Here is a 514,845-nt window from a genome sequence, read left to right on the forward strand (position 1 = left end):
TTCTTCGATGAAAATTCCGAAATTTTATGTACATTTTTTCTCTTGCCAATTCTAGGGAAAAAAATCGCAAGAAAATTTTGAGAGCAGGATTTCTTTCCTCTTTCCAAATTCTATCTAAATCACTAATTCAAAAATTATTTACATCAAATGAGAACGGCGTTTGAGCATTTTTCTCACAAATTTATCTTTTATACAAATGTTCATATCTCTCTAACTAGGGAACTACCCCAACCCTCCGCCTCCGATTTCTCTGCAATTGAGATATGTTATAGTTCATAAAAAAATAAAAGACCCGTATTTTTTTTATCGGCAGAAAAAGCTATCTAAGAGATGAATCCCACCCCCAAAAGCATTTTTATAGCAATATCTTTAGTTGTAATGAATATTTTTTTATGAAACAAAAAAACACAAGATACTTATAAAAAAAGTAACAGACACACATCAATTTGGTCCCCAGGGGTTGCAACACCTACGTTTTATAGAGGAAAAACTGTATTTTAAAGTGTATTTTTACCTTACAAAATCAAAAAATTATGTTAAAAAAATTTAAAAAATGTTATTCTACTAGAAAATGATAAAACAAAATTAACGTGTTGCGGGGTTTTCCTGTTATCTATTATTTCAAGGGTGAACTACCCCTTAATGTTATTAATACAATATAAGCAGTTGTTAATCGCAGATTATGCTGGTTATTTCATGTTCTATGGCGCTCAAAAAAGCCAAACACATGTATACTTTTGTTCTGCCGAAAAAACTATTTAGAGTGTGAAAGCTACCCCCAAAAGTTACACCTCAATACCATTTTATAGCGAAATTTTCGTATTTTATGCACAGGTTTAGACGGAAAAAACTCTAAATAATTCTTTTAAAAAATTTCACCTAAATATATGGATTTCGTTCTCAGGAGTTGCAACCTCCTAATTCGCCTGAAAGAAAAGCTATGTTTTCAAATATTTTCTTGCAAAATTTTTTCAAAAGAAATGAAGTTTATGAAATACCGTTTAAAGTCGAACAGAAAAGTATACAGTATCCGTCACCAGAGGCTGCTACCCTTTTATTGGAGAGTGAACAGAGCATTCATTTGTGTCTGATCCCCTACCACTCCGAACCCAATTTCCTTAAACCTCGAGCAAGTTACCCTGCCACGCTGTAACCCCAAACTCATAACCCCAATTTTCTCAACCCTCGAGCTGGTTACCGTGCCATACTGTGACCCGTAACTCCTACATCCCAGTTTCATCAACCCTCGAGCTGGTGACCATGCCACGCTGTAACCCCGAACTCCTGCATTCCAATTTCGTCAACTCTCGTGCTGGTTACCCTGCCCTTTCCAATTATCTAGTCCGGAATCCGATTCCCTGTTATTCATAATCTCAATTTCGACATATTTGTAATATCTCTGAAGAAAAGGACATAGGCGAAATGATTGTAGAAGATAACGTTAAATTTATATTATATTTTCGTTATATTAATTCATTTATTTCATCTGATATTGAGATTACATTTTTTGAATATAAAAATCAACCCTCGAGCTGGTTACCCTGCCACGCTGGTACCCCGAACTCCTACACCTCAATTTCATCAACCCTCGAGCTGGTTACCCTGCCACGCTGTAACCCCAAACTCCGGCATTCCAATTTTCTGAAATCCGGAACCCAGCTCCCTGTCATTCATAATCCCGATTTCGAAATATTTATAGGATCTTCAAATAAAAGGACATATACACATTTCTTGTAGAAGATAACGTTTAATTAATTACGTATATTTATGTATAGGTAGGAAATAGCAAACGCAACTACGAAATCATGCGAATTTTTGAAGTACGAAATAGCTACGGGGAATTTCATTTTTAAATCATTATGTTCAATAAACATTACTACCATCTCTGAGGAAATTCGATTATTATGTTATTACGAAAAAATTCATTAGACAAACTGATTTTACCATAATAATAGGTATATGTACGTATTTCGCGAGGCGGTTTTAGCAAATATAAAAATACTGACATAAGATAATGTTACTCTTCTTTTCCACCTTAAACACACTCGAGTATGTGCGTGGCAAAACAAAATCAAACTGTGGCATGACGTGGAAACCACAATCAACGAATGCGGTTCATGTGGTTCAAATAGCAAGATTGGAACTACAACTGTTTATTTCCTTGATAGAAATCGCAATCGTTGACGTATGTGATAAGCCAAGATGTAACAGTGGAGGAACCCCGGGCACCTTGATTTGATATCGGTTTGTGTGGTGCCAACTTCAAAATATGTTTTGTTCACTTACAGTATATATAAGCATATTCGATCAGCATACTTCTGTAAATTAGTAATAGAACTTTGCTTTACATCTACGTTTTTGAATATCAAAATTGTGTTATAATGGCAATTGAAATTCATAACGTCATTCAAAAATTACTGAAAACATTCCACATAAGTGCGGTTGTAGAAAGCATACCTATATTAAACGATGCAGAGAAGCAGCTACACAATTATTTTGAAGATATATTGAGAAAAAGCATTGAAACGAATTCAGGTAATGAATGTGAGACAAGTGAGAACTTATGTTTCCTGGATGATGATTTTGATATTAATCCAGAAGTAATTGACGATCAATTTGAAAAAATACATGGTGTAGACTATGCCGAGGTACATACTAGTACGGTAACAAATACGGTACTCGACGATGAATATAAAAGAAAAGCTAAGGTAAGAAAAAGAAACTGTCTTTAAGTTCCATTCAGAGTAAATGTAAACAAGTTTCGTCAGAACGTCAGTTGAGAACAGCAAATTTTGACAGGCGGGACCAAAAGAGAGAATCTGTTTAAAGTTTCAGAATATACTTTACAACAACTTAAAGATGCTTTAGATCGGAAGTTAACAGTGCATGATTTAGATCTTAAAAGATGGGCTTTACAAAAAAAGTATGATTTAGATATGCCTTGGTTTAAAGCTTCACCCAATCGGATATTACTATTCAAAAAAAAGCATAAAATTGTATCGCGTAAAATAACTAAATATGTGACTAAAGTATCTGTTGAAAATGAGGCTAGTTTAAAGTTAGATTGTTAAAATTTTATCAACCTCATAAAAATAGAATTATCAACCAAAAGTGCAAGTAACATATATAATTCCGATCAAAGTGGATTCAATTTAGAAATGCATACTGGCAGAACATTGAGCGAAAAAGGTAAGAAGACAGTCGAATCAGTAGTACAATCAGTATCATCGACTACGCATAGTTATACGATTCAACCGACAATATCTAAAACATATTTAGAATATACACAATATCTAGACAATATTTAGAAGGTACATTGCTATCACCCCTTTTTATGATATTAAAAGAAATAAACGGAGAGTTTAGACCCATTGTTTCAAAAAAACTATTTAATGCACCTAGTATATTTTTGCGAGCAAGTGCATCAGGAAAGCTGTCGAGTTAATTACTTCAAACATGGTTGCAACATGTATTTTTTCCTAACTGTGGGAAAACAGCAGTTTTATTACTAGACTCACAGAGTGGATAGTGTGAACGAACTGTAACAGAAGTGACACCAGCAGATACAAATTTTCGATTGATGACAATTCCTAAGGATACGACAGGCAAAATTCAACCACTGGAATTAATAACATATTAATAATAAATTGTATTAATAACATTAAGGGGTAGTTCACCCTTGAAATAATAGATAATAGGAAAACCCCGAAACACGTTAATTTTGTTTTATCATTTTTTAGTAGAATAACATTTTTTTAATTTTTTTAACATAATTTTTTGATTTTGTAAGGTAAAAATACACTTAAAAATACAGTTTTTCCTCTATAAAACGTAGGTGTTGCAACCCCTGGGGACCAAATTGATGTGTGTCTGTTACTTTTTTTATAAGTATCTTGTGTTTTTTTGTTTCATAAAAAAATATTCATTACAACTAAAGATATTGCTATAAAACTGCTTTTGGGGGTGGGTTTCATCTCTTAGATAGCTTTTTCCACCGATAAAAAAAAATACCGGTCTTTTATTTTTTTATGAACTATAACATATCTTAATTGCAGAGAAATCAGAGGCGGAGGGTTGGGGTGGTTCCCTAGTAAGTCCAAACCATACGAAAATGTACACATAAAAGAAAATGTTCCATTTTCGATGTAGAATACTGTGAAATTTTCTTAGATTTTTTTCTGAGAAAAAAAAACTTTTTCACCTTTTTTCTATAGTTGAAGAAAATAAATTATGTGTATATTACAACGGTAGTCTATTCGATTAATCGATCCGTTCACGATTCGGTAACACTCTCGATGCTAGAGTGAACGGCTAAGAGAGAGAGGGCGCGCGAGAGTTTAAGTTTCAATTTAGTCTCATCTGTTACTTGAGAGTGCACCGCCAAATTAATTTCACTGTATTTCGTCATTTTGCAAATAAAAAGTTATTTTCTGAGATATTCGAAACGTGCGTAACTGATAGCGAGGAAGAAGAATTACAGCAGCAGCAACTAAAGTAGCAGCAAATCAACAGCAGATTAATACCGAGGTGAACCGGCGTAGCCTTACTGAGGAAGAAACCGTTGGCAGAAAAGAATTTCTTCAACAATTACGGCCGATCACCGTAATTGCACAGTAGGGTAGGTGGACCTCCCTTTTTATGCGCGACAAAATACTAGCGAGAGTATTTTGTCTATCGCGACTGTTATTTTGTATTCGCACCGAGCGTTAATTTTCGCGACAAAGTTTTGAATTCTCTCTCTCTCTCTCACTTCCCGTATTATTGTTAATCATTGTAAAATCCTATTCGCGTGCGTTAGTCTTTTGGCCCGTCAAAGACTGTAATTTGTTAGAGATAAACGTTATTAATTTTATTCGCCGCATTACGTCATTCCGTTTCCTATTAGTTTAACGAATCTATTACAGATTAAATTTTAAACCGATTTTATCTAGGGGATTAGTTGGAAAAAATATGAGCTCAATCACACCTAAGATAGATCGAATATCACAAGTCAGTTGACTTAAGGTGAGTTCAACTCTGATGGAAAGAAGACATTGAAACGAAAGTATCAAACGGAAAGGCAAATACACGTATACTCATACGTGTTTAACGGAGCGGCTAGCTCTGCATCGTTGGAGTTTGTGCTTTAATAAATTCCTATTGTACTAGCTAATCCATCCCATTACATGGCGCCTAACTAGTATTAAGAACCGTTTAGTGCGAATAGGATTACCTTCGACGCACGAGAGAGAAAGACGATTGCGCAAGCGCGTAGGAAGGTTTGAGTGGGTGTTAGTTTAGAGCTGGACAAGGATGGAAGTGTCATCCAGCAGGCGACTAGGCTAGGAAAATTGTTGGTGGGTGAGTACAGCGTCTCAGATTTCGAAGAGATCACGCGCAGTAAAGAGGTGGCGGGGCGCAAGAGGCGCACCCGACTAGCGTGGTTCGATACAATCTGCTACGAGTTGGAAAATCTCAGCACAGAAGAGCACAGCGACTATCCTATGAGACTCATCAACAGGGAGGGAATAACCTTGACAAATATGTGAAAGACATTCTCCTGCCTGAATGAGGACTCGGAGGTCGTAGCCAGCCGCCAAGAAGAGGATGACATCATCCAGAGGGTACTTCACACCCAGGATCAGGAGGAGAAGGAGAAGAGACGGAGCAACCCGGATCTAAGGTCTCATGAATCCTGGATCCGGAATGAGCCCCAAGGAGAATTATCCTTGAGCGAAGCCTTCCGGGAAATAGAGTACCTGAAGGAGGGAGTCGACCGTAACTGCAAGCTGGTTTGTCGGATCCTAGAGACCTTTCAGACTCTCCAGGGCATACAGGTGTGTGCGAAGCCAGAGGCGCAGGACATACGTAAAAAAATACGAGAGCTGGAGAACGGAATGCATGAAATGGCCGATGCAGCCCGTTCTTGCCAACGTGACTCGATTCAACCACACCCCAGACGCAATGTGAAATTCCAGGACACATTCACCTGCCACGATGATTCTGAGATTCCAGGAAGCACACCGGCTCCTCCAAGACCCGTTCCCAGGAGAAGAGATGTCACTCCACCGAAAGCCTTCTAAAGAAGAGGAAGTGAAGAGGAACCTGAGGAGTATGGGAGATCCGCACCAGTTCGATAGAGAAGTCGGAGCAGATCGTGCGGCACCGGTCCTCATTTATCCTCAGGGCTCTCCACAACCCGAGATGATGGAAAAATTGTCCGCGGATAGAAATTGGGGTTGCGGGTAGTAGGGTACAGAGCGTGGAAACGTTTCTGTCATTTTTAGAAGACCTGCGCGTGGGCAGGTACAGGTACGAAGTACTTTGTTCCATATCAGAGATCGTCGAAGGTAATGCAAGGACCTGGTACGACAATAACAAGCACCAGTGGCTCAATTACCCTGAATTCGTCGCCGACGCCCGAGAATGGTTCGGCTCCAGTAGGCAACAGCAACAAAGGCTGTTGCAGGAAGCGCAGAATCGATTTCAGGGCGAAGGCGAATTGGTGATGGATTACGTGACCAACTTGGTGGCTGTTGTCAATAGATTGGAACCACCAATACCCTTCGAGAGGTTATTAGACCTGCTCCATGCAAACCTCCTTCTGAACATGCAGATTCAGCTGCGTCGGAGTGAGTTGATGTCAATACACGAAATTAATAGGAGGGCGACCGAAGCACAAAACACTATATCTTACGGTTGGCATCCACACGTATTCACGGACCTCAACTCGACGATCTTCCCTCAGCACGCATACCAGCCGAGCAAAAGAACGGCTGTTAATAAATCTCAAACCGCTGCAGTAGCCAGCGAAGGAAAGTCGCCGGTAAAGAAGGAAGGAGATCCGCAGCGCGAACAGGGCGTGAAGATTGCCCAGATTGCAACAAGGGAAACGGGAAGGAGAGTGAAGAGAAGAGCTCATCTTCGCTGCTCGAGTGACTTAGAACTCTTGCCGCAGGTCGTCGTCTGGAAAGAGCAAGTTGTCGGCGACCCAGGGATGCAACAGGTCTTAAGAGGGCATCATGAGGGTCCGGGACCTAGCAGTACAAAGGAGCAGAAGGCGACCGAGCCCGATGCCAGCCCTCGGCAGAGTAGGGGGGTGGTCATCCTGGTAGGACCAGGTGGCCACATAGAAGTTGTGGAGGAGGGAAAAGTCTCGATTAGTATGAGGGTCAAGCAACCCAAAGACCTGAAAGGTTCGGGCCCCTCCACACAAAAATGTCCCCTGCCGAAGGAGTCCACGAATATGAGATAGCCCATTGTGGTAGCAGTAGCGGAAGGGAAAAAGCCGCTGAAGAGCGCGATGAATGGAGGAAATGATGTGACTCGCGGATACGACCCAGAGGATGAGACCAGATGGTGGTTGCGGGTAGATATAGGTGACTTTAATATTAGAGCACTCTATGATACCGGCGCTCCTTTTCCATTTTCCATTCTTCCGAAAACCAATCAATAGTTGCTGGAAATTGTCTCATGATATCACAAGCGTGTATTAATGCTTGCAACGGAACAAGGGGAGGAGAAAAATAAAGTATAAGTAGTTGTATATCTTTTTCCGGCCTCGACCGCCACCAGCGGCGCAGTCAGCCGATGTATGCAGCTTTTATTTTTAGTTGGGCGCCAGCTACTGTGTCCTTGCGTTAGGAGGGCAGGTAGCGCTGTAGCATCGGCTGTCGGGGGGCCTGGTCGCTGTGGTTGTCGGGTGGTTTCCCCGCTGTATCCTTCCTCGTCGTCCTCGTACGTCGACCTCGCGCAATCACCTACAGGAGATGAAAGAGAAAAGGGAGCGCGAAGTCCTAGACGGAGTCGTTCGAGAGAATATCAAACGGAGAACAGGGGACAACGGGTGATTTTTAGCCACCCACGGCTGCGGCTCGACGGCTAGTCGGTGATACTCGGGGCACGAGGCTCTTGTCTCAGAAGCGGGTACATCGGAGTGGCGTCTCAGGAGGCTTCGTTGACGGTCCAATAGGTAGGAGAGGCTCTCGATCGTCGGCTGGTTACGTGGCTCGCGATAGCGATTGTCGAAAGGGCAATTAATTCATATAAACGCGTTCATACAACTATTGTCCACCCAAGTCAAAGTCGCGTCGTGGTGCGCCACCCGCGCCCCTACTAGATTACATTAGGTAGACCATTATGAGAGATTGATCGTGGGTTGACTCGAGGATCTTTGAATTGATTTAATAAACTCGAATCCTTATTAATTCATTGTTATTATTGACTTCGCTTGTTTGACTACCTCATCCGCCGTAGCTTTCGCGGTCGGTCCCGAGATTAACGAACGCGTTTATATGAATCAATTGCCCTTTCGACAATCTCTATCGCGAGCCACGCAACCAGCCGACGATCGGGAGCTTCTCCTACCTCTTGGACCGTCAACGAGGCGTCTTCAGACGTCACTCCGATGTACCCGTAGTAGTAGGGGCTAAGGGGATCCTGAGTCACTTACCATGCGATTTTTCGATGCCTACTCTACCGACGATCGGTAACGTTATAAATCCTCATATTGGTGATCTATGAGCTGCTTTATCGACCGATGTATATCGACCTGCTTCACGGGAATCGTTTGCGACCGACTGTGTACCGACGTGCAGATCCCATGGGCCCCGCCGGCAATTACCGACTCTTGTATCGACGTGCAGATTCCATGCCCCTCGCCGGCAGTTACCGACTCTTGTATTATCGACGTGCATGCCCTTGTCCCTATGCCCCATGCCGCATGCCCCTTGTTCCATGCCAAAATAAAAAAAAATTTTTGCTTTATGCTGATTGATTGTGATTGAGTAGAAAGTATAGGTGGGAGTTTCATGATCTCAGTCAAAATGAATGAAAAATATGTAGGTCTGTGTAAGTATAAAAGCATTTTTATTATCAATTTCAATTCTCTATATAAATTCAATCAAACATCCACCGAGAGATTTTAATTTTATATCCCGATCTGCCACTTCTTTCTTAAAGTTCTCATATGAAGATTCGTTCTGGACGAGAAGTTCGTTGACTTTATTGGGAAGAAAACTATCAAATGATGCATCTAATTGTAGAACGATCTTCACACCATATTTAGTGTTTACTTTTTTCATGCCGGTGATAGCGTAGAGAATATTTTGCTCCAAATCTTTAAATTTTTTTGTGGGTAATGTTCCGTTGTCACATGATGTATTGGTGTGCGTGTGATAGAGTGAGTGTTGGGCGGCGCCACTTTCGCGCAGAGCTCCCCGCGTTTTTTGTTCGGCAAGAAAAAACTTGACTATGGGACAGTACAGATCGATCTGTGATCCAGCGTTTATCGTAAGTAAAAAAAGGGGTCATATCGTATTGATTTATCAGCAAATCAATACATTATCTATCTTATGGGTGTCTGCATCGTATTCACAGACAAAACTATCTTTTGGTCTCCTCATCGCCAAAAAATAAATCATAAATCTAATTTCTTTGTGCGACTCGTCAGTGCGCAAGGTATGTGTGCAGTGGCGAGCTTTTGATACGTTGTTTAGTGAATTACCGTTTGTAAGTGCGTGATCCTTTGTGCTACTTCAATTATTGTATCGTTTAATAAATGGGTTTTTTATGCCGGTCATGGCTTTTTTTTCCATAAGTGTTAGTTTATTTATTTTTCTTGCAACTTAAATCAAAAAATCAAACAGATCACAATAAAATCCAAATAATTATAAAATAAAAACAAACCATATAAATCAATAATTCAGTAATTAATATTGCTAACATACCATATAAGGTATGTTAGATTGATGCGAAACAAAACAGGTAAAAAGCTTGGAGTTTTTGCAACTAGATTGATAGCGTCCATGGTGTTGGATCTGTGAACCGATCAAAGGAAGAGAAAATGTAAGTTATATGTATTACAAAAATAACGTATTGAATATTTAAGTATTGTAGTTATAAAGTCAAAGTTTTTACATACATATTCTTTTTAATATTGAATGAATATAATTATGCTTGATACTACACACGATGTAGAAAACTGAATGAATGCTCACCTTATCAATGCTGCGTATATAACCTTATCCCTACTCCTAGTTCACGGTGTCATATCCTTCCTCTTCATTCTGTAAAGATAATCTATCCATCACATCAAAATACATTTCATCGTCACTATTGGATGCTAAAGTCACTGAAGTACTTTCTGATGTATAATATTCTTCATCAATATAAGCATCATCGTCGTCGTCGTCAGAAATGTTACTCTGCGATGACAAGATTTGTTTTTTTTCATCATCAGTGTCTGACGGCATATGTTGTAAATGAAAAGAAGATTTTAGCCATCTTTTAAGTGCCATCACATTTTCAAGTGCACAATTTTCTGACCAACCAGGTTGATGATAAGAACAGACAACGGGTCTTCGAAATCCTGGTTTGTGTAAAGAAGGACAACCCATTTCCTCTAAATCGAATACGTGAGCCACGTATCACGAGAGCCACTCTACCTTCTGCCGTTCCTTAACATAGATTCTAACTGAATCATCGCCAGAAGCTGAACGACCTAAGTTCTCTATAATTTGAGGATGTTGATCGTACGGTATATTGCTTGCATTCCAATCGATTCCATGGAAGTTTTGCATGAGCCAGGAGTTCTCTCTTTTCGAATGACTGGGAAGATCTTCCCAAGGACATGGTGGTGAAAAAATAAAATGAGATGGTGTCAAATGGTCATTGTTGAGATTGATGACTGCAAGCTCTTTGAACACAGGTTCATTATTTAACTTGAAAGCTTGTACGTCAACGACAATTTCCATAGCGAATCTACAATGAAATAGTGAAAAAAATTAGTCTTTTTTTATGAAATTGCAAGAGTGGTCAGCCTCCGTGCGCCATGGGCTGGTCTCTGCTAATTTTTCTGGGTTCTTTCTCGGTAGAGAAAGCCGGCGCTGACTTTCACAGGCCGAAGTTCGCGCTGGTTGGGGAAGGTTGATACAAAGAAACGGACACTCTAATTCAATGATATTACATACGGCGATCTCATTTATTGACGCCTTTTCACAAATATCGCTACAAGATTAACTTCGCCGCGACGAGCGCGCTCGCTCAGCCCTTCCACGACAAGCACATAAAATCGAAATGCGCAAATGTCCGTAATCGAGCGAGAGCTGGCGCGAGAGAGATAAACTGGCTTAGGATCCACCGGATGTCGACGGACCGTCGACAGAGAGGCGACGCCGGCGAAAGCGTAGGCCCGCTGGTAACCGCGCCCTGGCGATGGCTGGGACTGCTGCAGGAGAGGCCGCAGCACGGCCTTTGCCCCGGGGACGGCGAATGGTCGCTGCTCTCCAGGCAAATGGCAGTCGTACTTCCGGCCGTCGTTCCTCGATACCTATCCCTTCCACTACCTACGTTATACGGTTTAGCTGGTCTATCAGCAGCTTGATGCGATAACGTCACATCAGCCCCGCTTTCACCTAACTGTCGCGTCGATTCCGATTCGTCAGCCCCAGTCAAAGCAGCCATCCGAGCATCCACGCCTTCCGCCTCAACATCCATAGCTACCGGTGCCTCCTGCGTCGCAAGTACCGACTCTAGCGAACTCGCCATGATCGGTAGCTCTGCGGCAGGTAGAGCACGCTGCGTTTCTCGCTGCGGCTCCTCTCGCGCCTCCCCAAATTCGACCTGAACCGTTCTATTGTCTTGTGCTATCAGAGCAGCACCTGCAAACGACGGCTCGTTGTCATTGAAGTTCGGCGTTTTCCGGTTCTTACGGCGTCTTCTCGACGTTCCATATCTAGCCGCGTCTTCCTCTTCTCGAAGTTCTCTTAGGTATTCCGGTGGAACTCCATCCGTACTCGCGCGCCACGTCGCGCTTACCGGCGGCAACCTACGAGGTCGCGGACGCTCCGATGCAGATGATGGATCCGGTGCGCTAAAACGCAAAGGACGCTCCGGCAGCAGATCCTCTGGCCTAATCAATTCATTCACGATTGGGCCAAACCTTCCAATCAATTTCTGCCTTCGCTCCGGAGTCCGCACACCCCGACGAAGCTCAGCTATCAACAACGGTGAGACAGCCCTGCTGATGTCCCACTCGTCCGACAAGCTTGCCCACGAAGTGGATGGTTGTACCTCCACCGGCAGCCAACTCCCAGTAGGCTCAGCCATCGCCACCTGATTCTCGAATCCGCATCTCGGTGATGGTTTTACGACGCCCACCGGCAAATCGTGTGGCTATTCGGCGACCCTTGCCCTCGCTTCAGCGGCCGCAGCAGTAGCGGCAACCACCGCGCTCCGACCAAATGGGCGAGTCGCAACACGAAGCGTACCTCGCTCCGTGCGCCTCTCAAATGGTCTCGCTACCGCTACCTCTAAGGCCCTGTCCGCGATTACTTCGCCTTCGGCGCCCCCCTCGGGAACAGAACCAGCGTTCTCGCCTTGGCTCTGCCCCGTAGCCGCGCCCACATCAACAAGGTCACCCGTGCCCCGCGGTACGATAGGCAGCTCCAACGCCGATTGCCCCTGCTGGCCTTCCTCCACCACTCCTGGCATCTCGGCATACTCGCCAGAGAAGCCTGGCGTTTCCTCCAGCATAACTATTTCTCCTGTAATAAACCATGCATGTATTAGCCTTGCTACCTCATCTAACATCCAGTCCGCTGACCAGATAATCACGGTTCTGTCTCCTCCTAACTCGTCCGAAAAAATAAAAGAAATAAAATAAACAATACAAACATCACACTCACACAAACATCACACAACAAACAAATCACTCTCGGCTGTTACCTTTCCTCGTACCTCGAGGAGGCACGTATCTTTTAAGCTCAGGTACATGAGCCATTGGTACCTGCTTGTTGTTATTCGTGGTTAGCATATAAATTCCCGGAGAAACCACTCGCAAAATCTTACACGGACCGGTATATCGCGGATCCAGTTTTGCGTTTTTCCCCGCACTCGCGCTTGACAGAGTGTGTGTTCGCCTCAAGACTAGATCACCGACCGAAAACTCTACGTCTCGACGTTTTCTATCATAATGTTTCTTCTGACGGTTTTGTGCTTCTTCGATATGTCTAATCACAAGATCGCGTAACGCATCAAGTCTCGCCATACGCTCGCTCCAATCCTCGATCGACAAGCGGATGATCGGCGTTCGCGTTTCTACCTCACGACGCAGGCTTTTAGCCTGCTGCGGTTCGCGGCCAAAATTCAAGAACGCCGGCGAGACCTTTATGCTCGCCTGTATCGTCGTATTCAGCGCCTGCCTGAATTCATGCAAATACTTATCCCAATTCCTGTGATCCTGATCGACGAACATCGCCACCATCAGCTTCAGCGTCTTAATCGCTCGCTCGGCGAAATTCACCTGCTGATGGTACGGCGGACAAAGTACGTGCTCAATCTTGTACTCGTCTAGCGTTGCTCGAAACTCATTCCCATAGAAATTCTTACCATTGTCCGTGACAATATACCCCGGTATCTCCCATCGATACAAAATAAGCTCTTCAAGAGCCTGCGCGAGAGCCTTCCCCGTAGCTGACACCAGAGGTTTAAACTCCACGTATTTCGTGAACAAGTCCTGAAACACGACTAAGTATCTGAACCTATTCTTACTCCTCGGAAGTTCAATCACGTCTGCCGCTATCACCAACCACGGCTGCTCAACTACGCGCTTGCTCATGAGGCCCATCGGAAATTGTTGTTCTATTTTATACCGTTGGCATTTCTCGCACGATTGCACGAATTCCGTGATGTCATAGTACATTCCAGGCCATGAATACTCCCTCGCGACTCTATCGTAGGTCTTATCCCTTCCGAAATGTCCTGCCGAGGGCTCGCAGTGTGCGTCTCGCATCACTCGATCTCGGTGTTCTATCGGTACCACCAAGCGCCAACACTGCTCACGGTTTGTAACCGGATCAAGTAACCTATCAGACGAGAATCTATACAGCATTCCGTCCTCCACTCGCCAATTCCGAAATTTATCCGGTCTCGCAAGCACGTCCTTCATGCACTGCAAGTATTCAGGGTCCTTGATCGTCGCGAAAGCTGCTATTTCCTCGCCGTCCTCATACGCGCGCGATAACGCGTCCGGCGTATGATGCAGGCGACCTTTCCTGTACACGATTTCAAAATCGTACTATTGGAGTTCTAGAACCCACCGCGCCAACCGACCTGTAGGTTCCTTCTTATTGCGTAGCCAAGTAAGTGCCGTATGATCCGTGACTACCACGAAATGCACTCCCTCGATGTAAGGACGGAACTTTTTAATCCCCATTATCACAGCTGCGCATTCCAACTCCGACACAGTATAATTACGCTCGTGCACATTCAACATTCTACTCGCGTAGCATATAGGATGTTCAAACCCATCCTCATCCTTCTGAATTAAACACGCACCTACCGCATACGACGATGCGTTAAATAATAATAAAATTCTATTTTCTTTAAATTCTAATTTCTCATTAAATAAGCATATTAAGCTGTTTTTCAAGCCTAATTTCAAAATGTTCCATGCGCATACTACTTTGACCAAAATAATTGTTAGTGGGCTTATTTTGTTCGATGAAGCAAACCTTACAAAAGTTACTTAAAATTTTTCATCGAAACCCATCTCCAATTGAAATAAGTCATAAAATCTGAATTTAATCTGAAAAATTAGTAAAAAATCAACATTTATCTCACATTTCATGGCTTATTTCAGTTGGAGATGGGTTTCGATGAAAAATTTTAAGTTTTAAGTAACTTTTGTGAGGCTTGCTTCATTGAACAAAATAAGCCCACAAACAACTATTTTGATAAAAATAGTATGCGCATGGAACATTCTCAATGAAAAAAGATATAGTCAAACTAATATATATATAACTCAGGACAGAAATATATTAATAGGTTGCATTTGGTCTCAAAAGACTTGTATTATGAAATAAAATCAGTGATCAAAATTTGAGAATTCTACATGAAGGACTTCAATTTCTATCCTTGAATAAGTGTCAGGCAAAAAATATGGGAATTATGACTAGAAACCCACCTTAAAAAATCAATGCAGAGTTTCTACGTAGAGACTGAAAATACTTGAAATATTACCTGGCAAATTATCTCCAATGTCCACAGAAATTCAACTTTGAGCTGTCAACGAAGAGTATAGATCGATACTTGAAACAAAACAACCACTCGTGCCCTAGGCTGTAGTAAAAGAAAAGAGATTCCAAAAAGGCTCCTGTGAACAGTTATACCTGCAGAAAACAACAATACATATTAGAGAGAATGTTTGAATATAAAAGTATATATTTATGCATGCTTGCAATTCAGCTATGCATCAAAATATAACTCAATTTATTTGATACTCTGAAAATCATATCACTATTAATAGTTAACATTTTACCTGCAATAGTATGAACAGAACTCCTTTCAATAACAACAGATCTTGAATACTCGATAAGAAAGCCTTTGCAAAATTCCCTACAGTTTCTTGTTGGTGGTTCAGAAGTTGGTGGTTCGAATGTCACTCTGGGCTCTGGACAGCGGCTAAAGTCTCTCTTGCATCACCATTCTCTGCACACAATAAAATTATATGTGAGACATAACTAGAATTTTGAAAAGATAAAGGTAATTTGACAACATTGGTTACATATACACAATTTCTACGTATGGAATCTTTATGTTTATGTATGTTTTATGTATACACTGAATTTTATCGCCAACAAATACAAAAATTATATTGTGAGAATTTCTGCACAAAAATTAATCTATTCCATTATTTTATAAATCTGTTGATTATGATAGTCTCAATATAATTAAAGTTGATTTTATGAAAAAGTATTAATAACATTTATGAAGGTTATGTTATTGACGTGTAGCATTTTGTAATAGTTGCCATTGCCTCGTCGAAAATAATTGTTGTAATATTAACGTTAGGCGTGTGTTGAGTAGTATAACATTATTAAAAAGAGTAATTATTAGAGAGTGAATTCGATCACATTATTAATGAATATTTTCGCGCGAAAATTCACAGGTCGTAAATAAGTTTCCTAATATATTTTTTACATACATTTAGTAAACTTTCGCAATTTTTATATACGTACGCTCGATTAATAATGCACTTAATAATTTACAATCACCACTGCAATGAAATTTACTTTTTATTTATCTCACCTATTCCAATAACCGGATAACCACATGTGCGACGCGTGTATAGTCATTTGCAGATGTGACGTCAAGAAGCAGAGATGCGCATGTGCGGAAAAGAAAAATATCAATGAATTTATAACGGAGACAACAAATATATTTTGGTAGATTAGTTTGTATGGTTTAATTAAATTGTAACATAAATTTTGTATTTTTTCCAATTTGTTTAAATGAAGAATTTTTATCTTTTTTGCAACTCATAACTTATAAAATTTTGGCGCCAAAAGTGCATTACACGACAAGTGTGTGTTCCCTTTGTTCAGGGAATCCATGCACCAAGTCCACTTCCTTTCCGACCTTTCCATTGTTCACATTCACGTGTCGCCGGTCGCACATCATTACACATCCAGAATGCCGGTACATTCTTATGGGTGAGTTTATTTTGTTTTTCCTGTACATACTTAAAAATTAGATCCCCAGCATATACGCGAACGTGTAACATAACAAATCCGTGTCTCCGATAATGTAAGTACGAATAATTTAAGCAATTTTGTCTAATGCTTATCAAAGGCAAAATCACAAACATAACCTCCGAAAAACAAATTTATGCTTTTGATTGAATTCTAGTTTTTAACGTAACGAATCTTTATTACAACAATTATTTTCGACGAGGCAATGGCAACTATTACAAAATGCTACACGTCAATAACATAACCTTCATAAATGTTATTAATACTTTTTCATAAAATCAACTTTAATTATATTGAGACTATCATAATCAACTGATTTATAAAATAATGGAATAGATTAATTTTTGTGCAGAAATTCTCACAATATAATTTTTGTATTTGTTGGCGATAAAATTCAGTGTATACATAAAACATACATAAACATAAAGATTCCATACGTAGAAATTGTGTATATGTAACCAATGTTGTCAAATTACCTTTATCTTTTCAAAATTCTAGTTATGTCTCACATATAATTTTATTGTGTGCAGAGAATGGTGATGCAAGAGAGACTTTAGCCGCTGTCCAGAGCCCAGAGTGACATTCGAACCACCAACTTCTGAACCACCAACAAGAAACTGTAGGGAATTTTGCAAAGGCTTTCTTATCGAGTATTCAAGATCTGTTGTTATTGAAAGGAGTTCTGTTCATACTATTGCAGGTAAAATGTTAACTATTAATAGTGATATGATTTTTAGAGTATCAAATAAATTGAGTTATATTTTGATGCATAGCTGAATTGCAAGCATGCATAAATATATACTTTTATATTCAAACATTCTCTCTAATATGTATTGTTGTTTTCTGCAGGTATAACTGTTGACAGGAGCCTTTTTGGAATCTCTTTTTTTTTACTACAGCCTAGGGCACGAGTGGCTGTTTTGTTTCAAGTATCGATCTATACTCTTCGTTGACAGCTCAAAGTTGAATTTCTGTGGACATTGGAGATAATTTGCCAGGTAATATTTCAAGTACTTTCAGTCTCTACGTAGAAACTCTGCATTGATTTTTTAAATCATAATTGATTTTTCCAATAGAGGTAAATACATCCTTTTGCCAAAAACATTATCAATGAGGCTGTTCGTGGAAATACTTTTGTAAAAAAATGTGATAAGTGTCATTTATAAAATTATATGAATTGATTTTAGAGTAAAATAAAAAAAGTCATGACAATTACAAAGAATATAGGAACAATTAAATTTTATAATATGTTAGAGAATCAAATAAATTGAGTTTTTTTTTAATGCGCAGATGAACTGCAAGCATGCATAATATATACTTTTATACTCAAACGTTCTCTCTAATATATTGTTGTTTTATACAGGCGTTGGTAGCAGATGACAAAACTTTGAAATCACTTTTTTGTACTACACCGTGGAACAGGAGTTGCTTTTCTGTTGTCAAGGAAGTAATTCATTTGGTAACATATTATTTATTACCAACGACATGTCATTTTCGCTGAATAATTTTCGAATCCCAAACTACTCATGGACAATGATTTAAAAAAAATAAAATACTTAATATCAAAGAAAATGACGGTTTCAAGTCAAAATAAATAGAGCCGCTTTGAATGACAATTTTAAAGAATATATGTGAAATTACAGATCTTTCTGCTGTACAATGGCACAATACAACTTGAAAAGGATTAATCCTAATGCTCCAATACCAAGAACTACGCGGTACAACCGTAGAAGACGTGGACATGAAGTTGATTCTGATTCAGATTCAGATTCAGATGATGAATATGCTCAGTGGAGGGCCGAAAGCGCGGTTAGTATAGAGCCTGTCGCGAATATGTGAAACAGCGTGAAGAAAAAAAATTAATTTTGTTTTATTTTAGGAAGTACAAAGAATTTTAGACGATAGCGACGTTAGTCCTGCCGAGGAATCAGCTCAAGATTCATCTAATACATCATCTGATGTCGACCACCCGCCTAACCAACAAGTAGATGACGTAAACGAAAGCTTTTACATAATTATTATGTTATTGTATTGTGTTATAATGTATTCATGGTTCCATTTCTTATGTTCAGGATTCACATTCCATGTCTGAAGCTGTTCAATCACCAGATGATGACAGAGTCTGGACAGATGAATCGTCAGGAGAGACAATACTTGAATTGGAGGTAGGCTGATTGATTCACTGGTAATATTAAGTTTGCAGTGAAATTCGAGAACAGGCGCTATGTCAAAGTGGCAAGCGAAAGATCATGCGTGTGACAGAGACGCTTGTTGAATAACGTTTTGCAAACAATGACGTTATTTTATGTAACCCATGAAGGCCCAAGTCAAAAGTGGATGAGAAAGCGCCAAACTAACTATGCCCGAGGTATTTTTTTCCACTTATGCTATGAATGGCATAGTAAGTTTGGCGCTATCTTATCCAGTTTTGGCTTGGGCCTCAATGGGTTAATCCAGGAAATCCAATTAATATTATGAATATAGTTTGAATAATATAGTTCGAACCAAAAATTTCTTAAATCAATACTATTGTTTATTGAGTTTTGTCTGAAACTTTGATTAAGAATAATGTACTTTTGAATAACGTAATTGTACAATTGTTAAACGTTGAATATATGTTCAAGGGAGCAAGAGTCGACTTGCATGATTTATTACTAAATCAATTAGACGATGATTATGCCAGCGAAGAAGATCTCTTCGATTATCAAGAAATAATAGATGACCCCCTCTTACAACAGAACGGTCCAGGAAACCGACTGCTTAACATATTAGCCGATGAAGCAGCTAACAATTTTGTGGACGCGCGAATTAATGTATCTAAAGTAGAAATTATGCTGTGTATATTGAAATTCGCGTTGAATTATAATTTACCACAAACGGCGATTGCTGATTTATTGAAAATGCAGAACTTGTTTAATGGTACATCTGATTTGCCGCAATCTCGATATCTAATAGATAAAATTTTCAATTGCAATAGTCATGTGAATTATTTTGCATTATGTCCTCGTTGTAAAATTTTTGTGAGAAGATTTGATCCCGAACTAGATCGTAATGCTTTCTATGGTCCTTGCAATTTACGATTTTCTCTGAAAAATCCGACGTATACAGAATTTTTTTGTTTTATCGACCCCGAATGGGAGATAGCTCATTATCTGGAAGATAATTGGTCTCATTATGAGTCTGTTGTTAGGGCTCGATCACGCGATTCCCAAGACATAAATGAATTTCACAATGGACTCGTTTCGAAAAAATTGCGACAGTGGTTACCTTTTCATAAAAAAGATCGATTTGCAACTGTTATATTCAATAGTGATGCTTCGCCGGTATTTGAAAGCTCTGCTTTTTCTGTAACGCCGATCCAAATAATGCTTATGGAGCTACCATTCAAAACGAGACACTTGAACCCCATTGTTTGCGGTTTCTATTTTGGAAAGTCTAAAATAGACATGAACGTCTTTTTTAGTCCGTTCGTGGAAAAAATGAATGTATTCGCTGATCGAGGGATATCTTGTAAAGTTAATGGTATTATTCATACTGTGTACGTATATGCAATATGCTTGTAAGAAACGCCGAAAGTAAGATCCTCAAACCGTATTCGAGAGGCGTAAGCGACAAAATTTGGGAAAAAGTAATAAAATTTGACCAGCGCGTGAAGGTTGTGAAGGGCGGGAGTTCGAGCGATCTCGGTGACGATAGCGTTAATGAACGAGTGCGAGCCACGTGTGACGCAGACGTGTCCCATCATATTCCTTTTAGGTTCTTCGAAGCCCTGCGTCGTAAGCCGTTCTCGAGTTCGTGCGCGGTTGTTTACAATTAATGAACCGGGATGTTGAATGTATGTGCCTCGTCTTTTTGCCGCTCCTTGTCCTGCTCATGGACGTGCGGGAGCGCTTGGAAGGCGTACTCGTGGCCGTGATGCCCCATCAGCTTTGAGGAGTTATCTACTGGAGGCTAAAGAATTGAGCAACAATCAGCGTTACGTAAGTTGCGTAAATACGGGAAGGGTAATTACATGTCACCCTAGACCGGCAGGCAAGCAGACAAGGGAGCGGATAAGCGAGAGTGAGGGCGAAAGATCGAATGGAGGGGCAAACGAAGAAACTCGCGTCCGGACTGAGCGTAGAAGGTTTCCGCGGTTGGTTTCGAAAATCTTTTGTTCGACAAGCGTGCTGCGACCCAAGCGACAACCATATGCGCGACGCATGAACCATTAGATAAGTAGGGTATTAAATAAGATATATAGCGCTGTAAAAGTTTGAGCGACATGTGTGACTGCTGGCAGGTCTTATCTTCGGTTAATTTCCCTAACGTTGCCTGCCGAAAACCTGTAGCGCCTCTAGCGGAAGGATTCCGCCGAGCGAGGCAGAGCAGAAAAGAACCAGCACTGTTGGTCCAGCCAGCAAGCGCGCAAGTCGCTCATTCTTGCTCTCGGGAGTTTAATAATTGTAAACTAAATAATAAAAAACTAAGAAAACTCATACGATTATTTCCTGCTCACCTCACCCTTATCAATGCTGTTGCGTCGATTCAGTAGCTCGCGCTCCAATGCAAGGAGTCACCTAATTTAATGGTTATTTTGGATGTACCCTGCTAAAAAAGTTCCATTCATTCCTATTCGGGATCATTCATATTCAATGGTAATCAATGAACTGAATGGTTCAATGTTCCGATGACGATTGAAACTGAATGATTTTCAATAATACTTCATGGTAAGCATAACTAATAGTAAAACTTACCATTAAATTTAATAGAATTCAATCTTTCTGAATAATACTTTGTATAGGAATGGTTTCAATGATAATCTATCCAATTGCATTGAATGAATATCAATCACAGTTCAATAAAATAATTAATCAATGATATTTTATTGTATATCTTTCTATGAATTTTAATAATTTTTCGATACAATAATTGTCCAATCATATTTTATTGAATCATATTATATGGATATTAATTTTTATCCAATTACACGGTTGGTCAATAATATTTTATAGAATGGTTTTCCATATATGCCAATATGAGCAAAAGCAATACTGTAACTTTAGCAATATTTCATTTAATAGTTTTTTTTTTAATCTTAATGATTGGTCAATATAAAAATAACCCAATCGCATTCAATGAGGTATAGTATTCTATAATTTCTTATGAAAGGCAAACAAAAAAATTTCAAATATTTTCAATGGAATATTTTTTAATGAAATCTAATGATTGGTAAATGCAAGTAAAACTCAATCGTATTCTATTGAGAAGTTGTTTGTATAGTTTTGAATAATCCTTCATTCTACAAACTTATCAAATATAATTTTATTCTATAATTTTTCATTAGATGATGAAAGAAAAAATTTCCATAATTGAATGATTTTTTATAAATTTGAATAGTTGTTCGATACTATAATTGAAGAATCGTATCTTATGCTTTGGATATTATAATTTTATATAGGTCATGAATGAAAAAACTCCGTATATGATTTGATTGAATAGACTTTTATCAATTTTAATAGTTTTTAAGTAAAAACATATTCGAATATAATTTTTAATGGGTATTCGATTTTTTTTCAATTGTAAATAAATGGTTTTTTATGTACATCAACAAATTACAAAAATTGACATGAACATTATTATTGGATTTCAAATGAATTGGGCATTTTGCATAAATATCTAGCATTTCTAACGTCTACCAAAATTATTTTGCAATCTATTTCACCAATGGGTTTGATGAGATCAATCTCGTTTTCGCTTTGAATTTTTCGGATATGACTCACTCCTTCAAATGGATATTCTGGAAATACGTTGTACATTTGTACAATAATGTATGAATCGTCGTCATGTTCGAGAATTTTTGTGATTCTAGCGTATTGTCCACTAGTAAGTCTAACGACAGTATCATCAGTTTTCTTCGCTCGATTGTATTCTTCACTGTGATATACAGTGCTTTTATAAATACACTTTTTGTAAACCATGCACCAATCCTTAATTATGCAATAACAAACCATTCATACTTATTCAATGGGATTAATTTCTGCTATTGCATAATATTGGATTAATGTGATTTTCACATTAAAAACTATCGAAAATTATTCAACGTCAGAAAAAAAGTTGATTCTGCGATAACAAACCATTAATCCCCATTCAATTAGATTGATATTTTCTACTGGATATTATTGAGTTGTTACGACTTTCGTATTCAAAACTATTGAAAATTATTCAACGATACGAGACTTGAATGTTGCAATAACAAACCATTGATATCAATTCAATCAAATTGATTATCGCATTCGAATGGTTTCAAATCTTCGATTTGACCACGAATTTTACCATTGAAATCGATTGGGTAACATACATGAGAAATTTCATTGAATCCTATTGAAAACCATTACTTTAATAGTATATTTTTCTATTGATAATGATTAATCTCGATTAGGAATCAATAGTAATCTATATTATTGGAACCAATAGTATTTAATATCTTGACATTTCTTGTTGGATGAGGAATCATATTCAATGGTCATTTGGAGTGTTCAGATCGAAGATTGAAAACCATTCAGAAATTCTTCAATGGTTTTCAATGGAACTTTTATAGCAGGGTAACTGGTGCTTACATCCAGGATATTACATTGCTGTAGGTAGAAGCGGTAGTGTGAAGTACGTAGTAATAAATGATGAAATACCTGATAGAACTGACGCGAGAACTCGAGAACATATGAGAGAAGCTGTTGAGTCTGGAACTACTGTATTCGGCGTTAATAATGAATCGATACTTGCACTTTTAACTTTTTACAATATTGTATTTGGATTTGTTCCTGATCCACTGCATTTCATTGATTTAGGAATTGCTAAACAAAATGTCAAATATTTTATAGATAGTAGACATCTACATTGTTCTTTGACTAATGCAGAAATTGAAGCGATAGACAATATTCTTCGAAGCTTTTTAGTTCCAACAAGCTTAGTTCGTAATTCTCGCTCTATTAGGGATCGTAAATTTTGGAAAGGAAGAGAATATCAGAATTGGCTTTTGTATTTCAGCACTGCTGTTCTTTTAACAATACCCCGGGTGCGAGTATACGTTATACATTGGTGTCATTTAATAAGAGCTTATTATATTCTACTGCAGGAAAATATTACAAGAGATGAATTACGTGAAGCACATCGCCTACTAACAATTTTTTTATCGTTGACTGAATTTTTTTATGGAAGATCTGCAATGACATTCAATATGCACCAACTCATTCATGTTGTACAAAGCGTTATAAACTTTGGTTCCTTGTATCATCATTCGGGGTATGGCTTTGAACATGGAAACGGATTAATTGTAAAACAGGTGCATGCTGCAAAAGGTGTTTTACACCAGCTGTGTAAAACACCAGCTGTGTAAAACACCTTTCGCATATTGGTATGCGTAAAAGCTTGTTACTTATGAAAAATTCCTTGACGCAAAGAGATCCGCATTCTAATGCACTTAGTTTCGTCCAATCCTTAGAAATAAATGAGTGTGCCAAAGTACGGAAAACGAACGTTGGAAGGTATTTCGGAGCACCTGCACGTCCAACAGATAACATGATTAGAGAATTTAATGTATCAGACTCTGCCGTAGTTTATTTCAAATTAGTAAAACATGAATGTACTTACCTGTCTTGCAGGAAAATGCGATTGCGATCCGATAATTCTTATGCAAAGACAACTGATAACAAATGTGTACACATTTATTATTTCATCATAGATACACTGTACAACACCGAATATACTGTATGTAAGAATATTGTAGTTGAAAATATTGCGGACGTTGAACCGTATGTGCCAAACTTTCAAATGAAAAGAATATTACTTGTAGAAGAAAACTTGCAAATTGTAAATACTAACACTATCGATAAAATCTGCGTTTACATGGATTGTGGTAATGACTCATATATTTGTCCAGTTCCCAATGTATACTCGTACTAAAAGTGTATTTATAAAAATATGTATGAATCATCAATTGTATAAATTTTATAGAAATTGTAAATAATCATAAAATACGTTCTTTTATAAATAACATTAATAAATCAAAGTGAAGTCATTGCACAGTGACATTCTTTTGTAATATAATGATCTCAATAAAACACAAATCGATATTTAACTTATTGATAATATTGTTAATTCTAATATAATTTATTTGTTGAAGGGGATACTTATAAGCTGTTTTCTTTGGTGTACATCATTAAAAATAATATCAATACCATGTGAAATAAAAAATTTGATTTTCTAAACTACGTCATTGATGGCCGTGAATATGGACAAGAAATGACGTCATTCTTTTGATGATAAAATGCAATAAAGAAAGTTTTATAAAATAACGTCATTTGCCTCACGAAAAATGTAGAATAGTTTTTTTAAATGACGTTATTCTCGAGGGCAAAGCAGTTAAAAAAAGGTTATTTAAAAATAACGTCATTATAAGGGACAAAGTGATTCAAAAAGGTTTTGAGAAAATGACGTCATCGTAGGCGACACAGCGATCCACAAAGATTTTAAGAAATGACGTCATTTTTAAAGAGAAAATCAGGAAAAAATATTTTTGAAAAATAACGTCAGAAATGTTCCAATTTCTGACATCAAATAACGTCATTTTGATGTCATCGAATGACGTCAGGAAATAACGTTATTATTTTCAACCGGGATGACAGTTTATTCAATGCTAGCCAAATGGATAGTTCGTTTAAGTAGAAGTTCATATTTCTTTCGACTTCATGCCATGTTTCGCCTTTCACGATAATTACCGTGTCAGCAAAAGCCAACACATTATCATTTAGTAGCAATTGTAACATATCATTAATGTAGATTATGAAAAATAAAGGTCCCAATATTGTACCTTGTGGTACGCCAATGTTGACGTGTTGATTTTGACTATATTCACCATTAATTTTAACTCTTTGTTTCCTATTACTTAGATAGCTTTTGATAAGTTCATACGCACTACCTCTAATTCCATATCTATAGAGTTTTTTGAGTAGAATTTTGTGGTCCACAGTGTCAAAAGCTTTCGCTAGATCCAAGAAAGTTGCTGCTATTGATTTACTTTTATCTAGTTGATTGTATATTGAGTTAGTTAGGTAGTATAGGGCATTTTTGGTGCTAAGACCTTTTCTAAAACCAAATTATTTATTAGAAAATAAATTATGTGTGTTGAAAAAACTTGTAATCCTGATTTGTATTAATTTTTCAAAAATCTTGGCGATATTTGATATTAAAGATATAGGTCTATAGTTTGTTGGTAGATACTTCTCTTTAGATTTGTGGATAGGAATAATTTCAGCACTTTTTAATTCGTCAGGCCATATTTCTTTTTGTAAGCATAAATTAAAGATATAGGTCAACGGATCACTTATATGGTTTATTATCATCTTTAGTATCTGAGTGTTGATGCCGTCAGATCCTCCGTTTTTGTTGCCCATTTTCCTTATTGTCTGTTGAACTTCTATTCTATTTGTTAAATGTAGAAAGATACTGTTGTTCATAGATGGTAGAGTAATGTTACTATTTATTGGTTGTCTAATATTATCACATATCTGTTTGCCTACTGTACTGAAAAATGTATTCATTTGTTCTGCAATGTCGTTTGAGTTTGTAATTTTATTATTACCTATTAATAGATGATTTATGTTATTGTTTTTTTTGGTTTTCTTCCCAATTTTGTTGTTGATTATTTTCCATAGTTTTCGTGGATTGTGTTGATTTGTTTTGATTTGATTTTTTTCATATTTTTCTTTAGCTAGATCTATGGTCTTTTTTAAAGTTTCTACATAGTTTTTATATTTTTCTCTTTTTGTTGCATTATTGGGATCTTTTTTCCAATTATTATAAAGTTTTTCTTTGTGTGCACATGATATCATTATTGCTTTAGTTATCCAATTACTCCTTGGGTTCATTTTATTCTTATTGTGTTTATTGTTTTTAAATGATGCCGTAATACATGTTTGAATTTTTTCTATTAATTTGTTCGTAGCTAGATTAGGGTCTTTTATAATTTGTATGTCAGTCCAAACAGTTCTTTTGGCTTTATTTTTTAGTTTAAAATAGTTTATTATTTTAAAATTTGTTTTTTGTGTACATTTATAATTATTCCTTAAACTCATCATTATGGAGTAGTGATCATTGAAGGGTACGTTGAGGACGTAAGTTTTATAGTTGACTTTACCTAGCCTAACATAGAAATTATCTATACATGTACCTTTGTTAATATCAATATTGGATGGTCTTGTTATGGTATGTAGTCCAGGGCAATATCCATTTTCTAGCAGTACTTGTAAAAAATCTTGATCTAGTATTTCTTCACTCAATATATCAAAATTAAAGTCTCCCATTAAAATATTGTTTTTATATTTTTTGTTTATTTTCAATAATTCTTTGAGATTCAATAGGAATTCAGATTTAGATAAATCATGAGATCTGTAAATAGCAGACAGCACCAAATTTTTGTTGTTTTCTAGTGTAATATTAGAGTTAATTATTTTTAATTTATCTATTTCAAGAACTTCTGTAATTTCGATGATTTCTTTTTTCATATACAAAACAACTCCATCTGATTTGTTTATTTTACTTTCATTGTAATATATTTTATAGTCTGGAATATGGAACATTTCATAATTGTCTAAATTCCATGTTTCTGTGCATACTATTATACATGGTTTTTTTTCGAGGTTCTTCAGAAATACTAGTAATTTATTGTAATTTTTTTTAAGACTTCTGATGTTTATACAAAGAATTATATTATTTTCTTTACATATATATTTGTTTAGATCATCAATATTATCTATTTTATGTTCATTTTCAAATATAATATCATATAAGCTGTTATCCATATTGTAATATTGCAGAAAACTATTTAGTATTCCTGGTTTTATTACCTGTTGGACTTGGAGTAGATAATGATGATAACGATAAACTGTAATTTATTCTCGGACGGTTATATATCTTGCGGCTGTTTGTTTCAAAGTTTATTCTACCAAAATATCTTTGATAAGTTGGTTGAATTGGATAATCTGTCATTTCAATATACCTTTTTATTTTCATTTTTAAAACTTCACACATTTCGCTGTCGATTGCACTATGGTTTACGTTGTAGTTTTTACTATATGTTTCATTGTGGAAAATGCAGTTTGGACATTGGAGTATGCTGCTACTACACATTTTTGCTTGGTGCTTGCCAGCACATTTATAACACGTTGGCTCTTTTTTTGCTTTTTCACACTTTCCGCCGCCGTGGCCAAAACCTGAGCAGTTGTAACACGGATATGTGTTGATGACGTCAAAGACTCTACAGTTTTGACATCCAATAAATAATTTGTTACTATTGATTTTTATATGTTTATATAGAATAGATGGAACTTCTATTATTGCAGTTACTGTTTTATTTTTTTCATTTGTAAATACATGATTTACTTTGCATTTTTCTTCGTATTGACTAAAATTTCCTGCATTAATATCAGTTTCTATATCTTTTACATTTGTTGTGGAAGCTTTAGAAATTCCTACTACTTTAACTATCGGTTTACGTATTTCTTCTTTTAGAACAGTAAGTGCCGGTAGTTTTTTTTGTAAAGTTTTTTCTAACACTGTGACATTTTCTTCGGTCATGCAGTTGATAATTATTGCGTCAGTATTTTTAACTTGTACACTTTTTGTTTGTATGTTTTTGTCACTTCGACTGTTGAGCTCGTCCTGTACGGACGTGTGATGAAACGCTCGTGAAAAATCTGAGAAATTCTAAGTTTATTCTAAGTTTATTCTAAGATTATTTTAAAACACATTTATTCTCGAAATTAAACAAAACGCAGCCAGTATGGCTGAAAATAACCAAATAGTGCAAAAAGAAAAAACAACCGAAGAAACAACAGTATGGAAAACAGTGCAAAACAAAAGATTAAGAAGTAGCCCAGAAGAAAATCGTTTATTCAAGAAAAGGCAAACTTATATTAAAGACTATTGGCTTGGTAATTCCAATGACACAGTTACACTGAACAACCAATTTGAAGTGCTGGAAGTAACGGAAAATAACAAAAACAATGAAAAAGAAAACGAAAACGTAAACACACCAACGTCATCACAGGTAGTCAGAAAACCAGCAAAATCACCGCCGATATTCGTAAGTGGCGTATTAAATATTAGTCCCCTAAAAGCCCTTTTAGATCAGGTTACAAAAAATGAATACACCCTAAAAGTATTGCCAAATAATGAAATTAAAATTCAAATAGAAAATCCGGAATTATTTACCCCTACAATAACTGAACTAGAGAGAAAAAACACCAACTTTTATACATTCCAAAAGAAAGAAAACAAACCATATAAAGCGGTACTTAAAAACATTCATCCGTCGGTTGATTTACAAGAACTTAAAAAAGAAATAGAATCGTATAACCACAGCGTAATTAGAATTTCGAACATTAAACACAGAATAACAAAGCAACCACTACCTATTTTTTTCGTTGAAATTAAAACCAATGTAAACAATAAAGAAATATATGAAATCAATAAATTAATGAACCAAATCATTAGCTTCGAGCCCCCGCGTAAAAAGCGAGACATTCTACAATGCATGCGATGCCAAGAATATGGCCATACGAAAAACTATTGCCATAGGTTGCCTGTTTGCGTGAAATGTGCGAAAAATCATTTCACGGCAGACTGCCCAATACATGCAAAAATAAAAGAAGTCAAATGCGCAAACTGTGGCGGAAATCATGTAGCTAGCTACAAAGGATGCAACGCAAGAAAAATTCTACAACAAAAATTGTTTCCGGCATTAAGACCAAAACAAATAGAAATAAACACGGAAAATATCATAAGACCAACCGTCTCATATGCACAAGCTGCACGAGGTAACATAAACACAGCGCAAGAAGAATCAAAACAAACACAGACACCACACACACCTCAACTAATAGAAAACCAAAACAATAACAGTCAACTTGAAAATATGATGACACAGTTGATGAATCGAATGGACACAATGCTAAATCTACTTACGACGCTCATAAACAAAATCAAATGAACACAGAAATAAAGATAGCAATTTGGAACGCTAACGGTTTAGCGCAAAGAAGTATAGAATTAAAACATTTTCTCATAGAAAATAACATAGATGTCATGTTAATATCTGAAACACATTTTACACATAAAAACTATCTTAAAATCCCACAGTACACACTATACAGCACAAATCATCCCGACGGCAAGGCATACGGAGGAACAGCTATAGTAATTAAAAATACAATAAATCATCATGAAGTAGAACCATACAAATACGACTACTTACAAGCAACAAATGTAGCAATTTCAGATAATACCGGCCAAATAGTTCTATCTGCATTATACTGCCCTCCAAGACACACAATAACAAAAGAAAAATATAAAAAATTCTTTGATAGCCTAAGAAATCGCTTCCTTGCTGGCAGAGACTATAATGCTAAACATACATGGTGGGGATCAAGGTCGCTAACTCCAAATCCTAAAGGAGCAATACTATACGCAGTGATGAAAAACGAAAACTTAACACCAATATCAACAGGCGAACCGACTTACTGGCCCTCTGACATAAATAAATTACCAGACCAAATAGATTTTGCAATTATAAAAGGCTTATGCCCTAAACATTTTACAGCTAAAACATGCCTTGATTTAACTTCTGATCATTCTCCAATTATTATTAAATTTAATTCAACAATTAAAACAACTTCAAAAAATATCCCACTGTATAATAAAAAAACAGACCGGAAACTTTACAGAGAAATAATAGATGAAAAACTTACATGTAATATACCACTAAAGACCAAGCAGGATATCGATATCGCGATTGAAAAACTAAATAAAAATATATATCAAGCTGCCAAAAATGCAACTCCTATAAACATATCAAAACAAAACATAAATCAAACTATTTCTAAAACAGTAATGGATAAAATTAAAGAAAAAAGAAAGCTAAGGAAAATATGGCAGCAAACTAAATTACAAGTACATAAAACGCAATATAATCGATCTATTAAAGAACTTAAAAAAATTTTATATGAAGAAAAAAATGAAAATATAAATAATTATCTTACTAACCTAACTGCAACTGACGCTACTGACTATTCACTCTGGAATGCAACTAAAAAAATTGATCAACCGCAAAAATTCTCACCTCCCATATTAAAAAATGATATGACCTGGGCTAGAACTAATATGGATAAAGCTAACACATTCGCTAAACACCTACCAAATGTATTTAATCCCTCCCAACGGAAAATAACAGAAGTAGAAGAACAAAACTTATTAAATAATATAAAAAATAACAATGATAATGAACAATTAAATAAAAATATTAAAGTAAAAGAAATAAATTTTATAATACGCAATTTAAAAAATAAAAAGAGCCCTGGTCATGATAATATTAATGCAAAACTACTGAAAGAACTACCCATAAAAGCCATAAGGTACATAACTATTGTAATAAATTCAATTTTTCGCTTAAGTTACTTCCCCACTGTATGGAAAATAGCAACAATGATACTCATCCCAAAACCAGGTAAACCGCCCCAAAACGTCGCGTCTTACAGGCCAATCAGCTTATTACCCACCTTATCTAAAATCTGTGAAAAAGTAATAAGTAAAAGATTAAACAAAATATTAACAGAACAAAATATAATACCTGAACATCAATTCGGTTTCCGTAACAATCACGCCACAATAGAACAAATAAACAGAGTCATTAATAAAATAAGAAAAACTTTTGAGAAGAATGAATACTGCAATGCTGTATTTCTTGATGTAGCGCAAGCATTTGATAAGGTATGGCACGAAGGACTTTTATATAAGCTTAATAAAATAGTACCAAAAAATCTCTATTCATTACTAAAATCATATTTAAACTTTAGAACTTTCAAGGTAAAAATTAATAATGAAATAACTGGATTATACCAAATAAAAGCCGGAGTTCCCCAAGGAAGCGTACTCGGTCCTATATTATATTTAATATATATACACGATTTGCCAATTGTAGATAACGTCAACATAGCAACATACGCAGACGACACAGCAATAATGATATCACATGCTAATGAAATAGAAGCTTCAAACAATATGCAAAAATACTTGGATATAGCACTAAAATGGTTCAATAACTGGAGGATTACAATAAATGAAACGAAGTCAATCCAAGTAACCTACACAAAAAAAAAGGAATATGCCCACCAGTATATATAAATAATAAACTGATCCCACAAGGAGACTCAGCAAAATATCTAGGAATGCACCTGGATCGAAGACTAACATGGAGAGACCACATATGGACAAAAAGAAAGCAATTAAATTTACAGACGAGAAAATACTACTGGTTACTCGCAAGGAAATCCAAACTATCAATAAAAAATAAACTATTAATTTACAAAGCAATAATTAAACCAGTATGGACGTACGGCATTCAATTGTGGGGCACTGCTACAAAATCAAACATAGATATAATAGAAAGATTCCAAAATAAAACATTACGATACATCACTGACGCACGATGATTTGTCACAAACGAATACATAAGGAAGGACGTAAACATAGTAACCGTACGAGAAGAAATAGAAGCATTCTGCAAAAAATATACAAATAGAATCTCGGTACATCCAAACCAACTCGCCAAGGAACTAATAAATACAACGCCAACAGTTTCAAGATTTAAAAAATATAAAACACCATTTTTAATGTAAATTAAGTAAATACGGTAATTAACGTACAGGTACTGAGCAACGGTGAAGTACCTTCATGTAATCATAACAAATTTATTGTAACCAATGTATGTATTGTTTAATAACATTTACTTATTGTCCTCGGACAGATTGTAATTTTTATTGGAAATAAAAAAAAAAAAAAAAAAAAAAATGTTTTTGTCTTTAATTAAGTAATGTGCTACTTGATTTTCTAAGTTTATGTTATCATTACTCTTTTTCTTTATTATTAATCTTGGTATTATTTTGGGCTTAGGTTTTGGTAGTGCAATTGTTTCAGTATATGTTTTTCTTATAATGTTAGTATTTGCATTATTATTTTGTTTTTCTTTAATTAGTAGTTCATTGAGCAATTCATTTTTTTCTTTTGTTTCTTTGTACAGTTCTTTCAATAGGTTATTTTCGGCTTTTAATTGTTGTAATTCATCCAGATCATTGATCTGTGTTACATCCATATGATTATCTTTTTCATTTAAAATTTGCTTTTCATTCACAAGCTCATTTAATATTTCCTGTTTTATTTGTTCTCTACTTACAAGTTTAAATTGTGTTATGAAAGCACTAGCTTGTTCACTTAAGTCCCCATATGGCAAGTTTGATGTTAGTGCAAAATTTGGATGCTCCTGGCATATTATGAATGAGCTGTTTATTAATTTGATTGCATTTCCTGCATTGATTTTTGCTACTATTTCACTTGTATGATAGAAATTTCCACATACTAAACACACAACTGCTCCTACTTTTGTATTTGGATGACACTTGAAATGCTTATGTAGCGATGATGCGTCAGGCGGTTGCACGTCCGCACCGCTCGACGGCGACATCGTGACGGAAATATGAAAGAAAAATTTGATAGTAGCAGGGAAGAGGAATATCTTTCTTACTTAGATGCTAATAATTTATATGGTTATGCAATGACGCAATATTAGCCACGAGATAATATTGAATGGGAAGAAAATTTTGTCAACATCAACTTTTTACAAGTTGCTGATGACGCTCAAACCGGTTATATTTTGGAAGTTGATTTAGATTATCCGCCATCAATTCATGATGGGCAGAATGGCAAGTCATTATAAGAGCACATAAAACCACCTGGTTCCAAGCATGAAAAATTATGTGCTACTCTCATGACTAAGAAAAATTATGTGATACATTATCGAGCTCTCAAGCAAGCTGTTAAACATGGACTCGAGCTTGTAAAAATTCATAGAGTATTGAAATTTGAGCAATCGGCGTGGCTAAAATCATACATCGACTTGAACAGTTCAATGAGAGCGAAAGCTCAAAATGAGTTTCAAAAAAGTCTTTTTAAACTCATGAATAATAGTTATAACGGGGTTTTGGCTAACCCGCCGTTATAATCGAGAGGATGGATTAATTGACAGCTCGGCTTAATAAGTTACTAATGCCACGAGGCTAGTACGCTGGTGCATGTGAGGCCAAGCCTTTCAACCAGCCACGATATCAAGCAGCCTCGTGGCCCGCGTAGAGCGTCGCAGGTAGCAGTGGCTGAAAAGCGCGAAAAGTAGTGACGAGCGCAGAGAATTCGCCAAGGATTGGGAGTGGGAGTCGGGCGCAAAGTCAAAGAAACGCAGAGAATACGAAGGATAAGAATAATTTATATAAATTATTAAAGAGAAAGCATACAGAGTAGTAAATCGGTAAAGAGAGAGAGAAGCGAGCAGGCAAGCGAGAGAGAGCTAATCGAGTCGGTACTTACAATGAGGCGTCAATGGCCAGGCCCTCCGTACGGTAAACGCTCGCTCGCTGAACAGCGTTCCCGGACGCCGGTTGCAGTGGTGACGAAATGTGGGCTACCTAGCGCTACGTCCTTGCACGCATACACCGTCGTGTCAAAGTGTCGCACCACTGCACGCACTCGCGAATAATCTAAGGCAATGCCGGGTCGGAAGTCCGAACCCGCAAAAAAGGCAAACTCTTTAGCGCTCGCTCAAACACGTGTCGCCCGTGTTACGTCCGCCAGTCAATTACCGCGGGAGGCGTCCCCACTCTTTCATCGCGCTTTTCGGCAGCGCGACCCCACGCATACACGCGTACACGCGGACGCGGCTCTCCCTGCTTATAGGCTCGTTAATAGACCTAGCGCGCTCTCTCTCTTACCTTATACTTCGGCGTCGCGGGCTGCTGCAGGCTGCTGTATAATATAATGTAAATCCAAATACAGTATAAGTATATAAATTATGTATATGCATGCGTGGGAAGAGAGAGACATAACGAATGAATTAAATTCGTTATATAGTATATATGGTAAAACTATGGAAAACGTTCGCAAACATGTTGATGTCAAACTTTTAACGAAGTGGGATGGTCGATAAGGTGTGGAAGCTTTTGTTTCAAAACCTAACTTTCACAGTAGATCAATTTTTGATGAAAACTTGACAGCGGTTCAGTTGCGTAAAATTCAAGTATACTTGAATAAACCCATTTATATTGGTCTTACAGTATTAGACGTATCCAAAACATTAATGTACAGCTTTCACTATGATTATATGAAAAAGATATATGGAAAAAATTGTAAACTCCTCTATATGGAGACTGATAGTTTTATACATTTGGTAAAGTGTCTGAATTTTTATGATGATATGAAAGCTAACATCAATTATTTTGACACTTCTGACTATCCTACTGAAAATGTATTCAATATGCCAAGAGTCAATAAGAAGGTTGTTGGATTAATGAAGGATGAGTGTAATGGAAATATACTAACAGAATTTATTGGCTTGAGGAGTAAAATATACTGTACTCGTGTAAATGGTTCAAAAAAAGTTAAAGGTGTGATGGCTTCTGTTGTCAAGAAAACTATTGACTTTGATCATTATTTGGACTGTTTACAAAATTTAAGTATTCATAAAAGAGAGCAATGTATGATCAGATCTAAATTGCACAATGTTGAAACTATTCGACAGAGAAAGATTGCATTGAGTCCTTATGATGATAAGAGACATCTAATTCCTAACAGTACTGATACATTTGCACATGGACATTACAAAATCGAGTAAGTTGTATATTTATATTTTTAAAACATAGAACAGATATATAATTAGACTCAATCAGTGTTATTTAATTTCAGAGAAAAACCATACAAGTCTGTACGTTTTCAAGAAAAAATTCAAATACATCAGATGGTTACGTGGGCATATGCACATCGAACTGCTCGACAAAGAGAATGGATGCAGATGGCTTGTGATCACGGTGGGAGGGAATGAAAAAGAAGTTTCGCTGCCATGCCGACGAAAACTGAATTAGTAGTTTCTTTCAAAATATAATTACATGTTAAAAAAACCTGGAATCAGAATCGTAGCTGATTGTCTACAAGTTATTTCGGTAATGTACTAAGAAAATTTTTTTTTCCTATTAAATAGCAATGGGCTCATGTTTTTATTTCCAATTATATTTTTTTCTTTTTCTATATTACTTTTAACACTGAATCTCAAATAAGCAACAAATAAAGTATGTAGTGGTAATGAAAAAAATTTTTTTTTAATTTCAAAGTAATTATTTTATTAATAAAGGCATTTATATAACAAACGAGTATAAATATATTAATGAAAACACATATTTTTCATGAATATGATATCACAACAAAAAATTAACATATTAAAAATAAATTGCAAATTTTTGTACAACAAAAACGTCTCATAAATCAGCAGGTCTCTAATTATTTACAAATGTCTAGAAGAAAATTCAACTACTGCTTTTTTCAATCTATTAATATATCAAGTACTATGCACATTATTAATTTTATACTTGTTCCAATACTTGAGAAATTCCCTATGGATCGATTCACCTGCTTGCTCTGACCACAATCCTAGGCCGCTATTAGAATCTAAGAACGCGAAACACTGTTCAAGATGTGCTGCGAGCACGTGAATTTTCAATATTTCTGATATTTCCGTCGCTAAAAAAGATTTTTGCAGTTCTCTAATCTGTAATCGTAAATTTTCTTGAAACTTGACATTACTCCTTTTGACTGAAAAGCAACTTTCAACTATTTTATTCATAGCCTTTAATGATGTAACAAACGGCACAAGTTTCAGTTTACCAACATCACCGCAAATTTCACGATCAAAAAGTTCATCCGACCGTTTTAACATTTTACGGCAAGCATTACCCTCAAAGACATCTCCATGGTAATTTTTTGAGATGAGATTTAATTTCATTGGCCAGATCAAAGCTTTTTCTTTTCCTCGAAGAGGCACCAATCCATTCCAAAATATGTGGTTAACAAAACCTTGTAAAAGATGTAACTCTGGAAGAATACATTTTTCTAACACATAAATTTCATCATTCTCTTCAAACAAAGGATTATTCACAGTACTATTACATTTTTTGGCCAGTTTTTTATTACTTCCTAAACAGTTTTTAAATAGTTCATAATCTTGTTTTAAGTCACCGTAAGTTTTCAATTTAAAATTTTTAGATTCATCATCCATTAATTCTTTGCGACATTTTAGATCATTTAGTTGTATAAAGCAAAACGGACAGGGGCTAGTTGCAGTAGCAGTCTGCATTCCATTTACAATAAGTGTCAATTTAAAGTCAGCAACAAACTTAAAAGAAATGTCGTTGATTTTAATCAGATCAAACAATATTTTCACGTTCTCGTAAGTTTCTTTTATATCGGGAACGATGCACAATATAATCAATTTTTTTACACTTGTCAACTTGAACTTGCAACTTGAATGCTCTTTAGTGTCAAGTTTTACTTTTTTACTGGGTGGTGCACCGTCATCATCATTTTGAGGAAAAATTGACAAACAAATTTTAAAGAATTTTTGACCTCCATCTGCCATAACTTTAAAACAAGGATAACCAATAATTTCTCGTTTCTTCATAACTTTCTTAACCATTTTTTCTGCGTTTATCCAGATAACAGACCTTCTTTCTTTGTTACTATTATCAGAAACATCAAAATTAAAAAATGCAATGTCGTAAAGGTAATCTAATTGATTTGCATTTTCCGATGCATGTTTGATGTAATGACTTGGGACAGATTGCCTCCCAGATTTCGACCTTAACATACTAGTTAATTTTTTCATATGATTTAAAGATACATTTGTTTTAGTTTGAAACTCGTCTAAACTTTCTTGAGAAAAAGAAACACCATTTTTAATTTGATTTGCGTCTTTAATATAAACTTTCTTTTTGCGACCACCTGTACTCATTTCAATGAAATTTACATTAGAATTTGATTTGTTTACTTTAGCGAGAATGGTAGTTGCAATTTGCTCTTGCTGATGTGAAGGTAAACTGTCGACTATGCTACTAATGTTTTTATGTCTTATGTCTCCATGAATATTACAGCGATGTTCCTTACCCTTACCTATTTTCGTAAAACAATTTTTGCATAGTTGGATAAACTCTTTTTTTTTTCATCACTGATTGCTTGCTCAATATTTGTAGTACACTTCACTCCATACAGCCCATTTGATTTGTCTATTTTTTTCGTTATAGAACGTTTTTCACCAACTTTAAGTTTTACATGCCCTCTGTATGTTACTATCTGGCAAATATAACACTCACATTTTATGTCTTGTATCGAATCACCTTTTGTTCTTATTAATTTAGGTAGCAGTATATCTTTGTAATTTAAAATCACCGGTAGCGGTCGTGAAGAGTCGCCATTATCATGTTCTGCTAGTATTTTACGGCACGTTACGCAAACACTTGATGGGAATTTCTGATCTGATAAATCGAAATTTGCGTAAACATAGTTTTTGATTAGTTTTTCACTTCCGATAGAAATACTATAATATTTCTTTTTGCCTACTACTATTTTTCTACCGCAGCACGCACACACTTTCTTTCGGTTTTCATCGTGAGTACAAGTAGCATTTGGCATGGTGATACATAATTGGTATTGTAACTGACAATGCTTTTACATGAAAAATGAAAGACAAACTGCCAAGAAGAAAATATAACGTATACTGATTCACAGACTGGCTTTGCGAGAAATTTTCACATATCAACACTCAAATTATTCCAGTACGTTTGTTTTGATTATGTATATTGTGCAAACGCTCTAAATTCTATGTATTTACTTTTTGTTTTGATTTAGAAAAATAGCCGCTTAATTTTTGATTGATTTTATAGAGAGAATTTTGCATTTAATAAACAGAGCCACCAATGAATGCATTCATTGTGTAAATATATTTTTTGTTATGTAATAATATAAATATTTTAAACTTGAACATGTTTTTACCATTATACTCCCATAAATATGTATTACTAATACATTATCGTTGCTCATTAGTGATTCAGTGTTAAAAGTAATATAGAAAAAGAAAAAAATATAATTGGAAATAAAAACATGAGCCCATTGCTATTTAATTGGAAAAAAAATTTTTCTTAGTACATTACCGAAATAACTTGTAGACAATCAGCTAGGATTCTGATTCCAGGTTTTTTAACATGTAATTATATTTTGAAAGAAACTACTAATTCAGTTTTCGTCGGCATGGCAGCGAAACTTTTTTTTTATTCCCTTCCACCGTGTGATAGAGAACATTTTAAAATGAGAATTCATCGTTTGAGTGAAATCATTACACCAATACTATTAGAGAAATGTAAGGAATTTGAAATAAAGAAACATGAAATATATATTTTATAATATTTTATTCATTTACTATTCACATATCATCTTTATGAACATAACTATTATGAGATTCATCAAATCCCAACCATTTAATATAATAATGATCGCCACGTTTTCTTACAACTTTTTCTATCAAATAAATATCTGGATATTTTGTCCTGAGTAATTCTTCTTCATAAAATCCGCCAGCAATAGGTTTATATTGATAATCTTTCAAACGGTAGGTGAATGAAACTGTTTTCATAACTCTATCAATTGTGAAAATTTCCGTTGACCATTTGGGTGTATAACCTTTCTCAAAAATCTGCTTACTTTTGCTGACTTGTACTTTATCACCAACTTTGAATTTTGCACGTTTTGTTAGAGGTCGATGTTTTTTCAAAGACAACTGATTCAATATATCTGGTACTTTGGCTGCAGTCACTTCACTGGGCTTCATTCCAATTGTTCGATGTTTAGAATTATTGTATTGTGAAACTAGATCATGTAGTATATCGAACCACTTATAATTACCATTTAGCGAGAACTTTTTCCACATCTTATTTTTTAGAGTTTTATTAAATCGTTCACAAATCGACGCTTTCAATTTACTGTATGTAGAGTATATATGGATGTTATGTTTGGTCATTAAACTTTTGAAATCTTTATTATAAAATTCACGACCTCTGTCGAGACATATCTTCTTTTGCACTCGTGCTTTCACAAATGTAGATTCCATAGCCTTTGCAACATCTTTTCCAGTTTTTTATTTGACTGCAACACACCAAGCATACTTAGAAAAGTTGTCAATAGCACACAAGATATTCTTATAACTTTTATTCTCTCGTTCATATGGTATCATTTCAACAAGATCGATTTGCTATGTCTCATCAATATCACGAATGTCAAATGATCTACGTAGATAATTACGACGAGCTGGCTTATAAAGCTCCTCGACGACTGTTTTACGTTTGTTCTCCATTTTTCTTCAGACGTCCAAAAAGATCAATGCTCATAGCGATAATGAGCTTGAAAGCTAACTAACACTACTAATATATTATTTCAACCTCTCTCAATTCTTCGATTATAGACTGAATTTCATTCACATGATTTTGATTACAGCTGATGTTTCAGCAATTAATAATCTAAGACGTTCTACAAGCTCATTGGGATCATCCCAATATACATAATCAATATGATTATCAAGTCGTGCAATTTTGTACGGTGACTTCAAAGAAAATCCTCGGCCAGATGATGAGTTAACTGGTGTCTCTTCAATCAACTTAGAAATAATATCTCTGAATTTATGACTTGTTTGATAACGTATATCCTCTTCAGGTTTATAATACTTTTTATGTGCATTCGTTTTCTTTATAATACGACCATAGGTGTCTAATTCATCTTCAGTTATAATGGAAGTATCAGGTTTTTTCTTGAACAATAGTTCAATTAATCCAGGACTTTTTTCATAAGTATCTCTCCCTATAACAAATTTATCACCTTCAAAATTCAATGGTCTATCACCTATCATAGAAGAACCATCTTTCCATTTACGTACTCCATATATCGTATCCAATGATGTTACTTGATTCCTTTGCAACGTTGATAAATACTTGTTAAGGGAATCACTTTCAGGTGTGTGAAATTCAATAATATCATCATTTTCCTGAAGTTCATAAGCATTCGATGCTTCATCCAATCCACCATCTTTATCTGATAACTTTTCTAAAGGTTTTTTTTCTTTTTCAAACAATTGTTCTACATCATAGCTAACTTTTTCATCGTCATCTTCTTTATCTTCTTTTTTAAGTTGCAACAGTTTTTTATTTTTCAATTTTTTCTGTTGAGTAAGTTTTGTTCCATCAACCAACTTTTCAAGTGGTTCAATCATAGGCTTGAAAGTTTCTTTAACAAATTTTTCAGTTTCTAATCTGTCTGACTTCAATAAATTATATTTCTGTTGTATTGCTTCACGAGCTTTTTCCACCTGACGAAGATCACCAATCTGTTGACTTAAATCAATCATGTTGTCTACTTGTAATCCAGTTGATCACTAGCAGTTTTATGTTGAGTTATTTGCATTTATAATAAACTTATCAAAACCTTTTCTAAATCTACCAGCATCTATTTTTCGATCTTTGTCTATCACAAGAAAGCAATAATTTTCTTTCCAACATGAAGAACCAAAATATCTTTGAAACTTTAATATGACATATCAGTATTTACATGATCATTATAGATGTGTCTTAAATTCATATCATCTTGTTGAAAAACTATTAAAAAATTCACGTTGTCTCTCACTAAATGTTTAGGTACTTGAGCATATGACTGACACAAGTAAAAACAATCAACGTTTCTATGTCTTCCCATACAGTAAAATGGTTTCACATTATCTTGTTTCTCACATGCAATATCATCAAAAATCATGATAGAGTTTGGTCGTGATTCCTCTGGTGATACAACAAGATCATGCTCGCTGAAAAGTAAGTATTCAACACCTTTGATGGGTTCAAGAAGTTGCTCAAGAAATTTATATTTCGGTTGGTTCAGCGACTTAGAATATATATAAATATTTTCAAACTTCAAACCATTGGCATGGGTTAAAAGAGATAGAAGCGCCTTTGTCTTTCCACAATTAGACGCACCACAACATACTGCACGTATGCTTTCTGGCAATAAATCTCCATGCTTTTTCGATTTCTTTTCATTTTTTTCTGTCAAAGAGTCAAAATTTATCACAGGAAGCTTCAGAGACTGCTCCTTGATATCCATTTTACATCAAACTCTGAATTAAAACTGATAAATTTTACTATAAAAGAGTTTATATATATAAGTTTTGTGCATTCATTATCAAACGCTCAAACAATACTCGTCCATGAGAGAAAAAAGAAGAGGAAAACGGGTAGAGGGCTAGTGAATAACTTGATAAATAACTTACCTTTTGAAGTTCATATACCTGGTTATCAGTATTGTGGACCTGGAACAAAGCTATATAAACGATTGGTTCGCGGAGACCCTGGCATTAATCCTTTAGACGCTGCATGTAAAAATCACGACATTGCCTACTCTAAAAATAAAGATATTCAAGCACGAAACGCTGCAGACAAAGTATTAGCTAATAAAGCTTGGCAACGTATACATAGTTCTGACGCTACTTTGGGTGAAAAAGCTGCAACATACGCTGTTACAAATATCATGAAAGCAAAATCAACCTTTGGAATGGGGCTCGGCAAGAAGCATCTCAAGAAAAGGAAGAAGATTTCGAAAAAACGTTCCAAGAAGAGAAAGACTTTAAGTATGAAAAGATTAATCAGTATGACAAAGAAATCCATAACTCCTAGTAATGACTCAAAAATTGTTATTAAACGCAGCACGTAAAAATATCAAAAGTGTTAGTGGAAAGAAAAATATAAATTTACCACGAATACTTCCTATCCCAAAAGTAAGAGGTTTTCTACCTGCACTCGTTCCGGTTTTCGCAGGTCTCAGCGCTCTTAGATCTTTAGCAGGTGGTGCAGCGGGGATAGCTCAGGCTGTTAACCGAGCGAGTTCTGCCAAAAAACAATTAGAAGAACAGAAGAGACACAGTCAACATGTTGAAGCTTTAGCTATTGGTAAAGGTCTATATTTGAGACCATATAAACAAGGTTTTGGTGTAGCCTTCAATTCAACAAGTAAAGTCAAGAACACTAAAAAAAAAACTTGAAGTAAAAATACCTCATCGTCCTCAAACAGAATGTGATATAAAGAAATATGCTCTCGAATTGCAAATTGCGAACTTTCACGGTGTTTTTATGAGGAACCCTCTGCCAACGCGTCCACGATTCAACGAGTGTGCTGTTGTAAATCTTGATGATAGTTCAGGACCTGGTACGCATTGGGTAACATATCGAAAAAGTGGCAAAAATGTTTATTAGTTTGATAGTTTTGGTGATTTAAAACCAACTCTAGATCTTATGAAATATTTCAAAGTTGATCAAATCAAATACAATTATAAAAAATATCAAAATTATAATACTTATACTTGTGGTCATTTATGTTTGAAATTTTTACGTGAGTTGCTAGAACATCATGACAATTACCATTTGTATAAATACTGAGAATTGTGAATAAATAATTCAGTTTTGAACGATCACTCAACATGGTTGAATCTGTGACGTGGTCTATGCGATATTATTAGCACTCCCGGGCTAGCTAATGTCGACAACAGTTAGCATCGCATCACACGTCGCAGGAGGAGTTCCGGTTAGCTCAGGTGTACGCAATCGCAGCGCTAGCGATTGCCCGCGGAGAGGCGTGCGTTCGTACTCCTGCTTAAACCTGTAATGTACATGCAATTGGAAAGGAGGCGGGCGCCCAATAAAAGACAGCCCGGAGTTGACTTCCGTATCCCTTTATTGAACCACTCTTCTTACAACGCCGAAGGCGCGCTTCAACCTTTCACAGCGGTTGTCGCCGATTTCGCTTCGGCTCGCCTCGCCTCGCCGATGTACAAACTAGCCGGCTCCGCCGAGCCGGCTCTCGCACAGCTATGTGCTCGTTTGGGAGAGAGAGAGAGAGAGAGTAAAGTACGGCAATGCTTACGCTTATACGGTGGACATCGCGGTCCTTTCCTCGATTTGCACTCGCTCGTCCGATATTTTACCTCCTCGATATGCGCTGCCAGGAGGGGCCTTCGCCGCGTGCGCTTGCTGGGCCGAGGGTGAAGCTGTCCGTTACGGTCGTTCGTCGTCAAGGCCGCGCGCGGTCGACGGGTCTTCAGCGCTACCGCAGGAGATGCGTCGCGTGCCACGAACGGAGCGAAAAAGCCTCGGGGCCTCGCTCGCGTGATATTCGGCGGCCGATATCGTCGCCGCTTCCCACTCCGTTTCTAGTTCGCGCTTCGTGGTTACCCGTGTATGCTTGATAACCGCAAGCGCGCTGCCTTCTCTTCGGTCCTATCTCTCTCTCTCTCTCTCTGTACAAGTCGCGAGTTCGTCAGCAGCTCGTGTGCGCGGCTCCTGACGCTTGTCTGTGGTGTCGATATGTGTGACGTCGTAAGCTATCGCTTGCCACGTTACAAATCATTAACCCTCAGTTTATCTGGTAGATCATCTATACTAGAAACATATTATTTTCCACCGATAGAACTGGGTAGAGATAAAACTTATGTTCTTGGTTTGGTAGAATTATTTACATTCAATTCGATAACAAATGTTGATGTTGGACACAATAAGTTCAAAGTTGGTGACATTGAAATTGAATTACCAACAGGCAGTTATGAAATTGGTGACATAGATAAATATTTGAAAGGTTATTTGAAGTCAACAGGGATAAAACTTGAAATAAAGTCCAACAACAAAACTTTATGCAGTGAAATAACTTGTAATGAACCAATCGATTTTCAATCAAATAACTCTATTGGACGTTTGTTAGGTTTCACCAAACGGTTGTTGCCTGTAGATATAAATAATGTCTCTGACATGCTTGTTGCCATTCTCAAAGTGAACGCGCTACGCGTCGAATGTAACATAACATATGGAGCATATGTCAATCAAAATAAGGAATATATCATTCACGAATTCTTTCCAGTTGTACCACCAGGATATAAAATCATTGAAGTTCCTAAACAGATCATATATTTGCCTGTAACTGTCAAAGTTATCGATCATTTACAGCTACGTCTAATTGATCAAGATGGAAATTTAATAAACTTTCGTGGTGAAACAATCACGATCCGTTTACACATAAAAAGAGTTTTATGATGGGAATAGTTTATAATCATAAAGTAGGCAACGGCTATATAACAACTCCATCATGCGCTCAGAAAGTCAGTCATCGACGGATAGCCAAAAGTCTAACACGTCGCAACATCCAGTTCCTGAAAAATCTCGGTCTGAACGTCGTCGGAAGCGCCGCAATAAAAAGAAGAAGAAACGTGAAAAATTTGAAAAACTAACTTGTATATTTGTGTGTTTTTGTCATCTCAAAGATGGAAGAAATACTTAGTGTGCAAGCGCCTGTCATTTTTGATGAATCCATAGCTCACTATGAAGTTCATGCACACCAACCTTATAATTCACAAAATTTCAATAATAGCGATGAAATTCGCATATTGATACAACATCAAGATTTATGTCTTTTACCATCAAAAAGTTCTCTACACATCGTTGGAAAAATAAGAAGACAAGATGGTACTATTGTTACTGAAACAAAGTTCGTCAATAATGCTATATGTCACCTATTCGAAGATATCCGATATGAAATTAATGCCATTGAGATAGACAAATGTAAAAATGTTGGACTAACAAGTACGATGAAAGGTTTGGTTTCATTGAATCAAAATCAAAGTCGATTTCTGGAGAATGCTGGCTCGCTTGATATTGAAGAAACTAAGAAGATAACTGACAACAATGGTAACTTTGATGTGTCAATACCTCTTTCAATGATTTTAGGATTTTCTGAAGACTATCACAAAATTGTTGTGAATGTAAAGCATGAACTTATTCTTACTCGATCAAGAGATAATTTAAACGCAGTCATGCAAGATACTGTCAAAATTGATAATGTTGATACATATGAGCCTCTTAAAATAGAACTTACAAGAATTGAATGGTTAATGCCGTATGTAATTATGTCTGATAGACGTAAAATACAATTGTTCAGTTTCATTCAGAAAGATGCACCTATTTCTATGAGTTTTCGGTCGTGGGAACTTTATGAGTATCCAGTATTACCACAAACATCAAAACATCTTTGGACTGTAAAAACATCCAATCAATTGGAAAAACCAAGATATATTGTGTTAGATTTTCAAACAAAACTCAAGTCTGATAAAACTAAAAATTCTAGCAGATTTGATTATTGTAATGTAACCAATGTTAAACTTTTTCTGAATTCTCAGCAATATCCATATAGAAATTTGAATCTTGATATAAGTAACAATCAATACTCTGTCTTATATGATATGTATGCTCAATTCCAATTGAACTATCACAATAGAGACTGTATGTTCAATCCACTTTTAGATCGAAAACAATTTATCACACATGCACCATTAATAGTGATAGATTGTTCAAAGCAAAATGAATCTTTGAAACAAGCTACTGTCGATGTACGTCTTAAGTTTAAAACCAAAAATGATGTGCCAGCGGAAACAGCTGCATATTGTTTGATTTTACACGATCGAATAGTTAAGTATAATCCTATAAGTGGTCATGTAACCAAACTTGTATAACTCGTATAATAGATATGTATACTTTTTCTGAATACGTGACTCTAATTGAAGAACTTGAGAAAAAAGCACTTGGATTGAGATATCTTGGTGTATATTTACTTGAATTTGTAAAACGATAAAGTTTTTATCAATGTAACAGAATATTGCATAAATAAAACCCAAGTCGAATAAATACTTCAGTCTTTTTCATTCATTTCAACGATGAGCATTGATGTGTTTGGACGCAAACTTGGTAGAGCTGACGAATTAAACTTGAAAAATTTACATGAGAATCTGTTAGTCGAACTAAAAAATATTAAAGATACTATATTAAAGTTAAAAGCTGAATTAAAAGAAATGAGTTTATTGATCGATATTCATCGAGAGGAACTTGATATAAAATTTCTAGGGGTACATTCAGACATTGACAAGTTGAAGCAAAGTCAGTTACCCCCACCATGATGTGCTTGCAGCTTGTATAAAGAAGCTTGGCTCATGAACCACACCTCATTCACTTTTTGCACCACAGCTCATTCACCTTCTGTAGCAGCACCAGCTCAATCATGACACAATTTATTGATTTCATTCAAGCTAAGGTATTAGCCAGCTTGAATACACATATTATTTCTATGTTTGATGGTACAGACCCTACGACTCAAAAAGAGATGGATTCCTTAGAATATTACTATGACGAAGGTGTAGAATTGATAACATATGCTTATTATTATGAATATTCAGAGAAAGATTGCAGAAAAATTGAATACTCCATAGCCTTGTTGAAAGCTCTTTGGTATATGAAAGATTACCAGAAGACAATTGGTCATGGAAATGTTTATATTCATGATTTTAAACTAGATGATATTCCAAGTGCTATTCAAAGTAGGTTAGCTACACAAACATTGACGAATATTCGTTATTCAATAAACAAGGTTTTTTTCAAATATGTGGCTGAATGTGTTCAAGCCACGGTATTTAATTTGGTCAAAACGGCATTTCTAAGGGAAGTAGACATTGTTTTTACAGCTGTGTATCAAGAACAAATTAGCAATCAATCTCCAAAAAAAATAAAAGTCAAGCTGTTCAAAGTGGAAACTATTCCTTTTTACTCGACTCAAACCTATCAGAAATGGTTTGAAGAAAAAGTACAAGAACCTCTGATGACTGTGATGGAAAAATTTGAACGTAACTATCCTTCTTACTCTTTCGAATTTATGACAAATGCAGTTGTCAGCTATTATAAGTAGCGCAGTTTGAGCATCATCAGATCATTCAGCACCAAACATTCAAATAATATGGACCGCTATCCAAACGTGAAGTACTCTCGTCTTCTGCAAATCAACAGTTCGACAACGAAAAGAAAAAAACAAATAATCATATGTACATGTATAATCATTGTAAGCATATAATCATCACGCTCGACCTCAATAATTGTTTAGTTGTTTATAATTTATGATAATAAATAGATTTTTTTTCATGTAAATTATATCTCTGTTTATTTAATAAACCTAACCTCGAAAGTTGATAATAAAAAACTTTTATACTTACACAGAGCTACACTTTCTACTCAATCATAATCAATCAGCATAAAGCAAACATTTTTTTTTTATTTTGGCATGGAACAAGGGGCATGGGGCATGGAGCATGGGGATGGAGGCATGCACGTCGATAATACAAGAGTCGGTAACTGCCAGCGGAGGGCATGGGATCTGCACGTCGATACAAGAGTCGGTAATTGCCGGCGGGGCGCATGGGATCTGCACGTCGGTACACAGTCGGTCGCAAACAATTCCCGTCAAGCAGGTCGATATACATCGGTCGATAAAGCAGCTCAGAGATCGCCAATGTGAGGATTTATAACGTTAACGATCGTCGGTAGAGTAGGCATCGAAAAATCGCATGGTAAGTGGCTCAGGATCCCCTTAGCCCCTACTACTACCCGTTTCTGAGACAAGATCCTCGTGCCGTCGGGCCGCAGCCGTGGGTGGCTAAAAATCACCCGTAGTCCCCTGTTCTCCGTTTGATATTCTCTCGAACGACTCCATCTAGGACTTCGCTCTCCCTTTTCTCTTTCATTTCCTGTAGGTGATTGCGCGAGGTCGACGTACGACGACGACGAGGAAGGACACAGCGGGGAAACCACCCGATAACCACAGCGACCAGGAAGGGACCCCTCCCCCCCCCCGACAGCCGATGCTACACCGCTACCTGCCCTCCTAACGCAAGGACACTGTAACTGGCGCCCAACTAAAAATAAAAGCTGCATATATAGGCTGACTGCGACTCTGGCGGCGGACGAGGTCGGAAAAAGATGGACTACTACTCATACTTTATTTTTCCTCTCCTCTTGTCCCGTCGCAAATGGCGTCCAACGTGGGGCCCACGCCATCGGAATAGTTAACGTCTAGTAGCTAGAGTAGTGCTCCCCGATCCGACCAAGTGGTGTACCACGACAGCGAGTCCGACGATAACTAGCGAAGCGAAAATTTGAAGAAAATTGGCGAATGCTGTGATATAACTTTATTATTGTATGTTTATTTGTTAATATATATTATATGTTTATTATTTGTTTAGTTTCAAAACTAGACCGAGTATTAAACCAGGAGACCACAGTGCTTGACGCATTAACAGTTTGGCGTAAGATGGCATCCAATACGAGTATAGGAATACCAACCTCAAGGACCGAAGAGGTAGTTACCCTTGGAGGACCAGAGGATCAGCCATGAAACAACATGAGGATGTGGGACACCTTAAGAAAGTCACACGCTGGACGAGAGATAGCAGTGACAATTAAGGAGATGACACTTGACAAGGTACACGGGGAGATGGAGAGACTTAGACTCCCTATAGCAGGGATACCTGATGTTGACCGCCTGAAATATCTGCGGTACCGACTGCGGGAGCAGCAGATAAAACCGGACCATCGGATTAAAGGGTCCTTACATCTCAGCACCTTTCCAGCATATTGCACTGTATTATGGCGCCCTGTGGAAATCAGTAGTGACGCTCAGACGCACCAATCGGAATCCACAGCAACAGAGGGACGAAGTCACCCAAGGCGCAAGCCTACCAAGACTACTGAGGAGAGTGATCGTGACCAGGATGCTCGACCAGAAGCGAAGGCGCACAAGGTTCATCCACTCTCTAAAATGTCTAGCCAAGTTAATCCACCCGACCTTGCTGACCGTAGTACTTCAGAGGACGTCACTGCTGATTCGACAGGAAGGTTACGACGATCTAACCGTACCCATCAAGCCTCAGCAATCACTGGAGCACGCAATAATAAGAAGGCCGACGCTGTCGTAGAACAGCCGGCTAGGAAGGGTAGAAACCTACGGAGGTTGCCGCCACTTGAGACAGCCACCAAGAGTGAGATGCACCTAGAACCTTAGAACCTCAGAGCGAACAGGAGCTATTCGCCGAGTTACTCGAACGAAGAAAGGTGTCGCTGAATAGTAAAGCAGACGAAGGGACTGATACTGGCGAGCAAGTCGTGAGGAAGAGTCAAAGGATTGGCCGAGACGAAGGGTCCTTTCGGAGAGCAGACCTGAACCGGTCCCTGCTTCAGTTGGAAGACGAAGACCGAATGGTACTACCAACTGAACCAGAAACTAACCGGAAGGATAATCTGATCGGTTATAACCGGGACAGACCTAGGACATTGTGTAATAGACAGCCGCGTCCTAATAAAGACCGACCCACCAGTTGGCTCCGCCAAGCGAAGACATCTGCCCATGTGAATGCCTCACGGGTTAGCGAATTGAGCCCGGAGTCATCGGATGATACGACAAGTGAGAGCGATAGGAGGATGTCCCCGCGTAAACCCTCTTCGAATCAGCCTAAGCGAAGACACTCTAAATATTCGAGCTCGGATCAACGTAGCGATAGACATAGTAATCGATCGCACACGACCGACTACAGATTCCCTTATCAACATATCAGATAGCCAACTAAATCGATTCGCTCCGTCAAGTACAAGTCGAAGCAAGTGAGCCCGAGTCCTATACGATCACATAGGAGCGACCGTGACTTATCGAAGCCTAGTGCATACCATGCACACGAGAGCCACAGTCGAAGACATAGGCATATGAGAGTTGATCAGCATTCAAGACGTTTCCATCGAAGTAGGGATTCGTCTTCAGATTCGGACAACAGCAGTGAGCGAGACAATCCAGCACGCCACCACAAACCAGCTAATGTCCATTCACATCACCGTCGCAGATATAACCGCGACCATTGGCAGGAATCCTAACGCTACGCATTCGAGACTAGTGAATCCGAGTATTCGAGCGACCTTCAGAGTAGCCGTGATCGACGGCGTCCGCACCGGCACAAGCATAACGAGGAATACGACTTAGCTAAACGCGATTTGAGAAATATAAGAATACTGGAAAGAGGAAGATTAAATACAATGGATCAGATGGCCCAAAAGAGTTCATTAGATAAGTTGAGGAAGTTAAGGCCCAGACCGGAATGACCAGCAGCGATTTACTGCACGTGATATCGTCCACATTCACCAAGGAAGTCGCATCCTGGTACCATAGCCTGGCCAAGGAAATTCACTGCTGGAAAGATTTAAAACGAGCCTTGTGAGACCACTATGGACGCAGACTGACTGATGATGATATTGAAGAGGAGCTGCGACGTCGATCACAAGCCCAAGACCAAAAGCCAAAGGCCAGGGAACGCGGGAAGGTCAAATAACCACGATACCCAAAGAGCCTCCTGACACACCAATGATGGCCCAGGTTATGTCATCAGTGAATCCACACCAGTATTTAGGATTACCACCAGTACCTTCGACAGCCTCCGCTCCGACTTCGAACGGTATGACGGATTCGAAACACCCTCAGCCGAATCAAGGGTATGAGTCTCAATGGTTACGACGCTCGATTCTACTCCTACGACCGCCTGTCAACTCTCAGCCGCCCCAGCCGGACCGCCAGCCCTATAGGCCTGATCAATGTAGAGCGTGCCCAGATGATCATGATTATAGAATATGCCCGAGAAGGAAATGTTATTTTTGCTATGAGCCTGGAGATACGAGGGTGGTCCGATAAGTACTTAGCCTCACCGCACGATGGCGCCACTCTCGCAAAAGAAATATTCTATCACGTAGTACAACCTTCTCGATAGTTACTATCAAGATTTCAGCCGGATCAGAGTTGTAGTATATTTTTGAGAGCGTGTGAAAGCAAGTGTGTCCGTTGATTTTTGAAAAATGGAAAAAGAGTAGTATCGGTCGGTGATTCGATTCTTGTTTTTGGAAAGGAAATCGCGCAGCGAAATCAAAAAGCGCTTGGATGCTGTGTATGATGACTCTTCTTCTTCGATGGCGACCGTCAAAAATTGGTTTAACGAGTTTCAACGTGGTCGCACGTCGATTTTTGAAGAGCCACGTCCAGGTGCTCCGAAAACGGCTACCATGGAGGATAACGTGACAAAAATTCACGATCTCGTATTGGCAGATCGACGATTGAAAATGCGCAAGATAGCTAAGATCGTAGGCATCTCAAAAGACCGCATGGGTCATGTCCTGCATGAAATTTTGGGCATGAGAAAGCTGTCGGCGCGATGGGTGCCTCGTTTGCTCACTCCGGACAACAATTGTAACCGTGAGACAACTTCAGAGCAATATCTCACGCTGTTTAAGCGCAATCCGAAGGAGTTTTTGCGTCGTTTCGTGACAGTCGACGAAACATGGATCCACTGGTATACACCAGAGATCAAGGAATAGTCGAAACAGTGGACTTTACCCGGCGAAAGTGCTCCGAAGAAGGCGAAAACTGCCCCATCGGCCGGAAAGGTGATTGCCACCGTTTTCTGGGATTCACAAGGTGTGATCTACATCGACTACCTGGAGAGGGGTAAAACGGTCACAGGGCTGTACTATGCCGAATTATTGGGCCGATTCGACGTCGAATTGCAGAAAAACGGCCCCATTTGCCGAAGAAAAAAGTGCTCTTCTACCATGACAACGCACCGGCTCACACCTCCGCCGTCGCCATGGCCAAATTAGTCGAATTAGGCTACGAACTGCTGCCTCATCCACCGTATTCTCCAGATTTAGCCCTGTGTGACTTCTTTTAATTTCCAAACTTGAAAAAGTCACTCGCCGGGCAGAAATTTGAGTCGAATGAGGAGGTAATCGCTGCCACGGAAGCCTACTTTTCAGATCTCGAGGACACGTATTTTTCAGACGGGTTAAAGAAGTTGGAGCATTGCTGGATCATGTGTATCGAACTAAAAGGAGACTATGTTGAAAAATAAAACGCTACTTTTCCAAAATTATCGTTTTTCTTTTGTAGGCTAAGTACTTATCGGACCACCCTCGTATGGCAGGACAGTGTCCGAATAGAGCTGCCCTTTTTCCGAAAGACCGACAGCAAGAGTTGAAAGGAATGTTCTGCCAAGTGTGTAAGCTACCAGAAGCGCCATTCGACTTCTGCAAGAACTGCACAACGCTTTTGAGAAGGATGCACAATGGAAGGCAGAGGATGAGAAAATAGAGAGTTGGCGCACTGGACGAGGCAAAGCGATAACAGACGTAGAACTTATGGACCAACCCGAAATCGAAACTCCTCAATTGACCCTGCAGACGAGATCTGAGGAGTCAGACATGCCCATCGACCGACCTCTCTGGACGGACGACGAACCTCTGAGCAAGCTACTGCTGACGCTCGAGACGCCTGACACTCTCATCCTGCAACTTCCTACCAAATGCATCCCGACCGACTCAAGGGTAGAGAACGCTACGTACCCACCCCTGAGTGAGAAGAAGCTGGAAAATCTGGACTTCATTGACCGGGCCGTGGAGATATCGGACCCTAGGCTGTTCAATGACCAGGTTTCCGGTGACCGACCTGCAAGAGAGCGAGTAATAAGCGTAGGCAAATACCCCTGGGAGTCAGGCCAGATGGATGTAGGCCCCAAGGGGAAAGATGAAGAAGAGCTTTCACCCGACCCTGAGGACAGCACAAATAACTAAGAGCTGGGGGCGACGAGCAAGTTAGCAAACTCCAGGGAGTCAGGTCAGATGGATGTAAACCCCAGGAATATGAAGCAACAGCGCACGATTATCATTAGCCCTGAGGAAAACTACGACAATTCAGGAAAACGGATGCCAGAGAGACCGATGGAAAGATTAAAACGGTGACCTTCGCTGATTCAGTGGACAGCAGAAATAACTCGGAGTCACACGCGAACTCTTAAGGGGAGGAGGGCACCCAGCTATGCGGGCCGGCCGACTGCTCAGGAAAGACTACATTATTCGTCGCCGGATTGACCGATCGATCAGACGAGTCCAGAACTGACCAAAATGGGGCTACAAATAAGCTAGGGACCCTTCAGGTAAAGAGCGCAGTTTGCGACAACCGTCTATTCATCCCTATCGCAATTGGTAAGATAGTATACGACGCCCTGATAGACTCAGGTGCGTCAGTATCTATCATTGGACCCACGATCACGACTCAGTACCGAGACCGAGTAATACCGCGTTTTAGTGAAGTACAAGGGGTGACCGGGGTAATTGAAAGAACAGAAGGAGAGCTACCACTCCAAGTAAGCTGTGATGGGCATACGGCGAGGCTTAACTTCAAAGCGATGACTAACCTGACCGGAACGCCAATCATACTAGGATTAGATTTCTTGACTGAATGGGACATGGTGTTACTATTCAAGGACTAGAAATGGGGAGGGCATGGGGGACGATGGCACTATTTGAGACCTCGTAAACCAAACGATGCTACAGCCTTCTCTGCGGAGCTCATAGAAATGACGACCGCCCAGACCGCAAGGCTGAATGAAGTAACAGAGAGGCTGTTCCCACCTGAGACTGACCAGTTAGGACGCACGCCTATAGTGAAACATTTGATCGACGTAGGGGACTCTAAGCCAGTTAGGCAAGGAGTACGCAGGATGTCACCACTGGTGCAGAAGATTGTCCGAGAAGAGATTAAGAGGATGTATGACCTAGGGATCATAAGACCGTCTAAGAGTGCCTGGAGGAGTGCACCTGTAATGATCCGAAAGCCTGACGGGACCTGGAGGTTCTGCATTGAATATCGAGATCTGAACAAGGTGACCCGCAAAGACGCGTACCCGCTTCCAAATATGGACTCAATATTGGACCGACTTAGACATACGCGATATATTAGTAAGATAGATCTACGACAAGCATACGAGGTGTGATCAAAAAATAAGGTGAATATTTATTTTTCTCAAAAAATATTTATTTATTCATCAATTTTTATTTTATCTCCTTCAAAGTAATCCCCCTCGGATATAATGCACTTGTGCCAACGCTTTTTCCAATCCTCAAAGCATTTCAAAAAATCATTTTTTGTGATCTTGTTTAGTTCATCCTTCGATGCCGTCTTTATCTCCTCAATCGTGGCAAAACGCCGTCCTTTCATGGGCCTCTTCAGTTTTGGGAACAAGAAGAAGTCACAGGGGGCCAGATCTGGGGAATACGATGCCTGTGGCATCGTTACTGTGTTGGTTTTAGCCAAAAATTCGCGCACAAGCAACGATGTGTGAGCAGGGGCGTTATCATGGTGCAAAAGCCAATTTTTATTTTTCCACAAATTCGGACATTTCTGGCGGATTTCTTCGCGCAAATTGCGCATAACTTGCAGGTGATATTCCTTATTTACTGTTCTACCCTGTGGCAAGAACTCATGATGCACCACGCCCCTGCAGTCAAAGAAAACTGTAAGCAAAACCTTTACATTTGATCGAACTTGGCGTGCTTTTTTTGGTCTTGGTGATCCAGAATGCCTCCACTGGCACGATTGAGTCTTAGTCTCGACGTCATAACCGTATACCCATGTTTCGTCACCTGTTATAACCCTGTTGAGTAAATCTGGATCATCGTTGACGTCATTCAGTAGCTCTTGGGCGATGCTGATGCGACGTTTCTTTTGGTCGAAATTGAGCAATTTCGGAACAAACTTCGCTGACACACGTCTCATGTCTAAAATACTCGTCAAAATTGATTGGCACGAACCAAATGAGATGCCAATATCATCAGCAATTTCTCTAATGGTAATTCGACGATTTCCCAACAGTATTTTCTTCACTTCTTCAACATTCTCATCAGTTGTTGATGTGCTGGGGCGTCCAGAACGAGGTTCGTCGTCGGTGTCTTCTCGGCCTTCTTGGAAGAGTTTATACCACTTGTAAACATTTTTTTGGCTTAAAGTAGACTCACCGTATGCCACTTTCAGCATTTCAAGTGTTTTGGAACATTTGATTCCATTTTTCACACAAAATTTAATGCAAACTCTTTGATCCATGTTTTTAGACAGCAGCAAATCGTGGAGCACGCAAAACACTTCTAACCTTGATGCCTCTCACAAACAAACCAAACATACTACAAAGCTGAAATTTGGAACGTATGTTCTAGACGAGTGTACCGACATAACCAAATAAAAAAGTCGAAGATCGAACGGACGTAGCCCGCCAAATTTCAAAATTCACCTTACCTCTTGATCACACTTCGTATATATATATATATATATATATATATATATATATATATATATATATTGTACTCAAAAGTGCTGTTTAATAATTAACATATTAGTTTCGTCAAATTTATCAATAAAATTTATAACGAAGGAGTTTTAAACGTGGACAAGAAGAAATGGCCTTGAAATGGGCCGATTACTGCTTGACAGTGGCAAAAAAAAAGCGCATGCGCGATTGCAAAGAAAAAAATTATTATTATCACCTTTAATATAACTTAAAAGATACCTACCTTATACTTACCTGCTGCTTCCGTTGAAAAAAATTAAATGGGGATGAATAAAACAAACGCAAGGTTACAGTTTATCAATAATTCTTTTTTTTGTTTGTTCATACGTGTAGCACTGAAAAGTGCTATTTTTTTTCATTATAAATTTATTATAAAATTTATTATAAATATTCTCACCAACCTCCAATTTTTAATCTAATGACCGATGCCCGGTCGGTGTTTGCAGAAAAAATAAAAAGTGAATTGATTCGTGACGTTAGGTCAGTGTATATTTCGATGGTGTGTATAGCCATAGCAACCATCAACGACGAGTTTTCCTGTGAGGAATTGGATCAACTGATGGACGAAATGTTCGTATTTTCATCGCCTAACACAACACCAAAATCTCCAGCAAAGGCAGATCCGGAGTTGCCGCAAACAATACCATCTGCGCAAATTAATATTTCGGAGGCGAGAACTATCAAGATACCACTGACACTTCTACCGTTAATAGTGTAAGTATTTATTTTCATTCTCTTTTACTTTCTCTTACTCTCTCTCTCTCACTCTCTTTTAATATATATATTGTGAGAGTAAACGTCTTGTTTACGCTATTGTCTCAATCCCGTAACTACCTACGAGGGCAGCACGTACCGGCCGGAAAAAACGAATAACGGAAACTCGGTACGAGACGGGACGGAACGCGCGCGAAGGTAAAAGAACCAATCGAGGATTAGCCATCCGAGTATAAGCAGTGAAAAGTCAGATCAGTTCGGATGCAGCTACAGATAATCAAGTGTGTGATAACAAATACTTAAGTAATTTCCGTGATAGTGGTCGTGCGCAATAGATCGAGGCAGCGCCATCGTAAACCAACCACGAGGTCGTGGGACTCTTCTACCTGTCGAAACGAATACTTGCTCCAGACAGAAAAACGGCGACCTGAGATACCAGAGGCGATACTGATTCATTTCCCCCTGATAGAGCGACCGGCTATTTAAGGTAAGCTGGCCAGCTTCACGTTTCGACTTCTGACAAACGACCGCGCTCAATTGCTATCTCCTCGTACCGGCAATTCTGTAAATATCGGTAGCGTGCATACGAAATAATATTGCGAACAAAGGATTGCAAGCGAACTAACAAGGCATGTTATTGTCGTGCTCGCCGTATAAACATAAACACGCGGGCCAAGCGTCTTGTAGAGTTAACGGAAGATAAACTCATGTTTGATCGAAACGATAATTTACTGTTGTCATTGTTATTAGTAGTAAGTTGGTTGGTTGATTTCTATCCCCTCCTGCTCTCCGGTTAGCAAAATAAGAATATTTCGATTTCGCCTCGTGCATCCCGGCACGACTGTGCATCGCACGAAATAAAGAAATAAAAACGGATAACTACCCCGTTACAATATATACGAGGTATGTTCAAAAAGTAAGGTGACTTTTCAAATTTCACGGGCAACGTACTTTCGATTATCGATTTTTTTGTTTTGTTATGTTGGTACACTCTTCCCGAACATCTGTACCAAGTTTCAAGTGTATAGCATTTTTTGTTTGGTTGTGAGAGGCGTAAAGGTTATAAGTGTTTTGCGTGCTCGGCGATTTTTTGCTATCGAAAAATATGGATCAAAGGATTTGCATCAAATTTTGTGTAAAAAATAAAATAAAGTGCTCCGAAACACTTGAAATGTTGACGGTGGCATACGGTGAAATTGTTCTGAGTAAAAAAAATGTTTACAAGTGGTACAAACTCTTCCAAGATGGCCGGGAAGATGCCAATGACGAGCCTCGCTCTGGACGCCCAAGCACGTCAACAACTCATGAAAATGTTTAAGCACTGAAGAACATTGTTCTCGAAAATCGTCGAATCACTATCAGAGAAGTTGCTGAGCATGTTGGTATATCGCTTGGCTCGTGCCATGAAATTTTTTCTAACGTTTTGAGCATGAGACGTGTGTCAGCGAAGTTTATTCCGAAATTGTTAAATTTTGACAAAAGAACCGTCGCATGAGCATCGCTCAAGAACTGTTGAATGACGTCAATGACGACCCAGATTTACTCAAAAGGGTCATAACTGGTGTCGAATCATGGGTATATGGTTATGATATCGAAACCAAAGTTCAATAGTCCCAATGGAAGAGCCCAGATGAACCAAGACCGAAAAAAGCACGCCAAGTTCGATCAAATGTCAAAGTTTTGCTCACTGTTTTCTTCGATTACCATGGCGTGGTGCATCAGGAGTTCTTACCATATGGACGTACGGTCAATAAACAGTATTATCTTGAAGTTATGCGCCTTTTGCGAGAAGCAATATAAAGAAAACGCCCAGAATTGTGGAAAAACAATTCATGGCTTTTACATCACGATAATGCCCGTGCTCACTCATCTTTGCTTGTGAGAGATTTTTTGGCCAAAAACAACACCACAATTATGCCTCAGCCACCATATTCACCGGATTTGGCCCCATGTGACTTTTTCTTGTTACCAAAACTAAAGAGACCTATGAAAGGACGGAGATTTGCAACGATTGATGAGATAAAGACTGCATCGCTGGAAGAGCTCAAGGTTATACCGAAAAGTGCTTATGAGAAGTGCTTTGAGGATCGGAAAAACCGCTGGCATAAGTGTATTGTATCTGAGAGGGATTACTTTGAAGGGGACAACATAAATATTCATAAATAAATAAATATTTTTTCTTAAAAATACAAAGTCACCTTACTTTTTGAACACACCTCATATATATAAAGACTCTGTTCTCTATATTAAAAATGAATGAAAATGCATGAAGAAGTAACCGTGTGTGTGCGTGTAGAGAGAGTATATACACTCTAAAATTTAATTTCTCTCTCTCTTGACAATTCTTATTTTGTTCTTTGTTTTCTATCGCATTCTTTTCACGCTACTTGACACCGCGGTTTCGTCGTTATCAGTATAGTGAAAGGTTACTTCGTGCACTCTCATTCTTTTTAATATAAAGAATTTAATTAATTAATTAATCCATTCATTAATACTATTACAGCATGCGTCGGTCACTACTCCAACCATTACCGGCGTCTCCATGCTCATCATCGACGGTGCATGTGCAAGTTATATATGTATATACATATATATGTGTATTAATTTTTAATATATATTGTTTTATTATATATTATATACGATATAGCAATATATTAAAAAATATGTATTAAATATATATTAAATATATAATTTTTAATATATTGTTAAATATATATATATATATAAATAATTTTTTTTTATACCATTTTTGTTACAGATGTGATGATGATAATGATGACGTGGAGATGGTGTGCGAGGTTTTCGTCACGCGTTCACCACGACCACCACAACGTGTGACACACATCGACCTGGTAATGCCTCCAACACCCGTGATAGATCTCGCGACACCTTAACCGCTCTTGGTGAATTTTTTGACCAAGAGTGGTTTTTCACCGGTCTTGGGCGACGACACCATGCCCGTCTGCGAGGGCTGGGACTGCGCATACTGCGCCGTTGGTCGCTGCAGTCGGCAGCCGCAGTGGGTGGAATCTCCACCAGAACGCGGGAGCAGGCGGCACGTCGATTGGACTGGACCCATCAGACATGTCGTGCGCCAGTTATTCCAATCGCCGTCGCCAACTCCCGAAAATATCCCTGCAGGACCATCCACATCGGAAATACTGCACGATCTCGTTATCACGGGGAAAAAGCGACTGACCCTCATAGGCGACGCAATCGACGGCGACCCGCGCTACACAATAGGAAAATTTTTCCCCGCGGATAACGACGACCACGACGATGATGATGACAATGACGATGACGACAACTGAGCGTAACTTAATATTTGTATTTATATTTTATAAATTTATATATTAACTGTTCTGTTGTATTTTTATATTTTTAGTTTACTATAATAATGATGTATATATATAGTAATAAATGATTAATAATAATATATCTTTTATTTCAGTTAACACACACACACACACACACACACACACACACATACACATGCAAAAATTATAATAGAATTATTATTAGTTAAATATATTAGCGCACCAAAATAAATTAATAATATATACACAATAAAAACTATCCGGAGTACTAGTGGCAGTGTCTCTAGCGGTAGAGCATCGACCTGTGGATCCAGAGGACGGGGGTTCGATCCCTCGATCCGTCCGTTCTTTTTTTTCTATAAAAATTTACCTTATTGCATCTAACAAAATTTAATGTGCACACACATACACACACACACACACACGATGAACGAAAAACATGTGAACGCACGGGCATCGGCTCAGAGAGCATATCAGCTCAGTAGGGGAGGGGATATAATGAACCGAAAGCGTGGAACATAGAACCGGGGCTCAGTAAAGGGGGGTGAGAGGGAGGGAGGTTAGTCGACAGTACCGAAAATAAAACACACGGTCAGCTCAGTAAGGGGGGGGGGTGATGAGTCAACAGTGCCGAACAGCATCAACTTAGTAGGGGGGGAGGGGTGAGTCGACAGTGCCAAAGCACATAAGAGGAGGGGAGGTGAGTTGACGTTGCTGACCTGAAGATACACGGGCACCAGCTCAGGGAAATCAGCTCAGTGAGCTTATACCCCCTGACTGATGCCTTCCTTTTTTACCTACTCAGGACTAATAAATTCCACACAAAACATAGTATCACCAATAAAAATTTTAGCTTAAAAGACGTTGTTAATGTCGTATCAAAATTCAACAGATTTAATATACCATTACACTTATTTATCGACGGTTGTCGCGAGGCACTTAACATATTTCAAACAATTAATGAAAGTGATCTCGCAAATTTAATTAAAAACAAACTAAGCCGTGACACTCAAAAGCGTACAAGGAAAAACGTTTGATAATGTAGAACAAATCATTAAATTTTTAGACCTGCTATTCAGATCAGCAAAATCGTGCAATCAATTAACAGGCGAATTAGCGTTCTCAAAACAAAAGCTTGATAAAAATATAGTCACATTTCCAAATAGAGTAAAAACAGTGACTGACGATTTCTTTGAAGCAGCAGTAAGGAAAAATCTAAACCATGCCGGATTTATAAATCAACTTGAAAAAGTAAAATTCATCATTCGCAGCTTATCAAGGTCATCAAGGCGCGTTTGGGGAAGCTAAAAATTTGGAATTAGCCACAACTAAAGCAATAAAAATTGAACGAGAATTCAGCGTACAGGAACCTGAAGAAATGACCGAAACAGTAAAAGCGCTATCCCAACCTAAAGTAGAACCAGTTCGATTAATGAATGCGGAAGATAGTAGCATCCGCCAAATTTGCAATAAACCAAAACACATAGCTAAAGACTGTTGGTGTCGGATACCGCAAATCAAAATCAAAATCAGACACAGGCAACTACGCAACAGCAACAGGAGCAGTCCAAACAACAGCCGTAAGCAGAGTCTCGCGCGATAGCTAACGCTAGCGCAAGTCCGCGCTCCAATCAACAGCCACAATCGGCCACCCAAAATCAAGTTAAAACAAGCATACAACTAACTTAAATTCACAAGAAAAATCGCATCAAGCAAATCCCTCGATTTGCAATTACTGTAAAGAATCGGGTTACTGGAAGAGTGATTTCGAAAAATGAAAACTTAGAAATCAAATGTTGCAACAGGCAGAAAAAGACAAGGATTCCCAGGCACATGACGCGACGCGGGAACCCCTGTAGGAATCATGTCTCAAACATTGCATGCACAAAAAATCATCCTTTTACACTTTAACAGTCAGTCACCCACAATACAGCTTGAAATGAATATGACAAAACAAAAATTTAGCTTGATCGTAGAAATCGGGACACAGTCTCGCTACTAAAAATTTCGAGCAAACCGGACGGTGTCCACATAGATACTATAAACAGATACGAATTATGAGGATCTATCAAGAAAGTATCGCGACACTAGGACAATTTTCACTAACATTTCACAACTTTGCACTACATTTTCAATTAGTACCGGAAAATTTTCCTAAATTAGAAGACGGTATAATAGGAAATGAATCATTAAGAAAGTACAAGATGCATATTGAATTACGCCAGGAATCTCATAAGAATTAACGAGCTGCTCTTGCCAATTCTAATCGAAACTAAATTCTGTCACATTGAAGCTATTCCCATAGCAAAAAAAAATAACCATGCACCCAGCAAGATACCTCTTGCAAACGAAGGGCAAGCACGGCCTAGCGATAATTCGTTGTATACGGTTGACGGCCCTATAGAGTAATTGCCGGGTCTAGCGCTCGAAACTTAGGGGACGAAAGCGTCTATACATGAAACCCATGTAAAAAAAATGGTCACGACGTCATAAAACAGAACGGCATACTGACTCCAAAAGAAAACACACCTCAGCTGTCTGAAAAAAAAATCCGAGAAACACGAAAAAATCAGAGCCTGGCAATCTGTACAAACTATCTGTTAACGATTTTTCCGAGAACTAAAAAAAAAATTAACGTTGTATCTGTAACTTCTGGCATGCGCATGCAAAATCTGGAAAATGAATCCGATTTACTCTACGCTTTAAACAAAGCATCAGAAATGATTAAAAATCCGGAAAATAAGAAAAATTAGAATCAGACTATCCGCTAAAACAAAAGTTAATTAATAATATCATAAATTGTTTAAACCATAAAAAATCTAAAATAGATAGTAATCGCTTATACTTTCTAGAAATACTAAGCAGATACCTCGATCCAATTAATAAATTGCAAAGTAACTTACAAAAAGCAAATATAGTTAGTAATGCTTTAAACGCATTATTAACAGCCCGCTCGATTATTAAGGGAAAAGTAGCCAGACCACGTCACATAATGCAGACCCTCCTTATTAATCCAAAAATTAATAATCGTAAACGAAAGAGTCAAACAGTTACTTCAATTGATTAAATTGGACCATATCGAACAAGATCAATGGACAAAGAAATCCAAACAGTTCACACAAATCGTTTTAAAAAATCATACATCAAAACAAGTAGTAATTAAAAATTATGTTTCAGATGAAAGCGGTAATTCTCAGCATCTTGTTGCAACAATACATCAAAATAGTTACTCCCTTCATAGTTTACAATAGTTATCAACGTTTTATTAACTTTACTAGCTTTTTTCTTGGAAACATTGCTGAATGCGATATTCCTAATCCTATAATCAATTCCACTATAACTGAAATATTACTCCTCCAACTTAATAATTTTGCAACTGTCACAGTTCGTTATTGCAAAATAGAGGTTAAACGCTCAGCCAAAACATGCGGCGCACTCTCTCACGAATGGGCCCCACCTTTTTCTGAAATAGGATACATCAAAGAAATAACGCGAGAAGAATGCATTAAAATGCACTCTTAGCGAGTAATGACAGTCGGAAATAATTCAACACAAAACTTAATGATTAATGAAATAACCGTATAAGCGGTAGAGTTAGCTGGATACGTTGCACCTGATGGCACGTGTACTAATGCGGGAAGTTTCTCCGACTCATACGGTACCTTCAAGCAATGTACACGTTACCGGCTACGTTAAAGTATCGCTTGAAGAAAGATTGAATAACACCTCTCCAATCACATTAATAAACATTCTTGACCAAATAGAGAATTGGGAGTTGATTGAGCTTTTCAACAAAATTGCTGTCAATGCAAGACAAAAATTTCAATAATTACCACTCTTCCAGCTCATACTAGCAAAATGCTGTTACCCAGAATCCTTTCAACCAGTCTACTAACTACTGTTATATGCCAAAATCAGCCAACTACGAAACCGTATAATAATCAACCTGGAATCGCCTTTAAAAAAGGACCTAACATACGAATTCTTCAAGACAAATGGAACATAATCACCGCTGTTGACGTCAACTCAGTACTTATGTCACATTACAACTTCACCCAAACACTTGAGAAAATATCCACAGCTTGCAAGACAATCAAGATAAATGATTTTATCAAAAATTCTATGTACACAACCTACGAGGAAACGAAAAAAACTTGAATATGTCAACGAAGCGATGAGTACCTCTCTCAATGCGTACGCTTTTGACACATCCAACGAGGGGTCGGATGCACTAGCATCACCAGGTAGCCTCTTACTCGAACATTCTGATAAAGCTCTTGAAGATCTTTAGTATATGCGCGAGAATAATTTAATCGAACACATGGGCGAGTATGACTTATCTTATATCACCGAAAATAATTTGCAATCAGAAACAAATCTGTTACTTTTTAGAAAAACTTGCGCAGAATTCATTAGAAATGCAATAAGCCCAGTATACAACTCTACACACATTAGCTTTATTTTAGCTGAAATCAACGACGTATTACATAAATTTATATACATATAAAATGAAGTACGTTAGCTCCTGTAAAATAAAAAATTTTCCTTCGATCTGCGATTTTTGCTGAGTGCACTAAAAATTATCAGAGCGATTACCAATTCAAAATTGTCAATACATATGTTAAAAATTAATATCATAACCCTACAATCAATTACAGAAGTTAACGTAGTTTATTTTCGTAAGAACATTATTGTCAAAGTAATTTTTTCCCTTGTCGCAAGCAGCAATACATATAGTTTCAAAATATATCCACTACCAGTAGTTCAATATCTTAACAAAACTAACCAAAAATTTATTAGAAATTTATATTATATTTATCGCTAAATATAAATTTATTATATAAATTTATGTTAAATTTATCGCTAAATTTATTAGACCACAAGGCGATTATTTGACTGCGACAGAGGGAGAAACTAGCCATGCCTTTGTTAGCGAGACTTTCGTTAGAAACGAGTGTAAACATATTTTTTCCTTTTATCTTTGCCCGCGCCCAACAATACTAAAATCAAACAATATTTCCTGCGAATTTAATCTATTAACATCACCGGAAAAATCAAATCTTGTATCTTGTCAACTTGAAGCAAGCACCGATACAGCCTACTATTTTATATCGACATTACAAAATAATATTTTATTATACTCTGTCGCGTTCAATACTTCTAGGTAAATTATAATGGCATAATACAGCCTGTGTTTTAAAGTGGCACCGGGATAATACATATTCCCCAGTAATACTAACTTAGAACGGACAATCATATTTATTTAGAGGCTAAGAAAAAATTAAAAACAGAAAATTTTGTGATTCCGAAAGTATCACTGTCACTAACAAATAAAATAATAATGAAAAACTTAAATGTTGCAAAAATAAGTAATAGTCAGAAAAAGTACGAACAACCGGACCGTGTGAAACTATTACACGCGTATTTAGCACTAGGAGTAACCATAATAATCATCATAGCATTCATAATAGCAGTCGGTTGCATACTTTGCGCATATAGAGTATGCAGTAACAACAGCTATAAGATCGAAAATATACCAATGCAAGAGTTAAATCTTCCCTTAAACTCTGTAATAATAATGATCTGCAAATCTGCACAACCGTTACTTGACGGAAAATATTTCATGCCGCCAACTCCGTACGATACTCCTAACTTCTCGACCATAGCCGTAAAAATAATCCCACTCCTAAAATCCAAAAGAAAAGAAACCCCATCTTCACTCTCCACTTTCTAAATTTGAAAAATAAAGGTCGAACAAATATACCTCCTGTCAGATATCATCTATCAGCACAATAAAACGCACCGCTACTACCGCACTCGGTCCACCACATAAACGAGCCAAAAGGACCTGGACACTGGAAGAAATCCGAGCCGTCCGGACATCAACACCCACGATGGACAGGCTAACGCTGCATTGGGAAAACCGGGAGGCACAAATCGCTATGAGGCATTCTGAAATCCCATAATTCGACGGCAAGAAAGACTGGAGTCACCACCAGCTTATGGAATACATATTTAGGGAAGCCCACCACGGCTACTTGCATCTACGGTTTCTGTTCGAAGAAACCTATGGTAGCAAGGGTTTCCGGCGAGCCCCGCACCATCATTGCTGCCTCTGCGGACCAGATACAGCGCACTGGCGAAGATATTTCAACTGTCGGAAACGCATAACAGCGGCACCTGTATACCGCCAACTAGCCATGGAGGCCGAGTGTGTAAGACCCGAACATTATATGGTCTTTGATGCTCCTTGCACCAAATGTGTGGGCTAGGAAGTTTTAGCTAGGTTTCAGCGGAACCTGCGAATTCACCACCTGGAGCTTCTATAATCCCTTCCTCACTCCTTTCTTACTTTTTTCTCATTCAATAGCACCCCTAATAAGTGATATGAACCCTAATAAAAAAAAACAATAAAACTATTATACACTCACGGATCCGTAGCGCTCGGAGAGCGCTAGTCCCTTTCTTTACTAGCAAAGGACTCCGAAGGGTGGGCATGTCACGTGGATGCTAAAAAAGGCACGTGACGGGCTATGATAACTGATCATGGATCGGTAATTTAACTTCCTATCATGCTAGTTGTCAACTCTTCCCGGGAAGATTTGTAAATCTATCTAGCGAGATAGATTAGACTAAGCGTGTTCTGCATATTAATCCAGCGAATATTATGTACCGCATATGAATTTGGCAAAAGAAAGGGAGGGACAAGTCAGCCTATGCTATAAAAAGGCTGGATTAGGATGCGAAATCATTCAGTAATTCAGTAGTATATTTCTATAGTAGTATAAATCAGTAGTACATTACCATTATTGTATTGTATTGTATTATTTTGAAGCTTCGCTACCCGGTCACTCAGAGCTGGAATTGTACTCTGCTAAGCATTATAAACTTGTCTTTTTCAAATAATAGCATATAACTAAGAGCAAACACCTGAGACCCATTCACAAAATCTCCTATAATATGGTTCGCTCAAGATAAGAAACTTAGTTATCTACCTACACGCTCAACCTAAAGGTCGTTATCCCTTTAACCAACCTCTGCTTATCTCCCGAATAAGATTCATCCTTTACCTACGCGACAGTATCTTAAACACTGTCTCGTCTAGCCATAACAAGGCATTCTTGCGCAAACCTTAACAATCACTACTAAAAATTCCCCTACTTAAAGTGAAAGCAGCCAGGATAATACTTCTCGATGACTGTGTGACAGAAAGTAAGAAGATCTCAATAACAACTAGATATATCATTCATCGAGCAATGAACACAGAGTTCAAATTAACACGATTCGTCACATCCATGCTCTGTTTGAAATTCTACTATTGTTTCATCTATCTGTGAAAAACCAGACAGCGGTGCAATAAAGACTCAGTCGAATGTCTAGGCTTCAGTAATATACACTAATGTGTAGTAACTAACTAATATGCACGATTTTCCCTATTAAAAGCTCTTTTTTTCTTGCTTTTTCAAATTCACGTAAAGCATGAATATTATTTTTTATTGAAAAATAAATGACTAATCTTTGTAGAAAATTTATTTAAGTTATTGAAATCTTCTTTCAATGTTCTGTGCAATAATATAGGTCTGAGATATCGATGATCAAAGACAAAATAATCCTTTTTGTCAGATTTTGTTTGGATAAAGAAATTTTTGTTTAGATAAAATTTTGTTTAGATAAAAAAGTTTTTGCCAACTCTATGGACCATAAAATAGAACCACTAAATTTTGGAACTATTTTATCTTGTGCATTCATTAGGTTGACCAAAGGACGTGAACTGAACATTTTTTTCACTCTAAGATTAAAAACTAGAGACTTCAAGCTTTAATTTACTTTTTTTAATTTTCATAAAATAATTTTTAACGAAAATAGTCATTTGAAAAATAACTAAACATTTGTATTTTTGTGATTTCTTAATTTTTTCTGCTAGTATAATTGAGTTATTGGTTTATTGTCTAAAGTTGATTTATTTTTATAAGAAAGAGGGAAGCTCTTATGAGTTGATTTCTGTAACGAGAGCAAGCAATGCGCTTGATTTCGTCGGTATTTTTCCCGTTCCCCCTCTCTCTCGGCAAGGCACGGTGACTAGCGTTAGGCGCATTTAAGAGTAAATTCTTTTTTAGTTTAAGTAGGCTAAGTCGGTTTGTCGTCATAGTGGTCACCTGCCGGGCGACACGTATATCAGTTAGATTAGTAAGCGCGATAAATGAGTTAATTTGTTCTTGTATTGTAATAGGTGTTAAGAACACCGCTGTGTTCATTAGGTTAAGGGTTTGTAAAAGCTGGTTATAAGTGTAATTATACGGTTGTTTCATTTGGACTATTTAAAGTTTAAATGTAATTTCTATTTGATTTTGTTTAGAATTAGATTTTGATTTGAATGCAATTTTGTGTGTAATTTTTAATTACTTTGATTTCTTTACCTTTCCCCCCTTCCTCGCCTTGATTGCGATGAGCGAGTGCGCCTCACTTGCCCACCTTTAAATTTGATAACGAACGTGCTTTCGTTACATTTCTTAGACAATCATGCAGGAAAGAAAAATAGCAAAGCTAACCACTGAATAACAAAATGTATCGTAGGAAGTGGCTGAACTTTATTTCACTGCTTACAATACTCGCGCTGCTAGGCACAATTGGATCAGAATCTTCTTATCTGCAGCGATGAGTGAATTTATACTAATAGTAGAAGTCCTTTTTACGCTCGATTACTCCGATAACACTGTTTTCACAATTTAATACAAATTTTGAACAAGCTTTAATGCGAAATCATGTACGTGAAGTGAAAAATTTATGATGTAGAAAATGAACTTGAAAATGCTGGATTTTATGATGTAAGTTTCTTGTCGAGGATAAGTCGCCTTATGAAATTATAAATAAATAAAATTAATTAAATGAATTGGACAAAATTTACAATAAAATTATATGAATTTTGTACACCGAAAAATCGCTTATGATACACGGAACATTATTCAAAATCAAGTTTGTCAATTTAACAAGTTAAATTTTAATATTAATTAAACAATGAATTCGTAAATTATTTCTTTTGCAAATATGAAATTAACCACCGGATAAAAATTGTTTTTAATAATTATACAAGTATGCACGGTTCGTTCGTTATCTCGTAACGCAATTTTAAATGTTTAAATAAATTAATTTTATGTATTCATAACATTGTTCAATAACCAGTTAGCAATATTTTGTCGAGCTCTTGCTTCTTTTTCTTAAGATGCCATTTTCGCTCTTTGATATTCAAATTCGCATTACATTTATTTATTGCAAAACTACTCCTAATTTACAATTGTAAATTAAATTTGGTTGAATATTAATTAATTAATACTTATAATAAATCTAGATGTGGAATCAGCGAATCAAAATTAATTGAAAAAATATGTTGATTTATTGAAAAAACATAAAGCTAGAAATTTTAAATAGTAAATAATAAATTTCGTATAGATGTGACGTCACGCTCCTTATATGGTACTGATTTTGATCAAAAATCCTAACCAATCTAAGCGTATATACAACGTAGCACTTTAGTTTTTACAGCACTTTTTCTCATTTGCAGGTGTGTGGCGGGTTACCGAATCGCAGGAAGAAACAAAAAAAATATATAAAACCTAACCATTGCAATATACTTTACATTCATTCATATTAACACCTACAGAAATATTATACTATGATGTCGTGATCAAGATAAGCTCATCTTACTAAAACACCCAGCAGAAAAGTAGGACGATTGACTTCATGTGCTAGCAGTTGTCGCCGTTGATCAAGTGATATGCTGCGTATGGAAACACTAACTAGGGAAGATTAACAAGAACTTTAATGAGATATTTGCGACATTCGAAGAACTAATCGCATTCCTCTAACACCGGTGCCATATTCTAAAATCAATGGAAATTCTCTATCTAATTCTGCTAAAAGTCAAAATAAATCAACAAATACTCAGGAGACAGATAATTGTACGAACTCATGACACAGCCATCAATATCAACAAACTCTGCATGAACTGCCGTGGCCAACAAAGACACGAAATATTCGAGACTAACTCCAATTAATACATAATCTTTCAATCGAACAACCGTTCTACAAAAGTCTTGAGCCTTGAAAACTTAAGCTGCCCGCAATATCAAGGACGACCTAGACTATTACGAAGCTTGTACGGCGTATTACTTCAAGAAACATTCAAAGGTTATCATTCAAAAGAATTTGGACTATTTAAATTATCAAGACTTGATATCACTACGGTAACCACTACAGCCGACATCAGCGATCACGAATCCTCATTATCCGACTCAGGCTTTTGCCTAACGTAATAATTGAGTTAGAAAATGGAAGCCTAAGAAAACAAAAGACTCCTGGATCCGTATTCATAAGCCACCATTGTAAACTAGAAACTCGCCAAAACATTGGGCGATCGGCGCGAGCAAATTCATACCAACAGCTTGGGCCCTCCCATTGATTTCCTCGAACTTCGGCTCACCTGTATCTATATAACAGATACAGTATCAAGTAACGCAAGATAAAAGTGTTCGGATTAAAATATATTGTTATCATTACATTGATATTTCTTTCCTCACTTAATGTCAAGAAGACCAAGTACGTTCTTGAGCTGGCAGATCTAAATTTTTTAATTCTTGCCGGTATCGATATTACCATCGATGCGAACGTACATTAATATGTTGTAATACTTAGCGTAATTCAATATGAGCATATTGCAACTCAAGAAACAATTTACGGTTAGATAATCAGAGAAAACTTACATAATCAATCAGAAATAATAGCACGCTCCACAGCTATTTATTTAATGACTAACTTTTCTAAGGAAAGCCCTTGTTTAGAATATTTAAACAGAATGATACATAAATTCTGAATCATTGAGGAAATCCCTATGATGATTAGATATTTAACCGCCGAGGGCACTCGTGAGGAACTGTCTGCATTAAAATTCTATCGCACCTCCAATGGTAAATACGTCATTCCCTTGCCTGTAAAACCTATCAGCGCCTCATTGCTTGTTGAAAGCGTTCCTTATGCGTAATCAGTTCTTACTTCTACGCATCGCCGTATACTTCGCGATCACAAATTTACGGTAGCTTATTGCATCTTCATGATGAAGTATCTTGAACTGGGATGTATGAGACGATTAACACCACCAAAAATTTAACAATTTTTAAACCCCCGCAGTCTACATATCGCATCATGGGATGTAGCAACGGGTTATAATGGTAGTAAACTGCGTGTAATTTTTAATATTTCTCGTCTCAAATCAAGTAGCTACAATCACAATGACATTCTTGTTGCTGATCCAAAGCTTTAGGATGAAATTTTAAGTGTTATTAATCGGTAGAGAACTCATTATATTGTCTTCTATACAGACATCCAAATGATGTACCGACATGAAAATGTATCAACAGATAGAAATACAATCTGACCAAGTTCACCTTTAGAGGATCGTTTACGCACTTTCAGCAACAGAACAGGAAAGTCATTACGCTGTGACACTGCACATGAACTCACTCAAGGCATTTCATGGCGGCTCGTGGCAAGCATAGATAACCCGGTGGACTTGGCTATCCGTGGACTTGATACTTTTCATCTAATCATAATGAAATTGGTGGAATGAGCCTACTTTGTCATTGAGTCCGCAGCACACGTACACACACACACACACATACATACATACACTAACAACAAAATCTAACCAAAAATTTGAAAACTTTTAAAGAAAAGGCCTAATAGTCTCTTATACTACTATGACAGATAAAACCACTTAGTAGCGATTTCCCCGTCGTCCCTAGCCTCTCACTGTTTGCGTGCGCTATCGTTAAGCCGGACATCGATGTAATTGTGTTAACGCATTACTAATATCCAATTGATATAAGTTGAGGTGAAGAATTAGCAGTTTAGGGACAATTAGAGCTGCACGGGTTCTGGCAGGCCGCGGCGGCGAAGAGATGCGCGGGAGGGGAGGAGAGAGAATATATAAGAGGCGAAGGATGAGAAACGGTGATTATTATACGTAAAAATTTGGCTCGAGGTGTCACCGAATGTAGCAGAGAGATATTGTACGTGAAGATTCGCCTCGAAGTATCACCCTTGGTAGCAGAGAGGAGGACTTTGGTGTGAAGTTGGTGTGCGCCGAAAATATGTACAGCAATCTCCGTTTTAGTTTTGTTGGCTTATGATTTGGTGAGCCAGATTATTTCCGGTCTCTGCACCACAACCATCGACGTTTGCTTCATCACCCCGACGCCGGAGCTCATTGGAAGGAAAGGTCTGGCTGCTGGGGCAACCGACACAGTGTGAGCTCTTTTCTGTCTCTCTCCTCTCTCTCTCTCCGCTCCTTAAAAATCAGTTTGAGTGCGCGCATGATATTCGTGGTGTCGTGGACTTCTGATAATAAGCTGCTCCGCGGTGTGCAGGATTGCCACTTCGTAATGGTTGAACACCTCTCCAGGAACACCGTTTCGCCCGTTTTTTTTTTATATACTTTATCTAAGACTCTCTCAAGCGTGAACGTCGCAATATGGATGTCCAGCAGGTTATTCAGTAGTTTAAGCATTTTGTCTTCCAAATTCCCTCCATAAATAATTAGTAAATAGAGTCGCGGGCAGATTTTATTGTAAAAATCCAACTCTTCCTCTAACTAAAATAACTATTCAGTAACGAAAATTTTATTGTTGCCAAATTATCAACCAAAACATCTTGTTTGAGTGAGGGGTGAGCAGCAAGTCAATAGTACGACGTAGTATTGTTGGGACGAGATTTAAAAACGTGTAATCAGATTGCATAGTAAAAAGAACGCGACGTATAAGTCTTACATATATTGCAATAAGTTTAATTCTCACATAATATGCCTAAGATTTGTCTTGAATTGGTTTCATTAATTGATGATCAAAAATCCTAATATAAAACTCTAATATTGACTAAAAACATATTTTCGACAAATACGCTTCTATGAGAAAAATTATCTGCAATATTTTTCACGGCATATTATAAATAAACTTTTTATTTATTTGTTTTTCTTGACTTGAACAAACATATTTTGAATAATTAATAAACAACATATTCCATCGCAAGTCACCTATGTGTTTTTATAAACCCTGATACACTTAAAACTAATGTTGGTAATAATGTGTTAAATACGATTTTTATCATCCATAACAATTTTGTTATTATTAATGAAAAACGATACAGTTTAGATAGTATTATTTTATTATGCATGTCGGACGATGAATCGTGGTGAGGATACAGCGATGTGCACGAGAGCGTGTCACCAGCTCAGCTAACTAGAAGAGCGCGACAGATTAGGCAGATAAGAAGCACATATTTAATAAGAGAGAAAATACAATAAGTGGCGCTCACCCCCGAATAATGATGCGTTATGTGTATTTCTATACATATTCTTATAACAATTTCCTTATGAACATGTATTCTATAATCACACTAACATTTTCACATATCCTAGGTATTTTTAAATTATTATTAATATTATTATTAATTATTATTAGATGTAAAATATTTTTAATAAAATTTAGGTAATGATCACTATTACTTACAGGTTCACCAAGGTTATATCCAGAATTCCAATATAGCTACATTGCGGGATTATTATCGATTTATTGCAACATTGTATAACCTGTCTATGATGAAAATCTTCACTCTTGAAAATGTTTTGAAATTCTTGCGTCAACGAGTTTTAACTATATCAGATTCATCAAAAAGTAAATTAAGCTATTCATCAAGAAATATTAAGATAGAAAAATACAGAAGAAAACCACTTGCCATAAATAAAAATCAATTAAAAACGCCAACAAAGTCATTATTGCAAAGTTTAAACTATTTTCATTCAAAATACCTACATAAACATTTTACACATAATGGAGACAAGATGCCAGTAGAAAATAAAAGGATCGAAGACTACAATAAAAATATATCAAAATACGTTCCTTTTAATTATCAGTGTCTATATTGCTCGTCATCAATTACTTCAGAATATAAAGAAGCCAGTCAAACAGATAACTTGAGAAACACGATTTTAGAAAATAGTCCTATTGATGTTTCATTATTTTATAAAAGTTTATTTTTTAAAAATTATAAGATATGAAAGATTGGAAACTCGTATGAATATTTTTTAAATAAAAAAAATGAATTTATAATCAACTACTTGAAAAAATTTATTCATACAAACTTTTGAACTATATAGTTGCAAAGAAATTATCTATTAACCACTTGCGCTACGACTAAATTTCACTGCTGTGATACTGTGTGCTACAATATAACAAGCGGTGAAGTGTCTCATTTACGCCGTTCTGCGATTACAAGTGCAATCCTTTAGGCGACGTGTATACCATGTTATTTTCATCTGTCGATGTGGTGTACACGTCACTCGCGGTTTTGAGACAAAAGCATCTCGACATGCTTTTTAAAATCTTTTTAGCGCAAGTGATTTATATCGATGACATGTTCAATTTTCTTGTCATGAGTTTTTTTCCGTTGCCGGAGAATACGACGACTTCTTTAGAGATCGGGGCCCGGAAGGCCAAGCTGCTTCGCGGGGGACGCGAAAGGTAACGTTTCGACACGCGCAAGAAGGAACAGGCAGGAATAGTCAACACAATAATCACTCACAAATTCGTTTAATACATATATTTATCTACACAGTCTAACAATTATAACCGGTAATTCGATATGACAACAATCGCGATCTAGCACTACCACAACCGCGAGTTCCTGCGGAAAATTACATGGAACCCGGCTGGCGCGACGGTTACGAGCTATTCTCCACGTTTCTTCACAGGCCTTCGAGCGAAATAACCGCTGAGCCTACCTATCCTCCGCGGGTTGCCGGCGACGCGATCTTACGAGAGAGAGAGAAAAACTTGACCTACCTTGAGAGAAAACTGCTCGATGTTCCTGGGTTGTACAAATGCTGGTAGCTCGTTCACTCTTTCTTGAAACACAGGTCTCGTGGCAAATAGTTGCACCACGTTGCACACGCGTCGCAGAATCAAATCTCGCTCGCTTTACAAAAACCACAGAAAAACCAAGTCATCAGACGTCGCGGACAAAGCGTGCTACGCTCACTCTTTGTCGCAATCTACTGCCGGGCTCTCCCCAGCAAAACCCTTGAGTAGCGGGCAATCGGCGGCACCTAACAATGCCAACCCCGTCGAAATCATACTCTTGGTTCTCTCTCTTTCTGTCACCGAGAAGGGAGAGACGTTGACGGAGCCAACGGTGCGAGCCGTGGCTCTCATCACCCCCCCCCCCCCCCCCCACCAAGGCTAACGATCGCAGTCGAACGAAGCCTGACCTACGTCTCGACAAGCTTCATCATACTAAGCCCACGACGACAATTAAACATGACAAAGAACTAGCAACAATTACGTTCAGCCAATCTCCGTCGCTCCCTACAATCTCCATTTCGCACGCTTCTTCAGGGCGCATCCGCCCGCGTCTCAAAAAAACGAAGCCGGAGTCTTCGGAGTTCGGCCACGGTCGATAACTTCCTCGCTTTCCTCTTCATTACCCGGACCGTAGTACGGTTTAAGGTCTTTGGCATGGAAGAGCTCGGGCAGGATATCCAGCTGATTGACTAGTCTGTACGTGTTGGAACCACAAACCTCTTCAATCAAGTACGGACCGGCATATTTCGGCGCCAATTTAGCTGAAATGCCTTGGGCAGCCGAAGAAAGAATCCTGTATCTCTTCCAAACCCAATCTTCGACCTTAAACTCGGGTTACCGTCTCTTCCGATCATAATAAGCCGCCTGACGCGCAGCTTCCTCCGTTGACTTAGAGTTGGCCCTCTCCCATAAATTAGGGAGCTTCTCCATACGAGGATCGTTTGAGAAGTCCGTGCAAAAATAAAAACTTCTTGATTTTTTTTAATAAATCTTTTTTATTTTTCAACATTTTAGGCTTTTAGGCTTATACACTTCATCCAACGCTGCTCTAGTTTGTTAATCCCTTCTAAATAATAGGATTTGTACAAGTCTGTAAAATAGGCATTCGTTTCTGCAATCACCTCCTCGTTTGAATAAAATCTTTTCTCCACCAGCCATTTTTTCATATTAGGGAACAAATAGTAGTCCGACGGAGCCAAGTCTGGAGAATAGGGGAGATGTAAAACGAGTTGGAACCCTATCTCCATCAGTTTTGCGGCCACAAATACTGAGGCGTGAGCTGGCGCATTGTCGTGGTGGAAGAGGACTTTTTTGTGGGCCAATCGTGGACGTTTCTCTAGCAACTCGATTTTCAAATGATCCAATAACGATGAATTATATTCGCCTGTAATGGTTTTACCCTTTTCCAGATAGTCCATCAAGATTATTCCTTGCGAATCCCAAAAGACAGTCGCCATAACCTTCCCGGCTGAAGGAATTGTCTTTGCCTTTTTCGGAGCAGATTCCCCCTTGCTAACCCATTGTTTAGACTGTTCTTTGGTCTCAGGAGTGTAGTGATGTATCCATCTTTCATCTACAGTGATGAAACGATGCGTAAAGTCTTGTGGATTTTGTTGAAACAGCTGCAAACCATTCTTGCAACACTTCACACTATCTCGTTTTTGGTCAATCGTGAGCAATCGCAGCACCCATCTAGCAGATAGCTTTTTCATGTCCAAATATTGGTGCAAAATATTATGTACCCGTTCGCTTGAGATGCTTACAGTACTAGCAATCTCACGCATCTTCACTCTTCTGTCAGTCATCACCATATCATAGATTTTATTAATGATTTCTGAAGTGGTAACCTCAACAGGCCGTCCAGAACGTTCAGCGTCTTTTGTGCTCATACGGAGTACTACTCCGAAAATTTTGAAACCACTTATAAACCAATCTAATCGAAGGTGCACAATCACCATAATGTTTATCAAACTTCTGTTTAATCTTCTGAGGTGTTTTGCCTTTGAAAAAGTAATGTTTAATCAATACACGAAATTCTTTTTCGTCCATTTCTTTATAACCACTCGATTTCTTTGATTGAAACGAATGTAAAACGCAAAGTAATTGGCCGATCTGGCTGAAATTTTGTGTGTGCTCTTCCAAGATATGCCACTAACTGAAAAGAAGCTTGATACTCACTAGTAGCGCCATCTCTCAGACTTTGCACGGACTTTTCAAACGACCCTCGTATGTTCAGCCCAATCTACCACAGCTTGACCGTCCGAACATTCAAAGGTCTGCTAACCTTGGGTTCTTCTAAACATCAAAGGAGGTACCGGCTGACGCCCAAACATGAGCATCGCAGGACTATACGAGGGTGGTCCGATAAGTATTTAGCCTACAAAAGAAAAACGATAATTTTGGAAAAGTGACGTTTTATTTTTCAACATAGTCTTCTTTTAGTTCGATACACTTGGCCCAGCGATGCTCCAACTTCTTTAACCCGTCTGAAAAATACGTTTCCTCGAGGTCTGAAAAGTAGGCTTCCATGGCAGCGATTACCTCCTCATTCGACTCAAATTTCTGCCCGGCGAGTGACTTTTTCAAGTTTGGAAATTAAAAGAAGTCACACGGGGCTAAATCTGGAGAATACGGTGGATGAGGCAGCAGTTCGTAGCCTAATTCGACTAATTTGGCCATGGCGACGGCGGAGGTGTGAGCCGGTGCGTTGTCATGGTGGAAGAGCACTTTTTTCTTCGGCAAATGGGGCCGTTTTTTCTGCAATTCGACGTCGAATCGGCCCAATAATTCGGCATAGTACAGCCCTGTGACCGTTTTACCCCTCTCCAGGTAGTCGATGTAGATCACACCTTGTGAATCCCAGAAAACGGTGGCAATCACCTTTCCGGCCGATGGGGCAGTCTTCGCCTTCTTCGGAGCACTTTCGCTGGATTCCTTCGGCAGAGAAGCTTTTTGTGTAGAGAGGCTTTCCCTGGAATTTTCCCCCTCCTCCACAACCTGTATGTGGCCATCTGGTCCTTCCAGAATGACCACCCCTCTATTCTGCCGAGGGCTGGCATGGGGTTCGATCGCCTTCTGCTCCAACGTACCACTAGGCTCTGGGTTCTCTTGATGCCCTTCCAGGACCTGTTTGGATCCCGGGGTCGCCGACAACTTGCTGTTTCCCATCGGCGACCCACAGCGAAAGGTCGAATCTACTGGAGGCGCGAAGATGACTTCTTCTCTTCGCTCTCCTTGCCGTTTCCCTTGTTGCAATCTGGGCAGAATTTACGACTAAATCCCAGTTTGCCACAAGCGAAACACTGGAGAGGCTTGGTGAAGTTGATCTTCCGCCTCTGTCCTTCTCGCCGCTCGCCAGGAGACCTGGGAGAAGGAGAATTTTTCCTTCCCCCTCGCCATCGGCTCTTACGCTGTTCTGGAGGGCTGCCTTGCTTTTCATTGGCCAACTTGTATAACATTCGCTCGATACCCTCAAGACGTTCCTCCATCTTCTTGTCAGAAGCAGAAGCTTGCGTAGCCGATACCGCTGCTTGTTCGGTAGGCCTCCTGACAGGGTTCTCCACGCCCTGTCTGCGCTGCAGATCTCTCTCCTTCTTTGCAAGCGCCTTCCCTTCGCTGGCCATTGCAGCGGTTTGTGATTTTTTTTGCTTGACTGATAGGCGTGCTGAGGGAAGATCGTCGAGTTGGGGTCGGCAAATATACGCGGACGACGACCGTAAGATAAGGTGTTCTGTATCTCGGTCGCCCTCCTGTTGAATTCGCGTATCATCTTCATCTCGTTCCGACGCAGCTGAATTTGGATGTTTGGAAGGAGGTTTACATGGAGTAGGTCTAATAACCTCTCCAAGGGCATTGGTGGTTCCAGTCTATTGACAAGAACCACCAGGTTGGACACGTAGTCTCGCACTAGTTCGTCCTCACCCTGGAACCGGTTCTGGGCTTCCTGCAACAGCCTTTGTTGCTGTTACGTACTATTGCCGAACCAATCCCGGGCGTCAGCGACGAATTCCGCATAACTGAGCCACTGGTACTTGTTGTTATCGTACCAGATCCTCGAATTACCTTCGAGGATCTCTAATACGGAACAAAGCACTTCGTCATCAGTTATCCCTGTGCCCACGCGCAGATCTTCCAACATTGAAAGAAACATATCTACGCTCTGTGCCCTACTGCCCGCCAACCTCAATTTCCATCCACGGACAATTTTTCCAAAATCTCGGGTTGTGGAGAGCCCTGAGGATAGTTGAGGACCGGTGCCAGATGATCCGCTTCGACTCCTCTGTCGAACAGGTGCGGATCACCCATACTCTTCCGGATCCTCTTCACCTTCTCTTCTTTAGAGGGCTTCCGGTGGGGTGAAGTCCTTTCTCCTGAATAGTGGTCTTGGAGGAGCCGGTGTGCTTCCCGGAATCCCAGAATCGTAATGATAGGTGAATGTTTCCTGAAAGTCTACATTACGTCTGGAGCGCGGTTGAATCGAGTCGCGCTGTGAAGAACGGGTGATGAAATGAATTTTAAGTGTGAGCGACTTTACGCATAATCCGCTTAATCCCCTAGATGTAATCGGATTAAAACCTAAGCTTTTTACAATTACTTAAGCTAATGGGAAAATTAAATGACCTAATCAACGAATAAATTCAACTGACTTTAATTAATAAAAAATCACTATTCTTTGTTAGGCCAAAAGACTAACGCACGCGAATAGGATTTTACAATAAATAATGTTCGGAGAGAGAGAGAGAGAGGGAAAATTCGAATTTTTACCGCGAACTAACGCTCGGCGCGAATACAAAAAAAATATCGCTATTATGATTGACGAAATACTAAATGTATTTTGTCACACGATAATGAAGGGAGGTGTACCCACCCTGCGGTGCAATTACGGTGATCAGCCGTAATTGTTGATGACAATGAATCAACTGCCGCTGCCCTCCTAATTATCAGCTGGGCTGCCTCGATCTGCCTCAATATAACTTTGATTCTGCTTCTGTACTGCTGCTATTAACTGTCACGGAAATGCCGTTGCACTCATGCACGTAATTGTCCCAAGGAAAACTTTATATTGGCGAAACAAAGTGCAAAACGCAAATCGGCGGTAAACTCGCGTGAACAGCTGAGGCGTAACTGCTTATTTAAATGATCGCGTTCCCCCTCTCTCTCTTAATAGTTCGAACTAACGCTTAAGAAGCAGAATCGCGAACGAGTCGATTAATTGAATCGACTACCGTTGCAATATTCGTATTGGTTATGGATGAGACACAAAATATCTAATTATTTCCAAACTAATGAATCTAGTGTCACGTCGATACGTGATGTACCACACAGGCATAAAACGTATACATAAAGATGTATGTCTTTATATGTACACGTATGTGTAATATGAAATCTTTTTGTATCTACTGTTGTAGAGTAACTTAGTCGATAGTATATTTGTGATTACCTATCATCGTTTCTGTATCCACTGTCGAATCTGTTATCGATATCGTAGAGTCCGATAGTATTGCCTCCGGTATACGTATTACCTGTCGCATATACCGACTCTGTAAACCGGCTCTAATCCATGTATCAATCAGGATTTGACGCAATAACTTTCAATAAATCAGTGTCGCAATTTAAGTCAAGGGAAGGATTTGGCAGCGCGGGTATAAAAAAAACTTGACGCCATTTTAAAGGTAATAGCAGAAGCTTTAAGTAACGTGAAGATAATATTGTTTGTACTAGAATTACGAGTAATTATTATTATATGTAATTATAATATAATTATAATATAATAATATAATTATAGTAACTACGTATGTTTATTATGCTTAAAAAATGAAAAAACAATTTGTTTCATACCTTAGTTTTAACTTTTTGTATTCTTTACCAATAAAGAAACAACTTTTATTTTTAAAGTTTTTTTATTTAATGCATAGCTATCGAGGTATGAGCTGATGAAAAAAACAATTTTTTTTATAAAAGAAGCTATATCTCTGTATAAAAAAATCAGTAATGAGTTCTGTCGCTCTATTTTGAAGATGAACATTCTATCTTTTAATTTTGTTTGGATTTTCAATGATCCGCTGATTTAGCAAATAAATAAATTTGTATATGGGTGTGATGTTCGTATCACTTATGAATAATAATTCGTACTCTCGTATCTAGTTGCGTTAATGAGTAAGAATTCGTTTCTAGTAAAATTACTCTAATTGTCAATAAAATAAATTGATAAATCAAATATATGCGAATATGAAAAATGTTTCAAGGAAAGTCAGACTATGCCCTAGTTTCTTATGGTGCGACTTGTCCCATAAGCAGAGCTAAAGTCTTCCTTGTAGAGGAAATAATTCAGCCCAAGTTTCTTATAGCGCGAGATGTTCGATAAGTCGAGCTTGTATTAGCCAAGTTTATTCAATCTTATGCGCTCTCTTTGCAAGGCTAGAAGTGAATCCCAGCCTGTGCAATAGTGGTCATATTTTCCCGCCTATTTTCCCAGGAGACTTCTTTTCGAGAAGTTTTCGAATCTTCGAGAAACATTCGCGAATTTTGAGAAATGAATTTTCTTAATTTACAAGTAAATAAACATCAATACTAAACTTTCAACACATGTGAAGTTTACAGAATTAGTTATTGGTTGATTTATTGTAATTTACAGTTATTACAAATAGTATTGTCAAAAGTTATTAACTAATAAAGTTAATTAATACAATATTACAATATATACAATAGAAAATTATTAAATTTTTACATAACTTTATCGTTTATTAATTTTAGAAGTAATTTCTAAAAAGTAATATTCAAATTAGTAAATAACATTTGAATTATAACAAATTTTCATATTTGTAACGGTTTTTTCTATAATCTGTAACGGGGTGTGAATTCCATTTTAATTGGGGAGCAGGATGAGACGGGAGTCAGTCAACGAACTTGCTACTTGTTAGAAATAGAACGGCGAAATTATGATCTGTATCACATGCGAATTAGTTTATTTACCTATTCTCTACAGTATACTTGGCTCGCGTGTTTATATTTACGAAGCGCGCGCGCGTCAATAACATGCCTCGCCGGAGCGATCGCAGATCTTTGTTCGCAGAGTTAGCACGTGCACGCTACTGATTCTTATCGAGTAAGAGGGATTAGCAATTAGCTTCGCGCAGTCGTGCGAAAAGTAAAACAAAGTCGCGATATAAAGCTGGGCAGCTTACCTTTGTATCGGTCGCACTGCTCAAAAGGGGGAAAGGAGACAAGTTCGTTATCGGTTCTTCGTAGGAAACAGTTCGCCCTCGATGGCGAAACTCTGCACCCACACTCACTCACACACACTCGCTACAACAGCGACGAAAACGGATATCTCGAACTCGGTGGTGACACTTCCCGAGAGATACTTCGTATCTCTCGGGAAAACTTCGGGGAAAACCCTGGCTACTCTTCACTGTGGCTGGATGCTCTAATAACTTATCCTCGACTAGTTCATTTATATTCGCGCGCGTTCCGTCCCGTCTCATACCGGGTTCCCTTTTTCTATTTTTCCCCAACCAGTAGGTGCTGCCCTCGCAGGCAGCCGCATGGTTAAGGCGATAGCGCTAACAAGACGTTTACCGTCACAAATCTTATAACGTAATTATTAGATTAATTATCTAAGATTTATAAATTACAAAGCTATCATTATTAAGTATAAAATTAACGCTTTCGTTCTTTATACAACTTATTGTTTAAATAAATTATTAATTATTTATTTATTAATAACTGTTATTATTAAGCTGTTATTAATCAAACCAATTCTGACTCATGTTCTTTAGTTATTCATTTTGAATATTGACTATTTACATTTTGCTAATAATTCATAGTTATAGTGTAATGAATAAATTAAGTATGCATATTAAAATTCATTATTATTTAATAATTAAATGCAATTCGTATTACTATATTCTGAATCTACGTACTAAAATCTATATAAGAAATACTTTGTTATATCAAAATTACATCTAATTAACATATTTATCTCAAATAACAAAAATCATTATATCTATGTCTATTACTTTGTGACGTCACGCTCCTTATTTGGTTAAGAAATTAAACTCTTATACTAAGACAATCGAATAATCGGTGAGGTGGCGCCTTTTAATGTGCTAATTTATGTAAATAGATAGATGCGTTTGATGGGTTGTGGTGATTCAGTGACATAATAAACTAGCTCATAGATAGGACCGTTACATGGGCAAAAGAGAATTTTTTTATATTCTGTAACGGGGTGGAAATCTGCTTTATTTCTTTGTTTCGCTCAACGCGCAATCGTACCGGAATGCGCGCGGCGAAATCAAAATATTCACGTTTGCTAACCGGAGAGTAGGAGGGAACGGGGTCGGTCAACTAACTTATTACTAATGATAACAATAAATTTCCGTTTCAATTAAACATGAGTTAGTTTATTTTCTCTGAACTCTACAAGACGCTTTTCCCGCGTGTTTATGTTTATACGGCGCGGGCGACAATAACATACATCGCTAGATCGCTTGCAGTTCTTTGTTCGCAATATTAATTCACATACACGCTACCGATTTTTACAGAATCGCCCTGTACGAGGGGATAGCAATTAAGCGCGGTCGTTTGTTGGAAATCGCGATGTAAAGCTGGCCAGCGTACCTTAGATACACGGTCGCACTATCAGGGGGGAACAAATCAGTATTGCCGCTTCCGGTATCTCAGGTTAGTGATGCGATTTTTCCTGTCGCCCTCGTGGTCGTCTATGATGGCGACGTTTCACACACACTCCAAATGGCAACAACCAAGGAAGTTTCGATGTCAACTATCAGCTGGTTTATTTCCGCACTTATTTGCTATTTGTGTTCGTATTTCACTCTCCTGCACTACTAGATGCTCGGATGGTTAATCCTCGACTGGTTCTTTCACCTTCGCGCGCGTTCCGTCCCATCTCGTACCGAGTTCCCGTTTTTCGTTTTCTCCGGCCGGTAGGTGCTGTTCTCGTAGACAGCCGCGTGATTGAGACCATAGCGCAAACAAGACGTTTACCGTCACAATTCACTTTTTTAAGCATAAAAAATTTAATTTTAGTATAAAAAAAATTATTTTCACGTTACTTAAAGCTCTTGTTATTACCTTTAAAATGGCGTCAAGTTTTTTATTCTACGACTCTTATTCGCTGAGATATAAAACTTTAAAAATTCGCAAATTTCGCCTCAGAGTGGGCAAAAGTACGTGCCGGACACTGCATGTGATAGCTAGAACGAGGATAGAAAGATAGCAATTTGCATGCGAAGAATAGTTGACAGCTTAAGTATATTCTTACCTTGGCTATTATTTGATAATAATTAGTCGTTGTAGGTCTCCGTTAAATAATTTGCGTGATACGTGATTGATTTAAAAAGTAGAGTTAAATAAATAGTGCCAGATATTCAGGTCACGCTTTTAATCGAAGTTAAAAATACAAATACATTTTATACTTAGGTGATCTCAGGTTTTTAATTGAGAAACGATACAATATTTAAACTGACAAAAGCTTAGGTTTATCGGAACGCAAAACGAGACAAGAGTCGAAAATCGAGTGCAGCGAGTGAACAGAAGAGCAAGAGAGCAAGTTCAGCGGCGAAAGGCTTCTTTTATCTTTTATTTTCTAAAACCACAAGATTTTGACTCCAAAATCTTAAAACATGATTATAACGCGTTTTTCATGATATCGAAAATTTTATTTTTACAAAGCTTCCTGTAGATAGATGAAATACGACCATAAAAATGGCATTCCTGTTAAAATAGTAGCTGAAGTTATGACAAATTTAAACAATTGGACCTTATCTTTGAACAGTTGTGCTTGAAATGTGGCCGCATAGACCAGAACTAACGGTGTTTCTGAGTTTACCAGGAATTGCTTGCAATTGCTTCTCTATATGAAAATCCTAATTTCTTTCAGCTTCTTAAATTTCCTAAATCTTTAATATTGTTACGTCGAGAACGAGTCAGGTTATTTAATAGCGGTAAAATTTGAATTTTTTTATGAAAGAGGAATTCCCCTTATTAAAGTAATAGTCATTTAATAGCTGACTTTATTCTCAGTGACGCACTTACCCCTTCTGGGTTTAACCCTTTATAGATTAGTTTTTATGTATTTTTTACTATAAAAGAGGACGCAAAGTGATGGTAGCACTCACTCTGTATTCGACTCTGTAAGACTGCGGATCTTCTGTAATTTGAACAATAAATATTTAAACTCTATTTCTATAATAATTTATTATGAACCAGTAAAGACTTATACCTAATTCTTATATCTACGTTACATCTCTGGCTTCTGACGTAAGAGTTTTTGAACCAGTCAAACTACAGGTAAAATTATTTAAATTGGCACTTTTCCAATCGGTGCTTTAGATACGTTGCGAACCTGCTCTCGTTTTAGTCTCGCATCCGTGGTAAAGCGCTTACGCGTTGACCGAAAAGAAACAGTCGCGTTTGAGGAACTCTTGTCAATTCGCGACCGTTGCGTGAGACGTTACAATTGAGGACCCCTCCGGGTATATTTTTTTAACGTGTGACGAGAGCAGGCCGTGCGCCGGCTTCTCGTGTGCCTTTCTCCCTCCTTCTCCACACGGCAAGGCCTGGTGGACAACATTGGGTGCATTAAAGTATGCGCCTAATACTCAGCCTTTTTGTTTTAGCGCCAAGGACGGGCCAGCGGAGCTGAGCGCAGAAAAAGTTCTGGAGCGTGGAGAGAGTGAGAAAGAGAGAGAGAGAGAGTGAGCATTAGGCCTATGCAGGGATAGGCAGACTCGCGACGCGTGACCGATAAGCGGCACGTCCTGTGCCGCCTAATTAATAGGTCAGGAAAAGATAGGAGCAAGCGCCGCAAGACGGTCAGCGCAAGAAAAAATGCGTGCGCGAGTCCAGTTCAGTTTGAGCAGAGAGTGCAGTTTTTGGGATAGCTGGAAGGAAGGCCAACTCTACGCGGCAACAGCTTTGTCCACGATTACGGCCAGCTCCTCTGGCAAGGAGAACCAACATCGCCTGCAGATATTGGGCCTACGAACACGACCGACGTCTCCTGCAGATTTTAGCCAGCAACTACAGCCAGCATAGTTTTGCAACAATCTGACCAGCAGCGACGACCGACACTTCCTGCAGCAGCGCTTCACTTGAGGTTCTCGACTTTGCGAGGAGCATTAAAAAAAAGGTCAAACCTTCTTTCTTTCTTTCTCTCTACACTCTCTCTCCGTTGATGTGACGACCGTTGCGCATTGAATAAGATAGCCAGGCATTCACGTGCCGGCTATCGAAAGGTTCACGCTCAGTTTAATCTGCAGTAGTGTTAGTTGCGACCGGCGAATTGTCAAGGCGCCCACGTACCGGGCAATTTATCCGGTATAGGTTCGCGTAATTCTTAAGTAAATTTGTAATAGGCTAAGTGTGCGATTAGTTATTAGTTAGGATGGACCGTGAAATATTCATTTGTGATTATCTTAAATCGTTTCTTTGTTCCATTTCGTAGGTAGTTGGTTAATAATTTATATTGTATCATGCGCGCGTATGTTTAGTGTAATATTTGTTGGTCATTAATACCCGTAAGTTTAATTTGATTTCTGTCTTTGTGTAATTTATTTATTGACCTCCCCTCTCTTTTCTCCCTCAAGTGCCGTGAGCGAAAGTGCCTCGCTTACCCCGCCAAAGAATTGGTGACAACGAGAAAGTTTTGTCATATGGCATCCCTTATAAGTCTGGCAATTGAGAGACAAAGGAGAAAAATGGCTGAGTAATAAATTTTAGAAATAACAGTTAACTGATTTTCTTTGTGAACTAAGGGCAAAGAGTGCGCGTAAAAGAATTTCGAGTTTTCGGTATTTTGAATTCTTTGTTAGTGGTTGCCAGTGACCTTTTTTAATAGCGGTGTCGGGTGACAGCCGTGCGTCATAGAGTAGCTTTGACGCTAGACGACTGCGTTCTTTTCTCGCTTTAGTTTTTTCTTTGTTTTACTAAACTGCCTATTCAAAAACTACGATAAGTAAATTTTGATACATTATAATTTCTTTCTATAGGCGTAAGCAAGGCGATTTCTTGCCGGCTTATAGCTTAGAAAGAAATTAGTCAGTAAGGTATCAGGTTACACGGTCCGGTCGAGACATGTTTAGCCCCTTTAAGCTCACGTCGTAGTTAATTTACGGATTTTCGTTTTTAGAAATAACAATGTCGCTAGCGTGTAGAGATAAAATAGTCATGCGCAGATTATTACGAGATGCGCATGCAAAAAAATTAAAATGCAAAATTGATTCCACAGAACCGGTTGTTCTATTGGAATTAATGCGCTATCGCGAACTTAGCTTGCACGGTGATCTTGAGGAGTTACGAACCCGGTATTTTCGATATATGCTGTTAAGAGAGCGACCAGATTTGCAGCCACCGTTACGCTCGGGGGATTTTGCGTCAGGCCGAATTCCGGAAAGGCTGTACGACGAACAGCAAGAAACAACGGTAAGCAGCGCGCGGAACGCGAACCTGGGCGATGAATTCGCGGTAGCTGCAGCGCCCTTGCTGGCTTAATTATCATGTGATCAAGAGCAGGCGACACAGGCAATAGCAGGTGTTGCCGCTTCTTGCTCCTTGAACAGATTCGGCCACCGGGCGAAAATGCAGTTGCGCTCGGTAATAACGACGTGTTACCAATGGCGGCTCGGTCGCCGTCGGACAACAGGACCGAACGCGCACGCGAACAAGTCGCGCCAAGGTGAGCGTAGCACTAGCGCGATAAGCCAGATTTGGAGGGCCCTCACAGCAGTACCGCGTTAGATAGGCAAGAAGTGCGATAAGGTTTTACAGACAGCGCGAATAAAGTATTTAGAGTTGAAAGAGAGGCGATGCACGGTAGAGCGGCTCAGGCCGAACAGCAGGCTTCATTGCCGCCTCAGGCCAAGCCGCTCGGCGACCGTGAGGCGCTAAACGTGCGAGCGGTTGCGACTGAGCCATTGGCCCACGCAAACGCACCAAACAATAGAGCGGATAGTACGTTCCTCTATGCCGATTCAAGTAGATTGGCAAGCACGAAATATCACGCGCCTAGAGTAAGTTCATGGGTTGAAGACTGGGAGCGCGAGGTACGGACAGCTACTAGAGGGTAAGCGCAAATACCAGCTCCATTAGGTGAAGGTTCGATTATTAGCGAGAAAAGCGTAATTAGCATAAGGCGACCTAAACAAAAGTAGGCGAGACAGCTAGAAAATATTAGTCGAAGCAACACAAGCTCGAGTTTATCGGATACTGATAGCTGCAACACTTATAAAGTTAAATTGCCGCGGAAAACTAGGCAAGTTAAAGCGGAAAAACCAAGCAAAGAGAGTGCTCCTCCAAGAATCAAGTATATAAATGGTATACCTGCGGATGGAGTAAGCGCACTCTATGCCTGGTCTCTCCGTTTTTCCGGTAAAGATAATACAAACGCACTAAGTTTTCTATCAGTGCTATTATGGCATCTCGGTTGAAGAGATGCTGATAGCAATAGGCACTGCATTCCGCGATAAGGCGCGTCCGTGGTACAAGGTTAATCGCGGTATGTGGAAGACGCTGAAAGACTTTCAAAAGAGTTTTTTTAGCGAATTCAGTCGGAGATTGAATAGAGAACAACTTTACGGTGAATTGCGTCAAAGGACACAGGGTGAGAACGAGAAATTTACGGACTATGTCGCGGCTTTTCAGACGATTTTGCGCCGTTTTGATCCACCCTTTTCGGTGAGACGCTAGTTAGCTATGATTGTAGAGGGTCTACATCCAAGATATAAGCGATATCTTGAAACTAAGATCTTTTCGGATCTAAATAGTTTAAAAGAAGCGGGTATGGCGCTCGAAGATAGCATGGCCGGTGGAAAAGGTGACAAAAGCCGCCGACGGCTAACGTAACACTAATTCCGGAATCTGCGTACGCAGAGACGAAGAAGTCACCCGGTAAGCAATAATCGGTCGAAACTATTGACGGCTTAAACGACGCGATTAACGAGGTCCTAACAGTCGAACCTCATAAAAAGAAAGCGCAGCAGCAAAACAAAAAACTAGGTAAAAAGGGAAGAAGCAGAACGGTGAAGTTGCCGTTGCTACTGCCGATAGGCAACAGCCACAGGCAATAAACCAGCCTGCGAACGAAGCCGCGCCTGCTCGTCAGAGTGCGCAGGGTTCGTTGGCCCCGGCTGAAGGTGTAGCCCTTAGTTTGGTCTCGTAGTAGCGCAATCAGGGAGGTAGCAACTCAAATAGGCCATTTACGGGGACTTGCTTCAATTGTAACGCGGTGGAACATAGGAGGGCGCAATGCCCGATAGCTCAGGTTAATCCGCTGGTAGTTTGTTATAAGTGCCAACAACCTGGGCATTATGCTAATAACTACCCAACGTGAAATTCAGAGCCAACATTATATTGTCAGGTTTGTGGGACAATCGGCTATGTGTTTAGAGAATGCCCTACCTGTAACCAGGTGAAGCAGAGAAACCTCAGCGCAGGAGCCGTCGACCGCTTGACGACTCCTGCCTGAAATAGATTGAGCGGGCCATTGAGGTAGAGAAAGTGCTTTGCTCAAAACGCAAAAACACTTCAGATAGAAGAAATAGAGTTGAGGTAAAAGAAGAAGAAGAAAACAAGGCAAAAACTGCCGGTTTTGCGCCTCCTCTTTTAGATAAGGTAATAGGGAATATCTGAAAGCAAAGACTAAGGTCAAGCGTGCAGTATTTGTAGAATACGGAGATCCGGAAAAGGTAGCAAGGAAACAGTAGAATTTAGAAATACGTTTAAGGGCGAGTTTTGTAGCTCGACATTGAAAAATTTTCGGGTGCAGAGTGACTCAAGCACAAGTTTCCCTAGTAAGATCAGTAAAGGATCTGAACAGGTAAATAAATGCGCCTCATTACACCAAGGTACAGAAACTTTTCAGAAAAGTCGAGAAGTTAATTCACGCAAAAGTCTGTCAGATAGGGATCTGCGAGATAAGGGCTGGATAGATTTTGTGCGATGTGTAGCTGGCCCGAAAAATGCTTAACGAGGTAAAAAGAATTACCATCGTTACGCATAAACGAGAGGGAGTTAGACTCGGTTATTTCGCCCATGGAGGGGCAGACTTCGGATAATGCCGTCACCTTAGAAAATTGTAAGGATTTGATTGTTAGTTGTGATAGTAAAGCGAGCTCAGGCGCTGCGTTCCTGTCGGAGCGGGCTACGACAAAGGTCGCGGTCGCGTGAAATAAAGGTGAACTTGCTGATCATGTGCTGAGTTGTCGTTCGGTCGTCGGTTCCGACGCACCTTCCGTTTTGGTGAGGGGAGATTCTGAGTGTAACTCAGAAAAACCTAATCAAGCGGTAAATGAATCAGATGCAGCGTTAGTCGCGGTAGTAAAGAATAGGTTCTTTATTAAGGTCGACATAGGTAGGGAGGTCTATACAGCGCTGCTAGATTCAGGTGCTCAGGTATCAGTTGTGGGACCGAATCTTGGCTTACATTTCAAGGACCGGTTAAAGCCGCCTACGATTTTTGTACAGAGTATCTCAGGCGAGAAGCTGCAAACGTGGGGCGACTTAAAGTTAAGTATTGAAATTGGCGGTAGGACGGATTGGTTGATTGCGACGGTAGTGTCTACACTTAAGCATGACTTGATTTTAGGAGCCGACTTTTGGATTACGAGGGATATAAACATTAGTTACGGTAATCGCGCTTGGCGGGCAGGCGACCAAGGCGATTGGTATCAGTTAGCAGAAAAAGGAAATAAATCGGTAGACGTTTCTGCGGAATGCGCAGGTTTAAGCAGCTACGAGGAGGCTCAACGAGAGACAATCTTGGCGCTCGTTCGCCGGATTGTCCCGGAGCCTGGTGAATCTCCGGCGGTCACAAAAGTTATCGAGCACGTCATAGATGTAGGTGATGCGCACCCGATAAAAGCGCCGTTGCGCCGAATGTCACCTCCTATATTAGCATTCACACAGGTAGAAACCATGCGGCTATGAAAGGCAAAAATAATTAGGCCATCGAATAGTCAGTGGAGTAGCGCGCTGGTAATAGTACGTAAACAAGACGGCGACTATAGGTTCTGCCTTGATTTTAGGCCGGTAAATAAGGTTACGAAAGTGGACGCGTATCCAATTCCTAGCATAGATCATATATTGGACAGGTTACGCGGAGCAGTTTACATGTCAAAAATAGATCTGCGAGCGGTGTTTTGGCAAATTGCGCTTTCAGAGAATAGCAAACAATATACGGCGTTCACGGTCCCAGGTCTTGGTTTATGGCAGTTTGAGCGAATGCCGTTCGGTTTGATAAATGTGTTGGCTACTTTTACGCGCCTTATGGTCGCAGTCTTCGGTCCAGACTATGAGCCGCTCTTTTTCTGGTATCTTGACGATCTGTTAATAGTTAGCGCAGATTTTGATAGCCACGTGGTTTGACTAGAGAAAGTTTTGAAGCGTTTAGTAAGCGTTGGCTTAGAAATCAACTTAGAGAAGTCCGATTTCTTCTCTACCGAGGTAACTTACTTAGGGTACAGATTAGATAGTGAGAGTCTGCGTCCGGACGATAACAAGGTGAAGCCGTTATTAGATTATTCTGCACCGAATAACGTAGCTCAATTACGCCGATTTCTAAGAATGGTAGGATGGTATGCGCGTTTTATCGAACACGAGAGTGAGATAAAGGCTCCGTTGACCAAACTCATCCGAAAATGACCAGCCATGGGAATGAAAAGAAGAGCAGCAAGTCGCATTTGAGAGGTTAAAGCGCGCATTAACAGAGACACCGATACTTGCGCGCCCTGACTTTGCGCGTCTCTTTTACTTGCACTGCGACGGCTCTTCTTTCGAGGTTGGCGCGTGTTTGGTACAGGTATTCGACGATGGCGATTATCCTATATGTTATGACAGTCGAATGCTAAATGTGCACGAGCGAAATTATACGGTTAGTCAAATCGAGTTTCTGGCTGTATTATTCGCGGTTAAAAAGTTTAGGCCGTATATAGAAAGTTCACACTTTGTCATCGTTACTGATCATAGTGCGCTCACTAGGATTCTTAAAACGCGAGCTCACAGGTCGTTTGGAGAGATGGGTATTAGAATTTCAGCAGTTAGATTGCGAAATAGTACACAGAAAGGGAGCGCTGCACCACGTGCCGGACGTACTTTTGCGAGAATTTGAGGACGAGCTCGAGGTTTGCGCATTTGATAAGATACAGGATGCTTGGTATCTACAACGCGTGAAAGACGTTCTTCAAAGACCGAAGTAATTCGATAATTGGAGAGTAGAGAATAACGTCCTGTATCGGTTCATGCGCGACCACCTGCTCGATCCGATAACTAATCGCGAGGAATGTTGGCGCATGGTGGTGCCGCTCGAGTACCGAGAAAGGGTGTTGAGAGACGCTCATTGCGAGCCATTCTCTGGACATTTCGGCCGTGAAAAGACTTACGATCGAATTGCTCGTGAGTATTACTGGCCAGAAGTATGGTACGATGTGAGGACGTTCGTAGATGAGTGCTCTCAATGTCAGAAGTACAAGGTAGTCCAGCAGGCGCCTCAAGGCCTAATAGGTAAAGGCGTAGTGGAAAGACCATGGGCCGTGGTAGCGACTGACGTGGTAGAGCTGCCCCGTAGCAAAAATAAGTTTAATTACCTTGTGATTTTTCAAGACTTATTTTCTAAGTGGGTCGAGTTAAAACCGCTACGTTCGGCGGACGGTTCTGCTCTTGTTGTCGCGCTTGAGGAGTTAATCCTGTTTAGGTGGCAAACTCCGGAATATATCGTTAGTGATAATGCGAAGGTATATAGGAGCAAAGTGTTTCAAGATAGGTTGCGAGAATATGGTATCGAACACGTATTTTGCCCTGCGTATCATCAACAAAGCGACCCGGTCGAGCGTGTAAATCGAACGCTAAAAACGATGATAGCGATGTTTGTAGATGCCGATCACAGGAGCTGGGATAGGTACTTGCATGAACTTCGTTATGCTATCAATACGGTGACTCAGGCTTCTACAAAGGTATCGCCGGCGTTTCTAAACGTTGGTAGGGATCCGCGTCCGGTAAAGAGTTTAAGGCGCGAGATCGAGGTAAAAGCCCCTATTGTTAATTTAGATACGAAGACGTGGGAAGATAGGCTATCACGTTTAAATGCGTTACGCGACTTGGTAGCTAGGCAGATTGATGAAGCTCAGGAAAAGCAAAAGAAACACTACGATAAGGGTAGGCGTCAGGTGCTTTTCAGGTAGGTGATTTGGTTTTGCTCAAAGTGCATACGCTTTCGAGCACAGTGGATGGCAAAAACGTGAAACTCGATCCGAAATTCGACGGACCGTTTGAAATTATTTCAGTGATTTCGCCCGAGATCTACGAGCTAGCGACAAACAGTAAGCATCGTACGGCTAGGGTACATGTCTCGGAAATTAAGTGATATATACCACCGCGTAAGGTAAATAATTAGTTTGCGAAATAGGACAGGTATAATAACTAAATTGTTTTGTTTTTTTTTTAAGGCACAAGAAGTTCATCGACGTCAAGTGATGATGGCTGAAATCGAGGAGTCGGGCCGCATTACTCAAGTCGCCGAGGCCCAAACACCTACAGGCGTCGTGACCGTACCGAAGAACTCGACGGCAGTTGCTAAGGCTATGGAGGTTGACCGGGCGTCGGAGTCTGCCGCCTTGCATTCGCGTTTAGGGCAGGCGGCCTTCTTTGACGCCGAGGTTGCCTCCTGTGTTTCACAGTTAGCACAGGCGTCGGTTGACGGGGGCAAGGATGGACAGGCGAAGGGGTTCCCTTTGCCGCCGCCTTTGCCTTCACCTCCGACGCCGTTCGTGAGTGACCAGCGAGGGGTCCGTTTGCTAACTGGAAATCGACGTGCGGGTTCGATAATTCGTCTGGCTGCGCCAACGCGTACATGAGACGAGGCGGTACGTCGTAGCGCAGCGTTTCGGCTCACGACGGTTTGCATACGCGAAGCGTCGGAGAAGTCGAGAGTTATCGCCGCGAAGGGGAGAATTGTCTTCCCGCAGGCGGACACGAGCCGCCAAGGCGAGAGATCACCGGGCTCTCGAGCTACCGCGAGGGCTTCTATAGGAAGGGAGAGCTGGAGTCCCACGATGCGAGGCGCTACCATTAGTATACTGGAGGTGGTGCTGAGCTCGAGCGATTCCGAGGATGAGGCGATGCCGGCTCAGGAGCTGCCTCGAGTGGCTCCACAGCTACACGTTCACCCTACTCTCCCTTTTAAGCCGCTCGCGCTACAGAGACTAGACCCCGCGTATCAATTCGTCCGCATGAGTGGATCCGCGTAATTTCTCCCAGCGGTGTATTCGGAGGACGAAAGGAGAAAGGAGGCTGAGATTCGTCAGAACGCGGGTAGGAGGAAGGGCTCAATGCGTTTCAACCTATCCGTGTGTAATTTTGAGAGGCCATCCTTTAGTCAGGCACCAACACTACCCAGGATGGCGGAGGGAACCTTTGTTGAGGCAACAGGCGCCCTCCAACCACCGGTTTCGTTAGCTGCCGACAAGGGGAGAGCCTCGGGAATTAGTGCAAGCACAGTTGCCGTGAAGACGGGAGAGGCAGTCACGAGGATGGAAGTTGTGGTGCCGCCGACCCCATGAAGAGTGGAGCCGGTTATGCCGGAGCCCTTAGGCCTGTACGACCTATCCCGACTCCTCAGGCAGCGAGCTCAGCCTCGTCCTCCGCGTCGCCGTGTTAGGTTGACGAAACCGGGCTTCGACAGGTAAGAGGTAGCTTCCTGCAAAATCTGGCTCCGTTCACTTGGAATGAGGAACTGGACGTGTCCTCGTTCCGCTGTTTCAATTGCAGAACGGGGTCACATCCCAGGTCGGCCTTCGATCTGAAGGCCTCCATCGAACATGAGCGAGCGCCGCTGAGCGACCGCAAGACGGTCAGCGCGACAAAAAATGCGTGCGTGAGTCCAGTCCAGTTTGAGCAGAGAGTGCAGTTTTTGGGATAGCTAGAAGGAAGGCCAACTCTACCGCCAACAGCTTTGTCCACGATTACGACCAGCCCCGCTTGCAAGGAGAACCAACATCGCCTGCAGATTTTGGCCAGCAACTACAGCCAGCATCGTTTGGCAACAATCTGACCAGCAGCGACGACCGGCACTTTCTGCAGCAGCGCTTCGCTTGAGGTTCTCGACGTTGCGAGGAGTATTAAAAAAAAAGGTCAAACCTTCTTTCTTTCTTTCTCTCTACATTCTCTCTCCGGTGATGCGACGACCGGTGCGCATTGAATAACATAGCAAGGCATTCATGTGCCGGCTATCTAGAGGTTTGCGCTTAATTTTAATTTGTATTGGTGGTAGTTGCGACCGGCGAATTGTTAAGGCGCTCACGTGCCGGGCAATTCACCCGGTACTGGTTTTTGGGTAATTTGTAAATAAGTTTGTAAGCAGGATAAGTACGTGATTAATAATTGTTTAGGTAGGAAAGACCGTGACACATTTATTCTCGATGATGCTAAGTAGTTTATTTTGTTCTATTTCTTCGTTAGTAAGTTAATTTTAGATATTATGCGCGCGTATGTTTAATGTGAATAGTTATTAATAATAATAGGTTGTAAGTTTGATTTGATTTCTGTTTATGTATAATTTATTTATTGATTTTCCCTCTCTTTCGTTCCTCAATTACCGTGAGCGAAAGTGCCTCACTTATCCCGCAAAAGAATTGGTGACAACGAGAGAATTTTGTTACAAACAAAAAGCAGAACTAGGCAAAAGTAAGTTTTTTTACAAACATGGCTACGATAGCCGATTTGAGAGGTAAACGAAATGAGGAAGTACTATTAGTTTGAAGAAACTGCATAGAAAAAGTAGATCCGAATTTTTATAACTAGTAGAAAACCAACATTACTAGAATGTATAAAATTTCTACACGCTCGTCAGGATTTAGATTTCGAAGTAGAGAGCAAAAAACAACAACTAGAAAAATTATTAAAAATTTTAGAACATCATGTAAATAGAATTAATAAGGAATTCATATCAAGATCCACTTTTACTACTTATTGTAGAAGAATTAACAAAACGCAATATAAGTCCGAAAGAAATTTTAGAAACAGTGAATCGTACTGATAAAGTAGTACAATTTGAAAATAAATTTGAACCAATAATTGAGTCAACCGCGGAAATAACGGAGACGAGTCAGGAAAATATTTCCAATCTTTGACAAAATCGACAATTGACAATGATAACGAAGACGAAATAAATAAAACAAGAAACGAAATTCCTGTTATGAATTATAAAAACGTTAAATTTTTAATACCAAATTTAATGAAAAAAGTCAAAACGAGAAAAGTAGTAATTCGGAATACTTTACACCAAAGTCAACATGCAGATCATTTGCCAGCACAAGACTGATTTATCATTCAACCCGTACAGTACAAAATTTTACAATTTGCCCTATGAGAAATGTAGGTTTGAAAGATATCGTAGATTTCATTCCTAAATACGATGGATACTGTATTCCGCTACATGATCTTCTAGACGGTTGTTGGGAAGCTTATAATGTTATTCCACCCGAAAATTAAGCGGATCTAGCAAAATTAGTTAAAATGAGAAAATACGGGGATGCATAAAAAAGTATGCTTGGAAAACATTTTGAGACAATTAGCGAGATTGAAATGTATTTAGAAAACCTTTTCGGATCAGACAAAACTTTCAATCAACTGTCGGATGAGCTGGCTATGCTCAAGCAAAAAGCCTCAAAAAATGTAGTAAAATTCTCAAACAAAGTTAAAACAGTAGCGTGAGAATTTGGAAGCGCAGCAGTGCGCCAAAAAAGATATAATGTTGGATTTTTAAATCAATTAAAAAAGGATAAAGTCAAGGTTTTCATCCACGGCTTACACTGGATGATGAAAGCGCAAATGTGACAGGCAAAAAATCTCGAAGAAGCAACAGCAAAAGCGGTAGAGATTTAACGCGATTTTGCAGCACATGAACCCAACGATCTTAACCAGACAGTAAAAGTACTTGCAGAAGTAACAAAAAAATTAGCAAACATTAAAAGTATAAAAGTAGTAAAAACAGATAACTGACAAGTATGTCAAATTTGTAAGTTGTCAAATCATATAGCAGATACTTGTTTTTACCGTAAAAATGACAGTACGAAATTTAGAAACTAAAGATTCAATAGTAACGAAGGTCAAAAGCAAATGAATAGTCAAAATACAGCCAATAAAGAAAGAATGAGCCAGCAAGTAGCTCTGCCCCAAGCAAATCAGAACTCTGCATCAATAAATCAATACCAGGGAAATTTTTATTTTTATGATCGCGGACCAGGAAATCCAAACAGACATCCAACTATTTGTAATTATTGCAGTATTAAAGGTCACTGGATAATTAGATGTAACAAAAAAATTTTTAATGAACAAAAAAAACAACAACAGGGAAACACTGGTGGTTTTCAGGTGACGGGCGCGACCGGGGAAACGACCAGCCAGATGGAGCGCCGAGCTTAAGTAAGAATACAAAGAAATTAGAAGTAACGAAAAAACTGGTGTTGTTAAACTTGAATAGTAAGTCACCAACTTTCATTTTAGAAGATAAAAATCAAAATATCAGTCTTTCTATCATGCTAGATACTGGTGCTGATCATCTCTACTGAAATGGTCTAAGAAACCAAACGAAGCATATCTGAATAAATTGAATATTTTAGAGTTGTAAAATTCACACCACGAAATTGTCAAGGCCAGAAAGGAATTTGGGTATACAGTCATACTATAAGTCGAAAATTAGAGAAATTAGTATCAAGGATTGCATGAGTAGATTGTTACGATAATACTGACGAGACTACCCTATTGGAAAGAGTTAATAAAGGTATCATGGTATTAAAAAAGAAGAATTTATACGAGGTCTTTCCGGAAAGTATCGGGCCTACCTTTATATTTTCGTGCTAGCGTTATTCTTTATCATCTGGTGGGTGGCATCCTTCAAAGTAATCCCCATTTGCTTGAATAACACGGTTCCATCGATGTTTCCACTTTTTAAAACAGTCCTGGAACTCACTTTTAGGGATAGCCTTAAGTACACTCGTCGCATTGTTTTTAACCGTTGTTTTGTCATCGAATCGGTGTCCTTTGAGTGGTTTTTTTAGTTTTGGAAACAGCCAAAAGTCATAAAGGGCTATGTCGAGACTGTATGGAGGTTGTCGAAGCAATGCGATATTGTGTTTGTTCAAAAACTGCTGCACAATATTGGATGAATGCGCTGGCGCATTATCGTGAAAAAATTAGACTTGCAAAGATTAAGTAAAAATATTATTACGACAAAAAAATCAATCCGAGAGAAATTAAGGTAAACGATTATGTTTGGCTTTAAAGTTTGTAACGAGGGCTGCGCCTTATTCGGCACTGACGTCACCAATTTATTAAGGGGAGAGGTAAGAGAGACACTTCCGCTCTTTAACAATCGGGGAACGAGAGGATAGGTCGAACGAATAAATAATTTTCCTTAATTAGAACATACAACTTAAATCTATTTAGACAAGCAAATACAAAATCGGTTATAATAAAGTTTACATCACGCGCACATGTACAGAATAACTTAAACTAACGCGGGAGGATGAATGGCCCGGCGACTAAATCGCCTTGACCATTTGCCTCCTTACAAAGGAAAGAATACGTCGAAACCTCTCTACCGCATTACGATGAGCATAGCCGGCAAGTGATCGCCTGGCTACCTATCGTTCCTACGCGGCCGCGTATCACTATGAGAGAGAGAGAAATACCGGGAGAGAGAGATAACCTGACCTTTGTCCTTGGCGATGAGCCGGCAACGGGGAGTTGACCTGGCCGCTGGCTGGACGTCTTCCTCAGCGTAGCCCGTGGTGAACCCCCTGGAAGTCATGCCGTGCACGATGGCGAGGGCGACACTGAGTGCCCTGCTGCAGGTATTGTCGCCACACGTTGCCTCGTCTCGCCCTGGTCTGGTCACTGCTGCACTTCTTTTTCTCTCTTTGCGCTGCTACTTCCAACTTCTCTCCTTAACTTTCTTCTGGGGACTCTCTCACGCGACTTGACGCATGGTCAGCGTTCGCGCTCTCGCCGGGCTCTCCCACCAAGCCCACTCATTAGGCGGCATACGACAAAAGCGCTAATTGGTCGCGCGTCACACGCCGGCCCAAACCTACATAGTGCGTGCATAGACGCGCACTCTAGCATGCTCGCTAACTCTCTCTCTCTGTCTCTCTCTGTCTCTCTCTGTCTCTCTCTGTCTCTCTCTACCTCATAGTCGCTGCGCTCTTGCTTCTTCGAGCGCTCTCAATCTTGCTCGGCAATCTTCGGCGGCTGGAAAAACATAAAGGCCAGTGGTTAGGCGCAATACATATATGCGCCCAACGCTGACCACGTCGCCATGCCGAGCGATAAGAGGGAGAGAGAGAGAAGAAGGGCAGACGAGGAGCAAGCGTACTGCTTACTCTCGTCACAAGTTGCCCCGAACCAAAAAAATTCGATGACCAATACTCTGGTCCACATCTCGTATCGGAAGTATGACCCAACAGAAATGTACGAATCGAGATCGGCAAACACCGCAGCAAAATAGTACTTACAAACCGTTTACGCATATCACATATAAGGCCAACCGAATAATCGTTTCGCAAAATTTAATAGATAGTCGCGTAAATTGTATGTTCTGATTAAGATCTATTAAGGAATAACTTAAATTTATTGTTTACAGATGATGAGTTTTCTAATTTGCCTACTGATCTTGCAACTTGTTATCAAGGCCTACATTGCTTATGATTCCGCGCCGAAGTTCGCAAATATTACAACTTTTTCTTTGGTACCCCACCAGAAATATTGTCTATTGTATATTTTTTAACGTATCTTACGTTAATTTTAACGTTCTCGAACGTACCTTTCGAACGTTCAACTTACACGTAAAATTTTTTCGAAAAGTTTCTGGCATTATTTGTGCTTGAAAATATTTATTTCTTAACATGCGTTCGCGCAACTTATCGGGCGGACGGCCGACGGCTGCGTGAGTCGGGTAGTGGGGGAAGCCACGTGATGATGTAGCTGCTTCGCGGTGTCGTCTGATAATTTGCGCGAACGCATGTTAATAAATCAATATTTTCAAGCACAAATAATGCCTGAAACTTTTCGAAAAAAATTTACGTGTTAGGTAGGGTGTAATGACAACTTGTGCAAGTAGGTGAAAAGTTACTATTTACATAATAAGTAACCTCTGCTTCCATTAAATTTGATTTGTTATGCAACGTGTTTTCAGTACGAGGTATTTTGTTGGGGGGGATTGTTCATTAGTGTTACTTTTGTACATTTTTGTGGGATTTTACGGAAGGAGATTGGTAATGGGTGAGGTCTTTCGGTGTTTAGCACCTGGTGGCTACTGCAATGTCTTGTAGTTACTTGTCAGTATCCTAAAAAAGAAAATAATGCAAAACAGTTGTTTTTTTTGTGTAATGTTCAGTGTTGTTATTTTCTAAAAGACTCCGATATGGGGCGGAACGAATTTCTTTTGATGCGATTGATGTCTATTAGATTTTTTTCTATTTGTACGGCGTGTAAGCGTGCGTCTTGTAATTTGTTGTAAAAAGTAAAAGGGCAAACGTAACGTCTGATTTCATGTTTGAGGCCCTTAATAAAAATATAAATAGCTAATTTTTCTCTCTGAGTTTCGTCTTCTGTAACTTCGAATAAAAACATTTGCGCGGCCTTTCCCATGACAATGTATTTTTGTAAATATGTATTTATTCTGTGTCCGAATTCTATTGCGGTTTCGTCTTGCATTTAGGACAAACTTAATTGCTCTAAAGATCATAAGGATGGCCAAAACAGCGGCACTCGCTGATCCGAATGTAATGAATCGACTCCATAGCGATTCCCACGTGGAATTCGCAATACAATTCAGAGTATCTTCGTCGAGTAGTTTAGCTATGGATATTCCCGGGACTAGATTGGATTTTCCAGCGAAACCGAGCGCGATTTGATTAAGGACCGCGTTCGGGTTCTGTAGGGAACATTATAAACGTACGAAGGTGTTCGATGTCGTTATATGTGTAAATTCCGCTTGTTGCCGTGTTTATGGGGCTATTATATTCCCAATTTTGCTTGGCCTGTGGTTTGATTATGTGTGGGGTTTCTTGACTAGTGACATCCGGAATAACTTTTACCCATGAGTCACCGTACTTATACATTACCGACATTTTAGTATCGCAAGCGGTTTTGGTTCCGTATTGTTTTATTATATGAGTAATTCCCTAGATTTTTGAAGATTCGAGCGTCGTAAAAATTAAAAAAAAAATTAATGGCACATCTACGAAACATGATTTTTCATATTATAATATAATTGCTGTATGAGTACCCTAAAAAATTCAGTGTATATGATTTTTTTTACATGTTATTTTAGAAAAACGAATAGGAACAAAAATTATTTTTTCAACTATACAAAATTAATTTACAAGTATGATTAACGAAAAAACTTTATTTATTAAATCAATTATTTTTTTAACAGTATAACAAAATATTTTATACATAAATATATTACAATCACAAACAAATGATCACAATTTTGGTCCAAATTTGAGTATACGCTAATTTTTTGTCGCAATAACTTTATTCTTCCTAGCCTTTTTCAATTTACTATCTGTTTTCGCACCTTTTTTTAATGTATTAACTTTTTTGGCTTGAACAACTTTTTTCGTTTTGCTTTTTGTTTTTTTGTTTGGTTTGTTTTTTGCAACAATAACTTTTTCTGTACGACTTGTTTGTTTTTTAACGCATAAATTCCATCCGTTTTCAATTAATAAATAATGCTTACATGGTGGATTTTTAATGCAGTGTAAACATGACAGATAATTGAGAAATAATTTTTCTGGCTCCTTTTTAGTCCACATAAGTTGGAAAATTTGAGTTGATTTAGGTGCTGCTTTGATATTCGGATTTACTAATTTATCAATTTTTTCCACGTCAGATAAATAAACAGAGAAAATTTCAATTTTACCATCAGGTACACGTTTGACTGCATCTATCATGTCATTAACTGATAATATATCAGTACCTGATAGCACGGCTTGGTCACAGATTCTTTTTACTGTACCTCCTGTTGCATCAGCCGAACTTTTGCCGTGTCCAGGAGTTGAAAAATTCCACGTCGCATGATGAAGGCCTAGTTTTTTACAATGGTATTGGAATAACTGAAAATTAGTCTTATTTTTGTATTGAGTCGATGGGCCATCGCTCTGAAAATGAATAGTATTTACTGATGGCAAAATCCTTTTTATTAATTCTAAAACTGGCTGTAAGTGAGCCCAAATTGCTGCTGCATCATGCCGCAAACATTCTGAGGTAGTACAAAAAGATTTACATTTTAGTTTACCATCCGCAACATCTGTATAATAGAAAACCCCAGTGTGTAGAGAAATTTGTTTTCTAGACGCCCCGAAATGGACTGCTTGAATTTCCTTACAGTATTTGCTGTTGTCGTTTTCAGAAAAGTCAATAATAATTTTGACTTCATTCCGTTTTAATCGCAAAGTGTTTTTTTCATGGAATGAAAATTGATGGTTAGTGTCATAGACATGTTTCAAAAATGATGAAGTTTGAGAATTTACTTCATTAATCAATTCAGACACCGTACACATTATTTTCTTTTTCAACGTCACAGTTACATTGAAAATTTTATTTTTCGCGCCAACTCTTGTTTCTTTCTCAGATACCCATTTATAATAGAACGTATCAACATCATCCTTACAATTACTAACTTTTTTATCTTTACATTTACTACATGCTCGATACATACAATCTTTATTTTTCACGTCACAAACAAGAGTCTTAATAAACTTCTGGACATTCTTATACGGCAATAGTTTCAAATAAGCTAATTTGTTTACCAGAAATTCAAAGTTTGCATGAGGTTTGCACAAACAAGTATCTCGAGATGAAAATTTTTTTTTCAAAATCCAAAATGGTCTGTATTTATAAAATAGAGATTTGGATATTTTGAAAGTTTCTTCACTTTTGTATTTTCTGTATAAATTAAACCATGAATCAGCTACATATCTTTTTCTCATAGTCACACCATTTTTCGTTATTGTTTCTCGTATACCTGGAGCTACAGAAGAATTTTCATCTTTTTCTAAAAAATTACAAACCGCACTTTCGACTTTTTTCCTAAACGCTTCTTGCTTCTTTCTTTGCCTAGCAGCCATGATTTCATCTGCGTCGATCATTTTTCTTTGATGATACTCACTAGCGATTGATTTCATATTTCCCATTAATTTATATTTTTTAACTATTTTTCCGGATACTAATCGAGCTAACGTGGATTTTTCTGATTGCGTTTTTGTTAACTTTTTATTGTTTTTTAACTGAGTTTCTAAGACTTCGCAATGTATTAACTGTTTCCTAACCGCTTCTGAACCTTTCATTTCAATTTTCTCAACGCGATCAATTATATCATGTTTTTTCAGTGTTCTGTGTTTAGCTAACAGTTTATAATATTTTGATTTGTATCGATTGGTTTGTTTACTTGTATGTTTACGCTGTGCAATTATCTTACGCTCTAATTTGGCATTTTGTCTGCGCAGTCGCGTTTCTCTCCTACGCGAAAACAAGAGAGCTCGTCTCAAACGAGTGACTGTCTTTGATTCTTTTTTTTCTGTCGAACTTCCTTTGTACAAGGCACATCAATACTATCTTCGTTGAGTAAACATTCATCTCGGCCGTCATTGAAACACTTATTAGTTTTACTTTTTTTAACAGGAACAATTTCATCGCACATAAAGTCACTTTCAACAGAAATAGACGAGTCATTCACACATGTTTGAAAATTAGAATTTACTTCTATGGTATTATCATCACTTGAATGTTTTCGCTTACGACGAACAACACTTTCACTAATTTTGCACTTTGCGTTCTATTTCGCAGGCCTTGTTGTGATTTGACTACAATTGTTTTCGACAATTACTTCCACTTTATCACAGGCAGTTTTTTGTTGACATTTAGGATCATTTATACTGGTGACTGAACTTACTAATTTTGTTTGATTAAAGATATGCAAACGTTGCTTTTCTTTTATTTTTTTTTCCTCTGCATTTTTTCTTTTCACAGCAATTTCTTCTCTTTTCAATCGTAATTTCTTGTCTTGAGCAGTTTCTTGCTCACTTTCAGTCTGATTTTGAGTCACTGTCATAACGGTATGCTATAATATAATATGAATCAATGAAACGTAAAATCTCGCTTTAGAATAGGCAAAAAATATTAACTTACTCATTTAGAAAATTACGGGTGTTATTCGTACAAAATACCGACAGTAACTGAAGACATAGATTCAAAATATGAGATTGATTTGCTGTGTTTACATTATACACGACCGGTATAATACGCAGCAACATAACTAGTTCATACGAACTTCTGTTATCAATTGCGTCAGATAAATATCAAAAATAATGGTTATTAGTTGTATACTATATATAAAGTTTCATTATCCACTGTGTACGCAATCAATTTCCATAGTTTTAAAAAATTGAGAAAATATAAATTTTTACTAAATTTATTGAATATCACTTTCTCAGAAGAAAAAATTATTTCTGACATAGCAATGCTATTTTTAATTAATATATACTAAAAGCTAACGTTCACAGTTATAATAAAATATTTATGTATATTTTTTTAGATGTGCCCTTTGTTTATGTGTTTTTTTGAAACCGTGTACGTTTGATCATATAGACTTTTCCATGATATATATATGTTATTTATTGAGGCACAGTATTTGGCAAATAAAATTTGCTATTGTTATTGCAGAAGCAACTTTTTCCATATTTTTAAAATTAATTACCATAAATGTTACTTTCATAAAATAGCTAAATAAAAAAAAATAAATTTATTGATAAACGTTAGTACCTGGAAAATTTCGGTCATATCTTTTTTTTGAAAATAGGCACATCGATCTAACCAATATAATATGAAAGTACAATCACTAAATAAGTTTCTATATGATTTTCAGGATATCAGAAACAAAGTTATTTTTTTTATTGCCTTAAGAATTACAATAATTCGAAAGAGTACCCTCAAAAATTGCAAAATTTTGTCCATATTTTCGTGGATTATGGCTTTTTATCATTGGTAACATGTACAAAACTTACAAACCTATGTTTGTGACCATATTTCAATGAAAATACATCATTACTTAAGACTCAAAATACTCAGGTTATAGCGCAAATCACTAGTACCAGCAATCTTAAAAAATGTGGGGAATTACTCATATGCGTGCGAGGTGTGATAAACATCGGAGTCTCACCGCGCGTGACCGGTAATTCTTGGTAGCACGTTTCGGGCTTTCTAGCTTTGACTTCTGCAGGTACGCATTTGATAATGTGTACTACTTCACCCGCCAGCATGGCCATGTATCCAGGTTCTCTCATCAAATAATATGCTAAAAGGTCCGGGGATAAAGTGGCAATATTTAATGTATTCGTAATAACTTTTCTTTCTAATTCGCATTGCTGTAGTAATACGTCATGGTATAATTGTTGCAAATGATTTTTGATATATTTTTCAACAAATAATATTTTTGAATTTACATAAGTGAAAAGATCTAGATCGTGCATATTTTTAACTCTGTTAGAAATGAAATGTTCACCGAGCCGATTTTCTAATATGAATAATCTCAGGTGGTCTGTTTTAATAATTTCAAAACCGCATTGTATCATTTTACCGAGGTCTTTGAAAGCAAAAGATATACCCTCAGAATCTAATACATAAAGTGGTCTTCGTTCATTGCCGATTTCTGTTACTTTAGTGACGGGTCCTGAATATAGATTAGTATACTTGCTGGCTTGGTACGCCTGAGACTCGGTTCTGCCCCAGAATGCGTATCCGAATATGCTATCAATGCAACGTTCTTCAGTAAATTGACAAGAAGTTCCGGACTCGAGTTTGATTTTATTTGTTTTCAGTGTTACAGAGTTAAATCTTTCTTCGAGTGATACTTTAACATAGCCGGTAACGTGTACATTGCTGAATGTGCCGTAAGGGTCGGAGAAACTTCCTGCGTTAGTGCAAGTGCCGTCTGGGGCAATGTATCCTGCCAATTCTATCGGGTGTACGGTTGTTTGATTTATCATTAAGTTTTGTACTAGATTATCGCCGATTGTCATTATTCGATAAGAGTGCATTTTAACGCATTCTTCTCGTGTTACTTCCTTAATATATTCTATTTCGGAAAAAGGGGGGGACCATTCGTGAGAGAGCGCGCCGCATGTCTTGGCTGATCGTTTGACCTCTATTTTGCAATAACGAACTCTTACAGTTGCAAAATTATTAAGTTGGAGGAGGGATATTTCAGTTACAGTAGAATTGATTATCGGATTAGGAATGTCGCATTCAGCAATATCTACAAGATAGAAGGTAGTGAAGTTAGTAAAACGTTGAAAACAATCATAGGCTATGAAAGGAGTGACTATTTTGAAGTATTGTTGAACAAAGACGCTGAGAATTACTGCTTTCATCTGAAACATAATTTTTCAATTACTACTTGTTTCGATGTACGATTTTTTAAACGATTGGCGTGGACCGTTCGAGTTTCTTTTTCGTTTATTTTTATTTTAATATTTTCTTTTTCTCCCACTTCCAGAACCAAGTAGGGACCGGCAAAGTGACTGCCTGTGAGTTTATGAGGCTTTGGGCCGCTTTTTAGAAAAACCCATTGACCGACTTTGAATTTGCTAGGATTTGTTTTTTTATCATATTGCATTTTGGTTTTTTCTTTATATGTTATTAATTTTTCTCTAGCTATTTCATGTATATTGTGTAACTGTTTAACCAAGTTTTCCACGTAGCCTTCGTAGGTAGGTAGTAAATCTTGCTCTAGCAAGGGCTCCGTGCTTGGTAGGCGTGGCTTGCGAGCGAACAGTAGTTCCCATGGTGAGAACTGGTGGCTGCTGTGCCAACTCGTATTATAATTAAATATAGCAAGTTCGACATACTCGTCCCAATTTTTGGTCTTGGAAGTGAACATTTTTAGATACTCAATTAAAGATAAATGAATTCGTTCAACATTGTTAGCCTGCGGGTGATAAGCCGTTGTAGTAATATGCTTAATTTTGAAGCGAGCTGCAATACGTTTCATTAGTTTTGAAGTGAAGTTAGTGCCTCTGTCACTTACTATGACGTTAGGTGCTCCAAAGGTACATATTAGTTTTTTAATAAGGTTATCAGCGACAGTAGTAGCTGTTTGGTCTGGCATGGGTGCCGCTATGACGTATTTGGTAAACGTGCACATGCAGGTAAGTAAGAAAGCGTTTGCCGTTTTGGTAGGCTCGAGTGGGCATACTACGTCTATGCTGACTTTAAAAAAGGAAACTGGTGGGGTATCGGTTATGATCATTTTTTGTTTGACATTATGCCTATTTAATTTTCTCAATTGGCATGGTAAGCATTTTTGAATGAACTCTTGCACATCTTCCTTCAGGTGTACCCAATAGTATTTATTCTTGATACGTTTGTAAGTTCTATTGCAACCGTTATGACCGCCTATAGCTGAACAGTGGGCCTCTTCGATTACTTGTTGACGATGCTCGATGGGGGCGAACACTATAAGTCCCTGACAAACTATAATCTTGACTTCAGAAGGTCCCAGTGTATTTTTTATCATTCGTAAAATTTCAAAGAAATCGACGAGCTTAACTTTTTTACTTTGGGCTATACTGACGGTTTTAATTTTATTTTCAGTTATATTTGTTACTAATTGCTTCAGTGCCTGGTATATATAATTTCTAATGTTTTCGGTGGTCTCTCTAGTTTCATGACGGATTGGGATAATAAAATGCATCTTGTTTCCTATTTTGATTGTAGTGGGAACGGCTAATTGCAATTTGTTCATTTGTGGCAGTTTATCATGTTTAAATAAACTGAGTGCATCTTCATCCAGGGGGGTACCAAATGTGTCAGTGAAGTACAAGTAATTGTCTCGCCTCATAAATAGTGCATCCCGACAATAGATAATGTTTTCATTGGGTAAAATCACGGGTCCGGTAGGGGAGTTGGCTGAGTCTTCAAGCATCACGTCTTTTAAAGAGGTCATTTCCTGTTTTGGTTGTGAGTCCTGTTTATTTTTTGAGTCTTGATTATGTGTATTATATTGTGTGCCAATTTTATTGCCTTCGGAGCAGTACGTGTTTTCAGTAACTGTAGGGTAATTTATATTCGTGTCAGTTTCCGTTACTGACGTGTCTACTTTCTGAGGAGGCGGATTCTTTTTCTGACGCGGCAGGAGGGACTTGACGGCTTCCAAGTATGTTGCACTTGGTTGTCGGCCCTTTGCGCATCGCGTGGTCATGGCGTGCGTATTTCCTGGCCTTTTTGTATTATCATCTAGTCGAGCTGTCAAGACCAGTGCTTCAACCGAATCTTGCCTAGTTGCTTGTAAATGCTTATTGAGTTGTTCGACTTCCTGTATAGGATTTCGAGAGAGCGCATCTACATTGACATTCAACGCTCCTTTTTTATATCTGACTTCGAAATTAAAATTTTGTAACAATAGTCGCTGATGAGTTGCTTGTGAATTTGGGTCACTTATTGAATATAGATGTACCATAGGTCTATGGTCAGTAATGATGATGAATTTTCGGCCGTACAGATAAGGTCTGAATTGCGAAATACTCCATACTATTGCTAATAGCTCGAGCTGGATAGCGGGGTAATTACTTTCAGCAGGTGTGAGGGTACGTGAAATGTATGCTACAGCGTGTTCTCGCTCTTGGTCGTCAAATTGGGAAAGCGACCCTGCGATTCCGAGTTTAGATGCGTCAGTGGTAAGAAAAAATGTTCTGTTGAAATCCGGGTATCTGAGCACCGGAGGTTCACATAATTTATCGCGTAGTGTTTCGAAAGCTTTTTACTGCTCTTTCGCCCAAACGAACGGCTGGCGTTTCTTTAATAGAATAGTTAGTGGTTTTGCGATCTTAGCAAAATTTTCTATAAATCGTCTATAGTATCCTGCCAGGCCGAGCCATTGTTTAACATTCTTTGGCGTGCGCGGGACCGGGAATTCTTTTACTGCGCGCAGTTTATCATTGCACGGGCGTAGTCCGTCTTTCGAGATTACATGACCGAGGTATTCGATTTCCGGGCGTAGAATTTTGCATTTCTTCGGATGAATGACCAGATTAGTTTCATGAAGGCGTTTCATTAACTCGATAATGCTCTCGCAGTGTTCGTCGAGTGTTTTAGAATGTACGCAAATATCATCGAAAAATGCTACTACATTTTTTAAATCTGATACTAGTACATTTATTAGTGACAGAAAAACTGGTGCGCTAGTTTTAAGTCCAAAGGAGGAGCGACAAAACTGATACAGGCCTGACTCGCATTGGAATGCCGTTTTATGCCTGTGTTCCTTTTTAATACTTATCTGATGATATGATGAATACATATCAAATGATGAAAATAGTTGCGCACCGGCCATTCGTTCAAATAAGTCGACAGGTAGAGGGACTGGGAAATTATAATCTGGGATAATTTTATTTAGCGCACGATAGTCAAATACGATGCGCGGCGGTTGCGGTTCGCCATCTTCCGTATTCTTCTTGGGCACGCAAAAGACTGGTGCGCAATATGCGCTAGTTGATTTTTCAATAATACCTCTTTCTAGCAATTCCTGCATTTGTTCATTTATAAATTTACTAATCTGCGGGGGGGTGTCTAAACTGTCGTAGTCTGATTGGTACTTCGGAGGTAGTATAGATCTCGTGTTCGATAATACTCGTGGCCCCGAGCTTGTCGCCCTTAACAAAAAATCTGTCGCTGTAATTTTCGACGATTTCTTCAATTTTTGTTCGTTGATTTTGTTTGATATGGTCCAATTTAATCAACTGAAGTAACTGTTTGACTCTTTCGTGACGATTATTCGTTTCTGTGTTAACAAGCAGTGCTGCGCAATGCGCTCTAGGTACTTTTTCCCTAACAATCGAGCGGGCCGTTAATAATGCATTTAATGCGTTACTAACTATATTTGGCTTTTGTAAGTTACTTTGTGATTTAATAATTGGATCAAGGTACCTATTTAGTATTTCGAGCAAGTATAAGCGATCGCTATTAATTTCAGATTCTTTATTATTTAGGCAACTAATAATAGTGCTAGTTAATTCTCGTATTGACGGGTAATCTGATTCTGATTTTTCTGATTTTTTAATCATTTCTGATGCTTTGTTTAAAGCGTAGAGTAAATCGGATTCGTTTTTCAGAGTTTGCATGCGCATGCCAGAAGTTACAGATACAGAGTTAATTTTCTCTGAGTTCTCGGAAAAGTAGTTAACAGACAGGTTGTACAGTTTGTCGGAATCTGATTTTTTTAGTGCTTCTCGGATTTTGTTTTCAGACAGCTGAGGTATATACTCTTTAGGAGTCAGTATGTCACCTTGTTTTATGGCCTCGTGACCATTTTTTTTACATGGGTTTTGTATACAGGTGCGTTCGTCCTCTGAGTTTCGACTGCTAGGTGCAGTAGCTTTCTAGTAGGGTCGTCGACCGAATGCAAGGAGTTATTGCCAGGCTGTGCCTGTCCTTCGTTTGCGAGAGGTATTTTGCTGGGTGCCTGGTTAATTTTTTTGTTACGGGAATAGCTCCAATGTAACAGGACTTACTTTCGGTGATAATTGGGAAAAACAAGTCATTAATTTTTAGGGGATTCTTGGCGTAATCAATATCAGCTCTGTATTTTTTTAATGACTCGCTTCCTATTACACCGTCTTCTAATATAGGAAAATTTTCCGGTACTAAGTGAAAATCTAGTACAAAGTTATGAAAGGTTAATGAAACTTTTCCTAATGTCGAGATACTTTCTTGTGAGATCCCCCGTAGTTCGTATCTGTCAAAGATATCTACGTGGACACCGTCTGGTTTGCTTAAAATTTTAAGTAGTGAGACTGCTGCCCGATTCGGTGTCTACGATGAAGCTAAATTTTTGTTTAGTTGTTTTTATTTCAAGTTGAATTGTTGGTGACTGACTGCCATAAATGTAAAAGGATGCTTTTTTGTGCGTGCGACGTTTGAGGCGCTGTATTTACAGGGGCTCCCGGGCAGCGCCAAGTGTCTGGGAACCCTTGTCTTTTTCCGCCTGTTGTAATTTTTGATTTCTGAGTTTTCGTTTTTCGCAATCACTCTTCCAGTGTCCAGTTTCTTTACAGTAATTGCAAATCGAGGAATTAATTTGTTCTAATTTTTCTTGCGAATTTAAATTGACTCGGGCGCTTGTTTTTACTTGATTTTGGGCGACCTAAAGTGGCTGATGGCTGGAGCGGGGATTAGTGTTATTGTTAGTTGCCGCGCGAGGCTCCGCCCACGGCTGCTGTTTGGGCTGCTGCCGTTGCTGTTGCGTAGTTGGCCGAGTTTGATTTTGATTCTGCGGTATCCGATACCAACAGTCTTTAGCTGTGTGTTTTGGTCTATTGCAAATTTGGCAGATGCTACTATCTTCCGCTTTCATTAATCGAACCGACTCTATTTTAGGTTGGATTAGCGCTTTTACTGTTTCGGTTATTTCCTCAGGTTCCTGTACGTTGAATTCTCGTTCAATTTCTATTGCTTTCGTTGTAGCTAATTCTAAATTTTCGGCTTCCCTCATACGTGCTTTGATGACCCAGTATAAACCGCGGATGAAGAATTTTACTTTGTCTTTTTCAAGTTGGTTTTTAAATCTAGCATAGTTTCGATTTTCCCTTATTGCTGCTTGAAAAAGTTCGTCAGCCACTGTTTTCACTCTATTAGAAAATGTGATTACATTTTCACCACGTTTTTGTTTTAAAGTTGCTAATTCGCCTGTTAATTGATTACAAGTTTTTGCTGATCCGAACAGTAGGTCTAAAAATTTAATCATTTGTTCTACATTATCAAACGTTTTTCCTTGCACGCTTTTAAGTGCTTCACCGCTTAGTTTAATTTTAATTAACTTGGCGAGATCATTTTCATTGATTGTCGAGACTATGCTGCGTGCCTCTCGACAACCGTCGATAAACAAGTGTAAGGGTATGTTAAATCCGTCGAACTTAGGTACGAAGTTAACAGCGTCTTTCAAACTAAAATTTTTTATTGGCGATACTATGTTTTGAGTGGAATTCATTAGTCCCGTTCTGAACGTCCCCGACGTATAATACATAGTAAATGGGCTGCTTCCAAAATTAGTTTTGTTTGTAGGGGTAAAGTGTCGAGTTGGAGTGAAATCAACTTTTTCCGATTTATTATGAGTCATTTCTGGTGATTTGGAAGCGGACGGTGTGTTAGTCATAGATACGTTTGTAGTGGGCGCGTTGTACGTGTCTGAATTTTCAATTGCTGTCTCGTAACCCGTTTGATTTTCGATGAGTTCAAGTAATGGAATTTCAGTTTTATCTAATTTTAATTTTTCAAAATTTATATCCGTAATAGCGTTAAGGAGGAATGCTGGATTTAAATTTTTACTAGTCATTTGAATGAGGATGTCAAATATTAAGTCATCTTTAAATAGAAAGTCTAATGGGCTTGTATCAATGTAGTCTTCTAAATTATATTTTAATCTTTGTAATTCTTCGACTCGGGTAATTTGCTTTGTTTCGGTGGGTGGAAATCTTTGATGCAGATATGTGAGACATTCTGTAAGCGTAGGCTCCCTGTTTGTTGTAAAGTTTGGTTCTATTTCGCTAATTTTTTTTGTTAGTATTTTGAGTGTGATTAGTTTTCGTTCGTAAGGTGTTTCGACCATTGTAATTTTGCGATAAGATCCTAATTACCAAGAAATGAGGGGCCCCTAATCGTTATGTCTGGGCGAGGAGATGTTACAGCCAGACGTAATAATATATTCAAGTATTGTCGCGTTGGTAAAGGTTGGATCTTAGTCAGGAGTTAAGCAGAGGTTGGTTAAAGGGATAGCGCCTTTATTATACGTAGGGCGTTTTAAGTAGATAACATAGTTTCTTACCTTATTAGGACTGGATTTCAGAAGAGGTTTTTTACGAACAGTCTCAGGTGTTTGCGCTTGATTTAAGGTTTATTGTTTAAAGATAATTATAATACTTAACAGAGTATAATCTCGGTTCTAAGTAGCCGGATAGTTAGACTTAAAAAATAACTTTGCGAAACTAACAAACTGCTGAATTGTCAACTGTGTACTGCGTACCGAGAGTGCGAATTCCAATCCAGCCTTTTTATACCGTAGGCTGATATGCCCCTTCCTGTGTTTTCGCCAATTTAATATGCGGTGAGTAATATGCGCGGAAATATTATGGAGACGTGCTTAGACTAATCTATCCCGCTAGATAGATTTACAAATCTTCCCGGGAGGGTTGGTACAATAGAAAACTAAATTACCGATACCCGGTTTGTTACCATAACTTATAATTCGTCACTTACTTTTTCTTTCGTATCGACGTGACAATAGGAACAAATTTTCATTTTCAACATGTAGGTCTCGAAAAATCCTAAAAAATGCCGTTTTTCGCGATGAAAAAAAGTTGACCGTAAGTGATTTTTGGCATTTTGCAACTAAGCGATTTTACATTTTGCATTACAGCGCCACCGCAAATGACAATAAAAATATGAAAATGAGAGAAATATCTTGCCATTGCTTTTGAGGTTCCATAGTTACTTTTTGAAATTCTAATTCAGTCTCTTAAAGTTCGCGGTCGAAATTACCACTTTGTTCCGGATACTAGGCTAATAAAATAAAATCGATGAAAGGCTCGTAGACGCCTCAATTATTAGCATGTGTGGTCCTCATGTTTAGCTGAAAACATGTTATATAAAAACAAAAAAAAAGGAAACTGTAAACGACAGTCGAACATCGCTTCGTCTCTCTCTCTCTCTTCCTCTCTCTTTATATCTATAAGGACGAAGAAGAAAACAAACGGGTGAGCGCGAGTACAATAAAAAAAAAATGGTCCCGAGGTCCCGTCGTTAGCCGTAAGACAGGGTCGGCGAGCCGCATCTGTTCCTCAGGTGTGCCACGTCGACGCTGATCGACCCCGTCAATAAATTGCCTCCTATTTCCTCTCGTTTTTTTTTGTCGGGTCATAAACCGCGTTTTAAAGTGAGGTCTCTTTGAACGGCAGATCTCACAAGTGCCAACTGCTCCGCCTCAACGGGGTGACGCGGTGAACACCCAGAAGGGTGGCCAAAAGGCGGCTCTGGCTAAATTTGAACGCGATCAACCCTGTTTTGACCCAACGACAGAGTTTTGAAAGATCTGACTTTGGGACGGAACGGGGTAAAAACAACCTTTCGAATGACGGATACCCACCAGCGTGAGCGGGTTGGACCGAAACGCAATGGGGAGACATACCTCGGTATGTCGAAGCGATGGACCTGTGAGTCGTGGGAGAAATCCCTTAATACAGGTACGCAGGGTGGGATGTATTTTGAACGCGAGCCCAGGAGGGTGGCTTAGTTGGTTGATCGTCTGAGGAATCTTCCTCTGGCTGTCCTGACTGAGTCTCTCCTCTGACATCCCAATTTGGGTTGGCCTCTGCGGGGTAGTGGTACCAGGTCAAGCAAATCTCGTAAGATTTGTATGCTGCGTGCTTCCGACGTAGTAGACATTGGGGCAACTAAAGTCCCGTCGCGCCCAAACCGAGGGTCAAGCCTTTAGTTCCGCTCTCCTTGAGCGTCGAACCTTGAAAAGATCGGTACTCCTTCCGAGGAGGTCGCCGCCTTAGATTAAAAAGGTTCCGACTCGCTGAGTCGCGCCAGGGATGTCGTAGCAAACTTGACTTCCGGATCTCCAATAATGTTTGAAAGCGAAGGAGTGAAAGACAGTGGGCTATGCCAACCTAATGGCGCCCAGAGAGATGGGTGGCAATGTCTTGATTACGCTATACCACCCACAAATCGGAAAAGTGTTGAAAACGCATACACTAGCTGTCGGGTCATAAAATAAACAGCTAGGGCCGGCACCGGCCGAAACTCTCTCTGCGTCGCCCAATAATTGAAAGAGCTGCGCATAAAAGCGCAACGCAAAGTCGCTACCACCGCCCTCAGACAAAAGAACTAGGCTCGTGCCTGATCAGGGCTGCCAAGTAACTCGGAACATACAAGTTCCTTGAGTAAAAAAAAAAAATAAAAAGGAAACGGAGGAGGGACTAAAACTTCTACTCTCCTCCAGAGAATAAGGCAGGCAGTGGGCCGCCCCCGATGTTGAGTCGTAAGACTCGTAAGAGGAGCGGGGTAGTAGACCGCGCGAAAAATGTAGTAGGGCTTTCCAGGCCTTTGGGCCGCCAGTGGGAGAAAAGCCGCAAGAGAGAGGAAAATTTGGGTGGTGGCCGGCCGGCGCTTTCCCACCGGTCCGAGCCCGAGGCGAGCTCAGATGCGCGCTAGCCTTCTTTAAGTTTGTATCCGATACTTGTTTCATTTGTTTTTGTATTGCGTTGTTGCTCAATAAACTGTAGTATTAATAATAATTTAGCATTGTGATAATTCCCACTTCCTTTATCCCGAACAATTTGGTGCCCCGGGTGAGGAAGTTCGAATAACAGTGGGAATAATACGTAGAGTGTTACTGCGGTGTTGCTTTGTGATAACCGACAACCTGACTTGTTCCACCAATGGCGCCGAAACGTCGCTCTGAGAGGCAGCAAGTTGCAGCTGGTGGAAAACGACCGAAAAAAGCCACGGAGAAGCCAGGGGCGCAGAAGAAATCTATACGCGGGGCAACGCGTACAAGGCGTGAGAAACAAGTATCACCAGCAGTCGAAGGAGAACAATTACTGCAGCAGTCAAGGCCAATAGATGTGAACGCCCTAACGATTGACCAACCTTTACCGAGCATCGTTCGACCGATCAATAACCAAAGCCGTCATCAACCGAACGAAGAAGAAGTAGAGGGGCCCAGGAGTGACGAATCCATCGACCAAGACAGCGAGGGTCAAGGTACAAGGACGCAAGCCCAAGCAATTGTTACACAGCGTACAACAACCGCCCGCCGATCAGTTGAAATCGGAAATGTAACCGTAGATGCGAACACGTCGATCGCTCAAGCGTTATTAGAAACATTGCGTACAGTCCGGGACGTTGCTGCTAGCGAAAGCGGATCGCGAATTAGGCGGGCGCCCATCGTTCCTAAAAGAATTGCCGGAATTTACCGGCGATCCCCTTGAGTGGGTACAATTCGAGAAACGTTTCTACGCCTCCACGCGAGATTTCGAGTACAGCGACAGTGATAACATGGCGCGCTTGCAAAAGACAGTAAGCGGGACAGCTAGACAACAAATTAAGACTTTGTTAGCCACCGGGACGCCAAGGGCAGTAATGAGTTCGCTCAAGCTGCAATTCGGAAACCCCGCCGCGATTGCCGAAAGAATCACGGCGGACTTAACGAATTTGCCGTCGATGAGAAAGGGACAGACGAACATCGTTCAGTTCGCGACGGGTTTAAATAACGCGTTGACCGCCTTCAAAGAGCTAGAAATGAACGAATACTTAACCGAAGCCACTTTATGGAAAACCGCGGTAGGTAAATTACCAAGCAATCTTCAAATGACTTTTGCCGATCATCTGGCTCTTGGTATAGGCGGTGAAACGAAGCTGGAAAAACTGTCTATCTTTTTATTACAAAAAGCGAACAACGCCGTGGAATCGGGAATTCCCGATCTAGCAGCAGCGTCAACAGACTATTCCAATATAAATAGTAATTGTAAGGAAAAAGATGTAACGAAGAGGCACGCGAAACGAACGGGACCAGCCATGTTCTGTGCGAACGCAGTCGAACCCGCGCAGCCAATAGAACGTAGCGACGAGCAACAAAAGCGAGACGATAAGTGCTCGCACTGCGGAAATCAAGGACACAAGCTACGCGACTGTTTCGACTTTAAGCAAGAGTCAACAAAAGATCGATGGGATATCGTAAAGAAACTTTGCGTATGTTTTAAGTGCCTTGGCGGAAAGCACACACGTTTCGACTGTAAATCAAATAGAAATTGCACTATATGTAAGCATGAGCATTGCTATACTATGACCGACGCGAAAGGGATAAAAAGAGAGGACGCGACGGAAGGAAACGTCAATCGAGGGCGCGCTCTGTAGACAGTCGACCACGAGACGACAGAGATCAACCGTCTAGCAATACACAATGACTAACACTGCGCGCGGGCCTTTTGAAAATTATTCCGATTCGGATAGAAGGGTCCCACAGGGCAGCCAAAACGTATGCGCTACTCGATGGAGGATCCACGATCATGGTCATAGACAAAAAGTTTGCGCATAGCTTAGGTTTACACGGAGAGCGAGTCGATATGACGGTACGCGGTCTTTGGAACGGCGAGAAGCATGCCAGATGCGAGAAGCTAGGCTTTATAATACGAGGTGATTTCGGTGAACAAAAAATTGAACACGCTTTATCCGTCCCCCAGTTAGATTTACCAGTGCAAACTCTATCGCGCGGTACTACAAGGCAAGTGAAAGAGCGCGTTGGTGTCGAGATAGAGCCTTACACAAATGCGAAGCCACTTTTTCTAATAGGACAGGATAATTGGCGCGTAATGCAATCGTCCGAATCGCAACCGATAGCTGATAGCGGTTTGGTTGTATCGCGAAACGCACTAGGTTGGACGTTACATGGCTACACAACAAATACTCAAAGCGAATCTCATACGTTAAACGTGCGCGCGACATGCTGCGTGAGCGATTGCGCGCATACCGTCGAGGAACAAGACCTCAAAAAATTAGACAGTCTAGTCCGACAGTACTTCGTCCTAGAAAACCTCGGTGTGTCGGATCCGGTCCCCGGAAGAAACCAAATGGATAGGGCATTAAAAATTTTGCAGGAGACAACGCGAAAGCTAGGAAACCGGTGGGAGACCGGGTTGCTATGGAAAAGCGATACGTTTCCAGATATGCAGAACACACATGCAACAGCGCTCAAGCGAATGTACTCTATGGAGAAACGATTAGACCGAGATCCAAACTTAGCAAAAAAGTATTATAAGGAGGTAAATAGATGGATTGACAACGGGTACGCAGTGAAAGTTAATAAAAGCGTGACAGCCCCTCCCCTTCGCGTTATCTTTCAATTTTTTGTGTTAAAAATCCAAATAAGCCGGATAAGGTTGGACCAGTTCACGACGCGGCGGAAAAGACCAATGGCGTAAGCTTGAATGACATGCTCAACACTGGCCCCGATTTACTAGAATCATTGCTAGGAGTTCTAACGCGTTTTAGACAACACCCATTCGCGGCGAAGGCTGATATAAGAGACATGTATCTGCGAATAGGGGTAATCGACAAAGATTCAGCCGCGCAAACCTTCTTGTGTCGGGGAGCCGATCGAACGCGTGAGCCTGACGAATGGGAGATGAAGTGTTTGATTTTTGGCTCAAAATCGTCTCCGTGTAGTGCGCTGTTCGTAAAAAACACCAACGCGCAACGTTACGAACGCGAGAAACCTCAGGCCGCGCGAAGCATAATCAGAAACAGCTATATGGATGATTATCTCGTTAGTAGCAATGACGTGAATAAAATGCGGCAGCTAGTCCGCGACGTAATTATGATTAACGGTGAAGCCAACTTTGAGATGCACGGGTGGGCATCAAATAACGCAAGCGCTATCGCATATGTACCAAAAGAAAATAGATTAGAGAATGAGAAAAAGGCTAAGCTATGTGACGAAGATGAACGCGTGCTCGGGTTATATTGTGACATGGAGTCTGACAGTCTACGCTTCAATGTTGGGTTGAGCAAAATAAAAGAGAGTATAGCACGAGGAGAGTCAAGACCGACAAAACGCGAATTATTAAGTACAGTGATGTCGGTTTACGATCCGTTAGGAATATTAGCACCATTTACACTTAACGCGAAACTAATAATCCAAGATATTTGGATAAGTGGAGTAAGTTGGGATTCGAAAATCCACGAAGAAGAATTTATAAAGTGGCTGATGTGGTTAAAACATTTGAAGCAAATGAAAGACTGTCGAATACCGCGTTCATTCATCCCGGTAGACGCCGATTACGCGAACACGCAGCTTCACGTTTTTTGCGACGCAAGCAAAGAGGCCTTTGCAGCCGTCGCGTACCTAAGAACGACAACACGCGACGGATCGGTCCACTTAGCACTTATCATGTCGAATGTTTGGCCACGATGTTGGCCAAAGAATTCGATATTAAAATAGATCAACGAGTATTTTGGTCAGATTCCACTACCGTGCTGCATTGGATAAGGACAAGGCCGCGAACGAAACAGATTTTCGTGGGAAATCGTTTAGGCGAGATAAACGCGGTTACGCGCGCGTCGGAATGGCGTTGGGTCCCAACAAGCCTAAATATTGCAGACGATAGCACGCGACAGTCAAGTAAAGCAATGCGATCAGATGATCGCTGGTTTACAGGCCCTGCCTTTCTTCGGGAGCCACCAACTTCGTGGCCGGCGTCAAAAGAAATGAGTGAAATAGAAAAGCAAGAGGCTGATAAACTAGAAGCACGAAAAGAATTTATAGGAACGCAGTTCATCGATAACTCAAACATGTGGGAAGTTAGCGTCAGACTTAGAGTTTTAGGGTGGAACAGAATCGTAAGAGTAGCCGTGCAAGTGAGAAACGTATTTAACACCTGGTATATAAAAACGCGAAACAAGAAAAATAAATCTATATTCTCAAAACAAGCAAATATCGCGGAAAACGAAACGACCGTACAAAAAACGATCATGGCTGAGAACTTTTGGTATCGGATAATTTAAAGCGCGTACCTTTCGAGCGAGCTTGAAGCTCTTAAGAAAGGACAAGATGTAGCTAAAGGGAGCAAATTAATTGGACTCAGACCATTCGTCGACGACCAAGGCCTAATTCGCGCGAGAGGACGCGTCACGCGTATATGGAACCGTCAAGAAAGAGCGACGTCACTAGGACTAGAAAAATTCGAAAATCAGCCCGTAATCCTGGACGCGAATCACTACGCCACTAAATTATTAATTGAGGCGTATCACAAACGTTATTTTCATGCGAATAATGAGACGGTAATCAATGAGATCCGACAAGAATTTTATATTATTGGACTGCGAGCGAGACTGAGATGGCTAAGTAAACGCTGCATCATTTGCAGATTAAGACGCGCTAAACCATCAAACCCGCCGATGGCCGACTTGCCTAAATGTCGTGTAGCTCTGGAACAAAAGCCCTTTTCACAATGCGGAATAGATTATTTTGGACCAATGTTCGTAAAAATTGGTCGGCGTAGAGAAAAGAGATGGGGCGTCTTATTTACGTGTTTGACAACGAGAGCAGTGCATCTCGAATTGGCCCACACACTGAGTGCAAATTCCGCGATTATGGCCTTACAAAGACTAGCGGCTAGACGAGGGTTTCCGCGCGCAATTTTCAGCGACAACGGAACCAATTTCACCAAAGCAAGTAAGGAGCTACGCGACGCTATAATTAATATAGATACAGACCGTCAACGACGATTTGCCGAAACAAAGCGATTTACGTGGAAATTCAATCCTCCCGACGCTCCACATATGGGGGGAGCGTGGGAAAGATTAGTTCGATCGGTAAAAACAGCGTTAGAACACGCGTTAAATGGTGAATCAGTTAGCGAGGAAGTATTGTTAACTTTATTAGCCGAAGTAGAACACATGGTTAATTCGAGACCGTTGACGCATGTGTCGGTAGATCCGTGCGACGAAGAGGCTTTGACGCCGAATCATTTTCTGATAGGCAGTTCGTCCGGACATCTGAAACTTACGCAAGATGAAGGCCAAGTCCTGAACCCGCGACGTACATTCGAGATCGTGCAAAATCGCGCGAAAGGATTCTGGCGGCGATGGCTACGAGAATACCTACCCACACTGTTACCTCGCAGAAAATGGCACCGATCGACACCTCCACTGAAAGTAGGAGACATTGTACTGGTAGTAGACTATCAAGCGCCGCGAAGCTCATGGAAAACGGGAAAAATTACTGAAGTGCATATAAATCGAGATGATGGCATCGTTAGATCAGCGGTCATTCGGATCGGAAAAACCTCTCTTACAAGACCGGTACACAAATTAATAAAAATATTCGGAACAGAAAGCGTAAAAAAGTGATTAACTTTTTTACGGGGGAGGATGTTCCGGATACTAGGCTAATAAAATAAAATCGATGAAAGGCTCGTAGACGCCTCAATTATTAGCATGTGTGGTCCTCATGTTTAGCTAAAAACATGTTAAATAAAAACAAAAAAAAGGGAAACTGTAAACGACAGTCGAACATCGCTTCGTCTCTCTCTCTTCCTCTCTCTTTATATCTATAAGGATGAAGAAGAAAACAAACGGGTGAGCGCGAGTACAATAAAAAAAAATGGTCCCGAGGTCCCGTCGTTAGCCGTAAGACAGGGTCGGCGAGCCGCATCTGTTTCTCAGGTGTGCCACGTCGACGCTGATCGACCCCGTCAATAAATTGCCTCCTATTTCCTCTTGTTTTTTTTTTTTTTTTTTTTTTTTTTTTTTTTTTTTTTTTTTTTTTTTGTCGGGTCATAAACCGCGTTTTAAAGTGAGATCTCTTTGAACGGCAGACCTCGCAAGTGCCAACTGCTCCGCCTCAACGGGGTGACGCGGTGAACACCCAGAAGGGTGGCCAAAAGGCGGCTCTGGCTAAACTTGAACGCGATGAACCCTGTTTTGTCCCAACGACAGAGTTTTGAAAGATCTGACTTTGGGACGGAACGGGGTAAAAACAACCTTTCGAATGACGGATACCCACCAGCGTGAGCGGGTTGGACCGAAACGCAATGGGGAGACATGCCCCGGCATGTCGAAGCGATGGACCTGTGAGTCGTGGGAGAAATCCCTTAATACAGGAACGCAGGGTGGGATGTATTTCGAACGCGAGCCCAGGAGGGGGGCTTAGTTGGTTGATCGTCTAAGAAATCTTCCTCTGGCTGTCCTGGCTGAGTCTCTCCTCTGACATCCCAATTTGGATTGGCCTCTGCGGGGTAGTGGTACCAGGTCAAGCAAATCTCGTAAGATTTGTATGCTGTGTGCTTCCAACGCAGTAGACGTTGGGGCAACTAGAGTCCCGTCGCGCCCAAACCGAGGGTCAAGTCTTTAGTTCCGCTCTCCTTGAGCGTCGAACCGTGAAAAGATCGGTACTCCTTCCGAGGAGGTCGCCGCCTTAGATTAAAAAGGTTCCGACTCGCTGAGTCGCGCCAGGGATGTCGTAGCAAACTTGACTTCCGGATCCCCAATATTTGAAAGCGAAGGGGTGAAAGACCCCAATATTTGAAAGCGAAGGGGTGGGCTATGCCAACTTATTGGCGCCCAGAGAGAGGGGTGGTCATGTCTCTGAAGACGCCATATCACCCTCAAATCGGAAAATTGTGAAACAACGCAAACACTAGCTGTCGGGTCATAAAATAAACAGCTAGGGCCGGCACCGGCCGAAACTCTCTCTGCGTCGCCCAATAATTGAAAGAGCTGCGCATAAAAGCGCAACGCAAAGTCGCTACCACCGCCCTCAAACAAAAGAACTAGGCTCGTGCCTGATCAGGGCTGCCAAGTAACTCGGAACATACAAGTTCCTTGAGTAAAAAAAAATAAAAAGAGAACGGAGGAGGGACTAAAACTTCTACTCTCCTCCAGAGAATAAGGCAGGCAGTGGGCCACCCCCGATTTTGAGTCGTAAGACTCGTAAGAGGAGCGGGGTAGTAGACCGCGCGAAAAATGTAGTAGGGCTTCCCAGGCCTTTAGGCCGCGAGTGGGAGAAAAGCCGCAAGAGAGAGGAAAATTTGGATGGTGGTCGGCCGGCGCTTTCCCTCCGGTCCGAGCCCGAGGCGAGCTCAGATGCGCGCTAGCCTTCTTTAAGTTTGTATCCGATACTTGTTTCATTTGTTTTTGTATTGCGTTGTTGCTCAATAAACTGTAATATTAATAATAATTTAGCATTGTGATAATTCCCACTTCCTTTATCCCGAACACACTTTTTTATTTGTTTATAAGCAGATTATTGACTAACTAAAAACGCTATCGATACTGCGTTTACGGCATTTCGTTGAAGACAAATTGGCTTTCAATGCAGTATTGTCGAATAATAATTATCTGGAAACATATCAAAATGCTAAACTAATTTCACACTTTTCCATTTTTCCAATTGTTTATGCAAAAATGCCTAACCAATAGAGAAAATTTAAGATTTTTAATCAGCCTATCCTTTTGTAAAATTTTCCGCAGAATTGGCGTTGTTATTTGTAGGGTTTCATAAATAGTTTTCAAATTATAAGCAAAAAACTAAAAGAAATTTTTATTTGGCAATAAATTGCAAATTGCAATACGTTTCAGTGCGTCTGGGAAGCCAAGACTTTTTTAACCATTATATTGACACGTTAATAAATCTCAATCCGCAAAACATTACTATTACAAAGATTGTTCTCAAGCCGTAAATTCTGCTCCTCATCTGACCGGACTAGTCGGGCTAAAGTGCAAGAGGTTGTAAGTTCAAACCCCGCTAAAGGAATTTCTTTTTTTTTTTTTTAATATTGATATTTTCCGGAGCAGGAGATATTTAAGACAATAATTCAACTGGAGAGAAGTTTTTGTACATTTATAATATAAGACTCAAACCCACCTGGGTTTTTTGAGAAATCTATGTGAAATCCACATGAATCCACATGAATCCACATAGATATCCAGGCTAATATCCATGTGGAAATCAAGCCTGGATTTCTAGCTGGATTTTTTTAATAAGGGCAAAGTGCCTTACTCAAAACTTTGTTTTATGTAAGAGGTAAGAATTAGAATATAAAAACACAATTTATCTTTTTAATTTACAGACTAACTAATAATAATAATGTAATGAATTGAAATCTTGAATATATGTGATTACGCATACCATTACAATTATAATTCTTTTTTTAAATAATTCGATTTCAAATCACATTTACCCCAACAAATAATTCAAATTTGGAATAACATATATTCATGCACTTTGACAAGTGTTCACTCAAATGTATATTTAATGAATAAAAAACTTTTCTTATAATGGGTGGTAATAAATATATACTTGAACATTAACTCACAGTATCCACAGCAATGCTTTCATTTTCATCAATCTCAAAGTCACCTAAAATTAAATTAAATAATGGGCAATTCTTGGCTATTTCAAACAGTTTAAAACTTCAAATCACCAATTTTGTTCAAAGTTGGTAGACTTGTTACCTATACAGAGGTCAACATCTGTGCAGAGTTTTAGATCAAAATATTGATAAGGGGCCGACTTATCAACTGTTGAAAAAATATTGGACTTTTTTTCATTAATTCGATTTCTCGGAGACTAATAAAGATATGGCATGATTCTTTTTTTAAAAGACACGGAAAGAGTTTCACTTTTAAAATGTAAATAATAAAATACCAAATCATTTATTTATGCCATTGTTATAAACAATTTTTTCAAAAAATCGACGATATCTCAAAAAACGATATTTTTTTTTTAATTTTTGCACCATTGTGTTTCTTGTCATTTTTTACACAAGAAAACGTTGAGAAAATCGAGTGCCCACAATTAGGATTAAGATAGCACTAAAATGAAATGAACCACGCGCTAGCCTCTCGGTCGCTCGGCCATCTGCTACTCGTGCGGTTCCAACGTTACTTGCTGCAATTGCCTTCTTTAAAGAATAAATAATTTCATATTCTAACAGTCTATATGTATTTATTTAAATAATATATAGATGTATTAATTAAGTAAGTAATGTAAATGAACTATTTTTTTATACAATCTGATATAATATTGAAATTAAACATTCGCTCTCTGCGTTTGAGCGGGCTTGAGACCGACGCATATTTAGGATGCGGCCGCATTAAAAATGTTTTTTTATCGGACCTACACCATAATATTCTTAATAAGTTGTTTACAAGTAATTTCACAAAAAAAACCCCTTTAAATTATGCGTCTCTTTTCAAATTCAGAAGAGTATGAAGTTTTTTTTACTTTAATTTCCGTTGTATTGTCATCACTAACTGGAATGAATGCATGCAGTGATTGTGTTCCTTGTATAGTAAGAGCATCTTTAAATTGACTATACATGCTACTTTCAAAAATTTCATATTCTTCTTGACTACAGTAAATAAACGTTATTTTAGGCATAGCTTGCTTCGCCCATTTGTAAAATTCTGCAGAATTACTTATGATTTTACCGAGCAAGCTTTCTCGTCGAGCTAATCTTTTTATACCTCCACCAATTCCATCACATGGACTTTTAACGTGATAACTTGCAAAAAAATGCCACTCTGCTCTAAATAGAATAAATGCCGTAATATCGAACTAAGTTTAGAAAATTCATTCTATTTTTATATTGGCTTCCGGCACCGTCACTAACATAAATAATTTTTTTTATAGTATTTTGAAATGTATTTTTGACGAATTCAATTAAATTTTTTTGGTATTTAGCATAAATTCTTTTTCGTAAGAAATTCAAAGACTTTTAAAGACTTCTAGAAGCTATTACAAATTGGTGTTTATATTTTCTACCATATATTTTTGCGTATACGTCATTCTCACGCCCGATTTAACGCACAGAGCAAATGTTTCATTCAATGTTGTTTCAGATTTATATTATATTACTTTATATTACGTTATATTAAGTAAATAAGTCATCAAAATTTAATTTAAATTTAATTACTTATTTAATTAATTAATTTATATATTATTTAAATAAATACATATAAACTGTTAGAATATGAAATTATTTATTCTTTAAAGAAGGCAATTGCAGCAAGCAACGTTGGAACAGCACGAGTAGCAGACGGCCGAGCGGCCGAGCGGCCGAGCGGCTAGCGCGTGGTTCGTTTCATTTTAGTGCTATCTTAATCCTAATAGCGGGCACTCGATTTTCTCAACGGTTTCTTGTGTAAAAAATGACAAGAAACACGATGGTGCAAAAATTAAAAAAAAAAAATATCGTTTTTTGAGATATCGTCGATTTTTTGAAAAAATTGTTTATAACAATGGCATAAATAAATGATTTGGTATTTTATTATTTACATTTTAAAAGTGAAACTCTTTCCGTGTCTTTTAAAAAAAGAATCATGTCCATATCTTTATTAGTCTCCGAGAAATCGAATTAATGAAAAAAAGTCCAATATTTTTTCAACAGTTGATAAGTCGGCCCCTTATCAATATTTTGATCTAAAACTCTGCACAGATGTTGACCTCTGTATAGATAACAAGTCTACCAACTTTGAACAAAATTCGTGATTTGAAGTTTTAAACTGTTTGAAATAGCCAAGAATTGCCCTAATAATGTTTACTAATAATTGTCGACAATCTTTGTATTGACTTGTGTTGAAAAACAATGTAAGCAGTACCGTTATCTGGGTTTGGTTGATCATTCTCATAACCACCTAATGAACGACTTGACGGTATATCAAAGCAATCTGGACTCGACTCTTCCATCGAACGTGTTGCTAAAAATATAAATACAATTTTGTAAATATGAGCTTTTGTTTATATTGATGTATGAGAATTATATTTTTTTACCGTGTACATTTTCATTTTCTGTTTCATTGGAGTCTTCATTATGTGAAAACGTCTGACGTAATCTCCTGAAGATACTGTCAGTTCCACTTTCAGAATTAGAATTTAATAAATAATCACTTTCGGTTGTCAAAATTGAGTTAAATCTCTGCATATCAGATGCTATGCTTTCATTGTTGCTATTATTCATTTCATCTGTCATGCTTTCAATTGTAAATATATGCCTACGAATGTTAAAATTATATTGATGCAGTTTTGTAATTTACCAAATATTTAATAACTTACAAGGGCAAGATTATAATTGAATGTGTGATCCAGAACTTCTATCGATTGATTTTTTTGTATTGAATATTCAGCATGATTTATTTATACATCAATAAAATGATGTATTATACAAATTCAATTATTTAATCATTTCGTAAGTTAGTTATTCAGTATTCACTCAAATAAATAACAATTTTACTACACAAAAAAACTGCTGGAAAAGTTCGTAATAGATATATTTTCTGCTTCAGTGTCGGGCTGTTTTTGCAGCTACTGAGATTGACAAGGATTAACAAATACTTTTTGAAATTCATAATAGCTGATATTTAAAGGAATTGTTCTTTTAATGTTCATCATAAAAATGAGTAAATTTTTTTTGTCGATAATTATAATTATCCATAATTGCCTTAATCAATTATTACGATAGATGATTTGAAGTTTACCGGTAGAATGACGCATGGCATACACTGACACACACATTCATTGTGGGTGAGCATGTATGTGAATGTGATCAGTATATTTCGATGTAACCACGCCAACCTCGTTTATCTTCAACTAGACAAAAGAAATCAGTCATTGTCTTTTACAAATTTTCGGCCATTATCGCCTGGCATTATGACATTTTACGCTAAAATCAAATACGTAGAAGATAGAACCCAACAAATAATTCCAGTAACAGATATTTTGGAATTCAAAGATAATCCAGATGAAGGCAGTAGCATTTTTGATAAAAATAATGTATATACAGTAATGTGGGCAGATGATAAAGGCGGAGATTCACTTCCACTGCCCATTCAAATATCTTCCATAAAATGTGAGTATGAATATGTAAATATTTTAAAAAATTTATGTAAAAAATCTGTTACCAGTATTTTTCAAATTGAATTTTTGAATTCATAATTATACGTATTTCTTATTTGCAGGGCTCAAAAATAATGAGGAATTAGAGAAATTCACTAAAAAAAGAGGAGTTTTCACAGTTCTTCACGATTCTGTGATTGAAAGTTATTTCAATTCTTAAAGTGTCGATGAAAATGAAGAGCGAGCAGAAAAAAACTATGACAAAAAAAATGCTCCCAATGTACCTATTAAAAAATGTACAAAGAAAGATAGAACTACTAATACAAATGTAAGTCATAAGTCATTTATTGCTATTAAATATATTTATATATATATATATGTTGATAGAACTTAATTAGCTGATAAATGCTTCCATGAACTGGCATAGTTTCTAAAAAGTCAAATTTGCCGTATTTTAACTTGTTTTATTATTCAGAATATCAATAACTCTATTAGACTATTTTAAATGTTTGACAATCTCCAATGCGGTTTCTTTATTATTGTTTGAAACATTTAAGTTGTCTCCTTTATATACCAAAAACTTCACTACTTTATGATGAATGGTCTTTTTGGCAACTGTTTTGTAGTCATTTTAAGATACTCTGATTTTATGTGTTTTTTTTTATTTTGCTTTCGAATAGTATCCCGATAAAGAATTGCTATTTGTTGAAAGCTTAGGTTTTCTTTTGTGAAATTTCATCAGGAATTCAATTGAACAGTCACGATTAAAAAAAAATTATGTCGTATACTGTCAAATCCTTGATTATTTATCATTTCTAGGGATACGCTAGACATGATATATATTTACAGAAATTTTTATGCATACTTTGATGAAAAAGGAACAACTTTTTCCTCCATGTTCCTATGAGCTAACGTATATGTAAAAGAAACTCTAAAAATTGAGATTTTGTCAAAATCTGAAAAAATCCAAAATGTTCTAGGGAGGATGAGAAATATTTTCATTCCAAACAAAAAATGATGTCATAATTGATATGCATGGAAATATCCATGATGCCCTGTTTTTCCTGATTAAAGATTCTGATGGATTTCCACATGGATATCCACTTGGCTTTGTGGTATCAAATCAATGTGGAAATCCATGTGTACTCGATATGGATTTCAATGTGGAACTACTAAAATTGCACTATTAGAAATTATTTAAGTTTATTAAGGGGACCAGAGGGTGTTAAAGCTGAAATTCAGAAAATCAGTATTGAAATCTTTGCAATTTTATAATAAAAGGTTAATTTGTGAGAGTTATTTGACCAAAAGTCACCGCAGACTTGAAGCAAAACTTTTTGGGTTTGAATGGATCTGGTGAAGGGCTTTTACTCTTCTTTTGTCTTATTACAGCCTAAGTAGAAGACATTTTGATAAAAAATTTCTTACCTCTGAACAAATTCAATTTTATGATTATTTCTAAATTTTATCAATTTTTTCAATAGTGATAAGTAAACTAAAAGCTTCTACTTCCATTTTTTTGAAATCTGGTCCACTCATTCTATTCCAGAAATGTTGTGCAATATTTGGCTAAAATCCCAAACCGATACCTACAAAACTCTGCTCTGGATCATGTGGTTACAATGTTAATTTTCTGAAAAATGAACAACGGATTACATTGAGATTAAAGTTTTGTAACACAAATATTCATTTTGCTTTTCTAAAACAAATTTATATCAATACATACCTCTTTTATTGTTAGTAAACTTTCAAAATCATGAAGTTCTTCAATATTTCTAGTTTTATATGCCATTACATCGAGTTTGCAATCTTCTTTGCACTATTTAATTTTTTTTTCACCTACTTTTCCTCATATCTGCTCTGCTCATTCCATGACATATATTGTAGAATATCTCTATCAAATTTCAATACAATCCGTTAAATACTCTCATCAGGATCATGCGGCAAAGGTGTTCTCAAACTCAAAATTCACTTATTCAACAAATTCACTTCAAAGTACTCAAACACTCGATTACATTTCTAATCGCTGGATCAGGATCTCACAAATATATATCGCACTGGCATCAAAATTTCTTGAAAAACATTGAATTTCATTAAACTTGTTCATCTTTTGATGACCTTGAGCATCCTGAATCCTCTTCATTTAATGGTATATGTTTTTCATGTACTATTCAATTTTTTTATCAATCACATTTCTAGTGGCACACCATATTCTATACATCTAACTGCATGACTTGTTATTTTCTTTAAAATTGTATACAACCAACCTGTAAACAGAAGACAAAAAATCCACAAAGCATCATGTTTTTACTTTCTTTGTGGTATAATTAAGTAGCAACTTATCTGATAGAACTCTGGCGCTGATGTACTCATTGGATATTAAGAAATAGATTGACTATTAACAGCCATAACAATATAAGCTATTAATTATCATCTCTTCACTGTTGCACTCCAAGACTAGCAGAAGACTAAGGATATCATATGGTGACAAGGTGTAGCCGCTGCGCAAGCGTAGCATAAGTGCGTGTATCAATTGATTACCGCCAAAGACACTCTTCGTTTAAAAATAATTACAATTTATTTTTAATGAATTATTGAAATCTAATTTGATTTGACACTTTTCCATGGTAGTTTGAAATCGATTTTAAGAAATAGTTGAATGAATAACTGCCTCTTATTATCAGTCTCAACTTCAAACATAATATCAAAGAATATAGCTTTCGCCAGACTAAGTCACCTACATAAAATACAACATGACGATGTTTTTTTATCGTATGCGAGCTTTTATTTCGCCTGAGCTTGCTCGATATGTCGTGCTACTAGGTCGCGCAAAGCATTTAACCGCTGCAATCTGTCTTGCCAAATTTCGGGATTGCCTTTTATTATCGGCGGGCGCTTCTCAACTTCTCGCCTCAAACTTTTGACCGGCCTCGGATTTCTGCCGAAATTCAAGAATGCAGGAGACACCTTAGTGGTGGACTGAGACGCAGTATTTATCGCGTGCCTAAATTCGTGTAAATATTGATCCCAATTGTTCAATTGTACATAATATTCTGATATTATGTACAAAGTTGTAAAATTGTATATAAAATCGGAATATTGTGTATAGTTTTTTCCGAATGTACATACCCTGGTAGAAATGTTGACGAATAATTCACGAATAATTCGCGAATTTTATAGTTTTCGCGAAAAATTCGGCGAAAAATTCACGAATTTCGGTCACGCTTTTAGCTACTAAATTCGCGAAAAATTCGTGAAAGTAAGAATACACTTGTAATAGATTTTTAGCTCTAAAATTTATTTAAATTACTTTTATAAATATTAAGAACAAATATAATCTACTATAGTTTATAAAAAACTAAATTTTTTTAATGAAGCATTAATTAGTTTGATGAAAAAAAAACTTTCTACGAGGACCATTTGCCAGAGTAGCTTATAACATTGTAAGTCCTTAATATCGTGAGATAATTTTTTTTCTTTACGTCCTTTAATTATTATTCTTGAAAAAAAATGATGTACATAAATAAAATTAGTAAATAATATTAATTTTTAATAGCCAAAAATTATTTACCAGCCATAAGCTTATAAAAATTAATTGAAATGGAAATTTGTCTTTCCTTGTCGCTTTTTGATGATTTTCTTACTGCAGTGTAAGTGAATTACAATAACAAACTTTGAGGTTATGTTCAATCATTATCTATCTTATTATTGTTTATTCGCAACTCGATCATCGTAATAGACTGGTAGGTGAGAATTCTGATTTTTGCTCGATAATTTGCCAGTGTGCGCATGCGCGAACGCTATATAATATAAAGTTCGCGAATTTCTCACGAATTTTTCGTCATTGTAGTACTCATTTTTAAATATTCATTTCGTGAATTATTCGCGTATCACGAATTCTTGACGAATTCTTCCCGTGAAATTTCTACCAGGGTAATATTCTTTACAATTGGATAAAATTATACATAACTTTCCGATTTTATGTACAATTTTACAACTTTCTACATGGTACATATCATAATATTGTGTACAATTGCACAAAATTACATATAATTTTCCGATTTTATGTACAATTTTACATCGTTGTACATAATATTAGAATATTATGTACATTTAAACAACTTTATATACAATATTTCGATATTGTGGACAATTTGACACCTTTGTACATAATACCGCCGTCCAATTGGGTAGAATCATTATTGTATACCGTACCATACAAAGTACCATACACAATTTTTTCACATGGGTCGGTACGTCTCTAGCAAAGAAGGACTCCTTTTCGATCTATCGTTACTCTTCGGCCGGGGCGTACTGGTATTCTGTCGCGCGGATGAACGCGCATTGATGAAAGTGGAGTTCAAATTCTCTGCAAAGAAAGACTTTCTTGCTATCGAATCACCGACAGAACGTCTCGAGTCGCAAAGTATGGGACTTGAAAGAGGTGGCTGCTCAGCAACAGCGGCTTGACGCTCTGCGAGCGGCACCCGTCTACCCTCAGCTTGAGCTTCAGTCGACTCATTTACAATTGACGCAGCTCTTCCCCCCTGCTGCACTCCAAGCGCAGCTTATTCTACGGGAATAACATTATTCGCGAGTTAATAATAAATAATAAAGTTTAATAATAACATTATTAAACTCCTAGACATTTGCTCACGCACTTCACGTCGCATAACTAAACTGGGCAAACGCGCAAAAGTGTTCCAGACCTGCCCTAAAACACTCGGGTCGGCCTCTCGACCTTCATAACGCACGCGAGGATACTCATCGCTACGAAAACATTAACTTCTGGTCGTGGCTACGGCAATCGCGGCAGCGGCCTCTGCGCCTGCGGCAAAGGCTGAATGGCATCGATAGGGACGTTGAGATATGACCTCCCCCCCCCCTTACCGGTGATCGCGGCTTGACGCGATTTACTGTAGCAGGAGCGACCTTGCGATTTAACGCAGGTTTCTCCGGACTCGCTGGCAAAAACTCGTCGCTTTCTTCATTGCTTGACTCGCTCTTGTCAGCCAACATTTCTATTTCTCGAGACTCCTCGCTCATTAGTTTTCTCGGCGGCAAAGGGATCACGCCGGAGAAAAAATCATCTACACTTAGGCGTACGAAAGAAAGAACACTGCTTTTATATTGAAAAACTAGATGACGTATATATTCTTAATTTTTAAATATTTCTTATTCTATATTCATTCTCATCCATCGATAATCTAATTCTACTTGAACATTATTAAATCTTAATGTAAAATGGACGATGCGAATCAAACGCATCGAACCACGCCGCGTGCCGCTTTCTGTGCGAGTGAACGCACCAGAAAGTACATCGACCACTTAAAAGAAAAGAAGGACTAAATGATTAACGGAATGATTTACGCGTGAGACAAAAGAAGCGAAAACCGCCGAAACAAAAGTTCGCCGTGAATATCGTGCGAATGAGCCGCACCAATATTCCGCCGGAACGCACGATAATTAGTCTGATGTTTGAGAGAGAGAGATAACGCTACTTGACCTGAGAGGAGACGAAGCCAGAACCTGCGATGATGGGTCGGCGATGCTGTGAGGCTGCAATTTAATGATGTAGGCTGCTGCGGCGTCGTTGACCTGGCGTGGTAGAGCTCTTTGCTTCTCTTTGCTCCTTAGGCTTTTTCTCTCTCTGTTGCTTGCTTCCGCCTTCTTGCCAGACACAACTGAACTCACTAACTAACTGCCGATAATGACGCCGCTGGAAAGTAAAAAAAGCTCCCCACCACGCGTCGTACCGCTAGCTACGCATGCATATGCGGACTAGGCCTAGCGCTACTCAAAATTTGTCTAAATTCTATCCCTCTCTCTCTCTTTTCTTCTCCTCTTCGCCGTGCTCTGCTCCCTTGTGCCAACGAGCCCTGCTCGAATTCTCGCGCGCGTTAAGCCGCTGCTGCGAGCATAGCTGCCAACCTTAAACAAAACAACACCGACACATTAGCCATATATACTGGCAAACATGCTCGATGCTGCTGCCGGGTAGAAGAGACGGTGGGAGAGAGAGACGGACAGAGCTGGCTACTCAATAGCCTATGCTCTCGTCACAAAATTTGAATATTTTATTGCAACCTACCTAATTCAATATCATCTATTTAATATATTTAATTTTAGATATCTGATCGCGATATTCAGAAGGAACTTCTTGCAAAAAAAACTGAAAAATTGATGGCAGGAAATACATTGTCGCTCGTCAACGAACAACCTTGTGATTCAAGTGAAAGCAGTCCGATATGTAACAAAATATCGACAATGACCGTTACCAAACAGATGGACAACAAGCTTAAAGCTGAAACAAGCATGCAAAAAAAGTTGATGACATTAGACATTAGACATTAGAAAAACAGAAAATTAGAAAATTATAATGAAGTTTTACAACAAAGATTAGAGACATACAAAATCCTTAATGAACGTTTGCAAATTCGATTGTTAATTTTCGAGAAAAATAGTGACGAATTCACTGATGAAGTTGAAAAAGGCAATGACGATGATGTGGAGGTGAGTAAATTTAATTTGCTGTATTAATATGTTTTGTAACGGGGTAGTCAGGCACCGAAGCAGTTTTATTGTCGGTTATGCTAATTTTAATTCAGCATACACCGACGCTTATCGCACCTCACACCAACTTAACTCACCGGACAATTTAACGCAAACACTTGCCGTCGCGGTATGTAAGGACTTACCGTCGCTTACATACCATGCACACCGCTTTTACAAGGAAAATTTCTGCGAATGTTAAAGCAATGGAAAAAAAAATTCGAATTGACGGTCCTATATCCGGGACGTGCCCTCAATGTGCGGAATCCTAGAAAGGTTTTTAGGATTTTGGGACTAATTGGTTCAGACGGCTAGAATAAAACACACCCGTTACTATTCGAACTCGAGACTTACTTAATGGATGTGTTTTTCTTAACTCGACTAAAAATATTTTATTCATATTCACATGGAAATCCATGTCAAATCCACGTGGATTTTCACGTGGATTTGCATGTTTTTTATTTTTCCGTGGTTAAAACTGTCCATGGATATACAGTTGGATTTCCACGTTTGTACACCAAAATCTATGCGGGTTTCCATGTGGATATCACGATTATTTCTTAGACGCATTACGTACTCTTACACGCCATCCCTTCAAGTTGTTGATTTAGCGATTTTATGGCAAATGATTGTGCTTAGTATCAAGAAGGGTTCTTGTATAATATTCATGTTTTTTAAATCTATTTAGAATGGTCAATGTTTTGGTTACTGATTCTTTTGAGTAATAATATTTACGTAATATTTTTGAACGTGGTTGACGGGGTTTTGTTGGTCTTGTTTAGAGTTAGAATTTGAGTCTACCCACGTTCATTTAGAGGTAGTAGGACGAGAAATATGTCATAGAGCTATTGTTAAAAAGAGGATTTTTGGCAATATTAAGAAAATCAAAAACGAGACTAGGCACCCTGGCGTACTTTTCAGGTATCACTTTTCAGTACTAGAGGAGTACTAGAAAAAATTTTCTAGGTAAAAAAAGCAAACCGTTTTTTGGAAAATTTGGAAAATTTTGATTTTAAAAAAAATCGCCATAATAGAAGAGCTATATTTCTGGTTCTAATCAACTAAATGCGACGTGCGAGTAAGCAAATAAAACCCCTTAAAAAGCCTGGTATTGGTTCCTCCAAATAATCAATTTCATCTTTATGTAACTTATCAGAAAGTTCTGTATTATTTTTCATAATAAAATTATTATTATAACCTATAGAAAACGAACATAAACATATTCATTGTTTTTTTTAAGAATCAAATGGAACTCATGTTTCGGACTTCTACACCCACGAATTCAGTTGACAGAAGAATCGTTGATGATAACGATCAAGTATCAAATGAACTTTCACCTTTGCATCCTCCTACGAAGTCTTTTTCTCCTGAACTTTTCCATGACAACGATCAGATCTATAGTTTAGAAAACAATAGTAGACAAGAATCAAATACGAAGAGTAAGCGAATACGTAATATACTTAGTCATGTATACAAGTCGGGATACTTTGGTGTCTGAATTTTTTTTGTTTAGAAAGTTGTTGCAACAACATGAACGGTTTTTACTTAATTTAAAATGACTCTCCTTAACCCCGGATCTCTGTAAAATATTTGTAAGTGACGGGATCCTACCGTAAGATATTTGTGGTTGAAGAGACGGAGATTATATGGTCGCAGGTTGCCGGATTTTCGGGTTTAAAAAAATTTGGGCGTAAGGATTTGGGATTGTTGAATCGCTGTTTGAGGGCTCGAGGTCTAAAAATTTGGGCTTCAAGGGTCGGCAGATAAAAGTCACGTAAGTCACATGTCCCAGGAGTTAAAATAACAGGGTTAAGGGTTGAGATGTTTAGCATTTAAGGAACAGGAGTTGTATGGCCGCAGATCAAAATAATCGGTTGTGAGAAAAATCAGGGTATGTGAGTTTGAGGTTATATGATCGCAGGTTATAGGGTTCGGGGGTTTAGAAAATTGAGGTGTGAGGATTTGGGTTTGTATTGACGCTGATTACAGGGCACAGGGGTTTTTATTTTGTTTTTTGTTTTCTTTTGTTTTTTTCAGTGGGAAAAAACAAGTAAATCTTTTGTTAAGACAATAGAAGCCTCCTATGCATCCGAGTGGGATGTGCGATGTGCATGACAACCGGAGGCACGTCTGTAGATTGTATGTCAGGTTAGCACAAGCCCAAACTGTCGAGTGACTAAACCTTTCCTCCCCCGATCTAGGCTTCGCAAGCGAATGCCTCGATCAAGGTCGGGACCCACTTTCGCCTACCCCGTACCGTGGAACTACGTTAGCATTACATTACCGTTGCGAGATCTAAACTCGTCAAGTTCGTATAAGTAGTATAGCAATGTATGTTCCAGCACACCTGCGGGGGGTCTGTAACCCTTTGACCCCACCGGGCTTAACCCTTTGGCCCCCCCTGGCTTAACCCTTTTATGTTAATAATAATTATTATTGTTAACAATTATTATTAACAATATTCGTGGGGGGTCCCTTAGTTTAACCCTTTGATTCCCTGGCCTCTATCCCTTCCATGTTAATTATTATTATTAATGTTAATAATTGTTTCTAATTTTTGAGGAAGGTTTCTAGGGCTCCTAGTCCCTAGGGCTCCTAGTCCCTAGGGACCCTATACCTAGTGCTTTCAGTCTAATTAAATTTAAATGTTTTTTTTTTTTTAAAGTTATAAATATATATATTATTAACAATTTACTTGCTACATTGAGAATGAAACGAATATAGAAAATAGCGACGATTTTTTTTTGAAAAAAATGAAAAGACAGACCGGAGAATCGAACCGGAGTTCTCTGGGTTGGCAGGCTAGCGTTCTACCACTAGAGCCAATGCCACATGTACCTTAGAGGATGCATATTGTGTATATGAGCTACACACGCATACATTTGGTATAGGGCCCGAGCGTGCGGAGGAGGAGGGGAGCGCATGCTGTCTATAGTTCTGGCCTGATGGGGATGCGCTACTATAGTAGTATTAAATGTATGCTCTCTCTCTAGCTCTGACTCAGCGTGGTCCACAGTGCGAGGAGGAGGGGAGCGCATGCTGTCTATAATTCTGGCCTGATGGGGTTGCGCTACTATAGTAGTAGTAAACGTGCGCTCTCTCTCTCTTTCTCTCTCTCTCTCTCTCTCTCTCTCCTACGCTCTAGCTAAGCGTGGACCATGGTGCGCGGAGGGGAGCGTATGCTGTCTATAGTCAACACGTGCTCTCTCCACGAAGGGAACTGTTTTCGTGAGAATGCTAGAGACTACGAATGCAGTCGCTCGACTGACACCTCCTTGAGATGTTCCTCCTAAACATCTCTGCTAGGAGAGAACCTTATTCCCATCCATTCACCCTTTCTTACAATCGTTATGATTATTTTACTATTTAAATAAGCACACATTTATTATTTATTTAATATTTATTATTTTTAATTATACATTGAATAATCTCATATATAAACAATGGTTAAGGAAAATCCCTCATGTAATTAAATTCGAAGGAAAATAAAATAGATTATAATATACATTGAATAGAGTACACTTTGTCTATAATCTTTATGTTCAGTGTCTGACAGCTATTTTTAAATATTCAGTTGAATTTTTATATGAATTATAGTCATCTGTAAATCTTTCGACTGTGTCGATCCCTTTTGATTTTGCTTGTTTTTGTCTTTCCATCATCCAATCGTGTATCTTTTGTGTATTTACTGCAGCACATACTATATTCTCTCGATTTTGACTATGATATATGCATGATGGTTTAAATTTAAGACTTAAATCTTCCAATCGCGGATCTCATTTCAGTTTCGATATCTAAAATATTTCTGTAATTAAAAAAAAAACTAATTAAATTCGAATTTAGAATTTTGTACTATTGTATATTATTTGAACCTACTTTTCAGGAATAATTTTTTTAAGCCATTGCTTCTTTTGTAATCCTTTCACATAAATATTTCTACAAATATGTAAATGACTACGAATAGTACAATTTAAAAAATTATATGGTAAAATACCATTTCTCCATAATATACCTATAAAATTGATTATATTAAATATTTCAAATAAAATCAATGTTAACGATAATAAAAATAAATACCATGATGATGTAATTCCAACCACTTATTAACACTTTGATATTCAATAGACAGTTTGAGCCAATGATATGGAGGTTTAAAAAGTAGTACTGTAGGTGAAGTATTAGAACATACTGGTAAATAGGTAAACTCCTTACAAATAAAAGTATTATTAAGACTCTGAAAGCCTTGAATATCTAAAATATAGTCCATCTTAGAGTATAAATCCCATCATTCTCTATGATATGTGAGCTGAATCGTATCTCAAAGCAATAATGACTATATTTTTATTCTGAAGATCTATATATAAACCCTTTAATACTAAATTAATAAGTTAGATGGTGCTACAGTCGGTTCACCCCCACTCTTTCGTTTGAGCTAACCCTTCCAAATACTGCCTACAGCGCCCACACTTTGTAGGCAGTGCCCTCAGTTTGCTGACAGCGCCCTCACTTAACCTTTAAAAGCAGCTTTGGCCTAGCAAAAGAGCGCAGTCTCTCGAGACAGCCTGCGAGCTAAGCTTGCCTTACCTTACGCCATTTGCAAGTAGTTCCTCAGTAGTTAGTTGAATCCTTATTGATTTGTTAAACAAATCAATATTCATTACCAACTGAGAACAAGTTCATTTTAGAGCTGTTCACTACCTTTTCCATCCTTTCATCATAATAATCCTTTATACAACTATAGACAAGTGACTGTACAAGACAATAAAACTAGATAACTAACAACATGACTTCTATCGCCTATTTTGAAGAAACAATTAAAAATTTATGGAAAGCTTATAACCATTCGAACGATTTAGATATAGACGATTGTATTAGATGGAGAAATCTAACAGTTAATGCTATAATTTCAATTAATGAATTTATGAAACGATCTGATTTAAGTAGAGCAATTCGACAAAGGTGTCAAACTTCAAGTTGGTGGAAGTATACAACCATTAACAGCTATTCAGGATGAAATTCTAGGAGATGGAGTTGTTTGGAGACCAATTCATTCAGCCTTTGAAAATCGAATTAGTACAGTCTGTATAGTTAATCAACATCATTTAGATATAAAAACATTTCTAGTTGCCGCAAATCAACTATTACAAATTAAAATACCTCAATTTCTTGCTATCCATAATAACTTAAAAATAAATACAGAAATGGCATTACAATTTATCATAAAGAAAAATCAAGAAGAAGATATTCAAATCAAGTATTTCAATACAGAAAATGTTTGCATTTATAAGACTACTGATCTTGATTGATGGTTTCAAAATAACGTTAAAGATATTATACTTAAACAAATCGAAAAATTTCAAGAAAGAGACTCAGGCTGGTCGTTAAAAACTACTGTCGGTCTCACTATTAATATAAATAAGTATAATCCATTTAAACCATGCTCGTATATACCATTACCGTCAAGCATAGATAATAAAAGAGCCTGTGTTAATGTAAAAAATGAAGACAATGAATGTTTTAAATGGGCTATACTTTCATGCCTTCATCCAGTTGCAAGAAATCCAAACAGAGTAATTAAGTACAAGCCCTATGAGAATGAACTGAATTTTGATGGTATAAGCTTCCCTGTAAAAATAAAAAGTATTCCTAAATTTGAAAAGTTGAATAATATAAGGGTAAATTTATATATACTACAAAAATATGGATCGAAATATGAAGTCTCACCATGCTATATAACGAAATTAAAACAAACTAAACATGTGAACTTACTCTTAATACAAAACGAATATATTGATGAAAATGAGACTAATAGACCACGAATATCAATAGATGATGAAAAATTTAAATTAGAAACTCACTACGTATGGATTAAAACTTTATCTGCTCTCCTTGTAGACAAGTTACTCAACATACTGAAAAAATTTATCTTTACGAACGTTGCCTTCATTATTTTACTAACAAGGAAAATTTGAAATCTCGTGAAGTTGACTGTTCCAAAATAAATAAGTGTCGGATTAATTTACCTGACGATGCTACTTTAGAATTTAAAAATTTTAAGCATAAAGAGGAAGTTCCATTTATTATATACGCTGATTTTGAATGTCTGTTAAAACCTATAGAAGATCCGAATAGAAATCTCAATGTTAAGACACATATTTTCCAAGAACATGAAGCCTATAGCATTGGATTATATGTAAAATGCCGTTATGATGATAGTAAGTCGATATATAAGTCATATAGAAAAAAATTGAATGAAGACGAATCACCAGCATTATGGTTTATAAAGCAATTAAAGTCCCTAGTGATTGAGTTAGAAAAGATATATAATAATGCAATAAAAATGGATTTATCATTTATTAATCAATAGACATTCAAAACGGCAAGAAGATGTCATATTTGCAACCAATATTTGCAAGATAACCAAAAACGAGTTCGTGATCATTGTCATTTAACAGGAAAATTTAGAGGTGCAGCTTACAATCATTGCAATTTGAATTATAAAAATGCTGCTTTCATACCAGTCGTATTTCATAACTTTACAGGCTATGACTCACATTTTATTATAACAGAAATTGCTACTAACTCAGAATTTGAAGGAAAGATCTCTGTTCTCGCTGAAAACAAGGAGCGATACATATTCTTCACAAAAGAAGTTGCAAACAGTCGAATTAGCTTTCGTTTCATTGATTCCTTTCGATTTATGCCTACATCTCTAGATAAATTAGCATATTATTTACCTCAGCTAGATATTGTACAGAGAGAATTTCAGAAAGATAATTACACTTTAGAACAGATTAATTTACTCAAAAGAGAAGGAGTTTTCCCATATGAATACATACAAAATTTAAATAGACTAACTGAGACAGAGTTACCATCTATTGACAAATTTCATAGTCTATTGACAGATAGTGATATTCCTACTGAAGAATATAAGCATGCTCAAAACGTATGGAATATTTTCGGTAGTATTTGGAAGAAAATAGATTTAGGAATGTATTCTGATCTCTATCTGAAAACTGATGTACTTTTACTAGCTGATATTTTTGAGAATTTTCGATCAACCTGTAAGAATGCATATGATCTCGATCCTGCTCATTATTACACTACTCCTGGATTAACATGGGACGCGATGTTAAAATATACAAATATGAAGCTTGAACTATTAACAGATATAGATATGGTTTTATTCATTCAAAAAGGTATTCGTGGAGGTATTAGTCAATGCTGCAATAGATTTTCAAAAGCAAACAATAAATATATGGGTGAAGAATTCAATAAGGATGAGCCAAACAAAATTTTAATGTATTATGACGTAAACAACCTTTATGGTTGGGCTATGACTCAATCACTACCATTTAATGGCTTCAAATGGGTTTCAAATGTGGATATGTCAAATTTTTTCAATATCTCTAATGATAGCGACGTAGGCTATATTTTAGAAGTAGATCTAGAGTATCCACAAGAGCTGCATGATGAACATAAAGACCTACCTCTTTGTCCTGAACATACTAAACCACCCGGATCAAAACAGAAAAAACTTTTGACAACGCTTTATGATAAAGAACGATACGTTATTCATTATAGAGCGTTAAAACAAGCTCTCAAATATGGACTAAAACTCAAAAAGATATATAGAGCGCTAGAATTCAAACAAAAACAAAGGCTGAAACCATATGTTGATTTAAATACTGAAAAAAGAAAGCAAGCTAAAAATGAGTTTGAAAAATTATTTTACAAGCTTATGATTAATGCAGTATATGGAAAAACAATGGAAGACGAAAGAAAACGAAAAGATGTCAAACTGATCAATCAATGGGGTGGTAGATATGGCGCTGAAGCTCGAATTGCCCAACCAAATTTCCACAATAGTTCCATCTTTCATGAAAATTTAGCTGCTATTCAATTATCGCGGACAACTATCAGTATTAAAAAACCTATATACATCGGTCTATGTGTATTAGATCTTTCAAAAACATTAGTCTATGACTTTCATTATGGTTACATGAAGAAACGTATTGGTGAAAAATGTAAATTACTTTATACTGATACTGACAGCCTCATTTATGAAATTCAAGATGTCGATATGTATGAGATCATGAAAGTAGACATTGATAAATTTGACACATCGGACTATCCTGCTGATAACACAGGTCTGCAAAATCAGAATTTTGATTGTTATAGAAAAGCCATAGGTCATTTCCGAAGTAATTTTTGGCGTAGAAAACGAATCCGGAGTCCAAATTGCTCCATCACGTCAGGATTTTGAGATATCCTAACCTAAAAATGCGAAAATAGTGGTTTTTTGCTATTTTTGAGGCTATGTAGCACCGCGGCATTCTCATTAATCAGAAAAAAACCAACGACAACTTAAAGTATAAGTCTGACACTTTCAAATACCGTTGAGTATGCTCAAATAGCTCATTTCTGCATCAAAATATTCCATCTTGAATTTTTCAAGTTTCATGAATTTAGTTGTTTACTTCGTTGGTAAACTCACATAGGTCTGGAGAAAAAGTGTTTGACTAATCGCCTTTCTTTTAAAAAATAAACAACTTAACCTCAGATAGGCTAACATGACTTAACCCTCAAGTATTTTATCCAAATACATCTTATGAATCCTCATAAACCACCCCTATAAACCCCCAAGCAAGCTAACCCACCTAATGCTGGGTAGAGCGAATTTCATCGACTGGTTTCCTTGAAAAAGTTGATACCACAATCACAAATAAAATGAGCAGACTCAATTCTGATGGATCGTATCTCCACATACCTTCACACACCCTCACTACCCCTATAAACCACCCCTACCAACCCCCAAGCAGACTAACCCACCTAACCCTGGGTAGAGTTCAATCAACATTTTCCATTTAAGCAAACTAAAATATCAATCATATGTAGACTAACACTGTTTAACGTCTTCATAAAGGGATGCAGGATTAACGTGAGTCCCCTCGCCTCTCACGAATCGGGGTGCTGGATTTACGTGAGTCCCCTCGCCTCTCACGAATCGGGGTGCTGGATTTACGTGAGTCCCCTCGCCTCTCACGAATCGGGGTGCTGGATTTACGTGAGTCCCCTCGTCTCTCACGAATCGGGGTGCTGGATTTACGTAAGTCTGGATTTACGGGGTGCTGGATTTACGTCAGAACTGGTATCTTAGATTTTTGTTGACTTTTTTGTTGCTTACGAATCGGAATCTTTGATTTTTGTGTGGCCTTTTGCTGATCGCTGTCGTCATCTTTGTGAAACCGTTTTTTCTTTTCTTCTAGTGTTCTTGTATTGGATCGTCTTTTGTGTTTGGCATTTGGCTCATCACGTTGAAGACACCAGCAATAGTCTGCCAACATAGATGGAGACCATTTTCCCTGATAGCAACGTTCCATTTCTTTTATATCTTGATGAAAACGTTCTCCTTGTTCTTCACTTTCATCACCTAAATTCCTTGGGAACCAGTTCAAATGAGAATGCAAAAAGTGTAATTTAATACTCATGTTGCAACCTAGTTTATTATAGTTAACTAGCATGTCTTTTACTAAATTTCCATAATCATTTTCTTTGTTATTTCCTAAAAATCCTTTAACAACTTTTTTGAAGCTGGTCCAAGCATTCTTTTCAACGGAGGTCATCACATTTTCAAATTCAATTGTTTTCATCAGTTGACGTATTTGGGGTCCAACAAAAATACCTTCTTTTATTTTTGCATCACTTAAACCGGGAAATGTGTGTACAAGATACTTAAAACAAGCACCATCTTTATCAAGAGCCTTCACGAATTGCTTCATGAGTCCTAGTTTAATATGAAGGGGGGGTAGTAAAATTTGTTTGCTATCAACTAAAGGTTTTTCAAGAACGTTTGGATCTCCAGCTTTAAGAGAGTTACGTCTAGGCCAACTGTTTTGGATATAATGCTGATCCTTATCTCTGCTATCCCATAAACAAATAAAGCACGGATATTTTGTATATCCTGATTGAAGTCTAAGTATCATCGATATGATTTTCAAATCCCCACAGATCTTCCATTTATGCTGTTTGTAATCAATTGCATTCAGGATAGTTTTTACATTATCATAAGATTCTTTCAAATATACGGAATGAGCAATAGGTATAGAAGCATATTTATTTGTGTTAGGCAACAAAACTGCTTTTAAACTCCTCTTAGATGAGTCAATAAATAATCTCCAATCTTCAGGATTATAAGTTAGTTTAAAGTTTTGCATTAAGCCTTCAATATTACTGCAATAGACGTAGTTATCGCCTTGAGAAAAAAATTCTATTAAAGATTTTTCTCGATGTCTATACCACGCAAAAGTTGTTCCAGAAGTTAAAAGATTTCTTTCCTTCAGTCGTGAACCAAGTAGCTCGGACTTATCTTTAGGTAAATCCAAATCTCTAACTAAATCATTTAGTGCAGCTTGATCAAAGAGAATAGGATCAGAGCCACAAAAATCTGCATCATATAAATCACTTTTATCGAGGATTTCATCATCTTTAACTTTTTGCTGTAAGAGAGGAGGAATCGGAGGTTTATCATGAGAATCATAAGAAATGGTTTTTGTTACACTCAAGACATTGGGGTATTCTATTTTATGTGCATTTTTACTGTTAAATCCAATAGTTTTAGTCAAGCAGAAATAACATTCATCATGATTAGATTGTTCTCGCCAAATCATAGGTGTTTTGAAAGGCATTGGTGTCGTCGTGCTCGTAGCATTATTCCAACGATTTAAAGATGCAACGCATGACTTACATGCAACATGTGGAGCCCACGGCTTATCTTGATGAGAAATTGGCATATTAAAGTAAGTTTCATATTGAGTTTTAATAGATTCATTGATACCTACTTTTTTGTTCTCAAACGTAAAACGGCCACAAATATAGCAAAATTGATCAGGGTCATTAGAACACTTACAAGATCCCATTGTGTAAATAAAGTAGCCGTTATAACGGCTGATTTGTGGACAAGCAACCAAATTATTACCAAAATTTATTAAATTACGATAGAAGTATATAGCTTCACAAGTTGTTAGCACCAGGTTAAGGTGACTCTATAAATAAAAATAAAAAAATAACAATATTGATTACAGTGTGACATCCGGGTCACTATCTCAGGTACGTCTGAGGTGGACGTAATCTCAGGCGCTCTATTTGGTTTGCGTGCGTACGCTTAAACCGGGACGAGCGATTGGAGAATTAGAGCTTTTCTACTTCGCGTTTCGCGTAAAAAGAGTGAAAAAATTAAACTGGACTACAAGCCTTCCATCAAACACCAGGGTCCAATGGAATCGGGACTTGGATGTGAAAATCCCAAACCTTGCCGGAATTATCACATAAAAAGTATTTTATTTTAGTTTAACGGCGCGACTGTCTTATTGAAAAAGTATCCCAATTCCTGCTGAAATACTTTTTCGAAGACCTATTTTTCACGAGTTTCGATCAGCTACTCTAACAAGAAGAGGAAAAGGAGAGATAGTGAATAAAATTTTGTTTCAACTTACTTTTCTTTTATTTAGTTAACTGGTACTGGAGAAGTCAATCTGGACCTGGCACTTGGTCAATGAGTTGCACTTAAAACCTTGTGTGGAGCGTGGGAGCGTGAGAGAGCGATTTTCGCTTGCGCATGCCCTTTTAAACCCTGGGGGTGGTTGGGAGGAAAATCCCTCTTTCAGTCCCTCGAAATTTGGGAAGAGTGGAAATGCCAGTGAATTGTAATTGGCCAACCGAGATTTTCCCTCCTTTTCTCTTTCGGATTTCGGGCCCTAATTGGTTCGGGGGCGTGGTGAGAATTGGGGGCGCGCGTTCAAGAGTTTGGGCCTTATCTCGCTAGATGACTCTCCAAGTACCATTTTTAGTACAGTTTCTCTTATAATTATTAAGTTATTTATTATATAAAATTATTACAATTAATTCTTAAAAATAACGCAAGTTCCTTATTATTTAATATATTTTACGCGAAAATCTGTTGATCCTACATGTTTACAATTGGTAACTTAATTAATTAACTCACTTCGTTGTTTAAATAAATTCGAACGAAAAAAGGGTATTATTTAATTGTGGACTGGAATAACTGATTTGCTAAAATTCGTTCAAGTAACTGTTTTCGACTATTTACCTCATTTTTCTAATTTGTAATTTTAAAACTTCGAGTTATTTTCAATGATTGCGCGGCAACTATATTTCTAATCAAAAAGTGTGTGGGAGGTTTCAAGAAGCTGCGAAATTTTCCTATCATGCTGTTATTTTCCCGATTCATTTATGTAAAATTAGTTATTAAGGTTTTTTTTTTATAGCAAAAGTTTTGACTTCTAAAAGTGGAAATCTTTTGGGTGAAATCGAGTAACAGGATGCAGGTGGAATTCCGCGGCTCCTTTACTCTTTATCTAAACCTACTCAAAAAACTTTATGATCGTGCGAGGTAAACATCGGAAAGCGCGCGATAAAGGGACGACTATTTTCACGTGTCCTCCAGCTGCTTCAGCTGAAGGCTCTCCTTCGCTAGTTTACCGAGTTAAAATTCAAGCTACACAAAAGTACATGAGGAAAAAAAAATTTATTTCTAATAAACGGCCCGACGTTACACCCCCCCACTTAAACGGTTACTTAAGGAGCGCAGCGAGGCAAAGTAATCGCTAATTAAGATGTGATTGTAGAGCATGGTAACCAAGATTTATTAACATTTACTGTCGAGAAAAGAAACTATTGTTAGTTTGGATTGAGGACACTGGATGTTCTTTTGGTACGTTGGCATCTCTTTCTTGAACCTGAACTGGTATGTAATGGGGTATCTGTATTGGCATAGGAACTCTACTTGGTTCTTCCTGGGATTTTTCATTTTCCTTCTGCGTTGAATGGCCTAAGTGGATAAGGAAAGTTGTGAGACTGTTCCATATGGCTCCAAAAAGTTGGTAGGACCACCCATAAATACTATGCAGAGCCATGCCGTTGATAAAGATTTCTATCACCTTTTTAATTATTTGAATAATAAAAAGGATAGCTATCACTCCTGCACTGAATGTTCCAAACGTCATGAATTTACCCCACATTCGGTTCCAAGTGGTATGAACTAAGCGTTCTAAAGTGTTCTCATTGAGCAATTTATTAATTACTCCTTCTTGATCTTTCATCGCATGACCTTTGATTTCTCGAGCAACATCATTGATGACAGCTGATTGTTCGAGAGGATACATGATTCGATTTAGAAGATCCTGCAGATCTTGTTCAGTATAAATACCACTTGTAGCGAGAGTTGGAATATCTTGATATTTCCAGGTCATTTGGGCAAAAGGCTTCAAAATCTCTGGTGTTCTGGCGTCTACAGGACGTGGCATGAATTTATACCAATTTTCGTTGACATAAAAGTGAGTGGACAGCAGAGCGTTACAATCCACTATTGTTCCTTGAGTCTTGAGAATATGTGTTTTGGGTGTCATAAATTTGGTGATATTGTTATGGACTACTTTTAATTCTTCATAACAGTTGGTCCCCGGCGAAATCTTTACGTCTACCGGGATACATTTGACGACGTGAACTACTTCGCCAGCCGTTACCGCCATATATCCAGGTCCTTTCATTAAATTGTATGCGAATTGATCAGGTGAATACGTGGCTATTGCTAAAGCATTTTTTAAAATTTCGCGTTCTTGTCTACAACGCTGTACAACTACATCTCTATACAAACTATTTATTTGATTTTTGATATAACGCTCGACGAATACAAATTTAGAATTAACGTACGCAAATATGTCTAAATTGCTTAATGATAATTTCTTTGCTACGGCAAAGGTCGAGACTCCTCTAGTGGTTTCAAAAATGAATAATTTTGGATGTTCTGTTTGAACTATTTCATATCCACAGATTTGTCTTTTTCCTTTGGCCATTAAGGCGAAGGTAATATCTTCTGTTATCAAGGAATATATACGGTTCTGGTGCTCGTCTATTATTTTGTTAGCTATGCCTTCATATAATATCCCGTAATGATTGAATTTACATATATCCCGTGGTATCTTTTTCCAGAAAGTATTACCTCCTTCCGGGTCTATACAGGTTTCTTCAGTTAATGTGCATTTGATACCTGAGCGTAGTCTTACTTGATCATTATTTAAGTCAACTGGTGCAGTATAGTCTTGCACGGTTATTTTTACTAAACCTTGAACTACAACATTCTCCCAGGTACCATATGCATCAGAATACACACCACCGTTGCAACTACCATCGATTTTTAAACTACCAGCTAGTGTTAAGGGTCGGATTATGGTTTGGTTAACTTTAATATCGCGTAGTACACGTATCTCATCGAAATATAATGTGCCGGTATTATACAAGTCTGAACAGCGTTTTTGGCTGATCTCGACCATATATTCGTGTATTCCATCTTTGACAGCCGAACTATGGGAGTGCATTCCACAATGATAAATGTGACGTTGTAGTTGTATCTTGCATTGTATCACGTGTACTTCCTCGAATTGGTTTAACTGTAATAACTGTATATGGATCTGAGTGCTATTAATTTTTCCGGGAGGTATATCGCATTCTTCTACGCCAAGCAAAGAAACAGTGGTAATGTTTAATGATCTCGCTCCGCAATCGTATCCTATGATGGCTTGGCCTTGATATGCAATGGTAGATAAGATTAATATGTAAAATCCAAATTTATTCATATCCATTTTCTGAAAAATAAATAATGTTAATTCTTATGTTAACTATTAATTGCTGGAACGGAAAACCAATGATTAATTCGGTATATTTATTTATACTTATTATTACTATCATTTTATTACTATTATTTTACTATTATTATTTTACTGGAAATGATATTGTTCATTTTATCTATGATTTATTTATAAAAAAAAATTTATTTATTTATTTTTTTTTATTTTTTTTGTGTTTTCTAGTTTTATGCCTCTCCTCCTTTTTATGAATTATTATTATTATTAATATACGATATTCTAAGCCTATTCGCGTGAACTACTTTGGTTCCTTTTTTCATTTGTATTTTGACATTGTTTTTCGGTAAAATTCCTATTATTTTAAAAGGGCCTGAATAATGATCTTCTAATTTACCGGGTTTTGGACCACTTTTCAAAAATACAAAATCTCCAAGCTTAAAATTTTTCGGATTAAGGTGTCTGTCATAATATTTCTTTGATTTTTCTTTTGATGCTATTAAATTGTCGTATGCCAACTTTTGAATTCCTGTTATTCGGGTGACTAACTCTGTAATGTATCCTTTATAAGTGGGCAATAAATCTCCTTCTTGTAATGGATAACTTGAGGGCAGTCTAGCTAATCTGCCAAAAACGACTTCATATGGAGTGTGTTTGGTACTCTCTTGAACACAAGTATTATAATTCAATATGGCTAAGTCTAACCATTCATCCCAATTGTTATCGCTATTGGTATATTGTTTCAGAAATTCTGCTAAAACATGATGGGAGCGTTCAAGCGAACCATTAGATTGTGGATGAAAAGCTGTGGTCTTTAACTTCTTAATCTTGAAACGTTTAGCTATACGACTCATCAAATTACTCAAGAAATTTCTTCCTTGATCAGTTAAAACGGATTTTGGACAACCAAATATACAAATGAATTTCTTTATGAATGCATCTGCGATCGTTGTGGATGAAGTGTCGACTAGAGGTACGGCTAGGCAAAACTTACTTAGTTGGTCTTGCATGGTTAAAATGTATTCATTGTTCTTCGGGGTTTTTTTCAAGGGTCCTACAATATCCATTGCTATTTTGTCAAAAGTAGCGGCACAGGTATCGGTGATTACCATAGGTTGTTTGGTCTGTAGGCGAGTTAATTTCTTTAACTGACACTCAAGGCATTGTTGTATTCGTCTTTGAATATCTTCCTTCAAATTCTCCCAATAAAAATTCTGTCGTATTCGATAAAATGTTTTAGAAACACCACGATGTCCTCCGACCGGAGATTGATGACATTCGTAAAATACTATATCACGTTTCTCTAAAGGCACATACTCAAGGCTATTCATACATATTAAAATCGTTATTCCTGTATTTCTGAAGACAGTATCCAATAAATTTACTACTTCTCCCCATTCTAGATTTCTTATCTCTTTACTTTTGGCGATACAAATTTCCGTTAGCTTTAGGCTAACCAACATATCTCTTAATACATTCAAAGTTGTAAGCATATTGTCTCTTAAATGACTCAACGACTCCGGGTGTTCTCCGCATATACAGAGTCCAAAGCGATAGTATTTTTTTCCTTTTCTTTCTTTCACAACTTCTCCTACATTAATAATCTGTTTACTTTCTATCTGATTGTTTTCGATCATCATTTTGGCGCCTTCGTCGCATGGTGCGCCATTACTATCAATAAAATAAACTACGCTGTCAGTACGCATATGGATTGAATCCTTGATCTTAACCAGTTTAGTGTGCCCAGTTGAAGATTCATCAAAGTCACTAAGAATCGATTCATCGTCAGATTGGTTAGAAGCATCGGCATGATCTGGTTCTTCTTCACTTGTCGAAGATAATTGTATCTTCTTTGGTCTGCCTCGAGGTTTTTTTGAATGGCTTTCCGGTGGTTGAAATGATTCGATTGGCGCTGGTTCTGTGTTTCCGGGAATTTGGAGTGGATTTTTGCGAGGCCTTCCTCGGGGTCGTTTCTCAGGACTTATCCTTTCGTTAACAGTCGGTGGGGTAGGTATAGCAGATGGTAAATTATCTAATCTTTGTTTTTGTCCTCGTGTCATTATATTTATCTCCGCTATTTCACGGCTTGTTTGTGGGAGTAAGTTTTTACAAGAGTTTTGATTGTCAATTCTAATATTCCGTATACGAAATGGGATAATCATATTTCCAAGGCGCATTGTTCTGGTGTTGAAATTTAGTGCCGCTTTACTCCTAATGAGATAATCAATTCCTAATAATCCTTCGGAATTTATAGGAAAGTCATTAGGTACTATGCAAAATTTATTTATTATGGAAAAGATTTCTATTTGTATGGTACCAAGTGTTTGATAGGTTTTCCCACTAATGTCTCGTAAGATAATTCGGTCGCTTTCATCTATCTTCTCTGTTTCAGTTACATATTGTTTCTTAATTATACTTTGTTCACATATTGTATTAATTGAGAGTTGTATCCGACATTCGAGATTACGAATGTATGAATCCACTAACAACAAATCATCTTTGACAATGTGTAAATCAATATTTCGCATTGCCCTAAATTCTGTTTCATTGTTTTTGCTATATACTGACTTAAGCGGTGTGACTATTCCTGAGTGTGTTAACTGTAATTTATCAAAATCTATTCTACTTCGTATTTCATATAAAAATTTGGAACCAAGGATTCCATGATACGGCAAATCATATTTATCTTCTACTGCATAAAATTCAAAAGTGCGTCCTAATATAGCCAATTCTGTATAGTGTGTTACTACGATATTATCTGAAAAAAGCCCTTGTAGTAATATTTCTTTATTCAGCTTAATTAATAATCCATTGGGTATAGAACTGATTTTGATTATATTTACACTGGAGATTGTATCGATAAGAAATTCGAATTCTTTATCGATCAGACTATTGGTGATGTTCACTACTAGATTTCCTAATTCAATTTCAGGTAAAAACTCTTGAAGAGTGGGCGCTTTTTCAATAACATTTACATCTGCTGGATTTCTTGAGAGTGCATCTGCTGCGGCATTAGATTTTCCTTTGGTGTAAATTATTTTATACTTAAATTGTGATAACCAAAATCGCCATTTTTGTACTCGCGTGTTTAAATCTGCTGTTTCAAACCAAACTAATGGCTGATGATCGGTAATAATTTGGATAGGCCGGTCATATACATAGGATTTGAAAGCTTTGACACTCTGTATGATCGCTAAGGCTTCCTTTTCATATACTTCATAGTTTAGCTCTGATCCACGCAGAACTCTAGAAAAATATGCAATAGGACGGTCGGATCCGATCGGGCCTTGGGATAATATTCCAGCGATAGCAGTGCCAGAGGCATCGGTACGTATGTTATACCCTTTGGACAAATCAGGGAATTGTAAAAGAGGTGCATTACATAACATCTCTTTCAATTCAATAAACGCCTTTTCGGCTTTCTCATTCCATTCGAACTTTATATCCTTTTGTAATAATTTAGTTAATGGTTTAGCTATCTTGGCAAAGTCTTTGATAAAGCGCCTATAGTACCCAGCTAGTCCTAAGAATTGGCGGACGATTTTAACGGTTTTTGGTCTTGGGAATTTTTGTACGGCTTCAACCTTCTTGGGATCTACTTCTAGACCATCCTCACTTATAAGGTGCCCTAAGTAGCTGACTTTTCGCATGAGGAATTTACATTTATTAATTTGTAACTTCAGTTTTGCTTCTCTTAACCGTTCGACTAGTAACTTAAACTTCCGATCGTGTTCTTCAATATTGTTAGCATAAATGACTATGTCATCTAGGTAAACAAACAAATCGAGGCCTTGTAGTCCGCGTAATAAAGTATCCATAAGCCGTTGGAAGGTTGCAGGTGCATTCTTTAAACCAAATGGCATGCGGACAAATTCGTAATGACCAAAAGGGGTACTAAACGCTGTTTTATGAGCGTCTTTTGGGTGCATCTTAATTTGATAGAATCCCATTGCGAGATCAAGCACGGAATAAAACTTAGCTCCTCCTACTTGGTCAAATATCTGTGTGATATTTGGAATAGGATAAGAATCTGCTACGGTTTTTTCGTTAAGCCCTCTCATGTCGAGTACCATTCTGCCGTTTGGATCTGTAGCTTTTGGAACTATCCATACAGGTATATTATACGGTGAATTAGATTCTTTAATGATACCAGCTTTCAATAATTTGTCAATATGATAATTAAGCTTATCTTTCATTGCATGTGGGAACTGGTATTGTTTACAATTCACGGGTATGTCATCAACAGTATGTATTTCATGCATTACTAATTCAGTACCTGGTAGTTTGTCTCCAGGCAAGTAAAAAACATCGGCGACTTTATTAACCAAGTCTATTACATATTCTTTTTCTGTGTTATCTAAATGACTCAATTCTAGATGATCTTCTATTTTTTTCTCAACATCGTTTGTTTCTTCTTCGATGTATAACTCAGCTATGTTAAAATCGACATCGTCAAATTCTTCAATGTTAAGGTCTTGAAAGATTTCACTCTGAGATATATTAAACACATGGCGTACTGCGAAACTAGGTACTTCCATAGGGATTAATTCCTGTAATAGTTTATCGAATTCTGCCTGTGTAAGTTTCTTGTCCAATGTTTCTATGATTAATGGCGCTAGGAAATTTTTAACTTCAAAAGTATTATCTTTGAAGTTTATTCTTGCTTTACTGTCTTCAAAAAATACGGCACCTAATATTCCAGCATGAATCATTTCAAAATTATCCTCGACTACATGGAAAATTGTATCCGTATCGAAAAGCTTAATTTCGGTTATTCCCAGAGTTAGTTGCATATTTCTACCTATTCCTTTTAGGTTAATGATGAGTGAATCGTCAATACTATTACCAGGTGGTAATAATCCTTTTTTAATCAAATTACATTCTGATCCTGTGTCTATTAAGAAATATTCCTTCGAGCCAGTGGGTGGATTCTTTACCTCGATTCTTGGAATAACTCGGTCTATTTTTGATTCATCTTTAACATTATACATGCAGCAAATACCAGTATAAACTAAATCTTTGATTTCTTTGAAATTTATTGTTCTATCTGGTAGGATAAACTGTCTGGTTTCGAAATCAAGAATTATTTTGTTGGATGACAGATAACTTGCTCCTATCACTATATCACAGGGAATTGGGAAATCATTCTCAACTATTAAAAATTCAGTTTCCCTTCCATACACATAGAGAGTAATTACTCCCATGGTTTGGAAACTTTCTAGACCAATACCTTTCAATGTGTGTCGCTTAGTCATGTCTACGTATTCTAAATATTGTTGTAATACTTCAATCTTCATAATATTAACTTCTGATCCGCTGTCTAACATTGTATCATATATAGTTCCAAAAAAACTGACACTTATTATGGGTACTTTGGCGGCAAATCGAGGTTGATTTTTTATGGGAATAGTCGAACATCCTCTGATTCTTCGCTGTTGTCTATCCGAGTCATATTCGTCCTCTGTGTCGGAATTACAGAGGACGGCTTGTCGTTTCCCTGGTTCTGACCATCGACCCATTTCTTCCTATAGCAATCAGCCATTATGTGCCCGCGTTTTTTACAAAAAAGGCATTCTATTTTGGATTTATCAAATCTATTAAAAGAAGGTTGACTAGCTAGAAATTGATTATTGTTAAAATTGGGAGTTTTTGTTTTACAGTCTTTTGCAGTATGTCCTCTGTTATTGCAAAGTTGACATACGATTTCGCTATTTACTTGTGTCCTTTCTATATCTCGACAACTTTGAGCACTGTGCCCCAAATTATTGCATAATTGGCATTTTATTTCATGTATAGCCTGTGTCCTAATTCTATTCCTACACTCTTTAGCAGCGTGTCCCATCTTTTTGCAAATTTGGCATTGTAATCTCGATTTACATTCGCGTGCATTATGTCCTTTTTTTCCGCATATTTGACAAGTTAGGTTATCTAACCTAATTTTAGCAAAGCAATTATTTGTATCGTGACCTGTTTTATTACAGAAATTACATAATTTTTGTTTGTTCACGAGCGTGTTGCAGTTTAAAGCTTCATGTCCGTGTTCTTCACAAATTTGGCATATTCTTACATTTTTCTTTGGTTGTAGATAATCTGAAGTGTAGTTAATTTTTCCTCTTAGATTTCTTTGTAATTCTAATTCTTTTTCTACTTTGATGGCTTCCTTTAAGGCATTAGTGGCAGTAATCCCTGGTGGGAGATTTATTTTTATTTCTGGCTTTAATCCTCGTTTAAAACATATAAATGCATTTTCTTCTAAAGCATTTTTCTCATCGATGTTTATAGAATCGGTATTGTCTTGTCTCTTTTTTGCATCTATTATCCTAGTGGTTAATAGGCGAATTCTATTAGCGTACGTTAAGACTTTTTCATTATCTTTCTGATATTCATTTCCTAATTCTCCTAATAATTGATTCATGGTTTGAGGTGGCGCGAAGATATCAGCTAAATGAGATATAAGTTCGTTAATGGTTTTAAAATTGATGCCAACCATTGTTGATCTGGCCTCGCCTTCTAGTTTACCTTTTATTAATTTTACTAGATCTTCTTCGCATTTTGAGGGCAGCATATTTAAAGCTTCCCTACAACCTTCTGTAAATGGTACCCATTGGTTAGGGTTTCCATTGAAGTTGGGTACAACGTTTAAGGCATCTTTCAATTGGATGGTTTGCTTCATGGTCCTTTGAATTTCTTGATCCATTTTATCCGATTTTGATTTTATGCCGTGATTTTCGCGTATGGACTTATTTAAAACCTCGTCGCTGATTTCTATAGTGACGTTGTCTAAATCTTCACTAGATCCTGATTGACTATTTGGAGCTGACCTCCCTATTAGCCCTTCCAATTCGTTATTTATTTTTAGACTATCGAATTCTTCGTTAAATTTTTTTAACTTATCTAGGTCAGGGTATAAGTTATCGCCTATGTTAGATTTTGGGTTTATGGTTCCTTTCTCGTCAGATTTCTCCTGTTGAAATTCGTCGGAATGCCTAAGCCGCCCAGAACCAATACCTACCGTCCAAGATGTAGACGGATTTCGGGCTTGGCTACGCGTCAATCGTTTATCACCCGGTTCTTTATTATTCATTAAGAGAGGAAAAAATATTTTATAATTTTATAGGGGAATAGAGAGAGAAAGAAAAAAAAAAATAACACCAATTTATTATTTTAACTAAAATATATTTTTTTAAAAAAAGACAAAATAAGTTATAAATTTTTTAAAATTGCTTTTATTTCTTTTTCTTTTAATTTTATTTTCTTTTCTAGCTCTTCTATTTCCTTCGCTCTATCTTCTTCCCTTTTTCTGTTTTCTTCTGTTTTCTTCCTTTCTTCTTTGTGTTGATTTATTTTTTTCAATATTTTTTTATCTGGAGCAAATAGTTTTTTATATAACCTGTTTGGGTCCCTTTTTCCACAATTTTGTTTATTAATTTGTTTCGGCTCTTGCAGACTCGGTGGGGTTATTACTTTCTTAGGGATAGGCCCTAATTTTTCGAACGTCTGCACGCAAAGCCTGCAGTAATACGGGTCGTTCCCGTGTTTGCAGCTGAATGGTTTGTTGTCGGCTAACAAGGTCTTTATCCGCAGGTCTAAGTCTCTTCTTTCCCTATTTATTTGAAACTGTTTTTTTCTTTCGGCCTCATAAATGTGTTTTGGTAGAGCGTCGGGATGTTTTTGGATCTCCCTCGCTAACCTTCTGCGTTGACACTTAGTCAATTTCTTTCTAATGGGCCGGTTTTCTGCGTTCACTAAAATTGAACAGGCAAAAGAAAGGGAAAAAAAAAAAATTATTAATTATCACGCTTAGTCAAAATACAAACGAAAAACTAACACTATCTTAAGTTTCCTTATTTTTTTCAGGTTTAACTAATAAGATTACTATGTTAAAAATATTTTAAATTAATTAATTAATAATATTATTTTATAATTTTAAATTTTCTAATTTTAAGGTTAACTTCGCGATTTTTGCGGTTAAAACTTTATTCGAAATTGCGGTTTTGGAGATTAATTTATCTTTAATTCCTGATCGCTTCCTAAGTTTTTTTATTTCCTTTTTTAAGGCTGTGTTAGATTCAATAAGGTTGACGCAGAGATGTCCTAAACTAGCTATCTGGTAAATTCTATTCTTATTTTCTAGCTCTAATTCCGTAACACGTGCACTTAAACTACGACCGTTCTGATTTATTTTCGCGATATCGTTACTATGATTATTTACCCGACTTATTACCGCGTCCTGACTTTCTCTAATTGTTGAAATATCTTCTACAACTTGGTCTACCGTTTCTATTAAATCGTACGAAACACCGCTAAATTCTACAAAGGGAGGCATAACAGGAGGCAGAAGAGAAAAGAAGAAAAAAAAAAAAGGTTAGATTTCACTAAAAAATTTTTTATTTTATTTAATACGTGATAATTTTCTCTAATTTTTCACTTTTGATTTATTTTATTAATTAAATCTTTGCAACTTCTCAATTTTTGCTACCTCGTTATTTTATTTCAAATTTGTTATATTTTTCAAATTCGTTACTTTATTTCGAATTTTTTTATATTTTTATCAAATTCGTTACTTTATTTAAAAAAAAAATTTTTTTTTTTTTTTTATATTTTTCAAATTCGTTAATTTATTTCGAATTTTTTTATATATTTATAAAATTCGTTATTTTATTTCAAAAATTTTTTTTTTATATTTTTCAAATTCGTTAATTTGTTTCGAATTTTTTATATATTTATCAAATTCGTTATTTTATTTCAAAAATTTTTTTTTTTTTTATATTTTTCAAATTCGTTAATTTATTTCGAATACTTTGTTTTTATTTCGAGCTCGTTGATTTTTTTTCAATTTCGTTAATTTGTATTAAATCCGTTACTTTTTCAAATCCGTAATTTTCTATACAAGAAAAAGAAGACAGGAAAGTATGAGGTTGTTAGTACCCTATAAAGCTCTTTTTCTCCAACTTATCCCTCCGGGGCCTCCAAAAATTTTATGTGACATCCGGGTCACTATCTCAGGTACGTCTGAGGTGGACGTAATCTCAGGCGCTCTATTTGGTTTGCGTGCGTACGCTTAAACCGGGACGAGCGATTGGAGAATTAGAGCTTTTCTACTTCGCGTTTCGCGTAAAAAGAGTGAAAAAATTAAACTGGACTACAAGCCTTCCATCAAACACCAGGGTCCAATGGAATCGGGACTTGGATGTGAAAATCCCAAACCTTGCCGGAATTATCACATAAAAAGTATTTTATTTTAGTTTAACGGCGCGACTGTCTTATTGAAAAAGTATCCCAATTCCTGCTGAAATACTTTTTCGAAGACCTATTTTTCACGAGTTTCGATCAGCTACTCTAACAAGAAGAGGAAAAGGAGAGATAGTGAATAAAATTTTGTTTCAACTTACTTTTCTTTTATTTAGTTAACTGGTACTGGAGAAGTCAATCTGGACCTGGCACTTGGTCAATGAGTTGCACTTAAAACCTTGTGTGGAGCGTGGGAGCGTGAGAGAGCGATTTTCGCTTGCGCATGCCCTTTTAAACCCTGGGGGTGGTTGGGAGGAAAATCCCTCTTTCAGTCCCTCGAAATTTGGGAAGAGTGGAAATGCCAGTGAATTGTAATTGGCCAACCGAGATTTTCCCTCCTTTTCTCTTTCGGATTTCGGGCCCTAATTGGTTCGGGGGCGTGGTGAGAATTGGGGGCGCGCGTTCAAGAGTTTGGGCCTTATCTCGCTAGATGACTCTCCAAGTACCATTTTTAGTACAGTTTCTCTTATAATTATTAAGTTATTTATTATATAAAATTATTACAATTAATTCTTAAAAATAACGCAAGTTCCTTATTATTTAATATATTTTACGCGAAAATCTGTTGATCCTACATGTTTACAATTGGTAACTTAATTAATTAACTCACTTCGTTGTTTAAATAAATTCGAACGAAAAAAGGGTACTATTTAATTGTGGACTGGAATAACTGATTTGCTAAAATTCGTTCAAGTAACTGTTTTCGACTATTTACCTCATTTTTCTAATTTGTAATTTTAAAACTTCGAGTTATTTTCAATGATTGCGCGGCAACTATATTTCTAATCAAAAAGTGTGTGGGAGGTTTCAAGAAGCTGCGAAATTTTCCTATCATGCTGTTATTTTCCCGATTCATTTATGTAAAATTAGTTATTAAGGTTTTTTTTTTATAGCAAAAGTTTTGACTTCTAAAAGTGGAAATCTTTTGGGTGAAATCGAGTAACAGGATGCAGGTGGAATTCCGCGGCTCCTTTACTCTTTATCTAAACCTACTCAAAAAACTTTATGATCGTGCGAGGTAAACATCGGAAAGCGCGCGATAAAGGGACGACTATTTTCACGTGTCCTCCAGCTGCTTCAGCTGAAGGCTCTCCTTCGCTAGTTTACCGAGTTAAAATTTAAGCTACACAAAAGTACATGAGGAAAAAAAAATTTATTTCTAATAAACGGCCCGACGTTACAACAGCATAAATTTTCTTTACTCATTTAAGAATTTAAGCTTGATAGGTATTATCAAAAAAGTTAGTTATAGCAGTTCACGTTGTAGTTTTTATAAAGGTTAAAATAAAGTACTTAACACTCGTCATTTACATTAATCATAAATTGTATGAACTTGAATACGAATTTTGTTTAATAATCCCATGAAAATACGGTTACGAAAGAATTTGGAAACGAAGATTTAGTAATGAAAATACAAAAGTTTACAGAAATACACAGACACATAAACTGAATAACAATATATCACTAATTTCACTAATTTAGGATACTCAAAGGTATTTTAGGATGTTGAACTTTGAGTCATTTTGGCTTTTAAAAACTTTTGAATAAAAAAAAAAGTCGATTCAAGATTTAAAACTAGAATCACGTCTTAAGTATAAATCTACAACTAGATAAACTGCAAAAATATCGGATTTGCTAAATAACAAAATTAGGTTTTTTTTCGAAAAAAAAAAATTTACCAACTTGTTTTACCTAGGGTAGGTGGGTTCACCTATTTGAGTATAGAAGTATAAGTATAGCAATTACAAGGGTTTTAAGGGTATGTGATAATGAAGTCTATAAAGCTTAAAATAGGGTAGTCCATCAGTGATGGAGAATTCGGTTTGCTTAAAGAAAAGTAGTTGGTGTACCCGGGGTTAGGTGGGCTAGTCTGTTTGATGTGCTAGGGTGGTTTATGAGGGTTCATAAGATGTATTTGGATAAAATACTTGAGGGTTAAGTCATGTTAGCCTATCTGAGGTTAAGTTGTTTATTTTTTAAAAGAAAGGCGATTAGTCAAACACTTTTTCTCCAGAACTATGTGAGTTTACCAACGAAGTAAACAACTAAATTCATGAAACTTGAAAAATTCAAGATGGAATATTTTGATGCAGAAATGAGCTATTTGAGCAAACTCAACGGTATTTGAAAGTGTCCGACTTATACTTTAAGGTGTCGTTGGTTTTTTTCTGATTAATGAGAATGCCGCGGTGCTACATAGCCTCAAAAATAGTAAAAAACCACTATTTTCGCATTTTTAGGTTAGGATATCTCAAAATCCTGACGTGATGGAGCAATTTGGACTCCGGATTCGTTTTCTACGCCAAAAATTACTTCGAAAATGACCTATGGCTTTTCCATAACAAAATCTTGCAGACCTGTGTAATCAGTTTGGAATGCCTCTAGCTAACAAAAAAGTTCTTGGTGTTATGAAGGATGAGTGGAATGCTGCTATTATGAGAGAGTATATTGGGTCACGAAGTAAACTATACAGTATCGAAATAATAAATAAGGAGCCCTTGAAAAGGCAAAAGGAGTGAAAAAACATACAGTAAAAAATACAATCACTCACTCAGATTATCGAAAATGTTTAAACGAAATGGAAATTATTAAACGTACCCAATGTAATATTCGATCTAAATTATATCAAGTAATAACAGAGAGTGAGAGAGAGAGAGAGAGAGAGAGAGAGAGAGAGAGAGAGAGAGAGAGAGAGAGGAAACGACAGCACTAAGCCCTTATGATGATAAACGCTGTATTTTTGATAATAATCCGGACACATTTCCATGAGGGCATTATAAAACTCTCGAAATTGCCGAAATAAAAGAAAAAGTTGGACAGCTACGAAGAAAGAGGTATAGAGAAGAAGACGAAGTGATAGAACAAAATAGTAATATGAAAAGATTCAGATTTGAAGAAAATAATTGTAGAGGGCAGCACTAGCGAAAGAATTCTAATCCTTCGACAGTTACTAGATGGCGCTGATGACTAGTAATGGAGAGGGAAAAACAATGGATATCTGAGTCTACAGAGTGGGAGAATGGTTTTAGATGAAGAATCATGAGAGAGAGGAGACTGAAAGAGAGGGAAGCGGCGACGGCGGCTTGAGCTTTAAGAGTGGGGATGCTACTTATAAAACTAAGAGCTCACTCTTGTTCGAAATAGTTGCTCGGCTCTCACTCAAGCAACAGTCTTACCTCTAATACGTCTTCCACTAACTATTGAAACAAGTAAGATATTTAAATAATTTTAGTTTATTAATACCTTAGTAATAAATAAATAAATAATTAATTCTTTGATTTGTTATTTTACAGAATGGATTTCTCAGCAACAAAATTTTCAAGACGACTTTCCTTCCTCGGAAGGCGATGTCCCAACTAACATCGAACACATTATATCAAGTTACTAAATAGTCTTTTTTCCTTTATTTAACTATCCTCTTATTTCCTTTTGTGGAGAGGTAAAAAAATAAGTTCTTAATGTAGCCCTTTCCAATGAATTTTATCTCAATGTGAAGGTGACTCATGAGCGATGATTCGAAAGGAAGTACCTCACAGGTGAGAGCGAAGGTTGGGGCTCTCACTATTCCTATAATTAACCTTAAGTTCCGATAGAGGGCAGTCATTCGAGTTCTAATATATTTATAAGAAGGATGCACAGATTGCTTTACCATCATTCAGTGAGAAGAAATAGCTATAGCAAGACTCTTGTGATTCATCATGGCGTCTATTAGAAGAAACAAGAAGAGCATTCGCGCTTCGAAGTATGTATGGTTCTCGGATAATATTCAAATTCATCATCTTCCTATTGAAGACAATGGCTCGAGGAAAGGAGTGTGGGAGCAGCTTGCGCGAGATCGAGAACGCTTCCAACGTCGTATTATGCAACTAAGTAGTATAATATCGCGAGCACTATTTAAAAAACGTATAATAAAGATGAATCATATTCTTGAACCTATACTAAAAAATCATTGTATAGTATATACACTTAACAAACTAAAAATCTAAGTGGAGGTGGAAGAAGCAGCAAGTGGAGGTGGAAGAAGTAGCAAGTGGAGGGAGGCGGTCGTGCCGGCTAGAAAAAAGTGTAGGTGGGGTAAAGGTCTTAAGAGAAAGAGAAGAGCTCGAAAAACGTCATTCTGTTAGAAGAATCATTACCAGTAGTATCCACTTCCTTCTCCACTATTCTCAAGTCTTCTATAGCAAGATGGACATAGAAATGTTAAATAAAATAGCTATGAAGCCCTTTGATCCACTACCGGAGAAAAATCATTATGAACTTGAAGAAAATCATTGTTATTTAGTAACAAACTTTAAGGAAGAAGATAACAATCGAATCATTCTCGAGCTCGATTGTGAATTCCAACTTATTTTACCAGATCGAATTTCAAGAGTCATCATGAAACATTATGATCTTTATATATTACTTTCAGATCATGTACAAAAATATTGTTTACAGATTGAATATCATAGCGCTGGTAGATTTCAATTTAATATTTAATGTAACAACAATGTATCTTTATTTCAATAAAGTATGTACAATAAATATATTATAAAATATATTGTGGAGAGGTAAATGAGCCACAGGTGTTTCTACTAAAGCAGGTTTCGACTTATTCTAATGGACTCACAAGTGATGGTGCTCAAATGGAAGTACCTCACAGGTGAGAGCGAAGGTTGGGGCTCTTACCATTAAAATAAAACAAAAATTATTTGTTATTATTATGATATTTATTTGAATAAAAGTTACTTTACATAAACGTCTTTATTCTTTCATACGTATAAAGTCTTATCTATCCATGAATTGCGCGAATTGTCGAATCCCAACCATTTAACGTATACTTGATTACCACGTTTCCTCAAAACGTTTTCAATAAGATATACATCAGGATACATAGCTTTCTGTAGTTCTTACTCGTAAAAACTTCCAACAATTGGATTGCCTTTATAATCTCTTAAATGATAAGTGATAGGCTTTGTCTTCGCAACTCGTTGAATAGTAAAAATCTCAGTAGACCAGTTAGGAGTGTATCCTGTTTCGAAAACGTGTTTAGACTTGCTCACACGTACTTTATCACCTACTTAAAATTTAGGGCTCTTAACGAAAAGACGTCGATCGTAAGAGAATCGTCTCAACACCTGCATTTAATTATCTTTAGTTACGTCTTTTGGCTTCATATCTATCGTACGATGTTTTCGATTATTGTAAGATTTCAATAAATCAGCTAGAATGTTGATCCATTTGTAATTTCCTTGAAGACTGAATTTTTTCCACATGACATTTTTTAGCGTGCGATTGAAACGTTCACAAATAGTTGCCTTAAGATTGCTATAGGTTGAATATAGATTTATTTTATACTTTGTCATTAGTCTTTGAAAATTTGAATTGTAGAATTCTTTGCCACAATCCACATGTAGATGTCTAGGAGTGCGTCCTTTTTTTAATATAGACTTCATTGCATAAGCAACATCTACACCAGTTTTTTGTTTCACAGGAACTGCCCAAGCGTACTTTGAAAATATATCAATGACAGTTAATAGATATCGAAAGCCTTTGTTCTCTCTCGAGTAGCCTTGCATCTCTACAAGATCAGCTTGCCATGTCTCATCTATTCCGCGTACATCAACTTTTCTACGGGGATAGTTTCGACGTGCTGGTTTATGTATCTCATCCACCACTCTTTGATGTTTCATTTTAAAGTTTTTTTTTAAAATGTCAAACGGTCCAATAGTTTTTTCTTTCTCTTTATGATTACTATTATTATCTTTTTCTAACTGAGTAATAACTACTCGATGCTCTACTAATTCTGATCTTATTGTATCCAATGATTTTGAGAGATCATTTATCATACTCGTAAGCGTAGTAACGTTAGCTTCACTAGTTTTTCGCAACGTTCGTAAGTTTACAGCATCGTTACTCTCCTGAGGATCGGCTATATAACAAATTCTTTTGTCATTCGCGTCGTATGGTCCGTATTCAGTGATATTATACCCTATACCAGGAGGACCTCTATTATCCTCCTTTTTTTTATTCAATATACGTCCAAACACATCAACACTTATTTTATTACTGAGTAATATTTAGGATTCTCTTAATATATATAGCCAGCTTCACGTAATTCTTCAATAATTGAATGAATTTCATTAACATGACTAGAATTACCGGCGGTTTGTTCGGCAATAAGCAATCTCAATCGATCAACGAGCTCGTTTGGATCATTCCAATATACATAATCAAATAACGTTCCTTTTCTAGCTATTTTATAGTTAGGAAAAAGACCTCTTCCATCAATAGTCGATTTTCGCTTCTTAGCGCTACTGCTCAAAGATAAATTTGGTCCAATATACTTTTTAAATTTATTTACATGTTTATTGCGATATTCTCCATTTGTTTCGTATCTCTTTCGATGAGCGTTAGTGATTTCGTGAATTTTTATATAATTTTCAATATCCAATGAACTGATTAATTTAGAATCAGGTTCTTTACGAAAGAGAAGTTCCATTAAACCAAGCGTCTTGCTGTATGCTTTATCATTCACAGTCACGTTATTGTTTTGGAAGGAAATTGGAGAATTGCCTATGACATATGTATTTTCATGTAAGCGAACACCAAATGTCTTGTCTAAATTACTTTTCTGCTGAGGTTCATGCAATAGTCGAACATAGTTTCCTATAATCGAATCATCCAATAGCTGTTGCCTCTGTTCTGTAGTTACATTTGAACTACTTTTGTTCAAATTTATAGCAGTTGTATCAAGTGATGATTCATCATGATCATCATCATTATCATCAATAGAAATAGCAGACTCAAATGTAGTATCAAGCGGTTGTAATGTAGAATTTAATTCATTAGCAGTACTATTGAAATATCTAGATTTGTAGGGAGTGTCAGTTGCTACTTCTGACTTGAAAACATTATCGAACTCGATTTTCTTTTTCTTTTTCGTTGGCTGTTCAGCAGTAGTAGCGTTACTTTTATCAGTAGTTGCCTCTACGAGTTTCTTCAATGGATCAACCATAGGTTTAAAAGTTTCATGCAATGTCTTTTCTAAATCAGCTTTACCACGTTTTATTAGTTGATACTTGCGTCTTATGGCATCACGAGCCATGGATAATTGCTCGAGCACCTTCTTTTCTCTTTCAAAGTCAGCCATGTTTACGCTTCTAATTTCTGAAGTTAAATAATCTTCATCCACTCACTCATCTATATTTATAGCAAAAGAATCAAATCCCTTTCTATATCGTCCATGATTTATTGGTCTGTCTCTGTCGATAACCAAAATCATGATTATCGTCTCTCCAACATTTTAAACAAATTGCTTTAAACTTCTCAAAAGACATATCTGAGTTAACATGATCATTGTAAATGTGCTTAATATTCACGCCATCTTGTCGAAACAAAACAAGTAAATTCACATTATCTCGAATGAGATGCTTCGGAATGCGAGCGTACGATTCACAGAGATAGAAACTATCTACTTTTTTATGTCTACCCATACAGAAGAATGCTCTTACGTTATCTTGCTTCTCAGTGGCTATATCGTCAAAAATCATGATAGAATTTGGTCGTGTTTTATCTGCTGAAACAACTGTTTCATGCTCGCTGAAAGCATGATACTCTATATCATTAATAGGCTCTAATAAATCTTTCAAAAATGTATATTTAGGCTGATTAAGGGATTTTGAGTAGACATATACGTTTTCAAATCTAAGACCATTAGGATGAGTGATTAATGTTAATAAACAATTAGTTTTTCCACAATTACTAGGTCCGCAGAAAACGGCACGGATACTATTAGGCAATAGTTCACCATGTCTTTTTTCTTGTTTTTCCGTCTCCACCACTCTATCGAAATTAATGACTTGTAGCTTAAGAGGTTGTTCTTGGAAATCCATGTTGTTTACTCATCATTGACACCTCAATGAATGAGTTGTTAGGTATAAAAAGTCTGCTTATATATCTTTTATTTCATTAACATGCTGTCTTTCAAAGAAGTATGATCACATACTATAAAAGAAAGACTGGTGGTGATCTAGTGAACGAGATTATAAATAACTTGCCTATTGAAGCTCACTTACCTGGATATCAGTATTGTGGTCCTGGTACAAAATTGAACAAACGATTGGCACGTGGAGATCCTGGTAAAAATCCACTAGACGTTGCTTGTAAAGAACACGATATTGCTTATGCGCAAAATCTGGAGGATATTACGACAAGAAATAAAGCTGACGAAATTCTAGCTAACAAAGCTTGGGAAAGAGTATAAGCTAAAGATAGCAGTTTTGGTGAGAAAGCAGCTGCCTTCACTGTAGCCAACATTATGAAAGTTAAAATTAAGCTTGGTATGGGTGTTGCTATGAAGAAAGGTAGTAAGAAACAAGATAGAGGATTTAAAAAACGTCAAGCACGAAAGAAATGTAGAAAAATCAAAAAGCTGTCAGTTACATTGAATAAAATTATTAAGACGGTCTCGAAAAGTAGTGTGCCTAACAATAGAGCTCTTGTAGTTATTCGTTCGGCTATAAAAGGAGCCAATGAAGCTGTGAAAAAGGCTGGCGGTAGAAGTAAAATAAATATACCCCGTATTTTACCTATTCCCAGTAAAGTTGGTGGAGCGATTCCTTTTTTAATTCCATTATTTGCTGCTTTAAGCGCCACTGGAGCTCTAGCTGGAGGAGCTGCTTCAATAGCAAAAGCCGTTAACAGTGCTAAGGCCGCTTAAAATCAATTGAACGAAGCTCATAGACATAATAAAACTATGGAAGCTATTGCTATTGGTAAAGGACTTTATTTGAAACCATATCGTAAAGGTTATGGTCTTCATTTGAAACCATATTCAAGTGGAAAAGGTTTAAAAAAAAAAGCTCGAAATAACTTTACCTAATCGAGCACTGACAGATCATGATATAAGAAAATATGCTAAAATACTAAAAATTGCAAATTTTCGAGGTGTTTTCATGCGTAATGCTCTGCCAGCTGATGGACCACGATATAAAGAGGCAGCTATTGTAAATTTAGATGATAAACGTGGACCAGGTACTCATTGGGTAGCATACAAAAAGAAAGGTGATGAGGTTATGTATTTTGATAGTTTTGGTAATCTACAACCACCTATAGATCTATTGCTTTATCTCAAAGTTAATAGAATCATGTATAATTATATTAGATATCAAGATTTTAATACATATAATTGCGGCCATCTTTGTCTCAAATTTCTTTTAAACAAACTATAGAAAAGACGACTAGTATATAAAATACTCATTCAAAGAATGACTATCATTTGACATGCATCTGTCATGGAGAATACACTGACATTGAGTCTCTCAGGAACATCATCCGTACTCGAAACATATTATTTTCCACCGATCGAATTGATACCAAACAAAAAATACGTTCTTGGTCTAGTTGAGCTATTAACATTTAATTCAATACCAAACATTGACGTTGGTTATAATAAGTTTTACATTGAAGGTCAAGAAGCTATCACTTTACCAACTGGTAGCTACGAAATAGAAGATATTGAAAGCTTTCTCCAAGAAGCATTAGCATCTAAAGGTATATCGTTTAGCCTGAAACCAAATAATAATACTTTACGTTGTGTCATTCAGTGCAGTCAAAAAATACATTTTGAACCAGAAGATTCTATTGGAACAATTTTAGGCTTCACTAGACGTACGCTCGTTGAAAACAAAACACATAGTTCTGACTTACCCGTCACTATTCTCAAAGTCAACGCTTTACGTGTAGAGTGTAATATTACTACAGGCTCTTACATAAACGATCGCAAAGTACATACTATATATGAATTTTTCCCTGCAGTCCCACCTGGATATAAGATTATAGAAGTTCCCTCTCAAGTCATTTACCTTCCAGTCGCTGTGAGGAGCATTGATCATTTTCAAATTCGTATAGTTGATCAAGACGGAAACCTAGTTAACTTTCGAGGAGAAGTCATCACAGTGCGAGTACATATAAAGACCATATCTTAGTAATGGGTATCATTTACAATATAAAGTCCGGTCGAGGCTATATTAAGAGACAAAAATGTCAATCAACAATCAGTCAACAGCGAGCTATCAGACCGCTCACACCTCAGAACTGTCAATTCCTAAAAAGCTTGATACTGAAAGTCGTCGAAAATCGTGGAAGAAAATATTGTGTATATTAGTGTGCTGTATAAAACAACAACAACAATATGGAGGGAATTCTAGACATTCATTCAGGTGTCGCTTTCGATGAGTCTAAAGCTCATTATGAAGTTCATACGCATCAGCCTTATTCATTATCATATTTCAATAATAGTGATTAAATCCATATAGCAATTCAACATCAAGATTTATCTCTGCTTCCATCACGCAGTATGATTCATATTTATGGTCGGTTGACCAAGCCGGACGGTACTACGCCAGTGGAGAACACTTTATTAGTCAACAACGCCCTCTGTCATTTGTTCGAGGAAATACGATATGAAATAAATGCTATTGAAATTGATAAAGTGAAAAATGTAGGCTTAACGAGCCTCATGAAAAATTGGCTTTCACTCAATCCATGTCAAAACTCTATTGCTGAAAATGCCGGATGGAATGGTGATAACAATGACGTTTTAATATGTAACGCTCAAGGTTTTTTTGATGTGACTATCCCTCTCAGTATGTTACTGGGCTTTGCTGAAGATTATCGGAAAATTGTAATCAATGTTAAGCATGAACTTATTCTCACAAGATCAAAAGATGATTTGAATGCTATTTTAAGTATTCCAGTAAGGAATCCTGATGCTTCAGAAAAATCAAAAATTACTTTAACTAAGGTTGAATGGTTGATGCCATATGTGATGGTCGTAGACAAAGAAAAAATCAAATTACTCAATCAGATTGGACGAGATCGTGCAATTACTATGAGTTATCGTACTTGGGAAATGTATGAGTATCCAAAATTACCTCGTACATCAAAGCATGTTTGGAATGTTAAGACTTCCAATCAATTGGAAAAGCCTCGCTTTGTTATTTTAGCTTTTCAAACTAAACGTAAAAGTTCAGCAAGTGTTAATTCTAGTAATTTTGATCATTGTAATATTAGTAATGTGAAGCTATTCCTCAATTCACAATGCTATCCGTATGGAAATCTCAATTTAAATATCAATCAAAATCAGTTTGCTGTTCTCTACGATATGTATACTAATTTTCAAAACGCTTACTATGGTAAAGAAAACGAGCCGTTACTCAATAAAAAGGATTTCATTAATAAAGTGCCGTTAATAGTTATAGACTGCTCCAAACAAAATGAAACATTAAAAAGCGCTCCAGTCGATGTTCGCCTAGAATTTGAAACTCGGACCGATTTTCCTGAAGATACTGTAGCCTACTGCTTAATATTACATGATCGTATTGTACAATATAATCCAATTAGTGGTGATGTTAAAAAATTAGTTTAAAATTAACAAGACATTATATGATCAATGTACACAATGCTTTTCAATAAAAAAAATAAAATTAAATATATATATATATTTATATATATATATATATATATACACACACACATATACACTATATATTGTTAGAATTTAATACAAACTACCTATAATCATAGAGAGAGAGAGAGAGAGAGAGAGAATAGCATCCACACTAAACGGCGTACGCGCCTAGCAAGCTAGAGACGCTACCCCCTCTCCGAGGGCCCAAACTTAGCCAGCATAAGCTTACTATGCTCCCTACTATAGAAGGAGAGAGACCATCATACAGCTTACTAAATACCCTACCAACTTCTACAGCATCCTACCTTACCAACCTATGTAGATGAATATTGGTGGGTGAGTGGGTGAGAGTAGGTAGGTGGGTGGAATAGGTGAATGAGGGTGGGGGCACTGGTAGATCCTAAGTAAATTAAAACATTATTAATTTTTTATTTTAGTTTAATTTATTACTTTTTTTATAAAATTAAAAATACAATTTTTTTTTTCTTTTTAATATTATTGTTTAATTTTTTTGGATCCGACGACCTTAGAGGGGCGAGTCGGCTTCCTGATGGTTGGTTGAACCGGAATCAAAATTACTTTCCGTCGAACACACTCAACGTTTTTTACCAACGGAATTTTTTTCTGTAAAAAAATTTTTTAATTATTATTTTTAATTTAAATTTATTAATTCTTTCTATAACGTAATTACTTACATTAGCGGTTAAATCGAGTGGTTTATCAATTTGGGTATCATCTCTTTGACAGCCTGCGGATGTTGCTGTCGATGAGGTTGCTGTTGACGTCGCTGGTGATGTTGTCCTCGACGTTGCTGTTGACGATGATAATGTCATCGACGCAGATGACGTTGACATCCTCGAAGATGACCCATTACCTTCATTCACCATGGCTGTTGTTGATGGTGCAGCAATGTTGTTTATGCTGGAAAGCCTTCGCTTAACTTTCGCAGCAAGTTCGTCTTGCTGCGCTTTAGCTAAGTCGGCTTTCCGTTTCCGCTCCAATCGAGCGGATTCTTTCTGCCTCCTCATAGCGTCCGCACGCTTATGTTGCTCTAGTTTTGCATTGGCGCGATCATTGACAATTTTGTCAATTTGATACGCGACTTGATGCGCCATCATTCTGGCCGCCATAGATTCCTTGATCCACTGAAAAGAGATAAGACAATTAAATATTAATAAAAAATATAAATTGTTATAATTTTATAATAATACTTACTTGTTGAACCATAGCTTTCATTTCTATGATTTGCAGTCCTTGAGGACTGCTCTCCTCCACAAATCGTTGCAACTGAAAATAAATGATAATAAATAAATAAATAAATAAATAAATAAATAAATAAATAAATAAATAAATAAATAAATAAATAAATAAATAAATAAATAAATAAATAAATATATGAGAAAAAAATACTTACAGTAATTAGTATTAAAATTAAGAGCCGATATAACGGCTCTTTTGCCACATTCTGCATGGTCGGAAGCTGGTAAGTGGTAAGCTGAAATTGAATAATAATATTATTAAAAAATTATAAAAGTTATTTTAATTATTTTTAAATTATTTAAAATTATACTTACAGTTTCTAAAAACTCACACGCTTTAACAATATTTTCCATTGTTGTTTTATTTTTTATTTATAAACTTTATAAAAAATATAAAATCGGAGCCGTACCGCGAGGGCTTGTATTGGAAGGGGAAGCTGGAGTCCCACAAAGCGAGGCGCCACCAACGGTATACTGGAGGTGGTGCTAAGCTCGAGCGACTCCGAGGATGAGGCGATGCCGGTGCAGGAGCTGCCTCGAGTGGCTCCACAACCACACGTCCATCCTAATCTCCCTTTCAAACCGCTCGCGTTATAGAGGCTAGACCCCGTGTACCATTTCGTCCGCAGGGGTGGGCCCGCGCAATTCTACCCAGCGGGGTATATGGAGGACGAGAGAAGGAAGGAGGCCGAGGCTCGCCAGAACGCTGGTAGGAGGAAGCGCACGATGCGTTTCAACCTATCCGCGTGTAATTTTGAGAGGCCATCCTCCGGTTCGACGCCAACTTTACCCGAAATGGCGGAGGGAGCCGTTGCTGAGGCAACAGGCGCCCTCCAGCCACCGGTTTCGTTGGCTGTTGGCAAAGGGAGAGCCTCGGGAGTTAGTGCGAGCACAGTCACCGAGAAGACGGGAGAGGCAGGCACAAGGATGGAAGTGGTGGTGCCGCCGACGAAGAGTGGAGCCGGTTGTGCTGGAGCGACCAACCCTTAGGCCGGTACGACCTGTCCCGACTCCTCAGGTAGCGAACCCGGCCTCGTCCTCTGCGTCGCCGTGTTAGGTCGACGAAACAGGGTTTCGGTTGATAAGAGGTAGCTTCCTGCAAAAACTGGCTCCGGTCCTCTGGGATGAGGAATTGGACGTGCCCTCGTTCCGCTGCTTCAATTGCAGAACGGGGTCACATCTCAGGTCGGCCTGCAGGAACCCGCCTCTCTCGCGTCCGGTCTGTAGAAACTGTGGGCGACTCGATGTCCACGTGCAAGACTGTCCGCGTTGCCGCGATGCCTTTATGGCAGACCAGGCGCGCGCACGATCGGTGGAGGAGGTAAGGGTTCGGGCTCACCCGGGCGAACCAGTAGAGCTCCCGGCGACGCAGCCAAAGACTGTGGAGCCGGAGCTCGAAGTTCCTAGGTCGGTGCCCGAGGTAGCCAGCCCTGAATCCTCCGTCGGGGAGCCCAAGGCGAAAAAGCCCAGGCACCGATGTGGCAAGCGTTTTCGCGCTAAGCTTGCGCGTAGGTCACAGGCGCTTGCTGCAGAGGGAGCCGGGACTGAAGTCGGTCCGGCTGAAAATACGGGGATGGAAGTCGCGCCGCGAACGGAGCAGGCGTCGGTCCCCACGGGTGAGCCGAGCGATCGGAGCGCCGAGGTGATTGGTTCCGAGGCGACTGAGGATGCCGGCCAAAGACTATCCGGGGCAAGTGCCTCGTTTCCTTCGGCGGAGGAGCTTCGAACGCTCAGACTCCGGTATTTGGAGTCGTTGGAGCGGCAGTAAATGGTAAGATTCTTGGTTTAATTGAATACTGAGTTAGTCGCGATCTTGGCGCAGTGAATTAGTCGGCTTGCTATGACGAAAGGTTAGGCATATCACTCGGATTAGACTATTGGGTTTGTTAGATTTTGCTCTTAGTTGATATGGTTGTTACCAACTTAGAATTAATTATGATTTAAACTAAGTCTAAAATATTATTATATAATTTAGCGTTTATCGTTGGTTGCCACTGCCGGTCGACAGGGAGAGAGAGAGGGAGAAACGGAGTCAGGCCGTTCGCGGGTGCGAACTTTGGCCTTGGAAGGGGGTGTGACGAGAGCAGGCCGTGTGCCCGTCTCTCGTCTGCGTTCTCCCTCCTCCACTCGGCAAGGCGTGTTGGCCAACGTTAGGCGCATTAAAGTATGCGCCTAACACTTGGTCTTTTTGTTTCAGCGCCAAGGACGGGCCAGTGCAGTTGAGCGCAAGAAAAAGTTGAAGAGCGCGGAGAGAGAGTGAGAAAGAGAGAGAGAGAGAGTATAAGGCCCATGCAGGCATTGGCAGGCGCGCAACGCGTGACCGATAAGTGGCGCGTCGCGTGCCGCCTAACTAATAGGTCAAGGTAGGGAGAGGAGCGAGCGCCGCTGAGCGGCTGCAAGACGAGCGCAAGAATTAGTGCGTGAGAGAGTCGAAGTCTAGTCCTACTAGAGTGAGGGAGTCGAAGCCCAGTCCTACTAGAGTGCAGAAGTCCAAGCCCAGCCCTGCTAGAGTACAGAGAGTGCAGTTTGGGATAGCTGGAAGATCAACCCTACCGGCAACGGCTTTGTCCGCGACTGTAGCCAACCCACCTGCTAGGAGAATCAACGTCACTTGCGGATACCTGGTCAGCGATAGCAGCCAGCAGCTACCAGCGATCTGACCAGCGACGACGCCCGGTACTGCCTGCGGCAGCGCATCGCTCAGGATTCTCGACGTTGCGAGGAACAGGAGATAAAAGGTCAAGCCTTCCTTTTCTTCTTTCTCTCTACACTCTCTCTCTCTCTGTTGATGCGATGACCGGTGCGCGTTGAAAGAGATAGCCTGGCACTCACGTGCCGGCTATCTGAAGGTTCGCGCTAAGTTTAATTTATAGTGATGTAAGTTGCGACCGGTGAATTGTCCAGGCACCCACGTGCCGGGCAATTTACCCGGTATTAGTTCGCGTAGTTTTTAAGTAAGTTTGTAATAGGTTAAGTACGCGATTAGGTATTAGGATGAAATGCGAAATGTTCATTTGTGATTATCTTAAGTAGTTTATTGTTCTATTTGTAGTTTGTTGGTCGGTAATTTAGATTATGTTATGCGCGCGTATGTTTAGTGTGAATAATTATTAATAATAATAGATTGTAAGTGAGATTTGATTTCTGTCTTTCTATAATTTATTTATCAACCTTTCCTCGTTCTTCTCCCTCAATTGCCTTGAGCGAAAGTGCCTCACTTACCCCGCAAAGAATTGGTAACAAAGGATAAAGTTTTGTTACAGTTTCATTAGGAATTTGTCGACAATTTGGGCATACGTGGTTTGATAAATCGGGTTTACCGTACTCACTAAAAGATAAAATACCAGAAATCGATCGAATATTATCAAAAATCCAAGTACCCAATCTAATAACACGATTGTCACGATCACTAACCGATAGGAAATACTGGAAGGCTCGTGAATGGAAGAACTGGTTGCTATACTACAGTTTGCCTATTCTGAAATTGATGATTAATTTTAAAAAGTACGAAGAACATTGGCAGTTACTTGTTGAAGCGATGCATATTTTGAAAATGCAATTAATAAGCAGAACAGACATTACAAAAGCTGACATATTATTAAAGAAATTTGTTGCAGATACCGCGAAACTCTACGGTCAAACCGCAATGATCTATAATATTCATCAGCTTCTACATTTGATAGATAGCATTATAAATTGGGGACCAATGCCGTTTCATAACGGCTATCCGTTTGAATCAGAAAATGGAAAAATTTTGAAAATGATCAAATCAGCTAATGGTGTTATAAATCAAATTTACCGTAAAATTAACTATAAAACTATTTCAATTATTTTAGAAAAACATATTTTAAAAAATAAGAAATATTCACCAGTAATTAAATTTATTTTTCGCTTGAATAATAAATATACTGAAAAATCACTTGAAATTAGATATAATAGATATTTTGGTGCTTCAGTTTATACTGACGACAATCGGATTAGCTCATTATCGCTTAACAGAAATTTCACGAAGTCATATGATAGGATGATCAAAGATAATTGTATTTTTGCTTCTTGCAAGGAAAAAGACTTGCTTTCAAATAATTCTTTTGCGCAATTAGAAAATGGAAATTTTGTAAAAATTATTGAGTTTGTAGTCGTTAAAGTGAACTGTAAAGAGTTTACGATATGTCATTATATAAATACGCAAGATACATTTGAAGAGTGCAAAAATATACGAAAAATTATAAACATTCAAACAGAAAAAAAGTTATTCCTACTAAAAATATATCAAAAATTTCAGTCTATGTTGATACACCTTTAGGTCAATATATATCTGCCGTACCAAATAACCTACGTTATTGATCTTTAAATTATCTAAATAACGTTGCTTTTACTTTAATATAAAATAGAATATTGTTACCTTTATAGCATGTAATCATGATCAAATATAATATTCTACAAATATTCTTTGTATGCATTGAAAACAATAATTGAAATTGTAAATAATGTTTTGACATTCCATGCGCAAAGATGTTATTTGTAAGATATAATTAAATATTTTATATTACTCGTTAGCGATGTATAAAGAATTTCATTTAAGGACTTAAATCACATAGCTCTAATTACTGTTTATAATGTATTTCAACGTTGCTGTAAAGTAATCACAATTTATGTCGACAATTGTACGTAAAATAAAGTAACCATAGAATGGTTAATCATAAATTATTGTTTTAACTATTTCGTTACGCATTGTTTTAATAATTATAATAAAAAAAACAAAATTTATAAATAATATTTTTTTTCTAAAATTTTGGTTAATCCGTGCAAAATTCCTACGGGTTTCACGCAAAATCCATATGAATTACATACAAGACTCTTGCGGAAGTTCAACGAGAACTGTACGGAAAACGTACGGTTTTTTTCGGACAATCACTGTACGGTAACCGCACGGTAATCGTACGGAAAACGTACGAAAAGGTACGAAAACCTCACGGGTGTTGTACGATTTCCATACGGAAATATGTACGGTTTCAGTGCAAATTCCGTATGATATTCGTACGTATATTTCTGGCGGGGTAGATATTGCAGCCTGCGAATTGCCACCACCAATCGTCAATTCTATGCTTATCGAAGTATCATTATTACAACTCAATGAATATTTTTCGGTGCGAGTGCGTTATTGCAAAATAGAAATAGATAGGGACGATAAGAGATGCGGCTATAATAATTATAATATGGAAGTTGGATTAGGAAGAATAAAATTTTTACGCGAAACATCAAGAGATGAATGCGGAAGAATGCATGTACACAGATCAATATCTATAGGAGATCGCCTCTTTCAATTCTTACTAGTGAATAATTCAGTAGTACACGCTACAACTTTCGCAGGATCAGCCGGTAGCACGGGTGGATGCAGTAACGCAGGCTATTATAATGACGTATATGGCGAATTTCAAGACGTTTTTGTGACAGGTTATGTTAAAATTTCGTTGAGGGAACACTGGGAAACTATATCGCTAGACGATATTAAAATCACATTATCAACAGGTACAGTTTGCAAATTCAGTGACGATAAATACGTAGATAACGTTCTCGGTTACGCTTTCTGGGACCCAATTCCCATGCATGAGTGTCAAGAAAACAAGTTCACAGAACTTTACACCGGATATGTATAAAAAGTTATGGAACAGTTTAGCGAAAGGCGACAACTATATGTGTTAGATACACAAGGAGTGTCCTTCGCATTTAAAGATCTAGGAGCATCACCTAAATGCGGGCTTGTCTTAACCAGAACAGAACATCTGAGAATTTTTATCCTTTTATACACAACAAATCAACTCCTCTAAAATAGCCAAAAAAATCAAAGAAAAAAGATCACTAAGAAACAGATATCAAATAACCAGATCAAGTCAAGATAAATCAAAACTCAACAAAGCAATCAAAGTCCTAAAGAAAATGCTACAAGAACAAAAAAATATCCAAATATAAAATTGTCTTAGAACACTGAGTTCAATGGAAGCAACAGACTACTCACTATGGAAAGTCACAAAACGACTTACTCGTAAAAGACTAACATCATATATACCGCCTATCAGGAAACCGGATGGTGACTGGGCGAGATCGGTCGAGGAAAAGGCTGAAACCTTCGCAAATCACTGTATTCCAGCCATATCAAAGAATATTTACCGAACGGGCAGAAAAAATTTTACTAGAAGAATCTGATGCACAAGATAGCACTCCGATCAAATCGATAAAAATGAAGGAAGTATTACTCATTATTAATAATATTAAACATAGATAAGCTCCCGGATTTGATAATATTACGGGAAAAATGATTAAAATGTTACCGAAAATTGCGATAAGACACATAACGATTGTTTTAATGCATGCTTACGTCTCTACTATTTTCTTTCCCAGTGGAAAGTAGCTGAAATAGTATGAATACCTAAACCTGGAAAACAACCAGAACTGGTGACGTCTTATAAACAAATCAGCCTTGTACCTTCACTATCAAAAATTTTTGAGAAACTGATAATAGCTAGAATCACTCCAACAATAGCAAACAGGAAATTTATCCCTGAGCATCAATTCGGATTCAGAAATAGTCACTCCACGATTGAGCAGGTTAACTGATTAGTGGCCATGGCTAGGAAGGCGATAGAGGACAGGAAGTACTGCATTGGAATATTTTTGGATGTCGCACAACCATTCGACAGAGTGTGGCACGAAGGACTGTTATGTAAGCTCAAGAGTTTTCTCCCTCTGTTCCACTATGAGCTACTTCAGTCATACCTACAAAATAGAACTTTTCAAGTCAAAATAAACAAGTGGGAGTCAAAAAGCCATCTAATAAAAGCAGAAGTACCACAAGGCAGTGTTCTTGGCCCAACGCTATACTCGTATTTAAAGTAAATCAGTTCACACCATATTCACTCTCCGTAAAAATACGTGCCCATCTATTACACTAAATGACAAATACATACCGCAAAAATACCATGTCAAATACTTAGGCATTCACTTGGATAGAAGGTTGACATGGAAACAACATATATTCACAATAAGAAAACAACTAGGATTAAAGTGGGGAAAAATGTACTGGCTTATTGGAGCAAAATCCGAGCTAACAATCGAAAACAAACTTTTGTTATACAAAGCAGTACTCAAGCCAGTCTGGACCTATGGCATCCGACTGTGGGAAGCCGCTTCGAACTCGAACATCGAAATACTGGAAAGGTATCAATCGAAAGTCCTACTCAGCATAACAAACGCGTCTTGGTTCGTGCCACACGAGATTATTCGAAAAGACTTACAAATTACAACAGTAAAGGAAGAAATAATCAATTTCTACAAAAAATACCACACTAGACTACAAAACCACTCAAACGAACTTATTAGCAAACTGCTCTCGGAAGAGATTACCAACACTAGACTTAAGAAACATAAACTGATGAACGACGAAATAGACTAAGTTAATCATGCAAAAATTGCAAACAAAAACAGCATACTCACTGGAGTGTTCTGTTATTTATATTGTGTATGTCGAGTAGTAGAAACATTTGCTTATTGTCTCATTATGTGAGACAGATTGTAAATTTACATGGAATTAATAAAAAAAAAAAAAAGAGTGGGGATCAGTGGCCAACAAGAATTATACAAACGCCCCTCCAAATTCTCCATCTGCTCCAAACATTGAACCACTTCGGACGCACCAGCATTGAAAGCGAAAGTAATCGAGTGTAATTTTAAACCCAACACACAGCAGGTAAAAATCAAATTAATACATACTAGACTCTCTCCCGTGTTACAGAAGCCTTGCATTCGATCAATTCCTCCAAGGAAAAAACGAGATCGTTCAGATAGAGACAAGTAAATAAATAAAAAAACAAAAAAAAAATTGGTATTAAAATTAGATTTGTCATCATGAATGATTCAGAAAAAATCCAAGTAATAGAAAATTTAATTTGTATAAAGGCAAAATTAATAAGTATGGCCCAAAGGAATAACGAATCAACTCATAAATTTGGAAAAAAAGCCATAAACTTATTAAAATCATACAAGATTGCAGACCATTTAGCTCAGTTACAATTAAACGAAGTAACAGACACTATAGAAAAAAGAGAACAATTAGCAACAATGTGTTTTGTTGAATACCTGAACAAAGGCATAAAAAGATATATGTGTCAATACAAATTTTATAGTTCATTACAGCAGGCAGTTGCGCACACTGAGCAAATTAACAACAATCTAAGTGAATTAGAAAATATTGCAAACATAACGGAATTAACAATTAATCAATATCAAAACATTTAAAGATCTTTTTTTTAATTGCATAATGTGTTTGATTCATCAGATAAAATTTGTAAAAGAGTAATATTTAAGAAAATTTGTAATAACGATAATGCATGATCTAAGCCAAGCATGGATTAACAATAGTGTATTTGACGTTAATGGTCCTATAATCTTGTATTAATAATATAATTTATTGAATAATAAGTGTAATCTATATCGAATTACAGTTTGAAGAACATGTGACGAGAGCAAGCGTTGCGCTTGTTCTCGCTGGAATTTTCCCAAGTTCCCCTCTCTCTCGGCAAGGCACGGTGACCAGCGTTAGGCGCATTTAAGAATGAAGACTCAGAAGGTTTTCCGAGTCGACCGGAGCTAGACGGTGGACGGCCAGCGGTCACAGAAGTGCAGCCGAGGATAGAGGGCCGAGAGGAAGCCGGCAGGAGTTGCCCAGCGACGACCGGCAACACCGTACGCAGGGCGCAGCCAGGACTCCCGCTCCAGCATCCAAGGTATAGTTTACAATTTAATTTCTCTCTCTCTTCATCGACGGCACTGCGCGTAAATTTTAATATTAGGTGGGTAGCAAGGCGTGCACATGCCGGCTACCTACCGTAATGACGGTCGGGTAATAAATCGCGCAAAGAGAAATCGTCCAAGCGATCCCTCGCCGGGCGACTTTCTCTTTTAGCTAAATAGCTAAAGTCGGTTTGTCGTCAAGGTGGTCATCTGCCGGGCGACTCGCGTTGCGTTTTCTATAGATTTGTAGGCGCGATTAGTTAGTTATGTTGTTCTTTTTGTAATAGGTGTTAAGAACGTCGTTGTATTGATTAGGTTAAGAGTATGTGTAATACGGCTTATCATAATGAGGTGTTAATGTGCGGTAATTGCGAAATTTAAGTGTAATATGACCTCGAATTGATTGAAATTATATTTGTTTAAGTGCGAATGTGTTTGTGTGTATAAATTTATTAACCATTTCATTTCTTTGCCTCTTCCCCCTTCCCGCCTCAATTGCTATAAGCGAGTGCACCTCACTTGCCCACCTTAAAAAATAGTTATCGAACGAACTTTCGTTACAAACACACAACAAATAAACAAACAAAATGAAAAAAGGAGCAATTTACAAGTATTTTCCTGTCGGATTTATGGTAGTCAGGGGCCGACAAGAAAACCCCGTCGTACATCTGATCGAAGACAATCCAGGGATTGAGTTTCATAAAATTGAACGTATAACCTTTGCTCATGAAAATTGGAGCTTACTAACAACCATTGACCTGCATTTTCACTTGGAACGAGGTGCTTACTAATCAAGTAACTAGTCTAAATTGCATTTTCGTACAAGATAATGTGTCCTATATAGAAGCAAGTTCGATTATACAGCATGTTAAAGATAATTTGAGAGATATTAAACGTGTCGACGACTCCCTGAATTGTTTTGTCAACAAGTTGCATGTTGAGAAAATTAGGCGGGGAGGAAAAGCTTTATCTTTTCAAAACAGTTACGCATTGAATAACACTAAAAAAGTTATAGAAAGAGTAATTAACATGCTTATAAACGATCTATCTTATGTTATGGGCGAAGAACCGAACACTTATTTCTTTGACAATGGCCTAAATGAACAAATTAAATCAGTAAACTTGAAAACTGACTACCTGAGAAGATGTGTGCAACTGTTAAAACAGAAACCGAACATAACAGACAAAAATCAGGCTGCTAATTTACACAAAGCAATTTTTACTCATCAAAGAAATACAACATGAAGGCAAAGAAATTATGCTATTAATAGTTGAAATGTTTAAATATAATAAATATTTATTAGCTATGCACACGTTACAAGCAGTAGTACATGAAATTGAAAAGACATCACTTTTAAAATCCATTATAAAACCTAATAGTATTAATACAGCAAATATTGCAGACATAGCACAGTTACATTTTATGATGTATGAAAAAGTGCTAATAGTAGACTACCTTTCATAAATGCGGAACAGTTTTTTGTGTATAAAATGATGTACTATATTTTCCAGTTTTTCAACAATCTGAGACAAATAATCAATCGATGCATACATTGAACCATAGAATGATTACATTGTTGTATGAGAAACTAATAACTCATATTTCTTTATGAGCGAAATGGCCTTTGAATCATGTAACATGGTAAAATATTATAGAATATGTAGTTTCTAATTAATAGAAAATACGAAAGCATCTTGTGAGTTCAACATGCTAATAAAGCCAAAAATCAAAACTTTATATAAATGTAATGTTAAATTGAGTCAAGATGAAGATTATTTTCTAATCAAAACTGCTAGCAGACATCTCTGGTTATTTTCTACGAGAGAATATGATTCACTAAAAATTAAATGCACAAATAAATTGATATCTATTCCGAAGCTTTTCTCTGGCATTATTGAACTCCCAAGGTCATGTAACATATGGGCCGACGGAAAAATTTATAGAGGTGCGACCGGCAATAAAGTAATAAAATAATAAAATAATCTAATTATTCCGCCTTTTCGACTAACCCTTTTAAATATAGACCAGCGGTTAGAGAGTACAACTAAATTGAGATAAAACCGATCAGTACCCTAACAACAAATGTAGAATAAAAAGTAGTGAGCTTGTCAACTTGAAACTTTATTTGTATCAGCATTGCAATCTTATGTTTAATTATAAGCTCTCTAATTATGTTAATTATATATCGCTATGTTAGCAAAAAACAAAGTAGAAGAATTGCACTAAATGAAACATATATACCAATGTCAAGATTAGATACAGGATTTAGTTACGATTTTACAAATATGTTACCAACTCTATTAGAATCAACCCAAAATGAAGAACTAAAGAAAGATTCGTCAGAACAATTAGGTATTGAAAGCTCAGATTCGATAAATACCAAAGAATAAATAAGTATATCTGTTGTTGAGGGAGTCAGCCGGCTAGTTGCAGTTTTAGCACTTACTCCCGTTACTACATAAGTAGTAACGGGATGAAATATTTGGTTTTTCGGAGGAATGTTATCCGTAGTATTAGGCCAGGTGTGGATAATAAAGTGTTCCTAGTGTGACTAGAGTAGGTAGTAAATTTGTAAATGTAAAATGATTGTAAAATGGTAATCATCCAGGATCATAAAAGTAAAAAGAGAGAAGTAGGGAATTAGAAAAAATCAGTATTAAAACGAATGAAGAAAGAGGAAATTGGTTAGTCTATAGAAAACAACAGAGCGAGCAATTGATTTAATTCAGTAAAAAATGTACGATCAGTGTGTTAGCATCAAACTGATAAGTGAAAGAGGATTTTGCCACGGTTTTCTTTTTAACGAAAAAGGTGTTGTGAAACGAGACCCTCTATGACTCTTTGAAACTAGTGAAAACTACTGTAGGACACCCGAACCATTCCATATTTATCGCTGGGAAGCTTGCCGCAGGTTGAACAAAACAGCAAGTGAATACGGATACAAAGTGCAAACCTTCCAGCCAACCAACACGTATGAATTAATCGGGGAAATACTATACAACAATTCATCAGAATTTCAAGAACTATGCAAAAAGAGGGTAACAAAGATAGCATACTCACTGCTAGGTCCAGCCACACCAGGACTCACAGTGGCACAACAACAAGCCAGAGGCAGACGTTTTACATTAAGAATCAATAATGAGATGTTTCAATATCCTGAATACTCCACTATACCAAAAGATAATTTATTCAGGAGCCAAAATTCGCTCCATTGACCGTCTCAAACAGTCAATGAAAGTACTGATATCTTTATTCGGCATCTGTTTAATATCGATTATGGTAGTCTTAATACAGATAACAGACTCACCTTTGGATATTGTGCAGTGTGCCAAGTACCGTTATTAGTAGTACGTGATTGTCCTTACTGCATGACGTTGCACTTAAGTAAACAGTATAAGGATGTATTGGTGCAAATTTTAGAGCGTCCCTTTGCGAAACATTGCAAGTCATGAGAAAATGATAACGAAAAATGCCGGTTCCACCAAGGAGGTAGTGAATTAATACAGGCGTGGAGTAGGCAATTACATGAGTTATATTCAGAGAACAGTAGTTATTGGGTAAATCTGTAGTGAATAAAAGTTTTTTTTGGTATCTTTATAAAAAAAAATAGTAATGAATAAATAAATCATTATTAGAGTGGATTTTTATTAAATACTGCAATTTCCCGGTAAGGCTCCTTCAAAAACAGTTGACAAACAATACGCTAAACTCGATACATGGTGCTCAAATAAATTAAGTAGTATTCAGCAGTAGGAAAGGAGTAAAAATAGAATTTTATGGCTAGATTAGTGATTAAGCTCCCGGTGTGAACGGTAAGACAGAATAAAAGGGACTTAGTTGTCAGTGAGACATCATCGTGTCAACTAGTCTTTTGTCGGTGTCTCTACAAGTTATAGTGCAACATGTTCGCGAGCAAAGTGTTAAAAAATTTGGAGTCTGCCTTTGGAGAAGGTCATGGATTTGTCATCACCAAAGAAGGAATTATAAGTGATCCATTGAATCTATTTAGTCACAGCCCGGAACCCTACAACAATGTGATTTTACCGGAAATGTATCGATGTGGAATCGTTATGTGGTTGAATAGTGAAGTGGTAAAGATGGGGCGACTATCCAGATCAGGTAACCTTACGATCAAGCCCAAGTCCTTAGTCAGATATGTTATGAAAACTGCGAGGACTATAGAAAGATATTGGGGACTTGCGCTTGCATGATGGGATACGACCTGCTCTTACCGTTAGCACCTGGAACTGATGTAACTAACGAACAGTTACAGATTATCATGAAAAGATGGGAATTAAGATATGAAAACGATCAACAACAGTATATAGAATATATTCGTTGACCACCTGAAGGGTGTAGTAGAATGGAGATGCAAATATGGATAGATTATTTGGTTGCATATTTCCATGGACAACGAATCGAACGCGGAAGAACATATGCAGAATTTGTCCATCTGCCTTATGGAGGTAGGGGTTTTGCAGATTTATTGATCTAATATAACTGTGTACAAGGCTCTCAATCTTTACCTGTGTCGCGTTTCTGTAAGCTATGTATTTTAAAATACTTAAGTCATGGACCGAAGGATATTTTTCTCATCTGTTGGAGCTGCTGATCGACTGCTCATCAGTATGCCCTTCAATCTGGAGAGAAATGCCGTATATGTAAACGCAGTAACATGGGAGAAGAAATTTTTTTGCGAAGACTAAACGTAGTGTGGAGAGGTAGTTTTTTGCCTTTCCAAAATTAGAGATTTTATGTTAAGTAATACTTCGAAGTGTTTCTCGTTTAAACATATATATATGCATAATCGCCTTATGTTTAGTACGTAGTGCTTCTTGTATCTTCGTTCTGTGTAAGGTATAAGTATAATTATGATATTTTGATGTATGAAATTCCAAATAGGCGGGTGACACTTCTGAGCGCCCTGCGTCGCTAGTTTTCAGGAGCGGGCGTGTTACGTCGAGAACGAGTCAGACTATTTAATAGCGGTAAAATTTGAATTTTTTTTATGAAAGAGGAATTCCCCTAATTAAAGTAATAGTCATTTAATAGCTGACTTTATTCTCAGTGACGCACTTACCCCTTCTGGGTTTAACCCTTTATAGATTAGTTTTTATGTATTTTGTACTATAAAAGAGGACGCAAAGTGATGGTAACACTCACTCTGTATTCGACTCTGTAAGACTGCGGATCTTTTGTAATTTAAACAATAAATATTTAAACTCTATTTCTATAATAATTTATTATAAACCAGTAAAGACTTATACCTAATTCTTATATCTACGTTACATCTCTGGCTTCTGATGTACGAGATTTTGGACCAGTCAAACTACAGGTAAAATTATTTAAATTGGCACGTTTCCAATCGGTGCTTTAGATACGTTGCCAACCTGCTCTCGTTTTAGTCTCGCATCCATGGTAAAGCGCTTACGCGTTGACCGAAAAGAGACAGTCGCATTTGAGGAACTCTTGTCAATTCGCGACCGTTGCGTGAGACGTAACAATATATCTAGATTTGACGTGTCTAATTACCATAGGTATGTTTTGAGATTTACATTCATACATGTTAAATCGCCCTAATACCCTCTCAATATATTTGCTATGTTGTAGTTCAATTATTTTGCTTTCTCTATATTTAGTGATTTGAACACTTAAATACTCTCTAAGTTTACCTAAGTTTTTGATCTTCAACATGTAACGGAGAATCGCGGCTCGGCCGTTGCTATCCGTCAGGCTCTCACCGATCCCCGTGCGCCTTGCGGAGCTGAGAGTGTGCGCTAGTTGAGCACATTTTAATCGTTGTCTTTCTTGCTTTCTTTCTCGAGGTGTGACGGCAGCGACGGTGATTGGAGGGAGCCGACAAGAAGATCGCAGTGAGAGAGAGAGAGAGACGTAAGATAGGAGAGCCAGCGAGTCGTCGGCAGATCTGCGCGCGCACCTCGCTGGCGAAGAAAGGAGAGATCGGCAGTAGCTGTTTGGTAGCTGGACAGACCGCCACGCGTACACCTTTTCGTCGTTTTTTTCGCCTTTTTCCAAGTGTTTGAGTTCCCGCGCCCTCGCCGAAGATTTTGTAGGATACGTGCCCGGTGCGCGGAGTGACAGTTTCTTTCTTGTGTGTGTTTTCCGCGAGTGTAGTGAGGCCGGCACCGGTGCACGTGGGCTACCGGCGAGGTGACGCGGGCGTGTGCGCGCGTGCGGCCATTTTGTGTGCTACGGTGAGTGCGATATTCTCGCCAATTCATCTCGGGGGACGAGATTCGGTACGATCTACACACACACACACGTTCGACGATCACCAGCTCACACATACACATACACTCAAAGCCCACAACTATGACACTACAGCAACAGGAATAACCATAACAACAACGAATACAACACTAGTATTAGTCACGGTAGTCACACAACAAATTAATAATAGTAACAACATGAACAAACAAAGTAACAACAGTAATACTAACAGCCCTAACAACGGAAACAACAACAGTAACAACATCAACAACAACATCGCCGAGTCCCAATCAACCGAGATTTAAGAGTACGAGAGAGATTATAAAAGGAATCCTTTGTTTGCTACAGAATTTTCTCCTCAACGAAGATAAGAGCGGACGGAGTGATACACGCAAGCTACGTGCGGCAAGGTCGGTGCATTGTTCTCTCTCTCTCTCTCTCTCTCTGTTCGAGGCGTCGAGTAAACATTACGCGGCTCGGCAGTTCTGCCGGCTGCGAGGTTACGCATTGAATTTGCTCGAACGATTTGTTTTTCTTAGTTTGTATGCAGATGTGTTCTTCTTTGTATATTTTCTCCTTGATCGGATAAAAAGCGGTTTGGTAAGCAGCACTGCAGCCGATCCACTGCGCGCTTATATTTGTATTTGATTGTAACAATAATATTTTGTTCTCTTATTATTTTGTATTTCTCTTATTATTTTGTATTTCATTTCTATTATTTTGTATTTCATTTCTTTTATTTTGTATTTCACTTATTTTAATAGATTCGTATATTTTGTGCGCGGATAAATTCAGTTACTTTGTTTCTTTCGTTGTTGTAATTAAAATTATTGTTATTTAGAATTTATCTATAATCTCTATACCCGAAGTCACTCCTGATCCCGTGTTAGATAATTCGTGTGCGATTAACGCGTGCGCTCGACGCGTTATTCAGTCGTGGGAACGACTCTTGCTTCCCGAATCCTCAATAAATAATTTGTTCGGGCAGTCACGAGCCACCTGCGGAAGGACGACTGCGATTCACCGTTACAAACACTAAACTTAACTGTTTCTTAGATTTATCAATTTTCTCTGCTAACTGCTAACTTTTAACTGCTAACAAAATATCGTCTAATATAGAATCAAAATAATTACTATATCCCATTTTTAATATGTGAATAAAGATGGTTCGTTTATGCACGAGTACACACGCTCGCTCACTTCAGCGCATGCGCACACAGCACGACACACATGCATACAAGTTAATTCAATAAATCTATTAATTATTTATCGTGACTTTGATAATGGGCGCTTTTGAGGCTTCTGACGCTTAAACGATTTTTCAGTTTTTAAATCTTGAAGAATTTATATAGATTTTATGAACAAATCTAAATTGCGCGCTAGATTTCAGCGCCAAAATCAATTATTCGGGTTTGTTATATTTTGTCGACGTCGCGCAAAAAATAAATATAATTAATTTATTGTCCAAGCGATGCCTCATCTAATGAAGTAAATGGTTTTTCCAGGTTCTTAATTTTTTTATTTTTGGGTGCTAACTTATAAGAGCTTTTACAGCGTGAACATTAGTTACAGTATGTGAAACCCCCCTTACCCTAGCCAGCAAAGTGTAATGGACAGTGAAAAAAAAAATACCATTCGAAATATCTCTAATTGAACCCTCCAAAAATGCTAATTATTTTAATTGAACCCCTTCAGTTGTCCCAAAAAAAATTAAAAACTATGATAATTTTTTCGTTTTTTGCAACTGCGATATCTTTAGTAATACTTAATATTTTTGCAAAGAAACAAGGCGAAAAAATTGAACCCTTGCTCGTTTTAATTGCACCCCTCTTACTCTTTCAAAATTATTAATATATATTGTAACAGGCTACCGCTTAGTCGCAAATCCTGGGTAATTGTGGTTATCAATACGGCCAAACGGTGCTCTGTTAGCTGTATGCTTCACGCACACTTACTCACCTCGTCCGGTGTACGCATGCGCCGTGTTCTCTCAGCTATCCAACTTGGGTGTGCGAATTTTCCACAAGGGGGCGCTGGTGCGCTAGCTTACTAGCGCTCCGTCGGCCACTGCAGGCAACTCGGTCGACGAACAGCTCCAGCTTTCGCGATCCGTGTTGGATTACCGGCGCGTTCAAATCAAATGTAAACAATAACAGCGACACCGGACAAAGGGAAGACGAAATAATAAGATCGTCTCTTATTGGTATCTAACTACTTTATTAGACGAAACTAATCCTGTACAAGGGACGGTTTGCCGAGAGTCTAAACGCACGCAATGTCGACACAATAATTTGAATGGGGAGAGAGAGAGTAGATTTCACGGACGTCGCGGGCTAATCGCTCGCGAATTGGATAATACTTGCAACGATTACCGAAAATCGTTCGACTCGCGCGAGGTTAATGAGCGGCTGAACGAGAGAGGCCGCGATCGATTCGCGAGAGAGAGAGGGCGCGTAGGGGCAATGACCGGGAGGGGAGCGTTCAACAAGTAGTATGACTGTGTTACTCAGTCCGCCTGTATCGTAGAGCTAACCCTTTTCCGAGCCGTTATCGCGTTTTCGTTTGGTGGTGTGAAGTTAGAGGCGAGGACAGTAGTGCGGTGTGCTGAGTGCAGCAACAGCAGCAACAGCAGCAGCAGTAACAGCGACAACAGCAACAGCCGCAATCGTAGCAGCAGCAACATCAGCAGTAATAACAGCGGAGTGCGGCGAGTGGCGGAGCAATAAGTTAGCGACGCGTATATCGGATACGGTTGGCCACCGTATCCTCATCGTTCTCGCGGTAGGTGCACCTTCCCTTTATTATTGTTGTAACCGTGCGATCCCGCGCAGCGTGCGCGAAGAAATTGTTTGTTGCACGCGAGCGGTTAGTTCGCGGCGATCGCGATTTTCTCTCTCTCCCATTTAGCGTGTGTTGTCATTCGCGCTAGCGTGCGCAAGTCTCTCGGCAAAACCCCCGTGTAATAGAATCGGTTAAATAAAGTGAACGATAGTCTTTACTTAATCTAGTCATCGTTATTTAGTCTTTCCTTTGTCCGGAGGTCGCGTCTGTTTACATTCGGTTCGAATTAGCCGGTAGTCTGTCACGGATCGCGCGGAGGTGATTAGAGGCGCCCTGCAAACCAAGTTTCCAGCAGCGGCCGCGCGAGCGCTACTAAGCAAGGGCGACAGCGCCGCCAAGCGGCGAGCTGGGGGAACCCAACTCGGAGTAGCGAGGAGACCCTGCGCAGGCGCACTCCAAGACAAGGTAGGTTGATGTGCTTCGAGCACATAGATAACTAGGCGTCGTTTAGTCATTATATAGGTACGTTCAAGAGATATTATAGACTAAACGGCAGCCTGTTACATACTATATATCGAAATGTTTCGCTGCATATTTTTGAAGTACAAGTATCGGGAACACCTTTTATCTGTATTAGAAGTTGCCTAGACATTCGAAACATTACTGAAATTAGGTTTGAAAAAAAATCCGAGTCCAAAAAGTGCATTTTTTTTTTATATTTGTTAAAAAATAATAGGTTAAACGTTATTTTTCGGAATTTTCGACACCGCTAATCGAAAGAGCGACCTCAAAAACATAAGTATATGTGCCTTGAGTTCAAAGTCCCTCGTTTATTTTAAAATGATGCGCGGTCAAAGTCAACGTTAAAATTTTGTGCGTTTGGGACTTAATGGGTTAATTTTATTGTATGTTCTTTCCAAACAACCCAATAACCCATCTATTTGGAAAGAACATACAATAAAATTAGATTGTTGTTTTTGACATATATTAATAATTTTAAAAAAGTAAGAGGGGTGCAATTAAAACGAGCAAGGGTTCAATTTTTTCGCCTTGTTTCTTTGCAAAAATATTAAGTATTACTAAAGATATCGCAGTTGCAAAAAACGAAAAAATTATCATAGTTTTTATTTTTTTGGGACAAATGAAGGGGTTCAATTAAAATAATTAGCATTTTTGGAGGGTTCAATTAGAGATATTTCGAATGGTATTTTTTTTTTTCACTGTCCATTACACTTTGCTGGCTGGGCTAAGGGGGGTGTATGTGAATATGCATACATAGTCACACACACACACGCGCGCGCGCGCGCAGAGTAACAATTTAAGTTTTTCTCTTTTTAATAAGAACACTTTTTGGACAATACAAAACTGCTTTCAAAAGTTGGAATTAGGTAATTTTATCTGTTGGTTTGTATGGTATGAATGATTTCAACGTAAATACTTATCAAAGCTTAGAAAATAAGTCTAGTCTGTTTTGGTTTGTTATAATTGAACGTCTATTTAAAAATTATACATTGTATAATTGATATATTTTTTTTAATTTCTAAAACCAGTGACATAGTGTAAATTATTTATTTTCGATCGTTATTAATATTAAAATTGATATTTATAATTAATCTATAAACATTTTTGAAAAATTGATTATTTAAAAAAATTTCTATAAATCTAATCAACTTTACAATAATTCAAATTTGCATTGAAAAGCTATTAAAATGTAACTATTATAAGTAACATTTGAAATATTCATTATTTTAAATATGTCTAAGAACAAGTATAAAATATATAAAAATCTAGTTATAATTGTTTGATGAAAAACTTGTAATCTTTTAGAAATGCTGATAATCAATTCAGTTCAATTATTAATATCAAACAATAAAAATAATATAATTATTAAAACGTCTATTATTCTAATAAGTAATAGATCAAGTATTACATTTTGTTAAATCTTGATATTTGTGATCAGATATGAATTAAAAATATTTAATAATCAGTAACTTTCATGATTCAATGTTAACAATTTCTATATATCAAACATCCTATTGCATTGAAATTATTTAAGTTCAATAAGTGTTGCCTGCTATTGTAGATAATCTTTTCTATATAGGAATGTCACCTTTACTCTTGTAATATAAATAAAGACTACTAGAACATTGTAATATTTGAACAGTATTTACAATATTTTCAAAATTTTCATGATATAATTTTTTAAATGCAAATTTGAAAAATTTTTTATATTATTAACATAGTTTTTTTCATTTGTATAAAAATTAAAGAAAACTGATACAAAAATAATAATGTCTAATTAATTGCTATTTCAAGTAAAAAGTAAGAAGGAAATGTAGGTTTTATAAAAAATTAATTTTATTACGTTATCTTTAGATTGTATTCCCTGTATATAGTTATCTAAATTATATTAAACTAGATATAACTTTAAAGTGAACATTCAAATTATATGATTCATGTTAATTTAAACATTTTTGGTTACATTTATTATATAAGAACATTTTGTTAAAAACATTTAATTGGAAATCAATTATTTGAAACTTTGAAAATAAGTTTCTTATGTGGGATCTGTAATGCAATAGTGCAAAAATTAGTATAGGTATCCATATACATTTTCAAGTTGATTATTTCAACAAAGATTTCCAATATTTGGCTTCATTTTACAAGACTTTTGATTGGATTATATCAAGAGTTTCCTGTAGATTCTCAAAAAAAAATAGTACATTTTCGAAGTTATATAAAATCGTATGTAGTAATTTATGTAAGGGTTATCATAGTAAATTGAGAACTATTATTGATTTAAAATTGTAGTCCATTGACTTTCACATCATGTCTGATGATGGGAATCCGAGATTTAGTAACATTGCATCTGTTGAACAATATGAACTTCTAGACAATATCTGAAAGTGTTAATGAGTTTGAAGTTCTGAATGTTCATGGTGAATAAAAATATGAACTTTTATAATAATCATTTAAATCAATATTTATTTGTTGGATATGGCATAAAATGTACATATTCGACAAAAAAACCAACCACTAGATCATGCAACCCTTATAAAGTATCCTTGAATATTCTGCCACTTCATCATATACTTCTCTCAAAGACGTATGCATACATCTGATTAAATTAATAGCTTATACAAAACCAATAACTAATAATAGCTTGAAAATGCCATTGGTGACTTAAAAAAAAGTTTAAAGAGATAGGAACTATCCTTAGCTACCCCTATTTTAATTTAATCATAGATATTTTGGCAAAAATTAAGTTTTTTGTTGTTGTTTCTTATTACACAAAAGGTCTTTCGTAAACAGTAAATTTAATTGTTGAGAATATTATTCGTAGTATGGAAAAAATTGTCAGGTGTCAGAATTAATAATTACCATCTCTAAGTTATTTTTTATATATAATGTTGCCCATAAATGCTAGGATATTATTTAATTGAAGCTGTGGAGTTTGTTACACAAAAATTATTAAAAAAAGTAGGAGGTTTGAATTGTTGATAATAGTATTAGTAACTGGTTAGAATAAATTTGAGTTGTCAAAATTAGTAACAACTACCCATATGCTAATTTTTTATTAGGGCGTTGCCCATAAGTATTTGGAACTGATAGCGTTGAAGTTGTCTAATTTATTATTACACATAAATTATTGAACGAGTAATAATTTATATTATTCTTGGCTTTTTAAGGAACTATTGGAATACGTTTGCGTGGTTAGAATTAATAATAACTATCCTTAAGCTAATTTTTTATTAGCGCGTTGCTCCTGTTTTGTAATTTATTAATTAATTCGAACAACTCAAAAAGTGGTTCCTTCTAAATTTAACAACAATACAAAGCACCGCTCGCTTCATAATTTTTTCATATAACAAATTAGACCGCTTATATTGCGGAAGCTCTTAACGCACAAAGGTAAGACGCTATATAAAAAATAACTTGATTTCGCTTTAATTAGCAAAATGTTTAGCAAATTATTAATATCAATGAGCAAGCCAAGTATGTGTCTGAAGTTCGCAACGTGAAATTGCAACGAAGAAAAAAGTTTCGAAAAATAATCATTAACGTTTGTTATCGATAATTATAACTGTATTAATATATAAAACCAAAATACAAAAATTTCAATGGAAAATAACCACCAATAACCACCTCTAAAAAATCATTCATATTTCGCTATATGGCAGTGTACTGTATAGGTAACCAGTACGTTGTGCTACAAGCTACTTACATATATTTTCTTATAGGAAACACAAAAATTATTGAAAATAGTTGTAATATGTGCCCTCAATATCTTTTTCCATCCCCAGAAACCAAAACATACCCCATATAGAGGGTACAAAATGCCAATATAGATTAAACAATGTTTTGCTATTTTTATTCGATTTAAACATAAAAAATATTGAAGAATGTGCTTAATTGAACCTACGTTGTCTTTGCCGACGCTCGGAAACGACTTCCCTTCTTACAGGAGTAGATAAGCAATGGATGTTTCAAGCCATTTCGTGGGGTGTCCAGGTGGCTTGAACCATATATAGGTGAATGTGCATGCGCGCGCGTGCTACGCACGCATCGTGGGTGGTCAGGGAGTGGACGGTGTTTCCCACTGACCCCCCGGAGTGCTTCTTTAATCTAGCCGTGAGCACACAGAGTATCCCCTCCCTATTAGTAAATAATTAAATAATAAATAAATGATATCGACATGAATCCTTGGAGAGGGGGCAGCTTCTCTATATAGCTTGGTAAACTATATGCTGGCTAGGCGTATACAATATACAGGGTGTCCCATTTTAAAGGAACCACCCCGAAATTTTCTACGGTTGGCGTTCTACAAAAAAATTGTTCGGACAAAAGTTGTTTGGGACAATGAGGGATACCTTTCCCAGAAATCGGATTTGACCTTGAGATTTATTTACAAGGTAATTTGAAGGTCAGTCATTTTCTAAATAGTAATCTATAATTTTGATCCCGGATTCGGAAAGAGCGAGAAATTCTACGTTTGGATAAGGTTTTATGTGTAGGGTGCGGTTACCCCCCCCCCCCTCCCGCATAAGGTCATTTAGGGGTCAAATTTATTATTTTCTCCATCTATACGAGGGTGGTCCGATCAATACTTAGCCTACAAAAGAAGAACGAAAATTTTGAAAAAGGGGCGTTTTATTTTTCAACATAGTCTACTTTTAGTTCGATACACTTGGCCCAGCGATGCTCCAACTTCTTTAACCTGTCTGAAAAATACGTTTCCTCGAAAGGTCTGAAAAGTAAGCTTCCGTGGCAGCGGTTACCTCCTCATTCGACTCAAATTTTTGCCCGGCGAGTGACTTTTTCAAGTTTGGAAACAAAAGGAAGTCGCACGGGGCTAAATTTGGATAATACGGTAGATGGGGCAGCAGTTCGTAGCCTAATTCGACCAATTTGGCCATGGCGACGTCGGAGGTATGAGCCGGTGCGTTGTCATGGTGGAAGAGCACTTTTTTCTTCACCAAATGGGGCCGTTTTTTCTGCAATTCGACGTCGAATCGGCCCAATAATTCGGCATAGTACAGCCCTGTGACCGTTTTGCCCCTCTCCAGGTAATCGATGTAGATCACACCTTGTGAATCCCAGAAAACGGTGGCCATCACCTTTCCGGCCGATGGGGCAGTCTTCGCCTTCCTCGGAGCATTTTCGTCGGGTAAAGTCCATTGTTTCGACTGTTCCTTGGTCTCTGGTATATACCAGTGGATCCATGTTTCGTCGACTGTCACGAAACGACGCAGAAACTCCTTCGGATTGCGCTTAAACAGCGTCAGATATTGCTCTGCAGTTGTCTCACGGTTGCGCTTGTTGTCCGGAGTGAGCAAACGCGGCACCCATCGCGCCGACAGCTTTCTCATGCCCAAAATTTCATGCAGGACATGACCCACGCGGTCTTTTGAGATGCCTACCATCTTAGCTATCTCGCGCACCTTCAATCGTCGATCTGCCAATACGAGATCGTGACTTTTTGTCACGTTATCCTCCGTAGTAGTCGTTTTCGGAGCACCTGGACGTGGCTCTTCAAAAATCGACGTGCGCCCACGTTGAAACTCGTTAAATCAATTTTTGACGGTCGCCATCGAAGGAGAAGAGTCACCGTACACAGAATCCAAGCGCTTTTTGATTTAGCTGCGCGATTTCCCATCCAAAAACAAGAATTAAATCACCGACCGATACTGCTCTTTTTCCATTTTTCAAAAATCAACGGACACACTTGCTTTCACATGCTCTCAAAAATAAACTACAACTCCGATCCGGCTAAAATCTTGACAGTAACCATCGAGAAGGTTGTACTACGTGATAGAATATTTCTTTTACGAGAGTGGCGCCATCGGGCGGTGAGGCTAAGTACTTATCGGACCACCCTCGTACACAGGAATGATCGGGCAAGGGTAAGATTAATTTTAATAACCCAAAAACTCAAATAACCCAATAAACCAACCCCAATAACCCCAATAACCAAATAACCAATTTCTTGGTCGACGTGTCTCTCTCTTCGTTCAATGATTCGGATTCTTACGTGGTTTGGATACCGAAGCCTCCCTGGGTAATTTTGACGGTGAAGGCCGATATCGTGCTGTAGCAAGATATTACCGTCTAGTTATTGGATTGGGGGGGCAAGTTATTATCAGCAAGTTGTTGGGTTATTACAATCAATCTTACCCTTGTCCGATCATTCCTGTGCATAGATGAAGAAAATAATAAATTTGACCCTGTTCCGGCCGGAATGAACGTCGCAAGGTCAGTTTTGGCCAAATTCATTTTGGCTCACTGCATAACAGGAGGTCGTGACGTCACTCGAAGAAGGTTTACACCGGTTTCACCTAAGGGTCAACGATTGTCCATTAACTTGTTTTCTGTTTTGCTTCCTGTTTTTGAATGAATTAATAACACTTTTGTTTTCTTTCTTTGTATTCTTATCTTTGCTGCCTGTTACAACTTGCTTGGTGACGTCAGCAAACAGGCTACTACGTTCTCTGCAGGCTTCAAGGGGGCAGCACTTCTCGGCGAGCATGATGGTGGAGTGGGAGACGGCGTCGAGGCGCCCACCAGAGTTGATGCCAGAGACAAGCGAGCTGGCGAGTCAGTTCTGTTCCTGCTCACCAGCGGATCAGTCATCTTCACTTCCGGCTCTCGCCAATACCTCGTGACACGGCGGTGACAGTGAGCTCTCGACGTGTTTATCACTGGGGTGTGCAACGCTTGCCCCCCCCCCCCTTCTCCCCCCTGAGATCTGGTCGAACAATCAGCGAACGCTCCAGCCATCGTTTCACAACGACGCTTCCGCCGACTGCTCCTGCTCATCTTCGTGACAGCCCTGGCGCTTGCTCACCCGATGTGACAGTGACTGTTCTGGTAGCTCGTGTCAAACATCGCTGTCGTCTCCGGATTGGAAGCCTCTCAGTCTGGGGTAGAGGTTGCGGTTGGCGTTTGCACCTAGGTGATTATTCCGAGGGAGACCTTCTGTCACCACCGTGCGGGCCCACGAGTTTGTAAAAACGTTCTCATTTATTTGATTATACTGTGCGGTGACTTATCTCTCCTTACTATGTAAACATAAAGGTGAATAAAATAGTTATCTGGAACAACGGTGATATTCCTCACATCAACGACCCTATCACCCCTCCATCAAACCGGCCCTTCTTAGCGAGCGTGATTTCCCTAGAAGAAGCCACTCGACTAAAATCATCTCGCGAACAGACCCCTAAATGACCTTATACCGGAGGAGGGGTTAACCGCACCCCACACATAATACTTTATTTGAACGTAGAATTTCTCGCTCTTTCTGAATCCAGGATCAAAATTATAAGTTTCTTTTAAAATGGGACACCCTGTATAGCGTGGATGCTGCTCTCTCTCTCTCTCTCTCTCTCTAACCAAGTGCTATAGTAGTCTCATTCGATTTCAGGAACCTTTCAACCCCGTAGTTAATTTTATTTGAATATTAGTAGAACTTATAGAATTTTCATTTAGTTATTACTTAATTGTTCAATTATAGATTAAATATAGATCAATCTGTTTATAATCTTTATTTTCAGTAGTCGACATAGCTATTTCAAAATATTTATAGGAATTTTGATATGTATTACTTTCAACTTCATCGATACCATCGAGTTCAGATTGCTTCTGTCTATCTTTAATCCATATAAATAATTTTTGTACATTGGTAACGGTTGCCGTTATGATATATATACAATATTTTTAATAGCAAGGGTAATTCTCGTAATGGTGTACATCTCATGTCGATTTCAAGATCCAAAATTTTTCTATAAAAGGAAAAAAAAGTTTCTAATTAATAATGATTTTAATTTTTGACATAAAATAATTTTTATACTTTTTAGTTGATATTTTTTGTAGCCATTGTTTCTTTTGCAATCCTTTTACATAAATATTGTTATCCAATTTTGATGATTGTCACGGCAAGTTTTACACGCTGCGGTAGCGATGGTCGAGTTATAAGGCGCGTGTGGGTACTTGCAGGAATCTAGGTGTCGAAGTCGGCAGTTATATAATAATACTTTTTATTATAAAGCGACAGAGCTCCAGAGAGATGTCTTTACAAGGCGAGATCGTGTACAGAACTGACTGCGCTTGTCCCTCTCGGGGGCTCACAAACTTAAGATAAGTCCCTACCACTTCCTTCAGAAATAAGTATATCCTGGGAACCGAGAGAGTCATATCGCTTAATTGTTTATTTAGGTTTGCAGCTGTCTATGTTCTATTTCATTTCTGGTCTATCATGTATTTACCGCGTACAGTTTGTTTGTTTCGGCCTATCTTATGTCTTCTACTTCAGTCGGCCCGCGTGTGCAACGAATACGCGTGTATGACATATGTTCTTAGCTACAGGAGATAACTATATTATTTTATTATTAGTTCGCATGACAATCCCTTCCTTAAGCTGATTCTTGTCCTCAAGAATCTCACAATATGTTCGCAACCTGTGGTGGCACTTTGTGCAACATAAAAGAGTTACAGACAATATCATTATTAATCGGATCGACAACAGCTTTAACGTTAGAGCAACGAGTGTAGGTAACTATATCTGAAGTGGATGCACGATTATGACAACAACAATGTCCTGTAAGACGTCTAAAAATATATCGTAAAAATACAGCTATGGCACTAAACAACCCTATCTTATAACTGATATAAATTGCTATAAGTGCGAGCGCAATGTATCCAGCGTAGTGCAGGTAATCTACGGCGGTAGCGATATAGGAGTGATGATGTTGTTCCCTTGATAATAATTCAAGCTCCTCCTCTATTTGTTTCAAATTTGACGCTTTAGTGTGTAAATTCTCTAAGTGATGCGTTTGTAAGGTTAATGTAGGAATCACGGATGAGGTATTTTGTGGAAGTGATGGAATGTCTATTTTTGGGTAGCTTTCAGTATGAGTACGTACGTCATGTGTGATTTCGAGTCTGTAATCAACATTATTAAGAAAACATCCGTCAGATAGTTGTACAACAGTTGGTTGCGCTATTTGCAAATCCTTTATATAAGAACGACAGAAGAGACTAAACTGCATCATAGCGGTAGGTAGTATGTAAAAGCTGTTGTTGTTTAATCTTTGTATGAGGGGTTGCGATAATGCAAAGTACTTTGGCGGGCATTTCGTTACATCGTCAAAGAGAAGTCTTTCACAATTATCTAGTGACTGTAGGCGTTTTGGAAAGAACTGAATTGGGCATAGTCTTCCTTGATCATTGCGTGAGCATGTGTTAACGTCATCAATAGTCGTGTATTTAGTGTTATCCTTTGATACGAGTATGTATTGCTGTGTTATATCGAACAATCCAAGTACGTTTAAGCGACTTTCAAAAGGTAGTGCTCGTAACTTTAAAATTTCATAAGGATCTGCATGTGCAATGGGGTATTTAGTAACTATTGTAAGTGCTGCTTTGGATATGTATGATGAAAATGTCATGGACTGTATAATAGAGAAATAATTATTTATGTGAGGTGGTAAAAGTATGTCGATATATACATTTTGTTCATATACTTCACGTAGACCTTATATAAGTGTTTCTGGCTTCATAAGTGCTGGTGACAATAAGCCGTTTCGAGCAATGTTTATAGCCGTAAATAGCTCTGTAATATAATTATCGTATTCTTCAATCGCTACGTCGATTTCTTCAAGTGATAGATGTATCATTGTGTTTGCCTGATAGTCTGTAAATACAGATTTCATTTTCCTACTCCAATTTAACAATTCCTGCTCGTTATTTTTGAATGTATGAAATTCTTTTGAAAATTCATGAAAAGTATCCTGCATAAATATTGTTTGATTTCTTACTGCTAGCAGGGCTTTCCCTGTATGGTTATATAGTTCGTCGATTTCTTGATTATAGTACTCTGCGTCATTTGCGTCCATTGTACCAAAAAGAAATTTGTTGACTGATCCGACAAAGTTAAATAAGCCTCTTTTTTTCTGTTTTTGGCTTCTACAGGGTGTGGCTGAAAAAGCGATAACTTCTGCGTTAGACTGCGTAATCGGCGTTTCTGGTGTGCAATGAAATTGTACACTTGTAGCCACTACACGTGGTAGTTATGAGATCTAAATGCTGTTCAATTTCTCTTCCGTTAAGTAGGAGTACAGTCAAGTTAATATGATTGACTATGGTCCAAGTATCTTCGTAAAGAAAAGCAGTGCCGAAATTCTGTCTTAGCAATGGTACAGATTGATGTGTTATACTGATTTTTCCTTGTACATTAATGAATATGTTGAGTAGCACTAAGAGTTCCCTCATCTGAAATAAAAACGTCAGGCAATGGCTTTAATTGATTGAAATGTCGTCTAAATAAAGCATTATTATATAATATCTGTGTGGTATTAGCATTTCGATTTATTATAAGTATTGTTCCCGGCCCTTGATATTCGTTTCCTAACTTGAACATCACTTGTTGCTGTAATTCTGGTTTGAATTTTAATGCTTATCGTGAGTCTACTAATTTTTTATTTCTCTGTTTATTTTTATCGATCTTTACTTTTGCGGTGATTTTATCTCGATTGGCTTTGTGGAATCTTCCTTCGATAATATCTCGTAGCAGAGGATCGGTTATCATTTCACGTGGTGCATGGGCATAAAAGAGTTCGTAAGGTGAAAATCCTGTGCTTGGGTGTATTGTATTGTTGTAGCTCATTACTGTAGGTATGTGTGATCGGTTGTTTTCTAGCGCTCGAGTAACTTTATTTTTGAGTGTGCCAATAACTCTCTCGCAAATTCCATTCGATTGAGGGTGTAGAGGCGTAACTGGATAGTGGTTTACTCCATATTGTTCTAATAGCTTTTGAAATGACTTTGAATGAAATGTTGAGCCGTTATCGGATATTATCTTTTTAGGTGTCCCCCATTCGCAGAATAGGTGTTTAAGGGCATCTGTAGTTTCATCGAAACTATGTAGAATTATGACCTTTACATATCTTGATAGTGCTTCGATTACAAATAAATATAAATATTTCTTTCGTTTGTTATTGGCGATAATGGTCTTGCCGTAGTTTTAGGTTGCTCACTAGCTATATCCGGGTCAGCTAGGGGAGCAGACTTGATAGTTTTGTTTGCATCAACTGGTTTTTCATAACGATGTTTCCTTTTTATGTAGAGCCGATTAATGCCGTTTGATGTTGCTACCATTCTTAGGTGACTGATCGAATTCTCAACTTCCTGTAGGGTAAAATCTTCACTAAATTCTAACGCTTTAGTCCCCTTTTCGGTCGACTCCTTCAATAACTTTGTTGCTGGCGTCGATTGCCATTTGTCCTTTCTGATAGTGAGAGCAGGGTAACTGTCTCGCGTCCATACAATGCTGCAAAGAGTTTCAGTGCAAAATGCTCGGCTAAGTGCGTCGGCGTTCGTATTTAATCTACCCTTTTTATATTCAACCATTGGCTGAAAGTCAGCTATTTTAAGGAGTAGTTTGAATATTCTCGATCCGATTTCGGGTGACTTTGTCTTGATTAGTCCGGCCAAAGTTGCATGGTCGGTTATGAGAATAAATGGCTTTCCATATAAAAAGTGTCTAAAATGCCTTATAGCCCAGACGGCTCCGAGCAATTCTTTCTCAGTGGTCGAATAGTTTTTCTCTGCGCTATTGAGTGCTCGTGATGTGTATGCACAAGGTAAATCTTTTCCCTTTTTGTAATCTCCTTGACTTAATATTGCTCCGAGTCCTTCGTTACTTGCATCGGTTGTGAGTATAAATAATTCTTCGAGGTTTGGGTAACGTAATATAGGCGCTGAGGTTAATTTTTCTTTCAATGTTTTGAAGGCTTCTTGGCATTCATGAGTAAATTCAAACTTTTGGTCTTTACACATGAGCTTATTTAAAGGTACGATTATTTTACCGTAGTTTTTGATGAATTTTCTATAATATCCGCATAGACCTAATAGCTGACGTACTTCCTTTTAATTAACGGGTTGTTTGTAGTTCCTTATACAGTCTATCTTACTTGGGTTCGGTAAAACTCCTTCTTTTGTAATTAAGTGTCCAAGGTATTCTAATTCTGCCTTTACGTATTCGCATTTATCTGGTTGTAGTTTTAATTTTGTTTTCCTCAGTCGTTGAGATAAAGTTTGTAAATTTTGCAGGTGCTCTTCAAATGTTTTTGAATATACTATGATATCGTCTAGATATACAAAGCATATTGTGCCAATCAATCCTTGCAATTTTAAGTTTATTATGTGCTGAAAGGTCGCGGGTGCATTTTTGAGTTTTGATTGGCATCTGTTTAAATTCCCAATGTCCTTTGTGGGTGCTGAATGCTGTTCGTTCGCGGTGCTCCGGTAATACAGGGACCTGATAAAAACCGCTAAAAAGGTCAAACGCGCTAAAGTATCTTGTTTCTCCTAATTGATCTAAAATTTCATCTATTGAGGGTAGCGGGTAGTTGTCGTGGAGTGTATATTCATTTAATTTCCGAAAGTCAATTACTACTTTATACTTCTGTACCCCTGAGGCATCCATTTCCTTAGGTACACACCATACGGGCGAAAGGAAGGGCGAATTTGACTTCACTATTACTCCTCTTTCTTCAAGGTCCGTTATTTGTTTATCAATTTCTTTATGCAATGCCATCGGGTGTCGATATAGTTTTGAACTGATAGGCTGAGCTGTAGTTAAATATATTCGATGATATACGTCATCGAGTGAAGGGGCGGCATCTCCTTCAAGTTGAAATATATCCGAGAAAGCTCTAACAAGTGTTAAGATAGCATTGGTTTGTTCTTGCGGCAGGTGTGAAACCCGTGTATTTTCAGTAATAAGTTTGTCCGTATCCTGCGTTGCATAGATATTACTTTCTTGAGAATAGAACTGTTGTAGAAGCGCTTTCCTCTGGTCGTTAGGAATGTTATTGTTTAATATTGAAATGTTTTCTTTGAATTGTTCTATGTGTAAGTCAGTGTATATATTGACTTGTTTCTCTGAATTATTTATGCAACTTAATTTCGCTTTTTCATCCATTACGTTATTAATTGCAGGCGTCACTATGTTTTTTTGATCTGTAATGATATAATCTCCGACCGGCTCATTAATTTTGACAGTAAGAATATTTACTCCAGGTTGAAGCGGTGTGAGTTCTCTATTAAACTTAAAACTTAATATGTTTTTGTGTTCGTCTTTGATTTCTATTATTTCGTCTGTAGTATTTATTATAGCCTGATAGTTTTTGAGCCAATCTCTGCCTAAAAGTCCGTCGGCGTCAAGCGGAAATGAGTCTGCAGCTACATTGTAAATAAAGTCCTTTCCGAAAGTTTTGAGTTTGCATTGGCCGTACATTGTATGTGGTCCATTCACTATTTGAATTGTTTTTCTCTCATGCATCAGCTGTTTAATGGGATTACAAGTTTTTTTATCCAGTACTGAGTCTTTGATTATTGAGAGGCCTGCTCCGGTGTCTACTAAAAATTTTAATATTCGTCTTCTTGTGCCTGTTGGCTTAAGCCATAGGTGCGAGTGTCGTCCATTTGAGGGATATATTGCGTCTGCATGTCGTTCCAAAAGCATTGTGGCGAGTCGTCCTCGGTCCATGAGGCGTTCTCTTCTTTCATCAAATGTTACTTGAGGCTGGTGTCGGAAAATTTTTGCCTTGTACATTTTTTAATCTATAACAATTAGATTTATCATGGCCATATACTCCACAGTGTGAGCACGTGGGCTTCGGAAGCCTATCTTGTTTCTCGAACGTAACCTTTGGAGGCGTTCTATCGCGAGTTTGGTAGCGGTCTGTTGACTGTTCTCGTGAGCTACTATGATGATTATCTTCCCTTTTATCACTATAATATCTTTCCCTTGGTGCTGAGTCGTATCTATCCTTGGAGTAGTGTTTATTTGGGCGCGCATACCTGTCTTTAGGCCGAAATTCTCTTTTCTCTCGCTCTTTTCTTTGATCGGCGTATTCGTACGTAGCATCGATACGATTTTTAGCGCGTAGCCTATCATCTTCATTTCTCCGTTGTTCTTCATACATGGCTTATTGATATGCTATAGGAAGAGTGTGCGGATTTTTTTGTTGGACGGCGAGTCGTAATCCCTCTGGGTATAATCCGCGTACGAATTTTTCTATCGCTTTGTTGGACTCATAAACGCGATGCATTTCTTTATAATCGCCATCTTCTCCGTCTATCGCAACTTGTATTCGCATGTTTATATTATTATAGCGATATACATAATTTTTTACAGGCTCACCGGATTTTTGCCTCATAGCATTTCTGATTTCAGACAGTTGATCGTATTCAAGCTCTAACTTACCAAAGTGTGTTTCTAAGCATTCTTTCAGTTGCATGGCAGTGGTTACCTGATGTCTTTCTACTACCTGCTGGGCTCTTCCTTTTAATTTTGATGCACAAACTTTCCTAATTAGTGCAGAAATTGCTGGATCAGAGTCTAATTGCCTACTTGTTCTTATAATTTGATCTATAAATGCAGATACGTCAGTTGATCCGTCGTACCCCCTTATTTCAGTCAACAATTCACGAATAAATTGATGATCTTCCCGTCGAAGCATTCCTGTGCAGACATGTAGTCGCGTGGACGTATCTTGCCCCGTAGAAATATTATTTGAAGGCAAAGGCGGCTCAGCTGCTGGATTTCCCTGCTGTCTCCGCGCTGCCGGTATTATTACTTCATCCTTCCGTATACTTTGCATAAGCTCGTTGAGTTGTTTCGATAGATTTTCAATTTGCACCTGCTGTCGTTCATTTTTTTCATGTTGTAACAAAAGCTCCTTCCTCAGCTGTGATTCTTTATCTGATTCGGTGATATCTTCGCTTGAGCTTATTTTTTTCGTGAATTTACTAAGAGCATCCATTTTTGAAGGTCGTAAGTAAATGTTTGAATGTCGCTGATTATCGTGTGAGTGGTTAGTTACGTCTGTTAAGGATTGTGTTCCGGAAGTTTTGTCAGAGTCTGTACTCTCGTTATCGCCAGTTCGATAGTTACAAAAAGTATCGCGACCTAGCATATAAGTCTAACCTATTTTTCAAGCGCAAGTGTAGTGATGTGAATGTACACGTGTGAAAGCTTATTAATTACGACTGCTTTTATGATTGAAAGGTAAATAACCTCACTGATACGACAGACAAAGTGGGGCCAACTTTCTCTGTAATATCTCAATCATAGACTTCAGTTTACAAAATATAACGCGGCGCAATAAGTTCTTTACTTTTTGTACTTATTAAAATTTATTTTTGCGTACATTGAGTCCTTTGGACCTCCCTGTTGGGCCGTAAAAACGGTAGCACTGAATATATCCGTGAGCACAACGTGCGCTGAAGTTGAGCTGCTCCCCTGGCAACTACGAGACTCCTGAATCAGCAACGATTTGTGCGTGTAGGCTGATGAACGATGTCGGCTGCTTCTCTGAGAACTGCTGCACCAATCAATATCAGCCGAGAATGTGCGTTCGGACTGTCCTCTTCTCTGGGAACTGAGTGATAATCCGGAGTCGAGCGATCTCTATGCTGCCTCTTGACTAAACGGTCCGATTATACTACTGGTAGTTTTTTTCTAACCGTTTTTTCTTTATTCCACCCTTGCTGCCACCAAATATCATCCAATTTTGATGATTGTCACGGCAAGTTTTACACGCTGCGGTAGCGATGGTCGAGTTATAAGGCGCGTGTGGGTACTTGCAGGAATCTAGGTGTCGAAGTCGGCAGTTATATAATAATACTTTTTATTATAAAGCGACAGAGCTCCAGAGAGATGTCTTTACAAGGCGAGATCGTGTACAGAACTGACTGCGCTTGTCCCTCTCGGGGGCTCACAAACTTAAGATAAGTCCCTACCACTTCCTTCAGAAATAAGTATATCCTGGGAACCGAGAGAGTCATATCGCTTAATTGTTTATTTAGGTTTGCAGCTGTCTATGTTCTATTTCATTTCTGGTCTATCATGTATTTACCGCGTACAGTTTGTTTGTTTCGGCCTATCTTATGTCTTCTACTTCAGTCGGCCCGCGTGTGCAACGAATACGCGTGTATGACATATGTTCTTAGCTACAGAAATTAACTATATTATTTTATTATTAGTTCGCATGATAATATTTCTAGAATTATGTAAATGATTCTTCAATACACATGGTAACATTTTATATGGTATAATGTGCGAGATCTCCATAATATACCATGATGAAACATTTCTAACAATTTATTCAAACATTATGACGTATGATAAGAGTAGAATGTTTAAGCCAATGATGCCGTGGTTCAAAAAAAAGCACAGTTGGAAAAGTATTTATATACAGGGTGTCCAAAAAGTTCCGGGACACCCCAGTAAGTCCTGAGATATAACTATTTCCGAGGAGATTAAGGTCATTCCTGTAGTAACATTGAACAAGGAATCCAGTAGTGACCTTGCTTTTGAATTTTAGGTCCAAAACGGTATTTTAAAATTTTTTTTCATGGCCTTGAGGAGGTCGATTTAGGGTCAAATACTTGAAAAACTGCCTAAAAGCGTTTTTTTAATTTTTAAGATATCGAAAAATGACCTCTACAAAATTTGTTCAGCACAGTAGGCCAATCAATAGAGACATTTTTGGGACATAAATAGTAGCAGCAAACCGACTTGAAAATCATTTTCCTCGGTATAAATATATATAAATGTACATGTTTCCCACCCTGATTTTCATTACCTGATTTTTAAACGATTGAAAAGTGCAAAAACGTGTTTTTCGCGTATAAAACCTACATTTTTAGAGTAAAGTATATGCTCCGATGGAGAAAGTTGTAGATAACTTAATTACCTTTGAAACGAGCCGTCGATCATGTTAATCGAACCATATCGAGTCGAGAAAAAGTTGAAAAACTGAAAAAGAGGCGAAAAAAGGGTAGTTTTTAAAAAATCGTCAAGCAGTAGATTTTGACGATTAAGAGCTTACATTCGGGAATTCAAAAGTTTATGTTAATATTTGATTATTACGCAAAATGGGTCCTATCGGATAATAAGCTTCTGATTTATAGAGCTGTTAAGATAGCTCCTTTTTTTCAAGCTAAATTGCAAAATTCACTCTTGCTCGGCTGATTTAGTTATGTGAAATTTAAAAACACCATTCGAAAGTTCAATTCTTCCTCTACAAATGTCCCATTCATACCTATGGTTTATTTTGAGTTGAAATAGGTGAAAAATTGAATCGAAGGTCGAGCGAAATCCGTCCGCGCACCAAATTAAGCGAGTGGTGGGGATGCTCGACAAGCCGAGAGGAGAAATATATATAGTAATATAAAAACGCAGCGCGCTCCGATTTATCTTTGAAATAGATTATTTATGCAACTATTGAAGCGATTTCAATATTTCTTTTTTTGTTTTCGGGGCATTATGACATTGGCTACTCGAATATGCTGGTACATTTATGATAAATGACATACTTTAATTTATATGACAACTTTTTTACGTATTATTGCAATTTCATGTGGATATTATCGACTAATGTTATATAATTTTATATAAATTAAATAATTATTTGAACAAATTCATTTGCATTATATATGTAATATATTTATTATACATTAATTAAGCGACATTATACCATAAATCAAGCAAAACTATACCATAAAGAATATTTATTTCGTTCAACATTAATTAAGCAATTACACCATAAGGAATATTTATTTCATTAAAAATAATTTGTGATTGTCATTGTATATTTTACTTTTGTTACATTTTATCTAGTAAAACGTGATAAAAGTTTGGAGATATTTTTGAAGATTATATTATAAATATTTGTTAACTTTAGTTCCTGAAAGTAACGGACATTTTTGAATCTGGCCATTCGGAGTTTTCCGGCGACAGGTAAGCAACAACGAATTCAGTTTGAAGGGACCATTCCTTGTGAACGGATGTACTTTAAGCTATACAAAATTTTCTATACACGAGAAAGACGTTTTTCTTAGTAGTTTCAGTTGTTTTCTTAATTTTTTTTATTATTTATTAATATTATCTTAATTATAGTTTATCTTAATAATTTTAATAATTTGTGCAAGTGACAATTGTTTATTGTGAATACAGATACGCAAAATCAAAGGTAAGTTACACGTACGCGCATACCGTGTAAAAATATATATGTAAACCAATATATAGGTACTCTTTATTATATTTTTTAACATCTATCTTTTATTATTAAAATGTACATTTATTGTTAAAATTATAATAATTTATATTTTAAAATATGTTGATACTGACGAAAACTAACGGTCATTCGCTTTCACTTTCACTTAATGAGCCTACGACGGCTCAGGTAGTTTGCGCTGCTAATTTGTAAGGGCTGGGGAGTCCTTTTATTATCGTTTAGGTCGTCTACCTGCGCTAGTAATAATTTCTTCTAATGAGATTATAAGTCAAAACTGTTGATTATAGCATTCGTATATTTGAATTTTAAATACATTTATGTATGTATCTTATTTTACAGATTTTGTTAATTAAGCAATTGTCATCTTGCAATGGCTTCTTTAAGGGACGATTTGGAAGAGATGCAGGTATCTACATCAGGACAATATGGCAGTAACGAAGACTCTGTTTGTGAAGGAGCAACAGATGAAGGGCCACATATTTGTTGTCTTTGCGATAAAAGTATCGACTCCAATCAATCTTGTAAAGTGAAAGAGCGAGGTATTGCAAACTTAATTAGTGTTAGCCATAGGAGAAAAGATAATAAACACCGTCAATTACAACACTTAAGCGAAATCGTTGTACATAAAGTTTGTCAAACGATGTATGTCCGGGAAACGAATATAAAATTAGCTATTAAAAATGCGTCAGAAAGGGTTACATTAAATCGGAAAAGAAAGCAAGAGGGTCGTGATTTTGAGTTTTTATCTAATTGTTTTATCTATTCGAAGATTGTCTACCGTTCAGAAAGTTCATCGCGTATTCTACAGCAAAATACAATTGATTCCATAATAGCACAGTTAGAATCATATCCCAAAAGTGACAGTAATTTGATCATATCATTGCGCGTATCAACCTTAAATGATAAAGATGACGAATATTATAAAAATTTTGAAGTTATATATCATCGTCAGTGTTTAAGTAAATTTTACAAGTACTACTGTGGGCAAAAAGTAAGGTGAATTTGTTTGTAAAATGAAAAATCTTTATTTATTCTTCTACATCAATGTCATCCCCTTCGAAGTAATCCCCTCCCGATAAAATACACTTATGCCAACGTTTTTTCCAATCCTCGAAACATGCCAAATAGTCCCTTTCCGGTATAGCCATCAGCGCCTTCTTCGATTCAGCTCTTATCTCCTCAATCGACTCGAAACGCGTTTCCCGGAGTGGTCTCTTGAGTTTTGGGAATAGCCAGAAGTCACACGGAGCCAAATCAGGCGAATACGGTGGTTGCGGAATGATATGCGTCGAATTTTTGGTGAAATGGTCACGAAGAACGAGTGCAGTGTGAGATGGTGCATTATCGTGATGCAAAAACCAAGAGTTGTTGGCCTATAATTCTGGTCTTTTTAGACGAATTGCTTCACGCAAACGACGCATAACGCTCAAATAATATTCCTTATTAACAGTTTGGCCGGGTAGAAGGAATTCATAGTGCACCACACCACGAAAATCGAAGAAAACTGTCATCATGACCTTGATTTTTGAACGACTTTGACGTGCTTTTTTCGGTCTGGCCTCGCCTTTAGCACGATATTCGCTTGATTGGTCGGTTGTTTCAGGGTCGTAAGCATAAATCCAAGTCTCATCTCCCGTAATCATGCATTTGAGCTTGTCCTGATAGTCAGAAAGCATTGTTTCACACACATCAACGCGGCGACTTTTTTGCAAGAAATTGAGCGTTTTCGGTACCAAACGAGATTTGACTTTTCGTAGGCCCAAATGGTCTTTCAAAATTGTTTTCACAGATCCTTCTGATATTCCGATCATATCAGTAAGGTCTCTAACAGTCAACCGACGATTTTCGAGCACTAATTCCTTCACTTTATTGACGTGTTGGTCATCTGTTGACGTCGATGGTCGTCCGGAGCGCTCCAAGTCATCAACACGTTCTCGACCCTCTTTGAAGTCTTTGTACCACTTATAAACATTTTTCTGCGACATGGTAGAATCACCAAAGGCCTTCTGCAACATCCTCAACGTTTCCGCAGCCGAAATTTCATTCCGCAAACAAAATTTGATGGCACTTCTTTGCTCAATTAAATCAGACATTGTAAAAATCGAAACATGCACTCTTGGTCGTTTGGTAAACACAAGCGTAAATATATTACTGATGATGACATTGACATGAAATTTGTCCCAGATGTCATTCGCAGTCCTACTAACTCAAGAAAAAAAGAACTAGCCCGAAATGTTAAGCCCGCGAAGTTTAAATTGAAAATTCACCTTACTTTTTGCCCACAGTAGTATAGCTCAACTAATATAAGGAGAAAACCAATTACTGATGATATGAGTAACTTACTGTCATCTATTATTAACTTCCTGTTAGAGAATAGCGAAGAATGTCAATTTTCGTTAAAATATATTTTAAATGAATTTAAAAACTTGCATGGGTCTATAGAATTGCCGAAGCTTTCTCGTATTGAGCAATATTTGAAAAGCCATTTTGGTGATGAAATAGTCATTTATTCTACTACCAACGATAGAATCATTTGCTTAACTGGGTCGTTAGGTGCATCTAACTCGGGAAATCTATATGACAATTATAAAAGTAACTCAAGAGAAGAAAAATTACGAATAATTGAAATGGCCGCGCATATTATTTTACAAGATATTCGAGCAATGAAAAACGACATTGATAGCTATAAATCACCTAGTAGTTTTTTCGATAACGTTAGTGAAGAAATTCCAGAAACGCTAAAAACATTTCTTAATATTTTAATTACAACTCATAAACGTACCGCAAAAAAAGATTCTTCCGACAAATTAAACAATAAAATTACTACATTGGGGCATATTTTGATGACTGCCGTTAGACCGCGGTCTTTTTTTTCTTCTATCTTACTCGGGCTTTCTTGCATGATCCATACACGATATGCTGCGAAAGGTATGATTGACTGTCTCCATAATTAAGGCTTCTGTGCTTCCTATCATGAAACTACTATATTCGAATCATCTATTGTTAATTGTCCGGAAACTCTAAATTTCATTTCTGATACTTATTTACAATTCGTCTATGACAACGCTGACCACAATACAGCAACGATTGATGGTAAAAATACTTTCCATTGTATGGGCGGTATAATGTGCGTTACTCCATCAGCATCGGTGTGTTCTAATAATATTATTCCTCGTTTGAAAAAACCTCTGTCGACTAATACAAATAGTTTTGGGATCATTCCAGTGACTGATTTTAAAAATAACAAGCCTTTTAAATTAAATAATATAACTGTTGACGATTTTTCATTCGACGATATTGATATAATCTCTAGAATTCAACCTCTTGATTTATTATGGTTTTATGGCAAGTTTACTGCTCCGAAAAGAATATCAAACTGGCATGGTTTCATGAATAATTATCATTTATTCAATAATGAATTTAGCACAACTAAAATTATTCCGTTGCCATTTATTAAGGCACCCCCAAGTGATCATCAAACAGTACTTACTTCTTTAATCGATGCTAGACGCAGGGTTGATATTAACAAGCAAATACATTGTATTGTAACTTTTGATTTACCTTTATTTATGAAAGGAATGGAAATCATTGCATCAATTGATCCTGATAATGATCCGTATAATCTATCGTCCGTTATTCTTCGTTTAGGCGGTTTCCATTTATTAATGTCTTTTCTCTCGGCTATCGGTTATTTAATGGGCGGAAGTGGTTTAAAAGAAGCGTTTAGTACAATTTATTCAGAATTATCTGCTGATAAGGCTCTTGCAGGACAAGTTTCTTCGAGAGCAATAAGAGGGCACATTTTAGCTCAAGCTGCACTTGCTACAATTATTTTAAAAAATATTGATTTCAATGAGAACGAAAAAATTTTTCTTACTAATACACTTTCAGAAGTAGGTGAAAATAATATTAATCATAAGCTTAATGATGAAATAATGAAAAAAGTTGTTGCTAAAGTCTTACAGTATATTCGCAATCTTAAAAATAATGGTCCAACTTGTAAACTTTGGATACAATACTTCGAACTTATTTGTTTAATAGAACAATTTATTGATGCCGAACGTTCTGGAAATTTTAAACTACATCTTGAAACTGTTCAATTAATGATTCCAATTTTTTACGCCTCAGGTCATCATTTGTATGCCAAAGCTAGTACGTTATATTTGCAATAAATGCGTAAACTCCCTAACGTTATGGATATAATAGAATATGATAAATTTTGCAATGAAGGCTTTTTTACAATTAGACGGTCAAATAGGTTTTGGTCAGGAATATGGTCAGATATGACAATTGAGCAAGTGTTGATGAGGGCTATAAAATGTATTGGAGGGTTGACGCACGGTCGCGGTTTAACAGATTCAGTTATAGGAAAATGGATTTTATCTAGGACAGCCGTGTTAGAAATTATTACGTCGATGGAACATTTTTGTAATGTGACATTTTCCACATCTGAACAACATGTTGACAATCGATTATGTAGAATTAACCGAGATGCAGAGGATTTATTGAAACTACAAAATTTTTTTGAATTATACAACCTGTTTCCCGATACCGATAAAATAGTTGGAATATTTTCTGGATATGTTGGCGATTTATCTTTAGTAAATTGCTTTGAAGCTTTTGAAATAGGAAATCAATTAGTTAAAAGTGCATCAAATCATAAGTTTTCGGAGTTGAAATATAAAAGAAGTAGTAGAGTTAAGAATTTGCAAGTAGTTCAGTCAAAAATCAAGAATATTGCCAATGAAGAAGTTCATATGTCGCCAGAGCTTATTTTTCAAAAATTAACATTAAACATAGAAACGCCAGATGATATAAAAGAATATAGTAGTAAATATGAATTGTCTTCCGTACCTTTAGCTTTGTTTGACGAAAATGGTCTGAGGAAAACGAAAAAATCTGCATTTTATTGTAACTTTGAAAGCGTACATGTTGTTGAACAGCCAGGAAAAACTACTCATATAGTTGATGGTGGCTTTTTCTTACATAAAGTTATATGGAATGTAGGCGAATCTATTGAAAATATATTGAAAATTTATATTTCGTATGCTAAAAAACATTATGAACCTAATAGTTATTTTGTATTTGATGGCTATCCAGACGACGAATCGACAACAAGAAAATCAGTTGAGCGTTCGCGTAGGAATTTACAAAATATTGGTCGGCAAATTGCTTTTGAAATGTGTACGAAAATAACTACCAATCAAAAGCAATTTTTCAGTAATAATAAAAATAAGTCAAAATTTATTCAATTGTTATGTAATATGCTCAATTTAAATAATTTTAGGACGCGAATTGCTGATGGTGACGCCGATCGTCTAATCATTGAAACTGCTCTCAATAATGCACGTGTCGATTCAAATAATACTACAATTATTGTCGGGCAAGATGTAGATTTATTAATTATTTTCTCACAGTTAGGTCAAAGTATTAGAAACATTTATTTTCGAAAAGACGGTAACGGTGCACAAATTAATCTATATTATAGCAGCAACAGTTTTAAATACGCGAATCTCCAGAATATTATATAATTTCTACATGCTTTTTGCGGATGCGATACTACGTCTGCTTTTTATAAGCAGGGGAAAAATAAATTATTAGAATCTTTTCAAGATAATCAGTTGCTTGATCTTGCTTCAGTATTTTATAAACACGATGCAAGTCATGAAGAAATAGCTTCAAATGCTTCGGAATTAATAATCGGGATGTACAGTAGTAAGGCCGAAAATACTTTGATAAAAAAATCTACTTCATTTACGCTTAGCGACCTTCGCTTTTTGCATTTTAGTAAAGCGAAATCAAAAACGAAATTCGCTTTTGAATCTTTGCCGCCAACTGTAGGAGCAGCAAAGCAGTGTTTTATCAAGTACAATGGTGGCTAGGAAATTACAATTTAAATGCAACGGATTGGGGATGGGAAATAGTTGATGGTACGTTATTACCAGTAGGGACAACAGATTCGCTTATCCCGAAAAAATTGCTTGAACAAATATCTTGTTCTTGCAGTAAGAAAGGTTGTGTTGATACTTCGTGTAGCTGTAAGAAAAATGGCTTGCGATGCACGAATCTCTGTGCACATTGCCAAGACGATACCTGCTTTAATTTAAAACGTATTGAAGATTGTAATCACTACGAGAACGAGAACGATACCGATACTGTTAACGCGGAAACTGAAAATTTAGATTTTAATTTATGTATAAATGAAAGCGAAAATGAGCTTATGACAAATGAAAATGTAGAATTATTATTATCGAAAAGACCAAAAATATAGTTTTACAGTTATAATATAAGCGCTGTATTTATAATCATTAACTATGTTATCTTAGTAATATATTTTTAGGCAAGCTGACAATTGTGCATATAATTATTATGTACAATAGCTATTGTACATCATAACATACGTAAACATTGATATATAAATATATATGTCATTTATCATAAATGTACCAGCATATTCGAGTAGCCAATGTCATAATGCTCCGAAAACAAAAAAAAAATATTAAAATCGCTTCAATAGTTGCATAAATAATCTATTTCAAAGATAAATCGGAGCGCGCTGCATTTTTATATTACTATAAATATTTCTCCTCTCGGCTTGTCGAGCATCCCCACCACTCGCTTAATTTGGTGCGCGGACGGATTTTGCTCGACCTTCGATTCAATTTTTCACCTATTTCAACTCAAAATAAACCATAGGATGAATGGGACATTTGTAGAGGAAGAATTGAACTTTCGAATGGTGTTTTTAAATTTCACATAACTAAATCAGCCGAGCAAGAGTGAATTTTGCAATTTAGCTTGAAAAAAAGGAGCTATCTTAACAGCTCTATAAATCAGAAGCTTATTATCCGATAGAACCCATTTTGCGTAATAATCAAATATTAACATAAACTTTTGAATTCCCGAATGCAAGCTCTTAATCGTCAAAATCTACTGCGTGACGATTTTTTAAAAACTACCCTTTTTTCGCCTCTTTTTCAGTTTTTCAACTTTTTCTCGACTCGATATGGTTCGATTAACATGATCGACGGCTCGTTTCAAAGGTAATTAAGTTATCTACAACTTTCTCCATTGGAGCATATACTTTACTCTAAAAATGTAGGTTTTATACGCGAAAAACACGTTTTTGCACTTTTCAATCGTTTAAAAATCAGGTAATGAAAATCAGGAGTGGGAAACATGTACATTTATATATATTTATACCGAGGAAAAAGATTTTCAAGTCGGTTTGCTGCTACTATTTATATCCCAAAAATGTCTCTATTGATTGGCCTACAGAGTGGGCCACTCAATGCACCAAAAACCTTTGACCTTTAACCTCATTTTGAAGGTCATTTCAAGGGCGAAGTGTTTTTTGTAATGGAAACCCTTCTTTTTGACCCCGGATTCGCACATAGCGCGAAATCCGACGTTTGGATAAGGTATTATGTTGAGTTTCGGTTGATCCACGACGTTCATCGCTAAGGTCATGTGAAATTTAGATCCAATATTCGCGAAACATTTACAAAATGTTTCGGGCTAATTTTATCAAATTCTACTGGGAGCATGTTACAGTGACCTTATCTTTGACTTTCAAGATCATTTTAAGGTTATTTTAAGGTCACCTTTGATTGTTTGAATAATAAAGTAACGGGTTATCCAAACCGAAAGTCAATTTGTTTTAAATGAGGAGCAAGCAGAGACATAGGTACAGTTTTTTTGCCGGATAAGTTTTTTCCACTCACTGTGTTTTGAATGTTTCTTTCTGATTTCGCGCTATGTGCGAATCCGGGGTCAAAAATAGGGGTTTTCATTAAAAAAACACTTCGACCTTGAAATGACCTTCAAAATGAGGTTAAACGTCAAAGGTTTTTGGTGCATTGGGTGACCCACTCTGTTCTGAACAAATTTTGTAGAGGTCATTTTTCGATATCTTAAAAATTAAAAAAAACGCATTTAGGCAGTTTTTCAAGCATTTGACCTTATATCGATCTTCTCAAGGCTAAGAAAAAAAATTTTAAAATACCGTTTTGGACGTAAAATTTCCCGCTCATTCTATTGCCGTTGTCAAAAATAGGGGTTCTCATTTGAAAAAAAGTTGACCTTGAAATGACCTTGAAGGTCAAGCCCAAGGTCAAAACCAAGGTCACCACTGGATTCTTCGTTCAAAGTTACTACAGGAATGACCTTAATCTCCTCGGAAATAGTTATATCTCAGGACTTACTGGGGTGTCCCGGAACTTTTTGGACACCCTGTATAAAAGTAAATAGGCAAGTTCTTTACATACAAAAGACTCATTTGAGCCTTGAAAGCCTCGAATGTCTAATACGTAATCCATTTAAAAAGATGAAGAAGTTAATGTGAACTCTACGAGATACCAAAGCCGTTATGAGAGTACGTGCATGTGTTTGTTCAATATAAAGCCCATACCTCACCATTCGAAAGTAGAGGGCGTCATAGTCATCATAGCCTTCCGCCTCGAGTTATATAGTATGATTATAGGTAGTTTCTATTAAATTCCAACAATGGATATATTTTATTTCTTTTTCTTAAAAAACATTGTGTACATTCATTACATAATGTCTTGTTAATTTTAAACTAATTTTTTGACATCACTACTAAAGGAGTTATATTGTACAATACGATCGTATAATATTAAGCAGTAAGCCGCAGTATCTACCGGAAAATCGGTCCAAGCTTCAAATTTTAGGCGAACATCGACTGGTGCGCTTTTTAATGTTTAATTTTGTTTGGAGCAGTCTATTACTATTAAATGTACTTTATTAATGAAATCTTATTTATTGAGTAACGGCTCGTATTCTTTATAATAGTAGGCGTTTTGAAAATTAGTATACATATAGTAGAGAACAGCATACTGATTTTGATTGATGTTGAAATTGAGATTACCATATGGATAGCATGGTGAATTGTAAAAAGGATCACATTACTAATATTACAATGATCAAAATTACTAGAATTAACACTCGCTGAATTTTTACGTTTAGTTTGAAAAGCTAAAATAATCCAAACATGCTTTGATGTACGAGGTAATTTTGGATACTCATACATTTCCAATAAGTACGATAAATTGTATTTGCACGATCTTGTCCAATCTCATTGAGTAATTTGATCTTTTCTTTGTCCGCAACATCAAATAGAATATCAAAAATTCAACCTTAGTTAAAGTAATTTTTGATTTTTCTGAAGCAGTAGGATTCCCTATTGGAATGCTTAAAATAGTATTCAAATCATCTCTTGATCTTGTGAGAATAAGTTTATGCTTAACATTGACTACAATTTTCCGATAATCTTCAGCAAAGCACAGTATACTGAGAGGGATAGTCACATCAAAATAACCTAGAGCATTACATATCAAAACTTCGTTATCATTATTCCAACCGGCATTTTCAGCGATAGAGCTTTGACAAAGATTGAGTGAAAGCCAATTTTTCATGAGGCTCGTTAAGTCGACATTTTTCACTTTATCAATTTCAATAGCATTTATTTCATATCGTGTTTCCTCGAACAAATGATAGAGGGCATTGGTAACTAATAGTGTGTAGGGTATGCGATGTTTCATCTCTCTCTTTAGAGGAGTAGGGATAGCGAGCGCCGCTACGGCGAGCGAGAGAACGTTTCTGTATTTATTCATCGATCGTCTTATGTTAGTGTTAAGACCTGTATCATAGATAATAAACGTAGTTATTCTCAAACGGACATCCATTCATTCTCTGGAACACATTATATACATATGTAGGAAGTAGGCCTGCCATCGAATCTACTCCACAAGTGTTTTCCACTGGCGTAGTACCGTCCGGCTTGGTTAACCTACCACAAATATGAATCATACTGCGCGATGGAAGCAGAGATAAATCTTGATGTGGAATTGCTATATGGATTTCATCGCTATTATTGAAATATGATAATGGATAAGGCTGATACGCATAAACTTCATAATGAACTATAGACTCATCGAAAGCGACACCTGAATGAATTTCTAGAATTCCGCCCATTTTGTTGTTGCATACAACAGACTAATATGTACAATTTTTTCTTCTACGATTTTCGACGACTTTTAGTCTCAAGCTTTTTAGGAACTGAATGTTCTAAGGTGTGAGCGATCTGATAGCTCGCTGTTGACTGGTCGTTGATTGACATTTTTGGCTTTTAATAGAACGTCGACCGATCTTTATGTTGTAAATGATACCCATTACTGTATGGCTTTTATAATTACTCGCAGTGTGATGACTTCTCCTTGAAAGTTAACTAGGTTTCCGTCTTGATCATTTATACAAATTTAAAAAATGATCAATGCTCCTCATAGTGACTGAAAGGTAAATGACGTGAGAGGGTTCTTCTATAATCTTATATTCAGGTGGCACTGATAGGAATAATTCATGTACAGTATGTACTCTACGATCGTTTATGTAAAAGCCTGTAGTAATATTACACTCTACACGTAAAGCGTTGACTTTGAGTATAGTGACGGATAAGTCAGAACTATGCGTTTCGTTTTCAACGAGCGTGCATTTAGTGAAGCCTAAAATTGATCCAATAGAATCTTCTGGTTCAAAATGTATTTTTTAACTGCACTGAATGACACTACGTAAAGTATTATTATTTGGTTCCAGACTAAACGATATACCTTTGGGTGCTAATGCTTCTTTGAAAAAGCTTTCAATATCTTCTATTTCATAGCTACCAGTCGGAAAAGTGATAGCTTCTTGACCTTCAATGTAAAATTTATCAGAACCAACGTCAATGTTTGGTATTGAATTTAATGTTAATAGCTCAACTAGACCAAGAACGTATTTTTTGTTTGGTGTTAGTTCGATCGGTGGAAAATAATGTGTTTCGAGTACGGATGATGTTCTGAGAGACTAAATGTCAGCGTATTCTCCATGAAAGATTCGTATTAAATGACAGTCATTCTTTGAATGAGTATTTTTTATACTAGTCCTCTCTTTTATAATTTGTTCAAAAGAAATTTGACACAAAGATGATCGCAATAGTACGTATTAAAATTTTGATATCTACGCAGCTGTTTCAGGTTTGTCGGAACCGGATAATTGATTATCGGAAGTATTCGGTCGGGATCGGGGCGAAAGCCCTCGCAATCCAAGCGATAGCCCAGATACGTAACCTCAGTGCAGAAGAAATCCGATTTTTTCAGATTAACCTCCAACACCGACTAAACAACTGAGCACGCACTCCAACCATCTTATGTGGCTCTCAAAGTCCACGCTCACGACCAACAGATAATCGAGATACCAAAATACATTAGGCTCGTATTCCGGACCGAACAACGCCTCATAAACGTCGCAGGTGCGTTAACCAGCCTGAACGCCATCCTTTCAAATTCCCATAAGCCCAGGACCTGGCACTGCAAAAGCAGTATACTGCTTACTCTCTTTCCAAAGTGGTATTTGCCAAAATGCCGCCCGCAGATCGATCTTCGACAAATAAGCCGCACCGCGTAATTTATCCAAGATCGAGTCAATGCTTGGCATCGGATATACATCTACCTTAGTTACTTTGTTCACGGACCTGAAATCCAAACAAAAGCGATAACTACCGTCCGATTTCCTAACGACGACTGGTGCGCTGCAATTGGCTCTCCGACGGCCTAATGATCCCGGCTCTCCACATTCGCATCGTTTTTTCTTGCGCGAACCTCAAAATCGGGGATGACATTCGTCTCATCGGCGTCTTTATCGGCCGCACGGCTGGAGATTCTCTTTGCGCAGGGACGATCCGGCGGACTAACGCTATGATTCGCTCTCGCTGAGACTGGTCATAGGTCGTTAAACCAGCGCACTCCGTGAACACGTCGACCACGCACTCATCGGAACCCGCGAGAGGAACCCATTCACCACGATCACCCGCTCGCAACTGACGATTCTTATAATCGATGTTAAGGCACCACTTCTTTCAAAAACCTACTCCGCGAATGATATCGTGATCCAGCCAAGACACTACGGTTACTATCAGTTTCTCGCATCTATCGCCCACATCAAAGACCAATTTCAGGTCGCCACTCATGCTAGGTTTCTCTCCCGAGATCCCTTTCACGAAAATCCGCGACGGTTGCAGTCGTGATTTAAACCTATCTCCTATTACAGGGCCTACTACTGACACCTGCGCTCCGGAGTCAAGCAACGTCTTGTACGTGACACCTGCAATGTCAACGTTGATGAAAAATCTATTTTCCACCATGGCTACATACGCCACGTGCGGGTCGTTTGGCAGTCCATATGGCAACTTCGCCGAGCTCGGCTCGGCCTCTCCTTTCCCCGAAACAAACGGCGCGCCCCCGACTAGGTTCGTCCCCTCTAACGAAATGTCGGCAACATCGGCAAGCCCCCCGTCCGTGTCCGAGGTAACAGCCACCGCCGAAGCCTGCCCCGCCGAGGGTGGAACGTACGACCTCGTCTCACCTTCTACGATGCGCGCCATGATCCCACGCGACGGTCCTCCCCCTGCGCTTTCATTTCGTGCCCCGCTCGCATCCACCGTTCGTTCGCCGTACCGCGCCGCAGGCTTGGCGATCATACCAACCGTAACGCTGCCCTTCTGCGTGAATCTCACAAAACCGCTCACCCTCTCACCCGCGACCACCACTTGATCTCGGCACATATTCACATCGGATGTCGAGCCATCCTGAAAACTACACTCTACACTTCGGAAAACTCGGAAAAGACTCTTTTTTATTAATTGCAGCTGGAGGTATCGATAGCAAATCCTCGACTGGTTCGTTTTCATTCGCGTGCGTTCCGTCGCGTCTCGTACCGAATTCCCTCAATACATTTTGTCCCCACCGGCAGGTGCTGCCCTTGCCAGCAGCCGCATGGTTGGGCTGTTAGCGCTAATACGACGTTTACCGTCACAGCCCCCTTCCAGTCCGGACCTATGGGGTCCTCGACGATAACATTATTAGCGCTGTTCCTTTTGAGGTGAGGAGGGGAAAGGATAATAAAAGGTCATATTCTCTGTGATATTTCATTTTTATTTTCGTCTGGGTGAGTGCGGCCCTGCCCACGGGGGCAGGGACATTTCACCCGGCAGGTCACCAGGATCTCTTCCGCCCTTCAACGTCCAATGGGGGGCGCCCACCCCAGCCTTTCTTGGACCAGGTCGGCGTGCTGCCGTACACGGGGGCAACAGTCCGTGCGTCACCCCGGGGTAGTGGCACACATTGCACCCCTCCCACTGAGCGCGGGAAAGGGTGCCACGAGGGAGGCCTCGCTCCCTGGAGGTCAGCGGCAACCCGTCCTGCCGGTTCGGGGCGAACCACAGCAGCCTTTCGACCGTGGATTCCTCACCCGTGAACCCCACCACAAAATTGATGTGGATGGGTCCCGTTGCTTGACCCCTGCTACCACTGGCCACGTCTACCACGAGGCTTCTTACCCCGTGCGTCCGCCGCTCTCGGTGAGTGGTGTCCTCCGACCTGGCCTCCGGGGACGATGGGCTGACTTCGTGAGTTGGAGGCTGGGAAGGAGAGGAGTTGGAGGGGGGGGGGCCTCTTCACGTACGACGCCCTGCACCGTCGAGGGGCGCAGTGATTCTTCGCCCGTAATCTCTTCGATGGTCACGGATGACGAGCTCGCGTGAGCTCGCATCCGTGATTGTTCATCCTTCTTCTTCTTTTTCCCCAGAAGGTGCAGGGCGGCGTGTACTACGCCTTCAACGGCGGGGCCCAAGTCTAGCCCAATGAGGACGGCCGCCGCCTGCTCAAATTGCTCGAGCGTGATCTGCATCCTGTAACAAGCCCACATATCAATATCCATAATCTTTTCCTCGGGTATCGAAGGCGGGCGCCTATTCGGCTGCCCAGGGCCTTCGTCGTCGGGGTTGAAGGTGGGGTCCTTGGCGTCAGTCTCCCAGGTCCTTCGTTCGTAGGGTCTCATGCATCCACGGTCGGTATTCTCGGTGGTCTACCCCTCTTCCTTTTCCCGACAATGGGATGGGAGATACGTGGATTCTGTCGATGCGGTGTAGTGTGTGTGGTTAATGCATTCTTGCGAGGTCTCCCTCTTGGGCGCTTCACCGCATTAGTTGAGGGGATGGTTACTGGGATCTTGTCGGAGAGATCGGAAGAGGCGTGACGAGGTGGGCTCGAAGTCGTCGCGTTATCATTCCGGAGTGTGTTGTCCGTAGTGTTGGCGCGCCCGTTTCCGCGTATCGTCGCATCGCTCGCAGTAGGCGGGACGCTCGTTGCCTTGGTTCCCTCGGTGGTAGAGATATCTTCGTCATCTCGTCGTTGGGTTCCATCTTCCGGTAAGTCTTCCTCCTGTCCATAGGGCTTGAGGTCCTTGGCGTGGATCAATTCCGTGACCTCTTCCTGCTGGTTGGCAAGGCGGTACGAGTTGACTCCGAGTACTTTCGTGACGATAAAGGGACCTATGAACTTTGGCGCTAAATTCGCTGAAATACCCTGCGTCGCACTGTACAGTACGCGATGCTTCTTCCATACCCAGTCCCCTTCCTTAAACCCGGGGGTCCTGTGCTTGGCGTTATAGTATCTCGCCTGCCTCAGGGACTCGTCCGAAGTGCTTTCGCGAGCTTGCTGAATAACGAAGCGGTTATTCTGCATATGCTCGTTCCATTGTCCGATTCGGAGCAAACTTTCCTCTCGAGCTACAAGCTAGTCCATTCGTCTCCGAAGGGTGTTCGGGGCTTCCGGTTGCCTGTCGTAGTTGAGCATGGCAGGGCTGGTTTCCGTGGAACTGTGGACAGCAGAGTTCAACGCGAACGCGAGTTCAGGTAACGCTCGGTCCCATTCCTTGTGATTCCCTCGCAGGTACGAGGTTATCATCGTCTTCAACGTTCGGTTAACCCTTTCCGTAGGGTTAACCTGCGGGGTATAGGTCGGGGTAAAAGTCCGTTTTATCCCTTGGTCTCTCAGGTACCCGTCTACCAGCTGGTTGCGGAACTCGGTGCCATTGTCGGATAGGAAGATCTTAGGCGCACCGAAGCGCAGGATTACACGTTCCCGGAGTTCCTTCGCGATCGTCTTGCCGTTGGCATTACGTATAGGTATGCACTCAACCCATCGTATGAATAAGTCGATGAATACCAACACGTATTCGTACCCTCGAGGGCTCCTCGCAAAAGGTCCGACTATCGTCCAAGGCCACTTGCCAAGGCGTGGACAACATCCGATCCTGCATGAGCCCGCGCGGCAGTCGTTGTTCTACCTTACACTGCTGACAAACCTGACACTTTTGGACGTAACCCTTGACGTCCGCGTACATCCCTGGCCAATAGTAGGACTGGGCGACACGGACGAAGGTCTTCTCGCGTCCCAAATGTTCCGCAGTCTCAAGGTCGTGGCTCTCGAACAGGACCGCCTTGCGGTCTTCCGGTGGCTCGACGAGCTTCCATGCCTCCTCGTACCCATCTTTGCCTTGGTAGTCACAGCTCGGCTTTTGGTGATACATGACTTTGCCAACTACTTTCCAATCCGGGTAGTCTACTGGATTGTCCTCGACACGTCTGAACTGTTCCGCGTACCAGGCTTTGTCACCTGGCTTCGGCTGGTCCAATGTACCAACCTCAGCCTTCGTGGGCTCAAAAGCGCGTGATAACGCGTCGGGCAATACGTTTTCTGCCCCTTTCGATACTCGATCTCGAAAGTATGGCCTTGTAGCTGTAAGGCCCATCGGGCTAGACGTCCAATCGGGTTCTTCAGGTTGTACAACCACTTCAGACTGTTACGGTCCGTTACCACCTTGAATCGGTACGCCTCTATGTGTGGGCGGAACTTCTGTATGGCCCATACGACCGCCAAGCACTCGCGCTCCGTGGCAGAGTAATTTTTCTCCGCTAGGTTAAGGACTCGGCTAGCGTACTCGATGATCCGGTCTCCGTCTCCTACTCTTTGAATCAGAACGGCACCGATTCCCGTAGCGCTAGCATCTGTCTCCAGCACATACTGTCCGTCGGGTTCCGGTAACCCGAGGCATGGTGCGGATATCATGAGTGCCTTAAGTTTAGCGAAGGCTTGTTCTTGGTCCGATCCCCACACATATTCGCTCTTTTTCCCCGTCAATTTCGTTAACGGTTGAGCGTGTGTGGTGAAGTCACTCAAGAATTGGCGGTACCATGAAGCAACCCCCAGGAAGATGCGCAGTTATCGCACGTTTCCTGGTCGTGGGTACTCCACGATAGAGCGTACCTTTTTCAGGGTCGGGCCTGATACCCTCGCGGTTAATCAACAAACCCAGGTATTTGGCCTCAGGCTTGCAGAAGACGCTCTTCTCTCGATTAATCGAGAGGCCAGCTCTACACAACCTATCTAACACGGTTTTAAGATGTTGTAGGTGATCTCCGAATTTGGACGATACTACGATAATATCGTCCAAGTAGGCGAAGGCGAAATCGCCAAGCTCGGGTCCGATCACGCTATCTATCAACCGTTGGAAGGTGGCGCCGGCGTACGAGAGACCGAATGGCATTCGCACGAACTGGAAATGTCCTAGTCCGGGCACGGTAAAGGCAGTGATAGGTCGAGATTCGGTCTTGAGTTGTATTTGGTGATACGCGCTATTGAGGTCGAGTGTGGAGATATAGCGCGCGTTTCGTAAGCGCCTCCTTATATCTTGCATAAACGGTAGGGGGTACGCATTTGGCTCGGTGACCTTATTGACCTTCCTGAAATCTATGCAAAATCGATACAAGCCATCCTTCTTGTGTATCATAACCACTGGGCTCGACCAGCCACTGTCCGCTGGCTCGATCACCCCTTGGTCTAACATCTCCCTTACCAGTCTATGCATTTCTTGCTCGACCTTATGTGATACCGGATAGTAGCGCTGTTTGATCGGTTTCGTATCACCGACCCGAATCTCGTGTTCAATGCCTGCCGTGCATCCCAAGCCCACGGGGGCCTGCGATAAGGCCTCTCCGATGGTCCTCTGCAATATCGCCTGTTGAGAGGCTGTCACCTCGGCTAGTCCGATCGTAGCTAATCTCGGACCAGCCTCTAAGCTAGCTACCTCTAGCTTCATCCTGGTTTGTGATTTCTTGAACAACAACGTATTATCGTCGGGGTCAAGTACCGCTCTAAACAGTCTAACAAAATTCACTCCTAGGATACATTTATCGACGAGGGTTGGGAGAATAGCTACCCTCGTCGGCATCGTCACGTTCCCCACGGTAAACGGCAACATAGCGTGACCAACGATCGTTAACTTACGACCATCTGGTAATTCTGCCGTACCCGCGTGGGTGGTATCTAACCCGATGCCTAGCACAGACGCTATCTGCAGAGCATTACTATCCATTGCTGTGGTGGAAGCTCCCGGATCATAGAGAGCCTGTATCTGGAAGTCTCCTATTTTCACCGGTAGCCACCAGCACGTCTCCTGTTCCGAGAAATATTGGGAAACAGAATCGTCGGCTTCACAGCCCTGCTCTTTGCACACCATAGCGCTAGCCACTGTGATTTCGCGTGGTAGAGTGACGTCACTTGTCGCTCGAACCACCTCGATTCGGACGATCGGAGTTTCCATGGGGTTTCCTTCAACGGTTTATCTGCCGTTACCCGCGCCCCCAAGGATGTGTGCGATCCATTCGCCACCACCTCGGCGGGTCCAGGGTCTTGGGCTTTACAAACGTGGATACCCTCTCTCTCCACGTTCACTCTACTGCTACGTTCATCATTGGCGTCACCAGGGGAGTTCTCGCTCGTCACTCAACACGCTCGCTACTGTCGGTGCTGACTGTGTTGGCGAAGGCCGCGAGATCTCGTTTACGGGGTTTAGTTTAGGGGACGAAGGAGTGGGGTCAACCCCACCTAACCACTCCTTTCCACGTTTCCCTTATTGCATTGGGGGGCAGTACTTCCTGCTGTACCCCAGTAATCCACACTCGATGCATTTGAGTGGCTTGGAGAAGTCTCTCTCCCGTCTTCGAGGAGCTTCCGGCTTCTTAGTTCGGTCCTCTGAGGTCAGGTTTTTCCCGGCGAAGTTAATCTTCATCCCTTCCGATATCTCCTTGAGGGATAGCAGCACTTGGCTCAGTATATCGGTGGGTGGAGCCTTCTTCTCGCCATCGATCGCCTCTAGGCTCGGAGTAGGTGTCGCCCCCGAGGGCGTCGGCGTGTAGACGACCTGATGCGTCACCTTCTCGAGCACTTTCTCCATACGGTCTAACCTGTCGCTGACCTCCGGTTTATCACTGGACATCGCTGCCACCTTGCTCTTACGGCCTTTACTTCCATCGGTGCGAGGGTGGTACGCTAACTCTGGGTACAGAGTTGACTGAGGGTCCGGTACCACCCGTTCTACCTTTCGCTGGTGTAAGCTGTTCTGTGCCGCCGTGGCCAGCGCGTTCAGGGTCCGTATGGAGTTCATTTGGGACCTCCGCACTTGACCTCGAATGTCCGGGAGAAGGTTGACGTGCAGCAGGTCCAATTGACAATCAGTCGTCATCTGGGGGTTTAGCCGCTTCATCAAGCCCATCATGTTAGCGATGTAAACATTCACTGGTTCGTCGGGGCCCTGATATCGGCTCTGAATCTTTCTCATTAGACGCTGTTGCTGCTGCACGCTGGTCCCAAACCACTCTCTTGCGTCCATCTCGAACTCAGTGTAAGAAAGCCATTCCTCCTTCATCGCCTCGTACCAGGTGAGGACGGGACCAACGAGCAGCTCCGATTCCGTTAGGAGCATCTCGCATTGCCCTCTCCTGAAAACTTCAGTTTCCAACCTCGGACAATGCGACCAACATCCCTTGTAGTCGACCAAGGGTTTGTTGTCTGCTGAGATGATCACGTGCTCGGCGGGTGTTTATCCACTTCGGCATTAACTCCACTGAGTTGATGCTGTCCACCCTCTCCGAAAGGGAGCGTCCGGCGGGGGGGTCCTGCCGGTGGCCCCCGTGGGCCTCTATCCGGGTCCAGCTGGAGTACTTTGAGGTAACCTGGTGTCGTAATGGTAAGTGAAGGTATCCTGGAATGCTACGCTCCTAAGCGTGTTCTCGTGTTGTCGCATTTCGCTGGAATTATTCGCATTGTCTTGCCGTACGTTTCTGTTTTCGGTATTTTCCAATGCGTTCATCCTGGCAGATAAATCGTCCAGTTGGCTTTTCACATTGCTGCAGTTGTTGTATATTTGGTCTAATATTTTCGTTAGACTCGACACATTCATTCTTAATGAGTCTAGCAGCTCGAGCTTCTTCTCATTCTCTCTGGACCGGAAAATGAGATCTTGAATCATCACAGCGAATGCCGGCGGGAGTTGGAATTGGCTACCATCATTAGCCGTTATCGTGATGTTTTTGTTACTGCTCGTACTCTCGCCGTCATCCAGTACGTTTGTAATGTTGATCGCTGTTTCTTGAATCCGCGATATCACTTCTGCACTCTGCATTAGCTGGGCTAGCGAGTGTTCTCCTTCTTGTTCGTATGCTGTGTGTTCCGCGCATAAGGATACTATTAGCTCCGAGCGTAGGGCTGCCCTTCTTGTCGGATTGCTGTACTGGTTCTCGACTTCCGCGAAATCTGCCGCAGAGTAGTCGCCTAACAACCAGGTTTGCAGTCGTCCAGCTCTCGAGAGCTTATTCCCGCTTGTCTTGAGCTTCAGGTGTTCGAGGAACTCGTTAATTTCCTCGTCTTGGAGCGTCAACACCCAGTCTTCTACCTCTTTTTGAGTGCGGTCCATTGTCATCTGTTAGTTGTGTTGTATTTACCGAAAGGCTCTTTGCTCTATAATGATCCTGCCTATTAGACGCACTAACTGTTTGTTAGCGCGGCTGTGTTTGTTAGTATCTAAAATATTATAACGAGCGTCTATGTGTGTAATCACCAATAACCGCAGCTAACAATATTTAAAAATTAAATTTACGTTAAGACAACACGATATCAAATAAAATTACCGATTTGAATTTCGTTTGTTTTAATGTTGCCGGTGTTAGTTTTCCCCGGGACAATGGGTACAATATTTATTTGCGGCAACTTTTAAAACTCATTGGTATTTACGCTTGGTTAAGAGTCATTCGATCGCACTCGCACGCGCTTACAGCGACTGTTTACAATTTATCGCGGCGGGCCTTCGCAAGCTAACTAACAAAGAGGCTATGTTTACTATATGGCTTTTAATACATAGTGTGCACCACAACACTTTGATTGCCACCTAAGTCGCTGGTTGACTGAGCGCAAGGTCAATGTTTAGAACCGGTGTTTTGATCAATCATAAACGCTGTAGGTTCTTTTACGTTGGGCGCCATGTAACGGGGTAGCTATCCGTTTATTCAATTTATGCGCGCATCGTATCGAAGAGCGCACGGGATTATCTACACGTTCAAATTCGAAAACTGGAGAGCAGGAGGGAACGGGTGTCAGTCAACCAACTACCTACTAACGTGAAATAAATACGTCGAAAATACTGTTAATATCACATACGGGATCATTTATTTTCTCTAAACTATACAATGTGTTAGGCCGGCGTGTTTATGTTTACAAGACGCGCGCACGACAACAACATGCAGTGTCGGATCGCTCGCCGCTCATTGTTCGCAGAACTATTACATGCGCATTTCTTTTCGAGTACGAGAGATTAATTATTAGCAATTCTGTCGCGATCGCGAAATTAAGCTGGCCAGCTTACCTTGTTATCAGTTGTACGGTAGCACGAAAGCAAAAACGCTCGTACCCTAGTTGCGGAAAAGTCAGTCTTTGTTGCGAGGTATCTCGCGTTTTCAGTTTCGCCCTCGATGGCGAAACTGCTCACTCACGCACACTAGCACGCACTCCGCTCCGTCAGGCTATGGCACAGCTTCTCTCTTTTCGTCTCTACACTCCGGAATACTCGGGAAAGACTCTTTTTTGTTAATTGCGGCTGGAGGTATCGATAGAAAATCCTCGACTGGTTCGTTTTCATTCGCGCGCGTACCTTCGCGTCTCGTACCGAATTCCCTCAATACATTTCGCCCCATCGGCAGGCGGTGCCCTTTCCGGCAGCCGCATGGTTGGGCTGTTAGCGCTAATACGACGTTTACCGTCACAATATACATATTTGGTAATTACAACTGTAAACGTACCTAAACATTTTGTTAAATCCTCAATGAACATTACTTAGTCAAAAAACACTAAGCAAGACTATTTCTGTATTTCTCAACCTGGTCTTCGAGATATTTCAACGATAAGATGTTTTTTCTATAACTCATTCATTTATCTCTGCTTTTTGTCGGTATTTTTATACCATAGCTAAAATATATCTGTAAAACATAAGTGAGCCTTATCCACTTAATTTCATATTGGTACGTCTTAAATGTTAGGTGTAATTTGTAGCTAACGTCCAAGACATAATAATTGGTTCCGAGTCTCCTGGATGAGAGTCAGATATCCTGTCAAACATTACAGTCGACAGCCGAAACGGGTAGAATCTCCTCCCCAGAGTAGAACTAGAAGACGCGTTATGGTCTTCAAATAAGTTGGATACTTTGAAGAGATGTACTTTGAGGATGGGTCAATAAGTCCTTAGAAAATACAAGAGATTGCGCTCAAAGCATCTCAACTTATGTTGCACCATAAGCGTTATTACTAAATAGAGTGCTGCCGAAGTTTCAGCTAGATCCATCGTGTAGTTCCGTTTTTATGGTCGATCAAAGTGAACAACTTTTGTTTCTTGTTAACAATAGAAAAAATTAAGTTCCAAGTGGTGACAAAACATTTCTATTTAAAAGGCCTTACACCGAAAGAAATCAAAGCTGAGTTAGATGCAATTTAAGGTGTATCAGCGCCTGTGTTTGCAACTGTTCACAGTTGGGTAAATGGATTTAAATGTGGCCGTACATCGACTGCAGATGAATATCGTTCAGATCGTCCTGTAGACGTGAGCATTCGGGAAATGATCAATAGAATTCACGACATGGTGTTAAGTGACCGAAGAATAAAATTGTCAGAAATAGTTGAGGCCACAGTGGTTTTAAAAGGTACAGTCATTTTGATTTTGCATAAGAAATTGGACATGAGGAAAATTTCGGTAAGATTGGTGCCGCGTTTGTTCTTAGCTCAGAACAGACGCAGTCGAGTGGTGGCCGCTAAGGCCCTCTTGGCGGGTATCTACCGTGATTCGGACAATTTTCTGCGTCGATTCATAACTGTACACAAAATGTGGATACACCACTATACTTCTGAGACGAAGGAACATTCAGAACAGTGGATTGCAAAAGATCAACCAGCTCCAAAGAAGGCGAAGACAGTGAAATTGGCCGGCAAGGTTATGGCCACTGTTTTTTGGGATGCACTTGAAATTATCTTCGTTAACTATTTAGAAAAAGGACAAACAATCACCGGAGAGTATTATGTGTTGTTGTTGGACAGGTTAAGCGAGAAAATAAAGGAAAAACATTCTCATTTCAACAACAAAAAATTCTGTTTCATCAAAACAGTGCACGAGTGCCACTTGCTTAGTTTCAATAGCTGAAATTAAGGAATTGAAGTTAGAATCAGTAGACCATACATCGTATTCACCAGATTTGGCCCCTAGTTACTTTTTTTATTCCAAAATCTAAAAAAGTAGCTTTCCGGACAACAATTCATCTCAAACAATGAGGTCATAACACAAACAAACGGCTATTTTGAGAAACTTCCAAACTTATTTTTTCTGATGGCTTAAAAAAACTTGAAGGACGGCTGGAAAAGTATATCAAGCTAAAAAGAGATTATGTTGAAAATAAAAAATAATTTAACCAAAAAAAAAATTATTTTCTATTTTTTTCTAAGGACTTATTGACCCACCCTCGTATACATTACTGCGCACACATTGACAACTAGTGATCTTCAACAAACGATGATGACGACGAAGTTTTTGTATAGTTTGGTATTTAGTTGTAATAAGTTTGTGTGTGCGTGTGTTTTTTTTTTTTTTTTTTTTTTTATTATAGAGGTTGAAGGTAAAATCCATAAGTTAAATGCGAACCGATGGACCTTAGCGGGTTGGCTATGAGGTGGGTCTAGGACGTGACCGCGTGAGCGTTCACCTTCCCAATCTCCCCACGTCCACCACCGCCGTGTGCTCTGTAGGCTAAAACCCTCTTTGTTCTAGGGCCCCTCCGTTCCGATTGACGGTGGGGCCGTAGTCCAAAGTCCTCTGTCGACTGATCCCTTTTTTTTTTTTTTAATCCCCCGCGGAACCGCCGCTAGGCATTACTTCACGGGGAAGGCATTAGCTGATTAGTTCTTCCTTCTTGTTATCCTTCCCTACGTCCTCCAATCGCTGTTAGTTGCTTGGAGGTTCAGGATAGGCTGCTGTTCCTTCCTCTATTATCATCTTCTTACTGCATCCGATCGTCTTCTTCTTTCGGCATCGTCCGGTCGTCTTCTTCTTGCTGCATCGTCCGGTCATCCTCTGGACAGGCTCGCCCTCGACACCCTACGTTCCTCTGCGTCGGGAAAGTGAGCCTGAGCTCAACCCGATTGCCTTCGCTGACCTGCTAGGGCAGGGGAGCATTTCTGGTGCCTTGTTATCCTATAGATAGTCTCGACTCCAGAGCCTACGTTCCCCTGCATCGGATGGAGGATACTGGACTCGACCCAATCACCTACGTTCCTCTGCATCAATGAGGGAAGCTAACTGTTCTAAAGTCTGGCGCCCTACACTCCTACTATTTCTCCTCTCTTTCTCTTCTTTCCGAAGTTGCGTTATCACCTCTTTAGCAAGGTCTGTTGTGGCGTTCCAAGCCTCCTGCGATGCAAGCATCTTCTGTGCGAGGTTGCATGGCATGATCGCCGCATCTATTGTGCTCTCAAGCTGTCGTCGTTGGTTTCCAAATCTAGGGCACGTGAAGAACACGTGCCGTGCGTCCTCCTCTATTCCATAACATCTTGGACATTCTGGTGAGTCCTCGTGCTTGTACTTGTATAAGTATTTGCGGAAGCATCCGTGTCCAGTGAGCATCTGTGTCAGGTAGTAGTTGAGATCCCCATGTTGGCGATTCACCCATTCCGCCAGATTTGGGATGAGCTCATGGGTCCACCTGCCCTTGCCCGAGCTATCCCACTGCGCTTGCCAGCACTGGAGGCTTTTCTGCCTTTCTCTCTTTCTGCAGTCATTTATATCTGCTACTCTACTGTTCCGGTGGCGGTATATCCTTCTTTGTTCCTCGGCCAAGATCTCGATAGGAAGCAGACCGGATATCACGTGCGCGGCGTCTCTGGAGACGGTCCTGAATCCACTCGCGACCCTCAGTGCCATTTGCCGACATACCGGGTATATTCGTCTCTGGCACTCTTGAAGCTGTAGTGCACTACCCCATATGACAATTCCATATGTCAGTATTGACATGACCACTGACGAAAGAGGAGCCCTTCGTCTGGGTTTTGGCCCGCCGAGGTTCGGCATGAGTCTGCTCAGTGCTCCTCCAACTGCTGATGCCTTTTTGCTAGTGTGTTCGACCTGATCCTTGAAGCAGAGTCGGGCGTCTATCATTACCCCAAGGTATCGGACGGATGGTTGCGATTTTATTTCGCAGCCACCTACTTGTAGCTTCAGCGTTTCGCGTTTTTTCCTACTGCTTATAAGTACAGCCTCTGTCTTGTGTTTTGCTATCTTCAGTCCTGAGTCGTCCATCCAGGGAGTGTATATGCTGAAAGTCTTCTTGAATAGGTTCTGGATGTCTTCTATGTACTTGCCTATGATCACGAGAGCAATATCGTCTGCAAATGCCGCAGTTGTTACCATTCTTGGTATTTTCAGGTTGAGGAGGCCATTGTACATAATGATCCATAACAGTGGTCCCAGAACTGCGCCTTGGGGCACTCCTCCACTGATCTTGTATTCCCTGGGCCCATTCTCCGTGTCATACTGCAGAATTCTGTCAGTGAAGTAGCTGACTATTAGTTTCTGCAAATATAGAGGGACTTTCATCCGTTCCAAGGCTTCCAGGATTTTGTCCCACTTTGCAGAATTGAAGGCATTCTTCATGTCAAGCGTCACTACTGCGCAGTAGTTTTTGTCGCCGTTCTTCCATCGTTCTCCAAAAATTGCATTTCTGGCAGTGTCAACTACTAATTTGATAGCGTCGACAGTTGACCTTCCTTTCCGGAATCCGAATTGCTTGTCGGAGAGGTGTGTTTCAGTTATCACCTCGATTCTCCTGTATATGATCGTTTCAAGGATCTTTCCCATCGAGTCAAGCATGCAGAGAGGACGGTAATCTGTTGGTTCGTCCGGTGGCTTTTTCCCTTTCAGAAGGAGGACAAGTCTCTGCAGCTTCCATTGAGTCGGAAAGTAGCTCTCTTGGATACACCTGTTGTACATGTGGAGGAACATGGCTGGCGCTATTTTTATCGCCTTTTTTAGGGCGATGTTCGGTATACTGTCTGGTCCGGGAGCCTTCTTGTTGCCTAGTCTGCCACTGGCCGATTTCAACTCCTGCAGGGTTATCGGTGGTGTGGGCTCTTCTGGGTTAGCGATGTCAGTCTCTAAAGGCGGTTGCTGCGGGAAGAGATTTGTCACGATCTTCTCCAGCAGTACCGGGCACATAGGTGAGGACAAGGGTTGTGGCTTCACCCTTTTCATCACAACCTTGTAGGGTCTTCCCCATGGGTCGTTTTCTACTTCTTCGCGCAGCTCTATCCAGGAGCGGGTTTTGCTGGCTCTGATTGCCTTAATCAGTAGTTGCCGTGCTTCCTTATGAGCTTCTTTGAGGTCTCTGTATTTTGGATTCTTTCTGGCTCGCGTGGCTTTTCTTCTTGCTCGGATGCTGTCCTGTCGTTTTGTGGCCACCTCGTCATTCCACCAGTATATGGGTGGGTGGTTATTATTATTGGGCTGCTTTCGTCTCATCGTAGCGTTGCATGCTGATACAACTCTGCGAATCACTTTTTCCGCTTCTTCATGTGCACAGTTGGCTTTAACAGGTCTGATATCTAGTGCTACTTCAAATAGCTTGGCGTCAAACTTGTCGGCGTTCCACCCTCTTATATGTGTCCTTCTGCTTGGACATCCCATTTTGTCTCTGCCAGCCATGACCGTCCAGCTTATGAGCCGATGATCGCTCAAGTTAAAGATGTCATACACTGTCCATTCGTTCCCTCCTTTTGCTAGGTTGAAGCTCACCCAGGTCAGGTCAACGATCGAGCTGCCGTTGTCTGTCTGAAACGTCGGAGTGGTTCCGGTGTTCAGTAGGACCATGTCTATGCAGGACATTGCTAACAGTAGCTCATTTCCTCTCGGATCTGTTTTTTTGCTGCCCCATTCGGTTGCCCACGAGTTGAAATCTCCCGCGATAACTGTGGGAGAGTGCTCCTTCACATCCTTGACGAGTCTGTCAAGCAATTCTGTGAATTCGCCAAAGTTGAGGCTGGGAGGAGCATACATGCTGTAGAAATGCACGTTTCCAAGCCTAGCCCTGACGAATCCTTTGTGCGTGTCGTCTGCGTGATCTTCAAATGTTCGGTTTCTGCAGGACCATATAGCAGCCTTGCCTGTGGCGTCGGTAATCCAGGCCACCGCGTTGGGTTTTCTATATGGATCGGCGATGATAGCCAAGTCTGTTCCCATATCCCTGACTGCTTGGGTCAGGAGGTCGTGCGTCGCCTCACAGTGGTTCATATTGTGCTGTATAATTCTCATTTTCGCTTCCTATTGTCCGATACTTTTGCTTTCTTTTTGTGGAACACGGTGCATTTGTAGCTCCCGGCTATGTGTTGATGGTCCTTATCCCTTTCAGCACATAGGGGGCAGAGCGGATCTTTTGTGCACTGAGCTATTTTGTGTCCTTCCAGTCCACATTTGAGACAAAGTTTTGATCTATCGGTTTGGCTCTGACATTCACCAGCAATGTGTCCCGAGTTCCAACACTTAAAACACTTTTTTGGTCTTATTACTTCCCTGATAGGGCAGTTAACTAAGCCGACTCTTATTTTGCTTCGTTCGCCCATGACTTTTTTGGCCACCTCGTCTGGTAGTTTGATCGAGGCAGCTTGAGTGCCCTTGTATAGCGGCCGCAGGCCTAGTATGGCATTTTCCGTTACCGTGAATTCATCGCCCGCTGCCTTCTGGAGCGCTTCTCTAATATCCTCTTTCGTGGTCGTCTCGTCGAGCTCTCTGATTGAGAGTTCAACCTCCTGAGACTTTCCGGTTACCACCGCCTCTGCGCCGAGTAAGCCGGCCACCTTGTTTTGGAGGGCTACCATCTTGTCGCCGTCTCGTCTATTCATGACCAGAAGGAGCTGGTTGTTGGTTGTTCTTCTAACTTTGTCAATGGTGTCTTGCAGCTCGTCTTCGTTTAGGCCGTTTTTGACCTTCTTCAAAATGTCAGCGTAAGATTTGTTTTCGCCGGCACTGATAAGGAGAGCCTTTGAAAGCGGTTTCTTCTTCCGATGTTTGGGTGGGTCCTTTCTCCTCTGTTCTTCCTGGTTAAGCATCCTTTCCTTAGCTTTGGCTTTCTTCCCTGTAACCTGCTTCCAGGCGGTTTTCTCTTGTGCCTGCGTAGGCTTTTCTCGGTGTTGTTGATTCGGCTCTCTTGCTGTTTTTGGAACCTTCAAGGTTTTCTTCACTGTTGATGGGTTCTTTGTTAGCCGACCTCCTACCGAGGTTGGTTGTTGGCTACTTCCTCCACCACCGTTGCTGGGTATTAGGCTTGTGGATGTCTGGGTCTCCTTGCCCACTGTCCCTGCTCTCGGAAATTGCAGTACGTTGTCATCAGCTGTGCACAGCGTCTTGTACAGTATTTTTATGCTCCTCACTTTGTCCTTGATGACCTTGTGGACATTATTCCTTTCTTTGACGAAGTCATGCAGCTCTTCGATCTTTTCACCCAGACGGTCTAGGTGCGCTTGTCTCTTAACTTTGCATTCTCTCCTCTGTTCGTCCATGAGGTCATCTACCTCCATGTTCTCATGACGACTCTTTGCTAGGGTATTTTTTGGGGTTCCAGCATCCCCGTCTCTACCCTTGTCACTTGTAGCACTTGATACCGACGCAGCCAAGTGTGCCGCGGCGTCGATATAGTTCTGGTAGCCGTTTGACGGCGACTGGAGGCCCGAACTATTACCCCCAGTGCCCTTAATGGTCGATTGGCCTCCCCCATATCCAGTATGGAGGCCTGCAGTGGCCATCGGGTCTAGGTCTTGATTACTACCCCGATCGGAACCACTAGGAGGACCTCCGCTGAGCGGATTACCTCCATGGGTATTCTTTTCCGTGGCTTGATCTCCCATTTTCGAGTTTTTTATCGGGGTTAACATCCCCTATCTGGTTTTGGTTCGCCCTGAATATTTGATTTTCCCAGTACCTTCTATATCTAGAGGGCTGTCCCCTATCCACCACCTGGGGAGGCGCCCAGTAGGGGTCCAGCAACCCCCTTGGGTGTGTGTATGTTTTTTTTTTTTTCCGAAGAGTTGGAGAATGCGTTACGCACCATAGTGAGCCATCGGGACTCACCGTGTGTGGGACTCTCCAGCCTGTAAAAGGACTGGCATACTCACTAAACTCCCAACTCTTATTTTACCTGTCCCCCACGGGAACCGCCGTGAGGCATTACTTCGCGAGGGACGGCATCGGCTGTAGCATCCCCTCCTAAGTCGGTGCATCTACCGCACATCTCGACACCTATCTAATTTCGATGGCTTCTGCTTTCTTCTTCATCGTCTTCTTCTTTCTTCCTCCTTCCTGATGAGATCCAGCCGATCGACGATGGTCGTTACGAGGGTCGTCACCGCATTCCATCCATCCTGGGACTCCAGGAGGCACGTGCCAACACCCTCAGGAGTCTGAGGTCCTTTCCACAGTGCCTGGAATCGACTCCGTTCATCCCCAAACCGAGGGCACTGAAGCAACACGTGTTCCACGTCCTCGTCTGCGCCAGGACAGGCCGGGCATTCCGGGCTATCTATCACCCTAATGCGGTGAAGGTAGCTGCGGAAGTTGCCATGGCCTGTCAGCGCCTGCGTTAGCTGGAAAGTGATAAAGCCATGGATTCTGCTCGTCCACTTTCTCACGTCTGAGATGATGCGATGGGTCCAGCGACCCTCCGTGGCTAGGTCCCATCTACCCTGCCACTTTATCATCGTCCTCTCTGTCCATCGTACGTCTCGTCGGTCTCCATCTGTACGCCATTCTCCACGGTATCTTTCAGCCCTATCGGCTGCTAGCAGGTCCACTGGTGGGATTCCTGCAACAACGGATAAGGCAATATCGGACACGGTTCGATAGGCACATGCAACTCTCAGCGCGACCACCCTACAGGCTCTCCGGCATGGGTCGCCATAGCTTTTGTGCTTGTGCAGAGCATCTGCCCAAATTGGAGCTCCGTATAAAATGATGGAACTCACCAACGACGCAAGAAGCAACCGACGCGGCTGCTTTGGTCCTCCTATATTGGGCATGATGCCCACTAGCGCCCGGGCGACGTTTACGGCTTTAGAGCCCGCATTCACCAAATGTTCCTTGATCGATATGCGCGCGTCCAGAGTAACACCTAGGTATTTTAAAGTGTCTACCGACCGTATTTGTCTTCCTTCTACCATGAAGGTGGCGTACCTCATTGCTTTTGTCCTAGAGATGAGCAACGCTTCCGTCTTCTCCGCTGCCAGATGTAAACCCTGGCTTCTCAACCAACCGGCTACGGCCTCGGTAGAAACATCTCCGAGATATTCTATCTCTTCGATGCTTTTCCCGACGATGACTAGCGCCACGTCGTCAGCAAAAGCCACCATCGAAACTCCCTCTGGCAGTTGCTGTCTCAGCAGTCCATCATACACGATGTTCCACAGTAGTGGCCCTAGGACCGAGCCCTGTGGCACGCCTCCTGAGATGTTGTAGGAGTGCATGCCCTCATCGGTGTTAAAGAACAGGGTCCGATCAGTCAGGTAGCTCGAGATGATCTTCCTCAAGTAGAGTGGCACCCTGAAACACTCTAGGGACATCATGATGTTGTCCCATCTTGCCGAGTTGAACGCATTTCGAATGTCCAAAGCGATGATCGCACACATACGCCTTGCGCTCCGGCCACTGTTGATGGCATTTATGGCAACGGCCACCACCCTGCCTATGGCATCTGTAGTTGAGCGACCCTTCCCAAAGCCGAACTGGTTGTCGGACAGATCACCTGCCCGCTGTATGGCCGCCTCCAGTCTGGCATAGATTACCCGCTCCAGGAGCTTTCCCACTATGTATAGCAGACACAGCGGTCGGTACGAGGATGGCTCCTCCGGAGGCTTATTTCCCTTAGGGAGAAGAACCAACCTCTGAGCCTTCCACTGTGGTGGGAAAAACCCTTCCGCCAGACAAGCGCTGAACGTGTGCCGAAATAAACTGGAGACGTTCAGCGCCGCGGTCTTAATGGCCAGCCCCGGGATTTCGTCTAGACCTGGCGCTTTTTGCACGGATATCCTAGAGGCCGCCTCTCTCAACTCGGCTTCGCTAAACTCTGGCAGCTCGGCTTTATCGCCTACCGCCATCAGCCTCAGTCCAGGGCCAGGTATCCGCTGTTCATGATTGGGGAACAAGTGCTGCACGATCCTGTCCAGCAGTAGTGGACAGGAAGGTGGAACCTGTCCCCTGGGCTTGATTCGGTGCATGACCGCCTTGTATGGTCTGCCTCACGGATCACGGTACACTTCTTCACAGAAGCTCTGCCAGCACCTTCTCTTGGCTGTTTTTATGGCGGATTTCAGCTCCTTTCGCTTACTCTCATAGGCCGCGGATAGCTGTTCGTGTCGCGGCCCGTTTCGAGTTCTCTGATGCAGCCTTCGGGTCTTCAGGCACTCACGCCTTATTTGGGCGATGTCCTCGTTCCACTAGTACACCGGTGGACGGCCACGAGAGTTGACTCGTGTGACCATGGAGGCATCGCAAGCCGCTGTTAGGGCTTTGGTGAGTACCTGAGCCCTTTCTTCCGACGTTCCGTCGACCATTGTCCCTTCTAAAGAATAGAGAAAGGTCTCTTGGTCGAAAGTTGTTGTTGCCCATCTCCTTTCTTTCTGTCGTGTAACCCCTCCTACTCTCCTGCCGGTCATCGTATGGAGCCGGTACACGATGGCATGATGGTCGCTGCCCGTGTAGCGATCGCCAACTTTCCAGTCGATCCCCACGCCCATTAATCTAGGATCAACGAAAGTAAGGTCGACTATTGACGATTTACCGGCCTTTGTATAGGTCGGAGTCGTCCCTGAGTTAGCGATTTCCAGCTCCAACGACGCAAAGGCCTCGAGGAGTGCCCGTCCGCGTGGGTTTGTTCTAGTGCTTCCCCACTCGGTTGCCCAGGCGTTGAAGTCACCTCCAATCACTACCGGGAGTTAGGAGGACCTGGCACTAGCTACAATGGCCTCCAGGGATCTCAGGAACTGCCCGTCGTCCTCGCTATCGGTTCTCCTAGGTGGAAGATAGCAACTATACACACGCATACCCGCTACCTCCACCCAGGTGAACGTTGGTACGGCGTCTACCATTTTTTTAGATATGTGGAGGTTTCCACATATCCAAATGGCCGCTTTCCCCGTCGCGTCCTTTACCCAGTTTGATTCACTGAGATCCCTGTACTCCTCGCTGACGATGACTATGTCGGCCTTCTCCTCCATGACCAGCTGCGACAGCAGGTTTTGGGCTACTTCGCAGTGGTTGAGGTTTATTTGGAGCACCTTAGCCATTGCTGGTTGGTGCTGCTACCTCCATGGCTACGCCTTTTATAGTGGCAGTGCAGTCCACTGCCTTATGTCCGTCCCGGCCACACCGAAAGCACTGCTTTGAGCGGTCAATCTCGCTCTCACAATGCCTTGCGATGTGTCCGGTTTCTTGGCACCTATAACACTTTGGTAGCCTTTCGCGTAATCGAACTCTGCAGTTGACCCAGCCGATTCTTAACTTCCCATTTCTTAGGAGCTTTTTTGCAGCTTCCGAAGGGAGCAAGATATTGGCCACCTGTGTCTCCCCGTATGCCTTCCTGAGTTTGATGCTACTAGTTGGCAGGCCAGAAAGACCGGTGACAGTGACGATGGTCTCCAGTACCTCATCTTCTGTAGTAGCCTCATCTACGTCCTTGATGATAAGGGTCTCCTTGTGAGTCAGCATCTGTACATCAGCTGAATCTTTCAGCATAGATGAGACTACCTTTTGCAGTGCAGGTGTCTCTTCCCCCTTCTGACCTAGCTCGAGGAGTAACTCGCCCACTCTAGTCTGCCTGATTTTCGTCACCCTTTCCCCGAGTGCTTTTAGTTCAGGCGCCGCTTTGACCTTTCGTAGGAGGTCAGCATACGACACGTCGCACAATGCCTTTATCTTAATGGCATCCGGCCGAGGTGCTTTAAGCCCAGCGCTAGCCTTAAGCTCATCTTCTCTGCACCTGCCTGCACGTTTCACTCCTACTGCTCGTTGCCCATCCTGTGGCTGGTTCTTCTTCTTCTGCTTCTTTCCGCTCTTTCTAACCACTGTAGTCCAGTCAGTGGTAAGAGCGTGAGTCGCTTGCTCCGAGGATGGAAGCGCGGCGCCAGGTGCCGTAGTTCGTACCTCCTTGCGCGCTTTTTTTGTCGAAACCTGCGCCAGTGTAGGCGGGGGTGTTCGCTCGCGCAACCTCTGGTTTCCAGGTCCAGGACGAAAGATTGGCGATGTCTGGCAAGCTTGGCATACGCTTGATACCAAGCTTTTTGTTCTGTCTCCCGCTGACTTCACCTTCAGATATTGGGCAAGGGCTCTATCGGAAGCCCTTGCCATCTCCTTCAGTTCCTTGTGAATATTGTTCTTGCCTAGAACAAATTTCACAAGATCACTGAGCTTTACCTTTAGCAGATTGAGAGCGTTCTCCTCCTCATCTGCTCCAAGGCCTTTTTGTCTTGACTGCTCTCTTGGTTCGTACATTTTGGCGTCCCCAGAATCCGCGCCAGCACCGGCCACCGAGGCTTTCACTCGATTGGAACCGATGGTAGGATTGGCCTCTTTCGAGGGATTACCTACCTGGGGTATATTGTTGGTAAATGTACTATCCATCGTTGGTTTATCTTCGGAGCTCCTACTCCTAGTCCGTAACCCTGGACAGGGTTTGTGTTTGGTCCGCGAGGGGTATTTTATTTCCCTCAAACCTTCCTACCATTGGCAAGCCAATAGTAAGCGAGCCTCCCTATCCGCCACCTGGGACGCGCCACGTCGGGGTTCACCTCCCCGTCCACTTAGACTACTAAGTAGGTCCATGGGTGTGTGTGTGTGTGTGTGTGTGTGTGTGTGTGTGTGTGTTTGTATCTGTAATATTATAAGTTACAGTTAATCTGTGATGAACTGTGAATCGTCACATACATCGCAAATTGAATTGCGAAATTTGTTTGTTCACTGTTGTCATAACAACAGGAGCTCTAATGCTGTCATTTGCAGTTTTGTTGCAAAAATGCTGTTGTAACAACATCAAGCCTTAAGACCAATTTTGTTTGCTTATTTTCTGTACTCTTGTTTTTACTTTTGCTTTTATTCTTGTTTCTGCAAACCAATCGTTCCAGATATGAATTAATATTTTACTTTTTAGGCAAAATACTATAAAATTTTGTCGCTCTTTAGCAATAATAGCAACAAATCATCTAACGTCAGACAACAAATTTAACTTCTGTATGCCAGTTCTAGACGAAGCAATAGAATGGGTAGCCGTCACCATTAATAAAAGAGAGGATCGCGAAGAATAGTATCGGGAAAGCGAATAAAGGAATATTCCTGACCTCTACCTGCCTAATAGACCAGTAACCGCCGATCAGGCCATTTCATTTGGAGTTTCTGCGGAATAAGGGATTATCGTGAGACGTTGATCCTTTATTAACCTTCTACAGAGAGGAACGTAACTAGGACTCTTTGAAGGAACTGTTCTATTACATGGTGAAGCACGTCTCTCACATCGCCAACCAATGGGATGACTGGTTGGTTTAACTGGTCGAGATGAGGATGGACGTCCAGACATGAGAAGACTGGAAAAAGTCCATCAAAACCTTGGATGCCTTTCCACACTACGAGGATCTGAAGAACTTTTTGAAGCATCGTTCGTGAGCTTTTCTAACCTCCAGTACGGTGGAAAACGGATTCAGTTGTACAAAATGTAACCGTAAAATCTCTGCCAAAATGAACCGGGTGTGCTTGGCGCAGTTCTCTAAAGGCGCCAGTCCGAGAGAATCCAAGAATAAACTCACTTGTTCACTATGTTCACGTTAGAATAAACACCCAATCTCATGATGTTCAAAATTTAACCTTCTTGATTCCGGCATGAATTCGTAGATTAATTGGAAAGAGCCTACGTATAGCGATCTTCTGAGACGAAGATTTGGACCTATTAAGATTCTCGTCACTGACTCGACTTATCCGTACTGTCGAGTATGTGTTATAATAGCCTGCTGGTTGCAAAATAGGAAACATTCGTCCAGATGCCAAGTTCCTGTTTGCTTCGAGCGCTTCAGAGGAGCTCCTTCCACATAGAAGTCCATTGCCTGTAACGTCAGCAACCATTGCCTGCCACGTCAAATATACGACGATGCCTAAATGCCATTAAATTAATACATTATTTAGAAAGATTAATAATGTAAAATTAATACATTACTTACAAAGTTGCTAATTGTAGGTTTTTCAGTTTTATTTATACGCAAATTTTTTGTTATGCTTGTGTTATATATTTGGTATTACGCTTTTATTCAAAATGTAATGTGGTTGTCTGTATCTTCAATAACACAGTATTTATTATCGGTGTGTAACCTATAAATACGAACTTAGTACTTACGAAAGATTAGTTATTTATTTTTTATTGTTCGAGATATGTACAATAGATTTTAAGGGTGACGATTTATACACATGAGGTCTGTCTCAAAATTATCTGACCAACCTCGATTTTTCGGCGCTTGATTTAATCTTCGTCATCCGGGAGTTGGCATCCTTCAAAGTAGTCTCCATTTGATTGAATAAAATGCTCATATCGATGTTTCTACTTATTGAAACACTCTTGAAAGTCAGACTTCGAAATACCTTCAGTGTATTCGTCGCATTAGTTTTAATAGTCTCTTTATCGTCGAATCGATGTCCTTTAAGCGGCATTTTCAAATGAGAAAATAGCCAAAAGTCGCAAGGAGCTATATTGGGACTGTATGAAAGCTGGCGAAACATGCGCATCACTGTGTTTCAATAAATACTGCTGCACAAGGTTTGATGAGTGCGCTTGAGCATTGTCGTAATGAACAAGCCAGTCACTGGTTTTCCAAAGTTGCAGTCGTTTTCTCTTGATTGCATCACACAATCTGTTCAAAACTCTTTATTCATTGTGTGGCCTGTAGGAGCATATTCATGATACACAACGCCCTTATAATCGAAAAAAATAATCAACCTTGACTTGATGTTGCTTGGACTTTGACAGGATTTTTTCGGTCAGGGTTCGGATGGAAGCTTTCACTGCGAAGATTATTGTTTTTTTTCTAACATTTCAATAGACTCCGCAAAACTTTTACCGAAATTAAAGCAAAGTTTTATGCAAATTCACTGTTCGGTTCGTTCTGCCATTTTTAGCAATAAACGAATAGCTGCGAACGCAATAAAGTCGTTGTAAACAATACACATTGCAGGGGAACTAAGGCGTCTCATCGATATTTCGGGCTACTGACGATAAGGTTAGGAGTTCCTCAAGATATTCGTAGCCTCCAGAGGTCGTCTGAGTCTCTCTGCGCAAAGATATGAACGTAGGTCAGATACTTTTGGGACAGATCTCGTATTTAATCTGTTCTCAAGTTGCGTGTTAGTCATTATTATATACTATTATTATTTTGATGGTAAACTTAATTGACCTCCACTATATTTACAAAGAAAAGATTAAACGTAAAGTATCTATTTTATCAAAGGAAATGCAAATGAATAAAATAACTTATTTAATCTTCTCCTTTCGTAATAGACTATTTTTTTTGCTATGTTATCTTTATTTTCTTATATACAATAAATTTTTTCTGTGGTATTGTTATTAAAGAAAAACGTTAGGTGTTTCTTGTTCTTTACGAATATTAAAGCACTACAAACTATTGTCAAACGAAAATATTATTTTTAATTTTAACGAAAACAACTATTCTTTGTGCTACTTAAAGACATCAGTAACTAAGATTCACACACATAGTGCCATATCAATCATATCATTGGAATTAAAATCCCTGAGATTACATTACATGCATTACAGAAAATTTGATTAATAATTCCTTTGTATGTGCTAGTTGAATACATTTTACAAACATTAGGATAGATACATTTGTTAGTCGATGAAAATGACATAAAATCATGTATCGAGACTATGAAAACTAAACTAAAATATTATAAGAACTATATAAACTAACTTCCATTTTTTAGCAAGCTGAAATTATACATTGTGGTTCTAATATATCAATCTTAAGAGAAGTAAATGGAGATGTCAAAAAGTAAAGTCACCTATTGCTTTTGTATGTTGTAAAATTGTCATCAGAACTATATATGAAATTCCTACTTTGAGGTAAATGTATCTGATAGAAGGGGATGAAAATCAATCATTACGGAAGACCTTTCATCACCTCAGCAAAATTTAATGATTCCATAAAAGAGACGTATAGTTAAACGTAAGTAAATGAATTTATTAAAAGTTATTTTTGAGAATTATTAACCTGAAGGTATATAAAATAATATATATTTTAATAATATAGTTGATTTGCAATTAACATAGTATGTAAATCATAAAAGTTAATTGTATGTTATTTTATGTTTTAATTCAAAGGTATAACATGTAAAATTTTTAATAATATTTACAAGATTTGCAATATTATTTAGCATGGAAATTTCTATATACACTCCCGCCCAATAATCTTTGCCCACCTGAGAACAAAACGACTATAACTTTGAAACTCCATATCTCGGCTGGAATGACACCTACAGCGCTCTGCGGGGGCTCATTTGAAAGGGTTTTTCGAGCACTTTTCAATAATGTATATTAAAATCATGCTCAGATATTTCCCTTGCAGATAGGACGGCGAATATCAAAACAAAAATTACGAAATTTTTGCTTTTTCTTTAACCGCTTGCCATTTCGAGAAAAAAAATCGAAGAAAAATTATAATCATAGCATTTTTTAGCTCTTTTTCTGCACTATCCAAAACACTCATTCAAAAATAATTTTCGTCTAAATTCAGCGATTATATGAGCATTTCATTCAAAAACAGCATCTATATTCATTGCTCTATATCTCGGAAAATTCGATTTGTAGAAAAAAATTTTCTGGGAAGAAAATGCTCTATTTTGTGAGTAGAATACGTGAACGAAATTTCATAATCATATGAAAACATTTTTTTTTCAGTCGTAATATCAAGTAGTCTAATTTTTTCAATATTTCACTTTGGAATAATAAAACAGTTCATTTATACTCGAAGCTATTCTATTAATTGTAGACAAATTTTAATTGTATGCAAATCTCGATCAACGAAAAATCTAAGTAGAAAAATTAATCTAATCTACCAAAACTGACATAACTAATGGTTAGTGAAAAAAATTTTTTTTTAATGTTGTTCTAATCTTCTAAAAAATTGTTTACCATAGTAACATATTATTGAAGTATGGCACCGAGAGATTTTAGTAAACGTTATCAAGTTATTGGATTTCACATTAATGGTAAAAGCAATCGTCAGATTGCTAGTATTCTCAATATTCCTCGTCGAACCGTAGACTACAGTATAAATAAATTTAAAAGTAGCGGCAGTGTTGAAGACAAGAAGCGCTCTGGTAGACCGCGGAAACGATTGCTTTTACCATTTATGTGAAATCCAATAACTTGATAACGTTTACTAAAATCTCTCGGTGCCATACTTCAATAATATGTTACTATAGTAAACAATTTTTTAGAAGATTAGAACAACATTAAAAAAAAATTTTTTTCACTAATCATTAGTTATGTCAGTTTTGGTAGATTAGATTAATTTTTCTACTTAGATTTTTCGTTGATCGAGATCTGCATACAATTAAAATTTGTCTACAATTAATAGAATAGCTTCGAGTATAAATGATCTGTTTTATTATTCCAAAGTGAAATATTGTGAAAAAATTAGACTACTTGATATTACGACTGAAAAAAAAATGTTTTCATATGATTATGAAATTTCGTTCACGTATTCTACTTACAAAATAGAGCATTTTCTTCCAAGAAAATTTTTTTCTACAATTCGAATTTTCCGAGATACAGAGCAATGAATATAGATGCTGTTTTTGAATGAAATGCTCATATAATCACTGAATTTAGACGAAAATTATTTTTGAATGAGTGTTTTGGATAGTGCAGAAAAAGAGCTAAAAAATGCTATGATTAGAATTTTTCTACGATTTTTTTTCTCGAAATGGCAAGCGGTTAAAGAAAAAGCAAAAATTTCGTAATTTTTGTTTTGATATTCGCCGTCCTATCTGCAAGGGAAATATCTGAGCATGATTTTAATATACACCATTGAAAAGTGCTCGAAAAACCCTTTCAAATGAGCCCCCGCAGAGCTCTGTAGGTGTATTTCCAGCTGAGATATGGAGTTTCAAAGTTATAGTCGTTTTGTTCTCAGGTGGGCAAAGATTATTGGGCGGGAGTGTATATTAATTAAGATATATGTATGTAGTATCTTTGAAGTTTTATATAGGATATAGTGAAGTCTTGTACTAATAGAGTTTATCGACAATTCAAAAGTTAATCAAGTTGGACATTATTGAACGGTAGAAAGTAATATTTAACTCAAAAATAAAATAATAATTAACTAAAATATTTAACTAAAAAAAGCGCAAACCCAAAAGCTACTGCAGAAGTAAATTCAATAGAGAGATTGTATTTAATGAGAGGGTAAGTAATATAAATTAATTATTGAACAAATAAAAAAATTTTTTTATATAAGTAATTGATGAATACAATGATTTCTTTCTATAATTTGTATAATTACGATCTGAAAATTTCAGGTTGAAGATGAAGATAGTAGATAATTCATACTTTGAGTTGGACGTAAAAATATTATATGGATATGTTACGTCTCGTGCATCAACTACGAATAGCTAATGAATGAGACGTTCCAATATGTTGACTAGTGGTTGGATATGTCTCACTTATAGTAAATGTATGTGGAAATGTAAATATGTATGTCTGATAATTGCATTACCTTGATAATCGTAGTTTTTAATTGTTGACAGAAATGCAGCAGGCTCTAACTGCTTGTAGAATTGTATAAATGTAGCAGGCTCTAACTGCTTGTTGAATTGTATAAATGTAACAGGCTCTAACTGCTTGTTGAATTGTATTGGATAGGTCGTTGAATAATACTGCACGATATTACTTTGTAACAGTCGCAAGTTTATTAAGTAAGGTAATCATCAATTGTCGGACCGGTGTGTACGGAGTTGAGTCTTACAGGTACTTATTGACTGACTGACGGACTACTGATCAACTGACTGAGTAATTTTGTTCATTCCTTTTTATATCTTTTATAGCTCTTTTCAGCTCAGTATTGCGATATGGTGTGACATTTTGTTTTTGCTGAATATAAATTTTTGCGTTTGGTGACTTTATTTAGGAGTGTCATTTATTTCGTGTTTTGTCAGCTTTTTGCTGACGTGCGAGTAGTTTAGCTGCTTTGAATTTCATGAATGAGCATTTGTTACAAAAAGGATGCGTCGTAAGACGCAACAGATACTTGGATCATTAAAGTTTTATACGTGTTCTATAGATTAAATAAAACAATTGATTTTGAATTTTTTTTAATTAGATTTTTAAATAGCATAATATAATATAAACTATTAAATATGTCGGAAAATTTATGTTTATTCGATTATAAAAATTAAATTGTACAGCTCATCTTACAAGAATCCCCCACCCCCACCTTCAACCAGACCTCATCAATTTTAATATTCTTTTGATATGTTATAGAATATATGTAAAGAGAGAATTGATTAAGTTAATAAATATAAATTATTGTGGTGAACCTACAACTCTGTTTACAAATTTATTATGCGAAGATTCGCGAAGCAAAGATTGTTTTGATCTGCTGTCTGCGCAGGTTGCGACGTTTGCGCGTAAGAGAACTTAGGATGGGAAAGAGATATTACCGGAATGAGATCATGTCAGCGAATTAATTAACATAAAATTTAATTTCTGATCCAATATTTAAAAAAAGAAATACAGAGAAAAAAACAAAAAAAAAGACAACAAACTCAACAACAACGTGCCCGGAATGGCAATCAGGCACGATGACGTCCTCGGAGAGGCGCTCAACTGTTGCGGACCAGCACGAATATTCACTCGTGCAACGGTAAACCTTTCCAACCACTTTCGAGGACCATAAGCCGCTTAACGGTAGCACTAATCCTTACCATTGAGCGTCAGATCATTTCGAAAGCATCAACGCTCGTGAAAGTCATATGCACACACGGTAATAAGGGAGAGAGATCATGCTGACTCCACTATGAGTATATTTTGCTGGTGTTGCTGCTACACGCCGGTTACCCCTGTATCCTGGTGTTGTTGCCGCACTCTACTGGTTTCATTGTCCAAAATGGTCCTTATTACTCCTGCTGTCCAGACGAGAGTGTCCTCTCGACTAACGCTCGCCCAGAATCCTCGCTCTCTCCTCTACCTCGCTATCCCAATCTCCCCTCGCGTATTTTCGCCTTAACGGCTCCTCTAAATACGCGCCGTTCCTCTCTCTCGTTTCCGCGAATCAGCATCTCAAACAAATAGATTGGGCTCGAGTAATACGCATATCCCCACACATATGCGTCCGGCTTGACGAAGGCGTGTACGCCAATTGCGAAAAGCAACTTTGCGGGGATGAATTCTGCTCAAAGCCCACCCTCAAAAATGAATTTTACAATTGTGACGGAAGATTTGGGGATTAAACCGCCAGCCAAAATCTCGCCCTCTAATGGTCGACGGCAACTCATTTTCCCGACTTATTATCAGGCGATAGACTGCTCTCCTTGGTGCAGCAGTCGTCAAGAATTGGAGTTGGAAAAACGCCAGATGATCTCACATAACGCCTACATCCGACTACAAGAGGGATTGAAGGTTTTGATGTTTAACGACCGGGTTGTCCTTTACAAATTGGTGCGGCTGTATCTTACTCCTGCTCGTGCGGATATTCGATGTTGGCCGGGCTAGATTTTGTGGACAACTCTATATTCCAAGGCCAGGTGTAAGCGGAATTTATCTTAAAACGAACAATTATTTCTGTTTTCAAATTTATGTTACAGCGAGTCTGTTTTATCGAGAATCTTAGATCTACCTAAGAATTTGCGAATATCATTGACTCGCGCGAGTACTCGAATCACTAACCAAGCGTGGTTTTCTAATCGCGGCTGGAAATTAAATAACAGTATGTACGAGAAAGGTACGCAACTTAGGTCAAAGAAAAGAGTCAATTAAATCTCATACACTTTATTAATTACCGATCTTACACTATTATTCTCTTGCGGATACAATGGAAGGTTAGCGCGGTGGATTTGCGTTTCGTCTTTCTCGGTGACGGATCCACGTGCTCTGATTTCCTACTTTGCGCCCAGACTTCTTGCGCTGTTTTCTCGAATATGAGTGAGCGAATTGGAAAATAGAAGGCAGTTTCTTTTAGCGCACGACTAGGGTATAATTCTTCGGTTGGTTACAGAGCTGCAAGAGACGGGCATCGTTCTTCTGTGATATTACATGTAGTGCAACACTTAAGCAAAGTCTTGTGATGCACAGTATAATACAATTTATCTCAAGTTATAATTGATATTTTACAAAGAAAAAAATTTCATTTCATTTCTTACGTAAATGCGGATAATAAGGGATGTAACCTAACCTTTATTTTTTCATGGAAAATTATACCTCTCTCGTACTTATGTTTCCTGAAAAAAAATTCAGAATTAATTAATTTTGATGATAATAAAAATTTTAAGTGAAATAACTATAGGATTTTCATCTTTTATATTTTATATAACCACTGCAACGATTACCGAAAATCGTTCGACTCGCGCGAGGTTAATGAGCGGCTGAACGAGAAGAGCCGCGATCGGTTCGCGAGAGAGAGAGGGCGCATGGGGGCAATGACCGGGAGGGGAGCGTTCAACAGGCAGTATGACTGTGTCACTCAGTCCGTCCGCATAGAGCTAACCCTTTTCCGAGCTGTTATCGCGTTTTCTTTTGGTGGTGCGAGGCTAGAGGTGAGAACTTTAGTGCGGCGTGCCGAGCGTAGCAATAGCAGCAGCAGCGGCAACAGCAACAACAGCAGTAGCAGCAACCGTAGCAGCAACAACAACAACAACAATAACAGCGGAGAGCGGCGAGTAGCGGAGCAACTAATTAGCGACGCGTGCTTCGGATACGGTTGGCCACCGTATCCTCAACTATCTCGCGGTAGGTGCACCTTCCCATTATTGTTGATAGCGTGCGATCCCGCGCAGCGCGCGCGAGGAAATTAATTGTTACGTGCGACCGGTTAGTTCGCGGTGATCGCGGTTTTCTCTCTCTCTCTTATACGGCGTGTATTGTCATTCGCGCAAGCGTGCGCAAGACTCTCGGCAGATCCCCGTGTATTTGATTTTGTTGAATAAATCAGTTAATCGTCATCGTTAAATCAAGTAGTCGTTATTTTGTCTTTCCTTTGTCCGGAGGTCGCAAGTGTTTGTTTTGATTTGAATAAGCCGGTAGCGTAGCACGGATCGCGTTGATACCGGTAGAAGGGAATCGTCAAACATAGTTTCCGGCGGCAGCCGGGCAAGCGCTACTAAGCAAGGACGACAACGCCGCCAAGCGGCGAGTTGGGGGAACCCAACTCGGAATAGTGAAGAGACTCTGCGCAGGCGCACTCCGAGACAAGGTAGGTTGATGTGCTTTGAGCACATAGATAACTAGGCGTCGTTTAGTAATTATATAGATACGTTCCAGAGGTATTATAGACTAAACGGCAGCCTGTTACACCACTAATAATGACAGTATGACCAAAACAAAGAGCTTATTTTACAAAATCAAAAAAATTAATTACAAAAAACTTAAATCCATTGCCTTCACATAAATTGGAGTAAAATCAATATAACAAATGATCCAAATCTATCGACAAATAAACTGATCGCAAAAATTAAATATTGTATTGATAAAGCAGAAAACAATAAAAATTCAAATAAAAACAGTAAAAATATGTTACCACGAAAAGAATGGATTACAAAAGGTATAATAAATTCTTGTAAATCTGAAGAAAAGTTATATAATATATGGAAAAATGATCCAATACATAACACAAAAAAATATAATTATAAAAACTATGTCAAAACGCTGGATAAGATAATAAAAAACGAAAAAGACAAATATAAAAAAGATCTTATTCAAACAGCTCAACAAAACCCAAAGAAACTATGGTCCATTACAAACAACAAATTATAAAGGAATACAAGAAAGGTAATAATATCGACTACATCATAAACAACAATAATGAAATTACAGAATCAAAGGCTACAGTAGATGAGATGAACAAATTCTTTTGTAACATAGTAACAAATCTAAGTAACACAATTACACCACCATAAAATAAAATATTATTTTGCCAGATAGCAACATAATAAGTATGTTTTAAATTACACCAGCATACATGAAATTCAACAAATAATATCCAAATTATAAATAAAAAATGGTGGAGTTGATGGCATTAATAACAAGGTAATAAAATTTATAACGAACTTTATATCAGAACTTATTACCAATATCATAAATAACAACATTGAAAAAGAAATATAGTCTAATGCACTGAAAGAAGACGAAATTATACCACTAGACAAATCTAAACAAATACACTTACCTAATAACTACAGACTAATTTCATTAATTTCTAACATAGCCAAGATATTTGAAAAAATCATACACAATAGATTATTACATTTTATAGAAAGTCTGATATTTACAAAACAATTTAAAATAGAAGCACCAAGCACACACTACATTTTATAACTATCATCATTTACAACAAACTTGACTCAAGTGATCCAATAGCAATTACCTTTTTTGATCTGGCCAAAGTTTTTGACACAGTAGACCATAAGATTTTTTTTATTTTTTTTTATTTTTAACGTCGCTCTATTTATGCTTCATCAGTGCTAATCAGCGACGGAGGCTTGCAATGTGTTTGAGAACAAAGCACATGAAACTTTTTTCAGTGGTGCTTGTATCAATCAGCAGGAACTGGGAATCGAACCCGGGCCTACCGGGTGCGAGTCCGTCGCCCTACCGACCGAGCCATTGCAGGCCTCACCATAAGATTTTATTAAACACTTATACAATTATGGAATAAGGAGCATACAACCTTATTAAAAGCTACCTTGATAATAGAAAACAAAGAGTAAAAGTTAACAATACCATAAGCAACCAAGAAACAGTAAAAATAGGAGTTCTGCAAGGATCAATTTCAGGACCACTACTTTTCATACTCTTTTTAAATGATCCATTACTAATAATGTCAGAAAACGTAATACTATCTTTCGCTGATGATACAGCTATTATCTCGACTGATAAGAGTTGGAATGAAATAGAAACAAATATGAATAAAACCTTAAAAGTAGTTAGAATCTGGCTAGAGTTAAATAAACTTTTATTAAATATAGATAAAACAGTTTATATAGAATTCGGTAATAATTATAAGAGCAAACCAACGAATCTTGAAATTGAAATTCTTGGCAATAAAATTAGTCTAGTAGATAGTACAAAATACCTAGAAGTTACTTTTGACAGCAACATGAAATGGGATCTACATTTACAAAATCTATACAAAAAAAAATATTTAACGTATATTTTCTACAAACTATCAAAAATCATGAATAACTATAATACAATATAAAGAAATCTTTCCACATTACAGAGAAACATGTGCAATTGGACTTACGCGCCCAGCATGACTCAACAATTTTGAAAGGCTTATATACAGAAGAAACAAGAATATGACCACGGGATATTACACAACGACAAAATAAATATTAAATAGAATTTGGTAATATAGAACCAATAAGTGCAATGAACAGTGATCTGCTTACTAAAGTAGTGCAATGCTACTTTAGCATAAGCGAACACGCCTAGAATATTCTTGTCAAGTTATATATATATTCCATGTAGTTTTAAGTTTTTAGTTTTAATTTTACACTAGACCAGCAAACAGGAAAGAAATTCTTCTGCTGGATTACATTTCATATGTAATGTATGTTTGCATATTATGTAATTTATTTATACTACTCTAGTAGATAAGCAATGTATGTGCTGGGACACAAAGATGCCGCTCGATGAAGGTGTCGCGGTATCGCGATACCACGACACCTCTCTGTGTTATCGCGATAAAGTGTGACCCCATGTTGAGCGTCTAAATGGTAATCGATGTACCTTTTACATTGAAGATGCATCGCTAATGCATAAGGGATACGTGTATGTCCTAGGACACAAAGAGGCCGCCCGATGAAGGTGTTGCATTTTGGCGATAATATGACACCCGTTTGTCCGCCAGTGGGCCCTTCGACAGAGTGCACCCCCACCTCCCACCCACAGAGGATGTTAAGATAGGACGCTGTAGAAGTTGGTAGGGTGTTTGGTAAGCTATATGATGGTCTCTCTCTCTCTCTCGCTCTCCTTCGACAGTAGGGCGCTTAGTAAACTTATGCTGGCTAAATGTGAGCCCTCGAAGAGGGGGTAGCGTCTCTAGCTTGGTAAACCAACAACGATTGCAAATCTTTATCTTTATGATTTTTAAAAGGATTACTACATCTATCGTTATGTAATTATTTTGTAGGTGACATTTATAACTTATTTATAGAAAGCATTAAACTTTAAACAAGGTGCTTTGAATAATAATTTCGTATTATAAGTTTATGAAGAAACTCCAAACATATATGTTTTAATTTTCAAAATTCAATTAAGAATTAGGTTTTACATGAGTTAACATAAGTTAAAACTTACATGTGATTGGGAATACGCCAGCTGTTGAACACGAAACGAAGTACTCGCATGATACTGTATATATCCGAATGGAATTCTTATGTATTCAACGTATGTTTTTAATGTATTCTTATTAAATTTGATGCATATAGGTTTGTAGGGTTGGGTTATTGTTTATGAGTTAAGATTTATGTTTAAAAAATTAAAAATGGTGGATTTAATATGGCGGATATAATATGGCTGATAAAAATATTGAAAATCAATCATGTGTTCAGAAATTAATTGTTTCCTTCGTATATTTCAGACTCAATTTTAAAAAATGAAACACGATATTGGATTCAGGAAATCAATCACTGGATTTATGATCAGGGACCACAAAAGCCCCCATTTACCGAATTCGATAAGAAACGGTCTATTTTTCAAAAATCTCTACATGTCACGTAGTTTTGGGCGCCATATTGGATTTTACCTGATACGGAAACATTTTTACCTAATGTTTTTGAAATTAGAGCTCAAGAGCTTTCATGTGGAATGTTTAAGAGCTCAATCAACTTCTGGTTTTATTATCAATGTAATAACCAAAAAAGTAGTCATGTGGTTTTGGTGGCTGTATTTAATCAGATGTAAATTTTCCGGGCCACTCCAATTTCAAAAGTGGACTTTAAGACCTTTTGATTGACCACCTATAGAAATTTGAGAACCTAAATGATTTTCAGCTTGTAGGGGATCATTCGTTGAGAAATAAAAACTCATATATATTTACAGTACGCAAAAAAAATGAAAGCTATACTTAGTTTCCCAATAATTACCATAGCTTTCTATTAAAGTATTTCTATTAAAGGTTTTTCCTAAACTAAACATGTTATCCTTACAGTACTTCTATTGTTCAACATTAATTTTAATAAATTGCATTTCTGTTTTGTACCAATGACAGTGAAAGCGTGGATTTCATCAATATAGCAAGCACAGTTAGGTAAAATAATTACTTTTAACTAACTTCTATTATAGCCAAGTTTGGAAAAAATTCTTATCATAGTCCTCGTACTTAAATTGTTTCATCGTTATCTCTCAGCCCCTTAAAATCATCGTGCGGAGTAAACAGTAACTCCTATTCTCTGAGAAGAAGAATGAGTTTTATTACTGGATGAACAATATTGTAAGTATTAGATGTTAATTGATGATTATCGACATAGGTCAAACTAATCAATCAGCTGGAATGACTTAATTGCACTGCCTATATACAGAACACACTAAGACTATACGCAATTAGCAAATTCACATATTTAGCGACATTAGCACTGCATGTGCCATCATGTTAAATAGTACACATATACGATATATTATACATATACATCATAGATCCTTACTTGACCATCTTTCAGCCAATCATGTTACGAATAAACTGACTTTACTCACCATGTCATCTCATTTCTTAAAAGGAACAGGCAGCAACATCACTTTGACTAGCAAACTGTTGAAAAAATTCAAGAGCTTACTTCAAGAGCTTCTTATCAATTATAAATCACTTTCAAATTCTCAGCACTCACATTATCAGGTACAATTCTGACTTCAACGATTTGTTTTGCATGCGTACATTCTCCTTCTTCAGATTGTGTTCCAATCTCTTTGGCTTCAACTTTGTATAGATGAAGTGGCTAAAATAATAGAGTAATTACTTCACTGTTATAACACTTACATTTCAGTTTATAATATAAGAAAACTTACAAACTGCTATTGTAAAGATGATATTTCCAGCTGGTGAACTCATGCATCAATCCTATAATCATTTACTCGATCACACTTTCTATTTTTGAAAAGACCACGCAAGATGCCTTGGGAAAAGTGGTTTCAGTTAATTTGACTGTATTTTTGATATGGTACGTGTTTTGGCATCCTAAACAAATGTCTCCATGGATATAAAGCCTAAAAACTCAATGGGTCCCAAGATAAGGCCCGCTGAAGTCAGTCTAACGGGATACTAGTTGTAATAGTTATTGGTTATGCTATTTTCTCTAATGGAGAACGGTTTCAGTTAGTATGGCCCAACTTTTGGTACATCATATCTCTCGGTAGCGTAAACTAATGCTGCAATATGCCAAAATGTCCAAAACTGAATAGGACTCAATATAAGACTGGAGACAGTACAACGCGACAACACACACTCGTACAGTAGGACGGGTAACCAGTTCCAATAGTACATGTAAGTCTCTTAATAAAATACCTTGAAGGCGTGTAGTTGTATATCCATAGATATACAGTGCCATGAAGATGTACTGGACCCCCGAGAGTTTGGTAGGTAGGGTTGGGTTGAACAACGTTAAGGTCATATCTACTTGCATAACAATTTTTACCGAGGAATCGAATGGTAACCTTCATTCTAATCTTGATAATGACCTTGACCATTATTTTAAGGTCGGTTGATAGGTTTTATGTATGTGGGTTTAACGTTTGAAGTTTATGGGTATCAAGTATGGGGGTATTGAAGTATATCGATTTTTCCAAACTTTTTTTAACTTTTACAATTTAGCCCTGGAACTCTGCGACCGCTCTTACTAATATAAATAATAATATGTTAAAATTCGAAAAATCTTTGTTACTTAAAAAAATAATTAAATAATTGGTACTAGAACTCAGAGACAAATGTAGTTCCTTATTATTCATTGGTTTAAACTTTTTTTGTTATCGTATTTTATTTATTCGCGTATTATCCGTTGACATGGTTCGCGTACAATACACCGCAATGGAGTATACCGATATGATATTGTGTTTTGGATGGGCGGAAGGTAATTGTGAAGAGGTAGCTCGGGAATACCATCGTCGTTTTGAGGGTATAAGACAAAATATGCCCACATCTAAAACTATTACGGCGATGGAATGGAGGTTATGCGAGATACGCAGCACGATCGTGCAAAATCCTGACGGTGGACGTGCAAGAGAGCTACACGATGCTCTTCACGATCCGCTAGTCGAAGCTTTTGACTGGGATGCAACCAACAGTTTGTCTAACGTTGCCCGTGAATTGCGAGACAATTTTGGCATGAGATGCACGTACAATACGGCACAGCGGATAATTAAAGATGATGGACAACATCCTTATCATTATAGGCGCATTCAAAAACTTTGTCAATAAAATCTTTCAGCTAGCTTTCAACGTTCCTTCACCGTAAATATTTGAGCAGGATTGTTCGGTAACAAAATAATTTGAGGTCAAACTCTAAATGGGGAAAATTGTTTACATTTCCTTTAAAATGATCTCCCGGGTTTCCTGAACGATCACTTGACGCAAGAGCAACAGAATAACGTGATCTTCATGCATGACGGAGCACTAGCACATTTTGCTGTAAATGTCCGAAATCATCTCGATTAGGTAAAGTTTTGTTTACACAACATTCACACACACACATGTAACACACCCATATAATACACGAACACACATACGCAATACACGTTCAGATACACACGCACGCGTAATACACACATACAATACACGCATAATCACGCACGCATCACATACCCAAGCAAGAATGCATGCACGTGCCTGTGGCAGATACGAATACTGTATATTTTATCTCACACACATAACTATCGCACGCTATTTGCATACATAACATGTAACCTGTGTATGTAATAAACATACTACCTAATTTATGAATTTCATAATTGGAACCATGGGAATTGGGTACAGTTATATACTGGACGCTGGATTAATCGCAATGATCCAATGAATGACCTGCAAAATACCCAAACGGTAATCCTTGCGATTTCTTTCTGTGGAGATCATCGAAGGAACAAATTTACCATGTGGAAGTACCTCAAAATATAAATGAATTACGTCAAACAATAGAGGATTTCGCAGACCATCTTGATCCAGAGATCAACACGAGACGTAAGGCGTAAAGTTACCTTGTATATTGAAGAGCATGACAGCCATTCTGAGCAATGTTTGGATGGTCCGATAGATGAGGGAAATGATAATGATGACGATGGCGATCACGATGACGAAGACATTGACGAAGTCAATAACGGCGATTCTGACTGGAAAATGAATGAGTAAATGTATACTCGTGGGTATGTTAGTCTGCGAGCCTGTGAAAAAGTGTGTGTGTATGTGTGTAAATAATTGTTCTGTGTTCATTTTTATTAATAAATGTTCGATATTTGTTATTATATTTAAATTTTATTTTTAATTTCCTGCACATTTTATTCTATTAATGCTCGGCCTCTCGTTCGGTTTGCATAACCTCCAGTTGTCTTCGGTATTTATCGAGTTCAATCCTTGCATCGTTGAGTGCTAACAGCGCTTCCTGGAGAGTAGCTTGTGGCAACGGGATATCGGTCACCGTAGGCGCAAGGACGGGTTCAGTCACCGTTCGCAACTCATCGGTCAGCGCACCCGAAGCATCTGTGACCGTCGGCGGCGTTGGCAAAACGTCCGCAATCACTACCCGGACATTGCTCCCTGAGCGCGAACCGTCGGCCGTCGAGTTGTCCCTTGAATCGACATGAGCAGTTTTAGTATTAGCGTGAGCAACAGTACCTGTATTTTTAGTAGGTCTTGTTTGTTCTTCCAGTCGATGTTCAGTAGGAGTAGCGGCGTCATTGTTAATAAGCACAACGTCAGCCATAGTAGCAATCTTGGCAGTGGTAATAGCAACTGCAGCAGCCTGTTCCTCCGCGGCAATTTGTGCTCTTGTCTTTGTCTGGAATGGTACATGTATTGGTGTGCGCGGCGTTTTTCCTGACATCTCGACAATCCCGGCTGAATCCCCAAAATGTTACACTCACACGCACACAAAATAATAATAATAACTTTGTTATAAAAAGAACGAGAACGTATTTATTTAAAATAACCACAAATACATGTTTTTTGTCTCAATACAAAAACACACACTGAGAAATAAACAACACTACTAAATCGCTTAGCAACATTTTCGTTCGAAATCAGAGGAGAATACATAACAATATAAAAAAATGCTATCGGAAATTCGGAAAATTGAAAATTAAGGAATGATAGGTGCCTTTGAGGAATCAAAATTGCTAAAAGGGTGGTTTAAAAAATCTTAAAAAATAAAGGAGTTGGACCATTTAACAGAGCTAGGAAAAAGAAAGAAAACAAGCGGTCGCAGAGTTCCAGGGCTCAATTCTAAGGGTTGAAAAAAGTCTTGGAAACATTGACATACTTCAATCCTGTAGTTGTGCTTATTAACACAGCCATTTTAGCACATTAGTATTGTTACTAGTATTGATTAGTATTAATACTACGTTAGATAAGAATAAAAAGAAAGTTAAGATAAATAACATTGTTTATATAAGAACTAACTAAGCTATTTTTTTCAGATTAATCATTATTTAAAAAATGTTTTACTTACATTAAATCTTGTAATTGTGCTTTTTAACACACCCTTATCAAGAATAAAGCGAGTTGTAATTTTAGTTAGTCATTTACAATTCACACCATAGAATTTATACATACGCCTGAATAGTAAGCGTGAATAAAGTATAGTATACTATACTTGTACTATTTCCATATTGCTAGTTAAATATGATATTCGTTAACAGCACTGCTCTTATATTTTTTCCATATTCCGTGCGCGAAGATTCGATTTACGCACGCTCAAGAAAACAAGCTCGTAAACTTCGTGATTGAAACGCATACATTTAATGTAAATACATTTATTAGCTTGTGCTAATTAATTTATTTTTATGCATTATTGTATTATTAAAACATCTTGATAAAAAAATAACAAAATATTTTAGAAATAAAAAATTTATGAACCATTTATTAAAAGTGTTTTTATATTCATTCGCAAATAACAAAACAGAAAAATATGATATTTTTCCAAATTATCTATGGATAGCATAGTTTGTATTACGCTATGTATCATAAGTTTTAAATACACTAGTATTTTCGAGTCACTTCAATTCATCGTCTTAATTCATCATTTGATGTCGAATAAATCAATTCAAGTAATTGTTGAATTACACAAAAATTGCAGTTAGCAAGCGAAATTCATAACGCGCATAATGTAGCTAAGCACCGTTTTCAGTTGTTTGCGGCGCGCGCATGTCAGCTTTCACGCTCCTCCGTGCTGACCAACCGCGTTCTATATATAAAGCGGGCCGCTGATTGGCTACTCTTTATAGTTGATTATTTCATTACCTAATTACCAAAAAAATATTTAAATAATTTGATCTTAAATGTTTCAGTAACGCCAGGTATAGTTTTTCAAAATTAGAAATACAATTTCTTAATAAAACATTATTATTATGTATTTAACATATATTACCGACTATTTGATTTCGCTGTTACTCGACTCCCGGCGACTATTGTCAAGAGTGCGTACTTTCTGTAAAAATAGTCTATATCAGTGATCATTATTTATTATATTTGCTTGGAACTTTAGAGGAATCTTCGTTGTTTGTAAAGGAATAAATGTTACTCTGAAAGTAATTTCAGTCTGCAACTTCTTCGTACACTTTTTGTCACCGAATGTATTAAAAGTGTATGATTTACTATTGTTTACTTGTAATTAAATAAACAAGTTTATTTATTTACAACTTATATGTTACATTACTTTACATCTCTTATATTACTATTTGTGTCTCGTATCCAGTTTGTGTAGTTGATTATGTATGTGTGTGTGTGTGTGTGTTGTTTTTTTTTTTTTTTTTTTTGAAGAGTTGGAGAATGTTTTATGCATGTAACGGCCTTCCGGCTCGTCCTGTGTGGGAATCCCTAAGCATGGTATACCCACTAAACTCCCATCTCTCTATGTCCTGCCTGTATCCCCCGCGGGAACCGCCGCTAGGCATTACTTCGTGGGGGGGCTTCTGCTATATTGGCCTTGTCTTCTTCATTACCTTTCGGCTGTGTATTTTTCTTCGATCTTCATCGTCTTCGGCTATGTTAGCCTCGTCTTCTTCTTACGGTTCTTCTCCAATACTTGCTTCCTCTCGTTTCATTACCTAGCCTAAACCTTTCCCTTATTTGAAGGCCTTTTATTCTTCCCTCTCCTTGAATTTCCTTTAACCTATACCTTTTCATTTCTTCTTTCAGCTCTTTCCACTCGTTTATGTATCTTGATTTTTCTAGCTTTTCTTCTAGTTCTTTTTCATCTTTTTTCTTCAGCTCATCTCTTATTTCTTCCCAAAACTCTTCCCTCATTTCATCTCCCTCTTCTCTCTCTCTGTAAATTTTACTTTTTTCCAGCCTTTCCTCTCTCTCCTCCTTCTTACCCTTTTTATCTTTTTTATTTCTTTCCCTTTTCTTTAGTTCTCTCCATGCTTCTTTTCTTATTGAGCCATCTATTTCTTCTCTTATTTTGTTTTCATACTTCATTGCTCTTTCTAATGCTGTTTCTTTCATTTCTTGTCTTCCTGTTTCCCATCGTATTAGGTAACGTGGCGTGTTTCTATCTAATCCTAAAACCCACTTTATGTATTTTAGTTGTAGTCTTTCTATTTCATCATATCTCTTCCATCCCCAGATTTCTGCTCCATACATAATCACGCTTTTCGCCAGAGCATCAAACAGGTTCATCCTTAGCTCCCAGTTTTCTCTAAATAGCTTTTCTCCTAGCCCCCATAACTTTCCGAGTCCCATATTTATTTTCCCTCCTACCTTCTTTATCTGCTTTTTGTTTCCGTTATTTCTGCTTATCACATATCCTAAGTAGTTGTACTCTTTCACCATCTCTATCTTCTCATCTTCCCATTCGAATTCTTCTTCCTTCCCCCTTCCTCCTCCTCTCCTGCATTTCATCATCTTTGATTTTCCTACATTTAACTCTAATCCCCTTTCTTCCAGGTATCTTTTTAATTTTTTCAGCATTACTTTCATTCCACTTTCACTCTTTGCCATCATCACTATATCATCTGCGTATCCTAATGTCCATATTTTCTTCCTTCCTATCACTACCCCTCCTTCCTGCACCTGCTTGATCTTCCCTTCCAGGTCGGCGAAGCAAGATTAAATAGCGTGGTGCTCAAAGGGCACCCTTGCCTTACGCCTTTGAAAGTCTCAAACTCCCCAATTATTTCTCCTCCAACTTTTACTTTACTCCCTGTTTTCTTGTATATTTCTTCTATTCTTTTCCTAATTTTTCTATTTATCCCTTTTTCTTTCATTGTTTCCCATATTTTGCTTCCTCTTTATTTTATCAAAAGCGGCCTTCATGTCTGCAAAGAATACGAACAGTTTTCCTCCTTTTTCCCTTATTTCCTTCCCTATTATTGTTTTTAATATAAATATCGCGTCCGTTGTTCCTCTTTTCTTCCTATCTGCGTATCAATTAGCGTTTCTTTAGCTTCTAGTTCTCTTTCCAGCTTTTTTCTCAGTATTTCCGCATATATTTTATATCCCGTGTCCATCAGCGTTATTCCTCTATAGTTTCCTACTTCTTCTTTCCTCCCTTTCTTATATATTGGTACTATTATTCCCTTTCTCCATTCTTCCGGATATCCTTCTCCGTTCCATATTCCATTTAAGCATTTTGTCATATCTTTTATCAAGCCTTCCGTGCCTTCCACCCAAGCTTCATTTGCTATACCATCTTCTCCTGTCGCCTTTTTCTTTTTCATTTTTCTTATTACCTCTTTTACTTCTCTTTCTTTGATTTCTTCACCTTCCTCTCCTTCGCTGTCTTCGGTTTCTTCCCCTTTACTTTCTTCCTGTTCTTTCTCTCCCAGTTGTTCCTTGAAGTGCTTTATCCATTCTTCTTTTCCTATATTTTCATCTAATCCAATTCTTTTCTTCCTATTGCTATTCACTTTATCCCAGAATTTTCTTCTCGTCTTATCTGTTCTTATTTCTTCTGCCAATCTTTTTCCTTCCTCTTCTTTTGCTTTTCTTATTTCCTCTCTGTATTCTCTCTTTGCTTCTAAATATTTGCTTCTGTCTCCTTCCCCCTTTCTTACCTTATTTAACTCTGCCATCACCCTATCCCTTTTTGTCTTACATTCTTTTGTCCACCAGCTTTTTTTTTATCTTTTTTTTTCCTTATCTTCTTTTTTACAACTGCGTTTTTCACTCTATTTTTTATATCTTTCCATTTATCTGTTGCCTCTATTGCATCTATCCATCTCTGATACTCCCTTATACCTTCTTCACTCCAGTCGTCTATCATTCTTTCTTCCTCTTCTTTTCTTTCTTCCGCTATTTTGTCTCCCAATTCCACCTCTATTGGTAAGTGGTCCGACTTTACCCTCTCCTTTATTTGAACCTTTTTTATCGCCTCATCACCTTCCTCGTTACCTACTACATAGTCTATCGTTGACATTCCTCTCGCTCCTATATATGTTATTTCTCCCTCTTCATCTCCTTCTTTTCTCCCATTCGTTATCACTAAGCCCATTTCTCCTAGCCATTTTATCATTTCTTCTCCCTCTGCGTTTAACACTTTATCCTTGGCCTTAATTTCTTCTAGTTTTTCTTCTGTCTCCCATTCCCTTCCTTCGGTTCCTGTTCTTGCGTTGAAGTCTCCTCCTATAATTATTGTTTTTCCTCTGTTCTCTTCTATCTCTTCACTTAGGTATTCATAGTTTTCCTTCTTCTCATGTTGCATATACACCGATGCTATCATGTATTCCTTCCTTCCGATCTTTATTTCTCCTACTATTACCTCACTTGTCCTTTCTTTCTTCCATTCAACCTTATTCATCCCTTTCCTCTCTCTTACCGCCATTATTCCTCCCCCTATTTCTCTCCCTCTTCTTCCTTCTCTTCTTGAATCTCTCCACTCTATACTGTACCCTTTCAGTTGTTTCTCCACACCAGTTCTTGCCCCTTGCCTCTTCACCCAGGTTTCCGTTAGACCTACTATGTCGAATTCCCTAACATATTCCCAGTCATCTTCCTCCATGTTCCTCACCCCCGCCACGTTCCAGAATAGTATTTTTACTGCCTTCCACCCCCCTCTCTCCCTTCTCTTCTCTCTCTATCCTTTATCCCTATTGCTTTCGAAACCCTTCCACCCCTTTTCCTACCATTTTTCCCTCTCTCTCGCTCCACCACCATTCTTCTTCCTCTGATTTCACCCCGTTATGCCACATCTTTACCTCTTTACCGTTACTTCTTATTTCTTTCGCTTTCCTTCTTACTTCCTCTCTTATCCTTCTCTGCTTCCACGTCCAGTCCTGATCTATGTATATCTTTTTCTGTGCCAAATTCTTTTTCTTCTTCATAATTCCTTCTTTTTGTTCCCATGACGCGCATCTAATTTGCCACATGTTTTTTCTTCTTTCTCTCCACTCATCTCTCTCCGTTGTTCCTCCTATTCTTCTCAGATTCACTATCTCTCCTTTCATTTCTAGTACCTCCCTTAACCAGACCTCTGCCTCCCCCTTCTTTTCCCATCTTAACTCCCCATCTTGGTCTGTCACTATTATATTGTTTATCCTACTTTCTCTATCCATTTTTTCTCTCATATGCTCTAATTCTTCCTTATTGCCTACTTCTGTACCTCTTTGCTTCTTGTTTTCTCCTTCTATGCTTTCTTTTAGTTTCACGCATTCCTCTTCCAACTGGTCCATCTTCTTTCCCCATTTTTCCTGCAGTTTCTTTTCTCTACGTTCTGCTTTTTCTCTTTCTTCTTTCATCTCTTTCTTTCTTTCTTCTCTCTCTCTCTCTTGTTCTTTCCTAACTTTTCCTATTTCCTTCTCCCACCTTTCTTCTCTTCTTTTCCCCTCTGCCTCCATTCTTTCCATTTTTCCCATTATTTCTTTAAACATTTCTGTCCATTCTTTCCTTTCCTCCTCCCATACCTCTCTTAATTCCCTTATGTCTGTCCGTATCTTTTCCATTATTTCTTCTGCACCACTACTTTTTCCCCCTTCTCTTATCGTGTTGTCCAGTCCTTCTCCCCCCTCCCCGTCCATCTCGCTTCCCTCGCTCTCACTCTTGCATCTCTTTGCCTCCCTCATTTCTCCTCTAATATTCTCCCTCAGCCCCTCCCCGCTCTCTCTCCCCCTCGCCACCTTTACTCTTTTCTTCTTTTCCTCCTCTGGGCCTTTTTTATCCAACCTTCCACCTTTATCTCTTAATTTTTCTGTTGTCACAAATCTTTCCATCCTATCTCGTACGCCTTAATTCGATTCTCTATACCTACCCGTGATCCCACCTTTATTCCCTGTCTTACCTTTTCTGTCTCTGCCTTTACTTCTTACCGCCCCTCCTCTCTGCTTGTCTTTCCCGCTTTCTGGTTTTCTCTCTTAACCTCAACTTTATTTTTTTCTTTATTCCTCTCTCTCTGCTTTTTCCTGCTCCTCTCCTGGCCTCTCTCTCTCCTCTCCACTTCTCCTCCACCTCCACGCTCTTTTCACCTCTATTTCTCTCCTCAAACACTTTTCCTCTTTGACTTTCTCGTCAAAACTCGCGCTCACATCCAAGACACGTCCACACTTCCCTCAAGTGAAATCTAACCTCCGTAATTAAATAAACAATTACCATTATTCTTTATTAACATTTTTTTAAGCTGAACACGTAAACTTGATGATTACACGCGGTTTAAAACAACATTAGAAAAATTCGGATGATATTTGATGAAGTTAGAGCGATCTATTTGAAACAAAAATATTGGAAATCACTTTCTAATTTTTATCTCTGAAACATGATATTACTAAAAAATTTTAAATGTAAAAAAGTTATCAATTTTCAGAACGAATGTGACGTCATTTTTTTTTACACAGATTTAAGAATTTCATAAATCGATTATCTATAACTTGCGTTTCGAAAAGGTCACACGGTAAGACTCTTCTTGCATCCAGCCCCTCAATTTCAGAAATGATGAGAATTACTTTGTTTTCTTTGCAAACGGAAGTTGACGTCGAATTTAAGGTAAGATTATGACAAATTAGATACTGTAAGAAGTACCTCGAAAATTTTTTCACTTTGATCAATCAATAACTGTTATGATAACTATTATTATAACAAACGAGTATAAGAAAAAAAAATTTTGTAAGCGCGTAGCTATCTGCAACGAAAAACCTGGCCATAAAGCTACCTTAAACAACAATGTCTTATTGATGCCAATATGAGGCGCAGATTTGAAATCGGGCTACCATGCCAGCAGAATAGTATCTGTCTAATCTCGTAATTTATATGAGGAGTATTCCATCGACACGTTAGCTGACGAGGAGCACTGGGATTTAGAGTTGACGCTTGTTGTGATCGCGTTTATAGCTGCCTCGCTTGTACGGGTATGGAACCTCCTTTCCACCCACTTTACTACCAAAGGTATTATTTAGAGTAGACCTGTCTCTTTTTCTCCGCCAACTATGCAGCAATACTGTAGGGCACGTGCTCTTACCACTATTGTCCGCTTGGTATACTGTACGCTTGGTGCTAGAATGTATATTCTTCACTGCTACTAAGGATAATTTATAACAGTTGCTTTGAGTAGTTTTCTTATATTTCTGCGCCAATAATTGATTTATCTACTCAGCATTACGAGAGGGGGTCAATAAGTCTTTACAAAATCCAAGAGATGGCGCTCGTCACGCTTAAATTATGATGTTTTTGGCTAGAAATACTAGTAACTAGATATCGTACAAAGTTTCAGCTCGATTCATTAAGTCGTTTTTTTGTGAGCGTTGGTTGAACAAAAAGTTATTGGTTTATTTGGAAAATGGAAAAAAACAGAGTTTCGAGCGGTGATAAAACATATTCATTTGAAAGGCTTGACACCAAAAGAAATCACAGTTGAGTTGAACGTCGTTAATGGCAAGTCTACCCCTGTGTTTAAGACTGTTTATAACTGGGTAAATGAATTTAAACGCGGCCGTACAACAACAAAAGATGAACTTCGTTCAGTACGCCCCGTAGAAGTGAGTACGCCCAAAATGGTCAACAAAATCCACGATATGGTGTTGAGTGATAAAAGATTAAAATTGCAAGAATTAGTTGAGGTCACAGGGGTATCAAAGGTTACAATCATTTCAATTTTGCATGAAAAATTGGGGATGAAAAAAATATCAGCAAGATGGGTGCCGCGTTTAATCACTGTTGAAAACAAACGAACCCTTGTAGTCACCTCTGAGGCTCTTTTTGCATGCATTACGACGTAATCCGGAAGACTTTTGGCGTCGACTCGGAACTGTAGACGAAACATGGGTACCCTACTACACTCCTGAACTCAATAACAGTCCAAGCAATGGATTACCACAGGAGAACCAGCCCCAAAGAAGACAAAGACAGTAAAGCCAGCTGGCAAGATTATGGCCACGATTTTCTGGGATGCGTATTGAATCATCTACATCGACTACTTGGAAAAGGGCCAGACGATCACTGGACAATATTATGCGTCATTATTAGGTTAGCTGAAAGAAAAAATCAGAGAAAAACGTCCTCACTGGAACAAAAAAGAATGCCTCTTTCTTCAAGACAAGTTCACACGTGTGCAGTATCGATGGCAAAAATTAACGATTTAAGCTTCGAATTAATTGACCATCCACCATATTCGCCTGATTTGGCTCTCAGAGATTTTTTTCTTATTTCCTAACCTCAAAAAATGACTTGCCGGGCAACGATTCACATCGAATGAAGAAGTCATCGCCGAAACAGATGCCTATTTTGAGGGTTTTCAGAAATCATATTTTTCTGATGGCTGAAAAAAACTGGAAGGCCGTTTAATAAAATTGTTCGACCTTAAAGGAGATTATGTTGAAAAATAAAAAAACAAAACATACGCAAAACTTTTTTTTTCTTCTTTTTGTAAAGACTTATTGACCCCCCTCGTACTAGACATAATTAAAACAATTCAAAACAATAATTTTTAAATTTTTGGGCGTTTTGAACGAGAAACGATTTTTTTTCAGCAAAACGTGTCCGAATATAGGCTAATATAGATGGCAAATATTTCAAGTGGGCAAAATTTTTATACGAACATGGTATTCATTAAAATTCAATAAAAAAAGAAAAGTAACATATTTTTTGGGCATTTAGGAGCTACGATTAATAAATTATTTTTTCTTTTCAAGCGACGTCTGTTAAAGGATCTTCTCTTCTTTAGTAGTACCCAGTGACGACTCCGTGCAATGAAAATGATGTGATGAACCTAATGAACAAAATGAATGAAAGAAACCTAACAATTATTATATTTATAATTATTTCAATAACGTCTGGGACCGTTGATTAGATAAAGACATTATCTTTTACCAGAAATATGAAAAATTACTCTAGCAATTCTGGTCATTAATGTTTCAAAAAATATAATTAAAATCAATTAATAGTACGCAACCCAACCCAACCTATCATCCAAGGGTATATATAGTGGTAGAAGTACACTCCCAGTCGTATTGTTCCATAGTCGGCCGAAAGAAAGACAGACAGCGATGGTTAATAAGAAACCCGCGACGAAAGACAGAAATTTCGCGAGAGCAGCATATTAACGCGGCTCGGAGGGTGGTTGGTAGAGGATGCGATACACGAAAGTTTCTGCAACTTTACTAGACTATAGTTTTTATTTAAAATATTGTTGCCGCACTAATTTTTGGCTAATAACAAATTATGAATACAGCTATATACGAGGCTGTAAATGTGAACGATAGGGGATGCGATACGTGAACCTTTTTTTGCGGGTACTCAAAAACAATGAGTTTCTTAAAAATCATCGTTATTTAAGTAATTTTTGGCTGATACAATGCTGAAAAAAATGTAAAATTATGTATATTATGGTACAAATGGATTTTTACAAGGATAGTGTTAAGGGTCAAAATACGTATAGCGATCTGTTTATATAGTATATATACTAATGTATATATTTTTTTATTTTGTTGATGATATTTCTTCAACTTTTTCGTTACTGTCCAAAGTTGTGTACTTCAAATTCATAAAACGTTTGTATTTCGACTCTACTTACACTCCCGGTCACCAACTTTTACACCCCCCCCCCCCCCCCCCCGCGGACAAAATTATTAAAATTTTAAAATTCTCTATTTTTGGTGCAAATTAACGTAGAGAGTCGGGCGGGGCACAGTGGGGATTGAAAACGGTCTTCACTAAATTTAACTTTCAAGGCGAACCATATGTGGAAATTCGATGAATTTTTTTTTAAATAACTATTGAATGATTCTGCAGAGATCTCTCGAACCCAAATATAGATATTGTTTTTTATCGTCTCTAACTGACTATGAAAGTAAATAAAAGCAGAAATTCGTGGCATAATTAATTTTTTTTTACGCTAAAACTAATAGTGATCGATCAAAATGTGGCTTAAAATCTCATCTTCTAACTTCATAGAATACGTGAAAATTTTTTTGACCCAAAATCTAACATGTATTTCTTTTAAAGGTCACTTGAAGGTCAATACTATTTTTTATGTCAAATTTGCGGCTCATTGGATTTCAAACATGCTAAATCACTAATTTAGAGTATAATGTATTCTTTTCTCAAAGTAACTGGAAGGTAGGTACTTTTTTCAATATCATTTGAAGGTCAATACTATTTGTTACGATTAAACGACTATTCTTCGAATTGGAAATATACGACATGACTAATTTGGTGTGCAGGAAATGATTTTCTTCAATGCAACAAACCCACAAACCCATTGTTGCATCATTTTTAGCACATTAATGTGACAAATTCTTTGATATTATAATATATATATATATATTGCAGGGAGTTGGTTTTAATGAGTAAATAAACTGTGTCTCGAAAAACATTCTTTTTATTTTTTATAAGCGCTTCACATAAATATAATATAATTACATAATATATTCCACTTACAATTTTGGTACAAAGTATATACAGATTTTTTAATATTGGTACTGAAACTGATAAACTTATTACGAAAAGTGTAAGTAATTAATATCGCTATTGATTTCTTAAATCATAGAACATCAATATGGAATGTTAAGGAGAAATAACTAGCTTATAAATACAATAATCGATTCGTATTTTTAATCAAATCTTTGAAAATGAAACGATACAAAAATCAACTTATCAAGTAGTAAAATACTACAATTAAACATTATTTAAAATAATAAATGTTGTAATTGTTAAACTATTGTAACAGTGACTCAGCTTCTGTTATGAGTTGCTTTGTTTTTTTTTAATATTTTTTCTTAAGTTAGATATAATTGGATCAGATGATATTAATAAGTGGTGTATTAAATCTTCATTTTGTAAACATCTAGATACTTTTCTAGTATGTTTTTCTCTAAATAATTTTATTTCCTTATTGTTACTTTCTAACGGTTCCTCTGATAAATTTCCTATGGGACTTGAAAAATATTCCATTATATCTGCTCCGTGGATCAAAATTTTATGTATTGAGGCAGGCATGTAATACCAATTATATTCTTGTACGTAGAGATTGAAAGTATCTAAGCAGTAACTTCTAAACAACTTTTTGTCAACAGCTTTACTGCAAGAAAGCAATTGGAGAACAACATAAAATCGTTTAAGTAATTCTTCATTTAGTCCAGTGATTTTAGATATTTTTTCATAGTTTTCAAAAAATATCCTTCCACTATTACCATCATTCGTTGAACCAGATCCTTGTTTAACTGTATCTACTAGTAATCCAATTTCATTTCTTATACTTTGATGTATTTTTTTTTTAGTTGTCTCAAGAATTTCTCTATTACTTTTATTACAATTCCATGTTTTGAAAGGTAACCTATACGCAATATTCAAACAACATTCCATAAAACGAATCCAGGCGTGTAATGTTTGTAATCCATACTGATAGGTATCCTGGTTTATTGTTTTTTTTTTAATTAATTCCAAATCGTTCATTTCTGAAGGCTTGGCTTTGCAAACTACACAAACACTACAAGCAGAAGTCTCAGTTAGCATTTGACATATTTTTCCATCTATCATAGTACACAACATATTATATCGAACTGTATATTTATTATCATCTAGTGTAATTACTGTTGCCTGCAACTTATTTATTTCCGATCTCAGTTTTTCAAAATTTTCTATAACTTTTTCCTTACTTTCTTTTGTGTACTCAAATTTTATTGGTCTACAATATCTAACAGATGAAGTTTTACAATTCTGCCAGACTTCTGTTGTCAAACATCTTTTTGAAAAAGCTTCAAGCTTTAGAGGAACTGCACATATCACAAACAAACTTTGATCAGAATTTTTAATATTTTCAAATTTCTGCTTATACATGTTCAATCCAGAAGTACCATCGAAACCGTACTTTAAAGTTAGCTTTAAATTTCTTTTTTCTGACTTACTAAGAGATTTCAATTTTTCATGGCATAGCTCCAACAATCGTTCAGTTGTGTGATCTAAAAGTCCTTGCAATTCAATTCTAGCAAAAGACTCTGTTATTTCTATTGAAGATTTGGGAGGATAACATTCTTTCTTTGCAGCAGTTAACATTTTATATAGAGGATATGCACTTATTTCTCTTTTAATAGCTTGACTTATAAGAATTTCGTATTGTCCCTTAGTCATTTTTGTGTCCAAAAGCAATGCAAGTGCTTCATTATTTGTATACGTTTTCTTTAAATTTTGTGATTGAGTAGCTTCAAGATTACACTGATAAACCTCTTCTTCTGCATCGAATGAACTATAACCGGGAGCTTTTCTTTTTTTTTCCATTTGATTTTCTTCCTGCTCTGTAACATATTTCCTTCTCTTGGTTATGGCTGTAGTATCATCGCGATCAGGAGCTTTTCTTTTTGTTTTCACTTCATTTTTTGCTGGGACAATAAATGATTGTTTCAACCACGTACCGTTGGTTTCGAAAAATGTTTTATCATTATAAAAAGATGTCTTAAGTCTTCTAGTAAAGACTGGTAGAAAGTATTTATTCAATTTTTGCTTTGTAACGATCTTCTGGATTTCGGTGAGGTGATATTTTCTATTTATGATATCAAATAAATTTTCTGTCGTTCGATCATTCTTTGATAGATTCAAAAATGAAGTACATAATTCTTTGTTGGGAATAAAAATATCTTCCATTTTCAAAAATTAAGAATCCGATGATCGTTTCCTGAAATTAAAAATTTGAATTATGTACTTTACTCACATAAAATTATGAACGTATAAATAAAAACTACATAACCATGATTATCTAATATGGAAGATAATTGTTAAGATACTTACTAAGTATTAATGTTTTTGAGAGTCAATTAATTTAATACGTTATTATCAACCGCATGATTATATCTTACAAAAAGTAAGAACTTGAATTTGAAATACTTATATCACAGGATATCACTGTTTATATTTAATCGTAAAAGTTCTCTTATGATGATATTAGTGCTATTTTCTACTAAAAGAGAATTATCACGAAAAAATGTCAATTACATTTAGTTTTACGAATTAAAAATTTACAATTTCCACGTGTACAAAGTTCGATGTGCATAATAATGAATGTGAAAAACAAGAATGTCATTTCTCCCCATTTTGAAAGGATTCACATTACTAATATTCAAAGTTTAATACAAAAATATATAAATACACATTTTTATACAATGTTTCAATAGCAGTTTTGACCCATAAACCTCAAATCCGCAAATCTCAAATCCGCAAGCCCTACAATTTGTGGGTTAAACCTACTAACCCCAAAGTTTGTGGATTATTCGTTAGGGTTTTTAGATTTGGGATTCCTAGAGTTAGGGTTTGTGAGGGTTTGTGGATTTGTGGTCTGTGATTTGGAGTTTGGGGGTTGGGGTTTGTGGGTTTGTTGCATTGAAGAAAATCATTTCCTGCACACCAAATTAGTCATGTCGTATATTTCCAATTCGAAGAATAGTCGTTTAATCGTAACAAATAGTATTGACCTTCAAATGATATTGAAAAAAGTACCTACCTTCCAGTTACTTTGAGAAAAGAATACATTATACTCTAAGTTAGTGATTTAGCATGTTTGAAATCCAATGAGCCGCAAATTTGACATAAAAAATAGTATTGACCTTCAAGTGACCTTTAAAAGAAATACATGTTAGATTTTGGGTCAAAAAAATTTTCACGTATTCTATGAAGTTAGAAGATGAGATTTTAAGCCACATTTTGATCGATCACTATTAGTTTTAGCGTAAAAAAAAATTAATTATGCCACGAATTTCTGCTTTTATTTACTTTCATAGTCAGTTAGAGACGATAAAAAACAATATCTATATTTGGGTTCGAGAGATCTCTGCAGAATCATTCAATAGTTATTTAAAAAAAATTCATCGAATTTCCACATATGGTTCGCCTTGAAAGTTAAATTTAGTGAAGACCGTTTTCAATCCCCACTGTGCGGGGACGCATTTTAAAGATCTTGAAAAGTACTTTCAAATGGTGTGAGTCATGAATATAATAAAATTGTTCATCTTTAATCTCCCGCCAAATTTCGAAAAAAAATAACATAAAAATATGAAGCACGGCATTTTGTGGCTCTTTTCAAACCCTACTAAATCACTCGTTAAAAAATTATTTTCATCGTATATGATGCCGGTGTCAGCTGTTTTCCCAAAATTTTACACTTTACTTCAACTTTTCATATCTCCGTACATTCAACTGATAGAAAAAAAAATGTTTCGTTTTTTACGTAGAATAACGTAAAATTTTGTTTTTGATTTTTTTTTTAAATTCTTCGACTTTTTTGGCTCTGGGAAAGATTTTTCCACTCTTTTTTTAATTTTCTAATATCTGATAAAACGTAAATAATATTCCCTGAGTCATAAAAATATTCTTTTTCACTTTTAAAGCAATTTGCGTAAAAAAATTTCAATATGTGCAAAAAATTTTTTTTCTTTTTTCGGTGACAAAAATTAATTGGTTAATAAAATAATAATATTGTTCGAATAATTTTCTGTGATAAAATTATAGTATCAGGATTTAAATAAAAACACTTGTTTAATTGGGCAACTCGATTAAATTGCATGAATAAGTAAGTAGGTATCATAATTCAAATAAGATATTCATATGAAATACTCCAGTTACTATCTTAGGTAGACTGTTCATCAACATTAAAATAAAAGCATAAACTAAATAACTTTTTAACAAAATATTCTTCAAACTAAATAGTTTTAAAATAAGTAGATGCACTAAGTGATGTATCAATAATAAGTAACGAAAGTTAATGAAAAATATACACTTGTTGCATAACAAAACTATACTTGTATGAAGAAATTAAACTTATTTCTCATCGAAATGTCCTCCTTTGTGTTTGATTACAGCTTGACATATCCTGGGCATTCTTGCAATCAGTTTATCCAATATTGAGTGGGAAAGATTTTTCCATTCTTTTTGTAAAAGTTCCCATAAAACAGATATAGATTTTAGACAACACTTTCTCACAGATCGATCAAGTTCTTCCCAAAGTAACTCGATAGGGTTTAAATCAGGCGATTGTGGTGGTCACTGCATGACTTTCAACTTTTCCTGTCTTTCTAAATTCGACAAATAATTTTTATATCATACGGAAGTGTGTTTGGAATCATTATCATGTTGAAATTCAAACTGTCGTTCAACTAATCGTAAACCTGACGTTACTGCATGCTTTTATAAAATGTTTTTGTAACATTCTTTTTTCAAAATTACATCAATTTTAACCAGTTCGCCTACTTTTGACCCAGTAAAATAACCCTATACCATGACTGAATCAACACCATGCTTCACATTGGGAACTAAACAATCATCGATAAATTTTTCATCAACTTTTCTTCTTACATACACTTTTCTTCTATTTCCAAAAATTTCAAACTTTGATTCATCTGACCAAAGCACTATCTTCCAATCATCAACTTCCCAGTTTATGTGTGTTTTTGCCTACTGTAGGCGTTTCCTTTTATCAATTCTAGGTAGTAGTGGCTTTTTAACAGCAATTCGACCAAGAAGTCCCTTTTCACGAATACGCCTTTTCACTGAACTCATACTAACCAATTTTCCTCGTACATGTTCATTAAAATCGGCGGCAAGTTCTTAGGCGGTCATTTTTCGATTTCGCAAACTCATTTGATAAATGTATTTGTCTTCTTTCGCTGTAGTTTTTCTTTTTGGCTTTCGGCGCCTATTTTCTACATTATCTGTTGCTCTGTACATTTTAACATTATAAACGACCGTGTGCCTATCCATTTTCAATTTTTTTGCAATGGCATGATAACTCATTTGGAGTTCATAAAGGGCAACAATCTTATTACGCTCATGGATACTTAAATTTCTCGATTTCTCCGTGATCGCTTCACAGTATGGAATTCGTTATTCATGCTCGAAATGTTCACTACAGAATGATATGCTTATAGCCAGAAGTATAGAAATATTTGAAAAGGTATACCTGATTTGATTAGAGTAGGGGTTTTGTAAACACTGTAATTGTAAACACCTTCAGTATTCTTGAGCGTGTTATATACTAAGTGGGCAATTATATTAAAATGTTTTTTTATGTATATTGTAACAGGGTAGCTATCCATTTATTTAATTTATGCGTGCGATTGTATCGAAGAGCGCGCGGGATTATCTACACGTTCAAATTCGAAAACCGGAGAGCAGGAGGGAACGGGTGTCAGTCAACCAACTACCTACTAACGTGAAATAAATACGTCGAAAATACTGTTAATTTCACATACAGGATCGTTTATTTCCTCTAAACTATACAATGTATTAGGCCCGCGTGTTTATGTTAACAAGACGCGCGCACGACAACAACATGCAGTGTCGGATCGCTTCCCGCTCATTGTTCGCAGAGCTATTACATGCGCATTTCTTGTCGAGTACGAGAGATTAGTTATTAGCAATTCTATCGCAATCGCGAAATTAAGCTGGCCAGCTTACCTTATTAATGGTTGTACGGCAGCAAAAGAGAACGTAAGACACTATCGGGTTCTGGCAAAGTCTATAGTTTTTTCGTTTGCGGTTCGAAAACTCGCGTGCACGGTTTCACCCTCGATGGCGAAATCCTTCACTCAAGTACACCTGCACACACTTATACCTAACGAGAGATAGCTCAGCTCCTGCGGGCTCAGGTCAGCTCGTCTCGACACTCCGGACAGCTCGGGAACAACAACAACCTCTTGCACTCTCCTGCGATCGGATACCAATCCTCGAAATTGCGGCTAGACGTATTAGTAGTTAATCCTCCACTCTCTCAGACGATATCGATAGCTAATCCTCGACTGGTTCATTGTCATACGCGCGCGTTCCGTCCCGTCGCGTGCCGAATTCCCTCGTCACATTTTCCCCAACCGGTAGGTGCTGCCCTCGCCGGCAGCCGCATGGTTAGGCCGTTAGCGCTAATAAGACGTTTACTGTCACAATATTTATGATGACTAGTTATGTTTTGTTAGCTAAACCAGCCTGACAATATTATTATTTTATTAACCAATTAATTTTTGTCACCGAAAACAGACAAAAATTTTTTTGCACATATTGCAATTTTTTTACTCAAATTGCTTTGAGAGTGAAAAAGAACATTTTTATGACTGAGGGAATATTTTTACATTTTATCTGATTTACGGGAAATTTAAAAAAAAGAGTGGAAAAATCTTTCCCAGAGTCAAAAAAGTCGAAAAATTAAAAAAAAGAAATCAAAAACAAAATTTTTCATTATTGCCCAATTAAACAAGTGTTTTTATTTAAATCCTGATACTATAATTTTATCACAGAAAATTATTCGAACAATATTATTATTTTATTAACCAATTAATTTTTGTCACCGAAAAAAGACAAAAAATTTTTTGCACATATTGAAATTTTTTTACGCAAATTGCTTTAAAAGTGAAAAAGAATATTTTTATGACTCAGGGAATATTATTTACGTTTTATCAGATGTTAGAAAATTAAAAAAAGAGTGGAAAAATCTTTCCCAGAGCCAAAAAAGTCGAAGAATTTAAAAAAAAAATCAAAAACAAAATTTTACGTTATTCTACGTAAAAAACGAAACATTTTTTTTTCTATCAGTTGAATGTACGGAGATATGAAAAGTTGAAGTAAAGTGTAAAATTTTGGGAAAACAGCTGACACCGGCATCATTCACGATGAAAATAATTTTTTAACAAATGATTTAGATAAGGTTTGAAAAGAGCCACAAAATGCCGTGCTCCATATTTTTATGTTATTTTTTTTGGCGAGAGATTAAAGATGAACAAGACTTTTTAGAATTTTCAGTCTTCAATTATCGATTGAAAAAAATAGAAAAAAAATTTTATTATATTCATGATTTACACCATTTGAAAACACTTTTCAAGAGCTTTCAAATGCGCCCCCGTCCGACTCTCTACGTTAATTTGCACCAAAAATGGAGAATTTCAGTTTTAATAATTTTATCCGAGGGGGCGGTAAAAGTAGGTGACCGGTAGTGTATATATGCTTTTTCGTTTTTATTCTACGATCAATAAAATGGAAGATATTTCCATTTACAGAATAGCTTTTTTTCCACAAAATTTTCAAAAGTGTATGACCAGTACTGTTTATTTTCTAAATCGATATTTATATTTTTAATAGTTTTTTCAATACTCTCATGATTAAAGCAGTTAATTATTAATTTATAATTTATTATCTTTTTATTGATTTCGCTTTTATACTTTTAATGGTGTTTTTATTGATTTTTTAACAATTTTATGACTATGATATGGATCAAGACTCTGTAACGGGGTGTGAATCCGTTTAATTTCTTTGTCTCGACCGATGCGCAGTCGTACCGGAATGCGCGCGGCGAGATCGAAATAATCAATCTTGCTAACTAACCGGAGAGCAGGAGAGGACGGGTGTCAGTCAACCAACTTACTAACAGCAAAGACAACAACAGATTAACGTTTCAATCATGTACAGACTAGTTTATTCATCAAGTAATCTACAACGCATTTCGTCCGTGCACTTACAATTATACGGTGTGCACGACAATCTTACGTATCGTCAATTCGTTTACAATCATTCGTTTACTCCTTTGCATATTAGCTACCCATTTCTTTACATTTGCAGACGTGAAGGGAGAGCTAAGATATTGCGCGCGGTCGCTTATCGAAAACAATAATGCGAAGCTGGCCAGTATACCTTATGCGATTAGTCGCGCTGTCAAGGGGAGCAGTTCAATGTCGTAGTTCAACACGTGGTTCAGGTTGCCACTATTCCGCTTTAACACGAGACTCTGTCGTTGTGCTGCTTCCGTCGGACGGATTCAGCAGCCTCGAGGCTGGCCTCCGATGGCGTCTCAGCTAGCCACTCGAACTTGCAGCAACAACAAAGAATTATAGGCCGTTTAATGTTCACGCTCCTTATGGCGTTCACACGCACGCTAGTCGTTGTCGGTGTTAAGGACCCACTCCTGGGTTCGGACACGTTATTCGCGACTTTCGGGTAGCTGCACTATTCTCGTGTTAGTGCTCCTGGACTCCTGCACGTTGTTACCGGTGTCAAAGGCGCTCTCTCACTGGTCCTTTTCTCTTTGCGCGCGTTCCTTCCCATTTCGGACCGAGTTTCCGTTTTCGACTTACCCGGGCCGGTAGGTGCTGCCCTCGCAGGCAGCCGCGCGATCGAGACGGTAGCGCAAAGCGGACGATTACCGTCACAACTCAAAAAAATAACTAACAGCGGTATACATTAGGAAACTTGTTTTGTTTTTCTATTATTTATTTAGTACGTACATAATCTCTTTGCGGAGGTATTTATTTGATATTGTCTATATTAATTGTTTCTTCTATTTTTTTATATTATCTAATTATCATTTCTTTTTATTCGATTACCTAGTATTTAAGCTCTAGTTGACTCAACTTAGTTCTTTTACTTTCAAGGATCAAACTATTTGAAAGTAGAAAGTACTTTTACCCATGTAACGGAGAATTCCGGCCGTACCCGTCTGGGTTGCTCGCGGCCGTCCGCACAAATTGTTTATTCGGGGATTCGGGAAGCAAAAGACGTTCCCACGACTGAATAACGCGTCGAGCATAAACACGTTAAACGCACAGATTCGAAGTCGGGATGAGGAGTGATACAGCGGCGAATAAACACAACAGCGGATTAACACTAATCCTTTAATCGTCAACAATGAATTACAATACAGCGATCTCGCGCTTATACACTACGAGCGGCACAACAATGAATCCGAACGCGAAAGGTGAATCGGTGGCTGATCAGCCTGCCGATTCTCTTTATAAATTAAATCGCTACAATAATGCCCGACAAAATACTTTTCGGTGATAGGCCATTAACGGGTAGCCAGCAGGTCTGCTGTGCTACCAACCATAGACTGACGCCCAAACATGCAAGAGAGAGAGACAAGAGAAAAATACGGCACCGACCTCGACCTTCAGCCTCTTCGACGGCTGGAGCGCTCTGCGCGTGACGTCACTGGTGCGCTCCTCGCTGACCGTCTCGCTGATGTTTGTTGTCGTCGCTATCTATCTCCTCGCTCGTTCTCTCGCTTGCTCTACGATGCTGCTCTCTCAATCCGGAACTCGCTCGTTGATTGCTGCTGTTGTTGTCTCCGCCTCCTCCCTGTTGCTCGGTGCTGTAGCACGTCCAAAATCCTCGCGCGCTCGCCCGCGCACCTCGCCGGTTACCCGCACGCACCGGTGCCGGGTATCTTGTGGGACACGGCTGGGCGCGACCCAGCCTCACGCTCTATCATTCGTCCGCGCACCGGGCGTGTCTCCGGAACGAACAAAACGTCGGCGAGGTCGTGAGGCCAACTCGGAAAAACCGCGACCTTTCGGTTAATCCGCGCGCACGACTTTCTCGGCCCAAAGCCTAGCAGGGACTCTCTAATTTTCCGCGGCGATCCGCGATTCGAGCGCGCTCTCTCTCTCTCTCTCTTTCTCTCTTCTTCTGCGCCATCTGCGTCGCTCCAGCAGTCAGCTCAGCCCGTGTTCAGCACCTCGCAAACAAAAGGTCCAAGCATGAGTGTGTGTGCCAAAAGTACACACTCTCAGCCTGGCGCGGCGCACGGACATTTGCGAGAGCTAAACGGACGAGATCGGCCTAGCCGAGATTCTCCGTCACACCCATTTTTAGATTTCAGTTATCTTTGTTTCTTTCATTGAGATATTGTAAATTATTAAATATTTTGTAAATATTAAAAATAATACATTGTAACGACAGATTCCTAAACCCTAATTGCCTTAACTCTCTAATACAATTCTGTAACCTATATGGCTATAAGTCCAGATGCTTAAATCTTAATTTTTATTACCTTCGCGTCCAACGATCTGCGAAGCTATTTCCTTAATCCCTGAAAGTTTTAAACCTCGATCATTTTAAATGATATAATCCTAAATCCTTAAAATCCTAATTCTGTCATATTCCAACCATTTAACCTTCGTTGCTATAACCTAACCTCTGATCCTCTAACTCCAATTTTCTTAATATTGAATGTTGTAAAATCCAAAGGGTAGTAGGTCAACAGTTCATAATTTCAAGATTTAAATATCTACAGATACACAGATACATCTCAGAAGAAAGGCCTGCCGTTCTTGCATTGAAGGTCAAGGCTCGTAATCTAATCTCTCTCTCTCTTTCTCTCTCTCTCTCTCTCTCTCTTCATCGGTATGGCACAGGGCGTAATTGTAAGGGTGAGGTAGGTAGCAAAGCGTACACGCGCCGGCTACCTGCCCTAATTACGGTCAGCATCATAAATTGTCAGATAGCAAATCGTCCAGGCGATCCCTCTCCGGACGGCTTTCTCTTTTAGTTGAAGTAGGCTAAGTCGGTTCGTCGTCATGGCGGTCATCTGCCAGGCTACGCGTGCTGTATATCGTTTTGATTTCTAAGCGCGATAAGTTAGTTAATTTGTTTATAGTATAGGTATTGTGTTACGTGTTAAGAATACCGTTGTGTTCGTTAGTGTTAAGACGTGTTTGCAACACCGTTGTGTTCGTTAGGTGAAGAGTTCGTATTATTATACGGTTTATTACTGTACGATATTTTCGAAGTTTAAGTGTAATTTTAATTTCACTTGATTAGAATTAGATTTGATTTGAATGCGATTTTTTGTTGTGTCGATAATTCCCCAATCACTTTCATTTCTTTACTCTTCCCCCCCTTCCCGCCTCGATCTCGATTGTTATGAGCAAGTGCGCCTCACTTGCCCACCTTAAAATTGATAACGAACGAGCTTTCGTTACAAGATATTTTGAAATCCAAATGTTGTGGATAAATTCTGACTTCGGGTTCGGATTCTACGCAAAAAAATTCTTTACAAAATCTCTGTATGTTTTTCAGAAATACTTAGTTGTCGAACAGCAATCATATCCCGTAATTATGCTTATCTATGTTATATATCGTCAGTTGATTAAGTCATAATAAATACTGTAATATTTATTGAATTTTTATATAATATAATAGTGCTAAATATGATTTTTATTTTTTTATCCAGGATAGTAATGGAATTGATCTAAAATATATAACCAACAAATGGCTCCATTTCAAACTATAGTAACTAATCGTGAAGAAAATGAAGACGGAGAACATAGCATGATTGATCTTCAAATTTTATCCGATCACGAAAATTGGGCAGAAAATACAACTGCCATTACTGGTAATACATCTGAGAGATCTGAATCACTACAAGGTATTGATCAATGGCCACAAGATGGAAAGTTTTCAAAAGTATCATGGTTACATTACTTTACCAAATCACTATCTCTAATAATATTTGTTGCTGCATGTACTAGTCCATTCATCATGGTAGTTCTACCAAAATTAGGATTACTATCAGACAACACAGCAATTTACACCGTACAACAAAAACTAATGCACACCTCCTGTAACGTAGAATGTAAAGGATGTCTTTTAAGTATAGCATTCAAAATACCATTACTAGGAATAGGATATTGGATTGTATTTTACAAATCTAGAGAAGATGTGACACCTCGATTGTCGCTTTTTCGTAACGGCGTAATTTTTTTTACTTTTTTGTGCTTAAGTGCATATTGGTTATTCTACATTGTTCAGGTAACAAATATTTTTGGGTATCTTTGAATAAATTTTTTTTTGTGTAAATTATCGAATTTGAATAAAATTTCAAAAAATGATCTCAACGGGTAAATATAATTTTTTCATGAAACAGAGCTCTGTTGAGTTCAGAGTACATAAGGTAAAAGCACCTATTATGGAACAAACTAGAATTTGGATCCTATTATGGAACAGTCAAATAATTAATAAGTTTATTAATTAATTGATCGTTATTAAGTACTCGGCCAATTAATTAGTATAACATATGGTTACATTAAATTTGTGAAATATCAGTAAAGTTTTATAAAATCTATGATTTTACGATGAAAAAAAATATATATGCAATGTTATGTTTGAAACGCATATGATACCATTGTTTGAGAGTCGAAAACGGCTTCAAGTGCTTGTATTGATAACTCCTAAATTTAACGAAAAAAATTGTTCTATGAGACCAAATCAATTTTTTTATGTTAAAAGACATTAAAATATACTTAAAACTCAATTTAGGTTGAGAATTACATAATTTATAATTTTATTACACCAGTGTTTCACAATAGGATCCTCATTTTTGAATAAGTCTCCAATCTTTGGAACGTTCGGTCCGCGTTCCATGATTGGAACCTCCCGCCACTCAACGGCCGACTAGTATTACGGTACATGTTTTCATTTTGCATTCCAGCATAGAATTATATTAAATCTAATTATTTTGTGATCCGAGAGTTCTGATTTTGTTTAGATAATATATATTTATTGTCTTTTTCATATAAAGTTTGAAGTAAGTATAAATTTCTAAAATTATTTTAGCAAATCTTCTCAGCTAACCTCAAATTAATGCATTCTTTACTCATTCCCATATTATTTTTGTACTTCTTTAAATAGGTACTTAATTATTAATCATATTTTAGGGATGACTTTACAAAAAAAACGCAGAGTGAGTGATGGTAGTCCTGAAAAAAGGCGAAAAAAAAAGTCTAAGATTTACCACCACAAACCTGAAGTTAAAATCGCCAAAAAAGGTTGCAACACTAAGAAGTTGATTTCTTTACAGAAAAGAAACACAAATGTTACAAAGCATATTGTAAAATCACTCTTGAATAAAAGCAAAAAATTCAAATCTAACAAAGGAATTTCTATCAAGAAAAGATTGAAAAAAGATGATGGATGTATAAAAGTAAAGAGTAGAGTGATGAAAGGTGGGACTGTTTGTGATACGAAAACAAAAAGAAAGTTAAGAAGAAAGAAATATTCTCTCGAAGCTTTGGAAAATGCTATTAAAACTATTACACAAGAAGGCAAACCACTTAGAGAAACAGCACTGAGGTATGGTATTCCAGTATCGGCACTCTGTAGAAAAGTGAAAAATCCAGAGTTGTTAAAAAAAAGTGGTCCTGGTACGGTACTATCCAAAGAAGAAGAGGATGAGATAGTGCAATGGATTATTCACAAGGCTCGATGTAGTTCACCGGTGACAAAAACAGAATTATTTGATTCTATTAGAGGCTATTTACACTCACAGAATAGAATCACCTTTTTTAAAAATAATCGTCCTGGTAAGCATTAGTTTAAAAATTTTAGAGCTCGCTATTCTAATATTTCCATAAGAATAGTCCAAAGCTTAAATCTTGCAAGAGCAACAGTCAATGAAGATAACCTAAGGAACTGGTTTAGTTCTGTGAAATTATTCTTAGTAGAAAAAAATCTAATTGATATTCACCCTTCAAGAGTATTCAATTGCGATGAATCCAGTCTATATATAAACTCACATGATGACACTGTATTAGCTGAAAAGGGAGCCAGAGCCGTGTACCAAGTAAGTGATGGTTCTGAAAAAGAATGTTTGACAGTGCTTTTCATGTATAGTGCTGATGGCACTAGAGGACCACCGATGGTTTTGTATAAGAAAGACTTGCCAAAAGCGCTTGTAACAAATCACCCTGAAGACTGGGGCATTGGATTATCCGAAAGTGGATGGATGAACACAGAGACTTTCTACGAGTATGTAACCAATATTTTCTACCCATGGTTACTTAAAAAAACAGTAGAATTTCCAGTGCTTTTGTATATGGATAATCATACATCCCATTTGACTCTACCTCTGTTAAGATTTTGTAAACAGCATCAGATAGAAATTGTTGCTTTGTACCCTAACTCAACACACATAATCCAGCCTTTGGATATCTCAATCTTTCGACCTATGAAAGTGTATTATAAAAAAATCAGTACTGAATGGAAATCAAGAAATGAAACTCAGAAGTTATCCAAAATAAATTTTGCTACGATGTTGAAGGAAAGTTTGGATGCATTCACACAAGAAAAAACGGCAGTCATCAATGGTTTTTCATCTGCAGGATTAGTACTTTTCAACGCAGATGCTGTAGATTATAGTATTTTCAATAAAAAAAGTAAAAAAACAAAATTGAAATCAAGCCAGACACAGCCAACTGAAGAAGAAATTTCCAATCCAATCAACGTGGAAGAAATAGCATTGAAAGTTTTTGAAGATAAGCTTCCATTAGAATTATTATTTCAATTTCAAGACTGCGAAGAAAGTAAAGTATGGACAGGAGATTCGCGCTATATTGCCTTATTTGGAATGTGGTTATCTTTGAAAGGACATACCGGTACTTTTTTACTTTTGTGAATGTATTTGTTTACAAGTATTTATGCATTTTTTTTCTATTCGATATTTTATATTTTATATTCACACATTCATATTTTTATTACATGAAACTTTTAATTAACTTTTAATCAATTTATGATAAATGTCTTTTTTGAGATATATTGATTCTTAAAAAATGTTATAATCAAAGTGCAATCAATGTTTTTTAAATATAATCTTACACTCTATTCAATTTCGAATAATCTATCGTAGACGACGCACTCATTGAGTTAAAATCTGAGGAAAATTCAAAGCCAGAGAAAAGCTCTAAAAATTTTATTATTAAACAAATACATTTATTGGAAGAAGATGAACATGTAAAAATAATAAGAGAGCCTCCCCGAGATCACATAGATGATAAAAATATTAACAACTCTACATTGAATGACTATGAACAGAAATTAGATGATACTTCATTTGAAATGCCAGAAAAAATGGTAGATAATAGCTTGAATTCAGAACCACAAGTTCGAGAAAATTCTAACTTTGATTATTTTGATGAGTCCCATTGCACTGATTACTTGGACCATGATGCTGCCTTATTGTATAGATCAGACCCTGCACTGAACTTAGACAAGTCTAATTCTAATTTGAACGTATTAGACATTCCAGTGGACATACTTTTATACAATGGAGCAGTGATCAATATATTAACCACTCTAAATAATAAAAGTGATAATTTAACTGAGACAGGTACAATTTTATCAATCTTTTATGTAACAAACTTTTTGGTAAAAACTTATAGATATAACAATTGTTATTTCAATTGAAGGTCAAGTTCACAGTATTGAAATTTTGGTAGCTGATGGAGACAAAAATGAAAATTTTGGGCATTCATTTTTACCACCATTATTAAACATAAAAAAAGAAAGATATGATCAAGAAAAGAAAAGAACTTCAACAGGTACTACTGTGGGCAAAAAGTAAGGTGAATTTTCAATTTAAACTTCGCGGGCTTAACATTTCGGGCTAGTTCTTTTTTTCTTGACTTGGTAGGACTGCGAATGACATCTGAGACAAATTTCATGTCAATGTCATCATCAGTAATATATTTACGCTTGTGTTTACCAAACGACCAAGAGTGCATGTTTCGATTTTTACAATGTCTGATTTAATTGAGCAAAAAAGTGCCATCAAATTTTGTTTGCGGAATGAAATTTCGGCTGCGGATACGTTGAGGATGTTGCGGAAGGCCTTTGGTGATTCTACCATGTCGCAGAAAAATGTTTATAAGTGGTACAAAGACTTCAAAGAGGGTCGAGAACGTGTTGATGACTTGGAGCGCTTCGGACGACCATCGACGTCAACAGATGACCAACACGTCAATAAAGTGAAGGAATTAGTGCTCGAAAATCGTCGGTTGACTGTTAGAGACCTTACTGATATGATCGGAATATCAGAAGGATCTGTGAAAACAATTTTGAAAGACCATTTGGGCCTACGAAAAGTCAAATCTCGTTTGGTACCGAAAACGCTCAATTTCTTGCAAAAAAGTCGCCGCGTTGATGTGTGTGAAACAATGCTTTCTGACTATCAGGACAAGCTCAAATGCATGATTACGGGAGATGAGACTTGGATTTATGCTTACGACCCTGAAACAACCGACCAATCAAGCGAATATCGTGCTAAAGGCGAGGCCAGACCGAAAAGAGCACGTCAAAGTCGTTCAAAAATCAAGGTCATGATGACAGTTTTCTTCGATTTTCGTGGTGTGGTGCACTATGAATTCCTTCCACCCGGCCAAACTGTTAATAAGGAATATTATTTGAGCGTTATGCGTCGTTTGCGTGAAGCAATTCGTCTAAAAAGACCAGAATTATGGGCCAACAACTCTTGGTTTTTGCATCACGATAATGCACCATCTCACACTGCACTCGTTCTTCGTGACCATTTCGCCAAAAATTCGACGCATATCGTTCCGCAACCACCGTATTCGCCTGATTTGGCTCCGTGTGACTTCTGGCTATTCCCAAAACTCAAGAGACCACTCCGGGGAACGCGTTTCGAGTCGATTGAGGAGATAAGAGCTGAATCGAAGAAGGCGCTGATGGCTATACCGGAAAGGGACTATTTGGCATGTTTCGAGGATTGGAAAAAACGTTGGTATAAGTGTATTTTATCGGGAGGGGATTACTTCGAAGGGGATGACATTGATGTAGAAGAATAAATAAAGATTTTTCATTTTACAAACAAATTCACCTTACTTTTTGCCCACAGTAGTACATTAAAAATCTAACTGTATTTATTCATTTATTTTTTTATTTTTGAATTGTTTTGACTAAAGTATGCTCTTTATTATTTAGAAAACGTATTACCAAAAAGCAATGATATTCCAGTGCATGTAACTAATAATTTAAATGAACAGCTAGATGCAATAGAGTCTGATGTGGAAAGTCTAGATTTTACGATCAATTCTTCAGTACCACAAGAAAATATTCCAGGTAATAATTTTATAATAAATGAAATTTACTATCTGTATGTATTTATATGCGTTTATATGAATAATATTATTTACAGGTACAAACGAAAATGTTATAAACAAGGAACTTTTTCAAACTGCCTTCTAACAGAATATGAAATGTCCTGCATCACATCTTTCAAAAAGTGGCCGTAATCGTCTTGCTAAAAAAGGCACTCAGCAAATTCAAGTAGCAGGGACCAGTAACGAATTTTTAAGGCAATTGAATGAAAAAGAAGAAAAGCGGAAAGAGAAAGAAGAAAAGGCAAAGAAGAGAGAGGAGCTCATGAATAGAAAAAAAGAAATTCAAGCACAACTTGACGCTTTAAAAGAACCTCGTAAGCCAAAAGTCTCGATGAAAGATAAGCAAGATTAAAAAAAACTGCATTGTAAACATTTCTAAAATGTTATGATTGTTTAAAAAATATTTTGTACGAAAAAGTTTAGTTTGTTTAATGTTATTTTATAAAAAATAAAAAATTCTATCTATCAATCGTATTATCCAGGTCTTGTTATTAAATTTCTTACGTAATTTCTTTTTTTTTTCAAGATGTATAAAGAAGTATAAATTTACAATCGCAAAAAAAACATTTCATGATTGATTTTAACAACTACTGATGATATAACTTAATATAAATTTATACTTTTATAATATGATTTAATATAAATTTATAAATTCAAACTTGTTTTATGTCGTTCCATAATAGGGTCCGAACGTTCATGGAACAGAGGTGCCAGTGGTGAAATGCCGTTCCATAATAGGAGACTCCACACCAGCCACATTTTTATTTATAACAATTTTTAAAAAAATCGTATTTAATTTTTAAAAGTTTCCCTGGATAGCTGACACGGAGGCTCCCACATTAATAAAAAAAAAATTAAACATTCGATGATTTTTGAGCTGCTTAGCAGCTGTGCCATAAAAATAGCCTTAAAATTGTTCCATAATAGGTGCTTTTACCTTATTTCACCGTAGAAAATGGCCTCAATTTTTTTGTATTTATTCTATTCAAGTTCCGATAAAAAAGGTAGTTTAATAAATAGCTATACTGAGAGAAATGACCTTATGAAATTTATTATAATTGTAATAAAATTTACTATGTAACATTATAAGCTTGGGACATACTTGCATTGTAGGAAAAACTACTATGTTACATAGTAAAATTTTCAAATATAAATTTTGCTACTGAACATAGTAAAATTTACTATCCACATAGTAAAATTTACTATAGTGGAACATAGTAAAATACTTTTTGCTGAAGATTTTTATAAATTTTACTTTCCAATATCGCAAATTTTCATTAAGATTGTAATAATTTTTATAGGTTTCCGAACCATAAATGAAAAAAATTTATCTTGCTTGCCGTAAGATAGTCAGTGGTGCTTTTATCACGTCCTTTTTAATGGTTCCATTCCCAGCTTCCTCACCGATAAACTTAATTTTTAATTGTCCTATCTAATTCCTAACCTGAAATTCGCAATTCGCTACACAATTCGCATCGCACGCATTTTTATATATATACGACAGGAAGCCCTGCCCTTATATATCAACTGGACAGAGTTTCGGTCGCTCGCGAGTTAGAAGACGCCACCTAGTTGTGTTACGTACTCGGGTACCGCATAAAATCAGGTGACGAAAATCAGTCGATTTTCTCACGGAATAAATGGATAAATAAAATAGTATTTTATGCAATGAATAAAATAAAGATATCAATTTTTTATACATTATTTATTTCACATCCAATTTTTACAAATGTAATGAAAACTGTCGCCGAATAAAACCATATTTGTTAAGTAACAATCATCAAGACTCTTTTCTTCTAAATTTCCCCAATTGAAGCTGTCTAAGCTATAAACTTTATAAGCATTCAAATGATTATCATAATAATAATCATTTAGATTTTTGGTTATAAAAATATGATTGGAATTTTGATAAATGATTTCATGAACCATTTGAAAGTTTGGTCCTGAAAGAGTAACCGTCACGATTATACTTTTTTTTTTAATAATTTTGTCATAAAAAGAAACCGACTTTACAATTATGACATTAGAACTATTTATCAAATAGCTATATTTATGAAATTCATCCAGTGTGTTTGTTGATTTAACTTTATGATTTGTGGACTTAATCACTGGATCGGCAGTTTCTTTTGCCATGAATCTATAATTCAAATATAGCTGATGCTTAATAGCAATTGTTTTGTTTATATTTACGCGACTCGTAGTATTTTTGGCAACATTTTTGCCTTCTTGGTTTTTAGATTCGTAACGCATGCAACATATTTTCCATAAGGGACTAAATAATTTCATAAAACGAGGATAATGAATCAGGAAATGATGCTTTGGCTTGAATGAATCTGGAAAAAGCGATACCAAAAGTGACAAATATTCGAAAATAATTGATTCTAAATACGTATAGGCAGATGAGTGTACTTTGCTACTCAAAAGTATTACAACTAATTCTCTTAGTAATAAGTACAGTTGCCACTGTTCATTATCAACAGGTACTAACGGGCTACTAACTAATCAAATTAATGTTTAAAACTAAATAGAACATTTCGCTTGATGATAAAATAATATATCCACTCTTAATCGCTTTCTCGGTTAACTCTGTAGGTTTATTGACATTGTGTCCAGAACCATAGTCAAGACCGCGTATTTTTGAATTAAAATCATCTAAAGTTAGTGATTTCAAGACATAAATGAAATAATTCAACAAAAGAGCTATATCATAGCGACAAATGCCCTCTAACACATCGTGCATGATATCGGCAGCGATATTTTTATTACAATGAAAATGACGTATTCTGTGCAGTACACATTTTTCCAATATTCCTGTTACTTTTGGATCGTTTAAATTTAGCAAGCTTTCATAATTCTCGACTGTTCGAAGATTACATTGCTTTTCTAGAAAAACGGTATGTTTTTTATCACTTTCAATCAAGCAATGGTGACAAAAAATCTTAGCATGAAAACTTTCAGTTAATCCAAGTAATGTGTGCAGACCAAGATTATCTCCTATAAAAAGGACCAATTCAAAAAACACTTTTTTCTTACCGTTAACTAAATCAAGTTCAATGCCCCATTCATTTAAAAAATTTATTTCATCAATGGCTTTAGATAAAATGACAGGATTTTTGAAAATCTTCCGATCTAGCGAGTTAAATAATAAAAATAAGAAAATATTTTGCACTTTTGATTGATATTTCAGAGGTAACGACGGTATACTTATATAGACCGCACCCGATTTTGATATTCCTCTATGTGTACCTAATGGATTGTTATTCTCGTAATCGTCATAATACATTCATTATAAGTGGAAATACAATTTTATCTTTGAATGTTTGTAATCGCTCATTCCAAAAATCTCCCTGCACAAAATTTGTTATTATTTTTTTGTTTGAATAAAAATCATCTACATACTCTATTGTTTCATTGAAAATATCAGGAAGCTCAAAGAAGTGCTTTAATATAAATCTTAATGGTATGAATTGTATATTTACGGGCACATGAACAAGCGTTTGTACATTTTTTATTTTACGATATTCAAGTCTCTCCAACTCTAACACTAACTGGTGGAATAAAGGTTTGCAATTTTTTATAATGAGTGAATCTTTTTTTTTCAGAATCTACGCTTTTTAGACAGCTCGAAAAATGATCGAGTAATCGATTAATATTAAAAAGCTTATTGCCATTTTCACTAACGAGTTCATTTGTAATTTCATGTCTTAAAATCTTTGAAATATCAGATAAAAGATTTTTAGTCTTTTCAATCACGTCATTGACATGTTTTCTCGGTATATTTTTTAATCTAGAAATACTTGCACTATACTTTACAACTATTTTTTTAGTGGCTCTAAATAATACAGCGATTCGTCATCTTCAATTACATCCATTACATTTCATGGGATGAATTGTACTCAACAGTCTCATCCGAATCACTGCTTATATCACTAAATTTGTCGATAAATTCAGTATCGCTAAATTCAGTGGAATGTGAAATATCGATAAATTCATGAACAGTAGAATGTAATGGCGCGGTCTTAGCATGGTCTAATTGCAATAAATCTTGATGCTTCGTATTCACGTGTTTCCTAAATGAATCGAAATTAGAGTATACTCTACTACAATTTTGAAAAATACAACGTAGATTACTTAGATTGTTGTGGTATTGCAATACGTGTTCAAACAAAAATTTGTAATTGTCAAAAGACAAATCACAATGAGAACATCTTATATCAGCCATAATAATAATAATAAAAAAAATCAGAATTGAATAAGCTAACAATTATTTATCCTATTTGACCACAATAGCAATACTCTATGTTAGTTTTCGTGATAATTTTAATTGGCGAATTTGCCCTAAAAGAGCATTACCATCAATTGTTACTTCGTCATCGACGAGAGAAATGTTGAATAAGATTGTATGCAAAAAAACCCAAATTGTTTTTGAATATTTAGGATAACTACAATCTAGTGCAAAAAATACTTTTATCGTTAACTCAACTGCTTTCATAACATTGTCGACGTCGTAGATTTGATTGTTAACAACAACGTGAAAGCTGTTGATTCGATTTATCGATCCGACTGCAAGTATGACAGGCTGAAATGTTTCACCAGCTGCTACGTAGCGTTGTTTCAAATTAGCAATTCTAGCTTCTACTTCATTTGCTGCCTGTAATTAATAAATAAATCATTAAAATCCACATTCCTGATAAATAAAACGTTTTTGAAAACGCAGAATTTTACTTCAACTCTAAGGATAAATGACTCTCTACGCTCATGCATAGACAATTTTTGTGGTGCTTCTGCGAGAGCTCCGCTGTTCTCCGCTCGTTTCCTCTTCCCGCTTCTTTTAGGTTTAATCAAGTAGCAAAGCAAATAGAAAAGAATAAAGTCTTCTTTAGCTGAAAAATTGGATTCGATAAATAAATAAATTTGTAGTACAAAAAAAAAACGATAGTATTTTTTGTAAAAAAAATCTACTAAAAGACAGTGATTTAAAATTTCAAACCTAAAAATATAATTTTCTGAGCTTTAAAAAAATATGAAGGTTTCCTCTTTTAATTTGCTATAACAAAGCAAGAAATAGTGCAAATTTTTATACACAAATATATATATACTTTGTTTAATGCACCTGTACTCAAATCTCCACATAACAAAAGTCCAAGCCATATGGAATCCTGCGCATTTGTAATTCTTCCATCACGTTCCAAAGACGATATTAAAGAATCTTTAATTTTTACCCAATCTTCAGGCTATACAAAGTGATTATCCGGATATAAATTTTCATAATTTATGTCATACTGAAAAAATTAATTTCGAAATAGTAACATAATTAATAAATAATGTAATTAGAGATAAATAAATAATGTAAAATGATTAATAATACCATAAGTAATAAATAATACAACTTCTAGACATACCAATAGTTTTGCTTCGTTATTTTTCAGGCATGGAAACTTTTCCATGTACTGAAACATACTCAAATACTCTTGGCTCAGTATTGCTCGCCTCAGTTCATAGCATGCATTCCATCGCTCTGCTACTTCATCCCAAGGTTCCACGTGACCTTGTAACCAGTCAATATGTTCATTCGCTGAAAATATACAATTGTACATTACATATGAGTAGATAGTAATAATCATTATAAATATTTTAGCAAGAGTTTCACATTACCTGTAATAGCAGGTTCTAATTCTTCAGCGCTTAAAATATTAGTTGGTCGACCACCTGCACAATTATTGAGAATTAGATCTTCTCTGAGCTTTTTCTTGGTATAATTATAATGATTCCAAAGCTTGCCTGTTGCTAAAATACTGATTGTTTTGGACCCTTTGGTATGCTGCTCATGTCCCATAAAGTAGGTAGCAGGACACTCATACTTGAATATGTGTGCTATCTCATTGGCTAATGTTTCAAACCGCTGCTTTACGATTCTGAAATATGCACAAAAAACATATATTCCAAAGTTAAAATTTATGGTTAAGTATATCTATTTGTACTTACACGAACTTTTCCAACTTTTCCTCTACTCCAATATTTTTCAATACTTTATCTTTTTCTCGACCAATTACTAATCTACTCAATCTGTTTCTTATTGTCCTTTTCAATGGTTGTTTCCTGGTCTGTGCTAATTCATACGCCTTCAAAATAGCTTTTCCCTCTGGTTTATTTTGCATATAAGCAAGCAGCCCCTAAAAAGATTACAAATTTATTTTATTAAATATTATAAAAAATAGAAAAAATAATCATCAAATTAAAACTTACTGTGCTAACATAAGCAGGCTGATCTTCTTCAAGTTGATCTATGTTTGCTTGTGGGGGTTGAATCACTACCTCTTGATTAATAATATTTTCAAGCGGCCTTCTATCTGCTAACTCTTGATGTTCAATGCCTTCATCAATAAACTGCGCCTAACATTGATACAGAAATGCAACTAATTAGTTTCATAACAGATATTGAAATAGATTTACGAACAAACATTCATAAAATCCAACAGTTACCTCCTCATAGTCCCTTTCATTTTCCATTATTAATTATTCAATATACTCAATTGCAAACCAAAACAACTGACTACTCCTTAAGAAATGATATATGGAAAGAATGAAAGTTAGGTTAAAAATGTTACATACATAGCACTATGAAAATGATTGATATAACGTTCTAGCAAATCAATACATATTACAGTTCTTCAAACCAACAACTACTTTTTAATTACTAAAATTGATATTATATGGTACTTACGACTGTCAATCCAAATATAAAAGCACAAGATACCACAAAAATTCGTGCCGGCGAACACCACCATGTTTTGATCTTGATGCACGTGTCACGTGCGCTTTTAGCACACCTTACCTAACCTAACACTACGATGGCGCGCTCTATCTTTCAAAGCAGTAAATATAACTACTTTAATTTGCTTTCTTTACTATTTCACATAGTAAATTTTAGAATAATCCGTGGCATTATTTGAAAATGGCCAATTTTGCTATGTGTATAGCAATTTTTACAAAGCAGAATCAGAAAAAAATATATATGCTATTATAAAATTAGTTACATAGTAAATATTATAATAGCCATAGTAAATATTACAATAGGTATCGGAAATATTATAATATCCTAATTTATGTTATGTATTGTAGTAATTTTTATAATACGTTGTAGCAATTTTTATACGCCACTTCTTATAAAAATTATTACAATAATTGTAATAATTGATTTAATTATATCAAAGTTTATCATAAGACAAGTATATCCCTACTTTATAATTTATTATAGTAATTTTTCTTACATTTATCATAAAATTTATAAGGTCATTTCTCTCAGTGTAGTAAGTCTATAGTGTCGAAAGTTGTTAAATTCAAATCAAAGGTTACAATTGCTCCTAGGCTATCCTTATCACAATTTATATATATATATATATATGTTACAACGGTAATCGATTACACATCTATTCATTAGCAATTTGGTAACGATCGTGGCGCGCGAGCTAACTAATAGGAAAAAGAGGGGGCGCGCACTGGAATGAGAAGTAGTATCGTCTGTGCCAATGTCAAGTACACGTCATTAATTTTTGGTGCCGAACTTTTATCTTGATAAAAGGAAGAAACCGCGAGTGAGGTGCTGAGTGACAACCGTCTCAAGTTCAACAGTAGTAGCAGTAGCAGTTTCCTAAAAAGATGACGACAGCAGCAGCATTGACGCCAGGAGTGACCAACAGCATCAGTTTTTGATCGACTTTAACGGTTTCAGCTGATTACCGTAACCGCAACCAAGGGTAGGTGCACCTACCGTATCCGTTAAATTATTTAGAATAGAATTGCGTAACAGGTAGGATTAGCGCCGATTCGCCAGGTAAAAAACATAACCGTGCGTTATTTCGCGCCGATTTAGTTTTGTGTTTTGCATTGCATACTCTCTTCACCTTCACATTTAGGAAGCTCATTTCCCGGAAATATGGGGATTGTAACAGATAAAGATCAGCATTTACACACAGTGCAGAAAACAAGTATCGCACGTCAGGTAACTTAAAGTGAATTGAACTGGAAAATCTACGTGAGGTTGGAGCTTGTGTCAATCATAAAGGCGAGATCACGTATAATCTATACATGCTTAACAGAGTGGTGATTAGCTCTGCACCGAGAGATGTACAAATATTTTCCCCGTCTGCGCGACTTATTCCCTCCTATTACAATATATATATATATATATATATATATATATATATATATATATATATATATATATATATATAAAATGAGCACTTTGCGGAGTTTCCTTATTTTCATATATAGAACTTACAATATCATAGATGGGTACGTTACTATTAGTACATCACTGTAAATCAATCGGTTTCACTATATATGACTTTTTAAGTGATATATAGTCATTATATTAATTGCCTTTTGCAGAGATTTAGTATTTCAAATTATATTTCTTGTCCGTTATTTAAAAAATGATTCAATTAATTAAAATACTTTAAGAAAAATTGAATTGGAGATTAACGAAAGCTATACTAAAATACAGTTGTATTAAATTTGAATAATTTTAACCTGCTTTAAACTAACTTCTAACTTTGTTTTAACTGAGATGGAAATACCAGCAATAATGAAAATTATAAATGTTTCCCCATATAAATATTATTTAATATAATTTAGAAACATTTAACTTTAAATAGCAATATTCATCGCAGCTGTGGCAAAATAGTTTATTTTATTTGTAACAAACTCATTCCTTTGTTACCAATTCTTTGCGGGGTAAGTGAGGCACTTTCGCTCAAGGCAATTGAGGGAGAAAACGAGGAGAGGCTGATAAATGAATTATAGAAAGACAGAAATCAAATCTCACTTACAACCTATTATTATTAATCATTATTCCAACTAAGCATACGCGTGCATAACATAATTTAAATTACCGGCCAACAAACTACAAATAGAATAATAAAGTAATTAAAATAGTCACAAATAACACTTCGCATTCCATCCTAATACCTAATCGCGTACTTAACCTATTACAAACTTACTTAAAAATTACGCGAACTAATACCGGGTAAATTGCCCGGCACGTGGGCGCCTGGACAATCCACCGGTCGCAACTTACATCACTACAAATTAAACTTAGCGCGAACCTTCAGATAGCCGGCACGTGAGTGCCAGGCTATCTCTTTCAACGCGCACCGGCCGTCGCATCAACGGAGAGAGAGTGTAGAGAGAAAGAAGAAAAGGAAGGCTTGACCTTTTATCTCCTGTTCCTCGCAACGTCGAGAATCCTGAGCGATGCGCTGTCGCAAGAAGTACCGGGCGTCGTCGCTAGTCAGATCGCTGGTAGCTGCTGGCTGCTATCGCTGACCAGGTATCTGCAGGCGACGTTGACTCTCCTAGCAGGTGGGCTGGCTGCAGTCGCGGACAAAGCCGTTACCGGTAGGGTTGATCTTCCAGCTATCCCAAACTGCACTCTCTGTAGGACTACTGCACTCTAGCAGGACTGGGCTTCGACTCCCTCACGCACTAATTCTTGCGCTCGTCTTGCAGCCGCTCAGCGGCGCTCGCTCCTCTCCCTACCTTGACCTATTAGTTAGGCGGCACGCGACGCGCCGCTTATCGGTCACGCGTTGCGCGCCTGCCAATCCCTGCATGGGCCTAATACTCTCTCTCTCTCTCTCTCTCTCTCTCTCTCTTTCTCACTCTCTCTCTCTCTCTCTTTCTCACTCTCTCTCCGCGCTCTTCAACTTTTCTTGCGCTCAACTGCGCTGGCCCGTCCTTGGCGCTGAAACAAAAAGACCAAGTGTTAGGCGCATACTTTAATGCGCCTAACGTTGGCCAACACGCCTTGTCGAGTAGGGGAGTTAGTTTCACTGAAAGAAAATTCACTGAAAGAAGTTAGTTTCACTGAAAGAAAATTCATTTTGACAATGTTTATAAAGCATTTTGAAATTGTAAATGCAACTGTTGGTAATTTATTGTTTAAAATTTAGTTTAATAATTTGAATGTATCAATTAATTTTGTATAATTTTTATAATAAGGTATTCCTGAAGAAGCCATGAACAAAATGGCAAGACGTTGGAGAATTAGTTTGGAAGTTTTATAGTTGTGATTATTTTCGGGATATTCCTCACACCATTGATTATTATAATTTCTAATATAACACAACAGAGAAAAATTAACGAATGGAAGAAAATGTACTGGTTCATTGGAACAAAATCGGAGCTGTCAATTGAAAATAAACTGCTGCTATATAAAGTTGTATTTAAACCAATATGGCATTCAACGATGTAGTACTGCTTCTAACTCAAATATCGAAATCCTGGAAAGATATCAATAGAAAGTGCTACACAATATAGTACGGGCCCTATAGTTCGTACCGAGTGATATTATCCGAAATGATTCACATATACCTACAGTTAAAGAAGAAATTAAACAATTCTACGAAATATAATTTAATACTTCAAACTTAACCATCTAAATAAACTTGTGAACATACTTCTGAAGACATCCATCGCCAACACCAGACTAAAAGAATATAAACTAATGAATGCGCAAAGAAATTAATATAATTATTTCAATCATACTGTAAAACAGTCAGTATACTTACTGAAGTATACTGCTGCTTATTATATACAGGGTGGGCCATTTAATCGATCCACTCAAATATCTTCGAAAATAATCGGTAAAAAAAATGGTTCATACAAGGAAGAAACAGGATTTATTAGTCTGATCACTACTAAGTAATGCACAAATATATGCTTTTTTATAAAATGTAACACACACTTTATTTTAATCTAAAATTCGGAATAGTATTCGAATAATTGAAAATAAAAACGCATTATTAGGCGTAAACTTCAAAGGTTTCATCCCTTACATAGACGCATGCTCATGTATTAGTTACAGTGCCGGTCAGCCACTTTTACCCCCCCCCCTCCCCCCCCACGGGCAAAATCAGTCTAACTTCAAAATTTTATATCTCTGGTAGAAATTAACGTACAGAGACGCGCGTGGGTGCGTTTGAAAGGTCTTTCGGAGAGCTTTCAAATGATATGACTCACGGTTGCCATCGATTGTTTTTTTAAATTTTGCAACAATTATGCAAAATTGAAAATTCTGAAATTTTTTTATTATTTTTGACAATTAGCCAATTTTTGAAAAAAAATCGTACGAAAATTTGAAGTACACCATTTTTTAGCTATTACCAAGCTCTATCTGAATCACTCATCAAAAATTTATTTTCGTCAAATATGACGCGCGCACGGGCATTTTTTCCTGGAAGTGACAGTTTTTTTCAACATTTTTTATCTCCGTCAAATTGTAACAATCGAAAAAAATTTTATAGGAGAAAAAATGTTTGTTTTTTCACGTAGAATACTGCAATAATTTTTTTTTCGGTTTTTCGAAAAATTTTTTTTTTTCGGTTTTTTTCAATTTTTTTTTCTCACGGTCGGTACGCTAAAAAGATGAGAAACCACAAAAAAAAAATTTTTTTCCACCCATTCAATAATACTACATAACAAGTATCGTAAATTACATCAAAAAAAAATCTTTTTTTTTTCGACCTTGAAAAATAATTTAAACCGAAAAAAAAAATTTTTCGAAAAACCGAAAAAAAAATTATTGCAGTATTCTACGTGAAAAAACAAACATTTTTTCTCCTATAAAATTTTTTTCGATTGTTACAATTTAACGGAGATAAAAAATGTTGAAAAAAACTGTCACTTCCAGGAAAAAATGCCCGTGCGCGCGTCATATTTGACGAAAATAAATTTTTGATGAGTGATTCAGATAGAGCTTGGTAATAGCTAAAAAATGGTGTACTTCAAATTTTCGTACGATTTTTTTTCAAAAATTGGCTAATTGTCAAAAATAATAAAAAAATTTCAGAATTTTCAATTTTGCATAATTGTTGCAAAATTTAAAAAACAATCTATGGTAACCGTGAGTCATATCATTTGAAAGCTCTCCGAAAGACCTTTCAAACGCACCCACGCGCGTCTCTGTACGTTAATTTCTACCAGAGATATAAAACTTTGAAGTTAGACTGATTTTGCCCATGGGGGGGTAAAAGTGGCTGACCGGCACTGTATGTTAATATCTTGAAATATATCATGTTGTATTACGTGGAGAGATGCTTTGAAAAAGACGGGTCAGTAGAGCGTCCGAAGATATCCTGTCCTTTCCTTTCAAAAAAAAAAGCTTCAAACATAATACAACGTGATTAGTCCAAACTACGTTAATAACTTTACAATTTTGGTGCTCATAAGTTGATTTTTCTTCTTCTTGTGTGTTAGTTGGCTCTGGCTTAGACTCACTGAAGTGAGCGCTAAGATAAAGTCCCATACAACCATCACTGACTTTTGAGCTTGCGCCCGGCAGGAACGTATTGGTGTGATATTTGAATAGAGTTGAAGAGAGATGTTATAGAGAAGTAGATTGTATTGCTGAAAGGGAGTAAATTGGAAATAAAAGAATGGAGTTATATAATCGAAGTTGTTGGTCAAATGATTAGTAGTAGTTCTATAGACTCTCCTCTGTTTCTCTTTCTCTCTCTCTCTTTTTTAAGAAATACACAACCCAGTCTGTAGTGACAAATATTTAATAACGGTTGTTTCTATCGTACTCGCAAGCATTAATTGTTATTTTCTTTTCTTTTTGTTCATAGTTTTGATTTAATTGTTCTCGTTTTATTGTTTTGTACTTCTTTTTTTTGCGCATTTTGTAAAATTCTTTAACCTAGCGGGGTTATATCTACAGTTCCTACGAATTCCTTCCGCGAATATTGCGCCAATTTTATACTTCGCACTTTAACCGGCAGGAATTTCTCGAATCCCCCGCCGAATTTTCTGTGCCAAATCTCCGACTGCCTCATTTATCCTATCCCCACCACTCGATTTCGATAATCTGTTCTTCCTCAGCAGCTATCATTTGCTTGAGTTTGTGTCAGTCAGCTTCTCCGATATCTTTTAATTAGTGATTTAGTGTGAATGTTCATTTTTTTCCCCATTCATATCAAAAAGGAATTACGTCAAATATAAACTCCCCCTGCGACGTCTTGATTGCTCTTTATTCTGTTTTTCCTGCAATTCCCTTTACCACTTTAGCTGTATTTCCCCCAACTCTCGCCCGTCATCACTAAAACCGCCAATTTCATCTGGTGCGCTGATCGCGCCCTCTCAAACAATATTACACTCGGTAATTCATCGGCAGCGCCCTTTACTACATCCACTGGCCGTTCCCCATTCATCCTCTTATTCGCTAAAAAGTATTTAGCCTTACCTTTGCAGCCATCATTCTCACCAGTTATTAAGCAGTAGGCTTGTTCGGTGTCTACTCATTTGTAGTCTTATTTTTCGGACTCTACTTCACCTTCGTTGCCTGAAAATTTGATTTACTCTGCGCCCTTCCAAGAATCCTTTTTCTGCACAGCTACGCATCATTAGACCGGCATGATGGAGGCGCCGGAATAATTCCAGAAGGAGGCGTAGCTGAACGCCAGGCGTTATGAGGAAGTCCGCGACATGTGGATGCAGCTACGGGCTGAGCATCAGGCTAGGGATGCGCTTTTTGTCGTTACTGATGAATCTGAACTCCTGGCCCATGGTCTCCTGCCTGAGTTCAATGGCACACTGATTCAAGCTGCCACCCGCGTTCTTGTGACGCTTGGTTTTGGTGGGATACATAATATTTCACCAGTAATTGATACTCGCGAATGAAGCCCTTCGACTTCTGCTTGCCATAACTCAGCCTGAACCACCCATCAATAGCAACACTCCATGATCTCACAACAGCCGCTTTTCTGCCAATCTTACACTTTCCTGGGGGATTTTCCTTCAGTCTATCAACTCAATCAATTATCAGTTACAGATTTTGACACGACCAGGTATATAGAACTCAAATCCTAGCTTTTTTCCCTTTTCATGATACTCGAACAACTAACCCTACATCACAGAGTCAAGTTAGAGTCTCTTTCAAATCCCTCGTCTCTCCTAAAGTTACCGAGTATTCTTCCCCTTCAATGTCTCTGCCTTCACCTCCACATCAAGCTACCTTCAAACACCTGCAACCTATCTCGACTATGATTTTCTCCCCTTCAATTCACTTCGCTAACTTCCCTTCTTTTCGCTATCTACATCCTCTTTTCACTATTCTCTCACATAATCTCTTGCTCCACGATTTTCCAAGCTTTTCTCTTGTGTCCTCTCGATTTCAACCAAATAATTTATTATGAATCCGGGTTCTGAATTCGGAATTTTTATGAATCTCATCTGCTCTGTCATCCTCCGTGCCCGCAAGAATTTTCGCCCCGTTTTTGCGTTTATTTAGCTTTAAGATTTTAAGTTTTAAGTGTTAAGTGTTAAGTTTTTAAATTGTATTCACTGTTATTATTGTGTCTTTTATTTTTTATTTATTTTTACTTCCACATTGTTCTCTTGTAACCTTTGACTGTGTATTGAATTACTTCATACTGCTCTATGTGAAACCTGATGACTACAGGGTTATATCGCAAGGTCAAATAAAATAAAGTTTAATCTAATCTCCTCGCTCTTCTTCACCTGCCCCCTACGCCCTCGTTCGTCGCTCGCCCTAGCATCGCATCTCGTCAAAAGAAAAAGGGGCTGGTATGAGTGTGTGATCTCAACGCACACACTCACAACCTAGCACGGCGCGCGGACCCCGGCGGGAGTCCGACGGTAGAAATATAGCCATGCCGCGATTCTCCATCACAAGATTATGAATTTTTCTTATGATTTTTGAAAATAGTAGTTTGCGTTGGAGGATTCACAGAGCGTTCACAGGATCAGAAAACTTGGTTAAGATATTCATTGTCTAGGCCACATGGGCAAAGTGGTGATTCGACTAAGTTTTTTCTGTGTAAGCTGTACGCTAGACTGTAGTGGTTACTCCTCATGCGTATTATGGTCACGGCTTGTGTTCTGCATAATGATGTCTTGAAAAACCAAGATAGTAGCGATAAAAGTAATTGACACTTTTGAGTTTGTCTACGTTAGTAAGGAAATTTTGAAAATTGCGTTTACAGAGATCATTAGTATATGCAAAAAAGTTAGTATAAGGTAGAAGTTTCGAGGGGGAGATTTCTGATCTGCAAGCTCTTTTGGCGAGTACATTGGCTTTTTCATTTCCTGGTATACCATTGTGACTAGAAATTCAAGCAGAAGTGACTTCTTGATTATTTGAAAGTATTTTCGAAATTCTAATTTCATTTAAAATATTGTGATGTATGATGATTGGATAAGTAAATTTTCGTGAGAGATAGAAAGAAGGGTGCTAAGAAAGTCAGTAAAGATAAGAGACCTGTTCAATTTGTTTTAAATTATATATTTTAGCGTAAGTTAAACGACAAGGGCTTCTGCTCAGAATATGGAAGCTTGAAGGTCGATTCTGAACATTAAATTGACTTCTGAAGGTTTTGGGCTATGTATTGCTTGACCTACATAGAATCCAGGGCCTTTTTTGAGTCGGTATGGAAAGGATTGTGTGAATGGAGTAGGTCATAGAACTGTAGATTCATTTGTTCGATTTTCAGCTTTAGCTATGAGATACGTTTGTCTAAGATTATGGTTATTTGTTTGTTGAGACTCCATTAAGAAGACATAATAGAGAGTAATAGGGCTGGAGCAAATTTTATTTGATAATGGTTTAAGCTTGAGATATGATTTTGAAAGTGGGAGTGTCTATATATATTATGGAGAGTTATAACTTATTGAGTCAGCTAAGTTATAGATGACCAAACTTGCTCTGGGTGATTTGAGATTGAAAGAGAACGGAGAATGTAATTATGGGCAAACTTGATTTGTTTTAGGTGGAGACGGTAGATTTGAGATTCAGCATAAATGATTCTATTAGGAATAGAATACCTCAAGCAGTGTTCTAGAGTGACCACCCCACCATGTTATACAAAGGGACCTGGGGATGTTGATATTTGGTGAGTTTTTTGATTATATGATCAATGTGAGTAGTCCAGGAGAGGTTTTTATCTAAAATGAGTGCAAGAAATTTAGCGCTATTTGATATAAGGATCTGAGTCGAGTCTGAATGTTTGTTCGTATAAATTACAATTTTAGTTTTTTTAAGTAAATGGCAGAGGCCTATCTTTCTAAGAAAGTGATTGACTCTTACTAGATTTTTCTCAATAATCTTAAGGGCCATTTCCAGATTATTGTCGATCGTAATAAGGGTTAGATCGTCTGCGATTTGAAGACATTTACAGTTGGTGAGGGTAGGAATTAGCAGTGGAAACGCCTGGTGGAACTCCTTTTCTTCTGATAGAGAGGCTGTAAATTTTGCCATTAATATTGAAGTATAGATGACCCTTTCAGATGTGTGTTTATGGTAAAAACGACAGATTTTTTCAGAAAGACCTATGTCTCTGAGAAGAAAGACTAGGAAAGTCGGATCTACACCATCCAAAGTGCTTTTCACGTCTAAGTAAGTAACAGCTATGTACAGCCCTTTAGAGAAACCAGAATAGATTTTTGTGGTATGTATAGACAAATTATTTGTACATGATTTTGACTTCCTAAAGTCAAATTGAGATAGAGAAAGCTTCTCATTATATTCAAGACACTAAGAAAGTCTGGCTTAAATAATTTTTTCGAAAAGTTTGAGTGTCGCTTGGGCGAGTGGAATTGGTCTGAATTTGTTGATGCCTGTTTTAGGAATGAAAACGACGAGGTATTCACCACAATCGATGGTAATTGCCTGTTGAGACGATGTCATTAGAGGCTTTTAATAGCTCAGCAATTAAATATTTCCGAGTAGGTTTGATAAGATGTTATAGTCGATTTTGTGTAGACCGGGAGTAGATAAGCAATATATGTCCTGGGACACAAAGGATGCCGCCAATGTATAAGAGATATGTGTATGTCCTGGGACACAAAGGATACCGCCCGGTGAAGGTGTTGTGTTTTCGCGATATTTTAACATCTGTTTGTATGCCAGTGGGCCCTTCGACAAAGTGCACTGTTTACTGTTTAGATTTTTTTGCAGTATGACTAGAGTTTCTTTCAGAGATTAGGAATTATCTCAATTTTACAGGAAAATCTTTTCTAGAGTCAATCGTTCGCCAGTTGTCGACGAGAGGAAACCGTGTTCTTTCTTCTTTATAAGAAGTTTCTTTTTTTTTAGAAGAAGTGAATATTTATTGTGTTCTTTTTGTGGTTTTTGTTGTGTTTTTGTGAATTATGAAAAAAATTGATAATCTTCAAATTATAGCAACAGTCAATGCAATGATTGTATTTATGGTAAAGGTAAGTATATATATTCTCCTAATTATTTAAACTCGCATTTTTATAATAAATTTTTTATAAATTTTATAATATTTTAGACTCCACAGGTCTTGTTGGCAAGTTTACCAACAAGCGTATTTTATTTTTTATTAATTTCTATTTTGAGAGTGGTAAGTATAACGACCATTGTTTATATAATATAAATATAAAATATATAGTCATTTTTAATCATTTCATTTTTTCTTTTCAGCTTAATATAATCGTGCTGGATTCGTCGTATAGGCGACATATTTAGTATATAATGGAAATACTTATAGATCTATGTTTATATATATATATAATTATATTAAAATATGTATATATTTTTCGTTTTTAGTTACAGCGTGATGTCGAGAGATTCGAAAGACTAACGTGGCTACCACCAATGCAGCAAACGGCTGCGACAGAAAGAGCTGCGCTCGAAAGGGCCGCGGTCGAAAGGGCCGCAAAGACTACAAAAGATGTGGCTGAAAGGCCTGCGATGTCTGTAGCCGAAAAGGCTGCCGGGGCTGTGACCAAAATGACAGCTGTACAAACTGAAAAAAAAGATGCGTAAACGCTGTATCATTAGAAGCGTTTACAAGTCTTCTACCGAAAAAAAAATTTATGAAGGGAAGATTATTCACTATTATTATTATTATATAAATAAATTCTTATATTATAATTAAATTAAAAATGTATATTATTTTGAGGTCTATAATGATGCTACTGCTGTGGAAAGGCAACCAATGTGCAGCATTGAAAATGCCCTTCCAAGGGCAAACACCATTACCACCACCAGCAGCATGATAATCACCCCTAGCTACCACTAGCATGTAGAAAGTGGTACCGCGAGTGAAGTATCTTGAAAAAGTAACACCACCATATATTCTTGTTTCACTAGAAAACCGACGCGACCTACCAAACCATGTGGTTGGAAAAAAAATTAAATAAAAAAATTCATATAATAATATTTTTATAATTTAATAAATAAATCGTTTAAAATAAAAAATAGCTCTCTCTTTTTTTCTCTTTCCTTCGTCATAAAGGAGTTGGTAAAGCGCTTAGGTAAGCTATACGTATGCCGGCTCGACATAGTGGGCCCTCAGAGAGGGGGAAGCGTCTCTAGCGCTTGAGGTGCGCTCGCTATGGAGAGGGATAGCGTCTCTAGCTTGCTAAAAAACGAGGGTCGTTTGAAAAGACCGTGCAAAAATAAAAACTGCTTGATTTTTTTTAATAAATCTTTTTTATTCTTGAACATACGAGGTGTGTTCAAAAAGTAAGGTGACTTTGTATTTTTAAGAAAAAATATTTATTTATTCATCAATATTTATGTTTGTCCCCTTCAAAGTAATCCCCCTCAGATGCAATACACTTATGCCGACGGTTTTTCCAATCCTCAAAGCACTTCTCATCAACACTTTTCGGTATAGCCTTGAGCTCTTCCAGCAATGCAGTCTTTATCTCTTCAATCGTTGCAAATCTTCGTCCTTTCATAGGTCTCTTTAGTTTTGGGAACAAGAAAAGTCACATGGGGCCAAATCCGGTGAATATGGTGGCCGAGGCATGATTGTGGTGTTGTTTTTGGCCAAAAAATCTCTCACAAGCAAAGATGAGTGAGCAGGGGCATTATCGTGATGCAAAAGCCATGAATTGTTTTTCCACAATTCTGGGCGTTTTCTTCGTATTACTTCTCGCAAACGGTGCATAACTTCAAGATAATACTGTTTATTGACCGTACGTCCATATGGTAAGAACTCCTGATGCAACACGCCATAGTAATCGAAGAAAACAGTGAGCAAAACTTTGACATTTGATCGAACTTGGCGTGCTTTTTTCGGTCTTGGCTCATCTGGGCTCTTCCATTGGGACGATTGGACTTGGGTTTCGATATCATAACCATATACCCATGATTCGACACCAGTTATGACCCTTTTGAGTAAATCTGGGTCGTCGTTGACGTCATTCAACAGTTCTTGAGCGATGCTCATGCGACGGTTCTTTTGGTCAAAATTTAGCAATTTCGGAACAAACTTCGCTGACACACGTCTCATGCCCAAAACGTTAGAAGAAATTTCATGGCACGAGCCAAGCGATATACCAACATCCTCAGCAACTTCTCTGATAGTGATTCGACGATTTTCCAGAACAATTTTCTTCACTGCTTGAACGTTTTCATCAGTTGTTGACGTGCTTGGGCGTCCAGAGCGAGGCTCGTCATTGGCATCTTCCCGGCCATCTTGGAAGAGTTTGTACCACTTGTAAACATTTTTTTTACTCAGAACAGTTTCACCGTATGCCACCGTCAACATTTCAAGTGTTTTGGAGCACTTTATTTTATTTTTTACACAAAATTTGATGCAAATCCTTTGAGCCATATTTTTCGATAGCAAGAAATCGCCGAGCACGCAAAAAATGCTATACAATTGAAACTTTTTACAGATGTTCGGGAAGAGTGTACCAACATAACAAAACAAAAAAATCGATAATCGAAAGTACGTTGCCCGTTAAATTTGAAAAGTCACCTTACTTATTGAACACACCTCGTAGTCTCCTTTTAGGCTTATACACTTCATCCAACGCTGCTCTAGTTTGTTAATCCCTTCCAAATAGCCATTTTTTCATATTAGGGAACAAATAGTAGTCCGACGGAGCCAAGTTTGGAGAATAGAGGGGATGTGAAACGAGTTGGAACCCTATCTCCATCAGTTTTGCGGCCACAACTGCTGAGGCGTGAGCTGGCGCATTGTCGTGGTGGAAGAGGACTTTTTTGTGGGCCAATCGTGGACGTTTCTCTAGCAACTCGGTTTTCAAACGATCCAATAACGATGAATAATATTCGCCTGTAATGGTTTTACCCTTTTCCAGATAGTCGATGAAGATTATTCCTTGCGAATCCCAAAAGACAGTCGCCATAACCTTCCCGGCCGAAGGAATTGTCTTCGCCTTTTTCGGAGCAGATTCTCCCTTGGTAACCCATTGTTTAGACTGTTCTGTGGTCTCAGGAGTGTAGTGATGTATCCATGTTTCATCTACAGTGATGAAACGACGCTTAAAGTCCTGCGGATTTTGCTGGAACAGCTGCAAACCATTCTTGCAACACTTCACACGATCTTATTTTTGGTCAATCATGAGCAATCGCGGCACCCATCTAGCGGATAACTTTTTCATGTCCAAATGTTGGTGCAAAATATTATGTACTTGTTCGCTCGAGAAGCCTACAGTACTAGCAATCTCACGCACCTTCACTCTTCTGTCAGCCATCACCATATCATGGATTTTATCAATGATTTCTGAAGTGGTAACCTCAACAGGGTGTCCAGAACATTCAACATCTTTTGTGCTCATATGACCACTCCGAAAATTTTGAAACCACTTATAAACCATTCTAATTCAAGGTGCACAATCACCATAATGTTTATCAAGCTTCTGTTTAATCTCCTGAGGTGTTTTACCTTTGAAAAAGTAATGTTTAATCAATACACGAAATTCTAGATTATAAACTTATTTTCTGGACAGGTAAATGAGTCATTAATGTTTCTATTAAAGCAGGTTTCGATTTGTCTTAATAGACTAGTGACGAAGATTAAAAATGGAAGTACCTTACAAGTCAGAGCGAAGATTGGGGCTCTTATCCTTAAAATAAAAAAAAAACAATGAAATATTTATAAATGAAAACAATGGTATTTATTTCCATATAAGTTAGATACATATAAATTTATATTTGTAAGTCATTGGTTTATAGTGTCCTTATTTATCCAAGAATTGTGAGTATTATCAAAGCCGAGGTATTTTACGAAGACTTCATTACCCCGTCTTCTGAGAATTTTTTCACAGAGTAGGTGATATGTTACAGGTTTAGTTCTCGAAATACGATGAATATTTAAAATTTCTGTAGACCAATTAAGCGTATATTTTTTTTCAAAAACATCTTTAGACTTGCTAACTCGCCCTTTATCTCTTACCTGGAATTTCGGTTTTTTGAAAAGACAACGGTCGTAAGAGAATCGTGTCAAGACATGCATTTCATTTTCTTTAGTCACGTCTTTAGGCTTCATATTTATCGCGCGATGTTTTCGATTATTATAAGATTCTATTAAAGATTCTAGAAAGTCAATCCACTTATAATTTCCTATTAAACTGAATTTTTTTCACATAATATATTTAAGTGTTCGATTGAAACGTTCACAAATTGATGTTTTAAGATTGCTCTAAGTAGAATAAAAGTCTATTTTATATTGTTTCATTAGACTTTGAAAATTTGTATTGCCTCTATCCACTAGCAGATTTTTAGGATAGCGTACCTTTTTTAATACAGACTCCATTGCATTAGTGACATCTATAGCAGTTTTCCGTTTTACTGGAACTCCCCAAGAATATTTAGAGAACGTATCTATAATAGTTAATAGATAGCGAAAACCTTTATTCTCTCTAAAATAGCTTTACATCTCTACAAGATTAGCTTGCCATATCTCATCTATTCCACGTACATCAACTTTTCTACAAGGATAGTTTCGACGTGCTGGTTTGTGTAACTCATCCACTACTCTTTGATGTTTCATTTTCAACATATTTGTTAAAAATAATGCATAAAGTCAAACGGTATCTTTAAATCTTTGTCATTATTATTATTATTATTATTATTATTATTATTATTATTGTTATTATTATTATTATTTTTTTTTTTTTATGGTGGTAAAAAAACAGGATAAATCCTCATGGACCATAACGGTTGGAGTGTGACGGCAGTTCACCGAAGCTACCCACCTACACTCTCCCACCCGCCGTGTGACGTGACTCGCTGATCCTCTCAGACCGGGCTGTTTCAAGCGATCTATCAATCGAACGCAAGGAGCCTCCGGGTCGTCGAAGACCAGCTGACCGCCCAAATCCCGCTTCTCTTCAACCGCAGGGTAAACCGTCCGGGGAAGAGTAGTAAAGTCCACCTACACCATTCTCCAGCGGGGAACCGCGTAAGCATTACTTCCCGCTGGAGAACCGCGTCAAGTCCTCTCGTTGTCCACGGGTCCTGTATCGTTTCGTTACGTCCGTTTATTCACATCCATCCATTTGTTCATACCATTTACTCTCGCATTCTTCTCGTCTAACACTCGACTTCCAGGCAACCGTCCGCCTTTTTCCCTCGTAGGATAGTCTCGACGTACCTTGCCGTTACCGTCCAGTAGTCTTTGTCTTGTAGCATCTTTGCCACAATGTTGTTGGGCGTGATGTTTCCAAGTGTCGTCTCCAGTCTTTGCCTTTCGTCGTTCCAGTGTGAGCATTTGAAAAATGTATGCTCTGCGTCATCACATTTGTGTCCACAGTATTTACAGTCGGCGCTGTTAACTTTGTCTCTGTCAAACAGATATTTCCTGAAGTACCCGTGGCCGGTAAGAAACTGGGTCAGGTAAAAATTCACTTCCCCAAATTGCCTCTCCGTCCACGGTCTCAGGTCGTCGATGAGTCGTCTAGTCCATGCTCCGTTCGTGCTCATCCTCCATTGTTTGTTCCAGTCCGTCATCGTCCTAGTTCTTTCGTCCTGGGCAGCTACCGTTCTGGTCATGTCACTGTTTCGTTCGTACACGCGTTTCCGCTCTCTGGCGAGCATGTTTATCGGGATAACCCCCGCCACCACCAGGACAGCCTCAGCCGAGACTGTCCTGTAGGCGCAGGCTATCCTCAGTGCTCCCTGTCTTTGTACGTTTGTCAGTCGTTTGCAATATTTCTTGACCCCCAACGCGTCGGCCCACACCTCCGCCCCGTAGAGCATGATCGAGTGGGTCGTTGTCATTAGTAGTCGTCTCTTCCATTGTCTCGGTCCAAATGTATTTGCCATAAGACGACTGAGAGCGGAAGTCCTCTCTGCCGCCTTCCTCGCTGTCTGTTGTATGTGCGGCCAGAAGGTCATCTTCGTATCTAGGGTCACCCTCAGATACTCGACCGCCCCACTGGTCCGCAGCGATACCTCTCCGACTGTCATGGGAATCAGGGTATTAATCCTGCTTCCCGTCAGAATTATTATTATTATTATTACTATTTGCTTGTAAATATTGAATTGCTTCTTGATACACTGGAAATTCTGTTCTTATAATATTTAAAGATTTTCTAAGATTATTTATTGTCCGTCTTTAGTGATTTTATACCTTACACCAGGAGGACCTCGATTACCCTCCTTTTTTTTATTTAATATACGTCCAAACACATCAACACTCATTTTATTACGGAGTAATATTTAGGATACTCTTAATATATATAGCCAGCTTCACCTAATTCTTTCATAATTGAATGAATTTCTTTAATATGACTAGAATTACCAGCAGTTTGTTCGGCAATAAGCAATCTCAATCGATCAACGAGCTCATTTGGATTATCCCAATATACATAATCAAATAATGTTCCTTTTCTTGCTATTTTATAGTTAGGAAAAAGACCTCTTCCATCAATAGTCAATTTTCGCTTCTTAGCACTACCACTTAAAGATAAATTTGAACTAGTATACTTTTTGAATTTATTTACATGCTTATTGCGATATTCTCCATTTATTTCATATCTCTTACGATGAGCGTTAGTGATTTCAAGAATTTTTATATAATTTTCAATATCCGATGAACTGATTAATTTAGAATCAGGTTCTTTACGAAAGAAAGTTCCATTAATCCAGGCGTCTTGCTGAATGCTTTATCATTCACAATCACATTATCGTTTTGGAAAGAAATTGGAGAATTGCCTATAACATATGTATTTTCATGCAAGCGAACGCCAAATGTCTTGTCTAAATTACTTTTCTGTTGCGGTTCATGCAATAGTCGAATATAGTTTCCTACAATCGTGTCATCCAATAGCTGTTTTTATTGTTTTGTAGTTAAATTTGAACTAACATTGTCTAAATTTATTGCAGTTCTATCAAGTGTCCATTCACTAGTCTTAATAAATTCGTCTTCATCAGCATTATCATCACCATCATCAGCAGCATCAGCAATAGAGATAGCGGATTCAAATGTAGAATCAAGCAGATGTATTGTAGAATTTATGTCATTAACAGTACTATTGAAATATCGAGATTTATAGGGAGTGTCAGCTGATGTTTTTGACTTGAAAACTTTATCGAAAGTAATTTTCTTCTCCTTGTTCGTTTCCTGTTCAGTATTATCGTTAGTTTTATCAATAGCTACCTTCACAAGTTTCTTCAATGGATCAACCATAGGTTTAAAAGTTTCATTCAATGTATTTTCTAAATCAGCTTTGTCACGTTTTATTAGTTGATACTTACGTCTGGTGGTATCACGAGCCTCAGATAATTGCTCGAGCATCTTCTTTTCTTTTTCAAAATTAGCCATTGACGCTTGTAATTTCTAAAGCTAAATAATCTTCATTCGTTCACTCCGCTATATCTATAGCAAAAGAATCGAATCCTTTTCTATACCGTCCATGATTGATCGGTCTATCTCTATCAATAACTATAAATCCATGATTATCGTCTCTCCAACATTTTGAAAAAATTGCTTTAAACTTCTCAAAAGTCATATCTGAGTTAACATGATCGTCGTAAATATGTTTAATATTCACGTCATCTTGTCGAAACAAAACTAGTAAATTCACATTATCTCAAATGAGATGCTTCGGTACGCGAGCGTATGATTGACAGAGATAGAAACTATCTACTTTTGTATGACTTCCCATACAGAAGAATGCTCTCACGTTGTCCTCCTTTTCAGTGGCTATATCGTCAAAAATCATGATGGAATTTGGATTAGCTTTATCCGGTGTAATAACTGCCTCATGCTCGCTCAATGCATAATACTGTATACCATCAATCGGTTCCGATAAATCTTTTAAAAACTTATACTTTGGTTGATTGAGGGACTTTGAATAAATATAAACGTTTTCGAATCTAAGTCCATTAGGATGTGTGATTGGAGTTAGCAAACAGTTAGTTTTCCCACAGTTACTAGGACCACAGAGAACTACTCGTATACTGTCAGGCAGTAGTTCACCATGTCTTTTTTCTCGTTTTTGTCACAAAAGAAAGACTAGTTGTGCTGGCTTAGTGAATAAGATCATTAATAACTTACCATTCGAAGCTCATTTGCCTGATTATCGGTATTATGAACCGAGAACTAAATTGAAAAAATGACTTGCTTGTGTTAATCCTGGAGAAAATCCGCTAAACGTTGCTTGTAAAGATCACGATATTGCTTATTCTCAGAATCAAGAGAACATTGACGTGAGAAACGAAGCCTACAAAATTCTAGTTAAATAGGCTTGGGATAAAGTGCAAGCGAAAGATAGTAGTTTTTTTGAAAAAGTTGCTGCGTTTGCTGTAGCCAACATAATGAAAGTTAGAAATAAACTTGGTATGGATGTTAAAATTTTAAAATAAGGAAAGAAACGAGGCAAGGAATTAAAAAATCGTTAACAACAACGACAGCGACTAAAGACACATGTAAAAAGTAAAAATCTATCAATTGCATTGAAAAAAATTATTAACGCTGCCTCGAGAAGTATTGTACCTAGTAATAAATCACTCTTCGTCATTCGTTCGGCTATAAAAGGCACTAAAGAATCTGTGAAGAATACTGGAGGAAGATGAAAAATACATATGCCTCGTATTCTACCGAGTCCTAGCAAAGTAGGTGAAGCTCTTCTTTTTTTAATTCCATTATTTGCCGCTTTGAGCGCCACTGGAGCTCTAGCTGGAGGAGCTGCTTCAATAGCAAAAGTCGTTAATAGTGCTAAGGTCGCTCAAAATCAATTGAAATAAGCTCATATTCTCAATAAAACTATGGAAGCTATTGTTATTGGTGAAGGACTTTATTTGAAACCACATCATGAATGTTATGGTCTTCATCTGAAACCATATTCAAATGGAAAAGGTTTAAAAAAAAAACAGATCATGATAAGAAAATATGCTAAAATACTAAAAATTGCAAATTTTCGAGTGGTTTTCATGCGTGAAGCTCAACCAGCCGATGGACCGCAATATCAAGAGACAGCTATTGTAAATTTAGATGATAAAAGTGGACCAGGTACTCATTGGGTAGCATATAAAAAGAAAAGGGATGAGGTTATGTATTTTGATAGTTTTGGTAATCTACAACCGCCGATAGATCTATTGCCTTATCTCAAAGTTAATAGAATCATGTATAATTATATTAGATATCAAGATTTTAGTACATACAATTGCAGCCATCTTTGTCTCAAATTTCTTATAAACAAACTAGAAAAGACGACTAGTATAAAAAATACTCATTGAAAGAATGACTATCATTTTGACATTGAGTCTCTCGGGAACATCATCCGTACTCGAAACATATTATTTTCCACCTATTGAATTAATACCAAACGAAATATACTTTCTTGGTCGAGTTGAGCTACTAACTTTTAATTCAATAGCAAACATTGACGTTTGTTAACATAAATTTTACATTGAAGGTCAAGATGCTATCACTTTACCGACTGGTAGCTACGAAATAGAAGATATTGAAAGCTTTCTCAAAGAAGCATCAGCACCTGAAGGTATATCGTTTAGCCTGAAACCAAATAATAAAACTTTACGTAGTGTCATTTAGTGCAGTCAAAAAATACATTTTGAATGAGAGGATTCTATTGGATCAATTTTAGACATCACTAGGCGCACGCTCGTTGAAAACGAAACACATAGTTCTGACTTACCCGTCACTATTCTCGAAGTCAACGCTTTTCGTGTAGAGTGTAATATTACTGCAGGCTCTTGCATAAACGATCGCAAAGTACATACTATATATGAATTTTTTCCAGCAGTCCCACCTGGATATAGGATTATAGAAGTTCCCTCTCACGTCATTTATCTTCCAGTCGCTGAGAAGAGCATTTATTATTTTCAAATTCGTATAGTTGATCGAGACGGAAACCTAGTTAACTTTCGAGGAGAAATCATCACAGTGCGAGTACATATGAAAGTCATATCTTAGTAATGGGTATCATTTATAATATAAAGACTGGTCGAGGCTATATTAAAAGACAAAATGTCAATCAACAACCAGTCAACAGCGAGCTGTCAGACCGCTCACAGCTCAGAACATTCATTTCCTGAAAAGCTTGAGACTAAAAGTCGTCGAAAATCTTGGAAGAAAATATTGTGCATATTAGTATGCTCTATAAAACAACAACAACAATATGGAGGGAATTTCAGACATTCATCAGGTGACGCTTTCGATGAGTCTATAGCTCATTATGAAGTTCATGCGCATCAGCCTTATTCAATATCATATTTCAATAATAGCGATTAAATCCATATAGCAATTCTACATCAAGATTTATCTCTGTTTTCATCACGCAGTATGATTTATATTTGTGGTTAGTTGACCAAGCCCGACGGTACTACTTCAGTGGAGAACACTTTATTAGTCAACAATGCCCTTTTTCATTTGTTCGAGGAAATGCGATATAAAATAAATGCTAATTGAAATTGATAAAGTGACAAATGTTGGCTTAACAAGCCTCATGAAAAATTGGCGTATTCTTAAATGCGCCTAACACTGATCACCGTGCTTTGCCGAGAGAAAGAGGGAATTGGGGAAAATTCCGACGAGAATAAGCGCAACGCTTGCTCTCTTCACAAAATGGCTAAAAGAGAAATTTACAAATTAGTTTTTTAATTATTATTCAAAATTGGATAGTTAAATTAATCGTTTTTATTTTGAATAATGTTCCACTAATCACAAGCGATTTTTTATGGACAAATTTTCCATAAATTTATTGTAAATTTTGTGCTATTTGAATATCAAAATTATATCACTTCTAACTTTAAAAGGCGATTTTTCCTGGAGAAAAGATTTATGTTAATAAATTTTTTATTCCATACTTAATTTTTTAAATCATTAAATTTCAATTTCGATCGAGCCATTTTGCGACAAAACATGTACACAGTTTATGTTAATTTATAAAATAGCGTTGTAGGGACTACCAAGCGTAGAAAGGAGCCAATTTTGCAAGTATGAATTCGCTCGTCGCTGCGGCAAGAGGATTCACTATCCTACCTTGCTTAGCAGCTCGATCATTGAATCGAAATAAAGACTCAGCAATTTCCTGAGACTAATTTCATTATTCAGTGGTTAGTCTGCTAATTCCTTTCCTTACGAAACCTAAGCGCTCAACTTATAAGACTATCTCTCTTATGATAAAAATTAGCCTTAGATATCTCCTCTCTATAAAATCATTAATTCCTAAGAAATAAAATTGAGTGTTTTTTGCGGCGCTGTCGGGCTTCTCTCCGATAGATGCAACTATACTCAATTATATTTCAGAACGACTCATCGAAACAGCAAATATTGTGTTTGTTATTCGGTGAATATTGAAATTTCAGTTCTTATAAAGTATATGCGTTTCAACTTCTTGCTACTCTCGAAAACGCAATTACAAATATAACAGAAAGAGTCCGAACTATTTATTTGACTAACCCGAGATAGAATCAAACGTTACAGTTCATTGTAATCTTAGTAATGTGAAGCTATTTCTCAATTCACAATGCTATCCATATGGGAATTTCAATTTGAATATCAATCAAAATCAGTCTGAGGTTCTCTACAATATGTATACTAATTTTTAACACGCTTACTATGGTAAAGAAAATGAACCGTTACTCAATAAAAAAGATTTCATTAATAAAGTACCTCTAATAGTTATAGACTGCTTCAAACAAAATGAAACATTAAAAAGTGCACCAGTCGATGTTCGCCTAGAATTTGAAACTCGGACCGATTTTCCTGAAGATACTGCGGCCTACTGCTTAATATTACACGATCGTATTGTACAATACTATATAATCCAATTAGTGGTGATGTTAAAAAATTAGTTTAAAATTAACAAGATATTATGTAATCAATGTACACAATGCTTTTCAATAAAAAATAAAATAAAAAATATACATTGTTAGAATTTAATACAAACTACCTATAACCATACTATATAACTCTGGGGAGGATACGGTGACTATCAAGCCCTCTACTTTCGAATGGTGAGGTGTGGTGACTATGACGCCCTCTACTTTCGAATGGTGAGGTATGGGTTTTATATACAGGTTTTATATAAAAAGTTCCGGGACACCCCAGTAAGTCCTGAGATATAACTATTTCCTAGGAGATTAAGGTTATTCCTGTAGTAACTTTGAACGAGGAATCCAGTGGTGTCCTTAGTTTTAACCTTGAGCTTGAACTTCAAGGTCATTTCAAGGTCAACTTTTATTTCAATTGGGAACCCCTATTTTGACAACGGCAATCGAAAGAACGGGAAATTTTACGTCCAAACATGTACTCAGGTCATAGGTCAAAGATGACCTTCAAGTTCATTTCAAGGTCATTTAAACTTCACGACGGTCTGACGTTGTGTAAGGTTTTTATCATTTTGGAGGAGATTCTTTAGTAACTTTTCACAAGGAATCCAATTGTCATCTTGGATTTAACCTTAAGGGTCATGTTAAGGTCAATTTTTTTACATTTTGCGTTACCCAGGAACAACGACGTGGACGTAGTCAAATCTGTTCCTATTGGAGTGCTTGATTTACGTGAGTCCCCTCGCCTCTCACGATTGGGGTGCTTGATTATAGTGAATCCCCATGCCAATATTCAAAATGATGTCCACTCATTTTCCGACATTTAGCCAAACGATGATAAAAAACATTTATCGCATTTTGGACGATTTTGGTAGGATAATTCCTAGAGGGCGCATTCATCACTCTGTCACAGATTTTGAAAGACTTTTTTGAGCTTTATTAAAATTTTTTTTTTAATTTCAAATATCGTATTAATAATGCTAAATAAAATAATGTAGAAGATACTACTCCAAGTTCATTCATTCTTCGAAAAAAATTTCAAAAACGAAATTAGAAACCTTGGATAGTAAAAACCTCCCCCTCCTACTCTTCTTCATCCTCCCAAGCTAAAATTTTGGTAAAGAATTTTAACAGTTACAGCCACCACATCCATGTCCGAAAAAAATACTTTTTTAACATTTTTGAACAAGAAGATTATTTGAATTTTAAAGAAAGCACGTTTTTTATGTAAAAACAATTTTTCACACAACTTTTAAATAACTTGTTTTTCAATAAAATTATGTACATTTTTTCATGATTTTACAATACTCAATATTTTTGAGATCTCCGTTAAACCATTATTAATTAGAAACTTTTTTTCTTTTTTCCTTTTATAGAAAAATATTGGATCTTGAAAGCGACATGAGACTTCCGCCATTGATATAATACTATCTTTGATATAATATTAGAAAGGTAATACCTTTCCCATTAGTAATTTTGTGTATATTGTAACGGTTGTTGATTTCTTCGGGAGTAAATCGCCGTCCGTTAACAAAATATCTATGACACCGCCGTTTCCTCTCGTGACTAGCTCTGTGCTGGACGCGCGGCCTGAAAACGGGCGCGAAAGCACGAAATAATACGAAAGAGCGGTGGTTGTAGGTTCTTAGAAAACGTTGCGGGGGAGAAGGGAACGTAGAGAGAGAATTCGGTGTTATCGACTGAATCTACCGATTTGCTCAGTATGTTCACAGCAGATTTTATTCGTTACTTATTTACACGTTAGCGCGCATTCCACATTGGCCTAGAGATTCACAGCACACATCCTAATCACACGTACGCGTGAGAGAGAGACAGACAATACAATTTCGAAGGCCACGTAGCCGACGCAGTTTGTATACGCTGGCTTCCCGGAGCTCTCGCACGCAGTATTGTTATAACGGAAGAGAATTACGCGGGCGAATGCTGCTGCAGACAGCTACGCCTTGGATTCCGACCTAATTATTTGATCGACGTCGCCCAAAATCGTTGAGGGTGGGTATCCTGTCGGCCGATCGCTATCGATGGTGGGCGACGTGCCTGATCCCTCGGGTCGCACGGTAACCTCGAATCGACTTCCGCTGGTCTTCGATCGTAGTCGGTCTTCCCGTGCACTCGCGGTAGTCACACAACACCGTGCTCGTTGGTCACCACACAGAACTGCTCCTTTATTCAGTTTTTCTTTTTCCACCGATCAAACAATAGGACTTCGAACGTGCCTTCTCTTCTTGCCGGTCTCACGTGTACTCTCCAGCCCGCGTGTCGTAGCTATATCCCTCTCTCTCTCGCTGCGCGGGTCTTTTGCGCATGGCGCGCACTTTCGAGGATCGCTCATTCACGCCTTCACGAGCCCGCTCGTTACAGCCTCCCCCTTAGTCCAAACTTACCAGGAGTTTGGGCGAACCATATCGATAACGTGACGATGAGCGATGAATGGCCAGGGGTGATCATGAGGTGGAATAAAAGTACGACTTTTCGTGATAAAATGAAATCTCTTTATTTGGGAAGAGAGGCTAAAGGGGTCGACTCGGTTTCCCCATTGGCGGGTGGTTCAGGATGTTCGGACATCTACTGGACCGGGTCACACCCGGGTGTCCGCACCGAGCACATCCCTGCGCCTGCGAGAAGGAGAGCCCGTCTCTCCTGTTGTTGGGGTCGCATTGGTTCGGATTTGGCTTGCGATCCGGATCACGGTTGCGTCGACTCCGCTTCCTATGGAAGTCGTCGGGCAACGCTCGTCCGCGCTGCCCACTCTGGCTCCTTTCCCTGCTCGGGGCAATGGTGATATTCACCGTCCCTCCTCTGGACGAGGATGCCTCCACACTGATGTTGGCGCTGGAGGTTGCCTCGGGACGGTGATTGTGTGTCTCGTCCAGGGCCCCTCTATGGCCTCCGCGAGCTCGGTCCTCGTGTTCCTATGCTCGGTCGGCTCGGACTTTCCTAATGGCCGTGGTGTAGGATTGTCAGGTGGCGACCTTCTCCACCCATCCTCCGGCCATCTAGGCAGCGCCGGCATAATCTTGGAACTCGGCGAATCTTACGGTGGTGTTGTAGGTGAGGAGTCGCACGAAGTTCCAAGCGCTGGCTACCTCTTGGAGGGCGTTGTGGAGGATCCCCCACTTTTCCTCCAGAGAGGATTCCATTGGCCAGGCCAAGGGGGAGGTAGGCCAGTCGTCCCGGTTGTATGGGCGGCCTCCCCTGGGATACTCCCGTTGATGCCACGGCCTCTCCGATTGCGGGACAGTAGCGTTCTCTGACTCCGTGTCCGTTGGTCGCCGGCTCGGTGTCGTGGCCGCGGCGCTAGGACCGGTGGTGGGCTCCCGGTTGACCGAGGAGCCCATGGAGGGGGAGGGAGCCTCTGCGTAACCAGGTGCATTGGTGGAGGGGGCAGCCTCGGTGCTGGTCGCTGCCTCTGCCGTCTCCACTCGTCTCGCCCTCACTGGTGGATTTGGGCGTTCCGGGGCTGGTCGTCCCTTACTGGTAGACATCGGCAGGAACTTCTCCTATAGTCCCTTTAGGCCGTCTGATGGAGGTGGCGGGGCCAATCCTGGTCTGTGGGTGACCACTGGGATTCCCGGGGTGGGTTCCCTCAACTCGATGATTCGAAGCGGGCGATCGTTCGGTCGACCTCCTGGGGCAAGCATCGACTCCCCTTGGCTGTGGGCGCGTCCGAGTTGGGCGAGGAATCGTACTTGTGTATGTACGACTAATTCCCTCGCGACGCGCCCCATGTTGACCTCACCCAGCTCGTTGAGGGCCGCGTCGGCTGCGCCCACCATCATCTCCTCTACACGGATTGGGTCCTCGAGGTCTCGGGCCCTGACCAGTCTTCTCTTCATCCGGCCCAGGATCTCCGTGACCCTCGTCTGTGCGGAGTCCGATAGGCGGAGGTACTGGAGTTTTTCTTCCATCCAGTCCGCGTTTCCTCTGATGATGGTCTCCATCCTAGGGTTGGGAAGGAGGAGGACATCGGGTTGAGGTAATTGAATGATATTCGACATGAGTATGATATATGATATGATATGTTCGAAAATGGTAAATGGTTACATAATACGGATTGCTCGTACCCCGGGATGGGTATCACAATTAACGAGTTCATGCTACGATTTCCGAGGTCGTCCGCGTCTTCGTACGGGAGGTTCGTCTCCCCGCTTTTCGCTCGAAGCCGCGCGCTCGACTACCCGACGCACCACCGGTACGGCTTTCCTTGGGCGACCCCTGTTTCTCTTTTCGAAGATCGGGACACCCTGACTCTGCGGTCCTCTAGGAGGCCGCCCACGTCGTCGCCGTCTGGGTGCGCTCCTCACCTCGGAATCCTCGGTTTCCGATTGTGGGGGTGCGTCGATTGAGTCCGGGGTGCGTTCGGGGCTATCCCTTTCGCGATCTCCGTCGTTCGATTCGCCGCATGTCGCCGGCGGGTCGCACTTCGCCTCGATGTCCCTCGGTGGCCGAATGTCTTCGCTTTCTTCTTCTTTGGTTGCTTCGTAGAATGGTTTAAGATCTTCGGCGTGTACCGTGCCTTCGATAGTCTCCTGGTGGCTGGCTATTCGGAAGGTATTCGCCCCTAGTTTTTCGGTGATGATGTACGGGCCTTTATAAATCGGCGCCAGGCTAGCCGAGATTCCCTTTGCCGCGGACGAAAGGACGCGGTTACGGTACCATACCCAGTCGCCAACCTTAAATGGGACTTGACGTCGCTTCTGATCGAACATTTTCGCTTGACGTTCCTGTTCATGTCGCCCACTTTCCGTGGCCGTTCCGAATAGCTCGGGTAGATGACTCATGTGATCCGCCCAATCTTCCCGCGACTGGTTTTCTTCGTTCTCCGCTCTTATTGCTTCCCGTTCGCGCCGAATCGTTGCAGGCGGCACTGGTTGTCTTCCATAATTCAGCATGGCGGGACTAACCTTGGTGGAGCTATGGACGGCGGTGTTAAGAGCGAAACAGAGATCACGAAGTTTCTCGTCCCAATTCTTGTGCTGCTCCTCGAGGTATGATCTGATCATGGTCTTCAAGGTACGGTTGTATCTCTCCGTCGGGTTCGCCCGTGGACAATAAATTGGCGTCCGGCCCCGCGAGATACCGTTTCTATTGAGGTATTCCTCCATCAATTTATTTTTAAACTCGGTGCCATTGTCCGATAGGAAGACCTCTGGCGTACCATACCGTGTGATTATCTGATCGTGAAATTCTCGTATGATGTTCTTAGCTGTGGCCTTTCGGAGGGGGATACATTCTACCCATCGGGTGAATAGGTCCACGAACACCAAGATATATTCGTGCCCTCTCGGGCTTCGAGGAAGGGGTCCAGCTACATCCGCGGCTACGACCCGCCATGGTTTTTCTATTTGGCGGCGCCCCATCGTGCCGTAGGGTGGGCGCTGCTCCACGTTACATTGTTGGCATATCGTACAGCTCTTCAGGTATTGAGCAGCGTCGTCTACGACAGTTGGCCAGAAGTAGAAGCGGCGTATCCGTGCGAGAGTCTTTTCCCGCCCAAGGTGCCCAGCCGTCGGGGCGTCGTGGCACTCAGCCATGACTGATTTCCTCTGTTCCTTGGGCACCGCTAGCTTCCATGCTTCTTCCTCATCGCCCAATTCACCGAGTTGTGTGCCTGGGCGGTATGTATATAAATTTCCCCCCATGACTTTCCATGTCGGGTTCTTCTCCTGTTCATCCGCCACTGCCTGTAAGGTTTCCAGAAACCATTTATCCTGAGTGCACTCACTCCAGGTCATGGCACACAGGTTCGAGTCTTCCTCGCCATCTTCTTCATAAGCTCTTGAGAGGCAGTCGGGCACGTGATGTAGGGCACCTTTTCGATGTTCTACCTCAAAGGTGTACCCCTGTAGCTTAAGCGCCCATCGAGCTAAGCGGCTTGTCGGATTCTTCATGTTTCTCAGCCACTTGAGGCAACTATGATCGATTATCATTTTGAAGTGATAACCTTCTATGTATGGCCGAAACTTCTCGATGGCCCATACGACTCCGAGGCACTCGCGTTCGAAAACCGAGAAATTCCTCTCTGGTTGGCTCAACGTACGGCTGGCGAATTCGATGAGTCTCTCACTTCCTTCCACTATCTGCGTCAGTACCGCTCCTAAGCCTGTATCGCTCGCGTCGGTGTGCAGTACGAAATCTCCCTTCGGGTCAGGCGGTTGGACGATTGGTGCCGTCGTCATCAATCTTCTTCTCAGATCAAATGACGCCTGTTGCTCGGGTCCCCATACGAATAGAAACTTTTTCCTCAAGAGCCTGTTGAGGGGTTCTGCGACTGTGGCGAAGTCATCTACGAATTTCCTGTACCATGAGGCCATACCCATGAAGCTACGGCGTTTCCTTATGTTCCTGGGGACAGGAAACTCTAGGATTGGGCGTACCTTCTCGGGATCGGGGCGTATCCCGTCTCAATTCACTAGCACGCCCAAATATCGCACCTCCGACTTGCAGAAGGCACTTTTCTCCAAGCTTACGGACATGCCGGCTTCCTTGAGCGCCTCTAATACCTTTCGCAGGTGCTCCTTATGTTCTTCGAATGTCGATGAGACAATTATTATGTCATCGAGATACGCGAAGGCGAAAGGGTCCATGTTAGGGCCGATTACTGAGTCTATGGCCCGCTGAAAGGTCGCACCGGCGTATGAGAGCCCGAAGGGCATTCTCACAAACTGGAAGTGACCCATGCCTGGTACTGTGAACGCCGTCACTGGGCGGGATTCCTTTTTCAGGTTAATTTGATGGTAGGCCGAATTGAGGTCGAGGGTCAATATGAACTTGGCATCTCTTAATCTGCGTAAAATATCTTGCATGAAGGGAATGGGGTACGCGTCTGGTTCCGTGACCGCGTTCAACTCCCTTAAATCCACGCAAAACCTCCAGGTTCCGTCCCCCTTCTTGACCATCACTACGGGGCTTGACCATCCACTCTTGGATGGCTCGATGACCCCGGCCTTCAGCATCTCGTTAACCAGCCGATGCATTTCCTGTTCGACCTTCGGCGAAACCGGATAGTACCTTTGCTTAATCGGCCTAGCGCTTCCGACGTTGATTTCGTGCTCTACCCCGACAACACAACCTAGGAATTTCCCTGGTTTCGGCAAGATCTTGGAGACCATCTGGCTAATCTCTTCTCGTTGGGCATCCGTTGCTTCCGCGATGCCCACCGATGCTAGTTGAGCCAGTCCTTCGATGCTCGCCATCTCCATGCGTATCCTGATCTTTTCGTCTTTGAGGAAAAGTTCATTATCTTCCGAGTCTATCACGGCTTTGAACGCTTTGATGAAGTTGACTCCAGTGTAACACTCGTCCGCTAATCTTGGGACGATTGCCACCCGGATTACCTTTGTCACTCCACCTACCGTCATGGGCATGAGAACGTGACCTGTTACGGATACCTTCGTGCCATCCGGCAAACGACAGGAACACGCATCTTTCACCTCTAGTCTCAAGTGCGAAGCGATTTCCAATCCTAAATTACCCATCGCAGTGCAAGATGCTCCCGAATCGAATAATGCTCTGATCCGGAATCCCCCTATTTTGATGGGCAAATACCATCTCGTCTCATCTTCGGGTTCGTATTCTTTGCTCCTAGTTCGACCTCGACTGTCGCCTTTGGCCGATCCGATAGCCGGTGGAGGCGGTCCTTTCTCCCTGGGCGCATACTGGTTGGCTTGCTCCTTGCAAGTTCCTTCCTCCCTGGCGCCCAAGGACTCTTGGCCATCCTTCCCCTCCTCCGGGTTCTCCTGTAGACCTGCGCTCGCGATGTCGAAGTCCTTTTCTGTGGAACTCGATACCTCCATGCCCTCAGATGGTCGATTCATCACCTTGGATTCGCTATCCTCGCTCGTTTCTTGCGTGCTGACCTCGGTTGAATATTCACCTCTCACTCCTGATACTTTCGCTACCGCCTCAGCAGGGGTAACTACCTGGTTCGTCTGCGGGGTATCCTCGTCCCACTGACTATCGGAGTGAGGGATCCTCTCTGTTTTTGGAACGGTAGGGACCCCCTCTAACCGTCCCATGTCTCGTTTCCCGACTTTGGGCTCTCCTTACAGTCGGGGCAGTGCTTGACGCTGAAGCCCAACCGGCCACACCTTATACATGTGAGTGGCTTAGAGAAATCGATTTCTCGTCGGGTCCCCTTCGGTTTCATCTTTGAGCCTCCACCCTTCTCGGGAGTTTTTGGTTTCTCCGCTGGCGGAGCCCCGCGTAGACCTCTCCGATCTATCACTTTCAAGATTAGGCTCTCGATCCCCTGTATCATTGTGGGTGGGAAGGAGTGCTCCATCAGGCCCGCTATTTCCGGTACTGTTGGTTCTTTCTTTCCCTCCTCATCCTCTTTCTCGCTCGACATGCCCGCTACCTTCGGCCGACGGTTGCTTGTTGCTGTTTCTCCGCCCATGGGCTGATATGCCCACTCTGGGAAGAGGGAAGCCTTAGGTTCCAACAGCGTCCGTTTTTGTCGGGCGAAGATAATGTCGTTCTGCGCTTCCGATGCTAACCGGCAGAGCTCCCTAATGGATATTGCGTCTCGCGTACTCTCCAGCCCGCGTGTCGTAGCTATATCCCTCTCTCTCTCTCGCTGCGCGGGTCTTTTGCGCATGGCGCGTACTTTCGAGGATCGCTCATTCACGCCTTCACGAGCCCGCTCGTTACAATATATCATTACAATAATCGAGCTAACTTTGTATGTGTCGTAACAAATGTACAAAAATTGTTTACATGGATTAAAGATAGACAGAAGCAATCTGCACTCGAATGTATCGATGAAATTGACAGTATTACATATAAAAATTCATCTAAATATTTCAAAATAGCTATGTCGACTACTGAAAATAAAGATTATAGATAGACTGTTCTATATTTAATGTATAGTTGAACACTAAATTAATAATTAAACGAACATTCTATAAGTTTTATTAATTAATATTCGAATAAAATTAACAAAATTTTCGAAATCGAATAAAATTACTATAGCGCTTGCTTAGAGAGAGAGAGAGAGATGGAGTGATAGTAAGAGAGCACTCTACTCTACTTTATAGGTATAGCATGTTGAAGGCAAGAAACATCTATACTATTATGAACGCGCCTAGCCACCATATAGCTTAGCAAGCTAGAGACGCTACCCCTCTCCATAGCGAGCGCACCTCAAGCGCTAGAGACGCTTCCCCCTCTCAGGGGCCCACTATGTCGAGCCAGCATATAGCTTACCTAAGCGCTTTACCAACTCCTTTATGACGAATGAAAGAGAAAAAAAGAGAGAGCTATTTTTTATTTTAAACGATTTATTTATTAAATTATAAAAATATTATTATATGAATTTTTTTATTTAATTTTTTTTCCAACCACATGGTTTGGTAGGTCGCGTCAATTTTCTAGTGAAACAAGAATATATGGTGGTGTTACTTTTTCAAGATACTTCACTCGCGGTACCACTTTCTGCATGCTAGTGGTAACGGTAAGGATGATCATCATGCTGCTGCTGGTGGTAACGGTGTTTGCCCTTGGAAGGGCATTTTCAATGTTGCACATTGGTTGTCTTCCCACAGTAGTAGCATCATTATAGACCTCAAAATAATATACATTTTTAATTTAATTATAATATAAGAATTTATTTATATAATAATAATAATAGTGAATAATCTTCCCTTCATAAATTTGTTTTTCGGTAGCAGACTTGTAAACGCTTCTAACGATACAGCGTTTACGCATCTTTTTTTTCTGTTTTTACAGCTGTCGTTTTGGTCACAGCCCTTGCAGCCTTTTCAGCTGCAGACTTCGCAGGCCTTTCAACCACATCTTTTGTAGTCTTTGCGGCCCTTTCGACCGCGGCCTTTTCGAGCGCAGCTCTTTCGGTCGCATCTCTTTCGGCCGCAGCCGTTTCCAGTACATTGAAGGATGCGTCGAAAGGAGTTACTGATGATTTGAGACATTTTGGGTTTATTCGTTGGCGTAGTTATTTAGAAATTCTTGAAATTTTGAAGCAAAAATGGGATTGGATTGAGTGAGAATAGAGAGAATGAAACTGTTCATCATTTCTAATAAAAGAGTGATGACTTTTGTAGCATCTTTAGCGTTTCGAATATTTGGTATTCCTTCTCTGGAGAGATAACTTGAAGCGCTAGTGAATGGTCGCCCAAATCATCAAGTGAAGCATCCGTTTCTAGAAGTATCAAGAATTATTTTGCAGCCTTTATTGAACTAATGATGAAATCAGCATAGTACTGGTAGAAGAGCGGCAAGATGTCGTACAAGGTAGCCGGTTGTTTTAAGGGGCATCAGGAGAATCTGGAAGACTCAGCGGTTGTGTTAAAAATAATTGGGAGGGTTAGTTATGAAGAGTAAAATGTGTAATTATACTCTTATTAGTAAATTGAGAAAGATGGATTTGAGAATTGTAAAAGTAATTCTTTGGCTGTTTGATTTTTGCAGGAAGAACTGACAAGTAACACTACCCAAGTGTTAGTCGTCGATCGTCCTGTAACTTTCAGATTACTCTTATCACATGTATACAAGATACTTTAAGCCATTTTTAGTGGCCCGTTTCACCTTGGATTAATAAAATAGTGATTTATTGTTTTATCCATGAACGCTCAAAACCATCGATATTACGCCATGTTATCTACCACGAAATTCATGCATATATCGAAGATACCGTATCTTATGTTTTTAGGCGTTCTAAATATGAATCCATGCTCAAAATTCAAAACTGTTGCATAAAAAATTAAATATGTTGGTTTGGATTCAAACGCTGGATTCGAATCTGACCTCCGAATTGCTCTATAACATCACAATTTTAAGATATCCTAACCTAAAAGTGCAAAAAACGCGATTTTAGGGTGTTTTTGAGGTTATGTAGCATCGCAACCTATCAACTCAGCGGAAACCTATGAGCATTTCTTCAAAGTTTCGGTCTAACTCATTCAAATGGCAATGAGTTTGCTCAAATATCATTTTTCTTTATTGAGAAATTTCATTTTTAAAATTTGGAATTGCATGAATTTTTCAATGGTTATAGATAGGCTGGGTTAAGTGAATTAAATTAGATATCGTTATTTATAAAAATAAATGAACTAAATCACAAATAGGTTAATCCACTTCAACCTTGATATACCTCATCTCCAAATACAATTAAAACCACCATAAACTATCTCTTCTAACCCCAAGCAGACTAACCTATCTAATACTAGTTAAAGCGAGTTTAATCAACAGGTTTTTAAAGAGAAAAATGACCTCTCATCAATAAGTAGATTTATCCAGTTCATCCATGTAATACCTCGTACCCATGTGTCTTTTCAACCCTCAGCAACTATTCCTATCAACTCCCAAGCAGGCTAACCTACCTAACCCTGGGTAGAGCGAGTGTGATCAAAAGTTTCTTAAAGAGAAAAATCACCTTCCATAAAAAAATAGTTTGATCCAGTTTAAGCCTGGTATTCCTCATTTCTATGTACACTTACAGCTGTTATAAAGCTTTTTTACCAACGTCCAAATAGGTTTACCTACCTAACCCTGAGTAGAGCGGGATTAATGAACAGCTTTTCTACATGAAAATTAATATTTTTACCCCAGATAGTCTTATCGTCTTAAGTCCCTGATATAACTAGTCCCAACAACTCCTTACAATCCTTTTAAATCGTCGCTACCAGGTATTTACCCGGTATAGAGCGAGCTTAATTAATCTTGTTTCTGTGAGGAAATTAAGGGTTCTTCTACACTTTTTAATCACAGAACCACAATATATCTACTAATTTAGTTCTCTAGACTATATATAAAAGCAAATTTAGTATTCAATGATTAATATGTACACGCTTATTTAAATTTAGTTGATTTACGCATTCTTATTAAGAATTTAAGTATTTTATCTATAACTTCGAAGCATGTCAAGTGATTTGGAACGATTTTTTTTTATTGTTGTTTTACTTTATTACTTATTTTTATTTCAACCGTCATTCTAGGAATTCGCAATCCGTAGACTTATGGATCGCATGTTTACCCTTTCCAAATTTATTAATCTGAAAGCGTATTGCAAATCCTCAACTCAATTAGTTCTATATGTTATAAAGTTTTAGTTTTATGCTTAGAATTTTTTTTTTTAATTTTTTAAATTCATTTGGAGCACCTTAGACTTTTATAAAAAATGTCATCACGAAAGTGTTTAAATGATCCAAAAAAATTTTGCATGTTTGTGGCGATTTTGTTCTAAGTAAACAACAAAATTCTATTACGGCACCTATAAAAGTATTGTATGAAGAATATTTTGGTAAAGAATTAAATAATTTGAATAAACCGTGGATCCGTTATAAGATTTGTAATACATGCAGAACAAGACTAATCCACTGGAGAAGTGGAGCCAGAAAGTCTATGCCGTTTGGTACTTCTATAGTATGCCGACAACCGACAAATCATGTAAATGATTGCTATTTTAGTTTATGTAATGATGGAAAACAAATTAATACATTTAATACTAAAAATTTAAATAACTATTAAGTATGCAATCGTACAATCGGTTACAAGACCTACAGCTCATAGGTCTGAAAATCCTATTCGTATTCCAAAAACCAAACCATCAAATTTAACTAAGCCTTCAAGATTTGATATTTCTTCACTTATTGTTCACGATTTCGATATCGAAGAAGAAAGACAACAAGAACAAGAAGAAAAAATAGAAAAAAGTTTAAAGAGAGGAGGAAATGTTAAGAAAAATAAAGATGAAGAAGATTTTCAAGTTGTATATCTCGTAGTAGTAATAAACTACGCTCATCGTTTGGTAAACCCAGCACTTTCAATCAGGCTGAATTAAATGGTTTAAATTAGGATCTAGGGAATTCAAAAGAAGCTTCGATGCTACTTGCTTCCAGAATACAAAAAAAAAGGAATGCTGGCTTAAGAGGTTAACTTTTACTTAGTACAAACACCGCGAGGAAGAATTTATAAAATATTTTTTAAAAGGAGAATCTTTGGTTTATTGTAATGATATTTTGGGTTTGATGACTGCTTTAGGCATTGAAACTTATAATCCAGATGAATGGAGACTTTTCATAGATTCTTCAACTTAAAATTTGAAGGCAGCTTTTCTTCACAATGGGAATAAGTACGCATCCGTTCCTGTGGGATATTCCACTTTTTTAGATGAAAAATATGAAAATATGAAATTTCTTTAAAAAAAATCAACTATGAATATCATAAACGAAAGATATGTGGTGATTTTAAAATAATATCGATTCTTCTTGGTCAACAAAGTGGTTACACAAAATACCCATGGTTTCTTTGTGAATGGGATAGAAGAGATGATGGAAACCACTGGAGAAAAAAGATATGAACTATAAGAGAGAATTTAAACCCCTGATCAATGAACATTCTTTATAAAGCATTAGTAGATCCAAAAAATGTACTTTTGCTTCCATTACACATCAAGTTAGGTCTGATGAAGCAGTTTGTAAAAGCACTTGATAAATCCAGTCCATGTTTACAATATTTACATAAAAAGTTTCCAAAACTCAGTGATTTTTATTGGGCCGTAAATAAAATAACTTTGTAAGGATGAGCAATTCAAAAAAATTATGTCTGCCAAAGAAAAAAATGCCTGGTTGGCATTTGAAAAAGTAATAAATGAATTTCTTGGTAATAAAAAAGAAATAAACTACAAACAGCTAGTTGGTAACATGTTGCAAGAATTTAAAAATCTTGGATGTGGCATGAGCTAAAAGTTACACTTCCTGCACAATTATATTGATTTCTTTCCAGATGGAAAACTAGGTGATGTAAGTGATGAGCAAGGCGAAAGATTTCACCAAGACCTAGTATCTATTGAAAGTAGATAGCCAGGCCGATGGAATGCAGCAATGATAGCAGACTACTGCTGATTGTTAAAACGTGAAGATCTAACTACAGTTCACCAAAAACTGTCAAGTAAACTTCGATTTTTGCTCTCATAAAATTTAAATTTTTACTTTAAACTCCTATAAATCATCATAAATATAAAAAATAATAAAAAAGAACAAAAAAAAATATATAAAAAATTTAAAAAAATAAAAAAAAAAATAAAAAAAAGAAGAAGAAGGGGGCAGTGATCGATACCACCACGGGGTTGGACCTGGGAAACGCACATTGCGGCTCAAAGCGATCAGTGTAAATATAAATAGCATCACAATAAGTCTCAAGGATTTCTTGATTAAATACCAAATAAGCAGGATTTGAAAAGTTTGGTGATATTAGGATGATACAAATTATTTTAATTCTAGTTAGGTAGGTTAGTTTTCTTGAAGGTAGAAAAAGTGTGTAGGAATGAGTACAAGGTAAAGATAGGTAAGTCTATGTGAGAGGTCATTTTTCTCTTTAAAAACCTGTTGATTAAACTCGCTTTATTTAGTATTATAGGTTAGCCTCCTTGGGAGTTAGAAGAGATGGTTTATGGTGGTTTCAAGTGTATTTGGAGATGAGGTATATCAAGGTTGAAGTGGATTAACCTATTTGTGATTTAGTTCATTTATTTTTATAAATAACAGTATCTAATTTAACTCACTCAACCCAGGCTTAGCTAGGGTAGCCTATCTATAACCATTGAAAAATTCATGTAATTAAAAATTAAAAAAATGAAATTTCTCAATAAAGAAAAATGATATTTGAGCAAACTCATTGCTATTTGAAAGAGTTAGACTGAAACTTTAAAGAAATACTCATGGGTTTCCGCTAAGTTGATAGGTTTCGATCCTACATAACCTCAAAAACACCCTAAAATCTCGTTTTTTGCACTTTTAGGTCAGGATATCTCAGAATTGTGATGTTATAGAGCATTTCTAAGGTCACATTTGAATTCAGCGATCCAAAATCTACGGGGAATAGCTAGTCTCATCCATTGTGCAGAAGTCACGTCGGGCTGTTTAATGAGAAAAACAGGTTTTTGAAAGATTTTTTTATAAACAAATCGACATATTTAATTTTATATTCAACAGTTTTGAATTTTGAGCCGGGATTCATATTTCGAACGCCCAAAAATATAAGATACGGTATCTTTGATCTATGCATGAATTTCGTGGTCGATAACATAGCGTAAGATTTATGGTTTAGAGCTTTAATGGGTTAAGAAAATATATCACTATTTTATTAATCCAAGGTAAAACTTGAATGCAAAGGCAAACCTTCATGTTCAAATGGATGGCTTACTGAAAAAAGGTAAACATTGGAAGGTAGTGATTGTCCATCACATGTAATATTTATGGATTGAGTGGGGATAAGGTCAATCGTGCCATCAGAGTTAGTACCTCTCCGGTGTAGTCTTCTGACTTCTAAGATAGAAAAGGGTGATTTAATCAGATTTAGGAGTTGTGATGCAGAAAGGTCATGGGAAGCGTCTTTAATTACACTACTCAACGTAACTAATTTGGATTGAAAGTGCACAGTCATTCTACGTAGATTTTGTCGCTGAAAACGAATCTGACCATGAGAAAACTTGTTCATCTTAATTTTTTATATATAAATCAAAAAATACGCTTTTTACGCATTGAAATTATGTATCGTCATCGGATCATTTATTTATAAAAAACTAGTAAATTTGTCTCAAAACATATACCTTTCCCTTTAAAATGAATTATGTATTATCCAAATATCTTCATTTTTCAGTGAGATATAATAATTCAAAGCTAGTATCTCGTCAATTTATAGACCACACATAACGTACGGGGCAGACTGAGACTACCTTTAAAAACTTAATTTTGAATTATTTAATTTTGAACTCTCTATATATATAACCGTGTGAATTTTTTTGATCGAGTTGATTTTTGAAATCTCAGAATGGCGAATGCAAGGTAGCTAATAAAAAGTATATAAATGATCCTAAACCCTAAGATCGAAACCCCTAAACTCAATTCTCAAGCCTCAGCTCTATAGATACAGTCTGCAAACTCCAAACTATTAAAACTCGATTTTCCCAGGGCTTGAAGTGTTAGTCTGCTTGTGGCTTGGTAGGGGTATTTTTAGAGGTTAGGTCGATTGGGGGGTAAATGGCTCGAATGAGTTTTCTTGTATATGAAGTAAAACTTAATTATTTGACGTAACACAAACATTAAAATTCGCGTTTCACAGGATTTGATTGGTGAGCTTCCTTGTGTATGGTAGGGGTAGTTTCTAAGAGGTAGATAGGTTTAGAGGCAGCTATTTAAGTGCACAAGAAGGCTAGAAAGTAGACAATTATGTAATTTCATATTTGGTTTAGAATAGATTTTTTACTACCACATTACTTGACAATGTAATATGTATTTTTTCCATTTAATTAAATGTGGATTTAGCTTTTAATATAATTAAGAGATAGTTTCAAGCCCTAAAAAGCATATATCGGAAAAATAAAAAATCACTGTTCAATACTGTTTAGTGTGCTATCGCTGTGCAAAGTTCCATTTTAATAGATGAGTGACAACTGGATACTGTTACTTGTTAATCCGTCACGTCCGTTATGTATAGTGTACAAATTGACAAGACACTAGGTTTGAATTATCATATCTCATTGAAGAATAAAGATATCTAAATAATTTAAAATTCACTAATCTCATATACAACAATGGTTAAGGAAAATCCCTCAAATGAGATTAGTAATATTTCGAAGGAAAATAAAATAAATTATAATTTAAAATTCATTTTGATGGGAAATGCTTTGAGACATATCTGAGTAATTCCCTAGATTTTTGAAGATTCGAGCGTCGTAAAAATTAAAAAAAAAATTAATGGCACATCTACGAAACATGATTTTTCATATTATAGGCTGTATAAGTACCCTAAAAAATTCAGTGTACATGATTTTTTTTACATGTTATTTTAGAAAAACGAATAGGAACAAAAATTATTTTTTCAACTATACAAAATTAATTTACAAGTATGATTAACGAAAAAACTTTATTTATTAAATCAATTATTTTTTTAACAATATAACAAAATATTTTATACATAAATATATTACAATCACAAACAAATGATCACAATTTTGGTCCAAATTTGAGTATACGCTAATTTTTTGTTAGCCTTGAATTTTTTGTTATTCTTCCTAGCCTTTTTCAATTTACTATCTGTTTTCGCACCTTTTTTTAATGTATTAACTTTTTTGGCTTGAACAACTTTTTTCGTTTTGCTTTTTGTTTTTTTGTTTGGTTTGTTTTTTTTGTTTGGTTTGTTTTTTGCAACAATAACTTTTTCTGTACGACTTGTTTGTTTTTTAACGCATAAATTCCATCCGTTTTCAATTAATAAATAATGCTTACATGGTGGATTTTTAATGCAGTGTAAACATGACAGATAATTGAGAAATAATTTTTCTGGCTCCTTTTTAGTCCACATAAGTTGGAAAATTTGAGTTGATTTAGGTGCTGCTTTGATATTCGGATTTACTAATTTATCAATTTTTTCCACGTCAGATAAATAAACAGGGAAAATTTCAATTTTACCATCAGGTACACGTTTGACTGCATCTATCATCTCATTAACCCTTTGCGGCACACATTTTTGAAACAATAATATAAATATGAAAACTGTTACCCGGTAGGTTTTTGGGGTCACTGATTACGAATTGAAGTCAGAATTTGAAAATTTTAATTTCCAAGATGGCGGATCCAATATGGCGGATCCATTTTTCAGCTAGATTGAAGTATCCTGAATGGAAGTAGAAAAATTAAATATTAAAATTATAAGAATTAAATATTTTCAAACTTTGACTTAAAAATCGTAATTAACGACCCTCAAAACCCCAAAGTAACGAGTTTGATCTAAAATATATGGAAAAAGCAAACTTAGCTGAAAAATTCATCCACCACATTGGATCCGCCATCTTGGAAATTAAAATTTTCAAATTCTGAATTCAGATTCGTAATCAGCGACCCCAAAAACCCGTTAGTACCGAAATTGACTTAAAATAAATGAAAAAATAAAATTTAGCTGAAAAATGGATCCGCCATATTGGATCCGCCATCTTGGAAATGAAAATTTTCAAATTCTGACTGCAGATTCGTATTCAGTTACCCTGAAAACCTACAAGTAATTTTTTTTGCACGATTATAGTAACATTTGCTTTCAATAATGATTTTTTTTCTAGAAAATCGTCATTTTGGTGCACTTTTCAGCCATTTTTTAAAAAATGGCGACTAAAAATCGATAATTTGATATAGTTATACATTCATTAACATATTAGAAGGATAAAATATTAAAAAACCCCGTGAGCAACGATTTATTAGAGCCCTACATACATGAAAATCTCATTTCAAAAAGGTGGTAAGTATACTTACCACTATGCTGCAAAGGGTTAACTGATAATATATCAGTACCTGATAGCACGGCTTGGTCACAGATTCTTTTTACTGTACCTCCTGTTGCATCAGCCGAACTTTTGCCGTGTCCAGGAGTTGAAAAATTCCACGTCGCATGATGAAGGCCTAGTTTTTTACAATGGTATTGGAATAACTGAAAATTAGTCTTATTTTTGTATTGAGTCGATGGGCCATCGCTCTGAAAATGAATAGTATTTACTGATGGCAAAATCCTTTTTATTAATTCTAAAACTGGCTGTAAGTGAGCCCAAATTGCCGCTGCATCATGCCGCAAACATTCTGAGGTAGTACAAAAAGATTTACATTTTAGTTTACCATCCGCAAGATCTGTATAATAGAAAACCCCAGTGTGTAGAGAAATTTGTTTTCTAGACGCCCCGAAATGGACTGCTTGAATTTCCTTACAGTATTTGCTGTTGTCGTTTTCAGAAAAGTCAATAATAATTTTGACTTCATTCCGTTTTAATTGCAAAGTGTTTTTTTCATGGAATGAAAATTGATGGTTAGTGTCATAGACATGTTTCAAAAATGATGAAGTTTGAGAATTTACTTCATTAATCAATTCAGACACCGTACACATTATTTTCTTTTTCAACGTCACAGTTACATTGAAAATTTTATTTTTCGCGCCAACTCTTGTTTCTTTCTCAGATACCCATTTATAATAGAACGTATCAACATCATCCTTACAATTACTAACTTTTTTATCTTTACATTTACTACATGCTCGATACATACAATCTTTATTTTTCACGTCACAAACAAGAGTCTTAATAAACTTCTGGACATTCTTATACGGCAATAGTTTCAAATAAGCTAATTTGTTTACCAGAAATTCAAAGTTTGCATGAGGTTTGCACAAACAAGTATCTCGAGATGAAAATTTTTTTTTCAAAATCCAAAATGGTCTGTATTTATAAAATAGAGATTTGGATATTTTGAAAGTTTCTTCACTTTTGTATTTTCTGTATAAATTAAACCATGAATCAGCTACATATCTTTTTCTCACAGTCACACCATTTTTCGTTATTGTTTCTCGTATACCTGGAGCTACAGAAGAATTTTCATCTTTTTCTAAAAAATTACAAACCGCACTTTCGACTTTTTTCCTAAACGCTTCTTGCTTCTTTCTTTGCCTAGCAGCCATGATTTCATCTGCGTCGATCATTTTTCTTTGATGATACTCACTAGCGATTGATTTCATATTTCCCATTAATTTATATTTTTTAACTATTTTTCCGGATACTAATCGAGCTAACGTGGATTTTTCTGATTGCATTTTTGTTAACTTTTTATTGTTTTTTAACTGAGTTTCTAAGACTTCGCAATGTATTAACTGTTTCCTAACCGCTTCTGAACCTTTCATTTCAATTTTCTCAACGCGATCAATTATATCATCTTTTTTCAGTGTTCTGTATTTAGCTAACAGTTTATAATATTTTGATTTGTATCGATTGGTTTGTTTACTTGTATGTTTACGCTGAGCAATTATCTTACGCTCTAATTTGGCATTTTGTCTGCGCAGTCGCGTTTCTCTCCTACGCGAAAACAAGAGAGCTCGTCTCAAACGAGTGACTGTCTTTGATTCTTTTTTTTTCTGTCGAACTTCCTTTGTACAAGGCACATCAATACTATCTTCGTTGAGTAAACATTCATCTCGGCCGTCATTGAAACACTTATTAGTTTTACTTTTTTTAACAGGAACAATTTCATCGCACATAAAGTCACTTTCAACAGAAATAGACGAGTCATTCACACATGTTTGAAAATTAGAATTTACTTCTATGGTATTATCATCACTTGAATGTTTTCGCTTACGACGAACAACACTTTCACTAATTTTGCACTTTGCGTTCAATTTCGCAGGCCTTGTTGTGATTCGACTACAATTGTTTACGACAATTACTTCCACTTTATCACAGGCAGTTTTTTGTTGACATTTAGGATCATTTATACTGGTGACTGAACTTACTAATTTTGTTTGATTAAAGATATGCAAACGTTGCTTTTCTTTTATTTTTTTTTCCTCTGCATTTTTTCTTTTCACAACAATTGCTTCTCTTTTCAATCGTAATTTCTTTTCTTGAGCAGTTTCTTGCTCACTTTCAGTCTGATTTTGAGTCACTGTCATAACGGTATGCTATAATATAATATGAATCAATGAAACGTAAAATCTCGCTTTAGAATAGGCAAAAAATATTAACTTACTCATTTAGAAAATTACGGGTGTTATTCGTACAAAATACCGACAGTAACTGAAGACATAGATTCAAAATATGAGATTGATTTGCTGTGTTTACATTATACACGACCTGCGTATAATACGCAGCAACATAACTAGTTCATACGAACTTCTGTTATCAATTGCATCAGATAAATAATGGTTATTAGTTGTATACTATGTATAAAGTTTCATTATCCACTGTGTACGCAATCAATTTCCATAGTTTTAAAAAATTGAGAAAATATAAATTTTTACTAAATTTATTGAATATCACTTTCTCAGAAGAAAAAAATATTTCTGACATAGCAATGCTATTTTTAATTAATATATACTAAAAGCTAACGTTCACAGTTATAATAAAATATTTATGTATATTTTTTTAGATGTGCCCTTTGTTTATGTGTTTTTTTGAAACCGTGTACGTTTGATCATATAGACTTTTCCATGATATATATATGTTATTTATTGAGGCACAGTATTTGGCAAATAAAATTTGCTATTGTTACTGCAAAAGTAACTTTTTCCATATTTTTAAAATTAATTCCCATAAATGTTACTTTCATAAAATAGCTAAATAAAAAAAAATAAATTTATTGATAAACGTTAGTACCTGGAAAATTTCGGTCATATCTTTTTTTTAAAAATAGGCACATCGATCTAACCAATATAATATGAAAGTACAATCACTAAATAAGTTTTTATATGATTTTCAGGATATCAGAAACAAAGTTATTTTTTTTATTGCCTTAAGAATTACAATAATTCGCAAGAGTACCCTCAAAAATTGCAAAATTTTGTCCATATTTTCGTGGATTATGGCTTTTTATCATTGGTAACATGTACAAAACTTACAAACCTATGTTTGTGACCATATTTCAATGAAAATACATCATTACTTAAGACTCAAAATACTCAGGTTATAGCGCAAATCACTAGTACCAGCAATCTTAAAAAATGTGGGGAATTACTCATCTATTAGTTTTTTGTAGATAAATGATCGAAATCTACGCAAAATGACTGTTAATTCCCAATCTATATCAGTCGCGGTAGTGTTATGCCTTATCTATTACAGTGAGATAGAGGAATAGATGCTCTTAAATTATCAGAAGCTAAAATTTGATCAGTAGGCAGACGATTTGCTGCATTGCCGCAAGTGAGATAAACTGTTATTTTGTAAAGACCAGAGTTTTTGATTGAACCAGAAAGTAGATATTTGCTGCAAGACTTGAAAAGTATTCGACCTAGCATGGTGGCAGTGAGGCCACATTTGACTAAATTCTTATCAATTAGTTCAATAACAATAATAAAAAGTCCTATATTAGGCATAATAATAATCAGATCAATTATTGGCTGCAACTGGCACCAAGTAGCAACAGAGTCATGTCGCAAACAGACAGATACTACACAAAATGATTTGTCAGCTAACTGTCCAATTAAAAGCAAATTAAAAGAAGTTAAATGCGTACACTGCGGTGGAAATCACGTAGCAAGTTATAAAGGATGTAGCACAAGAAAATTACTCCAACAAAAACTGTTGCCTACACTAAGGCCAAAACAGATAGGAAATGCAGGAAACACAATTAGACCAAACATCTCATATCCGTAGGGTCGTAGCTGTAATACGTTTATAATAGAAGAAGAAACGAAACAATCACAGACACCTCAATCAATAGTAAATAACAACGACAATCAATTAGTAGGCATAATGGCACAACCGATGAATAGAATGGACATGATGCTAAATCTATTTAGAACGCTCATAAATAAAATTTCATGAATATAGAATTAAAAATAGAAATTAGGAACGCTAACAGTTTAACGCAGAGAAACATCGAAATAAAGCCTTTTTTTATAGAAAATAATAATAATATAATGTTAATATCCGAAACGCACTTCACAAATAAAAATTTTCTAAAAATACTCCAATACACGTTATACATAGTAATATATACTATCCTGACGGTAAAATACACTAAGTAACAAAATACTAACAAAAAATACAATTAAATATCATGTAACTGAAGCATACAAAAAAGACTCTCTACAAGCAATAAACGACGTAATCATAGATAACATCGGACAAATAACAAATTCAGCACTATATTGCCCTTCGAGACCCAAAATAACCAAAGAATGATATAAAAAATACTTAGATAAATTAGGAAATCGCTTCCTTGCAGGAGACGACTATAATGCTAAAAACTATAAATCAAGATCTATAACACCGAATCCAAAAGAAGTAACTCTATATACAGTAATGAAAACTAAAAACTTAACACAAATATTAACAAGAGAACCTACATACTGGCCTTCCGATATAAATAAACTACCGACCAATAGGTTTTGCAATCGTTAAAGGCTTAAACACTAAACATTTAATAACTAAATCGTGTCTAGATTCAACATCAGATCATTCCCCAATTATTATTAATTTCGATATAGCAATTAAAGGAAAAATTATATCTCTATATAATAAAAAAACAAATTTATAGAACAAATTTTCATAAAACAATACTTAACGAAAAATGTTCATGTAGCATACCATTAAAAATAAAAAACGACATACTGATACTGCGATCGAAAATCTAAATATCGTTATTTACAATACCACTAAAAAAGCAACTCCAAAACTTCTTATAAATAAACAAGCAAATTTAACAAACTTTCAAACTGTTATTGGCAAAATCTAAGAAAAAAGAAAATTAAGAAAAAATGACAGCAGACTAGATTACCAACTGAAAAAATAAAATATAACCATGGTAATAAATTTAATATTTCAATTTCACTATTTTCTCATGGTATGGAAGATATCAGTAATAATACACATACCAAAACCAGGTAAACCGTTCCAACATGTCACATATTATAAGCCAATTAGTCTGCTGCCTACGCTATCTAAAATCTATGAGAAAATACTTAAGACAGTAAATAAAATCTTGCAAGGTTAAAAAATGATCCTTGACCATTAATTCGGTTTTCGTAATAATCATACCATAATAGAACAAATAAATAGAGTTACTAGTAAAATAAGAAACTCTTTTGAAAGAAAAGAATATTGTAATGCAGTATTTCTAGATGTAGCTCAAGCGTTTGATAAAGTTTGGCATCAAGGACTTTTATATAAAATAAATAAAATCTTTCCAAAAGAACTATACCTGCTACTAGAATCATATCTAAGCTGTAGAACCTTTGAGGTAAAAATAAATAATGAATCAACTAATCTTTATCCAATAAAAGCCGGCATCCCTCTAGGGAGTATATTTAGCCCTATTTTATACTTAATATATACTTATGATCTTCTAAAAATGGAAAATGTTAAAATCGCTACGCATGCTGATGACACAGCAATACTAATATCACACGCTAATGAAATAACAGCTACTCACATTATACAGAATTATCTGAATACAGCCGAGAACTGGTTCAATAAATGGAGGATAATGATTAATGAAGCAAAATCTGTGCAAATAACTTACACTCAAAAAAGAGCATCCTGTCCACCGGTAATTAAGGGGATCCGTCAGTCAAAAGTGTTGAAAAAAATGCGATTTTTTTTTTGAAGCCAGGTGTATTTATTATTTCACATATATTTCAACATTCAACTAATACATATTTCATGTATTTTCAGTTTTTTTTTCGTGTAAAAATATTGGAAATTAAGCGAGCTATAGCCAATTTCCGAAAGTTAAAAAAAATATAGGTCGATTTCGGTGGCCCTTACTGGATAAATCTAGATCATCTGAAATAAAAAACGAAGGGCATTCATTGGTATACATCTATAGGTAGGGCATAAATATCAGAGAATTTTAATTTTTTTATTTTTTTTTAAATTGCGAACTTAAGAACAAAAAATTTCTTTTTACTAAAAAAAATCACCCGTTTTTCAGCAAAAAAAATAATAATAATTTTTTTTATCCGTATATTCATGTCGTGGATACTTATATTTTGAATAACTGATCAAAATTTGGTAACGATCCGATAAACCGTTCCGGCGTTATGAGGGCCACCGATTTGAAAACGTGATATCAATAAAAACGCGTTTAAAGTTTTGCAAAGTAAAAATGCGTACATAAAATGTATGTAACTGACGAAAATTTGGATTTAGATGAAATCATCGATTCCAGCACTATAGGATGTACCCTCTGTTGCATCAGCAGACTCTGCAGAAGCAATTTTTGACTGCCGGCGAGCTTTTCTTGCTTCGTTCGTTTAGATCATAATGACACTTCCTTTTTTTCGGTCTACTTTGTCTGGGATAAGAGCCAGATCGTCTTTTTTCTCTAGTGACTTTCACTTTAGCCATTGTGGTAAAAGAAACTGATATTTAAATATCACACAGAAACAGTTCACTTTTACGTGCGCACAGGTCGGCGTTCAACGTTCAACTGATTTAAAATTGCTACTGCTCCAAAACTAATAGTGAAATAATGCTCCGAAAATGAAAGAAAGACATTGTAACGAGTAGGCTCGTTAAGGGGTAGATGAGCGAGATTTAAAATAGCGCGCCATGCGCAATAGACCCGCGCAGCGATAAAGAGAGAGAGAGATAGCTAGGACACGCCGATTCGAGAGAGTACACGTGAGACCGGCAAGCGAGCAGCACGTGTTCGAGGATCCATTTGTAGATTTGACCTTTTGGGTGTGGAGAATCGAGTGGAATAGTGTCATCGTTGAGTGAGATTAAGCAATTGTGCAGAAGGAATACTGTGATCGGGATCGACATCCTGCCACGATCAGCATACGGGGGCGATTGAACCGAAAGCTACCAGCGGAGCGAGGAGTCTCGACTCGTCGCCCACAACACACGGGGATCAACCCGGAGGCCTCCCGATCTCAACAGTATTGGGCGACGATCTTCGCACAACTAGATTCGGGTTACAGGGAAAAGCTACCTACGGCTGCGACCGACCGAGTAAGTCCCCCTCTGTTGTAACGTGATTGCGAGTGCGAGTCCTATTAAGCGAGCGTACACGAACTGCGCCGACCGCGCGCCACTTGAAAATGTACCACCTGTCTCTCTCTCACGCGTATGTTAAGTAGACCGTGCGCCGTGAACCTCTCGGTCGATGCGGAATGCGCACTAGTGTGTAAATAAAATAACGAATAAAATCCGTTCTGGTTATACTGAGTAAGACGGCGAAATTATTCGATTATACCAAATCTTTCTCTACGTTCCCTTCTCCTTCGTAACGTTTTCTGAGAACCTGCAACCGTCGCTCTTCTTCGTTTTCCCGTGCTTTCGCGCTCGTTTTCAGGTTGCGCTGCCGGCACGGAGCTAGCCGAAAAGAAGGAAACAACGACGACATAGATATTTTGTTAACGGACAGTGATTCGCTTACGAAGAAAATTACTCCCGTTACAACATATAATATATTTTATAACACGTTAATGTTGAATATACTCGGACCGACGATTGACGTGGAGAGAACGTATTTGGACAAAAGAAAACAATTAAATTTGCAGATAAGAAAATACTACTGGCTATTAGGGAGAAAATCCAAACTATCAATTAAAAACAAACTTCTAATATATAATTCAATAATGAAACCAGTTCGGACTTATGGCATACAACTGTGGGGTACAGCTACAAAGTCAAATATAGATATCATAGAAAGGTTCCAAAATAAAACTTTAAGATATATCATTGATTCACCATGGTACGTAACTAATGAGAACAGAAGAAAGGATGTCAACATAAAGACAGTAAAAGAAGAAATAGAAACAGCTTGCAGAAAATATACTAGCAGGATAAAAGAACATCCAAATCGTCTAGCCAAGAAGTTGATACACACAACACCAACAATTTCAAGATATAAGAAATACTAAAACACCATTTACATATAATTAATGTAGCATAGTATTAACGCACTAGTACAAAGCATTGGTAAAGTACCTACATGTAATATTACAAATAATATTATAACTAATTGTTGAATTACTCCCATTGTCGAATAGATAGATTGTAAATAAAATTGGGGATGAAAAAAAAATTTTTTACATTGTACATCACCTATTTGTCCCAGATATTTCATTCTCACGAGTGACCCACTTGTAATAACATGTTTTGTCAATGCTATCATTAGAAAGAAGCAACTTATTTTTATATATAAGGCATTCATTGTAAAAACAATTTTTGTTGTCTAAACTACAAACTTTGAAAACAAGAAAGGGCATAGCCAAATAAGATGGTCCAAAGTACCCCGAGCGATATGGGAAAATAAATATGAAGTTAAAGAATATGACGATTCTGAAATTTTTAGCCAAAATATTAACCCGAAGCTAACCCGAACCCTGTACTTCGTAAAATCCTTAAACATCAAAAATCAATATTTTTTCATAACTCTCTCAATTTTGATCGTAAAGACTTCTTTTTTCAAATGAAAGATTTTTTGGCGTTAAATTCGAATAGTTATATGCATTTTAAAATCTTAAAGTGTCATAAAACAAAACAAAAATATACTCATCGTCAGAAAAATTATGTATGTTGTAAAACTAATAGAACTAACACAATGTACTTTTTAAAAAATAAAAAATTGGTAGAACAGAGTTGAAAACGCAAAAAATCGATTTTTTAGGGTATTAGCTATTTTTGGGGCTATTTCTGGCTTTATACAGAGTCCAACTCATAAAAAAATTCTCGTATTATTTGAATTAGTTGACTAGTATCATAAAGACCATTTACAATATGTCAAAAACAAGAAATTATTCATTTATGTAGGTTTATTATAGAAAATTAACCTTTTCAATAACTGCGGTTTTGCATTAAAAATTTATTTCCTTAATTTTCAACCTTGCTGATGTTATATTTTTCTTTGTACTTGCAAAATCTACAATTTTTATTTTTTTGGAAGCTCGTATGACTAATAATCCCGAGAAAAGTTCCAGGAAATTTTTTAAATTGTAAAACACAATTTAAAAGAAAAAAATGAAATTTTATGAAATTTTTGTCTAATTTTCAAATGATTGCCCAATTCAGGAAGGTATAAAATATAGCGTTAATAGTATTCTAAAATTAATTCGCAATATTAATTGAATAAAAATATTCCAATTATTTTGGTTTAATAGAGAAAATTTAACTTTTTGAACTATTCCATTGATTGGTTGAAAAGATCCTCGTCAATTTATATTTTTTCTGTCATTATGTAGAATTAGATTTCAATAAGTTTCAGTGTATTTCAAAGGAAAACTTCCATAAAATATTCTATTAAGATGCATTTAGTAGTGATTGCCCTTTGCAATTTGTTCAGGCTTAGGACTGACGTGGTATATTACTATGGCTGAATTACACTCACGTACTGTGAGTGCCGGCGAAAAATTATGCTGAATGTCTTTTCCAGACAATTTAAAAAAGACACCGAAATTATACATTTTACACCTTCCGTTCACATTCTTCGAGTAGACAATATAGCTAAACTATACTACAAAGTCTACAGTTTACTGCGTTCCTAATTGGTCACCCAATTGAGTACCAATCGCTTCGAATGCTTTTTAACTTTGCAGATAACCTGAGCTATGAATTCAATCCCTCATGAATGATACGGCTAAGAACCTGAAAGAAAAAAATCCTAAAAACATAAGACTATACGTATTATCCCGAAATTTCAACTAATAAAACATTATATTAACAATCTTGTACCGTAAACTTTTTTTAAATTCGATTTTACTATATCACTTAACGGAATATCAGTCTTCACCACTGTCTTCTTTTATAACCGCTAATATTCCTTTTTTTCGAAGTATTTTGTTAGTTTTTCCGCTAATCTTATTATTTTAGATAAATACTGTCCATAAGATAAATAGTAAACTACAGCTGCTATGTGAGAGCAGCAAGCAATTGTTCTCATGCCGTTAGCACATTGACAAAAATAACGCAGTATTCTGCTATATCCAATGCTATTCAGTCTATAATGAATATAACAAAAATAACTTTTTCTAGCTATATGTTGGGATCGTAGTTTCACTTTCAATATATCTGGTGTTTGTTATACGTAAATAACATAAATTGATCTTATCTTTTTTGCTAGGTGAGCTATCGTTTGATGAAGTTGACATGTATCGGAACTTTAATTCTAGGCATAATTTTTTCTTTTTGAGTCGAAGCGTTGTGAACAGAACAAAATCTTGCATTAACGTGATTGTTAGCCTCTTGAAAGCTTATCCTATGATTTTTGATCAAAAGATTCTTTTATTGATAATTTATTTCAATTTCATTTTCTAAAAAATATCCTGCTCCTAAGAAGGCTTCACAAGGCATAGGAAAATTATTATTAACTAGGTAAAACTTAGTAAGCGCTCCGAATATCAATATTTTTACGGAACCTATAGTAGGGACGGATTCTGAACCAACTCCCACTATGAGTCTAAGTCTCAATGACGGCATTAAGATTTAGAATTATCGATAAATTCTACTATTTACTACTTCAATTTTCATGATGTTAACTTCAGACCCTGTATCGATCATTATTTGGAATCTTATATCTTTAGTTCGTTTATTACGGCACCAGCCGCAAAGACATCTCCTTGGTTTGGGGCGCTTGTTGCATATTTGTCCTTCGCATAGAGCTGATTTGCGAGGACCGCCGTTCGTTTACCTGATTTTATTCCAATAATGCTTTCGGACGGAACGTTTACAGAAATAACATTCTCCGCTTATCTTATTCGAAAGATTATGAGATTTCGTTCGACATTCTTTTGCCATATGGCCAATTCTCTTGCATAATTGGCATTTTGTTTCGTTAATAGTTCTAACTTGAGTTTTGTATTTACAGTCTTTGGCTACATGGCCGGGTTTTTGACAGACCTGACATTTTAGATGTTCCCTACATTAGCGAGCTGTGTGTCCTTTTTGTGCGCATAATTGGCAGAGTTCCGTAGATTTTGTCAGTTTTGAGTAACCATCATTTTCCTTATGTCCGAACTTTTTGCAATAACTACAGGATTTCTGTGCTTTTGTTAATATACTGCAATTTAGAACTTCGTGGCCATTTTTTTACAAATTTGACATATTGATAAAGGTTGTGGGTTCGATCGCAATGAAATCAACGCCTTGTTTCTAAATGAGTTACCTAACTCTATTTCTCTTTCTATTTGTATGGCTTCTTTTACTGCTGATAGAGTGGTTTCGCTAGTCGGGAGCAAAAATGACGAATTTCTTGTTTTAAACCTAGTTTAAAACATTTGAATGCGTTTTGTTCGATGGCATTCCGATCTATTACAGATATGGATTCAGTCTTATCTTATTGTTTCATGGCTTCAATAAGTTTTGTAGTCAATAGCCTTATCCGGTTAGCGAATGTAACCTTTTCGTTTTTCCGTTGGAACTCGTTCCCTAGCTCGCCTAAAAATTGATTCACTGTTTCAGTGGGAGCAAAGATATCGGCTAAATAGTTAATTAAACAATCTATCGAAGTAAAATTCATTTCAATAACGGAATTTATTGCTTCATTTTATAATTTTGCTTTGATCATCTTTGCAAGATCTTCTTCGCATGAACTTGGAAGCATTACTGGAACTTTAGCTTTAAGGCATTCTTCCATGAATACCATCCATTTATCAGGGTTACCGCTAAACGTGGGTACTACCTGGATGGCATCTTTCAAATTTATTATCCTGCCAGAGAATACTAAGATGGATTTTTCTATTTCGGACCACATTTTTCATTCCGAATTATAATTCTACTTTTCGTCGAATCGTTCAATAAGGAATTGGTTTAAGCTTTCTTCTAAGTCTTCGTCTGGTACATTGACAATAGCTTCTTCTACTAATCCTAACGATATCGAACTACTACGACTAGTTTTCGCTTCTATGTGATCTAAATCTTTGTTAAACTGATCTAATTCTCCTAAGTCTGAGTGTAATTGTTTAGTTAGATTTGATTTGGGAGTTACAGTGGTTCCACTATCTTTGTTATCAATGATTAATTCATCTGAATCCCTGAGTTTATTTGTAGGTCCTCCTATTATGTATGATAAATTTCGAATTCGGCTGCGTATCAGACGCTTATCGTTCATGAAATCCAACTACTGGCTATCTTAATTAGGCCAAGGATCTTTTTATTATTTTACAATACTAGTATTATTTAACATTCTTCGCGTTTTATTTCTTTTATTTATTATGTATCAATTTCGAACTTAGATTATAATGTAAATATTTTAAAGAGAACAAAAAACTAATCCCCAAAAAGAAATATCTTAATGTCAATTAATCACAACATCGAATGTTCGTGACTTACGAGGTCTGTCCGGAAAGTATCGGGTCTACCTTTATATTTTTGTGCTAGCGTTATTCTTTATCATCTAGTGGGTGGCATCCTTCAAAGTAATCCCCACTTGACTGAATAACACGGTTCCATCGATGTTTCCACTTTTCAAAACAGTCCTGGAACTCACTTTTACGGATAGCCTTAAGTACACTCGTCGCATTGTTTTCAACCGTTGTTTTGTCGTCGAATAGGTGTCCTTTGAGTGGTTTTTTTAGTTTTGGAAACAGCCGCAAGTCACAAGTCACAAGTAAACATTGCTCCGACTTTGACGTGCTTTTTTTGGTCTTGGCGATTCAGAATGCTTCCACTATAAAGATTGTTGTTTTGTTTCACGATCATAACCATAAACCCATGATTCATCACCTGTAATAACTTTTCTAAGCACACTATCATCATTATTGACCATTTCCAGATTGTTCAGAGCGATTTCTAAGCGAATGTTCTTCTGCTCTGCTGTGAGCAATTTTGGGATGAATTTCGCACACACGCGTTTCATTCCTAAATTTTCGGTTGAAATTTCTGAAATGATAATTTTTGGTATTCCAAGGTCTTCTTCTAGTTCTCGCACAGTCATACGACGATCTTGTTCGATTGCAAGTCGCATCCGCTGAATATTATCTGCGGTTTTTGTCGTTGAAGGTCGGCCGGAACGAGAATCACTATCGACAGAAGTGCGACTATCCTTGAACCGTTTATACCACTCTTTTATTCGTGTTTTGCTCATACACTCGCTTCCGAAGGCCTTTTGCATCATTTCAATAGTTTCCGAACTCGTTTTTCCGAGTTGAAAGCAAAATTTGATGCAAATTCGTTGATCTTGTTTTTCAGTCATTTTTGACAATATCAAAATCCGACGACCGCGAAAAAGGCACTGTAAACAAAGACACGCTGCGCATGAACTATACGTCCGGCAGGTGTCAGTAAGTAACCAATAGATTCATGAGGCTTTACTGATGATGTTTCTGTCCGGTAGTTGTCGCTCGAACACTATGGCACGAAGATATAAACGTAGGCCCGATACTTTCCGGACAGACCTCGCATTATCGAAAAAATAATTTTAAAACGATCTCTTTAGATATTAGTAAAATAAAAAATTGTTAGAAAAGCTTCAAAATCATTTCTAAATGAACGACATTATAATATTTCTCATGCGCTTCTGAAATCAAAGGTCAACGTACCAGTCAGATCTCAAAACAACTTCCATCTAATAAAAATTGAAAAATACCCTATGTATCGCAGAAAATCAATAGTCCCAGAATTGTTGCTTAATGTGAAATTACAGAAGGCATACAAATCACATATCTATCCGATATTTACAAATCAATATCGGGCATCGTGATCGTTAATAATAATGACATTACACACGATTAGGCATTTATATACAGGGTGACCCATATTAAAGGAACCACCCCGAAATTTTCTACGGTTGGCATTTTACAAAAAAATTGTTCAGACAAAAGTTGTTTGGGACAATACGGGACACCTTTCCCAGAAATCGGATTTGACCTTGAGATATATTTTCTAGGTCACTTGAGAGTCAAAGTCATTTTTTGAATAGGAATCTATATTTTTCATCGCGGATTTGGAAAGAGCGAGAAATTCTACGTTCAGATAAGGTATTTTGTGTGGGGTGCGGTCAACCCCAATAACTGGACGGTAATATCTTCCTGCAGCACGATATCGAGCTTGACCGTCAAAATTACCCAGGGAGGCTTCGGTACCCAAACCACGTGAGAATCCGAATCATTGAACGAAGAGAGATACGTCGATTACGAATATGCAGACATCGTCGTCGCATTATGACACAGAACAACGATGATCCACGAATTCTCGTTGTTTTGGCAATGGTTTATTTGAATCATCATATCTCTTTGCGTGAAACTGAGAGATGTACTAGAATCCCAAAAACAACAGCCGGTAGAATTTTGCGGCTTCAGAATTTTAGGACCTCATTTTTTTTATGGGAATGTCAACGGCACAGCATATCATAATTTCCTGCAGAATGAATTACCAGAATTATTGGAAGATGTCGACTTGGAAATAAGACGACGATTATGGCTTCAACAGGACGGTGCACCGTGTAATCACTCACTAATAGTTCGTCACTTCTTGAACCAACGATACCGAAGACAATGGATAGGTATTGGTAATGACGTTACTGAGTGGTATCCAAGATCACCAGATCTAACAAGTCCAGATTTCTTTTTATTGGGCTATTTGGAAAGTGTTGTTTATGCACAGCAACAAATAACACAGCAAGATATGATGCAACGCAACATATAAGCTTGTAGAGCTATTCTGCGTCACGTTTTATTGTCCTCAGTTGAAAACTTCAAACGTAGAATTCAACACTGCATAAATTTGAAAAACGGTATTTTTGAACATTTTATGAGATAAATATTTGTGTTACAACCTTGACCATAACTCTATCTGTAGTCATCGTCTTGTCTTCATTGGCTGGGCATTCCTACCTTGCCTTCATTAGCTGGATAATCAATACCTCGCCTTCATTGGCTGGGGATTCCCACGTTGCCTTCATTGGCTGGGTAATCAACACCTAGCCTTTATTGGCTGGGCATTCCAACCTTGCCTTCATTGGCTGGGTAATCAATACCTAGCCTTCATTGGCTAGGTAATTAATACCTTGCCTTCATTGGCTGGGTAGCCAACGTCTTGTCTTAATCGACTCAGCATTCTCACCTTGCCTAGATAGACTGGACACTCTTTCTTTGCATACATTGGTTAGATTGGTTCACGTTACTAAATGTGGCACGAACACACGTAATGATTAAATCAGAAACGACCTTGATAATCGAACTTTTATTTATTTTGGGTATTGGGTTATTATTATCATTATCATTATTATTATTATTAATATTATTAACCTCACCCTTGCCCCGGTGGGATAAGAGGGGGGTTGACCGTACCCCACACATAATACCTTACCTGAATGTAGAATTTCCCGCTCTTTTCGAATCCATGATAAAAAATGGGGGTCTTATTAAAAAAATCACTTGGTTATTTGGTATTTTGGTTATTGGGGTTGGTTCATTGGGTTATTTGAATTTTTGGGTTATTAAAATTAATCTTACCCTTGACCGATCATCCTTGTGCATAGATGAAGAAAATAATAAATTTGACCCCTACATGACCTTACGCGGGGAAGGGGGGGGGGTTAAACGCACCCCACACATAATACCTTATCTGAACGTAGAATTTCTCGCTCTTTCCAAGTCCGCGATGAAAAATATAGATTCCTATTCAAAAAATGACTTTGACTCTCAAGTGACCTAGAAAATATATCTCAAGGTCAAATCCGATTTCTGGGAAAGGTGTCCCGTATTGTCCCAAACAACTTTTGTCTCAACAATTTTTTTGTAAAATGCCAACCGTAGAAAATTTCGGGGTGGTTCCTTTAATATGGGTCACCCTGTATATAAATGCCTAATCGTGTGTAATGTCATTATTATTAACGATCACGATGCCCGATATTGATTTGTAAATACCGGATAGATATGTAATTTGTGTGCCTTCTGTAATTTCACATTAAGCAACAATTCTGGGACTATTGATTTTCTGCGATACATAGGGTATTTTTCAATTTTTATTAGATGGAAGTTGTTTTGAGATCTGACTGGTATGTTGACCTTTGATTTCAGAAGCGCATGAGAAATATTATAATGTCGTTCATTTAGAAATGATTTTGAAGCTTTTCTAACAATTTTTTATTTTACTAATATCTAAAGAGATCGTTTTAAAATTATTTTTTCGATAATGCGAGGTCTGTCCGGAAAGTATCGGGCCTACGTTTATATCTTCGTGCCATAGTGTTCGAGCGACAACTACCGGACAGAAACATCATCAGTAAAGCCTCATGAATCTATTGGTTACTTACTGACACCTGCCGGACGTATAGTTCATGCGCAGCGTGTCTTTGTTTACAGTGCCTTTTTCGCGGTCGTCGGATTTTGATATTGTCAAAAATGACTGAAAAACAAGATCAACGAATTTGCATCAAATTTTGCTTTCAACTCGGAAAAACGAGTTCGGAAACTATTGAAATGATGCAAAAGGCCTTCGGAAGCGAGTGTATGAGCAAAACACGAATAAAAGAGTGGTATAAACGGTTCAAGGATAGTCGCACTTCTGTCGATAGTGATTCTCGTTCCGGCCGACCTTCAACGACAAAAACCGCAGATAATATTCAGCAGATGCGACTTGCAATCGAACAAGATCGTCGTATGACTGTGCGAGAACTAGAAGAAGACCTTGGAATACCAAAAATTATCATTTCAGAAATTTCAACCGAAAATTTAGGAATGAAACGCGTGTGTGCGAAATTCATCCCAAAATTGCTCACAGCAGAGCAGAAGAACATTCGCTTAGAAATCGCTCTGAACAATCTGGAAATGGTCAATAATGATGATAGTGTGCTTAGAAAAGTTATTACAGGTGATGAATCATGGGTTTATGGTTATGATCGTGAAACAAAACAACAATCTTTACAGTGGAAGCATTCTGAATCGCCAAGACCAAAAAAAGCACGTCAAAGTCGGAGCAATGTTTACTTGTGACTTGTGTCTTGCGGCTGTTTCCAAAACTAAAAAAACCACTCAAAGGACACCTATTCGACGACAAAACAACGGTTGAAAACAATGCGACGAGTGTACTTAAGGCTATCCGTAAAATTGAGTTCCAGGACTGTTTTGAAAAGTGGAAACATCGATGGAACCGTGTTATTCAGACAAGTGGGGATTACTTTGAAGGATGCCACCCACCAGATGATAAAGAATAACGCTAGCACGAAACGCTGGCCCGATACTTTCCGGACAGACCTCGTATTTAAGTTATATAAATGACATGTAGAAGCTGGAATTTCAGCTTTGATTGTCCGACAAACAATCATGGTTCTATTCCATAGTTTGACTTGTTCGAACGCCAAACGCAAATAATAGATGGACTATTGACATATTTATCGTTAACCGACAGCATTAACTACCTTTAATTTTTGTTTTTATTTTTTTCCTGGTAATTAAAGGGTGCATTAGAATAGAGTTGAATTAAAAATTTCATCATTAAATATTTTTTATTTTAATCGTATTTGGCTGAGTGGTGTTTTTTTGACCTTCTAGTTGTGGTATATATCTAATTTTATATTTGATATAATGGCTTCTTTTCAAACATTTTGCTTTCAATTTTTTCTCCATATAAAATATTGACAATCTAATAAAACAATGAATTTTTTAATAATTTAATGTAGCTTATTTTTTTTGCTATTTATTAATATTTTGTTACCTAGTAGTTTGTGCACATATAGCTTTCTTACAGTTGTTGAAACATTTTCAGCGTCAATTTAATTTTTTTTTAATTTTATTGATTAAGAAAATTTTTCGAAATAGGAAACAAAATTTATTTAAAAATCCTTTCAATACAATTTCAACCACATTCAGAATTTATCGATAGTAAATAGAAAGTTAAAAATAACAATTGAACTTATTTCATAATAAATGCTCTACTCAAGGTGTTACTCACATATTGCTATGATATATTAACTAAATATTGTATACCAGTTGTAATTACATTTTATCAGAGTGAGTGTTGCTTGAAAACAAATTGAATTTTTAACAATATATTTTATGACTCCACAAGTTGGCTTTGGAAAATTATGCATATGCAATTATTACATTGATCCTTCTCAACTATATTTATTGCATCTTTTCTTTTTCTCTTTGCAGGAATCACCACTCCAGTTAAATTTGTATAACGTGTCAATCCTTGATTTCTTATAAATTTTATTACAGAATGTTTTAATTTTTAACTGTGTGGCTAATAAACATTTTTACAATGACCTTATCACTATGTTTATTTCTCAAATGGAGTGAAAATTTCAATACAAAATCATCACAGTATATACAAAATGTAGTTCCGACTATTTTTGTATTATGATATTGCTGAACAAGTCTTACGATAATTTCTTCCAAATTCACATATAGAAGATACAAGGTTAAGCTTTTTATCTAATTTATAAAAAATACTTTGAGAAGCCACAAAAATCTTTATGACTATCTAAAATTATCTTTAGTTAAGGAAAATTTAAATACTTAGAGAAATAAAATAAAATTAATTTACCATTTGTAGTTTCATCGAGGCATTTTTCATGCACCATAGAAAACCCAAGCGAATTGTAATTCTGATTTTTATCTAGGTATATAAAAGATTTGTCTAAATCGATTTCAAATAATACAACACAGAATATGATCATATTATTAAATAGGACAATAAATCTTTTCATTATTCTGTTTTAAAAGTATGTACTTAATAAAATTTGACTTCAATTCTTGAATAAAATACTTTATGTAAATCAGCGTTTCCGCACAAAAAATGTCTTCTCGGATCTATAGAAATCATCCCTCAAATTATTATAGTTTACAGCGAGTTTTATGTCTATGTTTAAATTGGCACCACTGGGACTCGGAATACGATTACGGTAATGAACTGCAATAATTTGAGGGATAGTTTTTAGGTACCCGAGAAGAGATTTTTCTTGTGGAAATGCGGATTTGAATGTCAAAATTAATAGAATATTAATTTCAAAGGAAAATTGGTTAAAATATTCTTTTATTTATATAAAATACATAATTTCAATCAGTGATGTTAGTCTGAACTTATAATATTAAAGTTAGTAATTTAAAAAATGACGGAACCAAAATGATGACCAAGACTAAGAAGATTTAGAAGTTATTGTAGGTTGAAAAAATAAATGGCGGATAAAAATATTTGTAGTACTTTCTTGTTTTGGTTCATTTCGATTCAGATGTTTTTTTCAGAATATCATTCCTGGTCAAAAACAAAATGGTGGAAACAACATGGAGTGCTTATGCACCATAATCAAGTTTTTAATTGTTCATCCTTTTGCCATTATTTCCTAACATTTACCGATTCTCACCACGGGACGTAGATGAATATGAGAATCATTTTTTTTGTTTTTTGTTTGTTGTTATATTTTTTTGTATATTTTTGTTTATTTTAATTTTTTTCTTTTTATTTTTTTGAGAGTGATAAATGTAGGAGTATCTGAAGGCAGTGTTCTTGGTCCTGCGTTATATTTAATCTACACCGCGGATTTACTCAAGTCCTCGGGTATCACTACAGTAACATACACAGATGATACAGCTATTCTAACGTCACAGTCGGTGTCATTTGCTATATCGAAACATCTAAAAAACTATTTAGATAATCTTCAAAGCTGGTTCAACACATAGAGAATTAAAGTCAATGAAATAAATCCACTCACACAACCTTGACTTTACGAAAAGACACTTGTCCAATAGTTACACAAAACAACAAAACCATTTCACAAAATAATCATGTAAAATGTTTAGGAATACACGTGGATTGATAGCTTACATGGAGAGAGCACATATTCACCAAACGTAAACAACTAGAGCTTAAACTGAGAAAGTTATACTGGCTAATAGGATGGAAATCGGAACTTTCAATTGAGAATAAATTGCTTCTCTATAAAACTTAGATTTATTATCTAATTAATAGGATAGACAAAGTGTAAGTTTACGTAGAAATAAAAAAAAAAGTTTAATTAAAATTCAGATATTTATAATTTTATCATGTTATCGTTATTTTTGAACGTATAACTATAGTAATGATGACTTGTTCTTTCATAGTTGGGGAAAAGTTGCTCTATTGATTCGCGACTTTTATATAAAACAATAATAATGATGGAATCCTAACGTGTTGGAGCAATATGGAATCAGCAATAAGCAGCTCGGAAAATATATAGTACACTCACGGAAACCCGAGTAGACTCCGCAAAAGATTTTATGGTCCTATAATAATAAAAAATAATAATTATTATTACACAAATAATTGTAATAGATATGATAACAATTATAGAAGTTCCTAATACAGCTTTAAAAATAATATAATTATTTAATTCCTTAAATATTGCAACGGTAGTCGATTCAATTAATCGATCCGTTCGCGATTCTTTTACTCGCGTGTTAGTTCGAACGATTAAGAGACAGAAAAGGCGCGCGAGAGTTTGAAAATAGGCAGTTATGCCTCAGCTGCTTTAGCGAAAGTACTGCCGACATTTTTGCACTGTGTTTCGCCGTTCAAAAATTACAGTTTCCTGGGACTATTTTGATACGTGCATGCGTGAGTTACGAGGAAGCAGTTGCAGCAGCAGCATTCTAGTAGCAGCAAATATCAACATATTTGAGAGCGAGGCAACAACAGCTGATTGTCCGAGAAGCATCTTTCAGCTTCGCTTCAACAATTACGGCTGATCACCGTAATTGCACCGTAGGGTAAGTGCATCTCCCTTTATTGTTGCGCGACAAAATACTTTCGAAATTATTTTGTCAATCGCGATCGTAAATTTTTGTATTCGCGCCGAGCGTCAGATTTCGTAGCAATTTTCGAATTCTCTCTCTCTCTCTCTCTCTCTCTCTCTCTCTCTCTCTCTCTCTCTCTCTTTCTCTCTCTCTCTCTCTAACCAAATTATAAATTACACAGGCACACAAAAAATAAAAAGTGGTCTGTATCAAAAACAACACACATATATTCCCATGTATTTTGCCACGCTGAATCCGAATCCGCAGTCAGTTTGACCCCAGCACGTCAGGATCAAGGTCATTTGAAGGTCAAACTCGAATAAAAGTAGTATAAAAAATGTAACTAGTATTTCTATGGTTTCGAGGGTCGCTGAACATAAATCCGTCATCCCCTTGACCCAAGCACGCCAGGTTCAAGGTCATTTCAAGGTCAAACATAGATATTGCACGAAAAGTTGAATTCTGACTACAGATTTTGAAAGTACGGAAAAAATTACGTTCAGAGACAATTTTTTCAATTTTTTTTATCGTGAATCCAGCGGTCATTTCGAGGTCATTGTATTTTGATCCCATGAAAATCAGTATGACCATTTTAAAAAAACAGAAGTACGTCTTCAATGAATAAAAAAACTCTTTCCATACGTTTTGACGGTTGCTGAATCCAAATCCGTGATCTCCGTGACCCAAGCACATCAGGTTCAAGGTCATCTGGAGGTCAAACTCAAGAAAACGTAGTTTAAAAAAATGTAACTACTATTTCTATGGTTTTGAGGGTCGCTGACTCCAAATCCAAAATTAGAATTGCTCCGACTACTCGAGTTTGGTTTGCAAAGTGATAGAATTTATACTTCTCTTCTCTTGTAACGGACCCTTTTATCTTCGAAAGATCTATGCAGCAGTTTTCTTTTTCTTTTTTCCGTTTCTGACTCGTTTTCCCTTTTAAGCATCCAGCAAAAATCTGCCATCATATTTACATCCCATCTTCCTTGATACCGGCGTTCCATCTCTTTGATATCTTGATGAAACCGTTCACCCTGTTCTTCGCTATAGTCTCCGAGATTTTCTGGGAAGTAATCAAGATGAGAATGTAGAAAGTGCAATTTTAAATTCATTAAGCATCCTAATTCTTTGTAGCTATTTAATAAATTTTCCACCAAAGTTTCGTAATCTTCACTTCTCTGATTCCCGAAGAAATTTTCTGCTACTTTCTTGAAACTTGACCATGCAGCCAATTCTACAGGGGTCATCTTTGTGATAAAGTCGTTATCTCTGAATAAAGTGCGGATTTGAGGACCATCAAAAACACCTTCTTTTAGTTTGGCATCACTTATGCCTGGAAACTTCTATCCTAAGTATTCAAAACATTTTCCATCCTTGTTCAGAGCTTTGACGAATTGCTTCATAAGACCAAGTTTGATATGAAGGGGTGGGAGCAATATTTTTGAAGGATCTATTAAAGGATCCCGGAGAACGTTTTGTACGCCTGGATTGAAATCAGTTCTTTTTGGCCACTCTTTCTGTACATAGTTGTTACGTCTTACGACGCATCCTTTTTATAAAATAAACATTTGCGAAATTCAAAGCTACTAAACTATTCGCACGTCAGCAAAAAGCTAATTAAACGCGAGGTAACTGACTCCCCGAAATTAAGCCTTACGACGCATCCTTTTTGTAACATATGCACATTCAAAACTGCTAAGCTATTCACACGACAGCAAAAAGCTGTCGAAACACACTCCGAAACTAAGTCACCAAAATACAAGAATTTATAATCAGCGAAAACAAAATGTCACACAATATCGCAATACTGACCTGAAAAAGAACTATAAAAGATATAAAAATCAATGAACAAAACACACTCAGGCAGTTGATCAGTAGTCCGTCAGTCAGTCAATAAGCACCTGTAAGACTCAACTCCGTACACACCGGTCCGACAATTGGTGATCATTTTTCTTAATAAACTCGCGACTGTTACAAAGTAATATCGTGCAAGTATTATTCAAACCTATCCTATTCAATTCAACAAGCAGTTAGAGCCTGCTACATTTATTCAATTCAACAAGCAGTTAGAGCCTGCTACATTTTATCAACAATTAAAGGCTACGATTATCAAGGTAGTACAATTATCAGACATACATTTCCACATATATTTATTATAAGTGAGACATATCCGACCACTAGTCAACATATTGGAACGTCTCTTTCATTAGCTATTCGTAGTTGGTGCACGAGACGTAACATAGTGATGCTTTCTATCTCTATTATCCCACAGACACAAGAAACAGGGATATTTTTTAAAACCTGACTGCTGACCCAGAATCATAGTTGAAATTTTAAGGTCACCGCACACTTTTCATTTATGATCCGAGTAATTGATTTTTTCTAATACAACTTCCAAATTCTGGTATGTTTCCTTCAACTTCGTTGAATGAGCTATCGGAATAGGCGCAAAAGAGTTTCCATTGTTCAAAAGTACAGCTTTGAGGCTTCGTTGAGAAGAGTCAATAAATAACCTCCACTCTTCATCTTTATAAATATTAGGTTTCAATTCATTCATTAATCCTCTCACATCTGTACAGAATGTCATCGAGTTCTCTGAATCTTTGGCAAAGAACTTACGAAACTTCTCTTCTCTATTCCGATAAACATAAGCCTTAGTCCCCTTGGACAACAAATTCTTCTTTTTCAATACTGCGGCCAGATACTCGGCTCCATCTTTGGGTAATCCCAAATCTCCTACGAGATCATTCAACTCTTTTTGATTGAAAGTTTCGGGGGTATTATTCGAGACAACGCTTGGTAAATATTCATCTTCTTTGCTATCACTTTGACTGTCACTTTCCTCATCTGAGGATTCAACAACTTCCATTTCCTTTGGTGCAAGTGATGTATCAACTTCCATAGGTTCTTGGTCAGTAGCTTCCTCTTCTAACGGTATTGGCTTTTTTACTGATGCTACTTCAGCGTACACGATTTTATTTTTTGTAGTTGCGTTAAAGCCAAAAGTCTTGGTCATACAGAAATAGCAATCGTCTCGACATAAAGGTTCAGACCATATCATAGGCTGTGAAAATTTGAGCTGACTACGAGTCCGACATTTCTCCCATCGTGATAATATTGTTCTGCAACAATTGCAAATCATATGAGGTACCCAGACTGTATTTTGGCTGACAACCTTTAAATTAAAACATTCTTCGTAAATAGTTACAAACCTATCTGATAACAGCCTTCGATATTTTGGCACTTCAAATTTTCCACAAACATAACAGAAATCATCTGTTTTTCCATCACACCTATGAAAAGTAGATTCTATTCTACTAGACTTGCGGTCACTTGATGACGACGCTTGCGGGCCCGCTTGCTCACCCTGACCAACCGCCGATACTGGGCATCCGAAACCCTGCATCGTACCTTCTCGTGTGCCGGCCATGACGGCATCGTGCTTTCACCCCAGAGCTTTGCCGGAAAACAAAAAAAAGAAAAAAAGCCGTTTCCCGCCGTCACCGCGTGGAGGTGCCCTGGGTTCCAGCACACGAAAAACGTAGGTGTGATATAAAATCTTACGCTTTCAGGCTATAGCGAATAACAGGGTGAACGGTTTTATCAAGATATCAAAGAGATGGAACGCCGGTATCAAGGAAGATGGGATGTAAATATGATGGCAGATTTTTGCTGGATGCTTAAAAGGGAAAACGAGTCAGAAACGGAAAAAAGAAAAAGAAAACCGCTGCATAGATCTTTTGAAGATAAAAGGGTCCGTTACAAGAGAAGTATAAATTCTATCACTTTGCAAACCAAACTCGAGTAGTCGGAGCAATTCTAATTTTGGATTTGGAGTCAGCGACCCTCAAAACCATAGAAATACTAGTTACATTTTTTTAAACTACGTTTTCTTGAGTTTGACCTCCAGATGACCTTGAACCTGATGTGCTTGGGTCACGGAGATCACGGATTTGGATTCAGCAACCGTCAAAACGTATGGAAAGAGTTTTTTTATTCATTGAAGACGTACTTCTGTTTTTTCAAAATGGTCATACTGATTTTCATGGAATCAAAATACAATGACCTCGAAATGACCGCTGGATTCACGATAAAAAAAATTGAAAAAATTGTCTCTGAACGTAATTTTTTCCGTACTTTCAAAATCTGTAGTCAGAATTCAACTTTTCGTGCAATATCTATGTTTGACCTTGAAATGACCTTGAACCTGGCGTGCTTGGGTCAAGGGGATGACGGATTTATGTTCAGCGACCCTCGAAACCATAGAAATACTAGTTACATTTTTTATACTACTTTTATTCGAGTTTGACCTTCAAATGACCTTGATCCTGACGTGCTGGGGTCAAACTGACTGCGGATTCGGATTCAGCGTGGCAAAATACATGGGAATATATGTGTGTTGTTTTTGATACAGACCACTTTTTATTTTTTGTGTGCCTGTGTTATAATTGTGAATGCTATCGCGTGCGTTAGTCTTTTAGCCAATAAAAGACTGTAGTTTTTTATTGATTAAACTTTGTTAATTTTATTCTCCGTTTGCAACATTTCGTTTCCTATTAGGTTAATCGATCTATAAAGGCTAGGTCTTAATTCCATTCCATCTAGGGGATTAGGCGGATTAGGCATAAAGTCAGTCACACCTAAGATAGATCGAGTGTCACAAGTCAAGTGACTTAAGGTGATTTCAACTCGATTGGAAAGAAGACACTACAACGAAATCATCAGACGTAAAGGCGAATACACGTATAACTATACGTGTTTAACGGAGCGGCGATTAGTTTTGCATAATGGGAGTTTGTGCTTAAATAAATTTCTCATTTTTGCTAGATAACCACCTCGTTACAATATGTATAAGGATTTTTAAAATAAAAATCAATTTATCGTCATATAGGGTATACCAGCTGTAAAGGTGACTAACGGTAGTCGTAGATGTCTATTTAATAAATTCTGAAAAAAATTAACTTAAATATTCGATATAGAAAACAGAAATACTTTTCTTATTTTTTTCGAGTTCATACTTTAGTTTTCAAGGAAGAAAATGAATGAAAATCTAATTTATAAAATATAAAATATAAAGATTGCGACCTCCTGGACGATAAATATATTCAATATCTTAGACTTTTTACAGAAAATATTCTCCATTTGGTTTTATTAAAAAATATTCATTAGATGCCTAGATATAATGAGAAAACGATTTTTAGGTTAAGATATAAGGATGGTTATCTACTCTTAAAAGTGGATGTCCGAACAAAAAGAAAAATACGTGTTCTTTATTTTATCGAGTACCACAACATACTGAAAAATTATTTAAATCGGCGAGGTCGGGTTGAGAGGGTATCCTTGTTAGAATCGTGCGAAAACTGCGTGTCTGATAAAGGAACACTGTCGTTCGCTTTATAGCGTGCAATAGACTTGGAGTTCTGCGCCTGTAAAGGGAACATAACCCGTTCGCTCTATAGTACAAGTTGGAAAATAGGAATCGTGCGCTTACAAGAGAACTTAGAGAGCATATTATATCCACTGTAGACTTTGTGGTCTTACAAGGAAAGGTACCCAACCCGAACTCACCGATTTTGATAATTTTGATACATATTGTATAAGATAAAAAAATAAAAGACACGTATTTTTATTTATCGGCTAATTTTCACTTTTAAGGGGTAAAAACCTCCCCTAAAGTTAACCCCCAAAAAGCGTTTTTTTTAATATCTCGGCTTAAAATTAATATTTTTCAGTGAGACAAATTGGAGGTTATTTCTTACAAAAGGAGCAAGTATTTCATGGTGAATTGAAGAGTAAGGGTAGCATCCCCTATTTTTTAGGGGTTGAAAACATATATTTTTTGGCATAATTTTATAATAAAAAAGTTTGAACCGACTAAAAAAATTGGAAAAAATGTTTAAACATCCATAATAACAAAATTTAGTTGACGTCTTTCGGTGTTTTAATAAATATTACAGTTTAGATTTGAAAGTTTGTATATAGAGGTTGTCGAGGTCGCTGATTACAAATATGTTATCAGATTTTGAAAATTTAAAATGGTGGAACCAATATATTTTACGGAAATATCGGAAAAAAAATTTTATATAATAAAAAAGTTTTAAAAGGCTAAAAAAATTGGAAAAAATTTGTAAACATCTATAATAAATAAATTAAGTATTTTAGTTTTTTCATAGATACTACCCTTAAGCGAAGGAGGGAGGGGTAAACCGCCCCTAACACAAAATAACTATAAGTATACTTCAATCCATAATATTTTGTAGAAGGTTTGTATATAGGCGTTTTCGAGATCGCTCTTTACAAATTTGATATCAGATTTTTCAAATTTGATATCAGATTCGTAAACTTCTCTTACCTGTACGGGCATATGCAAATGCAAATGCTGAAGTACAAAATGCGTCACCGATTGCCCTCAACAAGCAACTAATGCTAGTCGACCCGAAGTGAATGCAATGTGTATTTGAACGAAGACTTGCAATCACAAGTGCGGATGTGTGTACCTTCACGTGGTGGGGCTGAAAACGCTGTTTCAGTAGAGAAACAGCAGGCAAAACACACAACGCTTGCCCCTAGGGCAAAAGGCCAATCGGCCAAACGAAAGAAATAACACGGACCATGACAACACGTGGTGAGGCGCGGCCTGTAAACGCCCAAACATTCATCGCAGAGTCTACCACACCCCAAGAGCTCAACTCGAGCCCAGAAAAGCTAAAATCCGGGATTTACTTGAGGGGAAATCTCTCGGGATTGCGGTACCGCGCGCCCTTTTAGAGGACGGGAGACCGCTCCGGGAGCTAGTTGCAGAGGACCAATGGTCCCGGCAATCCGAATTTAATTCGGGTAGATAAGAAATTACTCCCTATCGACTGGCAATCGGTAGGTGCCACTATTGTGGGTGAAGAGTCGTGGCCGTGGTCATAGCAGCCACCCAAAGTTCTTTGCCTCGAGCTCCGGGAGTAAGGCCCGACACCTTTGTGTGAGAAAACACAATTTGAGCTCTAATTTCGAACATTAAAACACCTGATTTGAGCCTGGATCTCGGAAATTGATTCGAATGAGTGGCATGACTGGTACGAATATTGAAAACTGCCTGGGGAGTCGCCTTGTCGGCTAGGCGAGACCCCGCCCCTAACCCAAGTCAGAAAATTAATTGAAAGAGCAGAGATCAATATCAGCGAGTCATAAAAGCCTTCCATAGAAAGCGAAATCCGAGACTCGGGAAAAAATCAAAACACAACCTTTTCGAATAACGGACACCCACCAGTGTGAGCGGGGATGACCGAAATGCAATGGGAAGACGTGCCTCGGTACGTCGAAGCGATTGACCTGAGAGTCGTGGGAGAAATCCCTTAATACAGGTACGCAGGGTGGGCTGATCTTCGAACGCGAGCCCAGGAGGGGAGGCTTAGTTGGTTGATCGTCTTAGGAATTTCTTCTGGCTGTCTTGGCTGAGTCTCTCTTCTGATATCCCAATTTGGGTTGGCTTCTGCGGGGTAGTGGTACCAGGTCAAGCAAATCTCGTAAGATTTGTATGCTGCGTACTTCCGACGTAGTAGACGTTGGGGCAACTAGAGTCCCGTCGCGCCCAAACCGAGGGTCAAGCCTTTAGTTCCGCTCTCCTTGAGCGTCGAACCGTGAAAAGATCGGTACTCCTTTCGAGGAGGTCGCCGCCTTAGATCAAAAAGGTTCCGACTCGCTGTGTGCATCAGGGATGTCGTAGCAAACTTGACTTCCGGATCTCCAATGTGTTTGAAAGCGAAGGAGTAAAAGAAAGTGGGCTATGCCAACCTATTGGCACCCAGAGAGAGGGGTGGTAATGTTTGATTACGCTGCACCACCCTCAAAGCGGAAAAGTGTGAACAACACACATACACTGACTGTACATGTGAACTAAAGAGCTTTAAATCCTAAACCCCTAAACAATAAATAGGCTAGATGCCTGTACTTTTTAACCAAACCACTTCAAATTCCTAAATTTGTAAACAAGAAAATTTTTTGTGAAGCAGTTTTATAATTTCGATAAAATTGTTATCAGAATGTTATTAAAATTCCTTTATTGTAAATTTAACTTATAATGTATTTTTGTTAATAATATTAGAGTATAATATGCAACGGTAGTCGATTTAATTAATCGACTCATTCGCGATTCTGCTTCTCGCGCGTTAGTTCGAACTATTGAGAGAGAGAGGGGGCGCGCGATCTTTTGAATGAGCAGTTACGCCTCAGCTTTTTAAGCGAGCTTACCGCCGATTTGTGTTTTGCACTTTGATTCGCAAAAATAATTAATTTTCTGAACAAATACGTGCGTGGGTGCAACAATAGTATTGCAGCAGCAAGCAGCGGTGCAGAAGCAGCAGATTTGCAGCATTTAAAGGTGAATTGAGGCAGTGCAGCTGATTAATCGAGGTGCAGCGGCAGTTGATAATTTTGCAACAACAATTACGGCTGATCACCGTAATTGCACCGCATGGTAGGTGCACCTTCCGTCATATTAAGCGAAACAAAATACATTCAGTATTTTGTCTATTCGTGATAGCGATATATTTTTTGTATTCACGTCGTGCGTTAGTTCGCGGTAGAATTCAAATCTACTCTCTCTCTCCCCTTTCTCACCGAATATAATTAAATTGTAAAATCCTATTTTCGTGCGTCAGTCTTTCGGCCCAACAATGACTGTAGTGATTTTTTATTAATTTGTGACGAGAGCAAGCAGTACGCTTGCTCCTCGTCTGCCCTCCTTCTCTCTCTCCCTCTTATCGCTCGGCATGGCGACGTGGTCAGCGTTCGGCGCATATATTTATTGCGCCTAACCACTGGCCTTTATGTTTTTCCAGCCGCCGAAGATTGCCGAGCAAGGTTGAGAGCGCCCGAAGAAGCAAGAGCGCAGCGACTATGAGACAGAGAGAGAGAGAGAGAGAGAGAGAGAAAGTTAGCGAGCATGCTAGAGTGTGCGTCTATGCACGCACTATGCAGGTTTGGGCCGGCGTGTGACGCGCGACCAATTAGCGCTTTTGTCGCACGCCGCCTAATGAGTGGGCTTGGTGGGAGAGGCTGGCGAGAGCGCGAACGCTGACCATGCATCAAGTCGCGTGAGCGAGTTCCCGGAAGAAAGTTAAGGAGAGAAGTTGGAAGTAGCAGCGCAAAGAGAGAAGAAGAAGTACACGTGCAGGAGTGACCAGACCAGGGCGAAACGAGGCAACGTGTGGCGACAATACCTGCAGCAGGGCACTCAGTGTCGCCCTCTCCACCATGCACGGCATGACTTCCAGTGGGTTCACCACGGGCTACGCCGAGGAAGACGTCCAGCCAGCGGCCAGGTCAACTCCCCGTTGCCGGCTCATCGCCAAGGACAAAGGTCAGGTTATCTCTCTCTCCCGGTATTTCTCTCTCTCATGGTGATGCGCGGCCGCGTAGGAACGATAGGTAGCCAGGCGATCACTTGCCGGCTACGCTCATCGTAATGCGGTAGAGAGGTTTCGACGTATTCTTTCCTTTGTAAGGAGGCAAATTGTCAAGGCGATTTAGTCGCCGGACCATTCATCCTCCCGCGTTAGTTTAAGTTGTTCTGTACATGTGCGCGTGATGTAAACTTTATTATAACCGATTTTGTATTTGTTTGTCTGAATAGATTTAAGTTGTATGTTCCAAGTAAGGAAAATTATTTATTCGTTCGACCTATCCTCTCGTTCCCCGATTGTTAAAGAGCGAAAGTGCCTCTCTTACTCTCCCCTTAATAAATTGGTGACGTCAGTGCCGAATAAGGCGCTGCCCTCGTTACAAATTAAAGTCTGTTAAATTTATTCGTTTTCGTCGTTTGATTTTCCTGGTAGCTTAAGTATTTGAAACAGGCTTAGGTTTAAAATCAAGTTACATCTAGGGGATTAAGAAAATTAGGAGTAATGTCGCTCACACTTAAAACTCATCAAGTGTAACAAGACACGTGACTTAAGATGAGTTCAACTCCGATCGATAGAAGACAACTAGGATAAATCATCTGACGTTAAGGCGAATACACGTATTATCATAAGTGTTTAACGGAGCGGCGGTTTGCTCTGCATCGTGGGAGTTTGTTCTTAAATAAATTTCCCATTTTCAGATTTATCTCCCCCGTTACAAATAATTATAATCTACAATCTTTTATCTTTTGCCATAGTGCATTTTTTGTATTGAACATAGAATATATTATTTTACGAAGTTTTTACAATAATGGTAGTCCTCATAAAAGTGTTTAAAGCACAATGCTTTTTTGCACCAACCACATCGTACAATTGCAACGTTTATGCATCCTTCTATTTCACAATGTGTTGCACAAGACTTTCCAAAACTGAAATCTATAGGATTATCAAATTTATCTGGTTTTTCATTGACGTAACCGCTTTTATACCAGGAATATTTAAACAAATCTATATTTCTCGGTGAAGATAGTTTGTTGTGAACCAATGATTGAAGTCTAATTATATTATTTCTCAGTAGTAAATTCACATCATGATCCATTAACATTACATTATCAGAAAATGTTCGGACAAAGTTTTTCCAAATACAGAATCCATAGATATTAAGTGGTTGTATTTTTCCTGTGGTCCCAATTGGAATTTTTTCTATGTTAATAATTTTATTTTGTGGCATCGTTTCTTCTATAACTTTGTCACAATGACCACTCCAAGAATCAAGTAATAATATTAAGTGATGGCCTACATGGGGATAAAATATTTTTTCTAACCAGATTTTGAAGTGATCTGCAATTAAACGACTTACTAATTAACTGATCAACGATATTACAATGTAAAAATTGTTATTAGTTCCCTTACTTGTTAATTTTCCAGATTTTGATGCTTCCACGTACACGTTTTCTGGTCTAAATATGTTTTGTTCTACAATAGGGCCAAACTTGCCACTTGGTTCCTTTAAAACTAGAAATAGCGGTGACAACGGTTGTCCAGTAGGTGATATTAGTGGCTGTATAGTATAACTATGCATCGTTGCTACAATTAACTGTACCAGACATTCCACTTGCTTTTCTCCTTCTACTGCTAATGTTCTTTCAGAATTCATTTCTAGCTGAAATCCGCTCTGATCTAAAATATACAAATTTTCGAGTCCGATCCTTGGTATACACGATTTAACGTCATCGATAAATGCTTCAGCTTTAGCCGTAAGTTCTGCACCACATTCTAGCGTTTTTCTTGTTATGAACTTATTTATTTTCCTAGAAACTATTCTGTGTGCTTGCTTAAATTTGAGTAACCAATGTTTAGAAGCTTTGAATCTAATATTATCAAAACCAATTTCTTTTTTAGCTGACCAACGACGTAGCTGACTAATAAATGATGCTTTTTTGAATCTGTCTTGCACTGTTTTGAGACTTAAATTTTGCTTCGTTTTGCTACTTCTCCAAAAATCTACAGCTCTTTTTTTTTGTATTCAAAATCTAGTTCTTCATTTTCTACTGTACATTGATTTGTTGGTGCTATATCAGGAAAATGATGTTGCACTTCATCTTCAATTATTTCTGCATTATGGTCTTTATACTCTTCTTGAAAATCCAAAGAGTCATCAGTAATCATTTCTACATTGTTGAAATCATGTGTTGCATCTATTAAAATTTCTTTTATTTTTTCGTCCAACTCTGTTTCATGATAATTCATGATACTATCTGGTATGTTTAACGCTTGAAAGTATGCTAATAATAAGTTTAGAACGTTTAACGGATTAATTTTCATTTTTCAATCTGAAATAAAAACAAGCGGTAAAATTTATACAAGTTATGTTTATGCATGTACGGCACGACTGCCACATTTCTACCAAAATAAAACGAGTGAATGTAAATTGAATCAAATCATTAATTTATGCATTGGAGAAGAATTCTCGTTCCACTTTATGATGTTCGGGAAACTCTATTTTTGGTTCACTTTATAGGCGCCGAAAATGGTAGTTATTATTCACATGTTATAAAAAAACTCTTTGAGTTTGTTAAAAAACTTTATTACATACATGTACCATGGTTACATACATGTTGAAAATATCTTTTTGCCCTGCCTCCACCTTAAGTATGCTGTTATACGCATGTAAATCGGGCGGAGATTAGCACTTTGCCGCTCAAGGCCAGACGAATGAGCCCTTGGTCGGAAAATAAACTTACTGGCGAAAAAGTGCCTCGAATTTTCATCGTAGGGCTTACATTCCATCCTAGGGCTCTCTATTCCGCTCTAGAGCGGAAAATAGTGCTATAATTTCCACTCGCATTTACATGTATGTAATAACACATTTACGGTGCAGATTAGACAAAAAATGTGGTGTGCATAATGGGTGGAAAGAAGACGATCATAATGAGTAATTGCTACCCTCACTTTGCTAAGGTGACAACTTTCACACTCGTCTGTAATCGCCTTCTTTTCGCCCTTAATCCGTAACATACTAATGATTGTTTTCTGCCTAGTCGCAAGGCGAAAAATCACGCGATTTTCGTGAATCTTTTTGAGAAATTTTTTTGCTTACAGCAAATGGTTGATTCCAAAGTAGATATATTGAAAAACTTTCATGAATTTTGGTATTGAAAAATATTGTAAATTAAGGGAATTACGAGGGTCGTTTGAAAAGTCCGTGCAAAAATTAAAACTTCTTGATTTTTTTTAATAAATCTTTTTTATTTTTCAACATAGTCTCCTTTTAGGCTTATACATTTCATCCAACGCTGCTCTAGTTTGTTAATCCCTTCCAAATAATAGGATTTGTCCAAGTCTGTAAAGTAGGCATTCGTTTCTGCAATTACCTCCTCGTTTAAATAAAACCTTTTCCCCGCCAGCCATTTTTCCATATTAGGGAACAAATAGTAGTCCGACGGAGCCAAGTCTGGAAAATAGGGGGATGTGAAACAAGTTGGAACCCTATCTCCATCAATTTTGTGGCCGCAACTGCTGAGGCGTGAGCTGGCGCATTGTCGTGGTGGAAGAGGACTTTTTTGTGGGCCAATCGTGGACGTTTCTCTATCAACTCGGTTTTCAAACGATCCAATAACGATGAATAACATTCGCCTGTAATGTTTTTACCCTTTTCCAGATAGTCGATGAAGATTATTTCTTGCGAATCCCAAAAGACAGTCGCCATAACCTTCCCGCCGAAGGAATTGTCTTCGCCTTTTTCGGAGCAGATTCTCCCTTGGTAACCCATTCTTTAGACTGTTCTTTGGTCTCAGGAGTGTAGTGATGTATCCATGTTTCATCTACAATGATGAAACGACGCTTAAAGTCCTGCGGATTTTGCTGGAACAGCTGCAAACCATTCTTGCAACACTTCACACGATCTCGTTTTTGATCAATCGTGAGCAATCGCGGCAACCATCTAGCGGATAGCTTTTTCATGTCCAAATGTTGGTGCAAAATATTATGTACCCGTTCGCTCGAGATGCCTACAGTACTAGCAATCTCACGCACCTTCACTCTTCTGTCAGCCATCACCATATCATGGATTTTATCAATGATTTCTGAAGTGGTAACCTCAACAGGGCATCCAGAACGTTCAGCGTCTTTTGTGCTCATAAGGCCACTCCGAAAATTTTGAAACCACTTATAAACCATTCTAATCGAAGGTGCACAATCACCATAATGTTTATCAAGCTTCTGTTTAACCTCCTGAGGCGTTTTGCCTTTGAAAAAGTAATGTTTAATCAATACACGAAATTCTTTTTCGTTCATTTTTTTACAACCACTCGATTTCTTTGATTGATACGAATGTAAAACGCAAAGTAATTGGCCGATCTGGCTGAAACTTGGTGTGTGCTCTTCCAAGATATACCATTAACCGAAAATAACCTTGATACGCACTAATAGCGCCATCTCTCTGACTTTGCACGGACTTTTCAAACGACCCTCGTATAGTCATGTTAAGGAAACCTGTCTTTTTCAGAGTTGTTTTTCGGTGACCAAGATATCTTAAAAATCGTAAAAGCAATCGTCTTAAAATTTTGCTTCCTCCTACAAGGAGCTTCGTAATAGTAAAATTTTCAGCTTCTTAAAAAAACTTCGTTTGAAGTTCAAAAAACGTGTTTTTAGAAAATTTCCGTATGGATATGTGTGTGTGTGTACGTACGTATACCATTTTTGAACTGTCCATCGGATATCGATAAAATTTGTTTTTCTACCCCGAATGCCTGATAAGAATCCATTTTGATTTTAACAACACGTTTTTGATTTATAGTGAATTTTCGATTTTTGAAAGACGGTTTCTCCATTCTGCAGATGAAAAAAATTAAGATATTTAAATGCTACAAATTGTTTTTGAAAGAATACAAAATACTTATGTTTTACTTATGTTTTTTAATAGATGCAATACATGATTTCAACGATTTAGAAATGATTACTGATGACTCTTTGAATTGTCAAGAAGAGGATAAAGACCATAATGCGGAAATAATTGAAGATGAAGTGCAACATCATTTTCCTGATATAGCACCAACAAATCAATGTACAGTAGAAAATGAAGAACTAGATTTTGAATACAAAAAAAAGAGCTGTAGATTTTTGGAGTAGTAGCAAAACGAAGCAAAATTTAAGTCTCAAAACAGTGCAAAACCGATTCAAAAAAGCATCATTTATTAGTCAGCTACGTCGTTGGTCAGCTAAAAAAGAAATTGGTTTTGATAATATTAGATTCAAAGCTTCTAAACATTGGTTACTCAAATTTAAGCAAGCACACAGAATAGTTTCTAGGAAAATAAATAAGTTCATAACAAGAAAAACGCTAGAATGTGGTGCAGAACTTACGGCTAAAGCTGAAGCATTTATCGATGACGTTAAATCGTGTATACCAAGGATCGGACTCGAAAATTTGTATATTTTAGATCAGAGCGGATTTCAGCTAGAAATGAATTCTGAAAGAACATTAGCAGTAGAAGGAGAAAAGCAAGTGGAATGTCTGGTACAGTTAATTGTAGCAACGATGCATAGTTATACTATACAGCCACTAATATCACCTACTGGACAACCGTTGTCACCGCTATTTCTAGTTTTAAAGGAACCAAGTGGCAAGTTTGGCCCTATTGTAGAACAAAACATATTTAGACCAGAAAACGTGTACGTGGAAGCATCAAAATCTGGAAAATTAACAAGTAAGGGAACTAATAACAATTTTTACATTGTAATATCGTTGATCAGTTAATTAGTAAGTCGTTTAATTGCAGATCACTTCAAAATCTGGTTAGAAAAAATATTTTATCCCCATGTAGGCCATCACTTAATATTATTACTTGATTCTTGGAGTGGTCATTGTGACAAAGTTATAGAAGAAACGATGCCACAAAATAAAATTATTAACATAGAAAAAATTCCAATTGGGACCACAGGAAAAATACAACCACTTAATATCTATGGATTCTGTATTTGGAAAAACTTTGTCCGAACATTTTCTGATAATGTAATGTTAATGGATCATGATGTGAATTTACTACTGAGAAATAATATAATTAGACTTCAATCATTGGTTCACAACAAACTATCTTCACCGAGAAATATAGATTTGTTTAAATATTCCTGGTATAAAAGCGGTTACGTCAATGAAAAACCAGATAAATTTGATAATCCTATAGATTTCAGTTTTGGAAAGTCTTGTGCAACACATTGTGAAATAGAAGGATGCATAAACGTTGCAATTGTACGATGTGGTTGGTGCAAAAAAGCATTGTGCTTTAAACACTTTTATGAGGACTACCATTATTGTAAAAACTTCGTAAAATAATATATTCTATGTTCAATACAAAAAACGCACTTGGCAAAAGATAAAAGATTGTAGATTATTATTATTATACTCTAATATTATAATATGTTTTCAACCCCTAAAAATAGGGGATGCTACCCGTACTCTTCAATTCACCATGAAATACTTGCTCCTTTTGTAAGAAATAACCTCCAATTTGTCTCACTGAAAAATATTAATTTTAAGCCGAGATATTAAAAAAAACGCTTTTTGGGGGTTAACTTTAGGGAAGGTTGTTACCCCTTAAAAGTGAAAATTAGCCGATAAATAAAATTACGTGTCTCTTATTTTTTTATGTTTTACAATATGTATCAAAATTATCAAAATCGGTGAGTTCGGGTTGAGTACCTTACCTTGTTAGTTGCAAAATAATATGTATAGGTGATGCGTTGAACTACTCTCCTTCATTATATACGAGTCACATGCTTTCTCAGATGCTTGCCCTACTTCATACACATCTATTCATAAATCTTCATAGTACACCAATCATTATGCACACATAAATTGATTATTCATTAGCGTCATGTTTATATCTTATAAATTAAAATAATTATAATTCCAACTTATAAAATTGCAATAGGATTACACCTTCATGATAATTATAAGTATCAATGCACTCATTACCCTTCAAAATATTTAAAGTTCATGAGCAAGAGAGAATTTATAATTTAAAGAACGTATATCACATAGTTAGCAGCGTGAACGTGTGTGCATAAAGAACTTACAATTAGCATATAAAGACTTAGTCATAGTAAAGTATCTAAATGTACGAAAATGTTCCAAGTTCATGAATGAACTACGTCATCCTCTCGCTATACAAGCTATTATATGAACCATATGACTTATAGTGCAACAACAAGTTATGAATTAACCTTTGACTCCTCCCCCCCTCCTGCGCCTTAATCATTAATCTATATGTTAAAACGATCAACGGGTTATCTTATAAGTTACTTGATTATTATACGAAGAGTTTGAGTTGGTGCACGAATTTATTTGTATCCAGAGTATCGTAACGTTTGATTCTATTTCGCGTTAGTCAAATAAATAGTTCAGACTCTTTCTATTATAGCTGTTATTGCGTTTCCGAGACTAGCAAGAAGTTGATACGCATATATTCTATAAGAACTGAAATTCCAAAATTCACCGAATATCAAACACAATATTCGCTGTTTCGATGAATTGTTTTGAAATATAACTGAGTATAGTTGCATCTATCGGAGAGAAGCCCGACAGCGCCGCAACAAACACTCAATTTTATTTCTTAGGAATTAATGATTTTATAGAGAGGAGATATCTAAGGCTAATTTTTATCATAAGAGAGATAGTCTTATAAGTTGAGCGCTTAGGTTTCGTAAGGAAAGGAATTAGCAGACTAACCACTGAATAATGAAATTAGTCTCAGGAAATTGCTGAGTCTTTATTTCGATTCAATGATCGAGCTGCTAAGCAAGGTAGGATAGTGAATCCTCTTGCCGCAGCGACGAGCGAATTCATACTTGCAAAATTGGCTCCTTTCTACGCTTGGTAGTCCCTACAACGCTATTTTTGAAATTGACATAAACTTTGTACATGTTGGATGGATGGATTTTGTTTAGATCATTCCGAAACACATAATCCATATTAATATTGTTTCGTGTAACTTTGTAACTACTTAAAATGTACCACTTTTCAACTCCTTCTCTTCTACGTAAGGTTTTTTAATCATATTAAATAATCGACCAACAATATTAAATTTATGGCTAATATGAGCTCTCATTTGGATTTATGCATTTTCTATGTCCGTTAAACATTTCTAAAATTTCCTAGATATATTTTTAAATCATCTTGAGTTATTAGAATTCTATTAGGCTACTTGAAACCACTTATTTTTGGATATTTGAAATTATCAACGCTCACACTATTCTTATTAAAAGTTACTATAGAGTTATGAAGTGTGTAAGCTCCAATTTTTCCTTTACGCATACCTTAAATCATATCCAAAAAACTAGAGTCACTAATGGCCTTGTCGTCGATGCGATATTAAATAAATAAATTAATTATAATAGAATCATTTTTATCCAATGCATTCATGTACTTATCGACAACTAGGTTGTTATTCTCCCTCAGTTCGGATAACCTATGATAAATGTGTGTATTGTTGTGTTTAATAGTAATATCAGTATCTTATCTGCTAGACTGTAGGTTTTCATCTTTATCACTAGCAGTAGCAGCAGTAAAATACTTATATTTATGTTGTGGTATTTTCTTGAGAAACGTTGGCTTTTTAACTTAAAATAATTTAGGATTAATCTTCTTTCTTTGAACGGATTCACTGCACTCACTATAGTATTTTGCGGATCGACTATTGGCTTAAATGTACAAGATATTGTCAATGTAATCTCGAGCATACTTCAATAGATTATACTTCTGTCTGATTGTATCTTGCGCTTAAAAAAGTTGAGAAAGCATATATTTTTCTTGTTGATGATAATCTATGTTGATGCTTTAACGATTAATATTAGACTACACATTATATTATTACTAGGATATATTTACTCGTATAGCAAATAAATCAAAACCTTTCCAATATTTTCCATTATTTATAGCTCTATCCTTGTTAATTACTAAAAATTGATATTTATCATCCAACCAACTTTATGTACATAGTTCTTTAAATCGATTGTAAGTCATAATCAAATTTAATTGATGGTGAAATATATTTTTCATATTTGTCCATGTCCTATCACCCACACTTAATTTATCGAGTCGCTACTCAGAATACAAAAGAAAACTTACATTGCTGATGAGTGAACGATTGGCTATCGAGCGTTACCAAACTTATACGATATCGGGAAAAAGTTAATAAGAGAGAGAAAACGAGAACCTGACCATTGTGAACGGGTTTATCCGTTTAGCTGTCGGCCGGGCGAAAATTTCACTGGAGGTTCCTTTCCTTCCTTAATTCAGGTAGATCAAGAAACCGACAAGTATATAAACAGGTCCTCGCAGCAAAGGACAGCCTCATTTTTTCTTTTGCGGGCAGCTGGACGAAGACTCAAACTGCATATGGTATCTATCCTTCTTTGTTGGCTTCTCTCTGTAGGGGTGCACTATCCGTGGCAATCCGTACACCTCTATTAGCATGAACTCAATGTCTAATAATGACCAGCTCACGATCCCAAACTGACTTTCCTAGCTTCTCTACTTATTGTAACTTGTAGGTGGCGTGTGATATGGCTCATATCAGTCAAAATGTTGCACGTCTACCCTCACCCACCTATACCCTACTCTCTGTCTTACTCTCTTGCTCCTACTACTGGAGCCTTTTGGCCTCTTCGGACGCTTCTCGACCATCGAGACGCCAATAGTTAGGCGTAGTCTTATTGTACGCTTTTATGCTTTTTGAAAATAATAAGGGGCTCAAATCACTATAGAAAATCGCCTAGGGCCTTTAAATGTTATGCTTTGGAGCTTTCTATCGAATAATTTAATTTTACATTAAATGATAAAATACTTAATGACATTTATATTTTAATATAATATTAAAATTGATTTATTTGACTATCCTGGACTTATTTCACACTATTTTATAGTAAATAAATTGCAGGTTAAACAGTAGAACACTTTTGTCAAATTTATACATTAAATTCTAATGTAAGCGTATAATCATACTTCTAACAATTACTTGCATTTCTTGAAAAAAATGCAGAAATAATGAATACATCAAATTGTCTGCTTTCACGACAAATGTTTTACTTCTTGTTATTAAAATATTTGCTTTCTACACAAACATTTTTTCAGTCACCATAAAGTTAGAGATTTAGAAATACTTTATTACATATTAAATATATATACGTGAAAACGCACAATTATATATGAATATTCATAACATAACTACATTTACAGATTACAGAACTTTCAAAGACTGTCACTCTAGGCAATTTGACTGATTACAAAAGTTTGGTTAATTACGCTGTAATGTTCATTGATACTTTATTAGCCATTCATTATATTGCTGTATTATTAATGGAAATTCGGCATCTCAAAGCAATATATTATGTAAAGGTATGATTTATTTCTATTAGTAAATTATTAGTAGTTTGCTTTTTTAAGTTCAGCCGTTGGACCTATTTATTACTATCGTACTCATTAATTACATTACATTCTCAGAGTGATTTTATGTATATTTTTTCTGTTATATAAATATAGATATATATATATACAGGGTGGCCCATTTTAAGTGATCCACTCAGATATCTAGATTGGAGTGAGTTTTATCAAAAAAAGTTTCAGACAAAAGTTACTCAACTTTGAGGGGGCCATGTTTCTATGACCTTGGATTTGACCTTGGAGGTCATGTTCAAGGTCATTTCAAGGTCAACTTTGTTTTTTTAAATAGGAACCCGCATTTTTGACCCCGGATTCGGAAAGAGCGGGAAATTTTACGTCCAAAACGGTATTTTTAAATTTTTTTTCATGGCCTTGAGAAGGTCGATTTAAGGTCAAATGCTTGAAAAACTGCATAAAAGCGTTTTTTTAATTTTTAAGATATCGAAAAATGACCTCTACAAAATTTGTTCAGAACAGAGTGGGCCACCCAATGCACCAAAAACCTTTGACCTTTAACCTCATTTTGAAGGTCATTTCAAGGTCGAAGTGTTTTTTGTAATGGAAATCCCTCTTTTTAACCCCGGATACGCACATAGCGCGAAATCCGACGTTTGGATAAGGTATTGTGTTGAGTTTCGCGCTATGTGCGAATCCGGGGTCAAAAAGAGGGGTTTCCATTACAAAAAACACTTCGACCTTGAAATGACCTTCAAAATGAGGTTAAAGGTCAAAGGTTTTTGGTGCATTGGGTGGCCCACTCTGTTCTGAACAAATTTTGTAGAGGTCATTTTTCGATATCTTAAAAATTAAAAAAACGCTTTTATGCAGTTTTTCAAGCATTTGACCTTAAATCGACCTTCTCAAGGCCATGAAAAAAAATTTAAAAATACCGTTTTGGACGTAAAATTTCCCGCTCTTTCCGAATCCGGGGTCAAAAATGCGGGTTCCTATTTAAAAAAACAAAGTTGACCTTGAAATGACCTTGAACATGACCTCCAAGGTCAAATCCAAGGTCATAGAAACATGGCCCCCTCAAAGTTGAGTAACTTTTGTCTGAAACTTTTTTTGATAAAACTCACTCCAATCTAGATATCTGAGTGGATCACTTAAAATGGGCCACCCTGTATATATCCATGTTCATTAAATTTCGATTCTGAATTTAAAGAACAACTGAAGATGTACATAAATTATGTAATATAAAACGATATGTGAGCTAACTAAGAAATATCGACCTTTTAATGTGTTCATGTATTCCAGAATAACTTAAAATAATTGCGAGCCCAAATTTCTTCATGCTCCATGTGAACTCATTATTTAAAGATTGTATTAGGGTGACCAAATACATTCTAATCATATAGATTTTGTTAGGCTATATGATCATGTAAATATTTATTTATGAGATATAAAAAGAGCGCTAAATCAATAATTCAATTTATTTTTAATTATGTGTGACCCGCAATCGCACACAACATGGCAAATAATAATTAATGACGTATATCGATGCGATGACGTGCATCTCTCGATATAGAAATGGTCAAGGTATGTCTATGGAGAATATTGCAGGTTAGATGGAGGATTACACGGTTAACCTGCATCCTGTTATTGATACCTAATTACACGATATATGAGTATTATTTTTAATTAAATTAAGAATATCATATCAAAGAGAGGAAAAACCGGCATCCATTTTCCTGCTGCATTTGATCGTAAGGCCAAGAATACACTAAAGACAACCGAGGTATTCGCGCCGAAGTCCGAAGCAAGTATTTGTATGTCACTGTGAACTGAAGTGAGAACTGATTGACCGGTATGCAAATAAAAATGATTCCACGTAAACCGTGATGAAGGTCGGCTTGCTATTGATTGTGATGCTTGTTAGCTTACACGTTGTCCTGGAGATTATCGAAGTTAAGTCACACAGAGTAGTTTGCCTATTGCTGTCGGCTCTACTCTCTCACATAGTAGTCCAGGCAATAGAGCATTTTTCGCGTACTTTTTTCCGAAAAGCACGAAATTTTTCCTATGGATAGCTGACAATATATCTTCATCTAAAGTCTAAAATTGGGGCAGAACATTATTAACCAACCGTTTGAAAAAAAAATTTGATCTATTTTCATGTTTTCGCGTAATATCTTTTTTACTAGCAGTTGAATTGTTACGTGTTTTCTAATAGACACACACGTCGTTAGTGTCTTTTTAGCAAACGAGCGACACTATAACTCGATGTGGTGTATTGCTGCATATATGAGGCCCCGCTCACTTAACGCTCGCTAGTTAATTATTAAATATATTTTACGTATAAGTATATTTATAAAAAAAAATCAAATAACTGGAATATATTTATATAGAGGTTCTCTATAAAGTTCGAATTAAAGCTTACTCAAGAGTTTCAGCAACTTGGAATCGAGCTCGTCAAAATATTGTAGACGTACTATTTATCCCGTACACATGCATATCATGTTATCTGGGGACGTGCTTAATTTTTAAATACTTCGTCAGCGTAGGCTATAATGCTATGTAATCGAGAAGATCACATTACGCTGGTATGACCGGTATTTATGATAATAAATGGAAAGAGTCGCGAGAGCAAAATACCAAAGCCAAAATAATTAAGAATTTAACGAACGCATACACGTCTACATATATATATATATATATATATATATATATATATATATATATATATATATATATATATATATGTAGTTATACACAAAATGAAATTTGCCAAATTGTAATTATTCCAAGTATTATTATTATTATAGAAAAATAGGTAAGAAGAAAACAAGTTTACACTAATGAACCTTGAGTTACTTACTTGTTAAAAGTTTATTTATTATTATTATTAGTAGACTTGTCCTTGAAATTATATAGTTATATAAATGTGTATATTGTTAAAATATTCGTCCAAGAAATATAAACCTTTTATTTTTGCTGGTCCTTATAATAACTGTTATCCTTGTAATAAGTAATTGTGCTGGAATTGGTCTGAACGTACGCTGTATACGTATATATATATATATATATATACGCCGTAACTTTCGTCGCGCGTATACGTTAATCGCTGATAGGAAGGATATAAATATACTGATTTTAGGAATTTGACGATAAATAAAAACTGATTGACAAAAAAAACTGAGATCAAAACTGTATGAAAAGAACTGAATAAAACTGTACGTAAATCTGAAGAGAATTATGGTGTGTATGACTGGTCGTGATTAGCACTGGCACGAGACTGCTTTGTTAGGCGTGGGCGATACAGTCATGCCGCGCGAGAGTGTTACTACGCCGTCACTGCATTACTACGCGGCCGCCGGACCGCCCACGCGTGCTTAACGTGTACAATTAATACGCGCGGCGCAATTATACATAATACTAATACATATAAGTTTTACATTACATTAATACATATATCAGGATTAAGTGAATTTTAAAAGTTGTCACTTAACATCCTCCCCCCCCTTAGAATGATTACCGTCCTCGGGAATTATATGTCCAATGAGAATGAATAAACATGAATGATTAAGGATGACGAAAACGGGTAATATATTTACTATTAAAATGGTTACTATACGTGTTATATTATTATTTTTTTTTTTTTTTTATGTTTATTTTTTTTTTTTATAAAGATAAGAGAAAAGAAGAGGAAAAAAAAAGGTTTCTAAGGATTGATAAAGTTAAAGGTTGGTAGCGTTTATGGGCATTGCTGCCAACTTGTCCATAATGTTTTCCAGGATGGTGGTGAATACCAGGTTTTGTCCCACAGATTCTTCGGACTGCTCTGGTTCCACCCAGTCCTCATATTGACATTGACGTAGGTGGAGGTAGAAGCTTCGTTTTTCGAAGGATTTGTCACATGGCCAATGTTTCTTCCAATCCTTACCTATTTGCTTGTTACATAGGTTTTTATGGGTTTCGAAATCCCTCTTCATGACAATGCTTTTGCATTGTGCATGAAAAATGTACTGATTCTTGTTGTGCAGGGACAGGGGGACAACCCTTTCTAGTTCGTTCAATTTGGCTCCATATACCCTATGGTATAGTCGGACAGCCTCAGCAGCAGAACCCTTGGACACAAATCGCACACTGCAGGTCAAATGGAATTGCGAACCATATGTCGTGATAGGCGTAAAATACATATAGTCCAGAGTCCCACAGGTTGCCAAGTCCTTAAATACTTGTTCCCGCGAACAGTACATCGGGATTCGGAGGAATACCCGATGTCCAAATTCGTGTTCTCTGATCACAACTCTGGGAGAGTCGGGATTTAAGGACTGGATACTATCATTCAGGTAGTTGTTTAAGGCCGAATGATAGTCCACGTGGGCGCAGTAGCGTATACGGAGGGACTTGTGTCCATCCAGTCGAGACTCTAATTGATGCAGTTGTTCGATAGGTCCATAAGTTACGAGGTTTTGGACTACATCAGATTCCGCGGTAGTCCAAGGGAAAGTAACCACCAAGGTATTTTCTTCTTGATGGTAGGGTGCTACTGTGACCCCTTTCGTTAAAGCGTTCATCCTATTGGGCGTTGACATGATTATGTCCTGTAAGATTATGTCCATGTATAAGAAAATAATAGTAGGATAAAGATATACAAGAGAGAGACATTAGTAAAAGTTTTAAAGAGAGTATATGAATGAATGGAGTTATGAGTGATAAAGACAGTCTGTGAAGTCCGATTATATGATTATTGTCCTTTTACCCGTTTTACATACTAAAATTCAAGGTAAAATAATACAGGTTTTGATAAATAAAAATGTTCGTAACATCACGAAACTATATAAAATTGTATATATAAAATAGTTCATGTAAGAGAGGAGTTAAAAAAAAAAATATTTTCTTATGACGCAGCTGTATCTTCTAAGTACTTCTCATCTTCTGAGTTGACCTCAGTCTCGATTTCTCCATCAATCATTTCCAAGTTTTGTTCGATGAAATTCAGAATCTGACCGTTCTTTCTGGACGGTCAGATTCTGAATTTGGTTTCTTCATGTATATTTCAGCAACGTCCATTCCATGTCCTGTTCGTGATTCGGTCGATGTATCAGAGGAGCTGGCGGCACCGGTGTTTGTTATTTGTACCAATATATTTGACATGTATTTAGGCCTTTCTGACAGTCGTTCAAGTGAGTTCGATGTACGTTGTTTTTTTCTAACTTTACGTTGTTTGTTGTTAGATGCAGAATTATTTTTGTTTAACCACAATGTCCTCTGGTATTGCCACTTGCAAGTATAGAAATGTTCATCTTCTAGCTTTGCATCGACATAATCGTCACATAACCAGCATAATACGGTTCGCTTTGCCTCTTGTTCACGGTCTTTAGCATATTGTGCACCATACTCAGGGTTACTGAATTGTAAAGCTATAGTTGCATCCTTCTCATTACAGTATTGTACATACCCCAATGAAAGTCGTCCTCTATTGTCTCTTACTACTCTATGATATAATAGTCGTCCAAATTCGACAAAATGTTCGAAAAATTCAATCTCCCTATTTTGTTCCGGGACTGCCCAAGGTAGTCTACAAAATAATCTTTTCTTATTAACGGGTGTCTTTGGTTTTATTATTACACTCTTGTATATTCGAGATTTCAAGTCGGCTGAATATACGGCTTCCTTTCGGGAAGTTCCAGTAATGCCTTGCGCCAGCTTTCTAGCCTTTTCAGCCTGTTTGGTGTCTTGGTATCGGCACAGAGCCAATTTTGTATCCGGTCCTGATGTACTTTCTATGGAGTGGAATTCTATAATCGTCCCTACAGATTCCAATTTTACGAGTAAGTCACTCAATTTTATGTCGGCCGAGTACAAGAATCTAATGCCTCTTGGATCTTCAATACTCGAAGCAAGCTGATTATTCATTATGTCCAAGAAGAATGCTAGGGCTAAAAAAAGAAAATACGGGTCCGTCCATGCCGTTTCCATACACGAGATAAAGTCCGGTACTAATGGTCCCAGTTGTGTTAGTCAGTAGTTTAGATTGTTACAGGGCTTTGTTTCGGAAGTCCCGATTTTGTCTCTCGATTGGTTAAGGAGAAGGGAATTTCGGGGTCGGGTATCATATTAGTAAGATCGTGTCGAGTGACGCTAGTTGTTTCTAGTGTATTGGTGAAGGTAATCATAGTAGCAGGGTTCTGTTTTATGTCCAATTCATTATTTTTCTTAGTATTGTTAGTACACGTTTCCCATTTCTTTGTTTTGCAACATTTATAAGCTAGCAAGAGTGTAGCAGTTAGGAATATAATTCCATTCACTCCCAACCCTCCGTAGATTAGATTCGAATGATAGGACGTTACACGTTTATGCTCGCCCACTATTTCCATTTTGTCCATTATTTCGGTTAATGTTCTTTCTTTATTTTTCCAGCCAACCAATTGAGGTGCCCATTTTATCGTTTCTTGTCGTTTAGATGATGTTATTTGGAGGTTATTAGGGGATTTGTTTAGTATAGGGTAAAGGAAGGATATATTGAGGGTAAGGTCCGGTTTGTTGATATATTGCTCTGTAGCACTTCTATCTATTTCGGTCATTAACGTTGCGTCAGTTGTGTGTCCTATACACCCTGGCGCTAATTTAATAATACCAATGCCCTCCAGACGGACAGGTTCATCTTTATGACCCGGACAACTGATACGTAAGTTGTCGGGTTTTACCGCTGAAAACAACCAGGATCCGTCAGATTCGATGTAATTCCACTGCATCGTTTGTTGTGTCCTAATTACCAAGTCATAATTATAGATTTCCTTTTGCGACGGTTGTAATAGCATTCGGACTTCACAATCCTGGTTGAGGTTAATGTCCAGTAGCGGCGCCTTGGTCGGGCAAATGAATGCATAATGTGTACTTATACATTTTTTTAGAGTGGCATAATCCAAACGCATATATTGTTTTAGATCATTGTTCAGGGCCAGATATGGGTATTTGTATCTTATGTAGGCTGAATTTCCTGTAGATGTGTATGGTCGAGGGACTAATATGGAATGCAACCTGTAAAGGTTATATGAATTTCTGTCCACTAAGGGCAGATGCAAAACTATGAATGTCCGTCCTGATTTGTGAATTGCATCTACCTTAGAAATTTTTACAATCTCTTCTATTCTTAAATATTCTGAAGGTATCGAAAAATCCAAGTCATGATATGCGTGTTTGATATCAGAGGTTATTTGGTGTAGTACGTCGGTGGTAAGCAGGTCTGGATGTATCCTACCCTCTCTGACATTATGCAATATGTCCAATAGTCTCCTGGATTCATCAATACAATGATCTAAACGCGCCTCTAGTGCTCTTCCGTACAAGAGCATAATGTAGTCCCATTGTTTCCGGTCGTCTTCCATTTTATTTAGTACATCCGTAACTTGCGATTCTAGGTGTGTTATAATTTCGCTATGTTTGTCCATCATAGTATATAATTTGTCCATGCCAGTTAATATTACATGAGTTTTCTTTTCTACTAGATTTGCCATAGTTTTCTGGTCTGCAAATAGCCGATCTATATTTTTATTTATCTCATTAGTTTCGTCTTCTGTCACTAGTCCAAATAAGCTATGGCTAAGCGTACCAATGCCTCCAAAAGGCGTTAGACGTTTAGTTCTTATACTATGTGGGCTCCTTATTTTGGGCGGAGCAATACTGTCCATTGTTTTAGAAACATAAATGACGTCCCTGTGCAAACTATTTAAAGTTTTCATTTTTAGGTCCAGTCCTTGTTCTCCCAAAGTATTGGCACAGGTCGCCATGTGTAGATGAATAACACATTTGTCATAAAATGAGCGGAAATCTACCGATTGTCGCGACTGTGTTACTAAATAAGCGATATTGAGAGCTATATAAACTTTCCAATCAGCTCTTTTCATTTTAACCTGACTCAATTGTTCATAATACAGTCCAGGATTATTGTCTAATTTTTCTATTGTATATGTTTCCTGTCCTTTTGTCCGTAAGAAAGGTAGAAATAGCAACGACAGTAGATAGAATTGAATACACATATCGGTTAATGCAAAAGAAGAGGAAAAAAAATAGTAGGATAGTCCTGAAAATAGATGTAATCACATGTAAAGAACAAAAACAAAAATACAGGTTCGTCATAGAAGGGGAAAAGTAAAAAAAAATAAATAAATAGGAGCAAAAAGAAGAGAAGAAAGGAGTTTCAACATGTATAATAGTGCAACGATTAATAAATACATAATAAAATTAAAACAAAATATATATATACTATAGTTTTAACTTAAGCTTGTCTACATGCTTTCTAATTCTTTTACCATTTGGCAACTCCAAAATAACATTTTTGTGTCCTAGTATTTCAATAATTTTAAGAGGGTTCTTATAGTAACTATCTGCCTTGCCTACGCGGGGCTCGTTTAAGACCCAGGCATAATCGCCTTTCTTACCCTTAAACATGTTTATTTTACTGTCGTATCGTTTTTTAGATCGTACTTTCGCAGTTATTTGGTTCGTACCGGCAGCTAATTTTAGTTCCGATAATCTATTAACGAGGTCTATTAAGTACTGATTATAAGTACGCAGTTTTTCTTCCCGCGGTATCATCATTGGGAATCGGGCTACTCGTCCGTATACAAGTTCATGAGGCGTATAGCCCGTTGCAGCATGAACGCTGGTGTTATAAGTAAAAACTGCAAATGGAACCAACCTGTCCCAATCATCGAAGTTTTCTGAATAAGTCCTCATAAAGTCCATAAGAGGGGCATAGCTACGTTCCAATGACCCGTTCGTTTGAGGCCTATATGCGGACGTAGTAAGGTGATTTACCTTAAAGAGGTGTAACAAAGATTCAACTATATCCGACAAGAAGCTCGTCCCTCGATCTGAAAGAATAGCCCTAGGGGCTCCGAATTGACATATCAGATGTCTAGCGAGTGCGTCGGCTATAGTAGTCGCCTTTAAATCCTTTGTGGGTACAATGATTACGTATTTCGTTAGGTGGCATTGCATTGTCAATAAATGACAATTACCACGAGGTGTCGTCCTCAGCTTCCCTACCGTGTCTATTGAGACCTTGTCAAAAGCTTCTATAGCTATTTCGAGCTTAGAATGCATAGATGATATTTGAACACTAAATCATAAACCATATATAAACGAAAAAGTCGTGTCCCCCAAATCCGGTAGCCATACACAATACTGTCGGAATATGTCTCGTTTGAAAGAATGATGCTTCTTAGGATTCACAATGCGGAGAAGACATATTCCAGATTGTCATGGCCATCCAATCCGGTAACTATAAGACTACTGTCGATATTTCTCTCTTTTGATAGAGTAACGCTAATAAGAGCTTAGATTGCTGAGACGATATTTGAACAGGAAATCATAAACCTCAAGTAAAGGAAATTTAGGTGTCCCCCTATTCCTGTAACGATACACACTACTGTCCGAATTTGTCGCGTTTGAAAGAATGATGCGACTCATAATAAATACAGTAAAGCTTCCAGTTAGTCATGACCTCCCACTCCCGTAACCATAATACTATTGTCGATATTATTCTCTTTCGATAGAGTAACGCTGTTTCGAGCTTAGAATGCAGAAACGATATTTGAACAGCAAATCATAAACCATATATAAACGAAAAAGTCGTGTCCCCCAAATCCGGTAACCATACACAATAATGTCAGAATATGTCTCGTTTGAAAGAATGATGCTTCTTAGGATTCACAATGCGGAGAAGACATATTCCAGATTGTCATGGCCATCCAATCCGGTAACTATAAGACTACTGTCGATATTTCTCTCTTTTGATAGCGTAACGCTAATAAAAGCTTAGATTGCTGAGACGATATTTGAACAGGAAATCATAAACCTCAAGTAAAGGAAATTTGGGTGTCCCCCTATTCCTGTAACGATACACACTAATGTCGGAATTTGTCGCATTTGAAAGAATGATGCGACTCATAATAAATACAGTAAAGCTTTGAGTTTTTCATGACCTCCTACTGCCGTAACCATAATACTAATGTCGATATTATTCTCTTTCGATAGAGTAACGCTATTTCGAACTTAGAATGCATAGATGATATTTAAACACTAAATCATAAACCATATATAAATGAAAAAGTCGTGTCCCCCAAATCCGGTAGCCATACACAATACTTTCGGAATATGTCTCGCTTGAAAGAATAATGCTTCTTAGTATTCACAATGCGGGGAATACATATTCCAGATTGTCATGGCCATCCAATCCGGTAACTATAACACTACTGTCGATATTTGTCTCTTTTGATAGAGTAACGCTATTACGAGCTTAGATTGATCAGACAATATTTGAACAGGAAGTCATAAACCATATATAAACGAAAAAGTCGTGTCCCCCAAATCCGGTAACCATACACAATAATGTCAGAATATGTCTCGTTTGAAAGAATGATGCTTCTTAGGATTCACAATGCGGAGAAGACATATTCCAGATTGTCATGGCCATCCAATCCGGTAACTATAAGACTACTGTCGATATTTCTCTCTTTTGATAGCGTAACGCTAATAAAAGCTTAGATTGCTGAGACGATATTTGAACAGGAAATCATAAACCTCAAGTAAAGGAAATTTGGGTGTCCCCCTATTCCTGTAACGATACACACTAATGTCGGAATTTGTCGCATTTGAAAGAATGATGCGACTCATAATAAATACAGTAAAGCTTTGAGTTTTTCATGACCTCCTACTGCCGTAACCATAATACTAATGTCGATATTATTCTCTTTCGATAGAGTAACGCTATTTCGAACTTAGAATGCATAGATGATATTTAAACACTAAATCATAAACCATATATAAATGAAAAAGTCGTGTCCCCCAAATCCGGTAGCCATACACAATACTTTCGGAATATGTCTCGCTTGAAAGAATAATGCTTCTTAGTATTCACAATGCGGGGAATACATATTCCAGATTGTCATGGCCATCCAATCCGGTAACTATAACACTACTGTCGATATTTGTCTCTTTTGATAGAGTAACGCTATTACGAGCTTAGATTGATCAGACAATATTTGAACAGGAAGTCATAAACCATATATAAACGAAATAGTCGTGTCCCCCAAATCCGGTATCCATAAACAATATTGTCGGAATATGTATCGTTTGAAAAAATGATGCTTCTTAGGATTTACAATGTGGAGAATACATATTCCAGATTGTCATGGCAACCCAATCCGGAAACTATAACACTACTGTCGATATTTCTCTCTTTTGATAGAGTAACGCTATTAAGAGCTTAGAATGCAGAGACGTCATTTGAACAGTAAATCATAAACCATAGATAAACGAAAATGTCGTGTCCCCCGAATCCGGTAACCAGCCATACTACTGTCCGAGTTAGTCTCTTTTGATAGAGTAACGCTATTAAGACCTTAGATTGCTGAGTTGATATTTGAACAGGAAATCATAAACCTCAAGTAAAGGAAATTTTGGTGTCCCCCAATTCCTTTAACGATACACACTACTGTCGGAATTTGTCGCATTTGAAAGAATGATGCGACTCATAATAAATACAGTATAGCTTTCAGTTTTTCATGACCTCCCACTGCCGTAACCATAATACTAATGTCGATATTATTCTCTTTCGATAGAGTAATGCTATTACGAGCTTAGAATGCAGAGACGTCATTTGAACAGTAAATCATAAACCATAGATAAACGAAAAAGTCGTGTCCCACAAATCCGGTAACCATACACAATACTGTCGGAATATGTCTCGTTTGAAAGAATGATACTTCTTAGGATTCACAATGCGGAGAATAAATATTCCAGATTGTCATGGCCATCCAATCCGGTAACGATAACACTACTGTCGATATTTCTCTCTTTTGATAGAGTAACGCTATTACGAGCTTAGATTGCTGAGACGATATTTGAACAGGAAATCATAAACCTCAAGTAAAGGAAATTTGGGTGTCCCCCTATTCCTGTAACGATACACACTAATGTCGGAATTTGTCGCATTTGAAAGAATGATGCGACTCATAATAAATACAGTAAAGCTTTGAGTTTTTCATGACCTCCTACTGCCGTAACCATAATACTAATGTCGATATTATTCTCTTTCGATAGAGTAACGCTATTTCGAACTTAGAATGCATAGATGATATTTAAACACTAAATCATAAACCATATATAAATGAAAAAGTCGTGTCCCCCAAATCCGGTAGCCATACACAATACTTTCGGAATATGTCTCGCTTGAAAGAATAATGCTTCTTAGTATTCACAATGCGGGGAATACATATTCCAGATTGTCATGGCCATCCAATCCGGTAACTATAACACTACTGTCGATATTTGTCTCTTTTGATAGAGTAACGCTATTACGAGCTTAGATTGATCAGACAATATTTGAACAGGAAGTCATAAACCATATATAAACGAAATAGTCGTGTCCCCCAAATCCGGTATCCATAAACAATATTGTCGGAATATGTATCGTTTGAAAAAATGATGCTTCTTAGGATTTACAATGTGGAGAATACATATTCCAGATTGTCATGGCAACCCAATCCGGAAACTATAACACTACTGTCGATATTTCTCTCTTTTGATAGAGTAACGCTATTAAGAGCTTAGAATGCAGAGACGTCATTTGAACAGTAAATCATAAACCATAGATAAACGAAAATGTCGTGTCCCCCGAATCCGGTAACCAGCCATACTACTGTCCGAGTTAGTCTCTTTTGATAGAGTAACGCTATTAAGACCTTAGATTGCTGAGACGATATTTGAACAGGAAATCATAAACGTCAAGTAAAGGAAATTTAGGTGTCCCCCTATTCCTGTAACGATACACACTAATGTCGGAATTTGTCGCATTTGAAAGAATGATGCGACTCATAATAAATACAGTAAAGCTTTCAGTTTTTCAGGACCTCCTACTGCCGTAACCATAATACTAATGTCGATATTATTCTCTTTCGATAGAGTAACGCTGTTTCGAGCTTAGAATGCAGAAACGATATTTGAACAGCAAATCATAAACCATATATAAACGAAAAAGTCGTGTCCCCCAAATCCGGTAACCATACACAATAATGTCAGAATATGTCTCGTTTGAAAGAATGATGCTTCTTAGGATTCACAATGCGGAGAAGACATATTCCAGATTGTCATGGCCATCCAATCCGGTAACTATAAGACTACTGTCGATATTTCTCTCTTTTGATAGCGTAACGCTAATAAAAGCTTAGATTGCTGAGACGATATTTGAACAGGAAATCATAAACCTCAAGTAAAGGAAATTTGGGTGTCCCCCTATTCCTGTAACGATACACACTAATGTCGGAATTTGTCGCATTTGAAAGAATGATGCGACTCATAATAAATACAGTAAAGCTTTCAGTTTTTCATGACCTCCTACTGCCGTAACCATAATACTAATGTCGATATTATTCTCTTTCGATAGAGTAACGCTATTTCGAACTTAGAATGCATAGATGATATTTAAACACTAAATCATAAACCATATATAAACGAAAAAGTCGTGTCCCCCAAATCCGGTAGCCATACACAATACTGTCGGAATATGTCTCGTTTGATAGAATGATGCTTCTTAGGATTCACAATGCGGAGAAGACATATTCCAGATTGTCATGGCCATCCAATCCGGTAACTATAAGACTACAGTCGATATTTCTCTCTTTTGATAGAGTAACGCTAATAAGAGCTTAGATTGCTGAGACGATATTTGAACAGGAAATCATAAACCTCAAGTAAAGGAAATTTAGGTGTCCCCCTATTCCTGTAACGATACACACTACTGTCCGAATTTGTCGCGTTTGAAAGAATGATGCGACTCATAATAAATACAGTAAAGCTTCCAGTTAGTCATGACCTCCCACTCCCGTAACCATAATACTATTGTCGATATTATTCTCTTTCGATAGAGTAACGCTGTTTCGAGCTTAGAATGCAGAAACGATATTTGAACAGCAAATCATAAACCATATATAAACGAAAAAGTCGTGTCCCCCAAATCCGGTAACCATACACAATAATGTCAGAATATGTCTCGTTTGAAAGAATGATGCTTCTTAGGATTCACAATGCGGAGAAGACATATTCCAGATTGTCATGGCCATCCAATCCGGTAACTATAAGACTACTGTCGATATTTCTCTCTTTTGATAGCGTAACGCTAATAAAAGCTTAGATTGCTGAGACGATATTTGAACAGGAAATCATAAACCTCAAGTAAAGGAAATTTGGGTGTCCCCCTATTCCTGTAACGATACACACTAATGTCGGAATTTGTCGCATTTGAAAGAATGATGCGACTCATAATAAATACAGTAAAGCTTTCAGTTTTTCATGACCTCCTACTGCCGTAACCATAATACTAATGTCGATATTATTCTCTTTCGATAGAGTAACGCTATTTCGAACTTAGAATGCATAGATGATATTTAAACACTAAATCATAAACGATATATAAATGAAAAAGTCGTGTCCCCCAAATCCGGTAGCCATACACAATACTTTCGGAATATGTCTCGCTTGAAAGAATAATGCTTCTTAGTATTCACAATGCGGGGAATACATATTCCAGATTGTCATGGCCATCCAATCCGGTAACTATAACACTACTGTCGATATTTGTCTCTTTTGATAGAGTAACGCTATTACGAGCTTAGATTGATCAGACAATATTTGAACAGGAAGTCATAAACCATATATAAACGAAATAGTCGTGTCCCCCAAATCCGGTATCCATAAACAATATTGTCGGAATATGTATCGTTTGAAAAAATGATGCTTCTTAGGATTCACAATGTGGAGAATACATATTCCAGATTGTCATGGCAACCCAATCCGGAAACTATAACACTACTGTCGATATTTCTCTCTTTTGATAGAGTAACGCTATTAAGAGCTTAGAATGCAGAGACGTCATTTGAACAGTAAATCATAAACCATAGATAAACGAAAATGTCGTGTCCCCCGAATCCGGTAACCAGCCATACTACTGTCCGAGTTAGTCTCTTTTGATAGAGTAACGCTATTAAGACCTTAGATTGCTGAGTTGATATTTGAACAGGAAATCATAAACCTCAAGTAAAGGAAATTTTGGTGTCCCCCAATTCCTTTAACGATACACACTACTGTCGGAATTTGTCGCATTTGAAAGAATGATGCGACTCATAATAAATACAGTAAAGCTTTCAGTTTTTCATGACCTCCTACTGCCGTAACCATAATACTAATGTCGATATTATTCTCTTTCGATAGAGTAACGCTATTTCGAACTTAGAATGCATAGATGATATTTAAACACTAAATCATAAACCATATATAAACGAAAAAGTCGTGTCCCCCAAATCCGGTAGCCATACACAATACTGTCGGAATATGTCTCGTTTGATAGAATGATGCTTCTTAGGATTCACAATGCGGAGAAGACATATTCCAGATTGTCATGGCCATCCAATCCGGTAACTATAAGACTACTGTCGATATTTCTCTCTTTTGATAGAGTAACGCTAATAAGAGCTTAGATTGCTGAGACGATATTTGAACAGGAAATCATAAACCTCAAGTAAAGGAAATTTAGGTGTCCCCCTATTCCTGTAACGATACACACTACTGTCCGAATTTGTCGCGTTTGAAAGAATGATGCGACTCATAATAAATACAGTAAAGCTTCCAGTTAGTCATGACCTCCCACTCCCGTAACCATAATACTATTGTCGATATTATTCTCTTTCGATAGAGTAACGCTGTTTCGAGCTTAGAATGCAGAAACGATATTTGAACAGCAAATCATAAACCATATATAAACGAAAAAGTCGTGTCCCCCAAATCCGGTAACCATACACAATAATGTCAGAATATGTCTCGTTTGAAAGAATGATGCTTCTTAGGATTCACAATGCGGAGAAGACATATTCCAGATTGTCATGGCCATCCAATCCGGTAACTATAAGACTACTGTCGATATTTCTCTCTTTTGATAGCGTAACGCTAATAAAAGCTTAGATTGCTGAGACGATATTTGAACAGGAAATCATAAACCTCAAGTAAAGGAAATTTGGGTGTCCCCCTATTCCTGTAACGATACACACTAATGTCGGAATTTGTCGCATTTGAAAGAATGATGCGACTCATAATAAATACAGTAAAGCTTTCAGTTTTTCATGACCTCCTACTGCCGTAACCATAATACTAATGTCGATATTATTCTCTTTCGATAGAGTAACGCTATTTCGAACTTAGAATGCATAGATGATATTTAAACACTAAATCATAAACCATATATAAATGAAAAAGTCGTGTCCCCCAAATCCGGTAGCCATACACAATACTTTCGGAATATGTCTCGCTTGAAAGAATAATGCTTCTTAGTATTCACAATGCGGGGAATACATATTCCAGATTGTCATGGCCATCCAATCCGGTAACTATAACACTACTGTCGATATTTGTCTCTTTTGATAGAGTAACGCTATTACGAGCTTAGATTGATCAGACAATATTTGAACAGGAAGTCATAAACCATATATAAACGAAATAGTCGTGTCCCCCAAATCCGGTATCCATAAACAATATTGTCGGAATATGTATCGTTTGAAAAAACGATGCTTCTTAGGATTCACAATGTGGAGAATACATATTCCAGATTGTCATGGCAACCCAATCCGGAAACTATAACACTACTGTCGATATTTCTCTCTTTTGATAGAGTAACGCTATTAAGAGCTTAGAATGCAGAGACGTCATTTGAACAGTAAATCATAAACCATAGATAAACGAAAATGTCGTGTCCCCCGAATCCGGTAACCAGCCATACTACTGTCCGAGTTAGTCTCTTTTGATAGAGTAACGCTATTAAGACCTTAGATTGCTGAGTTGATATTTGAACAGGAAATCATAAACCTCAAGTAAAGGAAATTTTGGTGTCCCCCAATTCCTTTAACGATACACACTACTGTCGGAATTTGTCGCATTTGAAAGAATGATGCGACTCATAATAAATACAGTATAGCTTTCAGTTTTTCATGACCTCCCACTGCCGTAACCATAATACTAATGTCGATATTATTCTCTTTCGATAGAGTAATGCTATTACGAGCTTAGAATGCAGAGACGTCATTTGAACAGTAAATCATAAACCATAGATAAACGAAAAAGTCGTGTCCCACAAATCCGGTAACCATACACAATACTGTCGGAATATGTCTCGTTTGAAAGAATGATACTTCTTAGGATTCACAATGCGGAGAATAAATATTCCAGATTGTCATGGCCATCCAATCCGGTAACGATAACACTACTGTCGATATTTCTCTCTTTTGATAGAGTAACGCTATTACGAGCTTAGATTGCTGAGACGATATTTGAACAGGAAATCATAAACCTCAAGTAAAGGAAATTTAGGTGTCCCCCTATTCCTGTAACGATACACACTACTGTCCGAATTTGTCGCGTTTGAAAGAATGATGCGACTCATAATAAATACAGTAAAGCTTCCAGTTAGTCATGACCTCCCACACCCGTAACCATAATACTATTGTCGATATTATTCTCTTTCGATAGAATAACGCTGTTTCGAGCTTAGAATGCAGAAACGATATTTGAACAGCAAATCATAAACCATATATAAACGAAAAAGTCGTGTCCCCCAAATCCGGTAACCATACACAATAATGTCAGAATATGTCTCGTTTGAAAGAATGATGCTTCTTAGGATTCACAATGCGGAGAAGACATATTCCAGATTGTCATGGCCATCCAATCCGGTAACTATAAGACTACTGTCGATATTTCTCTCTTTTGATAGCGTAACGCTAATAAGAGCTTAGATTGCTGAGACGATATTTGAACAGGAAATCATAAACCTCAAGTAAAGGAAATTTGGGTGTCCCCCTATTCCTGTAACGATACACACTAATGTCGGAATTTGTCGCATTTGAAAGAATGATGCGACTCATAATAAATACAGTAAAGCTTTCAGTTTTTCATGACCTCCTACTGCCGTAACCATAATACTAATGTCGATATTATTCTCTTTCGATAGAGTAACGCTATTTCGAACTTAGAATGCATAGATGATATTTAAACACTAAATCATAAACCATATATAAACGAAAAAGTCGTGTCCCCCAAATCCGGTAGCCATACACAATACTGTCGGAATATGTCTCGTTTGATAGAATGATGCTTCTTAGGATTCACAATGCGGAGAAGACATATTCCAGATTGTCATGGCCATCCAATCCGGTAACTATAAGACTACAGTCGATATTTCTCTCTTTTGATAGAGAAACGCTAATAAGAGCTTAGATTGCTGAGACGATATTTGAACAGGAAATCATAAACCTCAAGTAAAGGAAATTTAGGTGTCCCCTTATTCCTGTAACGATACACACTACTGTCCAAATTTGTCGCGTTTGAAAGAATGATGCGACTCATAATAAATACAGTAAAGCTTCCAGTTAGTCATGACCTCCCACTCCCGTAACCATAATACTATTGTCGATATTATTCTCTTTCGATAGAGTAACGCTGTTTCGAGCTTAGAATGCAGAAACGATATTTGAACAGCAAATCATAAACCATATATAAACGAAAAAGTCGTGTCCCCCAAATCCGGTAACCATACACAATAATGTCAGAATATGTCTCGTTTGAAAGAATGATGCTTCTTAGGATTCACAATGCGGAGAAGACATATTCCAGATTGTCATGGCCATCCAATCCGGTAACTATAAGACTACTGTCGATATTTCTCTCTTTTGATAGCGTAACGCTAATAAAAGCTTAGATTGCTGAGACGATATTTGAACAGGAAATCATAAACCTCAAGTAAAGGAAATTTGGGTGTCCCCCTATTCCTGTAACGATACACACTAATGTCGGAATTTGTCGCATTTGAAAGAATGATGCGACTCATAATAAATACAGTAAAGCTTTCAGTTTTTCAGGACCTCCTACTGCCGTAACCATAATACTAATGTCGATATTATTCTCTTTCGATAGAGTAACGCTATTTCGAGCTTAGAATGCATAGATGATATTTAAACACTAAATCATAAACCATAGATAAACGAAAAAGTCGTGTCCCACAAATCCGGTAACCATACACAATACTGTCGGAATATGTCTCGTTTGATAGAATGATGCTTCTTAGGATTCACAATGCGGAGAAGACATATTCCAGATTGTCATGGCCATCCAATCCGGTAACTATAAGACTACAGTCGATATTTCTCTCTTTTGATAGAGAAACGCTAATAAGAGCTTAGATTGCTGAGACGATATTTGAACAGGAAATCATAAACCTCAAGTAAAGGAAATTTAGGTGTCCCCTTATTCCTGTAACGATACACACTACTGTCCAAATTTGTCGCGTTTGAAAGAATGATGCGACTCATAATAAATACAGTAAAGCTTCCAGTTAGTCATGACCTCCCACTCCCGTAACCATAATACTATTGTGGATATTATTCTCTTTCGATAGAGTAACGCTGTTTCGAGCTTAGAATGCAGAAACGATATTTGAACAGCAAATCATAAACCATATATAAACGAAAAAGTCGTGTCCCCCAAATCCGGTAACCATACACAATAATGTCAGAATATGTCTCGTTTGAAAGAATGATGCTTCTTAGGATTCACAATGCGGAGAAGACATATTCCAGATTGTCATGGCCATCCAATCCGGTAACTATAAGACTACTGTCGATATTTCTCTCTTTTGATAGCGTAACGCTAATAAAAGCTTAGATTGCTGAGACGATATTTGAACAGGAAATCATAAACCTCAAGTAAAGGAAATTTGGGTGTCCCCCTATTCCTGTAACGATACACACTAATGTCGGAATTTGTCGCATTTGAAAGAATGATGCGACTCATAATAAATACAGTAAAGCTTTCAGTTTTTCAGGACCTCCTACTGCCGTAACCATAATACTAATGTCGATATTATTCTCTTTCGATAGAGTAACGCTATTTCGAGCTTAGAATGCATAGATGATATTTAAACACTAAATCATAAACCATAGATAAACGAAAAAGTCGTGTCCCACAAATCCGGTAACCATACACAATACTGTCGGAATATGTCTCGTTTGAAAGAATGATACTTCTTAGGATTCACAATGCGGAGAATAAATATTCCAGATTGTCATGGCCATCCAATCCGGTAACGATAACACTACTGTCGATATTTCTCTCTTTTGATAGAGTAACGCTATTACGAGCTTAGATTGCTGAGACGATATTTGAACAGGAAATCATAAACCTCAAGTAAAGGAAATTTAGGTGTCCCCCTATTCCTGTAACGATACACACTACTGTCCGAATTTGTCGCGTTTGAAAGAATGATGCGACTCATAATAAATACAGTAAAGCTTCCAGTTAGTCATGACCTCCCACACCCGTAACCATAATACTATTGTCGATATTATTCTCTTTCGATAGAGTAACGCTGTTTCGAGCTTAGAATGCAGAAACGATATTTGAACAGCAAATCATAAACCATATATAAACGAAAAAGTCGTGTCCCCCAAATCCGGTAACCATACACAATAATGTCAGAATATGTCTCGTTTGAAAGAATGATGCTTCTTAGGATTCACAATGCGGAGAAGACATATTCCAGATTGTCATGGCCATCCAATCCGGTAACTATAAGACTACTGTCGATATTTCTCTCTTTTGATAGCGTAACGCTAATAAAAGCTTAGATTGCTGAGACGATATTTGAACAGGAAATCATAAACCTCAAGTAAAGGAAATTTGGGTGTCCCCCTATTCCTGTAACGATACACACTAATGTCGGAATTTGTCGCATTTGAAAGAATGATGCGACTCATAATAAATACAGTAAAGCTTTCAGTTTTTCATGACCTCCTACTGCCGTAAACATAATACTAATGTCGATATTATTCTCTTTCGATAGAGTAACGCTATTTCGAACTTATAATGCATAGATGATATTTAAACACTAAATCATAAACCATATATAAACGAAAAAGTCGTGTCCCCCAAATCCGGTAGCCATACACAATACTGTCGGAATATGTCTCGTTTGATAGAATGATGCTTCTTAGGATTCACAATGCGGAGAAGACATATTCCAGATTGTCATGGCCATCCAATCCGGTAACTATAAGACTACAGTCGATATTTCTCTCTTTTGATAGAGTAACGCTAATAAGAGCTTAGATTGCTGAGACGATATTTGAACAGGAAATCATAAACCTCAAGTAAAGGAAATTTAGGTGTCCCCTTATTCCTGTAACGATACACACTACTGTCCGCATTTGTCGCGTTTGAAAGAATGATGCGACTCATAATAAATACAGTAAAGCTTCCAGTTAGTCATGACCTCCCACTCCCGTAACCATAATACTATTGTCGATATTATTCTCTTTCGATAGAGTAACGCTGTTTCGAGCTTAGAATGCAGAAACGATATTTGAACAGCAAATCATAAACCATATATAAACGAAAAAGTCGTGTCCCCCAAATCCGGTAACCATACACAATAATGTCAGAATATGTCTCGTTTGAAAGAATGATGCTTCTTAGGATTCACAATGCGGAGAAGACATATTCCAGATTGTCATGGCCATCCAATCCGGTAACTATAAGACTACTGTCGATATTTCTCTCTTTTGATAGCGTAACGCTAATAAAAGCTTAGATTGCTGAGACGATATTTGAACAGGAAATCATAAACCTCAAGTAAAGGAAATTTGGGTGTCCCCCTATTCCTGTAACGATACACACTAATGTCGGAATTTGTCGCATTTGAAAGAATGATGCGACTCATAATAAATACAGTAAAGCTTTCAGTTTTTCATGACCTCCTACTGCCGTAACCATAATACTAATGTCGATATTATTCTCTTTCGATAGAGTAACGCTATTTCGAACTTAGAATGCATAGATGATATTTAAACACTAAATCATAAACCATATATAAATGAAAAAGTCGTGTCCCCCAAATCCGGTAGCCATACACAATACTTTCGGAATATGTCTCGCTTGAAAGAATAATGCTTCTTAGTATTCACAATGCGGGGAATACATATTCCAGATTGTCATGGCCATCCAATCCGGTAACTATAACACTACTGTCGATATTTGTCTCTTTTGATAGAGTAACGCTATTACGAGCTTAGATTGATCATACAATATTTGAACAGGAAGTCATAAACCATATATAAACGAAATAGTCGTGTCCCCCAAATCTGGTATCCATAAACAATATTGTCGGAATATGTATCGTTTGAAAAAATGATGCTTCTTAGGATTCACAATGTGGAGAATACATATTCCAGATTGTCATGGCAACCCAATCCGGAAACTATAACACTACTGTCGATATTTCTCTCTTTTGATAGAGTAACGCTATTAAGAGCTTAGAATGCAGAGACGTCATTTGAACAGTAAATCATAAACCTCAAGTAAAGGAAATTTTGGTGTCCCCCAATTCCTTTAACGATACACACTACTGTCGGAATTTGTCGCATTTGAAAGAATGATGCGACTCATAATAAATACAGTATAGCTTTCAGTTTTTCATGACCTCCCACACCCGTAACCATAATACTATTGTCGATATTATTCTCTTTCGATAGAGTAACGCTGTTTCGAGCTTAGAATGCAGAAACGATATTTGAACAGCAAATCATAAACCATATATAAACGAAAAAGTCGTGTCCCCCAAATCCGGTAACCATACACAATAATGTCAGAATATGTCTCGTTTGAAAGAATGATGCTTCTTAGGATTCACAATGCGGAGAAGACATATTCCAGATTGTCATGGCCATCCAATCCGGTAACTATAAGACTACTGTCGATATTTCTCTCTTTTGATAGCGTAACGCTATTAAGACCTTAGATTGCTGAGTTGATATTTGAACAGGAAATCATAAACCTCAAGTAAAGGAAATTTTGGTGTCCCCCAATTCCTGTAACGATACACACTACTGTCGGAATTTGTCGCATTTGAAAGAATGATGCGACTCATAATAAATACAGTATAGCTTTCAGTTTTTCATGACCTCCTACTGCCGTAACCATAATACTAATGTCGATATTATTCTCTTTCGATAGAGTAATGCTATTACGAGCTTAGAATGCAGAGACGTCATTTGAACAGTAAATCATAAACCATAGATAAACGAAAAAGTCGTGTCCCACAAATCCGGTAACCATACACAATACTGTCGGAATATGTATCGTTTGAAAAAATGATGCTTCTTAAGATTCACAATGCGGAGAAGACATATTCCAGATTGTCATGGCCATCCAATCCGGTAACTATAACACTACTGTCGATATTTGTCTCTTTTGATAGCGTAACGCTAATAAAAGCTTAGATTGCTGAGACGATATTTGAACAGGAAATCATAAACCTCAAGTAAAGGAAATTTGGGTGTCCCCCTATTCCTGTAACGATACACACTAATGTCGGAATTTGTCGCATTTGAAAGAATGATGCGACTCATAATAAATACAGTAAAGCTTTCAGTTTTTCATGACCTCCTACTGCCGTAAACATAATACTAATGTCGATATTATTCTCTTTCGATAGAGTAACGCTATTTCGAACTTATAATGCATAGATGATATTTAAACACTAAATCATAAACCATATATAAACGAAAAAGTCGTGTCCCCCAAATCCGGTAGCCATACACAATACTGTCGGAATATGTCTCGTTTGATAGAATGATGCTTCTTAGGATTCACAATGCGGAGAAGACATATTCCAGATTGTCATGGCCATCCAATCCGGTAACTATAAGACTACAGTCGATATTTCTCTCTTTTGATAGAGTAACGCTAATAAGAGCTTAGATTGCTGAGACGATATTTGAACAGGAAATCATAAACCTCAAGTAAAGGAAATTTAGGTGTCCCCTTATTCCTGTAACGATACACACTACTGTCCGAATTTGTCGCGTTTGAAAGAATGATGCGACTCATAATAAATACAGTAAAGCTTCCAGTTAGTCATGACCTCCCACTCCCGTAACCATAATACTATTGTCGATATTATTCTCTTTCGATAGAGTAACGCTGTTTCGAGCTTAGAATGCAGAAACGATATTTGAACAGCAAATCATAAACCATATATAAACGAAAAAGTCGTGTCCCCCAAATCCGGTAACCATACACAATAATGTCAGAATATGTCTCGTTTGAAAGAATGATGCTTCTTAGGATTCACAATGCGGAGAAGACATATTCCAGATTGTCATGGCCATCCAATCCGGTAACTATAAGACTACTGTCGATATTTCTCTCTTTTGATAGCGTAACGCTAATAAGAGCTTAGATTGCTGAGACGATATTTGAACAGGAAATCATAAACCTCAAGTAAAGGAAAGTTAGGTGTCCCCTTATTCCTGTAACGATACACACTACTGTCCAAATTTGTCGCGTTTGAAAGAATGATGCGACTCATAATAAATACAGTAAAGCTTCCAGTTAGTCATGACCTCCCACTCCCGTAACCATAATACTATTGTCGATATTATTCTCTTTCGATAGAGTAACGCTGTTTCGAGCTTAGAATGCAGAAACGATATTTGAACAGCAAATCATAAACCATATATAAACGAAAAAGTCGTGTCCCCCAAATCCGGTAACCATACACAATAATGTCAGAATATGTCTCGTTTGAAAGAATGATGCTTCTTAGGATTCACAATGCGGAGAAGACATATTCCAGATTGTCATGGCCATCCAATCCGGTAACTATAAGACTACTGTCGATATTTCTCTCTTTTGATAGCGTAACGCTAATAAAAGCTTAGATTGCTGAGACGATATTTGAACAGGAAATCATAAACCTCAAGTAAAGGAAATTTGGGTGTCCCCCTATTCCTGTAACGATACACACTAATGTCGGAATTTGTCGCATTTGAAAGAATGATGCGACTCATAATAAATACAGTAAAGCTTTCAGTTTTTCAGGACCTCCTACTGCCGTAACCATAATACTAATGTCGATATTATTCTCTTTCGATAGAGTAACGCTATTTCGAGCTTAGAATGCATAGATGATATTTAAACACTAAATCATAAACCATAGATAAACGAAAAAGTCGTGTCCCACAAATCCGGTAACCATACACAATACTGTCGGAATATGTCTCGTTTGAAAGAATGATACTTCTTAGGATTCACAATGCGGAGAATAAATATTCCAGATTGTCATGGCCATCCAATCCGGTAACGATAACACTACTGTCGATATTTCTCTCTTTTGATAGAGTAACGCTATTACGAGCTTAGATTGCTGAGACGATATTTGAACAGGAAATCATAAACCTCAAGTAAAGGAAATTTAGGTGTCCCCCTATTCCTGTAACGATACACACTACTGTCCGAATTTGTCGCGTTTGAAAGAATGATGCGACTCATAATAAATACAGTAAAGCTTCCAGTTAGTCATGACCTCCCACACCCTTAACCATAATACTATTGTCGATATTATTCTCTTTCGATAGAGTAACGCTGTTTCGAGCTTAGAATGCAGAAACGATATTTGAACAGCAAATCATAAACCATATATAAACGAAAAAGTCGTGTCCCCCAAATCCGGTAACCATACACAATAATGTCAGAATATGTCTCGTTTGAAAGAATGATGCTTCTTAGGATTCACAATGCGGAGAAGACATATTCCAGATTGTCATGGCCATCCAATCCGGTAACTATAAGACTACTGTCGATATTTCTCTCTTTTGATAGCGTAACGCTAATAAAAGCTTAGATTGCTGAGACGATATTTGAACAGGAAATAATAAACCTCAAGTAAAGGAAATTTGGGTGTCCCCCTATTCCTGTAACGATACACACTAATGTCGGAATTTGTCGCATTTGAAAGAATGATGCGACTCATAATAAATACAGTAAAGCTTTCAGTTTTTCATGACCTCCTACTGCCGTAACCATAATACTAATGTCGATATTATTCTCTTTCGATAGAGTAACGCTATTTCGAACTTAGAATGCATAGATGATATTTAAACACTAAATCATAAACCATATATAAATGAAAAAGTCGTGTCCCCCAAATCCGGTAGCCATACACAATACTTTCGGAATATGTCTCGCTTGAAAGAATAATGCTTCTTAGTATTCACAATGCGGGGAATACATATTCCAGATTGTCATGGCCATCCAATCCGGTAACTATAACACTACTGTCGATATTTGTCTCTTTTGATAGAGTAACGCTATTACGAGCTTAGATTGATCATACAATATTTGAACAGGAAGTCATAAACCATATATAAACGAAATAGTCGTGTCCCCCAAATCTGGTATCCATAAACAATATTGTCGGAATATGTATCGTTTGAAAAAATGATGCTTCTTAGGATTCACAATGTGGAGAATACATATTCCAGATTGTCATGGCAACCCAATCCGGAAACTATAACACTACTGTCGATATTTCTCTCTTTTGATAGAGTAACGCTATTAAGAGCTTAGAATGCAGAGACGTCATTTGAACAGTAAATCATAAACCATAGATAAACGAAAATGTCGTGTCCCCCGAATCCGGTAACCAGCCATACTACTGTCCGAGTTAGTCTCTTTTGATAGAGTAACGCTATTAAGACCTTAGATTGCTGAGTTGATATTTGAACAGGAAATCATAAACCTCAAGTAAAGGAAATTTTGGTGTCCCCCAATTCCTTTAACGATACACACTACTGTCGGAATTTGTCGCATTTGAAAGAATGATGCGACTCATAATAAATACAGTATAGCTTTCAGTTTTTCATGACCTCCCACTGCCGTAACCATAATACTAATGTCGATATTATTCTCTTTCGATAGAGTAATGCTATTACGAGCTTAGAATGCAGAGACGTCATTTGAACAGTAAATCATAAACCATAGATAAACGAAAAAGTCGTGTCCCACAAATCCGGTAACCATACACAATACTGTCGGAATATGTCTCGTTTGAAAGAATGATACTTCTTAGGATTCACAATGCGGAGAATAAATATTCCAGATTGTCATGGCCATCCAATCCGGTAACGATAACACTACTGTCGATATTTCTCTCTTTTGATAGAGTAACGCTATTACGAGCTTAGATTGCTGAGACGATATTTGAACAGGAAATCATAAACCTCAAGTAAAGGAAATTTAGGTGTCCCCCTATTCCTGTAACGATACACACTACTGTCCGAATTTGTCGCGTTTGAAAGAATGATGCGACTCATAATAAATACAGTAAAGCTTCCAGTTAGTCATGACCTCCCACACCCGTAACCATAATACTATTGTCGATATTATTCTCTTTCGATAGAGTAACGCTGTTTCGAGCTTAGAATGCAGAAACGATATTTGAACAGCAAATCATAAACCATATATAAACGAAAAAGTCGTGTCCCCCAAATCCGGTAACCATACACAATAATGTCAGAATATGTCTCGTTTGAAAGAATGATGCTTCTTAGGATTCACAATGCGGAGAAGACATATTCCAGATTGTCATGGCCATCCAATCCGGTAACTATAAGACTACTGTCGATATTTCTCTCTTTTGATAGCGTAACGCTATTAAGACCTTAGATTGCTGAGTTGATATTTGAACAGGAAATCATAAACCTCAAGTAAAGGAAATTTTGGTGTCCCCCAATTCCTGTAACGATACACACTACTGTCGGAATTTGTCGCATTTGAAAGAATGATGCGACTCATAATAAATACAGTATAGCTTTCAGTTTTTCATGACCTCCCACTGCCGTAACCATAATACTAATGTCGATATTATTCTCTTTCGATAGAGTAATGCTATTACGAGCTTAGAATGCAGAGACGTCATTTGAACAGTAAATCATAAACCATAGATAAACGAAAAAGTCGTGTCCCACAAATCCGGTAACCATACACAATACTGTCGGAATATGTATCGTTTGAAAAAATGATGCTTCTTAAGATTCACAATGCGGAGAAGACATATTCCAGATTGTCATGGCCATCCAATCCGGTAACTATAACACTACTGTCGATATTTGTCTCTTTTGATAGAGTAACGCCGTTATGAGCTTAGATTGATGAGACGATATTTGAACAGGAAATCATAAACCTCAACTAAAGGACATTTTGGTATCCCTCTATTCCTGTAACGATAAACACTACTGACGGAATTTGTCGCGTTTGAAAAAATGATGCGACTCATAATAAATACAGTAAAGCTTCCAGTTTGCCATGACCTCCCACTTCCGTAACCATAATACTAATGTCGATATTATTCTCTTTCGATAGAGTAACGCTGTTTCGAGCTTACAATGCAGAGACGATATTTGAACAGCAAATCATAAACCATTGATAAACATACATGTCGTGTCCCCCAAATCCTGTAACCAATCATACTACTGTCGGAATATGTCTCGTTTGAAAGAATGATGCTTCTTAGGATTCACAATGCGGAGAATACATATTCCAGATTGTCATGGCCATCCAATCCGGTAACTATAACACTACTGTCGATATTTCTCTCTTTCGATAGAGTAACTTTATTTCGAGCTTAGAATGCAGAGACGATATTTGAACAGCAAATCATAAACCATAGATAAACAAACATGCTGAACACTCAGATTGCTGATAGTATATCTTCCAGTTTATCATAACCACAAATATTATAATAACGTATACTACTTTGTTTATTAGTCTGCTTTGGAAGCATAATATTGTTTAGGGCTATGATTAAAGAGACGCACTTTGTACCGCAAAGAATGAACAGTAAAGTATTGAAATCGTCGGTTCTTCAATCCTGTTCCAATACACAATACGGTCCGAATATGTCTCGCTTGAAAGAATGATGCTTCTTAGGATTCACAATGTGGAGAATACATATTCCAGATTGTCATGGCAACCCAATCCGGTAACTATAACACTACAGCAAAGCTTCCAGTTTGTCATGACCTCCCACTCTCGTAACCACAATACTACTGTCGATATTATTCTCTTTTGATAGAGTAACGCTATTTCGAGCTTATAATGCACAGATGATATTTGAACAGTAAATCATAAACCATAGATAAACGAAAATGTCGTGTCCCTCAAATCCGGTGACCATACACACTTACTCTCGGAATATGTCTCGTTTGAATGATTGATGCTGCTTAGCACTCACAATGCCGATGGTATAATTTTGATAACAACGTATTCTACTGTGTATATTGGTAATTGGTAGAAATCGTCGTTTCGCCCAAATCCGGCAAACATATTTTCATTCACATCGATGCATTTTATATTCTGTCGAAATGGGGCTGTCGGACTAAAATCGAAATTGATATTATTTCTAGTTTTCTTTTTTTGTTGTATCGTTAAGTCTTCAGAGTTTTAGCCTTTTGGTTTGCAACTCCTCGGAAAACATCAAATTTTCAATCTTTAATTGCACATCAATCTTTAAACTATTTTTCTTGTTGAAACCGCGTTAGAGTCGATAAAACTTTATAAAATGTGTTTCTTTCATAAAATAAATTATTTAAATTTTAAAGAAATGATATATGATTGTCATGACAATAATAAGGAATATGATTCATTCAAACGTTTATTTTTTTTATAAAATTGTATTAAATGTTATAAAGGTTTTATAAGACAAATTACATAAACTTTATAAAATAATCTATAAAAAAAGAAACATTTTTTAAAGGTTTTACAGACTGATCTTTTAGAAAAGAATTTATATATAATTTTTCAGCTTATACTTCTGTTCGTAGAAGATGTAGAGTCCATCACTACCACTTCTATTGACGATTTCAATGCCGTTTTAAGCTATAATTATTTTCTTATTAACGATATTGTAACAGGCTGCCGTTTAGTCGACAATCTCTTAAAAGTGCCTTTATTACGACTAGACGACGCCTTGTTATCTCTGTGCTCAAAGCACAGCAACCTACCTTGTCTCGGAGTGCGCCTGCGCAGAGTCTCCTTACTATTCCGAGTTGGATTCCCCCAACTCACCGCTTGGCGGCGCTGTCGCCCCTTGCTAGTAGCGCTCGTGCGGCCGCCGCTGGAACCTAAGTTGTCGATTCGCATCTACCGGTATTCGCACGATTCGTGCTACGCAACCGGCGAATTCGAATCAAACGTAAACAAATACTGACGCGACCTCCGGACAAAGGAATGACACAATAATGATTACTAGATCAAATAAAGGCTAACGTTCGCTTTATTCATGCAAGTTAATTACACGGGGGTTTTGCCGAGAGTCTTGCGCACGCTTGCGCGAATAACAATGCACGCCGTATGAGAGAGAGAGAGAAAACCGCGACTACCGCGAACTAACCGCTCGCATGCAACAACTAATTTCCTCACGCACGCTGCGCGGGATCGCACGCCAATTACAACAATAAAAGGGGGGAAGGTGCACCTACCGCGAAAACGATGAGGATACGGTGGCCAACCGTATCCGAACAACTAATTGCTGAACGCCGCTTCGCTGCTCGCTGTGCCGCCTCGATTACTGTTGCTGCTGTAGTTGTTGTTGCTGTCGCTGCTACTGCTGTTGTTGCTGCTGCTGCTGCTGCACTTACTGCTATTATTGCTGCTGCTGCTACACCCACGCACACAAGTCACGCCGTTTGCTTGAGCACCACCAAACGAAAACGCGTTAAAGGCAAGCGAAAAAGGTTAGCGACACTGTATACCGACTGACAAGGAAACCCCCCCAACCCGACCTCACCGATTTCAATAATCTTTTGATATGTTATAGTTCATCAAAAAATAAGATATACGTATTTTTTTTTATCGGCGGAAAAACACTTTGAGGGGGTGAAAACAACCCTCAAAGTTCACCCCCAAAAATAGATTTTCCAATGTATCTCAGCATCTAATTGATATTTTACGACCAAACAAATTTCATATCACTTCTCATGTGAAAAGCAAACTAGCACATGCAATTCCGACCACAAGGGATGCAACCCTTATTTTTTTTATTTAAAATACTATCTATTTCATGGCTATTTTTATGAAAAAAATTAAAATAACCCGAAAAAAATTGGAAAAAATATTACCCTACATAAAATACAAAAATAAAGTTAATCTATTCAAGCTTTTTTTCAAACTACTCCCTTAAAGTTGAAAAACCACCCCTAAAAAATTGTTTTCAATACATTACAGGTGGTGTTGATAATTTAGTGTAAAATACGTTAAGCATCATTTATACTGTACAAACACAACTATCTCGTGCAGTTTCGACCACAAGGGTTGCAACCCCTAATTTCTGTCATCGAAATTTTTACCTTCTTTGTACCTATTTTTTAAGAAAAGTTCATAATGAGCTTAAAAAAATTAGAAAAAATATTACCATGGATAGAATAAGAAAAAAAAATTTACCTGTTCAAACTTATTTTCAAAACCACCCTCAATGTTGAAAAACCATCCTAAAAAAAGTTTCTGACATATCGTTGCAATCTCTTCTAAATCAAATAAGCTATGATTCCATAGCTATTTTGTTGCTCTCTTTTAAATTTTTTACGTTTTATCGTTTATTAATTCTATCAAAAAATAAATAACTTTTATTATATAAAAAAACAAGTCAAGAATAATATAATATTATAAGTATACCTAGAAGATAAGTATAGTTTCTCGGATGCGCAAAAATTTTGGTATATGAATGATAGTATTATCAGAATTTTATTTACGTCCTACTATCAGCGTCTCTGACGATTGTCTGTTATTTTCATGATTGATAAATATGAGTAAGTAATTCTTCATCAGTAGCCAACACAACTTTGTTGTTGTTGGACGTATTGTGGCTGATTCCACCTCAAATCATGCAGGGCACCGGGTGACCGGTAACGAAACAACATCAAAATACTTGGATAATGTTCTAGGCCCAAAATAAGACGACCCCTATTTTTTCTTTTCCCCCCAAGATGCATAGGTGCATCAATAACGTACTTGAAAGATGCACTTTCAGAAAACAGACTAACAAAAAAAAAATATCGTATTCAATTTCAATCGATTTGCGCATGCTTATTTATCATCGGAATCGAATAAATCTTTTTTTATACGATAGAGAAATACAGAGCCTTCAAATCTATGCATTAAAATAAATGCACTAATGCATTTCCGAGAAAATTATGCACTTTTTCCAAAAAAATGCATCTCATAAAAAACTCGATTTATTTAAAAAACCCCACTTTTTTTTGCGCTTATAATTTTTATGGAGATTCTCTGATACGCTACCTTCAATCCAGTATAGGTCCCATTTTCGGTTTCTACTTCGTTACTGAGAAAAAAAAATTTTTCAACTAGAAAATTTTTTATGTTGACTATCTTGCATTCACACTCACGAGCATTTAAATAACATGATAATCGGCGAGTATTGACTTGTTATGATGTCAGCTGTTGTCATAGACCTTTATGTGTGTAGTCCTGTTTGTGTATACAAATTCCATGATACTTATAAATAGTCTTATCATTTATTCAGTAAGTAGCGACAGTGCGTGTTTGAATTTCTGCTTGACAACATGTCAGCTATGTTAACGTATTCTACGCGAAGATTAAAATGCTCCAATTATTTCAAAGTACATACTAAAGTGGTGTATAATAGCAACAAAGTGAATTTTCAAAAAATTGGTGACTATGCTGTATTTTTACAAGGAAAATTTACAAATCCTGATATAAAAGCTAGTAACAGTGTGTGTAGTAACTGCTATAAACGTATCGTTAAAGCTTGCGATGCAATACAAGCAGAAAAAGAAGAAGAAACAATGTCAGATGACAATATTTCAATGGAAGGGAATGACGAAGAAGACAAGTTTATAGACACCTCAATTTTCATGGATGAATTTAATGATAAAATAATTGCTAATTTAGAAAATCCAGTATCTTTTTTGCGTAAGAAAGGAAACATAAAAAATACAAGTGTTGAAAAATATGTTATGAAAAAAAAGAGAGAGCTTGTATCATCATTCTCTGAAGCTACAAATTGTAAATTACAAAAGATTTATGATGTACCTATTGAGGAGCCTGTAAAAAAGTTAAATGATTATTTCCCTCAAGAATTGAGAGAAAATTTCTCTAAGGCCTTCAGTAATTGCTCATGTTTTTCAGAGGTGATCAAACTCTTAACAATTATCGTTCCTTTGTTAACAAAGTTCGAAATTTTGACGTTATTTCCTGAAGTTACTATTTACATGATTGATAAGGCAAGAAAAATTGTTTCAAATCAAGGTAAAAATATAAATTTTTTGTTATGTAATAACAATCAATGCACAATTTTTTTGCGTGTTTTATTTTTATAGCTATTGTTATATTATCTCTAATCCAGGTATTTATACTAAACCAGAGCAGTACAATGGTCATCCATTGGATAAAAAAACAGGCGATATTGTCATGCAATATTATTTGAATGATGACTTCAATTGTTCGAGACAAAGTCCTAATAAAGCAGATGTTATAACAGTAAGAGAAAATGGCACGAAAGTTAAAAAAGTCAAGCGTTTTTTAACCCGAAGTTTAAAGGAAGTATATCACACTTTGAAAGAAGAGAATCCGGGTATAAAAATTAGCAAATCTAAGTTCTATTCCATGCGTCCAAAGCATGTTCTAATCGAACCAATGAATGACGTATGCTTATGTATTTATTGTGCCAACTTTGAGCTGTACTTAATTGCATTGAAAAACTTTATTGGTAAAAGTAGTGTTGACGTTTGCCGTTTACGTTCGACAGTTTTATCTTCTGTAGTATGTCCAGCACCTCAAGAAACGTGTTACTATCAAGAATGCGAGTTGTGTCCAGGTGCTGCGGGTGTCACATTTGACGTTTTGCATATAGATGAAACAGAGAATGATAATAATATAACGTTTGCGCTGTGGAATAAAGGAAACTTAGAAACTAGAACAGTATCCGTCGCTACGTTCAAAGAAGAATTTACTAATCATGTAATTACAGTAACATCACATTTACAAATCAAAGAAGTACAGCGGTTAGCAATTAAAAATGAAAAAGAAAGTGTAAAATTATATCCCCAACATTTGCTAATACATATAGATTTTGCTGAGAACTGGTCAGTGATTTCAAAAAATCCAGTTCAAGGCAATCACTAGGTAAATAAACAAGTCTCTCTCTTCACTGCTGTCTGCTATGTAGGCAATGTCACAAAAAGTTTTGTGGTAGTAAGCGATGACTTAAAGCACGATTATTCCCACGCTTTACTAGCGATGCAAAAAATTATCAAAATTATTAGCGAAATGGAAGAAATTAATGGTGGTTCAATCAATTCTATTAGTCTAGTATCTGATGGAGCTGCGAGTCATTTTAAAAACAGCTTTCAAATGCACGAATTCAAAAATTCAAAAATATTTAAGAAATGGTTATTTTCTGCGACTGGACATGGTAAAGGTGCTGTTGATGGTATAGGAGGTTTGGTGAAGCACTATGCCACAGTGCATAATTTACGTAGTTCTGAACTTGAAGCCATTCAAGATACGAAGTGCTTCGTTGAACATGTTCAAAAGTACACTACGTCGATTAAATTGATTTATATGGAAGCATTTGAGGTTCAAAACTTTCGTAATCAGAAAATGGCAGAACAAATGGTGTCAAACAAATTCGAAGGCATTCAACGATGTCATATGTGGAAGTCAGTGATATCTGAAGGTAAATCGACATCGTTCATAGCTCGCACTGCTGTTCACTCTTGGGTAAAAATAGAAGAAAATAAAAAGAAAAAAAATCAAAGGAAACGTAAAACAAAGAAAGTTTCGGTTAAAGCTGGAAAAATGTCTAAGAAACCTAAGAATGTCAAGAAGGCTAAAAAGAAAAAGAATGTAAAAAGAAACAAGACAAACAATAAAGAAATGTGATATAATCAATAAAAAGCTGTTGTACTTCTTTATTCATAATTTTGTGAGTATGAGTGCATGATTGTCAACACAAAAATTTTTCTAGTTGAAAAATTTTTTTTTTCACAGTAACGAAGTAGAAACCGAAAATGGGACCTATACTAGATTGAAGGTAGCGTATCAGAGAATCTCCATAAAAATTATGAGCGCAAAAAAAAGTGGGGTTTTTTAAATAAATCGAGTTTTTTATGAGATGCATTTTTTTGGAAAAAGTGCATAATCTTCTCGGAAATACATTAGTGCATTTATTTTAATGCATAGATTTGAAGGCTCTGTATTTCTCTATCGTATAAAAAAAGATTTATTCGATTCCGATGATAAATAAGCATGCGCAAATCGATTGAAATTGAATACGATATTTTTTTTTGTTAGTCTGTTTTCTGAAAGTGCATCTTTCAAGTACGTTATTGATGCACCTATGCATCTTGGGGGGAAAAGAAAAAATAGGGGTCGTCTTATTTTGGGCCTAGAACATTATCCAAGTATTTTGATGTTGTTTCGTTACCGGTCACCCGGTGCCCTGCATGATTTGAGGTGGAATCAGCCTTGTATCGACTATTGAACTAACAGCATAATAAATAGTAATAAGAATATAAGATTATAAGTACAAATAATAATAAGATACTATTTCGTTAATTCGTATTTCGTAGTACCTGCTACGTAAGTATAACTATAAAATTATTTTTTATATGCAAATAATTTTACGGCTTTTTAATATTTGTTATTAAGAAAATTGAAATTACACTGATTATGAGGATTTATTAATTAATGATGTTTATAATTATTGTTTACTTATTGATTTGTTTATTATTATTGTTTATTATATAATATGTTTACTTTTTAATTTATTAATTAATTTTTTTCATGAATGTTTTCTATAAGTTTGTTTATCATTATTGTTTACTTATCAATTTGTTTATTTATTTATTTTTATCCTAATTTGTTTATTTGTTATTCAGTTTATTTCTTATTCCCCAGCGATATCAGGAGAGACCTATACAGAGGAAAAATAAGGAAAAAAAGGGGACGGATAGATGGACGGACGCACAGAGAATTTCGCGCCTTCTGTTTAATATAATAGAAGATATATAAGATATATATATATATTTTTTTTTTTATTTCAGATTAAAAAATGAAAATTAACGCTCTGAACGTTTTAAATTTATTATTAGCTTACTTTCAAACTCTACAAATACCTGAAAGTGAGACAAATTATAAAGAGATTCAATTGTCGGAAAGAATTAAAAGCATTTTAATAGATTCCGTGAATGATTTCAATGAAGTAGATATGATCGTTGAAGATACATTAGATTTTCAAGAAGATTACAAAGATCATGCTGCAAAAATAGTAGAAGATGAAGTTCAACACCATTTTCCTGACGATTTCGAAGCACCCACCGACCATTGTACCAAAGACAATGAAGATGTCAGTTTTGAATATAAACAAAGAGCCGTAGAATACTGGAGAAGTGGCAAAAAAAAAAAAATTTAAGTGTTGAAAGTGTACGTCAAAAATTTAAGAAAGTTTCATCTGTGAGTCAGTTGAAACGTTGGGCTCATACAGTCAACAAAGGTGGTACTTATAGAGAAAAAATTGCAAGAATTTGTCAGTACACTTTTGATAATTTTAAAGTAGCAGTAGACGCTGGTTACATAATTCATGATCGTGACATACGTCGATGGGCATTGCAAGCTCAAAAGATTATAGAATCAGAAGATGTAAGATTCAAAGCTTCGGATAACTGGCTTTGTAAATTCAAGAAAGCTCATAGAATAGTATCCCGGAAAATAAATAAGTTTATAACCAAGAAAACACTAGAAAGTAATTCAGAACTAACGATTAAAGCAAATACTTTTATTGCTCATGTTAAAGCAGGCATAAGAATAATTGGAATTCATAATGTGTTTAATTCTGATCAGAGCGGATTCCAACTGGAAATGCACTCCGGAAGAACGCTAGCGGTTGAAGGAGAAAATCAGGTACAGTGTTTAGTACAGTCAGTTTCTTCAACAACCCACAGTTATACTATACAGCCACTCATATCAGCCGCAGGAGAATTACTGTCACCACTCTTTTTAGTTTTGAAGGAATCTAGCGGTGAGTTTGGACCCATTGTTGAAACCACTTTATTTAGACCCGAAAATGTTTACGTAGAAGCATCTAAATCTGGAAAGTTGACTACAGGTATACATAATCCCATCTAGTTACAATTAATGTCATTATAAATGATTTTACAAATAAGATTTTTGATTTTAGATCTCTTTAAAATATGGCTGCAAAAAGTATATTTCCCTAATGTAGGTTCCAATACGATGCTGTTGCTTGACTCCTGGAGCGGTCATTGTGACAGTGCCATAGAAACTGTAACTCTACGTGATAAAATTATAAATTTTAAAAAAATACCGACTGGCACAACGGGAAAAATTCAGCCACTTGATGTTTTTGGATTTCGCATATGGAAGAACTTTGTCCGCCAATTTTCAGATACCGTAATTTTGATGAATTATGATTTGGATTTACATAAAAGAAACAACATCATTAAACTTCAGTCGTTAGTCCACAATCAATTATCTTCACCAAGATATACTAATCTTTTTAAATATTCCTGGTTCAAGAGTGGTTACCTCACTAAAAAACCAGAAAATTTTGACAATCCTGTTGCTTACAGTTTTGGAGATTCCTGCAATACACATTGTGACATAGAAGGATGCAAAAATGTGGCTATTATACGTTGCGGTTGGTGCAAACAATCATTATGTTTCGAGTACTTCTATGAAGAATATCATTATTGTAAGAAGTATGAACAATAAATCCGTCCTAATTTTTTTGATTGTTTTTAATTGGTAACTGAATGAATTATAGTAACGCATATAAAAATCAATTAAATATATATTACTTGGCAGTTTACAATTTTAGTCACAAGAAAGGAGAAAAACTCAACCAACAAAAACAATGGCAATGCTATCAACCCTCCTAATCACCGATTGGCGATGGTAATAAACCTCCCCCTAATAACCCTCCTAATATCCCCCAATGGCATTGCTTACAACCCCCCATTAACCTCCTAATAACTCCCCCCCCCCAATAAGACCCTCCCCCTAATAACCCCCTAATAACCCCAGTAGTTAACAGGGTTGATAACGTTGCCATTATGTTATTCGGTGGGTTGCAAGCATTGCCATAAGGTTGCAAGGGGGCTCAGCTATGTCTTCGGGCTATTAGTGGGGGGCTAACGGCATTTTCATTGGAGGTTTTTAGGGGGTTATTAGGGGGGGTTGTAAGCATTCTGATAGTGCGGGTTAGTGCGAGAAATTGCCATTGGGATATAAGGGGAGTTTTAGAAATTGCTACTGGGTGATGGATCATTTTTCCGGACAGATTCGGAATCGGCGCAACAAAATACTTTGGAAAAACGTTGTCCCAGTTCTGGGTCTTGTTGGGTGATATAATCTTGAATTGGTACATATTTTTCGTATTCTATCCACGATAATAATTTTTCCAATTTTTTAAGCTCATTATGATCTTTTTTTCAAAAATAGGAATGGAGAAGGTAAAAATTTCGATGACATAAATTAGGGGTTGCAACCCTCGTGGTCGAAACTGCACGAGATAAATGTGTTTGTGCATTATAAGTGAGGAGCAACGTATTTTACAGTAAATTATCAACAGGACCTGTAATGTATTGGAAACAATTTTTTGGGGATGGTTTTTCGAAATTAGGGGTGGTTTTAAAAATGAGAAGTAAATTTTTTTTTCTTATTCTATCCATGGTAATATTTTTTCTAATTTTTTTAAGCTCATTGTGAACTTTTCTTCAAAAATAGGTACAAAGAAGGTAAAAATTTCGATGACAGAAATTAGGGGTTGCAACCCTTGTGGTCGAAACTGCACGAGATAGTTGTGTTTGTACAGTATAAATGATGCTTAACGTATTTTACACTAAATTATCAACACCACCTGTAATGTATTGAAAACAATTTTTTAGGGGTGGTTTTTCAACTTTAAGGGAGTAGTTTGAAAAAAAGCTTGAATAGATTAACTTTATTTTTGTATTTTATGTAGGGTAATATTTTTTCCAATTTTTTTCGGGTTATTTTAATTTTTTTCATAAAAATAGCCATGAAATAGATAGTATTTTAAATAAAAAAAATAAGGGTTGCATCCCTTGTGGTCGGAATTGCATGTGCTAGTTTGCTTTTCACATGAGAAGTGATATGAAATTTGTTTGGTCGTAAAATATCAATTAGATGCTGAGATACATTGGAAAATCTATTTTTGGGGGTGAACTTTGAGGGTTGTTTTCACCCCCTCAAAGTGTTTTTCCGCCGATAAAAAAAAATACGTATGTCTTATTTTTTGATGAACTATAACATATTAAAAGATTATTGAAATCGGTGAGGTCGGGTTGGGGGGGTTTCCTTGTGAGTGACACAGTCATACTGCCGGTCGGAGCCTCCCCTCCCGGTCATTGCCCCTACGCGCTCTCTCTCCCTCGCAAACCGAACGCGGCTCCTCTCGTTTAGCCGCTCATTAACCTCGCGCGAGTCTGACGATTTTCAGTAATCGTTGCAATATTAATTAATAAACAACGGTTTCATGTTTTGTATTGTACTTGTTGATTAGTCCGACACAAAAATAAGAACATTTCAGCATTCTATCGATTGAATCATCTTTTCATAAATAATTTTCCATCGGATCAAGATTCTAAAATTATATAGACAGTTTATATACACTTTATATATACACTTCTTTTTTCATTATTATTAGAACACTTTGTTACATTATATATACTAGATACTTGTTTGATTAGATTAAACATTGCGTTGGCAGTAGCTGGAGATTCCATAAATTTTGTGTCCGGATTTGGTTTACCCATAATCTTGACAGCCTTTATAAAGTCTTCATACATATCTTCATGTAAAATATCTTTGACCTCCTTGACATCTTCGTTAAGCTTTTTCATCTCCATCAATAATGTTCCAATACGACTCAAATCTGCTCTAACTCGCTTATGATTATGAGGAGTTGTTTCATACTTTGACGCCTCTCCATTTAACCATACAAAAACCGCCTCGTCATACCTAATTTGCTGCAGAGCGTCAGACTCGCGCATTTTAGAAATAATATTTATAGCAACTTCATTGGCTATTTCGTGATATTCGCCATTTGCTACTCTACCTCTAGCTTGAATTACATGCTTTTTTGTGAATGATAATTTAGTGCACTGTCTTACGTGTTTACGTAAAGATGTCAATGAAAATGATTGAGTGCAATTGTAGCAAGGCAAATAAGATGAAATAGTTTTACCTGGTATTTTAGGTCTTCGACGTAAAACATATTGACTTCCATCAGTTGCATTCAAATTATTTATATGATTAGCTTTTATTCTCAATTGGTTAAAAATAAGTTTTCTTTTTAAAGCAGCAGTACAATTTCTTTTTCCTGGAACAATCTTCTTCTTTAAATTTTTTAATTTTTTAACTAATTTTTCTTTTCCATGAATCTTTTCATAATGATTAGGCAATTTCGTATACAGAATTTTTATATTAGGATCCTTGTTTTTAATTCTTTTCTTTATACAAAAATAGCAACAATTTTTTTTACAGCCATCAGAACTTGTTAAAACTGTTTCAGTCGCTTTGTTACGTAATGCAGTTCCAACTGAATTTAAATTGATATTAACTAATGAGTTATCTAAAATACTAAGTCCACTCACATCTGAAGATTTATTGAATGTGCTATTATTAACACCACTAGTATTTTCAATTTGTTCTCTCTTATCTGATGATTCTCTTGAAACGTTAAATGAAACATTGAGCCCTTCTAATTCTACATCTGAGTAACTTGTATCAGAATTTTTTGTAGATTTATGTTCTAGTTCATATATACTTTCATCTAATGATTCTGAATCACTGTGACGAGCAAGCTTTTCAATATGATATTTCTCATACAAAGATTGATTATTTAAATTAGAATCATCTAGCTTTTCAGGTGTACTAATAAGAGAATTTATTTTACAATTGTTTGATTGACTTTGACTATTTTTCACACTTATGCTTTCATCAGATGATTCTGCTGATTCCTCAGATTCATGTGGTACATATTCTGAACCAGACGTTATTGACTCTGAATCACTGTGAGAAGCAAGCTTTTTAATATGATTTTTCTCATACAAAGATTTATTATTTAAATTAGAATTATCTAGCTTTTCAGCTGTACTAATAAGAGAATTTGTTTTACAATTGTTTGATTTACTTTGATTATTTTTTATACTTATGCTTTCATCAGATGATTCTGCTGATTCTTCAGATTCATGTGGTACATATTCTGAACCAGACGTTATTGACTCTGAATCACTGTGAGGAGCAAGTTTTTTGATATTATTTTTTTTATATGAAGATTGATTATCTAAATTAGAATAATCTAGCTTTTCAGGCGTACTAATAGGGGAATTTATATTATGACTGTTTGGTTTACTTTGATTAATTTTTGCAATTTCTGTCTTATCAATTTCAGTCATGTCTTCAAAAAAAAACGGATCGAATTCTTCAAGTATTGAATTATCATCGTCAGTCATTTCACCTAAAAGATATCGTTAATTTCAAAATTTTAAAGATTGCAAATGTAAATGCATAGATTCGACTAGGCGGGAAATCATTTTACCATCCACCTCGTGACTAGAATTTAACTCCATATCAGGGTATATCTCAAGTTATACAACGACGAATTTTTCAGGAAATGCATCAGAGAAAACACTATTTTTCATTTTTTTTCATTTCAGGTAAACCCTTTTATAGATGAAATTTTATTGACGAAAACTAACCCACCATACAAAATCACTACTTTGATATAAATGAACGAACACGTATTAAAAAAATTAACTAGAGCTCTATCACACATACATAGCTTGTCTATCTAGTATTGTGAAATCGATAGAAGCGCCATTATAATAACAGTAAGATATGAGGTGGTGATATTCAGAAGCTCTATAAATCTGACTGAAGTGGGCTCTTGATTGACTAATTTTTTTTATGAAAATGCTGTATACATTTCCTGTCTTTAGAATGTATTTGCGCATTGCATCAAATTTCTAAAATAATGTCACCTGATTAATAATTTGAAAATATGTTTTTATCATTAATGTTATATTTATAAATTATTATTTTGATAAAATTGGATATGCTGAACTATTATTAAATTTTATAAAATGTTTAACTAATCAATAATTTAATTTTTGTATTTTTTATATTTGATAACTACTGTGGTTTGACGATGTCCCATTCAGCATTGGTATTTTTTTAAAATTGAAATCATCACTAAATTTTTTTATCTGTTAGTTATTATTTTGTCAATAGTTTTTTCTAAATTATCGATTACCTTTTAAAAATAGTAAATTTTTCACAGTACTTTTGATGACACCATAAAGTCTTTTTGGAAATATAAGCGAAGCAATTCATACATTGAGTTTTTTCAACTTCAGTCATAGCATCTTTCCTTATTTTCATTTTTGGAATTATTATTCCTGTTAAATAGTTGTAATGTGTATATCCTTGACTGCGTATAAAATCCAATGCAGCATTTTTCAGGTTATTGTTTTCATTATTCAAAAATTGTTCGACAAAAGTTTTATCACCATGAACCAATCTTAAATGCCGAGGTAATTTTGTCTTAAATTTTTCACAATATATGCAAAATGTATAGCCATTTCTTTTCTTTATCATATACCACTGAATAATTACTGGATCCATTCTTTCTATTTTAACATAAGCATTGTTCAGATTCTTGTCTAGTTTTAAATAATTAGAGAAACCATGAAAGTCTTCATCAACATCTGAAACATTCAATTTTTTATCAATTTATGTAAAACTTTATAAATAAAAACAGAAATATATTATGGATATAAAAAATGTATTTATTTTTTACATATGCAATAGCTTGAGTTTAAATTTTCTATAAAATATTTTTAAGCAATTGAAATTGAAGAAATAAAATATATAAATAAATACTCCTGGGAATTATGTTGAAATGTTTCATACTTTCAAATAAAACATACCAGAAACGTCAATTAAACTATTTGGATCTAGACATAAGACATTGTTTTTTCCATAATCCTTTTGTTCTGCAAAAACTTTTTGTGAAGAAAAATTCACATTGATATTTTCAATAGACAATTTGCAGTTCTCAATTATGGCACTGTTGCTAAGGTGATTATTATTATCACTTATACTGCTATCACCTATAAAATATTAAAAATATGTAAAGTTATGCACATGTTAGTTTTAAGTAGAAGAAATAAATAAGTAACAATGAAAATATAATTACAATAGTTAAATAATTTTATTTTGCTATTGCAATTTTCAACAGGAATTTTCTTATCGTTGAAATTAGATGTAATTTGTGCAGATAAAGATTTATTGAATGAACCAATATCAACATAGTTATCATTATGATAGTTGCCTGCAACCTTTGCTTTACCTGACAAATTTATTTTTTTTTACAAACAGGATTTTAAATTTTATTGACGAAAACTAACCCACCATACAAAATCGCTACTTTGATATAAACGAACGAACACGTATTATAGAAATTAACTAGAGCTCTATCGCACATACATAGCTTGTCTATCTAGTCTTGTGAAATTGATAGAAGCGCCATTATAATAACAGTAAGATATGTGGTGGCAATTTTCAGAAGCTCTATAAATCTGACTGAAGTGGGCTCTTGACTAACTATTATCTTTGTCAGCTCAACGTTAATCCTCGGGAAATACTCCTCACATTTTCTATCTATATACATCACTTACGCATTGCATCAAATTTTTAAAATATTGTCACGTGATTAATATTACTTTTTATTTTCTTTTAAAGTATTCATTGCTAAAAAAATAGAATATAGCATAAACGTGTAGTTTAAGTAAGAAATGGCAGAAACGAAATAAAATTATTGCGCGTGCGCATTATTAATTTTTTTGCTACTTACCTCGAGGTATATATATAGATCTATTTAAGTAAATGTTAAGAACGGACGTAGATGTTTCTTGATGAGCTTCGGATATAGCAATACAGATTATTGCCATTAACAAATGCTTGTTGTCACTAACATATCTCGCGTAAATTTTCTTGGTAAAACGCGTTTAGAATATTTAAAAAATAATCATAATAAATTATAAATGATCATATACAGTGCCGGTCAGCCACTTTTACCCCCCCACGGGCAAAATCAGTCTAACTTCAAAGTTTTATATCTCTAGTAGAAATTAACGTACAGAGACGCGCGTAGGTGCGTTTGAAAGGTCTTTTGGAGAGCTTTCAAATGATATGACTCACGGTTGCCATCGATTGTTTTTTTCAATTTTGCAACAATTATGCAAAATTGAAAAAACTGAAATTTTTTTATTATTTTTGACAATTAGCCAATTTTGGAAAAAAAATCGTACGAAAATTTGAAGTACACCATTTTTTAGCTATTACCAAGCCCTATCTGAATCACTCATCAAAAATTTATTTTTGTCAAATATGACGCGCGCATGAACATTTTTTCCTGGAAGTGACAGTTTTTTTCAACATTTTTTATCTCCGTCAAATTGTAACAATCGAAAAAAATTTATAGGAGAAAAAATGTTTGTTTTTTCACGTAGAATACTGCAATAATTTTTTTTTCGGTTTTTCAAAAAATTTTTTTTTTCGGTTTAAATTATTTTTCAAGGTCGAAAAAAAAAAGATTTTTTTTTTATGTAATTTACGATACTTGTTATGTAGTATTATTGAATGGGTGGAAAAAAATTTTTTTTTTTTGGTTTCTCATCTTTTTAACGTACCGACTGTGAGAAAAAAAAATTGAAAAAAACCGAAAAAAAAAATTTTAGATAGGAAAATCAATCAATTTTCAGTAACACTTGGATCATCTTTGATTTATCTATGACATTATATATTCTATCTATGAAAATATATTAATTCGCCAAACGGCTCAATTCTTATATATATATATAATAATGCGTTACTGAACGCCGTAACTTTCGTCGCGCGTATACGTTTATCGCTGATAGGAAGGATATAAATATACTGATTTTAGGAATTTAACGATAAATAAAAACTGATTGACAAAAAAAACTGAGATCAAAACTGTATGAAAAGAACTGAATAAAACTGTACGTAAATCTGAAAAGAATTATGGTGTGTACGACTGGTCGTGATTAGCTCTGGCACGAGACTGCTTTGTTAGGCGTGGGCGATACAGTCATGCCGCGCGAGAGTGTTACTACGCCGTCACTGCATTACTACGCGGCCGCCGAACCGCCCACGCGTGCTTAACGTGTACAATTAATACGCGCGGCGCAATTATACATAATACTAATACATATAAGTTTTACATTACATTAATACATATATCAGGATTAAGTGAATTTTAAAAGTTGTCACTTAACATGAATCGAAAAATGATTTAATGATTTTTTGTTCGTCTCACCAAGACTTACAAAAGTATATGTTGCAAGTTAATACATGATAATTAGATAAAAAGTTATTAACACAAAAAGGCCAATTTTTTATTTAATAATTACCGTTCAATATTTGATCATAGAGATTTTCCATGTACCTCACTGTAGTTCATATTACGTAAAGATTATGAGCTTTGAAGCCGCAAGCTCTAATGTTAATTTCAATCTATACAGACGGTTGACAACAAATTAATTGTTTCGTTTTGTCCACAGTCCGAATCGTTAAGCAAAGTGACGTCGATTTTTTTATCGGTACTTATTAGAGTTTATAATCGAAAATTGCAATTGAAACAGAAAAAAAAATTAATTTACGACTCAGGGAATTTTTTCTAAAATATTGCTTTGTTGCAAAATGAAATTAACCGCGTATTATAAGACTTCTGGTGTTTTACAATATATATCGGTAGATGGTCAATTTGAAAAAAACCACATGAAGATTCGTCAATTAATAAAAAAATTACAAGTTGTTAAAGTTTTTGACCTTTTATTAAAAGATTAATATAGATAACGAAAAATTTCATAGGTTTTTAACATTTAAATTTACAATAATTATAATTTTTTTTTAATTTGTTAGTTCTTGTCACCTGTTTTAAATTTAATAAAGAGAGAACGAAGCTAGTGTGCACGATTACTCTCTTCTCTTTCTTCCACTCTGCCCAGCTTCAAAAAATGGCTTCCGAACCTCAAACCTAAAGAAATCACATATGAGCACCAACACGAGCATTTCCGACTTGATAGCGGTGAACCAGGGTGATGGGCGAATGGTAAATGGGGAATCGGCAAGCATAGCCGATTTGTCCATTATAATACTTTCAACAAGCGTTACAAAAATACGAAATATAAAACTGAGAGAATGCACAAGCTGCTATATTCCGTGCACGTTATATGGCATAAGACGTTGAGATGCACCTTATTGTGAGCAGAATAGTATTAAATCTGAGAAATTTTTTCGTCGCACTAAAAGAATTTTCTATTGCTTGCAATAGAATTACAGTCGTATGAATATTACCAGAAAAATACATAGATTAAAATTGCTATTTCAAATAGTTTTTTTAATTGTCATGAAAAAATAGTAATTTTAATTAAGAATCGCTTGAGAATAACAAAGTATATATAATTTTGCAAGTATTTCGTAGGTTACATTTTAGTGACAATTTTTACAAAATTTTTAACACACTAAAAAATCGAAAAAAATGATTTCTTAAAATGTAATTTCTCAATTGCAGATCTTTGTTCTATTGCTAAAACTATATTTTTGTTTTCCAGAGTTTTTTTGTTTCACTTATTTTTTGATGTATTCGCATTTTTAAAGAAAACCTTGTTTGTTTACAAATATTGCTCTAACTTGGTGAAAACTTAGCGGAAAATAGTGCTTGACCACTCATTTCGAAAATGAAAAATTCTCTTTCTAAGCTGCGAAATATTTTTTTATGCTTACAGGATCTGAATCTGCAGCCTATTAAAGTAAGACAAAACTTTTTACATTTTCTGATGCGGTACATTACTAGGCTTCGCCTGAGAGTATTGCATTATTTGCAACACCTTAGGAAAGCCATCCCCTTGCCGCCCCGTAACCAGCCGGATAATTATAACCCACGCGCGCCCTAATCCGGACACTAATTTTTTTTCATATCCGCCTACCCGCACCCGTGGAAACGACATAACCAGTTGAAGAACGCAATCCGACGGATGATTGAAAAACGGAGCGCACGATGAGAAAAAAACAGAGCGCACGACGAGAAAAAATAGAGCGCATGCACACATACACTCCCGACCACATGTTGCCGGCTGGAAAGGAAAACACCAAAACTTGACTGGGAAGTGCAGCGGAAATGCATGATAGCGGTATATGCAGATCCGTTACACTCCCAGACACTGACACAAACACTCTGGAGATGCTGCACACCTGGGGCGACCAGAAAATCGTTGATGAAGCGACAGCTGGCAATCAGCTGTGTCAGGCTGCTGCGCATCATCGGCGACATTCTGAGTGCCATACACACAGACACTGCTGCCGATCACTGATAAAATCCGGAGACACACGCACGACACCCGGGCACACACTTATATCACACGACCAAAGTGGAGCACTTCAGAAGGAGCTTCGAAGATAGGCAACAGAGCACGAGGTTGACACGCGGGAGCGAAGGCAGCTGTCTTGAAGAGCGATACAGACTAAACAAGAGCGAGCGAGACAGACTGGACGAGAGCGAGCGAGCGAAACAGACAATATGAAAGCGAGCGAACTAGGATAAATACCATACTAATTCAAACGCAAACGGGATGATGAGGACGCTATGAAGATAAATTCGACATACAACTATTGTATCATTGCAAAATATATAGCGATGCGATTTAGAACATGGAACATACTAAAATAAAAATTAGAATTACTTGTATGTGGCGGCTACAATCCTTTAAGTGTATTAATAAGCGACAAATAATCTGACAAATTGAAATCATAGTTCATTAATGAAATTTGAACCTCTGACGAAACTCGCTGGTGACGTCACGATCAATAAGCAAATTAGAACAAAGTTTGTTTTTCGTCCGGAACGAAAAATAAATAGTAGTAGGGGTAGATCTTTCTCATCAATCAATGCTGGCTGACTTACTATTAGTGGGGAAGTGAGAGAGGGTAAATAGTGACCAAGTAGGAGATAAAATGAGGGCGCTGTTACTTTTCTAATTTATATATTGACCAATGACGAAATATTCGGAGGGCGCTACCGATATCCGAATTAGCATATCGGCCAATAATAGCATTTCGTCTCGGAAAGAGGAGAGGAAAAATGATCTTTGACCGCGAAAAGCCGTTTCTCGTCTATTTTACCGCTGATCGCTAGATTGAGAGGAAGCAATTTTCCCAGATTCGCTGCCACAGTTCCCGTTTGTCGAGTTCTTTAGCAGAAATCTGTATGTAGGCAAAGTGCCACTCACTAATACTAATTGTGAAGTGCGGTGTATGATTTTTCTCGTGCAAATAATACCGTCGCGATACGCGGATCCGTCGACACCGGGAATTTAGTGGTCCGATCACGTCGCGCTGACCATCCGCTATTTTTCGAATTAGCGTGAGTGATAGGATCGAAAAAAAAGGAATTTAGATGTTGAGGTAGTGAATTACAATTACGAATTCGAGGATCCAGAGTGTTAGACCATCGCAGATTTAATTCGTCGGGACGTGTGGATCTGTTCCGCCGCGCATTAAGTTGCGTCAAGTCGCGCTAACCATCCGCCATTCCGACCGTAACTGTACTTTAATTTCAGAATAAAGGAAAGTCAAGTGTGACCAATTTTATTGATTTTACGCCTCGTTAACCCTTCCTTCTCTGCATGCTGATATTATTTTCAGCCACGGACGGTCGATAACGAGAATTCTCTGTTCGCAATTTCTGGTTCTGAAATTAGGTAACTTACGCATGAAATCGAATGAATCTCCGAACCGAGACGAGAAGTCATATCCTGAGCTGCCGGCACTTTAAGGACGTGAGAGGACGAATATAACATGACAACTATTGGGCACCATCAGCCTGATACCGGGAAAATCGCTGTGACGCTGTCAACCCGCCCACTCTGCGCAGTCGCACTGTGGGCAAATAGAGCCAAGCCTTGCGATATTCAGGCCCTACCCCCGACGATCGCCCTATTTTAGGAATAGCGGTCTGGTGCCCTTATAATTAGTCGGGGGAAAAGGGCCAATCAGTCCTTGTGGCGGAAGTGCTCCGAGTGTGCGGCTCAGACCCCCCGACGTTCCCCACCACAATTTTTTTATCTTTTTTTTTTTTATAGTCATAAAAACCTAAAATTTGATGTTTTGAAAGTCTGCAATAGCATTTTTAAAAAAGTTTTCACGTCCTCTTTTGAATGCCTGTCGATATTATGAGATTTTTGTATACATTTTTTTTATATGAATGTATATAGTTTTAATCGACGTAATTATGTTCAATGAGTCCTACAAGTTGTAAATTTATCTGTCTGACTCATTTTTTTTATTTCGCAATAAGTTTCACCGGTAAAAATCGAATTTATTCATAAAACAATTTTTTATGGGTCTGTCTATATATATATTTTAATAGATCAACCATTATAGCTACTCATAAATCATATAACCGAAAATTATAAAACAGAAGATAAAGGTTAAAAATAATGAAATAATGAGCGTATAATAAAGAAAAAGCTAAAGGTCAATTGATACGCTTATTCCGTTACGAAATTTCAAGTCTGGTGTTCTTTTTGATAAAAGGTGCATATAAACATTGGCACGACAACAATAAGCACGTCACAAAAAGCATGACAACAACTTTTATTAGTTTACGAGGTAAGTACTTAGCCTCACCGCCCGATGGCGCCATTCTCGCAAAAGAAATATTCTATCACGTAGTACAACCTTCTCGATGGTTACTGTCAAGATTTCAGCCGGATCGGAGTTGTAGTTTATTTTTGAGAGCGTGTGAAAGCAAGTGTGTCCGTTGATTTTTGAACAATGGAAACAGAGCAGTATCGGTCGGTGATTCGATTCTTGTTTTTGGAAGGGAAATCGCGCAGTGAAATCAAAAAGATTGGATGCTGTGTACAGTGACTCTTCTCCTTCGATGGCGACCGTCAAAAATTGGTTTAACGAGTTTCAACGTGATCGCACGTCGATTTTTGAAGAACCACGTCCAGGTGCTCCGAAAACGGCTACCACGGAGAATAACGTGACAAAAATTCACGATCTCGTATTGGCAGATCGACGATTGAAGGTGCGCGAGATAGCTAAGATCGTAGGCATCACAAAATACCGCGTGGGTCATGTCCTGCATGAAATTTTGGGCATGAGAAAGCTGTCGGCGCGATGAGTGCCGCGTTTGCTCACTCCGGACAACAAGCGCAACCGTGAGACAACTTCAGGGCAATGTCTGACGCTGATTAAGCACAATCCGAAGGAGTTTCTGCGTCGTTTCGTGACAGTCGACGAAACATATATCCACTGGTATACACCAGAGACCAAGAAACAGTCGAAATAGTGGACTTTACCCGGCGAAAGTGCTCCGAAGAAGGCGAAGACTGCCCCATCGGCTGGAAAGGTGATGGCCACCGTTTTCTGGGATTCACAAGGTGTGATATACATCGACTACCTGGAGAGGGGCAAAACGGTCACAGGGCTGTACTATGCCGAATTATTGGGCCGATTCGACGTCGAATTGCAGAAAAAACGGCCCCATTTGGCGAAGAAAAAAGTGCTCTTCCACCATGACAACGCACCGGCTCACACCTCCGCCGTCGCCATGGCCAAATAGGTCGAATTAGGCTACGAACTGCTGGCCCATCTACTGTATTCTCTAGATTTAGCCCCGTGCGACTTTTTGTTTCCAAACTTGAAAAAGTCACTCGCCGGGCAGAAATTTGAATCGAATGAGGACATAATCGCTGCCACGGAAGCATACTTTTCAGACCTCGAGGAAACGTATTTTTCAGACGGGTTAAAGAAGTTGGACCATCGCTGGGCCAAGTGTATCGAAATAAAAGGAGACTATGTTGAAAAATAAAACGCCACTTTTCCAAAATTTTCGTTTTTCTTTTGTAGGCTAAGTACTTATCGGACCACCCTCGTACGATGTGTAACGGTATGCATATATACTCAGTCATGCACACAAACATACACAAACATATATATTAGAATTCACAATACACATTAATTAATTGATAAGAGTTATGCTACCTCGAAATATCATTGAATATAATTTTTTTATCATGTAATGATAGCACAAAAAGAAGTGGTTCACACTAGGTTGTGTACAGTTTCCATTAAATTTGTAGTTGTACCACTTTAAAAAGACACTATAAAAATGAGTCACGTATTTGAGACGTCATACATTATCACGCACAATTTTTTCAATTTGGGAGGCACATTCATTTTTCATAAGCCGTTATGTTTGTTATTTTAAACGTAAAAAGACCGTATTGTTTGATTTTTGGTTACGACAACGCTGAAAAAGTTGAGCGAAATACTGCAATTATTTTCAAACTCATAAAAACAAGTTACACTACTTTAGAAGCCGACCAATTCAACTATATGAACTGACAGGGGAATGCTTCTTAATATAACTCTGAAACTTTTTTCTCCTTTACGCTCTTAAGTCAATGTAAAATTAACTGTTTTTTCTTTCAATACAGTAATAATAGGCAAACATATTTCCGAAATTCTTGACTGAATTTTAATTTTGTTTGGTTCTATCACTATTACAGTGTAATTTTCTGTGGTGTGTATAGTAGATTTTTATGGTTTGATATTCTCTACATTATAAAAGAAGATCATAGAGCATTTGCTTTTCAACTTATTTACTTCGTTTCTTCCTTCTCCACTATGATTTTCTTTATTTTCTTTATTTTCTTGAAGACTTTTGTACCTGTGGCTTGTATTTCTTAACCAGTAATTTGATAATTGTACTTCTCATTTTTTATTTTGAGTTTAGTTTTCTGGACTGTTTCTTTATCTTTTGCCGCTTACCGATTTTTCAGTTTTCATTGTTTTTATTACAAGTGGTCTTGTCATCTCCTGACTGAATGGCCATTTCGGACGTTATTTCTTTTTCTTGGAGTTTATTGAATTAAATTTTGAATTTAATTATCACTTTGTAACGAAATTACACGTTACCAATTCTTTGGGTGGGCAAGTGAGGCGCAGTCGCTCATAGCAATCGAGGAGGGGAAAGGAAGGGTCAAAAAATAAACTGCACTCACATCTCAGAAAACCATTAAATCAATTTATTCAACTATTAACACAAACAATACAAAACCTTAGACACTATTCAACACAACTAATTTATTATCGCATATAACACACAAAGAAACGGAGAGATAAATAAACTAAAATTATCCGCTACTTTACATTATTACGCTGGCCGTGTACTTACCAGCAGGTAGCCGGCGCGCTAACGCCTTGCCACCTACTTGACTCTTACACCATTTTCCATACCGCCAAAGAAAGAGAGAGAAAGAAAGAATAAAAATGGTCTTGATCTTTACTATGTGGGACGTTGGGGAGGCCTGGCTGCACCCTGCGGATGGTGTTGCTGGCCGTCGCTAGGTAACCTCTAGCCGACATCTTCCGGTAGCGTTCCTTGCAAAGGTGCATATAATATAATTTGATAACAGGGCACTAGTATTTGGCGTGCTTTCCTTTGTCTTCTTAGCTCTCGACTTAGCTCCTTGGGGTGGCGTATAGGTACTTGGCTGACTGACTTCTGCCTGCCTACACTGCTGACCGACTTCTACCCATCTACCACTTGCTTCCGCAATACACAGCATTGTGACGAGAGCCACAGCTCGCGCCGTTGGCTCCGTCAACGTCTCTCCCTTTCCGGTGGTAGAGAGAGCGAGAGAGGGAACAAGGAATATGGTTTGGAAGCCGGCAGGGTTGGCACGCGTGAGTTGCCGCCGATTGCCCGCAACTCAAGGGTTTTTGGTGGGAAACGCTTGGTGCCCGGCAGTAGATTGCGACAACGATTGAGTGCGACACGCTTTGTCCGCGCCGTCTTAGCAATTCATTGATTTTTGGCCTTTATGAAAGCAAGTGAGATTTGGATCTGCGACGCGTGTGCAACTTAGTGCAACTGTTCGTCACTGGACTTGTGTTCGAGAAAGAGCGAACGAGCCACCAGCATTTCTACAACCTGGGGACACCGAGCAGCTTTCCCTTAAGGTTGGTCAAGTTTTCTCTCTCTTTCGTAAGATCACGTCGCCGGCAACCTGTGAGGATAGGGAGGCTCAGCGGTTATTTCGCTCGAGGGCCTATGGAGAAACGCGGAGAATAGCTCGTAACCGTCGCGCCAGCCAGGTTCCATGCGATTTTCCGCAGGAACTCGCGGCTGCAGTAGTGCGAGAGTGCGATTGTTGTTACGTAGAATCACATACTGTAACTGTTGAAATGTGTAGATAAATATATGTATTAAACGAGTTTTGAGTGATTATTGTGCTGACCAATACTGCCCTTTTACGCGCGTCAAAACGTTGCCTTTCGCGTCTCCCGCGAAGCAGCTTGGCCTTCCGGGCCCCGATAAGGAATTCGTCATTTTCTTTGGCAACGGGAGAGAACTCATGACAGCATCTTACCACTGTTCTTTTATTTTTCCCACTCGACCTACATATTAGACGGCGCACGATTAAACCGCTAATCGGTTACGCGTCGTGCGCCTGCCTAAACCTGCGTGGGGCACGCACGCCCCTCTCTCTCTCTCTCTCTTTCTCACACTGAGCGTCATCCACTTCAACGACTTCGAACCAGCTCGGCCTCACTCGGCCTCACTCGTCAGCTGAAAAACAAAGGCCACGCATAGGCACATTCTAAATGCGCCCAACGCTGGCCAATATACCTTGCCGAGAGAGGGGGAAATGGGGAAAAATACTGACGATAATAAGCGCAACGCTCGCTCTCGTCACAACTTCAATAATAGGCTAACAGTTAGCTTTTCAGGTAGAACGTACGTCTGCACTCTCAGTGATCAAACGCTCACGAAACGTGACTAATAATAGTATTTCGAAAATCATGATTGAGATTTCTAAAACAAAACAAAGAATTTTAGTTGTACTTTTTATGCATAATTAATTTATTTGCTCGAACAGTACACGATTTTTAACCATTCTATATAATTTTGGATTTTTGTCTACTTTAGCGAGTTTTTATTCTTTTATAAGCCAAACTCAATCTCCCGTTTCGAAATTCACGAAATGAAGTAATCATATTATTTTTTTGACCTTTTGTCTGATAATATAAACTCATTAACGTCGAAGAATGATTTTTACATAGATATAACATACTGTCTTGATTCCCTTATGATTTTTTAAATGATAAATTTTGTAATAATGGAAAGAAGGGAAATAGTGATAGATGGAAAATCACTTAATTTTAATTATTTTCAGCAACGTTTCGTCAGCACATTTGCTGACTTCTTCAGGCTTTATTAATAGAAAAATAACAAATTATTAACAATAGAGTTTGCATCAAGTAACTTTAATAGTATATAATTATATGTATATGTGTATACCTGATTTCTTTCGTAATCAAATTATTGTAGGCTAAAACGAATAGATCGTAGCACAGTCAAATTACAATAAAGTGAGAAATCAAGTATTTCAACCCATATATATTGTGACGGTAAACGTCAAATTAGCGCTGACTATTTAGCTTAATTGCCGCCTGTGAGGGAAGCACCTGCCGGGGGGACGAAATAGGTAACGAAAGAATTCGGCACGCGAGCAGACGGAACGCGCGCGATAGAATTCGATCCAGTGAAGCATAGACCATTGTCGTGTCCGCCCGCTTTCGCTACCGCATCTGCCGATTCACGTGCCCTTGTCAACTATACGCCAGATCAGTAATAACCGAGAGTGCCAGATAGCCGTGACAGCTGCCTCCAAGGAGCCGTCCAGCCACCAGCTTAAGGCCAAGCAGTGTGTGTGTGTGTGAGGTTTCACCATCGAGGGCGAAACCACTCCGTGCGCGCATTCGCGACACACGAGCAAAACAAAACAATATAAAAACTGTTCCGTGCTGTGCGAGTTGTCGCCGTTTTTCTCTGATCGCCTGCAAATATAAGGTAAGCTGGCCAGCTTAATTTCGCGATCGCGATCATATGGATAATAATTTGATTCTAACATTCGATGCGTGCATGTAACGGCTCTAATAATAAAGAGCAGCGAGCATACCGGCAAAGCGTGTTGTCGACGAGCGAGCGTTCATGTAAACAAACGCGCGGGCCGACCTTTTGTAAATTTTGAGGAATAATAAAGGATACCATTCGTATTACTAACAAGTGCTTTTCGATCCGCTTTTATCTCATAGCTTCTACTCACTCCCTATTGAATGTAGGTTATTTACACCTTTCTCGATAAGACGAAATACTGGTTGACTGGCGACTATCTTTACATGCTCTCCGTTTCGTATACTGAGCATAATTAATTACGCGTGTCCCTTTAATGTGATTGCGCGATTTAATTAATTAAACGGTCTTACCCCGTTACAATATATATTTCATCTATTATTCCTTCCTCATCGATCTTAATAAAGGCTTATAGATATGACTAAGATATTGTATATCCTCTTTTCTATTTAACGTGTTTTTATGTAAGCCAATATGTAACATTTCGGATATTCTTCTTTTCTTATAATACTTTTCATAATCCAATATCTTAGCTTTTTTCCAGTCAAATTCGTGTGAGAACGTTCTTCTATGTGTAGCTACTACTGTATCTGAATCAATGTTTTTTTTTGTGTTCGTTTAATCTAATTTTTAAGGAACGTTTATTTTTACCTATATAGACCGCTGAACATTGTTTACTGTTAAAACTGTAGACAATACCAGTGTTGTCTAATACATCAGATTTGTCTTTTCCTATACGGATAAACTCTTGTAATGGTTTTTGTAATAAAGGGATAGGTATAATGTTATGTTTTTTTAAAACAGATGAACATTTTTTGAAGATGTTGCAATTAACAGGAATAGCAACTGTAAGTAATTTTTGATTTTCAAATTTTTTAGAATTATTATTCCCTTTTTTTGTATTTATTGATACGTTTTTGTATATGTTTTTTGATAAATAACGATGGATAATTATTCTTTTTCAGGATATTCGTAATAATTTTTAATGTTGGAATGAAATTTTTTGTCAGCAAGTAAAAATACTCGGTCAATTAAATTTCAAACTATATTAACTTTTTAATGAATTGTATGTTCTGAGTTAATATTCAAAATTCTGTCAGTTTGTGTTGTTTTCCTAAACCAGTCAAATTCTAATTTATTATTATTTCTGATTAATTTTAAGTCAGTAATTTGATATTAATTCCGCAACACGCTCAGGCAATGTTTTTCTAAGTCTTCCATAACAATATCAGCCACTAAAGGAGAGATAGGTGAGCCCATCGGGCTTCCAAATATTTGTTTATAATAAATTTTGTTGAACACAAAATATGTGTTGTAATATCAAAATTGTATAATGGATGTAAATTCCTTATTCACAAACATATCGTGTGATTTAGTCTTAGAGGGATTGGACAAACGTTATGAACAAATTAAAAATAGTGAATTTTCAATAGAAGAGATTCGGAAAGGTATATTAACGTTAATATCTGGTCTATTTTTACATGTTTGGTTCAAAATGACAGCCAATATGGAGGTCAATATGGACAAATTGTGACTTCTTTTGTAATTTTTGTTTTGAAGGGTGCTGAATATGTTCATCGTCGTTATTTCTGAAGATAGTTACAGCTTTGGAAAATTCAAGATGGTGAATCCAATATGGCTGATGTAAAGTAAAATCTTGGCAACTTTCAAATGCAAAAGAAATTATATATTATGTATAAAATTTCTAGTTCAAAATACTATTATAGTAATTTTTATGCGAGGTGCCGTCTTATCGAGAAATAATTTTAGGTTAACTCGGTATTTATTGAATGTTTGAATTTTATATGTTATATAGTAATATCTACGTGATGCCTATTAGTGATTCGAATTTTAAAAATTTAGATATACACTGCCCGTCAATCACTTTTGCCATGCTTACCTCAAAATTAGGCAAACTTGAAAGTTTTGTATCTCGGTCGGAAATCATCGTATCACAAATAACAGCAAGGCATTTTAAAGGTAATTGCAAAAGCTTCCATTTAAGACGTGCAGAGACTTAAAAATGAAAATATGTGTTTTTTACAGTAAAAAAAAATGATTAACAAAATTTCAATTTTTTTAACCTCGACTTAAATCAATGCCAATTTAGAACCAGGCAGTGGAGGGAAAATCGACCGGACGGGTTCGAAGGGTCATTCCCATTAAAATTAGCCCCCGCGGGGTTCTATCCGATGTTTTTTAACCGAGTTATGGCGTTTTTTGTAAAAAAATAACCTTTTTTTCAATCCTCAATAACTTCGACTTGCGTACGTTTTGGAAAAAAATGCCAAGAAGAAAAAAGTTTCATTTTGTGCCCAAGAATACGAAAATAAAGTCACAATAAATAAATAGAGAAAAAATTTTTTTTCGGTTTTTTAGCGCATTAAAAAAATAAAGGAATTTAACTTTTTTTTTACGCTTCGTTTTCAAATGTCTAGGGACGTAGTAAATTACAAAAAAACTAAAACTAAGCGTAAAAAAAAAGTTAAATTTCTTTATTTTTTTAATGCTCTAAAAAACCGAAAAAAAAATTTTTCTCTATTTCTTTATTGTGACTTTATTTTCGTATTCTTGGACACAAAATGAAACTTTTTTCTCCTTGGCATTTTTTTCCAAAACGTACGCAAGTCAAAGTTATTGAGGATTGAAAAAAAGGTTATTTTTTTACAAAAAACGCCATAACTCGGTTAAAAAACATCGGATAGAATCCCGCGGGGGCTAATTTTAAAGGGGAAGACCCTTCGAACCCCTCCAGTCGATTTACCCTCCACCGCCTAGTTCTAAATTGGCATTGATTTAAGTCGAGGTTAAAAAAATTGAAATTTTGTTAATCAGTTTTTTTACTGTAAAAAACACATATTTTCATTTTTAAGTCTCTGCACGTCTTAAATGGAAGCTTTTGCAATTACCTTTAAAATGCCCTGCTGTTTTTTGTGATACGATGATTTCTGACCGAGATACAAAACTTTCAAGTTTGCCTAATTTTGAGGTAAGCATGGCAAAAGTGATTGACGGGCAGTGTAGTTCGATTTACATATATGTACATTGCTTTCTCCTATTCTATTCTTAACATTACTTACAAGGGAACCACCCCAACCCTTCGCCTCCGATTTTTCTGCAGTTGAGATATATTATAGTTTGTAAAAAAATAAAAGAACGGTATTTTTTTTTTATCGGCGGAAAAAGCTATCCAAGGGATGAAACCCACCCCCAAAAAACAGCCCCAAAAGCAGTTCTATAGCAGTATCTTTAGTTGTAATGAATATTTTTTTATGAAACAAAAAACACAAGATACTTATAAAAAAAGCAACAGACACACATCAATTTGGTCCCCGGGCGTTGCAGCCTCTACGTTGTATAGAGGAAAAACTGTATTTTTAAGTGTATTTTTACCTTACAAAAGCAAAAAATTATGTTAAAAAAATTTAAAAAGTGATATTCTAGTAGAAAATGATAAAACAAAATTGACGTGTTTCGGGGTTTTCCTATTATCTATTATTTCGAGGGTGAACTACCCCTTAATGTTAATAATACAATATAAGCAGTTGTTAATCGCAGATTATGCTGGTTATTTAATGTTCTATGACGCTCAAAAAAGCCAAACACATGTATACTTTTGGTCTGCAGAATAAACTATTTAGAGGGTGAAAGCTACCCCCGAAAGATATCCCTCAACACCATTTTATAGCGAAATTTTCGTATTTTATGCACAGTTTTCGACAAAACAAACTCTAAAAAATTCTTTTAAATAATTTTAGTTAAATATATGGATTTCATCTACAGGGGTTGCAACCCCCTAAGTCGCCTGAAAGAAAAGCTATGTTTTCAAATATTTTCTTGCAAAATTTTTTCAGAAGTAATGAAGTTTATGATATTCCGTTTAAAATCTAACACAAAATTATACAGTATCTTAACCCCAAACTCTTAACCCCAATTTCATCAACCCTCCAGCTGGTTACCCAGCTACACTGTAAGCCAAAACTCTTAACCCCAATTTCCTTAACCCTCGAGCTGGTTACCCTGCCCTTTCCAGTTTTCTAGTCCGAAATCCGGTTCTCTGTTATTCATAATCCCAATTTCGACATATTTGTAATATTTCTAAAGAAAAGAACATAGGCGAAATGAGTGTAGAAGATAACGTTAAATTTCTTTTATTTTTATGTTATATTTACGTTATAATAATTCGTTCATTTCATCTGATATTGAGATTACATTTTTTGAATATAAAAATCAAGCCTCTAGCTGGTTACCCTGCCACGCTGGAACCCGTAACTCCTACATTCCAATTTTCTGAAATCCGGAACCCATTCCCTGTCACTCATAATGCTAAAAGAAACAAACGGAGAGTTTGGACCCATTGTTTCAAAAAAACCATTCAATGCACCTAATATATTTTTGCGAGCAAGTGGATCAGGAAAGCTGTCGAGTGAATTACTTAAAACATGGTTGCAACATGTATTTTTTCCTAACTGTGGGAAAACCGTAGTTTTATTACTAGACTCATGGAGTGGACTGTGTGAACGAACTGTAAGAGAAGTGACACCAGCAAATATAAATTTTCGATTGAGAACAATTCCTAAGGGTACGACAGGCAAAATTCAATCACTGGATGTATTCGGTTTTCGATTTTGGAAAAACTTTGTAAGAAAAATATTTGATGCCATTATTTTATTCGGATCAGACATCAGTTTACATGAGAGGAATAATATTATAAAATTACAGTCTATCACACATAATCAATTATCTTCACCTAGATACAAAAGTGTATTTAAATATGCTTGGTACAAAAAAGGGTACTTGGATAAAAAACCTGATTTGTTCGACAATCCTGTTGAATATTGCTTCGAAATTTCAGAACAGCCTATCTGCGAGATTTGTGAGAAAATAGTAATTATATGTGCATGATGTAAGAAACTAATATGTCTACAGCATTTATTTATAGAGTATCATTATTGTTCACAATATGGACAGTGATAATGAGTGAGGATCATATTTTTATATTAAAAAAATGTAATCTCAATATTAGATGAAATGACAAATTAATATAACGTAAATATAACGTAAAAATAAAATAAATTTAACGTTATCTTTTACAATTATTTCGCCTATGTCCTTTTCTTCAGAGATATTACCAATATGTCGAAATTGGGATTATGAATAACAGAGAACAGGGTTTCGTACTAGAAAATTGGAAAGGGCAGGGTAACCAGCTCGAGGGTTAGGGAAATTGAGATTAAGAGTTTGGGGTTACAGCGTGACGGAGTAACCTGCTCGAGGATTGATGAAATTCGAGTGTAGAAGTTTGGGGTTAGAGCGTGGCAGGGTAACCAGCGCGAGGGTTAAGGAAATTGAAGTTAAGAGTTTGGAGTTACAGCGTGTCAGGATAACCAGCTCGAGGGTTGATGAAATTGGGGTGTAGGAGTTATGGGTTATAGCGGGGCAGGGTAACTAGCTTGAAGTTTAAGGAAATTGGGTTCGGTGTGGTAGGGGATCAGGGTAACAAATGAATGCTCTGTTCACTCTCCAATAAAGGGCCCCTGGTGACGGATACTGTATAATTTTGTGTTAGATTTTAAACGGAATTTCATAAACTTCATTACTTCTGAAAAAATTTTGCAAGAAAATATTTGAAAACATAGCTTTTCTTTCAGGCGACTTAGGGGGTTGCAACCCCTGTAGACGAAATCCATATATTTAACTAAAATTTTTTAAAAGAATTTTTTAGAGTTTGTTTTGTCGAAAACTGTGCATAAAATACGAAAATTTCGCTATAAAATGATGTTGAGGGATATCTTTCGGGGGTAGCTTTCACCCTCTAAATAGTTTATTCTGCAGACCAAAAGTATACGAGTACATGTGTTTGGCTTTTTTGAGCGTCATAGAACATCAAATAACCAGCATAATCTGCGATTAACAACTGCTTATATTGTATTAATAACATTAACCCCTTCGAAATAATAGATAATAGGAAAACCCCGAAACACGTCAATTTTGTTTTATCATTTTCTACTAGAATATCATTTAAAAATTTTTTTAACATAATTTTTTGCTTTTTTAAGGTAAAATTACAATTTGTAAAAGCTCTAGACACGCATAGTGATTGTTTTAAGTACCTTGTAGATCGATTCCGCAGTTTGACCAATGCTAAAATAAAAGAAGGTACATTTGTTGGTCTACAAATACGTGAATTGATGAAAACTACTGACTTTAAGGATGTCATGAAGAATTTTGAAAAAAGTACTTGAATTAGCTTAAAAAAGTAGTTAAAGGATTCCTAGACAACGAAAAATCAAGTGATTATGAGGAATTCGTGATCAATAATGTTAAGAAGCTTCCAAGAGTTGGGCTGCAACATGAGCACTAAATTACATTATTTGCATTCTCATCTTGATTGGTTCCCGGAAAATGTTGGTTATGTTAGCGAGAAACAATGAGAGCGTTTCCATCAGGATATAAAGGAAATGGAGCGCCAAGGAAAATGGTCCGCAGCTATGCTAGTAGATTACTGCTGGTCTTTACAACGTGATGAGTCAAATGCTAAACATAAGAGACAATCCAACACAAGGTCTTTAGAAAAAAAAAAGTTTCATAAAAGCGAATATTAAGACACCCACAAACTCAAAGATTCCTCAATACACTATCATAAAATATAGATACAATAAACATTACAGATCTTGTTTTCCGTGCCTGGGAAACAATTCATCTTAGCTTCAGCTACTGGATTTCTGAATATTGTTTTTTTTTTAAACAGCATACTTGGTTTCAAAACAAAAGAGCCCTACCTGTTGTGGGTTCGATTTCATTATGTTCAGACGTTGCAGCGCATTAGAGTTTGAATTATCAGAGCCCTACGTGTTGTGAGCTTGATGTTATTGCGATTTGAGGTTGCAGCGTACTTAGGTTTAAGCCCTACCTGTCGTAGGGCCATAGATCGTAGCCCTACCTGTCGGGGAAAATCCTCAAGATGCTTTTAAAACAAGTTATAGAGATAACTATAGAATCAATACCATATCAATCAATCAATCAATACCAATAAACAAACAATACAATCGCCAATACAAGTCGCTCAGGACATACTAGTGGGCAGAAAGATGGATCAGTCAGGAAAAGACTTAGGATAGAATATAGTGATAGAGTTGGATTAGCGGCAGACATGGCTACTTGAGTCGAAGGAGTAGGGAAAAGGATTCAGACGGAAAATTATTCAAGTGGGGATAAGGCGAAAAGGGAGGGATATGACGCCGGCTCGAGTCCTCAAAGAGGGGATGCTGCGCACAAAACGGAGAACACACTCTAGTCCAACGCAGTTATTCAGCAGTACCTTGAAGCTCTTCCTAGTTCTCCTCTTCCAGTAGTAGATTTTTATTAAAAGTACGTTTTTTATATAGCTCTCTAACTTTATCCTAATAGTAACAAATTTAATTAATATTTATTTAATTAATATTTATTTAATTAATATTTAATTAATATTTATTTAATAATTTTGTAGAATGGATTTTTCATCTATCAATAAGATTGCAAAATCAGCTTTCTTACCTAAAAAAACACAATTAGATAAGAACTGTACATTGCAACGGTAGTCGATTCAATTAATCGAACCGTTCGCGATTCTGATTTTCGCGCGTTAGTTCTAAGTATTGAGAGAGAGAGGGGGCGCGCGATCTTTTAAATTAGCAGTTACGCTTCAGCTGTATTCGAACGAGCATCGCCGATTTGTATTTGAACAGTTTTTCTCGCCGAGTAATAGTTTTTCTGGGACAATTTCGTGCGTGAGTGTGATAGCGATATTACAGCAAGTACTGGGATTCGGAAGCAGTTTGCAGCTGATAAGTAGAGTGAGGCAGCGCAGCCAATTATTCAAAGGACAGAGGCAGTTGATATTTTGCTGACATCAACAATTACGGCTGATCACCGTAATTGCACCGCAGGGTAGGTGCACCTCCCTTAATTATCGCGTGTCAAAATACATTTATTATTTTGTTCAACCGCGTTAGCGTTGATAATTTTGTATTCGCGCCGAGCGTTAGATCGCGCCAATTTTCGTATCTTCTCTCTCTCTCTCTCTTTCTCACCGAAAGTTATTTAATTGTAAATCCTGTTCGCGTGCGTCAGTCTTTCGGCCCGACAAAGACTGTAGTAATTTTTATTAATAAAATCTATTAAAATTATTCGCCGATTTCGTCATATGATTTCTCCTGGTAGTTTAAACAATTGAAATAGGCTTAAGTTTTAATCCGATCATAGCTAGGGGATTAAGTGTATTAGGAGCAAAGTCGATTACACTTGAAACTCATCGTGTGTCACAAGGCACGTGACTTAAGGTGAGTTCAACTCCGCTTGATCGAAGACAACCAAGTTAAGTCAGCTGACGTTAAGGCGAATACACGTACTAACATACGTGTTAACGGAGCGGCGGTTTGCTCTGCATCGTGGGAGTTTGCTCTTAAATAAATTTCTCATTTTGCAGGTTTATCCCCCCGTTACAACATATATGGTAACTAAATTGAGATGGCTAAACACGCGCTATGGATTTAGCGTTGTAGTGACTGTAGATGATGAATTTGAGGTATTTCTACCGAAGTGAGTAAGCTTAGCATTAGGAAAAGATCAGGACATGCTGCAGAAATTGTACTAAGCCAATGAGAAGAAGGAATTGTTTCTACACCATGGAGAAGGCTCCAACTTTAAATTTAAAAATTAATTTATAATAATGTATAATTGTATATAGTGAATAAGTAATAAATTTATATTTTAAACTTAAAAAATTTAACCATATCTTTAATCCTAATTTAATCATTTTTTCAAATCCTTTTTTTTTTGAGAGGTAGAAGGAATTACTTATGCATCCTTTCTGCTGAGTTTCGACTTAGTGTACAAGTCTCATAAGCAATGTTAGTAGTGGAAGTACCTCACAAGTGAGATCGATGGTTAGGATTCTCACTATTCATTGACAAAAAAAATAAATAAAAAAGAGAAAAAGGGGTGATATCGCCGGCTTAAATAGTGATAAGAAATTAATAGTTAGTCCATTCTGTTCGAAGCAGCGGTAGGAAGAAGTAGTAGAAGCTTAGCCATGTCATCTATGAGAGGCAACAGGAGATCTCGCTCCTCTACTAAGCATGTATGATTTGCGAAGAAAATAAGAATACATCATCTTCCATACAAAGAAAAAGACTCTAGAAAAGGCACTTAAGAGTGACAGGACGAGATCGCGTGCGCTTCCAAAGATGTATTGCCAAATTGAATAAAGTTATATCACGAGTATTGTTCAAGAAAGGTATACTAATGATGAATCAAATACTTGGTTCTATATCAAAAAATCGTTCTATATTAGAAAATGTTCTATATTAGAAAATATTGTACACATGAAAGTGAGATTTTTCTCAAATTTTGATGACGATACATTAATTATATCAAAAGTTATTAACAATTAAAGAAAAATGATAAAAAATTTTAAAAGGGCTATATTTTAAAAACTAATAAAGATATCGAAGTCGGATTCTTTTTAAAATACTTATAATGCCTTAAAATTCTGAAATAATTACAACAATAAACAATAAAAAATTTTTTTTCGAAAGTTATTAACTTTTTGTTTAAAAAATTGCTAATATCTCAGAAAGTATAATTTTTTTTTGAAAAAATCTTGCTCCTACGTATTCTTGAGGATTTTTGCTATCGAAATCAATCATAAAATTCAGGGGCCCGATATATTGGAAAGCGTAGCCTTAATCAAAAGAAGACGCCTCGGCGTGAAGTTGCGGTAGCGCTCCAGCGGACTCACAGTTAAAAGGCACTTTTAATCTAAAAAACTAATCTAAAAAAATTTCGGTGTATGTCGTAAAGGCAACGGGACGTCTTGTGGTTTTACGCTAAGGCATCTTCTTTTGATTAAGGCTACGCCTTCCGATATGTCGGGCCCTTGAATTTTATGATCGATTTCGATAGCAAAAATCCTCAGGAGCACGCCGAAGCAAGAATTTTTCAAAAAAAATATGCTTTTTGGGATATTAGCAATAGTTTAAACAAAAAGTTAATGACTTTCGAAAAAAATGTTTTATTGTTTATTGTTGTAATTATTTCGAAAGTTCAAGGTATTATAAGTATTTTGAAAAAAATCCGATTTCGATATCTTTATTAGTTTTCAAAATATAGCCGTTTGAAAATTTTTTATCATTTTTCTTTAATTGTTAATAACTTTTGATATAATTAATGTATCAACATGAAAATTTGGGAAAAATCTCACTTTCATGTGTACAACAATTGTCCCAAATTTAAAAAAAATCAGTAACCTAAGAGTTATAAGTCAATCGAAATAGCCAAGAATAACCCATATACAGGGTGTCCCGTTTTAAAGGAACTACCCCGACATTTTCTACGGTTGACGTTCTACAAAAAAATTGTTCAGACAAAAGTTGTTTGGGACAATGAGGGACACCTTTCCCAGAAATCGGATTTGACTTTGAGATTTATTTTCAAAGTCATTTCAGAGTCAAAGTCATTTTTTGAATAGGAACCTATAATTTTGATCCCGGATTCGGAAAGAGCGAGAAATTCTACGTTTTCAGATAAGGTATTATGTCTGGGGTGCGTTTAACCCCCCCTTCCCCGCGTAAGGTCATGTAAGGGTCAAATTTATTATTTTCTTCAACTGTGCACAGAGATAATCGGGCAAGGGTAAGATTAATTGTAATAACCCAATAATTTGCTGGTAATATCTTGTCTTCCCAACCCAATAACTGGACGGTAATATCTTGCTGCAGTACGATATCGACCTTGACCGTCAAAATTACCCAGGGAAACTTTGGTACCCAAACCACTTGAGAATCCGAATCATTGAACGAAGAGAGAGACGTCGACCACGAATATGCAGACATCGTCGTCGCATTATGAGACAGAACAACGATGATCCACGAATTCTCGTTGTTTTGGCAATGGTTTATTTGGATCATCATATCTCTTTGCGTGAAACTGAGAGATATACTAGAATCCCGAAAACAACAGCCGGTAGAATTTTGCGGCTTCATAGATTTCATCCGTATCACATAACTTTGACTCAAGTTTTGATGCCAGATGATCTCCGCCGCAGACACGAATTCTGTAATTGGGCACAAGCAAGGATTCGTGAAGAACTTGAATTTTTCAGATACAAAATGTTTTCGGACGAAGCTATATTTCATAGTAATGGGCAATTTAATCGCCATAATAGTCATTATTGGTCTATCCAGAACCCTCATTGGGTACGTCATGTTGATAATCAGCATAGATGGAGTTTCGTAGTTTGGTGCGATATAATAAATGGTTATCTGATAGGACCTCATTTTTTGGAATGTCAATGGCACAGCATATCGTAATTTCCTGCAGAATGAATTACCAGAATTATTGGAAGATGTCGACTTGGAAATAAGACGACGATTATGGCTTCAACAGGACGGTGCACCATGTCATCGCTCACTAAAAGATCGTCACCTCTTGAACCAACGATATCGAAGACGATGGATAGGTATTGGTAGTGACATTACTGAGTGGTGTCCAATATCACAAGATCTAACAAGTCCAGATTTCTTTTTATGGGGCTATTTGAAAAGTGTTGTTTATGCACAGCAACCAAAAACACGGCAAGACATGATGCAACGTATCATATAAGCTTGTAGAGCTATTCCGCGTCACGTTTTGTTGTCCACAGTTGGAAACTCCAAACGTAGAATTCAACACTGCATAAATGTTGAAATGTTTGAAAATGACCTCATTTTTAGAGACAAAATGGTATCAAGTTTTGTAAAATAACGTCATTTTCTAGGCAAAGAGCAATGACAAAAGTTTTTATAAAATGACGTCATAAATTTTCCAATTTATGACATTAAAAGACGTCAGAAAAATACATCATTATTTTCAATAGAGAGAAGATCAAAATTACCTAATAACATACATGAGGCAAGATGAAACCTCATCGTAAAGGTTATGGCCTTCATTTGAAACCATATTCACTTGGCAAAGGTTTAAAAAGAACAAAAGCTCGAAGTAACTATACCTAATCGAACACTGACATATCACGATATAAAAAAAATATGCTAAGATACTAAAAATTGCAAATTTTTCAGATGTTTTCATGCGTAATGCTCTACTAGCCGATGGACTGCGAAATCAAGAGACAGCTATTGTATATTTAGATGACAAAAGTGGACCAGATACTCATTGGATAGCATACAAAAAGAAAGGTTATGAAGTTAAAATGAACGATGAGGTTATGCCTTTTGATAGTTTTGGTAATTTTCAATCGCCTGTAGATCTATTGCTTTATCTTAAAGTTAATAGAATCATTTATAATTATATTAGATATCGTGAATTTAATACGTACAATTGCGGCCATCTTTGTCTCAAATTTCTTTTGAACAAACTATAGAGAGACGACTAATATAAAAAATGCTTATTCAAAGAATGACTATCATTTGATATGAATCTGTCATGGAGAATACACCGATATTGAGTATCTCGGGAATATCATCCGTACTCGAAACACATTATTTTCCACAGATCGAATTGATACCAAACAAATAATACGTTCTTGGTCTAGTTGAGCTATTAACATTTAATTCAATACCAAACATTGACGTTGGTTATAATAAGTTTTACATCGAAGGTCAAGAAGCTATCACTTTACCGACTGGTAGCTACGAAATAGAAGATATCGAAAGCTTTCTCAAAGAAGCATTAGTACCTAAAGGCATATCGTTTATAATCGTGGAAGAAAATATTATGCATATTAGTCTGCTGTATACAACAAAATGGACGGAATTCTAGACATTCATTCAGGTGTCACTTTCGATGAATCTATAGCTCATTATGATGTTCACGCATGATATCAGCCTTATTCATTATCATATTTCAATAATAGTGATAAAATACATACGAGGTCTATTCAAAAAGTTTCGCGAATTTTGTATGTTTTCAAAAATTATTTATTTATTCATGAATATCTATTTGATCTCCTTTAAAATAATCCCCCTCGGATATAATGCACTTGTGTCAACGTTTTTTCCAATTCTCGAAGTACTTAAAAAAATCATTTTTTGTGGTCTTGTTTAGCTCCTCCTTCGATGCAATCTTTATCTCCTCAATCGTGGCGTAGCGTCGTCCTTTCATAGACCTCTTCAATCTTAGGAATAGGAAAAAGTCACAGGGGGCCAGGTCTGGGGAAAACGGTGGCTGCGGCACCATTACTGTTTGGTTTTCGGCCAAATATTCGCGCTCAAGCAACGATGTGTGAGCACTTTTCGGTATAGCCTTGAGCTCTTCCAGCAATGCAGTCTTTATCTCTTCAATCGTTACAAATCTCCGTCCTTTCATAGGTCTCTTTAGTTTTGGGAACAAGAAAAAGTCACATTGGGCCAAATTCGGTGAATATGGTGGCTGAGGCATGACTGTGGTGTTGTTTTTGGCCAAAAAATCTCTCACAAGCAAAGATGAGTGAGCAGGGGCGTTATCGTGGTGCAAAAGCCAGTTTTTTTTCTTCCACAAATCCGGACGTTTCTAGCAGATTGCTTCGCGCAAATTCCGCATAACTTGCAGGTAATATTCCTTATTGACCGTACTATCCTGTGGCAAGAACTCATGATACACCCCGCCTCTGTAATCGAAGAAAACTGTGAGCAAAACCTTCACGTTCGACCGAACTTGTCGCACTTTTTTCGGTCTTGGCTCATGCGGCAGTTTCCATTGGGATGATTGAGCTTTGGTTTCCACATCATAACTATAAATCCATGATTTATCACCAGTTATGATATTCTGGAGCACATTTGCGTCGTCAGGGACCGAGTCCGACATCTTCTGAGCAATGTTAACGCGATGCTATTATTGATCGAAATTGAACAGTTTTGGTACAAATTTCGCGGCAGCCTAACTCGTGCCTAAATCATTGGTTAAAATCGAACGGCGTGAGCCAATCGATATGTTTAGATCCTCAGAAACTTCTCTAACGGTGATTCGACGATTGGCCAATACTATTTTCTTCACTTTGTCAATATTTTCATCTGTTGTTGACATGCTCGGGCGTCCGACACGTTGTTCATCGTTCACATCTTCTCATCTCTATGAGAACATTTTATACCACCGATAAACATTGCTTCGGTCCAAGGTAGCTTCACCATTTGCCACAGTCAACATTCGGATTCGCAAGAAAGAGCACAATCTGTTAAGATCGTCTATAGCCATAGTTAGTAACATTCAGAATATTTCCGCGCGCTTTATTTTGTTTTTCACACAAAATTTGATACAGATTCTTTGATCTATTTTTTAGAATAGGCAAAAATCGAAGACGAGCTAAAATACATCCAAGCAAAACAGCTTCAAAAATTAACTAAACATTCAAAATAGCCGACTTTGTCAGCATAAATAAGGGATATGGGTCCCAAAATAACGCTACAAAAAAATCAAAAATCAAATATGCGTTTCCCGCGGAAATTCAAAATTCACGATACTTTTTGAAGAGACCTGGTCTTCATAAAATTTAACGTGATGTACAGTATATTACACATTTAATTTATTTAGCTTATATTTAATTGTATTAATTACATTTTATTTACAAAGTAAACTATATTTAACTAATTTCTTTACATCACCGTTGATTGTATTATACTGCACAATTCGATCGTGTAGAATTAAACAATAGCCTGTAATATTATCAGGAAAATTTTTTGTCGTGTCAAACTCTAGACGGATGTCTACAGGAGTACTTTTGATAGATTCATTTTGTTTCGAATAATCTATCATGATTAACGGTCATTTCTCGATAAAATTTATTTTATTAAGCAATGGTTCATTTTCTTTTCCATAATATGAGCTTTGAAAGTTAGTGTACATATCATAAAGTACTACATACCGGTTTTGATTAATGTTTAAATTAAAATTGCTACATGGATAACATTGAGAGTTTCCAAATAATGTAACATCAAAAATGTTACAATGATCAAAATAACTAGCAGAAGCGGTTACTTCATTTTTTCGTTGTGTTTGAAACGTTAAAATAACGAAACGAGATTTTTCTAATTAATTGGATGTCTTCACACTCCAAATATATTTAAATATACGAGGTAATTTTAGATAAGAACTGATGAATTTCGTGACAGACTCCATGTTAGTGTGTTCTCCATCAGAGTTTTTTATTAAATGACTGTTTTCTCATTCATTACATATATTTATAGTTTATTCGAAAGAAATTTTAGGCGAAGATGTCCGCAATTCGAGGTATTGAAATGTTGATATCTCACATAGTTATATTTGACTGTTTTGACTTTGAGATAGAGCAATAAATCTATAGGAGATTGAAGATCGCCAAAAATATCAAAGTCTATAACTTCATCACCTTACTTTTTATAATGCCACCCAGTGCGTACCTGGTCATTTTTTGTCATCTAAATTGATAACATAACATTAGAAGATGAAAATAGCTGCATAGTATTTTCAGCCATATACTGTCCACCTAAATACACGATTAGTAAAGAACAGTACAAAAGATATTTTAATAGTTTAGTAACCTAACTATATAATGCAAATCGTTATATAATGTAAAACATCCTTGGTGGGGCTCTAGATTGTTAACTCCAAATCCGAAGGGTGTCAAATTATATTCAGTAATGCAAGAAGAAAACCTTATTCCTATATCAATTGGCGAACCTACCTTTTGGCCTTCTGACTTAAATAAATTACCTGATTTAATAGACTTTGCAATAATTAAAGGTATATGCCCGTTGCATATTTCTGTAATATCATGTTTTAAATTCAAATCACATCATTCTCTAATAATTATAAACTATAAACTCAAAGTAAAATTAAACATCAGAAATAGCTTTCTATATAACAAAGAAACAAATTGGGATACTTATAGACAGATACTAAATTATAAAATAACGTGTGTCATATCACTTAAAACTCGGGATGAGGTTGACACTACGATTGAAACTTTACAACTATAAATTCATAAAGCTATTAATATTGCAACTCCCAATCTCATAGCCACAAAAACTAAAATACCTATCTCAAAAAGTGTACTAGAAAAACTAAAAGAAAAAAGAAAGTTAAGGAAAATACGACAACAGAGTAGACAAAAATTGGATAAAACAAATTTCAATGGGTCGATTAAAGAAATAAAAGCAATGTTATCCCAAAAAACAAACACGGAAATAAAAACCTTTCTAGAAAATTTAACAGCCACAGAAGCCACAGACTACTCGCTCTGGAAAGCAACTAAAAAAATAAATCGTCCCCAAAAGTTCTCTTCCCTAATATAAAAACCGACTAATCATGGGCCTGGAAAGATTCTGAAAAAGCTACTACATTCGCGGAAGATTTAGAAAACACTTTTAAGCCCTATCAACGAATCATAACTGGGAATGCCGAATCCAACCTGTTAAAAAATGAACCAACTGAAAATCAAATAAATCCTATGCCAAACAACGTTAAAGTCAAAGAAATATGCAATATAATCGCAAATCTTAAAAACAAAAAGAGTCCGGAACACGATAATATAAATGGCAAATTACTAACAAGGGAACCACCCCAACCCGTACTCGCCAATTTAAATGATTTTGGGATATGTTGTAGTACTTGAAAAAAAATTAGATACGTTTTTTTTTTTCGGCCTTTAAGGGCTTTTAAGGGGTGAAATCTACCCTGAAAATCAATCCCTAAAATCAGTTTTTTCAATATTTCTTAGCATCAAATGAATATTTTTCAGTAAACTCATCGTTAAAAAATTTCTTATAAAAAGGTGCTTTTAAGGACATAACATTTATACCGAAGGGTTGCAACCCCCTTTTTAATAGGGGTAAATACACTATTTTTTGTACTGTTTTACGACATGTAATACAGTAAATCAGCTCGAGTGATTTAAAAATCGCACTGATAATGAGAAAATATCAAAATTAAATTGACGTGTTTCCGGATTTTAAAAAGAAATATATTTAAGGAGTGTTTCACCCCCTAGAAATCACCCGCGTCAAACTATCAGCCAGTTAATCCACCTAACCCTGGGATAAACAAGTTTAGTCGTTTGTTATTTCTTGAAATAATTTAATCCTATGCATGAGCGAGTTACCTCAACTAACCAACCTGCCTCTAATCCACCAAACCCCCATAAATCACCCTTACCGAACCACATGCAGGCTAACCTACATAATCCTGTGAAAAGCAACTTTAGTCGTTCGTTATTTCTTAAAATAATTGAATTTTACACCATAAGCAAATTTTCCCAGCTGTATAACATACCTTTTATCCACCTACCCCTAATCTATCTAACCCCCACTCTTATAAGCCAAGCTTACTGAAACACAAGTAGGCTAAACCTCCTAACCTTGGGAAACACGAGTTAAGTCGTTTGTTATTTCCTGAAATAATTTAATTCTACGCCTGAGCGAGCTACCTCAACTAACCAACCTGCCTCTAACCCACCAAACCCCCATAAGCCACCCTTACCCAACCAAATGTAGGCTAATAGACCTAAGTTTGGGAGAATTGAGTTTATCAGTTGCTTTTTCTTGAAATAATTGATTTCTACACCGTACGTGGGGTATCCCATTCTTTTTGATAAAATGTATCTGTAACTCAAACATAATTTATGACAAATAAACATATGTTTAATACATTTTATTTTAATAGTACCAAAATGGTGAGAAATATCTCTTAAAAATAAACACGAGAATAACACGAGGTCTAATTACACAGCCACAAAAAAAAAAGTGGCAAAACCCACAGACCAGACCATGCAGACTTTATGTTTTTGGGGTCGCTGAGTCCGAATCCGGGGTCAGTTTTGCCCCACCACGTCACAGTCAAGGGCAAATGAAGGTCAAATTTGCAAAAATGGAGAAAATCAATTTTCTCCAGTCTATATATACGTTTTTGGGGTCGCTGAATTCAAATCTGGGGTGACTTTTGTCCCACCCCCGCGGGGTCAAGGGCAAATGAAGGTCAAATTTGCAAAAATGGAGAAAATCAATGTTCTCCAGTCTATATATACGTTTTTGGGGTCGCTGAATTCAAATCTGGGGTTACTTTTGTCACACCACCTTGGTAGTGTAGTATTCATCAAAAACAAACAGAAAGTCATGCCATCTAATTTTTTCTGCTATACCTTACGCGTTTCTCATCGAATGAACGGTGCAAAGGTTTTCTTTTACGTTTTTTTGCCGTTTTACAATCTCTTTTCAACATCCAACAGTAGTCAGCCAACATGCATGTATCCCATCTTCCTTGATAACGCTTTTCCATCACTTTCACATCTTGATGGAAACGTTCACCTTGTTCTTCACTATAATCACCACAGTTTTCAGGGAAACTATCCAAATGATTGTGTAGAAAATGTAATTTGTAATTCATGAGACAACCCATCACCCTAAAGCTCTCCACCATTTGAGATACAATTTCTTTGTAATTGGGGCTTCTACGATTACCCAAAAAGTTTGCGGTAACGTCCTTGAAGCTAAGCCATGCAGTTTGTTCGATGCTGGTCATGGAACTAATAAACTTATCATCAGCCATCATTTTTCTAATCTCTGGACCATCAAAGATACCTTCTTTTAATTTCGCATCCGATTTACTTCGAAATTTGCTTTCCAAGTACTTGAAGCTCTGAGCATCTTTATCTAAAGCCTTGACGAATTGTTTCATGATACCAAGTTTTATGTGCAATGGTGGAATGAGAACTTTTTTAGGGTCAACCAATGGGGTAGCTTTAACGTTGTGTTCTCCAACAGTTAGAGATTTTCTCTCAGGCCATTTATGATCAGTATAGTGCTTTGCTCGATCTCGACTATCCCATAAGCACAAGAAACATGGCGTCTTCGTAAAACCAGACTGCTGTCCTAACAATATTCCTGAAACTTTCAAATCACCACAAATACGCCATTGATCCTTGTCATATTTAATTTTTTGCAGTATAATTTTGAGATTACCGTATGTTTCCTTCATTGTGGTGGAGTGCGCTATAGGAACTGAGGCATAATAGTTGCTATTGTGCAGTAATACAGCTTTCAAACTTCTGTTTGATGAATCTATGAACAATCTCCATTCTTCGTCTTTATACACATTAGGTTTAATTTCATTCATTAAACCTTTTACGTCTTTACAATATACTATTTTATCACCATCACGATTCATATCTTCAAAGTATGGTTCGAAACTTTTGCTTCTTTTTCTGTAAAAAGATACTCTAGTAGAACTTGCCAACTGATTCATGCCTTTCAAAGCTGAAGCTAAATGTTCTGCTTCATCTTTAAGTAAGTTAAGCTCTCTAACTAGGTCGTTCAGTTTATCTTGAGACCATAACTTTACGCTTTTGTCTTTCTGGCCCGCTGGAAGGAAAACATCATCATCTTCATCATCATCATCAGTTTTTCCATCAATATCACTTTCATAGGATTCATCTTCCAAATCATCACCTACATCATTGGTAGCATTGCCATTATTGTCATCACTTATGTCGTCACAATCTTCGTCATTATGATCTCCATCATTCGTATCCGATTCAATGGATAACTTCTCAAGCACGTAAAGCTCTTCATTGGTACTCGATTTTTCAACAGCTTTTTTTACAGAAGTGACTTTAGCGTAATTCACTTTTGTTTTTGATTTACTATTCAATCCTGAAACTTCAGTATTGCAGAAGTAGCAATCTTCGCTTCCATCTGGTTGATACCATTCCATTGGGCTAATAAATATGACATCATCACGTTTTTCTGTCTTTTCCCATTTACAAAGCATTTTACGACATCATTCGCAGATGCTACCTGGAGTCCACTCTTTTATAATATCATCCGTCTCTAATTGAAAACATGATTGGTGAATTTTTCTGAGGCGTTCATTAAAATCACGACGAAATTTTTTAGGAGTATATACTCCACAGACGAAACAAAAAAGATCACGATTTTTTTTGCAATTATGACGAGAAGTAGAAGGTAAATGTTCCACGATTGACAGTATAACCCCGCACGTTAGGGATCCTGGTCCGATCGCAGGTGAGTCCGCTGTCCCGGAGGTGATAACTCTTATACCTCTCCGGGGCTAAGTATAAGAGCTTTCCGACTTTGACGAGGACAGTGTCAACTCGTCGTCAGACACACTACAGCTTCATCCTCACACCCTAACGCCCCCCTGCAAGGCAGAGCGCTTCCACTACCATCGTTACCTCGACAAACTAATGAGCGAATCATCCCACACATCCCTATTTAGGGTAGTGTCACCGTCACAGTTTATGTCGAGGCAGCAGGTTAAGGCAACTTTGAAGGAAAAATTCATATTTGAATTCTTCTCATTCATGTCACCATACATTTATACAATTAGCAAATACATGCTGGTTTTCTAAAAAGTTGTCCTCTACTCATGATACAGAAAACTCTAATGCATTTAGGAAATTGTTGAACGTACGATTTCACAAATATGAAAGAAATAAATATGATTTTTAACTTTTTGGGGGGTAGCAGAAGCCCAAATTATGAAGTATCTGAAATTGTTGAGAACATAACGCCGAAGTAAGTGGCGGCAATGATGAGGATAGAAGTGATGACTCGGATGATGATTCAAGGTTGAATTCTACGAAAGTGATAATGATGGAGAAACTAAAGAAGACGATGATGACGATGACAATGTTTTCCTTCCGGCGGATCAAAAAAAAATAACATAAAGTTATGAACTCAAGGTAAACTGAACGACCTTGTTAGAGAGCCTAGTTTGAAAGATATGAATCAGTTGGCAAGTTCTACTAGAGTATCTTTTTACAGAAAAAGAAGCAAAAGTTTCGAACCATACTTTGAAGATATGAATCGTGATGGTGATAAAATAGTATATTGTAAAGACGTAAAAGGTTTAATGAATGAAATTAAACCTAATGTGTATAAAGACGAAGAATGGAGATTGTTCATAGATTCATCAAACAGAAGTTTGAAAGCTGTATTACTGCACAATAGCAACTATTATGCCTCAGTTCCTATAGCGCACTCCACCACAATGAAGGAAACATACGGTAATCTCAAAATTATACTGCAAAAAATTAAATATGACAAGGATCAATGGCGTATTTGTGGTGATTTGAAAGTTTCAGGAATATTGTTAGGACAGCAGTCTGGTTTTACGAAGACGCCATGTTTCTTGTGCTTATAGTCGAGATCGAGCAAAGCACTATACTGATCATAAATGGCCTGAGAGAAAATCTCTAACTGTTGGAGAACACAACGTTAAAGCTACCCCATTGGTTGACCCTAAAAAAGTTCTCATTCCACCATTGCACATAAAACTTGGTATCATGAAACAATTCGTCAAGGCTTTAGATAAAGATGCTCAGAGCTTCAAGTACTTGGAAAGCAAATTTCGAAGTAAATCGGATGCGAAATTAAAAGAAGGTATCTTTGATGGTCCAGAGATTAGAAAAATGATGGCTGATGATAAGTTTATTAGTTCCATGACCAGCATCGAACAAACTGCATGGCTTAGCTTCAAGGACGTTACCGCAAACTTTTTGGGTAATCGTAGAAGCCCCAATTACAAAGAAATTGTATCTCAAATGGTGGAGAGCTTTAGGGTGATGGGTTGTCTCATGAATTACAAATTACATTTTCTACACAATCATTTGGATAGTTTCCCTGAAAACTGTGGTGATTATAGTGAAGAACAAGGTGAACGTTTCCATCAAGATGTGAAAGTGATGGAAAAGCGTTATCAAGGAAGATGGGATACATGCATGTTGGCTGACTACTGTTGGATGTTGAAAAGAGATTGTAAAACGGCAAAAAAACGTAAAAGAAAACCTTTGCACCGTTCATTCGATGAGAAACGCGTAAGGTATAGCAGAAAAAATTAGATGGCATGACTTTCTGTTTGTTTTTGATGAATACTACACTACCAAGGTGGTGTGACAAAAGTAACCCCAGATTTGAATTCAGCGACCCCAAAAACGTATATATAGACTGGAGAACATTGATTTTCTCCATTTTTGCAAATTTGACCTTCATTTGCCCTTGACCCCGCGGGGGTGGGACAAAAGTCACCCCAGATTTGAATTCAGCGACCCCAAAAACGTATATATAGACTGGAGAAAATTGATTTTCTCCATTTTTGCAAATTTGACCTTCATTTGCCCTTGACTGTGACGTGGTGGGGCAAAACTGACCCCGGATTCGGACTCAGCGACCCCAAAAACATAAAGTCTGCATGGTCTGGTCTGTGGGTTTTGCCACTTTTTTTTTTTGTGTGGCTGTGTTATCATTTATAGATCTATACATATATTTATATGTTCTACATATAAAATGTATATGTTCTACATATAAATGTATAGAACTGTACAAGTCAAAGACGGCAGATATAGCAGAAAATCCAGTTTATTTGAAAAATTTATATCTGCCGATGTACCGGATTTTCCTGAAATGACAGAACAAGATCTGAAAAAATTGTTTACAGGAATATATCAAATGAAGCAAGCGATATCCTATTTGACTGAAATGATGAGCGAGACGAATGAAATTAATATAGGCTATGCAACGATTGCCGAAACTCGTTTGGACTCGCGTGGGTTACTCAGCGGCTGAGCGTAACAGTCGCGATCGGTTTGAGAGAGAGAGAGAGGGCGCGTTGGGGGAAATGACCGGGAGGGGAGAGTTAGCTAGCCAGTATGACTGTGACCTTCAGTCCGGCTACATCATAGCTATTGAGTTCGAGCTACCTACGTGCTTGATAGTTTCGAGTGAGATCCAGGGAGTTTTGGTAATTTGTTCGAGAGTGTTGAGGTGGAGGTGCGCATCGTACGTCGTGTGTATAAACAACTGACGACAACAATAAGTGTGGTGAGACGGGTGTCCGCACTGTACAACGTGTGTGACACCGTCGCCGATAACTATAACTGTGAGCGGAGTGCCGAGTGCGCGCATTGTTGAACGTGTGCGACCTCGGCCCCGGCGTACTCAACCTCTGCGCCTCCTGCAGCCACGCAACAGCAACAGCGGAGCAACAGACGCAGAGGCAGCTCATCGACAACAATTTTAGACGAGTACGGTTGGCCACCGTATCCCCATCAATTCCGCGGTAGGTGCCCAGCCCTATTTATTGTAATTAGCGTGCGATCCCGCGCAGCGTGTGCGGTGATATTATTAAAAGCGTGCGAGCGAATAGTCCGCGACGATCGCGAGATTCACTCTCTCTCTCTCCCCGTTTGTATTGTCATTCGAAATTGCGTGCGGAAGTCTCTCGGCAAATCCCTCCCTTATACAAGTTTTAAGTAAATAAAGTGATCCGAGATTAATACGCAACGATCTCATTGTTTTGTCTTCCCTTTGTCCGAAAGCTGTGTTATTGTTTACGTTCGATTCTAACGTGCCGGTAGTTCAGCACAAATCACGTAGGCAACCTACGAAGCTGCTCGCCAACCGAGTTGTCAGCAGTGGCCGACGGAGCGCTGCTAAGCAAGCGCGCCAGTGCCCCTAGCGGAGAGACCGAGAACCCAACTTAGCACGGTAAGAGAACTCGGCGCAGGCGCACACCGGGACAAGGTGAGTTAGTGTGCTTACAGCACATAGATAACACGGCGTCGTTAGACCATACGGATAATCATATTCGATAGAGATTAGAGGTTAAACGGCAGCCTGTTACAGCCATTGCAAAGCGTCTCCTGATCTTCTTAAGGTAGAAGTTAGATCAAGGGACAAGGAAAATACGGTGTACAAATCCTATATCCATTATAAACCTGACACTCTCAGCTTTGCTGGCATTCTACGTTATTACTTTGAGTGCCCTAATGATGAGAGAATGATTGGTTGTTGTTTTCACGTGGCTGCCGTTATATACTTTTTATTATATGCTAGAATGCAGTCCTATATTGTCAAACCAGCAGAACATCTCACCAAAATATATGAACAAGACTACGTGATTCCCTTTATTGAAAATAATAGTGATTATGAAGATTGATATAAATCATGCGTTTTTTATTGTTGCAAAAACTTAATAAATTATTTTATTGTTAAATAACATTAATTTATGAAGATTTAATGGATTGTATTATTATTTATTGACCACTTTCTATTAGTAAAAAAGTATACTTCTTGAAAATGCTATATCTTCAAAATAAATTAACTTATCTAACATTGTTTTATATCATGAATAAAAAACTTTCGCGATTTCGATAAGAAGTTTTTCTGAGCTTTAAAACTACTCTAAGATCAAATGAATATCATTGATCATTTGTATCATCTACTCCTGCCGTCACAATTTAAGAAATTGACAATTGTTTTGCTAAAGTTGACTTATCTGTATACGAAACTTAGGAACTAGAGGCATCACAGTTCAATTGTTAATTCTTCATGGTGTAAAGATAATGAAAATTTTTGTATAATGTTTCCGAAGTATTTTTCACGTAGAACACGACAGATTCGTTTGCTATTACTTTGCGATTACTAGTGGTGTTTGAGTAGGGTTTATGACAAAATACTGTTGAATTCTATTTCAATAAATACATCGAAAACTTATATCCTATGTATGAAAGAAATGATAGGTTAACCTTGAATTTAAAAGAATTAAATGTCCACGCAGTTAGCTGGGTCGGCCGGCGTAAAAAATGTACTTTTAGACATAGAATCCAATGGTGTTATTTATTTGATCGTAGGATTTAGTTGAAAGACGCTACAAGCAAAAAATGGTGTTTGTAGGCGGTTTTTTTTTCAATGTCATTCCACCAATTCCAAAAAAAATATAGGCGTATTTTTGGAATAAAAATACACAAAATATATTTTTTCCAAAACAGCGTTTTTCTTAATTTTCGAGAAAAAAATTTTTGTAATTTTTAAAAGCGCTAAAAAATTTTAATTTGGCGCCAAAAATTTTTTCGACTAAGCAGTTTTGAAGAACTTATAAAACCCTACAAAAATTTCTAACTCAAAAGTCAACTGAGATATCGTTAAAAAAACTCCAAAACACAAAATATGGTGCCATTGTGTCCCACCTTAGTCTAGGGATCTGAAAATTCAAGAAAGAGAGTTTCTATTCATACGAAACATAATGGCCGAGTTACTCCGATGGCCTAAAGGCAGTTTTGACCATTTTATCTGGCGAGACCCTTTCTAAGTTAGAGCAGAGTGAAAAGTTAAAAGAATTTCGTAAGTTCTTACTTGTCTTATATTTCTTTTCTGAAGAAGTCCGTTTTTTTAGTAGACTCGTATCGTATAAGGCTTGCACGCTTCTTTTTCTTCTAATTCCTGCTGGAAAGTTTCGAAGTCTTCATTCTGGGCTGGATGTTGAGAAACTTGCGTGTTTGCCAATGGCAGGAACATCCCTTTATTTTCTCAGAATGGCGAGAGAAAATCTGCCTTTCCTAGGCCCTCGTATGTGGATACTCAAATTCGGCCATTTATTCTAACATTGGTCCTTTTTATTTTTGGTGGTCTAATTGGTCGCAGGGCAAGAAATTTCTGGAACTGCTAGGGGCATGAACCTATTTACTTAGGTATTTCCCTCAAGAAATGGCTCTTCGAGTATGACTATCTCGACTTGTATTCGCGCTATTATTTATAACAAACGTGCAAAGTTTTCCTTCAATATTATTATTTATTTTTATTTATTATATTTATTTATTTTACTAATTTACCTAGATATGAAAATGAATATTCCTAATATTACTTTATGTTAATTTTTACAATTTTACTTAATTAATTTATTAAAATAAATATGCGCTTCTTTTAATTTTTTCTTATTTTTTTTATCTTTGTGTAGGCATAAAGGCTGATAATTATAAAAAAAAATTCCTCTTTATTTAAAATATTTCAGTTTTTCAAAAGGAATTTTCATCAATTTATGTCGGTAATTTACGTGGGAATGAAAAATGTATATACAATATTTTTGTAATCTTCATCATTTTCATCTTGCTGTAACTTAAAAATACAATTGTCAAATTATTGTTTAAACATTTTTTTTTAAGAAAAAAGGAAAAGTTGACGAGCGCATAGTAAACAGGATGTAGATTGCATTTTACAACTTCGAAGACGGGCGATCTGCAGGGAGAGTGCATTCCGGCGCGGCTCTATGCTTTTCTTATGGGAGTTTTTTTACATAGAGTTAGCGATTTTCCTCTATTTGGCTTTGGCCTGCATCTTTTGAAACGAAAAATCAACGAAACTGGTTTCGAAGCGAAAGGCGCTCAACCTTGGTCTTTTTCGAAAAATGAAGGTTTTCATTTAATTTATTTATAACCTTAAAAATAATGAAAAAACGGTCCGCCATTATACGTCACACTTAAATCATCACAGTCGAATGTATAGCGATAAACGACGTCCTTGATCTAGTTTCAAAATAGCAATATTTATCAATTCTTGAAACGTACTAGAACGTTTACAAAATTTCGAAATAGACGTACGAATTTATCTGCATATTCTCGAAACCAAAAAGAAATATCACGAATTAAGCGTTTAAACTAACGTAAGAACATGCGTTCAATTATACTGGATTCATTCTCACTACGGAATCCAGGGTAATGAACAAGTTGGCAAAAAGTATAAATAACGAGAATTTATTGTAACGGCGGTCGAAAAATATTATTAATTTTCCACTTATCAGTTCATTAGTTTTTCTGTACATCAGTAGTATATAGTTTTCCTTCTCACAGCAAACGAAAGCTTCGTAACAGCTGGAGGGAAATTTATGTGTATGATAGTTTCTCAAATCTGGCAGTTTTCAAGCAAGCATAATCTTTATCCTATATAAAAGAGCTGTTTACAACTATACTTCTCAGAGCTACTAGGCGTTATCTGCCTACCAAAGACAAACATTATATTAATCTCGCAAAATCTATAAAAAGAAGGCTATAAGATACACATGTATCCTGTGCTATTACATTTATATGTTTCATTAACTTTTTCTAATTTTTTATAGTTAGTGTAAAAAATGCGCGCTTTCTCGTAGATCTCTCAAAAATTTGCAGAAATAAATTATTTTAAGTAGTTTTCGAGTAATCGGCAAATAACTATTTTATCGGTTTAAAACGAATATAAGATTCTTGTTTATTGCTCGAACAATTTTTAATCTTTAAGATTATTTTTGTACTTAATATTATCAAGAATTAGTAATAATAAGTTGTAATGGTGTGGATTAATTAGTACAAAAGGGATTTATTAAAGAACAAACTCCCACGATGCAGAGCTAACCATCACTCTGTTAAACACGTATAAGTATATGTGTATTCGCCTTTACGTTTGATACTTTCGTTCCTATGTCTTCTTTCCAACTAAGTTGAACTCACCTTAAGTTACCTGACTTGTGACACTCGATCTATCTTAGGTGTAAGTGACCTAATGTTTATTCCAACTAATCCCCTAGATGAAATCGGTTTAAAATTTAACCGGTGAGATATTCGTTAAACTAATAGAAACGAAATAACGTATAAAATTACTATCGTTTATGACTAGAATTACAGTCTTTGATGGGCTGAAAAACTAACGCACGCGAATAGGATTTGCAATGTTTAATAATAATACGGGGAGAGAGAGAGAGCAAGAAAATTCAAAATTCTACCGCGAAAATTAACGTTCAGCGCAAATACAAAAATAACAGTCGCGATAGACAAAATATTCACGAGAATATTTTGTCGCGCAGAAAAAGGGAGGTACACCTACCCTCGGTGCAATTACGGTGATCAGTCGTAATTGTTGAAGCAGATCGATTGTTGGTGCTCCTCAGGAACCTGCTGCGCTACCTCGCTCGCGAATCTGCTGTATCTCCAACAAATGATGCTGCTCTCTTGATGCTATGTTTTGCTACTATTTTTATTGCCTGCGTTTACTCGCACACAAATACAAAAAATCCCAGAAAAACTTTTGATTAGCATAATGGTATAACACAGTGAAAACTAATTGGCGGTACATTCACAAGTAACAGCTGAGGCTTAACTGAAACTTTGATCTCTCGCGCGCCCCCTCTCTCTCTCTTAGACGTTCGCTCTAGCATCGCGAGTGCTACCGAATCGCGAACGTATCGATTAATCGAATCGACTACCGTTGCAAAGTTTAGATTTCTTTTTTCCATATCCAATTACATCTTTGATGTTAATTGATTAAGTTTTCCTATGAATAATAGATTTATTCACAATTCGTTTAACGTAATATAATAAAAGTTGACTGTTTCATTCGTGGTGATCGACTTTAATTTTCGCCCAATTTACAATAATTGATTAATTGTAACGGTCCTATCTATAAGCTCTTCTCTTAATGTCACTGAATTACTGCAACCCGCTAAACTCGTGAATCTACTTACATCAATTAGTATATTAAACGGCGCCATCTCACATATTATATGATTGTATTAGTACTAGAGTCAAATTTCATGACCATATAAGGAGCGTGATGACATTCTACTTATAGATGTAGATATAATAAGTTTGATTGTTCAATTAAAATGCGTTATTTAATAAGTAATTTCAATGTAACAAAGTATTTTTGTAATAGATTTTAGGGCATAAATTAAGATTATAATATTTTCAATTACTTTTAACTACTAAATCATATTAAATTTTAATGCGCAAATTTAATTTGTTTATTACATTGTAAATGTTAATTATTATAATAAAGCGGATACTCTGAATTCAAGATGACTATCTGAGAAACATGAGTAAGAATTCGCTTCATTGATAACAGCTTAGTTATTACTGTTATCAATAAATAAACAATTAATAATTTTTGTAAAAATATAATTATATATAAATCGAAAGCGTTAATTTTGTACATAATAACGACATCTTTATACTTTATTAATTTTAATTAACTGATTTAATATTTGCATTATAAAATGTTGCAAAAATATGAAAATTGATTATAATTCAAATGTTATTAACTAATTTAAGTGATTATTTTTTGGAATTACTTTTACAAGCGATAAGTTTTGCTATATGTAAAATTCTATCATTATCGTATTCTAAATATTGCACTATTATATTAACTTTATTTGTTAATAATTTTTGCTTATACTTTTTGCGATAAGTGTAAATTATACGTAAATAGTCCATATCTACTTCTGTAAATTTTACATGACTTAGAATTTCGTTATTTCTGTCTATTCTATTGTAAACAAGAGAAAATGATTTTGCACACTTGTATAAAGAGCTTGAAGAGGGCTATCCTGCAAAAATAGTCGGAAAAATCTGTGTATAAATACGCTCATTTTTGCACAGGCTAGCACTCTCTCCCCTTTGCAAGTGAGCGCTCGAGATCGAACAAACTTTGCTTATACCTATGTTCTTTCTCTCAAGTTATTAACTAAGCAATTCTTTTCTTTCTTATTGTAATTTACGCTCAACTCATAGAACATTTCACGCTATGAGAAACTTGGGCTGAATTACATCTTTTTTTACAAGATAGATTTCAGCTCTGTTTATGGGACACTTCGCGCCATAAGAAACTAGGGTAAAGTCTATCTTTCTTTAAGACCAATTCAAAGAATCATAGATATTTCATTAATAATTTTATTTCAAACTCAATATTCTTAAATATTTTCAAACTTAAAACGAATTCTTACTTATTAACGCGTCAGACCACGAGAGTACGAACAAAATAATAAATAATAGGTGATATTAACATCACATAATGTTTAAAAGTAATTAAACTAGTTTTTATAAGAAATAAATATAATTTTTAGTTTTTGTTTATTACTTTAGTTTTTATATTAATTAATGCTTATATATAAGCAAACTCTAGTTATCACACATACACAAATAGTTTAAATAAATAAAGCATAAACAAGATAAGAATGGTACATGGGATGCCATCTCTGAGGAGAAGACTTAAATTTTCCGAAAAGGCCGCCTCTACACATCTCGGAAAACTCCGCTCCAACCAATTAGGACGCAAATTTTTGATACACCTTGAAAACTCTGGACATTTTCCAACCAACTAATCTTAAAAGAATGAATTGACCCTTTGCAAGATGTCCGAAATTTCAGAATGGAAAACTCTGGGCAGTTGTTTTTAGATACATCGTCTTCGCTCGTTACTTCGCTTCCTCAACCAGTGATTTTTATACGCGTTGTTGGTCTGTAAATAACACAGGAATTGTGTTATATTACACTAATAATAAATTAGCAATAAAAAATTAATAAAAGAATCGATTATTATTTAAAAAGTAGTCTTCTTTTTCTTCTGCATACCTTACTTTTTTTTATCTTAGCTTCCACGTTCGGAAATTTAGAGTTGTTACATTCGATTACCTAGTGTGTGGTCGAGAGCATATCTAGCTAGTTTCCTTTCGTTACTTTATCGCCAGGTGTGTGATAGAGAAACAAAAGCCAAACAATATTACCTAGTTTGTGGTATGGTAAAGCCTTAATTCCACAACGCCGAAAAAGAATTTCCCGCAATAGTGGTAACGTCCCGACTATTATCCGAAGGGATGAACCAAAAAGTTTGCCTGAGACTATGACTACTCCAGGTCGTATCTGAGTATATGTTGCGTCTACCGATGTAACACTGTATATAAATGAAAAGATTATTTCGTTTATAAGTTTAAAGAACCACTTTAAAAGAATATGAAAGGTAACATGGAAGTAATTATAAATGAAAAGGGCAATGACTTATGACAAATGACAACAATATTTTGAAAACTACTATTCGAAACACTTCAGACCTTGGTTTGATCGGTGAAATTTACTGAAATATCTCATCGCCACAGTAAATCATTGTAAATCAAATCATTATAATTTACGAGCATCTATATACAGAATCAGAATTTTTGACAATTCTGTGTGAAAATTAGATCTCAAATCATGATTCGGACCATATCACTTGGTAATGTCCACTTCATAATAGTCGAAGTCTCAAGCTAATTAATAAACTGTGTAATACAAAACGTAGACCTTCCATAATTTTCAATAAACCCGATATAACCACCTCCAAGTACCTCATGGAATTCTTCAAAGAATATAATCTAAATTGCGGGGGGTCTAAGCCGCGCTCACGAATTACTTCCGACAGAATGCCTGTTTGGACCGTTTCCTCAGACTAATGATAAGGGTGCCAGACCACCGTTCTTCGGTTACAGCGATCGTCGGGGATAAAGTCGGAAATCAGCGCGTAAGCTTATACACTGTGCGACTGCGTAGAGCGGGCAAGCTGGTGGCCTCGCGCCGATATCTATTAACGGAAAATCCTCGCTACTGATCGTCCAGGACTGAAAATAAAATCAGCATGCAGGGAGGGAAAAGTCAACGAGGCATAAATAACAGATAACGGTTAAACTTCACTTTCCTTTATTCTCTAGATAGGGTATATACACGGTCAAAATGGTGGATGGTCAGCGCAGCTCGATGCGACTTAATGCGCGACGGCAACGGATCCACGCGTTCCGGCGAATTAAACACGTCATAAATTATTCGCACAATTCCCAATTCTCGACGGCGAGTGGCACTTTACCTAACTATCCGAATCCTATACTTCTTCTACGCTTAAGTTGGTCAAAAAAGAATGGCGGTTGGTCAGCGCGATTCAGTCGGAGCATTTTGTTCCCACGATGGATGCACGCATCACGACGGAATCAAGGATACGGCAAATCACGCGCGGCAAAATCTACTTCTCACTAATAAGCAATACTTTACCTACTTACGTATTTTAAACCTGAAGATTTACTTGACTATTTCCAAATCACTCGAATTTCTCGGCTCGTAGCGGATCTGCTTACAGCGAAGCTCACGATCAGTGGCAAATGGACGATCAATGGTTCTTCACGATCAAAGATCCTTTACTTCTCTTTCCGAGAAGAAATCATTTTATTGGTCGATATGCTAATTTGGATATTGGTAGCGCCCTCCGCATATTCCCGTCATTAGGCAATATGTAAATTACAAACGTAACAGCGCCCTCATTTTATCTCCTACCTCATTGCTATTTTCTCTCTCTCACCCTCCACTAAGTTGGTCAGCATTGATTGATGAGAAAGATTTATTTTTCGGTGCGGACGTAAATCAAATTTTATTCTAATTCACTTATTGGTCGTGATGTCACGGATGAGTTTCGTCAGCGGTTCAAATTTCATCAGTCAATTATATTGATTTAATTTAACAGACAACTTGTCGCTTATAAGTACGCCTAGGGAATTTTAGTGGTCGCGTAAATGTATTTCCAATTTTCCATTCCTTCGCATCGCAAGATATTTTCGTAGTGCCCTCATCATCGAGTTTGCGTTTGAATTTGTATTGTATTTATTAAATTCTAGTTCGCTCGCTTTCATGTGGTCTGTCTCGCTCGCTCTTATTGAGATGGTTTCGCTCGTTCCCCCTCAGTCTGTTTCGCTCGCTCCCGCTTAGTCTATCTCGGTACCTCAAAATGGCCGCCTTCGCTCCCGCGTGTAGATATCGTGCTCTGCTACCGATCTCTGAAGCGCCTCCTGGAGCGCTCCCCCTCCGTCGTGTATCGTGTGTGTGCATCCGGATGTTCGTCAGTGGTCAGCAGCAGTATGTGTGGCGTTCAGAGTGTCGTTGATGATGTGCAACAGCCTGGCACAGCTGATTGCTGGCTGCCGCTTTATCTACGATGTTCTGGTCTCTCCAGGTATGACAGCTTCCCCAAAGTGTATAACGTTTCCGCAGCTTTCGCTTGCATGCATTTTTGTTGCATTTTTCCGTCAATTTTCCCGTGTGTTTTTCTCCAGCCAGCAACACGTGGTTGGGAGTATATGTGTGCGTGCGCTCTCTTTTTTTGTCGTGCGCTCCATTTTTCACTCATCCACTGGATCGCGCGGTTGCATTATTGCATCGTTTTTTAGGACGTAAATGGATGAATTTGAAAATAAAGTAGAGTTTATATTAGAACGCGAGTAGAACAATTTTATTTAGCTGGTTACTGGGCAGCAAGAGACGGCGGTGGCTCCCCTATCATTTTATAGCAAATGAATCTTATATAAGATTTGAATGCTTAATAATATGAAGGTATGTACTAATTACTTGTAAAGTGGCAATAAATACGAGTAATTGAAGTCCAATTGCAAGGGCAATAGTGATAGATTGATAGATAAATATCAATAAGTGCACACAGCCATGATAACCAACGCATCAAAATTTGAGCAAACCTTGCCAGAAAACAAGCAAAAAAGCAACAACTTAATGGAAAACAGTAAGAAATAAGAGAAACACGAGCGAACCTATAGAAATAAATATTATTACGAATAAACAAACAAGCATTCGGGATTATTGGCCCGGCGTACCAAATGCATCAGTTAAAACAGGAAATCAATTCAAAATACTAGCGATAAATACAAATAATGGAAATATCTACATCGAAAACTCATTAATATTGAAAAAAAACAAGATTGTCGATCATCTTCATACGAGATCTAACAAATATATCTCCTCTAAAAGAACTACTTGATAAAGTCACAAAAAGTAATTATACTACTACTTTTTCTGATCTTGTTCTTTTACTCTTTCTTCACCTTCTTCTCATCCGTCTCCTTCCATCCCTTCTCCCTTGTCTCCTTCTACTTCTTTTATATAGTCTTTTTTCTTCTTCTCTTCCTGTTCCTTCTTATAATAATAAAAGTGTCAGTTAAATAACATTATTATATTTTATTATGCTTGAAATTTTTGAATTTGAATAAAAAAATAAGGCTATAAATAAGAACGAGTAAAGGCATAAATACTAACCTCGATTTTTCAGTACCACTTTTCTATCTGCGAAATCTTTCAAACTTTCAAGATACATTTCATTATCTCTAAAAAACATTGATTCAGCGTTATTATCCGTATTATACGTTTAAAATGAATCAAGTGAGAATATTCGTGTGTATATAGTATGTTTTTTTTTTTTTTTTTTTTTTTTTTATTTTAACGTCGCTCTATTTATGCTCCATCAGTGCTAATTAGCGACGGAGGCTTGCAATGTGTTTGAGAACAAAGCACATGAAACTTTTTTCAGAGGTGCTTGTATCAGCAGGAACTGGGAATCGAACCCGGGCCTACCGGGTGCGAGTCCGTCGCCCTACCGACCGAGCGATTGCAGGCCTCATGCATGTGTATGTATCAGTATATTAACGGTTTTCCTACATCGGAAAAGAATATATGTGTAGCGGATGACAAGCACGTAGCCAGGATCCATGCACGTGACAAAGCTTGGATTATATCATTATTTATATGTCATAAATCTAGATGCACCATTATGGCCAAGAAACTGAACCACTTAGTCTTTTTTGATTTTTATTTAATTAGTTTTCGTTCAGAACATACGCACAGACAGAGGTGATCCACGTGCAAATAACGAGAGACATCGCTGAGCGGCTTCTTATATAACCGGCCAAATGTGTAGGCTTACATTTTTTGTAAACGCGTAGCCAACACATGGTGCAACGACGCTAGATATGCATTCCTGTTACTGCGCGAGCAATCGGTATGTAACGGATGGAATGTATGCGTGTATGGGTCATGAGAGAGGCACTCCGTGACGGCGAATAAATGCGAGCAGTGTGAGAGTGCAAAAAGTAAGTTGCGTTGTGGGGTCGATCTGTTGTTCGCAATTTTCGTCCTCCATACTCTAGCCAATCGACACCAGTTCTCAGTCGCTTCGCTTGTCTAATGTGCATGGCTGCTATCAGGCAGATCCTGGACCGCGTGCGCGAGTTGTCGTGGCTATTGTGATCATAAACAACCAGGTTCGATGTAAACCCTAGGGTTAACCCAAGATCGTTCGGTGACTTACAAGGGACGTGAAGTTAAAGTGAAGAAGAAAATTGGCGGTAGAGAGAGGGCAAGAGCGAATGTTTGGAGGAAGAGAGAGAGAGAGAGAGAGAGAGAGAAAGAGATGAAGAGGGTGGATAACAAAGAAAGCCGATGAAAATTATCGGAGACGAGCAAGGAGGAAAATTAGCGCGCGCCGTTAGGCTCTTCAGGCCCCATCCACAATTATGGCGACAGAGCGTCGAGAAATATCCATGGGAGGGCAGAAATGGAAAACCAACGGCAGACTAGATTCGGAACTTAAAGAGTGAGGTATCCTTTTGTTAATCAGCGTGCGATAGTTGTACTCGATTTGTTTGTATTTGAAATTAAGTTATCTTGAGTTAATAATTAAACCGTATGCTATTACTCACTCATCTATCCTCAAAAACATACTTATTGTATCTATATTTAGTAACCTTTATGTTCCAAGGCTTAAAACGCATAGCGAGCAACCATGGTGCGTTTAGAGTCCTACTCCAAGGACGGGGAAGGTTTTTCGGCCTTTTTCTTTTAGACCACCAAAAAAATCGTAGATAGGCTGAATATTTTCGCCTTATACTCTACATTCTTCTCCAATATAAAGGCTTTAAAATATCCACAATGGCGGCTCCAAAGACTCAAACCGAAAGACTATATAAAAAATTTTCAAAAATCGATTGTAAATCATTCGATTGTGATTCAACATATTGTTTATACTAGAAATGAATTAAGCGTCCAATTTTACATAGGAATATAGTATTGCACTCGAAATAAAAATATTTTTTAATGTTATCTGGATGTCAAATTAGGAAACAATAATTATTTTTTGAAATACTAATGCTCAATGTTGAATAGTGATGAAATAAAGATACTTAAAGGTATTTAGAGTCATGGAATGATGTCCGTTTAATACTACCAGATCTCGATCAATGTCAAATTAAAGGTCAATCGCGAATATTTTTTATGTTTTGATAAGACTAGGACACTTACATCAAATTACCTAAATGATTACACAGGCTGACAAAATTTGACAAAATTCAAGGCTGTTCAGTGACAACTTTTAAATTCAATTTTTTTATATGTATTAGTATTATGTATAATTGCGCCGCGCGTATTAGTCATACGCATTCAGCGCGCGTGGGCGGTTCGGCGGCCGCGTAGTAATGCAATGACGGCGTAGTAACACTCTCGCGCCGCATTACTGTATCGCCCATGCCTAACGAATCAGTCTCGAGCCAGAGTTAATCACGTCCATTCGTGTTACAGTTCAAATCCTCTTCAGAATTACGTACGATTTTTTATTCGTTTTTTTTACAGTTTTCATCTCAGTTTCTTGTCAACCAGTTTCTATTATTATTATTTCCTAAAACCAGTATATTTATATTCTTTTCATCAGTGATTAACGTATACGCGTGACGAAAGTAACAGGAATAATAAACGTATTATTATATACAGGGTGACCCATTTTAATCGCTACACCTGGATTTTTCGAATTCCAAGACAGATAGGAAAAAATGGTTCAGACAAAAGTTGTAAGGGACGAAGGGAGCCAAACAATGGTCCTAACAAATTTGACCTTGAACTTGACATTCAAGGTTATTTCAAGGTCAAGTGGTTTTTTTGAATAGGAACACCTATTTTTGACCCCGGATTCGGAAAGAGCGGAAAATTTCACGTTCAAAACTATATTGAGACATTTTATTCACGGTCATTTCAAGGTCCAATCAATGTCAAACTCCGAAAAATTCATTTTAAGTCGTTTTTTCCACGAGTCACAGGCTTAAGTGGTTCAAATTGATCGTTGATTTAAAACGGAAACCCATACACCCAAAACTTTCACATCCTAGTAAACAAAAATCGAATTTGCACATTCGAATCCCATTCTATTCATAGCCTCACATGATAAACTGTTACACCAGACATCCCCCAGTCCCACACATCTCTATCCCATGCATGATGTTTGTTTAACGGAAACTTCATGATCATTGAAGCTTCTGTTGTAAATGTGTCAACCTTACGTTTAGCGCTACCCAGAAACAACGACGTGTACGTAGTAAGGACTGTTTCCTTTGGGGTGCTTGAGTGAGTCCCCGTGCCTCTCACTGTTCGGGGTGCTTGATTTAAGTGAGTCCCCGTGCCTCTCACTTATGTGTTTATCTAGCCTCGAAGCAAATGTTCGAAATTACGACCATTTGCTTCCAGGCACATAGTCAAACGCCTTTGGAAGTGTCGAACGGTGTTTAGCAAAGTTTGCCTTGGAATGGCATCGCAAGCTCGACGAATTCTCAAAAACGGCATTTTTTAAGTACCCCCATAAGTAAAAATCTGGTGATGTAAGCTCGGGTGAGTAAGCAGGCCATTCAACAGGACCACCTCGACCAATCCATCTGTTACCGTACTGATTATTCAAAAAAGTCCTGACAATTCGAGCGAAATGTGGTGCTGCGCCGTCCTGCTGGAGCCACATTCTCCGTCGCGTTTCTAAGTCAACATCTTCCATCAATACAGGTAGTTCATCTCTTATTAGCGTTAAATACGTGTGTTGATTAACATTTTCTTCGAAAAGTAAGGGCCAATCAAATATCCATTAATAATCCCACACCATACCATAATACTCCAACGTCTTTGATGGTTTACAGTTCTGACCCAATGAGGATTAACATCAGACCAGTAATGACAATTATGTCTATTAAATTCCCCATCACTTTCAAATTTTGTCTCATCAGAAAAAAGAACAAAATTAAAAAAGTCTGGATCATTTTCTATCATTTGTAAAGCCCATTGGCAAAACACAATACGCTGTTGAAAATGAGCAAACTGTAGCTCTTGAACCAGAGTAATACGATATGCATGATATCTAAGCACCTTCATAATTCTTAAAAATGTACTTTTTGGAATACCGATTTCCCTTTCGAATCGACGAGCGCTTATCTGTGGGTCAAGATGAATTATTGCCAGAATAGTCACAACCCGATTAACATTTTCATCATATTGATGGCGCCCACGTTGACGAACCATGTGTCCACCACGAGCTCTTTGAGTTAAACGTCTGATAGCCTTAGCTTCGGGGTGTCGTCTGTCTTAATAGCGTTCAGCATAAATTCTTGCCGCAGCACGATAATTATTTCGGCTTTCTCCTAAAGCCAACGTCATGTCAACGATCTCGTTGGGCGCGTAGTCAGCCATTTCAGAGGCAGCTATTAATTATTATTAAATTTGAATAGTGAAATGGTAAATAAAATAATAATAATTATAATATTCACCCGTATACGGTCGCGACCAAAAAAGAAAAATGTTCCTAGATTACGGTAACTTTATCTGACTAAGTGTATTTGCCACAAGTGTTCCGATTGTCACACTTTTGTAATTGTAAGTTTTATATTAAAGTAATAATCATTAAATTATTTCTAATTTGAATTGCACATAATACTAAAACTTGCTTTTATTTTAAATATTGTGAATTATTTCCGTTCAAACTTAAAAAATACTAATATTGCTAATGTAATCATTAAAAGCACATTTACAAATAAATTCTGTTCAGTCAAAGATTCTTGTAATAATATCTGAACTGCTGACCGATTTTAATATTTTCCGCACATTTTTAATATTAAACTTTATTTTTGATAGTTTGATTCTAGAAAAAATAGCTTTGATGCTTTTTGTACAAAAAAGAAATGTTGCATATTTATTGTTTCGAAAGTTATGACTATTCTTTTTAAACAATCACATTATTTACAGCTCGTATCTTCAATTTTCTCATAACTTTCGAAAAAATAAATAAAGATACAACATTTCTGTTTTTTACAAAAAGCATCAAATTAGTTTTTTATAAAATTTACAATTAATAAAGTGTGACAAACATTTTTCTTTCTTAGTCGCAACCACATACAGGCGAATATTATAATTATTAATATTTTTGATACCATTTTACTATTTAAATTTAATAGTAATTAATGGCTGGCTCTTAAATGGTTGACTATCAGCCTAAAAAGATTATTGACACGACGTTACTTTTAGGAGAAAGCTGAAGTAATTATCGTGGTGCGACAATCGGAAATTAGTATTTCAAGGTAAGGGCGAAGGGACTCACTTAAATCAAGCACGCCGTACAGTGTGAGGCGAAGGGACTTACTTTAATTAAGTGATGTAACTAAATCTACGATCAGTTTGAACCACTTAAGCCTGTGACTCGTGGAAAAACGACTTAAAATGGATTTTTCGGAGTTTGACCTTGATTTGACCTTGAAATGACCGTGAAAAAAATGTCTCAATATGGTTTTGAACGTGAAATTTTCCGCTCTTTACGAATCCGGGGTCAAAAATAGGTGTTCCTATTCAAAAAAACCACTTGACCTTGAAATAACCTTGAATGTCAAGTTCAAGGTCAAATTTGTTAGGACCATTGTTTGGCCCCCTTCGTCCCTTACAACTTTTGTCTGAACCATTTTTTCCTATCTGTCTTGGAATTCGAAAAATCCAGGTGTAACGATTAAAATGGGTCACCCTGTATATATATACATATATATATACCTATATAGCGTACGATCAGACGAATTCTAGTACGATTACTTATTGCAAGGACAATAGTCATTATAAGGACCAGTTAAAATAAAAGATTATATTTCTTCGACAAATATTCTAACAATATACACATATATATACAACTATATAAATTCAAGGACAAGTCTATTAATAATAATAACGAATAAACATTTAACAAGTAAGTAACTCAAGGTTCATTATTATAAAACTGTCTTCTTCTTACCTATTTCTCTATAATAATAATAATACTTGGAATAATTACCATTTGGCAAATTTCCATGTATTCATTTTGTGTATAACTACATATATATATGTAGATGTGTATGCGTTCGTTAAATTCTTAACTATCTTGGCTTTGGTATTTTGCTCTCGCGACTCTTTTCATTTATTATCATAAATACCGGTCGGACCAGCGTAATGTGATCTTCTCAATTACATAATATGATAGCCTACGCTGACGAAGTGTTTAAAAATTAAGCACGTCCCCAGATAACATGATATGCATGTGTACAGGATAAATAGTACGTCTACAATATTTTGACTATATTTAAAAGAACTCGGTTCCAAATTACTAAAACTCTTGAGTAAGCTTTAACTCCAACTTTACGTAATTATAATTAAATCAACGATAAATCGGCTTCAAGAGAAATTTCCTTAACGAATAAATTATTACCTGTAATTCGGAAATATATATAAATTTAGTAGTATATTTATTGTTACGAATAATTTTTCAATAGTTTAAATCGCAGCCCTATTATGTAACGTTTGAGTGTTTCTCGCGTTATGAAAATAAAAGTTCGGACTCTTTGCAGTAAATTCGCAATAACGTTTCCGAAAAAAGCAAGAATTTGACACGCGCGCAATCTAAATGATCAAAAGAAAGTCTTTCGAGTGGAAAACCACGAGACTTCCCAACTCGATGAGTTGTTTTCGAGATGCGATTGAGAGCAATTGCATCTATCGGGGAAAGGCCCGACAGCGCCGCAATTACTGCTCAATCCGATCTCTTAACAGCAAGTGTATTTCGGAAGGGAAGATCTCTAAGGCTGCTTTTTTCTCATGAGAGAGAAGGTCTCATGAGTTGAGCGCTTAGAGATCTGTAGGATGGGAGTTTAATAGGCTAACCACTGATCAAGAAATTCGTCTCAGGAGATAGCTGAGGCTTTATTTCAACAACAGTGCTCGCGCTGCTAAGCAAGGTAGGAAAGTGAGTCCTTTTGCCGCAGCGACGAGCGAATTTATACATGCGAAATGGGCTCCTTTCTACGCTTGGTAGCCCCTACAACGCTATTTTTGTCTTTGACGCAAATTTTATACACGTTTTATCGCAAAATGGCTCGAACGAATTGACAATTATGCGATTTAAAAAATTAAACTGGAAAAAATGAATTTTTTAATACAAATTGCATCTCTAGGAAAAATCGCCTCTTAAAGTTATAAGCTATACAATTTAAAATCAAATTACGCCATTTTTACAATAAAATTATGGAAAATTTTTACATGGAAAAATCGCTTGTGGTTAGAAGATTGTTGTCTATATAAAAGATGATTAATGTTGCTCTCTAATTTTGAATAATAATTAAAAAACAGATTTGCAATTTCTTTTTTTCGCGGTTTAAAACTCAGCAAATTAGTAGCAATCATAATCATCAATTTTACAGACACTTATGATCGATTTTCTATCTACCGTGTCATTTTAATTGTTTAAAAAAATTATAAATTGTTTATTTATTGATAACTCAGTTAATAATGGGTTATCAAAGTGTCAAATTCTTGCTTTTCTGTTTTAATACGTCGAGATTGTAATCGCATACTTGAAATAACAATATCGTTGTTTATTGCAAAATAACTAACAATGTTAACTTGTAAATTAGATTTGACTAATAAATATCTATTTGAGAGTTAAATTAACATGAAATTCAGGATCAGTGCATCAAATTTAACTAAGAAATACTTTTGTTCGTTTAAAAAACTTTATAATTAACGATTTTCGGTTGTAAACAATAAATTTTCCCACGGTCGTGACGTCACGCTCCTTATATGGTAATGTTTTCACAGAGTTGCCCTAACACATTTGCATATACGTGTGAAAAGCGCCTACGCTCAATTACCGATTTTCTCTAATTGTCTCGTGTATGACGGCTTGCCGTTTTGCAGAGGAAAATAGGAGACAAATCAGACAGGACCGTTACATAGCCCCCCCATTAGAATGGCGAATCGAACGAGCCATTCTAATGTGATTAATAGTGTCTGATTTGTTGTTGTTTTTTTTTTTTTTTCATTTTATTTACAATTTATTTTTATTTTTTGCGCTGGTGGTTGCTTCCTCCCGTAGCCGCTTAATTTCTTCCTCCTTTTCCGCTATCCTTGCCCCTAGTTTAGCGATTCGTTTCCTTACTCTGCGGAGCTGTTGTTTGGAAACTTTCTTCTCTTCCACATCAGGCTCGGTGTTGGCAGGTCGGGGAACGCTGGAGGCAGGAAAGGGATGGGGGCATCCTTCACCCCTTGCTTTGGTGGTCTCACCATAGGCGAATCCACCTTGGGGAACCTGGCTGGAGTTTGCGTTCTCTTGCACTCCAGCCAAGGTACCAGGTTAGAAGAAGGTATAAAGGGCCGACCCTGCGGATGAGGGATAAAGTCCCTCAAATCCGAGAGGTCGGTCTGGGTGCTCTGATTTTTATTCCAGAGGGCCATAGCCAAAAATTATTCAGAAATCTTCTCGGCGAAGGCTAGTATATAGGCATGAGTTCGGAGAATCTATTTGCATATATTTAATCGACCTCTAGCGACTAATAGTGATACGGCTTTAATAACGAGGTGTGAAATTTTCCCCGAATTTTTCCATTCTTGTGACGGAGTACGTATGTATCCATACCTATGATTGATTGTACGATGTATGGTCCTTCGTACAGTCTTATAAATTTTTTGAAGCGTTCTTCGGATTTATCTGTAGCATTGTGACTTTTTAGTAACACAATGTCGTTTATTTTGTATGGTTTATGTTCGGAATTCATGTTATGTTCCAGAGCTCTTTTGCTTAGCTTTTCATGAACTTTTTCGCGGATATTAATGATTCTGTTAGATACTGTTGAATTATTTGGGGAAAACCAGCGATGCCAAAAGCGATCTGGTTTCCTTCCTAGGTGGATTTCCATAGGTGTATATTCGGTTGTATCATGGTAAACAGAATTCATTATATCCTGTATTTTTGGGACTAACGAGGCCCAGCCTTTTGGATTTTCATGGGCATATGCTCTTAAGAAGCGTCCCAACTCTCTATGTATACGCTCTACTGAGCTACTTTGCGGATGGCGTATACTGGAGAAAATCAGATTTATGTTCGTAGATACCAGTTTTTCTTTCCAATTCTTTGAGGTGAATTGAGTGCCATGGTCGCTAATGATTGATTTTGGTTTCCCATATTTTGGCACATAGTCTTCAAAAATTTTTTTGATGGTTGTATGGGTAGTAGCACGTCTCATGGGATACATCACAACGTATTTACTAAAAACATCAATGGTAGTCAAAATATACTTGACTCCTCCAATTGAAGTAGGCAGGGGACCATAAAAATCAATAGTTCTCTAGGTTCATTCACTAGAATTGGTTGCATCACTGTATCTATTTTCTGATTGTAGTACTTGGTACGTTGGCACAAGTTACAGCGTTTAATTATGCTGCTAACTTTTTTCCGTACTTTTGGGATGTAGAAGTCTTCTTCTAGCATCTTGAAGATTTTCCGACATCCTACATGCCCGTACATCTTGTGAAGTTCAGTTATTAAATCATTAATCATGAGTTCTGGGAGCACAAGTTTGGTTTTACTTTTGTCCCTTTTGAACACTAAATTCTGCTGGACCACGAATCGGTTGTGAAAACTTCCTCGTTTCTTGATCCTATTTATGAAAGCGTCCTGTTCTTGAAGATATTGAAGATTGATAAAGCTTTTTATAAGCGCTTGTGATGGTTTTTTCATCAAACTGGCTATACTAATCACGCCTTCTTCATCGTCGCTATCGTTTAGTATATATCTGGATAAAAAATCTGCTGCTTTATTCTGACTTCCCGGCAAATACTCGCACGTCAAGTTGTAGTCTTGTAGGAATAGGCACCAACGCATCAATCGCGAGTTAGTGAACTTACAAGTAGACAAGAATTTAAGAGTTTCGTGATCAGTACGAACGACAATTTTCTTCGCGCCTCTTAAATATGTATCTAATTTTGAACAAGACCATGCGATGGCTAAAAGCTCCTTTTCGGTAGTAAAATAATTCAGCTCAGCTCCTTTTAATGTTCGCGAAATGAAAGTTATGACTTCTTCTTCGCCTTCCTGATTCAGTTGCGAAAGAGCTGCAGCTACAGTATGGTAACTGGCATCAGTGGTTAGGATATATGATTTTTCAGGATCTGGATATATCAGAGTGATATTTTCAATGAATAACTCTTTAATTTTCTCAAAAGCCACTTGGTGCTCAGGTAACCATTGGTAACCACTGCTTTTCCGCAACAAATCCATTAGAGGTCTACAGACGGCCGCATAATTATTAGCGAATTTAGTATAAAAATTGACAAAACCGAGAAAGCTTTGCAAGCTTTTAAGATTTTTAGGAGCTTTGAATTCTTTTAAAAGCTGTAATTATTCCCTTTGGGGTTTGATGCCCGAGGGTGTAATGACATGACCTAAAAATTCCATCTCGTTTTGCACTAGCTTCGATTTCGAAAATTTCAAAGTATAATTGTCCCTACGGCAACAAGTGAATAACGCACGGAGGTGATACATATGTTCTGCGAATGTTTTTGAGATACAAAGAATGTCGTCTACAAACGGGATTACAAATTGTTTTAAATCGCCGATGGATAGATTCAAAGCCCTTACCAGAGTAGCTGTGCTAGTGCACGTTCCAAAAGGTACGACGTTAAATTCGTATGTATTTCCTTCAATTATAAAGGCTGTATACTTCTTACTCTTTTCGTCCAATGGGACTTGCCAAAAGCTACTCGTTAAATCAAAGCTCGACATATAATTAATTCCAAAACATTGCTGAAAAATATCTTCCATTCGTAATGGAGTTTCATAATCTTTAATCAGTTTTTTGTTCAGTTGTCTAGCGTCGAGACAGAATCGAATGGATCCATCTTTCTTCACGCTGATGACAACTGGATTTATAAAATTACTTTTTGACCTACGTATGATACCATCTCTCAACATTTCTTTGATCGCAGTTCTCACGTTTTCGCGATGTTTCAAAGGCACCGGATACTGTTTCGAAAAGTAAGGTTTTTCATCCTGGAGTACTAACTTATGAGTGTAAATTTTCAATAGTCCGGGTTTTTTGCGGAATACATCTTTGAATTCAAATACTAATGCTGCTAATTCGTTTTTCTGACTCTCAGTTAAGCTTGAGCATACGCTAATTTTTTCGTTAATCTCCGTCCACGTTAGATTCGTATCGTCGTCTTTTGCGGGTCCTACGTCTATGTGGTTTTGGGTTAGATTTCCGAACAAGGATGCTTCTTCGCTAAAATTCTGGTCATACTCATGCCAAATCGACAGGCTCTGATATGTATTTTCATCTAAAGACGTATCATTATATTTCAAACAACCCACTACATTATTTATTTCAAAAGTTACACTCTCCTGCTCAGTATCCATTTTCATTCTTATACTTCTCATAGTATCATAGCCTATGATGCAATCCTTTACTAAATGTGGAATAATGAGAAAGGTTAGATCTACGTAAAGGTCACCTAATTTAACATTTAAATAACTTTGCTTTTTCAACTTAACCGTTTTTTGTCCAGTGGACACTTTAATTACATATCCACTAATAGGCAAGGTCGGTTTTAGTTTAAAAATAGATGCATTTTGATTGTAAAATTCATCGGAGATTGCTGAAATCTCGCTACCCGAGTCAATCAACGCGTTCACCGAAATGCCTTCTATGATAACTTTAATTTCAGGGCATTTTCTAATGTGAGTGTTATCTTCGTTGTTTTCAAGCTCATTCTTAGTCTCATCCCGAGGATCATCAAATATCGTACATAGTGATACTTCCTTCGAATCTTTGCTCAAATCGCAATTATTTACCGTTGCTACTCGCTGAGATTTGTTTTTCTTATCCGAGTTGCGAGAAGCAACGCTTACTCGTTTCCCGAGGATGCAGTGTTTTCTAGTTTTACTGAGTCTTCACTGATCTCTTCAAGGGAAGATTTGGGCTTGCGCTCTCGCCGTTTACTTTGAGATTTTTGAACCGAGGAGTTGATTGAAATGCTATTGACTTGGTGTTCATTAGCGTTCTCTTTGGATGAGTCGCGATTACCCACATAATTGTCGTTATCAAATGAAGAGAGGATTCTAATAAATTCAGATACTTTGCGTACGCTTTTAGCTTGCACTAGTAAGCGTACATCCTTATCAAAATGACGTGCGAGTTTATCGATGAGTTCTTCCTCCTCTAAGCTCTCGTTAATATCATAAGCTAAATTTATTTTGCGAATTGCATAGTTATACCTAGATATTTTACCACTAGGGTAATACTTTCCAAATTCAATTTCCCGCATAATGTTTCTACGGATTTCTGCATTCCAAAATTTTTCTCTAAACAAGCGTTCAAAATCATTAAAATTATTGATTTCCCGTTGCACTAGATCGTACCAAGCAGAATTTACACCGGCTATTGATTGGGAAATTAAACAGAGCAACTGAGCTGTATTACAATTGCTTGCTTGTAAATATCTTTTGAAATCATTTAGATATTTAATGGGACGATATTTGTAGCTGTCATCAAACTTTGGACACGTTAACGTGGGCTGTGAAAAGCGCCTACGCTCAATTACCGATTTTCTCTAATTGTCTCGTGTATGACGGGTTGCCGTTTTGCAGAGGAAAATAGGAGACAAATCAGACAGGACCGTTACAATTACTACAACTAATACCTTTGTCTTCAATCAGTAGAGTCGAGACTAATGAGAGTTTCGACCTATATAATTATTTTATGATACATATATAAATAATCGTGCCTATATTTGCAATAGTAGTAGATGGACCTCTATATAAATATATTCTAGTTATTTGATTTTTTTTTAATATTTATGTCCCATAAATATACCTATACGTAAAATATATTTAATAATTAACTTGCGAGCGTTAAGTGAGCGGGGCCTCATACATGCAGCAATACACCACATCGAGTTGTATTGTCACTCGTTTGCTAAAAAGACACTAACGACGTGTGTGTCTACCCGAAACCCACGTCATAAAGGCCTAGAGACTAAATATAGATTACCCAAAGGATTTTGATGCTCTGAATCCAAATCTGAACTCAGTATTTACCTTCTTCGTCAGATTTCTGTGATATCCTAACCTAAATCGTACTATGAAGATGAAAAAATTTAAATTTTCTAAGGCACCAAAATGCATCGAGAAAAACTTCTTAAGAGTGCGATAAGAGATTATGCTTAATATTCGGTATACGAATATCAATTTATAATAAAAGCTACTCAGAAAATAATAAAAAAGTATAGCAATTGAAAATTCAAAAGGGCGAACATGACGGGCCTGAAATTACGTGTCAAAAACATCGGAATACTGGACCTAATAAATTAAACCAAGCATTTACACGACCTTCAATAGTCATAATCCCGTCGATTTTTTACGTAACTTCGAGGCTACTATAACCTTAAATTATTGAACGCCGCAAAGCTTAAACCCAAAGCCATTATGGGGAACAGACTAATAACAACCCAACCCCATAAGATCTAGGGTCTAACCCCAATAACTTTGAGCGCTATAAATCTTTAGACCGCGAGAGGTTAATCTTGAAACTTTAACCACAAGTATTCTGGGTGCTGAAACCTTAACCCAACGGACGATTGACCTCGATACTCTAGCTCGAAGAACCCTGGGTGCTGCAAACTTAAAACCCACGACAGGTCAACCTCAGAACTCAAACATCAGGGACTCTCGCCGTTACAAAACCTCAACTCATGACAAGTTTACTCCAATGTTAACCCATAAAAACCCCGAATCGTCAAACGTGTAACATTTAATATCATAACATGAGCTTTTATGGCTTATTTTCCATGACCATCGGTCCAGATGACTTACTTTGCTATAATTTTGGAACTACTTAGGTAACGTTATTTTGTCCATGCACTTCACTAAAAACGTTAGTTGCTGTTTCTTATAAAAATATTGACGCTTTATATAAAAGTATAAATTTGCGCTATGGACTTCCGTTTATGACTAACAGGGTCATTGTCTTTTCTTTCTAAGACCAGCAGTAATTTGCCATCATATTTCCATTCAATTATTCTTGGTAATGTTGCTTTTTTGCATGGAAGTCATGAAGAAAACGTTCCCCCGATTTTTTCGCTATAAGCTCCAACATTTTCTGGGAAATAGTCTAAATAATACAAAATGTATTTTCAGACTCATCAAACATTTCATATTTTCATAGTTCGTTAACATGATAGACACAATAAATTTATTTTTAATCTCGATTGTTACCTAGAAATTTTTCTATGACCACTTCAAAATTAACCCAAGCATTCTTTTCAGCAGATGTCATAGTTTTCATAAAGTCATCGTCTTTTATAAATTTCCTTATGTCATGCCCAACGGACATACCTTCCTTTAGTTTTGTATCACTTATTTGAGGAAATGATTTTTTGATCTGTTCAAAACATTTTCGCTTAGTATTCAGAGCTTTAATAAATTGTTTTATTAAACCGAGCTTAATATGAAGTGGTAATAATAAAATATTTTTCCTTTTAACAAGGCTTTTAGAAGCTACATTATGTTATTTAATTTTCCACTTTCTCCTTCTCCTCTCTAGCCATTTTATTATTACCTAGTATTTATCTCTTGCACGTCTGTCCGAAAGACAGAAAAAGAAAGGATATTTTGTGTTTCTTGATTGTAAAGTTTAGGTTTATAATCTTAAGGTCACCTCAAATAAGCTATTTATGTGTGTCCTATTGCAGCTTTTCAAGAAGAAATCGGAAATTATCATAAGATTGTTGTAGGTACCCATGGTTTGTCCAAATTTTTCATTGACAATCCGTAAGACTTCAAATATGAAGTTTTTATCGAATCATTAATTAAACGACGGCAAGGTTCCGTTTCGTACTTTTTGCAAATATAACAGAATGTACTGACTTTTTCAAAACAAGGAGTTCTTAAACTCAATTTTCTTTTTTGAATGAAAAACAGAATAAAATTTATGTAACCAACTATAAATTTGACTAAACATAGAAAGAATTAATAATACGCTTGAGCTTAATCTAATATGAACAATGAATATGTTACGTCTCAAGACGTATCTTTATTCATTTACACTCTCTAAAAAGTGCAATTCCGAATTTCGTAAAATCAAAACTATGTACACGTCCACCGGAAAACTATACGGCAGCAAAACACAAAGACCATACTCAGCATTACACAACGCACATTGAACTCGAAAGGAAAATAACCCAACTACACAGAAACATCAGCGATTAATTAAGCACAAATTCATATATATTATATATGTATATAAGACGAACCACCCGTACAGAGTCGGGCAGTCATTATTGTTACTCCGTACACGTCAGTTCGACAATTGACGAATAAACTTTACGTATCGACGCTACAGTCGCGTGCAAGCCTGTTCGACAATTCGGCTAACTATTCAATTACTACTTGTCAAACTATATTATTTGACCCTAATAAATACGCGATCCATTAAAAGTGAGAACGTGCAACTTCATTATTCAACCTATCCAAATACCGAGATCTACAATACCGAAAGTACTCCAGAGGCAGTAAGTACAACAAAATAATAAAACACATTCATTTCTATCCATATATCGTATATTACTCATTACGTGTGAGTCCCAACCAGCCACTAGTATTATATTGGTACGTTTCGCACATTCGCTGTTCGTAGTCTATGCAGGAGACGTAATAAATAAAATGAAAATTTAAAAGCACTCGATATTCAATAATACAATACAGCAAAAATTCAGCTCCTACTCTTAAACTTAATATTTGATACTGATAAATTTTTGTCTTTATGAATATTCAATCACTATAATCACCCTACACATACAACCATTAATCCACCACTCAAACTTGATTTCTAACACAGAAAGATTTGTATCAGTGAACAAATTTCATCATCTGAAAATTGAACCGTTATCCCGCCACTCAAACGTTATCTCGAACAAGGAAAGATTCGTACATGACGTACATGCAAATATTAGCTTGAGAGAAATGTGTGATTTCTAACACATCAATTTATAGAAACAATACACAATGTATAAAACAACTCAGAAAATAGAAAACTGATTATTCTGTTTTTGAAAAATTAGAGTATACAGAATTCAATGACATCGAAATCTATATATTTTTCAAGCGCCGAGGGTTCTTAGGGTTGGAATTTCGAAGTTGAACTCTCGTGAGTTTAAGGCTTGCAAACGCCCACAGTTCTTGGAGCTGGAATTTCGAGGTTAACCTTCTGTTGGATTAAGATTTCAGCACCCAGGGTTCTTGCGATGTGTGTTTTTAGGTATATTTGTCGTGGGTATTAGATTTGCAGCGCCTAAGTTTTCTTAAGGTTTCAGTTTCTAGGTTACTTTGTTATGGATTCCAAAATCGCAGCGTCCAGGATTCTTGAAATCAAAAGTTTCACAGATAATCTGTCGCTGGTTTGAGGGATATGTGCATAGACCTCAGGATTTATGGGGTTGTTATTAGAGTATTCCCTATCATGGGCTCAAACTGTGGCACCGAATTTTTTGAGGTTGTGATAGTCTCGAAGCTATGTAATAAATCCACGGGATTGTGATTATTGAAGGTTGCATAAATGCTTGATTTAATTTAATCGGTAACCGATATTGCTAACAGTACATTTCAGGCTCGTCATGTCCGCTATTTTAAATTTTCGATCCCTGTAATCGCTTATTGTTGTCTGAGTAGTTTATATTTTAAATTGATATCAGCATACTGAAAATGAAGAAACAGTCTCTCATCGTACTCTTAAAATATTTTTCTCGATGTATTTTGGTGCTATAGAAAACTCATATTTTCTCTTCTTCGAAGTGCAATATCTTACCTTGAAAAAATCCGATTTTAAAAAGTGGATAGTGGTTGTTGAAGTACAAGTCTTGCCTTTTTCAATGCTTTCTCTGGATTCTCAATAAAGTTTAAATTCGCGATGTAAAAAGAGCTCAAATCTTGCAAAAAAAACAATGGCTTTTGCACTTTTAAGTGAAGATATCTCGGAAACCTAACATATAGCGTAAATTTTAAGCTCGGATACGGATTCAGCGCATCAAAATCTGATTTCTGGGCCTAAATTTTATCGGTCTGTGTTATTGAACCTGCTAAAAAAATATGTGATCCTTAAGATAAAATGGTACAAATTTTCTTTCAACTATATCTAATACAATATTATAAAAAAATTTCGAAAAAGAGTGTAATGAACAGGCTATGAGAGCCGTTAATTATGATATTTTTGTGATCTAGGCTAAATACAACGTATCATAATATAATCCTGATTATTCAAAAAAATTACTAAGCACTACAAATATCATTTCCTGCAATTGTAGGCTATTTTTTATGTAAACAAATATTACTAAATAAAATTTAATAGAATTTTTTGTATAATAAGATATGATATCCTTTTTTTATATACATTAGTAAATATTCTTCAGAGATCTACATTAATTATTTATTTTTAAGTCTTGATATTTCGTAGGCAATAAAATTATTTTGTAGAATATATTTATATCCGAACTACCATAAGTAATCTATTAAAAGAAAGTTTTCACTTTTCAATTTTCTGCTGTATGACAATATGTGCGGAAAGTGTTCCGCGACCATACAGAAAAGAAAACTCGGAAGTACACCTCCCTCAGGTTTAAAGTTCATTGGAGACCATGGTACAAATTTAACTAAGTATAAGTCTTTACGAAGTTATTTATTATCTATTATAGACAGATGATGGATCGATTCTATATACCTCAATACAAAACTTATGTTTTTAAATATTGACTAAAACCAAATTGTGTGCTGCGACGGGGGAGAGGGAGGGGAAAATAAGTGGTAGCCAATTTCCCGGTCTCGACTACCGCCAGCGGCGCAGTTAGCCGAGGTGTGCAGCTTTTATTTAGTTGAGTTAGGCGCCAGCCACCGTGCTCTCGCGTTAGGAGAATAGGTAGCGCTGCAACGTCGGCTGTCGCGGGGAGGTCCTGGTCGCTGTGATTATCGGGTGGTTTCCCCGCTGCCTCCTTCCTCGTCGTCGTCGGTCTCGCCCGGGTTATCACCTATAAGAGATGAAAAGGGGGAGCGCGAAATCCTATACGTAAGTCGTTCGGACAGGAGGGGATACCGAACGAAAGAGAAAGGGACAACGGGTGGTTTTTAGCCACCCACGGCTGCAGCTCGTCCGGCTAGTCAGGCTCTGCTCGGGGCACTAGGCTCTCGTCTCGGGAATGGGTACATCGAGGGGCGTCACGGGGGCGCCTCGTTAACGGATCAGTAGCTAGGAGAGAGGTTCCCTCCGATTCTTCGTCGACTGGTGGCGTGGTTCACTCGACAACGGTTATCGGGCTGGGCGGTAATCAAGTCGTTTGCATGCGCGCTCGTTAATCTCGGGACCGATCGCGATAACTACGGGGGATGAGGTGATCAAGAGGGCAAAGTCAATAATAAAACCATAATTAATAAAGACTCGAGTTTATTAGATCAACTATTCCCTAGGTCAGTCCAGTGGTCAATCCCTCGTGATCGTCTGCCTGCTCTAAGTTGATAGGGGCACGAATGGCGTACCACGACGCAACGTCGACTTGGGCGGGCAATCGTGATACGAGCGGTCTCGATGGATTACGAACGTGCGGTTATGCAATATTCAAACTATTAACTTCACGCGCTAGCTCAGGAATTTATTTAAATAAACATGCGCGCGCAGGATCGGTCGGTCGCACGAAGGTCAGGCGCGGCCCGCGTAATGTATATCCGATTGACTTCAGAAAAGGAATTTGTCAACGCGCGTAAGAGACTCGGCGCCCGCGCGAAGGTCATGCGGTATTCCCCTTTGTTTGGCACTTAACAAAGCCCATCAGGAAAAACGACCGTAAATAGACGCGCGCACTGAAAATCCGTTTCCCGCGCAAAGGTCATACGGAACTCTACAATTTGATTTAGCGAGAATATCATATAAAGGGGATCAGCGAAACTGATGCGCGTACGGGGAATTCGTACCCGCGCGAAAGCCAGAAACTCGTTAATTTTAACAATTTAGCCGAGAAAACTTGCGTAAGGGGAAATCGGCGGTCAACCGACGCACACGCGAAGAATTTACGAATGTGCGCGCGCGCGTGAAGAATTTGTCACTCAGGCGATACTCAACATGACGGAATAACAAAGAAGGCGTCCGGGAAGTCCATGGCGAAGGTGCGCGCTCGAGGAAATCTTATCGGACGCGCGAAGGTCATGCGACACTCCCGAAAACACGGACATTTAAGCGATCGCGCGAAGGTCATGCGGCACTCCCGATAACGCGGACTTCCAACAATCACGCGATTAAACAAAAGATGAGCGTACTTATTCGGGTTCCTTTTCGATATGAATGCGACCGTGGCTGCCGCGGCTAACGCCGCTGTAGCTACCGCTACTGTGGTTCCTGCCGTTGCTGCTGTTGCTACTGCTCCTGGGCTGTTGCTGCTACTGCTCTGCTGTTGCTTGCTGCTGCTGCTTCTCGCTTGCTTGCTGCTGCTTCTCGCTTGCTGTTCACTCACTCTGTTGTTGCTTTTCACTCGCGGGTTTAGGCCTGGTTCACTCCAGAGTCTAGCGGGACGTCTGGTCGGCACCAGCTTCTCCTTGCTTACCTCCCCTTAGCGGTTAGATGATTGGTTAGCTTGTTGCTAAGCCGGGTGTCAGCGCCGTCCATATCGGTATTTCTTGCCCGCGTAATTTTATCATTGGTTGCGTCTTGGTGCCTAATTTCCCTACTGGTTGTGAAGATAGCATCGGTTTCACTCCATTTGTCTAGCTACCCTTAAGCTGATAACGATTGGCTAGTCCGTTAGCGTCGCTTATCTATCCTTGTCTATCCGCTTCTCGTTGGTCTTACCAGTTCCCCTCACTCGCAACCGATCGGTCTCGTATCGGTCGTCTCGCTCGCTCTCACGCGTTCGGTTGCCCCTACTTTAGTCTAACCAGGTCTGCCTTAGTTAACGGAGGCTTGCGATCAGCTGATTACAGCTGGAATTTTTAAGGGCTTCTAGCTTCCCGGGGGAGTATCGGACGTGGTCGTGAGTGTGCGAGGGGTTGTACGCGGACGTAAGGGTCGTGCGCATCGGTCGGGAAGACTTCGGGGGACCGTAGGTCGCGAGATCTGGACATGCATGGGCGGGTGCATGCGGCAATAGTCGTTTGGCCGCACGTTTCTAGCAGGAGCGGGGCTAGCATAAGATAGCGTAAGTTTCATGTGATGACGCATCATCACAGTGCAAATATAAAAAGTTTTCCAATTAACAAGACTATACTTTATAATATTCACAATAAAATGGAATGATTGCTACTTATTTAAAAGCGCATTCAATAGAAGAAAAGGGTAGCTACATTTTGATTCAGAATCAGACGGAGTTAAATTTTGAAACTATTCTATTGTTCACCTTTACAAAGCTATGTTGTTGACATGGATAATGTTATATAATCTATTTTATCTCGAGAATAAGTATAGCTAGATATCCTATTCATAAAATTTATTTATAATATATGTATACAGGTTATAATTTCTTCTAAAAAAGCTTACTTTGGAAGTAATTAATAGATAACAGATATATTAAGTTGGTTTCCGTTTTAAACGGATAAAATAAATCATATCTTATAAACTAAAAAATATTGAAAATTGAGAAACTGTGAAGCTATGAATGATGGCTAAATTTGGAAAATAAATGCATTACATCTTTGCAGTTATATATGAGAAAAATAATACTAAATCAAATTTTTCGTAAAATGTAATAAGAACATATTTTTTATCATAGATAATCTTTTAGTCACCTTTTTCTTCAAATATTAAGCATATTTTAATATAAATTCTTGCTTGCATTTTATAGATAGAAAAATCAGTTAATTCATTCATTTTCATGTCTCTTATAATTTACAGGTAGTAAGGAGCCCTGATGGGATATCGCATTCTTTTTCGATGGGTCAATTAACTGTTCAACAAGCAGCTGTGCAAATTTTAGAAAAATACTATACAGAATTTCCAATTTACAACCCTTATTTAGAGCGAATTCCATTGTCTAAAACTCAAAAGAAAGCACAACCAAATAATTTCAAGTTTTATCGAGTAGATGATACGAATAATGTTAATTCCGAAGAATATAGACCTCCAGGTATCGAAGGTAATCAAGCTATTTTGGCCGCTCAGGCTCGGCGAAGAGATTCCAGCCATAATGAACGATTTTATGAAGAACATGAATACGAAAGAAGAGTACGCAAACGTAAAGCACGATTAATAACAGCAGTAGAGGAAGCTTTCTCGCATGTTCAAAGAATACATACAGAATCAGTATCAGGCTTAACAACAAATTCTTTAGATTCTTTAGAAGCTGCTCAGTCGATATTTCCCTCTATGGCTCGTGCTCTACAAAAATATCTTAGAATTACTCGACAACAACCTCAACATGCAGTGGAAAATATTTTAAAAAGATTAGCACAGTGTCTAAGCCAGGATACATCACCAAAAGTTTTTTTAGAACCATATTTTAATCCTAAACCTGTTCTATCAGATGAAAAAGAAAAACTTCTCAATATTCAACAATGGGCTTTAATATGCGATGGTGAGCTTCCGTCTAGACCTTTAAGAAGTGGTTGTGAGTTCCAACTACGACAAGGAGAAATAGCTTTATTATGTAGTTTTTATCAACTTCCTTGTTTTCATTTATCTGAACAAATAGCGTTACCTAAATATGATAAGTTTTTGTTGAAATTGAACTCAGAAATATGCCCATAAATATTGATGCTTACTAAAAATAAATTTCATTTATATACTCGATGGATTAAATTTTTTAAATTCTTGTACTTAAAAATTTATTTTAGAATATATGAAAGATTTCAAAATGGCTAGATAGATAGGATGGTCAAATATGCCTTCAAACCAATTAAAAGATAAATATGCCGTTATGGTCAGTCTGTTTAACAACTACTTTTGCTTGATTTTCAGACCCCTAAATGTACTTTGGGTAAAATGGAATCCTATTTAATGGATGGAAGATTTTTATTGATATCTCGATCAGTTTTTCAGTTAGAGATATTGTTTTATTTCATTTTGTAAGATTTTTAAGTCCTATCCAATTGTCTAGTCAAGAAAAATATTTGGCATTAAATTCAATTTTTTATAATGTTCTAAAAATGTCAAAAATGTTCATTTCAATAATAATGACTCACCGTAAGAAAAAATATGTTATATTTTCTTTTTAAAATACGCCTATATATGTTTTAAATTTTTAAAAGTGGGGGAATGATTGTCATCCAATTTTGATGATTGTCACGGCAAGTTTTACACGCTGCGGTAGCGATGGTCGAGTTATAAGGCGCGTGTGGGTACTTGCAGGAATCTAGGCGTCGAAGTCGGCAGTTATATAATAATACTTTTTATTATAAAGTGACAGAGCTCCAGAGAGATGTCTTTACAAGGCGAGATCGTGTACAGGACTGACTGCGCTTGTCCCTCTCGGGGGCTCACAAACTTAAGATAAGTCCCTACCACTTCCTTCAGAAATAAGTATATCCTGGGAACCGAGAGAGTCATATCGCTTAATTGTTTATTTAGGTTTGCAGCTGTCTATGTTCTATTTCATTTCTGGTCTATCATGTATTTACCGCGTACAGTTTGTTTGTTTCGGCCTATCTTATGTCTTCTACTTCAGTCGGCCCGCGTGTGCAACGAATACGCGTGTATGACATATGTTCTTAGCTACAGGAGATAACTATATTATTTTATTATTAGTTCGCATGACAATGATCCTTAGAAAAATAAAAACCTCTTAAAAATAGCATTTTTCACTTTTAACGCTATTTAGATAGATTAGAATTATAGAAATTATAGAAATCAATAACATTGTTTTACTTAACACCAAGAAATAAATTGTCATTTTTTTTAAATAATATTAGACCTTCATAAATTTTCACGAATAATATGATTTCCTATGTCGGTAGATCCAACTGAATGTGTTAACTTTTTCTTTAATTCCAGATCAACCTGAAATGCTTGGGTTTAGAGGTCTCAAAATCTAGCAAAAGAAGTGTCTAGACATACTCAATTTAACAGTCTATTTACTCATTGAATGGTTTTAAGGCATATTTGATTATCTTATTCGTCTAGACCCTTGAATGGTGTGTTATGTTTTACGTTAAAATTTTCTAATAAGGTTTCTTCTCTTTCTGCGCTCATTATTCTTTGGATAGTTTTGAATACTGTTTATAGATGATTGATTAAAGTTGTAGTGTTTTTCTCGTCTGATCTGTCCCATTTTCATAAGATTTCCTGATATACGGTATAAATGTATATTAAGTCATTTAGTGGCATTTTATAGTAAATAATACATTACTAATGCTAGGCTTAATGATTTTGGATACGAGTTACCTGTTAAAAGTTTAAGATCACCAACAAAAATAAATGTAAGTCTTAAAATATTGATATCTCAAAAATAATATATCGTATAAGGCTAGTCCGCAGCTCATTTTTAAACACCGTTCATGTATTTTGAAAAGTGTCTTATGTTTTTTCATCTAACATATTAAGCCGTTGCTATGTTGTATTTGAATTTCGTAAATGTTACTATTTTTCATTGATTTTTTGAAATGTTTATCACTGCGAAAAATTAATTATCCTAATAGAATTATATATTTATTATAGTGGAGCTAAAGCTTTTTTATGCCTTCTCAAATAGTACATGACGTAATGCGTGCGAAAAGTAGGCGTTTCCAGCACGGGTGAAGATTATCACTCCAGTGAAGCGAGAGCCACAATGCCCGTGTATGATCATCTACTTCACGCACAAGTTATGTATACTACTTTTTCACACAAGGTACGGGAAGTTCGACATTTGATTTCTAGATATAAAAAAATGTTTCTTAATTATAATATAATTTTACATATCTTATTATTTGCAAGGGTAGTCGATTCAATTAATCGATCCGTTCGCGATTCTGCTTCTCTCGCGTTAGTACAAACAATTAATAGAGAGAGGGGGCGCGGATCATTTGAATAAACAGGTACGCCTCAGCTATTTACGCGAGTTTACCGCCGATATTGTTTTGCACCGTGTTTCGCCGTTATTAAAGATTTTCTGGGACAATTACGTGCGTGAGTGCAACGACGGTATTACAGCAGCAAATAGCAGCAGTGCAGAAACATTATTGCAGCAGATTAAAGAGAGACTGAGGCAGCGCAGCTGATAATTAGGAGGGCAGCGGCAGTTGATATATTTCATCAACAATTACGGCCGATCACCGTAATTGCACCGCAGGGTAGGTGCATCTCCCGTCATTATTGCGCTACAAAATACATTCGGTATTTTGTCAATTGTGATAGCGATTTCTTTATATTCGCGCCAAGCGTTAGTTCGCGGTAAATTTCGAATTTTCTCTCTCTGTCTCTCTCACCGGATAGTAATCATTGTAAAATCCTGTTCGCGAGCGTTAGTCTTTCGGCCCAATAAAGACTGTAGTTATTTTTATTAATTAAAGTTAGTCAAATTTATTCGCCGATTACGTCATTTAATTTTCTCAGTAGCTTAAGCGATTTGTAAAAGATTTAGGTTTTTACATCTAGGGGATTAAGTGGATTAGGCGTAAAGTCGCCCACACCTAAGATTCATCGAGTGTCACAAGGCACGTGACTTAAGGTGAATTCAACTCTGTTCGATCATACGTGTTTAACGGAACGGCGCGGCGGTTAGCTCAGCACCGTGGGAGTTTGTTCTTAAATAAATTTCCCATTTTTTTGGATAACCTCCCCCGTTACATATTACAATTATCATATTTTTGGTTTTACATAAAAGCTAATAGTAATATTATTACAATTTTAGAAAATTATAGTTACGTTTTTATTTGCAATTAATGGCACATTCACAATTCTCGAATTATTTTCTGCGTTATTTGTAAGATCTTCCTAAGGCATAGATAACTCTTCGGGAATTTATCTTCTTCAAAATAGTATATTACAATACAAGTGCTGGAAATAAATGAAAATAAATTTTTCATGGATTGAAAAAAGAAAATTATTTTCATAATGGAATTTTAATAGTTAACTTATTTTTCTTGAAAAAAAAAAAATTTTCTCAAAGGAGTTTTTTTCTACGGTGTCCACATTTGAAGATAGACGAACTTTAAAAAAGAGAGATTTAAAAAATGAAATCAGCGTAACTTTAGATCGCCTCGATCAAAAAGAACTTTGTTCTACTCATTTTAAAGACGACGCAAATACGTATCCATTATATTTTATTTTAAAAAAATCTGCATACTCCTTCAAAAGTTAGAAAGTGTTTTTTGGGATTTGAAAAAAATGAAAAAATGTTATCCAGTTTTTTTAGTGTAAAAAGTACTATTTTCAATCGTTATAAAAAAACCAGCTTAATATGAAAGGTGTTTCTTTACTCTTTGAAATGAGTCCTCGCGGGTTCACCTACGACTACTGAGCGAGCTATAAAACTTTGAATTTTTGATAATTTTAGTATAGGCTGGCTAAAAAGTAATGCATCCAACTATATATGTGTATAAGAAGAAAAATAAATTATTTTTGTTTCTATATTCACTGACTTATGTTTATTGACACACGTATGCACATGTACCTATTTCAATTTGTGAACATTGAAAAATAAGTCGAGTAAAACATTTTTTGAAAAAATATTTTATGAAAATTCTTTTTAGGTTTTGAAATATTTTTTTCGTGATTATTTTTATGAAAGGCAAGCAATATACTTTTTCTTAAACATTTTTCTTCGATTCCAGAGTTTATTAAATAAAAAATATTTTCGGAAAAAAGTATTTTTTTTGGAAAAATCTTATCAATAACTCAACAATAAACTTAAACAAAATTATGAAAAATTATTTTAAAGCTTACTTTGTAATGATATTTATTTCGTTAGAATACATTAATTTTCTATAGAAATGCAAAATTTCAAAGAAGTATCAGAAAATAGTGATATTTACGAAACTTAAATAGAACATAGCAACAATGTAAAGTCTTATACGCAAAATAGACACTTTTTAAAGCACGAAAATAGAGCTTTAAGATGAGGTATTGATAAATTTTTACGATGTGTCATTTTTGAGATTGAATTTTTTTGTTGATTTGCTTAATTTGGTTTTATCTTGACTTCCTATATTAGCAGTTGATTTAAGAAGGACTTTACATGTTATGCATTCTTGAATTAAAAAAGCATATTTTTTCTAGTCGGCTATCCTCTAATTATTTACAGTGTATTTGTGAGTGTAAAGTAATTAATACTGATAAATGGTCTAATGTCAAGTCTAGGTATGATGATTCTTATAAATATTTTATGTTTATACCTTTCACAAATGTAAAGTTAATTAGAGCGGAGAGATAATGCACGTGTTGAAATTCAATGCTAATAAATAAGATAATAGTTATAAGTCTCATAAAATAACGAACAAAAGGGAGCTCAAGGTTAGGATGGAAAGGCGTGTGCAATTTATAATAGATAACGCTAAGATTTAATGTAACTAATTATTGTAATTTATTTAAATAGAAAATGAATGAGAATGCGTTATATTTAGCCGGCATAAAAAACCCCAGTCATGAGTGGGGGAAAAGCCATTTAAATACAAGCCACAAATATAAATAATGATGTAACAATTACATAGATGCAAAACTGGACAAAATAGTTGTTCGCTTGTAAAATATTGACACTTAAGAAAGCGAATTTAGCTGGCGGAATAACATAGGCACAGTAAATGCAGGTAGAGAGAGAGCCATAAAGTAGTTATATATATATATATATACCGGCGGTCAATTGAGGCTCGCAGAGCCTATAACGCTTCGCACTCTTGAATGGCCATTCAGGTAAAATTCTTACTTACTCGTCCTAACCAGGTGATTTGGAAGGAAGGTATTGCCCCACACACACACGGGTGCACCGCAGCCCCGGCGTCTCGGGTACACCGGCGTACTGCGGTAACACCTAAGTTGCCGAGCTAATGGGCAGAGTTGAATCCCGGGCAACACCTCAGGGACGCGCAGACGTCGCCAGCCAACATAATTGGCTCTTACTGTAGACGATAATCACACACTCAGACCTTTTGATAACAAAACACGCTCGAACACTCTCGGATCACAGTTTTTCGTCACTCAGTGATTACACAGCAACAGTTCAGGCGCGACTCGACGCTCACGAACACTCACACCTACACAGTTGTAGAACAAAGAAATGGCGGTGTCGTACAAGACACCTTTTAGTTGATGCAGGCGCGGCGCGGAACTTAGCGAGATATGAACCGGCAAGGGTAAGCAGAGCTAGTCGTGCTTAGCTATCGAATTTCCAAACGGAACTAACTCCTGGTTCTCGATTCGGCATCGAGGAAACCGGTGAAGCGCGAAAAACTCCTCCCTACTCTCTGGGCCCATCCCCTACGGGCGAATCAAAAACCAGCAATTTTTATGACAAAAAAAACACTCCGCACAGAGTCCGTTTTCTACCTGCGGGTGGTCGGAACTGACCCTTTTTTTATGGCGCGCGTCGGTCATCAAGCAATTTGAGTTTCCCCAGACGTGCTGAGACCGAGAATTGCTCGGATTATGCACATGTGTTTCGCTCTTATATTTTCGGAAAAACATCATAAAAATAGAGGATAGCAATTCGAGCTGTTTAAACAGACGAAACACAGATGCAGCGCGGGTTGATAAAGCGAACGGACAAAAGTGCTCGAAACTTTCTAATCGTGCTCATTTCTAACAGACGTCATGAAGGCCGGCGCGGCATTCGTGATGATTTACGGACCATCGTTGGTTGTTTTTATATTTTCTGCTCTCGAAGCATCGTTCACACATGCACACACACTCTGTCTCTCTCTCTCTCTCTTTTATTCTTGGAGCGCAAACGGCGCGAACAGCACGCCAGTTTTGCCCATTTCTTAATTTTATTCACAGCGAGTGTTGGCGAACCAAGGTGCAACAATTTTTGTGTACGCCGTCACCGGCCGTCAGGGAGCAACACCGACCAGCGGAATAGTTCCGTCGACGGTTAGTGCTTCCCTCTCTCCCTCTCTCTCTCAATTTCGTGCACGTGCCAATGTTTTACCGAACGTGCAGAAAGGCAAACAGCTTTGCGGACGACTTGCAATTTATGGGCCCAAGGAGTGCATCTGTGGCGCGAGTCGTTGTAGCGGAGTACGGTAGCAATGTGCACTCCCCAACTCGCAAGGTAGATACGTTGTCGGAACGCCACCATTTTCTGTACGGATGCTTAATGATTTATATTTGCAAAGAAATAAGTTGTTGTTTTATTTCATAAGTGCATGTTGTTAATTTGCTCATAAGTTTACCTAATCCTCATAATATCTCGAATCGCATGTAATACCGGATCCCGTGATCTTAAAAGTTTCCCGTCTTACGATTAGCAAAGATCACATTTAAGTAAGCACGAATGTCTCGTGCAATGCAACATTGTAATTATATTTTAAACGGTTGAGAGTACGCTTGGATTTCAACTAACCCTGAATATTTCATTAAAAACATTCATTACTGCTCTATATCTTTCCATTTAGACCAAGCCTCTCATCATACGAATTGTTATACTTTCTTTTTCAGTGAAGCGTTATATTTTTAATTTATGGATCAAACTCAACTTACTCAAAAATCAATCAGGATAAAAAGATAGAGATACTAGTTTAAAAAATGATAGTTGTAATCTGATATTTTCAGCTATAGCTGTACCACAATTTCACATAAAAACTAGATTTTTAAAATATAAAATAATTGGGAATTAAAAACTCGTTTAAATATTATTTTACTAAGTTATTAGTCATTAGTTGATAAAGTATTAGTTTTTATTGTGAGAGTTGAAAGTTTTAGATTAGTGAGATGTGAATTCATAACTTAGAGATTTACGCAATATGTTAATAATTACAAGTAAGAAGGCAAGGGGACTCATGGTAATCAAGCACTCCGTAGGGAACAGATTTTACTATATTCATGTCGTTGTTTCTGGAAAACGTTAAATTAAAAAAAAATTTATCTTACAAATAACATTGAAGATTCAAACTTCACAGAAATTAGAGTTAATTCATAGCAGGTTTGAGTAAAATTTTGCGCTCTATTGATTGTTGTTATTGTTCAAAAGAGCCGTTTCTATTAAAAAAAGTTAACCTTCGACCTTGGAAGGATATTGAGATCTAACTAAGATATTGAGATCTATTAAGTGGTATTCTATTTTATGTGCATTTTTACTGTTAAATCCAATAGTTTTAGTCAAGCAGAAATAACATTCATCATGACTAGATTGTTCTCGCCAAATCATAGGTGTTTTGAAAGGCATTGGTGTCGTCGTGCTCGTAGCATTATTCCAACGATTTAAAGATGCAACGCATGACTTACATGCAACATGTGGAGCCCACGGCTTATCTTGATGAGAAATTGGCATATTAAAGTAAGTTTCATATTGAGTTTTAATAGATTCATTGATACCTACTTTTTTGTTCTCAAACGTAAAATGGCCACAAATATAGCAAAATTGATCAGGGTCATTAGAACACTTACGAGATCCCATTGTGTAAATAAAGTAGCCGTTATAACGGCTGATTTGTGGACAAGCAACCAAATTATTACCAAAATTTATTAAATTACGATAGAAGTATATAGCTTCACAAGTTGTTAGTACCAGGTTAAGGTGACTCTATCAATAAAAATGAAAAAACAACAATATTGATTACAGCATAAATTTTTTTTACTCATTTAAGAATTTAAGCTTGATAGGTATTATCAAAAAAGTTAGTTATAGCAGTTCACGTTGTAGTTTTTATAAAGGTTAAAATAAAGTACTTAACACTCGTCATTTACATTAATCATAAATTGTATGAACTTGAATACGAATTTTGTTTAATAATCCCATGAAAATACGGTTACGAAAGAATTTGGAAACGAAGATTTAGTAATCACAGAAACATAAACTGAATAACAATATATCACTAATTTCACTAATTTAGGATACTCAAAGGTATTTTAGGATGTTGAACTTTGAGTCATTTTGACTTTTAAAAACTTTTGAATAAAAAAAAAAGTCGATTCAAGATTTAAAACTAGAATCACATCTTAAGTATAAATCTACAACTAGATAAACTGCAAAAATATCGGATTTGCTAAATAACAAAATTAGGTTTTTTTTCGAAAAAAAAAAATTTACCAACTTGTTTTACCTAGGGTAGGTGGGTTCACCTATTTGAGTATAGAAGTATAAGTATAGCAGTTACAAGGGTTTTAAGGGTATGTGATAATGAAGTCTATAAAGCTTAAAATAGGGTAGTCCATCAGTGATGGAGAATTCGGTTTGCTTAAAGAAAAGTAGTTGGTGTACCCAGGGTTAGGTGGGCTAGTCTGTTTGATGTGCTAGGGTGGTTTATGAGGGTTCATAAGATGTATTTGGATAAAATACTTGAGGGTTAAGTCATGTTAGCCTATCTGAGGTTAAGTTGTTTATTTTTTAAAAGAAAGGCGATTAGTCAAACACTTTTTCTCCAGAACTATGTGAGTTTACCAACGAAGTAAACAACTAAATTCATGAAACTTGAAAAATTCAAGATGGAATATTTTGATGCAGAAATGAGCTATTTGAGCAAACTCAACGGTATTTGAAAGTGTCAGACTTATACTTTAAGGTGTCGTTGGTTTTTTCTGATTAATGAGAATGCCGCGGTGCTACATAGCCTCAAAAATAGCAAAAAACCACTATTTTCGCATTTTTAGGTTAGGATATCTCAAAATCCTGACGTGATGGAGCAATTTGGACTCCGGATTCGTTTTCTACGCCAAAAATTACTTCGGAAATGACCTATGGCTTTTCTATAACAAAATCTTGCAGACCTGTGTAATACTTCACGTAGTGTCATTCAGTGCAGTGAAAAAATACATTTTGAACCAGAAAATTCTATTGGATCAATTTTTGGCTTCACTAGACGTACGCTCGTTGAAAACGAAATACATAGTTTTGACTTACCCGTCACTATTCTCAAAGTCAACGCTTTACGTTTAGAGTGTAATATTACTACAGGCTCTTACATAAACGATCGCAAAGTATACTATACATGAATTTTTCTCAGTAGTCCCACCTTGATATAAGATTATAGAAGTTCCCTCTCAAGTCATTTACCTTCCAGTCGCTGTGAGGAGCATTGATCATTTTCAAATTCGTATAGTTGATCAAGACGGAAACCTAGTTAACTTTCGAGGAGAAGTCATCACAGTGCGAGTACATATAAAGACCGATTATGGGTCTTAGTAATGGGTATTATTTACAATATAAAGACCGATCGAGGCTATATTAAGAGACAAAAATTTCAATTAACAACCAGTCAACAGCGAGCTATGAGACCGCTCACATCTCAGAACATTCAATTCCTGAAAAGCTTGAGATTGATAGTCGTCGAAAATCATGGAAGAAAATATTGTGCATATTAGTGTGCTGTATAAAACAACAACAACAATATGGAGGGAATTCTAGACATTCATTCGGGTGTCGCTTTCGATGAGTCTATAGCTCATTATGAAGTTCATGCGCATCAGCCTTATTAATTATCATATTTCAATAATAGTGATGAAATCCATATAGCAATTCAACATCAAGATTTATCTCTGCTTCCATCACGCAGTATGATTCATATTTGTGGTCGATTGACCAAGTCGGGCGGTACTACGCCAGTGGAGATCCAAGTTCACGACTGACTACCGTTACTGCAAGAACTCCTTTAACCTTTTTAATACCCCTAAGCCAAAAAGTACAGATCGGAGCTGGCCCATACATAAAACTTAATAACTTTTAGCTGAAGGTTCGAGATCACCTTAACCTATGACCTAAGTATATTTTTGAATGTAATATTTTCGGTTCTTTTTATTGCCGTCGTTACAATTAGAAGATCCTATTTAACAACACAAAGTTGACCTGAAATGACCTTGACGGAGAAGTTCAAGATTAAATCCAAGGCCACCACTGGATTTCTCATAAAAAGTTCCTTAAGTAATGACCTTCACCTTTTTTTAAGAAAACTTTTACCTGCAATATTCATTAGATGTATCGTTACTTTTAGGACACCCTGTATATAGCGCAAAGCATATAGAAGCGCCTTATTGCACTTATAAAAAATTAAAATTAAATTAACCCATTAAGGACGGGACGGACACTTTTTCGTGTCCAACTTCAAGCTACCACCAAGCCAATAATTTAATTGCAAAAAAATTCGCGAACCACCGTTTCCTATGTTTTGGAGTATATTCTTTCCGATTATGACACTTAATTTTTTTTAAAATGAGTTTTTTCATGTACAATTTGAAAATTAAAAAAAAAACACTGATTTTTTGGAAAAAAAAATTTTTGTGATCGAAATTTGTTTGCCTTTCGATTTTTTTATAGGCTTAAAATTCATAAAAAAGGTGTCCATGATATCTTAACTAAAAAATATCGGCCCTACGAAAGCCCAAATATATATATTTTTTAATAAATTTGCGTAAATAAACAAAAATTTCATTCACTAACTTCACCGATTTGTATCTCGAAAACTATCGACTTTCATGAAAAGTTTATAAGAACAAAAAATGCTTAGAATCAGTCAAGGAACACGTCTGAATTTTTTCAGATTTTTGGGGACCATTTTTGGTTTTTTCGAAAATGGCAATTTATATCCTTCTTTCGGATCGAAAAAGTGGACGTGGCCTATATTATTAATATTGATACAATCATCAATTACTAATGCGTCAATTCTTCGAAATTTAGTTGATGATGATAAAGTAGGAACAAAATCGATCGCCTTGGAAATTGCAAAATCTTATCTAGCTAAATCAAAGAAGCACGAAAGCGTACATGTTGCAAAGAAAGGATATTGTCAAAATTTTGTGAAATGTAACGCAAGGACACAAAAAATGTTCAAAAACTGTGAAATTTACTTGTATTCGTCCTGCTTTCTTACTTTTCACACGTCATGAACAAAACAAAAGAAAATTAAAAGAAAATGAACAAGAAAAACATAAAAAATGAACAAAAAATAAAAAAAAAACATAAATTAAAAACAAACAAAAAATTTTAAAACAAAAAAACACAAAAAAAACGAGGCTCTTGATTATGCGTTTACCTCCCCGTGGTAAGAGCTGGGCAACGGTAGTGTGACGTCGGTTGACGAAACAATTCTCAGGCGCACTTTTTGGTCTATCCTTGCGGACAATAACCGGGACGTGCGTTACCACTATCGCGGGAAATTCCTTTTTTCGGCGACGGGGGATCGAAGCTTTGCTGTACCACACGCTAGGCAATATAGCAATACTTCGCGTTATTTTACCACACTCTTGGCAATAAAATAACGTAAAGGGAGCCTATCTAATATGCACTCGACCACACGCTTGGCAATCGAGTGTAACTATCTAAGAAAGAAAATCCCGTACGCGAAACTAGGAAGAGTAAGGAGAGAGAAGTTAAAGGAGAGTAGTTAGAATGTAAAAAAATTTTATTTAATTTTTCTTACTCACTTTTATAATGGTTTTCCCACACACACACTAAAAGATTGACTGGGTCTGGACGAACTTGAAGAATAGCTAACGAATTCAAATAAATTGTACGAACTGAATGAACTAAATCTGTGCTACTAACTTTGAACGAACTGAATTTCGAAAAATTAATAATGTAATGCCTGAATTTTCGTGAAAAGATCTCTTTTATACCTTTTTACAAGAGACTCCCACTCGAAAATCTTTGTCATTTTTGGGCAGGAAGAACTAAAATTTTCTCAACTTAATTGGTTGGAAAATTTGGGGAGTATCTCAGCGTAAGCAAGGTTCGAATCCTAATTGGCCGGGGGCGGAGTGTGCGGGTGTGGCTTCATTTTAGTGTTTTGGGCCCTCTTCGCATAGATGGCCCTCTATGTACTATTCTGGCCTTTATCTATTTAAACTAATTTTATTTAAAATTAATTGTGTGTGTGGTACTCTAATTTTACAAAAATGTTTCTTAATCTATAATAAAACTAAATGATAGAACAAAAGTTAAGAATTACATTTATCTAAGAACAATTAGGATATTAATAGTTTTAACTATTAATTGATTATTAAAAAGTTTTGAGAAATGTGAAAAAAAAAATCAGAGTTAATTGCAACAAACATAATTAATAACTTTCATTCAAGTCATTCTTAATTTGTGTAACGCAAAGTTGAGCGCACCCAACAATTATATATACGAAACTCGTAAAGAAAATGAACCAATAAATACGGGAAGATAAATTTCGCAATTTTTCGAGAGACCTGCAAGCAAATCTGTTTCCTTTAATTTAAAAGAAATTAGCAAAAATGAAAATAAATTATTTAAAATAAAATAATAGTACTGTTGGCAGGATGCACATGTGCGCTACAGATCTCTTCTTTCTAAACATGCGCGCAATCTGACTACTCCGGATGACGCGATCGTAAAATCGCCCTGATAATCTCCAGTACCCGAAAGTCGCCAGATGCACGAGCCGAAAACTGCCGTTCACAGGAAAAATCGTTTTTATTCATCCGCACGCAGTTTTTCATCTTAATTTACGAGCTAAATGTGTGGTCGGTATTTTTTTTTCTTTATTCTCCCTTTTTTTTTTTTTGAACCGCCGTTACAGTAGTGTTATTAGCCGGCTAAAGAACGCCTTTTCAAACTTAGATAATTTTTTTCTCTATAACTATCGACTTTCATGAAAAGTTTATAAGAACAAAAAATGCTTAGAATCAGTCAAGGAACACGTCTGAATTTTTTCAGATTTTTGGGGACCATTTTTGGTTTTTTCAAAAATGGCCATTTTTCAATAAAAAGAATTACTGACAAAGAATGAAATAACTCAGGGATTACGAACTTACAGCGATTGAGATGTGTCGGAAATGAGGTTTCGAATTTATATTGATTTTTCATGAAAGTATAGAAATGGTCATGGTACAACTGTATATTACAAATAGAAAGTTCAATCTTGTTCTTCACTATTGTCTTCGATAACTGGTTCAACTTCTTTATAATTAAATAACTCAGTTAATACTCTTGCTGGATTAATTATCCTCGACAAATATCGAGCGTGACTCAAGTAAAATATAACAGCTGCTACATGTGAACAACATCCTACGGTACGGTTCCCATTGGCACAACTACAGCAATATCGTTTGATGCCACTGATGCCAACAGTATTCGAACAGTAGTGTACGTAACACTTGTATGTTTTGCTGTTGATATGCCTAGAGCGTATTTCAAATCGTACTACACTAGTGGAAAATATTAAAGGATCAAAAAAAATTCGCTTTTTAACTGCTGTATTTCCCTTGAAAATGGCTGTACTGGAATTTAAAAAAAAGCGTTTTAAAGTTTGAAGTTTCTAGTTGTGAGATCTCATAATCAAAAAATTTTTCAATCAACATGTTCTGCTCAATCCTCATGAATACCAAAAAAAATTTTTTTATGAAATTTTTTCAGTTTTTTTTTTTTAGTCTACAAACTTGGAAAAAAATTTTCTAACTCAGTCACTCTATGGATCAGATAACTTGTTTATTCAGCTTTAATTTGCATTTTTGAAAAGTTCAATACCACCACCTCTTGCTGAGATATCAAAATTTGAATGGAAAAGGATCTTTTTGTCTTTAACCATCAATATCTCAGCAACCGCTAATTGCACAAAAAAATTAAGGTAGGTTTTGAAATCTTGAATAAATTTCTCAAAAAATTGAACTACTTTTTTTGAAAAAAAATTTTTTTTTATTCTTTACATGAATTTGAAAAATCAATAAAAAAAGGGTATTTCGTGGCTTTTGGGATAATCAAGCGCTAAGTTGGAACTATCGAGAAAACCAGAAATGTTCAGCGTGTCTTTTATAGTTCAATATGCCTACAAAAACCCCACAAAGTTTCAATTCAATCGATCAAGTCGTTTTTTTTTTTATTCAATCGAATTATTGAAAAAAATTAAAGGATCACAATTTTGACTTTAAATGATCATAATCTTGAAAAAAAGGCAAAAATATTGTTTATTTCAATTTTGAAACATTTTTTTTTAATGACTCCATAACATTTTGAACGAAAACTACCGCCGGCATCAGCATTACCCGAAACGTACCACATGGAGGTTGCCCGGTCGGATTTACGATCATAAATGATCATAATCTTTGCCCTTTTTAACGCGATTCTGTTATTGCATTTCATGATTTTCCTGATTTGTAAACTTCAACTGAATTAAAATTTTAATTAAATTTTAAATAAAGTCGATATACCAATCGAATTTCGAACTCGATCTACACGCTTTTCAGAAATTGCTATTAATTTTCGTGAACTCTTACAACCTTAAAAAAGTAGTTTTTTTTCAAAACGACTCCTTTTGCATTACAAAAAAAAATTAATAAATTTACAAAAATCAAAAATTCATTTTGATTTTCGATCATGGTTAGACGGCGTTTGATCACCCTGCTTAAAGAAGGTTACAGTCAACTTGATGTTGCTATCCAGATGGGTGTTAGTCAATCCGTCGTATCTCGAACTTATGCGCAATACCGGGAGACGAACCAATACAATCGTCGCCTTGGACAATGTCGCCATCGTGTCACGACTGTTCACGATGATCGGGCGATTGTCCGACAAGTTCGATGTGAACCTTTCATCAATGCGAATATTGGTAAGAAATTTCCCAAATTGGGTACAAGCGACAAAGACATCGACAGCGGCATCAAGTGCGAAACATTTCTTCCCGAACAGTAATCAACTATCTTTGCGAAATTGGGTTAATTGCACGACATCCTAATCGTGTACCCCTTTTGACAGCGAGACTTCGCCGAGCACACTTAGCATATGCTAATGCACATCGGGCTTGTTGGACATTAAGACAATGGGGAAATGTTTTATTCACTGACGTATCCCGGTTCGTCCTTCATGGGAGCGACAGACGTCCCCTTGTTTGGCGTCGTCGTGGAGAACGTTTTCGTCAGAATTTTGTTCATCCGATTTTTGACTACGGCGGTGGATCAGTCATGGTCTGGAGCGGCGTTTCACGAAATTGGAGAACACCTCTGCTGATTGTACGCGAAAACATAACAGCTCAGTGCTACATTGACAAAATTTTGAGACCGATTGTACTGCGCAGACGACAACATTAGAGGGCGTTTATTCTAATGCAAGATAACTCACGTCCACACATAGCCAACATCACCAGACGCTTTTTAGAACGACATGACATCACATTGCTGCGGCACCCACCAATGAGTCCAGGCCTCAACCTCATCGAGCATGTTTGGGATATAATGGGTCGTCGTTTGCGCAGAGAGTATCCAAATTTGTACAACTTGGCCGCATTAGAGCGTGCACTTTTGCAAATTTGGAACACCATTCCACAACCCCAGATTGACCGCTGCATTACTATGACTGAAAAAGAGCAGTATCGGTCGGTGATTCGATTCTTGTTTTTGGCAGGATAATCGCGCAGCGAAATAAATAAGCGCTTGGATGCTGTGTACGGTGACTCTTTTCCTTCGATGACGACCATCAAAAATTTGTTTAACGAGTTTCAACGTGGTCGCACGTCGATTTTTGAAGAGCCACGTCCAGGTGCTCCGAAAACGGCTACCACGGAGGATAATGTGACAAAAATTCACGAGCTATGGCAGATCGACGATTGAAGGTGCGCGAGATAGCTAAGATCGTAGGCATCTCAAAAGACCGCGTGGGTCATGTCCTGCTTGAAATTTTGGGCATGAGAAAGCTGTCGGCGCGATGGGTGCCGCGTTTGCTAACTTCGGACAATAAGCGCAACCGTGAGACAACTTCATAGTAATGTCTGACGCTGTTTAAGCGCAATCCGAAGGAGTTTCTGCGTCGTTTCGTGACAGTCGACGAAATATGGATCCATTGGTATACACCAGAGACCAAGAAACAGTCTAAACAGTGGACTTTACCCGGGGATTGGGCTCCGAAGAAGGCGAAGACTGCCCCATCGGACGGAAAGGTGGTGGCCACCGTTTCCTGGGATTCACAAGGTGTGATCTACATCGACTACCTGGAGAGGGGCAAAACGGTCACAGGGCTGTACTATGCCGAATTATTGGGCCGATTCGACGTCGACTGGCAGAAAAAACGGCCCCATTTGGCGAAGAAAAAAGTGCTCTTCCACCATGACTACGCACCGGCTCACACCTCCGCAGTCGCCATGGCCAAATTGGTCGAATTAGGCTACGAACTGCTGGCTCATCCACTGCATTCTCCACATTTAGCCCCGTGCGACTTCTTTTTGTTTCCAAACTTGAAAAAGTCACTCGCCGGGCAGAAATTTGAGTCGAATGAGGACGTAATCGCTGCCACGGAAGCATACTTTTCAGACCTCGAGGAAACGTATTTTTCAGACGGGTTAAAAAAGTTGGAGCATCGCTGGGCCAAGTGTATCGAACTAAAAGGAGACTATGTTGAAAAATAAAACGCCACTTTTTCAAAATTTTCGTTTTTCTTTTGTAGGCTAAGTACTTATCGGACCACCCTCGTAATGTAAAGAATAAAAAAAAATTTTTTTTTCAAAAATAGTAGTACAGTTTTTTGGGAATTTATTCAAGATTTTAAAACCTACCTTCATTTTATTGTACAATCAGCGATTGCTGAGATATTGATGGTTAAAGACAAAAAGATCCTTCTCTATTCAAAGTTTGATATCTCAGCGAGAGATGGAGGTATTGAACTTTTCAAAAATGCAAATTAAAGCTGAATAAACAAGTTATCCGATCCATAGAGTGACTGAGTTAGAAAAATTTTTTCCAAGTTTGTAGACTAAAAAAAAAAAAACTGAAAAAATTTCATAAAAAAATTTTTTTTAGTATTCATGAGGATTGAGCAGAACATGTTGATTGAAAAATTTTTTGATTATGAGATCTCAAAACTAGAAACTTCAAACTTTAAAACGCTTTTTTTAAATTCCAGTACGACCATTTTCAAGGGAAATACAGCCACTTAAAAAGCGTCACAAAATTTGTAATTTTTTTTTAATCCCTTAATTTTTTCCTCTAGTGTATGTTGGGCTCTTCTTTGGCGTAACTTAGCATAAGAGTATTATCGTCTTGAATCATTTCGGCTAGATAAGAAACAGATTGTGACAACTGATATGAAAAGTACTGATGTGAAAAGTACTTTCATATCTCTTTTCGTCATTTCAGGAAAGTCTAATAAGTCATTTGAAGACAATTTCTGAAATGGCAATTTCCTTTGATTCCAATTTTTATCCTGAACTTCATCTGCTAATGTATTTTCTACATTCTTCGTGAGACTTATTCTCTGTATGATTTCGTCCAACAAGCCTACGTCAGAATTCAATCTTTTTCCAACTCGATTGTTCAAGAAGCAAGTAATTTTACAATACAGCCCGGCTTTTGGTAATGAAGCATTATAGAACTGATGACGTAACAATTTAAACTTCTGTCCTATAATTCCATGAACAGCTTCAACAACCCACCTGAGTTTAGTTACCAAGCGAGACGAATTTGATTCTTGTGTAGTGAGTTAAGATCGTTTACCTTTTAGTGCTGGCAATAATACTTTGAATCCTTGCTCGATCAACCAATCTACAATACCTTGGAATCCCCTATCAAGAATAAAAATATCATATTTTTTTAAAATCCGTTTGAGACCATTTGGTTGACCCAGTTTAGAATTTGCTTAGAATTTGCGCATCATTAAGATTTTCTGTAAATGGACCAGGTTCATCCATTACATAACCATTGGTTGTGGCAACAGTGAATGGTTTGCACAATGGAACTTTTTTCTGGCCGGAATACGATTTACGCTGATAACCATTATTGCTATTCTTTTGATGACGTAGATATGTACCATCGCATATTATATTTAGCGTATCGATTTTAGAATCATGGAGCCTTTTGGCCGTTACAGCTGTTTGGGCAAGAAAAAAATCTCTATTGTGAGAGTCAAATCCGAAATTGCCAGGCAATATATCTTCTTCAAAACATTGCAATACATTATCTATGATGTTTTTAACTTGTTGTTCCCGTAAACCAAAAATCGCAGAGATACATCTGTTTGAGTTACCAGTCCTCATCTTGAATAAGAATATAACTAAGGCTTGCAATACGAGTATGTTTCGATTACGGGATGTTATCATTGACTTCATCATACTTTCAAGTTCCTTAATATTGTGCAAAGTATAGCCTGTTAGAGCTTTTATACGCTCTTCTGTGATTACATACGAGGTGTGTTCAAAAAGTAAGTTGACTTTGTATTTTTAATAAAAAATATTTATTTATTTATCAATATTTATGTTGTCTCCTTCAAAGTAATCCCCCTCAGATACAATACACTTATGCCAACGGTTTTTCCAATCCTCAAAGCACTTATCATAAGCAATTTTCGGTATAGCCTTGAGCTCTTCCAGCGATGCAGTCTTTATCTCTTCAATCGTTGCAAATCTTCGTCCTTTCATAGGTCTCTTTAGTTTTGGGAACAAGAAAAAGTCACATGGGACCAAATCCGGTGAATATGGTGGCTGAGGCATGATTGTGGTGTTGTTTTTGGCCAAAAAATCTCTCACAAGCAAAGATGAGTGAGCAGGGGCATTATCGTGATGCAAAAGCCATGAATTGTTTTTCCACAATTCTGGGCGTTATCTTCGTATTGCTTTTCGCAAACGGCGCATAACTTCAAGATAATACTGTTTATTGACCGTACGTCCATATGGTAAGAACTTCTGATGCACCACGCCATGGTAATCGAAGAAAACAGTGAGCAAAACTTTGACATTTAATCGAACTTGGCATGCTTTTTTCGGTCTTAGCTCATCTGGGCTCTTCCATTGGGACGATTGGACTTTGGTTTCGATATCATAACCATATACCCATGATTCGTCACCAGTTATGACCCTGTTGAATAAATCTAGGTCGTCGTTGACGTCATTCAACAGTTCTTGAGCGATGCTCATGTGACGGTTCTTTTGGTCAAAATTTAACAATTTCGGAACAAACTTCGCTGACACACGTCTCATGCCCAAAACGTTAGAAAAAAATTCATGGCATGAGCCAAGCGATATACCAACATCCTCAGCAACTTCTCTGATAGTGATTCGACGATTTTCCAGAACAATTTTCTTCACTGCTTGAACGTTTTCATCAGTTGTTGACGTGCTTGGGCGTCCAGAGCGAGGCTCGTCATTGGCATCTTCCCGGCCATCTTGGAATAGTTTGTACCACTTGTAAACATTTTTTTTACTCAGAACAGTTTCACCGTATGCCACCGTCAACATTTCAAGGATTTCGGAGCACTTTATTTTATTTTTTACACAAAATTTGATGCAAATCCTTTGATCCATATTTTTCGATAGCAAGAAATCGCCGAGCACGCAAAACACTTACAACCTTTACGCCTCTCACAGCCAAACAAAAAATGCTATACACTTGAAACTTGGTACAGATGTTCGGGAAGAGTGTACCAACATAACAAAACAAAAAAATCGATAATCGAAAGTACGTTACCCGTGAAATTTGAAAAGTCACCTTACTTTTTGAACACACCTCGTACGTACCAATTTGGTTATGAAGCCTTGAGTCTACTTTTTCTGATAACTTATCCATAAAGTTAAAGAGCTTTGTTTCTGCAATTTCTCAATCTTTGAAGTAGATTTGTATTTTTTCGACCTCGTCATCATAAAATCTTTTATTTAACAAATGAAGACTACAACATTTATTTTTTTGTGGGATAAAAATTTCTCGAGCAATAAAAACTTGCATTCGAGCTTCAAATGGCACATCTTGAATATTTTCTGTATATTTATATATGAAGCAGTACCGATGACTAATGACGACTCTTGAAAATGACATAATTACGTATTTAACTTCTGGTTTAGTGGCTGGAACGAAGCCTGGTGTATCGTCAAAGCTTTGGCTAGAGCTTTCCCTCTATTTCTGAGTAGAACTTTGGCTATCAATTTCATTCAAGTAACCTCGATTAGAACTCGCTGCTACTTCTGGTGAGCTGTCATTTGATAAAGTGAGGTTACCAATGTACTCTTGCATTTCACTAGGATTTGAAATTGCATCATTTGTATCCACATTAATAGTGACTGGATCTAGTATCTGTTCTTCAACGGGTACTGCAACAGTTTCTCCTTGCTTTCTTCTGAGATTTCTAAGAACACAACGACACTTTGAACAAATAACTTCATCTTTCTGAACGAAGAAACTATATTTTTTATTAAAATCTTCAGCTTTTTTTCGACTGGTAATATACAAAACCGCTCCATTCATTTTGCGAATGAACTTATCACATTTAGCGCATTTAACATTATTTGTTTTTAAGCATTGTTTTTTCATCGGCGGCTCTTCTTTGTCGTCCATTGTAATGGTCAATCCTGTTTGAGAAATACATGATATTAATTTAATCAAATGATAATAAATAAGCACTGATATAAGACATAATTTGAAAGACTATGAATATATTGATTACAAACAAAAGATACGAGTATGTACTAATTGTTCTTATAAATAATAAGGAACTTGAATGAATGAGAAAAAAGCAAACTGACTGCACACATGGTTAGAATACATATGTACGGTCTACCACAAACCAACATTTATCGCAACTGACAAGGAACTATCTTATAATACATTTGAGATGAGGTCATTAATAAGTTCGATTTAACAAAAACATTACGTTTTCGTGTCATAAGCACATCACACTTAAGTAAGAGTGTTCATGTATCAGTCGTCAATGATAAGTCCTAACTGTTATCGACATTAAAACCACCTAAACGAAAATACTACATTATCGATGTTAAACATGAGATTGTCGTCCAACAAAAATGATCGTTACGAAATATTATATGTAACCCGTCGTATTGCAGAACAGACCGGTTTAGATATATACCTATATAAGGCACTTTCATATATAGTCTTTACAATTGTTTTTTGTACTAAATTGAAAAAAATTAAGCATAAAAGATGGTAATTTTCTTTGTTTCAATAATTAATTCATTTAATTTTTTAAACCAACCGGATTAATTTTAATTTTAAAATTATCAGTGGAAAAGCCAAATTCTGTATATAAAACAAATCAATGTTTAAATCTATTTTTTAAATCTACACAATGTAATAATTATACATCAATTGGTTTTTGGGTATTAAAACAAGTTTTGTATTGATTGTTAGTATATTATAAACATGAAATGAAACGTTTACACAAAAATAAAGGAAACAATTCGTTTTTATTAAGCGAATTAGGAAATTGAATGATTCTTATTTTCATATTGTTATATTATTTATGAGTGGGAAAGCCAAGTTTTATAAATAACAGAAATTTTTGTATAAATCTGAATAAGCTGAGAGCAAGAACAAAATAATATTTTTCATTTTAGAGAATGCAAAAGCGGTAAAGCATTTTTTTAAATAATGGGAAAGATGGGAATCGATAACCCAAAAAATAATATTTAATTTTTAAATACATTTCTACAAGCTATTTATTTTTCAATTAGTCTCAATGTTTCCAAACTTCTTTACAAAGAACAAAATGAGATGTTGATCTGAAATATTTCAGTAAAACTTAATTTTGAAATCTGTCAAACCTTTTCATTTATAATTCAATTAATCCACTTCAGTTTCAATGGAAAATGTAACTGCTAAATAATTTATGTATCTTTAAAAAATCTTTGCTCAGAATGATTTGGAACTCATAGCCAATATACTTCGACAGAGACTATTATTTTCATATAAAGTGATATATGATAAAGCACTAAAAAAATATTTGTAACTTCTGAAACATATTTTCTAGAATGGTTTTTACTCAATAATGTGATGCAAACATAATTTTTCTTACTTATTCAAATTATGTTTCGAACGATGTATACTCGTACTCTTAAAATTGAAACTCAAAAACATGCAAGTTCCCTATCGTTCACTGTTCATTACTTTAGTACTGATTACAGGGTATAACCGAGTTGAGAACTTACTACTGAACAAAACGACTATCTTAATCCTCCTATACCTCTGAGTTATAATCAAGAGATTTTAGAATTTACGGTCGCAGAAAACTATATGGAGTAGTCAGAGATGATTATACGTAAGGTTAAATTATGTCTGTCTGTCTGTCGGTCTGTCTATATCTGTACTTACGTTATTGACACCACTGCGGCTCTTGGAGAGTCCGGGAGCTTAGGGTCTCTACACAACGATTCTGACACATTGAAGAAGACATGAATTTTGACATATAACAAGTGTAGAGATGGTTGATTATTGGCTAAAAAATCCTAGGAATGTTAAAAACATTACACAGGTCTGCAAAAAAAAAGTTATGAGTTATCGCAAGAACGCTATTCATGTATTCCGAAGGTTTTTGATGCGCTGAACACGAACCAGGCATCAGAAATGCTCTATCACATCACGTTTTCAAGATATTCTAACCTAAAAATGCGAAAAACACGTATTTTCGCTGTTTTTGAAGCTATATTACACCGCAAAACATTTTTTTTGCTAAAAACGAATCTAACCATCTCAAAGTACCGCTTCTGCTCTTTCCAACGCATTTTTCAAATTTAACAAATCTTCTTTTTCGCGGAGATATCATCGAATGAAGTTCACCACTTTAACGATTTCATAACAACAGTACCAACAATACAAATATGACAGCCCCACGAAAAAAAGTCATATGTGAACAAAAGTGCAAAAGGTAATACGAATCCACGATTCATTTGACCCGATTAGCTCAGGGGTCAAAGTTAGATCAAGGTCAAATCAAGATTATCCCATTAATCTTGGTCCAGGTACTGTTTCTATAGGTTTTTGAGGTCGCTAAATTCAAATCTGGGGTGCGTTTGACCTGGTCGGCTCAGAGTCAAGGTTAGGTCAAGGTAAATTCCAAAAAATTGCATTTAATGAACCCGAATTTAAGGTTTATCTGACCAATAACATCCTAATATTTCTATGGCAATGTTAGCAACCCCCTAATAACTCAATGGCAATCCTATCAACCTCCAATAATGCAATGGCAGTGCCATCAACCCCTAATAACCTCCTAATAACCGCATTAATAAGAATTATGCTATGAACATCTTAATAACCGCATTAATAAGCGGTGGATTCTCCACTGCAATACTGCTGTAAACAGCGAGCTGAAGAACCCCGTAGCTCAGAGGGATCTTGATGAGCAATAGGATATGACCGAGCTATCTGCAATGCTACGTACTCAAGATCAGAATGTAAACGGCACGACTGTGGATCCCGCGGGGGACGTCACGTGACTCTGACGTAGAGCCCATGAACAAAGAACCCAATTTTGCCTGATCTTCTTCGTCCTTTTTGGGTACCATTAATGCGTTGAAGTATTGATAGGCTTCCTAGGCGAAGGAAAGTGCTTCTAGATCCACCCTAAGCGCGCTCCGTAAGACATTCCGGTTCAGAAAGAAGATCCGTCGTTTTGCGATGTGATCACGGAATTTGAACCAACCCAGACCCTGATACCATCGGCACCAGCTGTAATTAATGCACCGTGGCTTCGCAAGCGTCATAACCGTCTAACTCGCAACTGGGAGCATGGGTTGAGTTGGGTTAACGGACACGCAATGAGACCCTAAAGTTTATACACATCTCAAACAAACAGATGAAAAGCCAAAACCATTTGAGCGTGAAGAGAGTAAACGACGCGTTTTCGACGAAAACATGCAGGCCACCATTTGGGAAGACTGCGTTGAGTTAGCGGGAGCGATAAAGTGAATCCTAGTCATGGGATTCGGGCACTTCCGAACCTATATATGAAACATTTCGAGTGAAGCGACGTATGATTCAGTGCAGTCAGATCTCAAAAGAGCATTTCAGGGGCAGTCATTGGTACCGACTGAATGGAAAGTCATCAGGCACGATCATATTGTTTCGTGCTTGAAGTCTTCAATTTTCGGGAACAACTGAATCTGTTGCCAAATGCTTCCTCAAAAAGTTACGAAAGTTCATGTACTTTTACAACTTCCGGTAGGTGGATGTGTTCACAGCATTGGAGACGGTGTTCATGAAAAGATGTGGTTCATCAATATTTATTTATTTTATTTATTTATTTATTACCAGAGTATATATACATTAATAACATAGTCGCAATAAACATACATACATTACACAATTAATAAATTGTGTAATTCAGCAGAGGAAATAGTATTCCGGCCTATATCACTTATATCGAACTTACAAGGGAACCACCCCGACCCTCCGCCTCCGATTTTTCTGCAATTGAGATATGTTACAGTTCGTAAAAAAATAAAAGACACATATTTTTTTTTATCGGCGGAAAAAGCTATCTAAGGGATGAAACCCACCCCAAAAAACAGCCGCAAAAGCAGTTCTATGGCAATATCTTTAGTTGTAATGAATATTTTTTTATGAAACAAAAAAACACAAGATACTTATAAAAAAAGTAACAGACACACATCAATTTGGTCCCTGGGGGTTGCAACCCCTACGTAGTATAGAGAAAAAACTGTTTTTTTTAGTGTATTTTTACCTTACAAAATCAAAAAATTATGTTAAAAAAATTTTAAAAATCATATTCTAGTAGAAAATGATGAAACAAAATTGACATATTTCAGGGTTTTATTATTATTTATTATTTCGAGGGTGAACTACCACTTAATATTATTAATACAATATAAGCACTTGTTAATCGCAGATTATGCTGGTTCTTTTATGTTCTATGTCGCTCAAAAAAGCCAAACACATGTATACTTTTGTTCTGCCGAATAAACTATTTAGAGGATGAAAGCTACCTACGAAAGTTACCCCTCAACACCATTTTATAGCGAAATATTCGTATTTTATGCACAGTTTTCGACGAAACAAACTCTAAAAAATTCTTTTAAAAAATTTCAGCTACAGGGGTTACAACCCCCTAAATCGCCTGAAAGAAAAGCTATGTTTTTAAATATTTTCTTGCAAAATTTTTTCAGAAGAAATGAAGTTTATGAAATTCCGTTTAGAATCTAACACAAAAGTATACAGTATCCGTCATCAGGGACTGCTACCCTTTCATTGCAGAGTGAACAGAGCATTCATTTGTTACCCTGATCCCCTATTACCCCGAACCCAATTTCCTTAACCCTCGAGCTGGTTACCCTGCCACGCTCTAACCCCGAACTCCTATACCCGAATTTCATCAATCCTCGAGCTGGTTACCCTGCCACACTGTAAACCAAATCTCTTAACCCCAATTTCCTTAACCCTCGAGCTGGTTACCCTGCCCTTTCCAGTTTTCTAGTCCGAAACCCGGTTCTCTGTTATTCATAATCCCAATTTCGACATATTTGTAATATCTCTGAAGAAAAGGACATAGGCGAAATAATTGTAGAAGATAACGTTAAATTTATTTTATTTTTATGTTATGTTTACGTTATATTAATTCGTTATTTATCTGATATTGAGATTACATTTTTTGAATATAAAAAGACGATTCGCGCTCATTATCACTGTACATATTGTGAACAATAATGATACTCTATAAATAAATGCTGTAGACATATTAGTTTCTTGCACTATGCCCATTTTATAATTGCTATTTTTTCACAAATCTCGCTGATGGGCTGTCCTAAAATTTCGAAACAATATTCAACAGGATTGTCGAAAGAATCAGGTTTTTTATCCAAGTAACCACTTTTGTACCAAGCGTATTTAAATACGCTTTTGAATCAAGGTGAAGATAATTGATTATGTGTGATAGACTGTAATTTTAAAATGTTATTCCTCTCATGTAAACTGATGTCTGATCCAAATAAAATAATTGCATCAGATATTCTTACAAAGTTTTTCCAAAATCGAAAACCGAATACATCCAGTGGTTGAATTTTGCCTGTCGTAGGCTTAGGAATTGTCATCAATCGAAAATTTGTATCTGCTCTTCTATTTCTCTTACAGCTCATTCACACTGTCCACTCCATGAGTCTAGTAATAAAACTGCTGTTTTCCCACAGTTAGAAAAAAATACATGTTGCAACCATATTTGAAGTAATTCACTAGATAGCTTTCCTGATGCACTTACTCGCAAAAATATATTAGGTGCATTGAATAGTTTTTTTGAAACAATGGGTCCAAACTCTCCGTTTATTTCTTTTAATACCATAAAAAGGGGTGATAGCAATGTACAGATCTGCAGATATTGTTGGTAATCGTATAACTATGCGTACTCGATGATACTGATTGTACTACTGATTCGACTATCTTCTTACCTCTTTCACTCAATGTTCTGCCAGTATGCATTTCTAAATTTAATACATTTTTATCGGAATTATATATGTTACTTGCACTTTTGTTTGATAATTCTGTTTTTATGAGGTTGATAAAATTTTGACAATCTAACTTTAAACTAGTCTCATTTTCAACAGATACTTTAGTCACATATTTAGTTATTTTACACGATATAATTTTATGCTTTTTTTTGAATAGTAATATCCAATTGGGTGAAGCTTTAAACTACGGCACATCTAACTCATACTTTTTTTGTAAAGCCCATCTTTTAAGATCTAAATCATACACTGTTAACTTACGATCTAAAGCATCTTTGAGTTATTGTAAAGTATATTCTGAAACTTTAAACAGATTCTCTCTTTTGGTTCCGCCTGTCAAAATTTGCTGTTTCCATGTTCTCAACTGACGTTCTGACGAAACTTGTTTATATTTACTCTGGACGGAACTTAGACAGTTTCTTTTTCTTACCACTTTCCCAGTATTTATTCCATCGTCGAGTACCGTATTTGTTACCGTACAAGTAGGTACCTCGGCATAGTCTACACCATGTATTTCTTCAAATTGATTGTCAATTACTTCTGGATTAATATCAAAATCATCATCCAGGAAACATAAGTTCACACTTGTCTCACATTCACTACCTGAATTCGTTTCAATGCTTTATCTCAATATATCTTCAACATAATCGTGTAGCTGCTTCTCTGCATCGTTTAATATAGGTATGCTTTCTACAACCGCACTTATGTGGAATGTTTTCAGTAATTTTTGAATGACGTTGTTAATTTCCATTGCCATTCTAACACAATTTTGCATATTGAAATGAAGATGTAAAGCAAAGTTCTATTACTAATGTGATGTTCGTATCACTTATAAATAATAATAATTCGAACTCTCGTATCTAGCTAATGAGTAAGAATTTGTTTCCAATAATTTTACTCTAATTGTCAATAAAATAAATAGATAAATCAAATGTGTTCTAACAATAATAAATAAATCAAATATATATAAATAATTACAATGTTTCAAGGAAAGTCAGACAGTGCCCTAGTTTCTTATGGTGCGAATTGTCCCATAAGCAGAGCTAAAGTCTTTCTTGGATAGGATATAATTCGGCCCAAGTTTCTTATAGCACGAGATGTTCTATAAGTCGAGCTCGAATGATTAGGAAGGAACAGTCTTGCTCAGTTGATCACAATGAGAGAAAGAACTTAGGTATTAGCCAAATTTATTCAGACTCATGCGCTCACCTTGCAGGGCTAGAAGTGAATGCTAGCCTGTGCAAAGGTGGGCCTATTTATACACAGATTTTCCCGCTTATTTTTGCAGTAGAGATGTCATCAAACATTCGAAATATATTCGCGAATTTTGAGTAATGAGTTTTCTTAATTTACACGTGAATAATCATTAATATTAAGCTTTTTACATATGTGAGCTTTACAAAATTTGTTATTCGTTGATTTTATATAATATACAATTATCGCAAATAATGTCGTCAAAAGTTATTAACTAATAAAGTTAATTAACGTGATATTACAATACTTACAATAGAAAATTAATAAATTTTTACATAACTTTATAGTTGATTCAATTTAGAGGTATTTTCCAAAAATGAATATTTAAATTAGTTAATAACATTTGAATTATAACTAATTTTTCCTATTTGCAACGGTTTTTCCTAATCTTATAATGCAATTATTAGATGCAACGATTGTCGAAAATCGTTATGACTCGCGCGGACCGTCAAGCGTGGCTAAGCGTAATAGCCGTGATTGGCTTAGGTTAGAGAGAAAGAGAGAGGGCGCGTTAGGGGCAACGACCGAGAGGGGAGAAGTAGCGAGTTAGTATAGCAGAATTCATCAGCCTAGCTGCATCGTTTTTCTTCCACCGAGCATATTGTTTTCGCAGTAGTGTCAAGCGAATTACAGGAGTGACAATAAGATATTCTGTGCCGAGTGTGTGAGTGAGTGTGTGTCTTGCACCTCGTGCACAGCAACAAAGACGGCAACAACAAATTCGCAGCGGTATCCGCAGCGCAGCCCGGCAACAGCAGCAAGAGTAGGTTGCAGCGGCAGCTCATCGTTCTTGTAGGCGGATACGGTTGGCCACCGTATCCTAATCATCTCTGCGGTAAGTGCACTGCACTTTTGAGTTTGTTTTGCGTGCGATCACGCGCAGCGTGCGCGGTGGATTTTGTAGATATCGTAGTGCGTGCGATTAGTTCGTGACGTCCGCGAAATTAATTCTCTCTCTCCCCTTTAGATTTATTTTGTATATACAGCGTGCGTCCAAGACTCTCGGCCACCCATCCCGTGTATAGGATTTAGCTAGTCCAATAAAGTGGTTCATAAATAATAAGAGATGATCTTATTATTTCGTCTCACCTTGCCCGGTGTCTGTGTTTATATTTATGTTTTGATTTGAACGCGCCGAGAATTCAACATAGGTCGCGAATGCAATAGACAGAGCTGTTCGTTAATCGAGTTATCTGCGGCGGCCGACGGAGCGCTGGTAAGCAAGCGCACCAGCGCCTCTAGCGGTTAGTTCGAACATCGAAGTTGGATCGCTACGAGGACTCGGCGCATGCGCACACCGGCATAAGGTGAGTTAGCGTGCTCGAAGCACGCAGTTAACAGAGCACCGGTTGGCCGTTACGGCAATTGTAATTGCCTAGGATTAGCGACTAAACGGCAGCCTGTTACATGGCGCCCAACAGTTTTTAGGACTCACATAAGGGGATTTGGTTTGCTCGTAAAGAGTGAGCACTGGAGAGAGAGACCTTTGCACGCATGCGTGTTAAGGTGTGAGCGGGTAAAGAACACGTGGCTCGTTCGGCGCGTGCTCCGTAGTGGGGAAAAGTCTCTCTGACCTAATAGCGATTGCTTTTGTAAGCCGAGAGCATACTAACACCAGAGGTCGAAGAGACATCTAGTGTCGCTCTAAAAAAGATGACAAATTTGTTTTTTTTGAGTTATTATCCACACATTAGAATAATTTCACGTGGGTGTTAGTCACAGAGCGACAATAAGCGCAGAACACGCAATTCGGGTGTGTGCGGGGTTAGTTTAACTAACCCGGTGGAGCTAGCAAACAGTTAGTCTCCACCTATAGGTAGCTAATTGCGAGTTGAAGTTCTCACTTCCTTCGTTTACGCGTCACCTGCACACACTCACAAGCCTCGTGGGTTACTGCCTTGCAAATTAAGGCATATTAAGGTAGTCGCCAGTAAAAGTTGCAACACCCTCCTCACGCCTTGGGCGATAGGAGGCGGTGGTGGTCAAATAGGTAAAGTAACCTCAACCGTCACCTACGCCCGTGTGCAGGCGGTATGGAAGATATCGCCGATGCGATAACCCGATGGGTATCGGAACTGCCTTCCACACAGCTTGACAGGTACCTGACGCAGCTGGAGTTGCGCACAGATGATCCCAAGCTGATGCAAACGGTCCGACTGGCATATTGGCTATTGGGCGAGTACATCGACCAAGACTTCCAAGGAGCTGCGTTGGACAGGGATGCGGCGCAACGTAGGAGTAGAAGTCGAGAGAGATGGCTCGAGATCAGACGCCAAGAGCTCGAGGTAGCTGATGCCGAGGATCTCGTCGCCCACCCACTCATGCTGTTATACAGCGACGAGACGGTGGAGGCGAACCTGACGCGGTCTTCGACAACCTCGATGAGGATAGTCGGAGCGATATTGGGGAGCGAGAGCCCGTCGAGGAGACTGGGGCCGGCGTAGCCAGCGGGCCCACGGAAGGGGTTAGTAGTGGACGTGCGGGTTCCACCGGATCGCCGGATAGGCGAAGAGCTCGTCGTTTCGAGAACGAAGAGCTGCATCCTCAAGAAGACGAGGAAGAACGGTGCGTGACCGAGCGGTTGAAAGAAGAAATCGAGCGCAACCGTGTGGGGATCAACCGCATACTTGAGATGCTGGAGAGGCACGATCAAGTATGCGCGCGGAGGAGTGACCAGGTGGCCGCCTTGCAGGTGGAGGTCCAGCAATTAAGGAGCACGGACCCCACAAATCGACAAAGTGTCGTACAGGAGCGGCCCAGGAGAAGCGTGAACTTTCAGTTCACATACACGTGCCACTACGACCCGAGGGTACCGGGAAGTACCCCGGAGCCCACGAAGACGACCCCTGGTGAGCCTCGAGCAGCCGCTGCGGAGAGGGTCAAGCGACGCCAATGTTGGTGAAGAACCGGTGATCTCGAACGGATCAACCTGGTACGATACCAACGCGGCGTCGGGGTTCTACACGACTCGGGATGCGGGTAGAATAGTCCGAGGATGGAAGCTGCGATATTCAGGTATGGCTTCGGACTGCGTGGACACCTTTCTGTCAAGGCTGGAGGATCTATGAGCGGGCTCTGGGCTAACCGACGGCGAAGTCTTGTGCTCCGTATCAGAACTCCTCGAAGGCGTTGCGAGGACCTGGTACGAGCTCAATAAGCTCAAGTGGAGGAGCTACACCGACTTTGTAGCCGGCGCTCGCCGTTGGTTTGGGTCAAGCGAATTGCAGCAACAGAGACTACTGCAAGAGGCCCAAGCTCGGTACCAAGAAAAGGGAGAGTTGGTAAGAGAATACGCCTGCCACCTCCTCTTTATGCTAGCCCAATCACGCCCGCCATTGCCAGAGCAGCGGCAACTAGATTTGCTTTATGCAAATCTTCTACCCGCCATCCGAATACAGCTGCGGAGAAATATGGACGAGTTTCACGCCCGGGCAACCGACATGCAGGACGATGAGCGCCCGAGGA

At 37.4% G+C, this 514,845-nt stretch overlaps 1 protein-coding gene across 5 annotated transcripts; it reads left to right on the forward strand.

Moving 5' to 3' along the window:
* The first annotated feature begins 189,229 nt into the window (after positions 1–189,229).
* Positions 189,230–483,674, forward strand: LOC131675454 (vang-like protein 2-B). Of its 5 annotated transcripts, none has more exons than XM_058954435.1 (5): positions 189,270–189,367; positions 242,834–243,075; positions 279,659–280,236; positions 373,213–373,371; positions 482,786–483,674. In XM_058954435.1, exons 3-5 carry the CDS (start codon positions 279,697–279,699, stop codon positions 483,635–483,637), a joined length of 1,551 nt encoding a protein of 516 aa, XP_058810418.1. In that variant the 5' UTR covers positions 189,270–189,367; positions 242,834–243,075; positions 279,659–279,696; the 3' UTR covers positions 483,638–483,674. The 5 variants fall into 5 exon arrangements, with proteins under 5 accessions (XP_058810420.1, XP_058810418.1, XP_058810422.1 ...); XM_058954436.1 differs by having other exon boundaries at positions 189,308–189,392; XM_058954437.1 differs by lacking the exon at positions 242,834–243,075 and having other exon boundaries at positions 189,230–189,367.
* Positions 483,675–514,845: the final 31,171 nt, after the last annotated feature.

Source organism: Phymastichus coffea, unplaced genomic scaffold (assembly GCF_024137745.1).
Source record: "Phymastichus coffea isolate CEN01 unplaced genomic scaffold, Cenicafe_Pcof_1.1 PCOF00022, whole genome shotgun sequence".
Lineage (NCBI taxonomy): Eukaryota > Metazoa > Arthropoda > Insecta > Hymenoptera > Eulophidae > Phymastichus > Phymastichus coffea.

What these genes read in the sequence shown, in the direction of transcription:
- LOC131675454 (XM_058954437.1), top strand. Translation starts at nt 279,697, where the DNA reads ATGGCTCCATTTCAAACTATAGTAACTAATCGTGAAGAAAATGAAGAC. An exon ending in GGTTATTCTACATTGTTCAG is followed by an intron (nt 280,237 to 373,212) that starts GTAACAAATATT and finishes CTACATTTACAG; the next exon opens with ATTACAGAACTTTCAAAGAC. An exon ending in AAGCAATATATTATGTAAAG is followed by an intron (nt 373,372 to 482,785) that starts GTATGATTTATT and finishes TATAATTTACAG; the next exon opens with GTAGTAAGGAGCCCTGATGG.